Below are 410,233 nucleotides of genomic sequence, written 5' to 3' on the forward strand. Positions count from 1 at the left end.
ATAAAACATGCAGGGCTAGGCTATCATATTTCAAGACCATATACTCTTTTCGCCGTCCATGTGCGAGAAGCATCAACGAAGCGCCATAATGAGTGATCTACCGACACGAACAAAGACGGAAAGATGATTCTAATACATAATATACAAAGAGAAGATCTAACCTATAAGAGTCTTAGCATAAATTAAAAAAGCTTAGAGTCTGCGGGGAATCCTGGGGTATTTCTATTTTCACCAATCCAAGAGAATGAAGCTAAGATACATAGAGTAACGGAGCATGTATATCACTTGGAGAAACTCTGACCAAAGCCCTGCTACTGGTGAACTGGAAAGAGACATAACCTACGCTTATGGGCAGGGATACGTTTGCCTTCGGTAGTTGATGACCTTGCTTTCCCGGATTTAACCCCTCTAGGGGTCTAATCTCCCTGATATCTCCCATATTTGAAATATAACTAACAGGGGGCCCCGACTGGCCACGCGATGAGCATAGTTCTTCGAGAATCAAAAGTTCTCTTGAACTTCACATCAGCTCAAGGGATAAACCGAAAACATGGAAATGAATTATGATGAAGGGGTGAGTCTTGATTCATAGATGTTTTATGCGTATTTTGGCTAACAAAATCTCGCTTAGACTCTCCATCAGTATGTCGCATTGTATACCCCGTAATGGCCGTGCCTGCTAACCATCTGCCCAGAATCGAGGAGGAGCTGGGAACAGTAATCTACCCAGGAACGGAGATCATGACTGATGTGGGCTCTCATCATTTCGTTAAATCATCCTCCAAATCCGATCGTGTGCTAGTGCCCCAACCATCGCAAGACCCTCATGATCCTTTGGTAAGATTTCTTCCCCAAGTTGACCGGGACAATCAATAACCAAGTTTGTAGAATTGGAATCGATTCTGGAAAATGAGCGCCATGGCTATAGCCTCCTTGACATCTTTCAGTCAAGGCCTGGGCCCGTTGGCATTGGCTCCTATGTTCCCGCAGTTGATGGAGGCATTTCAGACCGATTTGGCCGCCGTGGTGCAGTTCACAGGTGTCTGCATTCTGGTTCTGGGTTTCAGCAATTTTTTTTGGTGAGGATCGATCAATTGCGGTTGGTAACCATCGCTAACACTGGGTTGATCTAGGATACCCATTCAAACGTCCTACGGACGAAGACCGGTCCTGATATTTTCAACCCTAATCTGCCTGGTCAGCAATATTTGGCGAGCAATGGCGACTAGCTATGGCAGCTACATGGGCGCTTGTGTGCTCAATGGATTTGGCGCTGGTCCCGCAGAGGTGTGTCTCGATCTCCTTCCAACGGATAAAAACTGACCGTTCACCTCTAGACATCTCAACCAGAGATCATCGCGGATATCATGTTCCTACATGAGCGCGGTGCGTACAATACAATGTACTTCACTGCGTATTTCGGGGCTCTCATGGTAAATAATTCGGATCAGAGTATTGGCTGTAACTGACATCCTCCAGGTTGGTCCCATCATCGCGGGCCCTATGGCTGAACATAGTGGATGGCGCAGCTTCTTCTGGCTGAACGTCGGCGTCCTCGGATTCGTGCTCCTGCTTCAGATCCTACTCTTCCCGGAGACCAAATGGCATCGCATTCATCCAGAAGAAGTTGCTCACGCGGTGTCACCTACTCCTTCTGAGTTGGCAACTGATGGATCGGACACAGAGAAGGCAGCCAAGATGACCAGGCAAGAGAACGAGAATGTGGAAACTGACGAGCGCGATCCTTATTTGCACAAAGGCACCCCATCAAAGCAACAATTCAAGCTCTGGCAATTGGATGGAAACAATATCAAGACTTGTATTCTCAGCTTCTGGATTCCATGGAAGCTGTTGACCTTCCCCATCGTCGAACTGGCCGCGTTTGTCGTGTCATGGTCCGCTAGTTGTTTCCTCACCCTCAATCTCACCCAGAGCCAAGCATTTGCAGAACCACCATACAACTTCGGTAGTCAAACGATTGGTTTCTTCAACTTTGCTATTTTGATCGGGAGTTTCATTGGATTGGCTACCAACGGCCTTCTTTCAGATTGGATCTCCATGAAGGCCACCCGGAAGAACCGAGGTATTCGAGAACCTGAAATGCGTTTGCCAGCGATGATTCCGTATGTCATCATCTCAATAATTGGCAACTTCATTGTTGCGTTTGGATACCAGTATAAATGGGACTGGAAGGTGGGTGCAATCATCCCTTGCTCGGCAGATGTTCAACTAACTCGTCCATTCATAGATCATCGTCTTTATTGGATACACTGCAGCAGGAATCCAGGTTGCAGCCCTTCCGGCTATTACCAGCACATATGCAGTCGACAGCTACAAGCCTGTGGCGGGCTCGATTTTCGTGGCTATCACTGTCAACAAGAACCTCTGGGGCTATGGCTTCAGCAGATTCATCACCAAATGGGTGGAAGAGAGTGGGTTTGTCAAGCCAATCATGCTGAACATGTCTCTGACAGCATTATGGTGTTTCTGCGCCATCCCCTTCTACTTCTATGGCAAGAAGTTCCGGGGGTGGACGGCCAAATCTTCGGTTCATAAGATGTGACAGCTGGATAAATGCTCCGAGATATGCAATGAACGCGAAATGAGAAATGGTTGAAATAAGAAAGATTATCTTGAATAGATTTTTGTGCTGTTGTAGCTGGTATCATTATGAAAATCGAATGCAACGCCCGCTTTAAAAACACTCAATCATCATCTTCATCGGGGTCGTAGAGATCAAGGTCCAGCATCGCCTTGGGTTTGGGTTTCGGTGCTGGCGCATGCGCCCGCGGCATTCCAGCGGCCAATGATCCGGCATGAGCTGCAGCCTTCGCAGCCTCGCCCGCCTGCTTTGTGCTTTCCGCAAGTTCGACCGGTGCTGGCGGTTCTGCGGCCCCAAGACCCTCAGCTTCGCGTAACAACCGCTCCACCTCCTTTTCAGAATCTTCACCAGCAGTAAGCTGGATTTGACCCATCAGTCCCATCCGTATCCGTTCCTCCATCGGGTAGGGTAGCATGTAGACCTGGCGCGTAACGTTCGCGGACTCGTCCAACCACTGTGTTGCGTTTTTGGTGACAGATGCCACTGGTTCTGCGCCCTCCTCTGTTGGCTGGTCTCCGTTTGTCCCCGTCATCGTCACGTCTTTATCGGCGAGGGCGGTCCCCTCTTGTCGTTTCACGATGCCTGTTGCGGCATCGGCTGCTGCTTCGTGGTTGTATTTGCTGATGCGACGTGCAAAATCCAAGAGTAACCTGTAGTCAATCTCTTTGATTCCCCGTAGTAATGATTTCTTTCCCCCCAGTTCGTCATCGGAGTCAGAATCGAAATCGCTGTCGCTGTCGCCGTTGTCTCCACAAGCTGTGCGAATCTCTTTGTCGAACCCGTCAATGTCCCCCACGATGCCCTTGACCTGTTCCTCTAGCTGCTGTGCCTCGTTTCGCAGTCGGAGGATCTTTGCGTAATTTTCTTGGTGCTGTCGAAGGGTTTCAATGGCGGAGGTTAGCACATCGTCCGCGTCGAGCAGGGCGACAGCTGCGGCAGGGGCGCCTGCAGCCGTGGGAGACGTGGTGAGGCTAGTCAGAAGAGCATTGAGTTTGGATTCGACATCAGTCAGGGCAGACTGGACAAGTGCGTTCATTGTTGGGTTGTGCTCTTGGGAGAGAGCTTGCGCGTGGATAGAAATGGGCCGAGCTCCGATGACAGGTCACGTGTATGGTATCTAAGATAAATGCAATATATGCTTCAATTGCAATACTATGTAACTATACGATGACTTTTTTGTTTTTTTTTGCCCTGAAAGTGTGTCCGTTGAACAACCAACTTCCATCCTTTTCGTCACTATCTAGGTGGTCTAAGTGGGGGTGAGAGAGCCCCCGGGTATATAATGATCGCCCGGCCACTTTGAAACCCCCGTATTTACTCAACTTCCTTGAACATTTATTTGTTTAAAAATGACAGAGTCTTGTTCGCCTTCCGCTCACGTAGAGTTGAGTCCATATGTGACTATTCAACCTCCTCTTTCTCGGTGCGGACACGGTCCAGGACTGATTCTCATACGACCTCTTTGTTACGCGACATGTCAACAGCAAAACAAGACGCTTGATCCAGAACCACTCAAAAAATGGGCCGAGGAAAGCTTCACGGTGGCACAGATTACCGTAGATGAGAAGTTTGCCATTGACATATCGTCTCTACGAGAGCTTCTCCAAGAGGCTGAGCGTGGCTTAACGGAGAGGCTAGAGTGCGATACGAAGGAAAAGATTGGGTTGATAAGTACGGAAGTTTCAACCTAGCCCTCCGAGTAGCCCATACTGACTTCAAATTAGTTTATGGATCAAAGAAAGACTATGCTCCCCAATTCGAGGACAGTCTGCAAGGTGCACTAGTTCAAGGCACGGCTCTGATCGCCGCAGTATTCTTCGACTCTTGGGACATTCCCTTCTTCCAGTCAACCCTTTCCCAGCTTTCTAGTCCAACGAAAGGCGAGAAGAAGGAAGGACAAACTACCCACGTGTACTCCGACGTATCCTCTTCTAGCTTTATGATCCCCGGCCACCCTGATTTCAAAATATCGACTGCAGGAGTAGCACATACTCGGAGTGTCGGATTTGTTAAAAAGCACCTGGGTGGCCCATTCTTTGACCTTGAGAAGATCTGGGACGAGCACACCTATTATGAATTCGAAGAACGCTCAGTCGAAAAAACGATGGCGACGATGGTCGCAGAGCCTTACGTGAACCATGTGCCAACCCTAACAGGAGGCATTGGACGAGCTCGTTTAAGTCACTTTTATCTCAATCACTTCATCTTCAACAACCCCGACGACACAGCTTTGGAGCTTATTAGTCGGACAGTTGGTACCGACCGGATTGTAGACGAATTTATATTTGTCTTCACTCATGTGAAACAGATGGACTGGATGTAGGTTATTCAATTCCTGTGCTTGAATTGAGCCAATTAACTAACGTGTTCATCTACCTTAGGATTCCCGGTATTCCTCCGACAGGCAAGCATGTTCGCGTTCCATTCACATCTGTAGTCAACATTCGTGGAGATCGCTTGTTTCATGAACACATTGCATGGGACCAAGCAACAGTACTTGTGCAGCTGGGTTTATTGCCCGAATATCTGCCTTTCCCATATGCACTGCCCGATGGATCTGTACCAGGGCATGGGAAACGATTCGAGTATCGCGTGCCAGCGGCGGGCGCCGAGAGTGCCGCGAAACTCCAGGATGAGGATGAAGTCCCATCTAACCAGATGTTCGAGTATAAGATTCGCGAAGTCGATAATTGAGGCATTGATCTATGCTGTAGCAAATGAATATCTCAAGTGCCGTTCTAGGCAACAATTATACCTTTCCGAATATCCGTCTGACGGATGTTATGTTGCAGCCTCGGTCAAATATACCCCGCAGAGTCTGTGCTCGCCAACAATCCTTCTGTACTTTCTACCGAGCCCAGCCCCTGATTTAGTATAGCGTTGACCGATTTGAATACGGATTTCTGGGGAAGCTCATCTCTTATTGGTGTATTATCGCCGAGCTCCAAGGCAATGCCTCGCTTTGACATCATTGCGCATTTTAGGCCGCAAAACGGAACTGTCCGCTGACTGTATTTTCCACGTCGCTTAGCTTGGATTATGATGATTGGTAGGGAAATCTACTTCATCTCGAGCTAAGGCTCTGTTGGGCCATATACACCACTCGGACCTGTGGATAAAATACATAAAACTAGGTTCGTGGCCTGACTTAGTGGTTCCTGGCTAGTATTAATATAAACCCCAGGAGCATTAAGGGTTCTCTCTCTTTCTCCGCGTTTTTACTCCGCTCTTCTGGGGTCAATATGGTCGCTGCATTGTTGTTGACACTGGTTTCAGTGTGCCTGGCCTCCAAATTACCTGTGGTTGATTTGGGATATGAGCGACACCAAGCAATTTCATTCAATGTCAGATAAGACTTCTTCCGTTTGATTTCATAATCCCTGACATTCGAAATAGAGCACCCATGGAATCTATAATTTCACCAATATCCGTTATGCGGCACCTCCAGTTGGCGAGCTGAGATTCCAGGCACCCGAACTTCCCAAACAAAATAGAGAGCACGTCCAGAATGGCTCTGTAGGCAGGATATGCCCACAGGCAGCCCCATTGTGGTCCACAAAAGTCCAACCAGCCTTCATCTTGAGCTACTTCTATGGCCAATCCTTCTCTGGGTCCACCAACATCTCTTCCTATAAGTACAAGCCGGCGGAGCTGGACCCACGCACCACTGAGGACTGTCTCTTCCTTGACGTCGTTGTCCCTAAAAAGGTATTCGATCGCGCGAGGGGTGATGCCCCAAAATCCCGAAAGAACTTGGCGCCGGTGCTGGTGTGGATCTATGGCGGAGGGTATGTGGGGGGAGAGAAGGGCAACTTGGATCCAACTGGGTTGATCGAGCGGAGTATGCGAGGTAGTGATGAAGGGATTGTCTACGTTGCCATGAACTATCGAGTAAGTCATACGATATTCCTAGGTCAATGCCGTGGGGATACTAATGTTTCTGGAAGTTGGGTGCATTTGGCTGGCTTGGTGGTGACAGTATCAATGCCAATGGCACCGCAAACGCAGCGCTTCACGATCAACGGCTTGCTCTTGACTGGGTATACAAGAATATTCACCTGTTCGGTGGAGATGCGACCCGAGTCACAGTTATGGGAGAATCCGCTGGAGGTGGTTCAATCCTTCATCAAATCACCGCCTACGGGGGCAAACGGGGTGCTGTACCCTTCCAACAAGCGATCTTACAGAGTCCAGGTTGGGTCCCAATGATTGGCGAAGAGCAACAAGAAGATACACTGCAGCAGTTCTTGGAGATTCTGGACGTCGACACGATTGAAGAAGCCCGGAAATTACCATCGGAAAAATTGATCGAAGCCAATGCGTACCAAGTTGCGACAAAGTCCCAATGGGGACAGTTCACCTACGGTCCCGCTGTTGACGGCAGTTTCGTCCCTGCTCTTCCGGGCCAGCTTTTGTTCGGAGGCGGTTTCGATCACAACTTGAACATCATGGTCGGCTATAACGCGAATGAAGGATTGGTCTTTACTTCACCTGACAGCGTCAATAGCACCGGCTTAGGACTTCAGATGAAGACCTTGTCACCGAATACTCCAGAAAAGGTATCCGACTATATCTTGGATGTCCTCTACCCACCAGTCTATGACGGCTCCCATGGATACAAAGACTCGATCGAGCGCACGTCGCTCTCTATCGCGGATCTCATATTCCGGTGCAATACAGACTATCTCAGCCGTGCGTTCTACGGTGATATCTATGCGTATGAGTTCAGCATTCCACCTGCGCTACATGGACAGGATGTTGCCTACACCTTTTTCAATAAGGGGGCAGAAGGAATTGCCAATGTGACTGTGGCATTGGCTATGCAGGACTATTTCACTAGCTTTATCCAGCATGGCGCACCGAAATCTCAGCTGGGACCTGTCTTCAAAATGCGTGGCAAGGATGCACAGCTCGTTAAGATTGGCAATCATACCATCCAGCCGGTGCAGGATCCAACCGATAGCGAACGCTGTCGGTTCTGGCAGACTGCGCCCTACTATAAGCCGACCTGAGTCCTGGATTGTCTTATAGACACGACCTACGCAAATTTCTGAGTAAAAAGGCAAGGTCAATTAGTGGAACTCCAGGGGGCTTGATGTGTCCTACTTTACGAGATAATTAATTGGGAATGCAAGATATCCTTCGCATACAAACTCCGTACAAACTCCACGTGGTAGATTGTGGCCGGCTAAACTATACTTATGAAATTAATAGATAGGAATTACCTATATCTGACTCCTGCAGCAGGTCCAACGAGTTGCAATAATAATGGATGTACTCATACTCCCTGAATAGACAATTTCCGGACTTTGAGTATGGTAAACTTCGAATTTGGCGTCGAAAGATGCGGATATTCCTATTATAGGAAATCGAAAACGCACAATAAAAGAGCTGGGGCCGTTTCCTTTGCCAAGTACCCTTCAAAAATCCCATTTTGAAGCTCTTGAGACCATTTCGGCATCCATCACAATTCGGGTAGTAATCTCCTGGTATTGGGGGCCGTGGAACATAGATTTTCAGGCCAAGGTCCAATCATGCATCTAATTTCAACCGTTATGGGACAATAATCTGCAGTTAATTACTTGACGAATTGCCGCATTAGGATTTGGCACTCGCACGTGTTGGATAATATGGATCTATAATCCTGGAGACCTTGTTGGTGATAGAGAGACTGGATTGGTCAAAAAACAACTTCGGCCACTTCCGCTAGAACAAAGCCCCCCGTCAGTGAGTTAATGTCATAAAAGGCTAAACCACTATAGGAAGTAATATATATATCTTATGGGAAGTTGGATCCATTTACTGTTCTTATATATGTTCCGCTCGGAGTTACATGTGGCTCTACGAGTTTGATTGAGGTTGATAAAAATGAGATCGAATTAAAAATCTATTTTTATGACACTCTCGAGGTTCTTAGAAAATCAAAGAAAATCCCAAGACAAAGGGTGGCCGTCGCAAAGGACTGAAACGTGCCCAGGGCAGTACAAACAGACACTAAGCTTTATTCTGGCAATTGCTCTTTATACATAGTATTTTTGTTGTATACAGAGTAGGTAACTGAACATGTATCTATTCCAAAGAGACAAAGAGATAAGAACCTGGCTGGGGGTAAAATTTACTTAGTATCATAAATATCTAATCTCTCGTCTATTCCTCTCTTTTACCTTCTCGTCTCGTCTCTTCTAGCTCGCCTATTCTGTCTATACTCCATAATATCCCAAATTCACGATGAAGCTACTGTGGCCCATACTCTACCTGGGTAGTGCCCTCGCCTTTACTATCGATCACTCCCATTCTAAAATACTTGAACTTCCTTTCGTTCCATCTCCTAATGACCTCATATATGAAGTCACATCAAGCTTCGTGGGTGATATACTATTAGTATATTGTCAACATACTAATGTATCACAGTCTATCAAATTCTCCTTTCAGAATGGGGATCTATACGCCAATGACCACCAATTCTATCCTCCACCAATGACACCGACGCTCCAAGTGCCGCTCTATGAAGGCGAAAACCAAGAAAAACCCCACAAGACTGTGGAATTAGCCTACACGCTCAAATCTCAAACAACTCACACAAACAAAATGCCGACCGCGCCAGATACGACCCATGTACGAGTCGAGTTCCTTGATCTGCAGGGTAACCTAGTATCACCGCACGCAGTAGCCATCAACCTTTATGTCGATCAAGATGGAAAGTACAAATCTGCCTCTTTCCGTGTCGAGCCAGCTCACACCGGCCATCGAGACAATCATCTCTCTCAGGAGACCCAGCCGTGGGTTATAAAGTACTGGGATGGACGACTCGATGCTATCAAGACTACGGTGCCAAGCTCTGATAATGAGAATTCAATGGACATGAACCGCGATATTGTGATTCATACTTTGCTGGGTATCGCCACCGGGCTGGTTGGTTGTTCAGCTGTGTTCCTCATAGGATATCTGGGGAGGTGCTTGTGGGCGCGCGTTCAAGGACAGAAAGAACTAGGCCGCAGATCTCAAATCATATCAGAGAAAGGAACGGTTTATGAAAAGATCCCTATCATTTCGGAAGTTTACGCCACAGACGATTCGGAGTTGGATGTATGACCCGGTCTACGATATATATATCTCACCTTATAATTTTTGGCGTTTTTTTACAGCGTTTTCTTTTGTTAACACTCTCATACCACTGTTTTTCTTTTTCTTTCTATCAAATCTCTTCTTAATAGACTGTCTGTGCCTGTGACTCTATTACATACCTGGAAATGGGCATTATCTGGATGAAAATAGACCCAATTTCTACTTTTGGAATATAGTACGCATTTTGACCAACCAAATATAGCAGGCCGGCTGGCCCAATGGCAAGGCGCTTGACTACGAATCAAGAGATTGCAGGTTCGATCCCTGCGTCGGTCAACATCTTTTTGCTTTGATAAAATTTTGTTCGACTCCACCAGAAGCGGAGCCCGGAGTGATCAATGTGCACCCGGGCAAATGGGAGATCTTTTCCCCTTCTGCATCGAGGCACATTTCGGTTGACGGGGCCCGATAGCTACTCTGCATGCTGCTCCACTGGTGATTCGATTTTGAACATTTTCTTTTGCTTCGTATGTTGTATACATCAACGACACCCTCATTTCTCAACCGATTAAGTGTAATAACCCGTAAATAATGCGATACGGGTATCGAGGTGGAAGGGTGCTTCCAGCAGAACCACCCGGCACTGTGAAGTGGATAAATACTTGTATACATAAAGATCCTTGTCATATTACATTCTAAATAAGCATAAAGAGTGCCAGCAAACATAAGCGGGGTAATTCTGAATTCTTTGTTTGAAAGGACTTGCCAGCGCTGCCTCGTAAATGATATTTACCTACTCCATGGCCCAACCTCAGCTAATGAGATCGAGCCGCCTATGGAAGATGCACCATACCGGAATTCTGTATGTCTTTTTATGGGCGTGATTTTAGCTACTTGTACTCGTTCTTGACCTCCACATTCCCACCGGGCTTTCGAATTTTGGCTACCATGACGGACAAGCATCCTTTCGGTAAACAATTCCTGCTTTAGTACTCACCTTAATTGCTGATTTCGAATCTAGGTACTGTCGAACTTCCTTCTCTACGAGAGCTTCCGCTTGAAAAAGCCTCGGAGGGCCTTCAATCGGCGCATTTTACATCAGTTGATCTTGTCAAGGCATATATTGCGAGAATCCATGAGGTATCCGAGTTCAATGCTGTGTTGCAAATAAATCCAGATGCCGTGACAGATGCGAAAAAGCTGGACGAGGAACGACTTCGGACAGGAAGTAGGGGGTACGTCTTTATTTTTCTGACTTTTCTTTCTCCTCGCTAATTTTTCACATCGCAGTCCGCTCCATGGCATTCCCATCCTTGTGAAAGACAATATAGCAACAAAAGATGAGAAGCTAGATGTTTCTGCAGGCTCATATGCCCTACTTGGAGCAAAACCCACGAACGAGTCGTCGGTGATCGCCAAACTCAGAGCAGCCGGGGCTGTGATCTTGGGCAAAACCAACCTTTCGGAATGGGCCAATTTCAGAGGCTTGGATATCACTGACGGCTGAAGCCCGAGAGGGGGTCAGACTCTGGGTATCTATTATCCAAACTCCTCAACCTCCGGAAGTAGCTCTGGTTCCGCGGTGGCAACAGCCCTGGGACTATGTGTTGCGGCAATCGGCACTGAGGTAGTTAATCCGTCCTTTGAGTTTGACTTATAGCCATTCTAATAAAGTATCCAAGACTTCTGGAAGTATCACGAGCCCTGCCGAGTTCAGCAATGTCGTTGGGTTGAAGCCTACCCGAGGTCTAATTGGAAACGATGGCGCTATTCCTATCTCTACCCGGCAGGATATTATCGGCACTATCACACGCAATGTCAAAGACGCCGCATATATTCTCAGTACAATGGCTGGTCGGAGCGAGCACGACGAGATGACCTGGAACATTCCACAGGACCAAGCATCAGATTATGTTCAATTTTGCAAAGGAACTGATCTGAGTGGAATTAGTATCGGTATCCCTAGGAACACTTTTGATGCGAACAAGGATTCCCCAGTCAGCGCTGCATTTGAGATTGCCCTGCAATCTCTGAGTTCTGCTGGTGCAACGATAGTTGATAATGCAGACTTCCCGGCTGCTGAAGAATTCACTAAGCTGAACGAACAAGTCAAGGGTATCGTTCGATCATCAGAGTTCCGAAGAGACTTCGCCCGGTATATACAAACACTTGAAACAAACCCCAACAGTATCGGCTCTGCGGAAGATCTCATTGAGTTTACCAAAACACACTCGGAAGAGGAGTACCCAGAGAGGGACATTGGCAAATTTCTGTGGACTCAATCCGAGGATATTGACGTGGACAGCGACAAGTATGCTGACATGGTGAAGCAAGAGCGTTACTTTGGGGGTCCAGGTGGTATTCTAGGAGCTATGGAGAAGTACAACGTCGATCTTTTCGCCGTTCCATCATACTAGGGTATCGCAAATGACCTCGCGGCAAAAATGGGGTTCCCTGTGATTTCCATTCCACTAGGATACTTTCCCGAAGGGACTCCTGTGGAGCATGACCGAGGGCTGGTCGTTCAGGCGCCTGGAATGCCGTAAGAACGTCCCATACCACTATACTGTTTTGTTATTCCTACTGACTGAAGCCAAGATTTGCTTTGACTCTTCTCACCAACGCGTTCTCGGATGGAGTTCTCCTTGAGGTGGCATATGCGTTCGAACAACTGAACTCTGTTCGCAGCCGTGAGCCAGCGCCGATCAAACTTCCTGTAACAGAGTTGAGAGATGTCCAACATGAGGTTGGGAAGATATAGTCGCTTTGATTTGCTCTAGCAATTAGTATCGCTATAGCTAGAGGGTAGAGCCAGAATGTATTGGAGAAGTTTCTGCATATTCTCAGATCCAGCTGCAAAATTAGCAGGCGTTTTTTTCATAAACAGTGCGTTAGTCGATATGTTCCTGTTCCAAGTTGACCACTTCCAAAGTTGTAGCCGGTGATTAAGCCATTGTCCATGGGCCAGAAAGCGTTAAATTAACCAGAGTCATTCGTTCAATTTCTTGTTGAATACCTAGTGAAAGAAGTAGGGTGTTTATGTTGTACTTAGTACTCCGTAAATGTAGGTATTAATACTATTAGTCGGTCTTTGGTCTCCACTCGCTCTTGTATTTCCTAATATCTAGGCCCCTAAGCCTGTAAGAATTGATTTCAACGTGCTAGACAGGCCTATCAGTAAAATATAGCAAAACACTTTGCTAGTCTAGTTTGGTTCGTTTAAGAAGGAATTCCCAACAAATCGGCAAGAAAAGGAACATTTTGATTGGTGTATAATATTATATAAGCAAACTCCTGCCTCGGGGCCGGCCTCGGGGCCGGGGCCGGTGTCCCGTGACTGGTTATAACAAACTCGTCTGGAAACCACCGGCCAATCAGAAAATGTGGAAGACTCTTTTCTGTAATTTTGTAGCGACACTGGCAATTTATTTCTTCGCATTACCATGTCTCACTTGTTAATAGTCTTCAATCTATGTATGTAGGTTGACCATCTTTGAGGGTATTAAAGTTGGGATTTTCCGAGGTTGCTATAAGAATTTCTCAATTCGGGTCACGACCTCTTAACTAAAATATATACATGCTCCTCCGTATCTACAGAGTGTCTATGTTGTACAACATATATGGACATAACCAAGCCATCAGGACTTGCGATCGAACCACATCTTCTCTCCGTTCAAAGCGGGTTCCACATCTAGACCCATCGCGGTGGCAATTCCATTGGAACCCACTCTGAACTCCGTTGCATAGTAACCAGAGAGAGACCCAATTTTCTTGGATTGGTAGTGATGCGCCACAAAGAACTCCCCACTCGCATGGGCGAAAGTCATGAGAGAAGGTATGGCACGGTCTAGTAGATCTGCAACCAAATATCCGTTTTTGAGCGATAAAGTAATGGAACTGTATGCAGGATGTTCGTATTTCCCCACATACTGGTTTAACTGTAGAGAATGAGAAATAATAGGATCCGGCAGAGACGGATAAAGCCGTCTGATGGCTTCTTCCATACACTCAGACTTGGCTTTGGTGCTTTTGTTTTCTGGTATCGTCTGGTCCACTGAGCGCGGCACGTGTGATCCACCGAGAATCCGATCAAGAAGGTGCATGTAGATCTCCACCTGCGCATTTCGGGCATTGGTCGTATTACCCATCATGGCGAAGCCGAAGCCCTTGCTCGGTAGGAAGCCCACCATAATGCCGAACCCGGGCCAGCTCCCGCTGTGCCAGTATATAGGCTCGCCGCGGTAACTATCCACAAACCATCCTAGGGCATAGAGATGAGATGGACATGCCGGGGGTCCGACAAGCTCTTCCCAGTTTGAGATAACCGTGCGTGGCTGCAAGAGTTCTGCGTGGCCCTGTGGTGAGATCGGACCCTTTTGGTAGATCATTGCACGTAGCCACTTGGTGTACTCGAGGACGCTGCTTACCATGGCGCCGGCTCCGGTCACGGCGACATCGTTCATGTATGGTTCCGCGATATAGGTATTTGTGTCTGGGTCCCAGGTGTATCCTCGGGCAAGTCGAGGACGAAGAGATGGGTCCTGCGAGACGTCTGTCACGGAGAAATATGTGTCATTCATCTCTAGTGGTTCCCAAATTCGTTTCTTGAGAGTCTCGCCGAGAGTTCTACCTTCAATTTGTTCCAATGCATGAGATACTGCCATGTACATGTTGTTGTTGTAAGAAAAGGTAGTACGGGGAGCATAGGCCATTGGAAGATGGCGCAAGTTTCGCACTGCTTCACGTAGGGATCTCTGGGGAAGAACTAAATTTAAACAAGCATCGTGAGTTGGTAGTCCCGACCGGTGCGAAAGGGCATCTTCTATGGTAGTATGCATTGTGCTATAGTCGTTCTCCAACACAAAATCATCTCTCAGTATGGACGCAATTGGTGTATCCCAACGAAGGGGGGTTTCTGTATCCTTGCTATCGTCGATGGCAAGAGACATGGCTGCTGCGGTGAATGCTTTGGTGGTGCTACAAGTACAGAAAAGAGAATCGGTGGTCATTTTGCGATCAGGAACCTCGGAAAACCCGTACGCCTGAAATGCAGTTTAGTGATCTGTACACCGTACTCAATAGATTATAAATCTCCATACTTTCGACCAGGTGTTGGAGCCATGAACCACTGCCATGGATAATCCTGGGACTTTCCATTTGTCCATCTGTTGCTGTACCAAGACATCGAACTCCGGGGTCAATGGCGAGATAGTACTTCTGAGAACCATTCTGATACACAAAACTGGATTTGCAGTGTAATAATTGGAAATCTCTAGGTCGCCCTGGACATTGAAAGGGGAGAAGTTGGGAGTTGTGAAGCGGGGATGTCCAGATAAGCATCTAGGCAGTAGCGTTGTACTCAATGTAACGTCAATATCACTACTAGTATAGTGCTAGTGCATGCTGGACTTTGTGATCCTAATCTCCATAGAGCAGAGGCAAAAGACCACCGTTATTAACATGGTGGATTGGTATACTGACAGAACCTGAGCTCTGGGGGCATAGGTAGTCAGGGATAGCGGTGTCTGAAACATGTCCAGGGCCCAAGGGAGAGTGCATGCAGACTCCCAGGTAAACAGTCCTTAAAGTGGCGTTGACGTCTGCATCAATATGAGCTTGAACTGTCGCAGGCTGTTGAGACAACAGCGGGAACATGCCAGTGAGGACGGAGTAATTTCTATGTTGTACTCCGTCCAGGTGCATTATTTTTGCTAGGTGTAGAGTATTCCCAACCTGCTTGGTGTGTAATCCTAGGCTATATCAAAATAACAAGATGTGCAAAGAAGAATAGGATTGTTTACCATCGTGGTCATGATTTCAAGTGATGCGTCAAGGTATGAGATTTGTTCGGGGAATTTGTCAAAAGAAATGTGGCTAGGGATGTGCTCCGTGCCACAGAGTTGAATGTTATCACAGGGTCGGAGTACTCCGTAGCTCCATATATTGATTATTATACAGCATATGAATTGATATACAACATACGGAGTATAATCAATTTGATTTATGTTATCTTGACCTACCCATGGACGGAGCACAACATATAATGTGGAGTGGGGGCTATATCACATCCAATGCCGGTGTTTGATTTCGATCTGCGCGAGATTTCAATTTAATAAAAGCAAAAAAAAAGGTAAAAGAAAATCAAAAAAAGGGAAACCAAATGATTGCAATAATTTACATATCAAATCTTCCTAATTCTTAATTCTTAATTGCTACACAAGGGGTATCCCTTGATATCATGACCTTGCAGAATAAAAAAGGGTAATAAAAACCAGCCACAATGTGGCTGTGGCCAGTCAGCCACCAGACTGAGTTTCCCAATTTTTCAATAGTGCGATCGGTTCCTCCGAGATCCACTAAGACAGATTTGGATCGAATGGATCTCTTGATCTCTACCATAATTCGATATAATTTGAGGGGATGAACCACAATTCCGTACCTTGGGCTTCCTATGGATGACTCCGTCGGCAATATTGACAAAATTGGAAAAATGGAGAGCTCCAATTTTGCCAGAACCCGAAAAAACCAATTCCGATGGACCCCCTTGGCGATTGGATGAACCTATGAGATCGACATGGAGAAGGGGTGCGAGCTATCTTTGGGGCGATCATCCCCCATTTCAGAGAGCAGATCCAAGATTTGCTTGCTTGGTGACTTCATAACACACCAGGCAATAAATCTCTCGCAGCCACGTTGGCTGGGTACCATAACGTACCATAACAATCCCAACTGGACCTGGGAGGCAACCCACATGGCCGATCGTTCATGATGATTGGGCTTCACTGCCAGCTTTGTCCACTTTTGTCCCTTTTTGTCCAATATGGAGACTCAATTTATAGTCTGGGGCAGGTGGCTGGTGACTTTTGATGCAGAGTTTGTTTTTCGTTTCCCAGGGCTTTCTCTCTCTGTATAAGAAGAGTATCCCCATCTCAGGATTTTTTTCCGTTTCCACTTTGCCCAGAAAACTTCATCTTCCTTTTTTTAATACTCACCTGTATAATCCTCACATTTCTTATCCGCAATCATGAAGTCCTTCTCCCCCGTCGCTTTCGCCTTGATGGCCACCCTCGGCATGGTCGCCGCTGACCCTTCTGCCTCTGAGTGTGCTGTGAGTACTTTGATACACTATATTATCGTTAATCATGCTCAATGCTAATCCTATCCCGCCTATAGACCATGTGTCTCTCCAACATGAGCAAGCAGGCCGCCGACTTAGGCTGCAAGGCCGGTGACTTGGCTTGCCTGTGCAAGTCCGACAACTACAAGTTCGGTATCCGTGACTGCACCAAGGAGGCCTGCCCTAGCGATGACGCCGAGAAGGTTCTCGCTATGGCCGTCGCTAAGTGCCCTGGTATGTATCAACTATTAGTCATTACGAACACGAAATGCAGTAAACTAACATTCTATCGCAGGCGGTGTTGCTGGCTCTGATGCCGATGACTCTGACTCCAAGTCCAGCGCTGGTGCTGGTGGCGATGCCACCACCTCCGGCTCTGGCTCCGTGACCACCACTGGCGCTGCTGGCTCCAAGACTGCCTCCGGCTCCGACTCCAGCGCTACTGGCTCCGACGCCTCTGGCTCTGCCACCAAGACCGGCTCCGACTCCAGCGCAACTGTAAGATACCCTTCCTCTTCTTCCTACTTGAACCATACTGACCATGTCTCTAGGGCTCTGGTGCTTCCGGCTCCGGCTCCTCCATGGTCACCAAGACCAGCACTAGCACCGGCCCCTCTGGTACTACCACTACCACCACCACCTCCGCTGCCGGCGGCAGCGGCTCTGACTCCGACTCCGAGTCTGGCAACGGCAACGGCTCCAACTCTGGTTCCGACTCTGACTCCAACTCCGGCTCCAACTCCGACAGCAATGCTTCTGGCTCTGCTTCCGGCTCTGCTGCCCCCACCTCCAGCGACAACGCCGCTGCCCCCATGGCCACTCTTGGTGGTGGTGCTATGGGTGTCCTCGGCATGCTCGCTGTCCTCGCTCTGTAAATTTCCCAGATGTGATGACGTAGAGTCTACTCTCATGTCTCTCCATCGTAATTTATGGGTTATGATTCAGATGTCGCCGTTGTCTGGCTTGTACAGGTACAATATGGAACGGGTTCATGATGGGTTCTGTCATGTTTTGTCTTCTCTTTGCTCTGCGGAGCTGTTATTTAATGTCAATTGAGCCTAATGAATGAATCTATATTAGCTATACTACCTGTCTTTGTAAATTATTAGGGTGTGCGTACCAAGTACTCCGTACTGAGCTTTGATAGTAAATCAGATCTTTCATAGCTCAATTGCCTGAACTTGAATACTTATCATAGCTAAATATTTAAGCTAACTCGATGATGGACAAGGTACTCCGTATGTGTTGACAGTTAATGATGTTTGTATCCACAAAGTGTCCCACTGATGGCATGTGGATTTCCATGTGATTGCGACCGGTGTACTATGTAGGAAATTTCCAAGTACTGACGCATGTGCAACGACCCCTATAGTCACTTTATATATGCCTGCATCTCTACAATTTAGGAAGCCCTAAGGCTTTAGAGACATGTAGTAATAGAACCTAGCCTTAATACAGCCATCCTTTATTCCGGGGAAATGTGGCGTGGTTGCGCTCTCCCCCGTTCACCCGGGGTTGACGCACTCGGAGATTACCGACATAAAAGAACAGAATACAACCCCAATTCTCATACGAAAACCACCTTTCATCCTCAAGTCTCTATAATATCTTCTACTACAGTGTTGTAGACTTGCCTTTTACCTGGAAGTCTGTTTTTCCGCTGCCGAGCCGAGGTACACCTTTTTCCGGGGAAGTCCAGTCGGCTTCGGTGTGTCGGGTTGTCTCCATCATTGGGAGATCTTCGGATATTTTTTTCCTGTTGCACTATTAATTACTTTTTTACATCTTACTCTTGGCTCCTCTCCTTTCCTGTTCTCTCTCTCTTCTTCTCTTTCTCACTCTCCATCTCCATCCCTACCTCTTCCCCGCTCCGACCCGCCCACAATGGCCCCCTCTACCTCCCCCACACAGGAGCTGAAAGACGAGATCAAGGTCGTCGAGACCAAGGCCGTCAATCAGACAATTGTACAGCTGCGATCTCTTGCTGCTGGTGCTGCTGGTGGTCTCTGCGCTGTGGTTGTTGGACACCCGTTCGATCTGGTGAAGGTGCGCCTGCAGACGGCTGAGAAGGGCATTTACTCAGGTGCTATGGATGTGGTCAGGCGGACAGTTGCCCGTGAGGGATTGGCGCGAGTATGATTATCACATGCATATTGACTATTTCGCGACCGGACTGACAATGATTTCGTAGGGATTGTATGCCGGTGTCTCCGCACCGCTCGTCGGAGTTACTCCCATGTGTAAGTTGTCTCGCATCAGCTATAATGGCTCTCACGTCAACAATTGATCCAGTTATGAGCTAACAAGTCTTGTCTCACAGTTGCTGTCAGCTTTTGGGTATGTTTTCTTTTGGCTCTCTTGGAGCCCAGAGCTAGCTGCGAGTCCAGTTGGAAGTGATGCTAACAGTACATCAATTAGGGTTACGACGTGGGCAAGACCCTAGTGAACAAGTTCTCCACCGTCCCCATTAAGAACGACACCCCGCAGTACTCCATTGCACAGATCTCTTCTGCGGGTTTCTTCTCCGCCATCCCCATGACCCTGATCACTGCACCCTTCGAGCGTGTCAAGGTCCTCCTCCAGATCCAGGGCCAGAAGACTCTGGCTCCGGGTGAGAAGCCCAAGTACTCCGGTGGTATGGATGTTGTGCGCCAGTTGTACAAGGAAGGTGGTGTTCGCAGCGTTTTCCGTGGTAGCGCCATGACATTGGCGCGTGATGGTCCTGGTTCGGCCGCTTACTTCGCGGCCTACGAGTATATCAAGCGCTCCTTGACTCCCAAGGATGCTGAAGGCAACGTGACAGGCGAGCTCTCCCTGTCTGCCGTTGTGTGCGCTGGTGGTGCCGCCGGTATCGCGATGTGGATTCCTGTCTTCCCTATTGACACCATCAAGTCCCGTCTGCAGAGCGCACCGGGCAAGCCCACCATCGGTGGCGTTATCCGCTCAGTCTACGCTAGCGGCGGTTTCAAGGCCTTCTTCCCTGGATTCGGACCGGCTCTTGCTCGTGCGGTGCCTGCTAACGCCGCCACTTTCCTCGGTGTCGAGCTGGCACACAAGGGCATGAAGAAGCTCTTTGACTAAACTTGATAAGAGTGCTTGTCTGTACATACCGTGATTGTTCTTTTTTTGCAGCGTTTTATGTCCCATCCACGGATGGTTTTCTGTGGCTATGATTTGACCTTGATTGGTTATCTTTCTGGTCACGTCTTGTGTCATTTTAGATCTTTGGTTGATTTCCGATATTCTATAGAAGGCCTTCTTTTATTGCAGGAGTTCGCTATGACATATTAGATCTATAATGTGTCCAAGCTTTGAGCAAAATTCATCAGCCAATATGATTTGTCGAAGGTGGAGGGATACACGCAGCATACCCACTTTGCCTGAAACAATTGAGGCTCAACAGGGTTTTTTCCCACTTGCTACATCCTAATACGAGTGGCAAGGTTCAAGCAAACCGATCTCGCCTATGAGCGCCCTCTACAGCCTGGATTTGGCGCTAGTCGGGGGCCAAAGGTTCCTGGACGGCACGGAGAAATTGGACGCCGACAATCTAAGGGGGTTCTATTTTTATACATGATGATTTCTTGAATTTTTAAGGAATAAATAGTAAGTGAATATATGGCTGTCTCAGTATGGAGTACGGAGTACGGAGAAAGGAGTTGAGAGGAAAGCTTTCAAGTTCCAAATACAACTGGAGTGAGGCTGAACAAAGAGTACCCAGTAGGTACTAGGAACTGCAGGTGGAGCACTAGCAAACTAGAAGTACTGTAAGAGTACCCGCCAACTCCGGCGCTAGTGGTCTGCTGCCTGCTTTGTATCAAATAAAAACCCCCATCTTCCCCTCTATCTCATCCTTACTCTTCCAACCTTGGAAGATTTCCATCTTATTTCCATCGAATATATATATTAACCATCAGTGTCGGCTTCATTATGTCCGTCACTAATGCCCTCATGCGTCGGGGCACCGAGCTTGCTGTCACTCACATGTCCTCGGACAAGCCTGAGTACCAGCAGGCTAATGGAGGCTTGCTGGCTCTGCTTGGCATCACTGCCGTCTTGCTTGCTGTTGCTTTCTGGTCTGTAAGTAATGCCATTTTCTACCTGTAGTTGCAAACTTCGTGGAACTAACGCCAGGTAGATCGAGTATACCTACGGAATGGTGGTCGCTACTCTGGCCGTAGTTGAAGATACCAACCCCGATATCTACGTGCGGATTACTTCCGATATCGATCCCATCAAGCCAGCCAATGGCCAGGAAGATCCTGAGCTGGTTGCTTCTACTCCCGCCAAGCCTATCACCAGTAAGCTGCGCACCACTGTGAAGCACCTGCGCTCCCGTGCTGGCTTCTGGTCTCGCTTCCGTGGAGTGGGCATGTTCTTCGCCTATAACTTCGTCCGTGGCTTCTTCGCATCTTTCTTCCCCACCTCATATCTGGTCCAGTTTATCGTTCAGGCTGCTCTGGGCGTTCTCCTGGCTACTTGGCAGATGGCCTGGGTGCACATTGTCATCTCCGAGCCCTCCCCAAAGCGCTTCTATCAGCGTATCCCCAGCTACAAGACCTGGAGTAAGATTGCCCCAGCTGCTATTCTCCATGAAGTTCTTACCACTCTTGCTTTCTTCCTGCCCATGTCCATTGTCACATCTGCTGGCTGGCTCAAAGTTCCAGCTGACCAGGATGCCCCGTCTATGGTGGCCCTGTGCCGCTTCATGGGCGTCAGCGTGTTTCCTGCTATTCTGGCATGCGTGCTCTCCATTCCCCCTCGTGTTATCTTCATCCGTGTCGCTGCCTCTATGCTGCCCGAGGAGGATGAGACTATTGTGCCGTTTGATCGATCTTTCGGCGGCAAGGTCAGCCCTGAAATCACTGGTGGTAGCGGCAGGATCGGCCTCATGGACGCATGGGCTACCTTTGACTTGCCTGCCCGTGTCCGCCTCGCCAAGGTTATCGGCAAGACATTCGCCATGCAGGTGGCGCTTGCTATCTTCTCCGCTATCGTACTTGGTGTTCAGGTCTTTTTCCTTGTCAAGACTGCCAAGCCCGTTGACCCAAATGCTCCTGGTACTATCCAGATAGGCTTGGAGTAAAAAATCACTGAGGATGAATCTTCGGTGGAAGAATGCGCAACGTTTGTGTAATTGATGCCTTTGCTATATCTATATCACGGAAGGATTGAAATTTTTGCTCCATACAATAGCTCCTTAACTTTCTTCTGAAACTATGTATGAGATTAAAACATAATGATATTCCCAGGGTCCTCAGTTTAGTCTAGAGCGATAGTAACTGATTACGTGCCCACAGTGTATAGTGGACCGCCTCCCCATCTAGGCCATTTACACCCCGCTTTCATTTCACCGCCTTCATTTCTTTTTGCGCCCCTCATCTTCTCCTCACCCTCTCCTCTTTGCTCTCATTTCGACATTGCAATCGGCTTCCGATATTGACCAGGTTTCACATTCCTACCTTCTACTTTCTCTTCCCTCATTGTCAGCATGGCGACTTCACCCGCCGGGCGCATGCTATCCCGCCAACTGCAGCAGATGCAGTCCGATAAGGACATTCCCGGCATTAGCTGTGGCTTGGTCGATAACAACGTTTTCGAATGGGAGGTTATGCTCATGATATCAGACGATGTGAAACTGTATGGAGGTAGGTCATTATTTTTATATCTAGATTTGCAGTCGAATTCCTGGGTGCTGTGGCAAACACAACGCCGCCTGGGGATATATGCTGTCCTGCTGCAAGCCTGAGAATACTAACAAGTTTGCCTAGGTGGTTTCTTCCGGGCTCGTCTCTCTTTCCCATCAGAATACCCTCACCGGCCACCAAAGATGAAGTTTGAATCTCCTATCTTCCACCCGAATAGTATGTGATTCCTGGAGTAATTATAGACAATTTACTCACATTTATTGTTAATAGTTTACGAGAACGGCAATGTCTGCATTTCCATTCTGCACCCACCCGAGGAGGATAAATACGGCTATGAGTCGGCTGCCGAACGCTGGTCTCCCGTGCAGACACCCGAGACGATCCTATTGTCCGTCATTTCTATGCTTTCTAGCCCGAACGATGAAAGCCCTGCGAATGTGGAGGCTGCTCGCCTATGGCGTGAGGACCCTGCGGAGTTTAAGAAACGCGTCCGCCGGTGTGTCCGTCTTACATTGGAAGACTAGTGCACGATTTAATTATTCACGGCAATTTAAGATGGCGGGTTATGATCTCATTTAACATGGTGTTGCCGGGGTTCTTTGTTTTTCTTGTTCGATGTACCGCGGTGAGCGGTGTTTTCTCTTTATTGCATAGAGAGAGCAATGCTTTGCCATGCTCTTGATGTCTGGTTGATTTGCGGTGCATTTCTTTGCGATTTTCATAAGGACTGGAGTTCCATCCTGACATCTTGGTTTCATTGGGTTGGGATTAAATCTATTTCCGAGGCTTCAGAATATTTGACGTAAATTTAGTACATATCAGTACATATGTATATGTAGGGAAGTATTCGTTATTACATGTAGAGATTGCCCAATGGATAAGGCACTCTGATTAAGCAGAACCTATCATCTCTGGCATAGGTAACATGCTGGGAAGAAAGGATCTATATGAACGCCAAGTACGCAAACCAACAGAAAAGTAAATGATTATGTGCTGTTCTTGGGCGCGAAACGCAATGATGGGAGGAAGATTCCGGGGTGGAAGATGGTAAAGGCCAGACAGGCCAGCGCAATCATCCTAATGATATGTTAGCCGGACTTCCCTTAGTGCTTTCAGAGGAACCAAGAGCCAACTTACATTCCATCCAAGACAAGGAACTCATTCTCCTTCTGCATCAGCGGATTTCCCCAGCCACCAGCCATCTCTGGGAGACTATAGATACTGTCAGTAAAGCACATTTCAACCCGAATATAACCTCTTACCGATAAATGCAGCGAATCAAGACAGTGAAGTAAGCAAAGACCTCAGCTCCCACAATGAACGGCATCCACTTAGGAACAATCGTCGAAACACCAGTATCAAGGTTCTTCTCCCCGGCAAACCCATCACCATGCTTGAAGACCCTCCAGAAGAAGACAACAGCAAAGAACGCACACACCACCATAGTCGCAACCTGGAAGGCGATACCAGCGATAATAATATCATCGCCAATTTGAAGCATATGCATATCGCTCTTTCCAGCAGATGCAGCCACACCACCACCTGCCGCCTGCAAAAGGAGGGATCCAATATCGCATCCAATGAAAATCCATGTGAAAAGGCGCGGTTTTAAGATTGAGTGTTCGGGTCCCAAGCTCAGAATGATATGTTTCAATGTCAGGTAAACACCGGCTGCGATGAAGGTCGGCGCGAGAACCAGACACACGATCTGAAGCTTGAATGCAGGTCCAGACCATGGGTTATCGTGCATAAGTACTCGGCCAATGTACCCGGCCATTTCCATAAACGTCCCAACGAGGAGAGCTATCAGGAATGTCCATGTTCGGTAGTAGATGCCGAGGCCGGTTTGGCAGACTCCGAGAAAAGCAAAGAAGGCTGTGAAGAAGATGTTTCCGCCGAAACTGGGGTAATATCCGTATGTTGTGCTTTCGACGGGACATATTAGGCTCACTTCGGAGCAGGTCATGTAGCTCGCCATGTTGAGGGATTTGTAATGGAAAGGAAAGTGAGACGAAGTAGAGGAAGAAGGGAAATGAGAGAGAGAGAGAGAGTGTGTGTGAGAGAGTGTATAGGAGTGAGATGAGTCTGACCAAGAGAGAAGAGGGGTCTAGAGTCTCTTACACCTCATGCCTAGAGAGGAGATGAAGAGATATCAAATCGCGAAATTATCATTCGGTCAGCGCCAAGGGACCGCAGTCACAACCGTTCTAGTAGGTGGAGCCCTAATTGGGATAAACAGGATGAAACAGACTTGAAATGCATTCCTATTGGCTATTTATTGCCATCGTTCTCGTTTTCGTTCTCGTTATCCCCACGTCGCTTACATTTGGATCCACTTGTTTTCTATCATTTCCTTGTCGGAGAATTGTTGCTTTTTGGGCCGAGATCGTTTTTAGTCCGACATTCTTTTCTTCCTTCTAGAATATAATCTACATATCGATCAAGATTGAGTTCATAGTTTAAAATCCTCTCCAGGGGTACATCCAAGCCTAATGCCTAGTTGTTGTATATTGGATAATTGGATGACGTGGGGGCGAAGCGATCATGGCTCTTTTAAGGGTCACATATCAAATGAGAATGTGCCAAATAAGTACATAGAAGGCAGAAGATAAAAAAAGACAAAAACAATACATAAGAGGGAAGACAAGACAAATCATCGTCTTTTTTTTTATAGTTCCAATCCACGTGACTGTCCACATCTTCTTCTCCCCGCGCTTGGACTTTTCCACATCTCGAAGGATCCGAGCCAACCGGTTATATGGACTCTCAGGTACCGAGGTTTCCGAGATGCCTCCTCGCCGAGCGCATACAAAATCTCGCCAAGGTTGCGACCAATGCAAGAGACGTCGCGTTAAGGTTAGTTCCGCTCATGGCCCCATATATTGCTCCGGGCTCCATCGAGACTAACAGCCGTAGTGTGACGAAAAGGGGCCACCATGCTCCAATTGTATCTCGCGGGAACTCTCATGCACATATCTAAGAGCGCCCGCTCGGTCCAATTCACTAGAAAGCCAGACCCCGGCCCCCTTGGCTATTATAGACCAAACTCCCCGGCAGAGAATCCCTAGCCTAGCGGCTTCTGTTTCTATTTCAGGGGTTCGAGATCTGGAACTTATGCATAAGTTTTCTACCGAAACTTTTCAGAGTCTTTGCTCTTCTAGCTCGGAGCATTATGTCTGGCAGATTGCCATTCCCCGCCTGGCTCTTCGGTATGATTTTTTAATGAATGGAATTTTGGCCCTAGGGGCTCTTCATATTGCCGCCACAAGTGAGCCACCCGAGTCGCTGGTGTATATTGACATCGCCCTCCAATATCACAATCTCACATTTGCGCCATATCGCGCAGCTGTCGACCATATCAACCCAATGAACTGCGAGGCTGCGCTGGCGCAGTCAATTATCACGACTGTTATAGGTATTGCTCTACCAAGAGTTACTGCTTCCCGTGGAGAAAGTTCAAGCATAACGGAGAATATTGTCGTCGTATTTGAACTCCTGCAAGGCGTGAAAAAAATCCATCGGATTGGTGAATCGTGGATCAAATTAGAGCTCTTTACCCGTCGAAGAAAATATTGGGAATCTGGTCCAGTCACTATAGATAGTGACACACAGGCTGCTCTGGAGCGACTCGGTACCTTAAATGATGAGACACTCGCCAGTATCGACCCCGATCAACATCGGGTCAATAAAGATGCTATTGTCTACCTGCAGCACTTCTCAGCCAGAGTTGCTGATTCTCTTGACCCTGCCAACGTCTTGGCCTGGCTCGCTACAATCGACAAAGAGTTTGTGGCTAATGTGCGACAACGACGGCCTTTGGCATTATTGGTCCTCATGCACTGGGGTGTGTTGCTTGGGGAGCTTGATGGTGAGCGTTGGTGGGCTCGAGACTCAGGTCGGGCATTGGTCTCTGAATTACTGGATGCATTGCGTTCAAGAGACGTGGAATGGGCTAACGCTTTTGCTTGGCCACGGAAAAAGATGGGACTCTGAAAGATGTAAATCGGATTTTTAACAGCCAATATCTGCACATAATTCCTTGCGAGAGTCCCAAAGTATGGCTTCAACAACCGACTGTATATATTTCCATAATTCTTGAACAATGCAATGTATAATCCAAAGATGCCAGTCTCCATATAAAGTACAAAGAGAGGAAAAGAAAAATAACCGCGAAGAACGGAATTTGATGGCTGTGCGACTATCAGAAGACTTATGGACCCGAATGAAAGCGATGTTGCATGTGTCATGCATGCACTGCAATCATCATAGGCGAGCTGGATTGCCCCTAAGAGATCTACATTGCATGATCATCATTGAATCTCGGACCCCTGAGAATTTGGAGATCCTCCCGAGATCTGCTGTCATCTGCCCGTCGACCCTTTATTTATACATGAAAACCGGCGTTCACTTGAGAAGCTCGTCAATACTATGTATGCATTAGAGCAGCCCACAATCAATTTGACCAACTTCATACATGTCTATACTACAGCCAATCTCCATGCTCCCTGCATCTCATTTCAAATCCGAGCCTTCTCCTTCCCAGTCCCCAGGACATCGCGAGCCCGTATGCGATTTAGAGCATCTACCTCATGCTTACACACCTGCATGCTCAAAGGGCCACCCACCTGCTTGAGCCAGTAAGACCGTCCACAATCGAACAACCAGTTTCGAGTTCCTACTTGAATCAACTCAGCAAGAAAACACTGCGGTGTACTGCGGTCTTGCGTGAATATAATCTTCGGGAACTCCCGCTGGACAGCAGGTGTAGCATTATCAAGGCCCAATCGGAAGAGCTCATCAAAAGTAACCGGGTGATAGAGCTGGGAACCAATCTGGACAATACCCGTTGTCCTTGCTGCTGCATGCAATAAACAAGCGTTCGCTACGAGGTCCACGGGGATCTCATCCAAGATATTGGTACCTGATTCGTAGCCTTCGGTGGCATGCCAAACTTGTGTGGTACCCCGATCGGAGAACCAGAGTCTAGTAAACTTGGTCAGAGGTGTGGAGTCCTCCGATCCATATAGCGGGTAGGGGTGTCTAAATGCAGGACCGAAGATTGTTGGTCGTAGCAGTAGAATTGGAAGGAGAGGGAAGCGGCTGAGTAGTAGCCGTTCCATGAGATGTTTGGCTTGGGTGTAGGTGGAGGAGAATTTGCCTGCGTGTGGCGATGTATCCAGCGTCAACATGGATGCGAGCTCAGCTTCTGGATCTTCTTCGCCTCCCAATTGGTATATACGTTCCAGGACTGGGCCATCGGGAAGGTGACTGTTGACGTATGATGTAGAGATCTGGACGAAGAGTTTCAGTCGGCGGAATTCAGAGGCAATCCGTGCCATCTCCAGCGCTGGGAGGCAGTTGCTTTCCAATGCATCGCGAATGGGCCCTTCCAGCTTGATCTTGGCTGCCGCGTGAATGACCAGCGTTACTTGATCTTGAAGCTGTCTAAGGACAGGAGTCTCAATACCGAAGTTCACTGATTTGATATCGCCAATCACAAATTCGATTTTCTTTGTTGCTAAAATCGCCTCTGTATGATTCGGCATTGATTTTCTCAATTTTCCAATAGCCCGCTGGGAGTTCCCTCGAACTAAGACAAAAACCTTTCGAGTTGGTAGTTGCAGAGCAAGCTTGTACAGGAGACAGCCTCCTAAGCACCCAGTACCTCCTGTAAGGAAGACTGTATGACCTTCGAATATCTTTCCATATCCTCCTCGCACGATTTCGTCGGCATAAGATACTTTTGCGGTTGAAGCTGATGACATTGAATAGAATGGGTAAGAGATTCGGTTGTAGAATGTCGCTAATATCCGTATAGAATTGTCTGTGGAAGAATGACACAGAGGATTGCCTGGGGTTGCGATGATGTCGGAAGGTATATTATGTAGGGTACCGTAACATCTTTTGTTCAGACTAGCAGCCGAGTGGTTGGTAGGACAAGAATCAATGTCACCTACATTTGTACGGACTTCGAAGCTGGAGATAATGCTGGAGGTTATACTTCTAGAGCTGCTGCTCAACAAGTTGGTCATTGACGCCGTTGGCTGATAAGGTCAGCAACTCCCAGGGACATGGAACGGAGGTTTCGCAGAATAATACAATAGATGGAACTGGACCATCGCGCTATGTGCTACCGAGATGCAATGTGATTGTGTGACCTGCAGGAACATCGTGTCGCAATTCCTAGAAATCTGGCCCAAGGGGCATAGGCAGAGCTGCGGTCCATTTGTCTGGGAAGTTTAGGGCTCGGGGCAAGCGTTCTATTCAGGACAGCCCATACCTGATGAACGGGTTGTACAAGTCTCACCCTTAAATGATTCCAGGATAGATTCCGTCTACATGTGATGCGATAGAGAACTGGGTTTCGTAATTGAATCATTGAAGTATATGCCTTCTACTTCTGATGAAGGCCGTGGAGAGAAACTATGTGCTGTTGATTGGTGTAATTTCTCGGCGAACCGATCCAATCCTATCTGTACAAGAGAGATATAGACATCGGCCGGGGCAAAACGATGGTAAACGCACCGTAAATCCTGGCTCCCCCTTGAGAGCAGTTGATAATGGGTGAAACATAGTTGTCACCAATCAAAAGCCCTTGCCTCCACCACCACACCAGCAGCGTGCATCTCCATCACGCTCAACCTGGACAAGAACGTCCATGTGTTTCTCTCGAAGGAAGTCGACAGTCCGTTGACGTACATCTTCCAAATCTGCGCCTCTAGAAGCGACGACGTGAATCACCCCGAGGACGTTCTGGGGTTTCTTCTCATGCGCATGGTCGTGATCGTGACCGTGACTGTGGCCATGGCCATGGCTGTGAGCATGAGAATGGCCATGCTCATGGGCGTGGTCGTGCTCATGATCGTGATGGTGTTGGCTGTGACTATGGCTATGATCGTGACTATGATCACAGTCTCCATGGCTAGAATGGTCGTGGGAATGGCTATGTCCGGAAGATACCGTTCCTGTATCGTCAAGCCAGAATTTAGGCACCGTGTAACTAACCACACCTCTCAAAGTGCTGACTCCTGCTAGTGTTTCCCGAACATTATACTCGGTGTCGCCTGGCAGAGTGAGTAGCAGTGACTTGGCCGTGCTGCTAACTAAAGGAACGGCCGAGGCGAAAATCAATACGGCGATGAAGCATGATGCCAATGGGTCGTAGCCGGCCCAACCGGAGTAATGCACGAGAATGGTTGAAATGACGACTGCCACTGAGCCAAGTGTATCGGCAAGAATGTGCAAAAATATGCCGTGCATGTTCTCATTGCCATGAGAATGATCGTGGTCATGGCCATGATGAGCATGACCATGCTCGAAGCTGAAAATTCCGACCAAGTTGACTGCGAGACCAGCAATGCTGACCATCAATAGCTCACCTAGACGATGCACCTCACTCCCAGATGAGAGCCGTTCCACCGCTTCGTAAATGATCTCCACACTGATAATCCTGCATGGTGTTAGAATTTCCTTGCGCACCGCTTTCACAACACTCACATGAGGAAAATTCCATTGGCGAATCCTGACAAAGTATCAACTTTGCCATAGCCGTAGGGGAATCGAGCGTTCGGGGGCCACTTGCTCATGACAGCGGCACACAAGCCAACAACAAGCGCAAAACAATCGAAAAACATGTGAATACTGTCACTAAGCAGCCCCAGTGATCCGGTAATGAACCCGTAAGATAATTGAATAAGCATGAAAGTGAAATTTAGACTGCAAAATGTTAGTAGTAATTCAAGAGTGACGGGTTTTAGATTCTCATAACTCACCACATAAAGTAAAAGATGCTACGAGAATCCTTCTCCTTAAGAATGCTATGCAGCAACGCATATGGTTCACTTTTACGGAGAAGCCACTTTGATATTCGGGAGGATCCCGAGGCTGTGTGTGAATGTGAATGGCCGTGCGTATGGTTATGCGCATGTGTATCCAGATGCAGATGAATATCGTCCCTTCGAGAGGCGAAGAAAGAGGCTGTAGCCAAAATACCACGTGTTGCATAAACCATGAGCAAGTCATCCTGGGCATGTGGGGCACAAAGCACAGCTGCAGCCCCGGCGCAAATCGCAAGTCCAGCCTTTTGCGGAGAGCGGAGGCTTGGGGGCAGGGAAATCATGAGAGAAATAGCGAAAATACCCGTAGGGATAAGGAGATACATCAGATCCGAGATGCTGAAGATAAATCCTCGGTTAAAAAGTATGGTCAGAAGTGCAAGCGAGGCGCCGCCTATAATGGCTAGTGGCGCATCAGTTGTGATCACAACGGAGGAGTTGCTCGGGTGTGAAGACTTGCTCTGTGCAGCAACAATACCTGGCTCAGGAATAGGCCCATTGTGACGGAGGGAGGGGAATGGGGGAGGGGTAACAAACACAGATCCTAATAGGGCAGCATATCCAATGAATGGAGATACATCCCAAGGATGGTTCAGCCCGAAGAAACTCGACATGATAACCACCACTAGCAAAGCAATGGAAAGAATCTTTCGACTGTATTTCTCTTGAGTGCGTGGGGCCCCATTGATGACGGCTGGGATCCCTGAGGCCGTTGCAAGGAGCAACGCAAATGCAACCAAAAAGCCTCCGATTTTGATCGCTGCAAATATTGGCAGTGCCACTGAGACAATTTGTGAAAGTGAGGCTTGGACGCTCTTCGCATTTAGTTTCGGCAAATTGACAGATGAGAGACTGGACGAGCCAGCCTTGTAATGATTGATCCGTAGAATTTGACCACAGCCGAAGAGCACAAGCGTAATCGCTGTCAAAAAGCAAGTCTTTTGACCAACTTGCCCAACAGGGATATTCGCTATCGTGCCAGGTATGCCTTCACCAGATAACTTTTGGCTTTGGGCATATTGTCTCTGGTACCAAGATAGCGCAACCCACGGTAACATGATGAGTGCGCTAGTCAAATACTCGGGGCTGTAACTAGGGTCAGCCTTGACTTATCGATCGCATTCTAGCCCACATACACTTTCTCTGAACTACGGCCTGCCTGTACAGTGCTATCCGTAGATAACATTCCATGAACACCTCCCTTCAAATGATGGTCATCTAGCACATTATGGTGAAGAGACGACACACTATGGTTATGATTGTGATGTGCACTGGAATGGGAATGCGCGTGCGCATGCGTGTGACCGTGGTCCGATGGTTGACGTGTATGCCCATATGAATAACTCGAGTTCACAGCATTGATTGGTTCCGGGTGTTCATGGAAACCCGCGCCAGCTGGCTGAGAGAGGGGAGGTGGTGGTTGCGCCCAGCGGTTCGATCGAGAGTGGCCATGACCGCGACTATGACCATGATTATGACTGTGTCCAATGGAGGGTGGTGTGAGGTCCACGCTCAGCGACGGTGCCCCCGTCGACATGGTCTTCAGATGCTGACAATGTCAAGCAGCTAGAAGGTCCAGCAAACAGGATAGGAGATGGGGTACTGCCAAGATATCGGGGAGGGCGGAGCGGGTGAGGACAAGGGCTCAGATTAGCGGGCAGATTGTCAGGAGATAAAGCATTGCGTAATGGGATAATAAAGGAAAGTGATATAGGGAAAAGTTATCGCCAGCACAGGCGCACAAAAAGATTGCCACTGTCCTCGAGGGAAAGACCATCTTCCCCCCAAGGTTCTCGCAAGGGGAATCACGTGAAACCTTATCAGATTACGTATCAGATGTCGACGCCCGCGGGCGCTTTCAAAATATTGAACTGTTTGATATTCCACTTCTAACTACTTAGAACTGATATTTAGCTCTCTATGGGCTGCGAACGTGACTGAAAGCTGGTCAATGTCATGAGCGACATAGTTGAAGTGTCATTGCCGTCATGATTGAGACCCTTATCACCATTGTGTTCTGCCTGTCTAGCACCCTCACTGTGTTGATACTATTGCTCCCTTCGCAATACCAGCCAGAACAGGGATCTGCTCCAAGATCCAATGACACAAAAAAGCGCAAGGCATGTGTTCAAATCCTTGTTCTCGGCGATATTGGCCGAAGCCCGCGCATGCAGTATCATGCATTGAGCATTGCAAAACACGGCGGGGAGGTGGTGATCATCGGGTATAATGGTTAGTATGCATTTCTTCATACAGACTGTAAGATAGTACTTCTAACTACCAGTTATGAACAGAATCTGATCCTCATCCCGATATCATATCTAACCCCAACATCTCGATTGTTCCGCTCCGCCCGCATCCCGCCCTCCTACAGACTAGTAACAAGCTCCTATTTACAATTTACGGGCCCTTGAAGGTGCTATTCCAGATTGCTTGTCTTTGGAAGTGTCTCGCATATACCACAAAACCTTCCCAATGGCTTTTGGTTCAGGTATGTTTGAAAAGGAGGTCTCAATAATCATTTGAAGTACTGACTCGCCCTTGCGGCGATAAAAGAACCCGCCTTCCATTCCTACATTGGCTATAGCATCCACTGTCTGTTTCTTGCGGCAAACAAAGCTTATTGTTGATTGGCATAACTTTGGATATTCCATACTCGCGTTGAAACTTGGCCAAAGCCATCCATTGGTGAAAACGTCGACCTGGTATGAGAAGGTATTCTGCCAATCTGCTACGGCTCATTTGTGCGTTACAAACGCTATGAAATCCGTTCTCAAGAAGGATTTCAATCTTCAAGCTCCTGTTCTGCCACTGCACGACCGCCCTGCCAGTCACTTCAATCCTATCCTCGATCCTAATGCACGGACGGAGTTCCTCATGACTTTACCAGAAACTAAAGAATTCCATTCTTCCTCGAAAACAGGGTCTCTCCGGGTTCTGGTCAGCTCAACCTCATGGACTGCGGATGAGGATTTCTCAGTCCTCATCGATGCCCTTCTTCGGTACTCTGAACTGGCCACCACAACACAGCCTCACCTCCCCGAGGTTTTGGCCATAATAACAGGGAAAGGCCCCCAAAAAAAAATGTACTTGGAGCAGATTGCCGCTCTTGAAAAGACAAACAAGCTACAGAAGGTCACAATTCGAACTGCGTGGCTGAGTGTACCAGAATATGCCCAACTATTGGCATCCGCATCTCTAGGAGTCAGTCTACATACTAGCAGCAGTGGGGTAGATCTCCCCATGAAAGTTGTAGATATGTTCGGGGCCGGTCTTCCTGTTGTGGGATGGGATCGTTTCGAAGCATGGCCCGAGTTAGTCACCGAGGGCGTCAATGGGTTGGGATTTGGGAGTTCGGAGGAGTTGGCTAAGCACTTGGTCGATCTATTTGGTGAGAACGACAAATTGGAGAGTCTTCGCCTAGGCGCCCAAAAAGAAAGTTCTCGGAGATGGGACGACGAATGGAATCCTATTGTGGGAAGCCTTCTCGGGTTGACATAGATAGATAGATCTCTGTAGTGATATGAATACGATTATTCGTTGTAATCATTATCTGGCATTATCATGTTACAATTCAGGCTACCTAACATTGCGTCCTTTTTGCAACCGCCGGCCACCAAGGACAGTTTGTGTTATCATTGCAAATCCTATTGCAGGACACTTAGTAACTGGCCTGGAATTTGGCTGCGCATTGTAAGCAGGTATCAAAGGTCTCAAAGAGAGCATCGAATGTTCGACCTTGTTTTCCCCCACGCGTGCATGCCACTCGTTCTTCATCGAGGGCTTCTTTGCGACAGACAAAACAATACTTGGATATCCCAGGTTCCTGAATGGCAAGGAAGGACAGTCCACATCGTTCTATATGAATGAAAAAGGTCAGCATGTTTGGACTATCAAATTCAAACCATAAGATGACTTACCCCAAACATGGCCATTGGCGCACTTGGCCAACTTGGCCGTCGGCCAGCCAATTCCCGCGTCGCAAACTTCGCACTTCTCGTAAATGTAACCGCCTGGGCCATTGAGGTGCTCCGGAGTCCTTGCTAATATTGGGGATGGATTGTTGTTGCATTTGGAAATCTCATCGCTCAGGTCCGCGCCTGTCACTACTGCTAGACGCTCTAGAGACTGCCGAGCGTGAAGTCGAAGCGACTCATCCTCTTCGCCCACAATGGCACGGCAGGCAACTGCATAAACCAGGCGTTGACTCTCCGTATCAGGTTCAATATTACCATCGTCACCAGGTAGCACGAAACGTATCACTTCTCCTGTCTGGTTTTGGCCGGAGGGTTGAGCATCGGGGATGCGGGCCACAAATGGGGCTTCGGTGTTTGCCGTGGGTTCGCCCTCCTCTGAAAAGACAATCATAGACCTGTCGTCAGAGGTGATGCGATACTCGATCATGTCCGTGGGATGCGAAGAGAATATAGCCGCACTGATGTTGCCATAGGCTGCGAGTCCCCATATCCTTGACACTGACATTCCTCCCAAGTCATTCTCCAAGTCATAATCATCCTGGAATTCTTCAATCATGCGTTTCCATTTTGGCTGCTGTAGAGCGTTGCCGCTTTGGAGTTGGTTAAGTTCTATAATTAAGCCAACTCCACCGAGCGTGCCTACATGGAGCCTGCATGTATCGTTTTCTGGGTTCGTGCAAGCGAGCATTGCTAGAGCGGGTCATTAGTGCCGAAAGGGCTTTGTAGATATTGTAAAACATACCAGCAATCGGCTCCAGGTGCCTTACTTGGCGGCCCTTGTTGTCCTCGGTTTCTGGCTCATAGATCGGGTAATCACGGAATTCAATGGCATCGGCATTGGTAACGCTACCCGTGTACGCAGCGTAGGGCATGGATATGGCTATGAAGCCTGCCATGGCACCGACTGCCAGAGAGATTGTTGGGGACGATCTCTGTTAGGTTCTTATTAGCAAAACAGCACATTTTAGCATGGATGCAACAGATCAACCGCACAGTATGGAGCCACCTAAGAGGGCCAGTGATGTTGTGATATGCCCATTTCTCATTCAACTGGTCCAAAGGATGCTCTATGAGATTTGTGACCAACTTGTACTGTTGTGAGGTCTCTCCGAGCGGGCTTCCAATGGTGACTTCGAGTTTCATTAAGCGAAGCTGCGTTCCACATACCGCAGCTATCATGGCGACTGCACAGCCAAAGTTTCCTGAGCTAGTCGCGGGTGAAATCTGCCACGGACCACAGGAAAGCTCAGTAGTACGTTGTCTCTCTTTGATTGCCTTCTCGAATAGTGATCCAGAGCAGACTCGTCTGCCCTTTGTTTCCAGGTTCGTTAGAGAGTGAAGGGCCAGGATTTGAAGATCATAAGGCCTGGAAAGGCTGTTCGTCGGGTCTGATCTGCGGATCTGCAACATCATTACTTCGTTGAAGTCATTCACCACAGTTAGCAGTGGGATTCCCCAGCGACGTTCATGCGAATGGAGGAAGGAAGACCCTGCAGTAGGCGTTGAAGGCTTCAACGACTCGCACCAGGTGAAAGATCGAATATAAACCTTCCGAAAGGCATGCATATCTGGATCCTGTGATGGCAGGTGTGACCGAAGAACATGATTCGCAACGCCAACCCTAGTCCATTGCTTCTTAAGGCCAATGGGCTCCCAGAGGGACAGTACCAGATTCGACGTCAGCACTGCTAGCACACTACGTCGATATTTGCCTAGTCCTGCTGGTGACCAAGCCAGAGCGACAACATTGCTTTCTGAAAGGTCTGCAGCGACCGAAAAATCATCTCGATTTCCTGGAAGGTAGCTCGGCCATTCAGAGTTCGTAAACAAGTTGGCTCTAACACGAGTGACGAGCCAATCTTGGGTTGAGTTGGGAGCAGCATCATCATCGCTGCCATTTTTTGGTGTCTTTCAAAACGTTAGTCAGATTCAAGCCCACAAGATAATTAGATACATGCCAGGATTTGGAAGTATTCACCCGCGGCGATAGCAAGCTCGCCGTCCGGGGACCAGGACATGGCGTCATAGCAGGATGGAGATAACTGTAGGGCCACAGGATTTAGCATGATGTCAGATATCTGATTTTTGCTGCGCTAGCATTGTTGGTAAGTAAAAGGGTAGCGAGAATACGTATGAAGGAGGCAAGCGAGAGATCTGCTTTTGTTTGGGTCGCATTCTGAGTCGATTCCTGAGGAATCAGGCGCCAACCGTAGAACGAACCCTAACAAGAATACGTCAAGGACAACTTCGTAGTCGCAAAATGGCAATAATAAAAGATACCCAGGGTAGAGAAAATATGCAAGGAATGACGGAATTTCTAAAAAGATCTGAGGGAAGAAGAAAAAAGAAGATAAAGAGAGAGAAGGCAGCGCTGCGTAATATATACTCATATGTAAAGTTCCGGAATGGAACAGGTGAGGACTTTTACATAGAAGGACCCGGACAGAAACCAGGTGAGTAAATTTGTTTGTAGGAAAGGTACATGACCCGCTACACCGGATGATATCCAACCCTAGACCGTTCAATGTTTATTTGAGGGTATCAAGTCGTAACTTGCAACTTTTAATCCACCCGATCCAGCCGCTGCACAACCATTGCGGTTGCAGCACCGCCGCCGTTGCAGATAGCAGCCACTCCATACTCGCCGGGCTGCAGTTGGTGGAGCAAGGTCACGAGGATACGGGAGCCTGAGCTGCCGAGAGCATGGCCAAGAGAGATGGCACCTCCAAGCATGTTGACTTTGGCGTTTTGCAAACCGAGGATCTAGAGGGGTTAGATTTGATTTCAAAGTTAAGCGCACGCGGCACTGACCTTCTCATTGGCTTTGATGACTGCCGCAAAAGCCTCGTTGAATTCCCATACTGCCACTTGGTCCTTGGTAATACCTGCACGCTCCAGCGCAATCGGAACCGCTTTAGCAGGGGCAACTGGGAAGTCCACGGGGTCGATGGCGGCATCGGCCGAGGAAACAATACGGGCCAAGACACGGCTGCCAGCGCCATATTGGCGAGCAATATCCTTGTTACCTAAAATCAACGCGGATGCTCCGTCATTCATGGTAGATGCGTTGCCGGCAGTCACGGTACCAGTCCCATCCCGCAGGAAGGCAGGCTTCAGGGTCTTCAACTTATCGGCACGCAAGTTTTCGAAGCCCTCGTCCCGCTCGATAACGGTATCTCCTTTCTTACCTTTCACAGTAACCACGGCAATTTCATCTGCAAACTTGTTCTCCTTCCATGCCTGCTGGGCACGCTCGTATGACTGGATGGCATATGAATCCTGGTCCTCCCGAGAGATCTCGTACTTTTTCGCAGTATTTTCTGCGCAGATGCCCATGTGGAACTTGTTGTAAACATCCCATAGACCATCCTTGATGAGACCATCCTCTAGCTTGATCTCGCCAAAGGGGGGCAATTGACTAGCACGTGCCATATAATAGGGGACACGAGTCATGCTCTCCATGCCACCAGCCACTTGCGCCTCTGCCAAGCCCAGTTGAATATTTTGTGCGGCAAGTGCCACGGCCTTCAATCCAGAAGCGCAAACCTTATTGATTGTTGTAGCTTCAACGGTGGAAGGGAGACCGGCAAAAATAGATGCCTGACGGGCAGGTGCCTGACCTACTGAGCCCTGCAAGACATTTCCCATATATACATCTGTGATCTTCTCAACAGGTACCTTGGATTTATCGAGCGCAGATTTGATTGCAACTGCGCCAAGCTCAGGTGCCGATACGGAAGTAAAAGAACCATTGAACTGGCCAACCAGATGTCAGTGAATTGTTTGTTACTCAGAACATTCCTCCAAATTCACACACCTTTGCTGTTGGTGTTCGAGAAGCACTCAAAATGTAAGCTTCCTGAATCTCCTTGCATGTCGGGCGTGCCGAACTGAACTGTCGCTGGGGGCGAAATGCGGGGAAGGCCCGCTTGGGGAGGCGAGTACACAGGCTTGGAGAAATCATGGTTTTGATTAAGATAAGGATAGGTAGGTGAGTCGACAGTATTGAAGAATGAAAGGGTTATTAAGAGGAGAGATTCAAGAACGAAGGCCGGAAGAATGCTGTTGCATGTGCATATCGGAATCTATCCGCCTTTGTACCCGCCTATAACCGCTAGTCCGCTTGGACCGAGGCTCCCAAGGCGGTCGCCGTGACCATGACAGAATAATTGCTGAGTCAGGAGCTCCTCAGGGACCCGGAGCTCTCCAAAGTGAATCTAGCCCCCTTGGGATGGTTTCTCCATTGGGATATTTCCTCCGATCTTCCCCTCCATCGCTTCACTCCATATCGCCTTACCGTATCAACGACTTTCGGGTTTCCTTCTCCTCTCTTTCCCTTTCCCCTCTCCATTTTCCCTTCTCCCTTTACTGTCTCTGGGGTCTTGATCTCTAGCTACATACGTACAGCTTTAGCAAGCTATTTTAATCACTTTACACCTTCCCCCATTGTTCTATCATGTCTACATCCGCCCGCCGTCGTCTCATGCGGGACTTCAAGGTACGCGTTAATATCATCACCTCACCTTGGTTTATTCGAAAGTTTTCACTGTATCTATAAATGAGCTCGTCTGAAATTCTTTCCATACGTCTTTTGTGCCCAATTTGCTTCTTAGAACCTTTCCCGGTGTTCTGCGTCTAAGATGATTCGCCTCCGCTAACATTCCCATGCTCACAGCGCATGCAAACCGACCCTCCAGCTGGCGTCTCTGCATCTCCAGTCGCGGATAATGTCATGACATGGTAGGTTTCTCTGGAGTATTCTTTGAAGGTCTTGAGAATGGTACTGATGGAATGCCAGGAATGCCGTCATCATCGGCCCCGCCGACACGCCGTTCGAAGATGGCACATTCCGCCTGGTCATGAATTTTGAAGAACAATACCCCAACAAGCCTCCCGGTGTGAAGTTTATCAGCCAAATGTTCCATCCAAATGTGTATGGAACCGGTGAGCTCTGCCTCGACATTCTTCAGAACCGATGGAGCCCCACATACGATGTGGCGGCCATCCTTACTAGTATTCAAAGGTAGGTTTGGCTAGGTTATGGAAGATCACTATACAGATGCTAATACAGCTTGTCAATTCTAGTCTCTTGAATGACCCCAACACCTCCTCTCCGGCCAACGTCGAGGCCTCGAACCTCTACAAAGACAACCGCAAGGAGTACACCAAGCGAGTGCGAGAGACCGTCGAGAAAAGCTGGGAGGACAATTAAGCAATCAAATTCGCTGAGCCGAGTTCGATGGGCTTGATAGTCTTATGAATGACCACAACAGCTTGACCGTTCGATCTGCACAGCGTGGGGTTTGGCGCTTGGTATCTTATTCTTTGAGGTCGTTTATTCCTTCTTTTCTTTGTTTCTTTTTTCTGCTTTTTTCCCCGATATCTCTAGTTCATGATTCTTCATCTTCCGTCCGGTCATATCAGGCGAGTTCATAAATTAGTTTCATAGTTTAGTTTTACGGCATTAGCCTGCTTTTTCTGCCAAGTGTGATCCCTTGACATGTAGATTGTAGAGACTATAAATGGATATACAAGTATAAGCTGTTCAATTACATGCTTATATTAGGTAGTTCCCATGTGTACATTAAGCTTATCGCTGCAAGATGGTTGCATCTCCGAGTCCGGGGGCGGTAAGCCTAAACGGGGTGACTGTCAACAGTTGAAATCCCACTCTTGCGCGTCAACTTCCTCCCCTGCAAAGTCCCGTTGTAGGTCCTCTTGGTTTGGCCGTCCTTTCTTTGCGGCCTGACTGCTGTTTTATCTTTTTCTCCAATTATTGAGCGTTTTGGTCCACGGTGCACGTGGACCCCCTGATCACCCCCTCCGACTACACCGCAACAGAACAAGTTCCCATTTCAGACGCCGTTAACGAGCTCCGAGGTCTACTTACCCCTTCTCGGGGTCTATCTTCTAGATTGCGCGTGCCATAACAAAGTCACATTCTACAAATATGGCGTGAGTATACGCTCCTATCGTGCGTGTGCCGTAACTAATGTGGTTCCACAGGTCCGCGGGGTCGAACACCATCAAGGGTATGCACGAACTGTCACAATAAATCAAGGCGCATTTTATTGGCGATGAGACTAATTAAACTTATATAGTGGTTGCTAGGTTCCGTCCGCAAAACAAGGTTGAATTGGCCTCTGGGGGTAAACCAATCGTCGAATTCGAGAATGAAGAGTCATGTAGCATCAACGTGAGTCTGAACTGAACCCAGAAACAATGAGGGTAATACTGACAAATCTTTCAGTCCCGGGAGGGCACAGGGGCCTTCACTTTTGATCGAGTGTTTCCTATGGACACTGCGCAAAACGACATCTTCGACTTCTCTATCCGACCGACTGTGGACGATATTCTAAATGGATATAACGGAACAGTGTTTGCCTACGGTCAGACAGGTGCCGGAAAATCATATACAATGATGGGTTCCGACATCGATGATGACATAGGGAAAGGTATCATTCCACGCATGATCGAGCAAATCTTCGCCAGCATCCTCACCAGCCCGAGCAACATCGAGTACACCGTACGGGTCAGCTATATGGAAATTTACATGGAGCGTATCCGTGATTTGCTAGTGCCCCAAAATGACAACTTGCCGGTTCACGAGGAGAAAGCTCGCGGTGTTTACGTTAAAGGATTGCTGGAAGTCTACGTTTCGAGCGTGCAGGAAGTTTACGAAGTTATGCGCCGTGGAGGAGCAGCACGCGCTGTCGCTGCGACCAACATGAACCAGGAATCGTCTCGCTCTCACTCTATTTTTGTTATCACGGTCACCCAGAAGAATGTCGAAACCGGGTCCGCCAAGAGTGGTCAATTGTTTTTGGTCGATTTGGCTGGTAGTGAAAAGGTCGGAAAGACCGGCGCAAGTGGCCAGACTCTGGAGGAAGCCAAGAAGATCAATAAAAGTTTGAGTGCGCTAGGAATGGTCATTAATGCCTTGACCGACGGCAAATCGACGCACATTCCCTACCGTGACTCTAAACTCACTCGAATTCTCCAAGAATCCCTCGGTGGTAACTCTCGAACGACCTTGATTATCAACTGTTCGCCCAGCAGCTACAACGATGCGGAAACAATTTCAACCTTGCGTTTCGGTGTGCGCGCTAAGGCCATCAAGAACAAGGCAAAGGTTAATGCAGAGCTAAGCTCCTCGGAAATGAAGCAACTGCTACGCAAGGCGCAAAGTCAAATGACAAATTTCGAAAACTACATCTCAGCGCTCGAGGGCGAAATCGTTATGTGGCGGAGCGGCGATAGTGTTCCCAAGGATCAGTGGACTCCAGCGCGGGGAAGTGAACTTGTCAGTGCTGCGAAATATGAAGCCCGCGGCCCACGGCCAGGTACTCCCTCGCGCTTACAGGAGACTGCGCGTTCAGAAACCCCGCGTCCAGACTCACGGGTTGGGGATCGGTCCAGCACTCCCAGCCTGGTGCTGGAGAAGGATGAACGTGAGGAATTCCTGCGCCGTGAGAACGAATTCCAAGACCAGCTCTCAGAGAAGGAGTCACACATTGTCAACGTGGAGCGCAGCCTTCGCGAGGCGCGCGATGAGATAAGATCGATGAAAGAGAATGGCGCACGAACCGGCAAGGATAATGAGCGTTTGGGAACAGAAGTCAATGAGCTCCGCATGCAGCTCGAGAAGGTCTCCTATGAGAGCAAGGAAGCTGCCATCACCATGGATGGCCTCCGGGAAGCCAACTCAGAACTCACAAGCGAGCTAGATGAAGTGAAGCAGCAGCTTCTAGATGTCCGGATGAGGGCAAAGGAGACCACTGCGGCACTGGACGAGAAGGAAAAGAAGAAGACTGAAAAGATGGCTAAGATGATGGCTGGGTTTGACCTCGGTGGCGATGTGTTCTCCGATAACGAACGCAAGCTGCAGGATCTCATTCAGCGCGTTGATGCTCTACACCAAATCAGCTCCGAAGGTGAAATCATTGCGCCAGACGACCTCTTGGAACTTCGCACGAATCTCCTCGAGGCACAAGGCTTCATCCGACAAGCCGAGCTGACCGTGAACGACCAGAGTGACTTTGGCGAGCTGCAGGACAGGCGCCGTGCAGACTTGGAAAAGAGGCTAGATGACCTTCAGCGAGAATATGAGAGTCTCTTGACCCGCAACTTGGGCGAGGGCGATGTGGAAGAGATCCGGGGACGACTAGAGCAGGTTTACGCGACAAAGAAGGAGGCCGAGACTGCCGCGGCCGAGGAACTTCGTTCTGATATTTTGCGCAAAGATGAGGAATTGAGCAAGTTGCGACAATCTCTTGTCGACACCCAATCCCGGACCTCGACCAATGGTGCCGCAAGCAAGACTTTGCAGCAGCAGATAACCGAGTTTGACGCCATGAAGAAGTCTCTTATGCGTGACCTGCAGAACCGCTGCGAGCGTGTCGTTGAGTTGGAAATTTCCTTGGACGATGCACGAGAGCAGTATAACAACGTTCTTCGATCATCAAATAACCGGGCTCAGCAGAAAAAGATGGCCTTCTTGGAGCGCAACCTGGAACAATTGACTCACGTACAGCGTCAGCTCGTGGAACAGAACAGTAGCTTGAAGAAGGAGGTGGCAATCGCTGAGCGGAAGTTGATTGCAAGAAACGAGCGCATTGCAAGCCTGGAAGCCCTGCTACAGGAGAGCCAAGAGAAACTTACGCAAGCCAATCACCGGTATGCGTCAACTTATTCCTCCGGACTTGGCTTGATGATGCGCAATACTAACTACACTGACAGATTCGAAGCTCAACTTACCGCTGTGAAGGAACGCCTCGAAGCAGCGAAGCAAGGTTCCACCCGTGGCTTACCGAGCATGGATGGAAATGCGAGTTTCAGCTTTGGGGGGTCGCGCATCGCGAAGCCACTACGCGGGGGCGGCGATGGGCCGGCGAATGCGAGCGTCTCGGGCGTACAATCGCAGGAAGCGACGGGGAAGCGCAGCAGTTGGTTTTTTGATCGCCGATAATCCTAACCCAGTCTCAGAAAGCTGCTCGTCCCTTGCACAACTGCTTCTGAGGTTTGATGGCTGTCTACCATGCACCCCGGATCTCGTGCAATTCGTGCTTCTTTCTCTAGCATGTGGATGATATTGGATGATACTGATCTATATTGATTCCTCTTTACGCTGTCTCACGAGTTTCTTCTTTTTCTTCGATCATCTGATCAGCATGCCTTTCTTGTTCTGATGTTCTGATGTGATTCTGATACATATTTTGTTTCCCATATTTCCTTGCATTCTTTTCTCATTCCAGTACATTAGATCGTGCCCTGCATGCCTGGGACTGGCTCTTGCATCTTCATGATACCCTTGTACATCACTTCCAGATAGAATGGAGAAGAGCTGGTAGTTAGTCTGCGGGGCCGACTTGAGGGATTCTTGTGACATACTATGTATACGGTACGACAGTGGATTGATTTGCTCCCATTCCCGCCCTGAAGGTTATAGTCGAGTAAAGAAGAAAAGTAGTCCAAAGCCAAGTTGATAGACACTGTATACATTTCACTACAAAGGTTGTACTTATCTCAAAATATACAAAGACATTTGGGGTAATCGAAAAGATGAAGACAAGAAACGAAATAAACTAGAGAAACAGAGAAAATAAAAAACAGAGAATATGCAATGCATCCCCCTCGCCCATCCGAAAGAGAATGCCTCTCAAATTGCGCCAGTATTCGCCCAAGCAACAATCTAAACCAAACCGTCGTAAAGCGACAAGGCACTGACGATAGTTTCATCCCGTTTGCTGCCTTCTTTGAACTCCTCAATGTCCAGACTTCCATTCTCATCCTTGTCCATCATCCGGAAGATCTTCCGTACACGCTTCTCTGGGGTATCTTCGTCTTCGGGGAGTTTCACCATGGATCCAACCTGTATTCCCGTTAGTTATCGGTGTATGATATTCACTATTCATAAACATGATGCATACCATCTTATAGATCGCCTCGACAATGGCCAGCATTTCGTCATAAGTGATTTTCCCATCGCCGTCAATATCGTACAATTGGAATGCCCAATCCAGCTTATCCTCCATCTTGCCCCGCGAAGTCACAGAAAGCGCGCAGATAAACTCTTTGAAGTCGATCATACCGCTGTTATCCGAGTCGAACACGCGAAAGACATAATTGGCAAAGGATGACGGGTCGCCGAATGGGAAAAACTGTCGGTAGATTTTCTGGAACTCTTCCTTGGTCAAGGTCCCGGATGGGCAGTCCTTGAGGAATCCTAATAATGTCTACAATCAGCGATCGCCCTGGAACCTTCATGTCTCGTAGCGTCTCATCCGCATACCTTTATACCATTGTTGTAGCTCCTTCTTATCGAAATGTGTAGCCCGTTGCAGCTCATCGAGCTGCGTCGGCGAAAGCTTTGATTGACTGCGGAGCACGGGATCAGCGCTGGATTTCTCTCTGTGTATAGGTCACACGATCTTAGACCGAAGGTACAGGGGGCCTTCAGTGTTGATTTGTTTCCCCTGAGAGAAAGGCGCGTTCTGAAATCCGTGGGGTCCGTTCCACCGCCATTTCGAACACAGTGAGAGAATGGTAGAACTTACGACTTGCCCATGGTCAAAAACACCCCTCTAGAATAATATCAAGAGCGCAAAGTTTAAACCAAATCGGGGACTCGTGGCCTTGTAATGAGCTTGAAGTCGTGACGCGGGGTAGAAACAGGCGGGATGTGTGGCTGAGGTGTGGCTGAGAATGTGGCAAGTCTACGCAAGGGGTCCTAGCGATGTAAGATGAGATAGGATGGAATAAGGTGAAATAGAGATGAGAAAATGGACAAGAAATCCAGGTGTTTCTAAAGATAGAGAAGTGGTTAAAGATTCCAAGGTTAAAGTGGCAAGGAGGAAAGTCCAGAACATCCGAGGTACTGGTCTTGGCACTTTCTTTTTTATCAACTTGTCATTACGCGTATATACGTATAGTCCACTTCCATTTCTCCATACAAGGACATTTCCAATCTATCAGTGATGGGGTAGAACTTTCCAAGCAATGAGGGTTTTTTTGGTGAAAGGAAAAAAAAAGAGAAAACTAAAAGACACAACAGGGAGGTCTTCTCTCGTAAAGACCCCAAAATGCAAGGCTAAATGTGAGAAGCACCAATAGGAAGAACTTTAGTCCACCTTGATTGAGCCGTAGATACGGTGGATGAATGCCCAACTGGCAAAGAAACCAATAGAACCTGGACACAAGTCAGCAAGAGAGCCCATCCGGAAGACAGGGGAATGAGAACGTACCAGTTAGAATGAACACAATGAAGGCGATCAACGCCGAATACCCGACATAGAGCACTGCCCCAGTCAATCCACCAAAGCTGACCCGCGTCGCCCAGAAAATGAGCGCATTCACGAAGACATATCCTCCGGTCATACCCGCGCCGATAAATGCGCGCCAATGCCACCGGTAGTTTTCTGCACAGAGCAAGAAATATACCAGCAGGACAGTTGTAGCCGCGGAGGTAATGATCATCAGGCCATAGCAAAGGAACAGGAACCCAAACATGTAGTAGATCTTGTTGGTCCAGAGGGAGGTCATAATGAAGTACAGCTCGACGAAAATGGCACCGAAGGGTAAAATTCCAGTCAGCAGAATCGACGGGATTGTGCGCAGGCTACCAGACATCGGAGGAACCTGTCGGGGGATTTGGTTCGTCTTAGTAGGACCCTCAAGCGGCTGTTGAAAACTGAGGTTAGGTCATTTGAATATATGGATACGGGGTGAGGATTTGATAGTACCGATTGCCTGAATCCCAACCAGCTACCTGCCACACTCAATGGCACACTGATAACAAACCAGATTAAGACCAATGCCAACATAGTCCCGAATGGTACTGCACCGCTAGATCCTTTGGCCCAAACAAAGAGGTTAAGGATGAAGAAAGTACTAAATACAATGCCAGGGATGAATAGAGGTGTCATGATAATGTTGCGCTTCCAAGCATCGCCGCCGAATGTCTTATACACTCGTGCCGACACGTAACCACCGATGGAACCGAAAAGGGCGGAAATCAAGAGAATGGCAGTAGCTAGGAATCCACGGTTGGAAGGAGAGAGGAGTCCAAGCAGGGCAAATACTATAAAAATTAGTACCCCAGATGATAATAGCGTGAGTCGGACTACCTACCAACCGTCACACCGATCATCATAAACAGCTGGGCGCCGTTGCCAACCATCACACTCAGCAGCAATGGAGACTTGGGGCACCGGAAGACGTCACCATGGACCAACTTCCAGCCAGAATCCTCCTGGACTCCATCTTCGATCGCGGCGGAAGTGGAATCCAAATCCTCCAGATTGAACGAATCTAGCCGGTTATAGCGAGCAATGTCCTTCTTGAGTGCGCGCACTAGAATCATGCTGACCATACCCACGAGGAAAACCACAAAGACAGCCGAGTTGATGAGAGAGAACCAGTGAATCTTGGGGTCATAGACATGAAGATACTTGTCCCACCGGGTAGCCCAGGCTGTAGGGGACTCCTTCCAGTACACACTATACGTCCAGGTGACTGTGGTTTCCCCGTCCTCGTTGAGTGCAAGACCATTTCCCGGGGTACCACACTCAGCGGTCCCGTCTTCCAAGGTCCGTGAGTCCTTGCGAGACTCAGGCTGGACAAGCACACCAACAACACGATATTTATCCTTGCCACCGAAGCCCACCTTATGGTAATCAATCACAATGTCGTAGTGATTGTTGAGAAGAGACTGCCCATTGTCGTCTAGATCACCCAGAGAGAAGCCAGGGTTATAGAATTTGGTCTTGGTGACACCGTCATAGTTCAACTGCGCGGCCGGCAGCCCATCCACAATCCAGTTGATGTTGTAGCCCTGAGCTATGCGCCGATTGGTCCACTTTGCGCTGCGGGCATCAAATTTGACCTCTCCACATACCGATTTGCAGGTCTCATTCTTTGCCATGTGAAGCTCGAATGGCGAAGTGCGAATTCGATCACCGAATAGAATGCTCCCGAGAGATTCCCTCACATCTTTAGGGCCGTCGGCAGGTCGACAGAACCCAAATGCAGGATGGTAATAGTCGAACGAGAAGACTGAATGGAGCTGATCATCGCGAGATAGGCTGGGGGTGAGGTGGTTGACATAAAGTGGAACTGCTTGTCCTTCGTCATAGGAGGTCGGCGCAACACCTGGCAGGTAAAAGGCCGCAGTGAAAGAAGGGATTGCTAGTAGGGCCGATGAGAGAAAAAAGGCTCGATCGGTAAACCGCATGGTGTGTGTTTATAGAATTCGGGAGCCTGGACGTCCACCTCAATTGTTTGTTTGGGGGAAGACAGCAGTACAGCTAGCGTCCCAATGGACGATCGCAAAAGAAAAAGGGGTTAGTTACAGCAAGAAGCTACCCTAGAAAAAAACGGAATCACGGTCTCATCCGTGATAAGCTCGCGACAATGGAAAGGAAGTAGAATGTCAAAGTAACAAACTGCGAGTGACAGACTGGCAATGACGATCATTGCATTGCAAGGATGCCTTGGTGCCTTGGTGCCTTGTTATTATCACACGTGACTAGTGTTATCGTTGAAACGGCCAAAAATTTTTGTTCGGGAATTATTGTTCTCTATAAGCCATCGACTCTCAATTATGGCCCCAACACAGGCGTCTGCACGCCCCCAAAGTCTATCGACATTGCTCGAGACACTTAACAACTGTCTATCGACAACTGCCTCCTCTCTACCCAAGACACACAAAGATGCGCCTTCCGATGTTACGATCGAGCCTCCCCAAGACGGCATCTCTCTCCTCGACACTAAGAGCGAAATTCTCCTCTCCTACTTACAAAACCTCGTATTTCTGATTATTTTCCAACTGCGAAATGTGTCAGCGAAACAAAACCCGAAAGAGAAGAACGAATCGACGGATAACTCCCTCGAAGATGATATTCGCAAGAAGTTGATCGAGCTTCGGGTATTCCTCGAGCGCGGTGTTCGTCCTTTGGAAGGAAGATTGAAGTACCAGGTGGACAAGGTCATCAAGGCTGCAGAGGATGCGGAGCGAACAGAGAAGGCCCAGCCGACCAAGGCGACCAAGAAAAGCCGCAAAGTTGCGACATCAGACAGCGAAGCCTCATCGGATGAGGACGAAGATGAAAGTGGTAGCGAGGATGAAGAGGACATTGATGAGATGGCGTACCGACCCAACGTCTCTGCCTTCGCCAAGGGAGTGGCCGAGAAGAAGAAGGCGCAGCCCTCCAAGGGTGCGGCCGAAGGACCTGGAGATGGCATTTACCGGCCCCCGCGCATCATGCCAACTTCCTTGCCTACCACAGAGCGTCGCGAACGCCAGGACCGCAGACCCATTCGATCCAACGTCATCGATGAATTCGTTAGCGCTGAAATGTCGTCCGCACCCATGGCCGAGCCCAGTATTGGTAGCACAATCATTGATGGTGGCCGAACGGTCAAGTCAAAGAAGGACCGAGAGCGCGAGGCAGAGCGTACCACCTACGAAGAGACCAACTTTGTCCGATTGCCCAAGCAGACCAAGAAAGAATTGGCCAAAAAGGGCTTCGGAAAGGATGGCACATACGGCGGTGATGAATGGAAGGGTCTCAATGAAGGCGCAGATAACATTGAACGTCTCACCCGGAGGTCCAAATCTAGTGGATCCGCACTCGAGAAGAGTCGCAAGCGAGTCCGCAATGAGGATGGACAACGTGGTGATGGTGTGGGCATGGGCCAAATCTTCGATAAGCGACGAAAGAAGGTTGACAGCTGGAAGCGGTAAAAAGTGGTTGCAACGGGCAATTTACATGTTCAAAGGCGTTTCTTTCTGGAATTCAATCACTTTGGAGTTTTCTTGATTACCCAAGGTCCATATTGACCAATGCATATCTGTATTTATACTCTACGACATACATTGAAGGATATGATTTCACCAGATCAATTTATCTACGACTGTGAATGTGTATGTATATTATGCCTCACCGCCGGAATACAAACTCGGCATGCCGATAAAGACCCTCCTAAGGATGAAAGAAATATAATGGTTAATATGGCCCCTATAAATCATGTGGAAGAAAACACCTCATTGGGTAGCTTCCAACTTGATAGATCACACTAATGACATTCACATGTTAAAATCCAGGGGAAAATCAAACATGACGTCATTGAAGTACCACCCAGGGCCAACTCTTGATATCTTTGTTTCCTTTTTTTCTACAACACTCTCAAACCATTCAATCAAAATGGAGAACCCAGGTGCGTTGTCAAGTTAGCCTTGTATATTTATCTCATGCTCATCCATATAGTGGCCGATATACCTACCGTCATCCGACGTCTGACACAGTCCCCGCCATCTTTGCAAGAAACCGTCATCCACGAGTATTTCACCAACAATGCATCCTTTGTTCATCCGTTCTGCCGAGTACCCCACTTTGAAGGTAGCAGATGGTGGGTTTCAAGGATATTTCAGTGGTATAAGATCATGTCACCACGGATCGAACTAGAGATCCATTCTATTGGTATGTTAATATGAGTGCCGAGGTTGGCATAATTTCACCTACAAACTCTGACCATCCTTAGCATTTGATGAGGATAAGCTCAAGCTCTATGTGAACATGTCCCAGATCTTCTCTATCTGGCTTGTTCCCTTCCATGTTGCTCCGGTGACTCTCACGACAGTCTTGGATCTGACGCATGAATCAGTTAAGAGCGACGCTACGACCAATGGTGACCATAAGCGTTACTACATTTCCAAACAAGAAGATCTGTATCAAACATCGGAATTTGTCAAGTTCCTGATGCCGCATATCGGGTATTGGATTGTTTTTGTTTGGCATCTCATTGCAACGCTTTTCTGTGTCCTGGGTGTGACTTTGCTATGGCCTATACTGTGGCTGGAAGAGAAGGGTTATATCCCGGGTCGCTTTTTGAGAGGGGGCAATTTGGCTTATAACATGGAGAGGAAGATACCAGAAATTAAAGGGCAATAGTGGAGTTGTTTTTTTCTTGATTCATAGCTGGATATTACTAAATACAAGCGCTATCTCTATCTGCTTTCATATCACATACAAATTGTGTGCTCTTGGCAATTCTCCAAGCTGTACCAGCCAGAAAAGCCCTCTATTCAAATCATAATGAACTTCGTAGCTTTTGCTGCTTATGTATCCTTCATCATGACATTGGCTAGGATCATATTCACTCAATTCAATGAGCTTTCTTTGGCTTGCGTTGTTTCTTCAGCTCCCTGCGGAACGAGTTCTCTTTTTCCACAAACGTCAAGGGCAAGCCACGACCAATACCAAAGAACACAAACAACGCCCACTTCCAGCGGAACGGGTTGACAACAAGGACGAAGAAATACCAGTAGATTAGCTCGGCATAGGTAAAGAAGTCAAATGCTGCCGTGGGTGCCAGACGCTTCATGAACCTGGTGAAGTCGATCCAGGTCTTCATCCATCCTTCAGTGGGTCTGGTCAATGGGTCGGTCAAGAACATGAGCAGGAATCGTGTGTAGATTCCAATATGCATATTACCCACTGTACCAATGGCATCGACGTAGGTGCTGTTATTTGCGCAAATGTCCGGGTACTTGGGTGGGAAAACTTGAAGATACCAACTAGGCGGTCCGTAGGGTTCATCGAAACACTCATCGGGCAAGAAGGTCAATGAAGGTCGTTTGAAACCAGTCGCCATGACGATGATATCCCCCTCGACCAGCTGTTCGTGACCAGGTCCTCCCTTGGGAACGCCTTTAGATCGATGGTTGAATACCACACCCTTCTCTTCCACAGAGACGATATCACCTCGCAACCAGTGGGCTTTACCCTCACGAATCTGGTTAAACAACTCATCATTGGCCATGGGAGTTCCGGTAAAGATTCCTTTGTCTGTCGGCGCAATGTCTTGAAGATCACGATAGAAAAACTTGCGCAGGAACCATTCGGGAATCCAGGAGAATGATGTTTCTTGACCGAAGATATTGCATGCTAGCAGAGACTGTACGAGTATGTTGCGAGGAATGATCCATTTGTCAGACCGAGACAGGACATCAATCTGGGCAGCCTCATTCTTGACGGCGAACTCCAAGGCCTCAATTGCGCTAGCGCCGCCTCCCACGATGAGCACCTTTTTGCCTTTGGCATTCTTGCCATCTAGTTCAGAGGAGTGGTAGATTTGACCCTTGAACTTTTCCTGGTTGGGCAGCGGTGGCATCTTAGGATCTCCGCATACGCCTACCGTGGCCAAGATGCCGTCGAAGAGGCCATACTTCTCTTCGTCGTTGTTGATAATCCACTTGCCATTCTTGTTCTTTTTCACAGAGGTGACTTTAGTCTCAAAGGAAGTGCGTTTTTCCAGGCCGTATCTCTTCCACACTTTGACAATTTGGTCTTTGATCTGTTGCTGTGTAGGGTATGCGCTGTCGAAGTGAACCGAAGGATGGAAACGGTACATAACACTGTGGACTTGCAATGCGGAGGTAGAATTAACTCTCTGTATAGGTGTTAGCGTGTGTTTCTTTTAACCAAAAGGAAAGTAGAACTGACACTCCAGATGCCTCCCAATCCTTGCTCTTTGGGTCTAGATTCAAACAGATGGACATCGAAGCCATGGCCAGCACAGTGGGCAGCTGAGGACACACCGGTCAGGCCTGCACCAATGACTGCAACTCTCTTTCGAGGAAGATTCTCATTCAGAGTATCGGTAGGGGGTGGGGGTATAGGAGAAAATATGTAAACCAACACCCTTTGCATAGCCAAGTAGAGCCATGTGAAGGTCTCTACGAATGGATGCCGGATGAAGGCCGAGAGGGCTGAAATGAAGGACTCAGAACCCATGATTTTTGCGTTGAGTAGAGAGGACAATTGAGAAAAGAATCAAAATATTTGTAGTTTTCCCATCGGAGGTGACGTTATACCTTTTCACATGTGATGTTGCGATATGACATCATTCATGAAAGCTGGATTTTTGGCCAAAAGCGGATCCACGTACACCTATGAGAACTTATACTAATCGTACTATTGTTTATACTCAATCTCACATGAATTACACATAGAATGATGTGACTATGGGCATTTAAAAGGAAATTGGGGATCGTAAACCATTGGCTCGTTATTCGGGGTCGATGTACATATATGCGCGGGATATACCTACAAAATGAATATGAAGTTTAATTTTCGGCGATCAGAATTCTTTAAGATGTATCTAGGTGGTCGTGGTAAGTGCCCTCCTCGGGTACCTTTTGGAATTAAGTTCTTTCTAGTTTTAGAACCCGGCGGGCTCTCTATCCTATCTTCATCCACCCCGCTGGTCACGTTCTCACTCGGCAGAGACCGAGATAGGAATTATCGCTGACAACAACAAATATTGGCTTGCATGCTCTCTGTATCCCACGGCCATTTTGCCTTTCAAATGTCTACGGTTTGTTAAGGACTCCCTTGCTCCGTCATCACCTCTTTCTTGAGTTTTCCATTGCAACCTCGCGCAACTTCCACATACTGATCAGGGTTGCAGCGGGTCCGAGGAACAAACCCGCCATAAAATAACAGGACATATCAGAAAGCCAGTGAGTTTGGACAATGCGTACGCGGCGCAAATCCCAAGTAGTAAAGAAACACCAGGCCATGATGACAAGGGAGAGTACCATCAACTGCACGCCCTCGTATGAGAAAGCCACCGTTGCAACAGAACCGGTTGACAAATTTCGTGCACCGAATTGACTCACGATGAGTATGTGAAGTGTTGCCGTGATGAAGATAAGTATGTTGTATGTTTTGATCAGGTGAGGCAAGTCACGTTTACCATATAATGACTCTGGGATGTTGGATTTAGGCGGGTCGTGCCTTGAAAGCCTCAATCCCAGATATAACACCGCAGGAAACGCAAGATGGCTTGCGGCGAATGTCCAGGTCGTTGCAGCCCAAGCTCCATGATATGTAACCAAAGCCCAGAGGATAGACGGGATGTAAGCGATCAAGACGCCTGCGGGAAGGCTTTCGGCAGCCCTGATGTCGATAGCTCTGGGTGCAGGGTAGTAGAAAGATCGAGACCGACTTGTCCAGATGTACACGAGAAAGTAGATTGGCACCGCAAATTCCCATCCTACCCCAATGCAGACAAGTAGATAGGGGATGGCACTGCTCGTATTAGCACATGGTATAACACAGTGGTTGCAGAGACTTGGATTCACCTGTGTAATGGCCCGGAAAATAAGCCAGGTCGGTATGACTCCACTGTCCACAACACAGTCACGACGGCTCTGATCATAAAAGTGTAAAGCTGTAGTATATTGCCGAGGACCACATTCTGACTTCCAAGACTGGTGTGTCCCACCGCAAACAGACTCAAACTGGCAGCGGCAGCAATGAGAGTAGCCCAAAGAATCGTTGCAGGCAGTGCCCGTTGGCCTGGTGTCGTGACTATATCCGCCTCGCGGGCGATGACACCTCTACGGGATGGCTCTGGCAGATATCTTAAGATATGGCCAGGCGAATGACAGTCAGCGAAAATTGGAGCCATCTTATCTATCGACATTTTCCCCATAACTTTGAGGGTTATGAACTCCAACCAGGGATTCTCGAGGGCTTCTAGCGCTTGCAACGAACTGGCTCCGTCTAGGAAATTTTTGGTTCTGGGTCGCCGTTGTTGCTGGAAGTCGGCAAATGCCACCTGCAACGTGGAACTTGTGGGAGAAGGCTCTTTTTGCAACACTTCCTTTAACAAGTCACCGAGAAAAGCTGCGTCCTCGATAGCGGAGTTTCCACCGTGTCCGGTAAGCGGGTTGAACTGTAATCATAATTAGCTGTAGCTTACCCATATATATAAAATGATGGACATACTTTGTGAAAGGAGTCACCAATCAATATTGCGTTTTTATAAAAGCATTTGTCCAACACATATTCATGCAGTGGAACAAGAACCGCATGTCGACGCCGCTTGTATACATCGCCGAAGGTGACTCCAGGACGAATAATATCTTCTCCATATTCATCCACCACAGCTTGCTCATCTTCAGCCGTGTATCGGGGGATGGATTGGTCAACTGTTTTTTGTTTGTTTTTTATGAAGACAAAGAAGTAGAATTTGCCTTCGCGGCCAGATTGGCACAAGTAAGAGCGGTTCTTGTGGTAAGATTTGGACCCGGTCTCATCTGGTATGCCTTCCTGGTAATCGGCGATGCCGAACATACATTTGTATGTACAGCTAATTGCTAGGAAATGGTCAGCCTGAATAAAGACTGAAAGGAAAATGCGACATGGACACACATTCCGCCATTCGTTTGCTTCCATATTGAGGATCTTCCGACTCCGCAATCCTCCACATCTCCGCTCTGGTCCGGCTGTGAACGCCGTCGGCGCCAACAAGGAGATCTCCTTTGAATGTTGCACCGTCTTTGGTAGTGATTTGCACCTCTCCATCGAGCTCATCAATCTTAAAAATCTCCTTTGACACATGGACTTTAGATTTATCTTGAAGATTGTTGTAAAGTGCTTGGACAAGGTCTTGGCGGTCCAAGAAACTGAATTTGTATCCCGTCCTTCATATTGAGTCAGCACATATAATTTCCAGCGCTTTAGCCCTGGAGAAAGGTATGGTATGCCTTACAAATCTGCCAGGAGCTGACCGAACGCATCCATATTTTTGAGGCGCTCCCCATCAGGCCCAAATGTCTGCATCGTCTCAACTAGTTCGCACACGGATGAGACCTGTTCCGCGATGCCGAGTTGATCCAAGACCTGTAGACCATAGGGTAGAATTCCAATACTAGCTCCAAGCTGAGGTGCAATAACCTTGTATTTCTCAAGGAGAATGTATTCAATGCCATACCTCTCGAAAACATTCGCGAGGGTCAACCCCGCTACGCTGCCACCGATTATGATAACGGTAAACGGGGCCATTATGAGAAACTGAAATGATGTGACTCAAATTAGAACTACGGTGTGCCTTTATATATCCCTGATGGGCCCCTTGCAATTGCTTTTTCGAGCTCAGATCTAGCCTAGGGCTCTACGTACCTAATGATCGACCCGCTGACTCAGCGGCACTTTACACCCGAGCGGGGCCGGGTCCACGGTCGGGATCTGTTCCCCGAACGGCACTGCCCTAGAGAAAAAGCTTAAAATACCGTGCTTCAATTAGTCCACTAATAGCAGAATATCGCCGAACATGCACATAAGCCAAATCGACGTGTCTCCATATTCACATAGTCAAATGCATTCTTCTATCCATAAGCCATTCGTATTGGATTGAGAAAGATCAAATAAAAAAGGCCAAAGGGAAAACGGTATATACTTTGCCTTTGCAAACAGGATTGATGATATTTGAGATTAGGTGGAATGAAGCAAACCTTTTTCAGTTAGAAACATCTCAGAACATTACTACCGGGCGTGTACACGCACTCTCAATAGATATAGTAGCGGCGAGCAAGCCATTGGCTATTATAATTCTTTTGTCAAAATGTCCAATCCTCTATATCGATATAGAAACTTATTAACCATTGTTAATGAGTCAACCACCGTGCCGCTCATATAATCAGATGTCCGATCCCCGGAACAAGCCACCCTTATAATTATTAGTGCAAACCACCATAGTTCTATTGCATATTTCGCGAATCCAGGCTGAGTGGCTGGGCCCACGTCGGCTTTTGCCACCGCTATATCCCAAAGCGCTTTCCATCGCTGATAAGCACGGGGAAGGGCATTCGAAAATAAGGAAGTGAGACAATTTGCCTTCGCAACTGACACAATTAAGCCTAAAGCTAAAGATAGTGTAAGTGTCGGCTTGAGCTGTATGACTGGGTAGTACCTTACAACTAACAACAATGAACAAATCATTGGGTGTGATCCGGCTAAAAGTTTCATCATCTGGTCCTGGCCAGGTATCCGAGAGAAGAAGGAAAACGAAATTTGCTAATGATCGTGACGGAATCTCAGCGGGTTCAAGCGACAATAGTTGCTCGAACTTTTCAGCTGTTTCTGCTTCAAAGAACTCCTCTCGGCAGGGCATATCACCAATCATTTCAGACACGGAAATCTGTGGATTGCAATTGAGTGTGCCTGCCACAAGGCTAGCATAGACCTGAGTCCAATGTGCTAGGCTGTGTCTCTAATTAGTTAAGAACAGTAGATTGATTTCCGAACTCAGTTACCGGATGCAAGTTTCACGTTCAATAAACAGGGACCAATCCTCAGCAGTGTAATCGGTTATTGAGATTCGATGCTTAACCCGGAGAACCCCAGACAATCGGACCGCAGCACTTAAAAGGGGACTCTTCTCCACTCGAATTCGACGACGGGTTGACTGATCGTTTATGCCACTCTGGATGAAGAGAATGGTCAGGGCAGCCTGCAGAACCTCTATAGACTGGATTGTCGGGTCTTTAGGGGTGTTGCTTCCGAGGAGCAACTGTCTGAATGTTGGGTGATTGAAGATAAACTCCTCGGAAACGTGGAAGAAATGGCGGGCTGAGACAGCATGATCCATAGGCGCAGAAACAAGGGCCCCTAAGAGAAATATAGCCAATAAAAGAGGTAGGGTAACATGGTCATAACGAAAGGTGGGGATGTGAAGAATGGGGTGATATGACCTGATCGAATAGGCATAGACGCCAAGAAAGTACTCGAAATTCGGAACGGTAAAGACCGACTTTGCCAGAGACATATCAAAGTCCGGCACATTTGTAGTGTTGTGTTGTGCCATGACCTCATGCGTCTTTGATAGTTGAGCAACCAACTCCTCCACCTGCTTACTGAGCAATGGTGAGCTTATGGGTTTCAATGGATAGCCCTCCGAAAGTTCCACAGTGTCGCTTGGAAAAAGCTCTGGTAGCCAAGTTGCACATGAGCCTTCGTTCTCTGATGTTGGCTCCAGCCAGCCTAACATCGAGGGGGACGGTATGTCACAAAGTTCATTATCAGCAAAGCCCTCCCTTGCAAGTGATTCAGAAGTTCCAAAGGCAGACGGATCAGTGAAATTCAGGAGCCAATTTATCCCGGTTGGTCCGTTCCCGTCTGTCGCGTATGTGGGCGATGCCCGGATATTCACTCGCTGATACGAACACTGCTGGCGGCTAGACAGACATCGCGAGCACGGTGTAGCTGAGTCGCATGACACCCTCTTCTGTGCACAATTGTCACATGCATGGGGTTTTTTTCCGCGTCGTTTAGTTGGTATAGAGAATTCCTGAGCACTCTTGCCACACTTCTGCATATGCCGACGAGCCACGTCCCTATCATTGTTAAGGAAATGCCTAAATGTATCGTGTAGAGGGTGTTACCTCCTGGCGTATGTCTTAGAGCAGGACGGGCAAGATATCGCAGGATAGTCTGCATCTGCCAGGAATTAGTGCACGGACAACAGAGGAAGGCGGGTGTTGTACGAGTGGTTTCGTGACGACGTAAATGACTCCGACTCGAGTATTTTTTCCTGCATGTTTCACATTCAAACCGTGATGAGCCTGGCATGTTGCCTAATATGCAAAGTATATAGCTGAACCAAGGCAGGCAGATATTGTGGGCTTTATTCCGGCTTGTTGTTCCATTGCGTGGGCTTTCTTCCGGAGTGGGCTCTCTTCCGGTTTCGGGCTTTGTTCCAGCTTGTGTGGCGTTTCGGCTTGTGGGGTGTCATCCCCCCGGGGCTATCCAATGAGATTAGGTAAAGCAAGCCCTCAAAGGTACCTAGGTAGGTAAATATTTCTCCAATAGTTTATGCCAACTGGCCCTTCAGTTTGATTTAATATATGGCCTTTTCGGTCTGTTGGATGTGATATCCATTCTATTACACAATATTAATACGACTTTAACATTCGATCCTGGATCGACTTTCGAAAAACACCCATAAGCAGTCTGAGGTCAATATTGCGTTTACTGGGTAATTTGATTACTTAGTGCAGGGTTCCCTAGGCACCTCGGCCGTATTAGTAGAGTTAACATGTTTGATATTTAGTAGCCACTTCATGCTGACTTAAAATATGACGTATTTGACCCGCATGGCTCGTGAAGTTATAGTTGAGTAAATGTTGGGACGGATCTCGCGCTTTGATGAACAGCTTAACTCCGATAAAGCATCATTGGCACTTGAATGCACTCTATTCCGAGATAGCCGGTGTCGTGGGAGCAAAAGGGAATACCAGCAATATATAAAGTGAGTTTAGGTCGTATGCAAGTGTCACATTATTACTATTGCCTACAACAAAATTTGCCTACAAGAAAGACTTATACTATTCTCAATCTCCAAGATGGCTCCTTCCCAAACTCCGCAAATAGATGTTGAGTTCCGTACTGTCGACGGGGTTACCTTGCGAGGATTTTTCTATGCACCTGCTGGAGCTGTAAAGGTCCCGTGCATTATCATGACCCATGGGGTATTTCTCTCCTTCAATATTTCTGTCGTCAATGTTAACGCTAATTTGCTATTTTGTGTAGTTCTCTGGTCTCAAGGAGCAATTCCTCCCCGATTTTGCTGAGCGTTTCCGTGACGCGGGCTACGCAGTGCTCATCTATGACCACCGCAGCTGGGGGACCAGCGACGGTCTTCCACGCAACGAAACTGACCCTACAAGGCAAGCACTGGACTACGCTGATGCCTTGGATTATGTGGCTTCACTCCCGGAAGTGGAACCAACAGATATCGTGTTTTGGGGTAGCAGCATGGGCGGTGGAATCGGTATCCTTGCTGCAGCTTTCGACCAGCGTATTGCGGCAGTTATCGTGCAGGTTCCGTTTGTGTCTGGGGAGGCTATCAGCCCTTTCCTGCAGACTTATTTCCCTGCTATGTACGCCGACCGGAAAAGTATCAAATCTGGCCACCCTCCCGCAATGACCAAGGTCATTCCAGAGACAGCTGAGTCTGCTGAAAGAGGCGACTCGGGAGCCTTGATGGGCAAGCCTGATGTGGCTCCTTACTTGAAGGAACTGGCTCGTCGTGAGCAACCATGGGAACTTGAAGTGACTTTGCAATCCGTTTTCAACATTTCCACCTTCGAGCCGCGAGCATTCATCCATCGAATTTCGCCCACGCCGCTTCTAATGGTGATTGCAGAAAAGGACGCCACCGTGCCAACCTCCTCGCAACTTGAAGCTTTTGCTTCTGCCCGCGAACCGAAGAAATTGGCCGTTATAAGCAATTCGGAGCATTTTGATTTGTACTTCGGCAACGAATTTGAAGAGAACATGGCCGCGCAGCTGGATTTCCTTAGGACTGTGTTCTCGGATCGCCCCAGAAGCTGCTAGATGTTAGCAGACTGAGCGCTTTGTCTGATGTCCGTCTTTGTCAGTTGGACAACTTCGTTTCCTAGATTGTAGGGGTTTTATCCCCTGCCTTTCCATAGATCTAGAAACTCAGATTCTTGCTCCTTTTCTCTCTCTCGTTAGGTCTTCTTCTCCTTTGTCCTTGGTATCCACAATATGTATGTGCAACCCATAGAATAACAATGGCAGACATAGGTAGAAAGAGATAATACGATGGATGGCACTACTTGTCATCACCCAAGATATTTACTAAATTTAAATTTACTGGGTACCTCAATGGAAGTAGAACTATGATATTTTGCCCGGTGATATATTTTACAATGTGAACACACCTTCCATTTTGCTTAGATGCGCTTATCTGGTCCCTACTAGGAGGAAATTTGGATTTGAGGTAAGCTAACATGTAGTTTAGAGCTATTGCCAATTCTCCTTGCTAGAATTCAGAACCGCACCCTCTGGTCTGCACTTTCGACAGGAGCTAACCACGACGGCCTCTGTGGCGAATAAAACTCCGCATCAATTTTTTCATTTAGCTGTGACACATCCGACACCGTTCCCGCCTGAACGATCTTCATTCCTTGCAATCCGGCGTCCGTTGCTGTTTCCCACATCACAGTAGCGCACTCAGGGCAAAAGAAGATTGACAGTATAAATCCCCACTCATGCTGCATTGCGTATGACTTAGGCTGCCCTTTAGTGACAGAAAAATTGGCCTCGGGGACTCCAAGATTGAGGGTGTTCGTTCCTCCGGATATTTTACGACAAGGGCCGCAATGACAGAGTGCCTTGATGGTATTAGACAAGAAACATGCTTGGGAATACTAGGAGTTGACGTACTCTAACAGCGGGATTGCCTTCATATGAGTAGGCACATGCGCCACATAGACAGCCTCCAGTATTTACAGCCATTGTGCCAGAAGAACTTTGTTTTAAATGCAGGTTTTGATATTGTGAAGAGGGTAAGGGACGGTAGGTGGGTTAGGGGGATATAGCGTACTTATATGTATTGTCACACCGGGAGAGCCGGGGTGCAAACCGTAGCACGGAGTGTGGAAATAAATACAGAGTTTTGACCACTAAACCGAGATACCTGTATAGCCCAGTAGGGCCCTACCTGCCGTTCAACACTCCCTCTAAAAGAAAGGTTGAATCCTGAACGCTATAGAGCTTCGTACAATGCAACTCTGCAAAGCCCTGCTGTTACGGTTACTGGTGAAGGGAAGGAAGAGCGAGAAGAATCATTGCTATTAATCTCGCAAAGAGCAAGGTATTCGTCCGCAAGCAAATGATGTGGAGATGAGATCATCCAACACCTGCCTATCACGGTATTAGGCCTGAATCATACCGGTGACTTGGCTTGCATCCTGAAGAGGCTTGAGATAGGCCACACGTCTTTCTATGAATGCCTCCACGTCGATTTTTCCGCCCTCCAATTTCGCTGCGCCGTTGTCAAGTGAACCAGCCTTGATAGACATCATGTCTGGAAGTGAGTCAGGTTGACCATAGAGGGAAGATCCACAGTCCCCGCAGAAAAATGTATGGTATTCAAAACCCGAATCGGCCATATACTTGCCAGATTTCGGTGTACCTTTGGTAAAGTTAAACCACTTGACCAAATAATTGCATGGATAACGGGGATATTGCTTACCTGACAGGACCTTAAAAGAAGATCGTGGAATGATAAAATTGGTAGTGAATGCAGATCCGCTGAACTACATAGCACAATTAGTATTTCAGCTCCGAGGGGCAGTCGACTCACTATGCTTACCTTCTGGCAATTGAGACAATGGCAGACTGCCTTAACAGCAGGCTCAGCTGTAAATGATCAAAGAGGTTAGCCTTTACTAATGGTATCGAGACATTTTGCATACCATCAGCCTGGTACTTGATTTTACCACACATGCAGCTTCCGGTGAGGATCATTTTGGCTAGGAGTGACGATGTGCTAAGTATGATAATTATATTGATTCAATTATATCTGAGAGTGAGAAAAACCAATATATATGTTTATATATTGATGGTCGGTGGTCAATGTGGTGACATATGGGTGAGGCTTTCGGCGAATGAATCAAGTTCAGAGGCCGAAATCCGCCATGTGGCGGTTATGCCACAGGAGGGAGACTTCTCTTACTAGCATTTGGCTATAATAGAAGCTATTCGCATATTCACCCAGATGTTTACCGTATAGCAAGATATAGAATATCCAAGCGGATCGTGTAATTCTTGCTGTTTTTCCTTCCACCACTTTGATCTACTCTATATGATCTGTAACCTGCATAAACAAAGCGCGGAGAACGAGAAGTACATGCCCCAAATTACATAGATCGGTGATTAGCAATGAGCTGTTGATTAGAAATAAAATATTTCTCGTATAGTGAGTGATTTATAATTTGAAACAGAGGCCGACATCATGGCAGATTGTAAAATGTTGCATAGTTCTTCTCCCCATTTACCCGTTGGGCGGGAAGTCCTTTTCTCTCGTATGGCACTACGTGACTGCAATCGAAGATGATTGATTTCTAGAAAGGCCTCCGTATACAATGTAGCACCTAATAGGTCATGCTCTTCGAACTTACTGCATCTCTCTCACGTAGCCCTTAGTAGGATTGCAGGACTACCTGTTTGAATTGAGTGAAATATTCTTGATCGACTTGTAAAATAGTGTTCAATTCCTTTTTTCAGTTTTTTTTTTACAATATCTATGCCTAACTCATCCAAGTCAACTTCTACTCCAAGAGTTTAATTCCGTCTACATCTCTTCTAACTTCTATTGGCATCCATCTGCTTCAAGTCCGACAATTACTAAGTCCCATCTGCAAATCCACTCTTCAGCGCTGTCATCTTCGCACCCAAAACCATCTTTTCACATCATACCAAGACTCAAGAATCATTGATTCCTCTCAACTTCTGCTATAGCGCGATCCTGATCGGCGAGGACTTTTTGAACGGAGGGCCTTGTCTTCATTCTCTCGATCCACGCACCCACACGGGGGAACTTCTCGTAGATATCCTCGCCACCATAGCGAGGGGCCCATCGTTGCCAGGCAATGAATGACAGATCAGCGTATGTGCACTTGTCGCCAACCAACCAGTCTCGGGTCTTCAAGACCGATTCAAGCACTCCAGTAACCCTGTTGATCTCATTGACGTATCGATCAATGACACTTTGGATTTTCTCCGGGTGGGCTCGTTGGAACCACGAAGCCTGACCGTAGTATGGTGCCTGGCCTGAGACTTGGAAGAACAGCCATTGTTTCAACTGCCAATGCTCTGAGGAAGTGCTGTAGCTGATACGATGGTCTTTGTCGTATGTGTCGATGAGATATTCCACAATTGCTCCCGATTCCCAAATTTGGAGGCCAGTGTTGGGATCGTCGATGGTGGGGAGGCGGCCATTTGGGTTAAGCTTGACATAGGGCTCTTTTTTGACTTCGGAGAAGTTGACAAACTGGGTTTTGTATGGAATGTTCAGTTCTTCGAGGATGAGAGCCACCTTCCAGGGGTTTGGGCCGTATTGGTGCGAATACAGGGTAATTGGCTGCATTTTGAAAGAGAGGAGTTGTTTGAGACAAGACGGGAAACTCGGAAGCCTAGAGTTAAGAGAATCAAAGACATAGGAAAAGGTTACTCTACTTATATTTGAAAACAAATATATTGTGATTATAGATACCAATGCCGATATTGCCAAATGCCGTGAGTTTGATCTCGGCATCTGGTCTATTTACACATTAGTCCTGTCAGAGATTCTAGGTTCATTCACCGTCGTCAAGAATCTCATCAATCAATTCCACCACGGTCCTCATTATCACCATTGATTTCCATTGGCCACCTAATTCTGAAACGAATATGATATTGCGATATATGTTCGACTTCGGAGGTACTAAAATCTCTATCGCAGGGTACAACCGTAGCAGTGCTACTTTGGAGCATAAATGCTCAGCATATCTGTCCCCATCCCACACTCATATGTCCGAGCTGGCTTTGCATACAGCACCGTTTTGAACTGACCCATAACCTGGTGCTCGTTCCCGATTTCGGGTGCTATACCAATATTGGCAACTCCATCACCACCTCGCGCTAGCAGATCTCAGTGCACCCCCTGTAACCCCCAAGGGGGACCAGGAAGCTTTGGGTCCTTGTGTAACGGAAATTCACGACAAACCAGGTAGCCATCACACCGTAGAAGCTCCCAGATGCGCTTGGACCATTGATGGCGCATGTCAGGGTGCAGGGCGCAGAGGAACTGAGCAAAGTTAGTTTTTATTTATTTCAGACTCTCGACGACAGTCAGCTACTGACCGTATAATCATAAATTATATCAAACTGAACTCTGCCTTTGTTTGTTGCCAATCCGGCTTGAAGAAATCTCCTCGTAGGATTTAAGGTCTCCAGAAAGTAGCTACTGGTAACAGAGCGCAAAAGCCAAGTTAACAAGTGCAACTTACCGTTCTGCGAAATGGTCTGTAATCTAAGATGATCCATGTGCTTTCTGATTTCCAGGATGCGTCATTGTTGTGAAGTAAATAAAATCGGACTGGAAGACTATCTGGACTTTCTATCGATGATACAGCGAACCGCTTGCTATTTGTACTGTTGCGATACAAGTTTAAACCATAGGCTGACTTTTAGAAAACATTTGTTTATAATAATCCCAACCCCCCGGGGCTACTTCGGTCCGTTTCAGGTTCTAACTCCCCGAATGTGTCAGCAAGGAAGCGGGACCCGGGGGCCTGGGCACCCGGGGTACTCGGTAATTTATACTCTTACTGAAGGCAAAGTATGATTCATAGACTCTTATAAAATGCTCCCCTTGGTTCTCAAACGCTCTTCTACTGCTCCTATGGATAAAATGGGTTGGCTCTGGGTGGAGTAACATTATACTTAAATTGCAAACTTAGTTTCTCTTTCCTGCCATTTCGGTGATTGAAATTATTTGAAAGACACTCTCGCTCTACCAAACACCGACGGCAAATTTGAGGTAGCGCCAATGCAGCGCTATATGAGAGAAGCCGGCGTTTGGCTTTCAAATACAATATTCACAGACCGAAGCACAGTCGGTCTGACTAATTCCCCGTAGGTAGGTAGGTAAGCACCTAGGTATTACAGTGTCTGACGTCGTATGGCGCATGAATAGATATAAAAGCAGGAAGAATCCGGGCAGTAATTAGCATTCCTAATGAAACTAGAATCCTATCTAGTTGACCTTTCGACAATCCTTGAGGGTTATATATATTTCAAGGCAGCAATCAACAAACTCGACAATAATGGCCGCAACCAAGATGATGCAATGGTCTATCGACAAACCTGACAGTGAACTCAAGGGCATGAGTTACACTGAGGTACCAATCCCCCAGGTTGGTGAAAATGATGTCTTGGTGAAGTTCCAAGCAGCCGCTCTCAACTACCGTGATGTTGCTATCGGGAAGGTAATATCAGCCTCAAGAAATCTCATTCAAGATCCTCTAAATTGAATATTTCCTGATCTTTCCTAATCTATTGTTTGTAGGGTACCTTTCCTTTCCCTCACAAGTACCCCATCGTCCCCGGTTCCGATGGCGCTGGCGTGGTGGTCAAAATCGGCTCTCGAGTCACGGAATTCAAAGAAGGCGATGCGGTTTTGACAATTTTCAACCAAGGGCACCAGTATGGTGACATAAATCCTTATGCAGCGTCCACTGGTGTGGGTGGTACTATTGATGGTGTATTGCGCCAGTATGGTGTCTTCAGCGAGCTTGGTTTGGTGAAAGCTCCAAAGAATTTGACTGCTATCGAGAGTAGCACCCTACCCGGTGCGGCTCTTACTAGCTGGAATGCTCTCTACGGCCTCAAGCCTCTCAAACCTGGCCAGATCGTTTTGGTCCAGGGAACTGGAGGTGTCAGCGTCTTCGGGCTTCAGGTATGTCATACCGCCATTTCTAATTATTTTGTAACGGGGGATTGCCTTGGCCCGCACCGGAGAGCTGATAGCTAACACCATATTCTATGTGATAGATTGCTAAAGCAGCTGGCGCCGTTGTCATTGCTACAACATCTTCAGCGGAGAAGGCAGAGAAGCTGAAACAGCTCGGCGCCGACCACGTCATCAACTACAAAACCACCCCGAATTGGGGAGAGATCGTTCGCGATCTGACCCCTGAGAAACTTGGAGTGGACTATATTCTGGAAGTTGGAGGACTAGGTACCTTTGAGCAGAGTCTGAAGTGCATCAAGATGGACGGCATTATTACCGCTATTGGGTTCTTGGGTTCCAGTGACAGCCCTCAACCTGGTCTTATGGAAGCCTTGACCAATATCTGCACCGTTAGAGGTGTCTTCGTTGGCAGTCGTGCCATGCTCAAGGACCTGGTCCAGGCCGTCGAGGCGAACAATCTTCATCCTGTTATTGACGAGGTCAGCTTTAATCTTGATCAAACCAAGGAGGCATTTGAGTACTTGGTAAGTTATTTGAAACCCTTGCCGGGCTATCGCATTTATTCTAACGTTACTTTACACAGGGAGGCCAAAAGCATTTTGGAAAGGTTGTTGTTAAAATTGAGTGATTCTTACGCTTCTTGCAAATATTAGGTACAATAGAGCAGGTTGATATATAAGCTTCTAAGAATCTACTTCCCTTCCCGCAGGTAAAACTCCACATCTTCATCCTCATCATCCACAATCTCCGACAAAGGCTCGCCCTCAAACCAATTCACCGCAATCTGCGCCACCTCCGTGGCCCGCTCACGCACCCTAACCGGAAGGATTTCCCCCCGGTGATTCACCGCCAGGGCCAGCACCCAACCCTCCTCACAGGCCTTCCGATCTGCAACAAGAACCAGCGCCTTCTGGGTCCGATCACTATCCGCTAGCTCCTTAGCCCGCTCCTCCCCCTCAAAATACCGCCAGTCACTCTCTGACATTCCCTCAAACAGCTCAGGGCAGTGCATCAGCGCCGTAAGTAGATAACCCGGCACAGAACCTGGACGGCCTGTCGCAACACCTTCAATTATATCCTGGTTCCGCTGGGTATCTACTATTATTTCCTCCCGGTCCTCAAAGACGAACTCCTTGGGGATACAGAAAACGTGGTTATTCTCGCGGCCCTGCTGTAGGACTTCCTTCCGGAGTCGAGCGTACGCCGCGTCTGCGGCCTCTTGGCTTATTTTATCTATAGGATCGCCGAACCAGGTCCGGATCCATAGGACTGTCGAGAGTAGGCTACTGATTGCGCGGTCTTCTTCTGAGAGGAGGTCTTGCGGTACCCCCTCTGGAATATGATCGATGATTGGGTTATCGAACATAGCGAGGGCCCAGTGCTAGGAGTTTAGTCAGTGGGTGATCATTGAATAAATAGGTTAGTAGGTAGATAGATACGTTTCGCCCATATTTTCCTAGCGCGATCCATTTCTCGACAAGGATTCTTTTTTGCTTGTTTTTAGAGAGCGGGGATGTCGTGTCCCAGTTTGCCTAGGCAAATAGAGAGCTTAGGACTTGCTCTCGCAGATTAGGAACGGGGGTCGCTTACTACGACGAAATGATCGAATGGGAGATACCCGAATTCGGGGAGGTCGAGGCCTTCTCTCATTGTTGTTGGGAGTGAATGACGTCGCGGTAATTGATAGTTCGGTGTCTGAACGCGGAGCAGGACGGTAGGTGGAGAATTACCCCGAGTGGAGTCCCGATTAGCTACGGAACTATAAAGGCCATGAACCTCTCGACTCTTGAGGGATAAAAAAAACCTTTCTTTATTACACCTTGTCACTTGACTCACTAAAATGGTAATAATCCGTCTCATTTCTTCGGTTGTCATTGGTTAATATCAAATCAAGGCAACCGGCTTTCATCATACCATCACATCTGATAGTGATGCAAAATTCTTCGCCGAGAAAGATCGATATGTGCTTTACATTAGTTACATGTGCCCATTCGCGCACCGAGCGACAATAGTGAGATGTTTGAAAGGCCTAGAACCCTTCATACAGCTGGTTGTTCTCGACCCGGAGCTAGGCCCAGACGGGTGGTTCTTCTCTGGTCGGTTTGGAACGGCGGAATGTGATCCTTTATACGGATTCAAATACCTCAAAGATCTTTACCTAAAAGCCGATCCAAACTATGCCGGACGTTTTTCTGTGCCGGTATTATGGGACAAGAAGCACGAGACGATTGTGAACAACGAGAGCGCTGAACTGATGCGGGTATTTTATTCGGCTTTTGATCATATTCTTCCGTCTGAGTTACAGGAGCCCAATCTCCCAGGCGGTGGTCTCTATCCTAACCATCTTCGAAGTGAGATCGATGAGTGGAATGCGTTGATTCACTCCAACCTCAACGCTGGCGTGTATAATGTGGGGATGGCATCTAACCAGGATCAATACAACGAAAGTGTCGACAAAGTGTTCGCCACACTGGATCAGATTGAGCATCGATTGCAGTCCAATGGGCCGTATTTGTTTGGTGATTTCCTGACGGAGACAGATCTGCGACTTTACACGACAGTGTCCCGCTTTGATGTCGCTTACTACCCGATTTTCCGATGCAATCTCAAGATGATTCGCCTTGACTACCCTGCTATCGATATGTGGTATCGCTCATTGTATTACGACAAGCTGGGCCTGACGAGGAATGCGTTCAAAACAACCACCGACTTCTTTGCTGTAAGATCCCGACTTCGATGGCAATGGATTGAAGCTACAAACATGACCGCAGATAGCTAACTTTGCTTTTGTTTACCAGCATAAATTTGGGTATACCAAATTTTTTGCGAGCAAGATGGGTGGTAACGGGGATATTATTCCCGCGGGGCCTGCTCCTGCGATTCTACCTCTCGATAGGGCTAACGAGTAATTGAAATCTATCCAATTCTTGACGGTTTATATGCACCCAGTCACGGCGGAGGCGTTTGCTCTTCCAAGGCAGCGCGATGGCCTTGGTGGTCATTATCTGGGAAAAGAGGTTCAGTTAAACAAGCGGCTGAATATAAAGAGCAGAAGCTATGAAGAAAATGTATACCAAAGTGTGAGGGTTGTTAAGCAGGAAGTAACAGCACAAATCAAAAATAAGTCGAACAAATTGTGGTCCATTCTCGGGATTGGATAGGTTGATCAACTTTGCAGTAGGCCAATCATCATTTGTGGCATCCAAGGAATTGAACATCTTCTATTTTTGTTTTTAATATACAGATCTCACTAGAAATACGTATCACCATGCAAACCTTAGCTTTCTCACAACTCAGCCAAACTGAGGCTCCTGCTTGGCACCATCAACCGCAGTCAGGTAGGCAACACGCTTTGTAGCGAAGAACTCGATATCGACCTTATTGCGCAAGCTCGCCTCTCCGTTATCTAGAGTACCGGCCTTGATGACAGTTTTGTCGCCCATGACATCCAATTCCCCATAAAGACTTGATCCGCAGGTTCCACAGAAAAAATGTCTGTTGTTTTTGCCACTTGCACCTGCAATATCAAAATATTTAGGGGTTCCTATATAATTCAATATCAGCGAACATTATCCTAGAATTGGCCTGATCGTACATACCTTTAGTAACTTTGAAGGTGTCTCTTGGTACCACAACGTTGGAGGTAAATGCACTACCAGTCCACTATTAATAACATTGTTAGTGCTTCAATACAAGATATACAATGTTTGGATATTAACGTACCTTTTGGCAATCAACACAGTGACAGAGAGCCGTCAGAACAGGCTCAGCTGTATAGTCTGTAAGCATTTATATGGTATTAGGTAACCAAGACAGTCGGATAACTCACAGTCAGAGGTAAATGCGATAGCACCACACATGCAGCTTCCGTGAAGAGTCATGTTCACTGATCAGTTGATTTGTCGGACTACGGTTGATTGCTGTATGGGATGAGTTATAGGTCCAGGAAAAGCGACTCCCTGTGCTTTTATACAACGTATTTTCGGTCTGGAATGGTTAGTAATTGCTTTCCTGGTGCGCGATACCCGTATCCGGCCATTGCTTCAAACACCGAATCGGTGACGACATCATCGCATATGTACCAGCCATGGACTGTCAGTTACAGGAATATCATTTGGACCTATCATATTTGTTCGATCAAATGCCGAACCCGCGATCGCACTATTGATGTAGTTAACTGATGCATCAACTAGATCGTTAGCATGGTTTTAAATTTCACCCAGTCATTTCCCCTTGCTAGATTGGGTGCGGTTTGACAGGAAATACAGAAGACTATCACAGGGACCACGGCAATCCAATTCTGTCAAATTCAAATGTTCATTTTACATTGCATTGCAATCAGGCTCCCTAAAAACTAAGAGGAATGACAAATTTATTACGACTACTAGCTTTGCTAAGATACAATCGTGTATCTTCTCAATAAACGACTCTAGTAAGGTGAACAGGATGAATCAATTTCTCCTAGCCGATACTCTGCCTTCGTTTTACGCGAAGAGTTCACGAACATGATTGTGTACGGCTCTCATATCTGCCCCAGTGATCCTAGAAGTCTCCTTCCCATTTTCGAACATGATAAACGTGGGCATTGCATGCACGTTGTTTTTTCGCGAGACACTCCCCATGTGGTCAACATTCACCGTAAGGAATTTGCCCTTGGGATATTCTAGACTCAGTCGAGAGAACTCTGGGCTTATAGCCCGACAGGGTGGACACCAGTCTGCATAGAACTTGACAACACATGTCTCGTTCTCGACAATACTGTCAAATTGCAAGTCCCTAAAAGCAGGATGTGAGACAATTATCGGCAAAGTCACTGGAGATATATCCTTACGATTCGATCTCGATAGTATTTCCATGAAACATCTTTCTTGACTCAAGAAATATTCGAGGGGTTGGTGATGGGTATTCAAACGGTGTGTGTATGGTATATGAATTGGCGGATTATGAAGGTTGCTCAAGATCTTAAGGATTCAGTATAAGGAGATGAAGTAGTTTAGGAGCTGAGATAGATATCGATCAATGTATATATATATATATTTTATCCTCGGTGATTGCTCCCACTTCGGTGACTGCAAGTTCTTGACGAACTTTGTCTATTGACTAATTCCTTCCTGTCCTCAATGCTGACATGTCAAGTGGATAGACCCATGAGAAGGTGACCTGAGAGAGAGACGATATAGGGGATCTAAGAGGAAATGTAATAAAGTTGCCTAGCACGGAACATACGCGTATATCGCGGTATGATCTGCTTGGGGGAAATAGTTTATACGTGGGCGTCAACCTAGCCTATTTAAACTAAATCCAATTATGCATTGTGGATTCGTTTTATCTCTATTAAAACACTCAATGGTTTTAGCACAATTGTCTCCAGTTGACACTTGACACAACCGGGTCCGATATCAAGGGCGGTCGCGGATTCTGCCATCAATGCCATCAACAGATGAGCCTCTTTGGCTCTGCAACCCTTCAAGGGTTTGGTTCTTTTGACCGTTAAGAATCTTTGAATAACACGATGATCGTTCAATCAAATTAATTTATCTGGGGCGACTCTACCAGTCAATCGCTGAGCATTTCGGCCTTTCAAGATGGGTCAAACACCCGTCCTCGACCAATTCCTCGGCAGTTTGCAGGAATTGGTCCAGAACCGCGATGGCGCCAAAGTTCAGGACTTTCTTCAGCTCGAGCCACCGCTATCCGATATCTACCAGCGCATGATCACTGAACTACGACAGAACTATTCCCCTGGGCCCAAAACCGATGCCGAACTTCTTCAACGATGCGAGCCTCTTGTGCCGCGATCGAAGGGTGGCTCATGGACCGCATTTCCGACCTTCGTCAAGCTCTACTTGGTATTCCTACGCGATATGAACACCGATAACTTGTTGGAAACCTACAATCAACTGAAGGCGCTACTCAAGTAAGTTTTGCTGCTCCCACGGAATGATCCTGGATGCATTCTGTCCGCGGACGAGGATGCTATTTATATCTTTGAGCTTGAAAGCTGACTCAACCTTTTCATCAACTACAGTCAATGTGTGCTCGCTCTCGGAGATAGTCAAATGGGCGTGGTCGTCCTTCCTACAGTTCTCTACTTGTCCAAAGTTCTGGCAAAATTGGCAATGGGCCTCGATCGTCGACCGGACCTGATCGCGCATATTCGGCGGATGGAAGGTCTGGGAGCCCAGGACGAGAGCGTCGAGAAAGTGACTTTGGTGGAAAAATCGGCCAACGTGGTGCGCGAGGCTTTCATCAAGTGCCTCACTGATCGCACCGGCACTCCCCATGGTAAGCCCGAGGGCAAGCGCATCGGTATCTATCTCATGGCCAATCTCTGCCTGAAATTGCTGTTCCAGGTATGCTGGCTTATTTTTGACTCTACCCTCTTCCGGAGTTTGATGCTGACGGAACATAGTGCGGCAAACTACGGAACGCTGAGCAGATGTTTGCAAGCATCAGCGCCCAATCACCCCCCTTGGCCTTCTTCCCAGCCTCACAGCGTGTGACCTACCTCTACTACCTCGGGCGCTACCTTTTCGCCAACAACCTCTTTTTCCCAGCCCGTATCGCTTTGCAGGCTGCCTATGACCAATGTCACCGCCAGGCCATTAGCCAACGACGCTTGATCCTCTCATACCTCATTCCATGCAACATTATTTTGGGCCGATTCCCATCCCAGGAACTTCTTCAACGGCCAGAAGCACAAGGATTAGCAGAACATTTCCAGCCACTGTGTCGATTGATTGTCCGAGGAGATTACTTGGCTTTCCGACAACATCTCTTCTTTGGTTCGCCGACCGCGGAATGGTTTGCACGAAAAGGAATTCTGTTTACCCTCCGAAATCGATGCGAGATTCTTGTGTGGCGTTCTTTTGCACGCAAGGTTTTCATGTATGGAGGTTCCTGGGGAGGTCCACAGGCGCAGGCGCAAAAAGGACCCCCACCAGTCCTCAACCTTAAAAAGCTTGTTGTCGCTACACGATGGCTACAAGCACAGCACGCATCATCCGGAAGTGGTCAACTCTCTACCAACCTCTATGGGTCACAAGTCGTTTCTGAACCTATAGATCTCGACTACGCTCGCTTAGAAGGGGCCGATGGAAGAGCTAGTCCCGCTACCGATCAGGAGATACTAGAAAAATATGGTGATTTCTTGGCCCCGGATGGATTTTACACCGAAGGAGGGCAATCACAGCCCAATCAACCGGGTCAACTGGTCGATGGAGATCCGGAAGAAGATTATGACGATTACGAACTTGATCCATACGCGTACGACTTTGACGACAGGACAGAAGCAGACATCTCCATGATGCAAGAGATTGAATCGATTTTCGCATCGTTAATCACACAAGGGTTGATGGGCGGTTACCTACTCCATCGTGAGCCTCGATTCGCCGTCCCTGGTGCTAAAATCAAAGGCATTTTGCCTACAGGATTCCCCAATGTCTGGCAGACCATCTCTGCACGTGAAGGCCATGATTCCAGTGTTTCTGGTTGGGTGCAGCCTCGGGCACCTGCAGTACCTGGAGCAGCTGGAGGTGGAAGGGTAGTCAATCTTGCTGGAGCACGCCCAGTTGGGCTCGGATAAGCTTCAATTTACTATGCCGAATTTCTTTGTTCGTTTTTTCTTTCATGATACCGATATTGTAGTTCAAATCTGATCCCATTCAATTTTAGTCATCTTCGGGCTGCACCGGCCAGCATTCTCCCCGCATTCTCCTCATTCCCCTTGCATCTTGCATATATCTTGCTTTTAAATATTTCCATTTCTTTTTATCTATAATGGATCATACTGCAGCTGTACAAGATATCTCAGCACGGGTAGCCGATTTTCACAATCGCCAACAACCATTTCGTATATATCATGGTTCAACCAACAGCACTCGACCCTCCAACCGATCCCTCTCCAACACTGTCAGCACAGAACCCCTCACGCGCGTCATCGATATCGATATAAACAGATGTACAGCTATAGTCGAGCCTAATGTCTCCATGGGCGCACTGGTGGCTGCCACCAAAGCCCACGGTTTAGTCCCATTAGTGGTCGTCGAGTTCCCCAACATCTCAGTTGGCGGCGGATTCTCCGGGACATCAGGAGAAAGTAGCTCTTTCCGCGAAGGATTCTTCGATCATACCGTCAATTGGATTGAAATAGTCCTAGCAGATGGCCAAGTGGTGAAGGCCTACAACGACCGTGCCGGCCCGGAACACGCGGATAAGCGCTCGGACTTGTTCTGGGGAACAGCATCTTCCTTCGGGACCTTAGGCGTGGTCACGCTATTGGAAATTCGATTGAAAAAATCACAGCCATTGGTGGAATTGAAATACTATGTCGAATCCAACATGAAGGACGCAGTGCGTGTCTTTGAAGAGGCGAGCGCGGATCCAAGCATGGAATATCTGGACGGAATCGTCTATGCACGGGATAAGATCGTTGTTTGTGCTGGGAGACAAGTTGAACATAGTTCCGTTGTAAAGCCTCGATACTTTACTCGTCGACAGGATGATTGGTTTTATTTGCATGTTGAACGGATTGCGAATTCTAAGATTTCCGACCGGGATTCGAAGCCAGATGCAGTGGACTATATTCCTCTGACGGATTACCTGTTCCGTTACGATCGCGGTGGTTTCTGGGTTGCACGTTATGCTTATGACTACTTCTGTGTTCCGTTCACGTTTCTTACGCGCTGGATTCTCAACCGATTCATGCATACCAAGGTGATGTATCACGCTCTCCATGTCAGCGGGCTTGGGCGTCGATATATCATCCAAGATGTTGGTGTACCAGTATCAACTGCTGCCGAGTTCCTGGATTGGTTGGATCGCCCTGAAAATTTTGGTCAATATCCGATTTGGCTCTGTCCGCTACCACCAGGAAGCGCTGGTGGGTTGGAAGGACAGTCGGTAGATAGCAAGGGAGAAAATATAAATCCACAGAGATCACAACTCCTCAATTTTGGAGTCTGGGGACCTGCTGCTACCACTGATCCGGCCGGATTCGTTGCTCAAAATCGACAGCTTGAACATAAGGTTCACAGCCTTGGAGGAAAGAAATGGCTATATGCACATACTTACTATACAGAAGATGAGTTCTGGAACATCTACAACAAGCCCGCGTATGATTCTCTACGGGCCAAATATCATGCACAGCATCTTCCATCCCTTTATGAAAAGGTTCGAGTGGGTGAATCTGACCTCCCTGGTCCGCATCGGGGAGAGTTCGAGAGTGGGTGGAAAGGGTGGATCAAACGTGTCCTTTGGGACGTCTGGCCATTTTGTGGGCTCTACGGTGTTTACAGAGCTTGGAGAGGAGGAGACTATCTGTTGCAAAAAGAGTCCACCAAGAAGAAGGCCGATTGAATGGGATTGGAGTATATTCAGGGTATCGATGCAATCCGGCTACCCAAAAACGCCAGGCCATCTAGCGCATGTGCATGATGCAATATAGGAAAACAGCAAACATGATAGTTGGAGAGGGCAAGAAAACCCCAAAACAAAAACCGGTAGAAGAACCGGAATGAAAGAAAAAGATGGGAGTTAGACGGAGAAGTCTGTCTACTCTATGACAATGCGTCCTTCTAGTCGAGGAGAGATTCCCGAAGTCCAGGCCGGTGTGAATTCCCCTTCGCCGTCCATAGTATTCAAAGTTCTGCACTGCAAACCTGCGTGCCGCATCCACTTTCGGACAACCTTCCGTGCAATTTGTAGCCGATACTCCTCTTCAGCGGATGATTTCGCTGGCTGAGTAACGTAATTTGTGATTGGTCGCGAGGATGTGAGGATGTCTGGGTCGTCATCCGAGTCGGAGTCCATGGCATTGCCATTCATCTCGCTCTCGGCGATAGCGTCCGCAGACTTTTGGGCTTCTTCGGGAAATCGACCATAGTAGTATGCTGCGCGACCTGTCCGTCGCAGAGGAGGCTTGATGTTCAGCCTTTCGCCTGCCTTAGTCTCGTCTTTGGAAGACGCTGGCTTCAGCCATCCTTTACCGTGCAGATTGCGATGTACAGTACTCCAGTGTCGGCCTAAGCTGGCACTCCAGCGATTCCATTTCCCGAGTACTTTGAGACTTAGGAAATATTGTCGCAGAATTGTACTGATGAGCACACCATTTTCCTCAGACACTACCTCTTCAACATCGCCCCCTTCGGCCTGGATAAGCAATGACGAGAACCCATCTTTCCCTCGTGCCATATAACCGCGTGTTGCGAGAAGATACTCACGTTCTAAGTCAATAGGCTCCCCGCCAACACGAGCGAATGTAATGCGCGAGCCCGGCGGTGCGTCTAGCTTAAACCCGTACTTGATATTAGATACTTGCGAAAACCGGCCCTCAAGAGCAGGGAGCGTGCTAACGCCATTCTCAAGTGCCGCCAGCAATGCATGGCCACGAACCCGCACCAATACCACGGGGTCTTCGAAAGGGAAGCAGTTCAGCAAATCTTTCAGCTTCAGTATGCCTGGCGAATAAATTTGATCGCCACGAATTGTTCCGCCCGCCATCATGGCACAATCAGCCGAATAGTAGAAGCGCATCAGATCGCAGACAAAATTGCCCAAATTAGATTCACGCTGCCGCACGGTAGAGAACCGGCCATCGAGGGGGGTGACTGTAAATCCGACTGGCTTTTCTAATTTGGCGTTGAGGCTGGAAGTAAGCCGGGCCACCAATGCCACTGTATCCGGATCTTCGGGAATTGAGCGAACAATATCGCGTCGCATAATGTTGAAGTCCCAACCAGGCAAACCACCGGGTTTGCGGAAAGCCTCGATGTAGCTCAACTGTTTGAAGTCAGTGCCTGATCGCATCACGTGAATTCCATTAACAACGGCATGGGCATAATAGTGATCATGGCCTCCAAGAATGATGTCCACAAGATCGGGTGACAGGTTGTTAGCCAGTTTGTAGTCATTCGGTTCACGTTGGTGGGTGACGGCTACGACGAGGTCTGCTCCCTCATCTCGGAGCTGTTTCGCAAGCACCCGAGCCGTTTCAGATGCGGATTTGTAGATCAGATTAGGGGGAAGAGAGTTTATTGTGCCGAGCCTAAGAGAGATCCGAGTAAGCAAAGAACTAACAGCATCAAACAATGAATTCTAGGAGCGCATACCATTCTCTTTCCCCTAGGCCCAAAACACCAATTTTGAGCCCATTGGATGAGGTCAATATGCGAGTCTTACCGCAGTTAGCTATTGGAGTATCCTCTCCTAGTGCGGGGTCAAGGACGTTTCCTAAAAGCCAAGGGAAATGACATTGACTAGCCAAATGGCGGAATTGAGCTACTCCAAAGTCGAGGTCATGATTCTAGATACTTAGATTAGCGGTGTACATATGCCTGGCGGGAGCACCTGGCTGGAGCACCTGGTTGCCATACTCACACCCACGCACGCTACATCGGTTCCCACTGTGTTGAGAAATGGTACCATATGCCTGCCCTTTGTAATTGTACTTTCGATACTCGGGTTGAAAGCATCGCCGGAGAAGAAGGTTAAAACATCTGGCTGCCCGGCGAACTGGGGGTGAGAACGGTAGTGTTTCACAATGGATTGGAACCGAGATACGCCGCCGACTGGTTCCGCAGAGCCAGATCTATATTATATAATTAGTACCATCCAATTTGGAGTCTTTGCTACCAGAGAGAAGGGAGAGATATGCGCATACTCGACATGGTAGACATCATTATAGTGGATCAGCCGTAGATCTGGAGATCCAGTTCGATCAGAGGAATAAGTGACGGATAGACCGTCTGTTTCTATGTTTGACATGGGAGTCTCAACTTTGATATAAAGATCTAAGTGGAAGAAGGAAGAGGGGAAGAGGAGAACGAGGGGCAAGAGAGTGGCGAAGTGGAGAGATAAACATGAGGGGAACCAAGGAAGCCGCGGCGTTCCAGATTGATGCCTTGATGCCTTGATTGTGTCATCATAATATTGAAATATAAAAAAGCAAAGAAAGACGCCATGCAAGAGGTATCCTAAAATTTAAAATGATTTCACAGTTTTTGTTCTGCCACTGTCCATCGCCGCTTTCCAGCTTCACGATCCTCCAAGGACTGAGCACTCCCCCATAAACCACGTTGTGACTGTGTCCGTTGTGGAATCCAGCCACCTGCGGACTTATCAGACCCATCAGGGACTATTGAATCTTGACTGACCGGTCGATCACCGAAATTCGGCACAGAGTTGTCCTCTGAATCCGGATTATCAGTGGGCGAGGAGATCGAGTTCCATAGTCCAGGGACAACACGGGAAGTAGTTGAACTAGTTGATGGGCGCATCGCCAGTGTCCATGCCTGAGAGCTACTAATAGGTGGCCAGTTTGGGAATGTTTCTTGGAAGACCGATGGGCGAGAGCCAAGACGATTCCGATAGGGGGAGACTGGGGGTGGTGAGAGTACAGGGGGAACGGAGGGAGATAACAGCGAGGTAAGCTGGGAGGGGTTCGTTCCCGGGCGCAGATGGTCTGTTGACGCCACAAGCTGCAAGGAGTATTCCCGTGACACCGATTGGTTCTCTGGGCCCGGAAATTTAGGCGTGTGATCCCTGTCATGTGTGGGTTTATTGACACGGTTGCGTCGCACAGCCATAGTGAGTGAAGCTGTGTTAATATCCAGTAAGACAGAGTGCCCATTCAACGAACTGATCAAAGCATTGCAATCCGCGCCATGTGTGATAATAACGAGGACCGTTTGTGCACTACCATTTGCCTCACCGTTCAAATCCGCTTTAGGGCCGTCTTCAGATAGATCCTGCTCCCGGTACCAGTTAATCATGTGCTGAAATCCATCATGCACCCGTTCATGCATGGTACTCCATTCCTCGCCGAATTCCCCCCCTGTGCCCCAATAAGGCGTGCGCATACTGTCCCACTGGTAGTCGATCCTCGTACATGCATTCCGTGCATGAGCAACATAACCTATCGGAATGGGATCCGAGCTGGAAACGGCATATCCGGGAGTTGGTGGTACGTAATATGCATCTAGAGTAGGCGGCAGGTTTGTTTCCAGTCGACCGAGAGTTTTCTTTGCATGTTTAGATTGGATAGGGTTCTGGAGAGTGTCGTGGGTGCTGGCACGCTGGCGCTGGGATGACGCAGAATGCAAACCGCGGTCTTCATCAATTGGTGAAGTAGGATTTGACTGGCTGCGCCAACCACCAGGGAAGTGGCCTGATAACGCCCTTGTCAAACCATCGGTGGGTGGGATGACCTCGGCACGACGGAGTAATTCCCCTTTGGCAGACGCCACCATTCTATCCGAGCCCGGCGGTGGTGTGATCTCATCGAAGTAGTCAGGTGATAGCCATTCGCCCAGAAATGCGTCGACGCGAAGCAGGCATCGCTGGTCAGGCTGTGATGAAGCTGCGGGGACAGTGGGAGCGGAACTAGCATCGGATGCTTCTGTGGCCGAGGTTTCTTGGTTGATACCAGCACTAACGCCTATTGCAGTTTGCAGGCATCGAAGATAAGGGGATGTATGGACAATGACGTTATATCGACGGTGGGACAGGTCCGAGGATGCGGGGGTGGGTTCTGCCTGTTTATCCGAGGTGGGATGATGGCTGTGCTGACTCTCTGGATCTTCCCCGGTGAATTGTCGGGACTTTAGGAGACTTCCTATACGTACACCAAGTGCCCGAGCCTGCATCCATCCACCGTAGGAAAGAGGTGGGTCGAAGGGGGTTGGAGAGGTTAGGTGCCAATCTTTGTCTGCAGCATCGAGGCGGGCGCCATGTCTAGAAGGCTAGTGAGCAGCGGAAGCAGTGCAATAGAAGTAAATACTGACCTGGCAATGAACACAATAGGTGGTGATTTTTTCATCGAGATCAAAGTGTCCTTTCACCCCACGTCACTTTTTTTTTCGCGGGGAAAATGCAGGCGCTAATACCGTTTTTACGGCTTGTCGAGGATGGCAATCGGAATGGAAACACAGAAAAAGTTCAGCAATAAGCCATATAGCTGGTCAACCAGGTACCGCGACAAACATATTGGGTCTTAATGAAAAGAGGATGCAAAGAAAGGTGAAAAGAGTCAAAGTTGAAAGAAGCAGCTTGATCCTGGGACAGGTTCCCCGGGCGGCATGTGATGCTTACTAAAACAAAACAACCACCCACGTGGTATGCCCCGGCGGGGGCCTTTAGGCTCACAATAAAAAGAGTACAACGTATGTTGTTATAGCATTATTAGCATATAAGGGACAATATTTAAATGTATCAATTTGATGTATGTTGGAGTATTGGAAGACCTGATTTGGTTTCAACATTCGCGTTATATATCTTTGTCTGCAGGTATAGATCAACGCGCTTCCAGGTAATGATTTAGCCTAATAGGAAACTGCACAAACTATTTAACCACATAACGTAGAGTAAGCCCTAAATTTGGGTGCCTCATATCAAAGTTGTAAAATCTTTTTGATAAGTCCGATTCTGGGTGGGGTATGGTGTCCAACAGAATATGTCGGTCTGGGGATTCCACTTTGGTAGCTGAGATATAAATGTACATTGGTTTTTGTCTCGGTTTGTTCCCCACAATTTTTGTCTCTTTTGTACCGTGAATATGATTTTATAGCTATGGCGCACAATACACCGGCCGTATAGGAGCACGATATCAATCTAGAAAGTTATACACGCGATATACAGCCAGAGGACGTTGCACTAGGAACGTGGGGCGCCCCAGAGCCGAGGCACTGGTGCGCAGAGAACCGAATACCTCGTTAGGTTCATCGGTTGAGACCAAGCCGATGACCAGTGGATCCACACAACCGAGCTCGGCTACGCAGACCACTTCGCCTACCACGACCAAACGCGGGGCGAGCAGACTTCATAGACAAGCAACGAAATATATGTCGTTTGTACACTGCACCAGATAACCCTACGCCCTTACCAAGTCCGTCAAAAAAGCACGGCGCTAAAGTGTGGCTTAAGGAACTCGTCAACACCCAAGAAACGGAATTCGCATGCGCGCCTGGAGACCTCGAGGCTTACGACACAATCATGAACAAGCCGGTCAAGGACGCTGAAAAACGCCCCCTTAGGAATATCAGAAAACAACGAGACTTTGAAACGACTCGAAACGTTTCACTCTCAAAAGGGAACTACCGAAATTACTTTGAAGACTGCCTTTGTCAGTGTGGTGGGCATGGCACAATTCATGACCTAGTATGGTCATTACTCCAGTCCCTAGAAACACGTTTGCCATCTGCGTCTGCTGGTTCTGTGTCTGGTCAAATCATATATTCTTTGATTGCTACCGGGCACTTTAAGGGCTTGGTGAGGCGATATATTTCCCAATGCGATTGCAATTTTTGGAAGAGCATATCGGCCGAGCCTGCTTAAAGAAATGATAAACAGTTTATTTAGGGGTACAGTATAAATGCTAGGAACCGTTAGGCATTAGGTCCTCTAGGATAATTCAAATTTATTACTTTTATTGGTTATTTATCTCCCGTTTCTAGGAAGACGCAAGCATAAACTTCCTAGGGATCTTCATAAACTGGCATGTCAATCAAGGAATGTGAGAGGTGGCAGGTGGAATGTGGATACATGCCACTACGAAGTAAGCATAAGAAGATATGCTTCACGCATTCCATTGACGTCAGACCCTTGGATGCAGACGTCAAAATAATAGAGAGGTATGTAGTACATATACAGTGAAGCTTCTTAACTGACTCAGGCTTGCAATTGACTGTCTCCCCACCACCGCTATATCCTCTGACATTTTATCTTCCTTTGGTTTTGTCTACTGAGATTAAAACTGGAAGTTAATTACAACAGTGGGATTCCAGAGATCGAGTTCATTTAAGGCGATTCAGCTCTGTGTAGCTTCTTAGTCTCCATCCGGTCGAATTATTCCATCCGCCTCAGCCCATTCTTGTGAAAGTGATCTCCAGCGCTAGCTTGAATTTGTATTTCAAATTTAATAATCCTCTTAACTATCATGCGTCTGCAATTTATCTATACGCTGTTATTCGGAACCGCGATTGCTATCCCCTATGGCGGTCAGGAAGTAAGTCTTTATAATCCAAGGTTATATTCAATATTGATCCCACTGACTGTTTCTCTTTTAGTATCGACAGGTATGACCATTAATCGAAAATTTCATTTTAAAATCTAACATGTCTTTTAGGATATGAAGCAGCCTACAACTTTGACCACGCCTATACCCATGTCCGCATTTGCACCAATAAAAAGAGCGATTGAAATTGCCCGTACGCCTTCTCGGATGGATGCGCAGAAGAGGATGTTGCCGTATGAATATGAGTTCCTTTGAAACTTTTTAGCGAATATAGGCTTATATGAATTGAACTAGATTTTGAATGGCAGGCCTGTATATACCTCTCTAGGGCTGGTGTTAGTATGGAGTAATCCTCGATCATAGGGAACCTGATTTCCAATATAGAACAACAAACAACAATATTTCCCGGCTCATCCCCGGGACTGAGACCTTTCCCTTTCTGTTTAAGTGCTCACCCCTTGGCGCGTTTTGGCCGAGTAAAACCGAGCACGTCCCTTAATACCCTGATTTCTAAGCTCCGGAGATGATGGGCCAATCAACGTGATTTGCTAACTGAGTGCTCAATGTGGGGAGCACTGACTATACGAGTTAAACGCCCAATCGTGCTCTAGAGAGTATGCGCTAGCGATAGCGTAGTATGCAACCGAGCAACAATGTCAATATGTACACTTGATGTGGATACATTTGAAGGACCCCGGGAACGCGGGATGAGATTAAAATGAGGGGCCAAAAAGTTAAAAGTTATGAAGAGTGAAGAGTGGCTAAGAAGTGGCGAACCAGTAGTTTTGATTTTAATCTGTATTGGTAAATATCGTATTTGAACTCGGTCTTTACGTATGGTGTGCAGACTATAAATACGGAGTTGATAAAGTTAATGGATGTCTCAATTGTTTACTGAATTATAATCTTCATAACGTGACAATAATACTGCTAGTTTAATGAAGAAGGAGTGCATTCTATACAATGAAGCTGAGAAAGCAGTACGTACATAGATCCCAGTAACCCACGTGAGGGAATAACCTTTTTCCTAAAGAAGACTAGTTTGGAAAAGAAAGCAAATGTGATAATGCATGTGATGGTAGATGACCAATACTCTATAGACCTACTTGCTCTAGAATAGTACCTCAAATGGACCTGCAGTAAAGCATGTTAGGTAGTAGATTGGACGGAGAAGCGAAGTATACAGTGGGTATCAGTGGGTAATGGTGGGGCCCATGTGGTGCACGGGCTTGGCATAGATAGATTTTGATGAAGTTTATCGAACCTTGGAACAAAACTAAGCTTATATCTAGTACATCCATGTAGAATAGGCAACAATTTATGCTACTGAGTTGCAATTTTACGTCTACATTACACATTTCAGTAGGCATACCATAGGTCTATAGTTGTGGACGTCTAAATATTTTCTTGTCAGACGCTGGGGGTATGAAAATGCACGGACCTCCAGGGCTACGCTTTAGTAAAATGAATCTTTCTAGTCCTGCAGGACTTCGTACTTAACCCTGTACACCACTTGGATTTACTTTATTCGACGTTAGTTTTGCCGCCAATTATTACCCCTTAATGAATGAATTAATTTCATTCATGAATCTATCATTCAATTGGGCTATTTTCGTTTGAATTGGTGTTCCTGCCCTATGGATTGGAAATTTGGACGGAGATTCTATACCATTATTTAGGTTGTGCCTCATAGAAATATCAGTGCAGCTTGCAGTACATCTAATCAATCCAAATTCATCAGCATTGCAACACGCCAGTGGCAAATACGAGAGAGGGGATGGGCGCCTTCCCGTAGGACTTGCGCCATCCGGCTAGCCTCTCTGTTAGTATTGTAATCTTCATCAATTATGCAAATCTAGCAGAATCATCCTTCTATGATTCTTGCTCCTCACCTGGCCATGGAATCGACCCCAGCTACTTCCCTCCCAGCCCGTCCCAAGCTGCGGGACAGCTGCAACGCCTGTTCGGCCTCCAAGGTGAAATGCAACAGGGACAAGCCGACTTGCGCGCGGTGTGCGAAACGGGGTATGACCTGCGAGTATCTAGTGACTAGATGCGCAGGACGCAAGCACGACAAAACTCGGCCCCGTAGCAGCACCGGGTCCAGCAACTCACCTCAGCATCCTCCCCTACGCACCCCCGAATGGTCTCTGTCAGAGACTCCCATCGCGACATCGAGTGATTTCTCTCAACTGCACTCCTATTCCGACTCAGACCAGTTGGCCGGCTTGACAGTGGATTTTGACACCTTCCTGGGCTCTCCCTGCTCTTTCCCTCTCCTCGATCCCCCCGACAATCTATTAGCCTTGTCCAATCAATCCGCCCAGGGAAGCGCCGATAAGAGCTATCTCGATGCTCCTTTTATTTTCGAGGAAGAATTTCCTTCCCTCACAAATAACTCTATACCAGCCGCCCCCAACCCAGCGGATTCAACCGCCATAACCAGCCCCGATAACTCATCTTGTAGCTGTCTTATCAAAGCCCTCGACCTATTTCGCCAATTACTCCCCCCAGATTCCGCAACCTGCATACGAACACACACTCGAGACCGGGGCCTTACGACGGAATGCGTCGTGGCAACCAATGCAAAGACCGTCGACGCCATAACGCATATGCTGCACTGTCTATGCGCTCATGACGGCTTCTTACTAGTAATGGTGTTCATGGCCGCATTTAAAGTCATGAACTGGTATGCAGCCGCTGCCAGAGGACTGAGCCCGGACACGCAAAGGGACGCTGTGTCTGCGGGATCACTCACTGAAGATCCTGGTCGTCTGACGGCGCAATCGGTGCTTAGTGAGCTGCACCGTGTGCAAAAACTTGTGAATGCACTCTCTGCGAAGTTAAAACGCTACCAATCGGATGATAGCACGGGGGACCGGCCGTTCTCGTCGACGGTGCTGCATCAGCTGGAGCTGGACCTGAGACAGCGGCTGAGGGCGTTATCTTTGGAGATTGTTGACATTCTGCGCAGGTAACCTCTTTGTCTAGAATTGTCTACTCCTCGCTAGAGATAGGGTAATTCACCTAATTCATGTCTTTTGCAATTAGTAAATGAATTATGGCTTTTTTCAGTGACCCTTACATCTTGCGATTTGATAACTACAGGTATTCTTGCAGAACTATATTAGGAATGGAAGACATGTCATGATGCAAAAGGTTATACTTAGAAATGTCGTGCACAAATCCTTTTTCCGCCTTTTGCTGTCGACCTATAAAACTAGCATATCTAAGTAGAATGATATCCGAGAAGGCTATTAAATAGACCACTAAAAAGACCATTGAAAAGATACTGTTGTGGCATTACATGCTGGGTGGCTAGGTTATCATGGCTCAGTATAGCTATTTAGGTAGCTTCCTGTTTGCCTGTAGAACGGAACCTTCTTCTCCACTCTGCTCTTAGTATGAGATACCACAAGCTGGGCGGCTATCCGCCAAAGTTCCTTTCAGACTTCCGACCAGCAGCTAGGTATCTGGACTTCCATTAACGTGAGCAGATACTTTCTGTGGGCGGATGTGCTGGCGACATAGCAGCCTCGGCAAGCCAAGCCAAGCCGCTGCAATTCTACAAGCAGAAAAGGGGAAACCATTTTGGAGGACTGCGGGAAGATACCTCACGCGTACTATGCTCTTGGCTCTCGTTGAGGAGATGGGCCATGAGTATACATTTGTCATGGACGGGGCTACAGGGGTTAGGGCCGATGATGACAAGCTACTACTAGGCCTACTTTTGAAAAGCCACCTGGGAATAAATGAAATTACCGATCAGTACTGTAAGCATGATATCGAACCTCCAACAATACACCCGCCATGTGAGGGGTGCCCATCCGCCGTACAACCCCTAGACGGCCAGTACCATCCCCGATGCTGTTGACGATCTGAATCAGCTCTGCCATCTCCATCGCCCGCTCATTGGCGAGCTGTAGAAGCGACAGGTCGTGCAACCGAGCTACGAGCTCGCCAGTTGACTCCGCCGTGGAGCCGTGGTCATATATCAAGCGAGGCACGAGCATTAAGATCGCCGGACGTCGGGACGCCCGCGCTACAGGTAGGTGGGCGCGGAGCTCAGATGCCATCTGATCGAGGATTGTCAAAACAGGGAGTGTGGGTGAGGGAGATGGCAGTCCTATAACGTAGACATCCGCATCGTGGACATTCTGTAAGGTGCCCTGAGTTCGATTCTGGAGTGTTATGCGTGGACAGACTCTATCGGGTCCTACGTCGCCGTCGGTCTGGACGATGAGGCGGAGGAGGTTCGGAAATTGATTTGCCAGACTACGAATGGCTGGAATCGCGTATGTTCCGGACTAATACCTGTCAGCCTTTATTTGTAGATTTTTATCTTCTAGACCACAGTAGAGAGATATATAGATGGAGAGAGAGAGATAATGATACCGTCACCACAGTCGCACCTCCTAATCCCGCCCAGTCAAATTGATCAAGCGGCTCTAATGCATTAACATCCGTGTGGCCTAGCCCGTACTGCAGGTAGGCAGACGATTGCCGCTGGACCTTGGGCTGCTGTGCTGACGCCGTAGTCATTAATAAAGAGGCGGAGACGGGGTCCCGACTGGTAGCGGGCATCTGTAGGGCAGCCGGGGCGGCCATCTCGGCGAGAAACATGGCTGCATCAAGGTATGACGGTCGTGTCACAAAGTGAGCTGACAGAGTACTATGCGCGACATGGCCTGGTTCCGGCTCGTGCAGGAATCCCGTCGTCGCTACCATGCGGACCACCCGACGCAGATGTGACTCCGGAATCCCGGCTAGTTCGGCCACATCTTCGAAGGGGACACTGTGGGAGAGAGGGATACAGGCTAAGACTTGGAACTCGCCAAGCCAGTGAATACAGGCGAGATATTGATTCTGTTGAATATGTTAGAATTCGAAACATGGGTGGATTGAAAAGAGATAAATAGAAAAAGAAGCCAACCTGCGTCGCTAGCTGCTGGATAAAGGCCCCCGGTTCGTTGAGGAGGATTTGAATCTGGGTCAGATTAGAGAGAATTAGCTGTCGCGACTGTTGTATTTCTGTTCGCGCTTTTGTAAAGAGGGAGGCTTGGGTATGGAAAAGGCGATAGTAGGAGGTTAGGGCTTGGGCTGCATTGGAGAGTTGACTGGCGTATCCCTCGAGTTTTTCCATTTTATTTTACTCTTTCATTCGGCGATTTTAAGTGTAGATATATTATACGTGAGGGGAAATTCTGAATACAATGTTTTTTTTGGCGTCGACTAGTCTACGCCGGAGAGCGACATTGACCCCGACAACTTGTCGGATTCCGGGGGTGGTGGCGGCTCGTACTTTATAAAAGAAGAAATCCCTTTGGCGATCACGTCGAGGATGTAAGGGAATCTTACCATCCTCTCCAAATTCAAATTGGAAGTAAAAGTGCAATGGCAAAAATAGCCGAAATCGACGCTGGCCCTCTGGTCAATGATCATCCCTCGGTCTTTTGGCACATCGAACAGGGGCTACGTCGGGGCCCGCACGCCCCGGCTGTGGTATGCATTCACCAACCTTGGGATCAGCTTATTGATATCGTCCCCATTGGAGAGAATACCGATCAGACCCTGTGTCTCACACTCTCATATCACCAATTACATGAAGCGGCACTTGCGCTGGCAGCTGGTCTTCAGGCCCGGGGTATTCGGCCCGGTACCCGCATTCTCACGCTAATCCCCAATGGTGCGGAGTATGCTATTCTCCTCTGGGCGTGTGCGCTGCTCCATTTACCATTCTCATCACTGGATGTGTCCCTCTTAGACGACCAAACCCAAATACCGATCCTGAATGACCTCCAACCGGGTATCATCGTCACGCCAGATGGACACGGAGCAGAGATCATAAATGCGTGGATTCAACCACCACCCCTCCACATCTCCCTGAGTGCAAGCAGCGGAACCGACAATTATTGCGATTCGTTTTCGCAGCTCGTCACACAGGGCCAAAATGCCCCCCTAGACGAGACCAGTCTCCTCAACATGGCCCGACAGCACGATCCAGACCGCATCCACTCAATCCTCTTCACATCCGGCACCTCTGGCCGACCGAAAGGCTGCCCACAGCGTGTTGCCGCCATGACACACGTGCTCGAGCATCTCTCATGGCTCATTACGCCGGAAAACGCGACATCCGTGCTGCAGCAAGCGCACAACTCGCGCGCCATTGCTCCCGCTCATACTTTGCAGACCTGGCGACAGGGTGGAACCGTCATAATGGCCGAGCAGAGCTTCGCTGTCGCGGATACCCTAACAGCGCTGCGGAACCACGCTGTGACATTTCTCGTTCTCTCGCCCGCTATGGTGCATGCCCTGGCCGGCGAGTTGGACGGCCAGTCGACAATAACCGACTCCGTCCGCACCGTGCATCTTGGTGGCGACGCCATCACACATGATGTGCTCCGAACTTGTGCGAGTCTGTTCCCAGAAGCCCGTGTCTGCATCAGCCATGGTATGACAGAAGGTCTGGGATTTTTCGAGTGGCCATTCAATAAAGATACGGAGGAAATTCCGCTGTTCGGCGAGATCTGTCCGACGGGGGCTGTGGCGGTGGGAACGCGATTGCGGATTTGGGACGCAGATCGACGGACTGTCGCTTCACGGAGTCAGCCTGGTGAGTTGCAGGTCCAATGTGATAGTGTCATCCGCGAGTATCTCTTAGGTGGTGGGGATGACGTATTTTATTCCGGGGACGATGGACGATGGTTCGTCACGGGTGATGTGGCTGTCATGGATGTTTCCGGGCTGGTCTTTATCCTGGGCCGGGTCAAAGATGCCATCCAGAGGGGAGGGAAGACCATTATGCCGGCAGCAGTGGAGAGCTGCCTGGAGAAATACACGGGGGGTCAGGTAAGAAAAGAATGTACGTTTGATCGATATATTATCTGATGATTTTGTAGGCTGCTGTTGTCGCATATCCTACTATCGACCCCAAACCGATTGCCGTGGTTAGTGACTTGACGGGCAAGACCGAAGACCAGATACGCTCTCATGTTGTGGATATCTTGGGTCAGGGCTACTCGCTGGATCGAATCCTGTCGCTGCAGCAGGTTGGGCTTTCAAAATTTCCAGTCAATGCCACTCACAAGGTGGTCCGCTCTGAGGTGCAGCGGGCTGTTGCGGAGCATCTCTCATTTTCCTGAAGGTCTTTGGACTTGATCGAGCGTACACGGAGAACAGGTAGGAATGCAAGTTGAGTTACTATCCTCAGAGAACTCCACCAAGACGTACATATCTGGTTGGTTTCTAGAGGGAATTTCCTAGAATATGTGTATCAAAGGCTATACATAGAAAGGTCGTTTGCAGGAAGCCTTTTCCTGCCTCGACCTATCTAACAGAATGATATCTGAAAAGATGACTGAAATGACTTCAAAATTCCGCTGATGCGTACGACAATTCTTATTGCGCAATAAATAAGAAGTGAAGAGAATGAGGTAGTGCTGCATGATCAGCATGTCAGCTCCTCCAAGGATTCAACCTTGGATGGACTACCAACTAGCATATTTTACGCGTTGAATCCTGGGAGACAAACGATATACCTTATTGGTCACGATTGAATTTACATGTCAATTTCATCCAACTCAAAAGCAAAGGGACTCAAAATCAATTATAATACTCCTCCAACCACGCTCGCAAATCCCCTACTGTGGGATACTCCAAAAACAGACTCCCGCTGACAGTGATACCTAGCTCGTCGCGGAATTTCTCTGAGATCACCAAACTCATCAGACTGTCGACACCCAAACTGGCAAAGTGTGCGTCGTCCGCCAGATCTGAAAGCTCGAGGGCCCCCTCTTTGGCGATAAGGGCGATCGCCTTGGCCGTGGTGCTGTCGGAGTCTGTCTGGGGCATGTTGGTGGGCGCTGGCACCGGCACTGCGGTTACTGTAGCTGCCACTGGAACTGTAGTCACCGTGGGCACAACTGGAGCTGTAGGTACTGGCGGTAGTGCCGTGCCTCCAGCAACCAAACCACCACCAGACACCGCAGGCTTGACAGACTTGGCCACGTTTGGTGCAGATGTCGGTGTAGCACCGGCATCTGGAGCCGAAAAGAAACGATTGAGCAGGATACGTGGGTACCGTCGGAACTTGATACCCCCAACCATGCCGAGAATGAAGCCCCCCTGAAGTATATAAACATCGCCTAGATATACCGACGGATCCTCCGGTGTCGGAATCATCTTGGTATACGAGCGGTAAGAACCACCCGCCACAAGCGGACTCGCAAATCTCATACTCTTCCAGCCAGGAGTGACACAGAAGTTGTTCTTGGTGTCGATCGCATCTGATACGTTCATAATGAATCCCGCCAGATGAGCGACGCTATCAATGAAGAACGGCGGCACAGTCCATGTCCCATGATCATTCTGTGCTAACACTACATCGGCATAGGCTTCTAGCTCGTGCAGCACCACCGACTTCATCCCCCGGTATTGCGGCGCATAATCCACTAGATTGTGAGCGAATAGCTGGTATGCCATGTTATGCGAGAACCGCGTCGCCTGGCCAGTATCTGCTAGACGGCCTAGTTCCACGATCCGACTCTGAATCAGGTGCGCTAGGGGCGCCCATGACATCTTCCACACGCCTGGGTCCTCGTATAGAAGTGTCGCGCTAGCAAATGCCTCGCTGGTGTCCCCGCGGCTGAGGTTGTACCAGTGGAGATTGACAACGCCCGAGTTGATATCGGGTGTGCCTGCGGACACGCGGATGCGCTGCGGTTTACTGCGGTCCTTCTGCGCGACAAGCCCTTGGAGCACTTCGAGGTTTGAAATGTTCATGTGGTTGTTTTTTAGATCGGGCCGCATCTTTTGCAGAAGGTAACGGCCGAGGGTGTACGCAATATCAGCGTGAATAGACTGCTCTTCTGTCAGCCTATCTTCTTGTCAAAAAAAGGGAAATGAAAATAATACATACCGATGTAACAACCCCACAGTCATTCATACGATGGCCATTAGCCGCCTCCAGGAACTCTGTCTGCATCAGGTCCGACTCCATGATGATCTGTCCAGTTATTCCCTGGATAGTTTCCTCGACGATTTGTTGTACTGCCGACGTGAGGGAGCTGCTGGGAACAGGAGAAGGTTCCTTTTTCTCTTCTTCGTAAAACGTATTCCCCTTGGTGAGAGCCCAATTCCCATTATACTGGATCCAGTAATTCTTCTGATTCCAACTATACGCAGGCAAATCCAGCAAACACAGAGCGCGCTCAAACGGACGATGGAATTCACTCCATCCGACTGGGACACCGGCATTGTGCAGCGTTGACAGACTCTGCGCCATGGTACACCAAGCGTTCTCACCGCGACGCAGCGACGGCGCCGCCGCACAAGGACTATCGAGGGTTGCCTTGACAAACCCAAGACACACCGGATGAGGTCCAATCTCAACCCAGACGGTTGTATCGTCGATGAGACCCATATCATGGGCACAATTCAGCGCTGAACGGAAGTTGACAGGCTCACGCGTGGCCCGCCGGACGTACGACGCATTAAAGGTCTTCTCGTCACAGATGACACGGCCTAGCAGGGGCGACACGACTGGCAAAGTTGGTGTCTGGAAGAGCACGCCGCTCGCCGCCAGGGCCTCAAAGTCGTCGAGGATTGGATCCGTCTGGGATGAATGGAACGCGAAAGCGACGTCTAGATTCAGACATCGGAGACCCTTGGACTGGAGTTGCGCCGAGACAGCGTCCATCTCCGCCTGAGTTCCGCTGAGAACTGTATCGGTGGATCCGTTGATACAGGCGACTTCGTAGGATGTGTTGGCATATTCGGCAATGGTCTCCAGGGACGCTCGCACTGCAACCATGCGATGGCTACCCATAGCACATTTCTTCTCCAGGAGGCGTGCGCGCGAACCCACCAAAAATATGGCGTCACTAGCTGAAAGCACACCGGCAACGTGCAACGCAGCGTACTCGCCTAAACTGTGTCCGATAACTAGGCTTGGGGTGATTCCGAGCGTTGCCCAGTAAGCGGAGAGCGCCATCTCGGTGGCAACGAGGGCTAGCTGTGTGACGACGGGTGAGTGTGCGTGGTCCTTGTCGTGACTCCCGTCGATGGCTGGAATGAATGATGGGAATCCCTGGCGCTGGGATAGAGTGTCCAAGTGCTGGATCTGGGCCCGATAGGGCGGGCAGTCGTGGTACAGCTCGACATGCATCGACTTGTAAGAGGCGCCTTGGCCTGTGAAGGCAAAAGCAATGGACGGAGACCCAGTCGTGGACATGGCTTTGTGGGTGTCAACCGACGCCAGAGAGGAAGTCAGCTGCTTCCTGAGTTGAGCCAGGTCTGAGCTTACAACGGCTAAACGGTGGTTGTGGTGCTGTCGACGGGCAGTGGTTGTGTACGAGAGGTCAGCCAAGGACACATCTAGGTGTGTGTCTAGGTACGCGAGGAGATTCTCGATGTTTCCTCGAAGGGAAGCCTTGCTCTTCGCCGAGATAGCGATAGGATGTACCGAACGGGGGTCACACCCTGATCTAGTACGGATGGGAGCATCCTCAATGGCGACAGTGGTGTTGCCGCCTGCGGCGCTGAAGTTGTTTACAACAGCGATACGTCGTCTTTGAGGGAGACGAGGCCATGGCTGCGCCTCGAAGGGGATGCGCAGCTGGCGGGTGTCGAGGTCCTTGGGGAATCCCGGGTTAAGAGAGTTCTTGATCCCGATATGTTTGGGAATGGTATTCTTTTGCATCATCATCAGCACTTTGATTAGAGCTGTCACGCCCGCCACCGCCTCTCCGTGTCCGACGTTGGATTTGACCGCCCCGATATGCAGCGGCTGCTTAGTAGTGCGTCGCCGTATAGCCGGGGCGAACACCTCACTAATAGATGCGATCTCAACAAGATCGCCAGCTTGCGTGCCGGTGCCATGCATTTCAACATAGCTTACGTCTAGCGGATCGACACCGGCACGGCTCATCACCTGGCGGTACAGGTAGGCTTGGGCGCCAGCATGGGGATGTGTGATGGAGACAGCCTCGGCCGAATGGTTGGTGGCTGCCGCGAGAATGACGCCGAGAATGTTGTCATTGTCAGCCTCGGCATCTTCTAACCGCTTCATAACGATGGACCCAATACCATCAGCGCGGCAGTAACCATCGGCTTCGGCATCCCATGTCTTGCAGGCATTGGGCGTTTTTGTCAGGAAGTGGCCGTGGCTGAGGCCAGCAAAAGCGTCCGAGTTTGTTAACACGTTCATCCCTCCGGCGACGACTGTGTCGGTTTCACCATTCCACAGCGACGTACAGGCGGTCTAAAATGTCAGTTAAGGAAGATTTACATACAAAAATGGTACATACCTGAATGGTCGCTAGACTCGACGAACACGCGGTGTCGATGCTGAAGCTTGGCCCAGAGAATTTGAAGAAATAATTGATACGACCCGGTCCGAAAGCCCGACACCCCCCAGGGATGAAATATGTGCTGATTTCTTGCGCTGTATTTACTTCGCGGTAGTCGTCACTGGCCTGACCGTAAAAAGTGCCAATGCGATGCAAGTTGGTAGCCGCCGTGCGGTTGGCGACGTAACCTGCCTGTTCCAGCGCCTCATAGGCAGTTACTAGGGCCAGACGCTGCATGGGATCAGTCTGCTGGGCCTCGCGAGGTGACATGTTGAAAAAGGCCGCATCGAACAGGCCCGGTTCGTCAATGAAGCAGCCGTAAGGTGTATGGCTAGCATTGACGCGCTTGCCTGCCGGGTCATAGTGCGTTTCAACGTCGAATCGATCCGCGGGAATCTTCCTGTGGACGTCCATGCCAGAGGCTAGTAAGTCCCAGAACTTTTCTGTGTCTGTGGCACCTCCTGGCATGCGACAAGACATGCCGACGATGGCAATCTTCGACTGGGCGGGGCCTCGAGGTGTATACGGAATCATCGAGGGCTGAGTTGTCCATGCAATGACGTCCTCCGTCGATGTCTCCAGTTTGGCTGCTATCAGGCCATTGACCAGGTCGCGGGCGGCGAGGGACATACGGAACACAAAGACCCGACAGTCCAATGCGGCGAGGTTATCGGCCTCGTGTACTAGTCCCTGGATTACCTTGTCCCAGAGAATTGGCTGTGTAAGAATTTCCGAGACGATCTCTTTGAATAGTTCTTCCGCCGTCGCTGCGACGTAGGGCTTTGTTGCGCTAGTCGAGAATACAGGAAGGAAGGGACGAGCCATGGAAGACATTGTGTCCGTTTGCACGACTCGGGCCACGTCCTCAGTCTTGTAAATGTGTTTTGCATGACACAGGCCACTATAGACAGGAAGGGCAACAAACTTGCGATCCCGGAAAAAGTCAGCGGTACGAAAGAGAGCTTTCAGTCTCGCTGGTGGGCCGCTAATAGTGACCGAGGTGGCATTGAGGGCGCTAATGAAGATTTTGCTTGCTTCGGGAGTTGACTGCTGGGCGTGGATTGTATCCAATTCTTCTTGGACCTCAGAGACTGCCACGTCTGGAAGAACATATGCCCAGCTGTCTGGGGAGCCGGTGCCTCGGGGCTGCAATGTGTGTGAGACCTCGCCCACGAGGACCCCGAGACGAAACGCCAGTCGAACTGCCTGAGCACCGCTGGAAGGAATGTCGGTCACAGTTGGGGCACATGCTATAGCCCCCGTCACCATGAGGCCGATGCCCAGCCCAGCTAAATATGTCCTGATGGTGGTATGGTCAAACTCGTGGGGTGTATTCTCGTAGTAACTGCAAGACTATGATTAGAGACAGTCTGAGGGAGATGAGTTCCATTGACATACCCGATGAGCGAGGACAACTGGACTACACAAAGGAGCACACCGTCAATGGATCCAGCTAGAGGCCCTTTACGCAAATCGGTATAGTTGGCCAATTCAAGGACCGTTTCAAACGCCGGAACCAAAGCCCGTAATTGGGTGGGCAGCTGGCGCACCTCGTCTCTGACGGCTAAGGTGGCCTCGTGGATAAAACGAGCAACAATAGCATGTTGTGCATTTTTGCTGAGGTTGTGGAGTCGTCGGAGCAGTTTCTGCAAGTCATCCGCAGGGAACTCGTTGCTAAAGTACAAAATCTTCATTGGACGGACCTCCCTCGAGTTTGGGGTAAGGACATCCATGGTGGGAAGGGAATCCCAACTACTTGAGCGGGAATCCAGGACGGAAGATCATCCACGAAGGGGCAGGAGATGCGCGAACAGGATAACAGAATAGAAAGGTCTTGAGAGTTGGAGAGAGTAGGTTGAGAACGAGAGCAATAGCTCATATGTAGGAGATTTGCTACGGCTATCTCGAATGAGTGTAACGTATCCCGACCCCGGGCATTACAGATAATGGATCATGGATGGCCTCGGCAATAATCCATAGGATTCATTCGGAATGCGAGAGATTCGGGGTAGAGAGAGGTGGTCGGGTCAGCACTGATGTTGTATCGGGCTTTGGAGTAGACAATATCATTCCTTTTGACATGTTTGACTCTTTCTCGGTTCAAGCTATTCAACAAAAAATTATGGGTGAAGGTGGTTATCGTCAGATTAACAAGGCCCTGAATATCGGTGCCTTTGAACACTATCTCGTCACGCAGCACGCCCGTCTCCCCGACCTGGCCAATGTGGAACAACTCAGTCCTCGCGTGATACGAGTCCTGGGACAGAACCCTGGAAAAGTATGTCTAAGAGTACTAAATGGCTATAGGAGAAGAGGCTAATAATCTTAGTTCACCCTACAAGGAACCAACACCTATATCATAGGGACAGGCTCGCACCGACTGATCATCGACACGGGCCAGGGCATCCCAGAATGGGCTGATCTCATTGCATCGACCCTGACGGATAACTCCATCTATCTGTCCCATATTTTTCTCACCCACTGGCATGGTGACCATACGGGTGGTGTTCCAGATCTCATTCGGCTTTACCCAGAGCTGTCGCAGTGTGTATACAAGAACACGCCTGGCCGAAACCAACAACCTATTGAAGATGGCCAGCGATTTACAGTGGAAGGTGCCACGATCCGTGCAGTTCATACCCAGGGACACTCCCATGATCATATGTGTTTTGTACTCGAGGAGGAAAATGCCATGTTTACGGGAGACAACATTCTGGGCCATGGGAGCAGCGCCGTGGAGGAACTCGGCGTATACATGACATCCTTGGATAAAATGCAGGCCCAGGGATGTACTATTGGCTACCCCGCTCACGGTATTGTCATCACCGATCTCCCGGCCAAGATTACAGTGGAGCTGGCGCAGAAGAAAAGACGGGAAGCCCAGGTCCTGCGGACGCTAACCGAGAGCCGACGACAATACGGACGGAAGATAGCCAGTATGACGGTCAAAGAGTTGGTCACTAATATGTACGGAGAGGGCATTGCCGATGAGGTAAAGCAGCAGGCACTAGAGCCATTCATGGACGAAGTTTTGAGGAAGTTGGCCGAGGATGGCCAGGTAGCCTTTGAGCTTCGAGGCGGCGAGAAGAAATGGTTTGCCATTGGTATTTAGTTGTCGAAGACAATGTCATTTATGTTCTTGTTTTCCTTTCCTATTTCTACTACATAGGATAAATCTGGATTGATGAAGGAACTAGAAGTTGTTGTATATTCTGCCTATTGCATCCCAATTAGGGTTGAAACATGATTCAACCAGATATAGGAGGAATATACCTCTTTAGCTGCAGTGCCTATCCCGACATCCCCCTTTGTATGATCGAGAGACAGCCCTCGGATTTAGGTAGACATAGCCGAGGAATGTAGTAGAGTCGGATTCCGCTTAGAAAGATCTCCGAATCGCAATCTTTTAAAGACCAGCGTTAACAATGCCTCCTCAAGTAACCAAATCACCAAAATGGCCACACAAGATAGCTCCCTCGAGAATCCAGCTTTGGGTCCTACCCAAAAGCTCCTCTGCCTCACAATCTGTGGTTACCGAAAACCCGGAATGAGTGAAGAAGACTACCGGCACCATATGACCAAAATCTCGGCGCCCATGACCAAAGACCTGATGGCCAAATATGGAATCGTGCGCTGGACACAGGTGAGCTCGGGAATTGCTTACAGGCCTCGGACACCGGCTAATTCCACAGATCCACAACACCAGCGCCACCCGTGCCCTGATGGGGGAGATCTTCGACCCCCAATTTGCCAATGTGGTTGGCTATTTAGCCAGGCAGTGTTTAGGGATATTGAGGACTACAAGCGTATGAAGCAGGATCCCTGGTACAAAGAGCATTTGATCGGGGATCATGAGAACTTTGCCGATACCAAAAGAAGCCAGTAGGTTAATTTTTCCGAATGAATGAGTCCTGACTAACAATTGAAGGATGACTATTGGGTGGGTGGAGGAGTTCGTCAGGGATGGGAAGGCTGTTTAGTCCGATTTTGATATATAAGTTATGTTTTCACGTTCACATTTACATGTAAACGGCTCAGATAATCACCAAGTAACGATATCCTTTCGATGTTAGTTATTCAATCTCGTTATACACCATGGTATTCGATGTCCATCCTGTCATCGGGGCTGAAGCCCTCGCTGTGATCACAGGATCTTTCCTCGCAGGCACGTAGCATAATTCATGGATTTCAATTATGCTCACTAATGGAGACTAGGCGCAATGATGAATATTTCTCTTCTGACTATTCCGGTTCTCCTCGATACAACCCCAGAACCAACACACCTGATCGATCAGTGGGTTCGAGTGTACCACTACGGTCATCGCGTCCTACCCGCGCTATCGGTAGCCACCGGTCTCCTCTACGCCTGGACGGTGGCACAGAAGAGAAAGTCAGGCCATCCATGGCGCATCTTTGCACTAGCAGGTGTGACTACTATGAGCATGTTGCCCTTTACCTGGACCGTGATGCTGCCGACCAACAGTACGCTCTTCGCCACCCAGATCGCGAACCATGCAGGACAAGTCGTGGCTTTTGATGCCGCTGTAGATCTTGTCAACAAGTGGACTGTACCACACACTTCAAGGGCTCTGCTACCATTGACAGGGGCGATTATGGGCTGGGTCGGGACATTGCGGCAGTTGAACTGATTTCATCGGACTTGACAATTATAAGCCCGTGTAGTCCGGAGTTTCTTCTTGTACTCAGTATTTACTAAGATACTGTCAGAATAAACCATTATCATTCATTAATCCGAGTTCAAACAAGCCTCAGTCGTTACGAAGTGGAGAGCTCGAGTTCAATGATGTCGGAATCCGATACCCTAACCGTCGGGACCCGATGATTTCCCTCTTGCAGCTCAACCAACCAAATTGCCATATTTTAAACGTCGGAGATTAGCTAGTCATCTAGTCATCATAGTGCTTGACTGAGGGGGAGAAGTGAGAATTATTTTCCCGAGCCTACCCCGGACTCCGTTCGGCATGGGATACGCAAGACCATCGCGAATGAAGAGCACCATGATGCTCTACAAAGCCACGAGTAATCCATGCACCTTAAAGTCTTACTCCAATAGATGAACGAAGATATGGCGTCTACTTATGCCATCCTCGGAGCGACAGGAAACTGCGGCAGTTCCCTCATCCAGATTCTCCTTCAGAACCCGAATGCCTCAATCCACGCCTACTGCCGCAACAAGGCAAAACTAGAGAAGAAACTCCCAAACGAGGTCAAAGACCCTCGAGTTCAGGTCTTTGCAGGCCCAATCAGTGATGAAAGATTATTGGCCGACTGCATCCGCGGGTGCAAGGCTATTTTCCTCGTCGTCACAATGAACGACAATCTACCCGGCTGTCGAGTAGCCGAGGACACAGCCCGTGGAGTTGTTTCTGTGCTGAAGAATATGGACCCCAAACCCATGCCCAAGATTGTAGTTCTCTCGTCCGCCACTATCGATCCACACTTGTCACGCAACATGCCGTGGTGGTTCCATCCTATCATGATCCGCGCTGGATCTTACGTTTACGACGACCTACGTGTGCAGGAAAAGTTCTTGCGTGAGCAGGAGGACTGGCTGACTACAATCTATATCAAGCCTGGTGGTTTGGCAATCGATCAGCCTCGGGGGTATCGGCTCGACTTTGACAGGGAGACATCTTTTATCGCGTACATTGATCTGGCTGCGGCTATGGTCGAGGCTGTTGAGGATGTTGATGGTCGATATGATTTCAGGAATGTCAGTGTCGTTAACACCGGACGAAGTGCTGCTTTTCCGTCAGGAACGCCCTTGTGTATCCTGTGTGGTCTATTAAGCCATTACTTTCCTTGGCTACATGCTTATTTGCCTAAGTCGGGATCGTAATGGTGCGCAGAAAAGAGGCTTGACAACCAGCAGCCCTTCTCCTTGCTCCATTTTTGGATTACTTCATTTACCTCTCGCCCTCTTTAATATATATTATAGTGTGGAGACCACGTATTCAGCATATTAAGTATACTATCTGAGAAGACCACCGAGAAGACATTACGGGGCCACTCAGGCGACCTAGTATTGTTGCATAATGAATAAAGCGTTAATATAGGCAATATCCTATGTAGTTGTGCCCCTGCTTGAGTAGTCGGTGCATGCACTGGTAAGAGGGAAGTATCTCAGCGCTTAAAGGGCCGTACGCTTTCCATCGAGACCTAGACTTCAAGCTGTTTAAATCCCCCGGACAGAAGACTAATGGCATCTATCTATCCCTTAATGCGCAGAAGCCGTTTAAAGTTCCAATTAGTTGCAGCTGAGCTATTCAACCCCTTCCACTCCCCTCCCAAAGCCCGTCCACCCATTGAAATCTTGAACAAATAGAACAGCACTCGCCAGATACTGACCACTCTTCCATCCCCAAGTTTCCTCAGCAACCTTCAAAGCCCTCAAAACCTTCAGACGATGCGAATCATACCCAAAATCCCCAGAAAACGCCTGGGCCTTCACAAAGTCCCAATCCTTCTCACTCTCCACGACCGACGGCAACTTCAGATGAGAAGTATCCGGCCTCAACTGGGCAATATACAGATACAACACAAACATCCAATATTGCCGGATCACAGGAGTCACCCACTCCGACGGAAAGTGAGGCAGAAGCAGACGGACAGCATGTCCCACGGTCAACATGTGTGCAAAATAAAAATCATATTGATGTTCCGGACTTGGGGTCGAGATGGTCAGTAAGACCGCCAGATCTAGAATTTCCTCCAGTTGGCGGTCCGGATCGCTGACCTCCCACGCCTGCCAGTATTCCAAGAGAGCGGGTTCGGCTGCGCCGAAGATGGCGAAGATGTTGGCGTAGCCAGGAAGATCGAACAGATTATCGAAGCGGGGGTCGGCATGGACTTTCGTTAAGATCTCCCTGAGGGAGAAATTCACAACCGATGATGGCAGGTCCATAAATCTGAATGTATAGTCCCGCTCTGTGCAGGCGAGACTGAGTGCTTCAGTTGCTACCTGAGGACATTGGAGTTCGTAGGCGTAGGCGAGATGGATCAAAGGATGACCCACTAATTTGTTAGTTTATTCTTTCTTTGAGAGGAGAGTACTAACAGCCACCGATAAATCCATTAATTAATGGATTGGATGAGTCAAAGAGATATTGATTCACCACTGATTTCCAGTCTCCATTCGCCTGGGAGACTTCTTGGTCGAAAAACTCGGTGAAAGAGTTGGTATAGCTAAGAGCTAGATTAGTTGCGACTGGGAATGTTGAAGATTACAAAATACCTCTTGTTATTTATCAAGTCCTGCCAATTCTCACGAGTAACACCCTCCCGGATAAAAAGATCGTTCTCTGTTTTTTTCTCGTAGTTTAGTCCCACCGTTTCAGTCTGATACATCTCCTTCATCTGGTCAACAGAGGCCCCAAGACAGTAGGCGGATCCCAATTTCTATTTGATTAGCCGAAAATACCGGAAGGAATATACATTGTCTTACATGGGGAACATGACTGTGAAAGAGGAGTTTTGGCCCAAGCAGCAGGGCGACCTCTCTGTGACCTTGCTGGAGCAAAGCATAGAGGGTCTTGGAACGCTCATCAGATTCGGTTGGGATATTGTAGGACGGTACAGGAGAGAGATTCGACGATGCCATTGTGTGAAAATTTGATTCGCATCAATCTATTGACATCACCGGAGGGAATACATAATTAATCTTATGTATCTGGTCCAGATATAGCGATTCCCTAAAGAATGAATAATACGATTACCGGAGCCCGACATCGAACGCCGAGATTCGGAAGATTCGATAGGTATACACTTAATAGGCCTCCACACTGATCATTGAACGATATCGGATCCCGATATATCTGTCATAGAGATTGTACCGTGCAGTGTAAATAATGAGAATCATCGATGTCTATCTGCTAGGCGAATATCTCCCGCAGCGCGATGCGCTAGCGCATACACCGATGCCTCCGGATGACAAGTTGGCGGATATGGGAAGGTGCTGGAGTCGACAACGCGTATGCCCTTCAAGCCCTTCAGTCTCCAGTTCTTGTCCAGAGACTTACCAATAGGAACTGTACCGGCCGGATGGTGAAACGAATATGATTGCTTTTGGATGGCGGACCAGACATCCTGATCAGACGTGACATTCGGACCAGGATACCACTCTCTGACCACAACCGATTTGAGGGGATCAGAGGCCATGATTTCGCGCAATTTTTTGTAGGCCCAAAGCATAACGGCCCGGTCAGCCGGGGTACCGTAGTAATTGGAGTTGATGATTGGGTGGTCGTGGTAGTCGGAGGAGTTGAGTGTCAAGGTCCCGGCGGCCTCGGGTTGAACTAGACTCGCCCACGCTGTGACGGTACTGATGTTGGGGGTGGCTGGGTGGAAGGGCACAGTACTATATTCCATCAGAACGTGGGGACGGTCCGCAGGTAGGGAGGTATAGTGGGAGCCATTGATGCCATCGAAGACGGAGTCTGGCGCGCGGAAGGTGGCGAAAAGCAGTCCGTTGCATAGGGCCAGGGGACCAGAGGCATTTTCCTCGTACTGTTTCTCTGCCAGGGCGCTTTCTGTGGCATTTACAGCCCATTGCCAGACGGTCATGATGTCATTCGTGACTTCGACCTGGACGGTTGCGAACGGGTGGTCATACAGCTGGGCCCCAACAGAAGGGATGTCTGCCACGAGGGGTATGTCAAACTTGGAAAGCTCTGCGGCGGGTCCGACGCCAGAGAGTTTCAATATTTTGGGTGTGTTGATTGCTCCGCCGCTGACGATGATCTCCTTTGCAGGGAGCACGTGGACCTCGTTGGACACGGTATCAAGGTAGGTGACGTTGATGGCCTTTTTGCCGGCAAATCCGATGCGCTGCACCCATGCATTGGGGATCATTTGCACATTGGGTCTAGTTTCTAAATGAAGACCGAAGGTATTTCGTGCATAGGAGCGCGTGCGATTAGACACGCGAATTGATTGCAGCCCTTTGGTCATACCCAGTCCAGTTCCGTCGGTTAGATCAACCTCATGTACGCCGAGGGAGCTTTCTAGTGCCTGCGCGAAGGGTTCGTCGAAGCCCGTGCCTGTCGGGACTCGGCTAACTTCTAGTGGTCCTTTGCCGTAAGTAGATGTGTTGACAAACTGGGGATAGTCGGCTGGTTGATCGGTATAATGGGTTGTGGCCTTGAAATCCTCTAGCAGCGAGTTCCATGCCAGCCCCGGATTGCCTGACAGTTGGGCCCATTCATCAAAGAGAGAGGCAGAACCTCTACAGTACGCCATGCCATTGACCGCTGTGCCCCCTCCGAAGACCCGGCCCTGGTTGAGGCCTGGTGCCTGACCGTCGAGGTTGGGGTCGGGCTGAGATGAATACTCCCAGAAAGATCCAGAGATCATGGGATAGTATGCAGGAGCTGGAATCACATTAGCTGTAACTCTTTAGTACTTTTTCGACCTGAAACCCACTGTTTATCTTGTCATCGTTGATGCCATCGTGTCCGGCCTCTAGTAGAACTACCTGCGTCTTCGGGTTTTGCGAGAGCTCGTCGGCCAGGACAAAGCCAGCGGGCCCTGCGCCGACAATAACATAGTCTGGACGAGGCCGAGCTGCGGCTGGTAGTACCGCGATGATGGTGAGCAATGCTTGGAAGAAAAGGGCCTTCGGCATTTTTTTATTGTTTTTGGATACTGGATTGCCATTCTTGTGTCTGGGTTATATACAATGAGACACGAATTTAGGAGCTACACATCAGATAGGGTTAGTTCCACGTGAATGCAGGAACAATCAAGATCTAGAACTCCGGGAAACATTTTGAAGCACTCGGTATCCGATGGTGTCATCCATTGCGCTCGGGGCTCGTATAGGTGGGAGATTCCCCGACCTCGCTATTCACTTTAGAATACGAGTGAACATGACACCGAAACATTGGAGTAAGTGATGGTAAATTAATGGCCTGACCATGTCTATTCCCATGTTTATATTCGTTCATCCACCAAATATACGCTGATTCATGGCTTGGCCAATCATTTCCTCTCTTCTTTCCCCGCAACGGCCATCTAGATCTGAGGGGACGGGCCTATTCTCGACAAATTGGGTCGCTTCTATTACTTGTTCTTACTGTAGCCCCATTTTTTTCCTATAAATATATGGAAATGGCCAATAGTTTAGTTAGATAAGGTACGCCTTTGAATTTGCTCAGCTAATACCCCCGACACAAGTATCTAACTAACCAGCACCCTGGAGTGAGCGTAGGTGCCCGCGGGCTTGTAGACCTGACCATTTTCTGCTATGTAGAAAAATTCAAAATTCTGAATATATACAGGCCCAAATCAAATCCCCGAATCCTCCTGTGTCGTATTATTCGGAATATTGTGGTTATTATACCAGTCCGTCCACTCGTTACAACGATCCTCCAACTCGGGCAAAACCCCAGCCTTCTGCATCATGGGCTTTATCCGACTGGGCTGTTCAAGGAACTGGAGTCCGAGTCCGGCACTAGCATGCCAAGCAATATGGCAATGCATCAGCCAGGCACCAGGGTTATTGATTTGGAAAGCAATCCAGAGATACCCCCCAATGGGACAGTTGGCAACATCTCTCCTGGCGGGGTTATCCAGATTGGGAACCAAGTCCTCGGGGAAGGGTCCCTCACCCTGAGCCAGAATGACATAGTCATGACCGTGTAAGTGGATAGGATGAACCGACCGAGGGATGGTTCGTTCCGTGGCAGCATCGCTTAATGTGTAGTTATTCAGGATGAGGAAGTACACCCAGTCCCCAGTCTCAAAGTCTAGCGTGATGGGTGTGGTGTCAGGTGGAAATTCAGAGTCCTCGTCCAAGGTGAGTTTCTTGACACTGGGATCGGTCCAGTCGAGGTAGATGCTCCGGTTGGTTAGTAGCCAGGTGTGGATGCGAGAGTTGGGGTCCGACACGTTAGGCCACGCCTGCAATCCAATGCGCAGATAGTCCGGTGTATCGAAGCTGTTCACGTTCTGGCCCACATGCCTCTTCACAATAGGAACGAGACTCTCTGGTGGGGGATCTTGACAACCAAATCCGTAGTGCTGCTCGCTAACAGGAGGGGTATAGGGATCGCTGGTATCCTGAGCATCGTATCGGATGATTCCGAGTCGGGACTCCCATGTGTCGATGTCACAGTAGTTGGCGTGCATCCAGAAGTTCGTCCCGTTGGTAAAATCGGCATCCGCTTCGATCAGAATCTCATAGCGTTGTCCTGATATTGGTCAGCTTTAAACTTGGATATAGCGCCTACATAACATACCGATGCCAACAATCAAAACATCCGTCTCATACGGTTCGATGGGCACAAAGTCATTTTGGATGACGGTGAATTTATGCCCATCGATCCAAAACTTGTACGTGAGGAGACTTCCCGCATTCACCAGACCAAGTTTGTATGTGGTTCCTTTTTTGAAGACGATCTCGTGTCGTTCCCGCTTTCCAGTGCATCGGGGGTCCGTGGAAGGATCGCAATCAAAGACACCTTTTCCATTCATAACATCACTCGATGGCATGGGGGCGTGTGGTGTCAGGATCTCGATAGGATACAGTCCGAAAGCATCGGCATGGTACCAATCGCTCATAAGAATCGGGCCCAGATCGACATCGTAGTCCATACTACTTGGTCCGTTGATTTTTAGCGCCCCTGTTTGCTTTATTATTTACTGTTCATCATGTAGCAAATAGTGCCTTACCATAGACCCCATTTGTGTCTAGAAAATTAGTCAACAACCTGGTAGAGGAAATGGTAAATTGTCTCTTACACTGGATACTGAAGTGGGAATGATACCAAGAGGTCCCGTATTGCATAGCCCTGAACTCGTAGACTTGTGACGACCCTGGCTAAAAGAGAGTCAGCACTTTGATCAGTTGCAATTGTGAGGACTCACCTTGCTTGGACATTGAGTCACACCTGGAACGCCATCCAACCAATTTGTCATGGATTGGCGGATTCCGTGCCAGTGCATGGCGGTGCCATTATCGTTGGTCAAGTTGTTATGCACCGTGATCCCTAGCCCATGTTTAGCTCCATACAGCAAAAGATATCAATCTACTTACGCAGAGTATCACCCCAATTGGCCTCAATGGTTGGTCCCGGGTATTGTCCTATGAGAGTTAGCAACTGATAACTATAAAGAAAAGCTAACATACCATTGACTACCATTCCATCAGTCAGGTATCCATCCGGAGCGATGACTTGGTTGGATACGGTAAGCTCGTACTGTAGAAGTCTAAATGAGGATTATGGTCATGAGAGGAAATAGAGGCATTACTTCAACTAGTTTACCAGGGGGGATTTTCTTTTCATAGTCGGTATGAATATCGAACCCAGGGATCCAGCAATCTCTCGAGTGTCGTGAATGAACACATTTCTTGGGATTTGGCCGCGCTGAGACGGTCCACAGGAAGATCACCAGAGTTAGTAGTTGCCGTATGAACATAATAAAGTGACCTGTTGGTATCAATGTCCTATACTAAAAGCCTATTAGATCCAATAGACTATATAAGAGAAGATATCCAGGGCTCGGGATCCGATTCGACTCATCGCCGTTCATGATAGTTTCAGTGAGAGAAGATGCGTAGGGCTCGGGTTCCGGCTTTGTTTGAACACCGTTCTCAACATTCTCCAGGGCCCCTTTCGGAAACCTTAAAAGGTATAAGATGCAAACATCTAGCCTAGACGGTCATTAGAATATCTCTAGAAAAGAAACAGTCACCTCCAGTAAGCTTCTTCCATCTAGCCATGTCACACACATCGACTCGGCTCGAGACGCCCTTCACCACCGCCGCCCTAGGCAGCGATGTGTCGTTCTGGAAATCCTACATTGCCTCACGTCCCACCCCATCAGAAGATTTCTTTCGTCTCATCAATAAATACCATGCAAACCACGGTGATGGTCGCATGGAAGTGGCACACGATGTGGGCACAGGACCAGGAAATATCGCAGCCAGACTGGCGCCGTACTATGATCAAGTAGTTGGCTCAGACGTGAACGAGCAGGCCTTGGACGCAGCACCAAAGCTAATCTCGCCGGACCTCTTGAAGAGAATGACCTTTATCCGGAGCCCCGCCGAGGGTCTCGTCACCGCTGGTCTCCCCACGAACTTGCAGCAGACGGACCTACTTGTCGTTAGCGAATGTATGCCCCTCCTCGATGCCCCCAGAGCGCTGGAAGCCTTCCACGCCCTGATGCGGCCCGGTGGAACCCTCGCCATCTACTTTTACGGACGCCCTATCTTCCAAGACCCGGTGTGCGATGCGATCTACGATCGCATGGCGACACGCATCTGCCGATTCCTGCTTCCCTTCCAAGGCACCCCCGGTGAACCATTCCACCGACGCGGAGCTGAAGGTCTTGTTAGTTATCTAGACAACATTGCCCTGCCGGCAAGCGACTGGGAGAATGTGGAGCGCCACAAGTGGAACTGCGACTACCCGCTGCTGTTCAATAGTCCTGAGGGGTTCGACTTTGAATTTCACCCCGTCGATCGCCGCGCAGAAGGCGAAATCACCCATGACATCGTGGACCGAGAGTTCTGGGCGCATGACTGGGACGCCGACGATGTCAAGGCCTACCTTGACTCGGTGTACCCCCACTACCGTAGCCAAGCCGGCGAAAAATATGCGGAGATTGAGGCGATGCGCGAGGAGCTTCGGGCAGCGATGGGCGGGAAGCAGAAGGTCACCTTTTCCGTGGTGCTTGTTCTGGGCACCAGGAAATAATACATCGATACGTTGTTGGATTAAGCATAGTCGTCTTTTGGTCTTTGTTGTCTTCATTTTGCGGTATCTCCGTACTCATTTGACCGCTAAGCAACTTAATATACCTACCTAACCAGACTCACTTAGTTCATCATGAAATTTATCGTATTCATCGTAAATTCAATCAAACAAACTTCACTCACCCAGCTTCGGTTGATTTCTAAGCGCTTGAGACAGGGGTAAGTCTGACTTGGGGTTGCTAAAGCCGACCTGCACCCCCGGACCCCGCATGAATTTCGAGCAGGGAAGAGAGAAATGGACGGACTTCACTCAATCAATTACGGACCACAATATTAATGAGGCGAGTTGGATTGCTAAGCACTTCAAAAACGCGCCGTTAACCCAAAATCCGACGATGTTGACAGGGGTTTAGGATGATTGCTAAGCCCGACAAAAGCCGACCACCCATGCAAGTGACATGCACCATCGGATCCCGACAGATGAACTTCAAACAAACAAAGGGAAACAGAAGGAGTTAAGCATTTAAAGCCGTAACAATACCAAAACACATCTCAAAGGGGACTGGGCAGCCGACGATGGGTTCGTCCAGCGTGCTATTAAGGCGACGCCTCTCCCGAGGTCTCCCTTCTGTGTTGTGGCATTCGAATCAAATCTCGAAGTGCTAGATTAAGTGAACTGAAACTTCAGAGCAGCTCTACTATTACAGCAAACTCCATATCCAAGCTACGCCAATCCAAGAAAATGCCTCCTCCACCTCCTCCTCCTAAGAGCGTCCTGGGCCGCCACCGTCTCCTGGCCCCCTCGGCGTCGGTGCGTGTCAGCCCGCTGTCGCTGGGCGGCATGAGTAATAATTCTTTTCATGTCTATCAGAATGCATACTAACATTGTTATTTAGGTCTAGGCGACAACTGGAAGGGCATGATGGGTGAATGCACAAAGGAACAGGCATTCGAGCTTCTAGACGCCTACTACGACCTAGGAGGTAATTTCATCGACACTGCCAACATGTACCAATTTGGCCAGAGCGAAGAGTGGATCGGCGAGTGGCTACAGAAGACAGGCCGACGGTCCGAGATCGTACTCTCAACCAAGTACACCCTGAGCCCGATCTTCGGCAAGTCCGTGCAACAGAGCAACTACGGCGGCACAGGCACCAAAAGCATGCGCGTGGCTGTCGACGACAGCCTGAGGCGTCTTCAAGTCGATTATATTGACCTGTACTATGTCCATGCTTGGGACTTTGCCACATCCATCCCTGAGTTGATGCAATCACTCAATACCCTCGTGCAGCAGGGCAAGGTCCTGTATCTCGGGATCAGCGACACTCCCGCTTGGGTCGTTACCAAGGCTAATGCGTATGCGCGCGAGCATGGTCTCCGTCCTTTCTCGGTCTATCAGGGTCGCTATTCAGCTATGATTCGCGATCTCGAGCGTGATATCATCCCCATGGCTCGGGATGAGGGCATGGCTATTCACCCGTGGGGTGTGCTCGGCAGTGGTAAGTCTTTTTCCACCAACATATTCATCATTTTATTAACTACGGTAGGATACTTCCGCTCACCTGATGCCGCCCCCAAGGAAGGTGGTCGTCACACGCCTCATATGAAGTTAGGCCGCGAAGAACAGGTTTCGGCCGCCTTGGATGTTGTCGCCAAGCGCCATCAAGTACCCATTACATCTGTGGCACTTTCCTATGTACTGCAGAAGGTAAAAGAACATTGATCCCATAAACCTTTCTTTCACTAACCGGTTCAGGCTCCGTATATCTTCCCCATGGTTGGCGGAAACAAGGTCTCTCAGCTAAAGGCCAATGTCGAGGCCTTGAGCCTCGAGCTCACTCCCGAGGATGTGGCAGAGGTTGACAAGGGCTACGACTTTGATCTTGGCTTCCCACACAACTTCCTCAACTTGGCTGGCTTTATGCCCCAGGGTCCACAGCATGTGTCCTTCCTTGCTGGCTTGGGTCATTTCGACTATGTCGAGCCTACCACTGCAATTAAGCCTCAGAAGTAGTCGAAGCAGTCACACTGTGAATGAATGAAAAGCGCCCTGGTGAGGCAGAACCAGGATCCCGATATGCATTTGACTTGTTTGCTTCGGGGTTCTTGATGATTCCTAAGGATGAACCTTATGATCGTCCTGGGCAATTATGTGTCCCAAAGAGAACTCGGAAGCTAGCTATAACAATTCGGCAATCGCTTTTACTTGAAATAGACATAGCCGGGCCGGAATGAGTGGCCGAGTGGTTAAGGTTTCCGACCGGGGCCGATTTCGGGGCCGGGTTATCAGATCTTCTACGAAGTATATATTTCAATTGACCACCACATTCCGTGATCCTTTTCTTTACTTCGTATTCCAAGCTATAACAATAACTACAATGGCAAACACAAATATTCCTCATTCTTCTCTATGTGTTACTACGACAGACTTTGAAAAGGTCGCAAAGAATGTCCTTTCGGAAAAGTCATGGGTGTATGCATCAAGCTCAGCTGCTACAGGCCTGTCAATGAAGACCAATCTTAATGACTGGTCTCTGATCAACTTCCGGCCCAGGATCCTAAGGAGTGTCGATTCAATGGATACTCGAAGGAACATCTTGGGACATACCTCCCAATTCCCATTCTTCGTATCGGCTATGGGTACACTGGGCAGCTCGCACCCTGGCGCTGAGCCCCTGCTAGTGAGAGGAGCGACCCGCAAAGGCATGCACACTATGATCAGTACAGCATCTACGAAGCCACTTGAAGAGATCATGGATGCTCATCTGGACGAACAACGGCTACTTGGCAATCAAAGCCCTTCGAACTTGTCATTCCAACTCTATGTGCCGGTGGATCGGACAAGAGCCAAATCGCTCATTGAAAGGGTCAAGGCGGCCGGGTATCAAAGTCTATGGGTAACAGTCGACACTTCAACACTAGGAAAGCGTACTGCGGATCGTTACCTCCAAGCACAAGAAAATCTCGACGCTGGTTTGGCTGAAAGTGCAAGGGAAATTCACGATGAGAACGACTTCGCGCCAGCATTTGGGGGGCGGCAGGTTCCCGGTTCGGTGGATGCTGGTCTCACTTGGGAGGATTTAGATTGGATTTCATCAGAGTGGGGCGGGCCACTAGTTCTCAAGGGGATTCAAAGCGTGGAGGACGTGAAGCTGGCTGTACAACATAATGTGCAGGGGATCCTATTGAGCAATCATGGAGGCAGGCAGATACATTCCGCCCCAAGCTCATTGATGACGCTCCTGGAGATTCGCAAATACTACCCAGAGGCTTTCGACAAGCTCCAGGTTTTTGTCGACGGAGGTCTTCGCGACGGAGCGGATGTCCTCAAGGCGTTGTGTCTCGGAGCCACTGCGGTTGGAGTGGGTCGGCCTTACTACTATGCCCTCGCGGCATACGGCGCAGAAGGAGTGGAAAGATGTACAGACAGTAAGTTAGGAGTAGCCCTTAAGTCAATATCAAGCTAACAGACTCGCAGTCCTCGCTGAAGAACTTGAAATCACGATGAAGATGCTTGGTGTCTCTTCTCTAGACCAATTGCGACCGGAGATGGTAAACACCAGCCGACTTTTGAACGAAATGTGGCGTCCTATTAATGCAAAGTCCAAGTTGTGAAAAAGAAATTTGTATCTCTACCTAGGTATCTAATTGAGATTGGTATACTAAAAATGTCATGCTCGTTATATAACCCATTCAAACAGCGCCCCAGCCACCACCGCCGGGAGTATTGATCACAATCCGGTCGTGTGTCTTCATCGACACGGTGTTTTTGCCGCCGATGTTGACACGACGCTCCGCGCCAGTTTCCTCATCCCGCGTAATCCACAGATTGAATCCGGTCTGCGCATCCTCCCCGCCTTCGATTCCGTAAGGCCGGTGGACACGACGCTCAGACAGAATTGAACATTGAATTGGTGAAAGGAATTCGATATCGCGAACCACTCCCTCACCACCAGGGTTCTTGCCCTTTCCGCCAGAGCCCTCACGTAGAGTGAACTGGCGGAGCATCGTCGGATAGCGCTTTTCCAGGATTTCGGGATCGGTAATCCGCGTGTTGGTCATGTGAACATGAATACCAGACTCGCCCTTCCAAGTTGGGCCAGCACCGCTACCACCGGCGATGGTTTCGTAATATCCAAATCCAGGCTTGATGACAGCACCGGTGGACGGGTCAAGCTTGGCGTCTGTGCCGAATGTGAGGTTGTTACAGCAGCCCTGAGATGCGGCACAAGCCTGGAAGGCTTTGAACACGACGTCAGTGATGCGCTGTGATGTCACGACGTTGCCGCCAACGACGGCAGCAGTCTTGCTCGGTGACAGAATGCTGGATGTTGGGACACGAATGTCAATTGGCGCCAGACATCCCTGGTTCAGTGGTACATCTGCATTGATCATGCAGCGTAGGCAGTAAATAATGGCTGAGTGGGTAATGGCAATGGGAGCGTTCCAACTGCCGTATACCTCAGGACCAGTTCCCTCGAAGTCGAAAATCGCTGATCCATCGGTACCATCAATGGTGACCTTAAGTCGAATTGGGGTACCGTCGTCCATGTAGTCGACCGACTCTAATGGCTCACCATTGAACTTCTTATATAGCTCTTTGAGAAGATTGCGGACAGCAGACTCGGCGGTTGCCTGGATGGCGTACATGTACTTTTGCACGGTCTGAGTCCCATATTCGTTGAACAGAGCCTGGATCAAGCTGATTCCACGAGCGTTGGCGGCAATCTGTGCCTTCAGATCGGACAAGTTGTCGCTAATGCAGCGTGCTCCAGCACAGCCGGGGTACTGTGAGGGCTTTGTGACCAGCAATTCAACCAAACGGGCCTCATCCAAGACGCCATCGCTGACAATCTTGTCGCCCTCAATGGCGGCGCCTTCTTGCCACAGCTCGGTGGATTTAGGGGGCATTGATCCAGGCAGGATACCACCAATATCAGCATGGTGGCCACGGGAAGCCACGTAGAACATGATCTCGGAGCCTCCGGGTCGGTCAAAGACTGGTGTAATGATCTATGCAAATATTAGTATCTGATGAGGGTATTCAAAGTGAAGAAGACTAACTGTAATATCGGGAAGATGGGTTCCTCCGCAGCTAGGGTGGTTAGCCACGAGAACATCACCATCCTTCAAGTTGCCAAGCCACTTCTCATGCTGATAGCGCACGGCAAATTGCATCGATCCAAGATGAACCGGCACGTGAGGTGCATTGGCCACCAAACCTCCATCCGGGGAGAATAGAGCGCAAGAGAAATCCAGTCGCTCCTTGATGTTAGTTGAAACGGAAGTCTTTTGCAGTGTACGACCCATCTGCTCAGCGATGGACATGAAGCGGTGTCCAAAGATAGTAAGTCTGATGGGGTCGATACCGGATGACACGGCGCTTCCGGAAGAGGTTGGCTCATCCTTGAGGTCGATGACAACGCAAGTGTCGAGCAGGTTCGCCACTGCGTTAGGAGCCACAACAATTGTTTGAGTCTGGTCAATAATGACAGCCGGGCCATGGATACGGGAATTCTTCTCCAATTCACCTAGAAGGTAAACTGGTGTATCAGTCCGACTCGATCCGCCAAAGTAGGCCGAAGTGGTGTTGTTCGGGGCTGTCACGACATCTCGCATAGTGGCTGCCTTCAGCTGAACCAAGGGGCTTTCCTCCGAGCGCACCTTAGATGAAGCAATAGTTCGCACTCGAACGTCATCAACAAGAACAGGTCGGTCAGAGTTGAAGTTGAATTCGCGGCGGTGACGAATGCGGAACTCCTCTAGGAAATCTGCTGAGTTCTCTGGCTTCAGGATCATCAGACTGGTGTCGGAACCTTCGTAGCGCATGTTCAAGTATTGCTCGTGGCGCACTTGGGTGGAAGGGAAGCCTTGGGATTCCATATCCTTGGTTGCTGATGCCGACAGGTCCTCGAGGTGTTGAAGAAGAGCCGTTTGTGATGACAGGTAGACAGATGAAACAGGCTCCTGTGACTCCTTGACAACCTCTGCCAAAGCAAGACCATATGCTGACAGAATAGAAGAGTACTTGTGAATGATAATGCGGGAGATCCCGAGGGTCTTGGCCACGGAGCAGGCGTGCTGGCCACCAGCACCTCCGAAGCATGCCAAATGATGAGATGCAGTCTCATAGCCACGAGCCTCTGTGAGGTTGCGGATTGGCCGGGACATAGCCTCATCTGCAACATTGAGGAATCCAAGTGCAACTTCCTCTGCGGAAAACTCTGGCTGCCCTTGTTGTTTGCGTTCGATGTTGATCTTTTGTGTGAGTTCATTGAATAGGCGTGTAGTCGTCTCTGTATCCAGGGCCTCGTTCTCATTAGGACCGAAGATCTTGGGGAAGTACTCCGGCAGAAGACGGCCTAGGAACAGATTGGCATCTGTGACTGTGAGGGGGCCACCCTTTCGGTAGCATGCAGGGCCAGGATGAGCACTTGCAGACTCAGGCCCGACATAGAACAGGCCATTGCGCCAGGTGAGGATGGAGCCACCGCCAGCAGCGACAGTGATGATATCAAGCTGAGGAGACTGGATCATCACACCTGCAACCTTGGATGCAAATACATGGTCAAGGTGGCCATCAAATCTGGAGACATCTGTACTGGTACCACCCATGTCGAAACCGATGACGGGGGTCTTCTCTGTGGGATCCCAGCTGGTTGCTGCAAAGCCGACCACTCCAGCTGCGGGGCCGGACAAAATCGCTTTCAATCCGCTGAATTTACGGAAATCGACCAGTCCACCATCTGATTGCATGAACTCAAATCGGCAATCTTGCTGGCTCTCCAAGCCACCTTCAAAGCTGGAAGATATGGAGTCAATGTATGTCTTAATAACGGGTGTAAGGTAGGCATCGGCGGCGGCCGACATGCCACGAGGCACGATCTTGATCATGGGCTGAAGTTTTGAAGAGAGGGTGACCGAGAATCCCATCTCTTGAGCCAGCTCGCCAATTTGACGCTCGTGCTCAGGGTAAGCGTATGAATGCAATAGCGCCACAGAGATTGACAGAATCCCTTCCTTCTTTAGTCGTTGGAGCTCTGCCTTGACCTGAGCGATGTCAAGCTCTTGCACCACACGAAATTTCTCTCCAGTGGTTCCCTCTACTACCCGGCAATCTGAGAAGCAGTCGCTATCAGCAGATGGATGGCAAGATAGCACACGCTCGTTGACTTCGACAACACTCTCCGGGAGTACTCCGGGGCGAGCCATTGATAGGTCGAAAATGGCGGGGCGAGATTGGTCGCCAATTTTTAATAAATCTTTGAATCCTTTAGTTGTGAAGAGGACTGAACGAGCACCCTTGCGCTCGAGCAAGGCATTGGTGGCGACGGTTGTGCCCATGCGTAGGCAACCAATGCGGTCAAGTTTCAATGGTTGGCCTCGCGGATGTGACTCCCCGGTTGCCAACTCTAGGATGCGACGGATACCCTCAGTTGGAGCATCTTGATAGTTAGAGGGATCGACAGATAGGAGCTTCAAAATAATATCGGGACGGCCAGGTTGAATCGCGTGGACATCAGTAAATGTGCCACCACGATCGATGGAGATGGTGATCTTCCCTGAGTCAGACATTGTGACTAATATGAGTGGGAAGATGTGAGGTGGGTATAAATAGGTAAAAGGAGAGAACAACTAGTTAGATGCTCAGAAGGGATCTGTATTCATATATGTCACAAAGCTCGTCCCGATACCCCAGAACATCTCCATGATCATCTCGTGGTTACCAATTAGATGCATATCACGTGTCGGGCCGATGGCCCCGGTTTCGGCTTCGTCGGGCCGGGACCTCCACAGGTTGATAAGCCGCGGGGTTTGGATTGAGGATGGAGGGGAAGATAGGGGCTGAAATGTGAGCTGATATGAGTAAAAATAAATTATAGCCCGCGGGCAGTTTGCGGAGAAATCAATGCAAGTCATATATTAGGCCTTCAATATTAGATTATGTGATGGTAAGTGTTTTATAAACTACATAACTACGATGTATGTTGTGCTAGCTGCTCAGCACACAATATAGCTGTTGAAATATTTGTAAATAATATATATTTTGTCTTTATCGCTTTAAAGTATTTTCAATCCAGTCAGTGTCCATGTCAATGTCGATTTGATCCAAAGCCCCTTCCCAGAGTGCTGGATCATCATTTAGATCAAACTGGAAGGCAATATCCCGGAAAGAGGGGAGATCAGGCTGCTGTGGCCAGTTATATGTAAGCACTTGCGAAGGTGCTAATTCTGCGCTCGAATCTGGAACATTATCTGATACATTTGCGCCATTTTCGGTCATGGGCGTTACAGGGCCCCTGTGACCTACAGCAAGCGAATTTGCTGTATCAGTATTATTTTGTTCGGTGCGTCTAGGTCCAATGGCTGCCTGTAGCTCCAACAATAATCTGTGACGTGAGTCCAAATATGTATTTCCGCGATCTGCCATACCGCGAAGAAGGCTCAGTGCGGTCTCCATGGCCCGGGCGTTGGTCTCATCAGGCGGAAACGCGGCATTCACCATGACCAGCAGCAGTGCAGCGGAGAAGATATATTCGCCGTCGAGGTATCCATATGTAGCTATACAGCTCGTTTAGTCAGATAATTTCATAACAGAAGAAATGTGGTTGTATGGTGATCGCCTACCAACGAGATTATGTTTTGCAGCTGCATCCATGATCACAGTGGTTGCTCGTGCTGCTGTGATGCAGCTGTCAATGACGGCGACAGTATTGGGAGCCAGGCCCTCTTTCCAATCTTCTGTTGCGGATCCAAGGGCTTCTGCGTCAAGTCGCCTTTGGATCACATAGAAGACTAACGGGCGTGCGGTCATGTTCACGCATGAGTAGAAGTGCAAATTGATCGAGACTGACTCTCGATTGATATGGGTATCGAGTGTAGCAAAATCGATACGAAGTCGGTCTGGTACTTGCCGCAGCCAGGCAGAAAGGTCATTTGTAATACTTTGGACAGAAGCAACCAAGTTGGATCCTGATCCTGGTTTCTTTCTGTAGATTTCTGATGTGGCCATCTAGGTCAGCTTAGCTATACAAGGAATATACAAAGGGTTGTACCTTCCCCGATCCGCCCCAATATACGGGATAGTTGGGTATAATGGGTGAGCACGGTTGATGGCCATGGATCCCAATTCGATCCGCCCTAGATGGAGAAAATCAAATCAGCCGATGCCTTTGTAGACATACTATAGGGGGTAACATACCACAGTTGTGGGCCAGGATATCCCAATATCTTCATCATGAATTGTAATAGGATTGCCAGACTTGACCGAGAGTAGCCTATTCAAAGTATAAGTACCGAGTTTGTATCACTAAGAGAATTGGGCAAATTACCTGTCCAAGCTATAAACAGACCACCAAGCCCGACGTCGACGATTGCGATCTTCTTCGGTTATTGAGGGATCAGACACCTCTTGGTGAAGACCTAGCGAGATAGCCATTCGCAGAGCGAGTCCAATCTGACGTCGTTAGCGGTACAGCCGAAAATCAATTGAAGTGATACATACGTATAGGAACGCAGCGTCCCGCCTGTTCAGATTCTGCATATAGTATGCCACATAGCATAGCACCTCCACGAAGAGAATCGAGCCCTCTTCGTGAATATCTGGCAAGAAACGTAACGCATGCTTGAAATATTTGAAACCTGGGGGACCTTCCTCGCCAATCCACTGATTCACACTATACATCAAGCCAAAAGAAATAACTAACAATGTTTGGCAGTATACCAGACAGGATTCACGGTGTGAAAAGTCAAGTGGTTGGTGATAGACTAGATCGAGCCGTTCTTCAAATACCATGGGTTGAATAAGGGAGAAAATGGTACCGATGTAAGCGTACTGTACCCAGAATAGTCGCTTTGCGAACTCGAAAGGTGGTAATTGAGGCAATGAGGAGCCAATTGGTCTTTTCAATGATGAAGGGTCATCGTAAAGTGGGCGCACGTCCCATGCAAGGTTTGTGGAGCCAGGATTGAGCCGTTTCGCGAGATGTGTGGTGGACGAAGCACCCACGAAATCTGAGGAAAGGTTAGCAGAATGATAATAAGAATGAGACATCCTTCCGTAAAAGACGTACGATGTTCTCCGGATCGATTCAAGAACAGATTGTCTGTTCCTTTGTACCACCAGTCGTCGCGTTCTGGTGGCCCCTCAGAGTAGCGATTGGATATAGATGGCTCACTTGACGGCGTCGGATGACTACCTTCTATCCCGGATGGTTAAATTGGCTCCAGGCGACTACTTGAGTAGGTATGAAACCTACCTCGCGATGCAGGAGCTTGCGCTTGTAATTGACGATAGTAGCTGCAAAATGAGTCAGCATTGACCCTTTTTCAACGATCTTGGACGGACTTTACCTCTCCGTTATGGAGACTCGTTTTTCAGCCTCTGAATATACACAATTCTTGCCGGCATCCACGCATGCTGCACAAGGGTGGGGTGGATTGCCAGCGCAGCGAGTTTTTCTAGAACGGCAGCGGTTACAGGCTACCATCGACCTTCTTGAGCGGTCTTCTGATTGACGTGAGATACCTGCATTTCCAAGGACCATTTTTTGAGGCTATATCTCAGATGTTTTAAGATCTGATCTGCACACAGACTGGGGGTAAAGGGTAAAATGACACAGACCCGGACGGAAACCCCCGGTTTCTCCGCTTTTTCCTCTTTATCTTTTCGGCCCGACCTCTCCAGGGCCATATAGTACGATGAAGATATTTATTGATATTACTTTGTGTCATAGGTGTCTAGGTCAAATAACTGTGCCCGATCGATATATTTCAAGCTTATTTAAAGGGGGTGTTGCTGACGCCACCCCACTTGTATTCTGCGCTATCTCCAGAGAGTTAGACTGTAGCACGCGATCAACGGCAGTGGAACAAGAGACGAAAGAACGTGTGATAACTTGTGATCAAAATATAGCGACACCATTCGGAGGGCTTGCAACACCACCAGGAACCTAGAATAATGTGGTCAGTTGGGAACCGGGGAGTAGAATCTATGAACACACACCTTCAAGGACACGCTACTAAAGAAAAAGGTCCAGCGACCTCTCTTGCGACACTCCTGACTGAGCTGCTCGAGATCGAATAATTCTCCGATCGGAACGCCCCAGCCCGCCAGCAACCACTCATGGAGAAAGAACTCCTGATTCTGGCATGGATATGCTTCAAAGCTCGGCATATCTCCCACCACAGCAGCCAGTTTAAGATCCCAAATCCAACGAAGCATGGCCTCGGATGATTCTACTCCAATCACTGGAGGTGCTGCGTAGTCGGCCAGTTGTTGACATTGCGCCTGGGACAGCTGTTCATACGCTCGAGTCCAACCCGTGCGTATAAACAAGATATCTCCCGGTCGGAATGTTGTATTCTGGCTAGCAGCTACCTCTTGGAGTACAGAAGCTGGGATTGACTGTGTTTCAAAGCAATTCACTTCTTTCCCGTTCGCCGCTGCCCAGCCCGCATAGTCCAAGAGAACGCCGCGTCCAACAATACCGCCCTTCTCAGCCCATACTAAAGAACCATCAGTAAAAGCCAGAAATTCTAAAAGTAGAGGGAACTACCGTGAATGCCATTCCGAGTAGAATTCTCAATCTCGTCCTGGGTACACCCATTAAAGAAAGTTCCTTGCTTTGATCCATAATGTCTGAACCCATCCCACTGGCTACTACTTTGTGTGTTAAAAACCAAGATATCATCGTTGACTGCCCGTGGAGCTTTGTTCTTGACAATATGCTCAAAAGCAGATCGTCCAAAGCATGGGGTCGCCATGCTATTTAGAGACCAATCTGTTGAGACACGCACACCATCAACAATCTCGCGAGCAGCGGCGGCGGTATTCTCTGGCGTCAATAGATTGAGCATCCCCAGTTGATCTTGATCCCCAAACATCCCCCACGCATTCCCTGGAGGCCCATCTTTGCGCAAAGGCAGGGCATCAAATGCAGGTCTCTGAAACGACATTGTTATGGAAAGGGTGGAGAAGAATATTTCGTCTTTGATTGAATTGAGAACATCTGGGTAAGTATTTAAAGCGCCTCATGTGTAAACTAGATTATCTACCCCGCATATTGTTCTGTCGTTGTCATATCAAATGACCTCGGGCTAAAGCCTAAGAGCCGGTTGCCAAATCCGATGTACGGAGTATATATTCCGAGCGACATATGTGATGAAAGTTCCATATAGTTGAAACCAAACTGATGCAGCGGATGAAAACCTGCCCCTCGGCACCAGACTTGTCAGTCAAGTTGTTTGAGTATGATATTGGGGTTTCCATCTTCATGAAGCTGAGCTCGCAATGAAGTCCGAGTATCGGAGAAGGGCCGAGAGCGAATGGTAGATTAGAGAAACTCAATAGAAACTACTTTTGTATAGTAGAATAACGATAATGAAACCACAAAAGAAGATACTACATCCGGTAAAAGACATTAAGGGCTTATGGTCTTAGACCGGTGTGGGAATATATATTTCCAGTATTAGACAACTTCCACTTTTAGACTTTGTAAGCGCATTTACTTTAAAGGGTTTAAATATCTAAAAATAAATGATATTCAAGGCAGCTACATAGTATATTTATAGTGTGTGCTGTACGGAGTACTTTTTGTCGTGTGCATCGTGTACAGTGGGACCTCCGAAATATTGGGCCAAACCAAAGTACCCAGATATACCGCCCTGTATACCGCCTTTTATATTATGCTAGCTCTGCCAGTCTAAAACTCCGAATATACTTAGCTTTTATACACATGATGTAGGGCAATATGACTGATAGTCAAATGTTATACATAGAAAAGTGCCTTTTTGCGCCGTCGACCTATCTACATAGAATGATATTTGAGAAGACTACTAAACATACCTCCGAAAAGACCACTGATTGATATTACAGGGCTGCTTATGTAGTATAACTCAAGGGAAGGCGGTATAAAGGGCGGTATGTCTAGTGTACATAGATTTGGCCCAATATTTCGGAGATCTCACTGCATAAGCCCAGGGTACAGTTGTGTACGCGTATATCTCTGACACGTGACCAGTGGACAACACACACATTATCTCACACGGCATGTGTCTCTGTTGCTGTGGTAGCGCTATTCTTTTTTTTCGATTGTATTCCCCACATACCCAATTTATAACGATGGCTGGATAGGTGGAACCGCATGAGCCAGTCGCAGATTCAGAATTCAGCCCCCTGGAAGACATGGCCGATCGTTTCCCGACGCCTCGTCGTCACCCCCCAGCGGTCGCCACCCCCAGCCGCCACGCTGGGATTGCTTGGCAGAGAAGCCTTTTCAGCGCCTGTCTTTGCGAGTATGGAGTATAGACTCCGACAGCGATTCTAGGTCCGTCCCTTAGGGGGGCGTTTCGGATGGTAAAGGGGATACGTATATTTAATTAGGGGAGCCTGTGATGGGTCATAGAATACGTCTGTTGACCAATGTTATGCCGCATTGCGTCGTCGACCCGCAGCTTTTTACATGTTCGACGAGTTATGTTCGTCCCAGCAAGGCGCTGATCACGGAGTCAAATTTGTACCCGCAGACCAGTACCTTGGGATATCAAGAGAATTAATGAAGGGGGGATGTCACTCGGCGGTTGGGACCATGGTGTGGTCACAGCCTCCAATGGTTATGCGATGTATGCGCAGGGGAAAAGCGGTTGGCAATGATATGTATGTCCTGTCTCGGACAGGGGGGGCTCCTTGGTGGATCCTAGAAAGGGTGGATGACGAACGGCAATTGCTGATGCGCTGGGGTTCCACTTCAGTCGCCCTTCACAGCCCGCATCGTTGGCACCTCCAATCAAATTCTGCACCAAAAATATCTCCTGGGTAGATGGCATCTGGATCCCTTCTCCTACGCACATCTCTCTTTGAACGTCGACGCTCGCTCTGTTTTACTTGGGTCTCATATTGTTTCTCACTTTCGATCTCTGGTCAGATCGACTGAAACATATTGTTTTCATACCTCAAAAGTTCATTGCGCTGTCGCGCTGTTGCCAGGTGCCTGATCGTACCTGGAATTGAAACTTCTAGCCTTGATCTTTTCTTTCGATTCACCCCCCACCGGCTAGATCTCTATTTCCTTTCCATCAGCCCCGGCGACACGAGAACCACGCATAATGTCTTTTCCTCAGAGAGGCACGTCGCCTCATTCGCCTCGTTCAGGTACCTCTCATTCACCCCCGGCGAGCGAGACTAGCCTGTATGGTCCACGAGAAGTGAGTGATATCAACAAAATCAACCCACCAAGACAGCAGCAGATGCTAATTTAGTTTGCTCAACAGCAATCCTACGGCTACGAAGAGAAACCCGAGAACATCGACAGCCAGCAGTCTCTGCTCTACCGCAATCAGCCCAGCCCATTCAACGCTTCCTTCGATGACCCATATGCCTCGAGTGATTCCCTCCGTCGTTACACACTACATGATCCTGGAGTAACCGTCTTCCCCGATGGTCCATACCAGGAGTCCGCGGGAGGACTCAACCGTCGCTCGGGTATTCCATCGGGGATTCAATCACCTATGTCTGAGACCCCATCAGAAGCCTGGCAGAACCGACAGGCGCCTGGGTCAGGACTGCGGCGTTATGCTACACGAAAGATTAAGCTGGTCCAAGGCTCCGTCCTCAGTGTGGACTACCCAGTCCCGAGTGCCATTCAGAACGCAATTCAGAAGGAGTATCGGGAATCCGAGGAGGGCTTCCCGGAAGAATTCACCCATCTGCGCTGTAAGGCTTCATCTAAAATATTAGTGACGCGACTGGAGCTAATCGTATATAGATACCGCGGCCACTTGTGATCCTGATGAGTTCACCCTGCGAAATGGATACAATTTGCGACCGGCTATGTACAATCGACACACTGAGCTTCTGATCGCCATCACCTATTACAACGAAGATAAAGTTCTGACCGCCCGAACACTCCACGGTGTTATGCAGAATATTCGAGATATCGTCAATTTGAAGAAGTCAGAATTCTGGAACAAAGGTGGCCCGGCTTGGCAAAAGATCGTGTGCTCCTTGGTTTTCGATGGTATCGATCCTTGCGACAAAAATACTCTCGACTTGTTGGCCACAGTTGGTATCTACCAAGATGGCATCATGAAGCGCTCCGTCGATGGTCGGGAAACCGTCGCACATATCTTCGAATACACAACCCAACTCTCTGTCACCTCCAATCAGCAATTGATCCGGCCCCAAGGCAACGAGTCGTCCAACCTTCCTCCCGTTCAAATGATTTTCTGCCTCAAGCAGAAGAACAGTAAGAAGATCAACTCTCACCGCTGGCTTTTCAACGGTTTCAGTCGAATCCTCAACCCTGAAGTGGTCATTCTTATTGATGCTGGAACTAAGCCGGGAAAGAAATCGCTCCTTGCATTGTGGGAATCCTTCTACAATGACAAGAACTTGGGTGGATCCTGCGGTGAGATTCACGCCATGTTAGGAAAAGGGTGGAAGAACTTGATGAATCCCCTCGTTGCCGCGCAGAATTTCGAGTATAAGATCTCCAACATTCTCGATAAACCGCTAGAGAGTGCCTTCGGGTACGTCAGCGTGTTGCCCGGTGCCTTCTCCGCGTACCGTTATCGCGCTATTATGGGTCGCCCCTTGGAGCAGTACTTCCACGGTGACCATACACTCTCAAAGCAGTTAGGCAAGAAGGGTATCGAGGGCATGAACATTTTCAAAAAGAATATGTTCCTTGCTGAGGATCGTATCTTGTGTTTCGAGCTTGTCGCCAAAGCTGGATTCAAATGGCATCTAACCTACGTTAAGGCGTCTAAGGGCGAGACCGATGTACCCGAGGGTGCAGCCGAGTTCATCAGTCAGCGACGTCGTTGGTTGAACGGTTCGTTCGCTGCCAGTTTGTATGCAATGATGCATTTCGGACGAATTTACAAGAGCGGCCACAATATCCTACGACTATTTTTCCTGCATATCCAGATGACATACAACTTTATGGGTCTTGTCATGACCTGGTTCTCCCTCGGTATGTCTCGAATATTGTGTTGGTGAATCTTTTGACTAACTTATTACTACTTAGCCTCGTTCTGGTTGACTACTACTGTCATTATGGATCTTGTCGGAACGCCTAGTAGCGCCAATAAGGATAAGGGATGGCCTTTTGGTAACGAGGCCACGCCAATCGTGAACAATTTCCTGAAGTATGGATACATATTTTTCTTGATGCTACAGTTCATCCTGGCGCTCGGAAACCGACCGAAAGGGTAAGTCAAGATTTGAAGGAATTACCTTGTGTCAATCTAACCTTTATCCAGTTCACGTCTCGCGTACACGTTCTCGTTCGTCTACTTCAGTATCCTTCAAACTTACATCATCATCCTATCGTTCTACCTTGTCAAGAACGCCTTTACTGGAGGCACCCTTGATTTCTCTATGGACCAAGGTGTTGGGCATTTCATAAAGTCTTTCTTCAGTTCTTCCGGGGCCGGTATCGTCCTGATCGCTTTGGTTTCGACTTATGGTATCTACTTCCTGGCAAGTTTCTTGTACATGGATCCCTGGCACATGTTCACATCCTCCTGGGCATACTTTGCTGGCATGACCTGTTCGATCAATATCCTGATGGTTTACGCCTTCTGCAACTGGCATGATGTTTCCTGGGGTACCAAGGGATCCGACAAGGGTGATTCCCTCCCCGTTGCTGAGACGAAGAAGGATGACGCAAAGTCAAACTTCATCGAGGAAGTCGATAAGCCTCAGGCCGATATCGATAGTCAGTTTGAATCGACAGTCAAGCGAGCCTTGGAGCCGTTTGTTCAGCCTGAAGATAACGATGAACCAAGCATGGATGACGGTTACAAGGCTTTCCGAACCAACCTGGTGTTGATTTGGATCTTCAGCAATCTGATCCTTGCACTGTGTATTACCAGTGAAGGAATCACCCGTCTCTGTCTCACAGTATGTATCTCCTCTTTAACTCTCGGCTATGGCGCAAACTAATATATCCAGAACACTTCTACCGTTCGTACCTCGAAGTACTTCGCCGCCATTCTGTGGACGACCGCCGGCCTGTCGATTTTCCGCTTCATTGGATCCCTCTGGTTCCTGGGTAAATCCGGCATCTTATGCTGTGTCTCTCGTCGCTAGAATTCTTTATGCATTGCCAGTTGTAAATATTCGTTCGGCTTGCATTGGTTTCGGTGGCATTTTCGGTTGAATAAAATTCTTGATGTTCTCTTTTATTCCCCTTTGCAATGACATGTTTTTTTTTGTTTCATGTACATGTGGAAAGGAGTCATGTACGATAGATTTAATTTACGAGATTTTCGTACTTTTGTCATTTCCCCCGCTGTTTCCCGCATATGCACCCCAGTCTCTCACGATGTACATCACTTTGACCCGGTTTTCCGAGAAAGTGGAGTATGATAGTCGATATTGTTCTCTATCATACTCTATATCATTGTCATCTTCCAATGTTTAGATTGAGGGATATTTGGGAGTAAAACCAAACGGACTACAGGATTCCGAGACCCCTGGTATCGGGGAAGTCAATGCCAATTATTAGTCTCATTTCTTCCCGCGTCCGTGTGTGCTTTGGCTGCTTTGGCTACTTTGGCTTCGCATTTTCCATCTGCACATCAGCATCATTGGCTCCAATCCCCGCATCAGACCATATTAATCTCATATATTACTGGTCTTTGCCCATCAGCCCGGCTGCCTACGCAATCGCTCATTTGCTTATTCAAAAGCCCCTGATGGAGACAGCCTGGGCATGCATCCTTGGCCCTCGGCTGAGTTACCGTTATTCCCGTTATTCCCTTGAGAGAATATCCAAACGGATTAGTTTGTTCCCCTCGTTATCTGGGACTTTGTAAGACTTTCCGATTGTAACCCCAAGGCAGACACATAAAAGCCAGCTTATAGTCCCGGCAATTCTCTCTATCAAAATCCTCCACGATCTCTGATCCACCTCAATCTCCCCCACTGATCTCCCAAATGTCGCAGTATATCCCCAACATCCCCACAAATTGCCTTGCCAAAAAGGTCGTTCTCATCACAGGTACCTTGAACCCTCCTAACTTCTCTACTATTATCTAATTCCATATACAGGCGGCGCCAATGGCATCGGCTCAAGCCTAGTAACTCAATGCCTGGAACAAGGCGCTAATGTCTGCATTGGCGATCTGGACAACATCTCCGGCGAGCGTCTACTAAAGCAATGCTGCGAGAAATATCGTCCAGAGGAAGAAGACATGCCCCCGCGCGCAATTTTCCAAACAACCGATGTCACCGACTACCCCTCCGTACTGGCATTATTCGATCTAGCCTTCAAGACCTATAAACGCATCGACCACGTCGTCTCAGCGGCCGGCATCGTGGAAATTGGAAATTGGTTCGATACTTCCCTAACCCTAGAAACCGTCCGCCAAGTAAGCTCTCATCCCCTTTCTTTTATTTATTTAAAAATACCATCTAACAATAAAAGACCCCCACCCACAAAGTCATGGACGTCAACCTCCTAGGCTCAATGTACGTAACCCGCATCGCATCAGTCTACCTCCGCCACAACCGCGGCTCGAACTGCGACCGCTCAATCCTCCTCTTCTCATGCGTATCGGGCTTCAAAGAAAGCCCCTCGCTGTTCATATACCAAGCCTCCAAACACGGCGTGACTGGGCTCATGCGTTCGCTGCGAAACTACATCTCATCGCCCTACAAGCACTATCTTCGTATCAATACCGTTTGTCCCTGGGTGACGCAGACGGATAGTATCAAGAAAGTCGAGGCACAGTGGAAACAGGCGGATCTGCCTATCAATACCTCTGAGCAGGTTGCTACTGTTGCGACGGGTGTTTTGGCGGATCAGTCTCTTAATGGGACGTCTATGTTTGTTGAGGGTGGTCGGGCTTGGGAAATCGAACGGAATATTGAGAGACTTGAGAGTGAGTGGTTGGGGGATGAGCCGTCTAAGGCGCTTGCGGCGGGTCAGGGATTGCTTGATGATGGGTCTATTTGGACTGCGCCGGAGAGACCGCGGAAGAAGAGTACTATTTCTGTTGGGGTGCCGCCTGGGGTGCCGCTTGATAAACTCAATGGGCTTGCTCTTGCTAATGGGGTCAATGGAATGTCGAATGGATTGGCTAATGGGGTGCACTAAAAGGGGTTTGTGGTTTGTTGGTCTTGGAATGTGTGGTACTACATTGGGATCAGACATTGGATACAGGGATGGACTATCAAGTATGATGAATGGCGACTGTTTATATTTTACGTATAGTTTGAATGCAATTGTGATTTTAAACTTCAAGTGAATATGACTTTACTAGTAATATTTCAGTTGAATAAAACAAGATCAGATCTTGAAGTGCAATTATAATTAGTAGTCAACGCGATCTATGGTATATGGAACTCGACAAAAAAAGCAAATTAACATTGGAAAACCTTCGTCCAACTGGACCTTTCCCTGGTATACCAGAGGTCCTCCAAAACGCCCAACTTTCCCACAATCTCTGGCTCATCCGGGATCATTTGAACGACTCCCGCGTATGCACACGGTCGATATTGTAAGGGTTAGCCTCGTACGTAGGCACGCGCTGGATGGGATGCGTAGCATTGGTAGAAGAGCGCGAAAGGGTGTGGTGAATGGAGTTAACATCCGCGGAAGTCTCCTTGATATTCGGGAGTGGAGCGACGTCATCGTCCGAAGCAGATGGGCGCTTCTCAGCCTCAGTCTCGACAACCTCCTCATTAGCCTTCTGGAGACCACGAAGAAGATTCTGAACAAAGGCCTCAGATTGCGCGGCGTACTTGCAGTGGTTTCGAATCGACAATCCGTATTTATAGAGCAGGAAGGGGAAAGGCACGCAGGCAAGAGCCAGGAAAGCCGGAACACAGGATGCCCAGTGGATTCCTAGGTCTTGGTACATGTAGGTTGTGAATAGTGGGAAGGCGAATCCGAACAATGAACGCAGCAGGGTGTTAGCTGCGAGGACTGATGCGGCGAAGATGGTGTAGGCATCGATCAGGTAGTTGAAGACACTGAGGAAGACGAGGAGCATTCCGAAGCCGAAGGGGACTCCGGCGGCGACGCTTGCGAGCCAGTGGATGGATGGGTCGTTGGTCCATGCGAACCAGAAGAGGCCGATAGGGAGGGCGATCGAGGCTAGCATGCACGGCGGGAGGCGGGCCTCGGGGGGTGCATAGCCGCCGTTCTTTGCGAGGAGTTTGGCGTAGCGCTTGTTTTCGGGGATTGAATATGCAACTGCACCGATCATACCAATCATGACTCCGATGAATGCTAAGCCGCCGATACCTTGGCTCCATCCGCGATGGACCTGGTATACAATGGGGTAGGCACCGAAAAGCATGTAGAGGGTTCCGTAGATGATGGCGAGGTATATGGAGAGAAGCAAGACGATGGGTTCTTGGAAAAGAAGGATCATAGGTCGTGAGAGGGAGATTTTCAAAGCAGCCTTCAAAGTGAGACGACCCTGATCAATATCCAACTTGCTGCAGTAGACCTTTCCTGTGAGTTTGGAGAGAGTATTTGCTCGCTGGCGAAGAAGGACGGGGGCGTAGGTCTCTGGTTTCAACGCGGCTCCCAAGAACCACATCACAGCACAGAGGATAGCCAAGAGACCCATCACCCATTTCCAGCCTCCGCTAGACTCACCGAGGAAGCCACCGGCGATGGGTCCAATGACGGGTCCAAGGAATGGAGCTAGAGCAAAGGCCGACAATGCCAGTCCACGTTCGCGAGCCATGAACATATCGGCGATGACACCGCCAGAGTTGGTGAGGGGAGATGAACCGAAAGCACCAGATAGGAATCGGAAGACCAGCATGGTCTCGATGTTCTTCGCGCCGGTACAGGCGGCACAGAAGATGGTCAAACCGCAGTAGGTTGTGACGAAGACAATTTGGCGACCGAACAGCTCACTCATCGGGGCCCAGATCAGAGGACCTAGGGCAAAGCCCAGGACATAGAGGGATACTCCCAATGTTGCAATTTCAGTAGTTGTGCCGAAGTTTTCTTTAATCTGAAGGAGACCACCTGTATAGGCGGACGAGACTAGGGCAACGACCAAAGTCTCGATAGCAGCAACCACAGTGATGAACCATTTCATGGATGGCTTCAGCTGGAGAGGGTTTCGAAAGTCTTTAGGCATCCATTGCACGACATAAGGATCTTCTTCGGTTCCTGACCCCTCACAAGGGTGGTCAGCAACCTCTTGGGTGATAGCACCAGGATAGAGAACTAGTCGCCAGAAAGGGATTGATGTTGGCAACTGCAAGTTGGCAGTCTCGGAGCCCTCCATATTGATCTGCAATCTGTGATCTTCAGGATGAAGTAGAAATAAAAAATTTCCTGGACAGCTATTCTATTCTATTTTATTTCTCTAACATACCATTTATCAACGGAAAAAAAAAAAAAAAAAAAACAAATATCGGAGTGACTACTTGATTTAGATATAGTGGAGAGAGGCCATAGTAATAACTTGCATATTTCCTGCACATTTAATTCCATAACAAAGAAAAAGATAACGAAAATATAGAAAAAGACCTTTCATTGGCTTCAAATATCTTCGAGAACCCGAAAATATCCACTTAATCCCGGCCCGATCAGTAATCGATTCTCGGCTGGCCCGAAATGTTTGAGAATTTTTTTTCTGTTGAGCCGAGGTTCTTTTCTCTTTTAGGGCTATTCTTTATGAACAATCTGATATGTCTATTTATATTGTCATCAGTTGATTCAAGTTATTCTGAAATGTCACTGAGTTAAAATGTGATATCTATATTAGCGCTGTGATTGACCGGGATTACCCTTGCAAGGTGATCAGACATCAACAATCATAGTCAAATCAGAAACTAATGCCTCCACACGGAGTTCACATCTCACAAACTCTTCTCAATCTCAGAAACCTCCGCCATAACCTCCCGAATCACGCCTTTGGCCCCCTCTCCCACCTCTTCATAAGGGTGTCGAGGGGCCAGATTACCTGCTGCATCCGGAATTCCTGCCAATTTAGCAGAATAGCAAGCCACCGCATGCTTAGTTGACGCAATCCCACTTTTAATAGCACTTTCCGCGAGAGCGGCCTTCCGTTGAAGCGTCACCGCCTCCTCAAGTTGACCCTTCTGATACAAAGCATAAATCCTTGCTGCCACTTTAGGAAAGACATTCGCAAAGGCAGCAATACACCCAGCGCTTCCTGCCGCTAGCCCACCAATCAGGAAATCCGACTGTCCACCGAAAGTGGCAAACTCCTCGGGCGCAAACGATGCAGCCAGCCGCGTGATTTTCCCCACAGATCCACAGGTCAACTTGACTCCTACCACGTTGGATCGTCCGCTAGCTGCGGACTCGCGTGCGATCGCAGTGATCGTCTCGGAATCCATGTCGACCCCGTTACACACACCGGGGAAATTGTACACCACGACAGGGAGAGGTGATTTGGCTGCGACTTCGGAGAAGAACCGTTTCACCACGTTCATATTGGTGGCTTTGCCGAAGTATGCGGGCGGGAGGACGAGGAGGTAGTTGGCGCCGGCATCGGCGGCATCCTGGGCGAGCTGGAGGGTTTGCTTGGTTGAGTGTGCGCCGACTCCGGCCATCAAGGGGAAATCGGGTCCGACGGCTGCTCTTGCGGTTGAGATGAGCTGGGATCGCTCTTCGCGGGTGAGGAGGAAGGCCTCTGAGTTTGTGCCGAGGATTACTAGACCTGCTAGACCGGTTGTTGATAGGTAGGCGAAGTACTTGGATTGAGAGTCGAGATCGAGTGTGTCGGTGTCATGGTGGAAAAAGGTGACGGCGGGGCACCAGACTCCTGATACAGGGACGTGAGGTTGAGGAGAAACGGAGACAGAACCCATTGTAGAGGTTGTAGTATGAGTATGTAAAGTGCGTAGTGAGTTAGGTCTGTACAAGTGCCAGTCCTAGTCCTGGTATAACTCTTATAAGATATCCATATCCGACAAGATATCCCCCTCTCGGTTCAAAATGAGGGGCAGACGGTCATATCTCCGATCAAATTAAGCTATTTGGCCGCTGTTTTGACGTTTGAGCTGCCAATGTCGGATGCCGGCACCGATGAAGCCAATCTCGTACACAGATCAATAGCCTAAATGAGTCCACTTTCGGGTCCTCCACCCGATTAACGAATCAAAGTCTTTCGATCTGGTTTGACTCGGCCCTATCTCCGACCAATATATGTTTACTCAAATGCGTTGGTGATGCGGGGAGTATACCTGGGTGACTCGGCCAGGAATCCGAGTATGATATCACGTAAAGTATGATTCCGGTCGGCCTACAGCTTCCTTTAATACTAAATAATAGCCCAGATTGACCATGCAATCTCTCCGTCGTACTCCTAAATTGCATAAATTCTACACAATGACCTCTGAAACCACCCGGAACGTCACTACTCAGTCCTGGTTTGATCAGGCTCGTTTCATCCCACCCGATGCAATTTTCGCATTGACTGCTCAGTATGTAGCAGATCCATCTCCCAAGAAAGTCAACTTGGGCCAGGGTACCTACCGTGACGAGCATGGGAACCCATGGGTTCTTCCCTCAGTCCGCGAGAGTCGGAAGTTGTTATCACAGGAGTTGAACCATGAATATCTTCCCATTATCGGACTGGCAGATTTCCGCAAAGAGGCTGCAAAGTTAGCATTAGGCCCAGATCTATTCCAGAAGCAACAGGAAAAAGTATTTACAGCTCCGACTCCAAACTTATCCACGACATTGAAACAGGAAAAGCTGATTAGTCCATAGCTTGCGACATGTCAAAGTCTCTCCGGTACTGGAGCACTGCACTTGGCCGGTTTGTTGCTAAGAGCTTGCAAAACACCTCTTCCCAAAGTATACATCCCGGAGCCGACCTGGTCAAACCACCATCAAGTTTTTTCGTCCCTTGGCTTCCAATGCGAATCCTTCAGATACTACAACCCCGAGACAAAAGATCTAGACATTGAATCATATTATTCGACATTGAAATCAGCCGAGCCCAACTCCGTCTTCATCATTCACGCATGCGCCCACAACCCAACAGGCTGTGACCCGAGCAAGGAGCAATGGCGAGAACTTGCCCGTCTATTTAAAGAGAGACAGTTATTCCCACTTTTCGACGCTGCCTATCTAGGGTTCAACTCCGGCAATGTTGATAGCGATGCCTTCGCCATTCGACTATTTATCGAGGAGATGGATCTGGAAGCTGGGGTGTGTCTGTCTTTTGCGAAAAATATGGGTCTCTATGGTATTTATCCGTGCGACAATTCATGGTCAAACAGATAATAATTTTTGATAGGGGAACGAGTCGGCTGCTTTTTGCTGTCTACTAGCACCGAAGACGCTGCTGTGAAGACCCAATCAATGCTTGAAATGCTTCAGCGGTCTGAGGTTTCGAATCCCCCGGCTTATGGTGCGAAAATTGCGAGCACCATATTAGCTGATGATACACTTAGAAAGACTTGGCATGATGATTTGATCACCATGAGCGGCCGGATTCGCTCTATGAGGACGGAGTTATATGATAGCCTCGTAGCCTCTGGTAAGCATCTGCCTAGAATAAATGACTAAAGGCTTTTTAGTAACATGACTAGGCGCACCTGGAACTTGGGAACACCTGATCCGCCAGTCTGGGATGTTTGGGTTTTTGGGATTGTCCCCAAGCGTTGTGATAAAGCTTCGTGGTTCGTTTGTCCTTGGAAATGCTCTTTTCGAGGTATACTGACGTTTGGCAACCGCAGAGAAATATCATATCTACATGGCGGACAACTCGCGCATATCGATTGCTGGGCTCAACAAACAAATCGTGGATTATGTTGGGAAGTCAATTACTGACTGTCTGAAGCAAGAATGATAGTGTGATGGATCAAATAATCAAAAAAAAAAAAACACAAGATGAAGAGTCATTTTCCCGGAAATTCTGGTGTAGATAGGCCACTTGATGACATCTGCTATGGACGCTATCAAGCTGTCGTGGGTCTGAGAGTTCTGCGACCTGACAGACAATCATTAGCCTGGTGGAGCCTCGGTGGCCTCATGATGGGTTGTCCCTGGTGTTAACGACCCTGCTGTATTGGCTGTAGATATCTTTGCTTTGATCGTGCCATATAACCAAGGTTCAACGTATTAAACAAAGCGAAGAGATAAGAGCCCGTTGGTGCCTGTCGTATGATCCTCGAAGTGGAAAGGTGCGGAACACTTTCGAAGGACTGAGCTAGATGAATTTGGGCCGCTTTTGGTAGAAATTAATATCGTAGATGAGACCCATTGTGGGTTAATTCACCATGTATTAGTTGGTAGGGTTATATTATGGCAAGAGAGCAATCCTCAAAATACGAACGTGAATCCACTGGTGATAGTTGTAAGAAGTACAACATATAGAGGACACATCTGTATGTTGCTATGTAGTTGTATGGCCATCGGATTACTGGTGGTTGTAGGTTTGAAAAGGGGTTTGGGGAAGGCGTCCCACTTCCATCTGGACAGATTGCCTGAATACTGCGGTGAGCTGTGGGGAACGAAGCAACCCAACAAAGATCGCGAAACGTCGTATTAGCCGGAATAACCGTTGTATACGACAAGATCGTCAGTGGCAATATACCGTTGGGCATGAACAGATCCCATTAAAACCACGCATGTATGTTGAGCTCGAGCATAGCCGACATGACCCGCAGCTTCCGTGTCTTCCGAAGCCGGCGAAGCGGGATGTAGTGGGGAACTAGTCTGGGGATATAAGCAAGTCATGAAGTAGTGAAAGTTGGGGTAATTGAAGTTTTACGTACAGAGTATAATGCATGATCAGCTCTGGGGGAGGAGACTCCATTAACCTGTTTAAGTTTCGGATACAATGGCGAATCATGAAGTCAATATTTGCGGTATTTTCAGGCGGCCCGCGTAGTTAAACTCAATGGCGTTTTGGTGGCGCTCATCTCCTTTGAGGATATCCTTGATGAGGATGTTGGTTGCGGTCTAATAAAGTGAGACAAAGATAAGGCTTATGAACTGCATGGTATACGAGATGACCCGCAGTTTGAAACTCTGTAACATGTTAAATCACGCAAGGGAGGTGACAATCTACGGCGTATTCCGTAGAATGCATGATAGCCCGTTTGCAGACGTCACGTGACTACAAGGCCGAAATCTTATCGGCTGCCCAGACGGGCGAGTTGACGCCCAGCCCAATCCCCGACTCTTTCATTGGCAATTCGGCTCTCGGGATCTACTGTGGCGTGATTAAGAAAAACATTCTATAATTTCTTCTTGAAGATTTCATACTTCGTTTTTTACTGATATTTCTCCCCGCAATCATTAACGCGGGGATATACTCCATAAAGTGTAACATTGTCAAAGCGTGGAGTCTTCAAGTGGCTCTCTTTAGTGGTCCTTTTTCTTCCCTTCACCAATGTGCAATTTCTTTTACCTAACAGTTCCGAACCTTTTCTTATCAAACTGGGGCACTGGGGCGTCGGGCGGTACGTTTCGCCTAAAATTACACCGTACCATTCAGAAACATCCATTTACATCCACTGACATCCACTTCCACACATTCAAATGGGTCAAAACCCTGTTTCCGGTCATCTCGTTGGGTAGCCGATCATTGGTGTGGATCAGCGTCGTACTCCACGTGTTGGACAAAATCTCTTTAGTCATGAAATCCTGCTTTCCCTCCCGATAGTGCCGCATTCGAAGTGCGCGAAATTTGCCTTCTTATATACTCCGGCCTTCCTCCCTCTTTCTCCGGCAGATCAGCCTCCCTTTCATCATCATGGGCTTCGAAGATATCTCTAACAACCATGAGGCCGACAAGGTGATGGGGCCGGAAGCCGAGAAAGATGAGAAGGTCGTATATGCTCCTCCGCCGTTTGAGGGGGATATGGTCGGGGAGATGAGTGAGGCCGAGAGGAATGTCTATGACCACGGCATCAAGAAGTTCAACCGTCTCGGATGGAAGCGACTCACTATCGTCCTGATCGTCGAGGCCATTGCACTCGGCAGTCTGTCGATTCCCTCCACCTTTGCAGTCCTGGGCATGGTCCCTGGTGTGATCTGCTGTATCGGTATCGGTCTGATCGCCATCTATACCAGTTACATTGTTGGAATGGTTAAATTGGCCTTCCCCGAGGTTGCCAATTATGCCGATGCGGGTCGATTGATGGGTCATCGGTTAGGATGTGGTCGATTTGGATATGAGCTCGTCAATGCGATGCTTGGTCTCCAACTAATCTTCCTCACGGCCTCGCATTGTTTGACAGGAACCATCGCCTTCCTCGACATCAGCAAGAGTACCATCTGCTCGATCATCTTTGCCGTGGTTTCCGCCATCATCCTGCTCTTGCTCGCCATTCCTCCCAGTTTCACCGAGGTGGCTATTCTAGGATATGTCGACTTTGCATCCATCATCCTTGCCATTGGAATCACCATCATCGGTACTGGTGTCGCCGCGACTAACTCACCCGGTGGCCTCTCCGGAGTCGCTTGGTCTGCATGGCCAAAGGATAATATCAGCTTTACCGAAGCCTTCATCGCCGTGACGAACATCATTTTCGCCTACAGCTTTGCCATGTGCCAGTTCTCCTTTATGGACGAAATGCACACTCCTCGCGACTTTGTCAAGTCCATCTGGACCCTGGGTATCACCGAGATCTTCATCTACACGATTACCGGTGCTCTGATCTACGCCTTCGTTGGTCAGGACGTGTCCAGCCCTGCACTTACCTCTGCCGGAAGTACCCTCAGCCGTGTTGCATATGGTATTGCTCTCCCTGTGATCTTCATCAGTGGTTCCATCAATACTGTCGTATTTGGGCGTCTGGTTCATGGTCGCATCTTTAAGAACTCCCCCATCCGCTTCATCAACACCAAGCAGGGATGGCTGACATGGCTGGCTGTGATCACCGCCGCCACTGTTGTCGCATTCATCATTGCCGAGGTGATTCCTTTCTTCAACGACTTGCTTTCAATTTCTTCTGCTCTTTTCATCTCCGGTTTCACCTTCTACTTCCCCGCCATGATGTGGTTCATGCTCCTTCGGGAGGGCAGCTGGAAAGAGCCCAAGAATTTGATGCTGGCATTCATCAACGGAATGATTTTCCTGATCGGTATGGTGGTGCTTGTTGGAGGAACCTACTCCAGCATTGACGATATCGTAAGTTTTTCCATCGTTTGCCTAACAGGAATTGTGTTGCTAACTTCCTCGACTAGATTATCAAGTACGACCATGGAGACGTTCGCGGTGTTTTCTCGTGCGCTGCTCCTAAATAAGATGACTTTTGTGTTATTAGCATACCTGAATATGGGCTAGAGCGTGCTCAAGCTGGCGCTTGTACAAATTCCCCTCAGCCCTGGTTTGGTTGATGGGAATTCATTTCTAGGCGTTGCATCTTCATTATTCATAGAATCATGGAGCAAGCGAAATATGTAGATATATTATAATATTCTCATTCAATATTCAATATTCATAAGCCATATGATTCTTTCGGTAAATCTCGAAGTGTTCAACCTCGCCCCTGAAGTGAAATCGAAAGATCCCTTGGGAACGGAGCGCCACTCCTTCAGTGCTATTTTTAGATACAAACGAAGTGAACAGCCACCCCCGAAAAGGAGTCTCAAAACCGGTCTGCATAGTACTTTATTATTACATGATGTTGTAGATGTTTCTCCGATGCAGAAAGACGTTAGATCCCATTGGTCTTGATTCGCATAACGTGGGTATAAATCGGAGAAACATGAAAAAAATGTGGGGAGCATATGAAATCACTCAACGTCTACGACCGACTTTGCTGAGGATTTCCCAGTCTGAAAATTGAGGTTTGAATATATCCACGCTCTAATGGCAATAGTAATTTGGGAACTACCGAGTGTTTCCAATAAATGAATCTGGATTTGGTATATGATGCCCGTTAACACTTCAGGGATAAGACATTGAGTGAACCACGAGAAAGATCGGCAAGACGGCTCCATAAATAGTCATACTGGTGTCATTTTGCGGGACATCCATGTCGTAGTTTAATATAGTCGGTCTCAATAGGTGAGACAACAACCTCGGAGACGGCAGTGGCGCTCAAGTATAAAGAGGAGAAGCATTTCAGCATATTCTAAAAACCATCAACTATCAATCCTCTCAATTCAACACTACATTTCCAAAACCCAATCTTCTCATCTCAATCTTCCCATCCCAATCCGCCATCATGCAGATCAAGAACCTTGCCATCGCCGCCTCCGTCAGCGCCGTCGCCTCGGCCGCTCCTTCCACCGGGTCCTCCAAGACCTTCGGTCTCGTCGCCATTCACTCTGGCAGCGCCGTCCAGTACGCCGCCTTCAACGCCGCCCAGAGCAGCCTCTTCGCCGGTCTCCCCAACCAGGGTGCCAGCTGCGCTCGTCCCAAGGAGCAGCAGGCTACCTTCTACATCAATGACGGTGCTCTGTACCTCTACGACAAGTCCGCCACTCCCCAGGAGATCTACGTCGACCGTTCCGGCATGGGTATGTTATTGTTCCCCACTATTATTCCCCACTGTCCCATCTAGCAAATCACTAATTGGTATACAGGCCAGGGCAAGATCGGATACACCACCGGTGCTCAGCCCACCCCCAAGAACAGCGAGCGCAAGGGCTGGGCCGAGAAGGATGGCCACCTCCAGTTCGATGGAAGCGACCTGATCGCTTGCCCCAACAGCATTGACGGTGCCTGGAGCATCTGGGCTTCTGCTGGTATTGCCAACCCCGCTGGTAACTCCAACTGTGTTGGAATTGCTGCTCGTGTTGTCGAGACCACCGACCCCAACGGCTGCCTCTACACCCAGTCCCAGTAAATGCTAGGATGTCATTTTGTTGATTAGTTGAATATCTACACTATATAGATTAGGCGTGGCAAATGCCGGCAGTGGCTGCGCCTTTTAGGTTTAATTGAAGCTACCTGCACTCTTAACTGATCAATTTGGAGCTTTTGAACTGTGAAATCTGTAGTGAGGGAAACATGGAAACATCACAAACTAACTATTGTGTCTGTCTATTCTGGTTAAGAGGTCTGGTATATAAAGGTAGGGATATGCAGGTCTCAGCGACCTACAATATACTCGGTTCAATGCGCTACCAACGATCTATATGGACTACGTGTTAGTCTGTGCGAGTTTAATGTACAACATAAGAACTGTGGATGTACGACCTCTGTAGTAGGGCTGATGTAAACTCTTAGTTATTTTCTACGGAGTGCACATATAAAGGAACTGAAAAGTAGATGCCCTTCGAGCATATATATATCTCGACAGTATCACTATTTTCGGATCGAATTTGTAGTTTCGCTAAATTAATTTAATCCGTGTTACAATAACGTACTTATTTATTTAAATCAGTCAATCGTGGTTGATATATATATATTCAAAGGACACCGATGTGAACGTACTTTTTCTATGCGTATCCCATAAAAAGGTTACTTGAAATCCTAGTTTTGTATTAGACGGATGCACAATCATTACCCCAGAGATGAAAATAAAGTACAACCAGATGAGAAAATAAGATCAGGTGTTGTTTTCAGCCCCATCTTGTTCCCCAGAAGTTACGGCCCCAAATGGGGCTAAGCGCTGACGCTCCGGAGGCCCTAAGGTCCCTAATTACGTTAGAAATTTTCATTTCCCTTTCTCTTCAGATTTTCATCTCAGGGGTTTTCTGATCTAAGTCTTGCTTCTGGGTAATCGCAGGATGTTCAACAATCTCCAGACATTTGCCGTCGCCCTCCTGGCAGGCTCTGCCGCGGCAATCGATTTGAAGACCGATGATGAGCGTAGGCTATTCTATTAATACATCGTTTCAAAAATTATTGCTGACATAAAATCAGAATCTATTAAGAATGCGGCAGCGACTGCGGCCTTCAACACCATGTCAACATACACTTCCAACAAGACAGGACATGTCCCTGGCAAACTTGATGGGACATGGTGGCTTGGCGCTCCCTTATTCCAGACAATGATCCAATATTGGTATTTTACCGGCGATGCCTCCAACAACAAGGCTGTGAGCCAAGGCATGTATTGGCAGCGTGGCGAGAACGACTACTTCCCTGCGAATTACAGCCAATATCTGGGCAATGACGACCAAGTGGCTTGGGGTCTTGCTGCTATGACCGCCGCAGAACTGGGATACACTGAGGATTCCTCGATGCCCACATGGTTGACATTAGCCGAGGGCGTATTCAGGACCCAAATTGAGCGATGGGATACTAAGAGCTGCGATGGCGGCTTGCGCTGGCAAATCTTTCCGTTCCAGGCTGGTTACGACGTTAAGAATGCCATGAGCAACGGAGGACTGTTTCAGCTCTCTGCGCGTCTGGCCCGATATACCAAAAACCAGACTTACGCCGACTGGGCGGAGAAGATCTGGGACTGGAGTGCTAGGGTTCCGATCTTGGACACCACCGAATGGAGGATTGCCGATGTGGTAGATGTTAAATCCGATTGCGGGACACACTCTGATTTGCAGTGGACTTACAGCTACGGAGAATATATCAGTGGGGCCGCCTATATGTATAACCTGGTGAGTATCTAAGTGTGGATTGAAGATGCGCGACGATCGCTGACATGAAGAAAAGACAAATGGCGAAACATCCAAGTGGAAATCAGGACTCGATGGTCTTCTCAACACAAGCTTCCACAATTTCTTCCCGGAGAGGTACGGTGGCAAGATCATGGTAGAGACCAGCTGCGAGATCATTAAAACTTGCAACCGAGACCAGGAGGCTTTCAAGGGAATTTTTGCATCCGACCTTGCTGGTGTCACTCTTATGGCCCCTTATACCAAATCCGAGATCCTAGAAAGATTGCAGGGCTCTGCCGTGGCAGCCGCCAAACAATGTACTGGTGGAGATGATGGAACTGTTTGTGGCCTACAGTGGTACAAGGAGAAATGGGATGGTACTACCAATATGGAGGCACAGATGAGTGCCACCAGTCTCTTTACCTCCAACCTGATTGCCTTTGAGCACATGAATATAGCGACCCAAAAGACACCAGCATCAACATCGACATCGACTACTCAAAATACGTCTAGCACTACTGAAACTGAAGGTGCAACTGCAAGCCCCAAGGGTAATGGGGCTAATTCCCTGAGAAGCCAATTTGGATATGTTGTCTTATTAGTATCTATTCTAGTTCTGTGATAATTTACAGAGTAGAAATATACAACAAGCGAGATATACATTTCAAGGGCATTGACAAATTCGAAAAAAATAGCCAATCAAAGGTGTGGAGTTGGCAGCAATCGATTTCAGATTGTCCAATCGCAATGGAATTTGATCGGCAATTTTCACCAAATGGCAAAAAATCAAATATACCAACATGACATATTAAAAAACAGCTAAGAAAACAGGATAAAATAGAATAAAATAGGAAAAGTCGCATACCAATTGCATAATATCCCTGTTAAACCGCCACTCGATGCATCTAGTCCACGTCTAGACTACTTTCGCCTTGTTTTTGACTGTTTTTTCCTGTTTGGGACAATTTTGAGCCGTTTGACAGTTTTCATCCCCCCCCCTAATGTCTTACCTTCTAATTTCCATCTCACCTGGGTACCTTTCTTCTGTTCCTTCTCTTCATCTCTCTTCAACTGAAAGAATTAAAAGAGAAAGTAAACAGGTTATACCTGAAGAACTAATGTAAGTGTGACAAAACTTGGTCTTGGCATCGGACATTGACTGTCAATAGGTATCTGGACTCCTCCACGCTTGATCTGTCCTTTGACCGTGATAGCTACCTGAAAAACCTATCTATCCTACCCATCCTTGGTCTTGTGACCGGATGAGGATCCCCATTGCTGTGCAGCTTGGGCTGCTGGTGTTGTTGACTGCAGTGTCGGGGGTCGCGGTCTTAGCCATCGCAACGGTAGAATGTTTGAATCGCAGGACTGAGAATGGCATCTGACTATTTTAGTGGTTTACTACTTACAACTTTGTTGTGGATGTCGAGTATGTGCTGTTTCCTAATATGCCAGCACAAGTCTTAACATTTGAGCAGATCGCAGGGCCTCGAACTCGTTGCGACCACCAAGGCCAGTCAGATTGCTTCCAATTTGGACCTTCTCGAAACAACCTGCAAAACCATCGCCACACGAATCCTGATTCAATCAGCCTTGAAACGTTACTATGCGGGAAACAAGTCCGAAGAGAATTGGACCAACCCGAAAGTGGATGTGCAATCTGCCCTTGATAGTCGCGGATACTTGGACCTTTACCAGGCCATCATTTATTCGAGGGACGACCAAGGAGGAGCTGGGATCTTGTTAAACCAGACCAGCGACACTGTTCCGGATATCACCCTTCCATACACGTACTCGAACGGGACTTCCGTGAAATTGGGAAATGAGGGACTGGGCTACCCGCCTGCCCTGTACCCAAATCTGACTTACCACGCCGGGTCGGGCGATAGCGATTCAACGGTTGTCTATTCATTCCCCGATTACATACTTGGATTGGACTCCGCACTGCTTCTTGGTCCTTTGAAAGTCAACAATTCCTTCTCTCTCATATCATTGACCTTGCCGATTGTCAACAACACTTCAGATACGGAACTCTTGGGATTCATAACGTGAGTATTTGCTTCGAACGGAAAGGAAACACCAGAGTCGAAACTGATCATCCCCCAGTATTGTCGCTAGTGCCGCGAATTTACAGAGTGTTGTTAGCTCGCGAGATGGATTAGGAAATAGCGGACAAGTTCTTCTCATTGGACCGTCGCAACGAGCAAATATCTTCGCTTCCACCGAGCAACCGGCAACATCCACATCTGCCCCTCGTGCCGCCGATCTTCATGGAGCAGAGGTTCACTACGTCTTCGAGCCTACGCCTTTGCCCACTCAAGTTAACCGGCACAATGGCATGTCAACAGATACGCCATTTGTCCTTTCTACATACCCGATCGCTCTACGAGTCATGTTGGAATCATACACGAACGAGAATAATGCCTTGAGTGACCTGTCCGGTCGAAACGAGCGTGGGGCGAATGTTGCTGTGGGCGCAGTCCGTCCTCGAAACGCACTCGTCCAATGGATTCTTCTCGTAGAAAAAGCTCACGCGGAAGCATTTACACCAGTTGCTAGATTACGGAAGATTATTCTTGCATGCGTTTTCGGCACAGCCGGTGTCATTATCCTCATTGTCCCTCTGGTGACACACTTCGCAGTTGCTCCTATACGAAGATTGCGTGCGGCAGCCCAGAAATCCGTCGAGCCTGAGACTACACCACACCGTCCTGCCTCGGAGCCACAACGGATTGGGTTCGAAGTCGACGATGGACAAAGTGGCTCAGTTGAGCAAATTGTGGAACACATGAATGAGAAAGGCTCCCCTGCCACGTGGGCAAAACGCCTGCGACGTCCCTTGGGGCGATTCAACAGTTCCACAACCACGAGCAGTAAAGGAAATACCCGAGGGTTTCAGATTCCGGCTAGGGTCAAAGAAAGAAGACATTGTGTTACGGATGAGCTCACGGAGTTGACCAAGACTTACAATGAGATGTCGGACGAGCTCACAATCCAGTACAATCGGCTGGAAGAGCGAGTGGCTGAGCGCACCAGAGAGCTTGAAAAGGCCAAATTGGCCGCGGAGACCGCCAACGAGAGCAAGACATTGTTCATCGCTAACATATCCCATGAACTAAAGACTCCTTTGAATGGAATCCTCGGCATGTGTGCCGTGTGTATGGGCGAGGAGGACCTATCCCGGATCAAAAAGTCGCTCCAGGTGGTCTATCAGTCTGGCGATCTTCTCTTGCACCTCTTGAATGATTTGCTCACATTCAGTAAGAATCAAATTGACCAGGCTATCCAGATCGAGGAAAAGGAGTTCAAGTTGTGTGATGTTCGAGCGCAACTGGCCATCATCTTCCAAAATCAAGTTAATGAGAAACATATTGATTTTAGCGTCAACTTTGTTTCTGGTTGCGTGACCCAGCCAAAAGGCAGTGTATGTCGCGAGAACGGATTGGAACGGACCTCCTCAGGTCTGGGTTCAACACAGTCTGGCAGAATGGCAGACATGGTCCTTTGGGGTGATCAACATCGAATCCTCCAGGTATTGATCAATTTGGTCAGCAACAGTCTCAAATTCACACCCGAGAACGGGAAAGTGGAAGTCCGCATCCGCCTTGTGGAGGATCATTCGAAAGTTGAAAGCAATGATATGGCTCTGAAAGAGTCACCTCGACGCCATTCACGAATACGGTCCCAGGCCGGCTCAAGTGTCAACTCGTCGATGCAAGGCCCTGCCGATGCGACCGAGAGCCCAACTAAAGCACAACGGGTATCACAGTCCAATCTTCGCCAGCTTAAATTTGAATTTGAAGTTCAAGATAATGGGCCAGGTATTCCTGCCCATCTTCACCGGCGTATTTTTGATCCTTTCGTTCAAGGTGATCTAGGCTTGAATCGGAAGTACGGAGGAACTGGTCTGGGTCTCAGCATCTGTGCTCAGCTATCCCGCATCATGGGAGGTGACATTCTACTAGAGAGTGAAGAAGGCAAGGGGTCTCTTTTCACTTTGAGAATTCCCTTGGGGTATGTTAAAGAAGTGCCCCCAAGCACACATACTTCAAGCATCCCAGAATCTCGGACTCCAAGTGTCCTATCCTTGGAAGACTTCGCACAAACCGTGCGAACACCCTCAAATCACGGATCAGTTAGGAGCGAACCCCCTGCGCCTGGATTCGAGAAGTCAGAAATCCAACCACGTTTGGTTGGATTGAGTCAACCATTTTTCACCCCGACTGTTCCATCATCTCCTGCATCATCGCCTCAAAAGTTGCCATCTAATAAAAGCTCATCCGACACGAAACGGATCCGTGTATTGGTTGCTGAAGATAACAAAGTTAACCAAGAAGTAGTCCGACGGTGCGTGCCGACGAAACCTTCCTTCAGACCTTTCAAATGCTGACTTTGATACTAGGATGCTCGCCCTGGAGGAGGTGTATGATGTGACGATTGTCAAAGATGGCCAGGAGGCATATGACACTGTCAAAACAAATATGGAGAAGGGAGACGTGTTTGACCTAATCTTCATGGACATCCAGGTAAGGATCATGTTTCCGCATGGTCACAAAATGCTAATCAATGTAGATGCCAATACTCGATGGCCTCGAGAGCACCCGACTTATCCGGCAGATGGGATACTCTGCGCCCATTGTCGCATTAAGTGCTTTTGCAGAAGAAAGCAATATCAAGGACTGTATGGACTGCGGAATGGATATGTTCATAAGGTTAGTTGGTGTCGACTAGAATATCCCTCGGTCCCTCGGTTTGTCACTAACGAAAGCAGCAAACCTATTCGACGACCTGCGTTGAAGCAAGTCCTCAGCAAATTTTCCACCATCATTGAGGAAACGGAACATTGCTCTTGAGAATGTCACATCGTCCATGAAAAATACGGAACAGATGATGTAACTTCAAGCTAGCTAGATATCCTTCCATGTAACATAATGTAATGATTTTGATCCAGCGTCCTCTATGGCTCCAAAGACAGGCTTAACTGTTAGGTGATGCAGGGTATCCCAAAGATATTCATAGATAGGATCTCAAATGTATCCTTGTCTATAGATATAGGTTGCAGCAAGGGCCTCAATGTTTAAATCATTCCGAGTCTATTAATGTCGCCCTGGTATTGAGCAAGGAAAATACATGCTAATTTGTTCAATATCGGTATAGAGATGCCGAATGAGGCTCATCTGCAAGGTAGGTCATTGTTACTACATAAGGGAAATAGCAGTGAAATCATAGGAATTATAGTTGAACTATGACTTTGATTTTGGTTGCTTCCGAAAATTGTATTCATTAATAACATTGGCAGTCCCACACCGGTAGCCTGGTGATGACAGTGGCTTGCAGTGATCCCCTAACCTCTATATATCGGCCGTGCATCATGGATCGTGAAAATAACAGAACGAGTAACCTAGTAAGTGATCTGGAAGCTGTAGGCATCATCGTAGTGGATAGCCCAGTAGCCATCCCAGATCTTCTTAGTAACAGGTCCGACCTTTCCATCTCCAACGGGGTTTCCATCAAGAGTGGTAATGGGCATGATACCACCAGCAGTGGTACACATGAAGATCTCATCAGCATCATAAGCCTTCTGAACAGGCACGAGCTCAACCTTAATCTCCAAGCCGCTGGCATGAGCAACATCAATCACACTCTTGCGGGTAACACCCTCAAGCACACCGCGAGCTGGAGTGTACAAGACATTGTCCTTAATAAGAACGATATTGAATCCAGAACCCTCAGTGAGGTTGGTATCGCCATCAGTAAGGAAAGGATATTCGGCGCCACGATCCGCAGCCTCGAAAAGACCCCGAACAAGATCACCCCATTGCAGATTCTTGACAGTGGGATCGATGCAGCCGGGAGGAACGCGACGCACAGTGCGTGCGATAATGGCGCTGCCACCAGTGGGCTGAACCTCAGGCTCCATGCACCAGACATAGGGCTGGATAAACATATAGATACGGGGGACGATATCACCGGGGCGAGCGCCGCGGACACCCTTCAAGCCGCGGGTCACGATAATTTCGACGAATGCGTCGCGGATGCCACTCTGTGCGACCATGTCGACTAGGATCTTCTTGACTTCCTCGCGGGGGAGGGGGAGTTCCATGCGGATCTTCTTGCAGCTGGCTTCTAGGCGGGTGATGTGGTCGTCGAGGCGGAAGAAGCGGCCGTCCCAGACGGAGGGGACGTCGTAGGTCAAGTCGCTGTGCATGAAGCCTTGGTCGAGAATGGGAATGCGGGCTTCGTGGAGGGGAGTGAGTTCGCCCTCAACCCAGGCGACACCCTTTGCGAAGGGGTGGGTGCTGGATGCGAGAACATTTTGGCGCTCCTGGTAGGCGGAGAAGATCTTTTCCATGGTAGCCATGATGACTGTTTTTATGAGGAGGTTGAGGGTTTGGAGGGTTGGATCGGCGCTGTTGCTTGAGGTGAATAAAGTTAGATATTCAGGTAGATATAAGGGCCTTTAAGTGTCTCTGTATGACCTCGACATCGCGATCGCTACAACGGGAAAGAGTTGGGTTGATACTGTAAGTCTCAATTTGGCAGGTGGCTATCGCTGTCTAGAGCCGACGCGGGGATCTCTCGCATTCCCGATCGGGCAATGTAGATATTTCCCGATCGGGAAAGCGATCGGGTCCCCACTTAGGTGCAGGGCATGTGACATCGGGAAAGGAAAAATATTTGGAGATACTTTCAATTCAAGTAGAACAATATTCACTATATTACGATCGTTTTCCCATTTTTAGGGAAGGTTTTGGATCTCGAAGTGGGAAAAAAAAAAACATTATGGCGAAGAACATCGTGGTGATCGGGTAAGTTGATCGAAGATTACCCGGACAATAGAACAGGTTATTAATATTTTGAGCAGTGCTGGTGTCGCTGGACTGACAACGGCACTTCTGCTGTCGAGGAAGTCTGGCTATAAGATCGTTGTTGCAGCGAAGCATATGCCTGGCGACTATGATATCGAATACGCATCACCATGGGCCGGTGCAAATTACATGCCGTACGTCAAACACATGATGTCAACTGAAGATTTTATGATAGTTCTGTACATACCTAACTCATAATTACAGCGTATCTATCAGCGGAACAGATGCCGCAGAGTGGGACAAAAACACATGGGGTCCCCTTGAAGATCTCGCGAGAAACAACCCCGGAGCAGGAGTACATTTCCAAGGTATGTAGGACATACATCTTTCTATTCGCGTCACCTTTGCTAATGATTGGGATAGAATGTGAGATTCACAATCGAGCGAAAGATGTTGGGTCAGCAACGGCCAATTGGTTTAAAGAGCTGCTATCCTCCAATCCTTGGTTCGCCAAGGTTGTTCCAAACGTGAGCTTTAAAGATTTCCAACGTTTCTGCTACCAGGATACTAATTCGTAGCTTAGTTTCGAACACTCCCAAAAGAGGCTCTGGGCGAAGGAATAGATTCAGCCACCGTCTTTACCTCCGTTTGCATCAACACGGCAATCTACCTACCGTGGCTTGTTTCCCAATGCCTGTCCAACGGAGTGATTTTCAAGCGAGCGGTGTTCGACCATATTCTAGATGCAACTGCATCAGGCATCCACCCGAACGGCCGTGTTGATCTAGTAGTCAATTGTACCGGTTTGATGGCCTCTAAGCTGGGTGGAGTTCAGGACACTACAGTTGTCCCTGCCCGAGGGCAGATTGTCATTGTCCGGAACGATGCAGGAAAAATGCTGGATATGTCTGGAACCGATGATGGCGATGAAGAAGCCTGCTATGTCATGACTCGAGCAGCCGGTGGAGGCACTATCCTCGGCGGCTCTTACCAGAAGGGCAATTGGGAATCTCAACCCGACCCCAATCTGGCAATCCGGATCATGAAGCGAGCTGTCAAGATGTGCCCTGCGTTGACGGGTGGAAAGGGTATTGAACATCTAGATATTATCCGTCATGGAGTTGGGCTGAGACCTGTCCGAGAGGGCGGTACACGTATTGAGAAGGAGCGTATTGGAGGAGTCCTGGTGGTTCATAACTATGGCGCTGGAGGTGCTGGGTATCAATCCTCGTATGGATGTGCACAGGCCGCAGTTGACCTGATCGATCAAGCCTGGAATCTTCAAGCCAAGCTCTGAACGCGTTGGCGATCTTGGCCTAGAATGATTGTACTACTAATACCTGATATAACCATTTCGGGAGTTAATTTGCATTAATAATGTTTCGTTTAACGCGAGGCCTCTTGTGTCCAACACTGGACCCGTCGGGTATTATGCGAGATAAGAGAAACCTCGGGAAGGGTAAACGGAGTAAATGGAATAAATTGACGATAGCTCATTTTCCAGGGAATCTAGCTTTTGCATTAGTCTAAATGTAGCATAAAAAGCGAGAGAGATGTGTTTACGGAGTAGAGAGAGAGCCGATATAGAGAGAGATGACGAAAGACCCGCGGTCAATTCCTCGGCAATGTCACCTGCCTAAATTAATTCCCTAATTCAGAAGGAGAGCCGGATCTTTACTTCTTTACAATACACCATGGAGAATGGACTAACTTTCAGCATCTGACGGGATGATTTCTGATCAAGGAAAGAGAACAAATTCACTTGGATTTGCCCAGACAGACTGCCATACTTGTGCTTCTTCGGGCGAAAGGTGCGACCGGCGTCGACCCCGATGTTCAACATGTCTTGGTCAAAATCGCAGATGTGGTGGCTTTGCAATGTCTCTTTCATGGGACCCTAGACGAATGTGGTCAGACAATCCTTCGGCAGCAGGTGCATCTAAAGACCTACCAAATGAGGAGATCGTCAGCGACTCCTCCCCCAAGACTGTCTCCACTGCGTTTGCCGCTCGGTCAGATTCACCTAAGCGCTTCCGCTTTGTCAAGGGTGTGTCTAGACCAAAGAAGCGTCGAAGGGCCAACTCGCCGAAGGATCAAACAAGCCGGCCTGTTGTAACAGAAAGCTCGCCTGAGATCGTGGTTAGAACTACACCCACAAACTTGGAGGTCGTTGAGGATCACCAAAGGGTCAATAGCTTAGCTGGTCTAGGTATGTTCGGTTGCTCAGACCCCTGCAATGTTTCAAAGCTATATATGTTGCTTACCCCTTCTTTTCTAGAGCTGCAAGACGGACATTTCTTCGATGATTTCGGTTTATTTGATTCTCTACTTCCTAACATCTTTGCGTCCACTCCATTCGTCGATATCGAGCCCCAGGAGACACTGACAGCAGAAATGTCGGGTCTGTCACAAACGCCTAGAATGACAATGACACCTCTTTCTCCAGCAGACAAGGCCGTTGACCCGTTACATAATCTACAAACCAACTCAATGGGTCAGAATATCGACCCTATGTTTCGAGACGAACCAGAGCAAAGTGTCCTAGGCAATGTGGTTCCGCGAACTATCCAAGAACCTATAGTACCTTATGCTTCGGCGCGTCTTCAAAGTGTTCCTATGATATCCGAAATCTCATCTAACGACCATGAGAAGCTCCTTGAATTATGTAAGACTTCTACTCGACTAGCCGCTTTATATTAGAGATCACGCTTATCATACCATAGATGACTCCGAATTTTGCGTTCTGCCTCTCACAGGGGACATACCTGGGGCAGTGAATCCGTTTCGTTGCAAACGTCAGACGTCCCAACGATCCCGCCTTCTTTTTCATTCCATTCTAGCACTATGCTGTCAGCATCTAGGACGCTTGGATGGCAGCTGGCCAAGTGAAGCCGCTGAGCATCGCCGGAAAGCCGTTCAGTTGCTTGAATGTGCATTACAAAGTAGCCCAGTACTGAGCTTATTAGAGCCTATACTAATACTGTTTACTCTTGATGTAAGTCACCCACTGCAATACAAGTCGCTGAATTCTAACACTTATCTCTAGTGTGCCCTCTCTGCTACCGGGAATTGGTCAACTCACCTGATGCGAGCCCACTCAGTGCTCCAAGCTCATGGTGGCCCAAATGCATTGACAACACCTCGCATTAGGTCACAAGTTGCAATGTTGATTTGGTAATAACCTGAAATCCTTTTGGCCTGGAGAGTTGTGTTGCTGACTCCCAGAACAAGGTGGGATGCCACACTAGCCTTGATATCTCGACAGAGTCCTATCATGGACCAGGCATATCTGGACTTTTTGGTGCGATGGGAGAAGCAAGACGAATGGTCTTTCTTTGATCTGACCGGATGTCCTCGAGAATTACTGGTTCATCTATTTCAACTTGCCGAGTTAGCCAAGCAGTGCGAGGTCGCTTTAACCATGAAATGGCTGACTTTCAACATGACTCCTATCACACAAATAGAACATGAATTGATGGAGTGGAAGAATGATGCAGAGTCTCCGTCAAGTTACAATGACCCCAACTTGACTGACGATGATGCGATAAAGCAATTCCACGAGCAACAAGATCGTTACCACTGTGCTGAGGCATGGCGATATGCATTGCTCCTATATCTTGAATATATATTCAAAAGCGATCGCAAAAGACGGTCTCTCAGTGTCAATAAACTGGTGCGCAAGACAATTGACCACATTCGGTGCTGTCGACGAACATCCCAGACACAGAAGCAACTCCTTATCCCCGTCTTTCTAGCGGGTAGCGAGACCTCAGATGAAGATATGCGCCATTTTGTGAAGGAATACTGCGCTTACTGGGGTGAGAAATCTCGTTATAGCATGTTTCATTCTGTTCCTGTCCTTTTTGATGAAATTTGGGCCACCGGAAAATGGTGGGGTGCTGTGATCGATAGCAAGACCAGACCTAGTCCTGGACATGGACAAGGAAGTACACAATTATTATTTGGATAGTGCTGGTGATAATACGTGCATTGTTTTCGGGATCTGTTTCTACCTACTGTTGTCCATGTTGTTAGTCAAGTTTTCTAATAGTAAGGTATACTGGCACATGTTATACAAAATATATATCAGCTACTCAAGCACTCAATCGCCCTCTTAAGTATGAGATCTCTACAACGGATATTGATTGTGAGCAATTTGCACCCCTGCCCATATTGCCCGAAGAGAAACAATTCAATAGACATCATGATATTTCTGCAATTATTTATCTAGTTACAAAATTAATCATTCTACCACTATCCATCTACCCCTCTCGGATCCTGTCCTGAAAATGCCGTTGGAAATGACGGTTCAGAACATATATACATGCCTAAAGACAATACAAGCCTCCAAGTAAGGACGCGACTAATTGCAGTATCCTCAGCAGTTAATTCCAATGAACGCCTTGGAAACTTCAAGATAGATAAGCTCGTTTCCAGCACCCTCATAAAAGATGCCGTACCGGTCACCACCGAGGGCAGTGACTGTGGAATAAGAGGTTGTGCCCTTCTGGAAGACTGAACCCGCAGACCAGGTCTTTCCGTCATCACAGGAATAGCGGATTGTGCCATTGCTCCGGCTTGACTGACTGTTTGCGTTGGTGAACAAGAGGATCTTGGCTTCGGCTGAACCCTGCTTTGCATCAGGATACGCTCTTGCGATAGCGCCGTTATTTCCTGGGTCGGGAAGCTGGTTCTCAGTCTTTGGGGTCGACCAGTTCACACCACCATCGGTGGAGATTGCAACCTTGCGATATCCGCTGCCATCACTCGGGCGCGAGTTGAGCATCAAGTTGCCATTGGACAGCTCCACGACCTTGTTCTCATCCATCCCATTGCCGACAACATTTCCCTTCTTCCAGGTAGCGCCACCGTCGTCACTGTAGACGCTGTAGGCTTGCGAGATGACGTTGCCACTTGGTTGGACAACTCTACCGAGGAATTGTTGAACCAGGCGTCCGGCGTGGGCGCCATACTTGAGTTGAATTCCCTGTCCGGATGAGGCAAACAGGCCGGCAATTCCACCGACGTTCTTGACGCCGTTGGCAGTGCTGCCCACCGGCTTGATATTCTTAGTAATAAGAGGGGGTGCACCGGCCTGGGAAGATGCAACAGGAGGCAACTTGGGTTGATTTTCTGGATCGGTGCTCCAGCTAACTCCATTGTCGGTTGACACGGACACTTCGGCGCTCACGATATCGCGGTCGGTATCATCATTCCCGACCTTACTGCCGAGGAATCCCTGGTTCTTCGAGAAGACATGGAAATTGAAAACCTTTCCAGTCTTGGAGTCGACCACGTAGCTTGGGTCGCTGAATCCGTACTGTTCGGCCGACGATGACTTGGGTTGGCCTTTGGCGACATAGGTGGGTTCACCCCAGGTTTTGCCACCATCCGTACTGCGTCGCTGCATAATTGAATTCGGGGATGGGGAGTCTCCTCCGTCTGGGCGGCCATCGTACGAGGCTAGGAGGATACCATTGCCTAGATTTGCCAAGGCAACAATTCGGTAGTGTGCAAATGGTCCGGCTCCATCTTTGGCCAGCGTGGCTTGAGAGGTGATGGCTGCGCTTGCCGCAGGAGTTGCTACGGCGAGGATGGCGCACAAAGAGAGGACTCGCGTGAGGGAGAGCTCCCGTGCAGATTGCATTAATGTGGAGAGCATCTTGAAGTTACTCCACAGAAGATGCCAAAAAAAAGTGGGTTTGAATGAAAATGAAGATGTAGAAAGAACTGTTGAGAGGATGATGAACTGTTATATTTTTGCAGAACAAGGAGCTGTTTATATAGAAGATTCTCTATCTTTAGTTTTAATCTGGATAATTTGGATAATATGGACGAAAGGAACGGATTGCAATCTATCACTATAGACCAAACCACAATGCTCCAGTAGTATGGAGTATGAAAGGGATAGATAGAACATATCGATTTGACTTCCTTGGCATACGTAATTTCCCCGCAAAATCTAAACTTCAGGGGATATCCACTGGTTCCACTGGTTCGCGTGTGTTTATCTTCACAAGGTCTATATGCTGACTGCATTATCACAATCTCGTTCCTGTAATGATGAAGAATCCAAGCGAACTAAGTAAGCCACGCGATGCCACCCGGCGCCACGCGATACCCCCTCTTCATGACTCCACTAGATATATAAAATTGCGATCGCGATGATCGCAATTTGACCGAACCGATCGCGTCGCAATGCAACCCGATCGGGTCACATCACCGACCTCAACCCACCGTTATGTGGAGATATGCGAACATCTACAGCAAAAGGTGTAGTACTTAATAACTGTTAAAATTCGTAGTTATGGAGAAATACTATCATTCGCAATATCACAGTCATCTATTCTACAGCTATGGCATCCACCAAGATTAACAAGTCATTCCCCCCTGGCATTCACGGCCCTTCCATTACCTTCTTCCAGGATGATCAGCAACAGGAGATTGACTGGCCTACCCAAGAACGGCATCTGGAGTACATGATCACTTCTGGCATGCACGGCGGTAAGTTTGATTGGTGCAGATACGAGTTTATGGGGCACAGCTAATCGAATCATAGTTGTTCTCGCCGGCTCCAGCGGTGAATCAGCCACTCTTAGTGTCGAGGAGAAGAGCATGCTTGTCAAGAAGACTCGCGAGATCGCCGATCGTCTTGGAAAGACCGATTTCACTGTCACAATGGGCTGCTTGGCTGGCTCCACCCGTGACATCCTTGTCCAGATCGAGGCTGCCTACAAGAATGGTGCTGATTTTGCCCTCACTTTGGTGCCTTCCATCTTCCACTGGGCTATGACCCAGAAGGCCATTACCGACTTCTTCGAGGAAGTGGCCGACCGTTCCCCCATTCCCATTGTTATCTACAACTTCCCCAATCTCTTGTCCGGATTGGATGTCAACTGCGACATGCTGGAGAAGCTTGGCGCTCACCCCAATATTGCCGCTGTCAAGTTGACTTGTGGTGGAGTTGGAAAGGCCCAGAGAGTTGCAACACAATTTGAGCCTGCTCAGTTTACCAGTTTGTCCGGAATGAGTGACTGGCTTGTAGCTGCCTTTGCCGCTGGAAGTACTGGTTGCATTTCAGGTGTTGCAAACATTTTCCCCAGAGTAAGAGCAGACCCCGTCCGTGGCAATGAGTACCGATTATTGACATACTTGGCAGGTCATGGTTGAAATTTACGATCTTTACATGGCCGGAAAGATGGCCGAGGCCTCTGCGCTGCAGAAGAAGCTCGTCCTTCCCGAATGGGGAATTGGCACATCAGACGTCAGCGGAATGAAGTGGATTATCGCCAAGGAGCGTGGTTACCCCTTGTCCAGTGCACACTGCCGTCGCCCATTCCCCAAGTTCTCCGACAAGGAGAAGCAAGAGCGTGTTGTGCGCCTGGTCGCACCCCTTCTCCCTGTTGAGGAGGAGCTTAAGGCCAAGAAGGTTTAAATATAGATCAAACATTATACATATTGATGCCCGCTAGATGATAGAAGAATGAAAAACAAAATCGCAAAATAACCATTTCCACCACATGTCACGTTCACAAGAGCTGATGAGCAAAGCTGAAAGACTTCAAACAATAGCAAATGTGGTATAAAATAACTCCAGACACACAGAACGAATGTCGACGCGCTTGCCTCCCTCACGTTGTCGCCTTTGCGTCTCTTGTAGTACGTCGGCCGTCATATTTGCGTTGCTGAAGACATGTTGAAGACCACGAATGGTCTCAAGAATCCATTGGAATTCATTATAGTCATCTTCCTCAGTACCCCATAGAAATAATGGCCACAGCATGTTGACCGGTATAGATTGATTATTGTTGACCATGCAATGTACTATTTCCTTGATTTTGGACAGCGCTACCACCGCTGCCTTAGAACGAACCAAATGACGGTGTGCGACTCGATGCAGGTGAATGTAACAGGCGTAAAAGTTAGCCATATACGTCTGGAACGAGCGAACAATAGTGGATGCGAGCGGCTCGGCTAGAGTATCATTGCCGATACTTCCAGCCACGGCATGATCTGTGAGCGGCGGTCTCCGGTCATACAAGGATGACAGGTCTGACAGGATATCTGCAGCAATAGCCATCACTTCAGTCTCGTCCTCTACGCTCCCTCGGCTGCGGTGATTATGTGCGATTCTGGTAATTCGGCCTGTGATGGTCTGGACTTCCATGAAGAAAGCTATCCCCGGCTGGCATAGCAGATCATAAATCACTTCGTGTGCTCCAGGATTTGGGGCAGAGGTCATGCTTTGCGGTGTTGAGCTCGGGGAAGTTGAATTTTGGGGCGAGGTGCATGTATAGATTCCAGATGTGTCATTGACAAGCACCCCTTCCCCACCTGCCGATGCCGCACGGGCGTCTAGCAGGCGAATCCATGAGATGATTCGTAGCTCTGATACGTCGTTTGTTAGCAAGTGGAGAATCGTCTTAGCGGATTATTCTACATACCCGTGGAGCCCAATGCACCCCTCTCGGAAGCTTGCAGCGCATTATGCGCCTTTCCGAGATTCAAATAGGCTAGATCCAATCGTGCAGTAAGGAACTAGATCCAAGTCAGTCAAAGCAAAACAATAAATCAGCACGTGATTGGACTAACATTTATGTATGTAAGGAAAAAGATAGTAGCTAGAACGTATCTGAGTTCATTATTGCTGATTATAATTTCCCCTGGGGATTTTTCAAACTTTTGCGACAACTCAGTCGCAGCGTTGTCGTAGTGTTGCTGGTATTCCGCCATCCCCCCGGCATTTCCGGACTGTATCGCTTCAAAGGCCGCGATCGAAGAGCGGAGCATCGTGGAAGAGGCTGCCATGCTCTCAAGCAGCTCTCGCGCAGAAGCGCATCTCGGACCATTCTCAACCGGGTCAAGAATTGGCGGCAGGTGTAAATGGAGCGAGCTTTCAACATCCGGATTGGCGACTGGGGATTGTTGTGGTGACTGTCGTTGGCGCTGAGAGTTCGGGGAATCTGCGTCGCTAGATCGGGTCTGCTCATAGGAGGTGTTTCCCAAAGTGGTAAAATCACCAAAGTCAGGAAAATAGACATTTTGGAACATGGAAAAGCCCTCCGTGGGGGCTGTCATGGATTGGAAGTCAAACATGTGAGGCGATGGAGACACATGGTTTAATTCCAAAGTGACGTTTGATTTGAAAGGATCGGCGTCGTTCTGCACGGGGGTCTGTCGTGGCTCGATGGCTTTCCAATCGCATTCCAGATTCAGACGCTGGCAATGATAACATCGAGGTCTGCGTTCATTGCATCGAACCTTGCGACGTTTACACGTCAGACAGCCATTTCGCGACCGAGGACCATATGGGCGACGGTGTGTCTCTTCACGAGCGACGATAGGTAAGGGACTCATTATTGGTGTGTTTTTTTCCGGTAAGACTATTGAAGAAGGAGAGAAAAAAAAAGAGGCCAAAGATCAACCTGCCCGATAATCACAGACTCATTCCGCTCCGATAGCGAATGACAAAAGTATTCAACCTCGACCATGCCACCATATCAAGCCCCGCCTATTTTTATTATTGTTTGGACCAATCAAATAAAAGAAACTAGACCCCCGCACGCCAAGACTGGATGAATAGTTTTGAATCCTATAAGCGTAAGGCCGATCCCCACGAAAATGATTGATGTGATACTGCGACGCTACCATAACATTGCTACACTGCTGCAACATTGAAAATCAGATCAATTCCAAATGGGTGTAAATCCATCTGAATTCCGACTAGTAGAATCACTAGTCAGATAAGTAATTCCTAGATAGGGTTTTGCGGGGGACCTGTCAAAGCTTGTGAGATGAATTGTCCTAGTTTCTTTAGTTTCTTTAGTTTATTATTTCACATATTAAGCTATCTCACCCTTGCATATTGACGGATAGGTTCATCAGGTAAAGATGAGCAGGATCAAATTGACAACTAGTAGCTACTAAACACGCTAGTTCTCTAGTTCCATACTACTGCGCCTTCTATATTAACTGTAGATTAGACCACGTGTACTTCGTATGATGCGTATATTTCTTTATAATAATTCGTACCTAATAGCCTAAACAATACCCCGCGTCTTTCCCCAATATAGACATTCTTTATCTGCCTGCCTATTTGAGATAAAGTCGAAATTGCCCTTTTGAGTAGGCGAGCGGCTGTTCCCAGATAGGCAACCGACATCGGCTCGGTTTCATCGGCCCCAAATCGGCCCCAATCGGCCCCAATCGGCCCTGGCCCTTCCCCAACCTCCACGACTCCATTCTCCCCTCCCCCACCATAACCGACCCGACGATCGGATTCTGTAGAATGTAGTGTACATGTATATTGTAGGGATAGTATCAGAAATTATAAAAGGCACGTCAGAACTAATCTGAACAATTGCAAGTTAAGGAAAATTGGAAGTTCAAACCTCAAACCTTTAAAAATCCATCATGTCGCTGTCACACCTTCCCGAAGGAGTTGCCAAGTCCATGGCCGAGACCAAGGTCGAATATAAGCGCCTTGGTAACAGCGGCCTCCGCGTCTCCGTTCCCATTGTTGGATGTATGAGCATTGGAAACCCTGAATGGGCACCCTGGGTCGCTGGTGCCGACAAGGCCCTCCCACTGCTGAAGGCGGCTTATGATCGCGGTGTTAACACTGTTTGTACCCACATCTCAGTTTGTGAGAAACCGAAAGCTAACTGTACCTAGTGGGATACTGCAAACATCTATTCCAATGGCGACTCCGAGAGAGTTATTGCCCAGGCCATCAAGGAATACCAGATCCCTCGCCACAAGCTGGTTCTTATGACCAAGGCATACAGCTGTGTTGGAGAGCAACAATTCCACGCATACCCTATCATTGAGGACTTGAAGAAGACTAAGGATTACGTGAACCAGTTTGGTGAGCTATGACAACTACATCTAAGATGTAAAGGCGACGCACTTACTAACTATATGCAAAGGCCTCTCACGGACGGCAATCTTTAAGGCACTTAATGATTCTCTCAAGCGTCTGGAGACCGACTACATTGATGTCTTCTGGATTCACCGCTTTGACCCCGACACTCCCATCGAGGAGACCATGCACGCTCTTCACGACCTTGTCGTTGCAGGAAAGATCCGCTACCTCGGAGCCTCCTCAATGTGGACTTACGAATTCGTCATGATGCAATCATACGCCGAGAAGATGGGATTGACCAAGTTTGTCGCCATGCAGGTGCGTACAATTCAAAATTTCCGACTAGATTATCCGGAGTGCTAACTATGAAGCAGAACCGTTACAACCTGCTCTACCGTGAGGAGGAGCGTGAGATGATCAAGTACTGCAACCTCACCGGTGTTGCTGTTGTCCCTTGGGGACCTCTCGCCGAGGGACAGCTTGCTCGTCCCCTGAAAGTTCGTGGAACCACTACCAGATCTTCTGGTGGCAATGAGACACCTTCCAGCCTGCGCCCTGAGTCCGAGGAAATCATTAACAGAGTGGAGGAGCTCGCGAAGCGCAAGGGATGGACTATGTCCCAGGTTACACTCGCCTGGCAATGTAAGCGCGTAACCAGTCCTATCATTGGCTTTAGCAGCGTCGACAGACTCGAGGATGCTTTGTCCGCACGCGGTAAGCAGCTTACTGCTGAGGAAGAGAAGTACTTGGAGGAGGTTTACACCCCCGTCGAGGTTGAGGGTCACTTCTAAGCGATCATTCATGTCTTGCCTCCTTGTCTCCGACTTTATGATTCACGTGTCATAGCTCTATAGATCCCAAAGTAAAAATTTCGATCATCAATATTCCTACCATACTTGTAAATAATTCTCAGCAGCTACCTAGTTTTGGATTGGAACATAGTATTAACTAAGCATCGTGTGAAGTTCAAATGCTGCTTTCGCTGCTATATATATTGCAGATTATATGAGGTTGGGAGCATTACTGGTTAGCAGGGATAATGAAACCGACGAAGCAATACGCATATCCTGGAAAGCTGTAAAACTACAGATAAGGGAAGAGGCAAAACTGTCAAGAGCATATGGCACATGACGGTAGTATTCGAACATTAAGAACTGGCATCCCCAGGGCTATATCAAAATGTGTGATACTGGTAACACTAGATTGCAAGTCATATGTTTCGAGTCAGAAGAAATAATTTTGTCAATCACAATTCTTCAAATATGGGATATATATATGACCATCTATCATAAATCTATACTCTAGTTTTATAACTCCAATGATGCAAAAGCACAAAATCATCCACTGCTTCTCGCAGGGGTTCTAACCAACCTTCCGCCTAATAAACATATACAAACTCATCATTCTTGCGGTCAGTCAAGTCCACAAATGGTGCTGCATCCGCCGTACGTGGCTCGTCCACCACCTTCCCGTCGGTCTCAAAGGCATGGGTCATGGATTTATCTTGGAGATCCCCAATCTTTCCATTGCTGATTCTCCTCTTTTTGTTCAGTCTGTTCAACCAGCTTAGATTGAGAACCTGGATGACCACCAAGCCAACCAATGCGATAAACAGGCCGAGAACAGCCCGGATACCGGGGAGATATGATGGAGCTTGCTCTGCAGTGAACAGAAGTGGACCGGCGAGAGCTCCGGCCGAGGTACCGGCCTGGTAAAGTGCCATCGTGACCGAGGTCTTGGCGGCACCAGCGGTGTTTGCCACGACCCACGACAGGAGGAGGGGGTTTGCGGCGAACAAGAAGGCACAGAGATAGTAGGCCAGTAGAAGCGGGCCCTGTTGTGACTTCTCGTGTGGGAGTGCGTAAAGGACTGCAATGCCCGCAACTACAGGGATCATGAAACCGATCAAAATGGCAGACTTCAGTCTCAGTTTGTAAGAGGCCCAGCAACCACTGATGATGACGATGGTTTGCATAGCGCCGAAGGGAATGTTCAGCAAGGAAGTTTCGTATGCATCGAAGCCGAAGCCTTTCACAATAAGAGGGCCGAAAGTGCTCGTCATCGCCGATCCCATGTTTGGCAACAAGGCCATGATAATCCAAATCCAACTCTTAGGGTCAAGAGCAACTTCAATGACTTGGGACCAGTCAAAGTCGTAAGAAGCGGAACCGGTCTGATTTGCGCGGAGGCGCTCGACGCCTTGCTTTCGTTCGTGTTCAGTGAGGAAGCGCGCGGTCGTGATATCGTTGTCGAGTTTCCAATAGATAAAGGGCGCGGTAACGATAGTAACCAATCCTACAACAAGGAAGATACTGCAAAATAATTAGACACGTTCAATTTCAGGATCAATAGTGACTTACGTTTGCCATGGCTTCAGCACAGTAGGGGGGATATGGCCAAGTCCATACGACAGAGCAGAAGCTACCATAGTGGCAGTTCCGTTCATAGAATTCCAAATTGAAACTCGAAGTGGTTGTTCGACACGACGATACCATTGAGCAGTGAGGATTGTGAAGAGAGGCATACACCCAGCTTCAAAGAGACCGAGGAAGAAACGAACGGTGACCAAGCCCGCAAAATTGTGGCATGCGGCAGTACTCGCTGCTGCAACTCCCCAGCAGAGGATCATAGAGGGCATCAGAATACGGGGCGGGACCTTCACAATAAGCCATGCCGAGAATGGCTGCCATGCTACCTGCGCAATAGGAGCAATAGAAGAAACAAGAGAATATTGGCTTCCCACAAGACCGGTGTCTTCTTGAAGATTGAAAATGGAAGCAGTTCCTAGGACACCCTTGTCTAAGATCTAACCGACGAATAATTAGCATCATACAGAAGGAATGATTGGATTGTTTCCCTCACCTGCAAGAAGTATACCCAAGTAAGGATCGCTAGGATCCTTTTATCGGTCTTTCTCCGGATGCGGATGTTCTAAACAGACAGGGATTAGCCAGCTTTCTTTTAGCAAGTATCATCAAGATGGACAAACGTCTTCATTCGTGAGAATCACGAGTTCACCTTCGTCCATATGCCCGGGAGTTGGCGTATCCGAGGGGGCGTTTGCGTGCACTGACTTTGAGTCCGCCACGGCTTCAATATCGTGATTAGCCATCTCGAGCGAATTCCTTCTCTAGGCAATAAAATAATAGAGTGAGAAGTCTAAGACCAGACGGGAAATTAATTCAGGAGATCCTGGTATGATCTTATATTAACTTCCTCAGAAAACGCCCAGCAGCCATGCCACTCCCAAAGATAACACAATCTAGGGAGATTTGATTAACCAACCAATGACTTATCCATTGGTTGCCGATCGCGTATATGAGTCTGGGGTAAACCGTAATCTTGTTTCCCCAGAGTGGGACCAGATCATTAGCGTACAATACCCTCTCTCCTACCGAAGGGGGTAATGTCGTAATCTCCAACTCCATGGTTGCCCAGGTGGTATCGTAGCATCGAAATTCGGAACTTCCCGCCCCAAAATATATTATCACCCCTTCTCCAATTTCCCACTCCTTATTGGAGATAAGATATCTCGGGTAATGTTTGGGATACCAACCATTGGCCACTATATTATTTTAATCCCATTTATCAGTTTATCAGATAGCGTAGTTAAAACACGAGATACGAAATACAAAGATTGATTGGGGTCCACGGGTAAATGCAGACATAATGTAACACCGATAGCCAAGCGAGGCGATAAGAATTAGTTGACGCCACTGGATACCTAGGTAAGTGGGAATGATAGCTCCAAATCCCCCGGCAAGCGATTGGTGGTCTAGATCTGTTTCCCGATCGGGTTAAATAAACGCGTTTAAGATGCGAGCTTAAGGAAAAGTCAACCCGGGGAGCTTGACATCCCTGTCAAGCCATCACCTATTTGGGGTCAGCCGATCGGATATCGGGAGCGGGCTATGATTGTCAGACGTATACTTTATTCCTCTAGCCAATCGGTTTATTGACTACAGCGAAAGATCGAGGGTAGATAAGTGGCACATCTCTGCTCTCATTCCAAATGTAGTAAATCATTCAGTTACCAATCCTGGAATTCAGGTGAGCCTCCTTGAAAATATCGAGCTTTAAAGCTTAACTTCCGGTACTAATATGGGCGGATGAACTCTCAGGTCTCTCTCTGATCTGAGCAAGAACGATCTAACCCCTCTTTTGCCTTTCCCAGTAAGCGCTAACTTCCCGGACTACCGGATAGCCAAGAATCTTGAATTAACCGACTTTTACAGGGATGTCTCAAGAAACTCAAATAATTGGTTATGCTCAACCTTGGATTGTTTCCCCTGGAGACCCGGTTGATATCAAAGTAGGTTATTTCCATCCATGGATCCAGAGTCTGGTTTCCCCGGATCATCGGAATACCTTCCGTACCTATTTAAACGCTAACCCCTTTTAGATCTCAAGTACCGAAAAGGGATATGATCACCGTTTAGTCCGTCTTGTTCAGGGGTTTAGCGGTCCTCATGCTCCCCCAGTTGTGATAGAAGATATCACTGAGGTCCCCGTTGGCCACCACGAGGATGGTTGTTTTCAAGATGCCTGTGCAGGCTCCTATGCTCTTATCCCATCCTGGGCGGATGTGGCCCTTGCAGCGGGAGAGGGCTTCGAAGTAGAGTTCCATGCGCAGCCATACTTGCTTGATGTGGACTACTACTGCCAAACCCTTGTATCATGTCTCGACATCCCTTCTCGGACTGGATTCGCTGTCGTTTTGAAAAACTCAAAGCTTGAATTCTATATCGGCACCGGAGATAAGATCCAGGTCGTCCAGAGCCAGCTTCTCGTGAATCGCTGGAGATGGCTCAAGATTAGCCTCAGTATTGTTAACAACACCTTGACTTCGAGCATTCATCAGTTGAACCGTCTCGCCGAGACCGCTCCCAATGGCGAGAAGATGACTACTGCCTTGTCGGCACCGCTGGTTCTGGGATCGAACTCGCTAATGTTTGGTGCAGGCATGTTCAAAGATATCAATGAACAGAGCTCTAAGTCGGCATGCTATTACAATGGCCGAATCGACTCTCCTTCCTTTACCGTGACGGGTGCATCACGCCGCACAGTCGCGCAGTATGACTTCTCCAAAGACATCTCCAGCGACTCTATCGTTGATGTTTCTGGAAATGGTCGCCATGGTGTTTTGATTAATGCACCCACTCGCGCCGTTAAGGGATATAACTGGGATGGCACTCAGCCAGACTGGACCAAAGCTTCGTACGGATATGGAGCCATCCACTTCCACGAGGATGATCTTGATGATGCAAAGTGGTCCACAAACTTCACTATTACTATCCCATCAACCGCTCGCTCGGGTGCATATGCCGTTGAAGTCAAGACTGCAGACGGAACAAGCGATATGATCACATTCTTCGTCCGACCGAACCCCAGTTCCACGGCCAAGGTGGCCTTGGTCATGACAACATTCACATACCTCGCATATGCCAATGAGAGAATGTACGACGAGAGCAAGTCGTCAGCAATGACAACTCCGGATGGAGTTAGCATCGGCCGTGGTAACGAGTATTATAAGAACCTGGCCCGCCGACCGGATTTGGGTCTGTCGGCCTATGACGTTCACACAGACGGCTCCCCCAATGCATACTCGAGTGCTCTCCGACCGATTCTCAATCTCCGACCTGGATATGTACACTGGGCCTTGGACCGGCCTCGCGAGTTCAGCGCCGATCTCCTCATGGTCGGATACCTGGAACGTTCCGGAATTCCCTATGACATTATCACCGATCATTGCTTGAGCAGCAAAGGTCAGGAAGCAACCGCGCAGTACACCACACTCATCACAGGCTGCCACCCCGAATACCACACTCTTACTTCTCTCGACGCCTTCAGTGCATTCGCCAAATCAGGCGGCAACTTGATGTACTTGGGCGGCAACGGATTCTACTGGGTCGCCGATGTTCTCAATGATCGTTCTCACCGCATGGAAGTTCGGAAGGGCGATCAGGGTTGTCGTTCCGTCACGTTCCCCGCTGGAGAACGTATGCACAGTCTTACCGGAACCCTCGGAGGATTATGGCGCAGCCGCGGTCGTGCTCCCAACTACCTCTGGGGTATTGGGCCATGTGCGTTCGGTACTGGACCCGGAAAGCCTTATACAGCAGATTTGAAATATGCCCAGGATGAGAAATATAGCTGGATTTTCAAGGGTATTGACCCAACTCAGCCGATTGGCGCAAAGGGCTTCGGTGGCGGCGCCAGCGGTGATGAGATCGATCGTCTGGATTTTGCGCTTGGAACACCGTCGAATGCGGTCCTACTGGGAAGAAGTCAACAGCATGATGATTCCTTTGGACTTTTCAACGAGGACTCCATGTTCCCCATGGTGAACACTCTCGGTTCGACTTGTGATATGGTCAGAAGTGACCTGGTATATTATGATGCCTCCGGTGGTGGCGCGGTATTCTCTGTTGGTAGTATCAACTGGTATTGTAGTATGGGCTGGGATGATTATAATAACGACGTCGCTACAATGACTGACAATGTGTTGAGAGAGTTTGTGAAAAGAGGAAAGGGTGCTGGGGAGAAGTGAGCCAAACACCACTCACTTTATTACTTGAATTAAGAATTATTGTTTTTGACCCTCTTTATTGACGTGTGAACCAAATAGAAAATAGATAGCTGGCATGTATGTAAGGGAATTGGAGACCCATCTCATGCACACTTGAATGGAGATGGCTGGTATCCTACACTCGGCGCCGTGGTCCTAGAATATATTGACGAAGCTAATGCCTTAGGTTTAGGGGATAGTTTGCTCCCTTCTCAAGATTGATGTTGTTCCTTTCCTCTTTCTATCTCCCCTAAGAGTGAACACTTTCGATCGACTACTGTGTCCTTTCTCCTTGGAGCCTTACACGTGGCCGACGTGTCATATGTATATTGTGTGGTCTATTGACAAATAACAGCCAAAATACTCCCATTCAGGAAGCCACTAGCGAGCGACAGCATATTTCGCGAACAACGGATCCTTCAGTAGTCGGTTTAAGGAACTCTCTTCAACACCGACCAGAATCTCCATGCCACCATTCGGCAACACTGGGAGCACAACTTGACAACCGTTGATGCAACCAAGATGGGGCACACGTACAGACTCGATATTGTTGCCCAGCAGTGGTCCCCACTCCAACCCGTACAGTTTGAAGTTCACCCATGAGGTTAACACGCAGTTGAAGCCGGGAACATCCAGGAAAGCGGTAGGTACCAGCCGATCGACGTCCTCAAGCTGATCTACAAGAGATACCACGTCATCCGTGAACTGCCCATCGGCCCGCAGAAGCGCCTTCCGAATCTCCGTCGCCAGATCGGCCAAATTGAGCGTGCTAAGCATTTTCCGGATGGGTACAGAGACTGCAACATACTCCAGGAAACACCCCATAGTCTCAGGATGCAACTTGAAATCTGTCCGTTGCCGCCCATCAATAGCGATATTGTATACAGATACAGGGTCACCCTCGAGAGTCTCCAGGGGCGATTGTACTGCCATAACTGTACGCCAGAGCAACGCCGCAAGAGCATCATTGGTCGAGATCCATTTTTGATCAGACGGCTCGGTCGCATTCGCTGGAGACGCTTCCTCCTTCAGCGCTGCTAAGGATTCCGGAGAAAAATAGAAAACCTGACCTCGATGGCTGAGTGAAGTCATCTTTGGCGGGGCTCCCGGGGGTGTGAAAGGAAGAAGGGTATACTCTGGATGGTCTTCTATCTTTCCAGCATTGCGGCCGGAGGGCTTTGTTACTTGCGCGCGGTCTGTCCAAATGGCGTCGGTAAGCTCGATGGGATCTAGGATCTCTAGTCCCTGTGCCCGACGACACCCCTCCGCCCAGATGTTTGTCCAAGTATAGAATGTTGTACCATCCCCCACCATGTGGAAAATGCACCACGTCAGGATGAGCCCTCCGCGGATGAAATTGGCCTGTACAGCTGAAATTGGCAGTCGTTCTCCAGCTGAAGGCCAAACAGAACGGGAACAGAACGTATCGGCGTCAAAGGAGGCCACGGGGAAGGATTTATCTTTCAACTCCGCATAATCGGATTCGAAGGACTGACGTAGGTCCTTGACCACGATGCGCGCTGCGTCGCCATCCGTCTGTCCCTGGAGTTTCATAACGCCCTTTTGTTTTGAATTGCCGTCGGGAACGGCCTCGCATCCGACCTCTGGGATTCTTTGTGTGAGAGCTTGGTATCCGGCTTGAAGAACACGAACAACTTCATTCAAGTCATACCCCTCTTGGAGCTGAAACGGGAAGACATAACGAAGATAGCCCTTTGGCCCGATACGCTCCAAAGCTGTGAGCTCAGGGATCGGTCGGTCGTTCATGATAGATCCCATATTCCAGCAATTGGTTTATGATACTTAGAAAAGGGGGAATTTGAAAGGAGACGTAATGATTGTTAGACTACTGGGATGAAAGGCGGGTATATCCACAATAAAAGTGAACATAAAACATGGTCTCGGCTTGGATGCATGTGCAATGTACAATTGTACTGCTCCATATGGAGCACGGACTAATTTTAAGCGGAGTATAAACTAGTCCTTTTACAATGAATTTAAACATACCGTTGTTTTATTGGCTAGACGACCTCAATGACATTGTTGCGCGTCTCCATTGAAGGATGGTTAGGGCCTGGGACGGGACAGCGCAATTTCACTAAAAATATAGCGCCAACGGCTACACTATGGCTATTGTATTGAGATGTTTATTTGGCCTTATTTTTTTGTATATTTTTGAATCACATATACAATATCTATCATTGCTCAATTATTGGATACCCTCAGCCTTACTACGCAGCATATTGTGTGAGAATTGATAAAACCCTAGAATTGCTAGATAGACTAGTGAAGCAGGTTTTGGCCCTAGAGTCCTAGTGCTAACAAGACTACAACGGCCTGCTTGGCTCACACCGGATGAGGACAATCCCCGGAGATCCTCACTCAGAACACATTTCTTTAGAGCGGTACTTTTGTTAGCCCCCGGGGCCGACGCCGATCGCCTGTCATATAACTAGTCTACGAACTAAGAAAATCCGGATTTGTACCCGTGGACAATATCTTTATGTAGTAAGGTGCCTCTCCGCGATGTACTAAAGTTGTAGTTTCAGGGGCCAGGTGATTTCAATATTTTCTTAGCCGATAGGGACAATTGATTTCGCTTAAGAGTTCATGCTAGGCGCTTTGGCTCGATGTTGTAGATTTTCCCTCATCAACTACGCATTGCCATGAATGAGGACCCGGCCATTCTTGCTCTATTTGGGCCCGCCCCAGCGAATGTCGACCTCACTGCCAGCGATGTATCTGTTAACAATGGCGTGGTCATTGCAATGCTCTGCCTTGCTGCTGTGTTGGTGATTATACGCTTCACTGCTCGAATCGTCCTCCGAAATGCCTTGATGGCGGATGATTGGGCAATCATTGCGGCTCTAGTGAGTTACTTATTGGCGAGTCTGTATCGCATTTACTAACTATATTTGCGCAAAGATTTGTATAGCTGCCACAACTGCAATAAGTGTCGCAGGTGAGAACTGAAATTCAAGGCAAAAGACCAATGTTTGACGAATCAACTAGGCGGCACCACCGGTGCAGGAAAGCACATCTGGGCAGTTAAGCTGGAAGAATTGATGGACTTGTACAGGGTAAGCGAACGCCCTCTAGAAGCCCGGTACACTCTACTAATCCAACCTTTTAGCTCCTGTTCTGTTACACGTTCATTTATGCCTCTGCTTGCACTTGTACCAGACTCTCCATACTTGCTTTCTATAGACGAGTCTTTTCACCATTGGAACCGTCGTTGAAAATGGCTCTCATTTTTGGCTTGTTCCTCACACTCTCATATCCTATTATTATTTGGGTAACAATGGGAAATGCCTGCAGACCAGTCTCCCACTTTTGGACACAATTCAGCGCCACGGAGGGAAAATGCATCAATGTCAACCAATTCTTTCTCGCGTTAGGGATCCTTAACATGCTGAATGACTTCATTATTTTGATCATCCCTTTCCCGCGAATTGCTCGGCTTCAAATGACCCTACGGAAGAAACTCGCAATTTGTGGTATTATGGCCGTCGGAATTTTGTATGTCCACATCCTTTTTCCTTCTAACCCTGATTCCCTGAAGCTGAACTATAGTCACCACAGTGTTTTTGTTGCTAGCATCGTGCGGATCCATTTCCTCTCTCAGTTTATGAAAGCCGCCGACGTTACTTGGCTGATGGGACCTGTATTCATCTGGTCAACCATTGAGCCATCGGTTGCGGTGGTTTGTGCCTGTCTCCCTCATCTTGCACCACTTGCTCGACTCGCCCATCGATCAATCTTACCCAGTTTGAATTCACAAAGCGCTGGTATTTCTTCAGAAAGACTGGGAGGACAGAGTAGTTCGGGGCAAGGTCTCCAAAGGAATAAAATCAGCCATGGTCCAAAATTCGACTACGGGTTCGATAAAATGAAGAGGGGCGCACACAAAGATGAGATTGGGTTAACTAACTACGTCACCGTCGGTCCCAATAGAGGCACGCATCCTTCAAATGACTCCCTGAATGAGGATATTGGTCACAATCAGTCGATTGCTGTTCATTCAAGTCTTGTCCAGTCCGCCTCAACAAGGCCGCCCTGGTAAGGATTTGACGAGTTATGTTACGGAACTATGTACGGCATTATACTAGAATAACACACTTATAGATACGAGAATCGTCGGCCGCATGAGCGGCCTTTTGAAGTATCTTCAGTAGTATACTCACATATCTCTTTAGTGGTATTCTCAGATCTCATTCTGTTGAAATGGCCCACTTTTAGAGTTCGACGGCGAAAAAAGGCGGGAAAGGGCTTAATTTGTGCAGATAACTTTGCTAAATACACCCTTTGACGAGGTCCGTTAGGCGCGTTAGAAGAGTATTAATCCCCTCAATATATATAAGCTTCATCTAAGCAAGTCTGGGATGTATTTACCGTGTTGGAGGGATTGCAAGAGGGCACTCTGGCGAAGGCTTGTTGTCGCTGGATTCTGCATTGTCACGTTGATATATCCGGATAGAGTTGTTAGCACTGCAGGGGCTTGGGTCGTATCTGTGTCCTAGACCTGATCAATGTAGGCCTGTAGAATATTCATTATGTCAATTGATGTTGATACCAAGAGTAGAGAGGAGAAGATTGATTTCTATAGACGAACATGAAGTTACTGAGGTCTGATAACATAGGTACCCGGCTGGATACCACAACAGATCTCTATTCACTACTCTTTTCAGTCCTCTTTTCAGTAGACCTTCCAGTGGTGTCTTTACCAGTCTTCTCAGATATCATTATGCTTAGCTAGGCCGAGACACATTGCCATTTACAACTAGCACCAAACCCGGAACCGGGTGATCCCCAACCAACGTTTGGCGAACGCTTTCCACGGGGTAAAGATCGTCGCGATGTCGCGTTAGTTCTCGCCGTGTAATTTTAACACAGAACGTGACATCTATACGGACCAGTCGCCTATCGGCCAACTGCTAGTGCTATTGATTGGCCTTTGGCATTCCCCCACTCCCTGTATACGCCGATGATCTCGCGCTATGAGACTCCTGCTCCAGAGACTCGGAAACACCCTTTGTGACTACTTTTGATGCCATATCATGTACTTCACGAAGAAAGAAACGCACTAAATCACGCACGTAATGAGCAAATTTACAGCCCCGAATACCTTATTTCTCTAACTACTTTTGGCCAATATTGCTTCGCGAGATTTTGACACGGGGACACTGTTGGTACTTGCTTGCAGAGAAAGGAATGCTGAAATGGTCGAAATCCTTTGGGCCTTAATGCTGCATTTCACAAATCAAATTGTTTGATGTTAGAGCTGCTTCGTAAAGGTTTCCAGGTACTGGACCGATTATTACCTGATATCCGGATCGACACTTCGGAAGTTCATGTGCATGGTCAACTACAAGAAGAGGGTTAAAGTCGACGGTAAAATAAGGTGGAAAAGGGCTTTATTTGTGCAGACGACCTTTTCTACGTATAACCTTTGATGAAAACTGTGAAATTCAACGTCCAACAATCATAGGTCTTAGCGGTCATATCGTGGCAAAGAAACAAAACACTTTCATATCTACAAAGAACCAATCAAGATACCTGATAGACACTTGGGTGTAGGTCCAAAGCTCAGTGTCGGATATGAAGGCTGCGGTCAGCTTTTAGCGGCATATCTTCTAGAGCTTGCATTAGGTACCCCCACAAAGAGTCGTTCATGCATGTCATGCAGGGCAAAAGCAACTTGGAAGATTCAAAGATGAATGCGACAGCAATAAAGCCCAGTTTCATTGGGCTTTCGTGCTTACGGACTAGAAATTGCCGATATACGCACAAATCGAACGTATCATAAGGGGAGATCGAGGGCATCACATGTGAATTTCAATTGTTCCCAGATCCCTCCTCCCGTTCAATAGATTCTAGACTCATCGAAAAAAAGGTCATATGCAGACCAGGATCTGCCTGCTTATGGGGCCCCAGGACTCGATTTTTTCATTATCCCTGACCCAACGCAACATCAACTATCTGTCTATTGAGATATGGATATTCTCTAGAGGCGGTCACGGTTCGAAGGGGTGCTCACCGATTGGTGAGCGTAGCTACAAATCGGCATTCCTCTAATAACGAGAAATAATTGAGCTATGGTTGTGGAGTAATAGAGAGTGCTGTGGTTCGGGTTCCAGCATGAATGCTCGCTCGGTCTTTTGTCTTGAAGTTGATGGTGCCGATCGCTTTTCGGTTGCCCTCGGGGACTGGGGGTTTCAGGTAGGTAGCGATCTAAGTGGTCGGGTGATAGTACATAACTGCCTGGCTTTGTCTATTTGACAAACTTGAATGAGACACTTACAATGAAAGTAGAAACAACGGATGCCTTGGACATCCTCAAACATCCATCACAAAACGAGCTCACCGCTCTTTTACGATAGTGCGGTGCCCCAGGAGAAATTTATCCTTTGTGTTAATATACCCTTAACTACCCACAAATACACTGCCTTTGTTTTCTCCCTACTCTCCAGAAATTGGTTGCCGACGACTATGGAGCAATATCTCTTAGAAAACGTGTCACGATATCAGTCTCTAGTGCAGCGTTTCAAGCCTCAGCGACCGACCACAACTGAGAATAAAAATGTCGGGGAGTCTTCGAACATTGTTGTGGCCATTCGTATACGACCTATATTGAACCACGAGACGGAATCCGGTCAGGTCCCCGCTATTTTCCCTCGCAATGAAAGTGGAGTAGTGGATCTTCATGAATTGAAGAGGGTCGTCAGAGGCCTGCCTACGTTAAATGTTAGTGGGCACAGTTCGGCTTCAGACCCCTAAAAGGATGAGGGAGATGAGAGACGCTAAACCTCCTTACATCTTCCTAGTCGTCTTCATTCCGAGTCGGTAGCGTGTTTGGTGCCGATTGCCCTACGGAGATACTTTATACAAAACTACTTCAACCACTTCTTCCTTCGGTATGGGAAGGAGGCATAGGCACGCTGTTTGCCTTTGGACAAACTGGGTCGGGTAAAACCTATACTATCAGTGGAATGGAACGACTCCTCGCCGATACTTTGTTTGATGAGGCCTGGACAACCGAGCGGAAACTACATGTTTCGATGTTTGAGCTTGCTGGGAACTCAGCATACGGTAGGTGATTTACAAATAGGCGACTCGAATTTCATACTTTACTACCTGCTGACAGTTATTCACGATCAGACCTCTTGGACTCGCGTGCGCCGTTCTCAATCCTTCAAGACTCGTTTGGCGATACACAGCTTGTTGGTGCCCAAGAACTTCCGATCGATAGCAAGTCTGCATTTTTAGAATTGATCGAAAAAGCAACGTCATTTCGACAGACTGCCGGTACAGAGAAAAATGACGGGTCATCCCGCTCCCACGCAATTTGCCGTATCAGAGCTGTGAACATACTACCAGGAGTTTCAGAAGATGGCATCCTCTACTTGATTGACCTCGCAGGGTCGGAGGCAGCACGAGACCTTGCCAATCACAGCGCCGACAGGATGAAGGAGACCCGTGAGATCAATATCAGCCTATCGATACTCAAAGACTGCATAAGAGGTATAGCAATCGCCAACAACGCACCCGAAACTTTGAAAAAGGGTCAAAAGGGATCATACATTCCATATCGTCAGAGCACATTGACGCGAGTCCTAAAGCATGTGTTTGATCCGTCTGGTACTCGAAACTCCAGGACTGCAGTATTAGCCTGCATCAACCCAAGCCTTTTAGACACTGCGGCAAGCAAAAATACTCTTCGTTATGCCAATATGCTTTGCTCGACTGAGGTCAAATATCAGTCGGCGGAGCATAATCCTACGATACCCAAATCATGGAATAACAAGTATCTCCGAAGTTATATCACCAGGGAAGTAAGTTATACCTTTCAAATTTCAAACTTCAACCATAACCCTCCGAAACTATAATGCTAACTTACACAGTCGGGAAATCCCGTGATTTCACCCTCCATTCTTGCACCACACGAGACTGGCCCTCAGCTCTTAAGCATTCCTTTACCGCAATTTGTCGCCCGCTGTCTCCGTACTAAGGGTGTAACGGAGAGGCAAGCCAAAGCCTTCCATTCAAAGCTTTGGCGCCTTCACATTGACTCCACACGCGTCTCGAGGACGGGGCAGAATGGAAAACCCGATTTAATTCAACAAGTCCCTAGTTCCCCGGCGAGCGTGGTATCTGTGAATCGTGTGTCCTCCCGTGACTTGGTGTGTGAGGGGGACATGCGAACATTCAAAGATCGCATTCGGCCTGGTATGGTGGTTCGTTGTAATGCAACGGTGGAATTCCCTGGGATTTCGTGTGAACAGAGAATCGTCATGATTCTGTGTCCACAGAATGTGGTTGGAAAGAACATGAAAGATATTTTTGGCAATGAGGTCAATCCGAGTTATTGTCTTTCATCGCATGAGAAGACAGAACGCTATTTATGTGCTATGATCTTGTCCGGGGGGTTGGCAGACTCGTACGAGGTCAGTATTTGGCGCCAGATTGTTGTGGACCTGGGCTCTATGGAAGCAGAAGTCTCGCTCGAGTATGATCCCGCCACGAGATACTATCATATCTGTTGAGTCGAAGTCAGGGTTAGATTTGTATGCTTGATAGATCGTGACCTCATCCTTGCCCACTGGGCGAATAAAAGCGTTTGCGCTCGTTTCTTGTTTACTGATTTCTCTCTATTTCCGTCGCCAGTCAATGTAAATGCTGTTAGATGTGAGACATTGTGAGTCAGGGCGATGACTAATAATTGTAGGTAAAAATTGTTGGATTGAGGTAAATCGATGTTGATATAAAATTCGACTATGCCATGTTGAATGAACATTAAGAGCAGATAAATTGAAAGGAGTGTGCAGTGAAAGCGGTGTTGAATAGCGATCAAAGTAGGGTACTGTTGAAAGGAGCTATAAAAAAGCTACACTTCCAGTGATTCTCTGAAGTGACCTCAATAGTCGTCTCCACGGCTGATAACTTCCTTGCCTGATTCTCGCAACAAAATGGTCTGGAAGGATTAGCGTTGCGGGTTCTTTTACAATGAAGAAGGGTCACATACATGTTCAAACTGCGCGGAATATGACCCTTTGATGTCCATCAGAGGCTGGTAGAGCTCGACATGGCCGCTAGATACAAGACTGTTCATCTGTTCATTGTAAGTACACGTTTTTCGATGGTAGAACTATAGGAACTCACGCCAGCTAGATACCGTTCGACACCAAGCCGTTCAAGATAGCGACGGCAGAAGACCAGCGACCCAAAGTTTTCGTTGATTTTCTGATAGAGGGACTTGGCGCTAGCAAGATGCGAAGTGATCTTTTTTGGTGCGGACGGGTCTTTACCATACCCATAGACCCCAGGCTAAAGAAATGCATGAGCAGATGATGACGATATATAGGCAAGGATGAAACATACCCCATCAAACAGATAGCCACGACCGGTTGTTCCAAATGTCTCAATAGCGAATATCTCTCCCAATTCCATCTTAGTATTGTCATTGTTCTTGACAAATGGTATAGACTTTCCGGCGTGAATGCGATATTGCTCAATATTGTGTCCACTGATATTGCGCACCGCCTTCACAGGGAACGTGCGACCATTGATGTCAACCTCGTAGCTTTCCATCGCTTCCTGTATGGCAGCGCTTACGTCACTAATTCGAACATCGACCCCGGCATTCTGGCACTTGTCAGTCGTAAGTCTACCATAAAAACAAATTAAAATCGGATACCTTGATGCCAGTATTGGTCGCGTCCTTGACAGCGGCGAGCAGATTATCATAGGTTGGGTCAAAAGACATTGTGAAAGCACTATCGACAATCCAACCATTTATATGAACGCCGAAATCGACCTTCATGACATCGCTTGAGTCGAGGACCACATCCTTTTGGCCTGGATTCGGCGTGTAGTGGGCAACACAATTGTTAAGAGACAGTCCCGTGGGAAAGCCCATTCCGGATAGGAGACCTTGTCCGGTCTCTAGGCCGGCATTGTCGAGCAATGCTCTCACGCCATCCTCAATTCCCACGGCAATATCCGTGAGGGTTTGGCCGGGACGAGCGGTCTCTTGCGTCCAGCGTCGGACTTGCCGGTGAATCTCCGCGGCCTTCCGATAGTCATTCAAGATGGTTTCATCTTCTATGTGATGACGGGACTGGTGTCGAACTTCCTCAGCGGTTGTCCGGGCCGTATTTTCGACCACACACTCATAGGGTTGAGATTCGCCATGTGGATACTGCCGATCAGGGAAGAGATCGGCAAGAGGAACCCGCGGTGGTGAAGATTGCTTCAACACGGACGACTTCTTCTTGGATCTTTTTCGTTTTTTCTTCATATTTGTCGAGGATACAGTTTGCGAGTTCAACGAGGTATCAATGCCGGGGCCATTAGCGCCGTCGGCATCGTCATCTGCATCACCTTCTCCAAGTGTGCCATCACCATCACGGGACCAATGGGCACCCCGTGGTTCTCCACCGGTTGCATTCGCTTTGGTTGAGCTGGGAGGAGCATCTGCCAAATGTTAGCTAACTAATTTGGATGGAGGACAATTGCTGCATAACATACTGCCACCTCCCTCGCTGTCATTCTCGGCTGTTTTGGAGCCCATATCGACATGAAGAAACGTAAATCGCAGTGAACTGTACGGATTGTCTTGGAAGTAAGAAAAGCTCGTGTCCACGGGTGAGGGGCGGTTCGGCCCCGGCCTAATTTTAGTATGTTGTTTGCGACGTTTGCCAGATTTGTTGGGTTTGCCACGTTTGAATGATTTGTTTGTTACATTTGATAGACACTAAGCCCTTTGTAGAAAATGTACCTATGGGTCTGTACCTATGTACCTTCCCCACATTTTCTGGGATCTCGTCATTCGACATGCATATCCCGCAATAACATTAGCCGACCAGCCGATAGTTCGAAATGTTCTCTCAATGTTCACACTACAACAAAAGCCTTTAGGTAAATCGCTAGAATGGGTACGACTAAAAAAACATCGCGATCACGATTTGGTGAGTCTTTCTCTGAGCAGAAATAGTGGGTCCGCTAATATGTTTAGGATGTCGCACCTGTCGTGCTCGAAAAGTGAGAAGCTATCTCTGCTCCAAATGATCTGATTTTCTAAAGCATGCAATTGTAATTTCACAGGTCAAATGTGACGAAAGGCCTGGCGAATGCGCTAACTGCGCTCGATTGCGACTGGTCTGCTCCGGTTACACAACGCCGCTGAGGTCTCCAACCACTGGAGCTGAAATAGACCAAGATTCTGTGAGAGGAAAAAGGACGTTTCGTTCTTGTACAGCATGCCGAGCTTCGAAGACTAAATGCTCTGGTGAGCGACCATGCCAGCGATGCCGCTGGAGATGTTCAACCGAATGTGTTTACGCCGAGTCTACACAACCCACCTGGGTGCGCAGAGTCAACGCGACCCCAATTGGTAATATTGAGTCCTCCCCATCTCTATCTGCTATGCCCGCACGGTCTTTTGAGGATTCACCGTCTAGGCCGGACAATCTGCCTGACTTAATGGGGACGCCGCCTATGTCACAACACGCTTTTCCCTTAGTGGAGGCCACTGGGAATTCATCGCCCGCACTTGACTGGTGAGCTGTCAAGTCTTTCCTAATTTCTCAATATGTTGGGCTTCTGCTAAAGGGTTCCAGGTTGGCTACCAATTATCTCCCCGACTCTTCGAAAATCACGATGTTAGTCGAAGAGTATTTTAACAACATCCACCCTCTGCGCGCATTTGCTTTCATGCACAAACCTTCTTTCCTACAACGATTGGATGGACAGCTTCTGAATAATTACCATAATAATGCTCTTTTACATGTGATATGTGCACTGGGAGCCCAGTAAGCCCAGCCAACTGAATCACGGAAACAAAGTCCGAGAAGCTCATTTATACTCTGAAGGTTCTATGCTCTATCATACAGTGAGACTAGGGCTCCACTTGAGCCTAAATTTATCCTTCTCGCAGGAACACAATGGGCTAAGACTGCCCAACGACTCATTCTTGAAACCATAGATCGTGTGACAATAGAAAGTCTAATGGTGCGCTCCCCGAACCTCAGATTCGAGCAGGCTTCGATGCCGCAATATAGTCACTAATATTGTAGCAAGGCGGCCGTTCTACTTCATGATTATGCGGTTCGACTGGGGAATTTTGCAAACGCTTTCATGTTGAGTGGACTCACCACACGCATGACCCAAGCGCTGCAGATAAATCTTGAATACAACACCGACGTCCTCTGCCAGAACACCGATAGCGGCCTCCCGGTTACAGAAAGGGAATCTCGTCGGCGGCTGATGTGGAGCTGCTATATAATGGATGCCCTTGTTGGCAGCGGAGTAGACCAGCTGATGCTAATGGATGAAAGAGATATCAAGATTCAACTTCCATGCAACGAGCGAAACTTTACTCAGCAAGTCCCCTGCCTCACAGAGACTTTATATCCTGGAAGTTGGCTCAAAATCCTACATGAGGATATAGATACAAAGACTCTGTTGCCCAACATGGGAATAATGGCATATTTCATTCGACAGATCTCAATCCGCAAAAGGGTGTTAAGGTATTTACAGCACAAAATTTGCAATTCCATCTTTTTTTGAAACCGCTAACGTGCAACCAGATACATCAAGCATTTAGGAGACGCTATGGTTCCATGGGACCCTACATCCGAATTTGCGCATTTGGATTCAGATTGCCGGGCATGGTATGACTCTCTACCCGCAAGTCTACACTTCACACCCGACTCGATATATATTCGCAAAGAGACTTCTCAATTAGGCGCCCTGTGTTTGCTCCATTGCACGCACTATCAAACCATCTGTGACCTATATCGACTAGGGGCTCCTGCGCTTTACAAACTCCGAGCCGCCTTCGACTTCCCCCCAGAACAAGCGGAATTCCTTCGGCATTTGCAACAAGTTCTCTTTGATTCCGCTCGGACTTTAGCAACCATTGTTGGTCAGACGGCTGCGCGTGGTCCTAAAATGTTGGCAGACTCATGGCTTCCAACCATCGTGTATGACAGTTGCCGGATCATGGTATATCATTTGACTCACATCCTAGATCCGCGGTTGGAGAATGCAAAGACTCTTGTTTTGGCTGCAATTCCTCTCCTCCGCAGTAATATCAGGGCACTAAAGTCAATGGGATCACTCAATGCAATCGCCAGTTCACTGGTTAGTCCACATTCCTATTTCGAACCTGAAATTTGAATGACACCTTGGATTACTGATTTTTTTTTCTTTCTGTCCCAGGCCTCGGCAGCAGAAACAATGCTTGCTCGCTCTGGTATTGAGTCCCAGGTTGTCACTCGCAACATTATACCTGATGACCCGTATCAGTCAGCTGATGAGGAAGACACAAGGTAAATATGACTATCTCTAAAAGATGGAGTTTACTAATGTGAATTACAGTAGCAACCTTCGAGAAACTCCAGTTCAAAGTGCGCCGGATTACGTTCTGAATCCGCTCACTATTTTCCGAATGGCACGCAAATCTATCCCAGAGCGACATGCCCCCGAAAAGGCGGGCACTACGTCCGCATCTAATAGTGTTATCCCCGAAAATAGCGTCGATATTGATCATTCCCCTTGCGAAGTTGTTAGTGAATCCGGGGCAGACAATGGTGCAGTCGAGTTAGAAGTTGAGCAGCCGAGCCTTGAGGAGCTACAGAACTTATTCATGTCTGACCTTGGATGGGCATGGCAGCCGGCAGACACGGCAGTTGGGTCGGGAACTGAGGGAGCTGGCCTGTTGCCATGGGCAGGTGGATATCCTGTTACTCAGCCACAACCCTGGTTGCCCGTATTTCCATTTCCCCAGCAAAGCTGATAGCATATAGGTTGACTTCTGCGTCGTGTGCCTTATATCTATTATATTACTATCATTGTGTCTTTATTCTAGCCATTGAAATTATGTTCAGTCATCATTACTTCAATACCACAATTTCATGGTCGCAAATATTTTAGTAAAATTAATACAGCGATATATACATTCACTCCGCATCCAAGGGACAAACTGGAGGGGTGTCATTAACCTGGATACCTCCACGTTTCTTCTCCAAGGAGTCGTGGTACGGTAGCTTCCATCCACCTTCTGATTCAGGGGCCGACAGCCAAAGTCGCATTAAATGCCGACGTCGGGCAGGCCGACCATCCTCATCAACCGCTCCAGCTGGATGATCCGTGTACGCAGTTCTCGCGTGGAAGACATGTGAGTTACTGAGGAACTGAATGTCGCCTGGAGCTAGAATCATATGTAGCGACAGCTCCGCACAGGTCTTCTCAAATACCTCCAGCGCGTGTTTCTGTTTGTCTGACAAAGGGGGTATACATGCATCAGGCCCCGAATTGAAGCGTGCCAACGATGTCACGTTATTAGGGTCGAGCCTTGCGTACACTCGAGGAATGGAGCTACTGTTATCGTTTTCGAGGTAGAAGACGCTACCCCGAATCCAGTTTTCTTCGCCTTCAGACACTTCACCCTTCCGGTCGAAATACCAGTTGGGTTCACATAGTGTCTGTGCCACATCGGGATGTCTCTCCTGCAATACATTGAATACATGATGGGTGGACGCGATGTCAGACTCTCCGCCAGAAAGAGACTTGGCGATACACAGAAGGCCAACAATATCGGATCCATCCGTGTGGAAGTATTGACTAGTAATCAGGTTAGCTTTCGCCTAACACAGTTCCATATCAATAGTAGTAACATACCGAGCATTTGTTCGATAGATTCGGACTCTGTCGGTCTTCGTTGGATCTTCTCCTAGATCCTTGACATGACCGAGGACATGACCACGTCCGTTTTGACTGACAAAGTAACCCAAGTATGTGCCAAGGCCCATATATGCTGTTGCACATTTCTGGAGATCCCATTCTTGAACAGGAAGTCCTCTGAAACGGAAGAATCCTTTGCCATTAATCAGATCTTCTCGGAGGTTTCCCATGCGCTCAGACAAGTTAGGCAAGTGAAAATTGGACTTTTCACCGGTTAGTTTCCACGTGTTCGTCATAGCATCTCCGACAATCATACCTTTGATATTCCAGTCAAAGGGGTTCCACTCTGGATGAACTGATCGGTGGCATGGCTGATCTCCGCGACCTCATCTGCGGTGAAATGATGCGTCCAAAGCTCGGGATTTTCGCGGTAGTCCTCGGCTTTCCACACTGTAGGGCCAGTATGGATCTTCGGGAAATCGGCATACGGTCGAACTTGTGAATATATAGGGGGATGTTGGCCAGATGTTTTGTAGCCGTCTGGGAAAACAGAGAGCTTGACAGGTCTCGCCAAGTTCTGGACACCAGTAGCTTCCACTAGTCCGGGGGCCATGGTTCAACGTGATTTGATATGAATGAAGTTATGTGTCAGGATATTTTTGCTAGTGGCCTTGAATAACCAGTTTAATCGACCCTCGGAAATGGGTTCTGATCGATATATATACTGCTACTCCATGTATCCGAGGTCTAGTGGGATGAAGGTGGTTCGGCTCGTCGTGCCGACTGGCTTCGGCCTGTCGCTTTATTGCTGGTCTACCCCCGCAGTCACGATTTGTATGGAAATTACTTCGAATTTTCCAAGATGGAGGATAATAAGATCACAGAACCAAGAAAGCTCGTCGGACCCCAAGCAAAGTTGGGCTGTTAGTAAAACCAGAGTGCGAAACCTGACGCTGGTGGTTTCCAAGAGTCTCACGGCTGGTCGGCTAATGAGCCGACATATACCAAAGCTGGCATCACGCAATAAATTATATGGACCTATATATGTTCTGCGCAGGAAATTTTCCGCTGGGTGGGGGTTTCCTGTCTGGGCTGCCACATTAAGGAGGGCGATCAGCCTCAGGTTCAGCCATGTTCACCGATCGCCCATGGCCAGTCGCCCCGACAACGACCTTGTTTCCAAAATTTCCAAGGATTCCTACCTTGGTTATCATTACCAACGCCTATATATGTAGTCTCGGTTGTGCTAATGCAGACAAATACCAGTGTCGCAGCTCTTTTGAGAGTCGAGGACTGTCAACTTACTTCTTGGGCCATTCTCTGGGACATCAGCGGAGCAAATATATATATCCAATGACATGGCACCTGTGTCACCAATACAGTATCTTCTTTTCTGCACGAAAAAAGAAATTAGCTTGCTGCCTTAGCATTGAGTGGTCTGGAAGTTGCCAGGATGTACACTCTGTGCAGCATAGAGGGACAGAAGAAGGCAGAAGTGGACAGAAGACGACAGAAAAGAGCAGAAGATGATAGAACGCGGCATGCAGCAAACGGACATATGTACTCCATTATTGAGGCTCTTGTCGGTGAGTCACTTAGCCTGCTCAGAACGGCAGTCAAATGGACGATCCAACACACGTCAAACCAATGATGCTCGACTCCTGGCAAGAAGCTGGGGCCAAAACGTGAGCCGAAACGCGGGAAATAGTGAGTGCGACGGATAGAAATGGGACCGAGAAAAATAAAAATCATGAACCGGCATTTAAACAAAGCCTGGAGCCACTTGCCTTCAAGTTCAACTTTCTATATTTTGTTTTCTGGGACGACTATCCTCATCAAACCTTCATCAACGGCAGCCGCCAATGGATCCCTATCTATCCAGAACTCTCCAGTCACTCACCCGGAGCAAGATACATGAGTTAGAAAAGCACCGTAACACCTACGAGTCTCGCAAGGCAGAGATACTGGCAACTGCGTCCAAATGTCCAACACTCCGAGAACGGGTTGCACAGCTTCTCGTGGGAACAAAAAGTCTCTCCCAGGGCGCTGAGTCCGACAGTGAAATTGCCAACATTGAACATTGGGTGGAACAAGCTCGATTTGACTCTTCAATTCCATCAGAAAGGCTGGAAGGATTCGAGCAACATCTGCATGATAGGTTGGATGCATACAGTCGGAAGTTGAACCTTGCCGATGTGTATTCGCGTCTTCTCACTGAATGGATGAATCCTCCTTCAAAGAATGAGGATGCAGAAAATCATCCTAGCGAGGATGAAGACTTCGAGATTGTCGATGAGCAGCAAAAGGAGCGACTGAAGCAGCTATGCGACAAGTTCGAGGATATGGTTTTCAACCCCTGCGAAACCAGCCCCGACGAAATAACTTCTTTTCTCCAGGGTCTCTTCCCGGGAAACGATGGTGTTAAATCATTGGAAAGTCTTCGATCCGAAATCGGCGTGGAATCTCAGTCAATTTGGGATCAAAAGGACCCTTTCACGGTCGATTCGCTACGCCAATGCATCCGAGGAATGCAAAATGAAGCTATCATCAGCGAGCAGAAGCAGCAGACACTGAAGCATTTCTTAGACAACCCAGTTGTTTTGAATGAAATTGCGGATGTGCTTAATATGCGATATGCCGACTTGCGGAACTGGGACTGGCATGCCGATAGTGAAGGTGTTCCTGTGATCCCACGACAAGAGCTTAATGGAAAATACAGAATTTGGATGGATGATGACGTTCTAGAAACAATCTTCCTCGGACACATTTGCATACGACTTTGCAAGGTGCTCAAGGATACTCTGAATAGATTTATCGAGGACGAGGAGTCGGTGTGGGAGAACAATATGAAGCCATACACGACTGATCGCGACAGGCTGCGTCGAAAGTATTATGGCCAGGATTGGGCTTGGATGGACAGTTTAGACGAATATCGAAGAGATGAATTCCAGAATGATTTCTTCCTTGCGACACTTCCAGACGGGCAAGGGGCTGGCTGCGATTACGATGATGAGGAGGAACAGAACATGGAGCAAGGTAGAAAGAAGAACGTCAAGCAAATGTTGCTGAGAAAGATCGTTACGGAGACCCTCCTAGCACATCATCTTGATGGCGGGGCTGTTGTCATTCAGTCGGATCTACATTGGTTCGGAACCTCGATCCCACACAGCACAGTCTATACCGCCCTCAGATTCATCGGATTCTCTGAGGATTGGGTTGAATTCTTTCGAAAGTTTCTTGCGACTCCGTTGAACATGGATAAATCCTTCGAGGGGCATGACCAAGTCGGCCCTCGCGAACGCAGAAGGGGAATTCCCATAGCACATGCCTCTGAGAAATTCATTGGGGAATTGATCCTCTTCTTTATGGATCTTGCTGTACGACGCGAGACTGGGGTCCTTCTGTATCGTCTTCATGATGATATCTGGCTCTCCGGGCAACCCCAGAAGTGTGCGCAATCGTGGGAGGTAATGCAGAAGTTTGCAAATATCACCGGGCTCATGTTCAACAACAACAAGACGGGATCAGTCTACCTGAGCAATTCCATCGATCCTGTGGTTGCCTCGCGGTTACCTAAAAACCCGGTGAAAATCGGCTTCTTGATGTTGGACCCTTCTTCAGGCGACTGGGTTATCGACGATTCGCAGGTCGAAAACCACATTAATCAACTCAAGAAACAGTTGGGCCAGTGCAACAGCTTGCTTTCATGGATACGAACATGGAACAGCTGCATTGGCAGATTCTTCAAGAACACCTTTGGTGAGCCAGCATACTGCTTCGGGCGGCCACATATTGATGCCATCCTCGCCTCATATGAGAAAATGTACAAATCCATATTTGGGACCAAGACAAACAACGGCAACAGTGGCACTTTGACCGAATATCTCAGGAATGAGATCAGTTCTCGCTTTGGTGTGTCTGATGTTCCGGACGCTTTCTTCTTCCTTCCTGAAAAGCTGGGGGGACTTGGCGTGAGGAACCCATTTGTCTCGATTGTTCCGCTACGCCAGCAACTTCAGAAATCGCCCCAAGAGCTAGTGGAACTCTTCCTGAACTCAGAGCTTGCGGAATACGATACGGCAAAAAGGAAGTTCGAGAAGAAGACTCCCAAGGAGCGAGTGAGGCTCTTAAAATCCCTTGAAGATATGACCTCGTCAGAAGAAGAAATTGTCTCTTCGGACGAGGTGCATACATTTATGACCTACGCAGAGTGGACACAATTCCGCCACGAAACAAGTTCCAGTCTGACTACCTTGTACAAACAGCTTATGGATATTCCCGGTCACAAGTCGCCCAGCACCACTGAGAAAGTGGAAACGGCGTTGAAAAAGGCCCGGAGGGAATTTGACCTCCAGCATATTGATGCCGAAACCAAATGGATCTTGTACATGTATGCGGAAGATCTTCTGGCAAAGTTCGGTGGATTGAACCTGGTGGATAAACAGTACTTGCCAACAGGAGTTTTGGACATGATCAAAGAAAAGAAAGTTACGTGGCAGATGGTTTTGTAACAGAGCTACATCATTAGTCGTCGAGCGTGGAATTGAAAACATTAATTTTGGAATATGTACACTTTTGTATTATAATGTAGTCGGGTCTCCCTTGTCAGATCCCAGCTTGTCGTAAACTCTAATCATGAATATGTGGGTTGTGATGTCCAAAGCCTCCAGATGGTGGCTCAACGTGCGGTTGCTTAGTGTTAGCTAGTTCTGAGCTGGACACCGGGGTCATTGAACCACTCCGATCTTTCCGCTCACTATACAATGGCAGAGTATTCAGATCGAGAAGGTACATGTACCAATAGTAAACTCCTATAGTTATGGTCAGCTTGGACGCTCGATGTGCGAGTAATGGTGTTGGTACTGACCACAAAATACACCTCCCCCGATGATGTTTCCTAACAAGGTCGGGATGATACCTTTCCAGATATAGAGACCAGTTGTAATATGTGGCGCTCCGAGCCAGATGCCCAATGGAATAAATGTCATGTTTGCAACGACGTGGTCGAAACCCAGTGAGACGAACGCAAAGGTAGGTAACCAGATTCCAATAATCTTGGATGTCAGATCACGACCTTGGATACCAAGGAAGCAAGCTAGACATACTAGCCAGTTGCATCCAATGCCACGCAGGAAAATCATGTGGAACTCAGGGGCAACCTGCTTCTTTGTAGCGAAGGAAATGGCAGCGGACTTGAATGGCTCGGCGGAGAAGGTATTTCCATCTATAGGTACAACATTAGTCAGATTGGTATATAGAAATAGGGAAGCGAGAGTCAATTGCGTACAGCCGAAGATGATAGCCACGACAAATAATGATCCGGCGAGATTACCAAGGAATGTAACAGCCCAGTGAAGCAACATTTTATACCAAGGCAAGCGCCGATGGAGGGCGGCAACTGTAGTAAACTGGTATCCAAGTTAGTGGTCTTCATGAAGGTCACCATGTCAGTTTCGCGGCTAATCATACCATAAAAGACCCAGTGCAAAGATCTGCACCAGTGAGGAGGATCATACACAGACCATAAGGAAATACCAAGGCACCGATGGTTCGTATCAGACCTGGGGCATTCTCTTGAAACCAGGGTGTGGCATTGGTACTAAGAGTAGTTCCGCAAGCGAACGCAAGTAAACAGCCAGCTGACACTGCACTGAAAAACACCTTGTCTAGTCGCATATTCCCCTTGTGTGCACCTGTGTTTGAGACAGCCTCAATCACCTCTCGGGGGGAGAGCGCATCGAAAGTCATTGTGATCTTGGAGATATTATTGGTTTAGTTGGGAGCAACCCTTCTATGGACAAAGCAGACATGTAACTCTGGGGGTCTAGAAAAATATAATATAACATTTTTGTCCGAGTTTTCTCTTCCTGGCGCAGGCACAGATGGCTTATCTCTCACACTTCTGGAGGAAATCCTTCCTTGCTTGGTTCTTTGCGAATAGTTCCGGGACTCGTTATAATGATCATTGGACTTAGATAAGAGTTTAAGCTTATTGAAAGCATGACTGACTGGGGATCATACGTAGGTATTCGTGTTGCAACGATCTATCGAGTCAAAAGACAATGTGTTATCAGAATTGAAGGTCTTGGCAAGATAAGGATCTGGCTGAGATCCAACATCTCCGCGGATCTCCCTATGTTGTAGCTAATTGTCAATGCTACCCCTGATAGGTCTAACTATTTGCTCCTATTGTATCTTGTCTACGTTATACAACAGTTAGCTCTTCTCTCCTTAATGCCCTCGACATTTTGGAATCCTATCTTTTTAGTGGTTCGAGATATATCTCCTACCAACTACGATATGCATGCTACATACTCCGGACTGTACTGTACACAAGGAAGCCAACGACTCACCTATCATGATTATCTAGCCCTCCGGAAGGTACCCGAGCACAGGTACCAGCCTTCCAAGGTGGTCATCGTGACATAGCAACCTTAGAATACCTAGATATAAGTACTTCCGCCGCTGTTACGACAGTTTTGACTTTGTAACGTTTCTATCCCAATAAATCCAAGGTCAATATTGAGTTCTCAGCAGGATAATGCCGTAGTGGAAACAGTGGAGGACAGAGACATCATAACTGAGTACCTTCCTCCTGACAGATAGGCTTAATAAACGAAAGCGGTTGACAATCCGACAAGCGAGTTCCACAATCTGATGAACATGACTCCAAGTAAGCTTGGTCGAGATTTATGGTTGGCATTCACAATATCAATCACAGGCATCAGGTTTCGTGGGCGGTTCAGGGGAAACTATTGGTTGTGAACGGTCACTCGGTACTCCTTCTTTCGGTTGACCTCGGCCGCAGAGTTTCAGCGGCAAGAAAAGAGAAACGAGAGCTTAAGTTGGGGATAGTGATTAAAGGATTGTGCAGATCCTCGAGGAAAATCCCGCTGCGAGCTCGCCCGACCATACTGATCAAGATATCGACCATGTACCGCGTGGTATCCCATTACAGGCGCGATTTAGCGCAAGACAAACGAGTCAGGCACAGGTTTGCTAAGAGCTACCGATCTCTCAAAAAAAGATGTCATGATGCACTGAAACAGTAGGGTTAGGTGCGCTGGCATATATCAACGCGGTGAAATCGGCACATTTTTCGATTTTGATATAAGGGAAAGGAATAGGAATATATCGTAGTGGTGGACATATTATAATATGGTCAGATAATGGTGATTACATACTACCAAGCACTTGCACGGTATGATTGAATCTCGGATGTCGCAATAATCGTGAGACGCGTCATCCGTTTTGGGACAGTGTGGCGCCTTAATGCCTGAGGCATGAACAACAATTTCATATCATGTGACTAAGGATGACTACCAAAGTCACATGATACAGCATCCATCCATTGGTTGCTCAGGTGGAAGTGGCGCAGATCTAAAATGTCATCTGACCTGGGGATCTGTTCTTGCACCTTGGGGCAACCGTCAACTCGACCACCCTGTTTTGTAAATAATGATACCCACATTTTGAAGACTAATCTGTTTTAATAACCTACTAGATTTTATTAAACCTCCCAAAAAATCCTAAGCTCCTTTTCGACGTTTTCTTGAATGGTCTTCAAATAATACTGGCATGGAGGAAAAGGATAAAGAGTATACTGACCGAAATCCAGGTATGCAGGCACAAGAATAGTCGGCCGCATCAGCGGCATTATGATGTCTTTCAGTAGTCTTTCCATTGGTCTCTTTAGTGGTCTTCTCAGATATCATTATGTTTAGATGTGTTGCCAGAGTTCTAGGTCGACGGCAACAAAAAGGCGAAAAAGTGCTACTTTCCTAAATATAATATATGATGAAATAGAGTGCCGAGGCTTGGGTTTCTCTACTCTGGGGATTCTCAAAATATAATTGTTAAATACCATGAGGCATACAGTTTTACTGTTGATAATACAATTTGAAGTAAATGACAACTTTCAATATATTTATATATTCCCGGCCGGTCATCTACATTTGTACTCTACAGATCAACGGGAAAGGAGCGGCTACAGACATCGGCGATTCACTCCAGTACCCGAATGTCGGATGGAAAACATCTGATGTGATCTACACTCATGTCACGGGTTCACCCCCACGACCCCAGAGTTTCGGTTGGTCTCGCTAATAACGGGATGTCTGAATGGGGATCTCCACCCCGGAGCTCCACGGTGCGGTGTGCGTAGAAAGCAACAAGGATATTTTAATCGATTGGAGGACAAAGAAACTAGTAAGCACTATGCGGCAAAGCTAATTCGCTAAATGCCTTGGCTGGTACGTGCTGGGTTAGATTATGTGGGGGATGATGTGGAGGCGTGGGGGGAACACGGGGAAAACCAGAACCCTTAGAATTGATGACGGAAGTGCCGCCATAAAGACGTGGGGTGATACAACTGACCTATATATATGCTTTGATCCTGGATTCAGTCACCTAAGGCTCAGGGGTTTTCTATTTTCCTACGATGCAAGACCCAACCATGTCCAAAGCAGATGTTGTTCACGATGAAGTGGCAGAGCATCAGACAGGGAATAAACACGTCGATAATAGTGGAATTGTACGCGTCGCCTTGACCGAAGAAGACAGCAAGCGCATTTGCCGCAAGACTGACCGGACGATTCTTGTTATACTTTGCTGGGTCTACTTCTTGCAGATCCTCGATAAGACAGTCCTGGGATATGGTGCAACATTCGGTTTGCAGAAAGACACTGGCCTTACCGGAAATGAATATTCTCTCATCGGCTCTATTTCACCCATTGCGCAACTTGCCTGGCAACCCTTTTCTTCATACCTAATTGTCAAGGTTCCCCACAAAATCCTAATGCCATCGCTATGCCTTGGTTGGGGAATTGCACAGACATGTATGGCTGCTTGCCACAACTTCAACTCCCTGATGGCCGCTCGATTTTTCCTCGGCCTATTCGAGGCCGGCTGTCTTCCTCTCTTTGGCGTCATCACGAGTCAGTGGTACCGCCGCGCAGAGCAACCGATCCGAATCGCTGCGTGGTATAGTACAAATGGCTTAGCAACCATTGTCGCAGCCGCTTTATCGTACGGACTGGCACAAATAGAGTCGGATGTGTTCAAACCATGGCAGATGTAGGGAATCAACGGATCGCCCCCCGGTAGTGGTATAATCTGACTCGCTTTTAGTATCTTCCTCGTCGTCGGCCTGATCACCGTTGCGTCTGCTCCAATTGCCTACTGGCGCTTGGACAACGATATCACCACAGCTCGATTCCTCACGGAGGAGGAGAAAGCTCAAGGAATGGAGCGCCTTCGGGCGAACCAGACTGGAACCGGAAACACCGAGTTTAAGTTCAGTCATGTCCTCGAGGCTGCCTTGGAGCCCAAAACATATCTGTGGATTGGAATGGCAATGCTCCTCAACATTGGCTCCAGCGTGACCAATATCTTCGGTCCACTGATCCTGAGCGGCCTTGGATACGATAAATACAGGACAACTTTGTTGACAATGCCATTTGGCGCGTTGCAATTCATCATCATTCTGGTGGCAAGTTATTTTGCCCAAACTGCTCGTCTTAAGGGTGCTATCATCGCGGCTTTCATGCTGCCTGTGATAGCTGGTCTATCAATTTTGTATGCGGTCCCTCGGACACAGTCAGTGCAGGGGCAGTTACTTGCTGGGTACTATCTACTTGCATTCTTATTCGGCGGCAATCCACTGATTGTGACCTGGATCGTCGGCAACACGGCAGGCACCACAAAAAAGTCCGTCCTGATGAGTTTGTTCAATGTAGCAAGCTCAGCAGGAAATATTATTGGCCCGCTGCTCTTCGATCAGAAGGACAAGCCGGCCTACCACCCAGGCCTACGCGCGTGTCTTGGCATTTTCGTCGCTTTGGCCGCTATTATCTTCATTCAGTGGGCCAATCTATGGTTCCTCAACAAACAACAAGCCCGTCGCCGTGTACAAAATGGCAAGAGAGCTGAAATTGTTGATCTCTCCATGCAAAATGATTACCACGGAATGCAGGATACCCTAGAGGAGGCTGGACACGAGACTGTGCAAGTTGGGGACAATGCGTTCCAAGATCTCACCGATCGGGAAAATGATGAATTTGTTTATATCTATTAAAGCTAGTTGCCATATGCGGTCCAATATATACGAGTTAACTGATACCATAGGCGAGTAAGTAGAGTGTCTGATTTTCCCTTGTGCTATGAACAAACTGGTTATAGTAAAAGAAGTTTAGGCTAAGGCAACAAATTTGATGCCTGAATCATGCATGCGCGACATCCTAGCGCGACATCCGGACAAGTGTTGGTCGATACATGTCGTTTGCTATCATTTCTCTGATTTTCCTGGCTTTTTTATCCTAGGTTCCCCACTATCTGATTTTGTGTTCCAGGATTTTCTGTGCATATTATCTTCGCCAAGAAAGTCTCGCCTTTATTTTCACCCTCTCGCGTACCCTGAGCTGAGTCGCGTCCCATAGGTAGAGTGGGATATATTTTTATCTCCTGCCTATCCTGATCTCAGTTGCATCCGCTAGACAGAGTGGGATATCCTTTTACATCATGCCTAGGGCACATGGGCTAGTTTTTCACCTCCTGCCTATAGAGGGATAAGGAAGCAAACAACACCCTGGACCACGCCAATTTGCTACGCGTTGATCGGTCGAAGTACAATATGCCGCCATTGTCGGATATTATCAGTCGAAATTTTAATAGGTTTGAGGCTAGGGCTCATATTAGCAAAGATTCATCGCACGTGGAAATGTGGTTGACAATTGAAGGGTGGGAATGATCCAGGCAAATGGGCTCTATATTGGATCCTAGCCTAGGTATGTATGCACGTAGTTTATCTTTGAGATGAACTATGGTGCTGGACCTATCGACTTCAGATTCCGTAGGAATATGAGTTCTGAGGTGCAACTTGTCCTTGGCATCTGCTTCTGCAATACCACCTTATCTTGGAACCTATCCGACTATAATCCAAGGGCTCACTATCCATGCGACTATGCTGGCGAGCGGTAGATTGTGTGCCTTATCGCCGATGAGATCTCAAACATGCAAATGCGACAGGGCAATGCTCTTCGGACTCGGACTCGGTCTTGATATTTCAAACCAGACGGACTCGCAACCCCTGGAAGTCCAGGAGCTTGGAGTTTCTAGATTAATAGTACAGCATGAAGCAAGAAAATGCACGAATCTGCTCAGCACACATGGCGAAACACTGGTGGATCCCATAAATTGATCATGATTTGTCTCGTTTCATATGACAACCCCGGAGGCAGCCCTCGGAGTCGGAACCAGCTGAAAGCAATATCAAGCTGACAGCGAGATTGGATGTCCGAAATGTCCTAATCTGACAACCAAAGCGAGCCTCGGCACATTGATATGTACCGCTCCCCGTCGCTGGCAACTGCAGTTTGAATGCCGCGGAGAAAAACTTGTCCCGATTGTCCATTATTGATACCCTATAGACCTTTCATTGCAATACGCGCAGTCACACATTGGTCGTACCAGCCCTATTCAGAGTTAGTGAAACCTGAACTACACAATGACAGGTGATCTTGAGCATATCGGGGAACCGATTGCCATCGTGGGAAGTGCTTGCCGCTTTCCTGGCGATGCAACAACACCCTCCAAGCTATGGGACTTGCTCAAAGAACCTCGAGATGTTCTTAGCGAGATTCCAGAAAGCCGCTTCAGCACCAAAGCCTTCTACCATCCCGATGGCCTTCACCATGGCACTACAAACGTTCGACACTCCTATTTGCTGTCCGACGATCACCGACTCTTTGACGCCCAATTCTTCGGAACCAAACCAGTGGAAGCAAACTCGATTGATCCCCAACAAAGACTATTGCTCGAGACGGTCTACGAGGGACTTGAAACCTCTGGAATTCCCATGGAAAAGCTCCAAGGGTCTAACACCGCTGTATACGTTGGTTTGATGACCAACGACTATGCCGATATGCTAGGACGGGATGTCCAGAACTTCCCGACATATTTTGCATCAGGAACTGCTCGAAGCATTCTATCCAATCGAGTTTCCTACTTTTTCGACTGGCGCGGACCTTCCATGACCATCGACACGGCCTGTTCTTCTAGCCTAATTGCCCTACACCAGGCTGTACAGAGCCTGCGAAGTGGCGAGACTGATGTTGCCGTCGCAGCAGGCACCAACCTTCTGCTAGGACCGGAGCAATACATCGCAGAGAGCAAGCTAAAGATGCTCTCCCCAACCGGCCGCTCGCGCATGTGGGATAAAGGCGCAGATGGATACGCACGTGGTGACGGAATTGCTGCCGTGATACTTAAACCCTTAAGTGCAGCATTGGCGGATGGGGACCACATCGAGTGCATCGTTCGGGAGACAGGTGCCAATCAAGACGGTCGCACCAAAGGAATTACGATGCCAAACCCCATGGCCCAAGCAGAGCTTATTCGGACGACGTATGCTCGAGCTGGACTCGATCTGTCGAAACCCACCGACCGACCACAATATTTCGAGGCTCATGGTACCGGTAAGCGACAATAGAATGAAAATAAGCATTAACAGGGCTTTGCTGACCAGATCAGGAACTCCAGCAGGTGATCCAGTTGAGGCGGAGGCCATTAGCACTGCATTCTTTGGACAAGCAGCCAAATACCAGCGCGATCGTAACCAGGAGGACCCCTTGTATGTTGGGTCCATCAAAACAATCATTGGCCATACCGAGGGCACGGCTGGATTGGCAGCTGTCCTCAAAGCATCGCTTGCTTTACAACATGCTGTCATCCCACCCAATCTACTACTCAACGAGTTGAGTTCCACGGTTCGTCCGTTCTATAACGACCTTCAGATCCTTCAAGTCGCGAAAGAGTGGCCTCAACTGCCAGAAAACACCCCTCGCCGTGCCAGTGTCAACAGCTTTGGCTTCGGTGGTGCAAATGCGCATGCAATTCTGGAAGGATTTGATGCGCGCCTGCTTGGTGGTGGTCGGAACGCCGCACATACCAGCTCGGCGGCTGCATTACCATTCAATTTCTCCGCCGCATCTGAAAAATCGCTTCTCGCCAACATTGCAGCATACTCGGCATATTTGCGAAATCACTCGAATGTGAATATCCGTGACTTGTCGTGGACATTGAATACTCGGCGTTCCACTTTGCCGATTCGGTTGTCGGTATCCGCATCGAGCACAGAAGAGCTTGCTGCAAGGCTGGATGAAGCGGTAGCCTCCTCGACAATAACACCAAGCACGCAGACAAGCAGTATCCGTGAACCAAAACTCCTTGGAGTGTTCACAGGCCAAGGTGCACAGTGGGCAAGGATGGGTGCTGAGTTGGTCGAAAGCTCACCAATGGTCAGTGACTGCATCGCCCATCTCGATCGGTCTTTGCAGGAACTCCCTACTGAGCATCGCCCTAGTTGGTCGCTGAGGGACGAGCTTATTAAAGACAAGTCTTCATCTCGTATTGGAGAGGCGGCGTTTTCGCAGCCTCTTTGTACAGCGGTTCAGATTGCGTTGGCTCAACTTCTCCGGACCGCCAATCTGAAACTCACTGCTGTTGTTGGCCATTCGTCTGGTGAGATTGCCGCAGCTTATGCCGCAGGTTATCTAAACGAAGAGGATGCAATCCGTATAGCTTATTACCGGGGATGGTCTCTTCAATACGCAAACGACCAGGAAGGTCAGAAAGGGGCAATGATGGCCGCAGGAACATCATACGAAGATGCAAACGAGCTGTGCGGGATGCCATCACTCGAGAGCAGAATTTGTGTGGCAGCTAGCAACTCCTCTGCCAGCGTCACACTTTCCGGGGACGCCGATGCGATCGAAGAGGCTAGGGAGATCCTTGAAGATGAGAAGAAATTTGCTCGTATGTTGAAAGTGGATAAAGCTTATCACTCACACCATATGCTTTCCTGCTCAGCTCCTTATATCGCAGCGATCCGCAAGTGTGGTATAAGCATTCAACGCCCACCGAGTGGCAGTCCGACCTGGATCTCTAGTGTGTATGGCGACAATATCAAAAACGTGAATGATAATCTTGCCGACACATACTGGAGCAACAACATGGTGAATCCGGTACTATTCTCTCAAGCTGTTACTTATGCCGTTGCTGCAGCTGGGCCATTTGATATGGCCTTGGAGATTGGCCCTCATCCAGCGTTGAAAGGACCTGCACTACAAACGATTCAAGAAGTGTCTGGCCAGACACTGCCTTACACCGGGACCTTGAACCGTGGCAAAAATGACACCGAGGCTCTGTCATCCGCACTTGGAGCCCTGTGGATTGCCTTGGGTGACAGTGTCGTGGACTTCGCAGGGTTTGAAATGAAGGCAATGCAAAAGCAACACGCTCAAACCCCAGAGCTTCTCAAGGGCCTTCCATCATATTCATGGGATCATGATCGGGTTTACTGGCACGAGTCTAGATCATCTAACGCAATACGCACTGAGAAGGAATCATTCCACTCACTACTGGGTGTCAAATGCCCCGACGGGACAGACAGTGAGCTGCGCTGGCGCAACTATCTTCACCCTAGGGAGGTTTCTTGGCTGGCACATCACCAGGTCCAAGGTCAAATGGTATTCCCTGCAGCTGGGTATATATCTGCGGCGGTTGAGGCTATAATTCAAAGGTATGGTCTGGATTCTGTGCAACTGATTGACTTCCATGATGTGGTCATCGGACAAGCATTAGTGCTTGAAGAGAATGGGGGAGTGGAAACAATTTTCAGACTTTCGATCGATCAAGTTCAGGATAATATTGTGTCTGCATCCTTTGCCTGCCATTCCGACGCCAACAAGGGGTCGTCCAACATGTCTCTTCACGCATCTGCCATCCTGAAAATTATTTTGGGCGACCCCAAACACGATATCCTCCCACCACATGCCAAGCCGCAAGGTTCATTCCTGGAACTAGAAGGCGACAGATTCTACAACTCAGTTTCCGAACTTGGGTTTGGCTACACTGGACCCTTCCAGGCCCTTTCGAGCTTGCGCAGGAAAATGGACGAGGCATCGGGTTTGATCGCTGTCCCAGTGGACCCCGAAACGGAAAAGCCATTGATCATTCACCCTGCCTCTCTTGATGGAGCTATCCAGTCCATCATGCTGGCTTATTCCTTCCCAGGGGATGGTCGTCTACGTACCCTTTACCTTCCAACTCGAATTGATAGGCTTCGTCTCAACCCCAGCGCCTGTGTCGCTCTTGGTGCCCCCGGTGCAGAACTGCCATTCTATTCTGCAGTCACGGATGCCCGCTTCGCCGAACTCTCTGGCGATGTTGACATGTTTTCCGCAGATGGTAGACATACTTTGGTGCAACTTGAAGGACTTCATACTACACCCTTGAGTCCATTAACATCCACCAACGATGTTCCGTTTTTCACGGAAGTGATCTGGGATGTCGATAGACCCACTGTACAACAAAAAAACGAAGCTGGAGACATGCTTTCCCAAGACCGTGCTCTGGGGATTGATCTCGAACGTGTCGCCCACTTTTACTTGAAGAACCTCAGAAATTCGCTTCAGCACTCCGATCGTGCGAATGCTACTTGGAACCATAAACACTTCCTTTCCTATGTGGATCATTGTACAACATCCGTTGCCAATGGCCAACATAAATTCGCAAAGCCGGAATGGGCCAATGATACCATGGACAACATTACTCCAATTCTGAACCGGTGAGAACCGAACTGTCCTTTTGATTTAACAACCCTACATTGAACCACACTAACTTTGCGTACATAGTCACCCCAACAGCCTCGATATCACAGCCCTGTGTGCAGTGGGTGAAAATCTTTCCGCTGTCATTTGGGGAGATATGAATTTGCTTGAAGTCCTGACGCGGGACAACATGCTAGCGAAATTCTATGCCAAAACGCTTGGAATAGATGCATACTTGGATAGTATCGCTCAGATAGCTCGTCAGATTGGACACAGATACCCGCATATTAACGTTTTGGAGATTGGTTAGTGCAGGCACATTTTCGAAACTGCATTCGGTACTAATTATCGTATCATAGGGGCTGGCTCTGGCGCTACTTCGGAAAGAGTCATGCATGCGATGGGCTCATCGTTTGCGTCATACACATACACAGATATTTTGGACTCACAGTTCGACGACGCACGTGAAAGATTCACCGAGTATCGATCTAGAATGGCATTCAAGGTGTTGGACATCGAGAAGGACATCGACGAACAAGGCCATGAACAGGGTTGCTTTGACCTTGTCATTGCTTCTTTGGCCTTGTACGCCACCAGAAACCTCGAGGCGACCCTCACGAATGTTCGTCGGCTACTCAAGCCTGGTGGTTATCTGGTTATGCTCGAACTCACGGACTCTGATGTCATGCGCTTCGGGCTCATTCTGGGTGGCCTACCAGCTTGGTGGTTAGGCTACGAGGAGGGACGGACATTATCCCCTTGTGTATCGGAGGCCAAATGGGAAGGACTGATGCAGAAGACTGGATTTTCTGGTTTCGAAGCCTTGGTGTCGTCTTCTAGAACCTCGCCTTTGCCATTCTCCGTCATGGTCACTCAGGCTGTCGATCACCGTGTCAATTTCCTCCGTAACCCCCTGGCAACTAATCATTTGACGCTGGGTGTGGACTCGTTGACAATCATCGGAGGCAAAACCCCCTTGACTGCTGATATGGTCGCCAATATCGCAACCACGGTCCGTCCCCATTACAAAAGTATCTACACGGCCAGTTCTTTAGGCGACCTTGTCTCAGCAAACCTGCCGGTAATGGGATCAGTGATTAGTTTGATTGAATTGGATGCGCCAGTCCTGAAAAACATGTCTTCTAGGGATCTAAAGTCATTCCAAGAGCTGTTCAAACAAAGCAAAAATGTTCTATGGCTAGGATACGGTGCCCAAGGTGACAACCCCTATGGCAACATGTTTGCAGGAGTTCAACGCACATTGGCTATGGAGATGACTCACCTCCACATCCATTTCTTCAACCTTCATTCGCTGCATGATGCTGATCCCCATATTATCGCAACTAAGCTCCTTCATTTGGAAGCTGCCGAAATCTGGGATCAGAGTGGGGAGCTCGATGGGATCTTGTGGTCCAACGAGAGGGAGCTGATGCTGGAGAATGGACAATTCAAAGTTCCTCGTTTCCGTCTCAACTCCGGCCGAAATGATCGCTACAATTCCTCAAGGCGTCTCATCATTAAAGAAGTTGAACGTGCGACATCTGTGGTCACCATTCTACCAACAGACCTCGGATATCAAATCGAAGAAAAAGACACGCGAGCCTCATCCTCTTTCTTGGAAGACGTGAAGATTGATGTGACTCACTCTTTGCTTCGTGCTGTACGGACCACTCCATCAGATTATTACTTCTTGGTGATTGGAAAGAATGCCTCGAATGGTGACCATGTGATCGCCCTGTCACATACTCTGGACTCTCAAGTCCGTGTCCCGCATGGCCTGTCGGTGCGATGTGGAGATTCCGAAGACCTAGGAATTCGATCAATGCTCACACTCTATTTCCATGTCCTTGCTCTCTCAATGTTGCAACAGCTTCAGCCGGGGAATACACTTGCTGTGTTAGACCCCGACTTCTCTCTGTCACCCGTCCTGACGAAATACGCCAACGAAAAAGGTGTTCAGCTTGTCCTTTTGACCACAAATGAGGGACATTGCTCGTGGCCATGGATTCCAGTGCACCCAAATTCTACTCGGCGGGAACTATCAAGCAAGTTACCCAGGAATATTTCACGCCTTGTCAGTATGGGTGGCACCTCTGATGTGACCGCACTCCTGAAGACATGTTTGCCGACTGGCTGCCAATTTGAAAGCGAGACTACCCTGACTGCAGACTGCTCCCAATCCCAGTTCACCTCAGACAGAGGCCAATCAGCCATGCAGCTCCAAAATTGCTGGAACAGAGCGCAGTATGACCTCATGCCAGTCAATATGCACAAGTTTGCTCCTTTAGGACTCCAGGACCTAATACGTGCACAGTCTCCACTGGCAGAGCAGTCTTTAATTGCATGGGGTGAATCACAACTTGCTGTCCAGGTTCGCCCTGCTACCAAACAGGTCAAATTTTCGAAAGACAAAACCTACTGGCTAGTAGGACTGACAGGCGGGCTGGGTTTGTCGCTTTGCCAGTGGATGATTGGGCAGGGCGCACGATACATCGCGATATCAAGTCGAAATCCAAAAATTGGTGACCAATGGCTGCAGCGAATGGCTGCCAATGGGTGCACTGTCCGAGTCTTCTCTAAGTAAGCTCTTGTTCTATCATTTTCTCGTCTCAGTCACGCACTGCTGGCTAACACATTCAGTGACATAATGAATCGGGAATCCGTTCAGGCAACGTATCGCAATATCAGCGCAACTATGCCTCCCATCGCCGGTGTCGCACAGGGTGCCATGGTGCTTCAGGACACAATGTTCATCGATTTAGATCTCCCCCGCCTCGAGAAGGTGCTAGGTCCTAAAGTCGAAGGTAGTATATTGCTGGACGAATTGTTCCCAGAGGACACGTTGGACTTTATGGTCTTCTTTTCGTCGATGGCTGCTATGACAGGAAACCCTGGACAGGTTGCGTATAATGCCGCGAATATGTTCATGGCAAGTCTGGCAGCCCAGCGCCGAAACCGTGGCTTGGCAGGGCATGCCATCAACATTGGAGCAATCGTCGGTAACGGCTATGTGACTCGAGAGCTTAACATGGGCCAACAGTCATATCTTTACCGAGTCGGCCATGCATGGATGTCTGAGCAAGACTTCCATGAGGTATTTGCCGAAGGCGTCCTCACCTGCTTGGAGCGTAAAGGAACCGCTGAGTTGTGCTGTGGACTCAGAATCGATGATGATGAGTCCAAGAGTTGGGCTTCTAACCCAATGTTCCAACATCTTGTCTACAAGTCTAGCAATCTTGTGGTGGCAGATAAGAAAGGGAAATCTGGCGTGTTAATAAAAACTCGGTTGTTTGAGGCAACATCAAATGATGAAGTTATCGAGATCTTGCAAGGTACGGGCATCCCAAAAAAACTCCATACTAAGTAGAAACTAATATTGTCTTTAGATGGCTTTTTGTTGAAGCTCCAGTCAGCCCTTCAGGCTGACCCAAGCAAGCCTATGTTGGATATGAGTCCAGACGAGCTTGGTGTGGACTCGTTGGTTGCCGTTGACCTTCGATCGTGGTTCCTCAAGGAGTTGGGTGTCGACATGCCGGTGTTGAAAATCTTCAACGCGGCGTCCATTCGCGAGCTTCTGGCCACTGCCGCAGAAACTCTGCCAGAAGCATTGATTCCTAATTTGATTTCAGGCGAACAGTCTGCCAAACCTCCGGGGAACCAACCCAATCCTTCACTGGCTGCCACAGCTCCACCCACAGATTTGCCCGTGGATATAATCATTCCAGATACTAGAGCCAGTTCCGTGGAATTGAAATTTGCGCTCCCAGACGCAACGAACGGGTATAGTGGCAGCTCAGCGACGTCTTTAATCACTGGAGACTCGAATTCTGACCACAATGACGATACTTCCTCATCCGTTTTTACTGACGACGGCGAGATGGGCACACCAAAACGTGAAATTCAAAGGACCGTGCCAATGTCTTACGGGCAGTCGCGCTTCTGGTTTCTAGAGCATCTGGTCGAGGACAAGACTGTATTCAATATTACACCGACGTTCGAGTTGTCTGGTCGCCTAAAGATTGAGGATTTTGCGAATGCTATTCGAACCGCCGGGCAACATCACGAAGCTTTGCGTACTTTCTTCTTCACCGACAATGAACAAAATCACATGCAAGGAATTTGGACGAAATCTTCTTTGCAGTTGGAGAGAGCTGAAATCTCGACCGAGACAGAAGTGGAAGAGGCCTCGAAGCAGATGAAGGCACACGTGTTCAATCTTTCCGATGGCGAGATCATGCGCATTCAATTGCTATCGCTCAACCAAGAAAAGCACTGGCTAATCTTTGGCTTCCATCATATTAACATGGATGGCATTAGCTTCGAAGTATTTTGGTCAGACGTGGAAAAGGTGTATCAAGGTCAAACCATTTCCCAAGATGGGCTTCAATACGCAGACTTTACTATGCGCCAGCTTCGTGAATACGAAGAGGGAGCCTGGGCTGGGGATCTCGCGTACTGGCGGGCACAGTATACAGAGGTTCCACCCACACTTCCCCTTCTTCCATTTTCCCTTCAGCCTATGCGGCCCAAGGTTGCTCAATTTGGGTCTCATACTGCCCAGATTCGCCTCGATTCCAGTCTGTCGGATGCAATTGAACGGTGTTGCCGGATGTTCAAATCCACACCATTCCACTTCCATTTGGCGATCTGGAAGACCCTTCTTCTGCGGTTCTTTGATCTGAAGGATATTTCCATCGGCCTCGGAGATGGAAACCGTACAGATGCCGACGTCTTGCGCAGCATGGGACTTTTCTTAAACCTTCTTCCTGTGAGGTTCTCTGAACAGCCAGGTCAATCCTTCGGAGAATCGCTCAAGGAGGTCCGGAACATCACGCAGGGTGCATTTTCCCACTCGCGTGTGCCATTTGATGTGATCTTGACAGAACTCAATGTTCCACGATCCGCATCACACAATCCCCTATGCCAAACACTCTTTAACTACAGACCCAATGTCGAGCAATCGCGAAGCTTCTGTGGCTGTGTAGCTGATGGAGAACTTTTGGGCGGCGGCGAAACTTCTTTTGATCTGGGTCTGGATGTTGGCAATGTCGGTGCTGGCGAGACGCTGATTTACCTAACAGTTCAGAAGAGCCTGTATGGGGTGGAACATGCTGAAATCCTGCTTAGCTCCTATGTCAATCTTCTCCAGTCCTTTGTCCAAAATCCAGCGACTCGGGTGACCTGGCCAGGATTACATTATAACGGTGACATCCAGAAGGCAGTGGCTGTGGGCCGAGGTAAGTCACTTACCCCTTCCTTGTTCTAGGTATTTTGTTAAATATTGAGGTATACAGGACCGGAGCTCCGAGAGGAATGGTCTATGACTATCGTCCACCGCTTGGATGAGATTGCCTCCCGCTATCCGGACCGTGTCGCATTGAAGAATCACGATGGGAGCTCCCTGACATATGCTGAAGTCCAGCGTCGGGTTGATGTTATCGCCAATGAGCTATTGCGCAACGGGGCTGGCGCAGACACCCGTGTTGCCGTTTTCCAGTCCCCAAGTTCAGACTGGATATGTTCTCTCATGGCTATATTGCGTGTCGGTGGTGCTTACATTCCATTGGACAAAAAGGTGGGGATGGAGAGACTTGCGATGATCATGAAAGAAACTCAAGCACCGGTTGTGTTGGTCGATACAAACTCCATGTCTGACTATGCACTTTTGCACACCTCGGCGAAACCAATCGATGCAGGCAGCTTGAAGGGCTCTACAACACGCGACGTCCGAAACATGGCTGTTCCAAACCAGACAGCAGTGATCATGTATACCAGTGGATCAACTGGTGTCCCAAAGGGGATTATGATTAGCCATTCAGCTTATGCTCACCATGTTCAGTCAGCCAGCGTCGTCTGGAAACTCAAGCAGGGAACCGAGACCATTCTGCATCAATCTTCCTATGCGTGGGATGCGTCTTTGTGGCAGATCATGGTCTCCTTATGCTCTGGCGCGACACTTGTGATTGCGTCTGATCTCACACGAGGCGATCCCGTTGCTCTTACGCGACTAATTGCATCGGAGAATGTGACGTGCACCCTTGCGACACCCACGGAATACCTCGGCTGGGTGCGTCATGGTCGCTCCAATCTGAGTAACTCTCGCTTGTCAACCACGGTATGTGGTGGTGAATTCATGACAAGCGGCCTGATCAAAGAGATTAAGAGTCTCAATCGGCCAGGCCTCAAACTAATAAATGCTTACGGGCCGGCGGAGATCAGTGTTGCATGTTCGGGCACTGAAGTTCCGTGCAACCTGCAGGAATCGACTTCGCAAGCTCTTTATACTCTACCGAACTACTCTGTTTACATTGTCGACGAGAGCTTGAATCCAGTTCCTATCGGGGTTCCTGGTGAAGTTGTTGTTGGTGGGGCAGGAGTTGCCCAGGGCTATCTTGACGGGACCAAAACGACTGAACGCTTTTCAAAAGATCGGTATGCGAGCCGACTTTTCCAGGAGAAAGGCTGGACGACAATCCACCACACTGGAGATCGTGGAAAACTTACTCGTGATGGTGGTCTTATTCTCCTCGGGCGCATGGACGGGGACAACCAAATCAAATTGAGGGGAATTCGCATCAATATTGAAGAAATTGAGAAGGCGATTATCAATTCTTCATCTGGAGCTATCACACAGGCTGTTGTGTCCGTTCGTTCAGGTGCAACTCAATCCGAGGACCAATTCCTTGTTGCCTTTGCTATAATGGCTACCACATATGATTCTAGAAATGCGCTCCAATTCCTCACGCACCTTTCCCAGGAGCTGCCCTTGCCCCGTCATATGCGACCCGCTGCTATCATTCCAGTTGAGAGCATTCCCCAAAACAATTCGGGCAAGACTGATCGCGTCGCAGTCAGCGCACTTCCCATTCCGTTGATTTCATCCCAGCTGCCCAACGACAATACTCTCACCGAATTTGAACAGTCACTGCGTCAGCTCTGGCAACAAGCACTACCACGGGAACTTACTACCTTCCACTCAATCGAATCTCAGTCCGACTTTTTCCATGTTGGTGGAAGTTCCCTCGCCCTTGTCAACCTACAAGCTCTAATCAAGGAGCGCCTTGGTGTATCTATGGAACTTTATCAACTTTTCGAAGCCAGCAGTCTGCGTGGAATGGCCGCGAGAATCCAAGACCTATCTCGCCCCACACTCGAGGAAGAGGTGAACTGGGATACAGAGGTTGAAGTTGCATCCGACCTGAGTTCATCTCTAAATTACGGCGGTACTCTCATTATCCCCTCAGGGGTCAAGACTGTGGTGCTTACGGGAGCAACTGGTTTCCTCGGCAAGGAAATATTGCGAGGACTCATCGCAGATGAGAACGTCTCGTTCATCCATTGTCTTGCTGTTAGGAAACGATCGTCAGATTTACCTGAAATATTTACCCACCCGAAAGTTCATTTGCATTCTGGTGACCTGGGGGCTCCTCAATTAGGACTCTCGGAATCTGAGACCAGATCGATATTCTCCTGTGCAGACATTATCATCCACAATGGCGCGGATGTGTCTTTCATGAAAACATATCAGACTCTCAAGCTGATGAATGTGGCCTCGACCAAGGAACTCGCCAAACTGGCCTTGCTCCGGCGCATTCCATTCCATTTCGTCTCATCAGCTGGTGTTGCCCGACTCGCTGCCAAGGAAAGCTTCGGAGAGATGTCTGTGTCCCCATATCCTCCTCCGTCTCGGCCAACAGATGGGTATATCGCCGCCAAGTGGGTGAGCGAAGTCTATCTGGAGCATGTCAGCCGCCAGTTTGGTCTCCCTGTATGGATCCACCGCCCATCAAGCATCACCGGGACCGATGCGCCGGAACTTGATCTTATGGGCAATGTCATGCGGTTTGCCAAAGAAACCCAGAAACTGCCAGACTCAAGGTCATGGTCAGGGGTCTTCGATCTCATTTCTGTACAGTCAGCTGCCAGCCAACTCCTGAAAGCCGTTCACCAATCTGGTGTAACTGAACTAGCTACAGGGTCTGTGACTTATCTTTTTGAATCTGGCGAGATGAAGATTGGGCGTGATGAGATCATGCCATTGATGGAATCGGGCTCCGGCCAGCAGTTCCAGGTCGTTTCTCTCGACGAGTGGGTGAATGCTGCGGAACAAGCAGGCATGAGCATGTTGTTGGGAGAGTACTTGCGCAGGGCTTCTGATGGGCAAGTCCTCCTCCCTAGGTTGATTAAGTCTTCTGAGTATGAATGAGGGTAGTTCAAGATGTTCGGAAATAGTTAGAAAGTTTTGGAGCCAATCAGTTACCAGCGATCCCTGTGCACAAACAAGTCAATGTGCACTATCTAGGCCGTAGTATCATATAATGAGAAGAAATATATTTTGACCAGTTCTTTGACATTCTCGTTCATCGAAATCATCCCTCATTATCTGCAAACATACGCAACTTTGGCGTTTAGAGTTACTCCTGACGAAGTATATATCCTATATCGTTAAATAACAAATGTCCTAGATCTAAGGTCCATATCCCAATATTCCCTGCCATCACAATCAAAAGAGTACTCCCATGACTTTGATTTTCATGCATATATCAAGGCCAATAACCGGAAATAGGAACCAACTACGCAGAATATTATATGAATGGATAGTACAAAGTCAACACTAGGAGGCATGCAGATCACAAAAGCCGTGAAGTGAATAATAATATATTTCTCTTTGTTTGTTTCCTTTCCATTCCTATAGCCCACCATCAAGACCTGACTATACAGCATCGGGTGTTTTAATTAACCCCATGACCAAGCCCAGGACCTACATATTACTCCCTTAGAATTTTATGATCCTAGTTCTTTTGAATCGGACGAACCTTTTGTTTTATCTCGTAACGGAAATGATCATATCATATTAATGGTCAATAAGCTATACTAATTGTATCCCCCCTTCTCTATTTTCCTCCAAATAACAGACACCTACACCACGGTGCGAATGTATTTGAGTAATTCAGCACAAGTATACAAAGTGATAGTCCGAATTTTAGGCTTCATTTCTCTTTGATACCTACTACAATATATATAAATAGTGCTATATACTATCTCTAAAACGACATGGTATGTATAGATGGGCGTTCTTTACTGCGGATGCTGGGAAGTATCAAGGCGTAAATTGTGATGCTGTCTAATTTATTCGACTCAGAATATGGTCCTATACTTATGGACTTAATTGTAGAAACCCCTATATTCTAATGGAAACAGATAGAATTGCAAACTCGGAATCCGTCGGTTGACAAAAACTAGATGCAGCCCGAGTTGAAATATGTTCCTGTGATACAACACAATGCACATTGTATGTAGGGAAGAGAGAGATGACAAACTTACCGTGAATATTGCATAAAGTGTTACTATATTTGGCCTTGGAATAATCCCAGATCCATGTAAATTGCTTGCCAAGCTTAGGTACGTACGATTATAAACAAATGTATACGTTTTACTACGGACACTAGGGCCTAGTTATTATCCGGGCTATATCTCGCCAAATGTTTCCGAAGGCAGAGTGGTTGGAACTTTGACTAGACTCGCCGATTCTAAACTCATCAAACAACCTGTCTAGGAAAAGAACTGTCTTTTCTATTCTTGCTGGTGCTTTGGGTACTAACAATGCTTTTCATCTGTATTCGTGCTTTTATATAAATGAGTCTCCCAAGTGTATAAGCAGTTGGAATTCTACTAGCGCTTTTCACTACAATCAAAATATGGCATCTCATGATAACTTGCCCTCCACCCAGACTGGAATCATTCAACATGATGGCGGGGTTCTTCAAATTACCGCTGGTCTTCCTATCCCAAAACTCGGTCCCCACCAAATGTTGGTGAAGACTGCTGCCGTGGCCCTTAACCCTTGTGATTTCAAGATGCCATTGCGGTTCCCGACCCCAGGTCTCTGGGATGGGTGTGACTTCTCAGGTACTGTAGTTGCGATGGGAAGTGACGCTGCTGCACAGGGGCGATTCCGTCTTGGAGACCAGGCTTTTGGTGCCGTTCAAGGGTCAAATATGTCAGAGCCAACTTCCGGGGCCTATTGCGAGTACATTCGAACTGAACCGGACTTCGCTTTTCATGTTCCCAAGGGAATGGATCTGGTCAATGCACCCTCCATCTCTGGGACCGCAATTGCAACACTTGGAGTTGCTCTCTTTTGGTCCCTTCAATTGCCCGGAACACTCCTCACACCAGCATCCAAAGCGGAGGATGTTCTGGTATACGGCGGAGGTAGCACTATAGGCCTACTTGCAATCCAGATGGTCAAGCTGTAAGTATTCAATTCCCTTCCTATGACTTTCAGTATACGTAACTAATTCATCATCCTTAGCTGCGGCCACCGGGTAATCACAACATGCTCCCCTCATAACCGCGACTTGGTGATCTCCTACGGAGCAGACCTTGTATTCGACTACAATTCTCCAACTTGCGCCGAGGACATCCGAGCGGCTACAAAAAACACTTTGCGCTATGTCCTTGACCCATTTGCGGAAGCCAAGACTCTGCGAATGTGCTATGCGGCTATCGGTCGTACTGGAGGAAGGTACTGTGCACTTGAGCAATATCAAGAAAGCCTTTGCTCGCGAAAGACAATCAAGCACGAACTAGTCATGGGAGGTGCCATCTCCGGAAAAGGTGTCGAGTTACCTGAGCCATATGGTATTCCACCGCGACCTGAGATCGGAGTTTGGGCTCGGTCATGGTACTTAGAGCTCCAAGGATTGATTGACAGTGGGAAGCTCAAACCCTGTCCAATTCAAACCATTCCTGGCAAATTTGATGGCATCTTAGAGGGGTTGGATATGCTGCGAAATGGAAAGGTCTCGGGAAAGAAGCTCGTTGTCCCTATGATCACAAAATGAATTTTTGCATTGGTTGAGGGCTCAAAGAATTATAGTCCAACCCCTAAGTATGTGCGAAAATATATATTTTGATTATTCGACCCAATTTTGCTTTGCACACAGGAGACTGCACTTTTGGGTTGTCGTCGTAGTCTAGGTTTGGACTAATAAATATATATATATATGATGCAAGGTTTCTCGCTATCTAGTGTATAGGATTTATTATATGTCCACCCAAGTAGAAAAAGAGCTATCTTATTGGAATCAACACATTATATAGCCGCTTGCTACAAGATTGCCAAAGTAAGAATATGGAGATTCAATTGAGAACGCTGTGGTGGTTGCATGTGGTGCATTTCAAGATTCGGTTTGCATTGAAAACATTGAATTATCAACGTGCACAGTAGGTAGGATCTAATTCGGACCATCATAAACCATCTTAGCGATGACCTTTTTGTCCTCCTTGGTAGTCCTGATGTTTCGAGTGAGATATCTCTTTCCATCAAGCTGTTCAAATCCCCAAATCACTTCCGCATCCCACCCCTTGGACGAATTGAGGGCCAATTCTTGAATGACCGTCTTGGTCAAGCTAGCCATCTCCACAATTTGACGGACTGAGTCTTCCAGTACATCAGATTTGTCGATGAAATTGAGCTTCGTTTGGAGGTCACCGAAGATAGGCAGTGAAAGATCTTGTTTGCTTCCATCGATCAGATAAACCCCTTCACTGTCAAAGCCACCTGGATTGACAGTTTGTGTGATACGAAGACTTGTGACTGATTTTAAGTCGGCCAAAACAGCGCTTTCGTCGCATTTTTCGTCTACGCAGGTGGAAGTAGCCTGGCTGATCTGCAACGAAAGTCGGGCGTGTCGCAAGACCTTTCGGATAACCCAAGGGACACCTTGCTATTATTTTTTTTTAGCAAAACAAAGCCAACGTATAAATTCACCAAGGCTGTTACCAAGACCATAATTTCATCTGGGTCAGTCGACAGCTTTCGATTCTAATCATCGTATTAGCACTTGTGTCAGGGAAACAAAAATGGAGACAGCGTACTAATACCCAGGTTCCAGTAAGGTCAGGAATATCTTTGAAATTGGCTGTATCCATTGTCGAGGGCTCAAGTCTGGCAAATGGGTTGGGGGTACTTCTTTTCTCTTGTCAGATGTATATCTCTCTAATTGTGAGACTAATCATTCCTTTTAAGAGTAGAGCTATAATTCAGCCATTATATGGTTTCTAAATTAAGATCGGACTCGGACTCGGTGTCCGAATATGCAGGGGAAACTTGAGCCCAAGTATCCATTCTTGCGAAGACCAGGCAACCTGTCAATACAATAATAGCCGTTGGTTGAAAAGAGTCGAATGTGACGTGGTTTCGTTTTCGCTCTATGGTAATGAATCGGAGGTGTGTTTCCATTCTTTCTTATTAGTTCACACTTTATTACCCTACACTGCCATGTGCTAAAAGCCAACAAGTAAATCTTTTTGAATAGCGTACAGGACTGTGAAGACCATAAATTAAATAATAACCGGGTCTTTAGCAAGCTGCCCCAAAGACTCCATTATTTCCATCAGAGACATTTCGCAAGGGTCTTGTTCTTGCGCTAGGACAATATCGCGAATCGAGGTTGACCAATCCTTCTGGCGAACAGATTCTGGATCGAATCCTCGATCCTCCTGTGGTTGAGGCGAGCTTGACCGCAATTCAAGGGCCCGGTCAAGCTTCCTCATCATTGTCGAGCTGAAATCAACCAACAATTGAACCTGGGTAATGAGATTTCCATCCAAGTGAAGCTGCCCAAACCGTACTTTCGGCAACAACAGAATTGTGGCTGCATCAACCGGAGGGATTATCAGAAACAGCTGATACAAGCGCATGAAAACAGCTCGATATATGCGCACTAGTGAACAATGTGCCTCCAATATGCCAAGCCACAGTGCTATATCGCAATTTGGGGTGGGAGGTGTGCTTCGATCTGGAGATGTCGTTGCGGTGTGATAGCCGGAATCATGTGGGGATACTGTGGCGATATCTTCATCAAAGCCATTGTCGCCGGTATCTGGAAGAATAAACGAAGAGTCCTCATATCCGGTGTTTTCCGATTCAAATCGTTGTGTAGCGAGTGTGGCATCCGAATTCCCTTCTGTCGTGCCACATGATGATCGAACAATTGCCAAAAGCCAAGATGTGTGATCGAGCAAGCGATATATTGGAAGGTCGAGTGTTTCAATTGACAAATTAGAATTCTCGTAGAAAAGGGAGGAAGATTCAAGGAGCATTGAGCCGGTCTCGAATACCTCCAAATCTTCAACAAGTCCCATTCTCAATCTCAACAGACTCTTGCGGATATCTTGTGTAGAGGAGGTGGATTCTTGGTTTGTTGTCACTGGGGGAGGTTTGATTGCGGTTGTAAGATCTGGCTGATTTACCCACGCAGGATCTGGAAAGTTCTTTATTGCAAAGGGCGATTCGTTATCGTCGTAGTTGACATGCCTATTTGGAAAGGGCTGGAGATTTCCCATATCAGTGGCTTGCCTGGAGCCTGGTGGAGCATCACTGGGGAACACGGATGGAAAACAAGAATTTGCCTCGCAAGGGTATAGTTGATCTGATGGAATCCAATCGGGAGGCTATAGTGGTGATAATTAGTAGCTGAGCGGTGCATTTCCCCGTCAGTTCCAACATACCAAGTTATATGCATCGGTTGACCAGTTTGATTGATGATAATTCCATTGTTCAACAGGACCCATGATGTTTCCGAAGTCTAGGGGCATATTAAATCCAATATCCCCCGAGGATGGAAAAAAGTTGCCTTCAGCGAAAACCGGCATTGACGCTACCCCTGCCCAGTAGTTGTGCTCTTTCATATTGTGTCTTCCAGGGAGTACAGTCGGCGAGTGCAATGACTTCTTCACTCTGGGAGCGGATGACTTGTGAAGAATAGACATCGATTCATGCCTTTGATTGAATCCTTGACTCTCACGGTCTTGTCGTGCAACTTGATCATGACCATGGTTTGAAGGCAATATGGCTGGCGCAGGTTGGTTCATACTTGTGATACATACTTCCTGAGCCTTAAGGCATCGCTCACAAGACATGCCATTCATATGATCGCGCTCGCACCGCAGTTTCTGCCCGCGACAACGATCACAGGCAGACCGGCGAGAGTGTCGATAGTTGAGGGTTGGATGCATTGTAATGATCACAAGAGAAACAAGAAAAAATACTTCCTCTGACTGCTCACAATTGCAAAGACAGATTATCGAAGAGAAGCTACCAAGGGCAAATATGTACTTTGTTCTCATACTGAAACTGAATGCAATAAAGGAACCTATCAATTGGTTCGAACCATTCTCATGAGCACATCTAAACAGACTTCAGGCTCGAGGAAACATAGTTCTATTCGAAATCAGAGCCAGGGAAAAGACTAGGAAAGCGCGTGGTTTGGTATCACCACGCCTGTATACCTCTCCCTTGGAACATCATCCACAACATTCCTGGATATCTCTCTACATGGTGATTCGTTGGATACCCTCAGTTTTGCATCTTCAATGCTCAGGTCTGACAAATTCTAAGGTCATAGCAACCTACCCCTTTCACAACATGTGTATAGACATGCGGACATGCGGACATGCAGACAGAAGTTTGAGGGTATTTCCATCACATCCATGAACTAAAGGCCGAGCGCCAGACTCCTGGTACAAGGTGCATCAGGATTCATGGAAGAGGTTACACCATGCTCGAATGGGAGCAATGTATGAGAGAGCATGTCTGCTGTGATACAAAGGAGGTGAATAGTGTCTCACATAGATGTATCTGAAACGTGAGGTCCATTTCATAGTGAATGACCCAGAGTTGAGACGCTTACTGTCCATCGGCCTGCATCGAAGTCTGGAAGAAATCATGATTAGCGGCTTTTGATATTGGATAAAAAATAATACGAAATCAAGTTTCAGGGACACCGGTCATGCCCGGTTGGTCGGAGATATTTACCATGTAGACCCTACGTTGTAGGCAGTGGAGGCGGGCTCAACGCCACAAAGGCCAACTTATGCCTAACGATTGTCAATAATCTGCAATAGACTACCATGAAACTTCCAACTAATACCCAATAGGGCGTAGATCGCTCTGATTTGGAAGATCGCAGATCATGTTAAGCCCGAGGCCAGAAGTTCGGAGAATTAAATCCACCCCAGGGCCCAGCTGAGATTGTTCCGGCTTGTCGGTTCTGGGCCCATGATGTTTTCTTTTCTTTTCCCCTGCTGGATTTCGTATTTTGCCTCCATATCCCGAAATCTACCGATTACGGAGTATTCTGTTACCAACCGTCGAGGGGCAGAGAATGCAAAGTAAGGGGTTGAAAGCCTGACCACGCGCCCCTGGCCAGAGCGCGGCTGGCTTTGGAACATTGGAAATATCTATCGACCATAGGGGAGCAAATAACATGCTATGTATAACTCAAGCATAGGAGTATCCACTAGGCTTTCTCATGTTTCTCGAGTATAGCCCCCACACGCGTTACGTTTGAGGTCAAAGGGCTGATGATATGCATGGGTTATATTGTGCCTGACAACTGCTTATATCCCTGATTTGCGCCTAATTTATCCGCACGACCAGCCCAACATGAGGAAGATCCGTTGGAAGGTTTTGGAATCTTGGCGTAACTTCTGTAGTTGCAATGAAGCAGCCTTCAGTATCTCCTAGCCAATTCACTTTTTCTTGGAGCTGTTGTAGAATGGGACAAGGATTCAAGAGAACAAAGCCATAGAGCCTTTATAGTGACTTGTCACTCTGCCCAGTATGTCCATTTCGATCATGTACCATAACCCGAACGCTCTGACTTTCCTTTCGCGGGTGACCAACAAACATGTCGCGTACGATTCGAACGTCGTCTACTGTAGTCTCGTAGAGCTCCAAATCGAACTCCCGGAAAATGGTGGCGATTCCTAAAAGAATCACCGCCCGCGCGAGACTGGTCAACTGATGTTAGTACACGATTGAAATAGAATCTCGAGAGATTGACCACATACGGGATGCCAATGCACTGCCTTGATCCCTTGCTAAAAGCAACTAGATACTTCTCGAGAGCTTTCCTCTGCGCTGGGTCCATCCATCGCTCTGGGATGAAGCTTTGCGAGTCTGGGAAGATATCCTCATTGTGGTGCATAAATAGGCTGGTCATTCCCACATGTGTCTGGTGCATATCGTCAACATCGGGAAACCACAAAAGAGGAGATAAAGATATCTTACACCAGGAGGAATTACCCAGTCCTTGTAAGTCATAGCTTGATCTGGGGAGCTGCGTTGAAGCCTTGATGATACGGCGTTTGTGATTCTGTATAGAGGTTAAATAAACAGATAGTAAAGTAGGGCTAGATGAACTAGAAGACAGAAGCTCTACATACCTTAGACCCTCCAGCATAACGGATGTCTACTATATTGTTAGATCTTTGGCATTTAATAAGCCCGACATTGGGAATGGAGAAGCTTACCAGGTACGGCATTGCCTCGTACTCTACCAAAGTTGCTGTTCGATCGGGATCGAGTCGGTTGAGCTCGTCACGTAGCTTTTGTAGCTTGTCGGGGTTATCAAGTAGATGGAAGGTGAGTGTCGTCAAATTCTTCGCAGTTGTTTCGCCTCCAGCTGAGATGACAGTGAAAACCTCTTGACTGAGGCGGCCAGCGGCCTTCTCCTCTGGGGGAAGTTTGCTATCGAGCAGCGCATGAAACAATGTACCTTTCGGCACGGTAGCCTTCTCATCTGTCGGGTTCCCGCCAGCAGCCTGACTATCAATGACCAAATTCGCTAGCCGCAAACTTTCGATTCTCTGATCAATTACTGGGCCGACGTGAGGATTGAGAATCAAAACTAGCCACCGTGGAAGCAGCTCAAACAAGGCAAAGACCCAGCGAAACTGTTTGAGTTGCATTCCAACTTCAACAATCGCCCCAATTGTTTTCGACCACTGCGGTGTGAATTCCGGGTCATCCAAATAATGGAACGATTGACCCATAGTATACTCTACAACCACGTCCGTTGTGTAGGCATTGAACGCATGATAAACATGCAGCGGTGTATTTCTCTCCTTCCAGTCTCCCATTCCTTTGCATAGCTTGTCGACCATTTTCCGGATCACAGGCTCCAATTGTCGAATCCGCTGCTGAGAAAAGAATGGGTTCATAGGTTGTCGGCGTATCCGATGACGGTGGTGATCGACTGTCCCGAAAGCAGATGCCGGTGCCCCAAACATCCCAGTCAAAAGTATCGATTTGTTCATGGGTTTGTCTCGAGAGTATAAGATTTCATAGTAATCTGGATCGTCGATGTGTAATTCAAATGGACTAATTCTCACAATCGGGCCGTATTTGCGATGCATCTCAGCGATTCGAAAGGTGTACTGGCCTCCGAGGAAGGAATCGTAATAGAACTCGTACCACATTGTCAGAGCGGCCAACTTTGGTCCAGGGAAAGGAGCGAGTGGTGAAAGCCATAGCCGATATGCTGCCAATGACACTGTATAGATCACTCCAGCCACGGCGATGGCCACAATGGGCTGTGCGGTAATAGCTTTCCACAGTTCCATGGTGCGTATATTTGGGGAGAGAAGAGAAACCCGTTGTAGACGGGGAAAGATGCAAATAAAGCCAATGTTCTAGTACACGGTCGGCGGACCTTTTGCACCTTCTCACATTGTCGCCCCACACCTGTCAACAAGCACATGTGCCACAAGGCCAAATGATTACCAAACGGTGGTTGGAATCCATACTGTCGGTACCACCCCGTGTCGTTCATGGGTGGACGGGAAAGAACCAAGGAAGAAGATATGGGGCGTCATGCAGTAGTAATCTTTTGCAACCTATCGCGGCACTTCCGTGGCGACACAGATAGCCGATCATAAGGCCACTAGCTGGGCCGTGTGTCTAGCCAACTTTTCCAGAGTTCAGGATCATCCCTTTCGGTCCTTAGAAGTGGTTCAGATTGATGACTTCCAAGCCTCGTTTAGGGGCACGGGGCCTCGGTGGAACCGTCACGGATCCGCGCTCTCCCATCCCCGAGAGACAATGCGTTGACGCTAGTTCCAGCCGAAGAATGAGATGGTACGACACTAATGACGATGAGATATACTGATGGAAGGGTGGTTTTTTCGCTTCTTTTCCCCATTATTCCTCTTATGTTCGAAAGGTGAGGTGACAGAGACATCGGTTCTGATGAAGTTAGGATCCCAATTAGGAATAGCGGAACTGTCAGAAAAAGGAAAACCCACAGACAACGCCATTGTTCTCAAAGGTCATCAAACACGAAACCTTCACAAGATATGATATCATTGACGCTTACCAAAAATGCGAAAATGCGGGCATCTGTCAACTGAGGCTAACGAGATATATCATATGCCCACACGCTATGCCAGAACCCCGATGACAATTTTCTCTGATACTTAGCTCAATCGCAGGAAGTGTGAGCCGTGTAAACAAGAAATCCAAGAGCATGGCATAACCCCCCAAATGTGTGTGACGGTAAAATAGGGGTTTCACGCGTAGCCATTTATCTCATATTACTCCGTACACCGATTTGCGCAAAGTAGATTTGTCCCTAGCACATCGTATTTCAAGATGCAACCAGTTTTGGGTTTGCTAGTTCTCACTCTTGACTCGTGTAGGGTGGGGAGGCGCTGGAAATTAGTCCCGTCCCTTCGGCAGTTCCTTAGCTCCCGTGCTTCCGTGCTAGGATTGTCAAACACTTTTAGGGGGTTTCTTTTTCCCCAGGTTGTTTGTATTTGCAAAATAGGGACTGTGGTAAATCCTAACGCACACATTCTCGGGTACTCCATTATGATATGCGTGGTGACCGAGGTCCGAATGCGGGGAAAGTATATAGTTCCTATATCTTACCGGGGCCGTGTACATATGCGCATAGTTAGCCTGCACAGCCTATCATTATTGGCAAACATCATGAATTTTGACTTGCCAGCAGATCTCCAAGCTCATCTAGAATCTATAGATTCTTTTATTCATTCAACTATTCTCCCGTTGCAACATTCCGACGACAATAACCGCTTCTTCGATCACCGCCGTGAATATGCACGCACTGACTGGGAAAACCATGGGAATCCACGAAGAGAATGGGAAGAGTTATTAGGTCGGTTGAATGAAATTTAGAAATGAGCGTGGCTGATAGATCGGCAGGTAAGGCGCGTACTCTAGCTGATTCCTCGGGGTTTTACCGATTCGCCCTCCCTCGGGTCTATGGGGGACAGTCACATCCAGACACAAATCTATGGATGTCCGCCATTCGTTATCACTTAGCCTCGAGTCCTGTGTACGGAGGTGGTTTAGGGCTGGCCAATGATCTACAAAATGAGCATAGTATTGTGGGAAATTTCCCGGATGTGCTGATGCTCCACCACTTTGGCGATGAACAACAAAGAGAAACCTTGATTCCTGCACGTCTGCGAGGAGAGTTCCGAACAACATTCGGCCTTACTGAGCCCGATCACGGAAGTGATGCAACATTCATGTCTACTACCGCGCATCAAATTCGGGGAGGGTTCGAAATCACAGGGGCAAAGAAGTGGCAGACAGGGGCGCATCACTGTACCCACTTTCTCATCTTTGCGCGAACTTCTGGCCAAGCAGGATCAGCACAAGGCATCACTGCCTTCTTGGTTCCTCGTGACACAGAAGGGGTTCGCATCGTTAGTTATGAGTGGACATTGAACATGCCCACCGACCATGCAACGGTGGAGCTGAATAGTGTATGGGTTCCTAGATCGGCGGTTTTGGGATCGGTCGATCGGGGACTAGCCATCGCCCAAACATTTGTGCACGAGAATAGAATTCGTCAAGCAGCCAGCTCCTGTGGGGCCGCGCGATACTGCCTGGACCGAAGCATCGAGCGCGCACGGGCACGGAAGATATGGGGAGAAGGGAAATCTTTGGCTAATAATCAGGCTATTCAGTTTCCGGTAGTTGAGCTGATGACACAGGTGGAGATGTTGCGACTGTTTATCTTAAAGACAAGCTGGGAGATGGATCGTATTGTGGCGGAGTGTCAGTCGTCCGAAACCCAGTGGCCGCCTTGGGTTGAAATTGAGCGTCGTCTTTCCGATCAGGTGGCCATGTGTAACTTCTGGGCAAATCGCTTATGCTGTCAAGCTGCCGACCGAGCAATTCAGGTATGTCCACACCCGACACATTGTTGAGACATGTCTGATCGATCAGATTCACGGAGGTGATGGGTACTCTCGTCATTATCCTTTCGAGCACATATATCGTCATTTCCGTCGGTATCGGATAACGGAAGGTGCAGAGGAGATTCAGATGCGCAAGATTGGGGCATACATATTTGGATTTGCTGGCCCAAAGAAAAAGGACATGGAATATGCCGAGAGGTCCAAGGCTAAGATTTGATCTGGCCCCTAACCAAGTTGAGGTTGGGACCAGGCCATTTTGACAGAAGTACGGCCAAAACCCATCAACATCTTACTTAGGTCACCGGAAGTAAAGTACGTAGTACTAGGTATAAGACATTGTAGTTTCAGAACAGATTTCATGTATACAAACTTTTCCGTAAACATGAATGTCAACCCGCTCGAACTTCGCTCGAAGTTGGGAGTTTGGAGTGAGGCCTTGTGGCCTTATGTCTCAGGCATCATACTTTTGTCAGCATTGGCCTCGTTGCCTGATTCCTAGCGCCGTCAATTTTCAACTTCTGCCGAGATTTCCCCGTGATGAAATTGCACTACTCCGTACTCCGTACATTGAATTGCTTCACCACCGAAGCTTTTCGAAAATATCTATGATATACACCTATATATCATAGTTATCGAAGAGATATACTCGGCGCATATGTAGTTCTTACACATATATCGTCGAGTGTTCAATCGAAGGTTTTCGATGTGGACTTTACCCTAAGTCACTCTCAGATATTTGTACCTATATTTTGTAGTGTTTTACTAGTTATTATTTGTCTTTGATGCTCATCAGTACTTCCATTATAGGTACCACGCGTCATCCGGGCACTTACCTAAAACAATTAAGATTTTTCCAAATTTACTCCACCCATGGATCTGTTCTCGGAGCCTCACCGAGCCCGTTCAAGCTCTGCAGAAAATTCTCTGACAAGGCGAGACAATCTTGACATCGATAAATGTTGTGATAACCTCATCTTATAAAAATAACGTTTGAATCGGATACACTCCGTGGCCCTGCCATGTCCGACATCGTCACCAACGATGCCCCCGCGGCACACGATGATACCAAAACTTCTGCAACTGCAGTCTCTGCAGAGGCGGATACTGATAATGCCTTCAAAGACACTAAGAAGTCTGATGCGGAGCAAAATCACTCCACGAACCCCAATCCTGGGGAACTGAAGCGGAAGCTGAAAAGTAGACATCTACAGATGATTGCAATCGGTAGGCCTTCGCTTTGTTTAATCAAAACAAGCTACAGAAGATGCTAACTTACGTCGGTCATAGGTGGAACTATCGGCACAGGTATACTATCCTACTCTCAGGCCTTCGATTAAATGAATACCGAAATCTAACCTCTACAGGACTCTTTATCTCCAGTGGTACTGCTATCGCAACATCCGGTCCAGCGGGCGCGTTGATCGCCTATATCTTTGTCGGCTCCATCGTCTATTCTGTTATGAGCTCATTGGGCGAAGTTGCAACCTATATCCCAATCTCCGGTGCCTTCACATCCTATGCAGCCCGCCTAATCGACCCAAGCCTGGGATTTTCCATGGGTTGGATCTATTGGTTCAATTGGGCCTCCACGTTTGCCGTCGAACTAACCGCTACCGGTACAATCATCCAATATTGGGATCCTAGTCTGAACATTGCCATTTTCATCGGAGTCTTCTGGGTATTCATCACGGCCATGAACTTCCTCCCCGTCAACTTCTACGGTGAGGTGGAGTTCTGGTTCTCAACTATCAAAGTGGCGACTGTCATCGGCTTCATCATTTTTGCGATCTGCATCGATGTCGGAGTTGGAGAGCAGGGATATATAGGCTTCCGCTACTGGGACAAGCCGGGAGCCTTTGCCTCGTATAGCCCCGACTTACCGGAAGCGATTGGCAAGTTTGTTGGCTTCTGGGCAGTTCTTATCCAAGCTGGGTTCTCCTACCAAGGTACAGAGCTTGTTGGTGTCGCCGCTGGAGAGACCGAAAATCCCCAAAAGACAGTCCCCTCGGCTATCCGCAAGACGTTTGTTCGAATTCTCTTCTTCTTCGTTTTGACCATCTTCTTCATTGGACTTGTGGTCCCCTACACCAACAACCGTCTCACCACTGCGACAACCAACGCATCATCCTCGCCCATGGTTATCGCGGCCGATTTGGCAGGAGTGAAGGTTCTTCCAAGCTTGATCAATGCTGTGCTCTTGTCTGTGGTCTTGTCAGCAGCAAACTCCAATGTGTACAGTGGCAGTCGAGTCCTCACTGGATTGGCACATGAAGGATTTGCTCCCGCCTGTTTCGGTTGGGTCACCAAGCACGGTGTTCCATATATCAGTGTGACATTCACCGCTCTGTTTGGTTTGTTGGGTTTCATGAACGTTTCGAATGACGCTGGGCAAGTCTTCACTTGGCTTGTCAATCTCTCTAGTGTGGCTGGATTCATCACTTGGGCCTCAATCAACGCGTGTCATATTGCATTTATGCGCGTATTGGCAAACCGTGGGATCTCTCGCGATACCCTGCCATATAAGGCAATTTTGCAACCATATCTCGCTTGGTATGGTCTCTTCTTCAACATCCTCATCGCCCTCACCCAGGGCTTCACTTCTTTCATCCCGCATTTCCAAGTCACCGACTTCTTCATCGCCTACATCTGTCCCATCGTTTTCGTTGTGCTCTATGTCGGCCACAAGATCATTTTCCGTCCGTCATTTATCAGTGTAGCCGAAGCTGATATTGACACCGGTCGCTTGAACTACCAAAAGGAAGTTGAGCCCCCCAAGGCATGGTACTGGAGGGTCTGGGGATGGGTAGCCAAGTAAATGTACTCCATGTACATTTATCAATCTTGGATCACTTGTATTTTATATTTCTTCACCGCGAAGCATCTGCGTCATGTTATTTGCAGTACCATATATAGCATCATTTTTCAGATATCAATAAGTCATTGTCACAATCATATATCTACCACCCGTTATACTCTCATAGAACTCATTTAAGATGATACCTCGACGCAGATTTTATGAAATAACCCTAGTCACAACACGATCAGTGCGTGGGACATGGCTGTATGTTGCCAGAGTTTTTTTATATCCAGTTAAGGTGCCGGGCAACCACAGAGAGGCCGCCGATCAATGCAGTTGCGCCAGTGCAGACAACGAGTGTCCCGTAGCCTGTTCCATATGCACCGATCGCGTGTCCTTTCCAAGTATCTCCCTTGAGCAGAGCCTCGCTGAGAGGTCCACTTGCCACATTTCCGATTCCACGTCCCGTTTCCATGAATGGGAAGATGACAGTCGCGTCTGCTAATGGATTGGCTTTCTGCACTTCGTTGGAGACCCCCGCCCATGTGGAGGAGAACCCCCCTGCGAGGAGACCATAGGCAATACAAAAGACATATAAAGGGGGGATACTGTCGGCGAAACCCCAGATAAAGAAGACCGAGAGAACGGTACCCACAGTCGACATGAGAATGCAGGTAGTGACGTGATATCGATCGGAAAGGAATCCCATGATGACAGAGCCGAACACAGCAAATAGGTTGACGAGGATTACAGTGAGAGACGCCATGTAGTCACCAGCGCCTAGACTGCGGGCGTATGTTGGAAGGTAGATTGTCGGCAGGAAGAAACCGATTGCTTCAAGAGTGTTGCCGAGTTGGTAAATGATGAAGACTTTGTTGTACAAGAAATGAAAATTCAGACGGTGGTACGCGATTGCTGTCGTATGCAGTCTCGGTCGATGAAAGTAGAGGAATGGCACAGCAAGGATGAACAATGTCACGGACGATATCTGCAGCGTAGCTTCAATCCCATACTGGTTCAAAAGCCACTGGATGGCGAGTGGGAAGACTATGCCGGAGACACCAGACCCGGCCTAACGATATATCAGTTCGACTTGCCATAAGAAGGGGCTAAGGGTGCAAGTTATTGTTCGCAACTCACCCAGACAATACCAAATGCAAGACCTCTTCGTTTATCAAACCACTCCGACATGAATAGGATGGTGGGAGTATAGGCAAAACAGCCACCAATTCCAAAGCCGATTCCTTGCGACAAAATAAGATGCGTCACGTTGGTAGAAAATGAACTCAGTGCCAAAGACAAACACATGATAAGAACTCCTATGGTTGACACCCAGCGAGCAATCCAAGGCACCAAAATCATCAAAACGATTGCCAAAGGAGCAATCAGGTAAGCTATACCCTAGGTGTTCAGTCAGCGAGAGAAGGGAGACTTAAGTATATGAACAACTAACCATTGCACAGGTACCAATAACTGCGATGTTTCCAGATCCTTTGAATGGCTCGTGTGTGCTATAGTAGTCTTGAAATATACCGAAGGCGAATGCATAACCTGCTCGCGTGTTAGTTTCAGCATCAATGTATCTTCAACCAAAAGAAACGATGATCACGAACCCCAAACTAGAGCTTCGAGCATTGCAGAAGCCATAAGGAACAGCCATGCTTGAAGACCCCCATCTACTGGCGGCAGCTTCTCTTCGTCTTGAATGATTCGGTCGTCGGACTGTTGATCGAAAGGTATGATGGATGTACTCCGGCTGGTGAAGCTGGGAGTATACTCCTTAGCCTCCATGATGCAAAATATCACGACTCTGTGATCAAGGGCGGGTAGGGATCTAGAGGCACAAGTTGTTTACGTGCGAAAGCCACGGGGGAAACCCTCCTTTGAAAAGGGTTTATATTCAACGCGACTATTTGAACAGAAAGGCAGGATCGGCGTGGGAAAAGCAAATAAGCTAATGGAAGCGCTAGCTGCATGACGAAATAAATCTCCCTGACAAGGATCCTTCCAATCAGCATGCCAGGAAGGTAGCTCAAAAGCACATACCTGGAATCCAGGTAGACTGGGGTCTCAGCAATGTGATGGTGACCCCCTAGATGTACTGATATGGTCAGTTTGACAAGTCACGCGTCTAAGCTGCTTGTACTCTGGGGCTTCCTCGGCTTCCTAGGTCTTCTCGTGATGCTAATGGACAATCCTTCGTTGAAGAATGTCTTCTATATCATAATTGACTGCTTGCCGAGGTATTAGGCACGGTGTTGCAATTTGCTGCAATTCGTGGCTGCGGCGATCAGATGCAGGATCTGCTCTAGAAATAGCATGAGAGAAATGGCAAAAGTTCCCTCGACACTTGGCTCACTGTGTGCGTGCACGAAGCGCCCCTCTCATCGGATCAAATGGGAAATGGAATGTTGATCGGGATCACTGCATAGCAGGGCTGGTGGGCTCGGAGAATTCCATGTTGATAAAGGTATCGAGCCCGCTGTCATTGGCAGAGATAAGAAACAAAGGAAAATTGCTTTTTCCCTGTTTGACAAAGCTTCGTGGCTGGGAGTTCCAATCGGTATAGATTCACCTGCCGATAAACGATGTCATGTACAGACCCAATTTTGGACTCATTGCAGGCGTTAAGCTTGTTGGATACTACCACATAGAATGAATATTAGAATCACATGTTTTGATCAAGAGATCTCTAGCAATGAGACGACTGACACCATACAACCTTATAACTTTCAGAAGCAGCCGCGGGGAGGTTGGTCAACATTCCAGCCAACGGAGCTAACGTAAGTTTATCCATCGAGCCAGGCGGCGTTATCTCCCGGTATTATTATGCATTGGAGATTTCATTCATATCGTAGTCGAGGACATTTATGTCCATCAATTCTTCACAAACCGGACCTTCATCATCGCCTGCGGTTACGGCCAGTCCAATATTAGTTATAGCCTGCCCCTGGACTGGCGAGTTACACACTAGGCCAAAAATACCACTATATCTGAGCATTATGCTCAGAGATTCCAGGCTCCGATATATATATAGTGCATGACGTGACAATATTGTGCTGATTCGGGAAAACGACTAGAACTTGTTTGTCGGCCGGAATTACCCTTATTCCGTCTACTCTTTTAGTAATTCACTTCTTGCTTACGGAGTACAAGAACCACCTAACTAGCGAGCGCTTCACACTCTTTGCAATACACACTCATTTTACTTTTTGCTCTAGTACTGCGTACAGTAAGCACTAGTATCAAGTCATCTTTAGTGCACCTTCGTTCAACACATAATCTTCCACATCGCATATCTGATTGCCCGGCGTGCTTGTACAATCGCTAGATTGGGCGAGCCAAAGGTTGCAAAATAGTCGCAATGTTTCCAAGGGTCATAACAGCCTACCAATGTAGTTGCAATGATCTCTCTTTTTAGCGCCTATTCTTCTGACTTTCTCTATAGTACACTTGATTTTGAACAGCTGTCAATTCGCACAAGAGATAATTTCGTGTTCTTAACATAGAGGTACAGGTACCAGATGAAACCCACAACCGTCATGCCTCGAAAAGCTTCAAGTAATCATATTGCCGTGGGGTATACATAAAGTATAAGAGATAAAGTAAGGTAAACAAATAGCATTGCAAGTAAATAACATATACTAATTAAACCTTCATGCCTTCATGACCTTCATGACCTTCATTCTTCTTCTTTCTACAGCCATCTTTCTCTGTCGCGTCCCCTGTCTTCAAGAATCTACACACACTTTGACAATCACTCCACGATTATTGTAGCAAAAGTTGTGTTTATTAGAGAAGCTACCTAAGAGAACTAACGGAGGTACAGAGGTAATAATAAGCTAGAATCCTTGCTGGCCCCACACGAGTCTTGAGATCCGTCCTAACCGATCAGGTGACAGTTCAATGTTATGTTCGGGTGGGACTGGTTGACGACAAAATAATTCTTCAAACTCGATGGTCAAAGGTACTGGTGGCCTGATAGTAATCTGTGAATTAGGTTTGTTTGCGTCGCGGGATACCGTAATGGTCTTCCGTATCTTTAGGACGTAGCGAGGCCGCTGCAGTCGTAAGGAGTTCACGGTCGGGTCTAAAGTAACAGTCTCGAACTTGATGTTAGGGGTCTTTCGACTGATAGACACGATAATCACAAGCTTTATATCTCCCCTCGAGTTCGTGAGCCACCATTCTGCATCTGCCTGCAGCTTTCGATATGACTCTAATACTCCCACTTCGACCACAACGGTCGGCCATTTTGGATTGCGACCTGGAACAGGCTGGGCAGGACCATAAGCTGCGTCGGCCTCTTTTCTGCAAAACACACCTTCGGTGGTTGTAGATCCTAACGGGCAGATCGACTCGTCCAGCCCCATATTGTAGATCTCATTTTGCACTGCACCTTCTAGGCCGCGTGAAGCTGATTCATGGGGCCTAGTTAAGAGCTTGATAATCATGTGTCGGGTGCTACGATTAAACATCTGCCGAGTACTGCGCAAAGAAAACTTGTCCACAATATCTGGTGGGACGTTTGTGAAACGTATATATTTCACGACATCGGCTGTTCCTTTGTTTTCTCTGATAATCTTCCGGATAGCGCTCTCTGTCGACCCGATGGCTTCGACTGTGTCGTCCGGCAGCGCCTTGAAGCACTCGACGTCTGAGCGCTCGACTTCTGCAGAGTCCGAGTCATCAGACATTTCTAAATATCGAGTCTTCGAGGCCAACGTAAGGTTTTCCGAAACGGAATTCACGAGGATAGAAGGTGCAGACATTCTGGCGTCCGAAACTGTATGGTCTTAGTAAGTTTCGGATAACCTTGGAAGATTGGAGTGATGAGTCATCCTTACCTATCAATCGGATGAAACTCGAGAATGATTGGCACACTGCCCAGGTGCGCCAGTTGGCGAGGGACTGGCGGTAGCAATGGTTCTCGTCCTCGTTAGCAATAAAGAGAGCGAGAGGGAGAACAGGTGGTATAGATTAGACCTCCGCACCAGCCCATAAAGCCCAGGGCCCAACCCAATCCAACCCGCAAATGGGCTGGGCTTTGGGCCCGGTCCTTAGGCCCACCGGTGGGCTATGGGCCTAGGGTAGAAGCCCACTGGGCTTTAGTAGGGCATTGGGCCCCAAATAGTACAAACATGCTAAGAATTTAGGTGCCAAGTAAAGTTGAACCCTCCCTTTTCTATCTTTTTAATTACGCTCGTTTTACCTACGTTTCTAGGCCTTATTCCTAAGGTAATGTTCTATTTATCTACATGATTTAGAGCTTACTATTAGTAATTTCTTAATATTACGTTTAAAAACGCAAGAAAGGGCGTTTATAAAGAAATTCTAAAAATTACAGAGCCTTACTAGAAAGTAGTGGTACTCCCGAGGTCCCGTCGAGATCTAAAATATATATCTAATATCAAAATATCAAAATTAATACTTTTGATAATATCTCGTCCTCTACTTATTAGATCTTATTTAAAATTGAAATATATACTAATATAGACACTGTGATTTGATATTCTGAATTTAAACTCTATATAATTGGTAGAAAAGGCTATAATACAGGGATTACAAAGGCTAATACCGATGGGCTTTATTGGGGGCCTTACGGGCCCCCACTAATGGGTTGGGTTGGGCTTTGAAGGTAGGGCCTATAGCCCACTGCGGGTTGGGCTATGGGCTTGAGCTCCGGGCCCAACCCGGCCCATTGCGGAGGTCTAGTATAGATAATCGGCACACTGTACCAGTTAGTAAGGGACTGACGGTAGCAATGGTTCTCGTCCTCGTTGGCAATGAAGAGAGCGAGAACACATGATTGGATGAAGAGAATAACAAGTCTGAAAGAAGAGATGAGAGAGAAGGAATAAGAGAAGAAGAAAGAAGAGAGAGGGGGAGGGGAGAAAACAAGGGAAAGAGAGGTCAGATGAGGAAGGTGCCTAGGTGACATTTCCTGCCTAGTGAAATAAGGAATGAGCAGAGGGGACTCTAGGAAATACCGCTTCTAAGAGATGCTACTCCTTAGTACAACATATAATCTGATTCATTTAACTTAAGATGATATAAGGGCATGACTACAAGGTGAATGTATGCCAACAACACAAAATATCAACCAACAAGCGCTTGGTATAGCAAATTATTTGAAAAGCACTTGGGTTCAGACCTCGGCATACCCGGACAGTGATGATGATGATGATGATGATGATGATGATGATGATGATGATCTCATTAACACGATCTAGCTCGCTATTACATACCTAGGTACATGCTGCTATGCAGGAGTAGCTTCCCCAGAGCCTGCTCTTCGACGATAAATGGTGGTACACCCCCAGTATACAACCACCCGTAGCTGTATAGGATTAGTTAGTTAACTATAATGTAAACAAGATAAAGAGAATCGTAAAGAAAGTCAATTCCTCTATCGATGACTCCCCATATAATTGCACTGGCCCAAAAACGGCATTGATTCGAGATTGATCCTAATTCCGTCATTCCCACAGCTACGCCTTGTATCTATCAGAGGACTATGAAACGGAAACTTATATGTCTCGAATTATAACTAGTAATTACCCCTACAAGCAAAATCACAGAGATCGTTGGCTTTCTTTGTTCTCCGAATGGCTATTCCTACTTAGGAAAGAGGTTATTAGCTCTGCTATTTGATTCCCCTAGGGGACTACTACTTGCTTTCTCTCTTTCATGTCTAGGTCTTTGCTTCTACAGTTTAACTGCTCTCTTTCTTTATTTATCGGATTAGCACATAACGCTATTCCAGAAAAGGGTTTGTTTACAATGTGGGGCGTGGTTTTTATATTTTCGTTATCATTAAATTCAATTGAGCTAGGAGTTCCGGACTGCGACTATTAACAAAAGATATGTAGTTAAGACCTAGAAGTCTGCTCCGTTCGGCAACTTGTTGGGAGTATCCTTTCGGAACTTGTTTGTGATCAAGTTCCCGAAGGAAGCCGACCAGTCCACGCGAGGGGACAGACTCTCTAGACCCCAGAGCTCAGAGACAAACTTGAGGATAGAGGTATGAGTGAACTCGTTCCCGTCGCTAGGCTTGTGCTGGACCAGCCCCTTGGGAACCCAAGGAGAGATCAAGACTGTAGGAACTCGAACCCCGAGACGGTCAAAGTGGAAAGTGTATGGCTCACCATCCCGAGCCGTCGTCGTATAGGTCAGACTGTCGCCAGCGGGGACGTCAATGGGAGGCGGGACATGATCAGCAAAACCACCATGTTCGTCCCAGGTCAGAATGAAGAGGGTCTCATTCCACTGCGGCGAATTGCGCACAGCCTCATAGATGCTCTTGACAAAGTTCTCGCCCATATTGATTGGAGACGGAGGATGCATCGACATATAATTGCAGCACTCAGGGTTGATCCAGCTAAACTGTGGTAGGTTCCCAGCTTTCGCATCAGCATAGAAGTTGTTAATGGGGACCACGTTATCTTTTCCATTCTTCGCGGTCCAATCGTAGAACATGGCGTCGGGCAAAAATGCGGGCTTGGACTGAGTCGAATTCTCGTAGTTCTTCCAAGTGATCCCCTTCTCTGATAGGTGCTCGAAAATAGATGTTTGTGGTAGCGCAGATGTCATGAAGTCGTCGTCATTGTGGCCATGACCATGGGAAGTGCCCGAGGTCAAGTAGGCACGGTTGGGGTTTGTAGGTCCTGGCACTGCAGCAAACCAGCGGTCGAACAAGACAAAGTTCTGGGCGATGGTATTGAAGACAGGGATGTGCTCCGGGGTGAAGTAATTGATCGCCTCTGCTGCCCGCTGTAGGTCGTCCTTTGGGTAGGAGGTTCGCTGTTCAGTGATGAATCCATTCATGTTGGCCTTGGCTCCTGCAAGGGGGTGGTAGGTGCCATAGACCTGCATGTTACCACCCGCAATGCTGTGGTTGGGGTCTTCGGAGGCAATGTTCTTCGCAACAGGATTGGCGCAAACATGGTTTTCGTGTGGGATAGAGACATTGGCAGGATTGCAATATTGAGGATTTCGGGGGCCGTCAATGCTAGAGTCATAGTCAAGACCGCCAGCGAAGTGGTCAAAGGACAAGTTTTCTTGAACCAAAACGACAATATTTTTGATGTTGCTCATACCCGACGATGCGGCGGGCATGGCAGTAGCACCCAGACTTAGGGCAACAAGTAGTAGAGCACGCGCCATATTTGAGATGAAAAAAAAAAACAGATGGACTTGACGAGTCGACTATGTAGTTTATAAGTCTTTCATCTTTTCTTTTTCATTTTTTTCTTTCAACATCCTCTCAGAAAGCCCTTTCATTGCATGTGGCTGCATGACCCCATTCTGCGTGGTTACCACGCTGTTTCTGTGCCGATCAACAAGGCACTGGATGCCCCCCGCGTCAGGGCATGGGCCATGAGCTGACTATCATTGGCCAGGAACATTTTTAACACAAAGGGGTGATCAGATGTTCTTAATTTTTTTGTGCCATCTAATATAATTTACATAGTAAAAACATTCTTATCTTCCGATAGTATATCACGTTGTTCATGTGTTCAACATTTGAATGTTCATCGTCGGATGCATTACAGTATTTTCCTTGGACTCCTTTCCCCCCAACATATCTCCTAGAAACAATCTCGACACCGCATATTCACTCCCTGCGGGAATGGATTTTATACTTTTGTTCACTAGAATAATTACTTGACCAAAAAAGAGTCAGGGTCAAAGCACCTTCCTTGGCCATGGATTTTGCCATGATGAGTCTGTCTTATGACTGTTATACTTCATTGTGAATACCCCTAGCGCCTTCTATGATCATTCGGACTTCACTGTTCCCTTGTTCTCCCGAAAGGTCACATATTGGTATCATCTTGCCGTTTTGACTTGAGCTAAGCTGAGGGGTACAAGTCAGCCGGAAAGACGTTTCTGCCTTAGGTCTCAGGCAACAACGGGACAGACACCTTAATTTCTCTGATTTTTGGAGTGATTAACTATTATTGGACTGTGCTGGAATATGTCAAAAGCTTCCTTAAGCCTTATGGTTGTCATAGTTTAGTGGTGTAGGTTCACCTTTACAGTTGGGCTAACTCTTATTTACTGTCGTTGTATGGTAGACTCTTAGCTTAGCTTGTAGGTGCAATTTTGATGCCTGTCAGAATTGCTAAACTACCTTAACTATTCTAGATATGTCCTTTTACTACTGTTATGGCCTATATGACAAGAAATTTGGTCATCGGCATCACAGTTGATGGGGGTGTGGAATAAATTTCTGACGACCTGGAGAATTTATATATGTGCTATATGATCTTAACATTAAACATTTCTTCCCATTCCCGATGTTTGCTATGCCTATTGCCAGTTTAGATTGAGATCTTTGCTTGCTGGTTTGCTAGATTTACAGGCTATAAGTACCCTACCATTCCATAGATTTTACTACGGATCTATCGTACTCCTTCATCAATCTCCATTTTTGTATCCTAATCAAAAGTAAATATAATATCCATAAACCCGTATCCACTCCACCCCACCAAGTACAATAAAATATCAAACAACATGCTCATAGCTCAACAAACTCGCCACGAAGGAACTCATCTTCCTGAATCCGATCCAAGTACCCGGCAACCTTTGTTGTCAACGTATCAATATCAAACCCAAAGTGCTTGTATGCCGCCTTGCCCGGCAAACTATGACCGAAGCGCGTGATGCAGATGCCTGCATCTGCATACCGCTCCCACCCATTTGGCGCATAGGGCTCAATCACCACAGCCGGTATACCCTGGTGTCGCCGCAGTGTCTTCCGCTTGTACTCAAGTGACTGTTTCTCAAACAAGCGCTGGCAAGGGAAGCTGACAACGCGTGCGGTAATACCTTTCTGCACCTTCAATTGCTCAGCAACCTGCACAGCGAACGAAAGTTCAGCTCCAACACCGATCAAAGTCACAGTAGCAGATTCAGCTTCTGACAGGACGTATGCGCCAAGAGCTACGCCATCACGACGTGTCTGTGGGATCTGGGGCAAGGTTTGACGAGAGGTAGAAATGATACTTGGGGTCTGCTTGGCGCCAATAGCGGCAATCCATGCACCAGCTGTCTCTTCGCTATCACCAGGACGGATATAAAGGAGGTTTGGCATAGCCCGATACAGGTTGGCTAACTCAATAGGCTGGTGGGTTGGTCCATCCTCGCCCATACCAATGGAGTCGTGGGTGGCGACGTGGATAATCTGGAGGTGTTGCAATGCGCCCATTCGGACTGCGGGTGCGGCATACAGGTAAAACATGAAGAATGTTGATGTGACCGGAATAATGGTGTTTGGCGAGTAAGCTGCCAGACCGTTGGAGATGGCAGCCATGGCATGCTCACGGACACCATAATGGATATACCGCCCAGAGTAAGTGCCATTGATGCCGCAGGTTGTGCGAAGTTCAGGCTAATGAGGCAGTTAGCAATGATTTCGGGTTATTTCAATCTCAGTTGTTCTGACTCACATGCTGGAAGTCAACTTTTCCAGGCCAGATCATGTTTACAGATGGCGAGAGATCCGCAGTACCGACCATAAAAGAGTTGACATGTTCGGCAATTGGGTTGAAAACTAAGCCAGACGCGGCACGAGTGGCAGTGGGTTTATCAGGGAAGGTGGTAGGAATATGCTCCTCCCAGTTGGCTGGAAGCTCGCCTCGGACACGAGCCATGAACTCGGCCGCTAGAGCAGGGTGCTGAGCAGCGTAGTCGTTTACTAGCTGGTTCCACTCTTGCACCCACTGCTCTCCGCGCTCAGGAATTCCCTCAAAGAACTGACGGACAGATTCACCAATGACAAAGTGCTCTTCCGGGTTGAAGCCGTAGGCAGCCTTCATATCACGGATACTCTGGGCGCCAAAAGCAGCACCATGGGCAACAGCAGTTCCAGCGACACTGCTGTCCAAACCGATGACTGTCTTGATATTAATGAAGGTGGGCTTTTGCTTTGATAAACGAGCTTGCTCCAATGCAAGGACAATGCCCTCAATATCAAAGCAGCCGTCTGCCACCTCAATCACATCCCAGCCACAGGCGCGCATCTTCGTGTTCACGTCTTCAGTGTTGGTAAGGTCGACGGATCCATCACATGTAATCTGGTTGTTATCGTAGATGACAGTGAGGTTGTTTAGACGGAAATGTCCGGCCAAAGAAATTGCCTCGAGAGCAACACCCTCCTGCAAGCAAGCATCGCCAATCATACACCAAGTATGGTTGCTTACCACATCGAATCCGGGGCGGTTGTAGGTAGCGGCGAGGTTCTTGGTCGCCATGGCCATTCCTACAGCATTCGCAATACCCTGACCCAGTGGGCCGGTTGTCACTTCAATTCCTTCGTGCTCAATCTCTGGATGCCCGGGGCACAGCGCATCGACGCGGTCCGAGTGATATGATTTGAGCTGATCAAAGGTCATGGCTTTGTAGCCTGTGAGATGGAGGAAAGAGTATTGGAAGAGGCAAGTGTGACCTATAGGGCCTTAGTTTAGTATGCATCACTCTCGGATGCGTATCAATTTAGCAGAATTGGAGCTAAACTGACCATTTGACAAGACAAAGCGATCCCGGTTGAAGAATCCTGGAGTGTGGGGTGCATATCGCATAACATATCTCCACAGTGAAACACCGATCGCAGCCATACCAATAGCACCACTAGCACACAATCAGCTTCTGCTCACAGTTAGATAATGCTCTAAAGGCCATACCCGGGGTGTCCGCCATTGAATTGCTGGCAGAGATCTGCAATCAATAGTCGGAATGTCTTCAATACCAAGTCATGGTCCTTTGACAGCTCGCGGACTAGAGGCACCGCAGAGCTGTGGACGCTGTTGACGCCGTCTTGGTAAATTCCAACCGCCATTATAGGAGTTTAACGGAGCTGAACAATTTTTATCAGATCCAAATGTTCAAACTTGGAGGGGAGGCTCCTTGAAATAGTACTGCAAGCGATGATGGTTAATATTTCCTAATCGGGCGATCCCCACACCCAATATCAAATTGGCAATTCCATCCACACCAAAACAGGTATTTCGAGCCACAACTTGCTAGATCGAATATTAGTTGGGCTCCCACGGCACCCTTAAAGAATGGAAGTCGCCCACCTTTGTGAAATTACACAGAAAATATACCATGACTTCGGTACTTCTCGATCAGTCAAACGGCCAGCAGGCCATGACAGCCTCAATGGGCGATCGCATTCCCCTCAAAGTCTCCCATCCCAATCCCTCGTTGCAAGTGACTGCAGACCACAAGCTCAAATCTGTCGACACACCTGTTTACGCTCCCAAACGAGGCGAGGCGCTGGTTCACATAAAAGCAACTGGAATTTGCGGGTCAGATATCCACTTCTGGAAGACCGGCCGCATTGGATCTTTGGTGTTTGAAGGTGACTGCACAATTGGCCATGAAGCCTCGGGGATCGTTCTGTCGTGCGGCGAAGGTGTCAACCATTTAAAGCCAGGTAGGCATGTTTCATTGAGTTTGAAGATCTCCGAGCTGATAGTTTGATAGGTGACCGAGTTGCCGTTGAACCTGGTGTTCCCTGTGCACAATGTTTCCTTTGTGACGAGGGACGTTATAACCTATGCGAGGATGTCCAGTTTGCCGGCGTTTACCCTTACGAAGGTACCATTCAACGTTACAAGAACCACCCTGCGAAATGGCTACACAAGCTACCCGATAACGTCACTTTTGCCGAAGGCGCACTTCTTGAGCCGCTTTCGGTAGTGATGCACGGCATCAAGACGGCTGGTCTTTCTATGGGCCGTGGTGTAGTTGTATGCGGTGCCGGCCCTATTGGACTGATCGCTTTAGCTGCAGCACGTGCTTCTGGTGCTCACCCCATTGTGGTGACGGACCTAGAGCCCTCTCGGCTGGCCTTTGCGAAAGACTTTGTTCCTTCGTGCATTACATATGAGGTGGACCGGACAAAGGATGCCAAGGCTAATGGAGAGGCCATTCGTGCTCTCTTTGGGTCTAGCGAATACGCTGCTCCGGAAACCATACTCGAGTGTACTGGTGTGGAAAGTAGTGTATGCACTGCTGCGTACACTGCGCGGCGCGGAGGCACCGTCATGGTGATTGGTGTAGGAAAGGCAATCATGAACAACCTACCGTTTATGCATATTTCGCTTGCAGAGGTAAGTTGTATTGATGTGCCGTATATTGAATATTTCTTGCTGACTTGCTAGATTGATCTCCGGTTCATCAACCGCTACCGCGACACCTGGCCCCCGGCTATTGCCTGCCTCAGTGGTGGCATCTTGGACCTGAAGAAACTTGTTTCACATGTCTTCCCTCTTGAGAAAGCCGAGGATGCGCTACACCTTTGTGCTGACACTCGAAACGGTAGTATCAAGGTGTTGGTGGTCGATGAGCAGGAGGCTTCGTTATAGTTGTGGTAATAAGAGAAGATGGGTTCAGTCATTGAGAACTAAGTATTGCTGAACTCTGTTGTATGATGATATGATTTGTTTTAGTCCGTCTAAAATAGGAGAATAAATGTTCAGCAGTGATAGGCTTGATCTGATACTATATACCAACTCAAGCCAGACGGAATGCCGACATGAACTCCCAACCCCCACTTCGACCAATGTATTCCTCAAAATGATGGCTGGCAGAATATCGACTCGATGACGGGAATTGGGTCCTTGGAAGAGTGCTCTCCGGGGCTCAAGAATGTGTTGTGTCCGGTGCAGTCGGGGCCGCTGTACTACCATTAGCTAAGGTCTAGTTGCTAGATTGCCACCAGACTTACGTGAAGAGACGACATGGCTTTCTCAGAGACACAGTAAGAACATCCCTGTGACTCGTTAGTCTCGGCCAAAGCACGGTAGTTAGGAATCAGTCTCACTCACTCTTCCTCGATTGGATGGCAATCATTTAACGGCACATCAATACCTCGGCTCTTCTCAGCTGTTTCAATGCCCACCTGGTCTTATTAGCAATCAATCATGGTCTTGAGGGAGAACATGCGCACAGTTGTTCGGTCGGCCTTCTTTGCCGCCGTTACTGAAAGAAGCATCAGGCTTACAATCGACAACTGTTTGAGGCCGTACATGACGCGGATAATGTACAGAGGTCCAATGATAGTAGATCTGAGGATATAGAATACTCGGCAGTGCCTGGAAGCATAACGCAGAAGGTCGACTACTCTTCCTGCAAGGAGATGCCATCTGTCTTTTCCCTGCTATCCCTTGCGTGTGTTTCTCCTGCAAGTGCCAGGGGTTGCGGCCAACTGCGTTGTAAGGTCACATCCCTGTCTTGCAGTGATCTGCACTGTACGGACTGCGTAGGATGATATATCGAGGATCAGAATGTGACTAGTGATTTGAGATAGATGGAGTATATCATGAGCTATGATCGCGGCGTGGTGGCGATATATGAGCACTGTCGAGTCCTCGGAAACTGTAAAATGTGATTGTATTGATATCCATAGAAGAACAAGTAAATATTGGGAGTAATATTATTTAATTAACAAACGGTAGCAAAGTTATCAAAAGACATATGAAGTGCCCGAGGAGTGTCAACGGAGAAGTGTCTTCGTTCTCGGCTCTCCACTTCAACCTCAACTCTCTTGGATATTTTCTTCTTTGCATGTCCTTGATTACTCCCGGATTCACAGTGCAACGGGGCCCGATGATCCGATCCAACTCTCTTCTCTATGAACTGGAACAGTGCGTGTCTCCAGTTACGCCATGAACTGGTCCCGCCCTGACGCGACTCTTTCCAATACCGCCGATGCTGCATTCGCCTCTCCATCAGGCGCCACCAGCTGGCCCGATGAATTCTCCCACGACCCAGGCTTTCTAGCCTCCCAGGAGGAACTACGATGCATGCTTTTCAATCTCGCGCAGTCTGCAGCCCCGACCCGCACACCGAGCCCAGATACACAAGATCAAGACACACAATTGCCCGACAGAGAGGAGACGCAAACGCGTCCTGTGCTATCAAATCTCCGTCGCATTGAGTACTTGAAGAACTATGTCGGGCAGGTGGCGCCATGGGTAAGTGAGGTTGTTTGCGATGTTCTCAACAATCACTGATCCCGACCGTAGCTCGATATGTTCGATTCGCAATGTACCTTTCGAGTGCAAATCCCTGCGCTGGCCCAATCGTTCCCCGCCCTAATGAATGCGATCCTCGCGATATCCGCCCGACAAATGGAGAGGAAGGAAGGGATCCAAAACTCATTTGACAGCCTGGAGCTTTACCAGGAAGCGATTCGCCTGCTGAGCCCGCTGCTACAAATGCGCGATCCTAAAGTTGTAGCCGCCTGCGTACTGCTCTGCTGTCTTGAGATGATGTCTGCGCGGGCGCAGGATTGGCAGCGTCATTTGGAGGGGTGTGCGGCACTTTTTGAAGCCTTCGGAATGAACGGGTTCAGCAGCGGCCTTCTACAAGCAGTGTTTTGGTGCTACGCACGGATGGGTGAGATCCAATATTCATGGGCAGATGACAAGGATATCACTAATTAAGAATAACTAGACCTATGTGGTGCATTGATCTCTGATGGGACACAAAGCACTCTTCTTCGACCTAGCAAATGGCTCGCACCTGGATATCATGAAGACAATGCTGCGCAGCTCTTTGAGGCTGCACAGTCCCCGGACATGCACGCCAACTACGCCGTATACCTTTGCGCAAAATCCTGCGAGCTGGTGGCTGATCGTACTCAGTTTGTGGAGCTGGGCATTCATAATGACTGCACCGGAGAGGCCTTCAATCACCGCTGGCTGGGACTCTGGAATGATTTGCAACACTGGCTTGACAACAGACCACCGGAGCTATTGCCAATCCACACAACAACGACAAAACCATTCCCCCATATTCTTTTCATGCAATGGGCGGCTATATCATCGAACCAATTATACCACACGGCATGCATTTTGTTGCTCAACTTGATGCCCAAATCTATCAAGCTGCAGCCAACACTTGCAAGGTCCGCACTGTGGCATGCCAGGCGCATTTGTGGGATTTCGCTCGCCAATCCGCACCATGGATGCTTGAACAACGCCATCCAGCCGCTATGGATTGCAGGAAGGCTGTTCAGCCATGTATCTGAGCACGCGATAATAATCGACCTGATCCGTCATATTGAAGCTGAGACAGGGTGGGGCGCTTGCTGGCGCATCCGCGACCTCGAACTCGCCTGGGGGTATCATGTCTCGCGTTCAGACCGGACTATTGACAGAGACCCGTTTCCCGTAACAGGGTGAGCATCGGTTGCAACTTTAATGATCACATCAAAGAAAACCTTTACTATATCCCATCAAGGACGTTCCACTCTGCTCGCAGGCTCTGCAAGCAGTTCGTTGCGTTCCACCCTGTCACCGTACGGATACGATCGAACCCTCGCACAATTTCACGTTGTTGCGACTCGTGTGTCATCCGACGAGCAGCCAGCAGAAATGATGCCAGGAGACATGGATCCCAGCACTCTTGACGATCATTGTTGAGGCCAATACTGCATATCCGCTGGGCATGCCACAACGGCGACATAGCAACAGAGTGGAAGTTCGCAATGCGTGCGGTGCGAGGCCGATTGTGTAGTAAGATCAACATGGCTGTATGGTATAGCTGGTTGCCAAACAAGCCTGCTCCATTCGCAAAGAGAACGACCGGGAAACTTCTTTCTGGCCCAGCTAATTGATCATCCAGCTCTAATTCTAGCATCGGTTGAAATTCTTTTGGTCGCTCACGATACCATTGTTGCAGTTCTTCCACCAGCTGGATCCATATATGGAGCGGGGGCCGATCGGGAGAAACCTCTTCGTTGTGCACAAACTGGATCGCTCTTGCGCAGAGCCATAAAGGGCGGTATGCGTAGAAGAAAACCATCTCGAACGGATCAGCCACAAGATCTACTTCTGTGTAGTATGGAAACGATGGGGGAAGCGGTACGCGCATGTCTCCATCGGTCGCTAACGCTGTCGCAAGATCTGACGCGCCGGCATATGTCAGTCCATAGTCAAAACTACCTATTTTGTTTCGGAATCCATACCAAGCCTGAAAAAGAGCCAATAAATCGCGGAATTGATGTCTCTGCCCACTGAGTGGGAACTCAGGGCCCTCATGAGGTCATTGTCGCACCGCCTCTCGGTGTCCGACATATTAGAGATATTCGATATACATTTTTTCACTTGATCTATAGCGCTTATCAGTCCGAGATTTGTAATATCAACCTGCATATCCGAGTCGGGCCTCCGAAGGAATGTCTGTCTCCCCTCTCCAGGTGGCTTTTGTGGATGAAGCTGGTGGAAAGAAGTCCAGGACAGGTCAATAATCGAGTTCCAGATAGGCGATGAGACCATCGCTAACTGGAGTCCCTGGATTCCAAATGATTGCCCAAGGTCACATATGTCCAACTACTGCAGTTAGCACTCTGCGGTCCATGACGATTTCGAAACGCTCACCCAGGGTGCTACTTCATAACGATAGTGCCGTAGCAGGACTTGTATCTCGGTGGATGAGAGTGTCTCGAGACTTGAATCAGGTGGATTTTGTATAACTTGCGAAGGGAAGGGCAAGTGATGTGACAAATTCGATGGTATCATTGGAGTCCCTGGTGATGGAACTACGAGGTCTGACAGGGAGACGTCGGGTTCATTCATACCGAGGGCCAGCAACCCGGCGATGGCCGTTTCGTCTTTGTCATTGAGGCTCGTATAGTTCTGTTCATCTGCGGCACGGGGGGTCAGGGCTGGCCATAATGGCACGGCTTCGTCTCTGACATTGCTAGGTGTTTTAGGGTCGGCTTCTTGTGGTTGTGGAGTCACATCAATGTGAGAGGTTGTTTCGTCCAGCGCATGATCCTCAGTTTCGTTGCAGTCTTTTGAGGTCCCTTGAGTGATGAACTATACATACAATTAAATCAGACCTCTGCCTTGTGATTAGAGCCGGAAAACCTACGCGAATCTCTTCATAGCTAGCAGGTGGTGCTTCGACTTCTGATGTTTGCACGGTACGTGCATTCTTCGATAAAAAGGACAATTGGGTACCATAACTGCATTGATAGTTCCGCTCAGTGCAGTTTCGACATCGCGGTTTGCCTTCGTCGCCTGAATCCTATTAGACTTGAATATTTTACATATCCGGAAATACATACATTTTCGGCGTCGAACCCGACAGCGCATGCATCCGGTGCGACACCGGGTCAGGCGGGTTTGTTTCCTGCGCTCCATGGCAGGCGAATATAGGAGACTCCAGGGCTGTGAGGGGGGAGACCGACGGTTTCTAATCGGGAAGGTGCACGGGTGGCCAAGCCTCCATATTAGGAAAGCGCAAGCGCCATGACATGACAGCCCATGTGCCACATGATTTGCTTTGTCATCGTGCTTACCCGGGCGGCCCTAACTGCCCAGTTGATCACAGAGACATGGGTGTCAAAACCGACCGCTAATAATAAATTAACTTGCAACTAGCAAATTATTACAATGAGTTATCAACACTTGGCGCAACTACATTTTCTTCACTGCCAAACTCTGACCCTTCCTCCACTCATCCACAATTCCAGCATACACCGAAGGCCCATATACCCCTGTTAGCTCAGTGTAGAACCCACCCCCGAGTCGGTGTGGGTTCAATCCCAGGTCGCGCAGAAGAGTGTCATTGTACTGTTGCATTGGTTAGCTTACGATGTTCTCCGGGTTTCGCGCAACAAAAGTACCTGGATAGCCTCAACTTCAAGGCCAGTCCCAGTCAATGAGCCCAAGACCACATCCTCGGAGGTAGCATTCTCCATATCCTCCGGCGAAAGACTCCCAAGCCAGAGACCCTTGCCTGGGGTCGAATTAATATCCACCGGGGAGTCAAGCCCTCCCGTCAAAAACGCCGCCACCCAGAGAGCTTGAACCTCCGCAACAACAGCAATAGTTGATGATAGAATAACACCGAGTGTTGCAAACGAGCGGTCGCCTTGTGCGACTAATTCAGGTGCAACCATGCGACGGAATAGGCGATATGGCACCAGTTTGTGAAACTCGGTCCATGAGGGAGGACCCCGATCTGTGAAAGTGCACCTTGTCGCATTCAAGGTCTTCCTGACCGTAACCTCCAAACGTCGATCTAGATCTTCCCAATGCTGGATGCGGTCATTTATGGTGGATTCTAGTGGTCCATTGATCATCTCCGGTGTTCCCGTTGGAATTTCACGGTTCTCGGGAATGTCCGCGCCTCCCGAGTCCACTAGGGCCGAAAGCCCCAGTTCTAGGCGGAGGCTTGGTGGCTCGAACCGAATCGGAACTATTGGCTTATATCCCGTCGCATGGATGGCCAGATCGACTTCATCAATGCAATTGCCGTCTGACAAATGAACCGACGCTTTTGTTGACGAATCCGTGGTTTTCTCCGCCCTGGTAGCGACGATATTTGTGATGGCTGATCGGTACACGTTCACATGGGGTAATCTGATTGTTTCCCAGAGGTCTCCTTGATTTGCAATCCCAATACCAGATGCGCACGACACAACACTGAAAGTTATTAGTTACCGTATACTGCAAATGACGTCTCATTGAACTCACCTATTGTCTGGGCGCAGCTTTCCCATCTTCGGATCTGAGCCGTATTGTGCCGTCTCCTCCAAGCCTTTATCAATCGATCGCCAGAGCCACCGAATCCACCATCGACCTACAGGGTTGCCATGGAATAGCCGAGCTAGCCATGAGCCTTCCCAGTGCAGACCCCCGGATGGCCCAAGAGACAGGCGTTTTGGAGTCTCGTAGCAGCACGGAGTGAGATGGGTGAGCAACCGGGTGCTGGCAGCCTTATCGCTTGCAACGGTGTCGCCATTTGGGAGAGTAGACATTGGCGGCACCATCCACGCGGGCCCTGCACCTCGATCACGGATGATCCAATGTACTTGCACAGGATTCTCCTGTGTAGACTTGAGGTGCAGCTTTGCGTCGTTGCGATGTAGAGTCGCAAAGAAATGGACCAGATCAAATGATGACTTCGCACCTCCATAAATAGCAACCGATCGCAGTTGCGGGTAAGGAAACTCTTTTGCTGTCATGCTAACGGGCTGGGGCTCAGGTGCTTTCAGCGGCTGATATCCCAGGTGTTCTCGAGCCCATTCTCCAACATCCTTGGCATGAATGACTGGAGCAGAATCATCAGAGGGATGTGATGGCCCCTTTGTGTCTGGGATATTTGGCACTGAGGTTAATCCTGTAGCCAAAACTAACTTGTCGCAGATAATGGTAATGCGCCGACCCGGGGGTGTGGATACACTAATGTTGAGCTTCCATTCTTTGGTTTCTAGGCGACTGATGTCGTCGACCTATAGATTATTTAGAAATGCCGTAATCATAGAGCAGACTGATGGTGATCTTACCTTCCAGTTCAATCTTATGTGTTTTTCGAGCTGCCATTTCTCAACCCATGCACGGAGATAACGATTGATCTTCCAGCCTGCAATGAACTGATTGTGTGTATCATCCGCCTGTTCCTCCGGAACCACATCGGAAAGAGGAAGGTCACTGAATTCATAAAGACCATACGAGTTCTGGCTCAACAAATTTGGATAAAGCCGTTCTGCCGCCCAAGTACCTCCAATATCCGAGGCAGAGTCAATCACAAGAAGGTGACTGTTGGAGGTTGTTCGACAAGCCTCGATGCTCTCCGTAAAACAGACAGGAACTTCGGCGATTTCATTTGTGCTTTTGGTTGTATTTTCACCGTCGTATTCTCCGACGATTTGTAGATACGTTTTAGCTGCGATGAGACCGTAAAGACCTAATAAGTTAGCTAAGGCCAATCTGATTGTCATCTACTGCGAACCTGCTCCGACGATCACGACTCGTTCCATGACTGTAATGATTGCATGAGGGAGAGAAAGGGGGAAATAAAAATAAAACGGAGTTTTTATTCCAAAGGTGTACAATGAAATGGCAACAATACGAAGAATAGCTCGGAGATAGAGGATCTTGATATTGTTCTTGTGGGGTCGCGACAACAATAGGAAATCCATCTATTGAAAGGGTTTTTTTAAATATTTGGTGATAACTTGCAATTCGCTTAACTTTCCTTAGAAAAACAAATGGCATCAATGACATAGAATTGCCACATGGTAGCAACTATCCAAGTTCCTTTAGTTAGTCGTTTTGAGCATAAATCACGCGAACGGAGATCCAAACTTCCTCGACAGATGATATTATACATAGTCCCATTAGATATTCTCCTTCATATCATTTCGATTCATGTGAAACGCATCAATAATCTTTTCTTCTCCCGCTTTGAAATCGATTCCTTGCGCTTTAGCTTTGATCGTTTTTCGGCTGTCCAACACTTTGGTCATAACATCCATCCACTCAAGCTGCTGTTTGCTCGATGTCAAGTTCAGAGCAGAAGTAGGAGCGTCCGCGATCGAAACAGGCAGCAGTTTTCCTCCTTCCTTTCTCACAACGCCGTCCACGATAACGGTTTCAACATCCCTCTCACTGGAATGGAGTACGATAGCAGAAACTGGGTCTTCCTCAGCAGCCGCCAACATTGACGGACTCTTCGTATCGAAGATAACCAAATCCGCTTTGGCCCCGACCTTGATCTGGCCGATCTCCCCAGCCATTCCCATCGACCGAGCACCGCCGATCGTGCCCAGATTGAATACATGTTCAACCAGAGGTCCAACATGCCGACTCCACTTCCCTTCCTTCGCTAATATGTCCGAGTAGTTTGTTCTGGCATGCTGAAGTAAGAGACGCATTTGTCCAGGCATGAATCCGGTTCCCCAGCTGTGACAATCTGCTCCAAGACTAGAAACTGGTTGAAATTCAGGCATCAACGCTACAGGAGGATACCCCATTTGGAGCTCTGTGTTGGGTGTTGCAGAAACAGAGGCGCCGTGACTAGCCAAAAGCGCGGCATCACCATCCTTCGGGAAATTCGCATGAGAGATAAGGATATCAGGGCCAAGTAAACCAGCATTGTTGAGAAGTTGCACAGCAGACGGAGGGTTGCCAAAGGATTTTCCTGCCACACCATGCGTGGTGATGATCTTTGCGTGCATTGATCGGAGCTCGGTGTAGAGCTCCTGCAGCTGACTGGTGGGTAGATATAGATTATCCACGGCAAAGCCAAGGTGGACTCTACCATCAGCAAAAGGGGCAAACTTTGCAAGTTCTTTCCAGCTGGTGAGTGCGGATGCAGGGTCATAGTCGTCCGTGACTGTCAAAGAACTTCTGTCCACGATTCTCGGCACGCATTGACAGTACACAGCTCGTAGGCCAGAAGTAATCAAGGCATTAATCAAGGTCGGTGCTATGCAAGTCAGTATCGCTTGTAAAAAAAAGGCAAGAATATGGGTTTCTTACGGTACTCGGGGCCAAGATTGAGGTGTGAATGGTCGACAACTGATGTTGTACCAGCATCCACAGCCTCCATTGCGCCACTAAGTTGACCCCAGAAGGCGTCCTCGGGTGAGTAGAGCGCTCCGATGAAATTCATGCATGGTAGGTATTCCAGAAGACTATGGTTGCCGTGTTGGCCTTTTTGCTGGGTTTGCCATAGGTGGTGGTGGGTACTGATGAAGCCAGGCGATACTATTTTATCCTTGCAGTTGATAATTCTGACGCTTTGTTCATCTACGTCAATATTTTCCTCAATTTGGACAATGGCATTCCCATCGATTAAAAGATCGAGCCGGCGCGGTACCACCCTCTCGTCGACATCATGTACTAAAAGAGTACCGCCATGTAGAAGGATCTTGGAAGAAGCTGCCATCTTGTTTGCAATCGAATTCGGGGACCGGAAATAATAGGATAAAAAGGGGAGATGTTTTGAGTTCTGTCCACGCAGATCTAGATCCATGCCCATTTTATAGACCGAGCCGGATGCCCAAAATAGTGAAGTTCTCGCGTTTTCGCGAGGAGAAACAGCCCGAACAATAGCTCGAACGGACGGAGTTACAGCCGAAGAGCCCGAAGGAACGGAGTTAATGAACAAACTCCGCGTCCTGAGATCCAGATCATGGTCTAGAGATATTAGAGGTATGTGGCCGGTAATTCTTATAACTATGCTATCGCATCGTCGATATCACATACCTTACTTAGGCCTATATGAGCTAAACATCACATACGGTTAGTATCATGCTACTCTACCATGCACCACTACAAGTGGCAGCGGACAATCCGGTTCTACGATGGACTTGGCACGAGAAGAGTCGCCATTGGGATGAACTGAAAAGTGCCTCCCAAAGTATGTGGTCGCCGGTATCCCCGGAACCCGGCATGATAGCAAGGGACCAAGACAGGAAGATAGCGAGGGAAAAAAAAAAAAAAAAAAACAATTCTTGATTCTAAAGAGGAGGCTCTTGGCAATCCCCTCCAGCTTCTTCGGGCAGTTTATTGAGTCTTAGTGGCAAAGACTCGTCTGCAACATCCAAGAGGACTTGGGCTTCAAGGATCCTAAGGGCAGCGTAATTTCGGTTAGATCGAGCAGCACGTAGAGCATTGCCGCAGAATCCGCCCTCCATACGCACATCCGCCCCATGTTCCAACAACATGTGAATGATTTCAGTATGTCCACCTCGCGCAGCTGCCTGTAGGGCAGTGTTGTAATAACCACCAACAGCATTCGGGTCCGCACCTTGTTCCAAAAGCTCTATAACAAGTTCTTCATGGCAATATCGCGATGCAGCCTGTAAGCATGTACCAAATTGTCCTGCTATTAGATTGACATCTGCGCCTAATTTGATGAGATGAAAGGCGGCTTCTGGCCACCCTCTCGCAGCAGCTGCTTGGAGAGCACACCCATAATATCCCCCAGCGATATCAACATCTGCGCCGTGAAGAAGCAACAGATTGAGCACATCAAGACTTTGTTGCACACAAGCAGCCTGTAGAGGTGTGTGATAGAGGCCACCCTGAATATTGACATCTGCGCCATGCTCTAACAATATGTGAACAACCTCTATATGCCCCTCTAGGGTGGCACCTGCAAGTGGTGATCCATACATGCCGCCGATAGTGTTAACATCAACACCTGACGCGAGAATTGTGCGAACCATGGATGATAAACCCAACTCCGCGGCATAATACAATGGACTTCCAGGACTGTATTCATCTTCACCTCGGCGATAGATAGATAGCCAATGGTGAAAAGCGAGGTTGTCTTGGTCCAGGAGACGCAGAATCATCGGTTCAATTTGAGCCTGGTATTCTGAAGGGAGAAGCCGTACATGAGCATGCCATTCGGATGCGGAGTACGCTATCAGAGGATAGCTTGTTTCAAAGGGGTCATCCAACGCCTTGTGAAAGTAGTCGGATAGTGCTGACTGATCAAATGACAGCAGGTATGTCAAGCAACGCTGTGCGATTGCTAGGTGTGCTTCGGACTCTTTTATGGCAAACCGACTGGCTGGGCCTTTGCAGATTCGCTCCGATGTCAAACATTCCCGAACAGAGTAGTGTGACAATTGAACCGAATATGTCCTAGAGGTGGTAACAAGACTGGAGCATACAGTCAAGATATCTGCAGGATCAAAGAGTCGATCGATTTCGACGAGAACACTAATTCCAGGCTTGATAGCCACCATTTCAGATAGCTCATCCAAGTTGACAGGACGCGACGAGATTGTTAGAAACTGCAACGCTGTGAAAGCGATAGAGCGGGACTCTTCGTCTATTCCGCACAGAATACGTTCATATATCTCGTCCAGTGTTTGTGGAAGGCACTGTAACGTTTTCCGCACTGCTGATGGGGACAAACAAGAACGTAAGGCATCGAGTTGACATGCTGCCAATCGGAACCTATGCTAACCGTGGTCAATGATAGGACATGGTAACGGTTCACACAAGGTCTCTAGGACATACATTCCACTGGCTCCATTCATAATGGCGATTTCCATTTCTTTCTTCATCTGGATTGGGCGCTTCCTCAACACGGGATCTGATTTGAGCACGTGGCGGACCAACGTCTGAATATCCTCGTCTACTTTTGGCCCACGAAGAGGAATCGACCTAGTAACCATATCCTGCAGCCCGGTCTCGATCTGCCGTTCCATGCGACTAGTAACCAGAATATTTGCTAACCATGCGGTGCCCTCCTTGATCCTCAGAATTAGGTCGAATATCTCATTTTGTGCTAGGCATTCGTCCAGAGCGTCAAGGATAATATATGTCTTTCCAGGTTGCTTCAAAAGCATCAGGAGTGTCTCAACAAGAGTCGCTTGGCTCGGGTCCTGGCCCTTTTTACTTTTGTCCTCGTACAGATTCATCACCTCTCGGGGAAACACCGTGCTTTGTTGGCATATTTGAGCAATGGCCGATCTGATAAAGCCATCAAAGGTTTGCCGTTTCCGATCTTTGAAGTCAAAGTAATAATAGATGCAAAGAGAGGCTGATTGGTCGTCATTTTTGCAGATCTTTTGTACATGCTCAATGATTGTTGAACAGTGTACTAAAACGGTTAACATCTCCCATGGACTTACTAAACTAACGTGACATACCCGTTTTGCCTGCGCCTGGGATTCCATACACCCACATTATCTCCCTCGTACCAGTCAACCAAAGACCAAAGTCTTCTGACTCGAGCAGCCATTCACCAGTCCCCTGCTCGTGCTTGGCGCGGGCAGAATGGTGGCACTCGGCAGCATCGACGGTTGACAGCCATTCAAGCGCCATCCGTTGATCGCTCACTAGATGAGTTAGATAAAGAATCCTATAGATGTGTGCAGTTAAGACGGACCATCCTGCCTCAGTAATGCTTTTTGAGAGACTTCATGGATCTGCTTGGTGTCTTGTCGGATTTCTTTTGAGATGGCCCTGATTGATACAAGCTTCAGAAAAGTTCAAAAATAAATCAGGTACCGCAAAGCGTTGATTGAGATAATATGGCGTAACCAGAGATAAAATAATTCAAGGATATCTAGCTATGGAAAATAAGTACTCACAAATGATCCACGGCCAGAGCCCCAGCAAGCAACCCTCTAGCCTCCCTTGCGACTTTTATCATTTCCCGCGTGTCATCGGCTCGCCATGGCCAGGTTAACTTCTTCCTCAGCTGCCCTGGCTCACCTTTAGTTCTCACTTCCTGGCCCAAACGGTGCTCCAGCTTTGACAAAAGCGAGTCTAGCATTCGCATAGGACCATCATTAGTCATCAGTTCTCGTAAACTCTTGTTCCATGTTTCATCTACGCCGGCAATATCAACGATGCTCGAGAGGAGAGCACGAGTGGTAGTGATCTCAACCACAAGACAACGTATTTCAGCTGATGCGTTGGCTATCGTTGAAATGAGATCAATGACTTTGCGGGAAGCATGTAGGAGGGCGAAAACACCGGTGGTGATGCTCAAAGGATCCATAGTTAAAGCGGCCTCTGACCTACATAGATTGATCTGGTAAAATAGGCTGCTTTCTCGATCATGAAGCTATTGGGCCCAACTCACAGGGGTTGGGCCGTGCGTTGGGCTGAGGACATTGTGCAGATGCCAAGAGATTTGGTCATCGGAGCACTATCACCAGCTGAAGGGCCCAGTGCGGCAGTCGCGTGGAGTGATTTTCACCCATTTTTCACCCGGGCGGCACTCACCCGAATAGCTGCATTCAAGTAGTAAAGGTACATGTCGGAAATGGCCACAAGAGGAGAATCGATATCCTGCCCAGGTGGGGCCCCGGGACCGTGATACCTGCTGCGTCAGTAGTTGAAGAATGGCACCATTGGTCTTTACCGAGTACAGTAGCCGGACCGTACCCGGGCCGTTGGCGGTGTTCTTTCCCTCATCCATACACTATAGAACATGGTAGTACACGCACCTATTGGTATTATTCAAACAGGATCCAATAGACGTATTGCTTGTTATTTTTGGACAAGGAAATAATTTCCTATGATTAGAGATCTAGAAGACTTCTATTCCCGATGTATTTCTTAACGGACCGTGAGGAACGGATCCTGGCTTCCGCCCGTCAAATATATATTCCCCCATAGTGTTGTTATATTGACTATACAGAATCTCATTATCTCAAAATTGACTGTCATAATGGATACGGACCAACGAGTCGTTATCATTGGAGCTGGAGCCTTCGGTCTCGGTACGGCGCTGAGACTAAAGGAAGAAGGCTACAAGTCAGTCACCATCCTAGACCGCTCAGTGCCTCCAGTCCCTGACGGATCGAGCAACGACATCTCCCGCATTATCCGATTCGATTACGGAGACCCCATCTACGCTGAGATTGCGAAAGAGGCATTCGACCTTTGGCAGACCGGGGATTATCAAGAAGCCTTCCATCAGACTCCCTGCTTATGGGTCTGTCAAGATGGCACCCCAGAGCAGCCCGTGCAGCCTCGAGCACAGGAGTACAGCTGCAAAACAAAGCAAGTCTTGACTGAGATGGGACAAGAATGGGTTCCGGTCGGCAGTGTAGAAGAGGCGAAACAGCATTTCCCCAAATTGAGTGGCCGACTAGCCACTCCTGGGTTTGACGGGTTCTACAACAAATCCGCTGGCTGGGCGGATGCTGGCCTTGCCTGCGCTCGTCTGATGTCCCGTTGTGCTTCAGCAGGTGTATCGTTCATCACAGGTCCGAATGGCCATGTTGAAGAATTCGAAAAGCGGCCGGATGGAACGATCAAATCTGCCCGTACCAAGAACGGACGGGTTGAGGGCGACCAATTCATCGTCGCCACTGGTGCATGGACTGCGAGTCTAATCCCGGCTTGGAACTCAATGCTTGCTGCTGGACAGGTTGTTGGGTATCTGCGCCTTACCCCAGAGGAAGTCACCCAGCTCAGGGATCTGCCTATCTACTTCAACTTTTCGACTGGTTTCTTTGCTTTCCCTCCTCACGAGCCAACTGGATACCTGAAGGTTGCCTGTCATGGTTTTGGTTATACCCGTGCAGAGCACTCGGTCACATCTGCACCGCCTAGTTCAGCAGTTACTTCGCGGGCGAATTACATCCCCGCCGACGGATTGAAGCGTCTGACATCTGGGTTGATGGACCTTTTCCCCCAGCTGGCACCAAGGGGCTTTGAAAAGGTGGGAATCTGTTGGTACAACGACACTCCGACCGGGGATTTTATCTTTGATTTCCACCCAGAGCACAAGAACTTGTTCATTGCTACTGGAGGAAGCGGACAGTAAGTGAACCAAAAGCATATTTCGAGCACATCAACGCTAATATTCTCGCTTCTAGCGCTTTCAAATTCCTACCTGTCATTGGAAACTACATTGTAGGAAGCTTCCAACGCAAGCTTTCGCGGGAGTTACTTGAAAAATGGAAGTTCCCTACCCAATTCAGTGAGCGTTTCCAGGGAGAAGTATTCATGGGAGATGGAAGTCGTGGAGGACCAGAGCGAAGGGAGTTGACTGCCCAAGAGCTCGACGCATTTGACACGGCATTGAAAGCTGCTTCATCCCGACCAAGCAAGATTTGAAGACATTACGGGCACTATAAAAGCAGTATAACACGTTATATATAGGAATTTTATCGACATATATATTTAGTACATACTTTTACAAAGCATACTTTCGAGATGAAGGCCATTCTATTTCTTCGTCTTATATCAATCAAACTTACACTATCCTACACGACTCACAGACTTCCCTTAATTATCTCACAGATGCTCTGCCATATAATCTCCCAAGATCATCCAATCCGGAATGTCAGGCATTGCTGCCTCAATCCCATCACCGCCCCTCGTTTGAAATGGCCACTCAGGTAAAGGGCCTTCGTTGATGGATTCGGATACTTGGTCAAAATTTTCAAGGTCTGCGGGAATTCCCCCTCTCTGGTTATAGTTGTTCATCTGACCTGTTCTTGAGGAGGTTCCGGTTTGTGCAACATGGCCTTCATTTGTTTGCACTCTGCTTTCTTGAGGGATAGCCAGATCCCCGAACTTCATCGCCTCGTCTCCCCCTGATGAACAGCCAAAATCGAGGATTTCCCACATAAGACCCTCATCTTCTGCCGACATTCGGGGCATAGTCGAGGGGGTTGGCATTTTGGATAAAGCGCCCGAGAAACCTTCTTGATTATAATATAGTGATCCATAATTTTGATGACGAGCGGCCAGGTCATTCACTTTGTTAACCTTGAAAGAGAAAATAATTAGCACCCTGATCCAATATTTTGCTAGCAGACTTACCAGCACGCCCATATTTCCCCAATACACCGACAGCTCCGTCATGAAGTCAACAAGGATTCGAAATTCTTTATTGAGCAGAAGAGCAATTTGCGGGTTTTTGCTGCTAGTATGCTCCAGCTGAATTGTGGCTGCGATCGCAGCCAAATATCCGAGAAAAGGATCACAAATCTCAAAGTCAACCTCTGACATTTCCTTTATGAACCGGACTATCCATCGAGAGTGCAGCAGCGAGGTCTCAAACGACTTTTGCAGAAATGTTGCCGACAGATTCCCGTTAAAGTTCCGAAGCTTGGTCATGATCACGAACGGGTGGTGCAATATGCACTGGATTGAATGAAAAAGAAATTGAACACACACCCAGGTCGAGAGGTATGTACGCGATTGTGGATCTTCTCGGGCGCGGCGTTTGAAATCAACGTTAATATATCGATGCGCGTCCGCGAAATGTGTTTCAAATTGCAACCATTCTGATTCAAGTATCGCAAGAGCGGATCCCGTTTGCCATGGAGGTAGCGAGTTCTCGGAAACGGGTTCAAAGACATACTCTGTGGCTTTTCCCCATAATGAGTACAGCCTCAGGAGACATGCCAGAATCCCATGATCAACCTTTTGCCCTTGTCTTCCAGGACCGTCATGCAAAGATCCGCAGGCTAGTGTCCCATTATCACTGGACAGCGCATCCGTCTCTGGGAAAGGAAACGGAAGTGTGAACTGCTTGTCCGAGAGGGAGAGTGAGTAGTTTCTGGACGCACTATAAGTGCGATCGAGCATAAAAAATGCCCAAGTAATTCGTTTCCTATTTTCGATCTCTATGTCACTCGAGAGATACGAGTCACTTTGTTTGTTCAACCCTACGGATTGAATAGCACGCAATCCAAGAGCAACGGACGCATACGCTCGATGGGATTTTCCATCAGCAAAATCTACCTGGGCCATAAGAAATGTACCCTGGAGAAATGAAAGACCCATTTTGCCATCTTTGTATTGACTTGACAAAAGGTGCCATGCTTTCTCTGCGAATGTTTTGACATTAGGTGAATTTTCATGCAAAGGCCCACGAAATCGCTGAGGCAGACGGGAAGTGAGGGCCACTAATGGGAATGCGACCTCAGGTGGCAACGAGCCGGTATATCTCAACAGCCACTCTTTTGAAAAAACACAATATAGTTGGTTATGGAAGTAGGCAAGGTACGTCTCTACTTCCCGCTCGATAAATCCAACCGGAAAAAACGTTCCGCTTGATTGCCATTAGCATGTTTGCGGTGATCAATAAGGCGGAAATTCAAACGTACTCTTGAGAAGCTAGCGAGTGACCCTCTGGGCAATTCATTATATCAAAGTCGTCATAAGAAGGCTCTTGGTTGCGATCATCATTAAGCTGGTTATTATTCGACACTTCTCGTAATGAATTAGATATTGGTAAGCCTTCTCTAAATAAATAGAAAACCATTTGATTAGCAACTTGTGAGGTTCGGATACGAAGTGTGTTGCATACTGAAGTAAAAGTGCCATCGCATCTAATCTTTCTTCGATACGCTGAAGCCTCCCAGAGCTCGAGATATCCCCTTGGATCTGATGAATTTAGCATGATTCTAAGATTTACCCTAGTTTCAGTAGCTCGGGTAGGACGGGAAGCATAAATACCTCATTGGTGCTGTGCTGTGTTTCCTGGCTCTGAACAGGAGGAGCCGAAACCGAATGGCTTTTCCCACGGGACGCCTGCGGTCCATATGAGCAGCGTTGCCCAAGTCTATGGCAAAGCGAGCATGATGGTTTCTCTCCTGGACAGCGTGCCTTTTTCCGGCTGACAAGATGTCATATTAGAAATCGATTCGGCAATCCGTCGAGTATCCTGACAGTCTCGAGATTTTTTTTTTTTTGATCGGGGGCTTGGCACCTACCGACAAGGACCACAAGCTTGCCGGGTTCGCTTTAATGAAACTTTGTGTATAGTGTAGTTGTCGCCGATTGAGCTCATATTAGGCAATTGGTTAATACAAGGAGTTTTTATCTCACTCCTAGACTAAGACAGGTTGACGGTGGCGTTGAGTGGTTGAGTTGGTCCCGTTGCGGGGTACATTAGAACTGGGACCAGCTCGGTTGTTGATACTCTACAATTGGCAGGAATCCATTTTCAACGCATCTCATATTCTCCAGTCTCTAATACAGTATGACGCAATCCTCAAGAGTGTTAGCAATTTGTTCAATTGTAGTCAAAAAAAAAAAAAAACAAAAAGAAACGCGAGGTTTCACCTACAAAAGAGAAGAGGAAGAAACTAGGCTTTACCCCAATAGTTCAACGATAAGCACATACCCCCCCGCTCATGTGATCGGCTGAGAACTTATGCGGGGAAGTTAAGACTATCCTGCCTTTATCCCATTCGAAAACCATTTGATATCTATTTTTGATCAAATTCAATAAATATAAACACCCAATTGAATTTGAGGGTACACCTCGTAACTGCAATGCACCATGATATACCCCTATTTGGGAATAAGGGCTTATATGCATAACCTCCGAACATTGAAACTCTACGTTACAGAGGTTTTCCTTTCTGCATTGATTTACGAGCTCGGCAGGAAACCCGACCATCCGAGTGGCGTTCACCCATCGCGGCAATTGCAGCCCGTCAACCGATCTCCCTCTGATCGTCAGGTTCTAGCACGGTCTATACCATCTTAAATATGTCGGGCGATAAACGGCTTAGCCTCCGTTCCGATCCTGTGATCGGTCGACACTTGTACATCTGATATCCTCATTGGGAAGTATGAACTCATGATCGTGGTAATTGTCATTGGGATGGTGATCGATACATATATTAAGGGACTCACATTCTGCTCTAGATGACAGAATTAACAGAATTCCAAACCAATATTTCTCAACTAGTCTTTCTACGTAAAGTTGTCTTTGAGCCTTCAACATGTCGATGCTCAAGAATTACCTCGGACTTGGGGGAGCAGAGACATCTCCCAGCCCCGCCGATGACAATTCCCCAGCACACCCTCTCCCTGCTTCCTGGTATTCTTCACAGGATATACATGAACTAGAGCGACGGGCCATCTTCTCCCGGAAATGGCTTTTGACCACACATAAACTGCGCTTCCCTAAAACAGGCGACTGGCTCCGATACGACATCGCCGGATACGCCTTTATCTTGGTGAAAGATCGTGAGGGAAATATCAATGCTTTCCACAACATTTGTCGGCACCGTGCATTCCCAGTGGTTACCGAAGAGGGTGGCAGCTCCGGGATTTTCTCTTGTCAATATCACGGATGGTCGTACGGCCTTAATGGCAAACTTGCTAAGGCCCCTGGCTATCAAGATCTCCAAGGCTTCGATAAGAGCAAGAACGGCCTTCTTCCGATCCATGTTCATATTGATGTCAACGGTTTTATCTGGCTCAATTTGGATGCCGGTGAGAAGCCCGAGATCTCGTGGGAAGATGAGTTCAAAGGAATCGACCTGCAGCCACGTTTCGACGATTTTAACTTTGATGACTATAACTTCGACCACGCTTGGGAAATGAGTGGGGAGTACAACTGGAAGATTCTGGCAGATAACTACAATGAATCTTACGGTCCCTCGATTTCCAATCACAGCTCGGATGCCGCAGATACCATAGACGGCAACTCCACAACTGAGGAGGTAGTCAATGCGCTGAAGATTGCCAGCACATATTATTTCCCCAATGCTGTCATGACTGTCTTGTAAGTGTATTCAGTGCCAATGTTTCAGGTTGATGCTAATTCTGTGAGCAGGCCCAACTTCTTCGTCATGCAGCGAATCGTGTCTACAAGCCCCACCACATGCTCAGTGCGCTATGAAGTCTATCGCCACACGGACTCCAACGACGAAGAGTTTGAAACCATCAATGAAACATACAAGCGTATTATGTCCGAGCACAACGATATCTGTGTTGAAACACAAAAGAATCTCAACTCAGGAGCTCTTGTAAATGCCCAACCCCACTCCAGGGCGGAAGAGGGGCCAGTCTACTTCCAGAAGGTCGTTCGTGACCTGATCATGGGGCATCATAAGCGGGAAGAGGACGCAGGGGAGGAGATTTGGCCCGCACGACAAAGAATGCCCAAGGAAGAGGCAGTGAGCAAAGAGGATATGGACTTTTGTTCCAAGTTGACACGCAAGGACGGATCAGCTTTGACCTCGGGGGGTTGCTGTGGGGGAGGATGTGGGGGTGGACCTCCTACTATTGAAGCAACGGCACCTGAAACTATGGTGGTTTAATGATGTGCATATAATTCGGAGTAGTTGTTTTAGCTTTGCATCACGATGATGACATGTTACATGCAAGAATTCATATCACGAGACAACTTGGTAACTTGGAACTGCTAAGCATCAAAGGTCATGTGAACACTATCTCTAGACACTGCTAAACGGCCAACTCCACCTATTGCATAGTAAAGATAGACTATTATACTTCTGGATGCATAGCTATGCAGGCCGTTTTGAAGTAGTGCGCATCAACAAATGTTAATTTTTACCAAAATAGAGAATCTAGAGAATTCTAGACAATTTAGACGATGTCCAAAAAAGAAATCACGCGGATTATTTAACCTTTTTGAGCATAAAATATCAGGGCGAGAGGGGGGAACCTATGAAAGAGGAGATTCTTCCGATTACTCCAAGGTCTGGACTTTTAACCTGCATTATCTTATTTTCTCATTATCTCTTGGACTATTTCCCCTCTTTTAATTGTGACGATCTATCTTGAACTATCAAAATACGGACATACCCCGCATCTAATTCCCCCAATTTTCTATTTTCATTCCAATGATGCCACGAGAGAACACCCGCGGAAGGCTGCGTTCCCATGAGGCCTGTCTAAATTGCCGGTAGGTGATTCATTATCTATCTGTAGCGGGAGGTGGAACTGATATCCATCCAGAAGAAAGAAGACCCGATGTCCAGCGGAGAAACCATCCTGCTCCAGCTGTGTCCGCCTGAATCAACCATGCCTGTATACCACAATACCCAGGGGGTCACGGGGAGGGCAATCTGTATGTTTTTGACGCGTCGGTATCAGTGACCAATTTTTGACTATTTTTTTTCTTGTCCTCTACAGGACGACAGACTAGCATTCCTTGAAGAGAAAGTAAATCTCATTCTGAGCGGAAGACCAACTCAAACACTTCCGTCGGAAAAACCACAAGAAACAGGAAATGGTATCTCAGGAGCATCTTATCCTGCCACAACTCGTCCATTATCCATCGAACCGAGCACAGTGAATGAACCATTCTTTCTTGGGTTTGACTACGAGGACTCGAGCTCGCAGCCATCATCATCTGCGATCGCCAAAGCTATTGATCTTTATTTCCAGTATTGCCATCGACAACCAATTTGGTGTTTCGATCGCGAAGATCTTTCAGACCCAAGTTATCTATCAGAGGAGCTCGTTTGCTGTCTACTAGCCTTAACCTCACGATTCTCAAGAGATCGTGAGCATTTACAACATTATGGAGATAGTGCCAGAAGCTTGGTGATGCTTCGTATGGCCAACGGCACAGTGGAGCTTGAAACCATTGAGAGTCTCTGTCTGCTCTCCTATTCCTCATTTCTAGGTATGACCCCTCTAGCGCTAAAAGAGATTCCGAATATTGAAATTTTTTATAGATGGAGATATACACCTCGGTCGCTTCTATCTCGGTCTCGCTTTACATCTGTGCCGATCAGCAACGCTGGATCTGGAATCAAGTCATGGAGGCGAAGGTCCCATGGCCGAGCGAAAGAAGCGTCTATTTTGGAGTCTCCAATCTCTGGAGCAGTCTTATGGACAACAAAATGGCTTTCTCTGTATACCATCAGAGGTAATGCGCACCTTCTATATTGCTTCCAGTAGCGACCGTGCAAAACAGGATGGAACCGAAGCCAAACCTCCACCGCTGCCGAGAGATGATCTTGGTTGCTCGAAACCATCCGATCTAGGTATTTGGAGTTTAGCAGCCCACTTTGGTTGGGTCTGGAGCAAAGTGCGAACATATGTTTCCGATTGTGCTCGTAATAGGCTCAAAGAGCCCTGGCGACACGATTCCATGTACGCCATGGTACTCTCTGACCTGACAGAAATCGAGAACAAACTTTCCCAGTGCCATCGATATGACACAGTCAAATTTTTCGAGCGAACAGCAGACGAGCTGAGATCAAACCGAAACTACTGGACACCATGGCTGAAATTGCAGTTCACATACCATTGCATTTTAACTGTTTTGAATCATCCCTTCCTCTACATTGTGGCATCACAATACAACGATAATTTGGCAATCCCGAACGCTTTCTGGAGACGGTCTTCCGAATTGGTCTTGTTACATGCTACCTGGCTTGTGCGCATGATAGACATGGTGTCTGAGAAGAAGATGCGACTGATCGATCCATTCTTCGGACACGCTGCCGCCATTGCAGCTACGGTGCATTTGTACTACTGCTGTGCTGCGGACCCCCGACTAAAATACAAATCCAAGGTTGATTTCACGAAATGTCGACGGTTCCTGAAGAGCTTTGTTTCCTTTTCGCCTGCTTGTGGAATCTTGGTAAGTCTCATGAAACCAAAAAACAGCTACAAAACTAACAAACGCACAGGATCAAACACTGGACAAGATGACTCGAATCGCTTCCGGTTCGCAAAACATCGATTACGATTGGGAACCCGAGAAGATTCATCTCAGTATACCTTTAATGTGGGATGTTCTTCAAGTCAACTGTAAACCCAAGCCACACGAAGTGTCGACAGGTGGTCTACTACATCCATCATTGACCCCGACCGTCTGTACCGAAGAGGAGGAGGATAGTCCAGCCTCAACTCTAGAGGTTATTGTCGCAATGTCCCCCAATGTCACAGTTAACACTGCGGATGGTGGTCAAGCCGCCCACATACCACCAATGATGCCGCACATATCTTCCACACCAACTTCCGACCTCGACCTTGGTGACAAGCTCGTTGCGCCACCCGACAGTTTAATGACCAATACCCCATGGCTATGGACAGACCCCTCCCAATTTGTTGATATGGAGAACAATGTGGGCTACGCAGATTCCGAATCCGCCTTTGGAAACATTGACGGATTCTCGACATGGTGGGACTTTGGAAACTTATAGTAATATGTTCATTGACTTCTACTACGGCCGTTACCGTCTCCTCAGGCCGTAACTATCTCCATCTCCCTCGGTTATATTTACCCAGGAGCCCTATGCGAAAATACCCTTGTGCGGAACCTAACAAACCCCAGATCCTCGAAGCCCACGCGATCAGTCATGCCGCTGCGACCTTCTTCTGCAAAGCAGCAAATTTCTGCCTCATAGCGCGTTCAGTAAACTGAGCCCCACTGACAACCGGATACTTCTTCAACAGCCCCTGGATCAAAACATCCTTACAGGGCTGATTGAAATAAGCAATACTGTACCGATCGAAATAGTCCCGGCAAGGAGCCTTAACACGATGAAAAGTCGACTTGAACCGGTCATCCGACCAGGACATAAGTAAATCGCCGATATTACAAACAATCTCACCAGTCCTAGCCTTAACCTTGGTCCATTCATCACCAACACCGAACTCAGTTACAACTTCGCGACCGGGACAGATCTCTAGCCCATCCTGGCCATCCTTTTGGAAAAGTAAAGTCAGAAAGTCCCAATCGACATGTGCCCCTGCGCGATGATACGCCCCGGCGACCGGTATTGCAAAGTAATGCAGTAGACGCATAGTGGATTGCGCGTTCGGTCGTGAGATGTCGTGCCCTTCGATGAAGAATTTCTCAAGGAATCCCAGACCCCGCGCGAAGCATCGCATAAACGTTCTGATACGAGTTGTGTGCGGTTCATGAAACTTGAGACAGGTGGTTTAGAATCGGGTAGGTTGTTGTTCTTGATCCAGAGGTTGGTCATGTTCTCGCAGAATTGCAGTTGGTAGGATTCATTATTGTCGGGTTGGCCGGCGGATGGGCGGATTTGTGAGTTCTTTTCCCAGCCTACGTTGTTTGGAGTCGGTTAAGGTGAAAAGTCAAACGTTCTCGGCGGCGTCGATTAGTTGGTCGGTGATTTCTATCTTTCTTTCTAGTACCTCGCCAACCAATGACAAGGGTAGGTGCTGAACTCGAGTTCATGTGCCACATAGCTGCCGTACGATAGTTACCGGATGATTTCAGCCTTCTCGATATCCTCATAATCCGACCTTAATTCAGTATCGATGGAGTGCCAGAATCGTAATATAGGGAGTCGGGCAATCCACTTTGACTAGCATGCATTAAGCAATATATCTTGACGTCCAAGTTTTTGCTCAAGGCATTTGATATCCGAAGGGATGAATTCAAATTGTCGATTCTTTTCTGATCTTATTCTAACGAATGATATAACATCAATAGTGCTGCAATCTCCTGCAATTACCACTCCAGAGCATACTTCGTCTTCGGACAGGAGATGCCAATACAATCAATGTTCACAAGCTTATCACCAAACAAGATCCACCGGTTCTTTGGCAGCAAAGAATGAACTTCAGTTCTCAAGCGTCTGCATTGGACAGGACCTAGCGTATCCATCCATTGTTTCCTCAATCCAATTCCAGTATTCGGGGTCTTCCAGGGCGGTGGCCCCGGAGTGGCACATCTTACTGTCGGTAAACGACAGTAGAAGCGATTTGTGCTTCCAGAGGATAGCCGGGATACGCGTGCCAATCTTGCTCGCACAGTTAGCAGAATCTCTGCAAATATCAATATGGCTCAGGATTAGCGATTCCCGTGGGAACACAGCTCTGCAGGAGTTTTTCAGTGACAGTGTCGGCAAACTGGAGGAGCTGCTCTTTTTCATCCTCTGAGCCATGACGGTGAGGAAGATGACGTTCATATAGACTGTTCAACGCTGGGTAGATATGCTTGGTTCTGATGGAATCGTGATAAGCATCCATAGTGAGAGCACAACCCTGGTTGCAGACATGAGCAATGAGGGCTTCGGCAAATCGATCTGTTTTGCGAATTCCGTTGTGGATAGTGCGGAGACAGGTTGGAGTGAGGATAAAGGCATTGCTACATGCAATGAAACATACAAAGTGAAGAATGCGCCTTTGATATTGAAGATTGTATGACCAAAAAGTGTAGGATATAGGTGAGGCTAGTTGAGAGGGGACAGATGGTAATGGTTACTCTCGCTAGAGTGATTTGACCTGCTACTTACACAATCTGACCTTGGCTTTGCGTGGGAAGGGTGTGAACTGGCGAAAGTAGTTCTGACTCCATTTGCAATTGTTAGCCAGACAGAGCATGGTACAACCTTCGTTCGCCAAGCTTCTTGGGTCTGTGAGATGCCTGGCACAAAGTATAGGTATAGGACTCCTGATCCACGCCGCATACTAATCCGTTGCATGAAGCCTTGGCACTCAGAACTAGATGCTAGACCTACCGATATTGTCCCATGGCTGCTCAAGGCCATCGATGATAGTGACGTCTCAGCACCACCAGGCACTCAAGCATTACATGAAGATGGCCGATTGATAGTCACTGCTGGGAGGTATGTTCCAGACATCAAAGCGCTAGGATTTACCTGCCATTGGCCCGGCACTCACCTAATTCGCATCAGTGATACCGTCACCAGTACCATATCGAACGCGCTGTACTACTTGGCATCTAATCCATCGGCGTACCGCGAGCTGCAGCTCCAGATCGACAAGGTGACCCTTTCCTACCCCGAAAGCCACGCTTCCCGCAGAACTTTCAATGCCAACGAAGTATCACGCATACCATACCTCGATGCAGTCATCAAAGAAACTATGCGTCTCAAGCCGGCATCAGCGAGCGGTCAGCCTTGCCAAACTCCACCAGAGGGACTGTGGATTGACGAGGTCTGGATCCCGGGAAATGTCACCGTCACGGTTCCTCAGCATACCATTCAGCGCGATGAGCGCTATTTTCCTCGCGGCAATGAATTTCTGCCGGAACGGTGGATGGAGACGGGCTCGGCCATGGTGTTTGAAGATGCGTTCTTCCCTTTCGGCATTGGTAAGTCTCCTTATCTATTTTCGGGGTGGTTTGAATCTCATGTTTTAGGTCCGTTGTCATGTGTCGGGAAGCGACTGGCCATGATCGAGATGCAAGTTGTACTGTCTAGCATTGCTCGACGGTTCGATCTGGAATTTGCCCCTGGAGAGAATGGTGATGCGTTTGATCGGCAGGTGAAAGATACCGTTACTCTGTCTGTGCCTCCGCTGCAACTGGTCTTTCGGAATCGACATAGGGTGCAATAGGAAATGCAGGGTAAAGATTTGTTGCAGTCACAGCTTGATAGTTTTCTTTTCCCAGTACTCTCCTTCTGCAATCAACCCTATCTCTTTGTCGTCTGTTGGTGGCTCTTCGGTTGCCTCAATTGTTCCGCTGAAATCATGGATATAATTGATTAGCCGCAAATGCATTTTGGAATAAGAGATGGGGGTTTATATAGCCGAACCAAGAATTACCTAGTCATGACTGTATAGATCCCAGGAGCTTTACATCTTTCTCCAAGGATTCCTCGACGGATAGCATACTCAAATTTCGGCTTTTGACTCAAAGTTATGGCATTGCGGAAGAATTGAGGTCCTCATTAGGGGTTGGCCGTAACATTTCGCTCTTCCTTCCGCGCTAGAAAACAAGCCCCGCTTAACAACCTGGAACTATGTAGTTGCTGGACCAATTTCTATCGCACCTGCTCATTTTTACCCTCGCTGGGCCTTTCGCATGACGGTGACACTAAACGCGGGACTCAGATTGCTTTGGGTATCAAGGTATCTCTATTAAATATGTTCGGTTCTCAATTAAATGCCACATATACACGCAAAACAATGGGGGAGCGCTTGGTGCCAAAAGAGACAGTGCATTTGGGCCTGAAACCTTTTAGCCAGTAGGTGGTAAGGTTAGTCCAATACCAACGTATGGCATCATTCAACCTTGCGCACTTGGGTCACAGGTGAACGATATACTCGGCGACCGTGCACAATATACAAAACAATTGCAAAGATGACCACCGCGCCGAACACAAGGATAGACCAATTCATATCCACCGGGGTGGGGTGATTGGCGGTTGGGAAGAAGGTGAAGATAATGGCAAAGCAAAGCCAAGCCAGTGAGAAGACGTTGATTGCCAACCCAAAAACACCAAGCGAAAAGCGCGCAGGCGGAATACCACCCGGCTCGAAACGAACCCGAATGACGGCGGCAATGGGCAATATGTAGGTGGTGAAGAGTGCAGCGATCATCACAGATGCGACAGCATTAAAGGCGGCAGTAGATCCAATGTTAATCAAGCTCAGCAGCACGGTGATAATGGTGGATACCAATACGGAGCACACGGGGATTTGGCTACCTCGGTTCACGTGAGCCAGGTGTTTGGAAAACGGCAGGGCTTCATCGCGGGCGAAGGCAAAGGTTTGGCGAGAGACTGTTGCAAGAATACCGATGGCGCTGCAGACTTCCATGACAAGGATGATAGCAGCCACGCCATTGGTGGCGGCCACTGAGCCGGTAGCATGATTAACTGCTGGGAGGAAGGAGAACCCACTGGCCGGGGCGAGCACATCTTGGATATCACCCATGTTATACAATAAGGTGATTAGCATAATGAAGCCGAGACCGCCGTTGATCAACGCGGTCGAGACCATACACCACGGGACCACCAAGGCAGCATTCTGGACCTCCTCGGCTAATAGACGTTAGGCATCGCCTCGAATTAGGGGGTTTATTGGGTTTAACTTACCCATATGTGTAGCAGCATCCGGGCCTGTCCAAGAGAAGATTGGCGTCAGCTGGCCGACCAGACACGCGAGGCCCATACTCGGCCATTCGCCAGAGTTAGTGAACTCCTTCCAGACAGACTCCCCAGAGGCCTGTCCTGGAGACATGACCCACATGGGGACAACAACAGCGACAAATCCGAAGATGTGGATGGCAAGGATGAGACCCTCCATGGGAGGGAGAATCTTATATCCCCAGGTATTCACCACGGTTCCGACGGCGGCGATAGCGATGGTCAGCAGTGTCCCGTGCCAGCGCTCGAAGCTATACACCCAACCGGAGGGGTCCGAGTAGTTGAAGACCAATAGTCCTTGGATCAAAGTACCGCAAAGGTAGCAAATACTAGCAAAAGCGGCTTGCCAGCCTAGCACCGAAAGCCATCCTAGATCTAGATTAGCGCTGAAGATCATCGGGTTCGATTCGAGGTATCCGCTAACCGGTGAGGTAGCTCAGGAATCGCTGACATCTCGGCCAAGCGAATTCACTGACCCAGTGATATTGTCCGCCCGACGTTGGGGAGCTGGCCAAGTCAATCTCCATGCGCAACATGCAGGTCGAATCGAACTTACATGGACGCGATCTCAGCCATGGAGATCACTGCGGAGAAAAACCCAACAAATGATCCAATATACACATAGACCATTCCAGCTCGTCCGCCATCCGTTAAACCGTAGGTACTCGTGCTGCGCATTCCCCATTATTCGGTGTTCTCTCATAATATCGCGCGTCCAAACTCACAGCAGAATCGACTCCCATGTGGCCATCAAGGTGGTCGTGAAACCTAAGATCGAGTAAAAACGGAAGTTTCTCTATTGTTGATCAGTATTTAGTCCTGTTCTAGGCAATGCGCGACTCACCTTGAACTGTTGGGTCTTGCCCAGGCGCTGCATGTCCCAATCATCCTGGTCGGTCGCGTCGCCAACCTCCTGGGACACCATCTCCTTGCCGAATCCTCTCTTCATGATGTAGATGTCAGAAGAAAAGAAAAGAGAAACACGAGATCGATGCCGCCTGGGCAGGGGGCCGTCGAGGTCATGATCAAGGGGGGCCGAAGAAAAGGGCGAAAGTGGAGCCAAAGAAGTTTATTTACGCACCTGTGCACCCATTGAGGTACAAACATACAACGTACAACACATATGTACGGAAATAAGTACCTTTTTATTTCTATTTATATAATATTCTATGCATTTAACCTATGATAAATATGATATAGCTTGGTTCTACTGAGAATTGGCATTGTCTAGAACTACACATCCGAATATTTTCAAAGTTCTGCTAATGTAGAATACTCGTATATGATTCGATCCTATTAACTCCGGAGGATCGGGCCCTCCACGTGTGTTTCTTCAGATCAAAGCCCAAAATTTAAATGGCTACTATGTACATACAAAATCGTATGAATTTACAATACTTCAGGATTGATTCTGTGTTATTCCTATCTAATTGTAAGGATACATGTATCTACTCAACAATATTATATATTATTAGCACTTTTAATGTCCACAAATAATAATCCGAGAACTGAATAAAGTTTAGATGGTTCACATAGAATTCAATAGTATTCTGTTCAAAGATATTCCCATTTTCCCATTTGATATTTATAGTAAAGGCTGACACTTTCATTCGTGGTATAGAACTGTGGATATACGGTATACTTGATCCAGTTGATTATTCCGAACTCAAGTGATGAAGCTTTTCAGTCAATTTTATTGGCGTTCTATGTAGTGTGTGGCTTGCTAATAAATAAGTACTATGGAGGTCGATTCCAATAGTTTCCAAGTTTCTTCCCTCGGATTTTGACGCTAAGTCCTAATATAGTAAGGTTGATTTTGTCTCCTGTTACTGTTTACCCCGCCCCCTAAAACACTATCAGCACAAGGAGAGGAAGCACAAACAAGGCAAACAAGGCAAACAGAGCAAACATGTATTTATTGAGAGCATAGTTACGGAGTAAACATCATATGTAAAATGTTTGAAACAGCCTTCTTACTATGTAAGACTCCCCTGTTGTACAACATGGGACTTGGCATCAAAATCGGCAAAGAAACTATTGGAATCGACTCCGTACACCGTATGTAATTATCTCGGGAGATCTCCCTCGTAGCCTAATTTATGTCTCTTAACCCAAGTTATTAGAATCATTCGCCAACGGCGCTACAGAGTAAATATAATGAACATACAGTTAGGCCCACGCAGATTACCGAGATTATGTTCCTTGGCGCTGATATTTTTTCCGGACGCAATGCGACCTTTGGTTGCGATATGGAGATCAAGTCCGCTCTGTTGATATATATATTTCGCAATATGATATTCCACACTCACCACCGTGCTCTCATTACGGAGAAAACGTACATATATGTATGTAGTTCGTATCAAGGCATTCTTTAAGCCATTCTGATTCATAGATAAATCCTCCGCAGGCACAACACAATACTAACCCCCTACTGACACCCCCCAACACTATCTTGGTCAAAACGCCAAGAATAAAATTCCGACTAAACCAAATGGGGACATTGAGGCCGATCTTTAGAGGCTTCATGAAAAGAAGAAAGATCAACATAAAACATTGGACTTCAATGCTGATATTGAATATATTGCTGATGAATTTCTTCCCTTGCATACGACATACTATATATAACAATGCTGTACTATGTTGTTATATATTGCTGGAACACTGCCCAAGTGAATTCTCTTATCTGATCCCAAGATTAAGCGGATCCGCCACAGGTCAACGCCACGTTCTGAATATGTGACGCGTGGGCTGTGGGGTTGCAGTTCTCTTCAAGGAGATCTTCGAGGCCGTCTTCTCACTCGATGATTGATGAACAATTACCGCCGCCCCTCCCGGCAGATGTCCTCGTCACTGGTTGGCGCAGACGCGCAATTCTTCAGGGAATTTTGACCCACGGGGAGCTTGGCAGCCCATGATTCTTCTATGGAACTCCGGCAGCCACCGAATCACAATACGCGTACAAACTCAGTTCCACAGTCTCTCTCGCTAAGACTAAGTGGTTCCTCTCAAGGAGTCTCCGGGATAGACGGCGGGGAACCGACGTTAAATGAGGATGTGAAATAAAACCATGGTGTCGCGGCCGCCCCTTCGTCTGGCACAAAAGACTCCCACATTGTCCCTGTTCGAAACTCTTCTTTCATCCGCGATGCCCTAATGTTCTTGCGGACTTCTTCTGGCATGCGTCGGCTGAGCTCCTGGCTTCGCAATGATCGTCTGCACACCCGTTTTCCCTTCCGGCAGATTGCTCTGATTCTCGCCGCTGTTGGAGGCCTCATTGTATTCTATCTGTTTGCTGTGCCACAACTTCTCAAACTCAGATTCCGCACCGACCTGAGCTGGTATGATCTAGGAGCTCAGGGGTTTGGTCCAGACCGAAATTACTTCTCCTTCGATCAAGAGTCTCCCATTGTCGAAATTACTCCGTCTGGCGCAAAATGCGATCCCCGGTACACTTTCCTTGCGCCTCGGGGCGATTCAATTGCACATCCCGGTCCGATGATCCTGAATCCTGAGGGGGAGCTTGTATGGACGAAATGGAATAGTGGTACAACACAAGATTTCAAAGTGCAGCGGTACAAGGGCGAGGACTACCTTACATATTGGCAGGGAGATAGTGGCGACGGTATGGGACGAGGGTCATGGTACATGGTGGGTTGTACATTGATCTAACTGACCAAATTTTGGTTCTCTAATTACCTTGTCCAATCACAGCTTGATTCAACTTATACCCAGAAGTATGTGGTGTCTCCAATCGGCATATATGACGGCGACCTGCATGACTTCCAAATCACGTCCAACGATACCGCAATTTTGGTGACGTATGACCGTATCCCGAGGGATCTGAGCTCTATCGGTGGCCCGGAGCTGGGATGGATGTATGATGGAATGTTCCAGGAAGTCAACCTTGACACCGGAGAACTGCTATTCCAGTGGCGCGTATCCGACTTTTACCACCCGAGTGATAGCTACTATCCGATTGAAGACCCCGCGGGATCGACGTCGGGGTATGACCATTCGCACATCAACAGTGTGGACAAGGATGACCAGGGTCGGTACCTGGTTTCGATGCGTCACCTTCATACTGTTGCATGCATAGATGGCACCACTGGTGATGTCCTCTGGTCATTAGGAGGGAAACGCAACAACTTTGCCGATGCTTCGGATGGAGCTGCCACGCAATTTTCATGGCAGCATGACGCTCGATGGGTAGGGCCCAACCGCCTCAGTTTGTTCGACAACGCAGCCTACAATAACGACAACCTCTCTTCTGTGAGCCGCGGCATGATCATTGATCTAGATACGGAAGCACGGCAGGCAACACTAGTTCAATCTTTCGAGCATCCGCACGAAATTATGGCCGTTTCCCAGGGGAATCTGCAACTTCTAGACACAGGGAACGTGCTTGTGGGCTGGGGTCACTCTGCAGCCTTCACCGAGTTCTCCCCAGAAGGAGATGTTGTATGCGATGTGCACTTTGGCGCCTCTGCTTTCTTCACATTTGGTCGTGTCGTCTCTTACCGAGTGTTCAAATTTGACTGGGTTGGTAATCCTCTGACAGCCCCGGACACTGCAATTACACCGGAGAGTGTCTTTGTTAGTTGGAACGGTGCTACCCGGGTAGCGGCATGGCGAGTTGAGGCTTGGGACGGCGAAAATCTCAGAAATATGACCTTCACGGCTGTTGATCAGGTCCCTCGCGATGGGTTCGAAACTGAAATTCCACTCGCTTCTGACATTGATTCGTTCTTTCGTGTGCGCGCAATTGACTCGAACGGAGAGAGTCTCGGTGTAACGGAGCTACTCCAGCGACTACCAGCGTCAGATGGCTCTTTTAAGAGCATATGGGCCCTGGTGTTTATTATGTTTGTGGTACTCGGTTGCCTTATTTGCGGTGTTTCTTTCATTATTCACCATCGGCTTCGCCAGGTGTTCCGCTCCAATTGCCCCTATCAATTGGTGTCACACAAGGAGGAAGATGAGGGTGATGATGAACATGTTCGTCTGCCATTATAGGATGCCGGCATCCGATTCCCCTTTTGCATGTATATAACTTGATCTGCACATATTTCGGAATAGATTCCCATACATTCTTCATTCGTTTTCTGCGTCTTTGACCATAAGTTTGTTGCTGACTGGAATTTTCTCACCATATCTGGTCCCTGCTTGTCCCTGTTCATCGTGGCTGTCGGCCGATATTGAATGCCCATTATCTGAGATATATTGCTCGGCAAGTGACCTAATATTTTCTACGAGATCATGGCCCTGACCGTTCCTGCCAATTCGAAGTACTACATGGGCAAAAAAATACCCGAGAAAGCAGCAGACGCTGGTCTGACTGAGTTCAATATTAAGAGCTTGTCGGACTTAGAGATCTGGGTGCAGCTTTTATGGATCACGAAGCTCAAGAGAGGCGGGAGATTGCGAATGTCCATCTTCATCTTGACCTCCTTGTCTCTGCCCATTGTGGATCTTGGGGCTTTCCAACACCGGTTTGCCAAGGCTGGAAAAACCTTCTGGGCACGTGGGATACACGGGGTTTCGATGCGAGACTTGACTTCGTAACTGATGCGAACCCGGATATCTTGCCTGTCTGAGGCGTAGTATAACAATTTGAGTCGTCATAGCGTGAAGACCAACCTACGCGACTCAACAAACATCGAAATGACGTTTGCCAACCCGAGGCCCGAAAATCGCGCGTCGGGCAAAGAGAGGCCTCCGAGAAGTCCCCTTGGCGCCAATGTTCGCTCGTGATCTCTCAACTGGGGGGCTTGGGGCGCGGGCGACCTTGGCGGCCCCAGGGTCCCGCTCCCAAGCCAAGCCAAGGCCTCAAACACCGCTCACAAGAATTTCCCAAGCAGTACTCAAATACCTTTCCCGCTCCCGGCAAGCCCCATTGCTTCAGTTACACTCGCTTCACTTTCCTTGATAATCTTCCTCGGTGTATCATTGGCCAAAAAGAGAAATGCCTCTTCTCCACCCCTCGCCAGGATCATGACATGGGTTCCTTCTCGGCGAGGGAACAATTCTGAACCTCGGACTCCCCGAGATTGGGAAAACCGAATTAACCGATATTTTAAGCACAGATATATACGAGTCATAACCTTGGGTCTTCTCTGGCTGAATGCACACCACTTCCATGCTCCAAAACTAGGATGTAGGTACATCATTGTTGTGTCCAACGTGAGATCAGTGTCTCAAGGTGCTGCAGTCACCCGCAAAATTCAAAATTTCTCGCTACGTACATGGCGCACCTTTCCGTCTTAGCATCACGTTCTTTGAATTCTGTTTCACCGGTTCGAACCCAGCGAATCCTTGGCTGGCTGGCCAAGCGCTATAGGCATATTGGCGCTCACATCCATATCCTTGGCCGCCCCTGCGTTATTGACGCAGGATGAAAAACCTAGTTCTTTTGACTGCGGAGGAAATTGCGCCGAAGTTTCGACTATAGCGTGGTCGAGATTGGATATTCTCCTAGTTCAATGCGATATCCAAGTGGATCTCCATGCACGTCGCTTTGGTCTGTCCATACTCCGCAACTGAATCCCATGTCCCCATGGGGAGCCCGTGGGAAAAGGTATTAAAGGGCTGCTTGACCCCCTACATTACCTAGTTGTCTTGCTTCCTGAATCCATCTTCAGACCAGTGTATTTTCTTTTGTGTGCATTGATACCCACGGTTGTCCACACTACGTACCTTGTGGAAGATAATAAATAACGGCTGCTTGGCCTGGAGTGGACGGAACGACACTCATTATGTCTGTTCCAAAGTTCTCCGGCCTTTCTGGCAAATGGCTGCTGCGCGCCGTCACGACCTCGGCGACCATGGGCTTCTTGCTCTTCGGCTACGATCGTACGTTAATCTATCTATCTGCTATCTGATGTAGATACTAATATCTATGGCCTATTTCAGAGGGTGTTATGAGTAGCATCATTGACGCAAAGCCTTTCAACGATGTCTTTACAGCCACACGAGGCAACTCCACCATGCAGGGCGTTGTAACCGCTATTTACGAGCTAGGTATGTGCTTCATCCTCTGATACAAAGGCCCGAAGCTGACACCATGAGTAGGTTGTCTTGCTGGTGCAGTATTCAGTCTTATATTTGGTGATTGGCTAGGCCGACGTTGGTCAATCATCCTTGGTGCCTCTATCATGATCATCGGCGTCGTGATTCAGGTTAGCTCTATGGTGGGGTATATCCCACTGGCGCAATTCTGTGTTGGACGAGTCGTCACTGGCGTTGGTAACGGCATGAACACAGCTACGATCCCCACATATCAAGCCGGTAAGTAGAAACACTTAGTATCAACTTGACACTACTCGTTATATCGGGAACACATGAGCTGAAACCGAACTAACCTCGTTTAGAAACTTCGCGCTCAAACAACCGTGGTCTACTTATATGTATTGAGGGTAGTACTGTCGCCATTGGAACCTTAATCTCCTACTGGATTGACTTCGGGGCCTCCTACGGACCCCCCGATCTCACCTGGCGCTTCCCAATTGCCTTCCAGTGTGTTTTCGGCTTTGCTATCATCTTCAGCATGCTTGTTCTGCCTGAGTCACCGCGATGGCTTTTTACTCGGGAGCGGTATGAGGAGGGTGAGGCCGTCATTGCCGCACTTGCAAATCAACCCATCGATCATCACGAAGTCCAACTTCAAAAGACTATTATTCTAGACTCGATTCGAGCGTATGTTATCCCCACGCTCCAACTGCCCTTGCGCTACTATTGAACATAGCACTGATCTCTTTTAGATCTGGCGAGGCAGGCAAGAACACTCCCATGTCGGCCGTCTTCACGGGCGGTAAAACACAGCATTGTCGACGTATGCTCATCGGCGCATCTTCTCAATTCTTCCAACAGATTGGTGGATGCAACGCCGTTATCTACTACCTCCCAGTGCTGTTCAAGGAATCCCTCGGACAGAATGACTTCATGGCCATGATCCTGGGAGGTGTCAACATGATTGTTTATTCTATCTTCGCTTGTTCCTCGTGGTTCCTAGTTGAACGCGTTGGTCGACGGAAACTATTTTTGATTGGCACTGTTGGGCAGTCTCTTTCTATGGTTCTGACATTTGCCTGCCTGATCCCCGGATCCGACAGCGCCGCCAAGGGTGCCGCACTTGGTCTTTTTGTCTACATCTCCTTCTTTGGAGCGACATGGCTTCCCCTGCCTTGGCTTTACCCGGCAGAAATCAATCCTATCAAGACACGAACCAAGGCCAATGCAATCTCAACATGTACCAACTGGCTGTTCAACTTCCTCATCGTCATGGTTACACCGATTATGATTCGCAATATCTCGTGGGGTACCTACCTCTTCTTCGGTGCTGTCAATGCCTGCTTCTTCCCTGTGATCTACTTGTTCTACCCCGAGACTGCTGGTCGCACACTTGAGGAGATTGATTTGATCTTTGCCAAGGGTTATCTGGAAAACATGACCTACGTGCGTGCTGCCAAGGAGATGCCTTTCATGACAAACGAGGAGATTGAACGCACTGCTGTGCAGTATGGATTTGCTCCTCCCGATGCTGTGGTCCAAGGTGATAGTGGTAGCAGCAGCGACAATGGCGAATTCAAGCCTACTCAATAAGACCGCGAGAATGTCAGGAGTAAATCTCGAGAGTTAGGCCTTCTTAGGTACCAGGCCCGAGTCACCTGTGATTTGGTCATCTGCAGAAAGCTTATATATAGAATAGGAATATGATAGTGCTAGTTAAGCTGGGTCGCGATGTCTAGAACAACGTGATAATTTGTACATTGTATTGATATTGGATTCTCCTAGTTCAAGGAAGGAGATAAAGAAATAAACTCTGATGTGGGATCACTTGATAATCGGCCAGTCACGGCCCATTAGGTAGATCGAAGGTGAGACTGAAGCATAGAGTATGCTAGTTAATAAAGATATACGGAGAAAGGACAACGAGGATAGAGCGTAGTAATGCTACCGTAGAGTTGATACCGCGGAAAATGAGAAAGCAGAAGTGTGACCGCGACAATTCACAGACCAACAACTCTAGGCCAAAGAATATCGGGGATGTTTTCCTTTCCATTTTGCTTCATCGGCATATTTAGAGCCGGAAAGTGACATCGGAATCGCGGATATAAGTGTACTCGGCAAGCAAGTAGTAGCAGGGAATCTCAACTAACCACACCGACAAATCTAACAATTAGTCTAAGAAGTACGGCCCTGGAGATCCATTAGCTACCACCGAGTCCCACTCATCTTGAAGCACTGACACCTGAGGATTCTTAATTACGGTTTATGTTGTGTGAATTGTAGAACTGATAAAACACCGAGAACCTTCAACAATGTGGCAAGATAAATGACATTGTGTAAAGTGTAAATAACATATATACCGGATAATCCCTGTCCCTCTAGATCTTTCCTTTTCCATTTTAGTGCTCACCCCTTGCCGCCTTTTGATCACTGAGTAAAACTGTGTATGTCCCTAAGTAACTAACGTATTTCACTACCGAGCTGCGCAGCCCAGAACACATAGTCAAAGCGAAAAATCAAGACATGATATTTCAGCAACCAACGCTTTTATTTGATTTCATTACTCACTGATAGCAATGGATAAAGATCTTTAATATCATATATCAGTTTTAAATAAATCGAGAACTTCCATTGTTGTAGTATCGAAAATTGCATTGCTAAACTCCAGAAACATATATATCTCAGTCACTAATTTGTTAAGTCACTTAAACACTAATTAACTAACAAGTGGCTAGATATCATATAAAAAGCATTTAGTTACAAGGAAAAACTCATATAGACAACCGTTGTTGAAATAATATATTGTAATTTATCCTTTCCACTATACATATGTTCTGGGCTGCGCAGCTCGGTGGTTTGCGCAGGTTGGTAGTAAAATAACTACCTGACTTGATGACTGACCATTACATAATCAGCGTGACTGCCCAGGTGCTCACTGAACATCACCTGATCATCCTCTAAGCACCCTGATCCACTCCCTGATCATTATCTGACCACTCTGATTTGCTCACTGAGTGCTCACTGACTGGGTATGGGGATAAGCGGCCTGAGTAAGCGACATCAAAAACATGCGACACGCTAATCCTATAACGTACAACCCTTGCCATTTTAACCGCATATCAAAAAAGGACTAGCGCCGTTAAGGTGGCCGTTAATCCTCGCGGTCTCGATCCTATCAGGTAAAAAAACTCACAGTGGGGCTGTTCATTTTACGTGTATTGTATTATTTTCTATTTTCGCCGGTGGTCCTGGTAACACCCTCGATTTTATTCGCTTACTAGCCTGGCGATCCCCTGATCGGGCTTTGGACTACTGCCAGGGCGAGGGCGGTTGGATATATTGCCTTAAAGATCTAGAACTAGACTGCGGCATATCCGCTCCAATGAATATCCGGTTCATATCCAAATCCGCACTTGCGGATATAAGGAATCGATCGGTCTGATATCAATTGGAGCGGATATACCGCAGTCTACTAAGAATTATAGTTATAGGGATCCTATACCACCTAGTCTCTGGGCTATTACTTTATCTGGGCTTGAGCGGGATTCACCAGTAGAAACGTATAGGGTATAAATTACCCTATGTCCCCTCTCCTCTTTTACTCCTTAAATTCTATGAATTAAAGTTTAGTCTCGTATATACATAAACACTTGAGACCCGTAGGGTCCTAGTCAAGTAGTCCGTGTTTGTCTTAAATTATACTTTGCGTTGTAAGCCGTCCACATTATAGAGGGCTGAACCCAAAACCCAATGGGTTAAGTCTGGTTGGGGTCGGAGCCTCCGACCCAAAATGGGATTTGCCGAAGTCTACTAGAGGGAAACACCCAGTTTTTGGTTGAAGAGACTGCGCCGCCGAAATATGTTGAGAACGAAAGTGAGACCGCTAATTTCAAATCAGCCGAGCCACTTACACGCGATGTAGGGCTTCCCGTTAAGAGCCGTCTTGTTAGCATTATCACTATCGGCAACAACGAGCTGCTTGCTAGGAGTTATTTCGGCCTCATCATGGATCTGTCCCTGATCAATCAACGTCCTAGACACCTGACTAAATCGGTATACGCGATGTGCTATTGCAAAACCCACCCTCTGTCGGTTTGTTGATTTCCAAAGAATAGTTCCACCCTAAGCTTTTTTTTCCCCGAGAGTCGCATCCACTCCTTTAGGGCTTATCTGAGAGATTAGGTAATGACCGACTCATTGAGCTGGTAGTTAACTAGTTTCTTGAGATTGGGAGAATATTGAGATAATCGCCGGGGCGTAGATTAGTTTCGCTCGGGAGGCAGAATTCTACATGTCGCTTTCTCGGTGTCCCAGGGGATGTCAGGACCCGGGCGTCAGTCATAGTCGCCTCGAGTAAGCCTAAGTGCAATTTCACCCTTGTAGGTCTTCTGAGTTGGAAATCCCTCCATTGATGCCCTTCACTCAATGTTCCCACGTCGATTTAATTTATCTCAAACTGCCCGGGTTCCACAGCTCCAGGCAGCCAACGACTTTGCCGTTCCAATTTCCGGTTAATATAACAATGCTTAAAATTAAAGCAAGACATCTAGGATCTATGATACTGTAAGAGCAGGCACCTTACATCGATCAATACTATAAAAGGCTCACTTTTCCCATGGAAAGACTCTTTTTTACAAACAGTCATTCATCTCTCCAGTTACTCAGTCATTCATTTCTTCAGTTACTCAGTCATTCATTTCTCAAGTTACTCAGTCATTTAACTAATATGGTTACCTTCTCGGGGCTCTTCTTGGCTGCTTGTGCCTTCGCAAGTGCCTTTGCACTTCCCGCTGAAGTCAATGTGGAGAAGCGAGCTCTCTTTACAAGCCAAACTGGAGAATGCAATGGCTACCACTACTCTTTCTGGACCAACGGTGGTGGTAAGGTCGAGTACAACAATGAAAAGAACGGTGAATACAGCGTGTCTTGGGAGAACTGCGGCGATTTCACCTCGGGCAAGGGCTGGAGCACTGGTAGTGCCCGGTAAGTTCTATTCACTTAGCACTCTGCTGACAAATGTTGACATTTAAATAGCAACATCCACTATGCTGGAGATTTCAAACCCTCTGGAAATGCCTACCTTGCCGTGTATGGCTGGACTAGGGGCCCTCTTGTCGAATACTACATCTTGGAGAACTACGGAACCTACAACCCCGGCCCTAGCTTGACCTACAAGGGAACTTTCGCCAGCGATGGATCAGTCTATGATATCTACACCCACTTGCAGGTCGACCAGCCCTCCATTGATGGCCCAAAGAAAACCTTTATGCAATACTGGTCTATCCGCCGCAATAAACGCTCGGCTGGAACCGTCACCACTGCCAACCACTTCAATGCTTGGGCTTCACATGGAATGAATCTAGGCGCTCATGACTACCAGATTCTTTCCACAGAGGGCTTCTCGAGCAGTGGATACGCTCACATGTCTGTTTGGTAAACGTGAGCGTGAGTGACTTGGGAACTCTGGGTCCGTCAATCTAGAGTGAGTCAGCGACAAGTTTCTGTTTGATCTGTACAAAGGCTCTTGGTATGCGAAACAAGCATATTGAGGCTCTACAAGACCGCCAAAGGAAACTTCATTCTTTTATTTTCTTTGAGCGTACACTACGCAGCATTCTCACCAGCAAGCCTTTCCTCTACGCTGTTACCCCGCCCCTCTGCTCCGATCGTTATTTGGAATATTTTCTTCTTGGGCTTGGCTGTTGCCCAGTTTCGTTCTCCCCTTTTCTTTTCTTTTGATGACTTGATCCCTTTGACCTCTATAGGTTTGCGGGGGTTGTCGTCCTTTTTGGCCCTGCATGATGCTTGCGGGTGATTTCCTAGGTTCCATCTTATCTCGTTCCTGTGTGCTTCGGACTATATAGGCCTTCTTCTGTTTCTTGGATTTTCTACTCTTTCTTCTAGACTGTCTTCGTCAGCTTGTTTTAGATAGACCAATTGACTCAGTCTCCCTCTTTTCGCTTCCTGTGACAGCAGTGCCGTCGGCGCTGTTATCTTCGTCTTGCATTGCTACCTACATTTTTTTGGCTACGCACTTCCCTTCCAACTTTTCATTAGGTACCATCTCGGTTTCCGCGGGCTCCGAACGATTGGAATGCCGAGGATGATGGCGATATTGGGGCGGCAGAGCTGGTGGAATGAGGCGGGGCCAGCGGATGTGTCATCTGGAACGTTATATTAGCATTTCGTGCTTGGTTCTGTATTTGATCGCTCACTTTGGTGCAATGGATAGAAAAGATAGTTCTCGGTAGCTGCTGACTAAAATTTGGATGTTGTTCTAGGTAGAAGCACTTGCGCACAGAGACGGATAATCTGCGCTAGCCTGATTAGAGTATCTATTTACTATACATTTCTACATTGAACATAACGTGCAAATATTAATCTTTTTGGATCTGTGTTAATAGATGGATTCTGGTAGAACCTTTCGAACAATCTACATCATCCACCTAAGACCCACATGGCTGCTTACTGCGATAGCCATGGCTCGTGTGGAGAATCGAGAATACCCGCAGTCCCACATCGGCCACCGACCTTTCCGGCTCGGACCACCAGCTTTCAGCTTGCACTCTCGGAAGCTTCCCTACACAGCCGTGTTCTTAGACACGTTTTGGTTGGGTGTCCATCTCGCTTACCGAATACGTTACATGAATTCTTTCCAAACCCCTAATTCGAAACACACCAATCTATAATTGACTTAGCTTGATTTGGAGGGTCGAATGGTTTTTTTTTTTTTTTGGGGGAGGGGGGGGGATCACGTGACACCGAGCTCTGTAACTTACTAGACATTCTATTACCATAGAACTTTTACCCCGTTGCCCCTCAAGCCTCGGTCCTATGTACCCATCACTACCCTCTAATTCCTGTCATCACTTGCAAAGTCGTTTAATCATCGAGGGGTCATATTAGATCATTGCATTGTCAGCCAGTGCCCGTTACTACATATATAAATTCTATTACGTTGCCCCTCTTTGTATTGGTATTCAACTCAGTCGGACAGGCTTTTCACTTATTCAAGAGCACCGTGTACGATTCAGATATATAAAGACTCAGAAGTCTCGTTGCTTCCTTCACTATCGAATTCATAGTTTGACCGGGCTTCTGGTCCCTGCCGAGTCTCCTGCAAACCCTCGTTGGATTGATCTTCACTGTTTGAATCTTCATCTGTGGAGCAATGCAAAGTAAATCCAGGATCTACTTTTGGTTCCTTCTGAAGACTGAAGTATTTGGAGGAATTGCTCGAGGTCATCATCAAAAAATCCTGTCCTCGTAAGGAGTCTCTTCCCGGGCCTTTTTCCTACTGTTGTCATCTGAACTGCTGGACGAACCCTCGTATGACCGAAGACTCTGTCCCGCTTTTGACCAGTTCTCAGTCTGTTAGTTATATCACTATCCAAAGGTACATTAAAGTACTAATGATGATTTTCAATATTTGCGGGTGGATAACACTGCTCTTGCTCAATAGTTTTGATGATTCTTGACTCTTGGGTGATCTTTAGAGGAGCAATTTTGTATAAAAGATCCCTTGCATATGCTGCTGCAACCAATGCGGCGTACCCTTGCCAAGTATCATTCTTATTCTTATGCGTGTCGACATAGTTACTGATGCCTCGGATAACAATGCAAGGAAAATTATTGATCAACCCAGCCGCCTCCATTTCAAAACACAGAACTTCTTTTTGTGTAGCTAATCCATCTCGAAGTAATGCGTTTTTCATCAACGTATTAGCCGAGCCAATCAGACCATAATGAACAGCGGGATTAAGACCATCTTCGGTACGCACAGTTCGTGGTATTAAGCAAGACAAATCATCGCCGTAAATCACAGCGGAAGGTCATTGCCTTGTGGATGGGCTGTTTGGCTTCGGTATAGACGATCTAGCCATCAAGTGGGGATTAGCGTACTATATCAACTCCTTCGGTGACTGGCTAATATCGTGGTCGTATTCATTACCCACCTGGCTTGCTAGCTATACTATGTTCGAAAGTATTTACAGCGCTAGTGACGGACAGGAGCAAGCCATACAGACCCCTGAAGTGCGCGGGTAGGGAATTGTTTTCACATACTTTTTTTTTGCTTAATTCCGGTGTCCTGCTTATTCACCGGGAGGAACGCGACGAAGAAAATTGTAAGAGGAGATACGACGCCGACTGGAAGCGCTATACGTCCATCGTTCGCAGCCGCATCGTCCCCAGTATCTACCAGTCTACGAACCGGAGGGATTGTCCCCGTAGCTGGGTTATTTTGCAGTAATATCTGTTCTGACAGCAGGCACTTGCTGCTTAGGAATGACGCCGCAACATCGGAAACAATTCTTACTCTATGTGTGAGACAAACAAAGTTGATTGGAAATCCACTCAGACTACGCGCTGTATATATACCCTCATGTTTTCCCTCAAGAAGATGAATTAAGCTTCCTTCCATACTGGAACTAACCCGACAGCCTATCTTAACCTGCCTGCCATTGAAAAGCGTGTATCATACACTCGAGTAGTGGAGAAAGCTACTTCGATGGTGCCGAATATTCTTTTAATAATATGAAGTGCGCTCAAGTGCGCTAATTGCAGAATACCTATACCAAAGTTCAGCTTTACGCATTTCTTTGGAGAACTCAGTCATCTAGTTTGGATCTACCTAGTCCTGCAAGTGGCAGGGGAATTTTAGGTTGCGTGGTGTGTGCAAATGACCAGCGAGGTGACCAAAAAATTATGCTCAGATCTGGAATTTGGCTTGGCCATTCTTATGCCTCGACTAGAGGCTCATGAGCATATCAATATTCAAGTGAGACGACAGAAACTCACACTTATTTCGAGATTTGGTGTCGCTAATTCCACTATCAGCTGCTAGCCGGAGTTGGTCTTGTCCTGGCCTCTGTACTTGGGTCGACATCTTCCAATCAAAGAAAACCCGATATTGAGTGTTGGGAAATCACATGTGATGTCCCCGTTTACTTCCAGTACTAGTAGACCTTGTACAGTGAGCACTGGTTGGTTGATTCGAATGTGGCGCAAGTTTTGTGACCATGTATAGAAATGATACTGTGGCCCCTCCTCCTTATTGGATGAATGCTGTCATCTTTATATCCGCATTATCGACGGGAAATTGGAGCCACGTCGATTTCCCTCGATCCGACCTAGGAGTATGGGGATTTGATAAGAATCTTTTCGAACAAAGCTACCTGTTATTGAAGAGCGACATGGCGGTCTGTATATGTGTGGTGGGATATAAATCATTGAGCCAGGAGCTGGGCAGACAGATTGGGATACTGCGTGATCTTCGCGCCGACTGCATAGCCCTGACTAGTCTGTCGCTAGGCGAAACGTTGATGCCTGCATATTGGGCGCGCTTTATATCATCGTCATAGTCGCTAGCACTCTGGTGGTTGCTAATAATACCAACATAATGAGTATTAATATTTAGTCGGGGATGCCGGAGTGCCATGCTATAAAGTGACAAAAACGAGCTTGTTTCCATAATTGTGATCATTACTAGCTATAACAGTGTATTCAGTTAGGACTCTAATATCTATTAGAAATTATACTTCGGATATTATACTATAAATTTACTATGTTTATCGAAATACTATGTCTAAAGTATTATTATCTTAATTCTTTAAGCATTAGAAATACCTAAAAAAATAGTAGTATTCTTGATAAGTTATATAGGTAACTTTTTCTACATATTTATAGTCCTATAGGAGACCTACCAAAGTCCTATAGGAGCGGACTAGACCCTCTAGCCCTATTCTTAGCACTCATATAGGACTTGGTAGGACTCCTATGGGAGTTAGCAAGGTCTAGCGGCAGCTCAAATAGGAAAGCCCCACCTGCCAGGGAAGATCCGGTACGTATAGCGACGTAAATGACATATATTAAACGATGAAAAGAGTGGCTATCGCAGATATCGCGAAATTCAGAAGGTCCCCAAGGGCTGACTAGGATTCATAGAAATCGAGATAGGCGATGAAGGACCCTTCTGACGCATGTACAATCAAATAAACAATTTAAACAGCTGTAGCAGATTGCAGACAAAATTACAACCTTGCTACCTCGAGTAGGCGAGAGAAGGGCTGGTTAAAGCCTTCCCATTGAACCCATTTCCTAGTTGCACCAGTCGTTCTTGCCACTTCCGCCATCGTGGCAGGTGTTATCGCAGTACCTCTGGAAGGAGATTTCACCTCCCGGACCGCCGGTGCACACGAAAAAGGACTGGCGCACATGTTGGCTATCAGTGGGTTGGTTGGCGCCACTGAGTGCCTCAGTGATCTGCTCAAGATAGTCACCTGAGTTCTTATGTCAGTAATGTGCTAATAGTTTCAAGTGATTGGTATGTATAATATATCGAACACCCACCTTTGGCAAGGAGATTGTATCCACAGTAGCGGATTCCGGGAGTACAGTTGTCCGCAAGGGAGAAAGGAAGGCTAACAGCCATGAGGGCGATTGAGGCAAGGGCGAACTTGACCATTGTGGTTGATTGATTGGGTGGTTGGTTGGTTGGTTGACTGAAGAGAGGCTTTGTATAAGAAAGAGAATGGATTGTTGATGACCCTTAGACATGGCAACAGGCAGGTTTATATACCTCGAGATGTACATACTATACACTGGATTATTCCAATATTACTATTCAGCGTTGCAGCCTTGTAGTTTGCTGCTAAACGACACCACCAATTATGTGCAAGTAGTATGTTAGCTGTCAACCACCTCCTTCCCTCTTAGGTATCCAACGCTGCCGATTAGGCCTCCCAGCCGATTAGGCCCCCATGAGTTCCTGGTTCCTGATAGAAAAAGCAACGTCAAGTAGCTCATGCGTCCTGGGAATGAATGACCAGATTGTCTTCTATGCTGGAGGCCTGGAAATCAAATGCAATGCAAGCACCATCCGAGATTTCCGCAAAGCCCAACTTGCAATCTGGCCGGGTCGAGATTATAGTAATGACCTGAGGTGACATCCATATCTAATGCTGACTCTTATTACAATTAATATTCAGATATAGATCAATGATGGCCACCGACTTTGTCGAGGAATGGTGCAGAAACTCCCACTCAGTTCTGATACAGTTTTTCGTATCTACAACGCGGAAATTGACAGCGCGTTTTTATTTTATTTCTGTTCTATAGTGACTAGTACCGTTGATTCGAAGTCAGGGTTCGGGTTTTAGGGTTCCGGAGAGCCCATTTCCGACTGTGATCGTCGCGGGAGCTGAATGCTTCGTTCATGCAGGGGGCCTAAATAAATGCTTCATTTATGCCGGGCGCCTAACCTAATGCTTTATCTTGTCTGCACGTTGCTGATGTAGCTCTATCCATATTTAGCGATGCGAATTTCAAATTCCTTGCGCATGAAGCGGATGTTCACCAGATTTGGGTGACTTTTGGGAGGCCTAGAATAATGTGCCGAGCATTAGAGCAGGCTCTCAAGTAGCCTCAGAATGATCCTGTAGGTTGTTGAAAAGTGGCTTATTTCCTTTCACTGCTTCTCCTCTTTCCTTTGTGCTTCTTATGAAAATGTTTCAGCAATAGGGTCAATCTGGGTAGCTCCCAAAGCTTTTTCTTTTGCCCCTGATCGGCTTAATTACCCAGAGATTTGGAAGGCTTAGAAGGGTCACATCTCTGAGATCCACTGCCAACAACGAAGTGTTTTTATTCCTGATCCAGCTTCAAGACGGTAGCTACGCTAATGACAGGGTGCCAGGTACCTGGGAGCACTTGTACACAAAAATGCCAACAAAGAGACAAACCATGCAAGCAACTATCATTCACGGGAGTAGAGCAATTCTTCAACTATCGTATGTCTTCATTTCTAGTTATATAGGTTGAGCCCAGGAGAAATAGAGCAATTATATAAAAAATTATCACAATCGGCGGTGAGCCAGGCGGTCAAAAGGCATGAAATCCAAAGCTGGTACTAGCCGTGGGGTAGTATGCCCGTAAAACTTGACACCACATTTTATCATATCTCTCCAATTCTCAGTCGAGACCAGTACCACGCTGCTATGCGGCCGTTAAGCCGCGCTACTTTTATTACGACAGTCTAAACAGTGGAGATGTCGTCTCCACATCCCAAGCCCATCGTGCTGGGGTCCCCGCGCAAACGGTCGGAGAGTGTTGCATCTCCGAAACGGAATGAGCCTCCACAGCTAGGACAAGGAAATTCTGAGACTAGGGATCGAGCACAGTCGATCACAAGTATTCAGCAGCCAAGTGCTGACTTTGAACCCACCGAGCGTGTGTTCCCCGTTCGGTCGGTTGTTTCGGTTGATCCTACCGCCCCTCATTGTTCGGACTCGGCGCATTCCCGGGATGCAGTATCGCCAACCCGAGAAGGAGCTCGACAGTACACACTCATCGATGAGCAGACGTGGAAGCAACTACACTCGCAGTTTTCTTCCGATCACCTTCATCGCCCCGATCCCGAACACGCCGAACCTACCATACCCACCGACATCCCACGCCACGAGACACATGCTACAGATGCAAAAACCGAACTTGGGGCACATTCTTTGGCATCGGAGGTTAATCAGCACCCCGAAATTTACGCGAAACCTGCCCCAGGCGATACTCAGGCTAGAAGCGGATCCACCGCGCCCCCTTCCTTGCATACCCAGCGCGGCAACGCTGAAACCCATGATCATATCACTGCTCGCTTCAAACATGTCATGACGGATAATGGCCATGCCGTGATCACAGGACGAGATGGAGAAGCATTCCAATACTGCGAGGATGAGCCCATTCGCATCCCCGGTGCAGTTCAGAGTTTTGGTTTCATGATTGCCCTTCGTGAAGAGTCACCAAATCAGCTCGTAGTCCGCATTGTGAGCGAGAACTCGGCTGACTTCTTGGGGTATTCGCCCAAGCAACTCTTCGAGTTGAAAAGCTTCTGTGATATTTTGAGTGAGGATCAGGCGGACAATCTACTTGACCACATTGACTTTGTCCGTGATGACGCACATGATCCATCGATTGATGGGCCAGAAGTTTTCAGTATGTCCATTCGCACAGCTAATGGGGAGCGCCGCAAGCTTTGGTGCGCCACACATGTCCCTCAGACACAGAAGGATCTGATTGTTTGCGAATTCGAGCTTGAAGATGACCAGGTGAACCCGTTGAATGTTGAGGGTTCTGACATTCCGGCAGTTCCCACAGACACCCTCGGCATTATTCCAACAGCAGATCAACTCGCTGAGAGCACGATCAACATCAGCCAGCCTCTCCGTGTTCTCAGGAATGCCCGCCGCAGGAAGGGCGAGGCATCTTCTATGGAAGCTTTTAGTATCTTAACTCAGATACAGGAGCAGTTGGGCCGGACGAATGATCTAGACCAGCTGCTTAATACAACGGCGGGATTAGTTAAGGAGCTGACCGGCTTTCACCGGGTCCTGATCTATCAGTTCGACAGCAGCTGGAACGGCATGGTTGTGGCCGAGTTAGTTGATCCTAATACTACTATTGATCTCTACAAGGGTCTTCATTTCCCTGCATCCGATATCCCCGCGCAAGCCCGAGAGCTTTACAAAATCAACAAGGTCCGGCTCTTATACGATCGTGACCAAGTCACCTCTCGACTTGTGTGTCGGACCTTGGAGGATCTCGAATCTCCATTGGACATGACTCATGCCTATCTTCGCGCGATGTCCCCAATTCACGTGAAATATTTGGCACACATGAAAGTGCGGTCTTCAATGTCAATAAGCGTCAATGCTTTCAACGATCTCTGGGGGTTGATCTCCTGTCATAGCTATGGCAATGCCGGTATGCGTGTGTCATTCCCGATACGAAAAATGTGCCGGCTCCTCGGCGACACTGTGTCTCGAAACATCGAGCGGCTTTCATATGCCTCTCGCCTTCAAGCCCGAAAACTAATCAACACTGTCCCAACTGAGGCCAACCCATCAGGCTACATCATTGCATCATCGGATGATCTCCTACAACTATTTGATGCGGATTACGGTGTTCTGTCGATTCGAGATGAAACAAAAATTCTCGGTGACAACAATAACTCCCAGGAGGTGCTTGCATTGATAGAGTTCCTTCGTGTACGTCAATTGGATTCAGTGCTTGCGTCGCACGACATCGCCAAGGATTTCCCTGATTTCCATTACGCCCCGGGATTGAAGGTAATCTCCGGTGTACTATATGTGCCCCTGTCTACTCGTGGTAGTGACTTTATCGCATTCTTCCGCCGTGGACACCTCACTGAGATCAAATGGGCCGGCAATCCTTATGAAATTGAAAAGCGAAAGCAGACCGCGGGATATCTAGAACCCCGGGAAAGTTTCACAGCATGGCGGGAGACAGTTCTGTCACAAAGTAGAGAGTGGACGGAGACGGACGTGGAGACGGCGGCAGTCTTATGTTGTGAGTTCTCTTCCTTGGACATCCTGAATATTTGTCTTGATTGTTCGAAAGCTAACATACCCCGAACAGTGGTTTATGGAAAATTTATCAAAGTCTGGAGGCAGAAGGAAGCTGCTATGCAGAACTCGCAACTCACTCGACTACTTCTGGCCAACTCTGCACATGAAGTTCGGACCCCTTTAAATGCCATCGTTAACTATTTGGAGATTGCACTTGAGGGTGCGCTAGACGATGAAACCAGAGAGAGTTTGACCAAATCTCATTCAGCTTCCAAATCGCTAATTTACGTGATCAACGATCTCCTTGACTTGACGAATACCGAAAAAGGCCAGGACCTCATTAAAGATGAGAAGTTTGACCTTGAATCAACATTCAGAGAAGCGGCTGACATGCTGTCTGGTGACGCCAAGCGGAAGAACATCTCATACACTGTTTCAGTACATTCAGGCGTTCCGAAGTCAGTTCTCGGCGACCAGCGTCGGGTGCGGCAAGTCCTTTCGAATGTTATCTCAAATGCCATTCAACACACCAAATCTGGTGCGGTCACGACAGAAATACGGCGCTCTGCAACTCAAAACATTCCAGACCATGTGGGAGTAGAGATTATGGTTGTTGATACCGGGGTGGGCATGTCGCATGAAAAGTTGAAGACACTCTTTCACGAACTCGAACAAGTATCTACCGATGACAATTACCCCGAAGAGGAAGAAAACACGCAGAACCCACCGCAAAAACGTGTATTAGGTCTGGGTCTTGCTCTCACAGCAAGGATCGTTCATAACATGCAGGGTCAGCTCGCTGTGAGATCAGAAGAAGGGAAGGGCAGTCATTTCAAGATTCTATTACAATTTCGGTTGCCAGAGGGAACAGTTTTGAATGGAGATGCAGATGAAATTTCTCTTCAAACCGATGTGGTTTCTACCACGCCTCTGATTTCAGACAAGGAGTTTACCCTAGTTCCCGGAGCACCCGACTCTTCCGACGCCAGACGGCGAAGTACAGAAAGCCTTCGCAGTGGGGCCAGTTCCCGCAGTGGACAAAGCGGGCGCAGTGGGAGAAGTCACGCCGATCGACTCATTAGTGCCATGCAAGAACCCCCCCTCAAGAGAAGCACCAGCCAGGATTTGGAACCGAGACGGCCGAATCTTTTGTCAAGTCCTGCCAGCGCCTGCAGCAATCATGTGAACCCTCCTCTTGCTTCACCATCTACTATAAAGGGATCATGTGCCCCGCAGGACATGCATTCAAGTTTGGCTACAGTCACGCATACGCCGCCACCCACACTTCAGCCACATGCCACTCCCCCTCTTCCGGGTTTGGAGAATGTCACAGACTCGGGGGTGCCGATGAGTGCTCTACGAATCTCACAACATTCTGTCAGTCTCAAATCACCACAAATCGACCCTACTATTGAAAATAGCTCTTATTTCCCGAGAGTGCCATCAGTCACAGAAGCATCACAAGCTCCCTCCTCTGGACCACCGTCCTCTGCCGTCCCAACTACTGCACCCTCAACAACAGACTACGAACCACTCAATGTTCTTGTTGCCGAGGACGATCCAATCAATAGTAAGATTATACATAAGCGGTTGACGAAACTTGGCCACACCGTTGAATTGACAAGCAATGGTGAAGCCTGCAAAATTGCTTTTGCCTCAGCCACCAAAGCCTTCGATGTAGTGTTGATGGATATTCAGGTATGATGGAGACACTCCTCCCATTCTCTTCACTCGTGCTAACCTTCCCCAGATGCCGATCCTTGACGGAATGGCAGCCACTCGAGCGATTCGCGAGTTTGAATCCAAGATACCCAAGGAAGCACTCTCCGACAAAGCTATACGCAATAATCGAGTACCTATCTTTGCTGTGTCCGCCTCCTTAGTTGAAAAGGATTTAAAAGCCTACATTGATACTGGATTTGATGGTTGGGTCATGAAACCTATCAACTTTGCTCGCTTGAACGTTCTATTGGGCGGTCTATGTGATCCTTACGCCCGAGAAGCAGCGACATACACCCCCGAGAGGGAATGGGAAAACGGTGGATGGTTTAATACCAAGTGACGAATCTCTGATCGTTGACAACACGAAATGCCCATTGCCTGTCCGAGTATTCTATCATGATTCCCACCTTTCCAGTCATGCTCTTGCATTCCCCCCTCATATCGGACCTCTACTGTCTCCGATTTTACCACGCATACAGATTAGATGACTGTGATGCACCCGATGATTTTCTTGTCTCTGCCTGACAATGTGTTTATGTATCTGCATATACAGGCCCGGCCCGGTGGATTTTCTTTGGCGTTTCTGGTGATTTGTATCAGGAAAATATACGGATACCCAATTGGACATATCACATGCATGTTTGTATTTATTTATTTATTTTTCGTTTTTCGTTTCATTTCCCTCCTCTATCTATCATACTGTTCTAGGAGAAGAAAAAGTGCAAAACTGTATACCCCCTTATAGTTGTGGGGAGTTAGTGTATTAAAGCCAATCAGGCGCTGACGTTTTGACAGAAATGCAGTACAACACACTAGCAAGAAGATACCCGCGTTGAATGGCCCCCATCACGGAAGACTCAGTACACGCACTACAGAAAGCGTTCAGGGATGGCCGGCCTTTTGGGCCAATACGGGACCACAGGACCAACCAACTGGCATTTTACAACCCCAGTGAAAGGCACATGTGCAACTACCGCACGTCCATGTGCAACAGAAATCAAGGTACTACTTTTTAAGGCCACCGCCACGGCCATGAAGGAAGCATTCTTTATAGTGGCAATAGTGAACAAGTCATGGTACAAGTCAATTTATCAATTTGGAATGCGCACTTGATGGATTTGTGGCATAATATACGGAGTACATATAAAACAAAATAAGGCTGTTAAGAGCTTTAAATGAAAGAAAACAGTACGTTAGAAAGTTGGAACTTTCTTCGGACCCGCAAGGTTACGATCCTTCGGTCTGTGACCGCGCGTGTAAAGCACAATGTCTGATAGCTCGATCTTGCTCGAGCTTCCTAGGACCGGTTGACAAACTTGCTGAGGGCAGCGTGAGTGGCATAAAATTCACTCTTGGGCTTGTAGCACTGGTCGAACATCAATGGCTTTGCGCCCTCCAGCCAGGTGTAGGCGTGCTTATCTGTGAAGCCCCAGAAGCTAATCTCGGTGATTCCTGCATCAAGGGCCTCGGTGATAACGGCACCGTAAATATCAGTCTCGAGTGCGTTGTTAAGCGTGTGAACATCCATTTCAGCAATTGTCACCTCCAATCCGAGCGCGTTGTAGTAGTTGACCATCTCCGTGAGCACGCCCGGCGTAGGGGCTACTTCGGTGATATGCATCTGCAGGGCGACTCCGTCGATTGGGACACCCTTCGCCACGAGGGCGGAGACCAGGTTGTAGAGTTCCTGGCGCTTGCCTGGGAGCGACTCGACGAGATTCTCATTGATGAATAGCTTGGCATCTGGGGCTGCTGCTCGGGCAATGCGGAAGGCATCTTCGATGTAGCCGGGTCCGAGCACTTTGGAGAAGGTGTTGTTGTTCAAACCACCACCCTGCGTTTGCAAAGCTTCAGTGACGACATCCCATCGGTCCATTTTGCCGTCGTATCGGTGCATGACTGCCTCAAAGTGAGTCTTCATCGCAGCACGAATGGCTGCAGGTTCGGTGATGTTGAGCAGGAAGTCGGGGTTACAGCAGCTCGAGATGAGCCCGTGTCCCTTAACCGCCATGTTGTTTTCTTCCGCAAAGGCAACGAGGCGGTCGATCGCATCCCAGTCGTAGTGCCCTTTGCTCGGGTTGATGAACGACCATTTCAGCTCGTTTTCGGGGGACAGACTGTTGAATTGGTTGGCAAGAACGTCTGCGAACCTCGGATCCTTGAGATACGTCGGGTTTATCGCTCCAGACCCGATAAGAATATCCTTCTTGCTTGCTTCCTTTCTCAGCGGAGTGGTACCGGTGCTGGGAAACGCGAAGACTCCTTCGGCGGCAACGAGGAGCCCGGTGATGATTGTGGCAAAGGTCTTCATGATTGTATTTGGCGATCTCTTTTCTGTCTCTTCGTTACTGAATTATTTGAACTTTCAACGGTGGGAGATCCAAGGACTTTATAGCTGGGAAAATCGATGGAAACAAGTAATGAATGCCATAACTCCAGGACACATTCTGGGCCGATGTCCACACGGCCTCAGAACAATGTACGAACACGATGGCCCTAAACGAGTTTCATGCCCAGTGAGAGGAACCACTTAACTGCAACGCCGGTGCCTACGGTAGTTGAAGAAAAGCGGTAGTGCGGGAGCCGCCTAAAGCCGAAGCCAAAAACGTATACTATTTTAGGATATATGAGTAGACCCACTAGCCGTTAATACGAGGTGAAATCGACTAGGGATTGCGCTTATCCGTATGTCACAAGTCTTCTAGTTGTAGATCAACCAGACTTCTAACTCAAAGGAGACAGGACTTACAGGCGACTATTTATGTCATTATTAATGACCCATTCTACGCAGCGGTATAGACGCCAGGGGCCAAACCCCAATTTCTAGGCAATATCGATGCCCTGATGCCTCATTTTCTGAAGGCTAGCAGAATATTTAAGATACTTGAATTACTATTACAAGCTAGTCGGCCGTGTAAAGGCCTTCAGTGGTCTTTTCAGTATTCTCTTCGGTGGTCTCCTCAGATATTATTCTATTTAGATATACTTGTTTTATAGGTGGACGGTTATATAAACGACTTTTTGATGTATAACCTTTATACCACTTCGTACCCATTCCGTATCCAGTGGCGGTGGAGCTTCAGTAGATCTCTATTCATGCTGCCTAGATTCGCCACTTTTTCCGAAATTTTTTTAAAAAAAAGAACCTCACCCTTTTTTGATAAAAAGTTAACGTGCCGTATACGAATACGCCCCACTTTCGTGGTTAAGCTTAAAGTTAGGCTGAGATTCAGCCAAACAGGCGAAGAAGCCGCGCCGTATTCGTTTAATATCGAACTTTAATTGCAAGCCAATGATCAAACCTTATTTCTAGGTCCATTCTGCATCCATGGATCATTTTCACACGTCATTTTTGGTGGTAGTTCTCTCAACTTCACCTTCACTGAATACGAAAAACTGCGCGCTGTAGCGAACATGGCTAGCAATGACCTTCCGGAATGCGTATTCGAGCTACCTGCCGAACCAATCACACAGTCACATACTACTAGTCCTCCCGCTGCTGATATTAGTGGTATCAATTTGAACGGTGCGTTTACTTTTCTTTCGACCCCTTTTCACTATCCGTGAGGGTATGTTGATGATGGACTTGACGTTCCACTTGCTAATATTTGACTGGCGAGAATAGATACCGGCCGCGTTGATATCGACTGGGATTCAAAGGTCGTACGCAGTCTTTCGAAGCTCTACACTAGCCCCCTTTTCAGACCTTCTACACCTCCGCCTGAATACTCCGAACTACCGACGCCACGTCCCGACTCTACAGCCGTTAGACCTGATCACATATCGGAACACTTCGAGCCAAGTCCTTCAAAACGCTGGGTTGTAAAATTGAACGTTGTGATCCAAGTTGTGGGAAGTCGGGGTGATGTCCAGCCCTTCATTGCCCTGGGAAATGAGCTCCAGCGATATGGACATCGCGTGCGTCTAGCCACACATGATATGTTTGAAGATTTCGTTAGGGAATCTGGGTTGGAATTTTACCCAATTGGAGGCGATCCAAGAGAACTGATGGCATACATGGTCAAGACTCCCGGACTCATCCCTAGCATGCAGAGCATTCAAGCGGGTGACATCCGTCGCAAGCGCGTCATGATTAGGGAGATGCTAGATGGGTGTTGGGAATCATGTATCGAGCCAGACCTAATAACAGGACACCCATTCGTGGCTGATGCTATCATCGCCAACCCACCCAGCTTTGCACATGTTCACTGTGCTCAAGCTCTCAGCGTTCCGGTACATTTGATGTTTACCATGCCTTGGAGCAGTACAAGGGCTTTTCCACATCCCCTGGCCAACTTCAAGGCAGACAGTCCAGACCAGGGGTTCAAGAATTATGCCTCATATGATCTTGTCAATTGGCTTACATGGCAAGGGTAAGGCTCTATTCTAGCCGAACATATGTATATCGTACTAATGTATTCTCTTAGAGTAGGGGATGTAGTCAATGGATGGCGGAAAGAACTTGATTTAGAAGAAGTGGCTACGTTTGAAGGTCCTCAACTTTCTGAAATCTTGAAAGTTCCATTCACATATTGTTGGTCTCCGGCTCTTATACCCAAGCCGTTGGATTGGCCTTCTTATATTGGTGAGTCCCTTTCGAAGGAGCGCACTAGGTATCGACGAACGTGGCTGACAATATGTAGACGTCTGCGGTTTCTTCTTCCGTGACACCCCAAAATACGACCCCCCAAGTGACCTCCAGGCCTTTTTATCGTCCGGTCCACCGCCAATATATATTGGCTTTGGGAGTATTGTGCTTGAGGACTCGATCAGGATTAATGCAGCTATTCTTGACGCGGTAAATGCTGCTGGTGTTCGAGCTATCATTTCCAAAGGCTGGTCCAATCTAAAGGGAGAACATAGCGACAACCTATACTTCATCGGTGATTGCCCTCATGAGTGGCTCTTCCAACACGTGGCGGCGGTGGTACATCATGGAGGTGCTGGTACAACGGCTTGTGGCTTGCGGAATGCAAGACCTACGATTATCGTCCCGTTTTTCGGAGAGTGAGTGACTTGACACCTGATTACTTTCAAACGAGCTCGAGACTTACTTCTTAGCCAACCATTCTGGGGAGCTATGGTCGCTGCAGCGGGTGCTGGCCCAGTCCCCATCCCACACCAAGAGCTAAGCGCTGCCACATTAGCTGAAGGAATTCGATATTGCTTCACAGAACAAGCGATAACTGCTGCCTCTGTGATTGCGATGAAAATGGCTTCCGAAACCGGAGTCCAAGCCGCTGCCGCTTCCTTTCATTCACATCTTCCCTTGGAGCGGATCTCCTGTGATATATGTCCAGGGGGACCAGCAGTATGGTCTTACTCCACGGGCAATACGGAAGTAAAACTGTCAAAAGTTGCGGCAGCAACGCTAGTCGCACAAAAGTCGATTGATCCAAAGCGACTGAAACCGTACGTGAAGCTTCTAGTCCTGTGCACCTACCTAACTAACCAATATTCAGGCATGCAATTAAGCCCATTGTGATAGAGAATCGTCGATGGGACCCTGTCACAGGCGGAGCTTCTGCGCTTATGGGAACCACAACAGAACTCCTTGATTCCGTCCTGGGAACGTTCTATAAGCCCTTTGAGGAATATAAAAACTACCAAGTTAGCCACAGGGATCAGCCTTTGGCGAGTGCCTCGAGTCAAGCTGTACAAAGACCTACAACCAGCTCTACCGATAAGCGCTCCCTGGAAATTTCACAAGAGGGGGCCGACGATGCGAAGAGCATAGTTACCATGGAAAGTACATCGTCAGCTTCAAGATCTCATAGAGCTCGGCTTGCAGGGAGAATGGCCGGATCTTCAGCGAAAAGTCTTGCCAATTTTGTGCCAACTGCGCTAAAAGGCATGACTGTCGACATCCCACTCGCCATGACGGAGGGACTACGCAATATCCCTCGACTATATGGCGAAAGGCCACAGCACGACGGCTCCGTTACTGACATCAAGAGTGGATTCGCTCTTGGTGGCACAGGGTTTGCATTGGGGATGGTGGAGGCAGTGAGCGATTTGGTCGTGAAGCCTTACGAAGGAATAAAAAAGGATGGTGCGAAGGGTGCTGTGTCTGGCATTGGCAAGGGCGTGGCAAATATGACAGCTAAAGCGGGCTGCGCCATGTTTGGTGTTGTAGTATACCCTGGTGTCGGTATTGCAAAGAGTCTGAGATCGGCTGTCTACTCTAGGACGAGGAAGAGGATCACCAAGGCGCGTCACGCTGAGGGTGCATGGTTGTCGGAGAGTTCTACACATGCAGACATTGACGGCTACGTTGCCAGCTTCCAAAGGATGTTAAAGGGCAAAAGGAGCTAAATTGTTAAAAGTTTATTTACAGGAATGGCATGGCAGCCTAAAATATATATTCACTATAGCTTTGTTCCTACGATCGCCAATGTATATATATATATCATTATGACCGACGAAGGGCAAGTAAATTTCAAAACCTATATTCATTAATTAGGTTTTAAAATGCACTGAGGAACTTTACTGGGCCACTGGTTTAATCTTACAAATGAGTCGAGCTAGCCTCCCAATTTTTCTAAGAACTGTAAATTCTTAGGGTTGATGGAGGGAAAAAAAAGAAAAAGAAAAAAAGAAACTCCGATAGGGGGAATCGAACCCCCGGCTGTCGTGTGAGAGACGACGATGTTAGCCACTACACCATATCGGATGGGGACTGTGAATTACTCACTTAGATTTAGTCTTGACCGTTTCGGTTTAGCGCACCTTATCCATATGCGTTCCCGTGCGTGGTTCTATAAAGTCCCCTACTCTTCCCCCTCCATCCAACAAACCTATTTTCTTTTTCGATTTCCTTTCTCCGACGCCTTGTAGGTGAGGTATTTTTGCCATTGGCCCGAATCACCGAGCTCCTGAGCTCCGCCACCCCCTTCCCCTTAGACAACTCATCTACATCACTTATTATAGGGTGTCGGCGACAGTGTGTAACTTGCGACTCCCTCGCTAAGACGGCTATTTCCCCCGATGTTCTAACACCACCCGGCACCCACCTCGGACTTCGATTAACCGGACTCCGGCTGATTTCCTTGTTTAAGAGGATCGTCGCGAGTAGCGGGGCTAGGAATCTGCCTCGTCATTGACGCGTCAAAGCCTGTATGATTTTAAATGGACATTGCCTAAGTATGAACAGAGTTGGGAGAGTTCCATGTAGCCAGATATCTGGCACACTTATTTGAACATTGCGGTATTTCGGCGGATAATATTCGCCGCGGTTTCGGAAAATGACAACAAAGATATATAACTTGAATTTTCATTCAATACCTCCTCTCTCCAAATTTCAGCACCCATATCTGTCCATAAGGGCTCTGAATGAAGGATCGCAAAGGAGCTCCTTTGCACTCGGTCGTTTCTCAGGGTGAAAAGTAAAGACCTTTAACATGATAGATTCCACATGCTGCCGCTCGACTGGATCGGCGTCGGGACGGAAACGTGCAATTCTTGACGCAAGGGAGTACTCAGGGTTGGGATTTCGAGACTGGTCGTACCAGGAGTCTAGCCCACTACCCTGGTAGATATAGAGGCCTTTCCACCCCTCCGGCAAAGGGCCTAGAGACTCGACCAACCCAGTCACAGGCCCCCCTTCATGAAACGTAGAGAATGGCCCAAAAGTAAGGTAGAGCATGGAGAAAACAACCATATAGCTCCATATATTGCAGGCGAAACTTGGCTCTTGATTATGAAGCCGGTCAGGGGAACAATATTGTATTGGTGGGTAGCCGTGCTGATTGATTGGATCGCTGATCTTTTTTGATAGCCCAAAGTCGCCGAGATAGAATTCCTCAGTGCATAGTTCCCATGGGACCTTTACAGGGCTCACAAGCTCGCCCTGTTTCCAGAGATCGACGATAGACGGTATCCTTTGCTTTAATGGCCGACCAAGTGCTTTATATTTAGCACTTCTGCTAAGACCATCAAGAGAAGCCATTCCCCACATACAATTCCTCTCGTTTAGATCTATATGATTTTTTGTTCTTCTTAGAATGTAGCAAAGAGAGAAATGAGAGGCAAAAAAAAAGTCTACTTACCGCGGTGTATAATTCCAGCGTCATGTAAATTTGCCAGAGTTTTGAGTAACTGATGAGCGGCAGACATGCGAGTGGCCATAGGAATCGTTTTCAGGTCAATAGGGTCAATGCATGGGCCCATTAAAGGAAATACCAAGACCCTATAGTCGCGGGGAAGAACGAAAGTCGCTATGTATATCACAAGATGAGAAGGGTCTTGGATTTTCTTGATTTCGTCCTGAATCCGAATTTCGTTCACTCCCCACTCCCCAGGACGCATGACTTTGAGGGCAACATTCTTCTTGTCTTGAATGTCAAAGGCCATCCAGACAGTCGATCCACCCCCAAAGCCAAGTTTATGTTCAACCAACTACCTTCCGTTGAGCATCTCTCCGAGGAAAATAGGATAGAGGGAATTTTCTTCGCCCTCTGTTTTGTATCTGCACCATGGCTCAACAAGCTCCTCGAGGTCGAGTTCTTCTTCTTCATTCTTCACAAAGTCGCCAAAATCAGACTCATCTATAGGAAGTGTTCTAGTGTCGGTCATTTTCGTAGCGGAGGTGGTGACAATGGAGTTGGTGTTGGAGATGTAGTAAAATGAGGAGTTTGGCAATGGAAGTGAGAGACATCGATCCATGTTAGAGCTACTGGCCCGCCCGACCGCCCAGGCGCCCACCAAAATCTGGAGAGTACTAGCGAAAATTGTTTTTGTCTCAGAATTCCACTCTATCTCAGACAAGCAAAGGAACGAGCCGGGGGTGATCGTCAGTTTCATGGTTCTGTTCTAAACCGCCTCTTCCTGCTCGAGTGATCTCGCCCTCAGGGACCACCGATCAACCACTTCGTTTCCCGCCCGCTTTATCCTCATGATATCCGAGAATTTCATATGTTGTACTTCGAAAATACAGAAACCAGGAAATAAAAATGAATAGCGATACAAAAAGATAAAAATACAACATAAACATTGAAATCTTCAATCTTCAAACAGCCTTGTCTATACCTCGGCGGTGGTTTCCTTTTCCCTGCCTTCCTTCTCATCCTTGATTCCATACTCCGTCTCCAATTCGGTCCGTAGTATCATCTCCTTCTCAAAGAAGGTAATGATGAATCCCAGAGCAGCAAAAGCTAGTGAGACATACCAAACTAGCTTCAGGGTATCAGTGTACACACTGACTACCTCCCGTTGAACTTGAGGAGCAAGTGACTTGATAAAGGTTGAAGAGACGTGAGAGTAAGCTTCTCCACCCGCAAGTTGCGCCGAAACAGCGGGGTCTGAGATACGGCCTGACAGATGCGCGAACTCGGTGTTGAAAATAGCAGCTGGAATTGCAATTCCCCAGATAGCACCGTAACTGCGAATAAATGCCCATGTCGCCGTCGCAAGTCCAACATCCTTCTCTTCTAGGGGAGCCTGCACTGCAGCTAGAGTGGTTGTGAGAAGAAGACCCAAGCCAATTGCAGTGATGATTTGGAAAATGATCCACTCTGCTGGACTGGAGTCGGCATCGAAGAGAGTAAAGAGACCTAATCCTAGAAGAATCACAGCCGTAGCGACGATATGGATAGGCTTATAGCGGCCCCACTTGGTAAGGAGGCCACCTGCGACAATGGCAGTCGGCACGGCGAGAATCACACTAGGTAGAAACTGTACACCGGCGCGAGTAGAGGTAGAAAGCTTCACGGCCTGGAAGTACACCGGTACAAAGTAGATCACCCAGAAGGTAAGCATATTATGGATAAAGGATACAACCAAGGCAACGAACGAAGTACGGTGTCGAAATATGTGTGGTGGCATCATAGGTTCTCGACACCATGGACTGGCCTCAAACGAGTGGAATAGAATCATACCAATGAGACCGAGAACCAAACAGACGATGATTCGCCAGTTTGACCAGGCGTAGGTAGTACCGCCCCAGGTCAGAGCGAGGAGAATAGAGACAATAGAAGTCATGAGAAGTGTGTTGCCAATATAGTCGATCCGCTTGACTTTTTCTTGCCATGGCTGTTTTTGGTAGTTGACATGGAGAAAGAAAAACAGGCATATCATCGCTGTTCCACCAATAGGAAGGTTGAGATAAAACTTTGATCAAACCGTGTTAGCCTTGTCATTCTCTCAGATATAAACGGGGCTTGGATACTTACAACCCATCTCCAGGAACTATGCTGTACAATAACACCTCCAATAAATGGACCAAGGGAGGTGCCGACGGCGAACACGGCGAAGATCATACCCATGAAGTTTCCTCGCTCGCGCAATGGAAGCATATCGCTAACGATCATATCGATCATTACATTGATACCGCCACCTCCAATTCCTTGGATTGATCGCCCAGCAATTATCATGGGAGAATTGATCGCGCCACCGCTGATGCCGCTGCCGAGGACGAACACGGCCACCGAGCCGATCATCAACCATCGTCGACCAAAAAAATTCGCAGTCTGTCCAAAAAGGGGCTGAAAGCAAGCACTTGCCATTAGATGTATTGTTAATTTATTTTCTTCATTGACTCGGGTTGAAAGATGGTATCTGACTTACCTCGTCAAGAAGAAGGAGTTGACAAACCAAACGTAGTTCTTGCCTGCATGCAACTCATCCGCGATGAACGGCAACGCGGTCGACGTGACCGTTGACTCGACCGCAGCTAGTAGTATTGACATGCATAGTGATAAGTAAATTGCCCAGAAGCGCCATCCTCTACCCTGCTTCTTCTCGACAGACTGGGTACTAGTATCCGAAGCATTGGACATGTTGACGTTGAGTACGGAGCACAAAGTCAAAGTTGATTGAGAAGTATGGAAGCTAGAAACCTGAAGTTTTGATTGCAGGAAATGGCCATGGTCAGAAACTGATTTCAAAGAATAGGAGGTCTCTTTGTCAACATCGCCGATGCTGAATGGGTTCGGTCATTGTATATAAGTCAACTTCCCCATTGGGCGCTCTGGCCTGTGATTGGTCCTAGGTCGCCGAATATTTGGTAACCTTCCAAGGTTGGAAGCAAGATCTGATTATAGATTGTGGGGTTAATCCATGGTAATTTATTGCATATATCTACAGACGCTTTACCCGTGGACGGGTAGGGCAGCGGTATTGATAATATCATTGATGCATAACATCAACAGAAGGCAACACTTATGGAACACGTAATTCGCTTTCGCTTCGCTTCCGAAATCACAATCAATATCTAGGGTCTACCTACATCGACGATCTCCATTTAGGATTAGACTTGCCTAACTTAGCACGTCCTGTTTCGTAGAGCCATAGGGACCCTCTAACCTATAAATTTCAGGGTTAGCAGCGTCCCCCAGCAAATATCCCATAAATCATTTTCCATGTGAAAATAGGGTACTCTTTTTTTTTAGTTTTATGTTGGTGAGGCGATATATATCAATATCCCTCGGATTTGCGTATTGATTTTCTACTTACTGGTGTACTTATGTACTTGTGTACACAATTCCTTCGCTTTTTTGCCCAAGCTGTCGGTCCGGATTAACCGCCTTGAACTCGAATCCACCCTCCCCTCCTCAATATTTTTTAAGCTTGTCTCTCAAAATGTACGAAAAACCATCGCGACAGGCTTGCGATCGCTGTCATGACCTAAAACTAAGGTGTCACCGCAACGAGTCAGGGGAATGCAGCCGCTGTGTGAGAGCGGGCGCAAATTGCTTGTTTAGTCCTTCGAACCGCGGGCGTCGGCCCACCCATCAGGATCGCCGTAACGGGTCCCACATATCCAAATGGACCAGCGACAGGCCGTTGGCCATGGGACTGGCGTCCCAGGTGGCTTGTTCACCGAATGCGCATTTGGGAGATATTGACTTGCTGAACAGGTTGAGTACCCCTGACCCCCTAGAACACACGGAGTCTGACCACTAATACCGGGGTCTGCTGCAAAGGGAAGATGCAGAAGATAATCGTCAAGCATTCACCGTCGACAGAATCCCCATTGCTGGTATGGAGACCCCCGAGCCGACGCTGTCGAACCTATGCATGGGTGTCGACCAGGACATTTCCTTCCCGGCAAGCTTGACACTGCCTATAAATCTTCCCGGAGCACCTTCGGGATCTAGCATGTTCTCACGTTTTCCTGCCCACAATACGGCTCCTTACGCTCAAATTCCTGATCATCAATTCTCTTTACTCGAATCGTTTCCCGGGCCAACTGTGCCCAATGGAAACAAAATCGGCCCGGACATCCCGCCACTGCCGTCTCAGAACTCGGAGCGATCGTTGGGACCTACTTCCCATCGCAAGATCGGTTCACAGACTCAATTTATACAAAATTTTATGGAAAATCTTTTGGAGCTCGACATTGACTTAATTCGACTCACGTCGATGGAACCCCTGCTATATAACCCAGCCCCGATGACCTCCGAACCAGATAGCTCCGATTCCCCTTCGTCATCAGAATGTACGATCGACATCATCTTCCTTCTCACGCAACGATTGATCAAGCTTTTGCGAGTAAATAGAAATTCCTCAGTTCAGTCGCCCGCTGTGCAGAATACGCATTGGCAAATACCGCTTTCCGCATCCTCCACATTTTCCTCGCGGTTCCAGCAGCTTATCGCCACGCCTCAAGGCACGCCTGTAACTTCAGATACGGAACCACTACAGCCAGGAACAAGGCTCGACCAACTGTCACTGCTGCATGCCTTATCTACATACATGCGGCTGATCGAAGCTTATTATAATATTTTCTCGCAGACCGCTGAAAAGTTCGGTCCTGCATTGGCCAAAGGCATGCCCATTCCACTGCCCTCGCTACAAATCGGGGTGTGTTCCGTCGATGATCCGGCGAGTCACATTGGGTTAATGATCCAGTCAGCCTTGCAACTACTAGACAGCCTGGGGGACTCGGTGGACAAACTTACGGCGTCTTTTGTATCTAGCGAGAACGCCGAAATCGACACCAGTCGACCGTCTAGTCCATCCAGCGAGGATAACGCAATCAAAATGGTGATGAAGACGGTCCGGGAAAACGAAAACCGCTTAATGCAGGCTGCAGCACAATTGCAAAGCTGCTGCCATAAAGGTCGACAATCGCCTGAATAACGCTGGTGGTGGCGAACACAATCGGGAATGTCTATATAGATATATAGAAGACAACGTCATCACCAAGACAGTAACGACATTTATTGATAGCACTAGAATAATTTGTCGCATGGCCAAAGGGCGATACTACAGTATACCAGCATTGACACATTTGTTCGGTACTACCGTGTTAGTTTTCCCGTTAATACTTAGGCAATTGTCCGAGGTACTCCCGCTGAGAAGCGGCTTATGCGTTTTGCCTGGGAACAGAGCAGCTAAGCTGAAGAGAAGCTAGACCTAGAGTCATCTGAATCCCGCTCTCAATTCCAATATCCGCAGTATGGAACCGCTTGTCCAACAGAATTCAATCAAAGAACCAAGCCATTGTTCTTCAGTTGTATCTATATGATAGCTGAACCCAAAGCTAGGAACCTTGGAAAAATGTGGGCACCTGCCAAATGACCCTTTGAAGCTACATAGCTACCTATCTATCTTAGAATATCGAAAGCCTGATATGCCGGAACAGGCCTGTATTCAAGTAGGATGGTAAAGCTGAGATGCTTCTTTATTCGATTTCATATGGACTCCTCGAGTACTGGTGTTTTCAATCATATCAACATCTACATAATCTCTGCTATTTAATAATATCAGACTTCGAACATTTAAAAAGGACAATGCGCAGCAAAATATATAGAAATTCTAATAGAGAGAGCGTGGCATGTCGGAACCACGACCCGATGCTTTTGCCGGTTACTTCGCGGTTATATGGCAAAGCAGAATTTCACCGAAGGGACTAATTTGAGGTAATGAGAAATGATTTGGTTGGTATCTTCAGAGTTGTGTAAATAGGCCTCAAATATTTCCAAGTCTTTCCACTATTGATCCTGTACCGTTCGCCCTGGGCCTTTTCGCAGCGTTTCGATGTATAGAAAAGGGTACTAAATCTCTTTTCTTTGATTTCAATCATGTTTCTTCTTGGGACTTCCTTGAATAAGCGGGCTGGACGCCTGCGCGTAAGATGTGCCAGACAGGCAATTAAAGCCCATCGCACGAGGCCATACCAGCAAACTTATACACAAATTCGACCCGTACGCTGGACTTGATCTGACCCTGCTTGAGGATTATAGAAATGCTGACTCTAAAGTTTTTATAGATTCACCTGGACAGTTTTCTACAGGGAAACTCGGCAGATTATATGGATGACATGTATGCGGAGTGGCGGAAGGACCCTGCTTCAGTTGATATCTCATGGAAAAGATACTTCGAGGCAATAGAAGCTGGGAAGCAACCACCTGAATATTTACTCCAGCCTCCCCGGTACATACCATTTCAGTGTGGTCCGGGGTCCTCGCCAATGCTTCCGGGCCTGAATATTGATACTAACGCCCTGCGCATCCCGTCCACAGTAGTTGACGATCAAGTTAGAATTCAGCGGCTTGTTCGAGCATTTCAAGAATTTGGTCACCAAGTAGCAAACACTAATCCCTTGGATCTTCCAGGTAAAGCGCCGCCACCACCAGAATTACTACTGGATTTTTACGGCTTTACCGAGTATGACTTGGACCGAGAGTTTGCACTCGGACCCCAAGTTCTTCCTTCCTTCAAAACCACAACCCGCCAATATATGACCCTTCGCGAGATTCTCACGACATGCAAATCCATTTACTGCGGCTCGATCGGAGCTGAATATTCCCATCTCGCAACCAATGAAGAGCGCAGCTGGATTCGGGAGCGCATTGAATCCCCCGAACCATATCAGTTCCCAGCAGAAGAAAAGAAGAGGATACTCGATCGGTTGGTGTGGTCTACGAATTTTGACAAATTCCTCGCTGCCAAATTTCCAAATGCTAAACGATTTGGACTGGAGGGCGTCGAGAGCCAGCTTCCAGCAGTGAAGGCAGTGATCGATGCCTCGGCAGAGTACGGTGTGCGCAATATCATATTTCCATGCTGTCACCGTGGGAAATTAAATGTCTTGAGTAATGTCACCCGAAAGCCAAATGAACTGATCTTCAACGAATTCTTGGGCGAATTGAAATCTCGACACGGTATTCCAGGAGATGTCAAGTACCACCTGGGAATGAACTACGAGCGTGAAACACCTTCGGGAAAGAAGGTTAATATTTCTATTCTCCCAAATCCCTCTCATTTGGAAGCCCAGAATCCCGTTGCCCAGGACATGGCCCGAGCTGTGCAGCAGCAGAACGAAGAGGACCGGGCATCGACCATGGTCTTCAACAGTCACACCGACGCTGCATTTTCCGGGCAGGGGTTTATTTATGAGACTTTGGGACTATCTGCGCTGAAGTCGTACGAGACTGGTGGCACAATCCATTTAGTCGTTAACAATCAAGTCGGATTCACTATAGATCCGGATTCCGCACGAACATCATCCAATGTATCCGATATCGTGAAAACCATCGGTGCACCTGTTTTCCACGTAAATACAGATGATGTCGAAGCTGTCGTGTTTGTCTGCAAGCTTACAGCCGGTTACTGTGCCAAATTTGCAAAGGACTGTTTGATCGATATGATCTGCTATCGGAAGAATGGATACAATGAGATGGATTAGCCGTCCTTTACTTAGCCATTGATGTAATAGCAAATTGCACATAAGGTCACCCAGTTAGAGCTTTACAGCAGCAAGTTAGTACAGGAAGGGGTGGTCACTCGCGAAGAAGTGATGCAGATGGAAGCAGAGGTGTAGGCGAAGCTGAGCGAGAGCCTCGCAAACAGCAAGAACCCGCAAAGCCTCGAACGTGAGTATCTTACAACACAATGGCAAGATATGAAAAGGCCGGATGAAGTCTCCCAGGAAGTCTTTCCTGCCAAATCAACCTCCATCACCCAAGATGTCGTCGATACGGTGGCAAGTAAGACGGGGGTCCTAGAGCAACTATTCACTGTGCACAAAAGCCTACACAGAATTCTTCAAAAACGGCAAGAGAGTCTTATTAAAGGAAGGGAAATTGACTGGGGCACAGCAGAGGCGCTGGCAGTGGGAAGTCTGTGTCTTGAAGGTCACCATGTGCGGATTTCAGGCCAAGATGTCGAGCGCGGCACATTCTCCCAGCGTCATGCAGTCATCCACGATCAAAATAGCGGTTCAAAATTTACTCCGCTCGACTCACTAAGTCCCACCCAAGCTCGATTTACAGTAGGGAACTCTTCTTTGAGTGAATACGGCATTATGGGATTTGACTACGGATACTCTTGCATGCACCCTAATGCATTAGTGATGTAGGAGGCACAGTTTGGCGACTTCGCAAACAACGCCCAATGCATAATTGATCAATTCATTTCATCCGCTGAGTCCAAATGGTTACTGAGATCTGGTATTGTATTATCCCTACCGCATGGGTTTGATGGACAAGGATCTGAGCATTCATCGGCTCGCATGGAACGGTTCTTACAGTTGTGTAATGAGGATGCTCGCTTCTTCCCATCTCCAGAGAAGTTAGCTAGACAGCACCAAGATGCCAATATGCAAGTTGTCTACATGACTACCCCTGCAAATATGTTCCACGTGCTCAGACGACAGCTACATCGTGAATTCAGGAAGCGTAAGTATCTGCCTTATGCACAATATCGGAACTTTTTCTTACTAAAACACATGTCTAGCGCTGATCATGTTCTTCTCAAAATCTCTTCTTCGGCATCCGATGGCAAGATCTAACATCGGCGATTTTATCGGAGAATCGAAGTTCAAGCCTCTGATCCCAGACTCAGCCCATGCCGATGGAGCGTCCATTTCCAACCCCTCTGATATCACAAGAGTGATCTACTGCACGGGACAAGTCTACATGGCACTAGCAAAATATCGTGAGACCCACAACATTACGGATACAGCCATAACGCGTATCGAACAGCTTCATCCATTCCCTTGGCAAGAGGTGAGGGAAAATCTCGATCAGTATCCTAGCGCCTTGGATGTCGTATGGTGTCAAGAGGAATCCCTCAATGATGGCCCATGGGCATTCACTCGGAGTCGACTCGAGACTATCTTTGATACGACGGTACAGCACAAGGGCCGTCGGCTACGCTTTGCGGGACGTGAAGCAACGGCTAGTGTGGCTACAGGGTTTGTCAAGGAACACCATGCGCAAGAAGCTGTTTTGCTGAGGGATGCTTACCAGTCTGTTTGAATTTGATATAGTGTAATTCAATTATTTCCATACGATAAGCAATGAATATAAGAATATAAAGTCCTTTCAGGAATTTCTCACAACGTTAAGGCCCGTTCCAAATTGAGAGCTCCGTTATTTAGTAAAGCCAAGGACATGTTCTCAAAAAGAATGACATGCAGTACTAAGTACACATTGTCTAAGTTCACCCTCTCTTTACTATTAGTTTTGTCATAGTACCTATACCCGAGGACTCCTATAGTCACATAACATTGATCCGGCGAATTTGAAGGAGCCACTGGTCACGGTCTCGGCGATTTCATGGAGAAGCTTCGTGCAGCATTGAACGAGGATTGTCAAAAGCGTGGGATCTATAGTACCCATTTTATGTGCCACTCTTTATATCACAGGTATGCTATTCGGGCCATTGCACCTCGAGCAATGACATGACATGACAAGCAACTAAATGTTTCCCAACCTCGTCGAGTTGCCCCGCAAATCATTCCACAGCGTCTTAAACGCTGGCCATGAGATCGACACGTAAATAAGACTATTCCAAAAACCCTGTAAAGGAAGCACAAAACTCGCTGCATAGTTGAGCCCGAACGAGAAGTCATTGGGGTGAGCAAATGCGTATACTCGGTTGGCCGTGGAGGGAACCTGTACCATATTAGACTTTGACGCTGCGTTGAAAGGAATTGAGTTAAGAATGTAACCACTTACCCACGTTACAAGCAGCGCGATAAAGAACAATATCGCGTATTTCGTATACGCCCAAGCCGCGGAGCTCGCCTCTGTCGCCTTCCGCCGCTGCGCATTCGAGTCCCCGCTTTCGTGCCGCGCCGACTTGATAGACCCCTCTGTGCGGAGCGGAGTTGGGTCCGATTGGGGGCGACTCAGACCCTGAGTAGGCGAGGAGTTTTCCTCTAGGTCATGCTGTATGTTGAAGGAATCGATCAGGCCGCCCTCGATCGACACGGAGTATGGGCTAAACGAGGAGACTGTGAAACTCCGTGTATCACTGACCGACACGGGCTGGTGCATTGGCGGTAGGCAGGTAAATTCGCTGGTAACATGGATACCCGAGCTTATGACGAGGGGGGCATCGGGCTGCGTGTTAGAGCTGAGAGACTCGATACCACTGAAGTTACGCAACTCGCGGTGTTTCTGGTATATGACGGATCCTGCGCGTAGGTAGATGGCGAAGGTGAGGATGATAACGAACCACACAGGGCCATAGAAGACGGCAATGCGAAGGTAGTCCCATGGTAATGCGACCCAGCACCAAAGCTATACAACTAATATTAGGATTTTTGATAAGGGAAAGGTACATGGTTCTATAGATGGTCTCACAGTTGCGGAGCCGTAGACCTGGCCTCGGGCATGGGTGTGGATGAAGAAGTATGTGAAGGATGGGATAAAGGGGAGGCCGTAGCAACACACGACATACACCCACTCGATCTGGCGCAGTTGCTCTGAGCCATATTTGTGAAAGAAGGTTAGATAGACATTGCACGCCATGGCGAATGTCCACAACGCGTCAGCGGGCATGAACCTATCTGCATTTAGAAAGGCACGGGAATATGGATACCCAGTGAATCAAGCAAAAGGGAGGAAGATCTAACCACTGAATGAAAAAAGCCTGGAGCTGGCACAAGGAGCTACTAGACCCAGCCTGAATCCCCGATTGCGAAATCATAGTCGCTATATTGGCCATCATATTGCCCCATGACGCGTAGAAAACGAGGCGGTTGATCGGTTTCCGAAATGAGCGTGAACCGATGAAACTAGCTATGATAACAAAAGCGCCAACTAGTGAGATCGCAGAGCAGACGCGCTCTGTGACTGAGATAGCGACAAGCTGTCGCTGCGAGGGCGTATGAGCCATGATGTCATGACCTAGATGGCAGTTGGCGTGGTGAGGGATATTCCTAGCACTATAGGGTTCGGTAAAGATCCCATGGCCACGAATTCTCTATAGAAGGAGGGGAAGGAAGAAGGTATGCAGATGTTTCTACACGGTACAAGCGGCAAAGTCTGCCCCAGACAATAATCGCATGGTTTATTTCTGGGGAGCACCCGTGTATAGGAAGTCAGTGATACAACACAAACTCCAGGGCTCCGTGGCGCAACCCGATTCACATGACGTTTTGACGACTACGGATCCATGGTAGGTAAGATACCAAGCAAATATTGAGACACGGCTAGACGAGCCACGCCAGCACTAGAGCTGTTGCCAATCATACTCGTCGGCGTTAGTAATATTCGTTGTTCGTCTTCGAAAGTGTAAACACGAATAACATTCGCAAGTTTCACTCATGAATGAATAGACGTGCAAGAGTTAAACATTCTACAGACCGCTTTCGAGGCCTTTTGTATCGTTTGGTTGAATTCCACCTTACCGCCTGAGGGTAGTTCTGCCAGACATACCCCATTTTCTATTTCTCTACGGAGTACTCTGTACTTAGGGATATTTATTATTTGCCACCTTCCTTCAGTGTGACTCGTCACTTCTACGAACCCGCCACAGTCCGCGCTGCCTACCCTATTCAGTCCCTTTTTCACGCCAGACATGAGACAGCCTTTTTTCCTTACACTATTTATTACGCAATTGATTTCATATACGTACGCTATCTACCTCGATCTATATTACCGAAGCCGCCTTACAACCGAAGGCTTCGTTGGCTTTATTATGAATTGACATAGAGGGCCTCGGGAGTAGATAGAAGGATAAGGAACAGGTCATACAAGCGAGAGCTAGAGTGGGTCTGTACCCCCGTGCTAGTCTACCAACGAGTTCCATGAACCTATGGGTTGCAAATGAAACACAGACATGTTCACGGCATCATTATGGTATGATTGTTGGACCAAGCGGATAAGCGGGATAGTGGAGACACAATGAGGGGTTTTCTCTTCGCATGGCTTTTTACTTTTGTTGAATTTCGTTATTTGTTTCGGTGCTACTCTTTATGACTCCTTTGCCTGGTTGGTGGTGGGGACGGGCACACCACGTCCACAAAATCTATGTAGGTGCTAGCTTATTGGGCAGGAGATCTCCGACTATGTCTGTAGCCAATTGTGCTCCCATCCCACTTCCCGATCGCCAGGGGAGATGCAGTGGGGCTTTACTCTCGCCCTATAAACAATAAGGTCTAGATCTCCAATGGTTCACGCCGATCGACGGAACCAATAGCTAGGGGATAGATGTAGGTTATAATGGGGAAAATTCTTGAGAGCAATACTAGCTACCAATCAGCTAATGAGCAATTGCACCACTTGGCGCTTTTACTTTACTTAATTGTATATATTTGAAGAAGATAATAGTTATTACTTGTGGCTGACACTGGCTCAGGCTGTCGTATTTACATCAACACCAAGCAATTTTTCGAGTAAATTATCTTAAGGTTATCTGCGGAGAACCTTAAAAGCCCGAACATCCCTTAAAAAGCCCGATGTTCGGGCTTCTAAAAACGATTGTGGATGTGTCAATGAGAACATCGATCTCCGTATGCGGTGTGATTGCATGTAGAGAAGTGGATAAGCGCCGTTGAAGTGCCCTAATCTTGCATTGGCACGAGTCAGAATCCTCAACAGATCCAACTATTGAGAATACCAACGGATTTCTTGGTACCGTTTCCTATACATACCGGTCCGGTACACGATGGAGAGTATGCAGCGCAGCCACCCGCAGCAAAGCAACAAGCCCTTCCTGTAGACCAATAACGTGTGTTCTGCATACGGTACCTCGATATTTTGTGCACTTTTCATCTTCCTATACAAAATCCCAAGCATTTCCCAGGATGCATATTGCTATTTCTGAGTACTAGTACGTACTATATTCCTCGGAATCAACATTCTTTATTGTTACTATTAGCTCAGAATGTTGCGTAGCACTTATTATATGCCATTGCGCTACTTCATACCGTTCAAATCGAAAGATTCAAATATGCTGGGCCGATCACATCGTCACTGACCTATCACGCAGATCTATTGAATTTACCACACATTACTCCGTACAGATGTGTGTTCTCCGTACCTAGCTAGGTACCTAGAGCCTACGCAAAGAAGTGGATACTATGGGATTTATACATTTTACAACATAAGATTAGTCGTTGAACGCCTCAAATCTTCAAGCTGATCTATCCGCTATTCAAACCCCGCTTCTTCATGGTGTAACATAATATAGTCATGAGACATTTATTTCTATCTTGCATCTGGGCAGCCAGTTAACAGTCTTCGACGATCTAGGCGATGAGGGGCAAGGGAATAGTTAATGCAGATTTTCAATAGCTGCGTAGATCTCCTAATGTTGTGGATCGTTTGTGTCTTGGATTCGGAGGGCAAAAATGCTAATAATTAGTAGTCAACTGCGTAGAATACACGGAGTACTCCGTAAAGCTGATCTAAATCAACTAGGGCTACCCTTTCCCACATGAGACCAGGACATGGTTTGTCTGAGCATAAATACCACGCCAGCTCCCTCCCATCATGGTATCAATCTGAGCATCTTCTGCCTCAATCCTCCTTCATTTGCAATTTCGTCAATATTCCTGTCGGAACCACAGCCTATCCACTCACCTGATACGAAAACACCATGAAGGTTTCAACTATCCTCACGGTAGCATTTGCGAGCGCCGCATCTGCGGTTCATTACGGCATCTATTCAGTCAAGGAGGAAGGTTGGTTGGTGCAGTACCCGAACAATAACTTCCTAGGCTTCGATGCCACTACCATCAGGCCTACGAAATGGACTATCCTCAATCAAAATAACGATGGAGATGTTTACTTTCAGAGCGTTGCTACTGATGACTTCATCAATTGCGACGTACCACCGATATGCTCGCGTGATAAGCAGCCTGTGGTCTATACCATGGAAGGCGCAAAAGAGGATGGGACAGAACTCCCCGATGACACCTACTTCGTCCGAGATGCACAGGGTGACTGCGTCTGGACTGCCTATGATAATGCTATGGTGTGTGGAGAAGCTACGGACGCGGAAAACCAGCAGTTTAGGATCATCGAGATCTGATGACTCTTTCTGACTTGAGTGGTACGTATTATTCTGCGAACCGCATACATAGTATATATCACTAGGTATGGACTTTCGACACACAGTATACTAACGCAATACCAAGTCTAGATTAGACGGAATACCACTAGTCGCATGCTCCCAGAACGGAGGTGATCTCATGACTTGGTGGCGCGTTGGTCCACTACCTGCTGGGTGTATCTGCTTCCTGTTGAATTTGTGTTGTTGAAACTGCAGGTTCATCCGATCAATGATCAATGGAGAGGGAACAATCTCCAGGTTGCTAAGGCTATATGAACTACGTTGAACCCTGATATTTGTTAACTCCGAGATGCTTTGTTTAATTGAATAACCTTGTATGATGTGACGAAATGCATCTTTAAATACGCGTCTGTCGTGGATGCCCACAAGCCCTGTAATTTAAAGAACAGGCTGGCCGATAGGTTGTTCATAGGCTAGCAGTGAGCTAAGTCAAGGCCCACCAGTGCGAAGTGAAGATCTTAGAAATCCATCATCATCACAGTGAAAAGCAACACTGTAAATAAAGATTGAAGAGGAAGATGGGGCAAAGCCCGTTGCGTGGGAGCTTGCCTGAGAAAAGATTTCAGAGCTAGCGATGGATGTGATATCAAACCCTGTTCAATGTTGTCTGCTATGCTGTTTTACAGCGGTATAAATACCCTGTAACTTGATAGTTTCTGCAATACAGATCCAATCCTCTTCATCATCGCTCTCCCTCAACACATGCTAAACGCTGATGATGAGATTGATGGTTTGACTAGGTGATGACAGGATAAAGCGGAATGAAAGGGCGAAGAAGTCGAAGAATTGGAGGAGGTGCAAATTGTCAGTTGGTGGTGAAGAAAGATTTTATATATGTGCGGAGGGGCAGCAAGTGAGAGAAATATGACTATTCTCTGGCAATCTCCCCTCTGTGATGCGCCTCAAATTCGGCAGTCTCCTAATCACCACGAATCCTCAGGCGATGATAAAAATGACTTCATCCTATTGCATATGAGCCGTTAAACGATTGAAACCCTATTCAATCTAAACAATGAAGCAATTACCCTTACATTTAACTATCCCTCTTTTGATCTCGATGAGCAAATTCTCCTAATCAAGATACCCCGTCTCGCATATTCGTCAGCAATCAGTCCCGTAGGCGACGCAATCACGGCCGCTCTCTTATCAATCGGGCTATTTGGCCACCTACAGAAGAAACATTGGCGCGACCATCCAAGGGGAAAGGAGAGGAAAGAGACATGACCATGGCTAGGGCCCTAGAATGCCACCGCCTGGTTATTCAACGCGGCCCTCGGTTGTTTTGGATGTTGCGCCGTTTGAGTTAGATTCAAAATTCACTTCTGATGCTAGATTCTGACTGAACCCCCCATATAAAACCCAAGGTTCTTGCCTAAAACTCTTAATGAAAAAGAAAAGAAAAAAAAGTGTAGTTGTAGTCTATCGCAGTCTTGGAATCATTTGTATACAATTTGGAAGAACATTTAAACGCGCTCCACCCCGACACTGCTAGCAATTTTGTCGTCTTCCTGCTGCTCAATCTGAATATTTCCATAAGCCTTGATTTCCGCCGCCATCTTCCTCGCCTGCTTAACTGGGTCCCCGCCCCGTGTGAAGATCAAATCGATATCCTCAAGCCGCAGGTTGCTAGTCTCGGGGTAATAGAAGTAGATAACAGGAACGAAAAGGAAATTTGTGATCATAAAGATCAAGTACGCTTTCCATTGAAGGCGGTTGATAATCACAGGCGTGATCATGACAACGGTGAAGTTCCAAAGCCAGTTGGAGCTAACACCGATCGCTGTTCCCTTAGTTCGGGCTTCTAGCGGCAGGATCTCAGGTACGTATACCCATGGTACCGAGTTGATTGACATGCCATGAATGAGCATGTACAGGAAAAAGAACGCGACAGATGCTTCGGCGTATGACTTTCCGTTTGGCTGCTTGACTTGGGAAAGCAATGCCGCTACCATCATCATGCATATTCCTAGACCTAAAGAGCCGATCATCATTGTCTTCCGGCGACCCATGCTGTCCAGTTTGAATGCTGGTAGGAGGGAACCGAGCATGAACATGATTTGGATGCAGCCACCTAGGATCAGGGAGAGTTGGCTAGTTAGTCCGACATTGGTTCTCAGCACAGCTAAGATTGGTTGGTTAGCGCGGATATTTCTTTAGCAAAAGACTTGATTACATACTCGGTACGAAGTATACAACCAAATTGATTCCGCCAACCTGGTTCATGAGCTGAATGCCCCAAGCGAGAAGTACTCGCTGTCCAGTCTTCACTTCGTCGTTCCGGAAGATCTTCCAGAAAGACTGCTTGCTAACAGAATCTTCCAATTCAATGGCGGACACGATTCCTTTATGCTCATTGACGATGAACTCGTCTTCTGGTGCACGATCATACACAGCACAGAGGACTTCCATGGCTTCTTGTTCCTGTCCGTGGTTCATGAGCCACCGAGGAGACTCGGGTAGGCCGAAGACTAGCACAATGACGAAGATGGCGAAAACTATCTGCATGGCAATAGGCAGTCGCCAGGCGATAGGTCCGCTAACAAACGACATGCCAAAGTCGAACCAGTATGCCACGACTATTCCGACGGCGGTGAAGAGAACTTCAGAGGAAATAAGACGACCTCTGGTTTTACCCTCGCACATCTCTGCCAGAAAGAAAGAAAAGTGATAAGTACGTATTGCTTGGGTATAAGACGACTCCACGGAATTAGATCTGGCTTACCGGCCTGGTACATGGGGACGGTGCTCGTCTTCAAGCCGGTGCCCGCACCAGTCACAATTCTTCCAACAATCAAGTGTGGCACATTGAAAGCTGTGGTCTGCAGGATTGCACCGACAATCACTACACCCATTGCAAGCCAAATAGTTCTTCGGCGACCGAGTGTTTCGCCGATGCAAAAATTAACTAGCCATGTCAGTCAACTTCCATCCTAATCAGATACTTCATATAACTCACTCAAACACCCGAGAAGACACCCCAGATTATAGCAACTGACAATGATACCCTCTTCCGAGTCATTGGGGTAGCCGAACTGTTTCCTCCAGTCTTCATTGCCGATAATGCCACTAAACACACCTTGGTCATAGCCAAACAAAACGAAAGCCACAAGACAGCAAGCCGTGACAGCGACCTGAAGGGATCGACCCCTTCCATACCAAGTACGCATGATGGGTGTAGAAAGTCGGAATCACAATCCGGGGTATAAAGTAGTCGATGCAAGGGGCTATGGAAAAAACCAACCACTTAGCCGGGGTCTTCGCGCCATGTTTATAGTCTGCAGAACATGCTCCACTACGTGCAGAGCCTGGCACCTTCTGTCATAAAGTTAACCCGCATCGTAGGCGACGAATAAAGCAGTCTCAACCAATCAAGCCAGGTTCCTGTGGACCCGGGAATTGGGATCTGGGGTATCTGGAGTTAGCCATTTACGCGGAGTTTGGGCAGGATGCATTTGTGTGGAGGACAAGGGTTGGCGCCACAGTCGGGGATCCGGAACCGGACAAGCCAACCGCACTCTTGCCGGTCGATGCCCGAGTTAACTTCAGTGACTCGGCAAGAGCCGACCGTTTGGTGGTTTAAGTTGCCTATTTGGGATTTACGGAATATTACTACTCCGAGATCATCCGGTATACTAACCTGATTAGGAACAAAGTCCAAATTAGGTATCTGCAACCACTGGCTCCACTATCCTGAGGTCTCTCGCTTTCAAGTTTACATAAGTATAGACTTCACCCGTGGACCTGGGCATGACAGTCGTCTTCTAGTATGATATAGTGGCTTAAGTTGATAATTTAATATCTGCCTAATATGGAGCTATCCTCAACAACAATAAGGCCACATTCTCAGAATAACTATATTCGATCTAAACTAATCATGTAGTCTAGTAAATAGTCTTGCTATAATGAATGTTAAAGTTGTGCTTGCAGGCAATTCATGTTCCAGAAGAGTGCATTCAGAATTTCAAAAAGGGGACGAGGAGGAATGGTATTGTTGCAGACGAGCATCCTGTTAGGGGCTAGTTAAGCTCCCAACCTTTGCGTAATCGCATCCCATCGAACCAATCCTGCACATATTCCAAACCCGCATGAGGACCATAAATTTCGGTTTCCCACTGAGGTAACGGGGCATCAAGTCCGGTCTCGCGCAAACACGCTTCGCGTAATTGCTCGAGGCTTCCTCCACGGTCATAGATGGACGATTCACTAAGGTGGCTACGTGCCATCCGCATCTGGGCCCGCAATGCCTCTGTCTCAACTTCATCCACAGTGAAATCGTCCTTGACAACGGTACCATACGCAAAACGAGCTCCCTCAATTGTGACCAGCTTCCGATGTACTTCCAATGCCACCTTTCTTGCCGGACGTGTCAAAGGATCACCCAATCCACCTCCACCCCAAGTCACCCACTCAAGAAGATCACCCGGATCGACACGAATATGATCACATTTTGAAGGCAAAATCTCTGTTGGAGGACTGTCCTCAGACTTAGAGTACCGGTAGAGCATTTTTCGCGATCGTTGTCCCGGCTTTCCACCCTTCAACCCCCATGGCTTGGTGAACCACCGGTCATCGTGGAGACTGAACTCCCCACGAGCCAGGAATCGGTATAGCGTGCGCTGAGCATTACCGCCCCGGTAGTATCCGGCACCACCACTATCAGCAACGCTCTCATTGGCTTCAATGCGCAACGGGTAGTTGAGCTCTATTATCTCTGTGGGAATGGATTTGATAGCAGGGAAGAGACAGTGGCAATCAGGTCCATCGCCGGCTTGTCGTGCAGGAACACCTCCAAATCCAATCTGGTAGAGCTGATACCACTCCCCATCCGGCTTAAAACCAGAGTAAAAGAAATGGGGTGAGTCACTGAATCCAGCTGCAGCCTGGTAGGAGTCTTGCTTTTGGCCAATCAGAGCTTGTACGATGTCCAAGGTGCGTCCAAGGAAGTGAGTGCGGCATGAGATTGGCGCAGGGCGAACAGGCTTGAGAACAGATCCTTGGGGGATGTGCACATCAATCAAGTCATGGAAACCGTCATTGATAACAGTACCCGGGGCAGCGGCTGCAATGAGGTAGTAGCCAATGAACATCTTGAACATTGTCTCCGAGAGATAGAAGTTGATACTATGCTCGCTCTGTGGGGAAGTGCCACTCCAGTCAAACTGAAGCCCGTTGCCCTCTACCCTTTTCATAGAGCAGGTGAGTGCCCAAGGTCCAACACCGTGGCCATCATCATCGACGAAGTCTGTGAATTTGCTTTCCAGATCATCAAATTGGCGCTCGATAATCTTTGCAAACCCAGTTCGGTTCCGGTACAGCAGCTCCGAGCAGGCAGCCAGGTATACTTCAGTGCCGAAACGGGTGGTCAGCTCTCGAACTCTGGTAGCAGCCATAGAACAGGATGCTACAATAGCAGTCAGGTCAGAGCGATACCATGCCGGTTGCCGAGAGTTTCGACAAAGAAGATCAACCAGATCCGTGTTCATCACACCACGGGTGTACAGCTTTATGCATGGAATCTGCACACCGTCATCGAAGACAGACGTCGCGTTGATTGACATACTTCCGGGAACGATACCTCCCACATCAGTCAAATGCCCAAATTGCGATGCGAAGCCAATGATCTGACTGTTGTGAAAGATGGGCAAGAAGGCGATAATGTCATTGAGGTGGCTGATGGCACCCTGCACTTGGTAGGTGTCGTTAGTGATAAACACATCCCCCTCTTCGATTGTACCGTCCCAAATATCGAGGAACTGTGTGATGAAACTCCCAAACTGACCAACCAGCATTTTGCCCTCACGGTCGGTTATTACGTTGAATTCATCCTGCTGCTCTCGAATAGCAGGGGACATGCTGCATCGTAGCATCATCTTGTCCATCTCGCCACGAATGGAGGCCAGAGTCGCGGATATCAGTGTAGGAATCAACGGGGTGCTCTTGACAAGCTCTTTGGCTGACTCGCAAGTGTGTGTGGTAGCAACGGTGGGCTTCTTTTCCACAGGGTTGATCAAGATATTTCCGATGTGATCGATTTCACCATAGTACCCAGGCAAGATGAGTGTGTTGCTGTCCATTTCAGAGATGATACACGGACCCGTTACTTGAATACCCTGCTTGCTAATCTTCTGGCGATCCCACAGGGTTGCCAAATTCTCCTCGCCTTGGACGATAATATTCTGCTCGCCAATCTTTGCATCTGGAGGGGGAATTGTGGCTTTGCCAACTTGAGGAATGTCAATACCAGGCGAGGCGTCTTCTAACACAACTCCCAGTCTCATCAATTCAAGTTCAAAGTCGGGTAAGCAGTAAGTGAACATCTGCTGATGCTGTTGATCGAACTTTTGTCGCAACACGTCATGCCATTTCTCAGTATTCAGGGCCAAGTCATCTTTAGTCAGAACAATCGTTATCATCAAAGCTTGACCTTTGTACCGAAGATCTGCTTGGTATTCAGTTTTCCATGACAAGGGCCACAGATCACCCGCCGTTCTCGATAAAGTATCCTGACACTCTTGCGCTAGCCTTTGGTACTGTTCCCGTGCCTCGACAACAGTGGTCCCGGAGACAATACGAATGAAGGTGGCAGATTGTTCGTGTCTAAGTTTAGTAGTCACATCACCCTGTGCACATAAGACTCCAGGCGAAGGCGGGATGATCACAGGCCAGGCCCCAAGAAGTTGACCGACGGCATTTGCATGCAGAGGGCCGGCACCACCGAAAGCGACCAGAGCAAATTCACGAGGGTCATAACCCTGCTCCACAGATACAAGACGCAAGGCACCATACATTGTCTCATTGATGATTGTGATTATATCCTCCGCTGTTTGGATGACCGGAAGCTTCATCCGGTTCGCAATATCCTCGACGGCATTTATAGCAGCCTGGACATCCAACGCGAACTCACCACCTAGCAAGGTTTTGGGTAAATATCCCAGGACCAGATTCGCATCCGTGACAGTGGCTTGCTTTCCACCTTTTCCATAGCATGCAGGTCCGGGTGCTGCGCCAGCGCTCTCGGGGCCTACCCGCAAGGTCTCCGTGAGCTCCATATAAGTTGTGATTGACCCTCCACCAGCCCCTACGGTCTTGATATCAACTGCGGGCGCTCGAACAGATAGACTCCCTACAACAGTCTCCCGTCGGAGCTGAGGCTGGCCATCGTAAATTAGTGCGCAGTCGGTAGAAGTTCCTCCCATGTCCAAGGTAATCAGATTCTTGTACGGAGTGCTCCGAGCCACAACATCTGCCACTCCCTTGACGCCTCCTGCAGGTCCCGACATGAGGATGTTGACCGGCAACTCAGAAGCGAGAGTCAGACTGGTCAAACCACCATCGCTTTTAAGAACCCGAATGGTTTCACTTTCTGTTGCAAGCGCCTCAGACAGATTATGCAGGTATTTCTCAACAACCGGCTTTACCAAGGTATTCGTGCAGGTTGTGACCGTCCGCTCATACTCTCCAACTTCACGCAGGACATCTGCAGAACAAATGATAGCGATATCAGCCCCCAGTTCCTCGCGGACTATTCTTGCAATGACTCGTTCGTGATCCTCGTTGCTATGCGAGTTCAGTAGCGAGATAGCGACTGCTTCTGGTTTCTGTCGCGCCAGATCTTTCAAACCCCGTCGTAGATCCTCGATATCAACTGGCGTTACTGTTTCGCCCTGCACGGACATGCGTTCTTTGCATTGAACAACTCGCTCAAGTGGTACTATAGGGTCGGGTGGTGTCCAGTGCAGCCATGCACCCAATCCACCTGGGATCTGGGAGCGACGCAAAGCCAATATATCCTTATGGCCAGCCGTCACAATTAACGCGGTGCGGGCGCCCTTCCCTTCAAGGACTGCATTTGTTGCGGTTGTCGTGCCATGGTGAATGAATTGGAAAGTCCCCGACCAGCCGAATTTTTCTTTGACCAATTCACGGGCTTTGGCGATACCCTGTTGGATCCCAATGCTTTGATCTGGTATGGTTGTTGGGACCTTTACTCGCACTGTTTGTTCATGGGAGGTGAACACGTAAACGTCTGTAAATGTCCCGCCAACATCAACTCCGAGTTGGTAACCTTTCTCTGAGGCTTCTTGCATGGTGAGGTTTTGATGTGTTTGGAGAATCGATTCGGGGGCGATGAGGGATCAGGGGGATGACCCTGATAAGGGAGTTCGGCATCAGTAAAACTCTTACACATGATTGCCTAAGATTTGCACTTGAAATTCACCAATGCTATCGCATCTTGGGTGGGCTTACCAGCTCGCTGTCATAAAAGAGGGGATGAAGTGTCGTTCTTTACCTTATTCGATTCAGTGGGGCGCATATTGCCAATAAGGTTGTTCATGCATAGTGGGTGTATATGCAACTAGTATGCAACTAGTATGCAACTAGACAGAAACTGCAAGCCAGGGGTAGTTTTTTGACATTGGACTTGTGTAGATTGAGTCTTCTATATGAACATGTGTCCATGGCAGTCAAATACAAACTCTGCTAGGTATATATACACTCAAAACAAGCAGAGATTATAGTCCGGGGAATGGTTCAACTCCTAGCGACTTCGAACTAATCTAATTCGCCCAGGTTTGTTCCTAGACTTTAGGAGAATCTACTCCGTATTGTATCTTGTGATAAAAGTACTCAAGTGGTTATGAAATCCCAATATAATCGAACCACTTCATCTTCATAGACATTAAACCTTGTTTACGTTCAACTACATAGTAGCGACATCAGTAGGGGGAAAGATATTTACTTTCAGTAGCATCGACAAGCTGTCAAAGGAAGTTCTCAGCCAATGACATACTCTCCGAATACTCGCCGGCCAACCTCACACACTAGTGCAATATGTAATGTTATCAACCATTCTTAATTTCTTATCCTTCCATCTCATTATATAGTATGCACGAACAGCATAACAGTGATGGGTGGTTTCCAAGCATTTCCAAGCCTTTTCAGAGCCGAACAACCGTTGAATGTAATGGAAAGCATTCACAGACTACGATCCTAGATCGACATCCGATGGACCCCTTGGGACCGGAATGTGCGACCAGAACACCAATTGAGAGGAGAGTAGATTTTATGACACTTCCCAGCCACTAAGTATGTATGACGCAGAAGTTCCCCTTCGAATTTCAATCGCGTTTCACGTCCGACGTCATAGTCGTTCCAGTTATTCTTCCCCGCCAACCCATCACGGTACTGCAACCATGGAATGAGAATGGTTATAAAGATTAATAAGATGGGTAAGATTAATCAATGAGATCTATGGAAATCCAGTGAGATTTTTCTATATTTACTATCGAAATTAATAAAGATGCACTTACTCTTGAATATATATATCTGTACTATGATAATCTGTCACCCCTTGAACGCCCCCCCCGGTACTAGGCTAGATCAGTGGCGGGCCGAGATCTTCCGAGGTGAGCTTTAAACTAGAACATGCATAAAAAGAATGTATTAATCAGCAGGTTTATGAGTGCCAATACTAGATTTATGCATAGAAATGGGCTTTATTGGGCTCCGAAGGTAGGGTCTATAGCCCACTGCTGGTTGGGCTATGGGCCTGAGCTCCGGGCCCAACCCAGCCCATTGCAGAGGTCTAGTCACAAACTACCCTCATATCATACCATTTGAAAATTCATTCCTCCGTCCACCGCTATACTTGAAAAAGATATTGAGATCTCACGACAAGCCCTTCAAGAGATTGTAGAGAGAACCTGGGATATTCAGGGCTTCTAAGGCTCTTCCCTTCGGAAGCCTGACTGGAATGGCGACAATTCTGGCTGGCAGTGGTAAAATAACTTGTTGCTTCTGTGATATTATTTGCTCGTTCCCTGTACTCGCTTCTACTGCTCCATGGATGGAAACTGTACTCTAAAAAAAAAGAAGCGATCAAGCAGAACTAACACGATAGAATCAAAATTCCACAGTTCCAACATTTGCCAAGTTCAGTCATAATTTATCAGACAGAGTTGTATCCATAGATGTATACAACTGGTGACGTTCTGGGATCTGTCGTTCAATTTGCGGAAGGCATAAATGCCAATCCCTAGAAATATGGACCACTTTCAAATATTCAACCATGATTCTACTCCTTTATTCAAATTGCGTATGACAGAATCTACTCCAAATGATCTATCCTCCAAACCTATACATGAGTCAACCGAAGACATATTGCGGGATAGGTCTAGGCCTTATGAAAACCAATTCTCCGCATAAATTTAATTAGGCCACGCCAAGTGTTATCAATCTCCCAATTAACCAAAATAAAACATTGGCAGTCGGTACTCCGAAGGGAATTCATTGAAGAAAAAATGTAATTGGCTGTGGGGGTGATAAGTATAAAACACGCTAGCGTGACCCCAACTAATCAAAGCAGCCATGGGATACGAACTGCCGAGGCCATCGTCCTTCAAGCCAATAAAAGTTCACACAGGAGTTAAAAATTAAAGTCAGCCATCACGGGAGGCAGTCGGGTGGCTTTAGATGTTTCAAAGTCTGCAAAACACGGGAAACTAAGGGGGTCACTGTAACTCTGCGATGTATACCCACAATCTACATGAAGTATTCCAGTTCCAAGGTTGGTGGCATTTTGCGAAGTCCCTAGGTGGACAGAAAATTATAAATCTTCAACATGCGCACTTCATAACCTCCTCAATTCAATCTCATAATCCCATAAACCAATCGCCACCATGTCCTTCAAGCTCCTGATCGCCGCCCTCCCAGCCCTGGCATTTGCCTGCACCGGCCCTGGAATCAACGACAACGGCCTCCAACTTATCAAGAGCTTCGAGTCCTTCCAGCCTAACGTCTACGATGACGGCTTTGGCAACCCCACCCTTGGCTACGGCCATCTCTGCGGTGACGCCACTTGCTCAGAAGTTTCATACTCGCAGCCATTGACCGAGGAGACTGCTAGTCAATTGCTTGCCGATGACCTGGTGGTAAGTCTCTACAAGCATCTCCCTCTTAGAAACATTAAATCCCATTATCTACGTGGGCGCTATGTATGGAATAAATGATCTAACACGAATAACAGAGCTATCAAGATGGCGTGACCAACGCCCTTGCCACCGCCGTCACTCTGAACGACAACCAGTACGCCGCGCTGGTATCGTGGACTTTCAACGTCGGCAATGGAAACATGGCATCTTCCAGCTTGATCAAGCGCATGAATGCTGGTGACGATGTGGGTACTGTGGCGTCTGAGGAGCTGCCCAAGTGGAACAAGGCCAATGGTGAGGTTGTTGCTGGGCTGACCCGCCGCCGGGCCGAGGAGGTGGCGCTGTTTGGCGAGGCTTCTTCCACTGGTGCTTTGCCTGTCGGCTGTTAAGTTAGGGATTTGTATACTATCTTTGATGGAGATATAAACAATGATGGCAGTCTTAAATTAATTCTTGATTACTAAATGAGCAAGCTACCTTGTAATTTCCCATGTTGTGACTAACTTTTAGATATATTAATTTTCTTCTCTCTTTTCGTTGCTGTCATGCTTCTTCCACGGTTACTTACTCTGTTAAGGCTATTTGGACCTAATATGCAGGCAGAGCAAAATGTTTTACGAGACAATGTTTGTAGCCGTGTATTGCCACTGTTGAATCACAGCTGATATTTACTCCACAATCTTTGTATCCGCAGCAAGGAGCAAACTATCCAATCCAAGCATTCTATAAGCGCCCCGTTCATCGTCATGGATGGGTTCAGGCTCAGGCATATTGTTAAGACGGCTTGTAAATCCATGAGAACGCAAAAGTCCAACAATCACTGGGTGAAACGATCAGGAAAAGCTGCTACCTGACCCGCCACCGGGCCAAGGAGGTGGCACTGTTTGGCGAAGCTTCTTCCACAGGTGCTTTGCCGTTAGTTGTTGAGGGTAGACCTCTGCAAAGCCCATAAAGCCCATCCCCCGGCCTAACCCAACCCACTAATTGGTTGGGATTTAGGCCCCCATTTAGGCCCATCAGGCACCAAACAATACAAAATATATGAAGTTGAACCTCTTTTTATTTATTTTTTTATTACGCTCTGTTTAGCACCGTTTCTCACTATTATACCTAAGGCAATATTTTATTAATTTAATAGTTTAGAATCAGTTACTGGTTATCTTTTCATATCACGTTTAAAAACGCGAAAAACGCGTTGGTCTAGATAGTTTAAACATTGAAGGTTACAGATGTTTATAAGAAAGTAGCGGTACTCCCGTATAAATCTAAAATATATATCTGATATCGAAATATCAATATCAAAAATTTCCCCAATATTTCGACTTCCGGTGATTAGATTTCGCTTAAAATTAAAATGTATACTTATACAGCTACTACTATTTAGTACTTTAACCTTCAACTCTATACGATCAGTGGAAGGTTGTAATACAGCAATTACAGAAGCCAATTACTTAGATACCGATGGGCTTCAAAATGGGCCGTGGCCCACTGCTGGTGGGGCTATAGGCTTTGCAGAGCTCTAGTTGACGGACTTGCATACTATCTTTTTGGTATAGGCTATGATAGCCTCAATTTTGTTGTAAATGTTGATTCATAAATCCGCCGCTAATAACTCCACAATCTTTGTATCCACAGCAAACCATCCAATCCACAGTACTAGGTAAGCGCCCCATTGCCACGGATGGGCTTAGGCTTAGGCATGTTGTCAAGACGAATTGTAAATTCATGAAAAGCAGAAGTCCAACAACCATTGCAAATTAATGATCTGAATCGTCTCCTCACTCCCCCCAGCTAGTGTAGACAGAGTGTTAAAAAACATGCCTAGAATTGCATAATTTTTCATATCGAATCCAATCAACCTTGAGCTGATATTTGCTCTTTGCTCATGAACTACTGAAGCCAATGTAGCTTTCTTCAGCCTAATGTTACCATTAGCCCGGTCAACGCCAACAGCCCAGCCGGGCTAGCTCAATCGGTAGAGCGTAAGACTCTTAATCTTAAGGCTGCGGGTTCGACCCCCGCGTTCGGCTATTCCTAAAACCAAACCTGAGATTTTTTTTTTTTTATTTTTGCCTAGGTGGTAGGGACTAGGCCTTCGTATGGGGACTATGAGTGGTACTGACTCTTCAATAATTATTGGGTTGTCTATGTATATGAGCAGTCACAAATATCCTGGACCTGGTGTCCAAAGAATTGAAAAAAACGGGGTCAGGCAAAGAGCTTCAACAAGTTACTAACGACTCTTTGATCTGGGGCCAGTACCTCGAAGCTCATTCATCACATAAAAGATTCGAGTGCTCTCAAACCGCATTATATCCCTTCGTAGAGACATTGGTGATGTCGCTAATGATGAACTGTTTCTATGTGTTGGATTCCTGCCGAAGATTCCTTCCTATCCAGAAAGTGCATTTCCTATGGGAGAAATTTGATTTGGAAGCTAGCCTCCTGCAAGTCATAGTGTACATAGAAGTCCCAGGAGCATACTTTCCAAGAAACCTATAAGCCATGGTTTTTGAAACCAACTTCCACCGGAAAGTAACCATCTAACTCACGAATCCAGGTGAGTGTTGGGAGTGATCTGTCTACAAAGTATCTACAACACATCTATATCCATGTATCAATATGGAGAGAGATAGCCGCAGGGGTATCCGACAAAAAGTGTAATTAGATGCAAAGAAATGATGTACTGCCAGTCACCGGTGGAAAGGTCCCGCCCATGTTACCCAGCTCTACGAGTTCAAGACATCTCTCATGTCCTTGAATGAGAGTGCCGAAGCCAGGTATGGTCGACCTTGGTAATGATTTGGGTATAGTCGCATAAAAGATGTGGTGTGAAAGAGGCAAAGACGCAAAGATGTCAAGATGCAAAGATTTAGAGATATGTGAGAGATGTAATTGGAGAGATGAGTTGGGAAAGATAAAAAGTACGAGAAGGAGCAGAGGTCGGGTGGAGGAGATGAGATGAAGAGTTGAAACGCGAAATGCCAGGACTGAATTTGCTTCACTGAATCTTGACTTTAGCTCTTCACTCTACTCCAGCTTCTGAGTTATCAACTTCAGAGGTCATCCTTCTTTTCGGATACTTCTATGACAACATTTGCTCTTTAGTTATGGAGATTCTAGCTATTGAAGATCTTGTAGCCCCAACAACTCCCCCTCGGGTATCATCGAGACTATGGTAGTCTCCCCGCCCGAAGTTGACAAAAATTGCCGTGAGAACGTTGACGGGCGTCAAGAGGCCAAACATCATTACAACCAACATGAACTTGAGGTTGCAGATCTCCCAATTGATGAGCTTCAAAAACCCAAGAATCATCGCGAGACGGACAAGATTAAGGCCCAAAAACTTCTAGATGATGGACAACAAGACCCCAGACAGCACGACAATCCGGACGGCCCCAAAGTACCTAAGCTTTCGCTGGATAACGAGACACCGCAGCGTTCCTACAATTACCAGATCACAAAAGCTTTGAAAGCACTTGCCGATAAAGTATCTGTCTTGTGGAATACGGGACTCAAGTCCAGTTCAGATGCGGCTACGAGGAGGTCCCAGTGGTGAGTGAATTGGAATCTTCTACTATGATCAAGGGACGACTCTATTAATAGAATTCTGATAGGTAGTCGAATGGGCAGTGCCTGACGAGCAGTTGTCGCTAGCTTCGCAAATCCTGATCGAGAACCACTTTCCCCGCCTCTTCACTGGAGCACAATCTTGGTTTGGGTACTGGGAAACCGGATGCCTGCGACATGACTTAGATGGTGCAGGCTGGATGTGTGCGCATCTTCTCCCGCTGTCGTTGGTTGGTTTTACACTTGAGGATACATCTGAGGTCCCCTCGATGTTCGCCTCCGAAATCAGAATTCTCACTCCAAAGCCCCCTCGATACATGCTCTCCTTAATTCACCACCTTCGAAAGCTCCGAATAGGTGACGCTAGCCGATTGCGAGTTGAAAAGGACCTCTTAACTTTCATATCTTCTTACATTCTTCATGGTCCGCCTGGAAATATCAATCTCGAGCTTCTTCATCGCCTCGTCGAGCAGCAGAGCAATGAATAATTATTGGCGAAATTGGATGAAGGTGTCAAGTTCATAAAGAAATGGGACTGGGGCAACGTGGAGGAAATGGACCTGGTTCTTGCTGAACGTGTTGTTCGAGATTGCCAGTACGTCGGAAAGTTGACGGATGTCACCCGGGATCCCGCAAGCCCTTGCACGACCCCAGAGCCCATCTCACCCGTTGAGTAATTTGTGAGCGATCGTTTTCGGCGACTCTTTCGACCCTTCAATTTTCCACGCGATGGAACTACAATGCGGCTTGGTTTCATCCTATCTAAACTCATTCAATTTCATTTCATACGGCATTATTCATCCTTTTCATTCCATCTTTGACCTAACTAAACAAGATTGATACATAGGTCTAATATCAAAATCAACAAAACTCGCGCGTATTCATTTCATCGTCTCCACGTATATATTCGATATGCTCAATCTAAACACATCCTTCTATGTTTTGTAGATTAGGTCGAGCAGATGGGGCTTTATACCCGAGATATCAACGGTGTAGAGATATCATAGAACTAGATATATTCAAAGGGCAATGTTGTTCTCCGTCGAATAATGCTAGAATGTCTTTGACCTGCCTCTACTACCGCAAGGTCAGTCAGCGGCATTATAAGCGGGTGATCTTGCGCTTTGATGACCGTAACAGAATCCTGCTCCTACGCATGCCCTAATTGTAGAAGTGTTGATTCATCCCATCGGGCAATGACAGGAAATATTCCAAACTTGTAAGGTTGTAAGACGGCATTCTCCATGTCGGCAATACGAGACCAGGCCATGATGTTCTCTACCCACGGGACTTCGAACCTCTCGCTACGTAGCTATACTAGTTACTTCCCACGGGTGTGCCTCCGCAAAGAGTCCATTCAAGCAGCATATGGAGAACCAGTAGTTACCTAGGATCGCTGGAGCCATAGTAGTGTGCGGAGACGAGGAGAGTGTCCCATTAGTTTGAGTGAAGGATTTGGCGGACTTCAGATCCCTTCGCTAATGGGCGTTGCAAAAGCTGTTCAGGTTCCTCATCGGTTAAATCAGTAGTTCCGGTCTCTACAGACCTTACCTGGTTGTAAGTACATGGCCAGCTTCAGTACCATCGTGTGGTTTGGGGCAACGGGATGGCCATGAGAGGTTCGTCCGATGGAAGCTGGCAATGAAGGCAACCATCGGGGGCTTGGCTCCTTGGGAGTAGTCATGGGAACATTAGCTTTTAATGGAGGTAGTAATTGTGGATTATGTGACGATGGCGATAAATTTTCTGATTTTTGGGGTATCAACCCTGCTGGTTGCGATGCTGTTTGGTAATGTCTCTCGCCATACATGACAAGAGGTACCGAGCAAGACACTTGGCATAGGAGTTCGATAAGAAATGACAATTTTCCGAAACAGGCTACCTACGTAGGTATTTACCGTGCTCATGTAACATAGACGTCATCCTGCTGTCTCAGTATAGACAAAAGTAGTAAAAGTTCCTCCTTCAATTTTTGTTTTTCCTTTCTAAGCACTGCTCTTTCCCTGAAATTCGAATGTCTGATACAATGGCCGCTCCTTCTTCATCTCCTCCATCCTCGCCGGGCAACACTCCCCTAGGACGGGTCATAATAGATCCCTACCCCACAACAAGCCTGGAGTTTCGTTATAAAAATCTTCAGCAATGTATTGACGATATTTCATCAGCGATGACCAGTTTCACGGATGGTTCTCGAGCTGATGGATCGTGGATGATTTTTTCCGGCGTTGATGAACGTGCATTTGAAGATATCTCCAACTCCGAGAACGCGATTTTATCAATCTGTTCAAAGTTTTTCAACCCGACTGGAAACCTACTCATTTTCAAAATGGAGTCCCTATGGCACAGTACAACAACCATGGCTGTTACTAGATGGATTGACCGAACGGCGCATGCAATGAATGTGGAATCCGAAATGCTCATTACTGGAACGGGAATTCACAAGCTCTCGGTGCTGGATGAGGATGGCCGGCCTTCGGTGTCTGAGGGAAGCGTCAGCACGATCCAAAAAAAAGCCGACCAAACAATATATCCATTCACCTGTCCTACCTCTCGGCCAATGAAATGGCCATCGTTCGTGCTTGAAGTGACATACACCGAACAGAGAGCCAGAGTCCAGGAAGATATGCGGTTGTGGCTAAGAGCTACAGAAGGGCAGGTCGAATTCGCGATGACTGCTAGCGTGCAACCGACTAGCAAACGAATCACACTCGAGCAGTGGGAGCTGAAACCTCAGCCCACCAGAGACCACCCCAAGCGACTTATCGCACACCCAGTTCAGAAAATGTGGATCCAAAAACCACGACAGACTGGCCAGAAGCCTATTGTCGGCGGGAGGTTCGAAATTCCGTTCCGGAGCATCTTCCTTCGAGAACCACAAGGTAGCGAGGCTGATTTCCTCATGACTAATGAGGAAATTGAAAGGATTGCTCGGGATGTATGGAGGGTAGACACGATCATCGACGCCAATAGATAGCAGTAGAATGATGCCGGTGTTTGAAAAAAATGTAGCATGACTAGGCCGTATAAGTGGCTGATTATTATTCGTGCCAATGATGTGTTGCTAGTAGCACAAATCTATTTCTTGGCCGTCATTTCTGAACTTTTGCCTTCCCTGTTGAAAACCCAAAAGTATGAATTAAGATCGACTGAATCAAATTATCATAGGAATGTTCAAAATATTAATATATACACAGAACAAAAAGAATAGTTTCCCTGGGAATCGAACCCAGAACCTTTCCGGAACATCTGCTAGTCGCATTTGTTAACGGAAAATCATAACCGCTAGACCAGGAAACTGTTTGATGGAAAAAGAGGGAGATTTGAGCATAATGAACGGACTGGAGTACAATGAATATTCAGGTCAACAATTTCCAACAACAAAGGAAGCGATAAGAAAAGGCAAGGGATTAAAAATAGACAAAGAAAAAAAAAAAGTTCGCTCGGTCGCAACATCGCCCCGCCACGATAACAGAGGTTGATAACCCCAACAAGAAGAGTGAAGAACAACAGAAGAAGAGGCCCCCGAAGGACATCTCCAACCTCACACCGATGGCAAAGTGACTGAAGAGAAGTAAGACAGAGAGCTTGAGGGGAGAGGTTGATGGAGAAGTCAGAGTAGTTAGGAGGTATACTACCGGACGCGGTTGCTCCAGGGAGAATGACCATCGGATCTTCAGTTTGAGTATCCACTGGCGATCAAAAGTCTGATTTCATTTTATGAAATATCGGGTATTATACCAGAAGGACTCCCATATACCAATATAGGGGTACTCTTCAAATCTAAAATTCCAAAGAGTTTTTGCCGAATCATCAAACCCATATCCATTGGAACTGGTAGCCCCAATATGCTGCAGTAAGGATGGGACCACCGCCCAGCGTGTCCATCCCTCTTGATCTGCAATCTTCTCTACCATCATATCCACCAGCCAATTGGTCACCAGGTCTGTCCGCTCGAGAAAGTCGGGTATGATAGAGCGAGGAAACACAAGACCCTGCGAACAGCAACCGTATCTGTTCATCTCATGGATGCCGGGATAAATGGGCCACATTGTCTGTCTCCCTGCCATAAAGTGGAGTGCGATAGCGGCGGGGATAAAAACACAGGACGTGGTCACAATCGCACTTGCTGGAAACGTCTTCAGCTGGTGCTTGAATACTCGTTTGGTAGCCACCATCATCCCCGTAAGCAATGTCCAAATCGCGAACGACCAAGCCAAGTATCTGGGTCACTCCTCCGAATTCCAACCAAGGAGGTCTTCGACGTAGAACAGACGCAGGTATATCCACCTCCCATTCGCGGTCCGTTGTTCGACGCCATCGAGAGCCTGTAAGACGGATGGGAGCCAGCCCTTCACTGCTAACGTATCGTCCTCGATTATCGCCACATACTGCGCGCCCGTACTGTAACAGTCCTGCAACAGACGTGTATAGTCATAAATCGTCTTATTTCGATACCAGCCATCCTCCTCCCCATTTTTTATACGCTCAAGGTCGGGATCGTTTTGTCTGTATGTCAGTACGCGGCCTGGCAGTGTCTCGATCCATCTTTCCGAATATATTGGATGTTGCGATGGCTCTGCGTTGCCGATGAGAATGTTCAGGAATATGCTCGCTCTCTCTGCCTCGGTTAGGCCGGCTAGGAGGGAGGCCACTGTCAGACCCACATATTGCTCTCCTCTCCGACGGACAGTTGCTATTCCAACACAGATTGTAGGGACTCCGTTCTGTAGTCTTGTTGGTTGATCGATGGTACCAGCAACACGCAAAAATTCCTCCGCCTCTGTAATTCTCCTCGATGAATATCGCCGCTCGAAGGCCCGAAGGGGGTTGAAAAAATAGGAGGTGGGATCTCGATAGCTAGCGAAATGATAGTAGGCGAGGGGGAGAGAAGGTAAAGAAGGGAGAAGGTGTAAAATAAGATGCCGGTCTTCGACCGAGAAATTCTGCCAAAGGGACGAGGGTGCAGGAAAGTAGCCATGGCCACTTCCACTTGTTCGAGCGAAAGGCATATGGGGAGAGATAATTAGTTGGGTCGGCGCGCAATAACAAGAACGTGTGTCGGGTGGTTACAGGGTTCAAAAAGAGAGGTGTATCAAGCTCAGAGCGAACAAAGAGTGCCAAGTATTAGGAATGACGTGTATCTGTAGCCTATCGGGGGCGAAGGTTATGTAGGTTATAAAGGGGAAGATCTAAGATGGAGATCCGGGGATCATGTGGGCCAGGAACATTAGGGTGGACCAATGAGAGGGGGATGATGGGGCGAGGTGACCCGCAGTTCGTAGATCTAGAGATGTACAGTAGAGACCTCGTGAACATTCAATCTTCCCAGTCTTCAATCGATTCCATATCATAGTGGTCGAGGTTACGAAAGGACTCCTGTTCAAAGCTATACAAAAATTTAGCCGATATCGTGAGCATAATTAAGTACGACCCTTTTTATCATGAAAAGACATGTTTGCTTCGAGTTGTTTGTTTGTATTTTTAACGTCGTGGAAAGAGATTAGGTGGGGCTGGAGGGCGCTACATATTTTCCTGAATGTCTGAAATATCCCATGGGGTATATCGAAGGACTACTATGAAATTACGTACAAACCCCTAGGCGGGGTGCCTAGGTGACGTTCTACCATTATACAACCTTGCCGGCAGAAAATTAAAAAAAGATAGAGATAGCATGTCCTGGTTTCGATCCAGGGTCCTATTGAGAGTCAGTTTGATGTCCTTGTAACTGATTTGGGGGTGAAACATACCTCCGGGTTATGAGCCCGGCGCTCTTCCACTGTGCTAACATGCTGGGTTGTTGAAATACTAGGTAATAACACTATTATATCACGCAGTGTTGTACACATCCCGAGATACTAACCTATTAATTTAGATATCTTCTTTATACTAGGGCCAGTAAAATTGCATAAAAGCTTAGAAGCAATTTAGGTTGAAGTCGTCCAAGTCCTTACTTGGTCTTTATCTTGTTGACTCTATGTGCCTCTACTAGCTCCCTAAAATGTAAACTGGCCCTTTAGGTTAGAAAGTGTATTTTTCACACAAATCTAGGAGGGCAAGGATAGCTGGCTTTGTATCCGGTTCTTCGGGTTAGGGAATATTCTTCAATACGAAAAGGATTCTTTTCCACTTTTTGATAACGCACCATTACTACAACCAACCGAACCTAATCTAAATTGTTGTCCTTTTAGATATCGAATCAGCTAAGCTATAATACTGGTTAGGGGGATTCTTTCGGAGACGCTGAGGACATGGCAGCTGTTCTCATAGAATGCCGTAGTCCAAGTACTGAGTCATATCCATGTGTTCTTGTGATGTACTATTTAGACTGTTTCCAAGGTTGAATGTTAGTTAGGTAAGACTTAAGGTAGTGGGATCAACAACCATGTTTCATTGATCACAAGGAAAACAAATGTCAGGTCATCAAACGTCATACCGTAGGCTGGAATTTCCCTTGCCAGCTTCTGTGTCAACATGTAGATTTTCTGACACATGATGGTATGACGTCTCGTTCACATCAAATTAGACATGATAATCCTTTTGCTGGTTTACAATAAACCACCAATCTCTTCATATGCCCTCATCCACCCGCGGGTTCTCGCCAGCAAGAACCCGCCAATCTCCGAATTGTTTCATCCCCCCCTCCCCATCCCCCTCCCCCTACCCCTTTCCCTTCACCACCACCCCCACACCCACCCCCTCACACGCACCCACAATGTAGGTGGTGTAGATGGTGTAGGTGGGTCCTCCTCCACCTGGACAACCTCCCGCAAGGGAGAACGCAGACGCCGGAATTGAGCTTGGCGGCGGCGGGCGCGTTGGCGCGACATCCGCGGGACGCTGCCAAACTTGTGCTTGGCAATTTGTTGCCTGCACACGGCGAGCTGCTCGTTGACCTCCCGTTGCATTTGCTGCAAGCTGCGGTAGGTTACCAGCAGCTTGCGGAGGTCGCCCAGGGCAGGCTTCTGCTTCTTCCTCGCCTGAGAGAGATATGTTAGTATCTTGGAGAATATAGTTAAAGGAGGAGTATGGGCTTACCCGCGAGGAATCGGCATCCGCCGCACGCTTTCTCTTCCTCATGCCTGAAGACTGTTATGTGTTAGAACTTGTGCACGTCTGTGGGAATTGGGGTGGAGACTTACCAATGAGGGGCTCTCATACTCACTGTCGCTGGCATCCATGTTTGGTATGGATGCGAAGTGAGATGTGAATGTGAAAGAAAGGAAGTACGAGTAAGGTGGAAATTATCTGTGAATTTATACTGATACTGCAGGCACCACTATTAGGTCTGTGGTTGAATAGCTATTGTGTCCATTATGTAGGTAATGAATATAGGATGCCGCTAAGTGAATAAGAATGACTTTCCTAATTAGCGAGGAGAATACCGAAAATTAATAGAGGAAGACAATGAGAGAACATGTCTGAAAAGACAATCCCTTAACAACATTGAATCCTATTGAATCGGATTGTTTGCCTAAAGTGAACAATGTATTCAACTTTGAACTGAGACTGAAGACAAATTAAAAGCGACGAATAGTGATTTTGATAAAAAAGTAAGAGATAAGTAATCGAGAAGTAAGCAACTCACTAAACGTAAATGAATAGAATATGAATAGTCATATCGAGAGTACTTTCGCATATATATCTACCGGTCTATGCTCTACAACAACCCATTCAATACAATATCTCCGCCTTTTCAATTGTATCATACTGCTTGCACTCAAAAGCAAGGCAGAAATGGACTCAATTATGGTGCCTATTGAATGCTCCAATGAACCCCCATGGTGAGGATCGACGGGGAGGGAGTGGAAAGGAGTCATGGGATTCCCCAACAGGTGATCTAATCCAGGTCACGATATCGACGGTCTTCCCACGCCAGTTGTCTAACTGGTGGACGAACCCACTCCCAGCCACGTGTTGAGGAACCTGACCGAGACCTATCCGCCTTCCGCGATACATCGGGACGCTACTCCGGATACCTCCTGCGTGAGTTGAGCCTTGCGCGAGCATACTAGCATGATCAGACCGTGGAACTCATCCATCCCATGAGACGGTGACCACCACTTTGAATGGATGATTTTCCACTCAGAGGACCATCAAACCCCCGACATGCCACTCCACAAGGATATTGCCCTCGACGATAGCAAAAACCTCCACCTCCTGCCGAGATCAGACTGTCAGATTCGAATCTCTTACTTACTGTCATACCGAAAACAAACCATTAGGCAGTGGAACGCTAAGCCTGCAGACTTCAACACCGAGTGGTAGTAAATGTGCTACCAAGGCGAGCTTTCCTCAACCACCTCCTTCCTTGGTGCGTGTATTACAAGAAGACACGGACTCTAACAATAAGCATAGAATATCAACATCACAACTGAGAGACGCGGGAGATGCGTTGAGCGAGATCCCGGAGATCACTTGGTCGTCTAGTGAGGAGTGCTATAAATACTCGTACTGGAACGTTCGCGCCAGCATCTCAGTGTCCACCCTGTTACAACCTGCCCCTGGACTGGCGAGCTACAACCTAGGCCAAAACACCACTATATCTGAGCATTATCCTTGGATATTCTAGGCTCCGATATATATATAATGCATGACATGACACACCCTAGGGGGTGAACCGTGGAGCGTTCCAAATCCCCGAACTGCAGGAACTCACACCATATATCTAGACCTGTTGATCTTTGTGAGGAGTAAAGTCTTTGTCATTTAACACGGACTATTTAATAACATATGATATAGTCGACATCATCCATCACTCCGTCCCCATCCTGACAAAACTAAAGGCGTGGGAGAGTGAGCTGGATAACCCATCATTGTCTGGGCTTTTGATTCACCTGGTCATGGAGACTGGAGATTATCATCTGCTGTGCGGAACACCACCTCACCACTATATGTGGTTGTTCAGCCGGTCAAAGCAAAACCTCGTATCCTCGGCGAACTATGCCCGGGTGAGGCTCATGCTCCAACACCCCTTTCGCTAGAGCTGGATCCGGATCTCGAAGGTGTCTCAATTCCCTTGTGGGTGGACGTGCTAGCGCGGTGTCGTCTTCATCATGCCCATGAAGACGATCGGTACGAACTCTTGCATATAACGCGGAGGAGTCTTTGAGGATATGGTGACTGGTGATCACCAACCGACAGCCAAGATCCTGGCAGGATTTAGCGCAGTAGGGAGCCTTTATAACTTCGTCACCTATCGATGGACAGTAGTAGAAAGATTTCCCGGGATTGGGAACTCGCGCCCACACGTGTAGCTACCATTGTCGACATCAGCTACGACGACCAACCAAGCCGCAAAAAGATGGTTACAGAAGAGCAACTCAAGAAACAGTTGTGGAGACTTAAACTGGCAAGACTCAACCATGGCTTCATGGATTGGGAACTTGCGTCCCCTTCCCCCCCAATTACTTCTTCTTTTTTCCCACCATTCTTTTTCCCATTCCCTCCAATTTCGCACAAGTCATTCTGACCGGCCTTCAATTTTTCTTAGTCGTCACCTCTACTTTCCCAAATAGACCATTTGACACTCGTTAGATTTTACTCTTCTCTTGCTATATCTACCAAACCATTATGGCGTCCACTTAGCAAAGGGCACTACCCCGATCGGGCCGGTCCATCCGCTCGAAGGGTTCCATGATCATTTCGATAACATACTGTGTGGACGGTCTGACACAAGCGGAGAAGAGCTCGTCATTTTGCAATATCAGAAGAAAGATTAATATACGATGAACCGTTAATGGTATTGTTTGAATAGATCATATAGATCGTGGTAGATGTCTAAAATGGTATCGCTAAAAACTCCGTCTAAAGGTATGAAATGAAAACCGAGACGCTAAATGACGCTGATAACCCGAAGTAGAAACAAAAGACAGAAGCATAACATATATCCCAGCAATATGTTCATGTAAATGCAAATAAATGACTAGAAGCTGAACAGACCAGTGCGCTTCTTGCCGTACGGATAGACAACCAAAGCCGCGATAAACAGTCCGACAGTGATACCAATCGCGACCTGGATCATGCCGAAACCAAGACTGGCGACTGAAGTTTCAGAACCAGCACTGTAGGCCGCAGTAGTCCCGTTATTATCGAGGTTCTGCCGGACTTCGTCGGCGTATCTGATACCAGCAATCAAAGAACCACTAGAAGCAAGGCCTGATGGAACTAGCACAAATATACCGGGAAGAATAGCTGTGGCGGCATGGCCGTGCCAGAGACGACTGTAGAGATTGCCTAGGACACCGATCGTGAATGCGCCGACGGTATTGGCGACTTCTGAATTGGGGCCGAGCTTGGTGGTGCTCCAGTAGTTGGCGACGTATCCGGATAAAGCGATGACTACCATGACGGGCATTTGTTTCCATTTTCCGTGGTTCACGAGGGCGAGGAAGATAGCGTAGATGGCAACGAAGGGGAATGTGCGTGCGTAAATCGATCCCCAGACGTCCATGCCTGAACATGTGGATGCGGATGTCGCGTTGCCATCCATCAATCCATAGATCGTGGTCCCCACTGTGATGCCGTAGCCCAGGAAGAGGGAGTAGATGATGGCATACACCATGCGGATTGAACCGGCGATTATTTGATGAGATTGTAGCTCTAGACTACTGCAAAGGACCATGAAACCGGGAAGAATGAGAGCAATCGAGGACTGCGCCATGGCGGAGAAGCAGAAAAGTGGTTCGGATTTGCCGTCGCGGGTAACCATGATACTACCGAATGCGCGGGCGAGGAAGGATGTCAGGACAGCAGCCGTGACCTCGAAGACGTTGGAGTAGAGGGTAGAGCGTGGGGCGATAACGTGCTGCATCAGCCCGACAATGCAGCCGAGACAGAAAATGATGGGCATATCGATCGGACGCGCCATGAAGGCGAAGGGACCGACGGTCGCACTAGCAAGACCGTACACCAGGACTAAGACCCATTTATTGACTCGAGGCTTGCGCTGCATAATCTCGTCCAGTTCTTGAGTCGCCTCTTCGACACCGATGAGATCGTGAACGACATTCTTATAAACGTTGTGTGTATCTGCAAGGCGACCAAGATCGACTCCTTGCACCATTCGCACGAGCTTGACTTCGGCTGTGCGTGTAGTTGGATCGTCAAAGGACATGATCATACAACCGGGTAGATATAGGAATTGACCGGACACTTCCAACACCCGGGCGGTCATTTGCATATACTCCTCGAGACGGTGGGTCGGCGCGCCGTATCGCATAAGCGCACGACACAGCTGCATGATGTACCGCTGGCGTGCGATGATCTCTGCGATATGGACGGTGACACGAATCTCATCCTCGAGACGGGTCTTGCGCTTCTTCTTTTTGTGTTTCTTGTGCACACCCGTGGCGACCTCTGCCGCAGCAGGGAGACTGGCGGTGCTGAGGTTCATGGAAGCATTGACGAGCGACGCGGTGGACCGATGGGCGGATTTCTTGTACCATTTAATCTTCTCCTTGCGCGGTGTCGCGGCACCAGAGACTGTCGCGGACGCAGGGAGAGAGAACGAACCCTTCTTGGGGGTGGAGATACCGGAAGATACCTGTGTGTCACTATCCGAGTCATCTGTGATGACACTTTCGGGACGCGAAGAGCTCCCGTTCTGAGATGCCTGGAGCTTTAGCAGCTGTGACAAAATGCCGCTGCCACCGTTAAGTCCACTGGATCGTCTCCGCTGGGTAAAGTCCTTGATCAAGTTCTCAGGGGTTGTCTGGCCGGACCGCTGGTATGCGCTTTGTGGTTTCCGCTTCCGAAGCTGGTCCTGAACCACGGTCATGCTGCGAACCAGGCGATGGGCTTCGGCGCTGGGGGGTGGCTCGTGGAAAGTCTCGCCACGCTCCAATGCCTGCTCCCGATCGGCATCATGGCGGGCGCGACGTGCCTGCAGTTCCTCAAGTGGGATGTCGAGATCGTCTGGGACGAATGAGGCGTTGAGGGGTTCGCCCTCATCCGTAGGGCGGCCGAGGCGTTCCGTTAAGCGGCTTGTTTTTTGTCGCAAAAGGTGACCGGTAGCCCTAAATCGATCGCGCGCGGAAGTGGTACGGTCCATATGACCCAAGACATCGTGTTTCTCTGACTCGCTAAAGTCGTCGCTGACCTCGTGGGGGGTGCGCACGTTGGCGAGGCCGGAGCCTCGGCGGGAGTGTGTGGGGGCCGGAGGGGTGATGGTTCCGGAGAGCGGGACTTCGCGGAGGTCTGGTTGTGGCAGTAATGGGCGTGACGCATGATGTGAGGCAGATTGACTTCGGCGTATGCTCATTGAGCGAAAGCGAACCCGATGAGATCGGTCGCGACGGTTTGCCGGTGGCTCGGGCCGAGTGTCGTAATGGTCGTATTGGTCGGCATCGACGGTGGCCTCACGCTCGAGGCTTTGGCGATCACTAGGGTTTGAAGAGGGTGGAAGAGGGTATTCTGTATAGTCTGCATATTCTTCATTTGGGCTGGGATGTGGATTGGTGATGCCCGACATGAAGGGAAATTGGGTGAGCTTAGCTCACGGGAGATTAGCCGATAGCTGCAGGCCTTTATGCAAGTCACACGGCAATAGAGAAAATGAAAATATGTTTGAAATGAACAGTTGAAGGAAAGAGAGGGAGGCAAAAATAAAAAGTATTAAGGCTAGGGAATAAATGGATAAAAAAAACTAAGGAATCACCAATTCCCTCATAACAGATTTAATGGAGGTCTAGATCATGAAATCATATCTTTATCCCTTTCATATTTAGTTAGACAAGACCATGGACAATTGACATCTCTCGTCCTATCATTTGTCCACCAGCGAATAAACTCATTCTAGAGTTTCTAGGGTTTTCTTGGATTCGTATGCGAATCATTCAGTGGGTCTCAAAAAGGTGGCGATCTTTGTTTTTATCCAAGCCGGTTTAAAATAGTACATCTAGACTCCGTTTCGGTACTTTATATAGTTCAATTTGTTTTTTTATGTCTTTTGTTTTCATTTACCTTATCTTTAGCAACCCCTTAGGCCGCGTTCAGACTGCCCAAAACGTCGATCCCGACCCACGTCTTGGGCATTGATAACGTCGATCCCGACCCACGTCTTGGGCATTGATTTTCAACCTCCTGAGAGTGGAGTGAAAACGAGAGTCCCTTGCAAATCTCACGCTATTAAGGAGTATCCATATGATATGAGGGAGAGAAAAGGGATAGAGCAGACTTGTACAAGTAAGATCCACCAAATTCTTACGAATCGGCAGCCCAAGGCCGCCACCTGGTGGGGTCAAAATGGCGTAAATCTTTGCGGTTGCACATGATTTAATTAGGGTCGAGACCCCTCTAGCTTGTACAACAAGGCTCTTCTTCCGAGGTCGTTATCTCACATCTGACCGCTGCCTATTAGAAATGGCTGAAGCCACAAAGCACAACATACATGTACAACAATGTACGTTGTATGCCGCGCATGGAAGCCATGCGGAAAGGGCGCCAGAATGTGGTCCATGCTGTTGTTGACCCACTCTCGGCCATGGCCAAACTGCCAAGTGAAAGGTCTGGTCTCTGCAACCCAAAAAAAAATGTACGGCGAAGAACCGTCAAAGTCCCACCGCTTGGTGTAGAGTGTTCGGTTGAATTAACATTACGAGGAATATTCGAGGAATACTGCGTAGCCGCCATGAACATTGAAGAACATTCAATGTTGTATTATAATAAGGGTAACCCACGTAACACACCCACAAAGGAGTCTCGGCAGGGGCAAAGCGCCAGCCCAATGGGGAATATGATTGAAGATGGCTGTAGGTCTCACATTTTTGTTTGCCCGCAATCGTCAAAGCCCATGTCAAATTGTAATCGACCAATACGATTGGTCAAGAGAGCCACAATGGATCCAGTGGTGATAAACATTTGCCACCACCAAAAGGGGCCGGGCAAAGATTGGCCGAGCGAGAGCGAATGATTGGCGCATAGTGAGAATGATGTACAGAATCCTCCGTACAGGGAAACAATCAGCACAAAGCTCAGGGGATGACAAATGAAGTTTCTGTTTCAGAGTCGTGATCATCTGGAGATATCTGGAGGTTCTGACCCTCACTACGTCAACGGGCGGTACTGTGGGGTTTGTTTGCCAGCATAGTAAGGAACCAATAACCTGATTATGTTGAATATTAGAGATAGCAGCTGTGCATAAACATTTTGCAAGCGGAAAAAGCGGATCTAATTAATTCGGCAAGGGAAATGTTGAGAGGGAAAACACTTAATCTCCCGAGCCTGAGCGGCGGTTTGATTTTGCTTGCTAGGCTGAGGTGTCGTCATCGTCGTGAATTACAGCAACCAGTACACCAGGCAACATGAAGGGGCTTAGAGCTGATATGTAATTGCCTCGAGGGCTGTGATAAGGGTGCAGCTAGACCATCATCATCACAAGGAAGAGCGAAGTCGTTGGGAAATGAGTCGGATGGTCCAAGGAGTTTAGGGACGAACCAGACTAGCCCGTCACCCGGGAGAAAGTCCCCATCGTGCCTTCCTCCCCTGGAAGAAAAGGGCAGGAAATACGAAGATTGCGACTTTGAGCAAGATAGTGAGCTTGAGAGTCATTGATCAGCCACTAAGCCTTATCAGGGCATTTATTAGGTGTTGAAAAACATGAGATTCTGGCTGCTTTACAATATAATCTCTGCCATGCTGCCACACTTGGCATCAACTTCAAGTCTATTGCCAGTTCCTGGGATGTAAATAGAAGTGGCAACGGCGACTAGTCCCATTTAGGTCTGTACTTCCCGTTTGGGAAACAGCCATACTGAACGAAAGGATATTGCAGGCTTTCAATTAGCATTCTTTTACAATGTGATATGACCTGCCTTGGCACACACGTTCAGCAACCTGGAAATATCAATTGGTCATACCTAGCCGCCGTGGCTTTTGTGGGAGTTTGAAGATTGGATCGACATGTCCGTGCAACCGGCAGCTTCACCGAGCTTCACCGAGTTCAGGCAGAAGGTATTCTGTCTCCTTCCGGCGAGTTTCAAGGCCCCTGGTCGTTCGTGCATATCGATGAATTGAAGCCGAACACTTTTCCGCCGTGGGTTGCTGGTTGCCATTTTGCCACAAAGGAAGATATAAAATGTCGCCGGCAGACATGACAATCACCATGGCAAGTCGCAGTGATTATTGATGACAACGGTGACTTCTGTTCCATATCTGTCGATAGCTACCCAAAATGCCACTACGATTCTTGTGTCTCCATGGCTGGGGGACGAATCAGAAGGTAAGCTACCAACTCTGCCGATAGGGGATTGACAGCAACCTAATTTCCCAATAGATTCTACAGTCGCAATTGAGTATGCATGCTCCTGCTTTAGTGACGAGACACAAAACTCTAATTAAACAGGTGGTCTCATGCGTGAACTACAACGTGATAATACCGCAACCTTCTCTTTCCTGGAAGGGGACGTCGATTCTGCTCCCGGGCCTGGAATCGCCGGATACTATGAGGGTCCGTACTACAGTTACTACCGTTTCCCACGCACCTTTTCCCACGAGGATAGCGATGAGTCCGACATTCTGGAGGCGTACGAGCAACTTAGTGAAACAGTTGCTTTAGAAGGGCCGTTCGATGGGGTTCTAGGCTTCTCCCATGGCGGCACATTGGCTGCTGGATTCATGATTCACCACGCCAAGATGAATCCGAATCAACCTGCGCTGTTTCGATGCGCAATATTCATTAATTCCCTACCACCATTCCGTATGGAGCCTGGGAAGAATCCTGTTGTAGAGGAAGGATTAGACGGGTTTATTTCTATCCCCTGTGTGCATATTGCTGGGGCTAAAGATCCACTCTTTGAGTACTCAATGGTTTTATATCGGCTCTGTTCTGCGAGGTATTCGACATTTGCCGTGCATGGGAAGGGCCATGATGTCCCTAGTGATCGAAAGAATATCGCCATAATTGCCACTGCAATTCGAAAACTTTGCAGGCAAATCTCGTGAAACCAATGGCAGAGGAAGCTTCTTTACTTCCACTGTGCGACAGAGGGCGAAAATGCGTGAAGAATAGTCTCTTGTAAGAGGGGAGTAGTATGATTGCGGCTGTGGAACATAACTTACAGGATGTTGTAATGGCATATGGCAGATTCTTTGCGAAGGTAGAAAATGTGTTTCAGATCCAGGCAATCACCGGCATTGAGTTTTATTTCACCGTTGAGGGTTGCACCCGAATACTTACCTCACGGCGAATAAGGTGAAACCCTCCCACATGTCCGATGTAGACTGCTACCGAGAAGGAATGACGCTAGAAGGTCGAGTAGACGGATCGCTCTGGTACAGGAAAACCCATTGCCCTGGCCTGACAAAAGCTAGCTCTTTCGCTTTTCCCTAGCTTGAGAAGTATGGTTATTAGCCGAAGTTAACCAAATCAAAATAAACAATGTCGCCTCAAGCCAGCGCCAACCACCTAAAAGCGATCACTTCAGAAGATGATCTGGAAAACTTGGCTGTGGAATCATGTACACCGATAGCAATTGTGGGGATTGGATTTCGGGGACCAGCGGATGCCAAAAATGTCGAGAAGCTGTGGGAAATGATTCTCGAGGGTAGAGAAGCGTGGTCCCCAATCCCAGCTACGAGGTGGAATAGCGCAGCATTTTATCACCCAGATCATGCCCGCCATGGAACGGTAAGTCATACAAGCAATTTGTCGGAACAATCAATAACATGGGAGTAGATCAACGTGGAAGGTGGCCACTTTCTGGAAGAGGATATATCTGTGTTCGACGCGCCTTTTTTCAACATGGCAAGTGATGAGGCCGCGGTGAGTCCAAATTCGAATATTGTCGAGGTCTTTAAGTGTTGACAAGTAAGGCCATGGACCCACAGCAGAGATTGCTCTTGGAGGTAACATATGAAGGTCTTGAGAATGGTAGGTCATTGGTTCGAATCCAGCTTTCGTAGCTAATGGTGTATAGCTGGCATTCCCCTGAATAAAATCATGGGTACAAAGACCTCGTGCTTCGTAGGGTCTTTCTCTGCGGACTATACGGATCTACTACTCCGGGACCCCGAGTGTTTACCTATGTATCAGTGTACAAACGCCGGACAGTCTCGTGCGATGACGGCAAACAGGGTGTCTTATTTCTTTGATTTGAAGGGACCCAGTGTCACAGTAGACACAGCCTGCTCGGGAAGCCTTGTGGCACTTCACCTAGCATGCCAAAGCCTACAGACCGGGGACGCGTCAACAGCGATTGCAGCGGGTGTCAACTTAATCTTGAGCCACGAGTTTATGTCAACCATGAGCATGATGAAGTATGTAAAGCGGCACCAGAACCGGAAATAGTAGACTGATCGAATATCAGATTTCTGTCCCCTGATGGGAAATGCCATACCTTTGACGAAAAGGCTAATGGGTATGCGCGAGGTGAGGCAGCTGGCTGTCTCATTCTTAAGCCCCTGGCCAAGGCGTTACACGACCGAGACAAGATCCGGGCCGTGATACGAAGCACGGGTTCCAATCAGGACGGGCGCACGGCGGGAATTACACTGCCGAATGGGGCAGCCCAAGAAAGCTTGATCCGGAGCGTATATGCGCGGGCTGATCTGAATCCCTCAGAAACCGATTTCGTGGAGGCTCATGGGACAGGGACATTGGCTGGAGACCCAGTTGAGACAGGGGCAATCGCTCGTGTATTTGGAGCTGGTCGTCCACCTGACAATCCTGTGAGGATTGGCTCCATTAAAACCAACGTCGGTCACTTGGAAGGCGCAAGCGGGGTGGCTGGTGTTATTAAGGCTGTGCTGATGTTGGAAAACCGCTTGTTTCTGCCAAACAGAAATTTTGACAAGATCAACCCACTTATCTCCCTCGATGATTGGAAACTCAAGGTCTGAAAACTCATCCAAGTTGAGAATTGGAAACTAATGTTAATTAGGTTCAACTGTGTCCTGAGCCATGGGAAACAACAGGGCCTCGTCGTATTTCGGTGAACAGCTTCGGATACGGTGGAAGCAATGCGCATGTCATTGTCGAAGATGCCCAAGGCTTTCTCTCTAGCTGGGAACTCAAGGAAAACCAGAGCATCTCGACCCCCACGATGGAAGGTCATGATAATATAACTTCTAGCCCACCGCTTGGTTTGTGTCGCATATTTATGGTTTCTGGTTTCGATGAAACAACCTGTGCTCAGCAGATGCAGGCTCTGGGTAATTATATTCTCAATAAGGAGCATGGAACTGATCAAGAGCAATTTCTGGACAATCTCGCCTTCACCGTAAATGAGCGGCGATCCGTCTTTCCGTGGAAGGCAGCCGTTGTCGGAGATACGACGGCGGGTTTGGCGATCTCACTCTCTCAGAGCGTCAAATCTAGGAGCGCGCTTAGGAAGCCAACACTTGGGTTTGTCTTTACTGGACAAGGTGCACAGTGGGCTGGGATGGGGAAGGAGCTCCTCCGGGCCTACCCTGTCTTCAAAATATCAATTTTGAGTATTGACAGATTTTTGGAAGACATTGGATCTCCTTTTATAGTGGAAGGTAAACAGATATCAGCTTTTCAAACCTTTCGTGGACTGACATAGTGAAAATAGAGGAGATCACAAAGCCTCCTCAGGACTCACATTTGAACCACCCAAGTCTAAGCCAAACTGTGTGCACAGCGCTACAGATTGCGCTGGTCGACCTCCTGAAATCATGGAGTATACATCCAGACTCCGTAACAGGTCATTCCAGTGGGGAAATCGCCGCTGCATATGCTGCTGGTGCACTCAGCATGAATGATGCAATGTCAGTTGCATACTACAGGGGGGCTGTGGCAAGCCAGCTTCTGCAGCACCAACCGGACAAGGGTACCATGATGGCAGTTGGTATGTCTGCCGAAGAGGTACAACCCTACTTGGATGTATTCGAATCCAGACAACTGGTGGTCGCGTGTATCAACAGTCCATCGAGTGTGACAATTTCAGGCGATATCCTTGCGATTGATGAACTCGCACAAACACTTAAAGAACAACAAGTGTTCTGTCGACGCCTTGAAGTTGGCGTCGCGTATCACTCCCCTCATATAGAACGGATTGCCGAGCAGTATCACACCTTGATAGAACATATCCAACCCCAAGGACTAGATCAAATATCGGAAGACAAGAAGGAAAGATCGGGATCGTTCTTTTCCTCTGTGACAGGGACGACTGTTCCGTTGGAAAGATTAGATGCTCAGTACTGGGTGTCAAATTTGGTCGGGCAAGTGAAATTCGCAACGTCCTTGAGGACCTTGTGTTTTGAAACAAATGGTCGGCGTGCCGGGCATACAGGGGCCTCCAGAGTAAGAAGAGCCAGGGCTGCCCAAAAGCCATCAGTGGATTGTCTCATCGAGATCGGCCCCCATGCGGCACTTTCCGGGCCAATCAAGCAAATTCTGCAGGCTGACGAGAAACTCAATTCTGCCGATATAAACTATATTAGCGTGCTAACACGGAAGGCCAACGCACTCACTACAGTACTCAGCGCAGTCGCGACATTAGCATCACTTAACTACCCCGTTGACTTTGGTGCAATCAACCGCCCTGTGGGGATTAAGAAATCCAGAACACCGCAGTTGCTGGTTGATGTTCCATCATATGTCTGGAATCACACAAAGTCATATTGGGCAGAGCCACGAGTGAGCAAAATGTATCGGAACCGAAGCTCGCCGCGGATGGATTTACTTGGCGCACCAGACAACATGGCATGTCCATTCGAGCCTCGCTGGAGAAATTATCTTCGAACCTCAGAACTCCCTTGGCTTCTCGACCACAAAATACAGGGGAATATTGTTTTCCCTGCCGCAGGCTATCTAGCCATGGCAATTGAAGCATCCATACAGTTTAACAAGGACGACGACAAGATTGCTAGATATGTCCTGCGAGATGTGACAATTCAGTCAGCGCTGGTCCTCAACGAAACCTCTGCCGTCGAGGTTATGGTATCTCTTCAAAAGTCGATACAAGACCAAGAAGATTTGTACAATTTCCATATATACTCTATCTCCGAGGAGAATAGGTGGACTGAGCACTGCACTGGCTTGGTCGGGACACAAAAAAGAGTTGCTCCTTCAGGCGATACATTTGAAGAAACTGATGGTTATGCGACGGTTCCATTGGGGACTGAAGTTCATGGAATATCGCTGATTGACGTCGCTGACTTTTATGAGAAGCTTCAAACCTCAGGTCTGGAGTACGGAAAATGTTTTGCGAACATGACAAAAGCACGTGTTACTAAAGACGGGGCGTGCTTTGCAGAAGTCACTATACCAGATACACTATCCGTGATGCCTGCATCATTTCAGCATGAGCTTCTGATCCATCCATGCATTCTGGATAGTCTATTTCATACCATTTTTGCTGCTTTACCCCCGGGTATGGGAATCGAGGAAGGACCTGCAGTACCTGTCTTCGTTGAAGAGATGACTGTATCCTCCAGTCTCATATGTTTACCGGGAGAGCTTATGACCATTTGTACCCATGTGCGCCCGATGCCAAAAAAAGAGGTGACGGCATGCATAGTCGCGGTGAATTGTAACGAGACACAATTCGAAACCGAACCAACTATTTCACTTCGTGGGCTACGATGTGCGCGGCTCGAGCGTCTTGAACCGGCAGCGCAGCTAAAAGATAACCGCATCATTTATGAGATTGACTGGAAACCAGATGCAAGCTTGCTTTCCAGCAATCATGCGGCATTCCTATTTGACGAGAATAGGGGTGCTCAAGACCCTACGTATCAAGGAGAGCATGACGAGAGCGCAGCCGGTTTTATTAGAGCTGCGTTGGAGGAAGTCAGCACAGCGGAGGCAATGGAATTCGACCCTTCTCACCGCAGATTCCGGTGCTACCTCCAAGATGTACTGGAACGACATGACGGTCAAACCCCGATATCAGTATCTCACTTGGAGAATATACATTCCATCCCGATAGGAGGCCTCCTATCAGTCATCGGTCACAACCTAGTGGGTATCATTCGAAACCAAGTAGACTTTTCGACCTTAATGAACGAAGATCGCCTATTGGATGAGTTCTGGGATATATTCTCAGCGGATGCTTCTTACCGGGCTGCTGCAAAATATGTTGAGTTGATTGGCCACGGAAAGCCAGATATATCCATTCTAGAATTTGGGGTCGGCACAGGCCAGATAGCGGAGATCTTTCTGAAACATCTTGTGACACTCAAGAAAACACCTCATTGCGGGAAATATACTTTTGCCCACGAAAGCGAGTCTTTCCTTGAACACGCGTCCAAGCGACTGGAGGCGTGGTCAGAATGGGTTGAATGCAAGCCCCTGGATCTTGGTAAGGATTTCCCCAAACAAGGATTTGGAAGAAATTCCTTCGATATCATAGTCTTGCCTCACGGCTTGTGTACTGCACGTTGTGAACAAAAGGCCCTCGCCAAAATTCATGACCTTTTGAGCCCATCCGGCTACTTGATCGCAATCAATCCTTTCGATCCAAAGAAGAATGTTCTAAAAAATCTCTTATTTGGTGCCATGCACTGCCTGTCCACAGACGAATTCTGTTTCGGCCAGGGTGCGTGGACAGAGGACCAATGGGAAGAGATCTTGCAAGATGCGCATTTCACCGACGTTGATGCCTACGCGGAGCAAGACTCCAAGAAGAACCATCAGTTCATCGTGGCTAAAAAGCGGAAAATTCAAAAATCGGCTAGAAAGCTTTCCATTGTTTGCGAGGACAACGCCAAAACTGTCAGGCATCTAGTCACTGAGCTCAAGAAGAACTCATGTGAGGTGCATGTGACACACCTCGATAATCTGGATTGTCAAGATCAGATATGTTTGGTCTTGGATACTTCAAGGTCCTCCTTGCTGGCCGCTCCCAATGAAGTTATATTCAGCAAGATAAGAGCAATATTTGTGCAGAGTGGAGGCGTTCTTTGGATAACAAAAGGAGCGACGATTGAGGCTGTCAACCCAAACGCGGCCTTGGCTGTTGGATTTGCAAGAACAGCCCGTGCCGAATCGGGTGTCAACCCAATTGTGACCCTTGACCTAGATGCGCAAAATCCTCTCTCAGAATCTCATGCCGCCAAAATTATTGCTAGACTTCTGGTTTCTCGGTTCCTCTACGAAAATACAGATCAAGATACAGAATATGCGGAGAGAAATGGGCAACTGCTAGTTCCACGAGTCCTAGAGAGTTTCAAGGCAAACAAGAACATGGGCAGCATTAACGACATTGAGAGTGTCTCCGAACAGTCTTTTCACCAGCTTCAGCAACCTCTCCGCCTTTCCAGGAAGATTGATAACCCACGTTTTGTTAGTGACTCGGAGATCACAGATCTTCCAGCCGGCTACATTGGAATCAAAGTACACTGCTTTACCCTGAATCAATGCGATATCCAGCACAATCATTTTGGCTGGAGCAGTGATGACACCCTAGGGCTCGAGTGCAGCGGCATAGTATACAAAGTCGGCGCCGGGGTCCACGGCATCACCGTAGGTGACCGAGTTGCATGTCTTGGAGCTGGAACTGCTAGAAGCTTTTATCACGATCGCGCATCTGCGTTCCAGAGGATCAATGATGAAATGCCATTACAGCTGGCTTCGGCCTTACCTCTAGCATATGCAATTGCGTATTATGTTGTGAACCGTCTGTCACTGATCGAGTTCAATGATACTGTTCTCGTCCATGACGCCGGACGTCATTTTGGCCAAGCACTTCTGGAAGTGTATTTGCTGAGGGATGCTCGCATTTTCGCGACCGTGCAGAGCCCCAATGAAAAGGACTTGCTCGGCTCAAGGTACGGGATACCCCGGGAGCATATCTTTATAAGTGGTAAAGATGATATAGCAAAGGGTTTATCACGATTGACCGATGGCAAGAAAGCAAACGTGGTAGTCACATTCGAGACCGCAGAGGACACAATCCTCCAGAACTGCACGGCACCGTTTGGTCGATTTATTCGACTTCGAACAAATAACCTCAAGACCCGACCGTTACCATGTCTCCAGAACATGTCCATGTCTACTGTCAATATATTTGAGCTCCAAAAGGAGAGGCCCGACCTTGCCAATCAGATATGGCCACAGGTCTTTCGCTTGTTCCGTCAAGGACGACTCAAAGGGCCTGGCTTTATCGACGTATATCCTGTTTCACATATCCAGGAAGCACTAACGGCAATTCAAACTCGCCAGCATGTTGTGGTTCGCGTGGAAGACGGTAATCTTGTAACGGTACAGTTTATCTCATATCTCAGAAGCTACTTGCCTGCAGCTAACACGATATAGGCCACACTCCCTAGAGTAACCCAACCGTTGTTCCGCGCCAATGCATCATACATGCTGGTCGGTGGGCTTGGTGGCATCGGGAGGGCGGTTGCTTTGTGGATGGCACAAAATGGAGCGAAGAGCCTAATTTTAGTCAATCGAAGCGGCCTCTCAAAGTATGAGTCTCAGGAGACAGTGAGAAATCTGGTGGAAAGGGGCATACAGGTAACCACCCGACCTTGCGACGTATCCGACGAGACCGAAGTCCAGCGAATGCTTCATGATCTGTCAAACTGCGTGCCTCCAATACGGGGGCTGATCCAGGCAGCCATGGTGCTTAAAGACGTTCATATCGAAAATATGAGATTAGACGAGTATCGGGATGTTATGGGCCCGAAGTATTATGGCACTTGGAACTTACATCGACATCTCCCCGTCGATCTTGAATTCTTCCTGATGCTATCCTCTATCAGCGGGGTTATTGGAAATGCCACACAAGCTGCCTATGCGGCCGGCTGCATTTTCATGGACGCATTCGCTGGTTATCGAAGAAACTTAGGTCTTCCAGCAATATCTTTGGATCTCGGAACGATCACGGATGTTGGCCATTTGGCTGAAAATAAGGATCTAGCGGTAAAGATGGAACGACAGGGATTCCAGGGGACTGATACGCCAACTCTTCTATCCCTAATCCAAGTTGCAATCTCTCAATCGACGAGCGGAGCAGCGCAGCTTGTAACTGGCCTTGGCCAATGGAGAGAAAACGAATCGCTTGGAAACTTTGACGCACCCTTGTTTGCCCATTTCCGGTACAAGTTCCAGGGTTATGGCAAATCCATTTCGCTCGGCAACTCCATGGAAGGGTTGAAGGATGAAATGGATGCCGCAAAGACGGTAGACCAAGCCACCATTGTAATCTGCGATGCGCTCATCAGGAAGATTGCCTCTCATCTCTCTATCCCGGTCGAAAATATTAATCCTTCTAACCCGGTCTCCGAGTATGGAGTTGACTCCCATGTGGCCGTGGAGCTACGTAACTGGGTATCAAGATCCATGGATTGCACTATCCCCATTTTGGAAATACTGGCAAGGTCTATGTTGGCGTTATCTCATAAGATTGCTAGCCAAAGACTCGAGGGCAAGTCGGAGTGAGTTACCGTTCAGACTTAGCGATGGGATAATTTAGAGAATACACTGCTCCTCAAATTCAAATCCTTTGGTACACATTCATAACTTGAATAAGCCCTCAATACCAACTTTAAAGACCAGTGAGATATAGGTGGGAAGACATTCTACGAAAGCCCCTCTCTATAGTACCATCGAAGCCATCTCTCAGTCCCCCTACCCATCGATGACTATATTTAGCCTTTGTAAACTGTATTTTCTCCGCAAAAATGAGATAATCTGACCGTTATGGCGTATATATGATCGAGGATGATGGGGAGTGCGTTCACCAAGAACCCTCCCACGAAGGACTCGAGGTTGCCGATAGTCCGTGTAGGGCAAAGGTCGACTGAAATAGCCGCTTTAGAAACCAGGATTAGCTGATATTCATAAAATTGTACAGTAACCATACCTTCCGGTAGAGGCTTTATTTGTCCTATGTTCTCTTGCAGGTAGAAGGTCACAGTCATCGTGATACCGTGATACCACGGTGTATATATTCAGCGGTCTTTTGAATAGCTTCTGATTTCTTATACCTCTGAGTACAATCAAGATGCTATCCGCTGATTGGAGTGCGAGGGAGGTCAGAGAGCCGAGTGCCTATATACTGCGCTAGTATAGGTGGCGAAGACATTGCTAACGAAGGTTGTGCTAACGAAGAATTGCCATAAGGATCCAAGCTTATTGTGACAACAGAATAACCAACGCTTCCACCTTTCACTATATACCCTGAATGGCTCATTTGCAATTTCCCACTCCAAAATTGCAAAAGGGAGATGCTCGCGGGCTGTATCTAGAGTCAAGACTCTCACGACGTTGAATATCGCGCTGTTCATCCGCACTCAATTAGGACGGTTGGGCATCAAGATCCAGCATTGGCAGCCGAGAACACAGAGGTTGCCTCCTTGCAAAATATTGCGTTGTTCGAAAGATCAGGCCTTGATAAAAAGTGCGTTGTACGGGGATATGCCAATTTTTAAGGCACAGAGTCGATTCATTGTGTAATTAACACCCCCGAGAAGATAGTCCTACACATAATTAGAAATATAATACTATGTCATAACGGCAATAAGTGGTTCAATCAGAAGTCGATATTTGATCTCAGCAACTCCACCAAGTTGCTTTTCGGTGTACGGCGCAGTTGGATCCTAGACCACACCTTTGGACGAGAGATAAGTGGCGACAGGTTTGTGCTCTAGAGCATCTGCGTGAGAGCCTGGGGATGTTAGCAGGATATAATAAAGCGGGATAGAATATTACGCACCAGGTCACAGTGGGAAAAAAAACAAAAGAAAAAGGGAAGCAACGTCACTTCTTGGCCAAGCAAAGAATCTCCTCCCAGATCCTGGACATGCTTGAAGACGCTCCATCCTCGGAACTATCGACCCAACCTTTGTTGATAACGGCACACTTCATCAGATTCAGATCCTCATATTTCTGTATTGTCGTGTCTTTCTCCGCAAGCATCTTGGCGGAGTGAGTTACCAGCGCATTATACCAACGCGCGTCACACGGGGACCCATGGGCGGGAGACTATTGAGAGCGCCTTAAATGACACAAGTAACACTACGGCGGAAACTGATTGCTGCGCTGGACATATAGTGAACACTGCCCTTATTATCGATAGACCGTACTTGTGAAGGTAATCTGGGTAAGCCACACAGTGCTGCTAGTAGTCGCGGAGAGACGGCAGTGTCAAAGACAAAGTCAATGGATCTAGAGATGAAGCTATAGGTGAGAGAGTTGGCGTGTACTCGTTAGGAATAGCTTTCTTGCCTTCATGGTTCGGGGTGGCGACTTTATCCCCGTGAGCTAGAAGAATGACGTGAGAGTATTAGCAAAATTAATAAGAATGGTTAGGGGGGTTCACCACCCACTCGCCGGACCAGCTGGTATATATTTCGACAATCTCAGCACAATCGACTGGATATCGTCCTTTTATCGGTGGAGGATACGCAGCTGCTTCATCCTCAGCGGAATAGGGATGATATTTTGGGCTAGAATCCCTCTAGCCCATAGCCCATGACCAAGAGATACAAGAATAAGTGTTTCAGTCTCGCAGTGGACGCCCTTTTGCCAAGGTAATCTTCCTGTCTTAACATGCCTAGGACACAAACAGGAAGGAAGCACGGATACATTATTCACCCTTCGTGTTAACCTCAAAACCTCCAGCTGTTTCGCCCCTTGGAACGAGTTTATTCCTATGGACATGACTTGGTATTAACACTAGAGGCTTTAGGAAGGGGACCAGTTCACTTACCGGGTACAACAACAAGACTAGCCAAGGAAGTGGAATCGAAGTAGAAAATTTGAGACAAGATTCAAAAGGGAAGAATGAAGAACAGAGAAGTAAGAGTGTTCATCTGGAAGCCTTGCTTGCTAGATAAGCCCCCAACCATCAGTCGTGTTGTTATTTATAACTTCTGGATACTCCGGTTCTCCACGCTCGCTGGTCCATCACATGGCGCAAAAGGATCGTATCGTCGTACGTAGAGTGGAATCCGTAAGCGACTTTCCGATCGAGCATGTACTCAACCGCTTGACCAATTTTTGGATGTAAATTCTCCATAGGGTTGTACCATTTGTCTCTATCCATGGCATCTCAACTCCCCCATAGCCAGGAGTTGACTCGGCGTATCCCGAGATACGATTGCCACATCTTGGGTCTTGTAAGTATCGCCATCCGAGATGTAAGCTTGGAAGCGGATGGTCACACCTCCAGCCACATTTTGTGCTTCAGAGAAAGCACCAAGATGAGACAGCACGAGGACATGCCCGGCGGCCTGTTCGAATCGTACCACAACATCATGGATCATCTCACTTAGGTCAATTTATCAGGTATGATCTAATTAGTCCCTGTTAGCCTTTGTTTCACACCAGCATGTCCCGAGGTACTCCAGTGGAGTACCAACCATGGACGAACCAAAAGTTCCATAAGCTGAAGCCCATAGCATATATATACCCAACGATATCAGACTATCGAGAATTTCATTCGAGGCGCTACTGCCGTGCTGATGAGATAGCAAGGGAATGCTGGTCAAAGGTTGGTTAAATAGAGCCAGGGAGGCCATCGATCTAGCCATGTCAATCACGCAACATGCCTCTGTGACCAAGATTGTGAAAACCCCGATAATAGTGTGCGGTCTGTAGCCGGATATGGGATAACTGCTCTTGAACTTCTCCTTTCTGAGAGTTAGGATATGCCTGTTACAAAGCCCTCCTCTCTTGTTAGCTTCATGTTAACTACAGTTGAGTACGGATCATCGACGGGAAGGGTGGTATCTTACTGGTATATGTAGGCAGATGGGTTATGTAGGCAGATGGGTTATGTAGGCAGATGGGTTATGTAGGCAGATGGGTGATGCAGGAAGATGGGTTATGTAGGCAGATGGGTTATGTAGTGAGAAGGGCGTGGGAGGAAGAGTAGGCAGATGGGTTATGTAGGCAGATGGGTTATGTAGGCAGATGGGTTATGTAGGCAGATGGGTTATGTAGGCAGATGGGTTATGTAGGCAGATGGGTTATGTAGGCAGATGGGTTGTAAATGTAGGCAGATGGGTTGTAAATTTTGGAAAGGTTCATGAATGATTTCGAAGGATTCAACTGAAAGTGATCAGTATTTGTTAGCTGCTGCTTTATCATAGGTCTCGTTTATCATTGAACCATACTTTTAAAGTCTTGCCAATGAAATTGGGGATGACAGAGTTTGAAGAGAAGAAGGGGGGAGGGAGAGAGGAAGTGGGGGATTTAAACAGCAATTGCTACGTGAGAAAGTGCATTGTCACAAAGAAGGAAGAAAAAGGAAAGGCTAAAATCATGACAAACATTATGCATTAGGTGATCCCTACTGTTTGCCGGTCTGGTTTTAGACTGAGATCTTTGTTTGCTAGATTGTTTGCTACATTGATAGGGTAACATATACATGAACATGTAGTATTGTGGGCCAGCAAGCATTACGTCTTTGAAGACCTCTCCTTAATACTATGCAGGCTTGCAATCACGAAGCAGTAATGACTACATTTTGGTGAAATAATTCCCAGCTACTCATAAATGCCTAGTTGACCATACGGTCGTGTTGATTCACAAGCATTATGGTCGCAGCTAGCTAATTTTTAGTTGGTTCTTGCTTGTCCTTGGGATTATGATTCATTGGTTTTCTATGGAATATCATCCCAGCCTATGGCCACCGTTCATCATTCTTTTCTTCGAGCTTTGTAAGAGCGTCACGTAATGAAATGCGAGCTTCGAGGCCTGCCACCGTCAGATCATTAGCAACTGATTGCAGCATTTCGCTTGCCCGAATGTCACTTTTCTCGGCAATTGTCGAGAGTACTCTTCCATAAGCCCAGCAGTCTGTAGCAATCCGCATTCCAAATGGAGCGTTGGCAGCTGCTATTTCACCATCTTGTTGAAGGTAAATATGCATCTCTGGAGAGATCCATTCCAACGTATAACCGCCGGTCCCACTGATATCGATGAGGATGGCATCTTCGCTGTCATCAAAAACAATATTTGAGGGCTTAATGTCAAGATGACTTCGACCTCTCTTATGCAATGATTCTAACGCTCTAACAATCTGTAGAGCCCATTGTATCAATAAAGAACCATTTCGGAGTTTATCCTCCGCGATGATTTGCTCAAGTGACCCTTTGGGGTAGTATTCGAGAAGGAACCCTCTAACCACAACTGGTAGGTCGGTTGACTGGTATGTCTTGTACGGGTTGTCCGATACGACTAGTCCTACTAATTGCCCAATGTTTGGCTGTCCGTGGAGTTGTGTAAGGGCATCGATCTCGTCTAAGATATGATCAGTGTCTCCGGGCTCGTAAATGGGGTGGTCGATCGTTTTAAAAGCAAATTTCTGCTGCTTAAATATAACTGTGGAGACCCTTGGAGCGATGGCCTCGATATTCTGCAGAGAACTAGCCTCAACTGTTGGTAGGCATTTATTTCGATCTAAAGTCGGGTACGTGACTCTCTTTGGATCTTCCGTGATCTCGTAGCACATTTGACCAGCAGCAGAAATAAAATAGTTTGCTGAGGTTTGATACCCATCTCGTATTGTGATCGAGTTTTGGCTCTGCTTAGTCAAGTTCAAGGTAATCATTGTCACAGTATCCTCCAACAGCCGCAGTTGGCCGAAATCAACTGCTTCAAGAAATCTTCGAGGGATAGACCGGCGTTGGAGATAGCCCAAATCCACTATCACTTGCGGCAGTGACCAGTCCACGACAACTTTGATCCACCATGAAGAGCCATTGTTATGAAATATCAGGGTTTGTACCGGACGGTCGCCGTTATAATCGTGGTAAGACTTGAATTCCAGCTCGGAGGAGGAAGGGGGAGACTTTTTGGGCATTGCGCTTGATTAGTGGAAGTAAACTCCCCTTCTGCCATGAAAAAGAACAAAATTTGATAAGATACATTGGTGGGAAGAAGGGGAAAGGGGTGATGTTCAACTATTACTTGGGTCACGTGTTGTTGACAATTTGGAAATGACTGGTCGAGTCTTATGTCAATTGAATCTGGGAAATTGCTCCATATTCCAGCTACCGTTGAGTTTCGAAAGTCTCCTTCAAATCATGGTGTGGACCCTCGACATGGGAAGTCGTGCTCTTGTTAGGGGAAAAGCCGCCGGAGGCATGTCTCTCGAATATATATAGTCCTTAGTGTTCCTACGAAATTATATATTCACACATAATCAATTCAATTAATGATATTCTATACTCTCATTGTATGAAAATAATGGGTTGCTAATATCCTCAACGCGAATAGCCTACAAGCCCGTCACAGTTTAGTTGCATGCGCCCAGAACAACTGCATTTCGCCCCGAGCGCCGGGAACGGGTGATGATTGATTGGCTAGCATAGGCTGGGACCTTCCACAGCCTGCTTGTTCAAAGAGAGAGAGTATCTGGATCCTTCAGAAGCTGCACACTTCCCGGCCGCAGTCTTTTAGCAAGACATTTGGTGGTGGAAAAGACGTAGGTTGTAGACTCCTATTGGCCTATCTCAATGGACCGAAGCAACGGGACGTTAGGCACGTGGAGCTCGGAGAGTATCTCAGCAAAGTCTCCGAGGAGCGCCATCCAAATTTCAAAGTTTGGAAAAGCAGATAGGAGAGACCATTCGGGGACTGATTAGTCGAGCCTGCTGTATCTTAAACTTAGAGGTACCTCCATTGGTTCTTCTGCTTAATTGGTAAAGATTGATGACGGAAATGTAGTTGTTCAGTAACCTAGGTGCGGCCGATCAGAAAGCCCAAAGCTATATGGACTCAGATTCTGATGCAAGATTCAGTTACTTAATTAACTCAGCAGATTCCTCTCTCGCTGGAATTGGTCATTTGACCCCATCAGGATGGTGGATCTGATTTGTTATCATGGTGGCCTGGACTATATTTGATGTCCGTCACTCTAGAACGCCTCTGACGAGACTGTAGCGGGTATGGTGCGGACAAGGTACTGATTAATCCTACTACCCAGGTACCCAGATTACGTATTTGTTGCCAGAGGATTTGAGACAAAGGGGTCGTTTTTCGAATATATATAAGACCACCCCTTGAGTATCTCAAGTGACATGAAATTTTGAACTTCAATCACAACATCAAATCGGCTATGACCATCTTCGACGTCCTCATCATCGGCGGAGGCCCGGCTGGGCTATCAGTTGCCACAGGCCTCGCGCGCCAACTGCATAGAGCTATCGTGTTTGACTCCGGGGTCTATCGCAATGCTCTCGCAACTCACATGCACAATGTGGCCTCGTGGGATCACACGCCACCAGAAGAATTCCGCCAGACTGCTAGACAGCGTATCATATCCTGGTACGATACGATCCAATTTGAGAATGTCGAGATCAAGAAGGTCGAGCGGAACATTGAAGGGGGCTTTAATGCCGTTGACTCGCGAGAGCGAGTGTGGACGGGAAAGAAGCTGGTCTTTGCGAATGGGGTCCGCGATATTTATCCCGATATTGCGGGTTATGGAGAGTGCTGGGGCCGGGGAATGTAAGCATCGTTCAGTTCCTTCTGAATTTCGTTTCTTTTTCGCTTTGCTGTTTCCATTGCTTATGCCTCTTGATGCTCGGTAGTTTTCACTGTCTCTTCTGCCACGGCTTTGAAGAGCGAGGATGCAAGTCCGTCGGAGTACTCGCCATTGGAGATATGGCTAGTATAAAGCCAGCGATGCACGTTGCACGGATGTCCCGGCGATTCGCCACGACCGTCACCATCTATACCCACGGTGCGGAAGAGCTTACCCTGGCTCTCGAGAAAGCCACCCATGATACGGGGTTCAAGGTCGACAGCAGGCCTATCACGCGATTGGTCAAGGGACCGGGTTTATCGGACGTGGAGGTAGGATTTGAGGACGGTACTCAGAATATGGAAGGATTCCTAGTGAGCATCACCCCCACCCCAAAGTTCACAGTGTGCTGGAAACTGACCATATACAGGTCCACCGGCCCAAGACGGAAATAAATGGCCCTTTCGCCGAACAACTCGGATTGCACCTCACCTCCGATGGCGATATCAAGACAACTGAGCCGTTCTACACCACGTCCATCCCGGGAGTATTCGCGGCGGGTGACTGCGCCATGCCCCTCAAAGCGGTAGTAATGGCCATGTCGTCGGGGACATTAGTAGCGGGGGGATTGGCTGGACAGCTGCAGGCGGAGCTGTATCCAGAAGCGGAGAAACTAGCATAGGTGGGAGATGGCAACCTGGGTTTCATAATGGAACATTTGCAATATTGTGGATAGGTAGCTTCCTTCGAGGTGTCATTTGACATAAATGGATTATTCATCACATCTAGACTAGGAAATGAAAGTAAATCAGACCCGGGAATTAGAAACCAAAAACTGTAATCGCAAATGGAAACGGGATGGGAATTGAGGAAAGGCATGGGGGAAAGGACCTATCGTGTTGGATCGTCATAATATCGAGTCCCTTAACTGCGCTCATGAGAGTATGAATAACTCGTCCACTCACCTCCGAGTGCCCTGGAAGCACAATATCGTTGGTTTGGATATAATGTACGAAGCTGTATCACATTCCATGGCCCTGTCAGTAGTAGTTCGTGCGTTGCGTAGCACAGGGATGTATGAGACGAGTATCTTGTTTCCCGTCTTCTTTCTCCAGTTTGCAGCCTACTGTGTGGGCCAACGAATTCCAGCTGTCGACATTGACTACGAATTTGGCCACTTGTTGATCTTGCCCAAGAAGGTTTCACTATCGCCGATCATCTTATTGCATCAATTGATCTCTTATGTTGTATGGGTTTAAAGGACTTGAAGTCGGGAAAAGGTTAGTTTGCTTAGAAAGACATCTGGACATATGTGTTCTGTGCAGTATCTATCATGTTTCTGTTGTTCACAGTCATTATGGAATTCCCAGCCGGATCCTAAATGTAGTATCGTCTGTTGCTGATATATCATTTAGGGGCAATTTGCCAACGTGTAGTGGGAGGTAGCCCGGAGAGTCGGAGTCGGAGATATTTAACTATGCCGATAACTCCGCATCTGATAATCTGGGTACAGTCAGAATGTGCAGAATTATAATCCATAACAGGTAAAAGGAGGTGAAAACAAATACGAAGTCGGAAGGCCGGGGCAACCCGGGGCTACAGGCAGCAACCAATGAGAATTATTCTACGTGAGAGAGTAAGAGCAAATAAAGATCGTATTATTATTGTCATTTTACTATGTTCCAAGGTCCTGGAGGTCCCATTGAAGCTATTTCTTATTTGAAAAATTTTCTACCTATAGCATTGGGAAGAGAAAAGTCGGAGTGTTGTTCTTCCATGTCATCTCGAATCAGATAAATTAGCCGCCTTATTGTGGGGGCCACGTGCCAAGATCCAATCGGAGGTTTGGTGAAGCGAGCAAAGCGCTTAGTCAGCGGCTCGGATTCCAAAAGTCTATCCGAACCCATTTTTTATCGATAATTGATGACTCCTAACAGGGATTCTAGAGCGAAAATGTTGTTCTATCACTTTGGGTCCGCCCATAATGCTGCCAATGAGAATACAGTGTTAGCTTCGGCCTCGGGTTTTCGGGGTTGCTGTATTAGCTTATCACTTCCGGGGCTCTCATAAAATGGTAGAATTTCCGATGTTGAACAAATCTGTGTCTAATCGGCTTCTTTGAACGTTTACCACCTCGCTTCTTCGCCATAATGGATGGGCCAGAAAAAGCCCCGGGCGCAAGCTCCGATGATATTCAGTTCGACACTGAAAGTGCCATGACGATCATGGGCGACGAATCTCCTGGCAAGGAGAGCTCCAACCTCAAAGGAAATGACTGGGGCATGATGGCCAAGCTCCAGGAGGAGAATGATCGCAATCTGGCTGCTGGATTCAAAAGGCAGGAACTTGGCATTACTTGGCAGAATCTCTCTGTGGAAGTAATAAGCTCAGAGGCCGCTGTGAACGAGACTGTTCTCTCCCAGTTTAATATCCCAACCAAAATCAAAGAAGGCCGACGAAAACTTCCTCTACGGACCATCCTCAACAAGAGTCATGGCTGCGTCAAGCCCGGTGAAATGTTGCTGGTGCTGGGCCGTCCCGGCTCTGGTTGCACGACGTTACTGAAAATGCTCGCCAACAGACGCGGGGGATACAAATCAGTTCAGGGCGATGTTCGCTTTGGATCTATGGACCCTAAGGAGGCTGAAAAGTTCCGGGGCCAGATTGTGATGAACACCGAAGAAGAGATTTTCTTCCCAGCCTTAACTGTTGGTCAAACCATGGACTTCGCAACCCGCCTCAAGGTGCCCTTTCACCTGCCAGACGGTATGACAGCCTCGGAATACCAGCAAGCATCGAAAAAGTTCCTCCTCGAATCTGTCGGCATCTCTCACACCGAGGACACTAAGGTCGGTAATGAGTACGTTCGTGGAGTTAGTGGTGGTGAACGTAAGCGAGTTTCTATCATCGAATGTATGGCCACTCGAGGATCCGTCTTCTGCTGGGATCAATCGACCCGCGGTCTTGACGCCTCTACCGCCCTGGAATGGACAAAAGCTATCAGAGCTATGACTGACACACTCAACCTGTCAACCGTGGTTACTCTCTACCAGGCTGGTAACGGTATTTACGATCTGTTCGACAAAGTCCTTGTGCTTGATGAAGGAGAGCAGATCTTCTACGGCACCAGAGAGCAAGCCAGGCCATTCATGGAGGAAGCCGGATTCTTCTGCCGCGAAGGTTCCAACATCGCCGACTACCTCACTGGTGTCACCGTCCCCACCGAGCGCAGAATTCGAGATGGTTTCGAGAACCGCTTCCCACGAAACGCAGAGGCGCTGAGAGCCGAGTATGAAAAGTCACCTATCTATACTGAAATGGTAGCGGAATACTCTTACCCAGATTCTGAGCTCGCGCGCGAACGGACTGAGGAGTTTAAACAAGGCGTGGCCTTTGAAACCTCCAAAAGCCTACCCAAAAACAGCCCCTTCACCGTTGGCTTTGTTGACCAGGTTAAGATTTGTGTGCAACGTCAATACCAAATCCTTTGGGGAGACAAAGCTACTTTCATCATCAAGCAGGTAGCAACACTGTGCCAGGCCTTGATTGCCGGCTCTCTGTTCTATAACGCCCCTGATAACTCAGGTGGACTGTTCATCAAATCCGGTGCCCTCTTCTTCTCTCTTCTTTACAACAGCTTGCTCGCCATGAGTGAAGTCAACGAGTCCTTCTCTGGAAGACCCGTATTGATTAAGCACAAAGGATTCGCTTACTTCCACCCGGCCGCCTTCTGTCTTGCTCAAATTGCTGCGGACATACCTGTATTGCTCTTCCAAATTTCCATGTTTGGATTGGTTCTTTACTTCATGGTTGGACTTTCAATGTCCGCGGGAGCGTTTTTCTCCTACTGGATTATCGTGTTCGCAACGACAATGGTAAGCCTTTCCCGATTGATCGAAATGGATTTAAGCTAATCAATACACAGGCTATGACTGCTCTTTTCCGAGCCGTGGGCGCTCTCTTTTCTACCTTCGATGGAGCCTCTAAAGTTTCCGGTTTGCTCATCATGTGTACCGTTTTGTATACCGGTTACATGATCCCAAAGCCTGCAATGCACCCGTGGCTCGGCTGGATCTTCTGGATCGATCCGCTTGCCTATGGATTCGAGGCTTTGCTAAGCATTGAATTCCATGATAACAAGGTCATTCCATGCGTTGGCACGAATCTGATCCCCAATGGTCCCGGATATGAAAATGTCCAGGCATTCCAATCTTGCGCCGGTGTGGCTGGTGCGATCCAAGGCCAGAACTATGTGATTGGTGACAACTACCTAGCATCGATGTCGTACAGTCACTCGCATGTTTGGCGTAACTTCGGCATCAACTGGGCTTGGTGGGTTCTGTTTGTTTTCGTTACCATCGTCGCAACTTCGAGGTGGCAGTCACCCTCCGAGGCCGGTAGTACGCTGGTCATCCCTCGTGAATACCTACACAAGCACATCAAAAATCAGCAAAAGGATGAAGAAGGCCAGAGTTCACAGAAGCAGGTTTCTCAAACCAAGGATGAGGCCCCGAAACTTGACAACCAGTTGGTCCGCAACACCTCAGTCTTCACGTGGAAGAATCTTTCATACACAGTTCAAACACCAAGCGGTGACCGGCTCCTCCTTGACAACGTCCATGGATGGGTCAAACCTGGTATGCTCGGTGCTTTGATGGGTTCCTCTGGTGCCGGAAAGACAACCCTACTCGATGTGCTCGCCCAGCGTAAAACCGAAGGAACTATCAATGGTTCTATCATGGTTGATGGTCGCCCACTACCCGTCTCGTTCCAACGCTCAGCCGGCTATGTGGAGCAGTTGGATATCCACGAACGTATGGCCACGGTTCGGGAATCGTTGGAGTTCTCTGCCCTATTGCGCCAACCTGCTACGACTCCCCGCGAAGAGAAACTTGCTTACGTAGATGTCATCATCGACTTGCTCGAGCTCCATGATCTTGCTGATACCATGATCGGAAGTGTCGGAGCTGGATTGAGTGTCGAACAGCGCAAGCGTGTTACCATCGGAGTCGAACTGGTTTCCAAGCCTAGTATTCTCATCTTCCTCGACGAGCCCACCAGTGGTCTTGATGGCCAGAGTGCGTACAACACCGTCAGATTCCTCCGCCGTCTTGCAGATGCTGGCCAGGCCGTACTCGTCACCGTGCATCAACCGTCCGCCCAGCTTTTCGCCGAGTTCGATCAGCTTCTTCTTTTGGCCAAAGGTGGCAAGACTGTTTACTTCGGTCCCATTGGAGAAAATTCGCAGGGTATTAAGAGCTATTTCTCGCGCTACGGAGCCCCCTGCCCGACTAACACCAACCCTGCTGAGCACATGATTGATGTCGTTTCGGGCCAACTGAGTCAGGGCAGAGATTGGAACAAGGTCTGGTTGGAGTCGCCTGAGCATAACGCCATGCTCAAGGAGCTCGACGAGATCATTGACACTGCTGCATCTAAGCCCCAAGCTACCACCGATGATGGTCGGGAGTTTGCTACTACCCTCTGGGAGCAGACCAGTCTCGTTCTGAAGCGTACCTCTACAGCTTTGTACCGAAACAGCGACTACATTAACAACAAGTTTGCTCTCCACATCTCATCGGGCTTGTTCGTTGGATTTAGTTTCTGGATGATTGGTGACTCGGTCGCGGATCTTCAGAGTGTCCTATTCTTCATCTTTAATGCCATCTTTGTCGCTCCCGGTGTGATCAATCAACTGCAGCCTACCTTCCTTGAACGTCGCGATCTGTTTGAAGCACGCGAGAAGAAGGCCAAGATGTACTCCTGGAAAGCATTCACTATCGCCTTGGTTGTCTCAGAGTTCCCATATCTGGTTGTGTGTGCCGCTCTCTTCTTCAACTGCTGGTATTGGACGGCCGGTATGACAGTCGACTCCAGTAAGAGCGGCAGCATGTTCTTCGTCTTCTTCCTCTACGAGTTCCTCTACACTGGAATCGGTAAGTCAAACATCCGTTTTTGTTTTCCGAGTGGCCCGAACTAACAATCATACCTAGGTCAATTTGTCGCTGCCTATGCACCGAACGCCCAGATGGCAGCTATGATCAATCCTCTAGTATTGGGAGTAAGTCTTCTTCATTCTCGGTCTTCTTGACATACCGGCTAACACTCCGCTTCTTAGACAATGATCTCTTTCTGTGGTGTCTTGGTCCCATACGCTCAAATCGTCAGTTTCTGGCGGTACTGGATGTACTGGCTCAACCCATTCAACTACCTGATGGGCAGCATGTTGGTCTTCGGACTCTTTGATCGCGACGTCAAGTGCAAGGATCAAGAATTCGCCATGTTCAATACACCGAATGGACAAACTTGCGGTGAATACTTGAGCGATTTCATGCAGACTATTGGCTCACGTATGAACCTCATCAATCCCGATGCTACCGAAGGCTGCCGTGTGTGTCAATACACCTATGGATCCGATTATCTCACCACCATCAACCTGAAGGATTACTATTATGGCTGGAGAGACACGGGCATTGTGGCTCTGTTTGTGGTCAGCTCATATGGCCTCGTCTTTGCTCTCATGAAATTGAGAACCAAGGCATCCAAGAAGGCCCAGTGATCGGAGTTGGACTTCCCGGTGTTCCCACTTTCAAGGGTGTGGGTTGGCAACCTTTCCAACATCCACCCTCTATAGACTTTCTTTTTTCTTCTTCTCTTCTTTTCTTTTGAATGTCCATCCTACATAGACTTCCTTGTTATTTCCTTTCCCTTCATTATGCGAACACCAAATGGTGCGAGTGCATATATTCTCCCCCCTCTTTTTTACATATAGCTAGAGAACCTACCTGTACATCTCTACTCTTATATATACTCATTTAACTTGAATATATATTAATTGATATTATCTTGAAAGCTAAGGGAAAGACTACTGTGTAATAGGTATGCCGAGGATATATAAACTCATTCCGAGATAGGAGTTGCGCCGGCCAAGACCAGCCACACGGAGAAAGTGCGAGAACTTCTTTCAAGGGATGAAAGAAAAGAGAAATCACAGAGACAAGTGGGTCCAGTGATCGGCCCATGGGCGCGATATTAGACAGTCTGTTTAGGTGGTAGTCCTCATTGACTAGGCGAGATATCGCTTGGAGCTCGGCTGATCACGGACTTACTCCGAGCCGAATTCAAGAAATAGCCAAAGCTGAATCCCGAGAGCTTAGCCTTGGCGAATTATATTGGGCAAAAGGCGTATAGCCATCTTGAAAATCTGAATGCCACAGGCTAATTATGACTCCACCGTGGGTACGTCGTGGGGTTCATCTTCCTATCATACATCGTGAATCTCGTCATACTACCGGATGGGCTCATATAATTTCCTGATTTGGACTTCCCCGCAAAGCTATACCCCCACGTTTCTCCGGAATTGACAATTCACGGGGTAAATGCGGTCTCCCGACTTACCGCACTAGGTAGCCCGTTAACCCGTACCGTGTGTATTATGACATTGTCGATGCCGCTCTCTATGCCGCTCTCCGCATATAAATGGGCGGGACCCCCGGGATTTTGACCCTACTTTGTACTAATCATCTGAGCACCATGGTCGAAACACAAAATGCCATCAGCGAGGCGGAGTTGGGTCCTAAGATGGACTTGAGCCATCAGGAAGTTGTCCACATGGCAGAGCTGAGTCCGGAAGATAAGGTCATCGAGAAGAAGTTGCGCAAGCGCATCGATGCCTTGATTATGCCACTGGCCATTCTGGTCTACTTGATGAACTATATCGATCGGTACGTTTCGCCCATCCATAACAGTTGAGCCATCCTAATGAAAGCAGCAACAATTATGCCGCAGCGAAGCTCCAAGGTCTCCAGGAGGATCTCAACCTCGACGAGACAAAATACCAAACCGGTCTCTCTATTCTCTTTGTTGGATACATTCTCATGCAGGTGCCTTCGAACATGCTTCTGAACTACATGGGTCGACCCTCCCTATACATTGGATTCTTCGTCACCGCTTGGGGCCTGGTCTCGGCAGTCACAAGTCAAGTCACAACCTATGGAGGCATCGTGGCCTGTCGATTCATTCTTGGTTTGGTTGAAGCGCCCTTCTTCTGTGCCATCCTCTTCTATCTGTCCAAATGGTACACAAAGAAGGAGTTGGCTTTCCGAATGAGTATTTTCTACTCCGGCTCCCTACTGAGTGGAGCTTTCGGAAACCTCATTGCCGCCGGTATTCTCAACGGTCTCAAAGGCCACCGAGGACTTTCGGCCTGGCAATGGCTTTATATCATTGAGGGCTCCATTACCTGTGCTATCGGACTGGTTATTTGCTTCGTTTTGCCCGACTTCCCCGAGACATGGAAACTTTTGGACCCGGAGATGCGCCGAGTGGCCCAGCGACGTCTTGCTATTGAGGCCGGTCAGGCCGATGTGGATGAAGGCGGCAGCAAGAGCCAGTTCGAGGGATTCAAGCTCGCCATGACCGACATCAAAACCTATGCATTCGCCTTGGCGTATATGTGCATCACCGGTGCCTCAGGTTTCCAGAACTTCTTCCCGACTTTGGTCAAGACTCTCGAGTTGCCTGAAACTATCACTCTGGTGCTTGTCGCACCCCCATATCTCTTCATGGTTGTATACTCCCTGTGCCACTCGGTACTTTCTGATAGGCTGGAGAAGAGATTCTGGTTCTTCGTCTACCCGATCCCGATCACCATCATTGGATTTGTCATCTTCCTGAAGACTGACTCCTTTGGACCACGATACTTCTCGTTCTTCTTGATGGTGTTTGTCTTCGCCCAAAACGGAACTCTATACTCCTGGCTTGCGAGCTCCATTCCTCGTCCACCTGCTAAGCGAGCTGTCGGTAAGTCATAATCCTTTGGTGTGTTCTATCGGTCATTATACTAATCAGTATAGCCTTTGCATTTTTCAATTCCATTGGAAACAGCGCTTCGATTTGGACGCCCTATACATATCTTAAGAAAGAAGAGCCTCATTACATTACGGCCATGGGAGTTTGCATTGCTCTGCAGATCATCGGCGGTCTGGCCGCACTCTTCTTGTACTTCAACCTGAACATGCTCAACAAACGCCAGGAGCGTCTGGAGAATGAGGAAGTTCAGCTTAGCGAGAAGGATATTCGTCGGCTGCAGGCTACTGCTGATCTTGAGGGGATTGATATTGCCGCTGCTAGACGGCTGCAGAAGGGATTCCGTTACACACTGTAGAATAAATCTAGCAAATGCTGGTACATCTTATGACTTGATTTGAGATCTTAATTCACAACTTTTTGGCTTCATATGCATTTCCCAACTGTAGGGTCAGAGCAACCTCGCAAATCCGGATGTGGTAATAGAATGGGGTCAGAGTGGTACGATCGTCCTCTCATATTGTCCGAATTTCCCAATGCGTCCAGACTATGCAGACTGGTGATCTTGTCCAATCAGGAGATACCCGCATCAACCCATAGTCAGCTGACTCGCCTATGAAGTCATTAACATTTAAATAGTCTGAACTGCTTCACTCATTTCTCTATATCATCTCTCAATTCAATATTCGAAGCAGACTCCAAGTACATTATCAACATTATCATAGTGTGATCAACAACCTCGGCATCTTCTCCATAACTGATCGACATAACCCACTTTTCACCATGCAATCAACAACTTTACGACCCATTCTCCGCATCACAACCAATTCAGCTGTTCTCCGATCTCTCTCCACTACCCCAAGAATTATGGCTGCCGGTGATATTGCTTCAGGAAAGGCGGGGGCTGAGTATGGGACTTGGAGACTACAAAATGGATGACGTCATATCTGACCATCACTAGGAAGGACTCTTTCGCCAGACGCGAGGCTGCACAGGAAGCCATGTACATTCGAGAAAAAGAAATGGAAAAGTGAGTTACAATAATTACACAAAATTCAAGATGTAAATTAACTCGGTGATAGGCTTGCGCGCCTCAAGGCAAAGATCCAGGAGCAGCGCAAACATATGGATGAACTTGACAAACACATGTAAGGATATTGGAATTCCCCCGCATAGCCGAGACTAACAGGTCACAGTGACGAATATACCAAGGGCCAGGGAGGCGAACAGAACTAGTGTTGCGACTTTGTTGCGAGCATCTCCTGGACGATCGGGACAGCGACATACGCACGATAATCAATGCAACTGCGACTAATAACAGTGCTATGATAATTTTCAAACTTTGGCACGCGATGATCTACTATACTAGCATTATTATGGATTGAAATACAAGATCAATTTCAACATTCATGATATCTTTCTCTATTTTCTTCCTCGGTTCTAGATCTTTGCTTGCCACCTCCAGCGGTAGCTCAAACAGGCCCATCTCGCCATCACAAACAACCCAAGTGTGACTATCAGAACACTCCCCAAATATGCCACCATAGCTCTCTTCCCAACTTTATCGAGCATCTCACCACCAATCGGGATACAGATTAGTGTGCTGAGTTCCCATTAGCGACGAACGGCCAACTGGATTTCCATGACTTACGCAAAACTGACAATAGAATATGTCAGTCCGAATCTTCCACCGACCTCGCTCGCTTTTGAGATCTGTCCAATGCAGGCGGGTGCAAGACTGAGGAATGATCCTGAAGCCAGGCCGAAGATGACCGAGAACATGTAAAGGCCTATCAGGGAGTTGCCAAATGGCAGCCAGATTACAAACACTGCGAATGCACCAACGGCAATGAGTGCAGTCTGCGTGTTGATTCTACCAAACCGATCTGCGACACCCCCAGCCGCCAATCGTCCGACCGTGGAGGCTCTGTACCAGAGTCAGTGCTTCCCTGAGACCTCCAACATCCATTGCCACTTACATATTCAGCACAGCGAGAAGGATAACGCTGGTACTGTTAGAAAACCCCTGCATGACCACATAGGTTGGATAAAGACCCAGACCAGCGAAAACCTCGAGCTCAAGACCTATCACGGGTCAGCATTCCTTTCTAGCATCCAGACTTTCAATAATCAGAATGAACCCACCAAAGATTCCCAATGTCAACCATGTAAACCTCGCATCTTGCAAAGAACGCAAGTTAACAGTTGACTTGCTCCTACCCTTCGGAAGACGCGCCTTCACCAGGACAATTCCAAGCACACACAATACCAACACCACCAATGCCAACAACCGAATTGTCCACTTATATCCAAGCCTCGTGAATCCAGCCCTAAGCATAAATGGAAACACCACACCACCAAGACCAGCGCCCGCCATCGAAATCCCAATCGCAAGTGCCGCCTTCCGGTTGAACCATTGTGGTACACTAGCCAACGCGACCGTACTCAACAACGCAGCACCAGTTCCAGAAAGGACACCAAGTGTAAGCACAAAGTGCCAGTAAAGATGGCTTTCGGCCAGAAGAAGAAGACCAGTCATATAACATGCAGTGCCGGTTATAAGAATAGCCTTTGGGCCGTATCGATCAAACATCGGCCCGACTTGGACGGAAATACTCAGACCGAAGAATGTGAATAGTCCTGGAATCCAGCCGATTGCACTAGGTGAATAGCTGGCTAGCTGATTGGTTGCGAAATACTTTTGCAGAATTCCTGTTGTGTTCATAACCCCAAATGTTGCCATTAAGAGACAGAATGAGCCTGCGACGACACACCATGCTTGGAGCCCACCATCTGGGAATGTGTCGTCGGTGCTATGGCCGGTGAGATGGGTTGTAAGGGTGGATAGTTCGGCTGGGGGTTCGATGACGGAAAATGCCGACCGGGGGGCTTCTGCGTCGAAATTTGCATTGTGGGCAGTGGGATCAGTCGAAATTGTCGAAGTAGATTGCCATGGCTCTTGCACTGGGTTTTGGATAGTTGTGGTCGCGGACATTTGTATGTTCTTCGGCTTTGATTGCGAAAGGGATGGGACTGGGGCCCGGGGTGAGCTTGTGTTGAAGCTTCAACCAACGACTTATTTTAGAGAAATTGCGAAATCCAAATTAATTGGAAGTGACTCACTACTATAATAGCTTGCATTAGTGTCCGGAATTCTATGGTGGGGAATATGAGATCGTATCTTAGAGTTTTATACATCGGGATCGGATTCCGATCTTTAGCATGCCGCTTTTATGAGGGCTTAGGCTGAGTAGATGTTAGTACAGACTCAGATCTGTGATCATGCTCCGTTCAAAGGGGAATATATGGAGACTCCAACGGTTTGATGATATTACTTCCATCTTCTAATTCAGAGCGGCTCGAGTAGTTCGCAAAGCCCGATTTTGGGCCCGAGGTCCGGGTTCGAAACCCGACCATCAACGAGCTATTTATATTGACCATGCCAAATCCGCGGGAGCGAGTGAGTGGTCGGCCCATGAAGTAGATACAAGCTCCAATCTCACTAGCTCAGGCATCGATCCGTTGATTTCTTGAAACCAGTTGTACCAATTGTACGGAACGCAAAGCTGCAGTCGACTCCATTCTCGACCTTCCGAGAGAGTTTCCCATGAGTTGAGGAACGCCTTGCCTTTTTCAGAGGTATATAAAACTTCTTGAGCCTCACAAGGCGGCATTTGGAGTAGCACACGTAGTTGGTGTACGCCGCGGAAACTCGTCTCAATTAACCCAAAGAACGCGTAATAGGTTGCCATCCAGTCCTCCTCAGCTTGGCCAGGTTCCCAGAAGCCAGTCACAAACGAGATATCTATAGATGTTATAAGAGATGTACAAGGCGGTGGTAAAATCCTTGATATCACAAAAGGGGTGGCTATAGCCTCGTTCATCACAAAGACATTCGTTCCATAAAGAACTTCCAATGCTTCTTTATATCTATACGAGAATAAGTCAATGTGTAGGTAAAAATACATAGTAGTTTACCACTAGAGACAAAAACCAAGGTACTTGTATAGCCTAATAAGGCCATATCTGCTGTTCGCATAATGCCCTGACAGTGGAAGGATACCGACTTACCCAATTTTGCAACATCTCAGCCACTCCACGCCGCCAATTTTAGGCCTCGGGATGTGCAGGTACCCCTCGCGGCTCGCGATTGAACATATATCCTCAACAGGATCATCGATGAATCCATCAGAATGTTGACAAACAGCATGCCACCAGCGCCAGCGAGGCTCGCCGTGACTATGCGGTTTCGGCCACGGCTTTCTCCAAAAATACCGAATATGCACTCGCTGATCGCCTATAAGTTCGAGGTATATTAGCCTCCTGATCTCAACCGGAAGACGAAAGAGTGGACTTTGCTGTTGGGAGCTTTTCTGTCGAATTCCCGGCCTGCGCTGTTCGCGTGGGATCGGTAGCTTCCATTGATTGAATATATCGCCGTTGGTCTCACAGGTAGAATCCCAGATTCCTATAGCGTTTGGGGAGGTTTCTTTTAATGTAAACCTTGGCTCTTTCGCTTTCTTTTTGCGCTTGAAAAGTTTGAAAAAAATGGGGCGCCATGGCGTGGAGTTTGGAGGAGCGTGATACAAATAGGAAGGGTTGTAGGTGGTAGGGTTAGCATATCATATTTTATTGATGAAGCTTACTCTGTACCCAGGCCTACCTATCCCTACACTTAGCACTCAGTAAACAAAATTCAAAAAGCGGCAAGGAGTGAGTACTAAAACGGAAAGGGGAAGGTGCCCACCATTGGTGCTTTCATGATATTCCTTCGGCCCCCTGCCCGACACTAGGTAGTCGGGGTCCGGAAAGGGAAATTTTGTCCAATGCAGAAAGATAAGCTGTTCACTTAGGAAGTCCATTCTCATTATTCTTCGCTATTATTTATTAGATATAGGTATACCTAGGTAGGCATATATGCAATTTGTCTCCGCGGAGTCACTTGCCCAGTATATGTATTGGCTGCCCTATTTTTTTTATGGAGAACTCTTATCATAAATACAGAGTACAAAAGCGAGGAACCTGTCCTTATAAAAAAAAAGATAAAGGTCCTGGTACAGAAAGCTATGATGGTAAGGATGATCCTATTAGACTATGTCTGCTAAGGTACATAATGGGGGCTTCCACTACGTGACCGTCTCGTCATCTGATGTAATCCACGCTAACGGTAATAGGCGCCCTTATCGATAAAAGCCTCGTCCTAAGGCGTAAGTATACCGTAAAAAATGAAAGGATAGAGATAGTGTAGATAGAAAAATAGCGGTAGTATATACTAGTTAGTACAGCTTTAGAGGAAGCTTATTAAGGTATTTCTTATAAATTTAACTCGAAGCGATTTAATTTCCTATTTTAGCTCCTTAACGTTTTTCACTATATTAGCTTTCGATATTAAGTAGTCTTTATAGTTCTAGATAAGCTTATAAGCCTTAGCGATCTCTTCCTAAGTACTCTCCGAGTCCTAATCTATTTCGTCTAGGCTAGTATTCTAGAGGTTTTCTATCTTTATAATTAGAACGTATATAGTTAGATTAAGATTCTTAATAGTGTCTAATTATATACTTAGTGTATTATTAAAGGTTTAATCCTTTACTAGCTTTTTTACTAGTGCTTATATATATTTATTAACACTTTTATTAACTTTAGTAGTTTATATTTATTTTACGCTATCTATATTTATATAAGTAGTTATTATAGTAGTATTATAGTTAAAGTTAAGCTTATATTTTAAGAAAAAGGTTTGTTAGATTTTGTCTACCTTACCTAAGGTATTAATCTGATTACTATATTTAATATAATAGCCTTAGATTCTGAAGAATTATTATAGCTTTATTTTAAAATTTTTATTTAAATTACTTAGGATTAAGGTATAGTAGTAGTAGTTAATATTAATAAGGTTAATAATATTATTGTTACTATATTCGCTTATATATTAATAGTCTCGTATATATATTTAATATTAGTATTTTAGGGTATATTATATTTATATAAAGGATTTTAAAGCTATAATAGCTCTAAAGATAAAGGTATTCTTAATACTTTAAATAGTAGTGTTATTCTTAAGTCTAAAGTTCTTAATTAATTCTATATAGGCTACGCTAACTAGTAGGATACTACCTTTTATAATATAAATTAAAGGAAGATTATATATAAACGCTAGTAGAGCTAGGTCTTTAGGTATCCTTATTATATAGATATAACTATTTATATTAAAGTTAATTAAGTATCTTTTACTATAGTTGTTTACTAATAGAAATTTTATTACTAGGTATATACCCTTATTACTTAATTTTATACTATTTAGTAGCTAGACTTAATTTCTTTCTAAATTAAATTAGATCTTAGTAGCTAGTAGAGCGATAGATATTAGCTTAGTATTAAAGAATAGTAATAGTAAAGGGCTGTCTAGATCCTTATCTTAGATAGGGTATCTTATTTTTATACCTTAGGTTATTTATTATACTTATTTATTATATTTCTTTTTTACTATATTAGTAATTCCTTTTATTAGGGTCTATTTATAAATATACTTGTCCTTTAATATATAAGCTATATTAGAGTTAGATATATCTTTTATACTATTTTTTAAAGACCTTTTTATATACTTTCTTTTAGGCGGTATTATATAGTTAGGTAATTTTAGAATAAAGTAAAAATATAGAGGAAATGTATAGATTAGTAGTATAAAGTAATTCTAGAATAATTTTAAAATATAGTAACTTCTGAATAGGTTAGTAGCTTTAAGTAAGCTCTTAAAATAGAAATACTATTAAGATAGATTAAGATAATTAATTATTTTAAGAGTAGGAGTTATAAATATTACTAGTATAAAGTTATAGGAAGAAAGATAAGTAAAATAATTAATAAAAACTTATAAGGAAGAATTAAGATAGTTATAAAAGAGAAAATTAAAATAATTAGTAAGTTTGTATCTATAACTTATACTAGAGATTACTTTATTTAGATTAGCTTTTAGTTAGCTACTTATACCTATTTATAGGTACTAAATACTTCTTTATAATCTAGCTCCGTTACTTTAATCTATTTATCAGTTACTAGTCTATAATCTTTATAGTAGACTAAATATTCCTTATATATAGTTCTTATTCCGTTTATATATAGTCGGCCGATTACGCGTATATAGTAGTTTAGGATCTTATTAATAGCGTTAGGTCTAATAGGTAGTAACTCTATTAGTTCGGGGCTACATTTTTAGAGGTTTTCGCTAGGGGGATCTAGTTCTAAGTATTTAACGCTAATAATATTATAGATCTTCTATAAAGTTAGTAGGTTAATTTTATATATAATTAGTCCTATTCTTTCTAGGATTTTAAATTTACCTATAAAGCGCTATACTAATTTTTTTAGTAGATTTTAGTTAGCTTTAATATTATATTTATAGTTAAGATAGAGGTAGATATAGTCTTTTAGCTTAAACTATTTATAGATATATATTTTATTATAATAGTTCTTTATAGCTAAAGTTATATACGCGATATTTCTTTTAATATTAAATTAGATACTAAAGTTTTATTCTATTACTAATACTTATCTTATTATATCCGAGAGGTAATATAGTTAGATATTATATATTAGTATATAGAGTAAGTAGCTAGTTAAAGTATTAGCGGATATATTTAAAGTTACTTAAATAAATAGGAGAGCTTTATCCTAGTTATTAGTTACTTAGTTTTTTAAGTATTATTACTTATTTTAGCTTCTCTAAGTCTAGATATCTTATTAAGTATACTAATAGTATATTATAGTTTTAATAGTTTAATTTATTCTTTTAGATTACCTATTAGCTTATAGGTAGTACACTATTATATAAAATAGGTTAATATTAAGGAGTAGGAAAATTCCTTTCTATAGTCCTTAGGTAAATTTTAGGTCTTAGTTAGTAATAATAATACTTAGAAATCCCTAGTTTACTATTTACTAGAATATAAGGATAGACTTAGCCTAGTTCTAGCCTTATTATATTATCTTTCCCGCTATTATTTTAGCTTATTTTAAGAACTTATCTATTATAATAAGGACTATATCGTTTCTTTTTAGTATTATTAGTAAAGCTATAATAAAGTTTATAGTTATAGTATAGTATAGGATTAGTAGTAATAAGATTAGTTAAAGTAGACTATAATATTAGTAGCGTAGGACCCTATATTTAAGATAAGTTAGGTATTTATAGATATAATCTCTAAGGAGCTTTACCCCTTTATAGAATAAGAGACCTTTTATCCTCTACTAATATTAGTTAAATCTTTAGTAAGTGTAGTTATTATAAATATACTAGAAAATCTCTTTTATTATACTTTTAGGGAGGTATAATACTTAAGTACTATTATTATATATTAGGTATATAAAGCCTTTATCTATATAATATAGTAGGACTACTTTAATAGGGTCCTCTATATCCTCTTCTTCCTAAAGCATTTTAATAAGTTTCTTTATACAGCTGTTTATCTAGTATCTATTCTAGATTTTTTCTATTATTTAATTAAATAATTAAAGAATAACTACTCCTACGCTAGTAGTATCCTAAGTATTTTTATTATATACTTCTTTATCTACTATTACTAGAAAAGTATTAATTCCTTTTAGTAAGGTATTAAGGTCTATATCTAGTTTTAGTAGTATTAGTTTAGTACTTCTAAGCCTAGAAAGTATATCTACTACTTTATTAAATACGCTAGATTTATAGAAAATATATAGGTTAAAAGTTTATATAAATTATACTATATATACTAATCTTAAGTTTTAATTTTTAGTTACTATTAACCTAAGATTAGTATTAACTATAATATTAATAGTAGTACTATAGTTAATATAAACTATTATTAGTAGATATATTAGTACTACTAAGATTAGATATTTAATTTTTTAAAGTATCTATACGAAGTATATAACTTCTAATTCTATTAGCTAGTAATTATACTCTAGTATAGATAGTAATCTACTAATAAATATAATTAGCTATACTATATTAGCTAATAGTAGTTTATATAGTTCCTTATATATCTAGTCTTTCTAAATATAAAAGATTATTACGCTAAACCTAGTATCTTTAGATACGTTAATTTTAGTGTAAAGCTATTAATTATAGTCGAAGAAAATCATATTATATATTAGCGCTTCTTTTATCGCTTTCTATAAATTCTAGAAGCTTTTAAGTTCCTCTTATATTAGAGAGTTTAGTATTATTTTAATAGCGAAATTTCTTTAGATTATTCCTTTAGATAGACCATTTTTAAGTAGCACTATTTTTCTAGCTTAAAGCGCTTTTATGATTTACGTATAATATAGGATATAATTTCTAAAGTATCCTACTAACCTAAGATAGGTTTTTAGTTATTTTAAAATTCTTAGAAACTCAAGATTAAGGATAGCTTTAAGTTTTTTATCTATTATAATTATTCTAAGTAAATCTACTCTTTACCCTAATAAAGTAATTAATAGGAAAGTAATAAAAGTTTTCTTTAGCTTTAGTTTAATATTATATAAGTTAAGTTATATAAGGAGTTAGCTTAGATAAGTTATATACTCTTATAGTATATATAATACTATAATAATATTATTAATATATATATAGTAGAAGATCTTAAGGTCCTATAGGATATTATCTAACTCTCTCTAGATATATACTACTAAGTTATAGTAACCTATTATAGTAACTTTAAGTACCTTATATTCTCTATATAAGATAACTCCTAGCTTACTAATATCGTCTGGATATATACACTATTAATAGAACTATACTATTATATTAAGTACTATAATAAACTATTTCCTTTAATATAGTTAGAGAATATTATCCTAGGTTAATACTAGGTATATATCCTTAACTACTTCTACGTTTATATTCTAGAGATCGATAACTAGTCTATTAACTCGCTTTTCTTATCTATTTTTTATAATATACCTATACACTACAAAAATAGGATAGCTACTTAGTATATACTTTATCGCGTACTCTATTTTACTATTTATATAAAGGCTATTAAAGACTTTATTAATTAGTTCCTTTTTTAGTTAGCTAACTAGATATACCTATTTTCTTTTTATTCTTTTCTCCTATCCTTCTACTATTAAGATATATATCTAATAGTCTTAAGGTATATTAATAACTTTAGGTTTTAACTAAATATTATATTATATTAATATATTAGCTAATTTCTTTATAGTAGCTAGGTCTCTATAGATTATTAGGTTATTCTTAAGTATGATTTCTTTCTTATTCTAAGGTCTAAGCGTTAATTTCTCCTAGGTTTTAGTAGTTAAAGCTACTACTAGTAGCGCTATTATTATATCTACTATATATACTATAGTATAGTCTGATTCTATAATAGTACTAACGCGTATATAGTATAGAATTATTTAAGTTATATTAGTATAGTTTATAATTAAAATAAAAGCGAAGTTCGTATCTACTATATATATATAAATTGTATATTCTATATCTGTTAGATAGAAGATAAAATCTCTAGTAGATAGGAGTTTATCCTTAACCTAGATAGGAAGGTTAATTATTATATAAAGTAGTATAGTCGTTCTTTAAGCTATATATATTAGCTTTACTTCTAGCTTATTCGATTTTAATTAAATACTAATAGGAAACGCTATTCTACTATAAGAAGCTATTATTATAGTCCTATTTTCTAGGTTAAGCTTAAATCCTTTAGGTCCTATAATATCGTTACTAATAAGTATATTCGCTTTTAAGTTTAGGACTAAGTATACTTTAATTATAATATACACTATAGCTTTAGGTCCTATAAAGTAAGTATAAACTTTAATCTATTTGCTTAATAGATACTAAGACCTAATACTACTAATTAGGATAGGATTTTTAGTCTTATAAACTTAAACTTCTAGCTTTATTATAAGTTCTATATTAATTAGCGTTATAATATAGCCTGTATCTAAGTATACTATAATATAAGTATCTTAGTCTTCTAGTACTATTATAGCTATAGTATAGCGCTAAGAGTAGAAAGCGTAGCCTAGATCTTTCTTCTATTTCTTATTAAATTAGATTAGGGAGAGGTCTTTATTAGTAAAGTAGGCCGCTATAACTTATGAAGTAACCGCTACTACCTAGGGCTTATATATTATAAGGTATTTATAGAGTATATTACTTAATTTAAAATTAGTATTATAGTTTAGATATATAACTACGATTAAGTAGTAGCTTTAAGTAATTAGTTCCTCTTCCGTTTAGTCCTAGGTTTCTTTATATAAAACGTTATTAAAATTAGTATCGCTATAGTAAGCTCCTTCGAAGTTATTATTATATTCTTTATTATAGTTATATTCTTACTTATTCTACTATAATTCTTCTTTATCTATATCAGTAATATATACTATTAGCCTCTTATTTCCTCTATTCTATAGTTATCTCTAGGTATTACTTTAGTTTCTTTCTTTATTAGAGTAGTATAGTTAATCTATTATTCTTAGCTATATATTATTCTATAAATTTAGAAGTTACTACTAGCTTTATTATAGTCTTTTTTATAGCCTATCTTATCTATACTACTAGTTTCCTTAGTAAGTCTAACGATTTTAGTAGTATTATAGATTATTCTAATTCGTTAGTTTATTAGTATTAAATCTATAAGATATCTAGTACTAGTTTTATAAGTTCTTAACTTAATTTTAGCGTATCTAAGGTTATTTTAGCGTACTTTAGGCTTATAGCTATATACTCTATAGTATATTCTAGGCTTATTTCCTTAGAATACACTATAGATTCCTATAAATAGGGTTTAGAGTTTAGTCAGACCTATATATTTATATACGTTAATCTCTAGTATATACTTAATCTCTCTAATTAATAAATTTTATATTAAAGTATTCTAGGAACTTACTTAACTTTATATTTATTATTAGATCTATTATAACTACTCTTAGTAAGAGATCTATATTTTCCCTAATCTTAAGAAGTTATTTATATAAATTAGCTTAACCTACTACTCTAATATACTATATAATCTACTAAGTATATTCGCGAGGTTCTTTCCTAGTATAAACATTATCCTATATATATCTTATTATATTTATACCTTAAAGCGCTTTAGCTAGAGAGGGCTTCTAGTATTAAAAAGCTACTTATACTAGCCTTCCTTAAGTAGTAGTACTTATAAAATATCTTTCTTTAGACTTATTAGCTTAGAGTTATACTAGTTTATTACTTTATTTTTTAGTAAGTAACTTATATAAGCTTTAACTACTTCGTCTAATTTAAGTTTTACTATATTATATATATAATCTACCTAAGTATAGATATTAGTATAATAGTTAATATAATTAATAGATTTAATAGTATATATTACTTTATTATTAGGGTTAAAGTATCCTATCTCTATTATCTTCTATAATATATCTAAAGTTACTAGCTTACTACTTAGGCCTATTAGTCCTAGTAGTCCTAGTAGTCCTAGTAGATCCTATAGTTTATAGTTAGTATCTTTAAGTACTCTAGTTAGTATATCTTATATATTTCTTTAAAAATCTCTTATAGTATCTTATAGCGTATTTTAAATTATAGTTACTATAACTTCCTATTATTTAAGTATAAGTCTATTTAGGGTATTTAAAGGGTTTTACCCTCCGTTTCCTAAACTTTTAGATATTCTATAGCTTTATTTACTATTAGTATAGCTTTAACTCTTTTTAGCTTTACTTTAATAGTTGTTACAGAACTACCCATCACCAATCGATGGTACCCCACTGGGTGCACAGATGGGCCACCGAGAGCCAGCCAATCTATTTGTTAGTAGATCACATATAGTATCTAATACTCTAGTATCCCCAGGTATTCAGGAAAGAGAAAACCTATTCACACTTAGTAAGCAAAAGTATAATCAAGCCTGATTAGACTCCCTACTAGGAGGTTTCCGGTACGTATATACTTTAGGGTATCGGATATCACCTATACCAGGAATCGCTATATATGGAACCAAGGACACGTGACTATAACTCCCACGTTAACTTAGAGAAGTATACATAGGAGTATACAGCGACTCTAGCAGTAACTCCAAGGAGTCACACCAGGAGTAGGAATCGAAAGATATATAAGGACACTCATTCATATACTTAGTTTAGTTCTTCGTTTTTAATCATACATTATTACTTATATTTACCTTTTAGACTACTATAACTCTTTACTTAACTATAACTTAACAACACTTACAAGCAGACTAATACCCCAATATAGATCTACTTAGCGCTCTTACTAGCATCATTCCTTAATCTCTTAACAAGACTTAGGCTATAGTAAGGCCTTATAAGTAATAGCTTAATTACAATAGATTATTAATATTAGATATATAAGAAGTATTAAGGCAAGTATACCTAGAACCTATCTAACCTAACTATAACTAGTTAGTAGTATATAATATATTAAAGACTATCTTAAATCAAGTTTTAAGTCACAACTACTGATATATCTTAACTTAGAAAGAAAGTCCTAACTAAGCCAATCTAGGATAATAATCTTAATTCTAACGCTAAAAGAGATAATAAGATTAAGATACTAAAAAAGTAAGTAAAGACTTTATTAAATAAACTTTAAGAGTAAGAAAAGTATAATACCTAGGTTAAGGACTATCTAGTGTAAATATATACCTAAGTCACCGCTTTAGTACTAGTTAGTACTATCTAAGGGCTAGCGTTACCTAAAGCTAAGTATTTTAAAGGAAACCAAACCAAGCTTTAAGGATTCTTTACTTAGATAAATATATACCTTAATATAAATAAAGCTAAGCTTCTATCTAAAGCTAATAGGGTGATTTTTATATTAACCTACCTATATAGATAAGTATAGAACTAGCTTAAACTATATATTCGAGATTATTATAAGAAGGTACTAGGAGATTAATCTATAATTACTACAGATATCTTTAGTAACTATAATAAGTTCTACTAATATCTTAAGCAAACCTTTAGAGATATTAATATAACCTAAATAGCTAAATATAAGCTATAGAAAATCAGATAATAAACTAGTGCGTTAGTCTATACCTCTAAATTCTAATAAATTATATCCTATCTAGTGTTACGGAACTACCCGTCACCAATCGATGGTACCCTACCGGGTGCACAGATGGGCCACCGAGAGCCAACCAATCTATCTGTCAGTAGATTACGTGTAGTATCTAATACTCTGGTATCCCTAGGTATTTAGGAAAGAGAAAACCTATTCACGCTCAGTGAGCAAAAGTATGATTAAGCCTGATCAGACTCCCTGCCAGGAGGTTTCCGGTACATATGTACTTTAAGGTATCGGATATCACCTATACTAGGAATCGCTGCACACAGAACCAGGGATATGTGACCGTGACTCCTACATCGACTTAGAGAAGTATACGCAGGAGTATATAGCGACTCTAGCGGTGACTCTAAGGAGTCACGCTAGGAGTAGGAATCGAAAGATATATAAGGATACTTATTTATATACTTAGTTCAGTTCTTCGTCTTTAATTATATATTATTACTTATATTTACCTTTTAGACTACTGTGACTCTTTACTTAATTATAACTTAATAATACTTATAAGCAGACTAATATCTTAATATAGATCTACTCGGCGCTCTTACTAGTATCGTTCCTCGATCTCTTAATAGGACTTAGGCTATAGTAAGGCCTTATAGGCAATAGCTTAGTTATAATAGATCGTTAACGTTAGATATATAAGGAGTATTAAGGCAAGTATACCTAGAACCTATCTAACCTAACTATGACTAGTTAGTAGTGCGTAATATATTAAAGACTGTCTCGAATTAAGTTTTAAGTCACAACTACCGATATATCTTAACTTAGAAAGAAAGTCCTAACTAAGCTAATCTAGGACGATAACCCCGATTCTAACGCTAAGAGAGATAATAGGATTAAGATACTAAAGGAGTAGGTAAAGACTTTATTAAATAAACTTTAAGAGTAAGAAAAGTATAATACCTAGATCGAGGACTATCTAGTGTAAATGTATACCTAAGTTACTACTTTAGTACTAGTTAGTACTATCTAAGGGCTAGCGTTACCTAAGGCTAAATATTTTAAAGGAAACCAAACTAAGCTTCGAGGATTCCTTACTTAAATAGATATATACTTTAACGTAAACAAAGCTAAGCTTCTATCCGAAGCTAGTAAGGTGATTTTTATATTAATCTACCTATATAGATAAGTATAGAACTAGCTTAAACTATATATTCGAGATTATTATAAGAAGGCACTAGGAGATTAGTCTACTACTACCGCGGATATCTTTAGTAACTATAATAAGTTCCGCTAATATCTTAAGCGAACCTTCGGAGATATCGATATAACCTAAATAGCTAAATATAAGCTGTAGAAAATTAGATAACAAACTAGCGCGTTAGTCTATACCTCCGAATTCTAGTAAATTATATCCTATCTAGATCTACCTAATCGAGTGTATATTCTGTACTTTAAAATAGGACTTAAACTAGATATTAAAGATAAATTAGTATAAATTAATAGGCCTAAAACCTTAGACTAACTTATCGCGATCGTAATTAAGATTAACAATCGTATTAACGAGTGATAATACGAACGCTAAGAGATAGACTAATAGAAAAAGGGTAAGAGTTATAGATTCAGCTGTTTTAGTAATAGGCGCTATAATAGAGCGCCCTAAGACCTTGATCTATATAGCCCGAAGCTAATAGAATTAGATGCTACTTAGGATAAGTAAAATAAGCGTTAATAGAAGAATCTCTATTTCACGTATAGGAAACTAGGATACTATACGAGAGAGTATAAGTAGAAGAAACTGTATAAGAAACGGCAATATATATAGGCGATACGCGAAGAACTGCGTGTAACCTAAGAAACTAAATAGGACTACCTAAAGACAGAATCTTTAGAAGATCTCTTAGTAAGATAGAGTAATCTAAGCCTAGAAGAGATATTAGTAGGTAACCTATATATTAAAGGGTTAGCCGACGAGCTGTATATCGATTACCTAGAAATCGACTAAGATACTATAGAAAGCTAGGGATAGACCTAATACGTCCCCTAGGAGCTAGACTACTCCTTAGAACGGTCTAATGACTCCTAAGAACGAGAAGTAGGTCTCCTAAGAACGCCAGTCGCGACCCCTAGAACCACTAATAGTCTAGGAATAACGAACGCGTTCCTAGGAAGTAACTAAATAATCCTAGAAGTACTACTAAATAGTCTTAAGAACTATCGAAATAATAAAAAGGCCGATAATAAACTTATAGGATATCTTAAAGGAAAGATATAGCCTAGTAGACTAGACTAGTACCTTATTAACGTAAGTAAGGAAGGCAACGACCTAGTAGGATACCCTTATAAAGATTCCACTTACGTATACAAAGGATATATACGACACCTGAGATATAGTAGAATAGCTAGCGTTATATACTATAACGAGATATATACTACCTACGGGTCCAATAAGTTAGATCTTAGTATCGAACCCTAGCCACTAAAGTAGATAAAGAAGCCACAATAGAACTAAGAGTACTAAGGGGTATAGTACAATAGCCGATAGATATATAACTACTAGGGCTATCTAATAGTATAGCTAGCAGCAACTTCACTAGGAATATATATCAAACTATATATAATCCTACTAATAAGGAAGGCTTAGACTCTTATCGACTTAGGAGTAATAAACAATTTTATAAACCCTAGGTTCTAAGAAGCCTAATAAGTCCTTACTAAACTATTATCGTATATTATCCCTGTTATAGGACTCGATAGAGAAGTCCTCTCTAGCGGAGTAAGCAAGGAAACTATTATACTACTAATATCTATCTATAGATACCTAGAACTAATTAAGTTTAATATTCTAGAAACAGGAGACTATAATATTATTTTAGGAGTTCTATGGCTTAGAAAGTATAACCTAAGTATTAATTAGTAGTTAGGATAGATCACCTTCGACAGGTACAAATATATAGAACAGTATAACAACTATAAAACGCGTTAGAAAAAGTCTAACTAATAGGGCAAGAATAGATAGTCTTAGAAGAAGAGGACTAGGGTATTAGTCGCGGGCGTCGCCCTAGATACTATAGAACAGTTACCTAGTATATCTAACTAAGAACTAGCAGAATATATAATTATTAAAAACGAAAAGCTGTATATAACTAGCGACGAACCCTAGATTTTAGACAAATACTAGGAGTTTATAGATATTTTTATAGTACCTACTAACAGAGTATTACCCGAATATAGACCTTTTGACTACAAAATTAATACGATAGAGGGTACTAAACCTACTTTTAAACCTATCTATTAATTATTATAGAAAGAATCCTAAATACTTAAGGAATATATTAACGAGAACCTATAGAAAGGTTTTATCTGAGCCTTAAAGTTATCGGCCGGATACCCGATTATCTTTATACTAAAGAAAGATAGAAGCCTTCGACTTTATATAGACTATCGATATCTAAATTCGATTACTATTAAAGATCGACACCTACTACCTTTAATCTATAAGATATAGGATCGGATCGGAGGAGCGAAGTACTTCTTAAAATACGATATTACTAATGCGTATTACTATATCAGAATTAAGCTAGGCCACGAATAGAAAATAGTATTTAGAACTAAGTTTAGATACTACAAATATAAGGTTATACCTTTTAGCCTTACTAATACACTAGCTACATTCTAACGCTTTATTTTTAAAGCGCTAGAAGAATATCTTAATATCTTCGTTATTATATATCTAGATAATATCTTAGTATTCTCGGTAACCCTTAAAGATTATATTAAATATAATAAGCTAGTACTATAGAAGTTAAGAGAAGTAAAGGTCACTCTTAAACTTAAGAAATGTGAATTCTATATCTAAGAAATATTATTCTTAGGATATCGTATCAGCCCGGATAGACTCGGGATAGAGGAAGATAAGGTTAAAAGTATTATAGAATAGCTAATACCTAAGACTATTAAAGAAGTATAGTAATTTCTTAGTCTTGCTAACTACTACTAAAAAATTATTAATAGATATGCTAAAGTAGCGTTAGGACTCTATTAACTTACTAAGAAAGACTAGAAATTTGAGTAGGATAAAGTAGCAGAAGAGTCGTTCTAATAACTTAAACAACTCTTTAGCTAAAGGACAATCGTGGCTATATTTAGCTACGATAAACTAATTATTATAGAGATAGATATATCAGACTATACCCTAGGAGCTAGACTAATATAGCTAGGACTAAATAGGAAATATCGACTAGTCGTATTCTAGTCAAGAAAGATAATACCTATAGAACTTAACTATAATATATATAATAAGGAACTACTAGCTATAGTGTTAGTATTCTAAGTCTAGAGAGTATATCTAGAAGGAGCGAAATATATAGTAATAGTTAAATCCGATTATAAGAACCTTACCTTTTTCACTACTATAAAGGTTCTTATATAATAACAAGTGCGATAGGCAGAAACCCTTATATAATACGATTTTAGAATTAAATATTATAAAGGAACGGAAAATAGCTAAGCAGATGCGTTAAGTTAGTAACTAGATTACGAGTTAAGTACTAAAGTAGCGGAACCTACTATACTAAGATAAAACTTAGATAGTACTATCTCGTATAATAAATAGTTACTAGCCGCGATAGTAAAGGTCGAAGATAGTAACCTACTATAATAAATTAAGAAAGAACTAGAAACAGACACGATTAATTAACTCCTTAGAGAAAATAACAAACTTGTTAAAGATAAAAGTGGTCTATTCTACCTATATAGATTAATCTATATCTTAGTTAAACTCTGGGAAGAAGTAATTAAGAAATATTATAACGACCTTACTTATAGATATATAGGAATAGAAAAGATAGTAGAATATATTTTACAAAATTATTATTTTCTAAATATAAACTATAAGGTTAGATTCTATATCTAAGGCTGTGATATGTGCTAAAGGAATAAGCCTATATAATATGTACCCTACGGAGAATTATAGCTATTTAAGATACCGACTAACCTATAGGAATAGATTACTATAGACTTCGTTATAAAGCTACTGGTCTTAGAAAGATATAATATAATTATAGTTATAGTTGATAGGCTTACTAAATACGCCTATATGATTCCGACTATAGAAACTATTAACGTAGATTAAATAGCGAATATAGTCCTATAATATATAGTTATAAACTACGGACTACCGACTAAAATCACATTAGATAGAGATAAATTATTTATATTAAATATATAGTAATCCTTCGCGGATTAGATAGGTATTAAGCTTAGACTCTTTATAGTATACTACCCGCAAACTAACGGTTAAACCGAAAGAGTGAACTAAACCTTAAAGTAGTACCTATGATACTATATAAACTACTAATAAGATAACTAGGTAGGACTACTACTAACGGTATAATTAGTGTATAATAATACTATTTACTCTATAACCTAAGAATTACTATTCTTTACTAATTATAGGTACAACCCTATAGTTTACGGATAACTAATCGGTAAGGTAGCTATAGTAGAATTAGCGAGACTAAAGGCTAATAGGCTAAAACAGTTGTACCTATAACTATCTAAAGATATCGACTTCGTTAATCTATAGATAAAGAAGTATTATGACTAAAAACACGAAAAGGGACCTAACCTAAAGGAGGGAGAAAAGGTTTATCTTTTATACTATAATATTAAAACTAAGCGACCTAGTAATAAATTAGACTACCTACAGTTAGGACTATTCGAAATTAAAGAAAAACTAGGATTAGTTAACTATCGCTTAAAGCTACTAGAAAGTATATAAAAACTCTATCTAGTGTTTTATATCTCGTTACTTAAACCCGTACTAAATAACGCTAAACTTGCGATAAATGTAGAATTAGAGGAGGAAACCGAAAATAAATATAAGGTTAAAGAAATCCTAGAAATAAAGCGAATAAGCGGAAAGCCTTACTACTTGGTAAGATAAAAGGGGTACAATACCTCTGAAAATACTTAGGAACCTATCGAGAACCTAAGGGGCTACCCCTAACTAGTTTAATAGTTCTACTAGAAGAATCGCTAACTAGGAAAGACAGGTCTATCCCCTCTAAGATAGAAGGGGATAGGGGACCGAATATCTAGGTTAGAGTAGGATCCTCTAACGTAGCGGCAAGGGCTTAAGCATCGTGCTTATTAGCGAGGCGATCTAGCTTAGTAAGATCTTTAGTAGATAGAGGATCCTTAGTATCTAACTACTCTATTAACACAGAATCGTGATCTAATATCCGATTATTCTAGGAACGTAAGAATTAGCGCTATTTACGTAAACGTATTATTTTTATTATTATATCTATTTACTATTTTTTAGCCTAGGTAAGCTTTTTATCAATTTTCTGCTACTCGTGTAATACCTTTTACTACTTAGTTTTACTATAGAACCTTTTTATATATTTCCGACCCTAATAAGTGCATTCGGTATAGTTACGGTACTTAGGATCCGCTATATAGGAGATACTGTGGGAAAAGTAATATTTATAGGGGTATTTAGTAACTAAACCGTTTATTAGAATTAATCGATATTAAGTAAGTCTATTTTATTTATAAGTCGCGTTATTAACTAGTATGGTATAAAGGGCATATAACTAAAGAACGAGAAAAAAGGGAAAAAGAAAAATAACCGACATTACTTACCTAAGGGGTGGTCAATAGCTTTAAAGGGCTTTAAGGACAAAACCCTAAGGGAGGGGGAGATAATATTACGGAACTACCTATTACTAATCGATAGTACCCTACTAGGTATATAGATAGGCTACCGAGAGCTAACTAATCTATCTATTAGTAGATCACATATAGTATCTAATACTCTAGTATCCCTAGGTATTTAGGAAAGAGAAAACCCATTTACGCTTAGTAAGTAAAAGTATAATTAAGCCTAATCAGACTCCCTACTAGGAGGTTTCCGGTATATATATACTTTAGGGTATCGGATATTACCTATACTAGGAATCGCTATATACAGAACCAGGGATACGTGACCGTGACTCCTACGTCGACTTAGAGAAGTATACGTAGGAGTATATAGCGACTCTAGCGGTGACTCTAGGGAGTTACGCTAGGAGTAGGAATCGAAAGATATATAAGGACACTCATTTATATACTTAGTTCAGTTCTTTATCTTCAATTATATATTATTACTTATATTTACCTTTTAGACTACTATGACTCTTTACTTGATTATAACTTAATAACACTCACGAGCAGACTAATACCCTAGTATAGATCTACTCGGCGCTCTCACTGGTATCGTTCCTCGATCTCTTAACAGGACTTAGGCTATAGTAAGGCCTTACAAGTAATAGCTCAGTTGCGATAGATCGTTAATATTAGATACACGAGGAGTATTAAGGCAAGTATACCTGGAACCCATCTAACCTAACTGTGACCAGTTAGCAGTGCGTAACATCTAGATCTACCTAACTAAGTATATATTCTATACTTTAAGGTAGGACTTAAACTAGATATTAAGGATAAATTAATATAAATTAATAGGCCTAAAACCTTAGACTAACTTATCGCAATCATAATTAAGATCGATAATTATATTAACGAATAATAATATAAATACCGAGAGATAGACTAATAGAAAAAGGGTAAAAGTTATAGATTCAGCTGTTTTAGTAATAGGTACTATAATAGAGTACTCTAAGACCCTAATCTATATAACCTAAAGCTAATAGAATTAAATACCACTTAAGATAAGTAAAATAAGCATTAACAGAAGAATCTCTATTTTATATATAGGAAACTAGGATACTATATAAGAGAATATAAGTAGAAGAAACTATATAAGAAACGGTAATATATATAAGCGATATATAAAGAACTATATATAATCTAAGAAACTAAATAAGACTACCTAAAGATAGAATCTTTAGAAGATCTCTTAGTAAAATAGAGTAACCTAAGCTTAGAAGAGATATTAGTAAGTAACCTATATATTAAAGGGTTAGCTAATAAGCTATATATCGATTACCTAGAAATTAACTAGGATACTATAGAAAGTTAAAGATAGACCTAGTACGTCCCCTAGGAGCTAAACTACTCCTTAGAATAGTCTAGTAACTCCTAAGAATAAAAAATAGGTCTCCTAGGAACGCTAGTTATAACCCCTAGAACCACTAATAGTCTAGGAATAACAAACGCGTTCTTAAGAAGCGACTAAATAATCCTAGAAATACTATTAGATAGTCTTAAGAACTATTAAAATAATAAAAAAGCTAATAATAAGCCTATAGGATATCTTAAAGGAAAGATATAGCCTAGTAGACTAGACTAGTACCTTATTAATATAATTAAGGAAGGCAATAACCTAGTAGGATACCCTTATAAAGATTCTACTTACGTATATAAAGGATATATACGATATCTAAGATATAGTAGAATAGCTAGTATTATATACTATAATAAGATATATACTACCTATAGGACTAGTAAGTTAAATCTTAGTATTAAACCTTAGCTACTAAAGTAGATAAAGAAGCTATAATAGAACTAAAAGTACTAAAGGGTATAATATAATAGCCGATAGATATATGACTATTAAGGCTATCTAATAGTATAGCTAGTAGTAACTTTATTAAGAATATATATTAAACTATATATAATCTTACTAATAGGAAAGGCTTAGACTTTTATTAACTTAAGAGTAATAAATAGTTTTATAAACCCTAGGTTCTAAGAAACCTAATAAGTCCTTACTAAACTATTATTATATATTATCCCTATTATAGGACTTAATAGAGAAGTCCTCTCTAATAGAGTAAGTAAAGAAACTATTATACTACTAATATCTATCTATAAATACTTAGAACTAATTAAGTTCAATATTCTAGAAATAGGAGACTATAATATTATTTTAAGAGTTCTATAGCTTAGAAAGTATAACCTAAGTATTAATTAGCAATTAGGATAGATTACCTTTAATAGATATAAATATATAGAATAGTACAATAACTACAAAATATATTAAAAGAAGTCTAGCTAATAAGGTAAGAATAGATAGTCCTAAAAGAAGAGGACTAGGGTATTAGTCATAGGCGTTACCCTAAATACTATAGAATAGTTACCTAGTATATCTAACTAAGAACTAGTAGAATACATAATTATTAAAAATAAAAAGCTATATATAACTAGCGACAAACCCTAGATTCTAGATAAATACTAGGAGTTTATAGATATTTTTATAGTACCTACTAATAAAGTATTACCTAAATATAGGCCTTTTAACCACAAGATTAATATAATAGAGGGTACTAAACCTACTTTTAAACCTATCTATTAGTTATTATAGAAAGAATCCTAAATACTTAAAGAATATATTAATAAGAACCTATAGAAAGGTTATATCCAAGCCTCAAAGTTATTAGCCAGATACCTAATTATCTTTATACTAAAGAAAGATAGGAGCCTTTAACTCTATATAGACTATTAATATCTAAATTCGATTACTATTAAAGACCGATACCTATTACCTTTAATCTATAAAATATAAAACTAGATTAGAGGAGCGAAGTACTTCTTAAAATATAATATTACTAATATATATTACTATATCAGAATTAAGCTAGGCTATAAATAGAAAACGGTATTTAGAACTAAATTCAGATACTATAAATATAAGGTTATACCCTTTAGTTTTACTAACGTACTAGCTATATTCTAACGCTTTATTTTTAAAGCGCTAAAGGAATATCTTAATATCTTTATTATTATATATCTAGATAATATCTTAGTATTCTTAGTAACCTTTAAAGATTATATTAAATATAATAAGCTAGTACTATAGAAATTAATAAAAGTAAAGGTCACTCTTAAACTTAAGAAATATAAATTCTATATCTAAGAAACATTATTCTTAAAATATTATATTAGCCTAGATAGACTTAAGATAGAGGAAGATAAAATTAAAAGTATTATAAAATAACTAATACCTAAGACTATTAAAAAAGTATAGTAATTTCTTAGTCTTACTAACTACTACCGAAAAATCATTAATAGATACACTAGAATAGTATTAAGACTCTATTAACTTACTAAAAAAGACTAGAAATTTAAGTAGGATAAAGTAGTAGAAGAGTTATTCTAATAACTTAAATAACTCTTTAGCTAAAAAATAATTATAGCTATATTTAGCTATAATAAACTAATTATTATAGAAACAAATATATTAAACTATACCCTAGGAGCTAGACTAATATAGCTAGGACTAGATAGGAAATATTAACTAGTTATATTCTAGTTAAGAAAGATAATACCTATAGAACTTAACTATAATATATATAATAAAGAACTACTAGCTATAGTGTTAGTATTCTAAATCTAGAGAGTATATCTAGAAAGAGTAAAATATATAGTAATAATTAAATCTAATTATAAGAACCTTACCTTTTTTACTACTACAAAGGTTCTTATATAATAATAAGCGCGATAGGTAAAAACCCTTATATAATACAATTTTAGAATTAAATATTATAAAGGAATAGAAAATAGCTAAATAAATATATTAAGTTAGTAACTAGACTATAAGTTAGATACTAAAGTAACAAAACCTACTATACTAAGACAAAACTTAGATAGTACTATCTTATATAATAAATAGTTACTAGCTATAATAGTAGAGGTCGAAGATAGTAACTTACTATAATAAATTAAAAAAGAACTAGAAATAGATATAATTAATTAACTCTTTAGAGAAAATAATAAACTTATTAAAGACAAAAGTAGTCTATTCTACCTATATAGATTAATCTATATCCTAATTAAACTCTAGGAGGAAGTAATTAAGAAATATTATAATAACCTTACTTATAGATATATAGGAATAGAAAAGATAGTAGAATATATTTCACGAAATTATTATTTTCTAAATATAAACTATAAGATTAGATTCTATATCTAAGGCTATAATATATACTAAAGGAATAAGCCTATATAATATATACCCTATAGAGAATTATAGCTATTTAAGATACTAACTAACCTATAGGAATAGATCACTATAGACTTTGTTATAAAGCTACTAATCTTAGAAGGATATAATATAATTATAGTTATAGTTAATAGGCTTACTAAATATACCTATATAATTCTAACTATAGAAACTATTAATATAGATTAAATAGCGAATATAATCCTATAATATATAGTTATAAACCACAGACTACCAGCTAAAATCATATTAAATAGAGACAAATTATTTATATTAAATATATAGCAATCCTTCACAGATTAGATAGGTATTAAGCTTAGACTCTCTATAGTATACTACTTATAAACTAATAGTTAAACTAAAAGAGTAAACTAAACCCTAAAGTAGTACCTATAATACTATATAAACTACTAACAAGAGAACTAAACAAAACTACTACTAATAGTATAACTAGTATATAATAATACTATTTACTCTATAACCTAAGAATCACTATTCTTTACTAATTATAGGTACAACCCTATAGTTTACAAATAACTAATTAGTAAGGTAGCTATAGCAGAATTAGTAAGACTAAAGGCTAATAGGCTAAAATAGTTATACCTATAACTATCTAAAGATATTAACTTCGTTAATCTATAAATAAAGAAGTATTATAACTAAAAACACAAAAAGGGACCTAACCTAAAGAAAGGAGAAAAGGTTTATCTTTTACACCATAATATTAAAACCAAGCGACCTAGTAATAAATTAGACTACCTATAGTTAGGACCATTCGAAATTAAAGAAAAACTAGGATTAATTAACTATCGCTTAAAGCTACTAGAAAGTATACAAAAACTCTATCTAGTATTTCATATCTCGTTACTTAAACCCACACTAAATAACGCTAAACTCATAATAAATATAGAATTAGAAGAGGAAACCGAAAATAAATATAAGGTTAAAGAAATCCTAGAAATAAAGCAAATAAATAGAAAGCTTCACTACTTAGTAAGATAAAAGGGATACATAGACTGTGACATCGCCCATGGACAGGCGGGTGGGCATAGCCCATGGGCCTTATGTAAGCTGTCCATGGGCCTATCCATAGGGCCCATAGACGGGCCCTACCCTTAGGGCCCACAGGCTGTGAGCGTCATAGGCGCCTATAGGCCTTTTTAGTAAGCAAAATTTCTTGACCTCGTGACTTATATTATTTATACATTTTTTCTCTGTATTTTTAAGTAACTTAATTATATATATATTTTTTCTAACCTTGGTCAGAAAATTCGCTTTAGAAGCCTTTATATAATGATTTAATACTACTATTAAATTTCTAACTAAGGTTAGAAATTAGCTTTAGAAGCCTTTATATAATGATTTAATACAACTATTGGTTTTTTAACTAGGGTTAGAAAATTAGGCTTTAAAAGCCTTTATAAAATAACCTTAGGACTTATATTTATTATAGCTATACATTTATACTAATACAACACAAATTGATTATTACTAGGCTTACTACGCTTCCTTACTTCTCTTAAACTAAGGCGCCTTTAAGTACTAACCTTATCTCTATAAAGAGAGAGATAAAGACTACTCTTATCTTCGCTATTAATAAGCTTACTTCTCTATCGCTTCTACATACTTGGTATAATAGATAGATAAGGAAGCTAACTCTCTATTATAAACTTATACTTAATTAGCCTAATAAGATTATTATCCTCAGAATCCTTACTATTATTAATTAGTTTAGGTATGTTAGTAGTAAGTTCGGCCTCTCTTTACTCGTCTGCTTCTTATATAGAATCTAAGGATATATCTTTATTAGGTAGTTCTTCTATTTTAATATTAAATTAGGTTTTATACTAGAATATTATAATACCTTGGATTGTCTTTATACTTAGCTACCTACGTCGGTAGTAGCAGATATCCTATGCTAAATTAAACAGATATTTAACTCTAGCGCCTATTATAAGAATTAAGAGAATATTGTGAGTAATACTTAAAAGAATTAGGAATTTATCCTTATATTCCTTCTAGAATTCTAAAGGATTAACCTTTCTCCTTACTATAATAGGTATAAGTATTCTTACTTATAATAATAGTAAATATAATATACGCTTTTTAAAGTATCTAGCGAGTTCGTACTCTAATATTAATAGATTAGAATAAATATAAGGCTAAATATTAAGGAGAGCGTCTAGGTCACTTATACTAGCTAAGTAATACTTAGGCGTTTACTCTCTTTATAGGGGCTATGTTTAGGTATATCTTTAAGCGTAAGGAGCTATAAACTAGTAAAGCGTTTCCTTATACTAATCACTCTAGTTTATATTATTCTCCGATATACCCTATACTTTACTTAAGAAGAAGTAAAGCTTATACTAGGGTATAAGAATCGTTCTAATTATATAGAGATTACTATAGATCTCTTTTATCTTTATATAGTAAGATATAAGCTTTACTATCTTAATATTAAGGGCTTATAATATCGCTTTCTTCTAGGGTATAGTTTTTAGGGTAAGTTATATAATAGAATCCTTGAAGTAATCGAAGAGGGTATTATAAATACTAAAAATATAATATACTATTATCTCCTTAGTCTTTAAAAGTACTATAGTAAAGCGGTAGAACAGCTCTGTGATATATAGAAGGTAGTTAACCTACTACTATTCCGCCTTACTAAGTTTATATTTCTAAGTCCTAATATTATTATAGTATTTATTATATAGCTTACTAAGGCGTTTTATATAATAAAGTATTAAGAAGGTTAAATTCTAGTATATATAGATATCTTAGATAGGTGTAAGTTTTACTCTATTAGTCTAGAGATAGAAGAAATTATTATAATATTAGGGGCTTATATTAATAAATATAGTAAGCCTACGAATCTATATATTTATTAAGTATATTAAATAAGAAATAAAGTAATATACTTACCTTAATAAGGGTTTATATAATAACTTATTCACTCTAGGATATATAGAGTGATCAAGCTTAGGCTTAGGCTTAGATATTAGAAATATTCTAATCTATAGTATTATTCTAAGGGTCGACCTTTACTAATCTAAGTAGCTTGTAAAGGCTTAGTTAGATAATATATATAAGATAAGGGATTCAAATAACCACTAGGTTATTTAGTAGTTTAAGGGAGTTAATAGAGTCTTAAACTACCTATACTAGAGTTATATTATTAGGTACGTTATTTAATATAATCGCTAATATATAATTAGTAATATTAAGCTTCTTAAAGATATCTATAAGTATTCCACTTAGATTTATACTAGAATATACCCTATTAAGTGGTTTAAATCTAAGTAGGATCTTATAGTAATTCTAATCTTAGTCAATAAAGTACCCTATAATCGCTATAAATACTTACTAGAAAGGTAATATCTAGTAGTCAAAGGTAACTAAGAGCTTTATATCTTATAGTAAGGTAGTAAGGATTATATACTACTTATCTTTAATTAATTTCTTTAGCTAGCGTTAAATAATATAAGGATAGAGTAGAGTAGGTTTAACTAGAGCCTTTTATACTATTCGAATTAAGGAAGTAAACTACTTCCTCTTAAGTACCTAGAAAGATAGGTTTAAACTAGTAAGATATTTAATCTACTCTCTTTCCTATTTATTATTTAAGAACCTTAAGATATAAAATGATACTAGTGCCTAATATATAACTTATTAATTATCTTAAAGGGTATAATTATATAAGACTTACTAGTATATACTATATAGTCTCTATAATCGACTATTATATAGACTTACTTTTACTACCCTTTTAGTATTTGCCTAACGCTATATACCGCTTTAGTGTATTAGTATTACTTTACTTTACACTTAGATAAGGTAATATAGCTCTATACGTCCGATATATAACTAAAGGTTCGCTTATAAAATAATATACTACTTAGTAGAAGTTCTCCTAGATATCTAATATATATTTTATATCCTATCGTAGCTATTATATCTTAGTACCGCTACTATATACTATTATACGCTACTATTTAATAAACTTTACTTTAGAGGTATTATTTATTACATTATAGAGGATAAACTACTTTCTCTAATTAGGGCCGATATATTTAAAGGAGTAATTAAAAAGGGCTGGTTAAGTAAACTTAGACTCTATTAGTAATATAGAAGTCTATTAGCTATTAAAGAGACTTAGATTAATATTTAGATTAAGGTTAGAATCAAATATATCGCTAACGTAAGAGAGGTTTAGTTAGGAGCTTAGAGGAAGTAAAGAAAGCCCTGTGGTATAGGCACTAGGTTAAAATATAGTTAATATAATATAAGGGATAGTATAACGACTAAGGGAGAGTATATAGTCTTAACTTATAATAGGTAACTTATGACTCTATAAAATAGGGGTCACTAGTAAAAGGGGTACGTTATATAGATCTAATAGATTATAAATTAAGTATATACCTACTATCCTTTATAAGCTAATTAGTTATAAGGGTCTTTATCTATAGATATACCTATAGGTATACCTATAGGACTATACCTAAATACCTATCTTAAGTTAGAATTAAAGGATTTAAAACTCTTAGAATAATAATATAAGCCTTTTAGTAATAGAATAAACAAAATTTAATAATATAAGCTTATAGAATAATAATTATACTAATACTCTTAAAAAGAATTATACCTAAATAAACGATAGAGCGGAAGATAAAAGTAGTATTTTACTTATAGAAAATGGTTAATATATACCACTAACTTAAATATATATCTTTAAACTATTATAGTATAATTTAGTAAATTAATAAAAATACTATTTAATATAGCGTATTTCTATAAAGAATATACTCTAAGTTATATTATATATATTATAGTTTTTTATTTATTTAGATATTTTAATAAAATTCATAAATATTATAGATTATATCTATAATATTATATAGAGTTAGTAAAATAGGTATATATAATAGTTATTTATTATATATAGTTAGCGAGTTATATATCTATTTTAGGTGACTTTATATAATAGTAGGCATTATAGGCATGCCTATGATAGGTATGCCTATTGTTACGCACTGCTAACTGGTCACAGTTAGGTTAGATGGGTTCCGGGTATACTTGCCTTAATACTCCTCGTGTATCCAACGTCAACGATCTGTCGCAACTGAGCTATTGCCTGTAAGGCCTTACTGTAGCCTAAGTCCTGTTGAGAGATCGAGGAACGATGCTAGTGAGAGCGCTGAGTAGATCTATACCGGGGTATTGGTCTGCTTGTGAGTGTTGTTAAGTTATAATTAAGTAAAGAGTCATAGTAGTCTAAAAGGTAAATATAAGTAATAATATATGATTGAAGACGAAGAACTGAACTAAGTATATGAATGAGTGTCCTTATATATCTTTCGATTCCTACTCCTAGTGTGACTCCTTGGAGTTACCGCTGGAGTCGCTGTATACTCCTGCGTATACTTCTCTAAGTTGATGTAGGAGTCACGGTCACGTGTTCCTAGTTCTGTGTGTAGCGATTCCTAGTATAGGTGATATCCGATACCCTAAAGTATATACGTACTAGAAACCTCTTAGTAGGGAGTCTGATTAGGCTTGATTATGCTTTTGCTTACTAAGTGTGAATAGGTTTTCTCTTTCCTAAATACCTAGGGATACTAGAGTATTAGATACTATATATGATCTACTAATAGATAGATTGGTTGGCTCTCGGTAGCCTATTTATATACCCGGTAGGGTACTATCGATTGGTGATAGGTAGTTCTGTAATATTATCTCCCCTTTCCCTAGGGTTTCGTTCTTGAAGCCCTTTAAAGCTGTTGACCACCCCTTAGGTAAGTGATATTAGTTGTTTTTCTTTTTCCCTTTTTTCTCGTTCTCTAGTTATATACCCTTTGTACTATATTGGTTAATAACGCGACTTGTAAATAAAATAGACTTACTTAATATTAATTAATTCTAATAAATGGTTTAGTTACTAAATACCTCTGTGAATATTACTTTTCCTATAGTATCTCCTGTATAGCGGATCCTAAGTATTGTAACTATACTAAATATACTCGTTAGGGTCGGAAATATACTAAAAGGTTCTATAGCGAAACTGAGTAGTAAAAGGTATTACGCGAGTAGTAGAAAATTGATAAAGAGCTTACCTAGGCTAAAAAATAGTAAATAGATATAATAATAAAAATAATATATTTGTGTAAATAGCGCTAATTCTTATGTTCCTAGAATGATCGGATGTTAGATTACGATTCTGTATTAATAGAGTAGTTAGATACTAAGGATCCTCTGTCTGCTAAGGATCTTACTAAGCTAGATTACCTTACCGATGAGTACGATACTTAAGCCCTTACCGCTATATTAGAGGATCCTACTCTAACCTAGATATTTGGTCCCCTATCCCCTTCTATCTTAGAGGGGATAGACCTATCTTTCCTAGTTAGCGATTCTTTTAGTAGAACTGTTAAACTAGCTAGGGGTAGCCCCTTAGGTTCTTAATAGGTTCCTAAGTATTTTTAGAGGTATTATACCCCTTCTATCTTATTAAATAGTAAGGTTTTCCGCTTATTTATTTTATTTCTAGGATTTCCTTAACCTTATATTCGTTTTTAGTTTCTTCTTCGATTTCTATATTTATTATAAGTTTAGCGTTATTTGGTATAGGTTTAAGTAACGAGATATAGAACACTAGATAGAGTTTTTGTATACTTTCTAGTAGCTTTAAGCGATAGTTAACTAATCCTAATTTTTCTTTAATTTCGAATAGTCCTAACTATAGGTAGTCTAATTTGTTACTAGGTCGCTTAGTTTTAATATTATAGCGTAAAAGATAAACCTTCTTTCCCTTCTTTAGGTTAGGTCCCTTCTCGTATTTTTAGTTATAATACTTCTTTATCTATAGATTAACGAAGTCAATATCTTTAGATAGTTATAGGTATAACTGTTTTAGCCTATTAGCCTTTAGTCTTGCTAATTCTACTATGGCTACCTTACTAATTAGTTATCTATAAACTATAGGGTTGTACCTATAATTAATAAAGAATAGTGATTCTTAGGTTATAGAGTGAATAGTGTTATTATACGCTAGTTATACTATTAGTAGTAGTCCTGCCTAGTTATCTTGTTAGTAGTTTATATAGTGTTATAGGTACTACTTTAGGGTTTAGTTTACTCTTTTAGTTTAACTATTAGTTTACGGGTAGTATACTATAGAGAGTCTAAGCTTAATACCTATCTAATCCGCGAAGGATTGCTATATATTTAATATAAATAACTTGTTTCTGTCTGATATGATCCTAGCTGGTAGTCTATGGTTTATAACTATATATTGTAGGACTATATTCGCTATTTAATCTATATTAATAGTTTCTATAGTCGGAATCATATAGGTGTACTTAGTAAGCCTATCGACTATAACTATAATTATATCGTGTCTTTCTAAGACTAGTAGCTTTATAATAAAGTCTATAGTGATCTACTCCTATAGGGTGGTTAGTATCTTAGATAGCTGTAATTCTCTGTAGGGTATATATTGTGTGGGCTTATTCCTTTAGTACGTATCATAGCCTTAGATATAGAATCTAACCTTATAGTTTATATTTAGAAAATAATAATTTCGCGAAATATATTCTACTATCTTTTCTATTCCTATATATCTATAAGTAAGGTCGTTGTGATATTTTTTAATTACTTCCTCTTGGAGTTTAACTAGGATATAGATTAATCTATATAGGTAGAATAGGCTACTTTTATCCTTAATAAGTTTGTTATTTTCTCTAAGGAGTTAATTAATCGTATCTATTTCTAGTTCTTTCTTGATTCGTTATAGTAGGTTACTATCTTTAATCTCTACTATCGTAGCTAATAACTGTTTATTATATAAGATAGTACTATCTGAGTTTTGTCTTAGTATAGTAGGTTCCGCTGCTTTAGTACCTAACTTGTAGTCTAGTCGTTGACTTAATATATCTACTTAGCTATTTTCTATTCCTTTGTAATATTCGATTCTGAAATTGTATTATATAAGGGTCTCTGCCTATCGCGCTTATTATTATATAAGAACCTTTATAGTAGTAAAAAAGGTAAGGTTCTTGTAATTAGACTTAACTATTACTATATATTTTACTCTTTCTAGATATACTCTCTAGACTTAGAATACTAATACTATAGCTAATAGTTCCTTATTATATATATTGTAGTTAAGTTCTATAGGTATTATTTTCCTTAACTAGAATATAACTAGTCAATATTTCCTATCTAGTCCTAGCTATATTAGTCTAGCTCCTAAGGCGTAGTCTAATATATCTGTTTCTATAATAATTAGTTTATCGTAGCTAAACGTAGCCACAATTATCCTTTAGCTAAAGAGTTATTTAAGTTATTAGAACAACTCTTCTACTACTTTATCTTACTCGAATTTCTAGTCTTTCTTAGTAAGTCGATAGAGTCCTAACGCTACTCTAACGTATCTATTAATGATTTTTCGGTAGTAGTTAGCGAGACTAAGAAATTACTATACTTCCTTAACAGTCTTAGGTATTAGCTATTCTATAATACTCTTGACCTTATCTTTCTCTATCCTAAGTCTATTTAGGCTAATACGATATCCTAAGAATAACGTTTCTTAGACGTAGAATTTGTATTTCTTAAGTTTAAGAGTAATCTTTACTTCTCTTAACTTCTATAGTACTAGTTTATTATATTTAATATAATCTTTAAAAGTTGCTAAGAATACTAAGATATTATTTAGGTATATAATAACGAAGATATTAAGATATTCCTCTAGCGCTTTAAAAATAAAGCGTTAGAATGTGGCTAGTACGTTAGTAAGGCTAAAAGGTATAACCTTATATTCGTAGTATCTAAACTTAGTTCTAAATACCGTTTTCTATTTATAGCCTAGCTTAATCTTAATATAGTAATACGTATTAGTAATATTATATTTTAAGAAGTACTTCACTCCTCTAATCTAGTCTTATATCTTATAGATTAAAGGTAATAGGTATCGATCCTTAATAGTAATCGAATTTAGATATCGATAGTCTATATAGAGTTAAAGGCTCCTATCTTTCTTTAGTACGAAGATAATTAGGTATCCGGCTAATGATTTCGAAGCTCGGATATAACCTTTCTATAGGTTCTTATCGATATATTCCTTAAGTATTTAGGATTCTTTCTGCGATAACTAATAGATAGGTTTAAAAGTAGGTTTAGTACCCTCTATTATATTAATTTTATAGTTGAAAGGCCTATATTTAGGTAATACTCTATCGGTAGGTATTATAAAAATATCTATAAACTCTTGGTATTCGTCTAGAATCTAGGGTTCGTCGCTAGTTATATATAGCTTTTCGTTTTTAATAATTATATATTCTGCTAGTTCCTAGTTAGATATACTAGGTAACTATTCTATAGTATCTAGGGTAATGCCTATAACTAATACCCTAGTCCTTTTCTTCTAGGACTGTTTATTCTTACCCTATTAGCTAGACTTCTTCTAACGCGTCTTATAGTTATTATATTATTCTATATATTTATACCTATTAAAGGTAATCTATCCTAACTACTAATTAATACTTAGGTTATGCTTTCTAAGCTATAGAACTCCTAAAACAATATTATAGTCTCCTATTTCTAGAATATTAAACTTAATTAGTTCTAGGTATCTATAGATAGATATTAGTAGCGTAATAGTTTCTTCGCTTACTCTACTAGAGAAGACTTCTCTATTAAGTCCTATAATAGGGATAATATATAATAATAGTTTAGTAAGGACTTATTAGGCTTCTTAGAACCTAGGGTTTATAAAATTGTTTATTACTCCTAAGTTAATAAGAGTCTAAGCCTTTCCTATTAGTAAGATTATATATAGTTTAATATATATTCTTAGTAAAGTTATTACTAGCTATACTATTAGATAGCCTTAGTAATTGTATATCTATCGGCTATTATACTATACCCCTTAGTACTCTTGGTTCTATTATAGCTTCTTTATCTACCTTAGTGGCTAGGGTTCGATACTAAGATCTAACTTACTAGACCTATAGGTAGTGTATATCTTATTATAGTATATAATACTAGCTATTCTACTATATCCTAGGTATCGTATATATCCTTTATACGCGTAAGTGGAATCTTTATAAAGGTATCCTACTAGGTCGTTACCTTCCTTAATTACGTTAATAAGGTACTAGTCTAGTCTACTAGGCTATATCTTTCCTTCAAGATATCCTATAGGCTTATTATCGGCCTTTTTATTATTTCAATAGTTCTTAGGACTGTCTAGTAGTGTTTCTAGGATTATTTAGTCACTTCCTAGGAACGCGTTTATTATTCCTAGACTATTAGTAGTTCCGGGGGTCGCGACTAGCGTTCCTAGGAGACCTACTTCTCGTTCCTAGGAGTCACTAGACTATTCTAAGGAGTAGTCTAGCTCCTAGGGGATATACTAGGTCTATCCCTAGCTTTCTACGGTATCCTAGTCAATTTCTAGGTAATTAATATATAGCTTATTAGCTAACCCTTTAATATATAGGTTACCTACTAATATCTCTTCTAGGCTTAGGTTACTCTATCTTACTAAGAGATCTTCTAAAGATTCTATCTTTAGGTAGTCTTATTCGGTTTCTTAGGTTATATATAGTTCTTTACGTATCGCCTATATATATTACCGTTTCTTATATAGTTTCTTCTGCTTATATTCTCTTATATAGTATCCTAGTTTCCTATATATAAAATAGAGATTCTTCTATTAACGCTTATTTTACTTATCTTAAGTAGCGTCTAATTCTATTAGCTTTAGGCTATATAGATTAGGGTCTTAGAGCGCTCTATTATAGCGCCTATTACTAAAATAGTTAAATCTATAACTTTTACCCTTTTTCTATTAGTCTATTTCTTAGCGTTTATATTATCGCTCGTTAATATAATTGTTAATCTTAACTACGATTGCGATAAGTTAGTCTAAGGTTTTAAGCCTATTAATTTATACTAATTTGTCTTTAATATCTAGTTTAAGTCCTACCTCGAAGTATAGAATATATACTTAGTTAGGTAGATCTAGATAGGATATAATTTACTAGAATTTAGAGGTATAGACTAACGCGCTAGTTTATTATCTGATTTTCTGTAGCTTATATTTAGCTATTTAAGTTACGTCGATATCTCCGAAAGTTTACTTAAGATATTAACAGAAGTTGTTATAGTTACTAAAGATATCTATAGTAGTTATAGACTAATCTCCTAGTACCTTTTCGTAATAATCTCGAATATATAGTTTAAGCTAGTTCTATACTTATCTACGTAGGTAGGTTAATACAAAAATTACCCTACTAGCTTTAGATAGAAGCTTAGCTTTATTTATATTAAGGTATATATCTATCTAAGTAAGGAATCCTCGAAGCTTAGTTCGGTTTCCTTTAAAATACTTAGCTTTAGGTAGTATCGGCCCTTAGATAGTACTAGCTAGTGCTAAAGCGGTGACTTAAGTATATATCTATACTAGATAGTCCTTAACCTAGGCGTTATACTTTTCTTACTCTTAAAGTTTGCTTAATAAAATCTTTACTTGCTCTTTTAGTATCTTAATCCTATTATCTCTCTTAGCGTTAGAATTAGGGTTATCGTCTTAGACTAGCTTAGTTAGGACTTTCTTTCCAAGTTAAGATATATTAGTGGTTATAACTCGAAACTCGATTTAAGATAGTCTTTAATATATTACGTACTACTAATTAGTTATAGTTAGGTTAGATAGGTTCTAGGTATACTTACCTTAATACTCCTTATATATCTAACGTTAACAATCTATTATAACTAAGCTATTACCTATAAGGCCTTACTATAGCCTAAGTCTTATTAAGAGATCGAGGAACGATACTAATAAGAGCGCCGAGTAGATCTATACTAGGGTATTAGTCTACTTATAAGTATTATTAAGTTATAATTAAGTAAAGAGTTATAGTAGTCTAAAAGGTAAATATAAGTAATAATATATAATTAAAAACGAAGAACTAAACTAAGTATATAAATAAGTATCCTTATATATCTTTCGATTCCTACTCCTAGTATGACTCCCTAGAGTTACCGCTAGAGTCGCTATATACTCCTGCGTATACTTCTCTAAGTCGATATAGGAGTTACAGTCACGTGTCCCTAGTTCTGTATATAGCGATTCCTAGTATAGGTGATATCCGATACCCTAAAGTATATATATACTAGAAACCTCCTGGCAGGGAGTCTAATTAGGCTTGATTATACTTTTGCTTACTAAGCGTGAATAGGTTTTCTCTTTCCTAAATACCTAGGGATACCAGAGTATTAGATACTACACGTGATCTGCTAATAGATAGATTAGTTGGCTCTCGGTGGCCCATCTATGCACCCAGTGGGGTACCATCGATTGGTGACAGGTAGTTCCATAACACCTATAGGCTGTAGGCATTATAGATAGGTACTTGAAAATCTAAATAGCCTACCGCCCACTATGGATGGGCAATGGGCACCTCCTAGGTGTCCATAAACAGGCGATATTATAGTCTAGGGATACAATACCTCTAAAAATACTTAAGAACCTATTAAGAACCTAAGGGGCTACCCCTAGCTAGTTTAACAGTTCTACTAAAAGAATCGCCAACTAAGAAAGATAGGTCTATCCCCTCTAAGATAGAAGGGGATAAGAAACCAAATATCTAGATTAGAGTAGGATCCTCTAATATAGTAGTAAGGGCTTAAATATTGTACTTATTAGTAAGGCGATCTAGCTTAGTAAGATCCTTAGTAAATAGAGGATCCTTAGTATCTAACTACTCTATTAACACAGAATTATGATCTAATATCTAATTATTCTAAGAATATAAGAATTAGCGCTATTTATATAAACGTATTATTTTTATTATTATATCTATTTACTATTTTTTAGCCTAGGTAAGCTCTTTATTAATTTTCTACTACTTATATAATACCTTTTACTACTTAGTTTTACTATAAAACCTTTTTATACATTTCTAACCCTAACGAGTATATTTAGCACAGTTATAGTACTTAGGATCTACTATATAAGAGATACTATAGGAAAAGTAATATTTACAAGGGTATTTAATAACTAAACCGTTTATTAGAATTAATTAATATTAAGTAAGTCTATTTTATTTATAAGTCGCATTATTAACCGGTATAGTATAAAAGGTATATAACTAAAGAACAAAAAAAAAAGAAAAAAGAAAAATAACTAATATCACTTACCTAAAAAGTAGTCAATAGCTTTAAAAGGCTTCAAAGATAAAACCCTAAAAAAAGGGGAGATAATATTATAGAACTACCTATCACTAATTAATAGTACCCTACTAAATATATAGATAGGCCACTAAGAGCTAGCTAATCTATCTATTAGCAGATTATATATAGTATCTAATACTCTAGTATCCCTAGGTATTTAAGAAAGAGAAAACCTATTCACACTTAGTAAACAAAAGTATAATCAAGCCTAATTAAACTCCTTACTAAGAGGTTTCCAATATATATATACTTTAGGGTATTAAATATTACCTATACTAGGAATCGCTATACACAGAACTAGGGATATGTAACCATAACTCCTATATCGACTTAAAGAAGTATATACAGGAGTATATAGCGACTCTAGCGGTAACTCTAAGGAGTTACACTAAGAGTAGGAATCGAAAGATATATAAGGACACTTATTTATATACTTAGTTTAGTTCTTTATCTTTAATTATATATTATTACTTATATTTACCTTTTAGACTACTATAACTCTTTACTTAACTATAACTTAACAATACTTATAAGTAGACTAATACCCTAATATAAATCTACTTAGCGCTCTTACTAATATCGTTCCTTAATCTCTTAATAGGACTTAGGCTATAGTAAGGCCTTACAAGCAATAGCTCAGTTACGACAGATCATTAACATTAGATACACAAGGAGTATTAAGGCAAGTATACCCAGAACCCATCTAACCTAACTGTGACCAGTTAGCAGTGCATAACAATAGTCTTCTTAGCTAATTTTAACATTCTATATAGTAGAGAGTATTAGATCTTATTATAAGTTTAGCTATTTAATAGGCTTTACTTTACTCTTTTTTTAGTTCTAATAGTATAGTCTTACAAGTATTAGGATATTATTAAGGATTAATATCGCTATTCTTTCTATAATATTCTTAATATCCTACCTATTTATAGGCCGCTAGGAGTTTTTTTCTAAGGTTAAACTTTATTCTAAGATCTATACTTAATCTGCGGTCTTATTTCGGGGCTATTAAGTATTTTCTTCTAGAGTTAAACTTTATACTAAAACCTATATCTAGTATATAGTCTCGTTTTTAAGCTACTATATATTTTATTTTAGCGTTAAGCTTTATCCTAGATCTTTTTTAATCGCTTGCCTTATTAATTTTCTCCTAAGTAGTTTTATAGGATCTGTATCGCTAAGGGCGATTAGTAAGGATATAAAGCTAGATACCTTTAGGAAATTTATAGTAGCTTTATAAAGGCTTAGCCTATATATTAGCTAATCTAATAGAAATAGGTTTTCCGCTTAAGATAAGTAAGGTTAGGGATACTAACTTAGTAAGAATACAATCCTTAATTAAGTATTAGAGTCGAATTAATCTATATAGGGATTACTAAGTTAAATATAATTATTAAGCTACTTAGCTATATTACAGAACTACCCGTCACCAATTGATGGTACCCCACCAGGTACACAGATGGGCCACCAAGAGCCAACTAATCTATCTATCAGTAGATCACATATAGTATCTAATACTCTAGTATCCCCAGGTATTCAAGAAAGAGAAAACCTATTCATACTTAGTAAGTAAAAGCATAATCAAGCCTAATTAGACTCCCTACTAGGAGGTTTCTAGTACGTATATACTTTAGGGTATTAAATATCACCTATACTAAGAATTACTACATATAGAACCAAGGATACGTGACCATAACTCCCGCGTTAACTTAGAGAAGTATATATAGGAGTATACAGCGACTCTAGTAGTAACTCTAAGGAGTCACACTAAGAGTAGGAATCGAAAGATATATAAGGACACTTATTTATATACTTAGTTTAGTTCTTTATCTTTAATTATATATTATTACTTATATTTACCTTTTAGACTACTGTGACTCTTTACTTAATTATAACTTAATAATACTTATAAGTAGACTAATATCCTAGTATAGATCTACTTAGTACTCTTACTAGTATTGTTCCTCAATCTCTTAATAAGACTTAGGCTATAGTAAGGCCTTATAAATAATAGCTTAGTTACAATAGATTATTAACGTAGGATACATAAGGAGTATTAAGGTAAGTATACCTAGAACCTATCTAACCTAACTATAACTAGTTAGTAGTATATAATATATTAAAGACTATCTTAAATTAAGTTTTAAGTTACAACTACTAATATATCTTAACTTAGAAAGAAAGTCCTAACTAAGCTAGTCTAAGACAATAATCTTGATTCCGATACTAAGAGAGATAATAGGATTAAGATACTAAAAGAGTAAGTAAAGACTTTATTAAATAAACTTTAAAAATAAGAAAAGTATAATACCTAGGTCGAGGACTATCTAGTACAAATATATACCTAAGTCACTATTTTAGTACTAGTTAATACTATCTAAGGGCTAGCGTTACCTAAGGCTAAGTATTTTAAAGGAAACTGAACTAAGCTTTAAAGATTCCTTACTTAAATAGATATATATCTTAATATAAATAAAGCTAAGCTTCTATCTAAAGCTAGTAAGGTAATTTTTATATTAACCTACTTATATAAACAAGTATAGAACTAGCTTAAACTATATATTCGAGATTATTATAAGAAAGCACTAAAAGATTAGTCTATAACCACTATAGATATCTTTAGTAACTATAATAAGTTCCGCTAATATCTTAAGCGAACCTTCAGAGATATTAATGTAATCTAAATAACTAAATATAAGCTATAAAAAATCAAATAATAAACTAGCGCGTTAGTCTATACCTCTAAATTCTAATAAATCATATCCTATCTAAATCTACCTAACTAAGTATATATTCTATACTTTAAGGTAAGACTTAAACTAAATATTAAAAATAAATTAGTATAAATTAATAGGCTTAAAACCTTAGACTAACTTATTATAATTATAGTTAAGATTAATAATTATATTAATAAGCGATAATACAAATACTAAGAGATAGATATTACGGACCTATCCGTCACCAGTCAGCGGTGATCCACTAGGCATACCAATAGGCCATCGAGAGCCAACTAGCAAATCTGCTAAGCAGATCACGTATAATATCCTATACTTTGGCGTTCCCAAGTGTTTAGAACAAGAAAAGCCGCGGCTATAATCAGTGAGCACAGGGGTGATCACTCTGTCCAAGGGCCCACTTTTAGGGACTAACCGATACGTATGTGCCTATACGTACTAGTAACCCTCTACCACTACAGCTACCACTTTAGGTTAAGATCACTACGTAATTATACAGGTAGTAGAACGGTAGACAGTCGAATAGTAGAATCTACTAAAAAGATTCTACTAAGCTACTATCTACTTATCTACACAGGAAGAACTCTAGGATATATAAGGACACTCATTTATATATCTAGTTTAGTTCTTTATCTTTAATTATATATTATTACTTATATTTACCTTTTAGACTACTATAACTCTTTACTTGATTATAACTTAATAACACTTACAAGCAGACCAATACCCTGGTATAGATCTACTTAGCGCTCTTACTAGTATCGTTCCTCGATCTCTTAATAAGACTTAGGCTACAGTAAGGCCTTATAGGCAATAGCTCAGTTATAATAGATCGTTAACATTAGATACATAAGGAGTATTAAGGCAAGTATACCTAGAACCTATCTAACCTAACTATAACTAGTTAGCAGTACGTAACACATTAAAGACCGTCTCGAATTAAGTTTTAAGTTACAACCACCAACATATCTTAACTTAGAAAGAAAGTCCTAACTAAGCTAGTCTAAGACAATGACCCCGATTCCGACGCTAAGAGAGATAATAGGATTAAGATACTAAAGGAGCAGGTAAAGACTTTATTAAACAAACTTTAAGAGTAAGAAAAGTATAATACCTAGGTTAAGGACCATCTAGCGTAAATATATGCCTAAGTCACCGCTTTAGCACTAGCTAGTGCTATCTAAGGGCTAGCATTACCTAAGGCTAAGTATTTCGAAGGAAACCGAATTAAGCTTCGAGGATTCCTTACTTAGATAGATATATACCTTAACGTAAATAAAGCTAAGCTTCTATCTAAAGCTAGTAAGGTGATTTTTATATTAACCTACCTATGTGGATAAGTGTAGAACTAGCTTAAACCATATATTCGAGATTATTATAAAAAGGCACTAAGAGATTAGTCCGCAACTACTACAGATATCTTTAGTAACTATAACAACTTCCGTTAATATCTTGAGCGAACCTTCAGAGATATCGACGTAACCTGAATAGCTAAACGTAAGCTACAGAAAATCAGATAATAAACCAGCGCGTTAGTCTATACCTCTAAATTCTAGTAAATTATATCCTATCTAGATCTACCTAACCGAGCGTATATTCTATACTTCGAGGTAGGACTTAAACTAGATATTAAGGACAAATTAGTATAAATTAATAGGCCTAAAACCTTAGACTAACTTATCGCAATTGTAGTTAAGATTAATAATTATATTAATAAGCAACGATACAAACGCTAAGAGATAGACTAATAGAAAAAAGGCAAGAGTTATAGATTTAGCCGTTTTAGTAATAGGCGCTATAACAGAGCGCTTTAAGACCCTAATCTATATAGCCCGAAGCTAATAGAATTAGACACTACTTAGGATAAGTAAAATAAGTATTAATAGAAGAATCTCTATTTTATATATAAGAAACCAAGATACTATATAAGAGAATATAAGTAGAAGAAACTATATAAGAAACGGTAATATATACAAGCGATACGCGAAGAACTACGTACAACCTAAGAAACTAAATAAGACTACCTAAAGATAGAATCTTTAGAAGATCTCTTAGTAAGATAGAGTAACCTAAGCCTAGAAGAGATATTAGTAAGCAACCTATATATTAAAGGGTTAGCCGACAAGCTATATATTAATTACCTAGAAATCGACTAGGATACCGTAGAAAGCTAGGGATAGACCTAGTACGTCCCCTAGGAGCTAAACTACTCCTTAGAATAGTCTAATAACTCTTAGGAATAAGAAGTAGGTCTCCTAGGAACGTTAGTTATAACCCTTAGAACTATTAATAATCTAAGAACAATAAACGCGTTCCTAGGAAGCGACTAAATAATCTTAAAAACACTACTAAATAGTCCTAAGAACTATCGAAATAATAAAGAGGCTAATAATAAGCCTATAGGATATCTTAAAGGAAAGATATAGCTTAGTAGACTAGACTAGTACCTTATTAACGTAATTAAGAAAGGTAATAACCTAGTAAGATACCCTTATAAAGATTCTACTTATATATATAAAGGATATATACAATACCTAAGATATAGTAGAATAGCTAGCGTTATATACTATAACAAAATATATACTATCTATAGGTCTAGTAAGTTAAATCTTAGTATCGAACCCTAGCCACTAAGGTAGATAAAGAAGCTATAATAGAACTAAGAGTATTAAAAAATATAGTATAACAGCTGATAGATATATAACCACTAGGGCTATCTAATAGTATAGCTAATAGTAACTTTACTAGGAATATATATTAAACTATATATAATCCTACTAATAGGAAAGGCTTAGACTTTTATTAACTTAGGAGTAATAAATAATTTTATAAACCCTAGATTCTAAGAAGCCTAATAAGTCCTTACTAAACTATTATTATATATTATCCCTATTATAGGACTTAATAGAGAAGTCCTCTCTAGTAGAGTAAGTAAAGAAACTATTATACTACTAATATCTGTCTACAAATACTTAGAACTAATTAAGTTTAATATTCTAGAAACGGGAGACTATAATATTATTTTAGGAGTTCTATAACTTAGAAAGTATAACCTAAGTATTAATTAGTAGTTAGGATAGATTACCTTTAATAAGTACAAATATACAGAATAGTATAACAACTATAAAACATATTAGAAGAAGTCTAGCTAATAGAGTAAGAACAGACAGTCCTAAAAGAAGTGGACTAGGGTATTAGTTACAAACGTTACCCTAGATACTATAGAACAGTCACTTAGTATATCTAACTAAGAACTAGTAGAATATATAATTATTAAAAATAAAAAGCTATATATAACTAGTAATAAACCCTAGATTCTAAACAAATACTAAGAGTTTATAGATATTTTTATAGTACCTACTGACAAAGTATTACCTAAATATAGGCCTTTTAACTATAAAATTAATATAATAGAGAGTACTAAACCTACTTTTAAACCTATCTATTAGTTATTATAGAAAGAATCCTAAATACTTAAAGAATATATTAATAAGAACCTATAGAAAGGTTATATCTAAACCTTAAAGTTATTAACTAGATACCTAATTATCTTTATATTAAAGAAAGATAAGAGCCTTTAACTCTATATAGACTATTAATATCTAAATTTGATTACTATTAAAGACTAATACCTACTACCTTTAATCTATAAGATATAAGACTAGATCGGAGGAATAAAGTACTTCTTAAAATATAATATTACTAATATATATTACTATATTAAAATTAAGCTAAACTACGAATAGAAAACAATATTTAGAACTAAGTTCAGATACTACGAATATAAGGTTATACCCTTTAGCCTTACTAATATACTAGCTATATTTTAATACTTTATTTTTAAAGCGCTAGAGGAATATCTTAATATCTTCGTTATTATATATCTAGACAATATCTTAATATTCTTAGCAACCCTTAAAGATTATATTAAATATAATAAGCTAGTACTATAAAAGTTAAAAGAAGTAAAGGTTACTCTTAAACTTAAGAAATATAAATTCTATATCTAAGAAACGTTATTCTTAAGATATTATATTAGCCTAGATAGACTTAAAATAGAGGAAGATAAGGTTAAGAGTATTATAGAATAGCTAATACCTAAGACTATTAAAGAAGTATAGCAATTTCTTAGTCTCACTAACTACTACTAAAAAATTATCGATAGATACACTAGAGTAGTATTAAGACTCTATTAACTTACTAAAAAAGACTAGAAATTTAAGTAAGATAAAATAGTAGAAGAGTTATTCTAATAACTTAAATAACTCTTTAGCTAAAGGATAATTATAGCTATATTTAGCTATAATAAACTAATTATTATAGAAACAGATATATTAGACTACGCCCTAGGAGCTAGACTAATATAACTAGGACTAGATAGGAAATATTAACTAATTATATTCTAGTTAAGAAAGATAATACTTACAGAACTTAACTATAATATATATAATAAGGAACTACTAGCTATAGTATTAGTATTCTAAGTCTAAAGAATATATTTAGAAAGAGCGAAATATATAGTAATAGTTAAATCTAATTATAAGAACCTTACCTTTTTTACTACTATAAAGGTTCTTATATAATAATAAGCGCGATAGGTAGAAACCTTTATATAATATAATTTTAGAATCGAATATTATAAAGGAATAGAAAATAACTAAGTAGACGCGTTAAATTAGTAACTAAACTATAAGTTAGGTACTAAAGTAGCAGAACCTACTATACTAAGATAAAACTTAGATAGTACTATCTTATATAATAAATAGTTACTAGCTACAATAGTAGAGATTAAAGATAGTAACCTACTATAATAAATTAAAAAAGAACTAGAAATAGATATAATTAATTAACTCCTTAGAGAAAATAATAAACTTATTAAAAATAAAAGTAGTCTATTCTACCTATATAGATTAATCTATATCCTAGTTAAACTCTAGGAGGAAGTAATTAAAAAATATTATAATAACCTTACTTATAGATATATAGGAATAGAAAAGATAGTAGAATATATTTCATAAAATTATTATTTTCTAAATATAAACCATAAGGTTAGATTCTATATCTAAGGCTATAATATATACTAAAGGAATAAGCCTATATAATATATACCCTATAGAGAATTATAGCTATCTAAGATACTAACTAACCTATAGGAATAGATTACTATAGACTTTATTATAAAGCTACTAGTCTTAGAAGGATATAATATAATTATAGTTATAGTTAATAGGCTTACTAAATATACCTATATAATTCTAATTATAGAAACTATTAATATAGATTAAATAGTAAATATAGTCCTATAATATATAATTATAAACTATAGACTACTAACTAAAATTATATTAGATAGAGACAAATTATTTATATTAAATATATGGTAATCCTTTATAGATTAGATAGGTATTAAGCTTAGACTCTCTATAGTATACTACCTATAAACTAATAGTTAAACTAAAAAAATAAACTAAACCCTAAAATAGTACCTATAATACTACGTAAACTACTAATAAGATAACTAAGTAGGACTACTACTAATAATATAACTAGTATATAATAATACTATTTACTCTATAATTTAAGAATCACTATTCTTTACTAATTATAGGTATAACCTTATAGTTTATAGATAACTAATTAGTAAGGTAGCTATAGTAGAATTAGTAAGACTAAAGGCTAATAAGCTAAAACAGTTATACCTATAACTATCTAGAGATATCGACTTTATTAATCTATAGATAAAGAAGTATTATAACTAAAAACACAAAAAGAGACCTAACCTAAAGAAAGGAGAAAAGGTTTATCTTTTATACTATAATATTAAAACTAAGTAACCTAGTAATAAATTAGACTACCTATAATTAGAACCATTCGAAATTAAAGAAAAACTAGGATTAGTTAACTATCACTTAAAGCTACTAGAAAATATATAAAAACTCTATCTAATATTTTATATCTTATTACTTAAACCTATACTAAATAACGCTAAACTTGTAATAAATATAGAATTAGAGGAAGAAACCAAAAACGAATATAAGGTTAAAGAAATCCTAGAAATAAAGTAAATAAGTAAAAAGCCTTACTACTTAGTAAGATAGAAGGGGTATAATACCTCTAAAAATACTTAGGAACCTATTAAGAACCTAAGGGACTACCTTTAGCTAGTTTAACAGTTCTACTAAAAGAATCACTAACTAGGAAAGACAGGTCTATCCCCTCTAAGATAAAAAGGGATAGGGAACCGAATATCTAGGTTAGAGTAAGATCCTCTAATATAGTAGTAAAGGCTTAAGTATTATACTTATTAGCAAGGCGATCTAGCTTAGTAAGATCCTTAGTAGATAGAGAATCCTTAGTATCTAACTACTCTATTAACATAGAATTATAATCTAATATCCAATTATTCTAAGAATATAAGAATTAGCACTATTTATATAAATATATTATTTTTATTATTATATTTATTTACTATTTTTTAGCCTAGGTAAGCTCTTTATTAATTTTCTACTACTTATATAATACCTTTTACTACTTAATTTTACTATAGAACCTTTTTATATATTTCTAACCCTAACAAGTACATTCGGTATAGTTATAGTACTTAGGATCCACTATATAAGAGATACTATAGGAAAAGCAATATTTATAAAAGTATTTAGTAACTAAACCATTTATTAAAATTAATCAATATTAAGTAAGCCTATTTTATTTACAAGTCACGTTATTAACTAATATAGTATAAAGGGTATATAACTAAAAAATAAGAAAAAAGGGAAAAAGAAAAATAACTAATATTACTTACCTAAAAAGTAGTCAACAGCTTTAAAGGGCTTCAAGGACAAAACCCTAAGAGAGGGGGTAGACTACAACATCGCCCATGGACGGGCGGGTGGGCATAGCCCATGGGCCTTATGTAAGCTGTCCATAGGCCTATCCATAGGGCCTATGGACGGGCCCTACCCTTAGGGCCTATGGGCTGTGGGCGTTATGGGCGCCCATGGGCCTTTTTAGTAAGTAAAATTTCTTGACCTCGTGACTTGCATTATTTGTGCATTTTTTCTCTGTATTTTTAAGTAACTTAATTATATATATATTTTTTCTGACCTCGGTTAGAAAATTCGCTTTAGAAGCCTTTATATAATGATTTGATACTACTATTAAATTTCTGACCAAGGTTAGAAATTAGCTTTGGAAGCCTTTGTATAATGATTTAACACGACTGTTGGTTTTTTGATTAGGGTTAGAAAATTGGGCTTTAGAAGCCTTTGTAAAATAACCTCGGGACTTGTATTTATTATAGCTATATATTCATGCTAATACGACATAAATTGATCATTACTAGGCTTGCTATACTTCCTTACTTCTCTCAAACCAGGGTATCTTTGAGTGCTAACCTCATCTCTATAAAGAGGGAGATAAGGACTACTCTTATCTTCGCTGTCGATAAGCTTACTTCTCTGTCGCTTCCGCGTACTTAGTATAATAGATAGATAAGGAAGCTGACTCTCTATTATAAACTTATACTCGATTAGCCTAATAGGATTATTATCCTTAGAATCCTTACTATCGCTGATTAGTTTAGGTATATTAGTAGTAAGTTTGGCCTCTCTCTGCTCGTCTGCTTCTTATATAGAATCTAAGGATATATCTTTATTAGATAGTTCTTCTATTTTAATATTAAATTAGGTTTTATACCAGAATATTATGATATCTTGGATTATCTTCGCACTCAGCTACCTACGTTAGTAGTAGTAGATATCCTATACTGAATTAAACAGACGTTTAACTCTAGCGCCTGTTATAGGAATTAAGAGAATATCGCGAGTAATACTTAAAAGAATTGGGAATTTATCCTTATATTCCTTCTAGAATTCTAAAGGATTGACCTTTCTCTTTGCTATAATAGGTATAAGTATTCCTGCTTATAATAATAGTGAATATAACATACGCTTTTTAAGGTATCTAGCGAGTTTGTGCTCTAATGTTGATGGATTAGAATAAATGTGAGGCCGAATGTTAAGGAGAGCGTCTAGGTCACTTGTACTAGCTAAGTAACGCTTAGGCATTTACTCTTTTTATAGGGGCTGTGCTTAGGTATGTCTTTAGGTATAAGGAGCTATAAACTAGCGAAGCGTTTCCTTATACTAATCACTCTAGTTTGTGTTGTTCTCTAACGTACCCTATGCTTTACTTAAGAAGAAGTGAAGCTTATACTAGGGTATAAGAATCGTTTTAATTATATAGAGATTACTATAGATCTCTTTTATCTTTATATAGTAAGATATAAGCTTTACTATCCTAGTATTAAAGGCTTATAGTATCGCTTTCTTCTAGGGTATAGTTTTCGGGGTAAGTTATATGATAGAATCCTTAAAGTGATCAAAGAGGGTATTATAAATACTAAAAATATAATATACTATTATCTCCTTAGTCTTTGAAAGTACTATAGTAAAGTAGTAGAATAGCTCTATAATATATAAAAGGTAGTCAACCTATTGCTATTCCGCTTTACTAAGTTTATATTTCTGAGTCCTAATATTATCATAGTATTTATTATATGGCTTACTAAAGCGTTTCGCACAATAAAGTATTAAGAAGGTTGAATTCTAGCGTGTGCGGATATCTTAGATAGGCGCAAGTTTTACTCTATTAGTCTGGAGACAGAAGAAATTATTATAACATTAGGGGCTTATATTAATAAATATAGTAAGCCCACGAATCTATATATTTATTAGGTATATTAAATAAGAAATAAAGTAATATACTTACCTTAATAAGGGTTTATATAATAACTTGTTTACTCTAGGATATATAGAGTGATCAAGCTTAGGCTTAGGCTTAGATATTAGAAATATTCCGATTTGTGGTATTATTCTAAAGGTCGACCTTTACTAATCTAAGTAGCTCGCGAAGGCTTAGTTAGATAATATATATAAGATAAGGGATTCGAACAACTACTAGGTTATTTAGTAGTTTAAGGGAGTTAATAGAGTCTTGAACTACCTATACTAAAGTTGTGTTATTAGGTACGTTATCTAATATAATCGCTAATATATAATTAGTAATATTAAGCTTCTTAAAGATATCTATAAGTATTCTACTTAGATTTATACTAGAATATACCCTATTAAGTGGTTTAAATCTAAGTAGGATCTTATAGTAATTCTAGTCTTAGTTAATAAAGTACCCTATAATTGCTATAAATACTTGCTAGAAAGGCGATATCTAGCAGTTAAGGGTGACTAAGAGCTTTATATCTTATAGTAAGGTAGTAAAGATTATATACTACTTATCCTCGACTAATTTCTTTAGCCAATATTAAGTAGTATAAGGATAGAGTAGAGTAGGTTTAACTAGAGCCTTTTATACTATTCGAATTAAAGAAGTAAACTACTTCCTCTTAAGTATCTAGAAAGGTAGGTTTAGACTAGTAAGATATTTAATCTACTCTCTTTCCTATTTATTATTTAAGAACCTTAAGATATAAGATAATACTAATACCTAATATATAACTTATTAATTATCTTAAAGGGTATAATTATATAAGACTTACTAGTATATACTATATAGTCTCTATAATTAACTATTATATAGACTTACTTTTACTACCCTTTTAGTATTTACCTAACGCTATATACTACTTTAGTATATTAGTACTACTTTACTTTACACTTAGATAAGGTAATATAGCTCTATATATCTAATATATAACTAAAGGTTCGCTTATAAAATAATATACTACCTAGTAGAAGTTCTCCTAGATATCTAATATATATTTTATATCCTATTGTAGCTGTTATATCTTAGTACTACTACTATATACTATTATACACTACTATTTAATAAACTTTGCTTTAGAGGTGTCGTTTATCGTATTATAGAGGATAAACTACTTTCTCTAATTAAGGCCGACGCGTTTAAAGGAGTAATTAAGAAGGGCTGGTTAAGTAAACTTAGACTCTATTAGTGATATAGAAGTTTATTAGCTATTAAAAAGACTTAGATTAATATTTAGATTAAGGTTAGAATTAAATATATCGCTAATATAAGAGAGGTCTGGTTAGGAGCTCGGAGGAAGTAAAGAAGGCCCTACGGTATAGGCACTAGGTTAAGATATAGTTAATATAATATAAAGGATAGTATAATAACTAAGGGAGAGTATATAGTCTTGATTTATAATAGGTAACTTACAATTTTATAAAATAGGGGTTACTAGTAAAAGGGGTATATTATATAGATCTGATAGATTATAAATTAAGTATATACCTACTGTCCTTTATAAGCTAATTAGCTATAAGGGTCTTTATCTATAGATATACCTATAGGTACGCTTATAGGACTATACCTAAACGCCTATCTTAAGTTAGAATCGAAGGATTTAAAACTCTTAGAATAATAATATAAGCCTTTTAGTAATAGAATAGACAAAATTTAATAATATAAGCTTATAGAATAATAATTATACTAATACTTTTAGAAAGAATTATACCTAAATAAATAATAGAGCGGAAGATAGAAGTAGTATTTTACTTATAGAAAATAGTTAATATATACTACTGACTTAAATATATATCTTTAAACTATTATAGTATAATTTAGTAAGTTAACAAAAATACTATTTAATATAGCGTATTTCTATAAAGAATATACTCTAAGTCGTATTGTATATATTATAGTTTTTTATTTACTTAGATATTTTAATAAAATTTATAAATATTGTAGATTATATCTATAATATTATATAGAGTTAGTAAAACAGGTATATATAACAGTTATTTATTATATATAGTTAGCGAGTTATACGTCTATTTTAGGTAACTTTATGCAATGGTAGGTATCGTGGGCATGCCCACGATAGGTATGCCTATAGGCCGTGGGCGTTATGGACAGGCACTCGAAAATCTAAATAGCCTACCGCCCACTGTGGACAGGCGATGGGCACCTCCTAGGTGTCCATGGACGGGCGATGTCGCAGTCTAAGAGGGGGAGATAATATTACAAAACTACCTATTACCAATCAATAGTACCCTACTAGGTATATAAATAGGCTACTAAGAGCTAACTAATCTATCTATTAGTAGATTATTGTTACGCACTGCTAACTGGTCACAGTTAGGTTAGATGGGTTCCGGGTATACTTGCCTTAATACTCCTTGTGTATCTAATGTCAACGATCTGTTGTAACTGAGCTATTGCCTGCAAGGCCTTACTGTAGCCTAAGTCCTGTTGAGAGATCGAGGAACGATGCTAGTGAGAGCGCTGAGTAGATCTATACTGGGGTATTGGTCTGCTTGTGAGTGTTGTTAAGTTATAATTAAGTAAAGAGTCATAGTAGTCTAAAAGGTAAATATAAGTAACAATGTATGATTGAAGACGAAGAACTGAACTAAGTATATGAATGAGTGTCCTTATATATCTTTCGATTCCTACTCCTAGCGTGACTCCCTGGAGTCACCGTTGGAGTCGCTGTATACTCCTGTGTATATTTCTCTAAGTCGACGTGGGAGTCACGGTCACGTGTCCCTGGTTCTGTATATAGCGATTCCTGGTGTAGGTGATATCCGATACCTTAAAGTATATATGTACTGGAAACCTCTTGGTAGGGAGTCTGATTAGGCTTGATTATACTTTTGCTTACTAAGTGTGAATGGGTTTTCTCTTTTCTGAATACCTAGGGATACTAGAGTATTAGATACTGTATATGATCTACTGATAGATAGATTAGTTGGCTCTCGGTGGCCTATCTGTGTACTTGGTAGGGTACTATCGATTGGTAATAGGTAGTTCTGTAATATTATCTCCCCTTCCCCTAGGGTTTCGTCCTTAAAGCCCTTTAAAGCTGTTAACCACCCCTTAGGTAAGTGATATTGGTTGTTTTTCTTTTTCCCTTTTTTCTCGTTCTCTAGTTATATACCCTTTGTACTATACTAGTTAATAACGCGATTTGTAAATAAAATAGACTTGCTTAATATTGATTAATTCTAATAAACGGTTTAGTTACTAAATACCCCTGTGAATATTGCTTTTCCTATAGTATCTCCTATATAGCGGATCCTAAGTACTGTAACTATACCGAATGCACTTATTAGGGTCGGAAATGTGCTAAAAGGTTCTATAGCGAAACTAAGTGGCAAAAGGTATTACGCGAGTAGCAGAAAATTGATAAAAAGCTTGCCTAGGCTGAAAAATAGTAAATAGATATAATAATGAAAATAATACGTTTACGTAAATAGCGCTAATTCTTGTGTTCCCGGAATGATTAGATATTAGATTACGATTCCGCGTTGATGGAGTAGTTGGATGCTAAGGATCCTCTGTTTGCTAAGGATCTTACTAAGTTAGATCGCCTTGCCGATAAGCACGATACTTAAGCCCTTACTACTATGTTAGAGGATCCTACTCTGACCTAGATATTCGGTCCCCTATCCCCTTCTATCTTAGAGGGGATGGATCTATCTTTCTTGGTTAGCGATTCTTCTAGTAGAACTGTTGAACTAGCTAGGGGTAGTCCCTTAGGTTCTCGATAGGTTCTTAAGTATTTTTAGAGGTATTATACCCCTTCTATCTTACTAAATAGTGAGGTTTTCCGCTTATTTATTTTATTTTTAGGATTTCTTTAACCTTATATTCGTTTTCGGTTTCTTCTTTGATTTCTATATTTATTGTAAGTTTAGCGTTGTTTAGTATGGGTTTAAGTAACGAGATATAGAATATTGGATGGAGTTTTTATATGCTTTTTAGTAGCTTTAAGTGATAGTTAACTAATCCTAATTTTTCTTTAATTTTGAATAGTCCTAACTATAAGTAGTCTAATTTGTTACTAGGTTGCTTAGTTTTGATATTATAGTATAAAAGATAAACCTTCTCTCTCTTCTTTAGGTTAGGTCCCTTCTTATATTTTTGGTTATAATACTTCTTTATCTATAGATTAACGAAGTCGATATCTTTAGATAGTTATAGGTGTAACTATTTTAGCTTATTAGCCTTTAGTCTCGCTGATTTTACTATGGCTGCCTTATTAATTAATTGTCTGTAAACTATAGGGTTGTACCTATAATTAGTAAAGAATGGTGATTCTTAGGTTGTAGAGTGAATAGTATTATTATATGTTAGTTATACTATTAGTAATAGTCTTGCCTAGTTATCTTATTAGTAGTTTATATAGTGTTGTAGGT

At 45.6% G+C, this 410,233-nt stretch overlaps 131 protein-coding genes across 131 annotated transcripts; 72 read left to right on the forward strand and 59 right to left on the reverse strand.

The window, feature by feature from the left end:
* Window positions 1-550: 550 nt before the first annotated feature.
* Window positions 551-2,563, forward strand: PGRI_003470 (putative MFS transporter; the record flags this gene model as incomplete). The annotated part of the gene is made up of 8 exons (XM_040788060.1): window positions 551-574; window positions 632-642; window positions 696-837; window positions 889-1,079; window positions 1,134-1,287; window positions 1,338-1,433; window positions 1,480-2,193; window positions 2,249-2,563. The coding sequence occupies 8 exons, from the start codon at window positions 551-553 to the stop codon at window positions 2,561-2,563; spliced, it is 1,647 nt and encodes a 548-aa protein (XP_040651832.1).
* A 142-nt stretch (window positions 2,564-2,705) lies between these two features.
* Window positions 2,706-3,638, reverse strand: PGRI_003480 (uncharacterized protein; the record flags this gene model as incomplete). Its single annotated transcript, XM_040788061.1, has 1 exon — window positions 2,706-3,638. The coding sequence occupies one exon, from the start codon at window positions 3,636-3,638 to the stop codon at window positions 2,706-2,708; it is 933 nt and encodes a 310-aa protein (XP_040651833.1).
* Window positions 3,639-3,951: 313 nt separating this feature from the next.
* PGRI_003490 (uncharacterized protein) lies at window positions 3,952-5,296 on the forward strand (the record flags this gene model as incomplete). Its single annotated transcript, XM_040788062.1, has 3 exons — window positions 3,952-4,273; window positions 4,327-4,921; window positions 4,984-5,296. 3 exons carry the CDS (start codon window positions 3,952-3,954, stop codon window positions 5,294-5,296), a joined length of 1,230 nt encoding a protein of 409 aa, XP_040651834.1.
* Window positions 5,297-5,844: 548 nt separating this feature from the next.
* On the forward strand, window positions 5,845-7,614 carry PGRI_003500 (Carboxylesterase, type B; the record flags this gene model as incomplete). The annotated part of the gene is made up of 3 exons (XM_040788063.1): window positions 5,845-5,946; window positions 5,999-6,493; window positions 6,550-7,614. 3 exons carry the CDS (start codon window positions 5,845-5,847, stop codon window positions 7,612-7,614), a joined length of 1,662 nt encoding a protein of 553 aa, XP_040651835.1.
* A 1,216-nt stretch (window positions 7,615-8,830) lies between these two features.
* Window positions 8,831-9,694, forward strand: PGRI_003510 (uncharacterized protein; the record flags this gene model as incomplete). Its single annotated transcript, XM_040788064.1, has 2 exons — window positions 8,831-8,965; window positions 9,014-9,694. The coding sequence occupies 2 exons, from the start codon at window positions 8,831-8,833 to the stop codon at window positions 9,692-9,694; spliced, it is 816 nt and encodes a 271-aa protein (XP_040651836.1).
* Window positions 9,695-10,615: 921 nt separating this feature from the next.
* PGRI_003520 (Amidase) lies at window positions 10,616-12,084 on the forward strand (the record flags this gene model as incomplete). The annotated part of the gene is made up of 4 exons (XM_040788065.1): window positions 10,616-10,637; window positions 10,689-10,902; window positions 10,958-11,075; window positions 11,350-12,084. 4 exons carry the CDS (start codon window positions 10,616-10,618, stop codon window positions 12,082-12,084), a joined length of 1,089 nt encoding a protein of 362 aa, XP_040651837.1.
* Window positions 12,085-13,305: 1,221 nt separating this feature from the next.
* On the reverse strand, window positions 13,306-14,895 carry PGRI_003530 (Beta-lactamase-related protein; the record flags this gene model as incomplete). Its single annotated transcript, XM_040788066.1, has 2 exons — window positions 13,306-14,709; window positions 14,767-14,895. 2 exons carry the CDS (start codon window positions 14,893-14,895, stop codon window positions 13,306-13,308), a joined length of 1,533 nt encoding a protein of 510 aa, XP_040651838.1.
* A 1,796-nt stretch (window positions 14,896-16,691) lies between these two features.
* Window positions 16,692-17,659, forward strand: PGRI_003540 (CFEM domain-containing protein; the record flags this gene model as incomplete). Its single annotated transcript, XM_040788067.1, has 4 exons — window positions 16,692-16,775; window positions 16,841-17,018; window positions 17,080-17,282; window positions 17,336-17,659. The coding sequence occupies 4 exons, from the start codon at window positions 16,692-16,694 to the stop codon at window positions 17,657-17,659; spliced, it is 789 nt and encodes a 262-aa protein (XP_040651839.1).
* Window positions 17,660-18,668: 1,009 nt separating this feature from the next.
* PGRI_003550 (carnitine:acyl carnitine antiporter) lies at window positions 18,669-19,865 on the forward strand (the record flags this gene model as incomplete). The annotated part of the gene is made up of 4 exons (XM_040788068.1): window positions 18,669-18,917; window positions 18,976-19,024; window positions 19,105-19,121; window positions 19,203-19,865. The coding sequence occupies 4 exons, from the start codon at window positions 18,669-18,671 to the stop codon at window positions 19,863-19,865; spliced, it is 978 nt and encodes a 325-aa protein (XP_040651840.1).
* An 849-nt stretch (window positions 19,866-20,714) lies between these two features.
* PGRI_003560 (uncharacterized protein) lies at window positions 20,715-21,870 on the forward strand (the record flags this gene model as incomplete). Its single annotated transcript, XM_040788069.1, has 2 exons — window positions 20,715-20,864; window positions 20,923-21,870. The coding sequence occupies 2 exons, from the start codon at window positions 20,715-20,717 to the stop codon at window positions 21,868-21,870; spliced, it is 1,098 nt and encodes a 365-aa protein (XP_040651841.1).
* A 405-nt stretch (window positions 21,871-22,275) lies between these two features.
* On the forward strand, window positions 22,276-22,956 carry PGRI_003570 (putative ubiquitin conjugating enzyme; the record flags this gene model as incomplete). The annotated part of the gene is made up of 3 exons (XM_040788070.1): window positions 22,276-22,432; window positions 22,556-22,648; window positions 22,703-22,956. 3 exons carry the CDS (start codon window positions 22,276-22,278, stop codon window positions 22,954-22,956), a joined length of 504 nt encoding a protein of 167 aa, XP_040651842.1.
* Window positions 22,957-23,418: 462 nt separating this feature from the next.
* On the reverse strand, window positions 23,419-24,410 carry PGRI_003580 (RTA1 domain-containing protein; the record flags this gene model as incomplete). Its single annotated transcript, XM_040788071.1, has 3 exons — window positions 23,419-23,509; window positions 23,570-23,644; window positions 23,695-24,410. The coding sequence occupies 3 exons, from the start codon at window positions 24,408-24,410 to the stop codon at window positions 23,419-23,421; spliced, it is 882 nt and encodes a 293-aa protein (XP_040651843.1).
* Window positions 24,411-25,546: 1,136 nt separating this feature from the next.
* Window positions 25,547-26,425, forward strand: PGRI_003590 (uncharacterized protein; the record flags this gene model as incomplete). Its single annotated transcript, XM_040788072.1, has 1 exon — window positions 25,547-26,425. One exon carries the CDS (start codon window positions 25,547-25,549, stop codon window positions 26,423-26,425), a length of 879 nt encoding a protein of 292 aa, XP_040651844.1.
* Window positions 26,426-26,949: 524 nt separating this feature from the next.
* On the reverse strand, window positions 26,950-28,197 carry PGRI_003600 (Male sterility, NAD-binding; the record flags this gene model as incomplete). The annotated part of the gene is made up of 1 exon (XM_040788073.1): window positions 26,950-28,197. The coding sequence occupies one exon, from the start codon at window positions 28,195-28,197 to the stop codon at window positions 26,950-26,952; it is 1,248 nt and encodes a 415-aa protein (XP_040651845.1).
* Window positions 28,198-29,169: 972 nt separating this feature from the next.
* Window positions 29,170-31,804, reverse strand: PGRI_003610 (metal cation transporter MSC2; the record flags this gene model as incomplete). Its single annotated transcript, XM_040788074.1, has 5 exons — window positions 29,170-29,397; window positions 29,438-29,882; window positions 29,930-30,148; window positions 30,205-31,353; window positions 31,404-31,804. The coding sequence occupies 5 exons, from the start codon at window positions 31,802-31,804 to the stop codon at window positions 29,170-29,172; spliced, it is 2,442 nt and encodes an 813-aa protein (XP_040651846.1).
* A 451-nt stretch (window positions 31,805-32,255) lies between these two features.
* Window positions 32,256-33,768, forward strand: PGRI_003620 (chitobiosyldiphosphodolichol beta-1,4 mannosyltransferase; the record flags this gene model as incomplete). The annotated part of the gene is made up of 3 exons (XM_040788075.1): window positions 32,256-32,499; window positions 32,562-32,758; window positions 32,824-33,768. The coding sequence occupies 3 exons, from the start codon at window positions 32,256-32,258 to the stop codon at window positions 33,766-33,768; spliced, it is 1,386 nt and encodes a 461-aa protein (XP_040651847.1).
* A 160-nt stretch (window positions 33,769-33,928) lies between these two features.
* Window positions 33,929-38,208, reverse strand: PGRI_003630 (Thiolase-like, subgroup; the record flags this gene model as incomplete). Its single annotated transcript, XM_040788076.1, has 7 exons — window positions 33,929-34,125; window positions 34,188-34,934; window positions 34,987-35,176; window positions 35,238-36,152; window positions 36,816-37,007; window positions 37,056-38,000; window positions 38,062-38,208. 7 exons carry the CDS (start codon window positions 38,206-38,208, stop codon window positions 33,929-33,931), a joined length of 3,333 nt encoding a protein of 1,110 aa, XP_040651848.1.
* A 492-nt stretch (window positions 38,209-38,700) lies between these two features.
* On the forward strand, window positions 38,701-39,456 carry ubc2 (E2 ubiquitin-conjugating protein RAD6; the record flags this gene model as incomplete). Its single annotated transcript, XM_040788077.1, has 4 exons — window positions 38,701-38,742; window positions 38,920-38,984; window positions 39,043-39,267; window positions 39,330-39,456. 4 exons carry the CDS (start codon window positions 38,701-38,703, stop codon window positions 39,454-39,456), a joined length of 459 nt encoding a protein of 152 aa, XP_040651849.1.
* A 738-nt stretch (window positions 39,457-40,194) lies between these two features.
* Window positions 40,195-43,212, forward strand: PGRI_003650 (putative kinesin family protein (KinA); the record flags this gene model as incomplete). Its single annotated transcript, XM_040788078.1, has 5 exons — window positions 40,195-40,199; window positions 40,251-40,276; window positions 40,346-40,440; window positions 40,495-42,920; window positions 42,984-43,212. 5 exons carry the CDS (start codon window positions 40,195-40,197, stop codon window positions 43,210-43,212), a joined length of 2,781 nt encoding a protein of 926 aa, XP_040651850.1.
* Window positions 43,213-43,935: 723 nt separating this feature from the next.
* Window positions 43,936-44,811, reverse strand: PGRI_003660 (EF-hand domain-containing protein; the record flags this gene model as incomplete). The annotated part of the gene is made up of 4 exons (XM_040788079.1): window positions 43,936-44,115; window positions 44,174-44,469; window positions 44,536-44,654; window positions 44,801-44,811. 4 exons carry the CDS (start codon window positions 44,809-44,811, stop codon window positions 43,936-43,938), a joined length of 606 nt encoding a protein of 201 aa, XP_040651851.1.
* Window positions 44,812-45,364: 553 nt separating this feature from the next.
* On the reverse strand, window positions 45,365-47,475 carry PGRI_003670 (transmembrane 9 family protein; the record flags this gene model as incomplete). The annotated part of the gene is made up of 4 exons (XM_040788080.1): window positions 45,365-45,432; window positions 45,488-45,923; window positions 45,986-46,323; window positions 46,374-47,475. 4 exons carry the CDS (start codon window positions 47,473-47,475, stop codon window positions 45,365-45,367), a joined length of 1,944 nt encoding a protein of 647 aa, XP_040651852.1.
* A 369-nt stretch (window positions 47,476-47,844) lies between these two features.
* Window positions 47,845-48,987, forward strand: lcp5 (small subunit rRNA maturation protein LCP5; the record flags this gene model as incomplete). Its single annotated transcript, XM_040788081.1, has 1 exon — window positions 47,845-48,987. The coding sequence occupies one exon, from the start codon at window positions 47,845-47,847 to the stop codon at window positions 48,985-48,987; it is 1,143 nt and encodes a 380-aa protein (XP_040651853.1).
* Window positions 48,988-49,447: 460 nt separating this feature from the next.
* PGRI_003690 (uncharacterized protein) lies at window positions 49,448-50,194 on the forward strand (the record flags this gene model as incomplete). The annotated part of the gene is made up of 3 exons (XM_040788082.1): window positions 49,448-49,460; window positions 49,511-49,723; window positions 49,785-50,194. 3 exons carry the CDS (start codon window positions 49,448-49,450, stop codon window positions 50,192-50,194), a joined length of 636 nt encoding a protein of 211 aa, XP_040651854.1.
* Window positions 50,195-50,408: 214 nt separating this feature from the next.
* Window positions 50,409-52,039, reverse strand: PGRI_003700 (flavin-containing monooxygenase; the record flags this gene model as incomplete). The annotated part of the gene is made up of 2 exons (XM_040788083.1): window positions 50,409-51,695; window positions 51,749-52,039. 2 exons carry the CDS (start codon window positions 52,037-52,039, stop codon window positions 50,409-50,411), a joined length of 1,578 nt encoding a protein of 525 aa, XP_040651855.1.
* Window positions 52,040-52,650: 611 nt separating this feature from the next.
* Window positions 52,651-55,099, reverse strand: PGRI_003710 (FAD-dependent oxidoreductase; the record flags this gene model as incomplete). The annotated part of the gene is made up of 5 exons (XM_040788084.1): window positions 52,651-53,338; window positions 53,392-53,987; window positions 54,041-54,411; window positions 54,467-54,738; window positions 54,807-55,099. 5 exons carry the CDS (start codon window positions 55,097-55,099, stop codon window positions 52,651-52,653), a joined length of 2,220 nt encoding a protein of 739 aa, XP_040651856.1.
* Window positions 55,100-56,345: 1,246 nt separating this feature from the next.
* Window positions 56,346-57,083, reverse strand: PGRI_003720 (Transcription factor; the record flags this gene model as incomplete). The annotated part of the gene is made up of 1 exon (XM_040788085.1): window positions 56,346-57,083. The coding sequence occupies one exon, from the start codon at window positions 57,081-57,083 to the stop codon at window positions 56,346-56,348; it is 738 nt and encodes a 245-aa protein (XP_040651857.1).
* A 1,354-nt stretch (window positions 57,084-58,437) lies between these two features.
* Window positions 58,438-59,431, forward strand: PGRI_003730 (alpha/beta hydrolase; the record flags this gene model as incomplete). The annotated part of the gene is made up of 2 exons (XM_040788086.1): window positions 58,438-58,563; window positions 58,625-59,431. The coding sequence occupies 2 exons, from the start codon at window positions 58,438-58,440 to the stop codon at window positions 59,429-59,431; spliced, it is 933 nt and encodes a 310-aa protein (XP_040651858.1).
* Window positions 59,432-60,777: 1,346 nt separating this feature from the next.
* On the reverse strand, window positions 60,778-61,372 carry PGRI_003740 (GFA family protein; the record flags this gene model as incomplete). Its single annotated transcript, XM_040788087.1, has 4 exons — window positions 60,778-61,037; window positions 61,098-61,161; window positions 61,218-61,264; window positions 61,321-61,372. The coding sequence occupies 4 exons, from the start codon at window positions 61,370-61,372 to the stop codon at window positions 60,778-60,780; spliced, it is 423 nt and encodes a 140-aa protein (XP_040651859.1).
* A 964-nt stretch (window positions 61,373-62,336) lies between these two features.
* On the reverse strand, window positions 62,337-62,993 carry PGRI_003750 (glutathione S-transferase family protein; the record flags this gene model as incomplete). The annotated part of the gene is made up of 1 exon (XM_040788088.1): window positions 62,337-62,993. One exon carries the CDS (start codon window positions 62,991-62,993, stop codon window positions 62,337-62,339), a length of 657 nt encoding a protein of 218 aa, XP_040651860.1.
* Window positions 62,994-64,713: 1,720 nt separating this feature from the next.
* Window positions 64,714-65,988, forward strand: PGRI_003760 (zinc-dependent alcohol dehydrogenase family protein; the record flags this gene model as incomplete). The annotated part of the gene is made up of 4 exons (XM_040788089.1): window positions 64,714-64,875; window positions 64,956-65,345; window positions 65,441-65,884; window positions 65,944-65,988. 4 exons carry the CDS (start codon window positions 64,714-64,716, stop codon window positions 65,986-65,988), a joined length of 1,041 nt encoding a protein of 346 aa, XP_040651861.1.
* A 63-nt stretch (window positions 65,989-66,051) lies between these two features.
* PGRI_003770 (uncharacterized protein) lies at window positions 66,052-67,010 on the reverse strand (the record flags this gene model as incomplete). Its single annotated transcript, XM_040788090.1, has 3 exons — window positions 66,052-66,741; window positions 66,800-66,892; window positions 66,951-67,010. The coding sequence occupies 3 exons, from the start codon at window positions 67,008-67,010 to the stop codon at window positions 66,052-66,054; spliced, it is 843 nt and encodes a 280-aa protein (XP_040651862.1).
* Window positions 67,011-67,341: 331 nt separating this feature from the next.
* Window positions 67,342-68,269, forward strand: PGRI_003780 (uncharacterized protein; the record flags this gene model as incomplete). Its single annotated transcript, XM_040788091.1, has 2 exons — window positions 67,342-68,079; window positions 68,132-68,269. The coding sequence occupies 2 exons, from the start codon at window positions 67,342-67,344 to the stop codon at window positions 68,267-68,269; spliced, it is 876 nt and encodes a 291-aa protein (XP_040651863.1).
* Window positions 68,270-68,653: 384 nt separating this feature from the next.
* PGRI_003790 (GFA family protein) lies at window positions 68,654-69,241 on the reverse strand (the record flags this gene model as incomplete). Its single annotated transcript, XM_040788092.1, has 4 exons — window positions 68,654-68,904; window positions 68,960-69,023; window positions 69,084-69,139; window positions 69,190-69,241. The coding sequence occupies 4 exons, from the start codon at window positions 69,239-69,241 to the stop codon at window positions 68,654-68,656; spliced, it is 423 nt and encodes a 140-aa protein (XP_040651864.1).
* Window positions 69,242-70,945: 1,704 nt separating this feature from the next.
* PGRI_003800 (uncharacterized protein) lies at window positions 70,946-72,945 on the forward strand (the record flags this gene model as incomplete). The annotated part of the gene is made up of 3 exons (XM_040788093.1): window positions 70,946-71,277; window positions 71,389-71,713; window positions 71,773-72,945. The coding sequence occupies 3 exons, from the start codon at window positions 70,946-70,948 to the stop codon at window positions 72,943-72,945; spliced, it is 1,830 nt and encodes a 609-aa protein (XP_040651865.1).
* Window positions 72,946-73,349: 404 nt separating this feature from the next.
* PGRI_003810 (FAD-binding, type 2) lies at window positions 73,350-74,717 on the forward strand (the record flags this gene model as incomplete). The annotated part of the gene is made up of 1 exon (XM_040788094.1): window positions 73,350-74,717. One exon carries the CDS (start codon window positions 73,350-73,352, stop codon window positions 74,715-74,717), a length of 1,368 nt encoding a protein of 455 aa, XP_040651866.1.
* A 195-nt stretch (window positions 74,718-74,912) lies between these two features.
* On the reverse strand, window positions 74,913-79,176 carry PGRI_003820 (putative 5'-nucleotidase; the record flags this gene model as incomplete). The annotated part of the gene is made up of 6 exons (XM_040788095.1): window positions 74,913-76,404; window positions 76,469-76,662; window positions 76,737-76,947; window positions 77,020-77,267; window positions 77,513-79,091; window positions 79,142-79,176. 6 exons carry the CDS (start codon window positions 79,174-79,176, stop codon window positions 74,913-74,915), a joined length of 3,759 nt encoding a protein of 1,252 aa, XP_040651867.1.
* A 2,115-nt stretch (window positions 79,177-81,291) lies between these two features.
* On the forward strand, window positions 81,292-81,624 carry PGRI_003830 (uncharacterized protein; the record flags this gene model as incomplete). The annotated part of the gene is made up of 3 exons (XM_040788096.1): window positions 81,292-81,360; window positions 81,422-81,430; window positions 81,481-81,624. 3 exons carry the CDS (start codon window positions 81,292-81,294, stop codon window positions 81,622-81,624), a joined length of 222 nt encoding a protein of 73 aa, XP_040651868.1.
* Window positions 81,625-83,267: 1,643 nt separating this feature from the next.
* tpcE (Zn(II)2Cys6 domain-containing transcription factor tpcE) lies at window positions 83,268-84,347 on the forward strand (the record flags this gene model as incomplete). The annotated part of the gene is made up of 1 exon (XM_040788097.1): window positions 83,268-84,347. The coding sequence occupies one exon, from the start codon at window positions 83,268-83,270 to the stop codon at window positions 84,345-84,347; it is 1,080 nt and encodes a 359-aa protein (XP_040651869.1).
* A 780-nt stretch (window positions 84,348-85,127) lies between these two features.
* tpcD (trypacidin cluster transcriptional coactivator tpcD) lies at window positions 85,128-86,512 on the reverse strand (the record flags this gene model as incomplete). The annotated part of the gene is made up of 3 exons (XM_040788098.1): window positions 85,128-85,676; window positions 85,765-86,235; window positions 86,303-86,512. 3 exons carry the CDS (start codon window positions 86,510-86,512, stop codon window positions 85,128-85,130), a joined length of 1,230 nt encoding a protein of 409 aa, XP_040651870.1.
* A 251-nt stretch (window positions 86,513-86,763) lies between these two features.
* PGRI_003860 (class I adenylate-forming enzyme family protein) lies at window positions 86,764-88,511 on the forward strand (the record flags this gene model as incomplete). Its single annotated transcript, XM_040788099.1, has 2 exons — window positions 86,764-88,218; window positions 88,269-88,511. The coding sequence occupies 2 exons, from the start codon at window positions 86,764-86,766 to the stop codon at window positions 88,509-88,511; spliced, it is 1,698 nt and encodes a 565-aa protein (XP_040651871.1).
* A 460-nt stretch (window positions 88,512-88,971) lies between these two features.
* On the reverse strand, window positions 88,972-94,411 carry tpcC (non-reducing polyketide synthase tpcC; the record flags this gene model as incomplete). The annotated part of the gene is made up of 4 exons (XM_040788100.1): window positions 88,972-90,228; window positions 90,287-92,629; window positions 92,676-94,062; window positions 94,116-94,411. The coding sequence occupies 4 exons, from the start codon at window positions 94,409-94,411 to the stop codon at window positions 88,972-88,974; spliced, it is 5,283 nt and encodes a 1,760-aa protein (XP_040651872.1).
* Window positions 94,412-94,839: 428 nt separating this feature from the next.
* Window positions 94,840-95,829, forward strand: tpcB (metallo-beta-lactamase type thioesterase tpcB; the record flags this gene model as incomplete). Its single annotated transcript, XM_040788101.1, has 2 exons — window positions 94,840-94,995; window positions 95,047-95,829. 2 exons carry the CDS (start codon window positions 94,840-94,842, stop codon window positions 95,827-95,829), a joined length of 939 nt encoding a protein of 312 aa, XP_040651873.1.
* A 342-nt stretch (window positions 95,830-96,171) lies between these two features.
* Window positions 96,172-97,366, forward strand: tpcK (decarboxylase tpcK; the record flags this gene model as incomplete). Its single annotated transcript, XM_040788102.1, has 5 exons — window positions 96,172-96,360; window positions 96,410-96,475; window positions 96,535-96,599; window positions 96,646-96,657; window positions 96,928-97,366. 5 exons carry the CDS (start codon window positions 96,172-96,174, stop codon window positions 97,364-97,366), a joined length of 771 nt encoding a protein of 256 aa, XP_040651874.1.
* A 425-nt stretch (window positions 97,367-97,791) lies between these two features.
* Window positions 97,792-98,577, forward strand: tpcG (oxidoreductase tpcG; the record flags this gene model as incomplete). The annotated part of the gene is made up of 1 exon (XM_040788103.1): window positions 97,792-98,577. One exon carries the CDS (start codon window positions 97,792-97,794, stop codon window positions 98,575-98,577), a length of 786 nt encoding a protein of 261 aa, XP_040651875.1.
* A 423-nt stretch (window positions 98,578-99,000) lies between these two features.
* Window positions 99,001-100,338, reverse strand: PGRI_003910 (questin oxidase family protein; the record flags this gene model as incomplete). The annotated part of the gene is made up of 4 exons (XM_040788104.1): window positions 99,001-99,752; window positions 99,796-99,923; window positions 99,973-100,136; window positions 100,183-100,338. The coding sequence occupies 4 exons, from the start codon at window positions 100,336-100,338 to the stop codon at window positions 99,001-99,003; spliced, it is 1,200 nt and encodes a 399-aa protein (XP_040651876.1).
* A 254-nt stretch (window positions 100,339-100,592) lies between these two features.
* On the reverse strand, window positions 100,593-102,360 carry PGRI_003920 (GMC family oxidoreductase; the record flags this gene model as incomplete). Its single annotated transcript, XM_040788105.1, has 2 exons — window positions 100,593-102,106; window positions 102,159-102,360. The coding sequence occupies 2 exons, from the start codon at window positions 102,358-102,360 to the stop codon at window positions 100,593-100,595; spliced, it is 1,716 nt and encodes a 571-aa protein (XP_040651877.1).
* A 662-nt stretch (window positions 102,361-103,022) lies between these two features.
* On the reverse strand, window positions 103,023-105,084 carry tpcJ (oxidoreductase tpcJ; the record flags this gene model as incomplete). Its single annotated transcript, XM_040788106.1, has 8 exons — window positions 103,023-103,927; window positions 103,976-104,359; window positions 104,409-104,426; window positions 104,478-104,556; window positions 104,604-104,725; window positions 104,773-104,820; window positions 104,866-104,935; window positions 105,043-105,084. 8 exons carry the CDS (start codon window positions 105,082-105,084, stop codon window positions 103,023-103,025), a joined length of 1,668 nt encoding a protein of 555 aa, XP_040651878.1.
* A 373-nt stretch (window positions 105,085-105,457) lies between these two features.
* Window positions 105,458-106,438, forward strand: tpcM (methyltransferase tpcM; the record flags this gene model as incomplete). The annotated part of the gene is made up of 1 exon (XM_040788107.1): window positions 105,458-106,438. One exon carries the CDS (start codon window positions 105,458-105,460, stop codon window positions 106,436-106,438), a length of 981 nt encoding a protein of 326 aa, XP_040651879.1.
* Window positions 106,439-107,179: 741 nt separating this feature from the next.
* On the forward strand, window positions 107,180-108,451 carry PGRI_003950 (uncharacterized protein; the record flags this gene model as incomplete). Its single annotated transcript, XM_040788108.1, has 4 exons — window positions 107,180-107,282; window positions 107,334-107,936; window positions 107,985-108,145; window positions 108,194-108,451. The coding sequence occupies 4 exons, from the start codon at window positions 107,180-107,182 to the stop codon at window positions 108,449-108,451; spliced, it is 1,125 nt and encodes a 374-aa protein (XP_040651880.1).
* Window positions 108,452-108,815: 364 nt separating this feature from the next.
* Window positions 108,816-110,052, forward strand: PGRI_003960 (Aldolase-type TIM barrel; the record flags this gene model as incomplete). The annotated part of the gene is made up of 2 exons (XM_040788109.1): window positions 108,816-109,866; window positions 109,916-110,052. 2 exons carry the CDS (start codon window positions 108,816-108,818, stop codon window positions 110,050-110,052), a joined length of 1,188 nt encoding a protein of 395 aa, XP_040651881.1.
* Window positions 110,053-110,130: 78 nt separating this feature from the next.
* On the reverse strand, window positions 110,131-114,012 carry PGRI_003970 (5-oxoprolinase; the record flags this gene model as incomplete). The annotated part of the gene is made up of 2 exons (XM_040788110.1): window positions 110,131-111,450; window positions 111,502-114,012. 2 exons carry the CDS (start codon window positions 114,010-114,012, stop codon window positions 110,131-110,133), a joined length of 3,831 nt encoding a protein of 1,276 aa, XP_040651882.1.
* Window positions 114,013-114,490: 478 nt separating this feature from the next.
* Window positions 114,491-116,984, reverse strand: PGRI_003980 (transcription factor domain-containing protein; the record flags this gene model as incomplete). The annotated part of the gene is made up of 10 exons (XM_040788111.1): window positions 114,491-114,999; window positions 115,066-115,450; window positions 115,640-115,715; window positions 115,770-115,894; window positions 115,943-116,114; window positions 116,274-116,451; window positions 116,511-116,639; window positions 116,697-116,737; window positions 116,832-116,898; window positions 116,966-116,984. 10 exons carry the CDS (start codon window positions 116,982-116,984, stop codon window positions 114,491-114,493), a joined length of 1,701 nt encoding a protein of 566 aa, XP_040651883.1.
* A 357-nt stretch (window positions 116,985-117,341) lies between these two features.
* Window positions 117,342-118,395, reverse strand: PGRI_003990 (uncharacterized protein; the record flags this gene model as incomplete). Its single annotated transcript, XM_040788112.1, has 3 exons — window positions 117,342-117,389; window positions 117,443-117,945; window positions 117,996-118,395. 3 exons carry the CDS (start codon window positions 118,393-118,395, stop codon window positions 117,342-117,344), a joined length of 951 nt encoding a protein of 316 aa, XP_040651884.1.
* Window positions 118,396-120,543: 2,148 nt separating this feature from the next.
* Window positions 120,544-123,532, forward strand: PGRI_004000 (Chitin synthase; the record flags this gene model as incomplete). The annotated part of the gene is made up of 6 exons (XM_040788113.1): window positions 120,544-120,642; window positions 120,709-121,150; window positions 121,203-122,411; window positions 122,466-122,649; window positions 122,701-123,343; window positions 123,395-123,532. The coding sequence occupies 6 exons, from the start codon at window positions 120,544-120,546 to the stop codon at window positions 123,530-123,532; spliced, it is 2,715 nt and encodes a 904-aa protein (XP_040651885.1).
* Window positions 123,533-124,381: 849 nt separating this feature from the next.
* PGRI_004010 (putative 3-hydroxyacyl-CoA dehydrogenase) lies at window positions 124,382-125,543 on the forward strand (the record flags this gene model as incomplete). The annotated part of the gene is made up of 3 exons (XM_040788114.1): window positions 124,382-124,445; window positions 124,496-124,815; window positions 124,872-125,543. 3 exons carry the CDS (start codon window positions 124,382-124,384, stop codon window positions 125,541-125,543), a joined length of 1,056 nt encoding a protein of 351 aa, XP_040651886.1.
* A 364-nt stretch (window positions 125,544-125,907) lies between these two features.
* PGRI_004020 (MFS transporter) lies at window positions 125,908-127,701 on the reverse strand (the record flags this gene model as incomplete). Its single annotated transcript, XM_040788115.1, has 1 exon — window positions 125,908-127,701. One exon carries the CDS (start codon window positions 127,699-127,701, stop codon window positions 125,908-125,910), a length of 1,794 nt encoding a protein of 597 aa, XP_040651887.1.
* A 577-nt stretch (window positions 127,702-128,278) lies between these two features.
* Window positions 128,279-129,256, reverse strand: PGRI_004030 (dihydrodipicolinate synthase family protein; the record flags this gene model as incomplete). The annotated part of the gene is made up of 1 exon (XM_040788116.1): window positions 128,279-129,256. One exon carries the CDS (start codon window positions 129,254-129,256, stop codon window positions 128,279-128,281), a length of 978 nt encoding a protein of 325 aa, XP_040651888.1.
* Window positions 129,257-129,776: 520 nt separating this feature from the next.
* PGRI_004040 (Aspartate/other aminotransferase) lies at window positions 129,777-131,247 on the forward strand (the record flags this gene model as incomplete). The annotated part of the gene is made up of 5 exons (XM_040788117.1): window positions 129,777-130,094; window positions 130,161-130,641; window positions 130,693-130,935; window positions 130,988-131,077; window positions 131,135-131,247. 5 exons carry the CDS (start codon window positions 129,777-129,779, stop codon window positions 131,245-131,247), a joined length of 1,245 nt encoding a protein of 414 aa, XP_040651889.1.
* A 1,911-nt stretch (window positions 131,248-133,158) lies between these two features.
* On the forward strand, window positions 133,159-134,654 carry PGRI_004050 (putative amino acid transporter; the record flags this gene model as incomplete). Its single annotated transcript, XM_040788118.1, has 2 exons — window positions 133,159-134,538; window positions 134,595-134,654. The coding sequence occupies 2 exons, from the start codon at window positions 133,159-133,161 to the stop codon at window positions 134,652-134,654; spliced, it is 1,440 nt and encodes a 479-aa protein (XP_040651890.1).
* A 926-nt stretch (window positions 134,655-135,580) lies between these two features.
* On the forward strand, window positions 135,581-136,204 carry aspf34 (cell wall protein PhiA; the record flags this gene model as incomplete). The annotated part of the gene is made up of 2 exons (XM_040788119.1): window positions 135,581-135,875; window positions 135,942-136,204. 2 exons carry the CDS (start codon window positions 135,581-135,583, stop codon window positions 136,202-136,204), a joined length of 558 nt encoding a protein of 185 aa, XP_040651891.1.
* Window positions 136,205-137,090: 886 nt separating this feature from the next.
* On the forward strand, window positions 137,091-142,774 carry tcsB (putative sensor histidine kinase/response regulator TcsB/Sln1; the record flags this gene model as incomplete). Its single annotated transcript, XM_040788120.1, has 10 exons — window positions 137,091-137,172; window positions 137,227-137,921; window positions 137,977-138,472; window positions 139,236-139,267; window positions 139,316-139,350; window positions 139,400-139,969; window positions 140,028-142,268; window positions 142,324-142,447; window positions 142,494-142,633; window positions 142,693-142,774. 10 exons carry the CDS (start codon window positions 137,091-137,093, stop codon window positions 142,772-142,774), a joined length of 4,497 nt encoding a protein of 1,498 aa, XP_040651892.1.
* A 548-nt stretch (window positions 142,775-143,322) lies between these two features.
* Window positions 143,323-144,282, reverse strand: PGRI_004080 (aminotransferase class IV; the record flags this gene model as incomplete). Its single annotated transcript, XM_040788121.1, has 1 exon — window positions 143,323-144,282. One exon carries the CDS (start codon window positions 144,280-144,282, stop codon window positions 143,323-143,325), a length of 960 nt encoding a protein of 319 aa, XP_040651893.1.
* Window positions 144,283-144,704: 422 nt separating this feature from the next.
* On the forward strand, window positions 144,705-146,027 carry PGRI_004090 (FAD-dependent oxidoreductase; the record flags this gene model as incomplete). The annotated part of the gene is made up of 5 exons (XM_040788122.1): window positions 144,705-144,730; window positions 144,787-144,924; window positions 144,995-145,098; window positions 145,154-145,257; window positions 145,314-146,027. 5 exons carry the CDS (start codon window positions 144,705-144,707, stop codon window positions 146,025-146,027), a joined length of 1,086 nt encoding a protein of 361 aa, XP_040651894.1.
* Window positions 146,028-149,108: 3,081 nt separating this feature from the next.
* On the reverse strand, window positions 149,109-150,392 carry PGRI_004100 (sialidase family protein; the record flags this gene model as incomplete). The annotated part of the gene is made up of 1 exon (XM_040788123.1): window positions 149,109-150,392. One exon carries the CDS (start codon window positions 150,390-150,392, stop codon window positions 149,109-149,111), a length of 1,284 nt encoding a protein of 427 aa, XP_040651895.1.
* Window positions 150,393-151,086: 694 nt separating this feature from the next.
* PGRI_004110 (dihydrodipicolinate synthase family protein) lies at window positions 151,087-152,165 on the forward strand (the record flags this gene model as incomplete). Its single annotated transcript, XM_040788124.1, has 3 exons — window positions 151,087-151,234; window positions 151,290-151,834; window positions 151,890-152,165. The coding sequence occupies 3 exons, from the start codon at window positions 151,087-151,089 to the stop codon at window positions 152,163-152,165; spliced, it is 969 nt and encodes a 322-aa protein (XP_040651896.1).
* Window positions 152,166-152,291: 126 nt separating this feature from the next.
* On the reverse strand, window positions 152,292-154,087 carry PGRI_004120 (Zn(II)2Cys6 transcription factor; the record flags this gene model as incomplete). The annotated part of the gene is made up of 3 exons (XM_040788125.1): window positions 152,292-153,118; window positions 153,175-153,268; window positions 153,323-154,087. The coding sequence occupies 3 exons, from the start codon at window positions 154,085-154,087 to the stop codon at window positions 152,292-152,294; spliced, it is 1,686 nt and encodes a 561-aa protein (XP_040651897.1).
* A 1,056-nt stretch (window positions 154,088-155,143) lies between these two features.
* PGRI_004130 (aldo/keto reductase) lies at window positions 155,144-156,385 on the forward strand (the record flags this gene model as incomplete). The annotated part of the gene is made up of 4 exons (XM_040788126.1): window positions 155,144-155,353; window positions 155,405-155,597; window positions 155,659-155,912; window positions 155,969-156,385. 4 exons carry the CDS (start codon window positions 155,144-155,146, stop codon window positions 156,383-156,385), a joined length of 1,074 nt encoding a protein of 357 aa, XP_040651898.1.
* A 587-nt stretch (window positions 156,386-156,972) lies between these two features.
* On the reverse strand, window positions 156,973-158,706 carry PGRI_004140 (Major facilitator superfamily domain, general substrate transporter; the record flags this gene model as incomplete). Its single annotated transcript, XM_040788127.1, has 4 exons — window positions 156,973-157,906; window positions 157,955-158,400; window positions 158,457-158,525; window positions 158,584-158,706. 4 exons carry the CDS (start codon window positions 158,704-158,706, stop codon window positions 156,973-156,975), a joined length of 1,572 nt encoding a protein of 523 aa, XP_040651899.1.
* A 1,125-nt stretch (window positions 158,707-159,831) lies between these two features.
* Window positions 159,832-162,144, forward strand: PGRI_004150 (N,N-dimethylformamidase beta subunit family domain-containing protein; the record flags this gene model as incomplete). The annotated part of the gene is made up of 2 exons (XM_040788128.1): window positions 159,832-159,906; window positions 159,997-162,144. The coding sequence occupies 2 exons, from the start codon at window positions 159,832-159,834 to the stop codon at window positions 162,142-162,144; spliced, it is 2,223 nt and encodes a 740-aa protein (XP_040651900.1).
* A 399-nt stretch (window positions 162,145-162,543) lies between these two features.
* PGRI_004160 (Transferase) lies at window positions 162,544-163,941 on the reverse strand (the record flags this gene model as incomplete). The annotated part of the gene is made up of 1 exon (XM_040788129.1): window positions 162,544-163,941. The coding sequence occupies one exon, from the start codon at window positions 163,939-163,941 to the stop codon at window positions 162,544-162,546; it is 1,398 nt and encodes a 465-aa protein (XP_040651901.1).
* An 887-nt stretch (window positions 163,942-164,828) lies between these two features.
* On the forward strand, window positions 164,829-166,225 carry PGRI_004170 (uncharacterized protein; the record flags this gene model as incomplete). Its single annotated transcript, XM_040788130.1, has 5 exons — window positions 164,829-165,032; window positions 165,088-165,124; window positions 165,175-165,242; window positions 165,296-165,681; window positions 165,745-166,225. 5 exons carry the CDS (start codon window positions 164,829-164,831, stop codon window positions 166,223-166,225), a joined length of 1,176 nt encoding a protein of 391 aa, XP_040651902.1.
* Window positions 166,226-169,151: 2,926 nt separating this feature from the next.
* On the forward strand, window positions 169,152-170,705 carry PGRI_004180 (uncharacterized protein; the record flags this gene model as incomplete). Its single annotated transcript, XM_040788131.1, has 4 exons — window positions 169,152-169,251; window positions 169,321-169,994; window positions 170,064-170,396; window positions 170,472-170,705. 4 exons carry the CDS (start codon window positions 169,152-169,154, stop codon window positions 170,703-170,705), a joined length of 1,341 nt encoding a protein of 446 aa, XP_040651903.1.
* A 371-nt stretch (window positions 170,706-171,076) lies between these two features.
* On the reverse strand, window positions 171,077-172,732 carry PGRI_004190 (Winged helix-turn-helix transcription repressor DNA-binding; the record flags this gene model as incomplete). Its single annotated transcript, XM_040788132.1, has 6 exons — window positions 171,077-171,133; window positions 171,185-171,271; window positions 171,322-171,486; window positions 171,541-171,804; window positions 171,857-172,635; window positions 172,690-172,732. The coding sequence occupies 6 exons, from the start codon at window positions 172,730-172,732 to the stop codon at window positions 171,077-171,079; spliced, it is 1,395 nt and encodes a 464-aa protein (XP_040651904.1).
* Window positions 172,733-174,321: 1,589 nt separating this feature from the next.
* Window positions 174,322-175,960, forward strand: PGRI_004200 (fungal specific transcription factor domain-containing protein; the record flags this gene model as incomplete). The annotated part of the gene is made up of 5 exons (XM_040788133.1): window positions 174,322-174,689; window positions 174,750-174,916; window positions 174,968-175,305; window positions 175,384-175,493; window positions 175,543-175,960. 5 exons carry the CDS (start codon window positions 174,322-174,324, stop codon window positions 175,958-175,960), a joined length of 1,401 nt encoding a protein of 466 aa, XP_040651905.1.
* A 163-nt stretch (window positions 175,961-176,123) lies between these two features.
* On the reverse strand, window positions 176,124-177,460 carry PGRI_004210 (TauD/TfdA family dioxygenase; the record flags this gene model as incomplete). The annotated part of the gene is made up of 3 exons (XM_040788134.1): window positions 176,124-176,787; window positions 176,845-177,110; window positions 177,164-177,460. The coding sequence occupies 3 exons, from the start codon at window positions 177,458-177,460 to the stop codon at window positions 176,124-176,126; spliced, it is 1,227 nt and encodes a 408-aa protein (XP_040651906.1).
* A 1,249-nt stretch (window positions 177,461-178,709) lies between these two features.
* On the forward strand, window positions 178,710-181,358 carry PGRI_004220 (reverse transcriptase; the record flags this gene model as incomplete). Its single annotated transcript, XM_040788135.1, has 1 exon — window positions 178,710-181,358. The coding sequence occupies one exon, from the start codon at window positions 178,710-178,712 to the stop codon at window positions 181,356-181,358; it is 2,649 nt and encodes an 882-aa protein (XP_040651907.1).
* A 118-nt stretch (window positions 181,359-181,476) lies between these two features.
* Window positions 181,477-182,595, reverse strand: PGRI_004230 (formate/nitrite transporter family protein; the record flags this gene model as incomplete). Its single annotated transcript, XM_040788136.1, has 5 exons — window positions 181,477-181,658; window positions 181,715-181,901; window positions 181,953-182,071; window positions 182,135-182,255; window positions 182,317-182,595. 5 exons carry the CDS (start codon window positions 182,593-182,595, stop codon window positions 181,477-181,479), a joined length of 888 nt encoding a protein of 295 aa, XP_040651908.1.
* Window positions 182,596-185,302: 2,707 nt separating this feature from the next.
* On the forward strand, window positions 185,303-186,922 carry PGRI_004240 (putative MFS transporter; the record flags this gene model as incomplete). Its single annotated transcript, XM_040788137.1, has 2 exons — window positions 185,303-185,922; window positions 185,977-186,922. The coding sequence occupies 2 exons, from the start codon at window positions 185,303-185,305 to the stop codon at window positions 186,920-186,922; spliced, it is 1,566 nt and encodes a 521-aa protein (XP_040651909.1).
* Window positions 186,923-188,350: 1,428 nt separating this feature from the next.
* On the forward strand, window positions 188,351-200,661 carry PGRI_004250 (Acyl transferase/acyl hydrolase/lysophospholipase; the record flags this gene model as incomplete). Its single annotated transcript, XM_040788138.1, has 7 exons — window positions 188,351-189,320; window positions 189,376-192,472; window positions 192,540-192,760; window positions 192,815-195,035; window positions 195,096-195,787; window positions 195,842-197,692; window positions 197,750-200,661. The coding sequence occupies 7 exons, from the start codon at window positions 188,351-188,353 to the stop codon at window positions 200,659-200,661; spliced, it is 11,964 nt and encodes a 3,987-aa protein (XP_040651910.1).
* Window positions 200,662-202,153: 1,492 nt separating this feature from the next.
* On the forward strand, window positions 202,154-203,302 carry PGRI_004260 (zinc-binding alcohol dehydrogenase family protein; the record flags this gene model as incomplete). Its single annotated transcript, XM_040788139.1, has 2 exons — window positions 202,154-202,710; window positions 202,771-203,302. 2 exons carry the CDS (start codon window positions 202,154-202,156, stop codon window positions 203,300-203,302), a joined length of 1,089 nt encoding a protein of 362 aa, XP_040651911.1.
* A 393-nt stretch (window positions 203,303-203,695) lies between these two features.
* Window positions 203,696-204,392, reverse strand: PGRI_004270 (uncharacterized protein; the record flags this gene model as incomplete). The annotated part of the gene is made up of 3 exons (XM_040788140.1): window positions 203,696-204,187; window positions 204,244-204,285; window positions 204,339-204,392. 3 exons carry the CDS (start codon window positions 204,390-204,392, stop codon window positions 203,696-203,698), a joined length of 588 nt encoding a protein of 195 aa, XP_040651912.1.
* A 411-nt stretch (window positions 204,393-204,803) lies between these two features.
* PGRI_004280 (uncharacterized protein) lies at window positions 204,804-206,153 on the reverse strand (the record flags this gene model as incomplete). Its single annotated transcript, XM_040788141.1, has 2 exons — window positions 204,804-205,916; window positions 205,974-206,153. The coding sequence occupies 2 exons, from the start codon at window positions 206,151-206,153 to the stop codon at window positions 204,804-204,806; spliced, it is 1,293 nt and encodes a 430-aa protein (XP_040651913.1).
* A 1,906-nt stretch (window positions 206,154-208,059) lies between these two features.
* PGRI_004290 (cytochrome P450) lies at window positions 208,060-209,870 on the reverse strand (the record flags this gene model as incomplete). Its single annotated transcript, XM_040788142.1, has 5 exons — window positions 208,060-208,258; window positions 208,317-208,480; window positions 208,537-208,621; window positions 208,692-208,717; window positions 208,779-209,870. The coding sequence occupies 5 exons, from the start codon at window positions 209,868-209,870 to the stop codon at window positions 208,060-208,062; spliced, it is 1,566 nt and encodes a 521-aa protein (XP_040651914.1).
* Window positions 209,871-211,565: 1,695 nt separating this feature from the next.
* On the forward strand, window positions 211,566-212,694 carry PGRI_004300 (acyl-CoA dehydrogenase; the record flags this gene model as incomplete). The annotated part of the gene is made up of 2 exons (XM_040788143.1): window positions 211,566-212,459; window positions 212,506-212,694. The coding sequence occupies 2 exons, from the start codon at window positions 211,566-211,568 to the stop codon at window positions 212,692-212,694; spliced, it is 1,083 nt and encodes a 360-aa protein (XP_040651915.1).
* Window positions 212,695-213,496: 802 nt separating this feature from the next.
* On the forward strand, window positions 213,497-215,292 carry PGRI_004310 (Amino acid permease; the record flags this gene model as incomplete). The annotated part of the gene is made up of 3 exons (XM_040788144.1): window positions 213,497-213,701; window positions 213,765-213,782; window positions 213,842-215,292. The coding sequence occupies 3 exons, from the start codon at window positions 213,497-213,499 to the stop codon at window positions 215,290-215,292; spliced, it is 1,674 nt and encodes a 557-aa protein (XP_040651916.1).
* Window positions 215,293-215,557: 265 nt separating this feature from the next.
* Window positions 215,558-217,065, reverse strand: PGRI_004320 (Major facilitator superfamily domain, general substrate transporter; the record flags this gene model as incomplete). Its single annotated transcript, XM_040788145.1, has 4 exons — window positions 215,558-216,346; window positions 216,415-216,675; window positions 216,728-216,825; window positions 216,888-217,065. The coding sequence occupies 4 exons, from the start codon at window positions 217,063-217,065 to the stop codon at window positions 215,558-215,560; spliced, it is 1,326 nt and encodes a 441-aa protein (XP_040651917.1).
* Window positions 217,066-219,116: 2,051 nt separating this feature from the next.
* Window positions 219,117-220,046, reverse strand: PGRI_004330 (uncharacterized protein; the record flags this gene model as incomplete). Its single annotated transcript, XM_040788146.1, has 1 exon — window positions 219,117-220,046. One exon carries the CDS (start codon window positions 220,044-220,046, stop codon window positions 219,117-219,119), a length of 930 nt encoding a protein of 309 aa, XP_040651918.1.
* Window positions 220,047-222,153: 2,107 nt separating this feature from the next.
* Window positions 222,154-223,440, reverse strand: PGRI_004340 (putative phosphatidylglycerol specific phospholipase; the record flags this gene model as incomplete). The annotated part of the gene is made up of 1 exon (XM_040788147.1): window positions 222,154-223,440. The coding sequence occupies one exon, from the start codon at window positions 223,438-223,440 to the stop codon at window positions 222,154-222,156; it is 1,287 nt and encodes a 428-aa protein (XP_040651919.1).
* Window positions 223,441-224,797: 1,357 nt separating this feature from the next.
* Window positions 224,798-227,116, reverse strand: PGRI_004350 (transketolase family protein; the record flags this gene model as incomplete). The annotated part of the gene is made up of 5 exons (XM_040788148.1): window positions 224,798-225,670; window positions 225,729-226,436; window positions 226,482-226,726; window positions 226,799-226,908; window positions 226,962-227,116. 5 exons carry the CDS (start codon window positions 227,114-227,116, stop codon window positions 224,798-224,800), a joined length of 2,091 nt encoding a protein of 696 aa, XP_040651920.1.
* Window positions 227,117-227,385: 269 nt separating this feature from the next.
* PGRI_004360 (NAD(P)-dependent alcohol dehydrogenase) lies at window positions 227,386-228,650 on the forward strand (the record flags this gene model as incomplete). Its single annotated transcript, XM_040788149.1, has 3 exons — window positions 227,386-227,716; window positions 227,767-228,395; window positions 228,447-228,650. 3 exons carry the CDS (start codon window positions 227,386-227,388, stop codon window positions 228,648-228,650), a joined length of 1,164 nt encoding a protein of 387 aa, XP_040651921.1.
* A 206-nt stretch (window positions 228,651-228,856) lies between these two features.
* PGRI_004370 (uncharacterized protein) lies at window positions 228,857-229,315 on the reverse strand (the record flags this gene model as incomplete). Its single annotated transcript, XM_040788150.1, has 4 exons — window positions 228,857-228,962; window positions 229,013-229,057; window positions 229,113-229,186; window positions 229,235-229,315. 4 exons carry the CDS (start codon window positions 229,313-229,315, stop codon window positions 228,857-228,859), a joined length of 306 nt encoding a protein of 101 aa, XP_040651922.1.
* A 637-nt stretch (window positions 229,316-229,952) lies between these two features.
* On the forward strand, window positions 229,953-231,473 carry PGRI_004380 (uncharacterized protein; the record flags this gene model as incomplete). The annotated part of the gene is made up of 3 exons (XM_040788151.1): window positions 229,953-230,261; window positions 230,313-230,685; window positions 230,743-231,473. The coding sequence occupies 3 exons, from the start codon at window positions 229,953-229,955 to the stop codon at window positions 231,471-231,473; spliced, it is 1,413 nt and encodes a 470-aa protein (XP_040651923.1).
* A 43-nt stretch (window positions 231,474-231,516) lies between these two features.
* Window positions 231,517-236,062, reverse strand: PGRI_004390 (uncharacterized protein; the record flags this gene model as incomplete). Its single annotated transcript, XM_040788152.1, has 10 exons — window positions 231,517-232,235; window positions 232,871-233,111; window positions 233,167-233,260; window positions 233,363-233,490; window positions 233,597-233,652; window positions 233,744-233,870; window positions 233,924-234,725; window positions 234,777-235,534; window positions 235,589-235,989; window positions 236,035-236,062. The coding sequence occupies 10 exons, from the start codon at window positions 236,060-236,062 to the stop codon at window positions 231,517-231,519; spliced, it is 3,354 nt and encodes a 1,117-aa protein (XP_040651924.1).
* A 360-nt stretch (window positions 236,063-236,422) lies between these two features.
* Window positions 236,423-237,975, reverse strand: PGRI_004400 (Amidohydrolase 1; the record flags this gene model as incomplete). Its single annotated transcript, XM_040788153.1, has 2 exons — window positions 236,423-237,513; window positions 237,567-237,975. The coding sequence occupies 2 exons, from the start codon at window positions 237,973-237,975 to the stop codon at window positions 236,423-236,425; spliced, it is 1,500 nt and encodes a 499-aa protein (XP_040651925.1).
* Window positions 237,976-238,549: 574 nt separating this feature from the next.
* Window positions 238,550-241,673, reverse strand: PGRI_004410 (uncharacterized protein; the record flags this gene model as incomplete). Its single annotated transcript, XM_040788154.1, has 6 exons — window positions 238,550-239,874; window positions 240,013-240,651; window positions 240,701-240,889; window positions 240,940-241,016; window positions 241,145-241,576; window positions 241,642-241,673. 6 exons carry the CDS (start codon window positions 241,671-241,673, stop codon window positions 238,550-238,552), a joined length of 2,694 nt encoding a protein of 897 aa, XP_040651926.1.
* Window positions 241,674-242,232: 559 nt separating this feature from the next.
* Window positions 242,233-243,629, forward strand: PGRI_004420 (NAD(P)/FAD-dependent oxidoreductase; the record flags this gene model as incomplete). The annotated part of the gene is made up of 2 exons (XM_040788155.1): window positions 242,233-243,332; window positions 243,389-243,629. The coding sequence occupies 2 exons, from the start codon at window positions 242,233-242,235 to the stop codon at window positions 243,627-243,629; spliced, it is 1,341 nt and encodes a 446-aa protein (XP_040651927.1).
* A 180-nt stretch (window positions 243,630-243,809) lies between these two features.
* Window positions 243,810-245,309, reverse strand: PGRI_004430 (fungal specific transcription factor domain-containing protein; the record flags this gene model as incomplete). The annotated part of the gene is made up of 2 exons (XM_040788156.1): window positions 243,810-244,286; window positions 244,341-245,309. 2 exons carry the CDS (start codon window positions 245,307-245,309, stop codon window positions 243,810-243,812), a joined length of 1,446 nt encoding a protein of 481 aa, XP_040651928.1.
* A 1,958-nt stretch (window positions 245,310-247,267) lies between these two features.
* Window positions 247,268-248,587, forward strand: PGRI_004440 (aromatic ring-hydroxylating oxygenase subunit alpha; the record flags this gene model as incomplete). The annotated part of the gene is made up of 2 exons (XM_040788157.1): window positions 247,268-248,049; window positions 248,101-248,587. 2 exons carry the CDS (start codon window positions 247,268-247,270, stop codon window positions 248,585-248,587), a joined length of 1,269 nt encoding a protein of 422 aa, XP_040651929.1.
* A 1,264-nt stretch (window positions 248,588-249,851) lies between these two features.
* On the forward strand, window positions 249,852-251,452 carry PGRI_004450 (putative C6 transcription factor; the record flags this gene model as incomplete). Its single annotated transcript, XM_040788158.1, has 3 exons — window positions 249,852-249,921; window positions 249,974-250,887; window positions 250,937-251,452. The coding sequence occupies 3 exons, from the start codon at window positions 249,852-249,854 to the stop codon at window positions 251,450-251,452; spliced, it is 1,500 nt and encodes a 499-aa protein (XP_040651930.1).
* A 154-nt stretch (window positions 251,453-251,606) lies between these two features.
* Window positions 251,607-252,143, reverse strand: PGRI_004460 (Oxoglutarate/iron-dependent dioxygenase; the record flags this gene model as incomplete). Its single annotated transcript, XM_040788159.1, has 1 exon — window positions 251,607-252,143. One exon carries the CDS (start codon window positions 252,141-252,143, stop codon window positions 251,607-251,609), a length of 537 nt encoding a protein of 178 aa, XP_040651931.1.
* A 1,563-nt stretch (window positions 252,144-253,706) lies between these two features.
* On the forward strand, window positions 253,707-254,585 carry PGRI_004470 (Cytochrome P450; the record flags this gene model as incomplete). Its single annotated transcript, XM_040788160.1, has 3 exons — window positions 253,707-253,852; window positions 253,922-254,340; window positions 254,389-254,585. The coding sequence occupies 3 exons, from the start codon at window positions 253,707-253,709 to the stop codon at window positions 254,583-254,585; spliced, it is 762 nt and encodes a 253-aa protein (XP_040651932.1).
* A 669-nt stretch (window positions 254,586-255,254) lies between these two features.
* Window positions 255,255-257,069, reverse strand: PGRI_004480 (Amino acid/polyamine transporter I; the record flags this gene model as incomplete). Its single annotated transcript, XM_040788161.1, has 5 exons — window positions 255,255-256,015; window positions 256,070-256,539; window positions 256,677-256,790; window positions 256,846-256,916; window positions 256,965-257,069. 5 exons carry the CDS (start codon window positions 257,067-257,069, stop codon window positions 255,255-255,257), a joined length of 1,521 nt encoding a protein of 506 aa, XP_040651933.1.
* A 2,204-nt stretch (window positions 257,070-259,273) lies between these two features.
* PGRI_004490 (arylsulfotransferase family protein) lies at window positions 259,274-261,133 on the forward strand (the record flags this gene model as incomplete). Its single annotated transcript, XM_040788162.1, has 2 exons — window positions 259,274-259,768; window positions 259,832-261,133. 2 exons carry the CDS (start codon window positions 259,274-259,276, stop codon window positions 261,131-261,133), a joined length of 1,797 nt encoding a protein of 598 aa, XP_040651934.1.
* A 1,739-nt stretch (window positions 261,134-262,872) lies between these two features.
* PGRI_004500 (sugar porter family MFS transporter) lies at window positions 262,873-264,718 on the forward strand (the record flags this gene model as incomplete). The annotated part of the gene is made up of 5 exons (XM_040788163.1): window positions 262,873-262,969; window positions 263,030-263,137; window positions 263,189-263,404; window positions 263,488-263,812; window positions 263,878-264,718. The coding sequence occupies 5 exons, from the start codon at window positions 262,873-262,875 to the stop codon at window positions 264,716-264,718; spliced, it is 1,587 nt and encodes a 528-aa protein (XP_040651935.1).
* A 3,133-nt stretch (window positions 264,719-267,851) lies between these two features.
* On the forward strand, window positions 267,852-268,562 carry PGRI_004510 (glycoside hydrolase family 11 protein; the record flags this gene model as incomplete). Its single annotated transcript, XM_040788164.1, has 2 exons — window positions 267,852-268,108; window positions 268,160-268,562. 2 exons carry the CDS (start codon window positions 267,852-267,854, stop codon window positions 268,560-268,562), a joined length of 660 nt encoding a protein of 219 aa, XP_040651936.1.
* Window positions 268,563-273,223: 4,661 nt separating this feature from the next.
* PGRI_004520 (uncharacterized protein) lies at window positions 273,224-273,590 on the reverse strand (the record flags this gene model as incomplete). Its single annotated transcript, XM_040788165.1, has 2 exons — window positions 273,224-273,405; window positions 273,476-273,590. 2 exons carry the CDS (start codon window positions 273,588-273,590, stop codon window positions 273,224-273,226), a joined length of 297 nt encoding a protein of 98 aa, XP_040651937.1.
* A 1,579-nt stretch (window positions 273,591-275,169) lies between these two features.
* fphA (putative sensor histidine kinase/response regulator) lies at window positions 275,170-279,541 on the forward strand (the record flags this gene model as incomplete). The annotated part of the gene is made up of 3 exons (XM_040788166.1): window positions 275,170-277,480; window positions 277,550-279,177; window positions 279,230-279,541. 3 exons carry the CDS (start codon window positions 275,170-275,172, stop codon window positions 279,539-279,541), a joined length of 4,251 nt encoding a protein of 1,416 aa, XP_040651938.1.
* Window positions 279,542-280,498: 957 nt separating this feature from the next.
* Window positions 280,499-281,512, reverse strand: PGRI_004540 (endo-1,4-beta-xylanase; the record flags this gene model as incomplete). The annotated part of the gene is made up of 1 exon (XM_040788167.1): window positions 280,499-281,512. One exon carries the CDS (start codon window positions 281,510-281,512, stop codon window positions 280,499-280,501), a length of 1,014 nt encoding a protein of 337 aa, XP_040651939.1.
* Window positions 281,513-282,615: 1,103 nt separating this feature from the next.
* PGRI_004550 (glycosyltransferase) lies at window positions 282,616-285,516 on the forward strand (the record flags this gene model as incomplete). Its single annotated transcript, XM_040788168.1, has 6 exons — window positions 282,616-282,727; window positions 282,827-283,574; window positions 283,629-283,786; window positions 283,845-284,208; window positions 284,263-284,613; window positions 284,664-285,516. The coding sequence occupies 6 exons, from the start codon at window positions 282,616-282,618 to the stop codon at window positions 285,514-285,516; spliced, it is 2,586 nt and encodes an 861-aa protein (XP_040651940.1).
* Window positions 285,517-287,598: 2,082 nt separating this feature from the next.
* On the reverse strand, window positions 287,599-289,976 carry PGRI_004560 (Major facilitator superfamily domain, general substrate transporter; the record flags this gene model as incomplete). Its single annotated transcript, XM_040788169.1, has 5 exons — window positions 287,599-287,910; window positions 288,229-289,308; window positions 289,371-289,695; window positions 289,765-289,870; window positions 289,928-289,976. 5 exons carry the CDS (start codon window positions 289,974-289,976, stop codon window positions 287,599-287,601), a joined length of 1,872 nt encoding a protein of 623 aa, XP_040651941.1.
* Window positions 289,977-291,180: 1,204 nt separating this feature from the next.
* PGRI_004570 (uncharacterized protein) lies at window positions 291,181-292,281 on the forward strand (the record flags this gene model as incomplete). Its single annotated transcript, XM_040788170.1, has 1 exon — window positions 291,181-292,281. The coding sequence occupies one exon, from the start codon at window positions 291,181-291,183 to the stop codon at window positions 292,279-292,281; it is 1,101 nt and encodes a 366-aa protein (XP_040651942.1).
* Window positions 292,282-293,614: 1,333 nt separating this feature from the next.
* Window positions 293,615-294,832, forward strand: PGRI_004580 (Dehydrogenase, E1 component; the record flags this gene model as incomplete). Its single annotated transcript, XM_040788171.1, has 1 exon — window positions 293,615-294,832. One exon carries the CDS (start codon window positions 293,615-293,617, stop codon window positions 294,830-294,832), a length of 1,218 nt encoding a protein of 405 aa, XP_040651943.1.
* Window positions 294,833-295,048: 216 nt separating this feature from the next.
* PGRI_004590 (uncharacterized protein) lies at window positions 295,049-296,405 on the forward strand (the record flags this gene model as incomplete). The annotated part of the gene is made up of 3 exons (XM_040788172.1): window positions 295,049-295,417; window positions 295,505-295,823; window positions 295,882-296,405. 3 exons carry the CDS (start codon window positions 295,049-295,051, stop codon window positions 296,403-296,405), a joined length of 1,212 nt encoding a protein of 403 aa, XP_040651944.1.
* A 441-nt stretch (window positions 296,406-296,846) lies between these two features.
* Window positions 296,847-298,272, reverse strand: PGRI_004600 (uncharacterized protein; the record flags this gene model as incomplete). The annotated part of the gene is made up of 4 exons (XM_040788173.1): window positions 296,847-297,044; window positions 297,108-297,674; window positions 297,738-297,939; window positions 298,010-298,272. The coding sequence occupies 4 exons, from the start codon at window positions 298,270-298,272 to the stop codon at window positions 296,847-296,849; spliced, it is 1,230 nt and encodes a 409-aa protein (XP_040651945.1).
* Window positions 298,273-300,978: 2,706 nt separating this feature from the next.
* Window positions 300,979-301,413, forward strand: PGRI_004610 (uncharacterized protein; the record flags this gene model as incomplete). The annotated part of the gene is made up of 1 exon (XM_040788174.1): window positions 300,979-301,413. One exon carries the CDS (start codon window positions 300,979-300,981, stop codon window positions 301,411-301,413), a length of 435 nt encoding a protein of 144 aa, XP_040651946.1.
* A 1,505-nt stretch (window positions 301,414-302,918) lies between these two features.
* Window positions 302,919-304,622, reverse strand: PGRI_004620 (putative MFS sugar transporter; the record flags this gene model as incomplete). The annotated part of the gene is made up of 4 exons (XM_040788175.1): window positions 302,919-303,577; window positions 303,633-304,100; window positions 304,178-304,360; window positions 304,412-304,622. 4 exons carry the CDS (start codon window positions 304,620-304,622, stop codon window positions 302,919-302,921), a joined length of 1,521 nt encoding a protein of 506 aa, XP_040651947.1.
* An 849-nt stretch (window positions 304,623-305,471) lies between these two features.
* Window positions 305,472-309,542, reverse strand: PGRI_004630 (Hydantoinase B/oxoprolinase; the record flags this gene model as incomplete). The annotated part of the gene is made up of 1 exon (XM_040788176.1): window positions 305,472-309,542. The coding sequence occupies one exon, from the start codon at window positions 309,540-309,542 to the stop codon at window positions 305,472-305,474; it is 4,071 nt and encodes a 1,356-aa protein (XP_040651948.1).
* A 2,592-nt stretch (window positions 309,543-312,134) lies between these two features.
* On the forward strand, window positions 312,135-312,775 carry PGRI_004640 (lysozyme; the record flags this gene model as incomplete). Its single annotated transcript, XM_040788177.1, has 2 exons — window positions 312,135-312,386; window positions 312,482-312,775. The coding sequence occupies 2 exons, from the start codon at window positions 312,135-312,137 to the stop codon at window positions 312,773-312,775; spliced, it is 546 nt and encodes a 181-aa protein (XP_040651949.1).
* Window positions 312,776-315,137: 2,362 nt separating this feature from the next.
* PGRI_004650 (uncharacterized protein) lies at window positions 315,138-315,945 on the forward strand (the record flags this gene model as incomplete). Its single annotated transcript, XM_040788178.1, has 2 exons — window positions 315,138-315,166; window positions 315,528-315,945. 2 exons carry the CDS (start codon window positions 315,138-315,140, stop codon window positions 315,943-315,945), a joined length of 447 nt encoding a protein of 148 aa, XP_040651950.1.
* A 2,025-nt stretch (window positions 315,946-317,970) lies between these two features.
* On the forward strand, window positions 317,971-318,930 carry PGRI_004660 (uncharacterized protein; the record flags this gene model as incomplete). Its single annotated transcript, XM_040788179.1, has 1 exon — window positions 317,971-318,930. One exon carries the CDS (start codon window positions 317,971-317,973, stop codon window positions 318,928-318,930), a length of 960 nt encoding a protein of 319 aa, XP_040651951.1.
* Window positions 318,931-320,182: 1,252 nt separating this feature from the next.
* Window positions 320,183-320,965, reverse strand: PGRI_004670 (Glycosyl transferase, family 54; the record flags this gene model as incomplete). Its single annotated transcript, XM_040788180.1, has 1 exon — window positions 320,183-320,965. One exon carries the CDS (start codon window positions 320,963-320,965, stop codon window positions 320,183-320,185), a length of 783 nt encoding a protein of 260 aa, XP_040651952.1.
* Window positions 320,966-322,627: 1,662 nt separating this feature from the next.
* PGRI_004680 (uncharacterized protein) lies at window positions 322,628-323,134 on the reverse strand (the record flags this gene model as incomplete). Its single annotated transcript, XM_040788181.1, has 3 exons — window positions 322,628-322,933; window positions 322,992-323,042; window positions 323,096-323,134. 3 exons carry the CDS (start codon window positions 323,132-323,134, stop codon window positions 322,628-322,630), a joined length of 396 nt encoding a protein of 131 aa, XP_040651953.1.
* A 2,744-nt stretch (window positions 323,135-325,878) lies between these two features.
* On the reverse strand, window positions 325,879-328,425 carry PGRI_004690 (threonine/serine exporter family protein; the record flags this gene model as incomplete). Its single annotated transcript, XM_040788182.1, has 1 exon — window positions 325,879-328,425. The coding sequence occupies one exon, from the start codon at window positions 328,423-328,425 to the stop codon at window positions 325,879-325,881; it is 2,547 nt and encodes an 848-aa protein (XP_040651954.1).
* A 2,700-nt stretch (window positions 328,426-331,125) lies between these two features.
* Window positions 331,126-331,895, forward strand: PGRI_004700 (putative DUF341 family oxidoreductase; the record flags this gene model as incomplete). The annotated part of the gene is made up of 3 exons (XM_040788183.1): window positions 331,126-331,173; window positions 331,228-331,246; window positions 331,297-331,895. 3 exons carry the CDS (start codon window positions 331,126-331,128, stop codon window positions 331,893-331,895), a joined length of 666 nt encoding a protein of 221 aa, XP_040651955.1.
* Window positions 331,896-332,331: 436 nt separating this feature from the next.
* Window positions 332,332-340,305, forward strand: PGRI_004710 (putative polyketide synthase; the record flags this gene model as incomplete). Its single annotated transcript, XM_040788184.1, has 8 exons — window positions 332,332-332,580; window positions 332,629-332,715; window positions 332,766-332,823; window positions 332,870-333,209; window positions 333,260-333,785; window positions 333,833-334,433; window positions 334,487-339,120; window positions 339,175-340,305. 8 exons carry the CDS (start codon window positions 332,332-332,334, stop codon window positions 340,303-340,305), a joined length of 7,626 nt encoding a protein of 2,541 aa, XP_040651956.1.
* A 4,189-nt stretch (window positions 340,306-344,494) lies between these two features.
* On the reverse strand, window positions 344,495-345,676 carry PGRI_004720 (uncharacterized protein; the record flags this gene model as incomplete). The annotated part of the gene is made up of 1 exon (XM_040788185.1): window positions 344,495-345,676. One exon carries the CDS (start codon window positions 345,674-345,676, stop codon window positions 344,495-344,497), a length of 1,182 nt encoding a protein of 393 aa, XP_040651957.1.
* Window positions 345,677-346,933: 1,257 nt separating this feature from the next.
* On the forward strand, window positions 346,934-348,023 carry gliT (thioredoxin reductase gliT; the record flags this gene model as incomplete). Its single annotated transcript, XM_040788186.1, has 3 exons — window positions 346,934-347,325; window positions 347,409-347,715; window positions 347,772-348,023. The coding sequence occupies 3 exons, from the start codon at window positions 346,934-346,936 to the stop codon at window positions 348,021-348,023; spliced, it is 951 nt and encodes a 316-aa protein (XP_040651958.1).
* A 1,468-nt stretch (window positions 348,024-349,491) lies between these two features.
* On the forward strand, window positions 349,492-353,900 carry PGRI_004740 (putative ABC multidrug transporter; the record flags this gene model as incomplete). The annotated part of the gene is made up of 4 exons (XM_040788187.1): window positions 349,492-351,216; window positions 351,267-353,277; window positions 353,335-353,402; window positions 353,460-353,900. The coding sequence occupies 4 exons, from the start codon at window positions 349,492-349,494 to the stop codon at window positions 353,898-353,900; spliced, it is 4,245 nt and encodes a 1,414-aa protein (XP_040651959.1).
* A 974-nt stretch (window positions 353,901-354,874) lies between these two features.
* PGRI_004750 (putative MFS transporter) lies at window positions 354,875-356,507 on the forward strand (the record flags this gene model as incomplete). The annotated part of the gene is made up of 3 exons (XM_040788188.1): window positions 354,875-355,065; window positions 355,113-356,143; window positions 356,197-356,507. 3 exons carry the CDS (start codon window positions 354,875-354,877, stop codon window positions 356,505-356,507), a joined length of 1,533 nt encoding a protein of 510 aa, XP_040651960.1.
* Window positions 356,508-356,932: 425 nt separating this feature from the next.
* PGRI_004760 (ATPase inhibitor, IATP, mitochondria) lies at window positions 356,933-357,385 on the forward strand (the record flags this gene model as incomplete). The annotated part of the gene is made up of 4 exons (XM_040788189.1): window positions 356,933-357,057; window positions 357,111-357,179; window positions 357,232-357,297; window positions 357,346-357,385. 4 exons carry the CDS (start codon window positions 356,933-356,935, stop codon window positions 357,383-357,385), a joined length of 300 nt encoding a protein of 99 aa, XP_040651961.1.
* A 204-nt stretch (window positions 357,386-357,589) lies between these two features.
* Window positions 357,590-359,144, reverse strand: PGRI_004770 (Major facilitator superfamily domain, general substrate transporter; the record flags this gene model as incomplete). Its single annotated transcript, XM_040788190.1, has 4 exons — window positions 357,590-357,752; window positions 357,801-358,076; window positions 358,129-358,234; window positions 358,295-359,144. 4 exons carry the CDS (start codon window positions 359,142-359,144, stop codon window positions 357,590-357,592), a joined length of 1,395 nt encoding a protein of 464 aa, XP_040651962.1.
* Window positions 359,145-410,233: the final 51,089 nt, after the last annotated feature.

This window comes from Penicillium griseofulvum (genome assembly GCF_001561935.1).
Source record: "Penicillium griseofulvum strain PG3 chromosome Unknown contig_79, whole genome shotgun sequence".
Taxonomy (NCBI): Eukaryota; Fungi; Ascomycota; class Eurotiomycetes; order Eurotiales; family Aspergillaceae; genus Penicillium; species Penicillium griseofulvum.